The sequence below is a fragment of the Prionailurus bengalensis genome, chromosome C1, assembly GCF_016509475.1.
Source record: "Prionailurus bengalensis isolate Pbe53 chromosome C1, Fcat_Pben_1.1_paternal_pri, whole genome shotgun sequence".
Lineage (NCBI taxonomy): Eukaryota > Metazoa > Chordata > Mammalia > Carnivora > Felidae > Prionailurus > Prionailurus bengalensis.
In genome coordinates this window covers 62117546-62694261 of record NC_057345.1, presented here as the reverse complement: position 1 = coordinate 62694261, position 576716 = coordinate 62117546, and the positions used below count along the sequence as shown (strand labels likewise).

Below are 576716 nucleotides of genomic sequence, written 5' to 3'. Positions count from 1 at the left end.
TAATAGTGTATAGAACATGGCACTATGATGAGAAGGATTGTAAGACAATGTTTGGGCTATGTGATGGAGCACAGAAGGGGAGAATGGTGATACCCATGGAGTATAGTGCTGTCTCTATATGCATCACAATATACACAAAACTAGAACATGAAAATATACCTCTCTACAGGATGTATGTAAAAAGAAAACTTGTAGCTGGAAGGAATTGAGAAAATAATTAAGATTTTCAAGAAGGACATAGAACATCTAATTTAAAAATGTATACATTTTTATTATATAGAGAGAAGCTGAGTAAGCCATCAGAAACTTTATAGGTGTGCTTGTATTATAAATAGTTCATTTTAAGTTAAAGAACATGGAGTTCTACAATTGATGATTGTCCCAGAATTTATACAAACTTAAAAAATAAATACCATTGACCCCTCAACAACATGGATTTGAACTGCCTGAGCTCACTTTTTTGTGGATTTTTTTCAATACATACAGTACTGCCAATGTATTTTCCCTTCCTTATGATCTATTTTTTTTAATTGTATTTTTTATTTTTAAAAACTTACTTCCAAATTGGTTAGCATATAGTGCAAAAATGACTTCAGGAGTAGACTCTTTACTTACCCATTTAGCCCATCCCACATTTTAGTGCCCCTTACCCATTTAGCCCATCCACCCTCCCACAACCACTCCCATAACCCTCAGTTTGTTCTCCATATTTAGGAGTCTCTTGTGTTTTGTCCCCCTCCCTGTTTTTATATTATTTTTGTTTCCCTTCCCTTATGTTCATCCGTTTTGTCTCTTAAAGTCCTCATATGAGTGAAGTCATATGATTTTTGTCTTTCTCTGGCTGACTAGTTTCACTTAGCATAATACCCTCCAGTTCCATCCACGTAGTTGCAAATGGCAAGATTTAATTCTTTTTGATTGCCGAGTAATACTCCATTGTGTGTGTTTGTGTGTGTGTGTGTGTGTGTGTGTGTGTGTGTTGCCTGAGTTGTTAATGTTATCTATTCTGACAGGTGTAAGGTGGTATCTCATTGTGGTTTTGATTTTTATTTCCCTGATGATGAGTGATGTTGAGCATTTTTTCATCTGTGGGTTGGCCATCTGGATGTCTTCTTTGGAGAAGTGTCTATTCATGTCTTTTGCCCGTTTCTTCACTGGATTATTTGTTTTTTGGGTGTTGAGTTTGATAAGTTCTTTATAGATTTTGGATACTACCCCTTTATCTGATATGTTATTTGCAAATATCTTCTCCCATTCTGTCGGTTGCCTTTTAGTTTTGCTGATTGTTTCCTTCACTGTGCAGAAACTTTTTATTTTGATGAGGTCCCAGTAGTTCATTTTTGCTTTTGTTTCCCTTGCCTCTGGAGACGTGTTGAGAAAGAAGTTGCTGTGGCCAAGATCAAAGAGGTTTTTGCCTGCTTTCTCCTCGAGGATTTTGATGGCTTCCTGTCTTACATTGAGGTCTTTCATCCATTTTGAGTTTATTTTTGTGTATGGTGTAAGAAGGTGGTCCAGGTTCATTCTTCTGCATGTTGCTGTTAGGTTTTCCCAGCACCACCTGCTGAAGAGACTGTCTTTATTCCATTGGATATTCTTTCCTGCTTTGTCAAAGATTAGTTGGCCATACGTTTGTGGGTCCATTTCTGGGTTCTCTGTTCTGTTCCATTGATCTGTCTGTTCTTGTGCCAGTACCATACTGTCCTGATGATTACAGCTTTGTATTATAGCTTGAAGTCTGGGATTGTGATGCTTCTGCTTTGGTTTTCTTTTTCAAGATCGCTTTGGCTATTCAGGGTCTTTTCTGGTACCACACAAATTTTAAGATTATTTGTTGTAGCTCTGTGAAGAATGCTGGTGTTATTTTGATAGGGATTGCATTGAATATGTACATTGCTTTGGGTAGTGTCGACATTTTAACAATATTTGTTCTTCCTACCCAGGAGCATGGAATCTTTTTCCATTTTTTTTTGTGCCTTCTTCAATTTCTTTCATAAGCTTTCTATAGCTTTCAGCGTATAGATTTTTCACCTCTTTGATTAGATTTACTCCTAGGTATTTTATGGTTTTTTGTGCAACTGTAAATGGGATCTATTCCTTGATTTCTCTCTCTCTGTCACTTCATTGTTGTTGTATAGGAATGCAACCGATTTCTGTGTGTTGATTTTATATCCTGCAACTTTGCTGAATTCATGAATCAATTCTAGCAGTATTTTGGTGGAATCTTTTGGGTTTTCTATATAGAGTATCATGTCATCTGCAAAGAGTGAAAGTTTGACCTCCTCCTGGCTGATTTGGATACCTTTTATTTCTTTGTGTTGTCTGATTGCAGAGGCTAAGACTTCCAATACTATGTTGGATAACAGTGGTGAGAGTGGGTGGACATCCCTGTCTTGTTCCTGTCCTTAGGGGGAAAGCTCTCAGTTTTTCCCCATTGAGGATGATATTACTGTTGGGTCGTTCATATATGGCTTTTATGATATCGAGGTATGCTCCTTCTATGCCTACTTTCTACAGGGTTTTTATCAAGAAAGGATGCTGTATTTTGTCAAATGCTTTCTCTGTGTCTGTTGAGAGGATCAGATGGTTCTTGTCCTTTCTTTTATTGATGTAATGAATCGCATTAATTGTTTTGCGGATATTGAACCAGCCCTGCATCCCAGGTAGAAATCCCACTTGGTCGTGGTGAATAATTTTTTTAATGTATTGTTGGAGCCAGTTGGCTAATATCTTGAGGATTTTTGCATCCATGGTTCATCAGGGAAATTGGTCTATAGTTCTCCTTTTTAATGGGATCTCTGTCTGGTTTTGGAATTAAGGTAATGCTGGCTTCATAGAAAGAGTTTGGAAGTTTTTCTTCCATTTCTATTTTTTGGAACTGCTTCAAGAGAATAGGTGTTAACTCTTCCTTAAATGTTTGGTAGAATTCCCCTGGAAAGCCATCCAGCCCTGGACTCTTGTTTTTTGGGAGATTTTTGATTACTAATTCTATTTCCTTACTGGTTATGGGTCTGTTCAAATTTTTTATTTCTTCCTGTTTCAGTTTTGGTAGTGTATATATTTCTAGGAATTTGTCCATTTCTTCCATATTGCCCATTTGATTGGCATATAATTGCTCATAATATTCTCTTATTATTGTTTTTATTTCTGCTGTGTTGGTTGTGATCTCTCCTCTTTCATTCTTGATTTTATTTATTTGGGTCCTTTGCTTTTTCTTTTTGATCAGACTGACTAGTGGTTTATCAATTTTGTTAATTCTTTCAAAGAACCAGCTTCTGGTTTCATTGATTGGTTCTACTGTTTTTTTGGTTTCGATAGCATTGATTTCTGTTCTAATCTTTATTATTTCCTGTACCCTGCTCATTTTGTGTTTTATTTGCTGTTCTTTTTCCAGCTCCTTAAGGCATAAGGTTAGTTTGTGTATCTGAGATCTTTCTTCCTTCTTTAGGAAGGCCTGGATTGCTATATACTTTCCTCTTATGACCGCCTTTGCTGCGTCTTTATGATCTTCTTAATGACATTTTCTTTTCTTTTCTCTAGCTCAATTTTCTTTAAAATATAGTATACAGTGCATATAACATGCAAAATATGTGTCAGTTGACAGCTTATGTTATTGGCAAGGCTTCCGGTCAATAATAGCTATTAATCATTAAGTTTTGGGGAAATTGAAAGTTATATGCAGATTTTTGCCTATGTAGGCAGTTAGTGCCCTTAACCCCCACATTTTTAGGAGTCATCTGTAGATTCAAGAAGGGTTGGGATAAATTTATGAATTGTGGATAAAAGCAATTATAGCAGTGAATGAAGGAAATTGGGGGATATTTACTGATTTATTTACTTCTAACATAAAAGAACTTACCATTATTGAAAAGGTATGCCCACTTGATAGGATGGGCTTAATCAGCACAGCATTTATTATGAAACCATTATTCAGAGCTATTCAGCTTCTCAATGCATTTTATACCCAAGTAGAAAACCATGCAAGCTGGGGCGCCTGGGTGGCGCAGTCGGTTAAGCGTCCGACTTCAGCCAGGTCACGATCTCGCGGTCCCGGAGTTCGAGCCCCGCGTCAGGCTCTGGGCTGATGGCTCGGAGCCTGGAGCCTGTTTCCGATTCTGTGTCTCCCTCTCTCTCTGCCCCTCCCCCGTTCATGCTCTGTCTCTCTCTGTCCCAAAAATAAAAATAAAAAAAAATAAAAAAAATAAAAAAAAAAAAAAAAGAAAACCATGCAAGCATTGTAGTGATCTTGAAAAACTGTGTACAATAGTAGAATGAACACTGATGAGTTAAAAGACTTGGATTTCAGTATTGGATAAACAGATAACTCCTTGAAAGCCTGAGTTAGTCATTTAGACTTCTCAGCAGGACTTCATCTTTAATGAGTGATGGAACTTCCATCCTTCTAAGACTCTGTTAGCTCAGGAGAAATCATGCATCCCATCTTTCTTCTTCTACAGGCTGCATACCTCCTTGCTAAAAGGCCTACATCACTTAGCATAGATCAAAGTACTGCTAACATTTGCAAAAACCAAATGCCCCAATATACTTATTATAGTCACTTCTTTATTATCCAGGCTAACAGACAGAAAAAATAGAGAATAATCTGTTTTAAGCAGATGGGTTTTTTAAAAAATGTACTTGGCTTGAAATAGCATCACACTAGTAGTATTTTAACAAGAATTTTCTTTCCAGGTTATGTTTTACTTTGGCTAGTAGAAGAGTTGGTGGATATTTTCTGAGAACACAACAATTTCACATTTGGAGAAGGCAGCTTTAGAATGCACTCAATATGAAATGTTTTACATTTGCTGTTAATAATCCCCCAAGAGAATGAGCTGCAGCTGGATAAAATTAGTAATAACAATACCTATCCTTTATAGCAATTTGTGGTGGTTTTAAAAGATGTCTGTAATTCTTTAACACTCTTTCTGTGAAGAGATGGAGTCTGTGTCCCCTCCTACGAAGCAGAGGGTGACTTGGTAACTTCCTTGAGGAATACGGAGCAGCAGAAGTGATGCTATGTAACTTCTGGGTTTAGATTAGAAATGACTATGCCTCGTCTGCTAATTTTTCATAGGATACTAACTGTTGGAGCTCCAGCCACCATGTAGGAAGTCTGGCTATCCCGAGGCTGCCTTGTGGAGAGTCTACATGGAGTGATGACATATGGAAAGAAAAAAACAGCCCCATATCCTCCACTAACCAGATGTTTGCATCATTCCAGCCCAGGCAGTGTAAGTGAAGACACTTTAGAGGTATGCGAAGGCCTGGTCACTGTCAGACTTCAACTCCATGACAGACCCTGAGGAAAAATTGTCTAGCTGGGTCTTATCAAAATCCAGCTTCGTTATCAAAATAATTCATGGTTATTGCTTGAAGTCATTGTTTTTGGTGGGTTTTTCTGCAGCAGTAGGTAACTAGAACTTCACACTTTCAAAATCACTTTTATCTCCCATATTTCCCAGGGCAGCCAAGCTTATAATCCTGTTTTGTAGACAAAGAAACCGAGACTCAGAGAAGTTAAACGGATAGGCACACTAGTCTTGTCCAAGTTCCCCTTTCCACCAATGAGGAAATGAGGATCACAGAGGTGAGATGACTCACAAAAACCACAGCCTGTCAGTGGAAGAGCTGAGACTCCTTCCAGTCCCCTGTCTAATACATAGCTATATATAGGTCCCCTGCTCCACACTAACTAGACTTTCTTTCCATTCAGGGAAATAGAAGTGGCCAGGATCCCTTCCCCATTCAGTTTGTGTTGTCCTTGGATCTGAGAAATAGTAGAAAGAGCATAGGTCTTTTGGTGACAGAAGGAATTCTCTCAAATCAATATGCTGGCTGTGTGCTCATAATTAAGTTCCTTAACTTCTCTGAACCACAACTTCATCATTTGTAAAGTGGGGATCAAAGTGCTTCCTCTGCAGTTTTGTTAGGGAAATAAGATATAATCAATATAAATTGCCTGGCCCAGTATAAGTACCCAATAGATACATCTAATAGAAAGTCTTCTGTAAAATAATTTTGGTTATCATCATTATCATTTTAATTTTTTCCCAGAGGATCTAAAATAATAAAAGTGCGTAATATCATAGTATTAAGATAATAACAGCAAATTATTGTTTAAATCATGTAATCCTCACAATCAGAACATGACATAGGTAATACTCACACTTTTAGATGAGGAAACAGACATGGAGTGGCTAAGTAATGTGCCAGTATTAGTTAGGGTTTGAATCTTGGCAGACCAGGAGAGGAGGAAAAAGTGATGTTTTAGCACAGTGGTAAAAAAATCTGTTTTGTTCCTATTTGACCTCCCCGTAAGGCCCTTTAGGGGAATAAAACTAAGTGTAGTATGCCTGATAACAGCCAAATTATCCACCAAGCCAGATCATTTCCCAGTCTTGCTAGAGAGTAAATTAGATTCTATGTAATTGCATCTAATGTTAATGTTGCCTATGAAAAAAGGGATGTCTGGGATTCATTGTCTAAAGTCTTCAGTGTAATTTTTATGCTCCAGATAAGGGCTTCTAACTTGAAATGTGTATGCCCTAATGATGCTACAAAACGTGTTTGCAAACTGAAGAACAAAATACCACCATTAAGGACTATTTCAGGCTTGGGCTAAGCCTGAAATGTCTGTTTGAATTGCACTATAGTTTTCAGATTCATGATTTAAGATATTTTTTTTTAGTAATCTGTCTTTATTGTAATGTTACAACTACCTAGTACATGTAGATTATATTATTTTTTTGTTTTTACATTATAGAAAGCTTTGTCATTGGTCAACATTGTGTTGTTCTTTAGTCCATAATGTAACACGGTTATTACACTAGTACACATTTCTCATAGAGAAGTATCTTATAAAGTTGCATGTTGTCACAAAGTAATTCTAACATTTTTGATCATTTCTCTTAGCAGCTCACTAAGTATTGCTCTCTGGGGAAGGTCTGGGGAAATATGTCATATGTTAAAGCTCAAAGGCACATTTACTCACAAGCTCTTGATTTACTCAGAACTCAGACTATTACAACAGTCGCCTCCTGCTCTATACTTTCTCTCCTGCCCTCCGCAAACATCTTGTGTCCCTTCCTCATCATTCCCCACAGCTCATATAACCAATGAAAATGCATTGCTTAACTAATATAGTGGCATGTATGCTTTTGATTCAGGAAAGGGGAGCTGATGAGTTAGCATATGAATTAAGGCCAGCCTTTCACTTTGATAGAAACAATTGGTGCTTACATGATATCATCTGAGATGGCTAGGAAGCTAAGTGTCCACTCTCAAGTTTTTCTCAATTTTGGTAGCCATGTCTAAAATTTTACTAATGGAAATGAATTCCTACAGTTTTGATAACACAAACACATAGAAATTCATTATGAAACAACTCAAACATACAGTCAAGCAAGTAAGAAAAAGAACATACATATGCTAGAATTAAGAGTGAACAATAGGGACACCTGGGTGGCTCAATCAGTTGAGTGTCCAACTTCAGCTCAGGTCATGACCTCATGGTTCGTGGGTTTCAGCCCCACATCAGGCTTTGTGCTGTCAACACTGAACCTGCTTTGGATTCTCTGTCTTCCTCTCTCTCTGCCCTTCCCCCACTAGTGCATGCGCTCTCTCTGTCTCTAAAAAAAGAGTGAACGATAGCCATAATGATATTCGTGTGAGCTCGTGAAGCCATGGACCAGGAAGATTTAGAACCTATATACAGGACCTAAAATCTACTCATGAAAAAAAAAAATGTGGACTACACAAAGAAACAATCCATCAGAGAACAGAGATTACAACAAAAAGATTTTGCAGCCTAAGAATCTGAAAAGTCAGAACTACCCAAAAAACCCTAAAAATGTGTATTTAAAGTGATTGAAGAGACAGAAAAGGAAATAAGGATTTTTATGAAATTACAAGACACTATAAGAACAAGATTGTTTGAAAAAGGACACTTTAGGATTTAAAAATAGTCACTGAAATTCAATAGTTAATGACCACTCTATGAGGAAAGTACTGTCATCATCCTGTGCATACAACAGATAAAGAAATTGAGGCTCAGAAGGCTAAATAATTTACTCAAGTACACATAGCCTATAAATGGTGAAGTGGACTTGAATTCAAGTCTCTCAGATTTCAAAGTTTATGTTTTTAACTATTACACTATACTACCTAACAAAAGTATGACTTCTATAGCTATATTATATATATATAATGTGTATATATATATATATACACACACACCCTTATTATATGTATATATTATATATATATATCATTTACATATTATATATTTATATGTTATATATTTATATATATAAGCATGCCAACACAAAGATATAGTAATGCTAATAGTGGTGAATTATGGCAATTGATTTATTTTTAATTTTCTCCATATCTATAATTTTCAACATTAAATATTATAATACAGTAATAATAAATCACTCTTCATCTTTATTTGGTAAGTACATTAGATAACACAAAGAAAAGGTACAATACAAAGCAAAATAAACTTCAATAAGGATAAAAAGCAATTAGGCTCAGCTAAGGAGAGAATGTATGGTATGAAAACTAAATCTAAGAAATTACCTAGACTGCAGTGGAAATAAAAGTTATATATTCTATTTATGATTTTTAGTGGCTGCCTTGTATTTTTAACATGAATACCTGATTTTACATAATCTGAAATTAATCAATAACTTTATCCTCTTCCAAAACAAGTTCTAACTTTTGACTCTGATTATCTTTATGTTTCAAATGTAGTTTTTACTAATGTTTTATTTCCAACGTCTTTGTATGGCTCCATTATTACTTTTGTTGTATTTCTTAATACAGTCAGTGCTTGTTTAGTTGCTCACTGCTTTTTAGATCTCAAGTTTCCATCTTCTTAAACTATGCAGACTATTATTTCATGGCAGTGTAACAGATTACTGCAAACTTAGTGGTTTGAAACAACATACATCTGTTATCTCTGTTTTTGTAGATTAGGAGTCCAGACATAGGCCAAAGCTTGGGCCTGTGTTCAGTCTCACAAAGTTGAAATTAAGGCACCACACTATTTTCTGGAGGCTCTAGGAAGAATCTGCTTCTAAGATCATTCAATATATTGGCAGAATTCAGTTCTTTGTGGTTATAGGACTTATATTTTAATTCTATTGGTAGATGCTTGCCAAGGGTCACTGTTCTCTCCTTAAAGCTGTCCACAGTCCCTTGCTATGTGACCTTCTCAATACCCTCACATACTTCGACTTTCTCTGACTTCCTCTATCTCTAACCTCTATGCCTAGATTTAAAGGACTCATGTGATAATTCCCTATTTTAACATGAACTGATTTTGAAAGGCCAATACATCAGCAAAATGTCTTCACAGCAGTACCTAGATTATTGTTAAACTTAATGACTAGTAGGAGGTATGTTTACAACCAGGGTGAGTATGGTGGGACCATGGTAGAATTCTACCTACTACAAACTTTTAAAATTTTTTTAAAAGAGAAATTATTAGTAATAAAACCTGTAATATTTTTCATCTTAAAGTCTTTATATAACTTCACTTTTAAATGGTTGTTTAGCTGGATATAGAGATTTATGTTGACAGTAATTTTCTCTTAGCATGAAAATATTATTCCATTGTCTTCTGACTTCTGTTGTTGCCTACAGGTCTGCTGTCAGTTGAATTTTCAATATTTGCAACCAACCAGTCTTTTTTAAAAAGTTTGTTTGCTTTTAAATTTCTTTTAGTTTTTGATGTCCTACAATTTCACTAAGGTCTGTCTAGTGTGGGCTTAGCTTTATTTATTTTGCTTCTTACATTTCCTGAGTCTGAGGGTTCATCACATTTTGAAAAATTTTTACCAACTCTCTGAAAATTTTCTCTCTTTCCTTTTTTCCTTCTGAAACATCCTTTAACCTTAGGTTACTATTTCTCATTCTACCCTCCAAGTCTCCTTATTTTGCTTTAAAATTTTTCTCTTTAACTCAATGGGATGGATTCTGAATAAATTTATAGGTCCATGTTAATTCTCTTTTAAGCTGTGTTTAATATGTATTTAATTCATCCATTGATTTGCTAATTTCAAAGATGCTGTCTTTCATTTGTGGTCATTCTCTTTGGTTCTTTTTAAAATCTTCCTGATATATTTCTTTTTTTCCTTCATGTTGTCACTTCTTTACGTTATATCCTAATTTACTAAAAACATATGAATTTACAATTATTTGGCAACTAATATAGTAATAATTGTTTTAGGCAAGAATTATCACTAGATCCTGAAATTAATGAGTGAAAGTTTGGCAAGAAATGGGATACTTAACATAGTTTCAAAATATCTCCCCACACGAAATTTATTAATTACAAAGGAGAAATAGTAACTTTATAGTGAAGAAACCTGGCCCACATTACTTAGTACTCAAAGCTAACCTCTACAGTAGTAGGGAAAATAGACATCATTTTCCTCCTGGTATGATGCATTGAGAGGATACAATATTACTGCCAAAAATGCCTAACATTAATCTAATCATAAGGCTTTGACCCCCATCAATTGTAATTTCCTTTTTGAGAGCTACAGAGTTCTATTAATCTATAATGATGTAATATATAGTACCTACTTATTCAGGATATTGGATTTTGAGATATATGGACCTGATTTTTAGATCTTTAGCCAATATCCACCTTGAAGATATAAAGAGTTGAAGTTGAAATGTCTGAGAAAGAGGATTACTCTGGAGATAGCTGTTGATATGTTGTGCATTTCCATTCTTTAGGGATAAAAAGGTTTCTTCCTCCCCCGTTTTGATCTAAATAAGAAAGAGGGCTTCAAGGTAATTACTTGGAGAGGCTGACCTATTATCCTGCAGTCTGGAAACATAAGGATGGCAAAAGAAACTGGAGATAGATTGGCCCAATACAGTAGAGCAGAGTGGAAGAGGACTACCTTGGGAATAAAAAGCCCTTTCACCAACAGTATGACAGGACAAGGATGGATGAGTTTTTCTTGTGGATCAAATATGGACCACATGGAACAGAGGCAATATGGAGCTACTTTGAATTCCATACCCCACCCAAAAGAAACTGCATGGATTGTGGTGTGGCCCCAATGACAGAGCTGACTACCACATTCTCAGAGGATGAAGGAAGAATTTTAAGCAGTAAGCAAGCAACAAGTAAACATCAAGAAAGTTGCAGTTGGAGAGATCCAATGAGGATATCACTGAGGAACACACAGGAACATCCTATTAGAAGAAGAATCAGCTTTGGAACACTTCTGCACTCAAAGGGTTCCATCACAGATTACTCCCATGCAACTGAAGTAAGATCTTTCCTGCTGCTTACCAGTTCTTCTTAATCCTCACCTCCAACCCTGAAGGACCCAAAGAAGGTGTAAAAATAGTGAAAGGAGAAGAAAAATAAGTTAAAGAGGAAAGCCAAGAGTTCCCTTCCACCATTCTGGACTTTTGGGCCTAAAGCAATAGCAAGCTGGGGTGGAAAGTAGGATAAAGTATGGTGGTAGTGATAAGAATAAGGAGCAGTGATTATGCCACTATTAGTCCTATAATGAGACTCTGATTATGCATAAAAGTGACTTCCATTATCTGACTATACTGGAAAGATTCTGCCAAGATTTTATTGTTGTAGTGAAGAAGATGCAGCCCATTAAGTCTGAAGAGACATCAGTGAAAAAGAATGTCATTTTATTTCATTTGTTGTTGTTGTTGTTGTTATTGTTGTTGCTCACATCCTACTGAATTCAGCCCATTCAGTATCTAGGTTTCATCTACAACTTGTCCCAGGTTATGTGGTAGTTAACAAAATTGAAACAAATTCCAGGACTATTTATACTCCATGATAATGAATTTCTTTGACTAAAAAGAGAGAGCATGAGAGAAAGAGAAAGAGAGAGAGACAGAGAATATTTGGTATTTATCTGCATAATTAGAAAGCTCAGTTACATCTCTGGATAATTTTTGGCCCCAAGGATAAGCACATGTAAATCCTGGATCCACAAAATCTTCTCTCCAAGAAGGACAAGCCAAGTGTTGGCTGGCTTGGGTATGGAATTCCCCCAGACATGAGGCCAAAACTTTGAGAGGCCTGAATTTCCCTGGGGAGCCAATACTCACAGAGAGAGCAGATGGTTTCCAAAGTAAAACCTAGAGAGAGTGTTCCCCAAAGGGGACCGGATCTTAGGTTTTTGGCAGAGATGTGGGTGTTTCACTAGTAGAGTGAAAACATCCCACCTCCCCAAGTCCACCTCCCTCCATACACACACTTGTAGAACATTTTCTACACAATGACAACACACAGAATGGTGTTCACCACTAAAAGATGATCATATCTTCCTGTTGAACGCAGTGGGCTTTTCAGACATATCTTGAGGAGCCTGTGTTTTGTCGATAAACCTCTAGTAAGACCCAGAGGGAAACCAGAACACAGACTTGGGATTTGAGGCTGTAGCCTGGCTAGTGACAGGAACCAGGCCTGAGCAGCCCTTCTCTGTGGAGGGGCTGGCAGGGAAGGGGGAGGGGAAACCAGGTGCAGAAAGGGAAGGGGATTTCATGTAGGATCTGCTTTCAGCTCTGCATCAGATGGAAATATCACTCTCACTGGAAACCGTGTTAATGAATGACAATTCAAGCCCATAGGGTGTACTGTTTTATAATACAGTATTTGTTTCCCAGAGCTGTTGGCCCGACTATTTGCATGACATTTGTGTTATAATGTAATATGGCCCCATGTGTTGTTAAAGGCAGGACACCAGGCAGAAATTAGATGTAAATTTTCTACATGAAATTTGCCATCTAATCACTCTGCCAACTCTAAAGCTATGAAAACTAAGACTTCAGCTCTTTTCCAGCAAACTATATGAAGCTGACTGGAAGACTCAATACTGACAGGAAGCTTTGAAGTTGGGTTTATTTTTCTGCCATCTCCTGTTTTTTTTTTTTTTAATGTTTATTATTTGAGAGAGACAGAGACAGAGACAGAGAGCAAGCAGGGGAGCGGCAGAGAGAGAGGGACAAAGTGTATTTATAGAAAACCTACAGGTAATGGGCTTGCCTGGGTGGCTCAGTTGGTTAAGCATCTGACTCTTGATTTCAGCTCAGGTCATGATCTCACAATTCATGAGATTAAGCCCCGCGTTGGGATTCTCTCTCTCTCCCGCTCTCTCTCTGCCCTCTCCGCTCACATTCTTTTTCTCAAAATAAATAAATAAACAAAAAAAAGAGTGAAAGCCTGAATGTTTTCCTCCAGGGTTCTATTCAGCTAGCCAGTATGCTAAGAAAGGCATGCAGATTGGAAAGAAAGAAATAAAGCTGTCATATTGTAGACACCATGATTGGGTACACAAAATACTAAGAAACTTAAAGAAAAGGTATTAGAACTTATGAATGAGTTTAGCAAGGTCACAGAATACAAAGTCAATATACAGAAACTAATTGTATTGCCATATACAAGCACAAAAATACTCCTGAAAATAAAATTTAAACATGAAAAAGTGCCATTTACTATCGTAAAATAGTACAAATAGTACAATAAAATAGTACAAATCCTAGGGGCGCCTGGGTGGCTCAGTGTCCAACTTCAGCTCAGGTCATGATCTCATGGTCTGTGAGTTCAAGCCCCACGTTGGGCTCTATGATGATAGCTCGGGCCTGGAGCCTGCTTTGGATTCTGTGTCTCCCTTTCTCTCTAGCCCTCCCCTGTTCATGCTCTGTCTCTGTCTCAAAAATAAAAATAGATATTAAAAAAAAATCACATCTTTAAAAAATATATATATACTACAAATCCTATAAACTGAAACTAGCAAACACTAATGAAATTGAAGAAGACCCAAACCAGTTTAAAGATGTACCTTACTTATGAATTAGAGAACTCAATATTATCGTCACTTCTCCCCAGATTCACCTATAGATTCAATTCAATCTCAGTCAAAATCCTAGCAAGTATCTTTGACAGAAGTTGACAAACTTCTTTTTAAATATATATGGAAATGCATGAAATCTAGAATATGTAAAATAATACTGAATGAGAATATAGTTAGGTACACATATTTTATCTGATTTCAAGATCTACTGTAAAGCTACAGCAATCAAAACAGTGTGGTATTGACCTAAGGATAAAAATATAGATTAAAATAAAAGAATTGGTAATCCAGAACAGAACCCCCACATAAAATCAATTGATGTTGTACATGTTCCCAGTATAATTCAATTTATAAAGAAAATTACTTTTTGACAAGTCATCATGGTGAAGTTTAATATGTATATGGGAAAATAATAGAACTCGATATTTACCTCATATCATACTTTTAAAAAAATGATAAATAACCAATAGGCAACATGAAAAGGATGAACATCTTTGTCCATTAGGGAAATGTAAAACCACAAAAAATGAAATATCAGTAGAGACACAGAAGATGTGAACAACACAATCAAAAATGAACTCATTGACAAATAATATTACATCCAACAACTGCAGAATACACTTCTTTTCAGGTACGTATGATAAATTCAAGGTAAACTATATGTTGGACCATAAAGAAGTCTCAGTAAATTTTAAGAGGATAAAAATTATGTAGACAGTATTCTCTGACAGTAAAGTATTTATAAATAATAAAAGTATCTAGGAAAACGCCAAATATGTTGAAAATAAACCACATATTTCTAAATAATTCATGAGTCAAGGAGAAAGTCATAAGGGAAATTGCAGTATGTTTTGCACTGAGTGACAACAAAAAAATATGACATATTAAAACTTTGTTGAGTGCAGCTAAAGCAGTATTTGGAGGAAAACATCACTTTAAATTCTTATATTTAAAAAGAAGGTTTAAACTCAATGACCTAAAGTTCCCTATAAGAAACTGGATAAAAATCAAGAAAGTAAACCCAAAGAGTAGAGTGAAGGAAGCAATAAAGAAAATTAGTCAACAAAATGAAAATAGAACATAGAAAACATTAATAGAGCCAGAAAGTGATTCTTTGTAAAGACCAATGATATTGACAACTTTCTACCTAGAATGACAAAGATAAAAGAGAAAAAAGTTTACCAATATCAGGAATGAAAAAAATTATTACCATAGATCCTGAAGACATTAAAAGTATAAGTGAATACTATAAATAACTTCATTGCAACAAACTTGAAAATGTATAAAATATTTTCCTGAAAAATCAACTTAATAATATTGACACAAGAAAAAAATGGAGAATTTGAATGCACTTTTATGTATTTAATTAATTGACTTCGTTATCAAAACCCTTCTCCAAAAGAAAATTCTGACCTAAGATGGTTTCACTGGTGAAGTCTATCAAACATTTAAGGGAGTAATAAGTCCAGGCTTATCTTACAAAACATTTTCAGAAAACAGAGGATGGAGGATCACTATCCAACTCATTCATGAAACCAGCATAATACCAAAATTTGACAAAGACATTACAAAAAGCTGGAAGTTGTGGACCAATATTTCTCAATAGAGCATAATACCAAAATTTGACAAAGACATTACAAAAAGCTGGAAGTTGTGGACCAATATTTCTCAATAGAGCATAATACCAAAACTTGACAAAGACATTACAAAAAGCTGGAAGTTGTGGACCAATATTTCTCAATAGAGCATAATACCAAAACTTGACAAAGATATTACAAAAAGCTGGAAGTTATGAACCAATATTTCTCAATAATATAGATGCAAAAAATTTTAACAAAATATTAGCAAAAACAAATTGAGCAACATATTAAAAAGAAAATACATGGTGATCAAGTAGGGTTATCCAAGAAGGAATTTAAGGTTGATTTTATGTGTAAAAATAAAGCCGTGTAATTAATCACTTTAACAGAATAGAGGAGAAAAACCCCACATGATTATTTCCAGATTTTCAGACAAAGCATCAACACTCATTCATGGTAAAAGCCCTTAGCAAAATAGGGAAGTAAGGAACTTCCTTAAAGTTCTTTAAAGGGCATTTCCCCCCTGAAATTGAGAACAAACAAGGATGCCCACTTTCCATACTTCTACTCCACATTGTACTGGAGGCACAAGGTTTGCAATAAGGCAAGGCAAAGACTATAAAAAAGCATATAAAATAAGCATATATATAATTATATATATTTGTATATTTTATGTATATTTACATATTTTATATTTTATATATAATATATTATTATATATTTTATATATAATTATATATGTATACATATACATATACATATACATATAAATGTATATGTATACATATATACATATGTATATATATATACATATATATATAATAAGTCATGAGATGAAAGGTACAACATAGCATATATAGCATATATAGCATATATAGTCAATGGTATTGGGATAGCATTGTATGGTTACAGATGGTGGTTACACTTGAGCATAGCATAGCATAGCATAACATATTGAGTTGTTAAATCACTGTATTGTGCACATGAAACTAATGTAACATTGTATGCCAATTATACTTTGAAACAAAAGATGTTTTCTTTTTTCCCAGCTTTATGGAGATGTAATTGACATATAGCACTGTTTAAGTGTAAAGTGTACAGCATGTTGACTTGACTTATATATATTATGAAATGACTACCACAATAAGTTTAGTTAACATCCATCATCCCATTTACATACGATAAATAAATAAATACAGACATACATAAATTTAAAAAATGAATTCTTACATACTAACAGCAATTAGAAATAAAATATTAAAACTTTTATTTACAATCATGACAAAAACAATATACCTAGTAATAAATCTGACAAAAGATGTTCAAGTTCTATATACTAAAACAGAACACTGCTGGGAGAAATTAAAGAAGACCTATATAAATGGAGAGAGATGTTTCTGAACTGGAAGACTCAATAACATTGTAGATCTCCCAAATCGATCAATAGACTCAACACAACCCCAAACAAAATTTTAGTAGCTTTGACGTACCAATTGACTATCTGATTCTAAAATTTATTTGAAAGTACAAAGAACCTAGAATAAAATAACCAAATCACTTTTTTGAGATAATCATATGGTTTTTATTTTTTCCCTTGTTAATGTGATGTTATTGATTTGCAAATATTGAACACCTCTTTGTCCCTGGAATAAGTTCCACTTGATCATCAGGAATGATATTTTAATGTACTGTTGGATTTGGTTTGCTAATATTTTGTTGAGGATTTTTGCGTCTGTGTTCATTCGAGATATTGGCCTGTAGTTTTCTTTTTTTGTAGTATCTTTCTTTATCTGTATTTGGCACCAGGGTAATGCTGGCCTTCTAGATTGAATTTAGAAACTTTTCTTTCTCTTCCATTTTTTGGAGTAGTTTGAGAAGAATAGATATTAATGTTCTTTAAATGTTTGGTAGAACTCACCTGTGAATTTTTTGTTTGAAGTCCACTTTTTCATTATGGATTAAATTCTTTTGCTAATAATTGGTCTGTTCAAAATTTCTATTTCTTTTGCTTCAGTTTTGGAAGGTTATATGTTTCTATAAATTTATCCATTTCTTTAATATATCCATTATTAATATATTTAATAATATTCTCTTATAATCCCTCTTATTTCTGTGATGTTAGTTTTTATTTCTCCTTCCTCATTCCTTATTTTATTTATTTGAATCCTCTCTCTTTTTTTCTTGATGAATCTGGCTAAAGGTTTTTCAATTTTGTTGATCTTTTTAAAGAACCAGCTCCTGGTTTCATTGATCTGTTCTATTATTATTTTAGTTTCTATTTAGTTTATTTCTGCTCTAATCTTTATTATTTTTCTTCCTTCTACTGATTTTTGGCTTTGTTTGATGTTCTTTTTCTAGCCTCTTTGTGTTTAAGGTTAGGTTGTTCGAGATTTTTTTTTTTTCTTGAGGTAGAAACTTCCCTCTGTATAAACTTGTATTGGTATAAACTTCCCTCTTAGAACAGCTCTTCCTGTTCAAAGATTTTGGACCACTGTGTTTTCATTTTCATTGTCTCCACATATTTTTTAATTTTCTCTTTCATTTCTTGGTTAACCCATTCATAGTTTAGCAGCACATTATTTAGCTTCCACATATTTGCGTTATTTCCAGATTTTTTCTTATGATTGATTTCTAGTTTTATACTGTTATGATTAGAAAGATGCATGATATGAATTCAAACTTTTTGAATTTATTGAGACTTATTTTGTGGCCTAACATGAAGTCTATTCTGAAAAGAATGTGTAATCTGCTGTTTTTCGATGGAATATTCTGGACATATGTGTTACTGTTAGGTCCACCCGGTCTGATGTGTCATTCACATGTGTCAGCCATCGTTTCCTTGTTGATTTTCTCTCTGGATGATCTATCCATTGATGTAAGTAGAGTGTTAAATCCTGTAATATTATTGTATTACTGTCAATTTCTTCCTTTATGTTTGTTAATAGTTGTTTTATGTATTAGGTGCTTTCATGTTTGGTGCATAGATACTTACAATTGTTATAGATATATAAAATTATCAACAAAAGCAATTTTTAAAAGAAAAAAGTTCTATCCAATTTCAAGACTTTCTACAACACTGTTTAATACAATTTTCTATGATAGTTGACATGTCCTGTAATTATGTATTGTACTATGTAGTAGTCTCTAGTTACATGTGGCTGTTAAGCATTTTAAATGTGGCTCCTGCACTTAAATAACTGAAATTCTAATTTCATTCTATTTTAATTAATTAAAATTTAAATAGCTAGGTTAGTGGATACTATATTGAATAGCACAAACATATTATAAGAGGCTACATTAATCAGGACAGTTTGGTATTACCAAAAAGAAAGACATAGATCAGTGGAATAGATGGAAGTCTAGAAATAGGTCAATGCATATATAGTCAACTGATTTTCCACAAAGGAGCCAAAGTAATTCAATGAAGAAAAGGAAAGGCTTTTCAATAAATGGTGCTGGATTAACTCAGTATCTTCAAGGGAAAAAATAAGTATTGATTTAAAGCTCTTGGTAGAACCAATAAACATGGGCAAATATTTAAAAAAGAGTTTCACCAACAAAGCAACTTAATAATATTAATACCTAGTTAACATAACACTTATGTGCCAGACACTGTGTTAGTGATTTACCTTTATTAATTAATTTAATAGATTTAATGTAGTATTTAAGGGCATAGATTCTTGTATCAGAATGTTTGGGTTCACATTCTAGTTCACTCTTCACTCATTTTATAAGCTTGGGTAAGTTTCTTAATTACTCAGTTGCACAGATCCCTCATCAATAAATGAGGATAATAATAGCACCTATCTCATAGGAGTGTTGGGAGGATTAATAGCACAGTACATTCTTAGTGCTTAGAAGGGTGCTTAGCATTTAGTAAGAGTTCAATAATGTAAGCTGTTATTATTTTCTTTGGAAGAAAATGTTGTATAAAAGCTGAGATGAACATTGGTGCTTTCATTTACTTATTTGTCAAATAGGTATGCATTAATATCAGTCTTATATAACTCATAAGGTTGTTCATTCATTCATTCATTCATTCAAGAAATATTTATTTATTTAGCACCAGTTATTTGCAAGTACTCTGATAATGGGGATATAATTATGAACAAGATGTATGAATCTCTACCTTCATGGGGGATGTGGACAACAAATATAAGTAATAAACATGTAAGTAAATAATAATATATAATTTATAAGTCCCTGAAAAAAAAATAAAGCAGGTAAGGATATGAGAAGTGACTGGGAGGAGGTGGAAGGGTAGTTAGAGGAGGCCCCTGTGAGAAGATGGCATTTGAACAGAGATATGAATTAAGTTAAGGAGGAACTTCCCAAGCCAAGAATTGGTGTAAATAAATTCTAAACAGAGGGAACATCAGTGTAAAGGCCCTGAAGTGGGAACACACTTGTAGAGTTTCAAGGACAGAACAAGGCCAATGTGTCTAGTGAAAGACAGAGGGACTGGTAGGAGAAGATGTTGGAGACATAAGCTGATCAGATATAGAAAGGCTAGGAGGATTTTTCCTGAATGTGGACAGTTTTGTAATGGGTACACCATTATCTTATTCACAATATTAAAAAGAATTTCATTGAGAGTAGAATACAAGGAGGCTATAGTAGAGGTAGGAAGATGTGTTAGGAGGTTCCTGTAGGAATCCAGTTGATAGATGTTGGTGGCTTAGAATAGAATGTTAACAGAGGAAATGAAGAGATGAAACAGACATATATTTGGAATATATAGTCATCAGAACACAATGAGAACTGGGGTTAGAGCATGGAGGAAGGCGAATTTAGAATTATCTCTTAAATTTCACTTGAGAAACTAGATTTATGGTGGTTCCATTTCCCATGAAGAAGATTGGAAAAGAATGGGTTGGACATATTTATTACAAGATGCCTACATCTCATAGAAATACAAATGTCTATTTTAGTAGAAAAAATTGTAGCTTGAACTGGGATGGTGGTGGTGAACTTGTGATAAATAGACAAACTGGAGGCATTTTCAGAAATGGGTAAATATTGTTAATATATTGGATGTTGATGTGAGGGATGCTGAGATGTCATAGATGATACCAGTGTCTGGTTTGTATGGCTAGATGGATGGTGGTGCTTTTGAATGGAGCAGGCCAAGATTTGGAGGAAGATCATGAATTCCATGCTGGATATTTAAATTTTAAAATGCTTATGAGACACCCAAGATGTGATGTCGAGCAACCAGTTGTATACATGATTCTAAGAATATAGATTTGAGTATCACTGAAATGAACAAAGTACTTGAAACCATGGCTTAAAAAAATATTATCTAGGGAGAGAATATAAAGTTATAAAGGAAAGGGGCATAGGACTGAGCCTGGAGGGATTCCAGTATTGAAAGATTAGGTAAAGTAGGCAAAGCCTGGAAAAAAAGATGCCAAGAGGCCCAGTGACATAATTTATGTGGAAAATATTTTACAATTTTTAGAGGTCCAGGCAAATGATAGTTTTGCTTGTTTTGTTTTGTTTTCATTTTATTTATTTTAGAGAGGGAGAGAGAGAGAGCAGGAGACAGGGCAGAGGGAGAGAGAGAGAGAGAGAGAGAGAGAGAGAGAGAGAGAGAGAGTCTCAAGCAGGCTCTATGCTCAGTGCAGAGCCCAACCTAGGGCTCAATCCCACAACCCTAAGATCATGATATGAGCCAAAATCAAGAGTCAGATGCTCAACTGACTGCACCACCCAGGCACCCCAAATGATAGTTTTAATCACTAAATTAGATTTAATCCTCTCAAATGGGGATATGAGTGCCTCCAGATGTAAGTGCTGATTGAATCAAGGGACAATGCCCAAGGATAAATAATGATACATTTTCCTTTAATATGAATTTTCCTCAAAGGTTAAGTAATTTTAGTGTGTTATTTTTATATAGAAACAGAGAACTATTATACAGTAAAATGGAAGAATCAAATCAGTTTAAAGATTATAATTTTATTTTTGAGAGACAGGAGGGGCAGAGAGAGAGGGAGACACAGAATCTGAAGCAGACTCCAAGCTCCGAGCTGTCAGCTCAGAGCTGGATGCAGGCCTTGAACCCATGAACTGTGAGATCATGATCTGAGCTAAAGTTGGACACTTAACCGACTGAGCCACCCAGGTGCCCCTGAACAGCTATTCCTTAATCCAAGGCTGAGGTTTGTCACTTCCATGATTTAGAAAAACACTCAGTTGAGGAATATGCATGAAGACAAAATGACCAATTCAGTTTTATTTTGTATTAGGGAAAAGAATAACTAATAGTTTATTCAACAAATATTTATTGAAGGATAGAACTAGGTGCTTTGTAGGTATATAAAGATGATTATGTGAACCCTGTCCTCAAGAAGCTTATCAGTTTGTAAAAGAGATATATCTTCATATCAATAATAGTAGCAGTGACAACAAAAACATTAAGGAATTAGTAGGGCAGAGAGGGGTGGGAGGAGGAGGGGAGAGAGAAAAAGAGGAACCGAGGGAAGGAGAGAGAAAGGTAAAGAGAAGGAATAATGGGGGCTGGGGGAGATGGACTTGTCTTCTGAATGATGGAATTTCAGAGCACACTTTCAGCTTTGATAAAAGAAGGGTTGCAAGGATGAATTCAGGGGAAAAAAAGAGACACATCCTTAGTGGTTGTCAAAAGATGAAAACTGAAAAAAACTCACATTATTACCTTTTCTCTATAAAGTAATATGCAAGGTCATCTGTAAATAGTGGACATTGGAATTTAAGAAAAGAGGAGGTTTTCAAATTGCAGCATGGGAGGTAGTACTGGTAACTGTGAAAAATGAGCAAAAGCAGGATTTTACAAAATGTAATCTTACAGAACACCCACAGCAGAATCACCTGTGGGTATTTGGTAAAAATGTAGAGTCCTCAGTCCTATTCTAAACCGAGTATTCAGATGAGGTCACATAACATGAAGTTGTATATGGAACATTCAATTAATTTGAATGTTGTATTAAGACCAAGAAATAGGGGCGCCTGGGTGGCGCAATCAGTTAAGCGTCCGACTTCAGCCAGGTCACGATCTCGCGGTCCGTGAGTTCGAGCCCCGCGTCAGGCTCTGGGCTGATGGCTCAGAGCCTGGAGCCTGTTTCCGATTCGGTGTCTCCCTCTCTCTCTGCCCTTCCCCCGTTCATGCTGTGTCTCTCTCTGTCCCCAAAATAAATAAACGTTGAAAAAAAAATTAAAAAAAAGACCAAGAAATAAATAAAATCTGTCTTTAACATTAATGGCCAATAATAGAATTGTATTTACTCCTGTGACTTATGAGGAGGTGACAGAAAGGTGGGAGGTGAGAGAAGAGAAAATATGATAAAGAAGTTGAAGAAAGAGTGGGAGAAAAAGAAAAAAGAAGACAAAAGGTAAATATTGGGGAAATTGAGAGAGATACAAGAATATAAGACAGAAGCAGAATTGGAAGCAGGAAGGGAAAAGAGGTATACAGTTACACAGGGAGAAATCGAAAAATGTGAGAAGGGTCTAAGTAGATTTTAAGGGGAGCCTGCTTTTTAAATTAGCCTTCAGAATAAATTATCACGTTCTTTCCACCTTCTTTGCAATTCTGGCTAGCAAATTTGCTAACCTTTCTCACAGCTAGGAATTTCAGCTAGCAATGTGTTGGCTAAACCATAGTATTTCTTAGAGGGAAGATGTCTCTCTGCAGCACTTTTTGCCATAGGACGGCAAAATCACCCCAATCTGGTGCTTTTGTAGATTTCCTAATCTGAGTAGCCACCAAACTCAAACAACAGGAGATACTGGAAAAATCATGATACAGGGGCTGTATCATGTTTGGTAACCTAAACTTTAGTCACATACAGATCATCAGGTCACTACTTTTCCTGTTGTTAATCACGTGTTACCTAGGTAATCAACTTTCTCTAACCTGAACACTGGATATCTAAATATATCATCATGCCTGACTTATATTCTTCTATAAAACAAGTTGAAATGAAACTCTTCATTGTTATAAGCCCAGCACTCCTTTGTTAGACCTACAGTCTAATAGTGTTAGTGCCCATCACAGAGAACTCAGTGCCTACTTGACCAATGGTATGGAGGCTTTCGTGGCAATTTCTAAGTGAGGGCTTGAAGAGCAAAAGTGAAAACAATGAGGGAGAACTGTTCTTCCAGGTACTAAAATTTCATATAAATAAAGCTGTGTATTAATGTGATCGTTTTCAATGGAGTTGGATGAGATTCGAAGAGGCATCTGTTGGAGGGGAAAGAGGAATTTCTTCCAGCAAGAGCTAGAGAAGGCCTGTGGCCTCTGCACACTTCACAGTCATGTGAACTCTCTTACCTCCATCATCTCTGTGACCAAAAAGACATTCCTCTCCTCTCCAAAAGCTTCAGTGTGTTCTTTCATGACTTTTATTATCATTTGATTTAATAAATATAAAGGTGGTTCCAGGGTGCCTGCGTGGCTCAGGCAGTTAAGTGTCCAACTTTGGCTCGGGTCATGATCTCGCAGTTCATGGTTTTGGGCCTTGCATCGGACTCTGTGCTGACAGCTCAGAGCCTGGAGCCTGCTTCAGATTCTGTGTCTCCCTCTTTCTCTGCCTGTCCCCTGCTCATGCTCTTTCTCTCTCTCTCTCAAAAATAAGTAAACATAAAAAAAAAAAACAAAAAAAAACAAAAAAAAAACAGATGCTTCCAATGGAATGGAGAAGCTAGTACAGGGTTTCTTTTTTTTCCCAGAGGTGGCCTCCTTAACAGCCCCTGAGCAATGTTCTCCCTTAAAAGTTTGTTTCTACATAGAAGAAATACTAGGCTATTGCTATAACTTCATAGAAGATAGCAGTCTTGGACAGAGCTAGATCAATTTTTTAAATGAGTCCTAATTGTGTATTGTTACAAAGTATTTGAGGCCAACTTGAAATTATATCAATATCCCTATATTGTATACAAAAATAAAGCATAAAAATAATATGAAAGTATAAAAACAATGATATGCTTTGGCCCAGCAATTCTCATTCCAAATAGATACCCATCACTTCTTGGCCTTTTGGCTAAGATCAAGTGTAGTATCTGTTTTTATCAGTTTAATATCTGATACCTCCTCTATCCAAATAGATACCCAAAGAACATCAAGCTACCACTAACAACTGCTATTTATCTTTCTTCCTGGGCCCACGGCTCATATCTCTCAGTCTCCTTTGCAGTTAGGTAGACTCATGTGACTGAATTCTGGGTAAAGAAACATGGGAATAAGTGATGTTCACTACCTCAAGACCTGAGGTACAAGGAAACCTTCCATACAACCCTCTAGGCACCCTCTCTCTCTTTCTCTATGTGGCCACTGAAATGTTACATTTATTATATCATTTAGCCTACTTTCACAAATACACACTTTACAGCACTGAGAAGGAGCCCAAAGGGATTAGAAAGTAGAAACAAAATGGTTAATTTTTACTGATGTGATATTCTATATAGAACATCCAAGAGAACTGACCAATTATTCAAAACCATGGTAGAGCTCAGGTATATTGCTGAAAATGAGACTAATATTCAAAATTCATTTATGTTAAAACTATATTCAAGCATCAAACTATAAAATGAAATAAAAAAGGTACTGTTTATAATATCAATAAACCTCTATGGCAATCAATACTAAATCTAATAAAAGATGTAAGAGAAAGCTTTATATGAAGAAATATTAGAAAAGATTATTGAAATAATTAAGAAAATATGTGTGTTAAGGTTCCTCAAAGAAAAAGTACTGATAGAATATCTATAGGTATAGATACACATATAAATATAGGTAGATATAAAATATTATATTATATATTACATATTATATGTGTGTATATTTTCTTACATTTCTGTAGATTATCACAATACAGGTCTCACTAGGCTAAAATCAAAGTGTCAGCAGGGTGGTATTCATATCTATGGGCTTTAGAGGTATAATTTCCTTGCCCTTTCCGGCTTCTGGAGACTGCTGGCATTCCTGGCTGATGGCCTTATTCCTCCATCTTGAAAGCCAAGAATATTGCATGTATCTTCCCAATCTGCTCTATCACATCTTTCTCTCATGCTAATCGCAGCTGGGAAAGCTTCTCCCCTTTTAAGATCTAGGCATTAGATTGAGCCCATCTAGATAATCTAGAATAATCTCTACATATCAAAGCTTTAATTTAATCATATCTGCCAAGTTCCTTTGTCATGCAAAGTAACATATTCATAGGTTCCAGGGATCCGGATGTGAATATCTTTGGGGAGGAGTTTTTCTGACTGCCATACCATTTATCAAATTTTAAGTTCTATTATATCAAACACTGTGGTACTGGTATAAGTCTACAAGGTTAGAGACCTACAAAAAAAAATCATGTGTATTTAGAAGTAGGCTTTTTTTTTTTTAAGTTTAGTTATTTATTTTGAGAGAGACAGAGCATGAGTAGGGGAGGGACAGAGAGAGAAGGAGAGAGAGAGAGAGAGAGAGAGAGAGAGAGAGAATCACAAGCAGGTTCTGCACTCAAACTCACGAACCACGAGACCATGACCTGAGTGGAGATGAAGAGTAGTATGCTTAACTGACTCAACCACCCAAGCACCCCTCATGTGTGCTTTTTATTTTTTTATTATTTTTTATTTCATTATTATTTTTTTAAATTTAAATCCAAGTTAGTTAATACATAGTGTAATACTGACTTCAGGAATAAAATTCAGTGATTCATCACTTACATATAATATCCAGTGCTCATCCCAGCAACTATCCTCCTTAATGCCCCTCACCCATTTAACCCATCCCCACATCCAACACCCAACCCAAAAATCCTGTTTGTTCTCTGCATTTAATATTCTTTTCAGGTTTTTCCCCTGCTCTGTTTTTATATTATTTTTGCTTCCCTTCCCTTATGTTCATCTGTTTTGTATCTTAAGTATGAGTGAAATAATGTGATATTTGTCTTTCTCTGACTTACTTCAATTAGCATGATATACTCTAGTATCATCCACATTGTTGCAAATGGAAAATTTCATTCTTTTTGATCACTAATATTCCATTGTATATATATATACCACATCTTCTTTATTCATTCATCAGTTGATGGACATTTGGGCTCTTTCCAAAATTTGGCTATTGTCCATTGTGCTACTATAAATACAGGAGTGCATGTGCCTCTTCGAATCAGCACTCCTGTATCCTTTGGATAAATACCCTAGTAGTGCAATTGCTGGGTCATAGGGACATTCTATTTTTAATTTTTTGAGGAGCGTCCATACTGTTTTCCAGAGTGGCAGCACCAGTCGCATTCCCACCAGCAGCGCAAAAGTGTTCCTTTTTCTCCAGGTCCTTGCCAACATCTGTTGTTGCTTGAGTTGTTAATTTTAGCCATTCTGACAAGCATGAGGTGATATCTCATTGTGGCTTTGGTTTGTATTTCCCTGATGATGGGTAATGGTGAAGATTTTCCATGTGTCTGTTAACCATTTGAATGCCTCTTTAAGACAAGTGTCTATTCATGTCTTTTGCACATTTCTTCACTGGATTATTTGTTTCTTTGCTTGTTGAATTTAGTAAATTCTTCATAAATTTTGGATACTTTTTATCTGATATGTCATTTGCAAATATCTTCTCCCATACCATTGGTTGCTTTTTAATTTCACTAATTGTTTCCTTGACTATGTGGAAGCTTTTTCTCTTGATGAGGTCCCAATAGTTCACTTTTGTTTTTGTTTCCGTTGCCTCCAGAGACATGTGAGTAAGAAGTTGCTGCAGCTGAGGTCAAAGAGGTTGTTGCCTGTTTTCTCCTTTAGGATTCTGATGGCCTCCTATCATTCACCCACTTTGAGTTTATTTTTGTGTTTGGTATAAGAAAGTGCTCCAAGTTCATTTTTCTGCATGTCACTGTCCAATTTTCCCAGCATCATTTGCTGAAGAGACTGTCTTTTTTCCCTTGCATATTCTTTCCTGCTTTGTCAAGGATTAGTTGGCCATACGTTCGGGTGCCCATTTCCAGGTTCTCTATTATGTTCCATTGATCTGAGTGTCTGTTCTTGTGCCAGTACCATACTGTCTTGATGATTACAGCTTTGTAGTACAGCTTGAAGTCTGGGATTGTGATGCCTCCAGCTTTGGTTTTCTTTTTCAGGATTGCTTTGGCTATTTGTGTTTTTTTCTGGTTCCATACAAATTTTAGGATTGTTTGTTCTAGCTCTGTGAAGAATGCTGGTATTATTTTGATAGCGATTGCTTTGAATATGTAGACTGTTTGGGGTAGCATTGACATTTTAACAATATTCGTTCTTCCAATCCATGAGCGTGGAATGTTTTTCCATTTTTTTGTGACTTCTTCGATTTCTTTCATAGCTTTCTATAGTTTTAAGTGTATAGATTATTCATCTCTTTGGTTAGGTTTATTCCTAGATATTTTATGGTTTTTGGTGCAGTTATGGAATCAATTCCTTGGTTTCTCTTTGTGCTGCTTCAATATTTGTGTATAGAAATGCAACCCATTTCTGTATATTGATTTTACATCCTGTGACGTTGCCAAATTCATGGATCAGTTCTAGTAGTTTTTTGCTGGAATCTTGGATTTTCCATATAGAGTATCATGTCATCTGTGAAGTGTGAAAGTTTGACTTCCTTCTTGCTGATTTGGATGCTGTTTATTTCTTTGTGTTGTCTGATTGCTAAGGCTAGGACTTCCCAAACTATGTTAAATAACAGTGGTGAGAAAAGACAACCTCATCCATTCCTGACAGGGGAAAATTCTCAGTTTTTCTCCATTGAGGATGATATTAGCAGTGGGTCTTTCATATATAGCCTTTATGATTTTGAGGTCTGATCCTTCTATCCCTACTTTCTTGAGGGTTTTTATCAATAAAGAATGCTGTATTGTGTCAAATGCTTTTTCTGTATCTATTGAGAGGATCATGTGTTTCTTATTCTTTCTTTTATTAATGTGATGTATCACATTGATGGATTTGCAGATATTGAACCAGCCCTGAATTACAGCAATAAATCCCAATTAATCATGGTAAATAATTCTTTTAATGTATTGTTGGTCCAGTTTGTTAGTATCTTGTTGAGAATTTTTGCATCCATGTTCTTCAGGGAAATTGGTTGGTAGTTTTCCATTTTCATGGGGTCTCTGTCTGCTTTTGGAATCAAGGTAATGCTGGCCTCATAAAATGAGTTTGTAAGTTTTCGTTCCATTTCTATTTTTTGGAACAGCTTCAAAAGAATAGGTGTTAATACTTTTAAATGTTTGGTAGATTTCCCCAGGAAAGCCATCCCTGGACTCTTGTTTGTTGGAAGATTTTTGATTACTGATTCAATTTCTTTACTGGTTATGTGTCTGTTCAAATTTTCTTTTTTTTCCTGTTTCAGTTTTGATACTTTATATGTTTCTAGAATTTGTCTGTTTCTTCCAGACTGCCCAGTTTTTTGGCATATAATTGCTCATAATGTTATCTTATTATTATTTGTATTTCTGTGGTGTTGGTTATATTCTCGCCTCTTTTACTCATGATTTTACTTATTTAGGTCCATTCCTTTTTCTTTTTGATCAGTCTGGCTAGGGGTTTATAAATTTGTTAATTCTTTCAAAGAAACAATTCCAGGTTTAATTGATTTGTTATACTGTTTTTATTTTAATATCATTTATTTCTGCTCTAATTTTTATTATTTCCCATCTTCTGCTAGTTTTGGGCTTTATTTGATGTTATTTTTCCAGCCATTTTAGGTGTTAGGTTAGGTTGCATGCTTGAGGCCTTTCTCCCTTCTTTGGAAAGGCCTGGATTGCTATATACTTCCCTCTTATGACTACCTTTTCTGCATCCCAAAGGTTTTGGGCTGTTGTGTTTTCATGGTTTCCATGTACTTTTTAACTTCCTCTTTAATTTCTTGGTTAACCTGTTCATTCTTCAGTAGGATGTTCTTTAATCTCCAAGTATTTGTGGTCTTTCCAAATTTTTTTCTTGTGGTTGATTTTGAGTTTCATAGCGTTGTGGCCTGAAAATATGCAAGGTATGATCTTGATCTTTTTGTCTTGTTGAGGGCTGATTTGTGAATCAGTATGTATTCTATTCTGGAGAATGTTCCATGTGCACTTGAGAAGAATCTGTATTCTGCTGCTTTAGGATGAAATGTTCTGAATATACCTGTTAAGTCCATCCGGTTCAGTGTGTCATTCAAAGTATGGCTACTCCAGCTTTCTTTTGATGACCATTAGCATGACAGATTGTTCTCCATCCCCTTACTTTCAAAATGCAGGTGTCTTTAGGTCTAAAATGAGTCTCTTGTGGGACCCCTGGGTGGCTCAATCAGTTAAGCATCCGACTTCAGCTCAGGTCGGGATCTCACAGTTCATTGGTCCAAGCCCTGCATCCAGCTCTGTGCTTGACAGCTAAATCTGGAGTTTGCTTGCTTCAGATTCTGTGTCTCCCTCTCTCTCTCTGCTCCTCCCCAATTCATGCTCTCTCTCTCTCAAAAATAAATATACATTAAAATAATTTTTTAAATAAGTCTCTTGTAAGCAGCATATAGATGGGTCTTGTTTTCTATCCATTCTGATACTCTGTGTCTTTTGATTGGAGTGTTTAATCCATTGACATTTAGAATGAGCACTGAAAGGTATGAATTTAGTGCCATTTTGTTGCCTGTTGAGTTTGTGTTTCTGGTGATGTTCTGATCCTTTCTAGTCTTTGTTCCTTTTGGTCTTTTTGGTTTTGTTTTGTCTTTTCTCCATTCAGAGTCCCCCTTAACATTTCTTGCAGGGCTGGTTTAGTGGTCATGAACTTCTTTAGTTTTTGTCTGGAAACTCTTTATCTCTCCTTCTATTTTGAATGACAGCCTTGCTGGATAAAGAATTCCTGGTTGCATATTTTCTGATTAAACACATTGAATGTATCCTGCCACTCTTTTATGGGCTGCCAAGTTTCTGTGGATAGGTCTGCTGCAAACCTGATCTGTCTTCCCTTATAGGTTAAGCACTTTTTTTTCCATTGCTGTTTTCATAATTCTTTCCTTGTCTTGTGTATTTTGTGAATTTGACTATGATATGCCTTGGTGATGGTTAGTTCTTATTGAATCTACTTGGTGTTCTCTGTGCTTCTTGGATTTTGATGTCTGTGTATTTCCCCAAATTAGGAAGGTTTTCTGCTATAATTTGCTCACATAAACCTTCTTACCCTTTAGTCTCTCTCTTCATCTGATATTCAGATGAATATTTTAAGAAGTTGCTGAGTTCTCTAAGTCTTGTATGATGATATTTTCCCTTTGCTTCCCTCTTTTTTTCTGCTTCATTATTCTCTATAATTTTGTCTTCTATATCATTGATTCTCTGCTCTGCTTTGTCCATCCTTGCTGTCATGGCATCCATTCAAGACTGCATCTCAGTTGCAGCATTTTTAATTTCATTCTGACTAGATTTTACTTCTTTTATCTCTGCAGCAAGGAATTCTATGCTTTTTTCAACATCAGGTAGTATTCTTATTATCATGGTTCTAAATTCTAGTTCAGACATCTTGCTTATATCTGTGCTAATTAAGCCCCTAGTTGTCATTGCTTTACATTCTTCATTTTGGGGTGAATCCCCTCATTTTGTCACTTTGGAGGAAAAATAAAATAAAATAACAGATTAAAAACTAAACAAAAATTCAAATAAGAGAAGCTAGATCCTAGGGATGTTTTGCTCTGCTTGTTGGAACAAGCTTGGTAGAATAGAGGGGGGAAAAGGAAAAGAAAAGAAAAAAAGTAAGAAAAAAAATTAAAAATTTAAAAAATTATATAATAAAATAGAATAAAATGAAATAGAATGAAATGGAATGAAAATTTTAAAAACAAAAAATTAAGTCAAAAAATAAAATAAAAATAAAATTTTCTCTTTGTGTATCCAATAAAGAAGATAAAACAATTTAAGCAAAAATAGAAGCAAAGAAAATAAACAAATAAATGAACCAGCAAACAGAATAAAATCCAAATGAAGTAACATCCACTTTCCCCTAAAACTCAGACTCTGAAACCCTGTATAGGTCATACACTAAGCAGATGGAGTGACTTGTGTTGGTCTTTTAGGGGATGTGCTTGGAGGGTGTAGTTGGGCGGGGCTTGGCGTAATGGCTCTGTTCTCCACTAGGTGGCACTGCTTAGCTTACTGTGGTGGATCAGTGTGGGCGCACATAGAGGTGGAAATGGCTTCACCCAGATCCCTAGTCTCTAGCACAGGAACTTCATGCTCTCACTGACCTGCAATCAAACACCCTTCCTTTGTCTCAGGCCTCTGTTCACCGTCCACTCTCCACATTTACTCTGTCCATGTCCAAGCTTGCCAGACAGCAGCTGCCTCCAGAGTTTTATCTCATATGGGGTTGCTTTTCAAAACCCCATGTTTCAGGGGCGCCTGGGTGGCGCAGTCGGTTAAGCGTCCGACTTCAGCCAGGTCACGATCTCGCGGTCCGGGAGTTCAAGCCCCGCGTCGGGCTCTGGGCTGATGGCTCGGAGCCTGGAGCCTGTTTCCGATTCTGTGTCTCCCTCTCTCTCTGCCCCTCCCCGGTTCATGCTCTGTCTCTCTCTGTCCCAAAAATAAATAAACGTTGAAAAAAAAAATTTAAAACAAACAAACAAACAAAAAAAAACAAACAAAAAAAACCCCATGTTTCAGAGACCCTTGCAGCTTGGACCTGCACTGCTCTCTGGGGGAGAGTCTCACTGAGCAATGGCTGGGTGCTGGATTGCCTAGAAAACATTCATGTGATTGTGCAGTGGCAGAGGTTCAGAGATTATGGCAAATCATAACACAGAGCCAGAGCCAGAGTCAGGTTTCACTGCATCCTGGCATCTTTGTCCCAATATCAGCAAACATGGCTGCTCTCTGGGGTCTGCCAGGACCTTTGCCTGTGGGAAGACTGTATGGCTTCTACCAAATGCACTCCAAGCAGGGGAACTTCTTCTCTCCATGTGGCACACAGACCCCTCAGACTCTGCTCCCTGCTCCTGGGGATTCGTCCTACTTCTTCACCAGAGCAATACCAGGCACTGAGCTCCAGGACTTCAGACTCTGCCCTCCACTGTTTATAGAATCCTGTGGTATTGAAACCCTCCCCTTTTTTACCATCAATGGTTTGGGGGAACAGATTCCTTGTTCTATCCCCTGCCAGTGTTTTCACTCTTTTTCTTTCTCTCCAGCAACTTTAAGGGGAATGCTTTTCTTGCATGATCCATGTGCCGCACTCTCCCCCTCTCTGTTTCTCTGTCCTCTCTCCATGAAAACAGCTCCCTACTCTCTGCAGCTTTTCTCTCCCCCAGTTCACCTCTCCACACTGTGTACCTGCTGAGTTCTGTGGCTCAAGTTATGCAGATTGTTGTATTAATCCTCAAATCAATTTCCTAGGTGTGCAAAATGTTTTTGTGCTGATCTAGCTACATTTCAGGGATGAGACAAGCTCAGGGTCTCCATGTTGCTTCCCCCACCCCCCGCCGATTTAACATTCCCCCCACCCCACCACCTGCTTTTAGTTTTTTATGCAAGATTTAAGCCTTCTATTAAAAAGAACACTTGAAAATCATAGGGTGAAATATAAATTATTTAATACTTGGCACAGGGGCAAGCTAAAAATGGATTGTCATATTATATTTATGCAAAAATAAGTTTTTAAAATAATATAAAAAGAGAAGCTAAATCTTTTAAAACGAAAATATTAGAGAATAGCTTTATATGGCATTTTAAAACATTTCTTTAACAGAATACTGAAAGCAAAAACCATAAAAGAAAAGATCTGTAAGCTTGAGCACTTTAAACATGAAAGCAATTTTCATGAAAAAGACATCACAAATAAAGCAAAAGACTGACAGGGACATATTTTGCAAACTGTAACTTAAAAACCAGTAAGAAAAAAAAGACCTGCAGGCCAAAAAGGAAATGAATGAAGGATATAAACAGACAATTCACAGAAGGACTGTAAAGAGTTAATAAAAACTATTCTCAATATCATTAGTAATCAGGGAAATTAAAAATAAAACCTCAATGGGATATAATTCCCCAACTATTAAATTATCAAAAATTAATTAGGGATGACACCAAGGGTTAGTGATGATGTAAGGAAACAGCGATTTTTATTTATTGCTGATGGCAGTGTAAACTGTTATAGCCATTTTTTAAAGTTCTTTTATTTTTGAGAAGGGGGAAGGGGCAGTGAGAGAGCAAGGGACAGAGAGAAGAATCCCAAACAGGTTCCAGGCTATCAGCTTGGAACCCAAAATGGGGCTCGAACTCAGGAACTGTGAGATCATGACCTGAGCTGAAATCAAGAGTCAGACACTTAACCAACTGAGCCACCCAAGTGCCCCCATAGCCATTTTAGAGAGCAATTTGGCAATACCAGATAAGGACAAAGATGATCATTCTACAGGAGCTATCAGTTTGCCTCCTGGATTTCTCCTCAAGGCCATATGTACAAAAATGTTTATTTCAGCGTTGTTTGTAATAGTAAAAAATAAACAAAATCCTGCCATCAGGAGTCACATTTTTCTGTGAATTCTTATACATACGATGTTAATAAAAATACTCAATTAGAAAAAAACAACCTACCATCCTATTAAACAGGGCCAGCCAACAGTTACTGAGGATTCAGACTGGTCCCTGGGAGTGGAATGGGTTAGATACACATGAAAGAATGTTATATTGCTGCTAAATGAATGAACTAAATCTACATTTAGCAAATTTGTTAAACATGTTAATTAAAAGTTGAAAAAGGATAAATACAGCAGAATGGCATGTATGAAAGTAATTAAATGAAAAGATAGTGCAAACTGTTCCAAAACACATACTTATGTAGTAAAACTACAAATATAGGCACAAAAATGATGCAAAACAATTTCAGATAAGTTTTTACCTCTGAGGAGGGGTGAAGATGAGGGGTGAAGATATATCTATATAATCTTGTATGTCTACACAAGAGAGAGAGATCAAACATATTGAAAAATGTTAATATCTGCTAAATCTTGGTGGTGGAAAACAGGTCTGTTATATTGTGTTCTGGACTTCCCTGGATGTTTTGTATTTCGTATGAAATGTGTGATTATGTTTTATAAAGGAAAGAAAAAGCAGAGGTGGGCAAGAGCTAAGGGAAGACTAAGCAGTGAAAGAAAACAATCCCTTGAACTGAAAATCATTCACTATTTTTTTTTCAACAGACATTTATTACAGACTTGCTATGTGACTTATTCTTGTGCTAGGAATTTGAATGAAATCCTACTTTTTAAAGCCATGTCAGGGGCGCCTGGGTGGCGCAGTCGGTTAAGCGTCCGACTTCAGCCAGGTCACCATCTCGCCTTCTGTGAGTTCGAGCCCCGTGTCAGGCTCTGGGCTGATGGCTCAGAACCTGGAGCCTGTTTACGATTCTGTGTCTCCCTCTCTCTCTGCCCCTCCCCCGTTCATGGTCTGTCTCTCTCTGTCCCAAAAATAAATAAAAACGTTGAAAAAAAAAATTAAAAAAAAAAAATTAAAGCCATGTCAGTAGTAATTGTACCAGTGTTATTTAATAATGGAACACTATGCTTATGACTTCAACCAGCTGAAGTCAAACCCAGTAGGGATGCTTCATTTTGCATAATACAGACCAGTCCAAGTCTTTAGATTGCTCCAGTGTAATTGGATGGCTGCTGAATCTTTTAAGGACATACTGCTGTTCATTCACTCAGCTTCTTCCTCATCATTCAGTAAAAACTAAACCATCTGTTGTAATGAATATAGGGCTTCCTGCTCTCAATTCTATCTTCTGATTCCCCCGCTAAATGCTGGTTGTCGCTTTCAATTTAAAAAAACATCATTATACTTTCCAATTCCTCCTTTAGAATTTTCCTGTGAGGATCTCAAAGCACTTCATGCATTCAAGAAAAGCATTGCAATTTGTCCAGGGAATTCAGTAGCAATGTTAGCCCCATTTTATAGACTGGACAAGTGGAGATCCCAGAGAGTTTTGGGGTTCTGTACCCATCATTCTGAAAGTTAGTGCCATTCAAGAAGCAAAGTGTGAGTTGCTACTCTTAGACCTAAAATTTCAACGCTGAGCAGTGCTTTGTGGAAAAATTTCAGAAAATTTTTCACAGCACTAGAATCTAACCTGATGGACTCTGTATCAGCTGTAGTTGACAAGTCTTCCTGTAGGCTGTGGGTGGTCTCTAGGCAGCAGACCCTGGTAGAGCTGGCTAGTGAATTGGATGAGACTGAAGAGGGAGAGAGGTACTTGGGAAAGAGGGCTGTGAATGGTAAGCTGGAGGTCGGGAAGGTTTTCTCTGATGAAACTCAGTGTCAGAGTGGAAAATCTGGACCTTAGAGGGGAAAGCATAAAACTATTAATTAAGGCGCTGGTATTTACTTTTGTAATAGGAAAGGCAGAAAATCTCATTTGGGCGTTGGAAATGGAAAATTTCACCTCAGTAACCACAAAGTAAGGAGTTTCAAAGTGACTTAACCAGTTCTTCTGGCATTTTTGTCCACCCCCCACCACCCTTTCTTGGTTTCTTCTCCTCTTCCTTTTTTTCCTCTAAAGCCTCTCTACTCTCCATTAAAGATGGTCCATGATATAATGTCAAGAGACATCTCAGGAGCCCCACCTTCTCAGTTCCCAAACCATGAAATGCCATCAGCCATTGTTCTCTCAGACCCCAAGTACCATACTTCATTCCACTCAAGTAAGAAATTCAGCTTTTCGTTTTCCACTCCCTATGAAAACAGGAAATCAACCTCTTGGCAATCTGGGACATACCTGGGTCTTGAGCACTGAATCCAACTCACTGGTTTTAAGAAAATGTAATCTTTATATCATGTTTAAATGTTAGCCTAACAAAAATTAATGAGAATATGTTAAAGAATAAGATAATTAGGGCTTCACCATGTAAACACAAACTTCTGATTTGTTAATGAAACAAACTTTTCATTCTAAATGACCAAATGCCACTCTTCTTATTTGAAGAATATACTAATGTGGTTTATACTCTAAATATGGCCACTTGAAAGAAATCTTATGAGGTTCTGGCTTGCCCTTTTTATTGACAGATTCACATCTCAGCTATATCAGACCAATATCTTAAGTCTCTTTGTTAGGGACCAGCAATAAATTACCTGAGGTCAAGTTCTGTTTATACAGTGGACTGTTCTGAGAGAATTACCTTCTTGACTTAATAGCTTCCTTTCGGGTGACATTTCTCCCTGAAAGAAGACAAATTGTCTAAGGTCAGCCTGCAGATCAGCTCCGAGTGTAGGAGGAAATTGTAGTGGATCAGCCAAATTGCACCAGCTCTACCCACCAGGATCAGGCAGCACGCCGCCAGTCAGAGGCCAGCCCTGAGGGACCACAGCCCCTCAAGAACAGAGTTTTCAAACCTTTCTTTCTGGGCTGCTCTTGAATTTTATCTCCCCACCCCCCACCCTCCCCAATCAGCAATAAAATGGTTCAGAGCTGAATTGCTTTGAAAGCACTTTATTTCCCTCCATCTAACTAAGGCTAATTGAGGAGTCTGAATGGGAAATGAAGGTGAGCCTCAGACTCAACTTGAGCTTGAATCTGTTCAGTTTTATCCACTGGAGTAATGGAGTAAACTCCAAATTGTAATTTTTACTAGAGGGGAAACTTTAGAAGTTAGAAGTGGACTCAAAGCAATTAACGGGTTTCAGGGCACTAAAAACAGAGTAATTTATTCTTAAAGGTGATTGCCTTCTACATGAAGCAATTCAAAGAGATAATTTCTCTCTTATTTACCTACAAAGGATCTGGTGGCTTTGCCAAGTAAGTGAGTATTTTATTCCTCCTTAAAGGAAAAACACAGAGAAAGGGAGAAAAATAGAAATACAAGTCTCTTTTTAATTAAGCATTTTGTCCTTTGAAGTTATTCTGATTTTTTTTCACATTGATGATGTAATTTATGTAAATAATCATCTATCTATGAAAGGAGTGTGTCTGTCAAAAGCTGAAATAAAAAACATCCGTCATTTTGAAGTGATTAACATTCTCCAGATGTTTAAATCATCAGATTTCAGGAGTTTCTCTTTGTTGTGATAATGATATAGTATCCAGAACAAGAATGTTTACTTTTTTGTATGGGTCAAACGCAGATTTTTCACAATCCTATTAAGGCATGCAGTTCATTGTAATTGTATGTGCAGATGAAAGCATATTCAGTTATTATTATTCCCCTTAATTGTAAACTGCTGCTGGTAATTTTACTGTAAAGCTCAAACAAAAGGAGTGTACTTGAAAGGACCACCACTGCCCACTTATGTAATCAATTTATATATGTCAAGTTTGTACTGGGATGGTTATCCTGTTCTGTTACCAGACATGTGACATGCTACCACCCTGCAGCTCGGGGCACGCACGCATGCCGCTGGCTCCCTTTGCAGGCTGCTTGGAAATACAGTACATGTTGGTGATAATGTTAAATGACAGTTCCAAACTATTTCCCTTAGGCCTGTTTGACCCTTGAGTTCAGGGTAAAACAGGAATGGTTCCGCTTACCTTCAAGGCTGAGCATCCTCGCCATTGGCAGGTTTAACTGGGAGGCTTTGAGAAGCTCCCTAGAGGCCCAATTACCCCTGTTAGGGGACCTATTGAAACATTAATGACATGTAGGCACTTCATTCATAAAGTTGGGCTCAACTCATGTCTAGCCTTACCCCACACACACCCTTGCCGGCTTCAGATCTGAAATGCTTGTAGGGATTTATTAAAACCTCTTGACTAGGGCACAAACTGACTACATGCTTATTATGTGCTACCTAAATGCATTCAAGGCTGGGGGAGGGTCTTAAATTCCCATGTGCCTAGCTCAGTCTTATAGAACTGCATTAACTAAGAACAAGAAATACCAAATAATTTCTCAAGAACTATGCATTAGTAATAATGCCTCTGACTTTTTTTGTCTTTTGAGCCTATGATACATATGTTCAGGAATTTAATGTGATATTATTCCATCAATGGTCACACAATTCTACTCTTTTGAACATCAGAGAGATCTCTTGGTATCAACAGAGGGAGAAAATGTCTTTCTTTACTGTTCTTACAAGAAATCAAAGCATTACTAGGGTTAGATGATGATGAGTCAGACATAGAATACCTTGTTTCTTACTGGACTGAAACCTTGGTAATCGACTAATAATTAATAGTTACCATCTGCTATCCCTTGTGCCCAACCTTCAAATCATTCTTCATTTGTATTTGAACACACGCATTCCTTTTAATCATTCCATGTCCATTTAAGTACTTTGATAAGCCTTGGGTCCCTAAAATGTTTCCAAATCATCCCCATCTGACATAGACACTCGAATTAGAACTTTATTAAAGAGGAAGTATGTATAATAAGCAACAAGGAGCTGTAGCATAGGGCAGGGAATTGGGTAATTTGGGCTTTCTTCCTTGTTATATTTAAGCATCAAAGCAAGTGCCTGAGCCAGTCCATTAGCATTCTTGCCCCTACCTTTTCTGAAAAATTTTAATGGCTTCTTCTGTCACATAAAACTGAATGTTTCAACCCTTCTCCTTTTCTGTCCTTCATTTTTTTTCCATCTAGAATAATATTGGGCTGGGATTATCTTGGGACCTAAACATCACTCTTTCTTTACATTAAAGAAAAAGATTTACTTCCAGAATTTTATGCAACATTTTGATTCTGTTTCCTTCAGATAGCAAAGGGTCCAGATTTTTTTCTGACTAAAAGAAAAAATGTGCAGAGAAGTCTGGGGGATATCACAATACCATTTTCTACTCATCACATTAAGTCAACATTACTCTTGACTTAATATTGATAGATCACATATTATCTCTTCATATCAAATTAAAATGAGAGGGAGATGGCAACACAGGTCATTCCTGGTTTTGCTCCCCCTCATGAGAAGAACAGCTGACAACTATTCAAAAGCAAGACAACACTGAGAGAATTCTAGAACACAGGGATGAGGCTGAAGAGCCTCAACCACCTGCTTCACAGAGATCAAGACAGACTACATTAGAAGGGTAAGAGAAGCAGCTAATGTTGACCACATTGCCCCTCTCTCAGGCCAGTGTAGCACTACATGGAGAGGTCTCCCTGAGCCTCTAGTTTCTTCAGTGGGAAAAAAGAACCCAGAGTGGACACCAGCACCATCCGCAGCATTGTGGGTCAGTTTATGAAAACCCTTACTCTGATCTCCAACCATGAGGATTGCAGGAGAATCTTCCACGTCAACCAATTCTCAGTGGATTCGATCACCCAAAAATAGATAATATCAGGCTCCACTTGCCCAAAGATATTACCAGCAGATAACCTCCAGAAACCCAAACTGAACTGACTGAAGATCTGTCTCTACCAAAACTAATCTGTAAAGTCTAAAAGAGGACCCCAGTTACTCAAATATGAATATACTAATGTAAGGAATCAAGGATCATGAAATATCTGGAAAATAGGACACCACCAAAGGAAAATAATAAAGCTCCAATAACTGACCCTAAAGAAACAGAGATCTATTAGCTGTCTGACAAAGAATTCAGAATAACCATTTTAAATAAGTTTAGTGAACTACAAGAGAACACAAATAGACAACTAAACAAAATTAGGAAAATAATGTGTGAACAAAATTAGAAGCTTGACAAGGAAATATCAAACATCAAAAAAACTCTGAGAGTTGAAAAATATAATAAATGAAGAATTCAATAAATGGTTTCAAAAGTAGACTTGACCATACAGAAGAAATAATCAGTGACCTGGAGGATAAGACATTGGGAATTACCCAGTCAAGGAACCAAAAAGAAGAAAAAAAATGATAAAGAGTAGAGAAAGCCTATGGCAATTATGAGACACAATGAAAAGAAATAGTAGTGACATTATGAAGAAGCAGAAGAGAAACAGAAAGGGACAGAAAGCACATTTTAAACAATAATGGCTGAAAACTTCCTGAACCTGGGGAAAAAATGAACATCCAGATCCATGAGTCCCAGAGGATCCCAAATAGGTTGAACCCAAGTAAGGCTACAGCAAGGTACATTGTAATTAAACTGTCAAAATACAACGAAGAATCTTAAGAGCAGTAAGAGAAAAAAAAAGTTATGTACAAGGAAACCTCCATAAGGCAACTGCAGATTTCTCAATAGAAACTTTCCAGGCCAGGAGAGAATGGATGACATATTTAGAATTTCAGAAGAAAATAATTGTCAACCAAGAATTCTATACTCCATGAAGCTGTCCTTCAGAAACAAAGGAGAGGTAAAGACTTTCCCACCAAAAAACAAAAGTTGAGTGAGTTCATTGCTACCAGATCTGCCTTACAAGAAATGCTAATGACAGTTTTTTTGTTAAAGAAGTTAAAGAACACTAACATGATAAAAATATGAAAAGTGTAAATCTCACTGATAATCATAAGTATATATTAGATTCTGCAATATGGTAATGTGGTACATAATTTACATAATATAGCTCTAGTTTGAAAGTTAAAAACAAAGACAGTAAAAATAACCATAACTACAATAATCTGTTATTAGTTACACAATATAAAAAACATGTAAATTGTTATAGCAATACCTAAAATGTGAGGGAGAGGAAAGGTAAAAGTGGAAAGTTGATGCATTTTATTGAAGTTAAGTTATTACCTGTTTATAATATGGCGTTATAAGTTTATAGATATTTTATGTAAGCCTCAATGGCAATCACAAGGGACAATCTTGCATAATTACACAAGAGAACACAATAAAGAAGTCAAAGCATACTGATACCAAAAGACATCAAAACATAAAAAAGACAGCAGGATAAGAAACAAGGAACAATAGATTGACAGAACAACCAGAAAACAGTTAACAAAACGGTAATAGTAAATCTTTCCCTGTCAATACTTTAAACATAAACATTAAATTCTCCTATTAAAAAACATATAATGGCTGAATGGGTAAAAAACAAGATCCAACAATATGCTGCCTATAAGACACTTACTTTAGCCTTAAAAACACACATAGACTGTGAGTGAAGGGATGTAAAAAGCAAATGGTAACCCAAAAGAAGCAGAAGTAGCTATACTAACATCAGGAAAAATAGACTTCAAACTAAAAATAGTAAAAAGAGACAAAAAAGATATTATTTAATGATAAAGAGGTCAATATATCAAGAAGACATAACAATTGTAAATAATTTTGCACCCAACATTTAAGCACCTAAATATAAAGAACAAAAACTAATGGAACTAAAAAGAGAAATACATAGTAATACAATAATAGTTGAGGACTTTAATACCCCATCTCAACAATGGATAGAGCATCCAGACAGCGATTCAGTAAGGAAACAGTGGATTTGAACAATGTTGTAGACCAGATGGATTTAACAGAAATATACAAAGGGTTCTATCCAACAACAGCATACATTCTTCTCAAGTGCAAATGGAACATTTTTTCAGATAGAACATGTTAGATCACAAAACAAGTCCTAGCAAATTCAAGAAGATTGAAATCATATCAAGTATCTTCTCTGAACACAATGGCATTAAACAAGAAATCAATAACAAGAAGAAATCTGGAAAATTCACAAACACATGAAAATTAAACAACACTCTTCTGAACAACTAATGGAACAAAAACCAAATTAAAGGGAAAATAAAAAAGTTTCTTGAGATAAATGAAAATGGAAACACAATATACTAAAACCTGTGGATGCAGCAACAGCAGTTCTAAGGGGAAGTTCATAGCCATAAACACCCACCTAAGAAACAAAAAAGATTTCAAATAAACAACCTAATTCTATGCCTTAAGGAAGTAGGAAGAGAAGAACAAACTGAGCCCAAAGTTAGCAAAGAAAAAGAAATAGTAAAGATTAGAACAGATGTAAATGAAATAAAAAAACAGAACAACAGTAAGATTAACCAAACTAAGAGTTGCTTGAAAGATAAACCAAACTGACAAACTTTTAGCTAGACTAACCAAGAAAAAAAGAGAAAGGGCACAAATTAACAAAATTGTAAATGAAAAAAGACATTACAACTGCTATGAACAGGTATATGCTAACAAACTGGATAACATAGAAGAAACAGAAAAATTCTTAGTAACGTACAACTTATCAATATTGAATAGGAAAGAAATAGAAAATCTGAATAGACCAATCACTAGTAAGAATATTAAGTTAGTATTCAAAAATCTCTTCACAAAGAAAACCCCAGAACCAGATGGCTTCATTGGTGAATTTTACCAAACATTTAAAAAAGAATTAACACCAATCCTTCTCAAACTCTTTCAAAAATTAAAAAGGAGAGAACACTCCAAAACTCATTTACAGGGCCAGCAAATTAAAATGAGAATACTACTTAGAATTTTGAGAATAGATCCAGATAGGGTAAATGACTTATGAGGTCTCACATTTACTCATTCATTTATTTAGCAGCTACAATTTCTGGGCACTGTGCTCAATGCTTGTAATAGAGCAGGAATAAGAAAATATGCCCTGTCCTAAAAAAGAAGTGGAGCCAAGACTAGAAAGAAGCAGGAAACAAAACAAAACACTTTTGTTTCTACTTCCTACATTTTCTCCCTCACACCTGGACTAATTGTTTTTAAGTATATGGGGCGCCTGTGTGGCTCAGTTGGTTAAGCGTCCAATTTCAGCTCAGGTCAGGATCTTGCAATTTGTGAGTTAGAGCCCCACGTCAGGCTCTGTGCTGACAGCTCAGAGCCTGGAGCCTGTTTCAGATTCTGCGTCTTCCTCTATCTCTGACCCTCCCCCATTCATGCTCTGTCTCTCTCTGCCTCAAAAATAAATAAACGTTAAAAAAAAGTATAAAAAGGATCTTCTGCCATGTTATGGTTTTATTTTGACAATTCATTCCATGGTATAGATTTCATGGTACAGCCATTCCATGGTACACTTCTCCAGGTAGGATAGGTGATAGCCATAGACAAGAAAGAACACACAATTTATTTTTTTCAAACTGTTATCTCTCACATTATGATAATTATTTTTGCCTGGGATCTACAACTTATGTTTTTGCTGACATTAACAACCAAATCATGTCATTGTTACAACAGATTTATTTTAATAAGCCAAAAATTCATAACCCAATTTTAGGCTCCTTGAGAATTTTGTGACAGTTTTCAGAATAGTTCTGAAAAGGTATATGGCAAATGTTTTATCTTGAGCAATTTCTCACCAACAAGCTAGAATCATGGACCAGTGATACCAAAGAGCTTCAAAATTCACAAACATATAAAGTTGGAAAAACCAATGGGGAAAATTTCCAGATGTTCTTAAGACTGGTTAATAGTCTTAGGTCCCTAGGAAGTACTATAGCAGGAGACGGAAATGAACTTGTTCATTATGACATTGATACCATATTAAACACATTTCTTGTCCAAACCTTTATTTAGCTTTTGAAACTTTTAAATTAATGTAGTAAATTAATGTCGACTTAGGCAAATCTTTCTTGCTTCATTTCCTTGATATGAAAAGTGTGATGTTCAATTAAAGCTCAAGTATTTTTAAAATTTCAGTGTGAGTGGCTAAAGCCTGTTGACAGAATATTTTTGGCTATTTGTTATGCAAACGAATCTAACAAAATACCCCCCCCCCATCTTACTGTCTTTCCTTTCCTCTTCTCCCTCTCCTTTCTTCTTCCCACCATATATTTTCCTTGGTATAGTGTTTGTACATACCCACTGACTCTTCCTCCTTCATCTATATTGGACCTAATTATTTCTATTACCATACATAAGCCCTAGCAAACACCTCTTAGCTCTTAGCTTTAAGTTCATTTTTGCATTCCCTGAATCACTCATGTCTTCCTCATATTCCATTTTTAAATTAGTAAATATCCACTAGCAATTATAAAATCCAAACTCTTTTGCTTGATCTTTACAAAGTTTTCCATCACCTCATCCTCTTAGAATTCATTTCTAGGTATGAATTATGTAACACTCATAGATTTATTGAATCTACATGAATCTTTAGTGATATAAATTTAAAAATTGGAGTTTGATGAAGAACAGGATATTTACATAGCCCCAAAATATCTCCCTATAAAAATGCTTCTTAATTACAAATGAGAGAAGAATGGCTTTACATTGGATAAACCTGGGAGACACAACTTAATGAAATGATTAGAATGAACATCACTGTAATGCTGGCAAATCAAAATCATGAGCTACCTGATATGATGCAATGAGAACACGTGATCACTTTTAGATATTCCTGCCACAGATGCTTAGCCAGCCTGTAATCATGAGGGCATACCAGACAAACACTAATAGAGAGACACTTTACAAAATCACTGGCTTATAAACTTCAAAAGTATCAAGATCGTGAAAGTCAAAGAAAGACTAAAGAACTATTGCTGAACAAAGGAGACTAAAGGGACATGAGAACTAAATACAACATGTGATTCTGAACCAGATTTATTTTGCTAAAATATGCATTTTGGAGACTTGTAGTGGAAATTGAATGAGGTTGAGCATTAGATAGTAGTATCAATGTTATTTCTATGATTTTTATAGTTTTATTGTAGCTTTGTATAAAAATGTTCTCATTTGTAGGAAATATACCCTAAAGTATTCCTGGGTATAAGGGCAACATGTTGGCAAGTGACTCTCAAATGGTTCAGGAAATGAAAATTTTTGCACAGCACCTATCCCTTTTTCTTTTCTGTAAATTTGAGACTGTTTCAAAATTAGTGCAATTTTTTTAAGTTAAAAGAAGAGTAAAAAGTCACTTGTGAGTTTCTCATCTAGAGATATAACCATTGGTAACCTTGGTTTATAGCTTCCCAGGTTTTGTTGATATATATACATATATACACATACATATATATATATACACACATATATATATAATTTATTATTTATTATTTTAGTGAATATGATCATACCATTCTTAATATTTTATAGTTTTCTTTTTTCACTTAACAATAAGCATGATGATTTTCTCATTTCATTTAATGTTTTTATTACTAAATAACATAAAATGTCTGCTAGTGTTTCATCATTTGGATTATGACAGTTTATTGAACCAATCTCTTGTTTTAGAACATTTAGGTTTTCTTTATTAAGTTACATGTATTATTTTACTGCTACATTAGAAAAGAAAATAAACTGTGAGCAGGTGCAAACACATGCCACTTCATGAATATTATAGAACAATGGAGGCCCCCAATTGTAGGTGCCTGGCTGGCTCAGTGGGTAGAGCATGTGACTTTTGATCTTGAGTTTGAGCCCCACGTTGAGTGTAGAGATTACTTTTAAAGAAGGGGCTTATCCTGTAGTGGGTGATAGGACTTTTCACACAAAGGTCATCCATGGTGAGATTATTGACAGCATTTGCCAGGTGGAGTTTATGTACCAATGGAAAGTTTAAAAATGAACATAAGGGAACATCGGCTACTCCTGACCTCTTAGCCAGGCAGTATGGATGAGAAGACATCAGAAGGTGCCTAAAATCTCTACAAACACATAGGTTTACAAAAACACAAATCCAAAACCAAAATACTTAGGCAATGTTGAAATTTGCTCTTGGGAGGAGATTCCCATTTTACAAGTGTTTGAACCCACTTTTTCCTGCTGGATAGTTTCCTTTGAAGGAAGAGAATTTTTTTTTCTTTAGTTTTAGTTTTCTTTAGTTTCAGTCTGTCAAACTTCTCCACTTCTGACCTTTCACTCCTCCTGACTAAAGAAAAACTGAAGAATTGAAGACTGGCCAAAGGCCAACCACTGGACTAACTCTGTACCGTACCCTAGACGAACTTAGCCTTCCTGTGCAGAACCATTTTGGTTGTTTTCAGCTCACTTCTGTTCATTTCTATATGGAAATGAAATTTCTGAGCTGAAAAATATGCATAAAGTTAGGGTTTTGAAAGCATATTGAAAATTATCTTTCAGAAAAGTTGAACCAAGTTACTTTGCTATTATCTAACATTAGTGACCATTTTTCCACAAGTTCACAGATAATGATTATTATAAACCATTTTATTTTTTAGCAAAGAGTTCAAATAAAATATCATCTTAATTTTCATTTCAGTTTTGAGTAGATTATAATTATATCTGTCATTTGTATTTCTTCTTTTGGAAATTTACCTTTGCTTATTTTCTGCAATAGTACCCTTTTCTATTGAATATATTTATACATTATCTTTATGTGGAATGATATTAACCTTCTTTCTCTCATTTATCATGTAGGTATATTCTTTTCCATGTATATTGGCATTGTTTCTGTTTTCATTATTCTCAGGAAACAAAAACTTTCTCAATTGTGATTTGTCTTTCAGTGTTTTTACATTGCCAAATATATTTATTTTATTTAGAGTCAAGCTTAGAAATGCATTTACCACCTGATTATCATCTGTTTATACAAATTCATATATTTATATATATTTTAAAAGTGATTTAGTGTTGGAATTTCTTAAGTATACAGAGTAAAGTAGGGACATAGCTTTTTCTCAAAAGATAACATTGTGACAACAACAAAACTACAATGAATTCTGCTTACTTTGGTCTGCTCCTGGACTCTGAGGCTCTCTCTCAAACCAATATATGCCTTATTTATAGGCCTCGTTTCTTGGAGCAGGAGGACAAGCAATCATCATGCTCCAGAAATAGAGTGTGACTGTACAGTTTGGCGGGGGGACTCAATCAGGTACAATGAAGCCTTCCACATGATGGCCCTTGTTTTTGTTTGTAGTCTCTGTCTTGAAGAAATAAAAATCTAGGTTTTTACAGTACAGCAGAACAAGCAGAATTGTAGTAGTTTACATTTTTTGAAAGAACACATTTATTCAATAAAATGTCTGTAGTACTAAGAAACAAAGGTATCTTGTGTATTTGAAGTATGTTGAAAAATCAGTGATGTGTTTTCCAATAACTTATATCCAAATGAGGCTTTGGGTCCAATTTCTGAAACAACTTTGGATAACAAGAATTAAGATTAACGCTTTTTGAGTCTAGATGGCACATTATTTTCTTTCTTAAATTTAGTTTTTATTTTTATCAAAATCTGTTCATAGAATAAAAAGTCAAACACTGACAATAACCAACATGGTAGTCTTTTTGCCAAACATTTTGGTTCTTTCCAGTTTTGAGTGCATGATAGGATTGCATGTTTTTGGCTTCCCTTATAGTTGGATGGAGCCAGTGAGCAGAAAAGCTCGTAAGCAGAAAAGGGGTGTGTCACTTCCCGGCTGGAGCACTTAATGATGAAAGTGAGACTTTCCGGAACTTTCTTCACCCCGGTACAGTGCCTGGCAACATTTAAAATGGTAGCTGCTCCATTAGCCTGCATCTACGAGAATACAACAAACAGGCTGCTGCTGTCAGCAGTGGACATTTAATGTAAGCACTAAATAAATATGTGTGCTTATAGCCCCTGAGATTTTGAGTTTTTTGTTTTTGGAGAATAACCTAGTCTATCATAATTGATATAATATTAGTAATGTATTACTTTTATTTTGTATTACTTATCACAACTATCTAATTATGATTATTTACTTTCATTATTTTATTTTAGTTTACATAATTTATTTATATTTATTAGTTTATCACTATAATTATTATAATTATAGCAAACAAATAGTTCTTATTATGTGTCAGACATGTTTCTAGTGCTTTACACGTGTTAATTCATTAAAAAAAATTTTTTTTTACATTTTATTTATTTTTGAGAGAGAGACAGAGCACAAATGGGGGAGGGGCAGAGAGAGAGGGAGACACATAATCGGAAGCAGGCTCCAGGCTCTGAGCTGTCAGCATGGAACCCTAAGCGGGGCTTGAACTCATGAACCGTGAGATCATGACCTGAGCCGAAGTCGGACATTTAATTGACTGAGCCACCAGGTTCCCCTGTATTAATTCATTTAATGTTTAAAATTATTCACTGAGATAAGTACCATTATTATTCCCTTTTTATACATGATGAAACTGAGGAACAAGGAAGTTGCATAACTTGTTCAAGTAAGTGGTAGAACTTAATTTTGAACCCAGGCAGTTGTTCCCAGAGACCAGCATCTTAACCACCGAGGCAGTTCTATAACACTTCCATGGTTTTCTATTGCTGTGGAATAAGTTACCAGAACTTAGTGGCTTAAAACAACACCTATCTATGATCTCGCAGCTTCTGTGAAATAGGTGTCATGCCTGATTCTCAGCTAGATTCTCTGCCTCAGGATCTCAGCAGGCTATAATAAAAGCTATTGGCATGGAGGCTTGACTGGGAAAGAATTCACTTCTAAGTTTTTCAGGTATGTTGGCCAAATTTCTTTACAACTCTATGACTGAGGAATCTGGCTTTTTGCTGGCTGTAGGCTGGTGGCTACACTCTGGTCTGAAAGACTACCTGCAATTTCTTGTCATGTCAGCCTTTCCATAGGCAATTCACAACATGGAAGTTTATTTCTTCAAAGTCAGCAGGAGAGTCTCTCTAGTACATGCCAGCAAGATGAAGATGTGTGTGTGTGTGTGTGTGTGTGTGTGTGTATTATATTGTAACATTGAGTTATCAGCTTAACATAGGAGTGCCATCTTATTACATTTACCGTATCCCTTACTTACTTATGGAAGGGTCAGCCCATCAGTATCATCATAATACTTTGCCATATGATATACTCTAATCATGGGAGTAACATCCTATCACTTTTGCCATATTCTACTTGTTAGTAGCAGGCCAACATCCCACTCACATTCAAAGGGAGGGATTGTGTAGGGTGTGAAGCACTGGATGGTGGTAGTCAAGCTAAGGTCCACTATAGATAGCAAAAGAAAATGGAAGTGGAATGATAAATAAAAAATATTCATGACATTTTACAAACACTATAAGTACAGAACTCTGTAAAAAGGGAAAAGACATTCAAAGAATAAAAAGGGGCCTTGGATATTAAGCATATGACTTTCAAAAAATTAATTTCTAATTAAATTTTAAATTTAAATTAAAAAACTTTTAATTAAAATGTGATTGCAGAATTTTTTTAAATCCTCCATCGAATTTTTAATATCCAAGGGCCTTTTTTTTTCTTTGACTATTCCTTCTTTTTATAGAATTCTGTGCACGTATTATGGATGTATTATTTCCTTTTATCTCAAAGAGTTTTAACAATTGTTATATTTTTCAATATTTCTCCTTTCTGCATGGCTTTGCTTTTTCTAAGTTTCTTTTACCTGTTTTTTGGGGGGTCTTGATCTTCCATATTAGGTGCTTGCCTCAAAGGTCTAGTGATTGTTAACTATTGGCTTATATTTAAGAATATGGAATAAAAAGCTGAGTGGAAGCTCTGTGATTGTGGGTGTGGTTTGCCTACTGGATTCTTCTCTGTAAGGTGATGTCATTGGGTGCTTTCACATACCCTTCATTGTTAGCATTTTGGGGTCTATTTTCTTGCACTGGTCAGTTCCAGAAAAGACTCTTTCAGTCATGTTTGTGGAGGGCATATGTTTAGCTGTACACATTTGGGGAGCTGAGAGATGGCAGGAGACTAGAGACCTCAAGATTAAGTGGGTAAATGTACACTGGATCCTTAAAATGTACCTGGTATCCCTGTTTGGAGAACAAACCTGTAGTCCTTCAGCTGAGTGGGGTGCAGAAAGGAATCTGACAAATTAATTGAATTTGATTACCTCCCCCAATTTTTAGCCTCACCTTCATTTCCACTTCCAGAGGTAGAAATGCTACCAGTTCCTGAAGGGTCTTCAGGGTTCCTGGGTGTAAATCCTGCTGTCTATCAGTTTTTCCCACTGAGAGCTTAAGGTGCTGTTTTCTCAAATCTTCAAGGTCAGTTAGCTCTCAGCCACTTGTTTTCTAGATTCTGAAGTTGCTGCTGCTGCCTCCTTTCCCATTCTCTTTGTCTTTGTAATTTGTCTATTTAAAAACAAACAAAGAACTCAATAGGTTTCAGGGAAGAATTGAATGCAAATATGTGTATTCAATTCACCATTTTTAACCTGAAGTGATGGCTCTCAATTTACATTCTTGATTTCATACAATATCAAATTTTGTATTTTACCATATTTCTGACAATTTCTTTTTTTTTTTCTCTAGAAATGACAAGATTTTACACTGGAATATCATCATTCCCCTTCCCATCTTACCCTCTGTCTGAACCAAACTTCTAACATGTTCAAAAGAGTCATCTTTCTTGGGCCCACCCCCATACTGAGGAACTTACTCTCCTCTTCCTGACCAACAAAGGATTACTGGGATCTATAGCTTGTGTATCAGGTATCTTACTACATTGAAGACAGCTGGTCTTTTAAAGGAGTGTTGACATGCATGTAGTATGGAGAAATAAATGGCAAAAGCAAAAAACCCTCTTGTTTAGGATCAGAAGACCTGACTTTGAATCCTGGATCTTCTTTGAGCCTAATTTTTTGTCCTCAGAAGAGAATAATACTATTTATTTCACAAGGTTGCTGTGAAGTTTCAAAGGATAATACATGTAAAGTGTGAAGCAGAGATAGTTTTCAAGTTTAAGATGGCAGATCAAAAGTGTACCAGAGAAATGTGTCCCTTAAGGGAGAAAAACAAAAACAAAAACAAAACAAACAAAAAAAACCCAACAACCAAATAATAAAATGACCAGTAAACCTCAAAATCTACCAACTGTGAATAAGAACTGCATTGTGAAAAGTCTTGGCTCCCAAACAAGCACCCTTGTACCCTGTTTGTTTGAACACCAGTTTGGTAACTAAACTGAAATGAGCCGAAGCCTGAGGGTGACTCCCACACATGAATGGCAAATCCTTCCGTCCAGGTAGTTTTGTAAGCCCTGTGGAAAGCATTTAATCAGATCTCAGAAAAGAGCTAATAGTCAAATATAACAAGAGAGAAACAGGTGATAGATCAGGATCAAGATGGTGGAAGGTAGCAGTAGTAGCCTGAAAGATGATTAAATTTTGGATATAATTTGAAGGTAGAGCCTACAAGATTGGATGTGATTATGAGAGAAACAATACAGGCAAGGATGGTCTCAAGTTCTTTTGGTGTGAAGAACTGAAAATAAAGAATCTCCACTAGCTGAGTTAGGCAGGATTACAGGAGAGTAGGTTTAGGTAGGTGGGTGGGAAAGATAAGAAACTTAGTTTTGGTCATGTTATGTCTGAGACACCTACTAGACATTTAAGTAGGATTGTCAAGTAAGCAGCTGCATATGTGGGTGTGGAGTTCTGAGTAATCTGGGATAGATATATAAATTCAACAAGCATCAGAATATGTGTGTGTATGTGTGTGTATTTGTATATGCATGAATGTGTGTGTGTCATGGGATTGAGTGTGTAAATGAGGGCAAAAAGAGAGACACTTGGTACCTAAAGAAACAAAGTGATAATTAAAACATTATTGTGAAATCAATGGATAAATTATAAAGAACAAGGAACAGAATAATAATTGCTGAAAATTAAATTGCTAACATAATGGAATTATTTAGAATCAGGGGCGCCTGGGTGGCTCAGTCGGTTAAGCATCCGACTTCAGCTCAGGTCATGATCTCGCGGTCCGTGAGTTCAAGCCCCGCATCGGGCTCTGTGCTGATCGCTCAGAGCCTGGAGCCTCTTTCGGATTCTGTGTCTCCCTCTCTCTCTGACCCTCCCCCGTTCATGCTCTGTCTCTCTCTGTCTCAAAAATAAATAAATGTTAAAAAAAAATTTAAAAAAAAAGAATTATTTAGAATCATAAAAAATACTGATAAAGAGAAATTAAAGCAATTAGAAGGGGCTGATTAATAGGTAAGCAGGACAGAGAAAGATAATCCAACATATGAGTAATTAATTTCCTAACAGTAGAGAGCCCAAATAGAACAAATGAGCATTATGGAAAATATAAACATGTTTGTTGAATAAACTAACATTTGAGTTGGATCAGTAAAGATTTTATACTTTGTTTCCTAGTTTGAGTAGTATGCATAGTTAGCATGCCTAATACAGAATTTTAATTTACTTAAAGCACTACTTTTAAGTCAATATTATGTAGGGTCAAATTTGTTACAGGTAATATAGAAAAATCTGGTGAGTGTTTTTTATTTTGTTTTGTTTCGGCTATTGGAGAGTTCTCCATAACCCAATGTAAAACCTATTTGTTGAAGCCCATCTCATAAATACTTGAGCTAATACTGCTCTTGCATTTGCTTTTCTACCAGTTAAGTATTATGTTTACTCAGATTCAGTTTTGTCCCCAAACTGATCATGGGAACAATACAGTTAATACTAATCACCTAACTTAATTGAATATTATATAAGCCCATGAAATATGAGAGTAAAGGAGCATTATTTTTTCTCTGAGAACAAGGTGGGAAGGTCTCTGGTTTGGATATACAATGTTGTAAGAAACCATTGCTGTCTACCTAATTACCAAAGACAAGCTGGATAAGATTTAGAAACCACTATAGAGCTGAGAACACAAAGAAACCTAAATTAACCATATTCCAGAAAATGACATGCCTTCATAGAAGAGAAAAGACACATGGCTGTTTTCATGCCTTTTGGAAAACAGGGGAAGAAGAACTTACCAGAGATAAGGATAAGGAGAAAACAATCAAACTTTCAAGGAACTTATAATGGCTACCAATGGGTAGGTATCACAGCTTAGAATTCCACATATCACAGCTGCAGACAGATGGGCACCCACCCACCTACTCTTCTGAGGCCTTCACACAGTGCTTGGGGTAGTTTACCAAAGCCTGAGGGCAGAGCAGGAACGCTGACCAAGTGCAAGGCAGGCAGCCAGCGGAGAACAGGGATAAGGCAGGAGCACTGAAGAAACCCATTCAAGGCACACTGCAATTTCAGTTGGAGTGAGGCAGGAGAGCTAAGAGAAAGCTTCCCAAGGCATTCTGGACCTTCACAGAGTATTAGCAGCTACCCTTTGAAGTTGGCAGCAGGGCATCAGGGACGAGACAGACTTCAGGTTTATAAATCCTGAAGCAGGACTAGAGAGCAAAGAGAACTTCTAAGCAACTCCAAAATCTGACATCCTTGCTATAGGCAGAGATAGAGAGAGCTCCCATAGTTCAGAAAGCTGAAGGCATTGCTATAAGGTATAAAGAGATCTCAGGAGTCTCATCAGTTCTCAGAGCCTATCTCCTACTGATGGAAAAATCTCGATCCCATCCTCAAAACATTTAAAGCCCGTTGTGAATTGGATCAAACTAATGTTGCAAGAAAGACCAAATCCACCTCGACCACAAGTCAGAATCACTCAGCACCCCATCCCCACTCAAGCATTTTGGCAGGAAAAGAGGTGTGTACTGTTTTCTGGAGGCAACTATTCTTTACTTTATTCTCCATTATTCTTTTAGTAAAATATATCTAGAATAAAATAGAATTTTACAAGATACAGAAGCAAGAAAATGTGCTTAAGAGAGGAAGCAGTCAGTAGAAGCAGACTCAGAGATGAGCCAGTTGTTGGAATTGTCAGACCAGGACTTTTAAATAAGAATAATACAAATACTGAAGGATCTAATGGAAAAAGGTAAAAAAAAAACATGCATGAAGAAACGAGAAATGTAAGCACAGACACAGAAACTATAAAAGAGAACCAAAACTGGGATAGAGGAGCCAATCTGAGTAATGTGTGAATGGTGCTCAGCACTTAGATCTATGCCCAGACAATCCCCATGCAGAGAGGGCTGTAAGTTAGAAAGGAGGAAGAGGAGGAGGCGGGAGAGGAATGTGATGTTTTGTGTACAGTATGGTACCTAATAGAAGTGGCAGTGAAGGTCAGTAAATGTGTTAACACCCCTGGGAACAGTAGAAGAGCAAGTATCTCAAGATGACTCACTCAGTTTATTCATGAAAATATAGTATATTTTGGGGACTCCCAAGAACATGTACTGAGGACTTTGCAGGGCTCTGGGGGCTTGCAGAACACATGGAGTCAAAAAGAAAAAGAAAAAGCAATGATGCGTGGATGGTTACTGTTAATATTATTCCAGCTATAAAATAGGTTGATGAGGCCTGCTTGAATTCAGGTTTTGATAACTTACAACAAATCAATTTCCTTTCTTCCAGAACTTTCATGACATGGAAAGCGGTTTATTTCCTTCTGTGTATAAAGTTGCTCAGTTGATATAACACATTCACTTAAGAGTTCAAAGAATATGCACCTTGTTTTAGTATAAGTCCTATTGATCTAAACCACAGGTGTTCCACTAACCTTTCCATTTGTTATTGGGAGAAATCAACACTCTTTCTCTCCTTTTGTTTGGCATTCTTTTTTCCCAGAGCACAGCTTATTGTGTGAGGCTATGCCTTTTCTATTTTCATTTTATAACAGCTACTAGGAGCTATTTTAGTTACCTGACGTTTATCTAGACAACGTATTATTCTCAGCTCACCTGTTTTTATTTCTGGTGAAACTCAACTATACTTAATAGACCTTTCTATCTTAATTAATTGTTTATTAGCACTGCATTTCAACTCTATTGGTTGATAACAATCAACAGTTTTAACTTCACCAGCCTTTAGTTCAGGTTTCAGTGTATTGATTTGAACAAGTATGCAACCCTGTCAAAAATGGATTAATAATGGATAAATGGTTAATGTAAAAATGGATTGCTGGTATCCTTAAGACTCAGTAATATTCTTAACAGAGCTCCATGAAAAGCCACTTTTTAAAAGGTAATACAGGTAACATATAGTACTAAGTTAAGTATAAAAATAATACAGATAATGAGTTGCCTCAATTTATATGCAACAGAATCTGATGGGAATGTTTAAACCCTGCAACACTTGTGATTTTTAACTCTGTATTTGCAATAACACTTGCATCTGTAAGATAAAATGTAACAATGGTAGTTACTGAATTCTTAATTATATGTATCCAGAGTTTTGGTTTCAAAAAACACTAAAGTTTACTATACAGTCAAATAAGAATACTCCTCAGTATTTGTGCAAGTGAGTGTGATTTTTGGGTATTGGTGGCTACATTCATACTGGTACAAAGGTGGGAAAGAAATGAAAGGCATCTAGGGCAACCAGACTGCATTTGGGGTATATCTTATTTATGATACACAACAAGTACCAGATAAAAATCTGGACTTGCAAAGTAAACCTATTAACAGTTGAATATTTAATTTTCCAAAGCATTCGCTTCTGGGTATTTTTAAATTGTAGGCAGTGCAAAGTATTACAATGCTTGCCACGTTGATTACTAAAAGCAAGGTGTATGCACCCCTTCCACACCTGCAAACAGGTCCTGGGTTTGCCTCACAGGCAAGTTTATTTCCTTTTTTTTCCCCACCTCTCCCACAAGGAACTTCTAAACAGATGGATTTGCTAACAGTTTTATTCACATCTCTACCAAATTTGTTCGGAAAACTTGGCATTTAGCAGTGGTTGTAAATTTGCTACTGCCACTAATCACTAATGTGGGTGTACCTGAGAAGAAAGCATCTCACAAATGAGGTAATGCAAGTGGGCCTGGGAGGGCTGAGTTCAGGGTCTCCTGCCTGACAATAAACTTCTTGCATCCTGATTTTTCTTCCTCCATTTACTCAGAGGTAGAAGCACAAAGAGTAGAATTTGTGGCGTCAGGTTCATTTATATACGTGCATTGTTCAAAACCATTTGTGACTTGGGCAGGGCTGAATTTTTAATTTCTGTGATCCTAGGTAAGAAAAGATTCAAATGACCCACATAAAGTTAACAATGAAGAGTTTAAAAGAACAAAACACAAAAAACTTGTTCTTTTGAAGTGAAAAGTTTCGGATTATTTTAAAGTAAATGGATTAGCAAAAATGTGTCTCCTTACAATGACTCAAGTATAATTACTGATTTTGTTTTTAACCTTTTACTTCTCTTTTTCTCTGATTCTTTTTTTTTTTATTAAAAAATTTTTTTTTTCAACGTTTATTTATTTTTGGGACAGAGAGAGACAGAGCATGAACGGGGGAGGGGCAGAGAGAGAGGGAGACACAGAATCGGAAACAGGCTCCAGGCTCCGAGCCATCAGCCCAGAGCCTGACGCGGGGCTTGAACTCACGGACCGCGAGATCGTGACCTGGCTGAAGTCGGATGCTTAACCGACTGTGCCACCCAGGCGCCCCTCTCTGATTCTTTAAGCAATTATATTCAGAATTGATATAATGGTGTGCTCCATTAGGAGTTCAAAGGCGATTTGCTCACAGTTGAAAACTTTTGTGCTTCAAAGACACTATCAAGAAAATGAAAAGTCAACCCACTGGAAGAAAATGTTGGCAAATCATATTAGCAATAAGGGATTTGTATTTAGAATTCACGAACAAGTCTTATAGGTCAATAAAGAGAAAACAACCTAATTTAAAAATGAGCAAAGGATTTGAATAGACACTTCTCCAAAAAGATATGCAAGTAGGTAATAAGCACATGAAAAGAGTGTCATCATCATTGGTCGTTGAGAATACAAATCAAAACCACAATGAAACCAATTTTCTGCCCACTAGAATGGCTATAATAAAAAGACTGACAGTAGCAAGTGTTGGCAAGAATGTGGTGAAATTAGAACTCATACATTGCTGGTGGGAATGTAAAATGATACAGCCATTTTGCAAAACAGTTTGGCAGTTTCTCTTTTTTTAACTTTTTTTTTTTAAGTTTGTTTATTTTGAGAGAGAAAGAGCATGCACACATGTTTGGGCATAAGCGGGGGAGGTGCAGAGAGAGAGAGAATCAGAGGCAGGCTCTGCATTGTCAACACAGAGCCCCACAGAGTCCCACAGAGCCTCCACAGAGCCCGAGCTCACAAACTGTGACATTATGACCTGAGCTGAAATCAAGAGTCAGATGCTTAACTGCCTGAACCACTCAGGAACGCTGGTTAGTTTCTTAAGTTAATCATAGATTTACCATATGACTCAGTAATTCTACTCCTACTCACAAAAAAATTGGTAACATGTATCCATACACAAACTTGTACACAAATGTTTGTAGCAGCATCAATAACAACATCCAAAAAGTCAAAACAATTCAAGTATCTCTCATCAGATGAATGGATAGACAAAATGTAGAATATCTATACAATAGAATACTATTCATCAAAGAAGAGACAACATGCTACAACATGGATGAACCTCTAAATCTCAAAAACATCTCAGTAAAAGAGCCTGATGTAAAAGGGCATATATTATTCTATCTATATGAAATGTTCCCAAAAGGTAAACATTTAAAGACAAAAAAGTAGATTATTGGTTGCATAGGGCTGGGAGTAAAAATGAGGGTGATTGTTAATAGGCATAATATTTCCTTTAAGGATGATGACAACATTCTAAAATTGGATTCTATTGATTCACTAAAACTCATTGAATTGGGGGCGCCTGGGTGGCTCAGTCAGTTAAGCGTCCGACTTCAGCTCAGGTCATGATCTCACGGTCCCTGAGTTTGAGCCCCGCGTCAGGCTCTGTGCTGACCGCTCAGAGCCTGGAGCCTGTTTCGGATTCTGTGTCTCCCTCTCTCTCTGATACTCCCCCATTCATGCTCTGTCTCTCTCTGTCTCAAAAATAAATAAACGTTAAAAAAAATTAAAAAAAATAAAAAAATAAAATAAAATAAAATTCATTGAATTGTACATCAAAATGAGTGACTTGTATGGTGGTTGGTAAATTATATATCAATAAATTTTATGGGAAAAAAATTGTAAGTTCTAACCCAGATCCTGAGGGAAACTACCACTTACCAGATGGTATTCTTAATTTTGGTGAGCTTCTCTGTATTGTACAAGGTTAGTAAGGACCCAGACTTGGGCAATGAATTTAGAAAAATGCAGGTTTGGTATTTATTTTATGGAAGTTATCTGGGTGCTTGGTTTGGGGAAACAGGAGCAGAACTGGGGTGATAGGACACATGCTCTTACATGGGCATTGCTACTTGACGATGACTGACAGGATCCAGGAAGGTGCCCAAGATGATCAGCTAATTCCAACTCTGAAGCTTCAGTTTCTTCCGGGGATTCTTTAATGAGTTTCAAGGAGTAAGATGCAATGAACTTAACTCCTGACAAAAATATTTCCTGACTGTTGACAACAAGAATAGATTGTCTTAAATTGGAGGATATATTAAGTAATTTTAAACCTGACAAACAGGACTCCAATTTCAAGAGCTTTTAATAGCATCTTTCTCTAGACTTTAAATATGGTGGAAAAACTTATGAAATTCCCTCCAAAACAAAAGTAAAGCAAAAAGCTCTTATTTTGATATCATTTCCCAGAGAACAGACACTATGCTAGTGCTAAATAAAGTTAAGTGTGCCTTCAATGCCTTAGTGTCTGCTTGTACCCCTACACCTGTTGTTTTTTTTTTCCTGGTGAGAAAAAGAAAGAAACGGAAAACATGGTCTCACAAGCTTCAAGTCTCTGTCCAAACCTATTTATGAAGTGTAGAGGTCCAAGTTCCAACACAATTGTCATTTTGAGTGAAAATTTTTCTCTGAAAATGTAAAATAGGCACACATGAAGAAGCCAAATGTTTGTTAGTTACCTGCTCCCATCCTCCACTCTCCCCCTCTTTTTTTCAAGGGTATGTTCTGCATGATGGAAGCTAAAAGGTGGCAGCTGTGCCAAAGTAGTGGACCCTAAATCGCTGAGCAAAAATGAGAGAGGAGAGGCTCTGATTGCTCACAGTACAGGAGTGAATATGCGCTCTCAACCACAAATCAAGGGAACTGAAAAAAAAAAAAAAAAGGCCCAATCAAGGCAGTAATGGCCTCCACTTCACAATCAGACAAGTGCTTCTTACTTGAAAAATCCTACCATTTATAGCTGATTGCTAACCCTGGCCTCATTTCTAATCTAAAGGGCGAGTAATAATTTGGAAAAGAAATTATAACAACTTCCCAACAATTTAGCAAATTGTTATTATTTCAGGGGGAGGGGAGGGGGGTAGAAAGGAGTTGCTTTTGTAACATGTTTCTCTTGTGGGCTACCATTTTTATGACATCAAATCCCATTGCTTCCATGCTAGAATACCAACTAAAATATATTGGAAATCTGTATCTTTTAAATGGTGATATTTTATGCCACATTACATATTTCAATACGGTCAAAGTTACAGGTCTCCGAAGAAAACCAGAGGAAGAAGGGGTGTCAGTTCTTTCGTACACATTTACCTACAATATTCCCAAATAAGTTTGAGTGAATGTCCTCGAGTATCACTGTTTTAGAAGGGGTTTTGACCTTTTGGAGAATTTGACTTCATACAAAAAAAATTTATACTGTTAAATACTCCACTGGCTTTTTCCTTCATTATTGCAGTGTTGATGGACTTGGTTCAGGTAAGGTTTCTGTTACTAGAAATATAGTAATATATAATCATCTTCTATACTCTTACTTTTGAACTTCTACGTTAGAATGAAATATATAGGGGCGCCTGGGTGGCGCAGTCAGTTAAGCGTCTGACTTCAGCCAGGTCACGATCTCGCGGTCCGTGAGTTCGAGCCCCACGTCAGGCTCTGGGCTGATGGCTCAGAGCCTGGAGCCTGTTTCCGATTCTGTGTCTCCCTCTCTCTCTGCCCCTCCCCCGTTCATGCTCTGTCTCTCTCTGTCCCAAAAATAAATAAACGTTGAAAAAAAAAAAGAATGAAATATGTATTTCATATATATATTTCATATATATATAATATATATTATATATATATTATATATATATAAACATAGGTACTGGTTTGGAAATTAATGTAATTGTTTTCTACTGAGCAAAACATTCACACACACAGACACACACACACGTGTATATAATATTGTATGAAAGAGGTTAGGACCATGCTGCTTTCTATGAAAGAAAATTACTTGATAAGAGTATGGGACAGAGGTATATTGAATAACAGAGGCAGAAAAGATACTGGAGACCACCCTATTCAGCCTCTTAATTATTATACAAATGAGGAAACAAAGGCTGGGTAAAAGTAGTAGCTTCCTAAAGGCCACACAGCTAGTAAATGTCAGATTAAATTAAAACCTGGATATCTTTACTCCCACCATTGCACCTTTTGCATTATATCCTTTCTTCCAAATGCCTTTAAATTATGTATTTTTTTTTTTTTAGGAATGTGACACGTTAGTACCATCTTGTACAGACAGCAGTGATTTTTGTGAGAAAATATGATGCTTTTGTGAGCAATAGCACTGTTTCTGCATGTGATACCACTTTCTGTTATCCTTGTAATGAAACTTCTCTGTAGTTTAGAACCCTTTCATCCTTAGGGATGAGAAGATTCAAATGTCACCTGTTGAAAATATATCTCATTCTCTTTTATTTTCCAAATGAAGACCAGTTGCCCACAACAACTACAATAGACAATGAGTAGCAGAACTCAAACACAGTATTGTTCTTGCATTTCTCTTTTCAGGTAGGCAACCGACAGAAGAATTCTGCGGACAGAATTCAGGCCACTGCAGCTGTAGCTGTACACAGGCAACTGGCATGTCTGGAAAATCGGGTGGTAATTCTGATTCCAAGTTAGCAAACGTGGGACTCCCTATCATTTGAATCAATGTAAGCCCAATTAATGTGTTTGTTTATTACTTATTCATTTTTAGCAGAAAAGAATCACTTTCTTTTGGTATTTTTCATATGTCTAGCAAATACTAGGTATAGAAAATACCTCTAGCGTTGAATCAAAGGAAATACTCTGATTTAAATTGAAAATGTTAAACAGAATACACCATGCTTTCTGAAGCACAACAGATTTTAAGCAGATCTAAAAATTGGATTTAGAAAAACAAATATAACTATCTTTATTTATGTGTGTAACTAGAGTAAGAAGGCTAAATTTTTCAGATACCCAGAAATGATTTATTGCTTGTAATTACCTACTCCATTCAATATAAACAGGATCATAATTCATATTACATAATCTATAGCATATTCTAAAATATATAATGCTACTCTGAAAAAGAAATTTCCTCTCATGTCCACCACTATGACCTGAAAGTGATTTTTTTAAAAAATAAATAAAGACTTGACATTATTAAGTCTCAGAGACGAAAAACAAAGCATTTTTAGGAAGGAGTTTAAAATTTTAAATCTTTAAAGAGTAGGAAATCAGATATTGTAATGGAAGGTATTCGTTTTGTTATGGGAAGGAAAAGCTCTGTTCTAATGGATGTATTTGCTGTACTTCACAGATGTTTGAAAATTAGCGAAAAATAAGTAAGACTTTCACTGTGGCTGAGGAGGATCGGAATGTAAAAGCTTAAAGAAACGCAATAGCAAATCCAAAAGTCGATAAAATGTAAAGTAATTACCGTAGGCAAAAACACGAGATAAAGTACCAGGCCTGTGAAGTAGCCGGAATATTTTAGAATTAACAAAAATGAACTTTAGATAAGAAACTCAAAGCATTCTTTCATTTAATAGTTTCCAAATTAGATAAAGTAAGAGAATCTACTCACAGTCCAACTAGGAGAAAAATTTAGGGATCTGAGCCCAGGAAAATGTTTTTCAAGGATAGCACTCTTCTAAGAAGTGTCATATTCCGAACCTTCTGTTTTATTAAAACTAAGTATTTTAGAATATTCACATAAGCTAAAATGACCTCTAGTGTTAAGAAATAGATTCTTTAGGGTGAATCAAAAGCACCAAATATTGTTTATAAATACAGTAATGTTAGCACACACATTTGGTCACTGCCTTTAATACAATTAGCTGCTTTAGTCAACACAAAAAGACAAAGTGTGCGATAAAAGCAATCTCTTTTCTCTTGCCCATAAAATAAAAGAATATCTAATCCTCAGATCCACACAAGCAGTTTTAGATTTTTGTCATTCAGAGAGACTTTTGCTCTCATTACAAAATATATGTTTATAGCTATGAATTATAGCAGATATGCCTGCAAGGAGAAAAAAAAAGGAAGACGTTTTAAATAAAAATTCTGGTAGCATCATCCAGGACAATGTGTGGAACAATTTCAAGCAGGCTTCTTGAGTAGTAAAGGCACCTATATATGGGAAATCCTAGCTTTTATGGGCGAAATGGAAAAGTACTCAAGTTGTTTTAGCTGTATAAATCATTAGACACATTATAAAGAGACTCTAAAATGTAGAAATACTTAAAAACACTTGTTTCATTAAACCTATACAAATAAATTTTGTAGTAGCTACTTAACAATTCAGTTATATCTTAAAGAGCAAATTTTGGAGGGAGAATGTAATATTATGGAATGAAGTTCCACAAGGCATCATAGAAGAGCAACATATACACTGTAAAGGTATCTCTTTACTGAAAAAACACAACCAAAAGAGTGTTGTATTAAGATTCTCTATTAACTCTATTATGATTTTTGTGTTTGTGGCAAAAAAATGAAACTAAATACCAGTCAGTGCTATTTAGAGAAGCAAGGAGGAATTAGAACACAAATTAACAAAAACCCTGAATGCACTGTAATAAATTCAAACTGAAACATTAAAATAGAAAATATAGGCATATAGTTAAGTGTTTTAGAAACAATTGACTGCAAATGATAGATACATATGCTAAAAATGGGTTTTATTTGCACTGCATTATTTATCAATGATAATTAGAAAAAAAGTGAAAGTAAGAGCTAATAAAATGCAGATTTGTGATACAGGTTAAAAAATAAAAATTGCTTAACTGAATATCCAAGCACAATGTAACTAGTTTCAGAAAAAAAAAAAAACTAATACCGTATACATATGCATATTGAAAATACACAAAACCATTTTCAAATACACATTTTGAATTCTGCTCTAAGCCTAATTTGAAAGCTTTCCTGGAAAAAAACACCAAGCTCCTTCCTATGTGCTTACTGCTACCACAGTAATTATCTACAAAGAATACGCCATGATGATAAATTTCATTACTCAATAACATGAGTAAACATTAAAATATTTAAAGAATATTGTACTGCATTATGGCTTATTCTATTTAAATCTCACAATTATAGCAGCCTTTTCTTCTTGTATTTCTCTATGGGATGAATTGCTAGGATTTGATAATCTGCTGCTAATGCAAGCTGATATTACAGTCATATGACCTAATTAAACATCAGGATTCATATTTAAAATATATAATTACCAGAGTGTCATTTTTAAAAATGTAATTACTAGTTTCTACTTTAACAGCAAAAATTGATGTGCTTGTCAACAGACTATGGAAAGTTTTCTGGAAAATGTTTTTCTTCTATGATTGTAAAGAAACAATGGAAAATATCAGTGTTGAAACCCATCATTAATATTATTTTCATGGAATAAATTCCCTTGTCTTTCATCATTGTGAAAATTTCTGCTTCAAGAAGTATATTACATGTCATTTCTTATTGTCACTTGGAATCTATTCATCTTTCTTTATAGGAACATATTTTCATTTTTGGCATTAAAGAAATCCAGGCACAACATTAGCATGATAGGTAAGTGAAGCACAAACTTCCATTATTTTACAACAAAATAGACCCAAAGATTTGGGGCTTTGGGGAGGAATTTTTCATTTCTGAATTGCACAAAATCATTTATAATTACCTCTTAGTGATTTCAGTATCACAAATCCCTTCTGATTAGCCCTCTTTAAAAAAGAGACGAACCTGCTTTAGAATTGTTTGGCCCTGTTGGAAGCCCTGTCTTAGAGAACGACAGATTATGTAATTAAGTTGAATCGTGTATTTTCCATAGAAACAAGGCATGATACTGGAGCTGATGCGAACTATATGCACATTTCTATATTTAGGCTGCTAACGTCAACAGGGCAGCAGTCACCGACAGACCAACCAAGAGTTAAAGCATCATATGTAGCTTTTTGATTTTAAAAAATAAGGAAAGACAGAAAAAAGAAGCGACTATAGAAATGACTGATGAAACGTAACCCTTTTAAAGAACTAGTCTTCATTCCTTGAGTGAAAGAAAGTCCCCTCAAATAGTATTTTCCCACTTAAAGGATTGATTTGCTTAGAGTGCAGTATAGAGAAGTCTGGGGAAATAGTTAAGTAGAGCATCCAAAAAAGAGATCCAGGCAAGAAAGTAAAAACGTAAGTTCACAAAGGAACACATGCCAAGTACCTCCAGAAGTTTGTAAGTGAAAATGCAAATGCAATATTTAAGAAAAATGCTCCTTTGTTTTTTCAAATACACAGTGTGAACTAGAGATTACAAGGTTAAGCCAGATGTTCCCAAGACGACATCCAACACACAATAGCAGTAGGAAGCACACACAAATCACTGAAGATTCCTCAGCATTTGATTATCTTTATCTTTGAATTAAGAACACTATTGCTTACCAGGCTTTACTTTTAGATTCTCTAATTTCTACTTTTTACCGCCAAACCACAGAGTCCCAAATACCCAGTTGTGCTGTGTTTTGAAACCCTCTGCCCTACACTCTACATTGAAAGTGTGCTTTCATTTACATTTCCTCTATACAATCTCAAAGAAAATTCAGTGTCACAAAAGCCCCTTAAGTCAAGGGATCAAAAAAACCTATAAACGGTGTACAAAATCTAGAATGTGTTGTCTAGAATAAATCACCAGGAATCAATGAGCCTCCATTTTAGGACAATTCTTTTAGACCAACAGCAATGGATTATTTAGAGAGTTGGTTATTGTATATTTAAATTTTGTAACTAATTGTCGTCTAAGCGTTGAGCTTCTATTTAAGGTAAAGAATAAACAGGATTGCATGAGGAATAATAACATAAAAGTACTAAACAAAAAATTTGACCTGGAAATCTATAATCCAAATAAATGTAATTATTCACTCTTTCTCTAGGATTCCTATAGATTTAATACAAATATACAGAGAGACACAGCAATTTTCTTTTCAGGCCTATATAGAGTCATCTATAGATATATATATTCATCTTATGAATTTGTACAAAATTACATTGGTTATTAATTCTTGCACATACATTTTACTTACGTGTGTGTGAAAAATATTTGAAGTTAAGAAGATGATCTTACAATTCTAACTATATGTAAATTTTAGATTCAAGCAGACTAAAATTTTGAAGTAAAACTTGTTCCCAGTATTTCTTTTATTGTACACCATAGACATGATACAATTTTAATGGCTTACTGGAATAACAAAGGTGACCATTTCTGAGTATATGGCTTTTGTTATTAAAATACCAAGTATCATTTGACATCACTTGATTTCATTTTTAGAGGAATAAGTGGCAGAATTTTTTTGTTGTTATTTTTTTCTTAAAAATAAAAACATCAAAATACTCTGGAATTGGTTTTATAAAGAAAAGAAAACAAACTAAAAACCCACACTCACCATTTCAGTTTTAAATGATGCTCAAACCGCTCAGCCAAGTCTACTGTTTGTAGTATTCTGCCACCTGCTGGCTGCTTGTGAAAACTCTAGAGAATGTGTTTCTTTTTCTTTCTCTACCCTCCCATGTATAGAACTAATGAATTAAACTTCAATTTGACAATATGCCTGTTACTGTGGGAACACTGGCTGGTTCGTGTGACTTACTAATTTGTTTTTGCCTCATTTCAAAGCATCAGTACACATTAGCCACAAGATTTACAGGAGGTTTGAGTAACTTATTGGCAATTGTTAAGTAAAACGAAATTAGCCAGAATTTTTTGGTTTCTGCATGGTGCTTTTTTCCCCAAGGAGTTAAGAGAAGTTTATTGTGTTAAGAAGACTTACTGTGTCCTGGAAAATAGATAAGGGCAGATATGAAATGGTGAAAAACTGAGGAACAAAGGAACTCATTAAATGAATATAATGAGATAGCATTTCTGTGTATTAATGTGAACATTTCTGCTGCTACATTAGAGGGAAATAAACTTAGGAGACAGTTTGAGATGTCATTTCTGTCAACACATCTCATGGATGCTGTAAACTGTAAGATCCAGGCTTTGAATAATGATCACTTACTAACTGATTATTATACACTGATGAATCATTTCATAATTATGTGTGTGTGTGTGTGTGTGTGTGTGTTTTAAACTTGCTGTCATGAACACACCTAATGTTCAGAAAATAATTTCTTTTTTTTTTAATTTTTTTTCAACGTTTATTTATTTTTTGGGGGACAGAGAGAGACAGAGCATGAACGGGGGAGGGGCAGAGAGAGAGGGAGACACAGAATCGGAAACAGGCTCCAGGCTCCGAGCCATCAGCCCAGAGCCTGACGCGGGGCTCGAACTCACGGACTGCGAGATCGTGACCTGGCTGAAGTCGGACGCTTAACCGACTGCGCCACCCAGGCGCCCCCAGAAAATAATTTCTAAATGCCAAGGAACTGGGCTCTTCAGCTGATTCTGTGGCTGGGGGCAGTACATGATGAACTTGGAACATCTTCTTGTGTAAAATAATAAGGAAATGGTTAAAACCTGATGGGAACATATCAAAAGGGCACACGACCCAACCTGAAGTGACTCACACTGTCTACATCTGGGACAATTAAGAATGGTAGCAACAGATTATAAGCCACTGAATAAAATATTTGAATCCATAGTGATCTCTCTCTCTCTCTCTCTCACACACACACACACACACACGGCAAAGGGGAAACTTTCTCTTGAAGTAGAATGCCAACTAGTAAATGTAGAAGGAATAAAGGAATAGTAAATTACTCTTTTGTAATTATCATGGTAATAACTGATTCAAACAAGAATTATGCTACAATGTATGGATAGAAGTTTGATGAAGGACAGATTATTTGCATACTCATAAAGCATAGCATCCTACAAATTTCTTATTAAAAATGAAAGGAAAAAATATTATCTTAAGAATGGAGAAACCTAGCAGATATCATATTAAGAATTAATATTAGGACCACTGATAAGATAAACTGAAGTCACATGTCTCCTAAAATTATATATTGACAAGAACTCATCATTGTGTAGTTTTCTTGCCAAAAATGCATAACCTGAATCTAACTATGAATAAATATGAGAAAATATACACTGATAGCTATTTTTAAAAACCTTCTCCATATATTTCTCAAACATGTCAGTGTTATGAGGACAAAGACTTGCTAACTAATTACTAATGATTAAAAGAGACTAAAGAGAGATAGAAAGTCAATGCAATTTAAAAAAAATTTTTTTTAACGTTTATTTATTTTTGAGACAGAGAGAGACAGAGCATGAACGGGGAGGGGCAGAGAGAGAGGGAGACACAGAATCTGAAACAGGCTCCAGGCTCTGAGCTGTCAGCATAGAGCCCGACGTGGAGCTCAAACTCACGGACCGACTCACGACCTGAGCTGAAGTCAGACGCTTAACCGACCAAGCCACCCAGGTGCCCCAAGAGTCAATGCAATTTAAGTTCCTAAATTGGGTCTTGGATCAGAAAAACAAATGATTAAAAAGCATATCATTGAGACAACTGATGAAATTTGATAGGATTGGTGGATTATATAATTAGGTTTTTATATTTTTATTGAGATTATATGAGACTGTCTTCATTCTTAGGAAATATGCATCGAAGTATTTAAGGATAATGAAGCATGGTATCTTCAACTTCCTCTCACATGGTTCAGAAAAAATAGTTATATTTATGGGCATATATGTATATACTGATATACATAAAAAGACAGAGGGAAATGGAGTAGTCAGTATGGGGGAAATTACTTCACAATAAAAAGATTTCAAAAGGCTTTCTATAAGAATAGGATCTATAACCTTTGGTCACAAGGTGTATCTTGGAATGCTGAATCTGGAAATGTGGATACCTCATCAGACATAAAGCATGATATTATGCACAGTGTCTTCGAAGCTTAGTTTTTCACCCTATCCCTTGATTTTATCAATCATATAAAGATTCTTCCAAGAAATGAATAGTAGGATTTGACCAGGAATTTGTGATTTGTCTATAAAGTAATAAATTAGATAATGCTCTGAACTCTCACACATATAATGTGTCTATAAACTGAAATAGTTTAGAGAGTACTTGTTAGAAACCAACAATGTGCAAGGAATCAGAGATACAAAAATGATAGAAATATACCTTTCTCCTTCAAGTCGTCAAAGTTTAATAGGATGGTGTTGGTGGACGTATATCTGTGCAATTAACAAATATCAAGCTACTCCTTGATTTGCATGATTATAGAGATACAAACAAAGTGCTATGGAAATATAATAATGGGAGGGTGCTATGGGAAAACAAATGGAGGTAGTTAATTCTGAAATGGGCTATCCGGAAAGCTTCTGAGAAGAGGCAACATTTGAATGGGATTTGATTGATGAGTAGTAAAGAGCACAGAAGGTCTAGGCAACTATGTGATAGTGTACACAATACAGTATTTAATAATGCTACAAGATGGAAAGCCTTGTGGAGGTAGGGGCTTTGTCTTGTTTCTATGTGACTGACACATAGTTAGGCACTCCATAAATATTTGTTAAATAACTATTGTGCAATTGTTGTATACATGTATGAATGGCAAGTAAACAATTTGGTCATTGTGAAAGATTTCACTTTCCTCTTCAAGATTTATATTTCGAAGAAGGAGTTTTTAAATTATTATTGGTATAGCTAAAGAAAGTAGGTCACTTCTATGATATATAGTCATGTGAAAAGTTTGTGTTAGTAAATTTGACAGAAATATCTGGAAAAGGGTATATGGAAAGGGAAATAAATTTCTGGAAACTTTCTATATATAACCTGTCACTGACTTGAAAATGAACCAAACCATAAAGGGTTAGTATCCAAAGTCTATAAAGAGCTTACCAAACTAAACACCTAAAAAACAAATAATCCAGTGAAGAAATGGCAGAAGACATGATAGACATTTTTCCAAAGAAGACATCCAGATGGCCAACAGACACATGAAAAGATGTTCAACATTGCTCATCATCAGGGAAATGCAAATCAAAACCACATTCAGATACCATCTCACACTGGTCAGAGTGGCTAAAATTAACAGTTTAGGAAACAACAGATGTTGGCGAGAAATGGGAACCCTCTTGCACTGTTGGTGGCAATGCAAACTGGTACAGCTTTCTGGAAGACAGTGTAGAGGTTCCTGAAAAAAATTAAAAATATAATTACCCTACAACCCAGCAATAGCACCAGTAGGAATTTATCCAAAGGATACAGGAGTGCTGATTCATAGGGGCACATGTACCCCAATGTTTATAGCAGCACTATCCACAAAAGCCAAATTATGGAAAGAGCCCAAATGTCCACTGACTGATGAATGGATAAAGAAGATGTGGTTGATATACACAATGGAATACTACTTGGCAATGAGAAGGAATGAAATCTTGCCATTTGCAACAACATGGGTATTATGCTAAATGAAATAAGTCAGTCAGAGAAAGACAGGTATCATATGTTTTCACTCATATGTGGAATTTGAGAAACTTAACAGAAGACCATGGAGGGAGGGATGGGGGAAAACATAGTTTCAACCAGAGAGGGAGGCAAACCATAAGAGACTCTTAAATACAGAAAACAAATTGGGGGTTGATGGGAGGGGTGGGGGAGGGTAAAATGGGTGATGGACATTGAGGAGGGCACTTGTTGGGATGAGCACTGGGTATTGTATGTATGCGATGAATCATAGGAATCAACTCCTGAAGCCAAGAGCACACTGTATACACTGTATCTTAGCCAACTTGACAAAAATTATATTTAGAGAAAAAAAAATGAACCAGACAGAACTTCTAGAAATAAAATATAGTCTTTGAAATTTAAAACTCAGTAGGCCAGGGGCGCCTGGGTGGCGCAGTCGGTTAAGCGTCCGACTTCAGCCAGGTCACGATCTCGCGGTCCGTGAGTTCGAGCCCCGCGTCACGCTCAGGGCTGATGGCTCATAGCCTGGAGCCTGTTTCCGATTCTGTGTCTCCCTCTCTCTCTGCCCCTCCCCCGTTCATGCTCTGTCTCTCTCTGTCCCAAAAATAAATAAACATTGAAAAAAAAATTTAAAAAAATAAATAAATAAAACTCAGTAGGCCACCTAGACAGATTAGACACAGTAGAAACAAGAATGAGTTTGCTGAAAGATAACCTGAGTACATGAGAAAGAATAAACTGCATAAAGATAAAGAGATGGAGGGGAAGGGGGGATGAAAGATAAGGAGAATAGATAGATAAATTAGGCCCAGTAGATGGCTAATAGTTTCAAAAGAGAATAGAGATGAGAAGAGGAGTAAACTATGGACTTAGTTAATATTACTGCATTGATATTGGCACATCAGTTATGACAAAAGCACAACACTAATGTAAGAGGTTAAAAATGGGAAACTGAAGTGGTTGGGGCGGGGGGGGGGCATAGGATGAGGGAAGTGTATAAGAACTCTCTGTACTTTCTTCTTGATTTTTCTGTAAACCTAAAACTTCTCCAAAGAAATAGAATTTATTAAACTCATTAAAAATAATAATTTAAATAAATACATGTGCCGTGAGTTAAAATTAGAGTTTAAACAGAACCATTTTAAAGACAGAAAGAAAAAGGGCTGAGAAATTCTTAGCAAGAACTGAATGCATAAAAATCCAGTACATTAAACTGTTGAGTTTAAGAACATAAGCATTTATGGGTATTACAATTCTTTTGCATTAAGAGACATCTGCATGTTGAGAGCAGCATAGTAAAGTAGGGAAAAGAGAGGCTTGAGCGTCAAAGCCCACTTTGAATGAAGGTCAAATCCCATTTTTAAAGACCAAAAATTCTAACCAAAAGATATTCCTTATTATACACTTCATATGGCAGTTAAGTTTTACTCCCCTCCCCCAACAAAATTAAAGCAGTTCAAGGTCAACCCACCGAAGGAGGAAGGCATACATTTTTCAAGGTTCTTTAACACTTCACCCATGAGCTTCGACAACTCCTGTCAAAATGGGGAAGACCTTTGTTTTCAAAACAAGGTGCTCATCACCGCCTTTGCCTTTGCAATCAGGTGGCTCAAAACGGTTTCATTTTACTTGGTCTAAGTTTAGCCACGAGACCTTGGCCTTACCTTTCAAAACGTCAGTGATGAGTATTCAGTCCCTGTACGCTCCTAAGCAGCTGCCCATGGTGCTGCCCCCTCAGGGGTGTTATGTGAAAGCAGGCACATTGACCAGGAACATCGCAGAGTCAGTAGCACTCTGCCCCGTTCCGAAAGGGGGGAGGAGGGCCAAACATCCTGACACACATTACGCTCTTCAACTCTAGAAACACCACGCCTCCAATCCAGGGCCAGCTTCATGGGTGTATAACCTGTGCAGCTGCACAGGACCCCATACTTACAAGAATCGCGTTGTTGCCATCTTGTAATTCTTGAACATTTTTCAACAGGAGCGCCCCTGTGGCATTTCGTTTTGCACTGTCCTCTGCAAATTATGTACCCAGTCCTACTCTGAGCTTTTACTTATTGTGTAATGTCATAACTAACATCATTATATAGTTTAATTCTCCCTGAAGTTCTAACCAGGAGTTGCCAATGCTGATGCCCCCGGACAAGCCCTGAAGTGGGAAAGATTGCAGCCGGTGAGTCAGAGAGCCTGCAGGAGGCGCTGCAGCTGTGGTAAGTGGAAAAGCCTTGTGGATACCAGTATTTGACTAAGTGTTGTCTCTGGCCCAGTTTAGTCAGATCTTCCAATTTTTAAAGAAAAACTAGAGATGTATTAAAAAAAAAACAGTTCATCATATTTTAAAATATAGGCTCAATTAGGAAAAAAATAATCTGTGTAGGCCAAAACGGGTGTTTGTATATACCTCCACCACTAGTTTATGACCTCTGCCCTAGAATTTCAAAAACAAAAGCACGTTTTTAAATTTTCTTTCCTATTTCTCAGTAAAGCTAACAGATTTTTTTTTCTGTGTTAGAGCAAAAAAGCATTTAGTTTGTAGATGATGTGGAGAAATGAGGAATCCAGGCTTTAGGAATAAATGACTGCCTCCATCCTGGGGGAAGGGAAAAGATCCCCTTCATTTTAGTTGGAACAACAATGAAAAGAAACCACAAGGTAATTCTCAGTAGGTTATCTTGCATATTAAATTATTACTAATTGCCTTGCTATAGTTATTAATATTCTTGATCAGGCATGTGAATTGAATATAAAATAATGTACTATGCTGAGAAGCAAGTGGGGTTCAATGTCTTTTTGGGCTTATGGCCAGCATCTGTATTCTCTTCTCTGCTAATCTAAGAGGAACAGGATAATTCTGTTACCTTAGATAAAAGGATTAGGAGGCAGCCCCTCTCTTCCTGATTCTTATGCATATACTCACTTTATAAAATTTTTGGATCCATAAATCCCTATGGGCTCAGTTTAAATGTGTTGAGGGATTATGAAAGCCAATGGATTATGAGATCTTTAGAGATATTTTTACACAACAGAACTCATAGTTATTCCATCACAGGACACCCCTCCCTCCGGTTCCTCCCCCCTCCCCCCCACTTCTATATGTATTTAGGGCTTATTTTTAAATTGTTTCTCTTCTCTTTTCATCCACCTGCTGCCAGGCATTTCCACATTTTATTCATTAAATTAGAAGAAATGTTGCAGACATTCTGAGACTATAAGATTTCTTTCCTGCCCCAATTTCTTTTTGGCAAGACTGCTGTATATGTTAGTATGGAAGAATGTGCTCTGTATACCTTTAAGGAGTGCCTGGAGTTGAACAGAGTTCAAATGACACAGCTATACATATTGTCATTCCTCCTAGCAGCTGCTTTAGACACAAGGATAAGGACAGTGACTTCATTAATTAATCTATCAGAACCTCTGCTTACCTTCCTATAATGTGTATACACAAAATCTGTGGCATAGGTACATGGCAACATCTGATCATGCTACTTTCTTTCGTTAAAAAGTCTTTAATTTCTCTCCAGTGCCTTCAGGATAAAGTCTGTTATCAGTGAATTCTAAAAGTGGTGGGCTGATTTTATCATGATCCCTTGCATGAGTTTAAAAAATGGATTCCTAGGGGCACCTGGGTGGCTCAATCAGTTAAGCGTCTGATTTCGGCTCAGGTCATGATCTCACAGTTTGTGAGCTTGAGCCCTGCATTGGACTTTGTGCTGACAGCTCGGAGCCTTGAGCCTGCTTTGAGTTCTGTGTCTCTCCCTCTCTCTTTGCCCCTCTCCCACTCACACTGTCTCTCTCAAAAGTAAATAAATAAACATAAAAACAAAATCTCTATAAAAAATGGATTCTTAGACTCCAGACTGATGATTCTGGCTTGAAAGACAAGTGAAGTCTGGGAGTCCGTGTTCTGAAAAGCACTCCCCCAGACACTGCTAGCCTGGGAGTTTCTGATGCATAGTTATGTTTAGGCAACACTGGTCTGTGTCCCTGGTGGATTGTAAAGCCCTTCGCAACTGGGCTTTAACCAACTTGACTTCATACCGTATATTGCATTTCAGCTTTTCCGGAATATTCACCATCACTGAATATATCATGCTCTTCAGTGCCTTAATTACATTACGCATTCTTTCTGTCTGGCAAGAGTTTTTCTTGGACTTTTTTTCAGTTAAGTGAACTTGTTTCTTGACCTCTAAGACATAAATGAAATGATACCCTCTTGAATTGTATTTCTAGTACTCCCACATGTAGAATCAATTATTCCTGCCTCTAAATTCTTACAATAGTATGTATTACACTGAGTACCTGGGTGGCTCAGTTGGTTAGGCATCCAGGTCTTGATCTCAGGGTCGTGAGTTCAAGCCTCGCATTGGTCTCTGTGCTGGTATGAAGCCTACTTTAAAAAAAAAAAAAAGTGATTCTCAAAAACTGTTGGTCAGATACTTCCCCAAAATATGTTTAAAATTACACACTTAGGGCGCCTGGGTGACTGAGTAGGTTGAGTGTCCGACTTCGGCTCAGGTCATGATCTCACGGTCTGTGAGTTCGAGCCCCGCGTCGGGCTCTGTGCTGGCAGCATGGAGCCTGGAACCTGCTTCGGATTCTGTGTCTCCCTCTCTCTCTGCCTCTCCCCCACTCATGCTCTGTCTCTCTCTCTGTGTCAAAAATAAATAAACATTTTTTAAAAAAAATAAAATTACACACTTAACATCATAAGTTTATTTGCATTATGTTTACGTGGTAAATTTTAATCACTACCAATGATATAATTTCTAACATAGTAAAACATCAACTCTTTATAATAAATGTATGCTATCCCTTTAAAAAATAGATCCAAAGTAATCACAGTACCTGTTTTAGGTTAGGTTCTTGCAGAAGACACCATGCTAGTGCAAGTGATTTATTAAGCAGGCTCTCCCAGGAGAAACGGGTAAGGAAATGGAAAAAACATGATAGGATTCAGGTGAAGTCCCAGCCTCAGCCCGATGCTGCTGGGAGCTTATGCATGTCCAAGTTTATCCCATTTCTGGGCAACAGAGTTACCATTGGAAGCTCTGCACTTGTCATTATTGGCTATGAGACAGTGGGTGTATATGTGGCAGCAGGGTGGGAGGTGGATTGGAAACAGACTCCAGCCTTTTTCTTTATTTTAGAGTGGATAGGCTCCAGAAGCCTAAAGCAAGAGCAGCAAAGCATACAAGCTGGGAGATGGGGCACAACACTAAATAAAGGGAACTGTGGCTATTAGATTCCAAAGGTGTCAACAATCCCCCAACAATGTGACATTACCAATAATTAAAAAAATATATATTAGACTTTGATTCTGGAAGATGGAGTAGATATATTTTCTTCCTGCTAAGTGCAACTAAAAACTCTGGACATGTGTAGAAAACAAACATAAGAAGACTGAAAGGTGAAGAGGGGAAGGTGGACCAGCTAGGGATCTCGGGACCTAAAGAACAACACAGTGGTAAGTGCTCTGGGTTTTCTTCTTACCCCACATATCCCAGACTGGGAACTGTAAAAGCCAGAGCCCAGAAATGCCAATGGGCTCAGAAAAAAATAAATAAATAAAATCCCAGTAAAAGCCTGCTCTCTCTAGCCAAAGAACCAGGAAACCTTGTAAGGAGAGAAAACTTAGAAAGTAACAGCTATACGGGAGAAGCCCAGCAGTTAGCTGGGGCTTAGCAGACAGATCAGGGCAGGAGTTAGGAGTCATTGTCTGAGGTCAGAGCTGCTGGAATGTATGAGATGGCTGGGGTGAAGAGAGAAATGCAAGAAAGGCAAAGGCAGAAATAAGGAATGCCTACACATTATTGCCCTTTGGTTTACAATTAGAGAACAATTTGGTAGCTTAAAAAAAAGTACACATGCTTACTGTCCCTCCCTGGAGAGTCTCAGATCCTTTCTGTAGTTTTCCAAAGTTCTGAAGATGATTCTAAGGTGCAGTGAATATTGAAAACTGTTGAAGTGTTTTAGAAGAAAAGAACTGAGAAGGATTCACCCTAATCAGGAAAATGATTGAGAAGAAAGTGTTCAGGATGCCCATGGATGCAAGAATGATTAACAGCAGCATTGGGGCACCTGGGTGGCTCGGTCGGTTGAGTGTCCAGCTTTGGCTCAGGTGATGATCTCATGGCTCATGGGTTTGAGCCCCGCATCGGGCTCTGTGCTGAACTCTTGCTCAGAGCCTGGAGCCTGTTTCAGATTCTTTGTCGCTTTCATCTCTCTGCACCTCCCCTGCTAGTGCTTTGTCTCATTCCCTCAAAAATAAATAAATGTAGAAAAAAAATTTTTTTAAAGAATAATTAACAGCACCAAATGCTGCAGGATGGCAAGGAGATTGAGGACTCCAAGGAGCTTCTTTCTGGAACAATGAAAGAGAAGATTGTGTTGGAAGACTTCCTAAATGTTGTAGGGATGCTGAAAGAAATTAGGAAGAGTAAATATTGGTATCTTATTATGAAGGTCAAAGAAAATATCTCTCAATAACTTTAAAGCTCCTTGGCCATTATCCATGATGCATTTACTTAGAGGATAATAGATGTTTATGAAGTCTACCTATTTTAAAAATACAAGTACAAAATCAGATCTCAGAAGGTAAGCATCTGAGATGCAAATCTAAACATATTTACATGAAAACTTAAATTATAAAAATACTAAGAAATGGAAAAATCACAATGTTTACTATGTTGTATAATTTTTTTCTTGATATTCTGGTTAATTTTATCCTTAGTCCTATGACTAACTAGTAATTTCTCTTTAAATATAAAATTTACAATTTGATACTTTCTGAAAATATGGTATGAAGGATCTTCATTTTATAATGAAAATAAATGGAAAGTAAATGGTAACATATATGCAGAAGTCTATTAATAACTTTCTCATTTTTATTTAACATGATGCTGTCAGCACTCCTGTGGTGTAAATACAGCAGGTGTCAGAACTGCTATTATGCAGAAGAGGAAAGAGAAAGCCTTGGGAATTCAGTGATTTGCTCAAGGACCTCCTTGCAGCAGTCAAAACTCAAACCCAAGGTTTCCGATTCCTTGAAATTCTCCAAAATAGTATATAAAGATTCTACAAAGATTCCTATGTCTTAAGTTATCATTTCTGACCAGGTTTAGTGGAAAACTAGGTCCCACCTGTGTCACAGAGACCGTGTGTCAGTGGCAAGCTCTGGGTTGTGAGAAATAATGAGAAACAGGGTTCAGGTATTTTGTCCTGAACAAAAAGCCTATCAGTTCTTTTCTCCACAAGGTCAAAAGAAAGGGAAGAACTTGTTACTGGACTCCATGGCAACAAGAAGCAGACTTATCCCCCTTTAAAAGCTGGAGATTTCAAAGTTAAAAAGAAGTAAAATGTGGAGATGACTTTTACTCAAGTATTCCTAATGTTAAGGTTCTTCAACTGAAAGAGTATATAGTTGTGTTTTTAAGAAGTAGAAATTGAAACTTAAAAAAAAAAAGTCATTTAAAAAGTCAATTTTGCTTTGTTTTTTAAAAGATTTTATTTTTAAGTAATCTCTATGCCCAACGTGGGGCTCAGACCCATGACCCCACAATGGAGAATCCTATGCTCCTCTGCTTGAGCCAACCAGGTGCCCCAGTCAATTTTATTTTTGCAAGGAAATCTCTATGTGACTAAAACAGATGGTATTTAATAAGCAAATATTATACACAGCTATTTTTAAAAGTTAGGGATTTCTCTAAAACACAGAGAAAGAATAAATCTTGCTTTTCTGAGTGGCTCATATGCTCAAGAAACTAAAATACTCTTATAAAGAACAGCTTTGGAATATCTATTAGAAACATTACACTACCAAGACCCAATCTTAGTAATCTTCAGGGAAGATAGTAACACTGATTCCTGGATCATCATCATTTTCAAGTGCTTTATCATTTTCTTCAATACATTTGCCACATGCTTCTGGGTTTCTTTTTTTCTTATGAGTATATGATGAATTATTTTTGTCTTTGATTTTCTCTTTGGGATGTGAGTTAGTAATAGTTTCTTTTTCCAAAGCATGTTGTAGGCAGTTGTAAAACCTATAAAAAAATAAATACTATTGTTATATCTATGTTCTGAAATAGCATGAATGAAATACATCTAGAACTTATAAGTTATATAAATTTTATGTTTTGCATTAACCTTAAAATATAAAATGAGTTAGGGAAATAATATGCTTCTTGCTTTTTGGTATGATCATTTAATTAGGAAATGTGTTTTCAGTTTTTTAAGAACACTCCTAAAAATTGGTTGGAATCACCTCTTGACAACTGGTATTCTACCTCAAATTCTATTCCACGTGTAGGAGTCAAACAAAGAAGGTAAAAACAGAACAGATACTATTTTCCTTTATAAAAAATCACAAATCTAATAAAATCTCATTTTCGAAAATTTGGCAAATATATGAGGTTACAAATACGGATTACTTCTATATAACTACCTAGAAATAACTTGTCAATATTTTAATTCTTTCCAGTTTATTAATATGTTCTGAATTAATGTATTTATGCATGCACCCATATATCTACTGTATTTTACAGAATTTTTATATATAAAATTTTACATTTTCTGTTATATATTTATTGAAAAATTTTTCTATATCATCAAATAAACTACAGAATAACACTTTTTAATGATAGTATAACATTATGTCATCTAGATTGGCCTTAATTAATTTTCAAACTTTCCCTAATACAAACAACAGTGTGACAAACATTTTCAAAAATAACGTGACCTGAGTTTCTAGCTGTTTATTTAAGGCAGACCCCTAGAAATGTAATTACCTGGTTAAAGGGTATAAACATGGTAAAGCTCTTGATAAATACTACTTGTTTTCCAGAATGGGTGTTCAAAAAAATATGCTTCTTTTTTCTTTTTAAATGTTTTCTAATGTTTATTTTTGAGAGAGAGAGACAGAGTGCGAGCTGGGGAGGGGCAGAGAGAGAGAGGGAGACACAGAATCTGAAGCAGGCTCCAGGCTCCAAGCTGCCAGCACAGAGCCCGACACGAGGCTTGAACTCACAGGACTGCAAGATTATGACCTGAGCTGACATTGGACACTTAACCAACTGAGCCACCAGGCACCCCCCCAAAAAAAATATGCTTCTAATAGCAATACTTGACAGACCACTTCACTCAAATATTGAATATTACCATCAAAAAACATACTTTACTTTGATAGGTGACAACAATGTCCCATTATTTTTTGTTTGTTTGCAAGTGAAATTGTTTTTCATCTGCTTATTAGCTATCTTAATTTTTTAAATATAAATTATTCTTTAACTTTCCTCATTTTCCTACTTCCATGCTAGTGTTAATTTTGTGGTACAACAAACTGTTAGCTCCCTGAAAATTTTTCTTCATGTCTTTTCTTCTTCCGTGTTAGCACCTAATACAATGCTCTGCCTCACACAGTAGCCTTCCGCATATGTGGAAAGGCAGAGAGGTGGCATGGTGTGTTGCATGTGCTTCAGATGTGTTCCACTGGGAAAGCTAAGCCAGGCTAATTCCAACTTTACTGAGTTTCGATTTCCTCATTTATAAAAGTGGGTATTATCTCGTACCAAGCTAAGTTGTCAGGAGGTTACAGGTTATATATGTAAGTACCTAGCACAGTGCCTGGCACAAAGTAAATTCTCAATATGATTATTTTTACAGAATATAAACTCTATGAGACCAACGACCCCATCTATCTTGTTTTCTGTTAATATTCTTAAAATGTAGTGCGATGCTGACACACTTGGGAAAAATATGCCAAATAAGTGAACAAATAATAAATGCTGAACAAAAAGGTGAATATGGATGTGTTATAGTAGGTGCCAAATTAGAGTAATCTGGAAGCTCAGAATTCCCTTGCCATTGTGGGGATCTCATCACGCTTTACATTCTATTATAACGGCAAACTGTGACAGGGAATTTTGAGACCTATACGATAGATGGCTATTTGGACCAATTTTCTTCTATCTTAAATTCAACGAACAGGTTAAGTTCTACTTGCAAAGGCTCTAAACTGCCCTAAAAAACCCAAGATGTATTCACCTGTTTCCAAACATTCCACATAATTTTAATACATACCTAACATGAATGCTACATATCCTGTCCATATTTCAAGTTATATGTACTTACCACTGTATACCTTGATACCCAATACCATGATTGGCAAGTAATAGGTACTCAATAGATATTTCTTCAATTAATAAATCAATCTCAAAGACAGAGGTATAGTACAAGGAAAAACAGTATAGTAAGAGATACAGCAAAAGGCTTTGAATAATAGTAACTGATGTATAATTTTTTAGACCCTGTCCTGTTCCATGGTAACAGTCTTTTAATTTAATGTACCCCTTATATCCTTACTTAACTGAAATCTGGTCCCCCCACAAAGACACCATCTGCTCTGCATTCCTCTCAAGTGGAGATGCTTATTCTTTCCATATCCTACCTAACACAGAGTTGAGGTGAGGTCAGAATTCAGCTGGCTCACCAACACTTCACCAGACGAAACTCCTTCATCTGCCCCTCACGCCAATCTACCGGTATTTTGTCCAGTCCCTTACATTCATGAAAACTTCTATACTTGGCATGATCTTTCTCTCCAGGTCTTACCATCATCTTGGGTGACTTCAATGACTTGTTTTCTTCTCATCTTCCACACTGTCTATTTAGAATAGCTTAATAAAATGACCCTGTAGAATGATTCATTTTATATAAAACATAAATCCAAAAATTCATAACACAAAATGGTGTGAATCACCCTTATTTGATCATAAGAGGCTATCCATGATGTGCAAGTTCATTTTCTACCATTTCCCACCCAACTCTGAACTTTAGACTCAGGTAACCAAGTGTTTTTTTTTTTCTGTGGATTATACTTCATTCCTAGAAAATTAAAGGTAAGATTAAATTGCTCTTTTATGATCACAGAGAATTAACAGCTTGTGTAAAATATCTTGTCAATTACATAAAAAAAAAGTAATTAAAGAGGAACAGGTGCCTTACTTTAATCTTCCATTAAAGAACCTCAGAATTCAAAGCCACATCCATGGGGTACCAAAAAACAACTGGTGAAATGGAACAAAGGCCCTTTGTGCTGAAAGCCAAGAATAAATATTTCAAATACTTTTTCCTTTTCCTTTTTTAAGACAATTTTTAAAAAGTTCTTTGGGAAACTATCTCTCTCGATAAGTCGGAAATTTGTTTTGCAATTACATGCTCTGCCCTCGTATGATGCCCCTTTACACAGCCTTCTACAGCCCAATTCTCAAAGTGCAATTTTCTCAGCTCTCACAGGCAACAAAAAGAGCTCAGGATATAAAAGGAAATGTATGCACAGGCAACAGTCTTCCCTACCCCTTAAGAAAATCAAATTGTCTTCAGTTTCTCTACTTCTGCAGTCAAGATTGTCATGCCACAGGGCAACTTGTACTTAGCTCTCTTCATGACAGAATTTTTCAGACCAGCCCTGGGAAAATGAATTCTTGTTTTTCAGGTCAGTTAGAGGACCACTTGCAATAAAGAGCTGATATTTCTCTGATTTCTTAAATAGGAACATAAAATTAATGAAAGCTGGACACAATTTCATACCTTTTAGGCTTCCATTATTCACAAATAACAAAGGTGGCTATTTTCATAAAAATGTATTTAGATTTTAACTGGATTAAACTCACGCATTTTTATTTAAAAAACAGGCATGTGAACATTGCCTGTGCCAGGTGCTGGGAAGAGAAGTAAGAGACCCAGTTGTGCCCTCAGGGAGCTCAAGGTTTAAGGGACTGCAGAACTGGTAAGACACATTCAGCATGCCATGAAAAAAGACAGGACAAAGTTGGGGCACACTGGCAGTACTCTGCTTTGAGTGAGATCATGGAACGCTCCTTGGAAAAAAAACCCAATGCCAGGGCTGAATAGTAAGAATGGACAGAAGTGGACTAGGTATGGGAAAGGAAAAAAAGGAGGGGAGGGAATATCCAGGGGGAACTATGCAAAAATAAAGTGTGTGTGTTCACTTTATATTATTTACTTCTTTTGACTGAAGTACCTAGGGAAACGTGCAAGTTATTTACTTGCTTTAATTCCATTTTAAAAATAAGACTAGGAACAGTAGGGAGTCTAAGACCTCTGTTATCCTTGCCTCTTCCTTCTCTCTACCCCCATTTCTAGTCTGTCTCCATGTTCAGTTTACACTCTGCACTATCGCTCCCATTCATCTTGCTATTTAGGGTCCTATTAACTTCTCACCAGGACTCTGTAGCAAGAGCCTACACCTGCTCGCCCTATCTGTAAGCCATCCTACACATCTTCCAGAATAATCATCTAAGGCTCTGAAGCCTTGTAAGTAGCACTGTTGATGGAAAAAGTCAGTTAATGAATTTAGCAAATATTTATTAACCACTATTCTCATGCCAGATATTCAGAAAATAAGAAATGGTCTTTGCCTTTGGGGAACACTTAATGTGTTAACTTTTAAGTTCTTTTATTGTCTGTTATTAATTCAATACACATGTATGATTTTCCACTATGAGCTGGACACTATGTAAGGTTTTAGGATAAGAGTATTTAAAGTGCGCACGCGTGTGTGTGCGTGGGGGGGGTGGTTGGTGACAGGGAGAAGTCAGTCCTATTTCCAATGTGACCACATTGTAGTGGAAAAAAAGGACATACGTACAAGTAAATAATTGTAATTCAACACAGTTCACATTTCTGTTTTGCCCTGAGTGGTAATAATACTGATAAATGATAGTAAATAAATACTGGTAAATAATATTGGTAAATAATAACTGGTAAATGGTAAATAATGCTGGTAAATGAATGTGAACGAAGGCAATGGCTATGGGGTTGAGACTAGGATAAGAAAGATAATAAAGAAAGGCTGATAGAGTGAGTATTCTAGTTAGATGTGTTCAAAAGCTTATTGTATATATAGGCTCGGGACTTGGGAGAAATTTGGAAGACCTACCATTTATATGGGGAAGTAGCTGAAGCAATGGGCCAAGGGCAGTGTGTTAGAGAATAGTAATACTTAACCACCAGGTAGATTAATAAGGGAAATCCAGAAGGAAGCTGAGAAGGAGCAGCACAAACAGGAAGGAAAGGAGCAAAGTGATATAAGAGAATTTCTTGCCAATAGGTATATGAAGACATGCTCAATGTCACTAACATCAGGGTAATGCAAATCAAAACCACACAGACATCACCTCACACCTATCAGGATGGACATTATTAAACACACACACACACACACACACACACACACACACACACACACAACAAGTGTTGGCAAGGAAAGGAACCCTTGTGCATTGCTGGTGGGAATATAAGACAGTGCAGCTCCGGTGGAAAACGGCATAGCAATTCTTCAAAAAATTAAACCTGGAACTACCATATGATCCCACAATTCTACTTCTGGGTCTATACCCAAAAGAACTGAAAGTCGGGACTTGGATATTTGTACAAATATGTTGATAGCAGCATTATTCGCAATAGCTTAAAGGCAGAAAAATCCCAAACATCCACTGATGAATGAATGGATATATAAAATGTGGTATATAAATATATTGGAATATTACTTAGCCTTAAAAAGAAATGAAATTATGATACCTGCTACAACATGGATACACTCTGAAGACAGTATACTAAGTGAAATAAGCCAGACATAAAAAGACAGATATTGTATGATTCCACTTATGTGACGTACCTAGAAGAGTCAAATTCATAGTAATAGAAAATAGAATAGTGGTTACTAGGGGCTGGGATTCTAGGGAATGGGGATTTATTGTTTAATGGGTACAGAGTTTCCGTTTAGGATGATGAAAAGGTTCTGAAGATGGATAGTGTTGATGGTAGTGGCTGAGTAACAACGTGAATGTACTTAATGCCATTGAAATGTACAGTTTAAATGGTCAATTTTATGTACATATATTTTACCATAAAAAAGAAAAGTTAAAAAAAAAACCATCGGATATAGATTCATTTACTTTTTCTCTCCAATTTGCTTTATCAACAGTATTATATGCCGATGTACTCAGCCCTTTTACTCTATATTTAGCATTTTCTTACTACACAGTTGGTGAAGAGAAGAACACGACTAACTTCATTGTACTCATAGCCAAATGTGGTTTCATCTGACCCAAGTCAGTCTTGATCTCTTATTAATAGATCTAAAGATAGCCTTCCTCTTGTAATTAGTAGTAAATAGATCTCCAAACTTGGTATTTTTTGCCTAGAAACCATTATGTATGAATGTATCTTACTCTTTCCACTAAGAAGTGGGCTGGGGAACTGTTTTACACAAACAAGACCTTTTTTATATTAAGAACATTTTACCTGTTAACTTTAATTTTCGCATTTCTAGATCATTTCTTATTGCTGAAATGTTACTCATTAGGATTTGACTTATAAAAATTCTACTATAGTCATTTGAATTGTGAAACTTTGGTCCTACGACAAACCAATTTTAGTACTCTATCTGATTGCATGACTTATCACCTCCAGTGTTTATTATTTTTTCACTTTTCAACATCAGAAGGGTGACTTTTCTCTGCCTTTGGTTGGATGTACAGCTGTTCCCACAGGAACTCTCTAATTTGTTCCCCCTTTCTGAATTCACATGTAATCTTCTAATCAGTATCTTGAGACACTTTTTACCCTTCTGTAATTTTTCACTGATTTCATATGATGAGCATGGCTCTCTTGATAGCAGCATGCACACTATAATCTCAAAACATATTTCCGAGTCAATGGATTTAAAGTATAATTTGATTTTATAGTTGGTGAACGTGGCTCAATTAACTTCACCAGGTGTATAGTTAGTTGCTCTTGGGCTATATTTATAATCTTGTTGAAATTCAAGTAAGGAAACAGAGAAACTGATTTGTTACTTCCTATGTTTTAGCAAAGAGTCTCACTGGAATACGATCTAAGAAAAGTAGTAAACTTTTGGAATGGTACCAGTAAGTACCTGCATGTGGTTCAATCTCTGTAGTCTGCTCAAGTGGCTGGGTGCTCTTCAGTACTTACTTGAAATTATCACTTCATTTAGAATGTTTGCTCAAAGCCAGGTAACCCCTCTGCTTTTTTCAACCAGGGTTACACCAGAAAATTAAGCTCTAATGCCCTAAGACATCCACTGTACATAATGACTTAAGTTCTCTCCAACGTATCTAGGATGGAAGATGTATACCATTGTTGAGAGAAATGAGAAACAGTCACTTGAATAATTTTGTGAATTCTATGGTTCAAATGAGGAGCTCTGGTTGAGAAAGTCTGGATGGTGGTAGTGATGTGATTGTAGGTTTATTTTCTATATGTGTCCATGAAGAAAGAAAAGCACTACTCTATCCTGAGAATCCATGACATGACATGGATAGGGCTGGTCATTTTACATATGCTATTTAATGTATACTAAAACTGTTTTTTAAGACAAGTATTTCTCCCAAGTTAGACACAAGAAAAATTAAGCCAAGCGAGTTGAGTAAATTGTGGTAGAACCTGGAATCAAACTCAGCTCTGCCTCTGGGTCCAAATTCTCTCTCTTTCCACCATCCTACACTGCTACCATTGGCACCTGTAGCCTTAGCTTCTCCAAAGGGGGTGAGAAGGAAACTGTAGGTATTAAAGAATGTTACGCAGGCAAGTTGAACAATAAGATTCCTTTGCATTTTAGTCAGGATTCTTTTAACTTTTTAAAAAATTTATTTATTTTGAGAGAGAGAAAGAGAGAGAGAGAGAGAGAGAGAGAGAGAGAGAGAGAGAATAAGGGGAGAGGGGAAGAGAGAGAATCCCAAGCAGGCCCTGAGGTGTCAGTGCAGAGACTGATGTGGGGTTGTAACGCACGAACCATGACATCATGACTTGAGCAGAAGTCAGACACTTAACTGACTAAGCCACACAAGTGCCCCTGCAGTCAGGATTCTGAGGGTGGATAACAGAGAATGGCTTAGCAGAGAGACACATTAGAAGCATGCTACTATGAGACCAGCTAACAAGGCTATATTGCAATGGTCTGAATAAGGAAAGTGACAGTACAGATGGGGAGAGAAGAATGACTTAAGAATTACTTGGGCAAGGATTGACCGGTTGTGAAGTAACCAAGGGAAGAGAAAAAGGAAATTCCAAACGACAAGAAGTTGACCATCACTCCTTGAATAACTCAGAAGTATACATCTTGCTGATGGTAGTTCAGTGGCATTACCTTCATATAAGAAAAGCAGCATCATAGTCACTGCTTTATGTCAAAAACTCGGTTTTTAGGAAAAAGTTGAGAAGAAAGTAACGTAAGAGTTTTACTTACCAGGAGGTAAAGTTTAAGAAGAAGAAAAGTATAACGATGTGAATTGATAGCCATAATCCTTCCCACTGGAACAATTATGGCAATTCTAGATTTAATCCCTAAAAACCAGCCAAATATGTAAAATATTTATCAGACTAAAATTAACCAGATTGCTTTCCTCAAAAGGAGATTGTAGGTAAACTCCAGTAGAACACGTCCAGGGGGCAGTATGTACCTCTTCCCTGGCTGCCTTCAAGTTGATCAGTTATGGTCCCTGTCGCTGTTGGGCTCTCTTACCTGAGTGATTATGCTTCTCACCTTTATGCATGTTGCTGGCAGTCATGTCCTACTGCCCTCCATGGAGCCTCCCCTTTATGCTCTATTTAGTATCCATTACAGTCTGGGCTACTCTCATCTATTACTTTGATCATTTTTTTTATTATCTGTGATAAGGCTACAAATAGAAAAGTAGTTGGGAGTATAAACTGAAGATGGTATGTATCAATATTTTCAAAGATGACCTAGATATATAAGAGTAACATGGAACTATCCAATTAATATACCTTTCAATTCTCTTCTTGTTTTCCTCCATTTTTTGATTTGCTATCTTTAACAGGAAGTCGATATATTCCTCAGTCACCATCAGTTTTCCTTTATGGCTTAATGGAACTTCTAAGCCATGTGTGCTCCGGATAGCCTACAAGGACAAACAATTTAGATACAATGATTTATGTACTCGAGACACTGAAGATAACTAAAGAAAAGTCCCAGTCAGGGCAGTGTTTAAAGATAGTTGGGTTCCATTACAGGATTTAAGTTTATGCTTTAATATACTTTAGCTAAACACAATTGAATGAAAGGAGATTAAATAGATTTTCCCAACACATAAAGTTATTTCTGAAGAAAGTCATTCTACACATTGTTTTTCAGAAAAGCAGATAATATCCAAGAATCCAATCACTTTAACAGTTTCAGTCTCACTAAAGCTTAGTAAGACTTAATGCCCTATTTAAAGAAAAGAAATTAATGAAATCTCAACAGCAGCTTCAAGGGAAAATCAAAATGGACTGGATGCGGAAGAGCCTCTTAGTGCTGCTTGAGCAGAGTGTGGTTATAAGAAAAAAACAAGCCTGTCCTATCTCACAAAGTGGCTGCTTTTTCCAGGCTTGAGGGTTGCCAATCTTAGCAAACCTGTTGATGAAATAGTCAGCATGTGCCAAGTAAATCCAAACAATGGAAATAGGTTAAGAACAGCAGCAAAAACTATTATGAGAAATAAAAATTCTCTCAATAGACTTTTACAAAAGAGCATCTACGATGTTTCATGTGCTATGACAGGAGAGACACATGCACGTATGTGTGCAATATGCCCATGCGTGTACATATACCCATACACACGATGCTAAGGAAATATAGAAGAGGAGCAACTAATTGAGTCTGAGGCCTCAGCTGCATGGGAAAGGTAGCATTTGAGTTGGGATTTTGAAGGATAAATGCAATTTCACCACACATAAAAATGGAGGCAAGGGGTGTTCCAGCAAGAGAACGACTTATCTATAGTCATGGAGACATGAAAGAGCATGATACATTTGGGAAACAACAGATAGTTTTCTATCTGGCTGGAACAGAAGTATGCTAGCAGAAGATGAGCATAAAGAAGATCGATGGAAAACAGTTTGGGTAAAGCCTTGAATACCAGGGGAAATATATGGAGACCCTGACTTTTTAAAAAGGGGGATTCTGATAGTAATGGCTCAGGGTGACTGACGGAGAAGATGGATAGCAGGAAGACCAGTCAGGAGACTGAGGTGTGGGACCATGAGGACTTATGTAGGGGCAGTAACAAGGGGCTTGAACAGGTGGGGTCGGGTGTAAGAAATTAGACGTGGATGTGATAGGACTTGTAATTAATTGAATATGGAAGACAAAGGAAAGGAAAGTGAAAGAACAACTCTGTTCTTGCTTGGGCTACCAGATGCAGTGTAGGGGAAGGAGACAGGGTGGGACACAAACCAGTACTGTGGACTCTGACTTTCTATTTAGTCATGCTTTTTTTTATAGATGTCTTCTTTTGTACGCCATCTCTATTTGGAGAATGGGCAATGTGTTAAAATAGAAAAATAGGAAAGTCTAGGGAGCTAGAATGGAGGAAAACCTGAAATAGTTCAAAAGCAAAGAATGCATGCCATTACAAATAGTAAATGCTACAGGAAACCGGGCAAAATCGCTAGGAGTTGGCTTGGCCAGGAAAAGGACTCAGAGAGGCTGGGGGCGTAGAAAGGTCTTTAAAGATCATCTAGTCCGGGGTTGGTAAACTTTTTCTATAAAAGGATAGATAGTATATATTTCTGACCTTGTGGCCATAAAATATCTGTCATTACTACTCAGTTTTACCACTGTAACACAAAAGCAACTTTAGACAAAAACTTATCAAGTGGGAGTAGTGGGATCTGACCTCCTGTGGACTGGACTTGGTCCCAGGGCAGTAGTTTGCTGGACCCATAATATGGCTAAGAAAATTCAGATCCTAAGGGATTAAGGAGCTTGCCTAAGCTAATACAGAACAGCTGTGGTGCCACCAATACCCATGTAGACCCTCTTTATAGACCCTCTGCCTATGAGTCTTTCCACTATATTATAGTACTTATTAAATTGAGCCTTGACTATGGTGAGGAGGGCACAGAGAATCTGGTTGAAAATAAATAGAGGAAGATAGTATAGGATCTCAGATGCAAATCTAAGAACTCTGGACTCTGCTCTGTAGCAAAGAGTAAGGTACTGAAGCTTTCTGGGCAAGGGCATGGCAAGAAGATTTGAGTAAGGAGAGACTAAAGGCTAGAATCTAATGAGGTTATTCTATATTCTGAGTCACTTTGTGCCCAAAGAATTGCTTTTTGCCAAAAGTTATCTTACCAACATAGTCTTTCCTCTCTTTCCCACAGTTATGCCAGAGTTCCTGAAACCAGAATCTATTGCCACTGAATGCTGTAAGAAAAGAAATTGTTTAAATTCCGATAATCTGGCTAATCAGATAAACTCTGATTGTTTAGCTCTACATAAACTGAAGAAACATATATAACCCCAAATCTATAATTAAATTTAAAAACTAGTTAATTAAACTAACATTGCATTGTGGTTTTTTGGGTAGATTTAAATTTTAAAATTAAATCTACCCACATACCTATTAATTCAAGTATAATCATAAAAATTTACCAGAATCTGTGCATCCTGTAACTGTCGACACTGCACATGAAGAATAAGTGGTTCAAATTTCAAAATGGCATCACCATTTGCTTTCTTCAGAGCTACAATCTAAATAAATGAAAAATGTTAGCAATAGGACACAAAAATATGATTCTGTTCTTTGGTGACCCTTTATCATATGCAACTTCAGTTTTTCCCAGAAACATTCAGACTCATCCAGCAACCTTTTTCTGCAATAACTTTTTACTCTGCTTTTTTGGTCCCCCATCTCCAAAAACTGATTAATCTGCTTATTATTTTAAAAGACCTGATTTCTGGGGCACTTGGGTGGGTCAGTTGGTTAAGCATCCAACTTTGGCTCAGGTCATGATCTTGCAGTTTGTGGGTTCGAGCCCTGTGTTGGGCTCTGTACTGACAGCTCAGAGCCCAGAGACTGCTTTGGATTCTGTATTTCTCCCTCTCTCTCTGCCCCTCCCCAACTTGTATTCTGTCTCTCTCTAAACAAATAAACATTAAAAAAAATTTTTTTAATAAAAAATAAAAGACCTGATTTCTAATTCTCCCATAAACATTTTGTGTCATTCTTTCCAACCATTACTTGGACTGTAAACTACTATTCTATTTAATTCCATAACAGATTTTCATTAAGGAATAAGTTATGAATGTGCTCTTTAAATGCTTTGTTGTGAGACTGAGATTTGAGACACATGTATGTCTGAACTAGAATTTACACAAGGCAGTTGTTATTTCTGTCCATCCAGTATCCCTGGGCAGTATCCTCTCTTCTTCATCCCATTTGATTCCAGTGGGACTGTCAATCATGATCCTAACACTATGACTGCTGCTATCGTAATATCAGAGATGCCGAGTGCCCAGGACTGATCAAGGATAGCATTTCATTCTACTGGCAAAAATAACTGATCTAAGGGGTGAACATGCCCAAGCAAGGGGAGTCAGACTCCTCTGGGAATGACACCTGGATATTAGCAAGAATCTTTTTCTGCACGGCGTGCCGGCAGCTAACTTTCCCGCAAAAGCTTATCTGCAGCAGAAAAGAATAAGGGTAGATATGCAGAAAGAACCAGGACCCAAAGAAGGAGATGGAGACTGAGTGAGCACCCTGAAGACAACATGTGAGAATATAAACACATAAGGTAAAGTACCTAATAGAAACTTATATGAACTTCATCTAAACATTTTAATTTAGGAAACTAAATAACTCAGCACAGATGGGAAGATTTTCCAGAAGCAATCCAGATAAGTAATGTATAATTTATTTTTTTTAATGTCTGTTTATTGTTGAGACAGAGACAGAACGTGAGCAGGAGAGCATAGATAGAGAGGGAGACACAGAATCTGAAGCAGGTTCTAGGCTCTGAGCTGTCAGCACAGAGCATGACATGGGGCTCAAATGCATGAACTGTGCGATCATGACCTGAGCTGAAGTCAGATGCTCAATCAACAGAGCCATCCAGGCACTCCAGTAATGTATAATTTATTTATATCAGTATGCTGGTAATATACAGATAGTGTTAATCCCTTTCACTCAGCTCTTTTCTCCTATAATTTGTTCCATGTTACAAAGTCATCAAATGGTAGAAGTGATATTCCTGTATTTTTGATCTATGTGTCCAATATCCATAAACTCTCTATGTCCAAGAGGAATGCATACATAATTATATACATGTATATGAGTAATGGATACATATATGTATATGTATATATATGTATATACAAGTAATGCATATGTATGTATATGTGTATATATATACATATATGTGTATATACATATATATATACACACACACACACACATACATACATACTTTTATCTCTACAAATCAAAAAGCCACTGTAATGAATTCTCTTCGTGCTCTCTCATCTTCAGTCATTATGACTGTGTACATAAATCTACCTCTAGTGTTCTATGTTCTTTATTTGATGTGACTGTGAATTAAAAGTTTATTTCTAGGGGTGCCTGGATAGCTCGGTTGGTTGAGCATCAGACCCTTGATTTCGGCTCAGGTCATGATCCCAGGGCCGTGGGCTCAAGCCCCAGGTCAGACTCAACGCTAAGTGTGGAGCCTGCCTGCGATTCTCTCTCTCTCCCTCTGCCCATCTCCCCTGCTTGTGTGTTCTCTCTGTAAATAAATAAATACATTTTAAAAGTTTATATATAAATTTATATATAAAAACTTACCACATCATCTTTTACACAAGGTTTGTGTGTGACCAGTAGCCAGCAACAGTTTTGCTTTTGAACCTCAAAACCATTTATATTCTAAAATAAAAAAATAATAAACATAATTTAATTCTATCATATTTATAAAAATAACAAATACAATGCATAGCATAATTCCAAGCTTTCTTAGGTGAATAATCCCAAGTGGTAATTTTAAGTATTACTGAGAACAATTCAATAGGCTTTGGGTAAAGTTAACCCAAAACAAAAAATGAAACCAAATTAGCTGAGATAGAAAGAAAATAAATTGTTTATCATAAAAACTTAATATTTTATGAAATATGGTCATGATTTTGTCAGGAGAAAAGGGATTATTCTAAGAGGTTGTACACTAGCAGCCCTGAGTTGTACTCTAGTCTAGCTGTTTTATTTGACTTGTACAATATTAAAAAAACAAATAACAAAAAAACAACTTGAACTCCTTTTGTTAAGAAAGCACTGTACCAATCCCACACAGGGCTTACTACTTTTTACTGACACCTCAGCTGTTCATACCCTTATGTCTCTAGCCTCTAGAGGCATATATTTGTAACATGTGGATTAGACTTTATATGTAGTCCCAAAGGGCAGAGCTAGGACTGCAAGGTCAAAGTTTAAAGAAGGCAAATACCTAAACATCAGAGTTTTTTGTTTGTTTGTTTATTAACTGGGGAATGTTTGTTTTTAAAGTTCATTAGATTCTTTGGGTATAAACAGATCCTACCCTCTTGGAAAGAGAATGCAGTAAACCACAAGTACTTGTAAATCACTATACTTCTACAAAGTAACTATTTTTACAATGGGTACACAGGAGACTTGGCTATCTGGCTTTGAAAAGCGGAAAAGCTCTGCTTGTCCTGAATAACTGGTTTGCTTTCATTGAGTGACATGTATCTGATCTTACGCTGGCTGCTGTAAATCTTAAGAGTCAAATGTGTGGCCCACCTCTAGAAAATTTATAGAATATGGGGGCATGTTTGGTAACTAATGCCATTTCTAGCTTCATCTTATCTATACTCCCTTCGCCTCCATTTCCCCACTTTTTATTTTTCTTCCTCTACTGCTTTTCTGTAATTCAATGCAATTCCTTCCTGAAATAAGGCTAAGTGAAAATAAATAATCTACATAGAATGAAAAGAGGTTCTGAAAAAGTCCTAAGGCAGTTCAGGAGAAGCAGTCATTACTTACAAGTGGGTGTGTATGCTTGTGTTCAGATGGGAGAGGGGAGTTTTTGGAGTCACATCTCAAACACACAGAGATGGGGGAAAACATTTCAGGAAAAACAAACATGAAAAAGGCAAAGGCTGGTAAATCTGAGAAAGGACAGTTCAGTTTTAGTAAACAGATAAACATGAAGAGAAGTAGCAGAAAATAAGGGAGCAGCAGAAGGGTTGAAAGGTATACTAGGGTAGGGGTTCGGATTTTCTGATGGTGAAAAATGTGTAATAAAAGATTTTAGCATAGATGAGTGACATACACAGAGTTGTCTTTAGGAAAGTAAATCTGTTAACAGTACGTAACGTAGTTTGGGGTCTAAGGTAGTATCAGTGACCTGTTAGAAAAACACTGCAGAAATTTAGGTAAAACAGTGTAGTAGAAATGGTGGAAGAGAGTAAGCCCAGCTGGAGTGCCACTGTTCAGGAGGCAATGGAGGCGATATAAAAATATACAGGCCCTCCTAACCTGGGAGATCAGCAAATTATCAGTGAATGAGGGATCTAAAGAATGAGCTTATGAATGTGCTGTCTTTCGTGCTCTGAATTTAGTCCTAACGCTAAAATTAACATGGAACTAACTTTTACGGTGCACTTAACATGGGACAGACATGATGCTAACTAAACATTTCAAATTATCCTATTTCTTTTACACAGAATCCCTATGAAGCAAATACTCTATTATTCTCAGTTCATGGAACAGGGAGGGGCTGAGTTTAGGTAATCTTCTAAAGTCACATAGCCAATAAGTCCCATGAATGGTTTAAAATCTAAGCAGTTATCACTCCAAAGCCTGTGGGCTTGACCACTATCTCAGACTACACCATACCAAATATTCTATTGTACTCGGCCTTACGTAAAAATTCCCAGAGCTGTAATAAGGGATTTGGCCACCAGGAGGCAGTAAACTCCTTAACCCTGGAGACGTTCTATAAAGTAGTTAACAATGATTTGATAGGGCGATTGAAGAGAAAAGGAGCCTCGACCAGCTGGAAAAGTCTTTAAATTCCCCCTAATATTCAGAATCAAATTCTCTAACCTTTGCAACTCAAGATCATTCCCAGGCCACCAGTTTCCTCATCCCTTGGGGCCTTGTTAGAAATACATAATATCAGCCCAACCCAAGAATTACTGAATCAGAATCTGTATTCTAAAAAAGCTCCCAATGATTAATAGACACATTAACGTGTTAGAAGCACTGGTTTAATTCAACCTGTAAGTTTCATAAAGAAGCCGAGACTACCCATCAGAAGGACAAACACAGGCTGGACTGGGGTGTTCGGACTGGGGTGTTGTTCAGGTGGGCACAGGACTCTGGTGTTGCACACCACAGAGTGGGCACTGAAAGGACAAAAAACGGCCTCACCCCATCTAGGAGGATGATGCGCCCAGCGCAGGAACTCGTGGTGAAGTACTGTTCTCGCTCATTCAGGAGCTGCACAAGTTCTACCACATCCTCATCCACACTGCCCTTTCGGCTGAGGTCTGCTTTGCTCAGACCCTGTGCCTTCCATCTCTTGAACTCTGCGTTACGATCCATGTGAGGAAGGATTTAGAGTCTATACTTTGACGTTAGGTCTCGCCTTTCCCTGGGGGAAGCCATATTGTAGCGGGTGGTGGCCGGAAAGGCCCAAACTTCCTCTTCGTTCCGAGCTCGGGAGCTGGTTGCGCCCCCGTCTGGGGGCGGGGAGAGGCGGACGGACCAGGAGGAGCCAGCAAATGTAGAAGACGCCCAGGTCCGTCCCCTTTTTTGTGGAATCTGAGTGAGCCCTCGCAGAATTTGCTTCCCCTCTCTAGAACCGGGTAAGTGGTTTTAAAAAGTCCCGTTAGTTGTCCAGGCAGCGGATCTCCCCGCCGCTTGTCCAAAAAGGGGCCGAGTTGATTGAGGTGGCGCTCCTACCCCGCGTTCTGTCCTCCTGAAGAATTTGCAAAAGGAGCTCGTGGCCGAGGACGTTTTCCTCTACGGGCTGCTTGTTCCTCAGGCGTAAATCGCTTGGGTACTTTAACTTGATGGCCGCGACCTCCCGGCCCTGGTCTCCAGTGAGATCCGCGTTTGCGCTGCACCCAGCAGGGCGCCTTTGGCTCTGCCCCCGCCGCCGGGCCTGGACGTGGGCATTCCCGCGGCCGCGCGCGTTGGCTGCGTGGCCCCTGTGCTCAGCCCGGCGGGCAACGGCTTGTCCTTCGTGGTGCCTGCGTCTGCGGAGCTCCAGCCCGGCCCTATGTCGGCTCTGCCATCAGAGCTGCTGTCTTACTGTTGGAGAGAAATGCGTAGTGTTGTGGCCTCCCGTGCCCCGTGGCCCCCACCTGAAATCATTTTCAAAGGCAAAAAACTTAAAGAACACTGCGTAAACACATCGTTTGATGTTCACTTAGTTCCGAGACGAGACTTAACCTCAGTGACCAGGGAATGTGTTAATATTTGAACTGTTGAAAGGCTAAAGTTTGGACTGCCAGCGGGAAAGGTTGTGCAATTCTCACTGAAGCCAGCCGCACGCACCGTGTCTGGTCAGCAGCAACAAATCCCACTGAACTCTTCCTGAACCCAGAGAGCTGCCTGCCCAGTTCCATCCAATCTTTTCTTCCCAGAACGTGGAGGGGTTTGGAATTATCCATTCAACTCCTTCTCCACACCCTACCGTCCCCCTCTTATCAGAAGTGGGCACTGAGATCCAGGCCAGGGGAGTAACCTACAGCCTTCGAGAGACTTTTCTTAGGGTACTTCTATTTTTTTTTTTTTTTTTAGTATTTCTGGCTTAAGACTAATTAAAAAAAAAAAAGGCTTACATAAGTCTTTCTTGATCAACAGCACATTTAGTAATGATTCTCTTGCCAAGTTCTTATTTTTTATGTCTTGCCAACAATTCTTAATTTCACTTAATGCTCTTCTCTCATACTGTGCCTTTGCTCTGACTTTGTGACTTGATCTCCTCATTCCATGTTAACATATATTTCTAACATTTACCCTATCCCTTTAGTTTTTATTGAAACCAAACAATTGAAACAGAGCATAGAAAAGATTTGAGGAAGAATTTTAAATTCTGATTTGCGAAGTATACTTGGCAACTTTTTATAGGTAAAAAGTACAACCAAAAATTAAACCAGGATCCTCTGGTTTAAATTTTATATTTAAATACACTAGCAGGGTAGCAGGTCTGCTGACATGCAAATGATTTAACCTGAATAGTAGAGCTTATTGCGTGCTGGGCATGCTCTGAAGCACTCACCTGTGTGCTCTTGCAGTTTAATCTTCACAGGGATCCTCTGCTAGGGGATACTGGCCCCATTTTACAGATAAGAAAATTATTAGTTTTCCTAATTGAGTCATGTTCTATGTATCAACAGTAGATCTCCCGAACTTCTAGGCATTTGGAAAATTTCAAACTCTGAGCAGATGCCTTAATCATAAAATATGTAATCCTACCTTCAGGTTAGTTGAATTTCATATTTCTAGCTCAGCCTGTCTCAGCTATCATCATTATAAAGTATATTTTTAAGAAATTAAGGCTCCTCTATGCCAACATTTCAAAGGATGAGATGAAAATGATTATACAGTAAAGGGAAGAAAAATCACTTTACAACACTTAAGATAGAGGACTTGGGTTCTCACTCTGCTTTTGTGTGACCTCTTAACCTCTTGGAATGTTTTCTCATCCACAAAATGGATGGTGATTTTATTTCCATTTCTGCATACAATTAAATGGTTGCTTTTTTTTTTTTTAACCTATGGTGAAAATAATTATCCCAATGAACATGAAAGGCATGCTTTGTAGAAGAACTCAAGTATTACAGGGGTTTAAGAATTGTAATTGTTATTAGTGTGTTGTATTATTTTATTCTTTTTATTATTCCTTTTGACTTATCACCTTATGTATTATGAAGCAGATGATGACCCTGTGGGTAGTTGAGGGGGTTTTCAAAGGCAATTTGTGCAGATTGGAGCCTAATCAATCATAGTGGCAAAGGCTCAGTGGGAAATAAGATGGACAGAAGCAAAGTAGAAGACAGCGCTGTCAAGGTTATGCCCTGTCTCCTTACAAACTGGATAGGATAAGATGGCAGTACTGGACAAGGCAACAGGGTCTTCTAAATCCATTATTAAGGATGAGTATCCTCCTTCCTTTGTTCTTTTCTCCCAACTTGGTAGATGTCAAATGTAGCAGGGGAAATGTATGTGCTAGATAATTTTGACAGATCCTATTTCAGGGTAATTTTGCTTTTATTACTGCTGCAGTTCTTTGAGGATAATAATGATAATAATTTTCTGTTGGTGAAAAGGTAGATGCGAGTGTTTGAAAGAAGGAAATAGGTAGGAATTAGGTAGAAAGTGGAAAAGGAGCTACAGATCTTACATAGTGTATGTAGCTGTGGGAAGGAATGAGAGCACAGAGTGAGCAGGAGCTAGGAGGGGGGCTGGGACATTTTCTCTTTGCCCTTTTTATTCTCTGAGGTTAGCACAGTGCCTCGCTTACACTTAATGTTCACAAAATACGTGTTGAATGAATAACAACGTTTGATGTTAATGTGTCAAGGATTCTCTAGACTGAATTCTTTGAGGCCAAGGTCTTGTTTTTATAATCTGAGTCTTACAAATATTTACAATCAAAAGTGATTATGGAATTATAGAATCAAGAGTATTTTAATCAGTAAGAAATTGGAAAGGAGAAAATAGATAGGAAAGGAATAATGATATCTATTATATGTAAGAGTAAACATTTTTGCCAGATTCAGTGCCTGATGCTTGCTGTGTCCCTAGCACAGTGACCCTGAGTGGTTAGCCAGTTTTCAGATGAAGAAGCTCAAAAAAGTTGACTGCCTTGCCCAAGGCCATATGGCTAGTAAATGATTATAGATGGAATTCATACTGAATGCTGTCAGATTCCAAAGCCCATACTCTTACTATAAAACTGTGCTGAAGACAAAAAGGAAAAAAAAAAAAGTTGTGTTCTTATTTCCAGAATGGAAAACTCTGATCAGAGCAACCTTCGTTTGTTGCTGTTGTTTCTGTTTCCTGGTCTTTGCATTTTCACTTTCTTGTCTAACAAATACCCAGCCTGAGTGAAGACCCAAATAGAAATATAGTAGTGAGACTGCTGGTAGTTACGGAGTGAACTGCCTTTTCCTAGTCCTCACTCCACACAGGTGTCACCCTCAGGACTGCCTCACTGCTCTACAGTGACCTTAGGCTTGTGTTGTCTGTCTGCTTCCACCTCCTTGTGTTTGAGGTCTTCCCTTCAGGATGTGTCATTGCTAAACAGCCTTCTAGCAATGGAATATTTACTTACTCCTCTGTGCTAGGTACTATATTGCATCACTTCAAGGGTTTTAAAATGATACAACTTTTGATTAATTAGATCAAGAACTTTCCATTAATAACACTATCCGAATGCTCTTGATTACCTCCTGTACATGCAGTGACATTTTATCATTAGCATGTACTCTAAGTAGCCCTGTGTTGAGCTTCAATATGGTAAAAGTCTGAATTCTTTCAAGTCCTAGTTTCTGCAACTGTTTTTTTTTTTTAATTTTTTTAATGTTTATTTATTTTTGAGAGCGAGAAAGAGTGTGAGCGGTTAAGGGGCAGAGAGAGGGAGACACAGAATCCAAAGCAGACTCTAGGCTCTGAGCTGTCTGCACAGAGCCTGATGCGGGGCTTGAACTCAACAAACTGCGAGATCATAACCTGAGCCTAAGTCGGACGCTCAACGGACTGAGCCACCCAGGTGCTCCTCTGCAACTGTTTTTGATCTTTCAGCTATTCATGGTTGATGAATATAATTATTCCAAAAGTTAGCAACAATGTTCTAGGTGGTGGCAGAATCTAACTAAATACTTGATGTGGTTAATTTCAAGAAATAGTGATAACACACAAGCAAAGTTATGGAGATACAGTCAAAAGCCTTTCATTACATCTCTGTAGGTATGGAAAATTTCCATAATTGCCTATTTTTATTTATTTTTAATTTTAACATTTATTTATTTTTGAGAGACAGAGAAAGACAGAGCATGAGCAGGGGAGGGGCAGAGAGAGAGGGAGACACAGAATTCAAAGCAGTCTCCAGGCTGTGAGCTGTCAGCACAGAGCCCGACGCAGGGCTTGAACTCACAAACCGTGAGATCATGACCTGAGCCAAAGTCAGACACTTAACTGATTGAGCCACCCAGGTGCCCCATTACCTATTTTTATATTCAAGTGTCCTTTACCTTTTTTTAGAGTTTATTTTAGCTCTGAGTTTTCATTTCAATAATAACAGTGGTAGACAAAAATAACAACAGTGGTAGGACAGAAAGGTTAACTGCAAATGACCCTTACAATTTATAAAAGATTACATACAAAGAAGTATTTTTAGTTTTTAATGTTTTCCTCTTTTGTGAGAGTACATGAACTTCACAAAGCCAAGTGTTTCACCATGGATAAATCTCAAAAACTTAATGTTGAGAGGAAAAAGCAAGTTGCAGAATTAAGTACAATGTGATCCAATCTAAATAAAGTTTGAGAACATGCAACACAATAGCACATATTTTTGACTAATGAATATATGTGTAGTAGTGGTATGATATCATACTTAGGAATGGGGGGCACCGAGTTTATGGTAATAATCACCTCTTAAAAGGGTGGGCTATAAATGGGTTTGGGGAAGGGTTCAGAGGCTTCAGTTATGTCTATAATGTTCTGGGCTTTTAAAATATTAAGATTTGGTAAAGCAGAGTGGGAAGTAAATGTGTTTATTATAAATACTCTTCATATTTTTCTGTATGTTTGAAATATTTCGTAATCTAACGGAAGGTCTATTTTTCTAATGTTAATAAAACTTAACATCAGCTCCTAAAATTTCTAAGATGTTGCAGCACAAGCTTACACAAAAAGAAACCTAAGATATTATATCATTCTATGTCTAGCCAGATGTTTTTATTTGCATGTTTGATTCCCCTGTTGAAGGCACTGAATCCCTACAGGAAGTAGTATGAAGTATTTTGCTTTGTAGCTGAAGGATTTGTAAGATGAAAGGTTCTTAAACATGAAATGAGATCTGTGTAAGCTCAAGATTTAAATTGTTGTTTGAAAAATTGTTTGATCTACCCCCTCCAGGGGAAAAAAAACATAATGGTAGCTTAGATGCATATGACAATACATAATTTTTTTTTCTTGGTATCTAGGTCACCATGGCAACTGGACTGAAATTGATGAGAGCAATTAGAGTTTTTGAATTTGGTGGACCAGAAGTGCTGAAACTCCAGTCGGATGTGGCAGTACCAACTCCAAAAGACCACCAGGTAGATATAATGACATAAAAACAGGCAATAATTACACTGAGTGTGAGTCTCCAGCACATCAGTTTAATGTCCAAAAGAAGCAGACTCACAATAATTTGTAAAAGACATTGAATTAGGACAGAGTTTATACTGATGATATATATGAGGTCTGACAAAGAGAACGTAATTATGACAGTTAGTGAGGTAGATCTATGAAAAGGAAAAATATCCTGTTACAAGAAAATTGTTGAAGTTGGGAATCATCTATGCAGTGCAGTAATTGATTTTTTCTGGATAAAATCATAAGTATTGTTGAACAAGTTATTCTATTACAAACTTCCATGATTTCTTTTTTGTGCACAGTAGGAAAATAATTTTCTTCTGCATACATGCTTTTCCATATATGATTTAAGGGAATTTAAATGGAGAGTTTAATCATTTCCTGTGACTTTAACGATATACTTTCTCATTAAAAATTATGTATTTTTATTACTGCACCTTCCGTAACTCTTAAGTCTCATTTCCTTAACGAAACTTGAACCTTATGAGTTTTTACAGTTTGGCCATAACCTAGCTTTAGAGTTTCATTTCTTATTGCTCCTTCTCAGTAGACTGTGCTATAACAAGCAGCATTGTCTGGTCTCCCCAGAGGATTGTCTGGTCTCCCCAGGAGTCCCTTTCATTCCTTCTGTCTTTGCACATACTATTCCTTTTACCTGAATTGTCCTTTTTCTCCCATTCTGAAAGAATGTCTACTCTTCTTTTAAGGCCTAGCTCAAATACTGCTTTCCTTGGAAGGCCTTCTCTTATTCTTGCACCAGAAGTAATCGTTAGGTATTAATTAAGGTAAAATTAGCTTCTGTGGTAGATGTAACCTCAAAATCTCAATGGTTCAACAATAGAAAATTGTTTCTCATTCACTGCATTGCAGAATTCTAAAACGTTTGCGGGTGACTCTTGAAAAATGATTTAGGGACCCAGGCTTCCTCCATCACTGTGGCTCTGTCACCCTCAATGCCTGTCTTCTGAGGTCCCTTCTAATGAAGGGGTGAAGGCACAGTGAGGATTGCCCAGAAGGTCTTTATGGGCCAGCCCTGAGAGTAGTTCTCATCATTTTGTGCCCAAACTCGATCATTTGGCTCCTCATAACTAAAGGCACCAAGAAATAATATTCTTCCCACATACCCAGGAGGAGGAGGAGATAGGTTTGATGAGCACATAGAGATTTGTGCCACACGACTTCTTAAATATTTCCACTACTATTTTCCCAAAATGTTTTGCGCACATAAACCATTCTGTCTTATCTTTTTATTTATATGTTGGTTTACAAAACTGTAATGTGAACTTGTTGAAGGCGAGGTTTCCCCCTCCATTTTTATAGCTCCCATAATCTGTATAGTCCTAGCATAATGCTGAATGAATGCCTAGTGTTTTGTTTTAACTAAAATACATTGGCGTTGCAGGTTCTAATCAAGGTCCATGCATGTGGTGTAAACCCAGTGGAAACATATATTCGTTCTGGTACTCACAAGATAAAACCACTCTTACCCTATACACCTGGTTCAGATGTAGCTGGGGTAATAGAAGCTGTTGGAGATAATGCATCTACTTTCAAGGTATTACATTTTAAATTATTTCTATTTTGGCGAAATATTTTTCTTAAAATATTTTGACATAGCTTTCAAATGTGTCTGTATATAAATCTTTAAAAGGCCCATTACAGATTAGGAGTTTACTTGTTGTGATGAGCACCAGGTGACGTACAGAAGTGTTGAGTCACTATACTGTGCACCTGAAACTAATATTGCACTGTATGGTAACTATACTGGAATTTAAATTAAAAACTTAAAAAAATAAATAAAAGTCCCCATTACACAAGTTCTGCCACTTGGGGGACTCCTCTATTCAAAAAAGAGATTACCTCTTGTTTAGGTGTCTTCCTTGTTTGCATTTTTGGGGACAAGTGCTGGGTAAATTCTGTATCTTCACTTCCCCTCATAGAATTCAACTGATCCTTTTGATGTAGCAGAAACATGTAAGAAAGAAAATAAGCAAGGAAATTATACTATTTCCTAACTCTCGATAAAAACAAGCCTAGATGATGTTTCATTCCTTTTATAAATTCAGTTTCATAGGATAAAGGGAAAGCTAATTCTTTTGAATAATGAGTAAAAGATGAAAAAAATGCAAGGTCAACTATACATTTTTAGAACTCTGACTCAGATCAAGGTGACTGAGTCAATGAAAATGTTATGATCAGGGCTTTTGTTATTTATATGCCAAAAGAAATATAAAACACAGATAGTATATTCATGTCCCAGCACCTTTTCTCATAATTCCCTGACCTGCTCAACTTTGGCAGCACATTTACCAAAATTGGACTGAGACAGAGAAGATTAACGTGGCCTCTGCACAGGAAGACCGTCAGATTCCTACAGCTTTGTACTCCTCGGCCTGTGGCAGTCTGGCTTCTGCCCCCATCGCTCCACTGAAACGATTCCTGCTAATGTCACTAATGGCCTCTCTATTGCTGGAGTTAATGGGGCCTTTTATGTCATTATCTCTCTTGACTTCTCAGTGACATTTGACACTCTCAGCCACTTACTTTTTCTTAATTTTTTTTTTTCTTCAGCTTCTATGACATCATTTTCTCCTGTCCTCTTCCCCACTTCCTCCTGGACATTGTTTTTCAAGCTTGTTTTTCTCTGGATAATCCTCAAATCTTAGTGTTGCCCAGTGCTCTTGGCCCCTTACTTAGACCTCTGCTTTTTGTATCCTGTACCTTCTTCACAAAGATCTCATGCACCCCCATGGTATCCATTATCACATATGATATCTGTAGCTTAGAATTGTCTATGAAACTGTGGACCTGTGCTGTCTAATAAGGTAGCCACATGTGGCTATTTAAAATTCTTATTAAAAATTAAAATAAAAAAGTCAATTCCTCAGTCACAGTAGCAACATTTCAAATGCTGAATAGCCCCCTGTTTCTAGTGGCTACCCTACTGGACAGTGCTGATATAGAACATTTACATCATCACAGGAAGTTGTGTTGGAGAGTATGAGACCCACATAGTCAACCCTTGGTAACCTCTTACTCAGTATGTCTAAAACTGAGCTTATCTTTTGTCACGTTAGATCTGCTCCTCTCTTGTGTGACTGTTTTGGTGACTTCTGTGCTTTGAGGCATATCTCTTCACTCCCCCCACTCAGCTCTCCCTTACTAGAACTGTTTTCTCTCTTTCCATTCCCACTGCCTATAGGCCAGGTTATTCTACCTAGTCCCTTACCTGGATATCTGTAATGGGTATTTAACACCTGCCCTCCCTCCTCCTCCAGTCAATTCTTGCTATATAAAGGGTGTTTTCTAAAATGTAATCGATTGTTTTACAGTTAATTCTTAACATTAGTTCCTTGCAGATTTCAGAGTATTGCTGAGACTGCTTATGTTGTTAGAGAAGATATTTCATGCTCCTTTCTAGTATCCTTCCATTCTTATCTCTATTCCTTCTCACCTGGTAGTTTATTTTTTAGTAAAGCTGCTCTTCCCTGCATACCCCACGCTCGCTCTTCTCTATCTTTTTTCATATTGGTTCTGCCGCTTGGCAGAATAAAACTGAAACTTATAAGCATAGGTGGACGAGATTTTACTCTCCAGCTTTAATTCCTTTCATTTTATCCCTGAAACTATTACATTCTGTATGTTAGACTACTTACTCATTGGGCACAAATGCCAGCGATTTCTCAACACTTACTCCTGCCACTGTTCCTTTACTTACTTTGTTTCCCTCACTCATAATGACTCTTCTCAGCTTTAGTTTTTAAAATCTTGTCCTATTCTTCAAGACTTACCTTAAATATTAGCTTCCCAATGAAGCTGTTTTTTACTCCTTCTACTTAGAAATAATCTCTTTCTTTTCCTGCTACCCAGCTTTGATGGCGCATCATCTTTGTCTTGCATTGTAGTTACTCTTACCCTTTTCTTTTCTGTCATCCTAGAGTTTAAGATGCTTTTAGTGGGGGAGGGTGTTTTGTTATTAATATCCATCACAGAACTCAAAAAGTACTGCTTTCATAGTGAATTCCTAGAAAATATTTGAATTATATTATAAGGAGTACAACCTCTTTTTAAGCTGTAAAAAAATGGTACTGATCTTAGTACAGTCATATTTGACCATTTGCAAGTGACACTGTTAAGTAGTGAGGCTTGTCTTTGACTCCTGGATGCCTTGTGAGGCTTTTTTGTTTCTATCGCACCGCATAGTGCTGTTACTTTTTCAGATCTCTTTTTTATAGTACAAATTTAAGTATACTGAGAGTTATTGCCTTAAAGTTGTGCTTCTTCCAAGGAATATTTTACATTTTTTTTTTCAAGAAAGAAGAGTTAGGGCAGGTGTTTACAGTGATAGGCTAATTTCCCTAGCATGCAGGTCATGTTGGACAGGCTTGAATGCTTGCATAGTGCCATACCTGACCCTCAACTATACATCCACTGTTCAATAGCAAGGACCCAGCAGAGTTTACTGAAAGTCTACTGTGTTTCTGGTGCTGTAACAAGGGAAGAAGCCTGTTTCGGCTCATTTTACCATCAGGATCCACAGATAGTTTCTTGTGCTTGGTGTATGCATGAAAAATGAGGGGGAACATGTAGAAAGGATTTAAAACAGGTATTTAGTGTGTGGAAGAAACCTTACGTTTTATTATCTCCCTAGTATACCAGAGGGAAAAAATGGTTTTATTAACTGCCATTTACTAACTGCTTAATCTGAGCAAATTATTGAACTTCTTTGTCCCTCCCATTTCCTCATTTGTATAGTGGAATTAATCTAAAGTGGTGATAAGAAAAGTACTTACCTCACAGGCTCTTGAGAAGATCAAATTAGACAGTACTCATTAAGCACTTAATACAGTGTCTTGCACAGTAAGATCTCAATGAAGATTAGTTGTCTTCATGTTATACCATTCTGGAGGTTCTCTTTCCTCTTATTTTTTCTGTTTCCTTTAATTTTTCTTCTTTGTTTCTGCGAATAAAACCTTTAAAAATGTTCAGGGGTACCTGGGTGGCTCAGTAGGTTGAGCATCCAACTCTTGATTTGGCTCAGGTCAAGATCCCAGGATTGTGGGTTGAAGCCCCACATTGGGCTCTGTGCTGAGCACGGAGCCCGCTTGGGATTCTCTCCCTCCCTGCCTCCCTCTACCCCTCTCCCCAGCTTGTGCTTTTTCTCTCTCTCTAAAAAAAAAAAAAAATTTTTTTAACCTTCAGCATTTTGAAGCTATTTTTACAAGACCCTAAGATGTAGAAAGCAATACATAAATACTTATTTGTTGTTATAATGGTTACATTATGAAGGATTATACCCATTTTGACATAATTTTTAATCCCTGGTGCATTTATTAATCTCTTGCTTTCCCCAGAAAGGTGACAGAGTTTTCACTACCAGCACCATCTCTGGGGGCTATGCCGAGTATGCTCTTGCAGCAGATCACACTGTTTACCCACTGCCAGAAAAACTGGACTTTAAACAAGGAGCTGCCATCGGTATCCCATATTTTACTGCTTATCGAGCTCTGCTCCACAGGTAATAACATACACTGTCGCTTATACTGCCAGTATTGCCCTCCTTCCTGCCATGCGTCCATGTATCCGTCTCTCATATTTGGTTACCATTAAGTATTTATGGAGTGGAAACTATGCTAATTTGGGAGATTATTCTAATCACTGGGGATATAAAGAAGAGCAAAACACTGTCTTTATCTTTAAGATGCATCTGACAGTCTAGTAAGAGAGATAGACATAAGAGTAATATTATTGATGTATAATATGGAGGAAGTACAGTGGTGTAGATGTGCATAGGGATTTGTGGGATCACAAGGGATGTAACAGTGGTGATGAGATAGGGCTTCCTGCCAAGACGTAAGGCTTGGATTATTTTAAAGTCCTGGTTCAAAAATCTTTGTTATCTAGCCCTAGAAACTAATTGCTGCAATTTAAAAGTATAGTACCCTAGACCCACTGGTCAGCTTCCATGGTGGGGATCTAAGAATCTCCCTATATTTTTTTTAATTTTTGCAAATGTTTATTTATTTATTTTGAGAGAGAGAGAGTGTGTGTGTGAGCAGTGGAGGGGCAGAGGGCAAGGGAGAGAGAGAGAATTCCAAGCAGGCTCTGCACTGTCAGCATGGAGCCCAATGTGGGCCTCGAACTCCCGAACCATGAGATCATGACCTGAGCCGAAATCAAGAGTCGGATGCTGAACCGACTGAGCTACCTAGCTGTCCTTAACACACACACACACACACACACACACACACACACACAAAGATTTTATTTTTAAGTAATTTCTACACTCAGTGTGGGGCTTGAACTCACAACCCCGAGATCAAGAGTCACATGCTCCACTGACTGAGCCAGCCAGGCATCCCTCTGAGAATCTGTATTTTCATCAAATTCCCTATGTATTTGAAAAAAAATCAGAAGGGGTTATCCTGGGGAAGGATAGTTCGGAGCAGGGAGGGAATTCTAGACCATAGGAATAGCCTAGCATCGGGGGGAAATCTTGATATTTAAGGAGAGCTATAGCAGTTTGGTTTTGTTGAATAGAAGATATCAAGGCAAAGAGTGGCATAGAATTAGGCTAGAATATAGTCATTTCTCAAAAAATGTTAGCTATCACATGGAATAGATTTCATATTATGAAAAGCAAGATGATAGAGCTCGCATATTGGTTCTGTAAGGGATTGGGGATCATGAAATGTTTCATTCAGGAGAGATACTGTCATATGAGTATTTTATTAAGATCACCTGTCAGCTATGTGAAAGGTGACAGGATTTGGTGACAGGAATGGAGAAAGAGATAGGGGGGTATTATGTGAATATCTCTTAGGCATAATACTTACGGGCCAGAGTAGAAAAGGTGGAGAGGAAAGGATAACTATTGGAGGGTAAAATCAGGTTTATTTGGTTGAGTGTTTGCATGTGGACAATGAGAGAGAAGAGGAGCTTATGGATACTTCCAGCTCTTTAGCTTGGATAATGTTTAAAGAAAAGGAGGAAAAAGTGTCAAATGGAAGCTGAGTCCAGTTTTGGAGTTGAAACCAAGATAGGCATCGTAATGGAGAAGATCAGCAACCTGTTAGGTGAAAGTCTGAAGCCTGAAGGCTAAACATGTAACCGAGGGACTGTCAGCCTGTGTGTGGGAGCTGATGAGATGAAAGTGACTGAAAGCCTTCAGGGAGTGAAGTGCAGGGGAGTGAGAATAGAACCTTTGAGAATATCAGCATGTAGGAGTATAGTGAGAGGTAGGGACAGAGTCCTAAGAGACCAAAGGGAGTGTATGCCAAGGCCAATACTGTTTTGTCCTACGACCAGCCCTATGACCATGGTCCAGTTACTTCCTTGCCTGAGCTGTAGTTTACTGATTTGAAATATGTGGATAGTAATAGCACCTACCTCCTAGGGGTGTGGTGAGAACTAAATGAGGTAACACTGGTAAAGATCAGCACAGAGTCTGGCGCAGAGCAAGTACTCCCATCAGTGTTGGCAGTGTTAGGGACAGTAGTTGATGTTGTTACTAAGGAGGGAAGCTAGCCATCAAATGTAGCAGCGAGGTGTTTGGGGAATAAAAAGAACAGGCTTCGCAGTGAGGAGGTGATTGGTGACTTGAATCAGGTCATTTTCAGTAGTGGTGAGACAGAAGCTTGAGTGAGTGGGCTAGAGAAGGAAGCAGAAACTGGTTCCTTGAATGGAGGTAGGGAGGGAGGAGGGAGCAGAAGAATACTCGAGGACAGTGTGGGGACAACAGGATTTTCTAAAGGTTGGGCAAGAGTTGAACATGTTTATAGCTGAGAAAAGATCTAGCAGAGAGGGGGCGATGGAAGGTTTGGAAGAGAGGGTGGAGTGGCAGATGGAACCAGATCCTGCAGAAGGCAAGATGGAAAGGACTTAGGACATATGTAGGGAGATTGGCTTCAGCTATCCGAAGGACAGCTCATCTGCTAAACCTATAAGATGTGAAAATGGCATAATTATGGAAAAGTTTGTGGGTAGGGAGGTGGAGTGTTGAAGGAACTCATATGTGATTGCCTCACTTTTCATAATTAAATATGCAAAGTGATCTTTTGAGAATCAGAACTGAAGTGACACCAAAATGCATGGTCATGTGAGTTTTTTTTTTTTTTTTTAATAGTACTAAGCCATTTGGATAGATTATCAAAGAAGTTAGATTTTAGCATTCATCTAGGCCTGGAGTACTAGTGGCAAAATGGAACAGTGCAAAGGAAATGAGAGCACTGGAGAGGAAGAGAGGGAGGAGTTGGGGTAACCTACCTCAGGGTCCAGCTGTCCAGCAAAGGAAGCGAGGCCAGGAGCAACAACTGGGCAGAAACTGAATAATTGAGAGATGCCAGTCTCTGGGAAGTGGAAAGAAAATTGTTGAGAGAATATGGGCTTACAGAATTAGGAGAGGAGGTTGCTGTCATAGCATTGGTTATTAGGGTCTGCTATTTCTCAAGTGGAATGGTTGAGGGAAGTTACCAGGTTCAGCCTTGGGAGAGAGTGGCCAAAGGGGAGGAAAATTCAGGGATTGTGATTCAAGGTTTTCTTCCCAGGGAATGTTGAAACTTTTTAGATTAGGGTTGGTTTTGCGTGGGAGAGAAAGTCTGTGTGCCATGTACTAGTCTTCAGTGACTGGGAGGGAATAAGGGACAGCATCATGGAAGGCCAGGCCAAAGCTCCAGCCCCTGCCGTGACCCCCAGGGGGAGATGACTGTATTCGTCAGGGTCCTCCAGAGGAGCAGAAAAACAGAATTTGTGCATACTTACGTATGTGTATACATACACATATGTATATATATATTAGAGATTGAGGCAGGGAGATTGCTCTGTGGAGGCTTGGTGAGTTTAAAGTCTGAGAGGGTAGACTGGCAAGCTGGAGACCCAGCAAAGAATTGCAGTTCAAATTCAAAGTCAATCTATGGGCAGAATCCTTTCTTGCTCCAGAAGCCAGTCTTTGTTCTATTAAAGCCTTCAGCTGATTGGAAGAGGCCCTTCACAGAGACATCCAGAATAATGTTTGACCGAATATCTGGCCCCATGGCTCAGGCCAAGTTGACACATAAAATTAACCATCACAGTGACTCTGTGCAAGGGTAGAAGGATCAGAGCAGTGGGCATCCAGAAGAGGGTTAGCCTGCTTTTTCACCACCCCACCCCAAGCCCAGTGGTTTAGGGAGAATGTGCTTTTAGTGTTTGAGGGCTTGTTTGTGAGTTTTTTAGAAACGTTACTTGGAAAAGTATTTCATATCCCACAGTATAACGTTAGTTATTCTTTCTCTTACATTTATTTGTGTTTTACTTTTTAAAGTATCAAAGTGTTTTGGTGATAGTTATCTTAAGTTTATCATTTCAGACTCTCCATTTAACTCACTGCCCTCAGTCTCCTTATCTCTAAGCAAGAGTATTGGGAAAAGCTTCATTTACTGCTCACAATTGCCATTTGTCGGCTGTTAGCATAGAGCCTTGAGCAAGACCCAGGGTTATTTTGTTCTCACTGCTAGATGTCTGACCACAATGTCTGTACGGTGTGGCCACCCCTATTGTTCTAGGAAGGAAGAGATCTCCTGAGAGTCAGATCTGGATCATAGAACAGCTGCTGGATTGTGACATTAGCACTTGTCCATCTGGAATAATAAAGCATCTCCTGTCTGTCTCGCTGCCTGTGCCTTATTTTTGGTATAATAGAAAAGTAGTAGTATGAACCAGAATTAAAAAGAATGTGTCATTTCACCAGAGGATCTAGACATTTTGGGGGTGACATAGAAACCTTTGTGACAGGATTTATCGTACTTCTTACTCTCCTACCATGCCAATTCAGCGTTGCTCTCTGAAATGAAGGCTTAGAGGTTATACAACCTGATGTTCAAAGGCACAGAGAAGGAAAATGTTTCCTTAAATAATCTGACTTCTGTGTTTACTTGGACATTACCCCGGGCCACAGAATAACAATTAGGCTATAAAAAGCCTGTTTTGAGACACTTTCTGGGGGAATGAATTCGAGAGACAGGCATGCAGCGCGGTGCCTGGCACATAACAGATTCCCAGTAAACGTTTGTTGAATGCATAAATGAATTTAAGGTTGTCTTTTGTTTGTGGCTCTGAAGAGCCATTGTTTGATCCTCTAAAACCTGGAGAAAATTTGGGGCTGTAAAGTAGAATGAGCTTCCTATTTGGGGAAGTGTTAGCTGAACTGAGGGTAGAGTTTTCTTAAGAATGACAAACTCCTGGGTTAATTAGCTTCAAAGTGAGGTGATGATCATGCCTTCTTTTGCAGTGCCCGTGTGAAAGCTGGAGAAAGTGTTCTGGTTCATGGGGCTAGTGGAGGAGTAAGTATTTGTTTTTTAAGTTTATTTTTAAATGAGATTTTGTTAATGGGTTTCACATTATATTCCGTTTAAGTCATTTTTAAAAGCCAAATTTATAAACATAGTCAATATTTATAGTCAATAAATATTCCTTTTTGTAGTAAAGCTTTTTTTAAGTTCTATCTTCTGAAGGTGATTCCTTGTCATTAGTTTAGCATTTCTTGGTTAATAGATTCAACAGACCACCCCATTAAAAATGTGTGTATTAGGTTTTCCACCTGTGTTGGGTGTGGACCAAGATAAACTGGCTTTGTTTTTGCCTTCAAGTAGCCTATGTTATAATATATTTATTTAGAATTTGAAACAGTTTTTTAAAGTTAATGTTAATTCCTTATTCCCTTAGATAAGGAAACTAAGGTTCGTTAAAGCTTTACCTGCATTGCCCCAGACAGCACTGCAAAGCTGCACTGTGAATCCTGAGGCCCTTCTATCTTCCTTCTACTGCTCGCCCGCTGCGCTTTGATGACATTCATGGAAGGCACAGTGTACGGCTGTGTCCTTAACTCCACAACCCGTGGCTTAAAATGCTAATGTGGGGAGGTGGGGAGAGGACGGAGAACTTTAAAATAAGCCCTTCAGTGAAATAACCCAACACCGGGCTGTCAGAAGCTTCTTCAAGAAACCGGCTGTCAGTCTGCCTCTGAGGAGCTTAGAGGAAAAGTTAGAGCTCTGAGGTTGGAATTTAACAAGAAATCCACATGACCTCTATCCTTCATGTAGAGGCTTTAGAAATTTTGGAGATGAGATTTCACATTTTTAAAATACAGGTCCTGGGGCTCCATGGCTAACCTTGGGGAAGCTGGTTAACCCTTTCAGAGCATTATGTATTCTGCAGAGTAAATCGACACAAGTAACCTATTAAAAATGGCACATTGTACCCAGCATAATGAGTGGCATCCTGAAAATGTGAATTTATGGCTAAAGGTGGCCAGGTGGTACAAACAGAGAATTCAGCCCATTGTGTTTCTGTTACTTTAGAGAGATGAAGCACGAGGTACCACACTTAGCTTCCTGTCTACCTCAAATAGATCAATTCTGAAGGATATCACAGATCAGACTATTTCCTGAAAAGACCAAGAATGTCTTTTGGGGGCTTGAGAAAATATGACAGATATACCTTGTCAAAACTTCCCATTGCATACCTTCACTGAAGAGGCTATTTTTGGGTTAAATTAAATTTCACCCAAAATAAAGGATCTGTCAAACATGCATTTATTTAAATTGCTTTGGCTTTGAGAGAGCTAACCTTGTGCTCTGTATAAAAGAGAGAGGTTTCAGTAGGAAGGGGAGAGAAGAGTTTAAAGAAAATCTTTTTATTCCCTTCACCCTCTTATAAAAAGCTCAGTCGCTTCACCATGATTTTTTTTTTTTTTTTTTTTTTTTTTAAGGCAAAATCCATACTGTTCTCTGAGCTGGCTGAGTTTGTTAAATCCTTGGCTGGCAGGGATAGGCTGGTGGCCTGGTGTGTGAAGCGCTTCTGATCCTCCCTGCCCTACCACAGGGAAATAGTACTGGGTTTTGTCTTGCTTCTGTTTGTACTTTCTGTCCTCATTTAATGCAAATTCCTTTGGGATTATGGTGTGTATTTAAAATGGTGTGGAATTTATGAACACGATTGTTATCCAGATATGTTGGTGGGGAGTGCCCTATTTTAGTGTCAGCAAAGTAAATAGAAGAAAAATAGTTGACACATTAATGGTATATCATCTATCAAAGGGGTATTGCTGATATAATTGTTGACAAGAATAAAGTAAACAGTACCTTCAGAACAGCGATTAGGTGCTTCTTTAAAGTAGAATATAAAGAGATATATTTACAGTAAGTTTTTAGTATAGGTGCAGTTTTATTACAGGCCTGTTTTTTTTTTTTTAATTTAAAGTAGCAAATCAATAGTGCTAACTCCATAGTATAATGTATTTCATGGAATTGAATGTCTCTCTCATCAGACAGTGAGTTTTTTTGTTTGTTTGTTTTGGTTAAATCAAACAAATCCCTGCCAAAACCCAACAGAGTTCAGGCTCATCACTCCCATATGCCATACAATCTTTAAAGTCCATTTCAGGCCTGGGGAGTCTGTGATTCTGTTACAATTTTAATCAGTTTCTATCATCATTTTTCATTTAAACTCTTTACTGTCATGCCTAGTCCATGATTTTACCTTCCTCTTAATCGTTGGTTATCAGCGATGGGTGGTTTGGCATCATCTCTTTTCCCCCTCGAACATTTGGCGCAGTGTCTGGGGACATTTCGGTTGTCACTGGATGGAGGGCTTCTGGCCTCTAATGGGTACATGCTACTCTACACATCCTTCAACATACAGGATCGCACCCACATCATAGAACTGTCCAGCCCTGAATGTCAATAGTGCTAAGTTTGAGAAGCCCTGCTCTAAATGTACGTGACACTTATTTGTGCCATTCATAGATCATGTAACCAAACATAGATTTCCTAGCACTGTAATTTAAATAATTACTTTTATCCATATTCCTAATATACGTTTATTTCTCCTTTATCCTAAGCACATTTATGTAATGATCTAGTTACTTCGTGCAATCTGTGGCTCTAAATACCATCTCTAAACTGATGAATCTCAAATTTATATTTCCAGCTCCATATGCTTATTCAGCTGATTACTACACATTTTCACTTAGGTGAGCAAATACAGCTCAGCTTGCTCAGAGTGAGTCTTGATACTCTTACAAACTTGATTCTCTGTACTCTTCCTCAGCCCTATTAATCTACCCAGTTAACCCGGCCAGAGACCCAGGAGACAGCCTTGACTTTTCTCTGTGCCTCACTTCTCGGATGCAGTCCATGAGGAAGGTCCATCTTACTCCTATCGCCACTCCCCTCTTTCTGTCTCCCATATAAAATGTTCTTTTTATTTATTTATTTATTTATTTATTTATTTATTTATTTATGTATTTATTTATTTATTTTGAGAGAGAAAGAGAGAGAGCACATGGGAGGGGCAGAGAGAAAGGGAGAGAGAGAGAACCCCAGCAGGCTCAGCGCTGTCAGTACGGAGCCCAATGTGGGGCTTGAACTCAACAAACTGTTAGATCATGATCAGAACCGAAATTAAGTGTTGGTCGGTCATTTAACCGACTGAGCCACCCAGGTGCACCTGTCTGATAGCTCTGAATTATCTCTTAAATATAATCCAGAGCCTTTACCTGCAAGGCCCTGTGTGCCCCTCTGGCCACATCTTGCTCTGTCTCCCATGTGCCCTGCCTTTAAGCCGCATGGACCCTCTTTCTGTCCTTAATGCCCCAGGCTCATTCCCACATCACAAGGTGAGCTACAGCCATTCTGCCCACAACATTCTCCACCAGACTTTCCAGATCTGCACATGGCTCGTGCCTCACTTCACTCAGGTCTCATCTCTTCAGAGTGGCCTTTGGTGATGATCTAACTAACCCTTCTCTCTATCTCCTTGTAACACAATAGGCTGGGGTTTTTTTCATAGCACGTTTTTATTTTCTGAATTTAATTTATTCATTTATTTGTTTGTGTTTATTATTTTTCCTCTTTCTTAGAACATGTTTCTTACACGAAGTACCATGTCTAGCACATAGTAAACATTTAACGGTCATCATATGGATGAATAAGTTAATTTGCTCATACGCCTGTCTCTTCCACTTAAATGGTGTAACATTTGTTGTGTAATACTTTAAGTGTACAGTGAAAGTATGAAGCCAGTGAGCATGTTTTGAATAGCTTTAAACTCTGTACCTTCTTTGCAAAGCAGATGCTAAGTACACGTTTTGATATAGTGGTTAAAGGCTCAAGCTCTACAGACTGATTTGGTCCAGCTCTGTGACTTGGTCCTGTTCCCATCTCTGTGACCTGGGCAAGTCACTTACATTATATAAGTTTCAGTTTTCTCATCTACAGAACATGGACACTAGTCATATCTACTTCATGTCTACTTACATACATGTAGACATTTCATGTCTACTACATACATCATGTCTACTTAGACTTACTGTGAGGATAAAATAAAGCAATGCATAGAAAGTATTTTTTGTGGTACCTGGCACATTATAAATGCTCAATAAAAGTTAGCTGTTCTTATTTCTTCATTTAGACTCGAAATTCCTTAAGGATAGGGTAGGACCTAGAGGAACCTTCAGTTTATTATATATATTTAAGAAATATTTGCAGGGATGCAAAGAATCTAAAAGTATGCGTTTATATTTTGTTTTTCAGGTTGGACTGGCAGTATGCCAGATTGCTAGAGCTTATGGTTTAAAGGTTCTGGGCACAGCTGGTACCGGGGAAGGACAAAACATCGTTTTGCAAAATGGAGCCCATGAAGTGTTTAACCACAGAGAACATAATTATATTGATAAAATTAAGGTAAAATTAGTCCACAGTTTTATGAAAGTAAATTTTGTTTCTTGAGAGACTTACTTTTTTGTAACCTTTTTTAAGCAACCACTCTCTTAAAGCTGTTTGTTTTCTTTTTTTATGCCTATGTGTGTTTTAAAGTTTTAATTAAAAAAGCAGAGATGTCTGATTTTCAGACCTCACTCTCATTTGACTTGTTTATGTTTATCAAATAAAATATAGCCTTTCCAGAGTCTTAGTTATAAAAATTGGTACTCTTTAATGCAGTCACATTTTGAGTAAAGTCATAGCTTTGTATTTAGAGCTGAGAGGTGTTCTTTTAAATTTTTTTTTGATATTTGTATATATCATATATTGTGAAATGATTACCACACTGAGTCTCATTAACATCCATCACCATACATAGTTACAAATTTTTTTTCTTCTGATAAGAACTTTTAAGATATGCTCTCAGCAACTTTCAAATCTGTGATACAGTATTATTAACTATAGTTGTCATGCTGTACATTATATCCCCATGACTTATTTTTTTTTTAATGACTGGAAGTTTGTACCTTTTGATCACATTCACCCATTTCACCCAGTTCCCACCCCCACCTCTGGCAACCATGAGGTTTTCTTAATTTCTTAATATAATTTCTGTTGGTTTAAATTTTCCAGAGAAGGTGAGGTAGTTACAGATTACAAATTGGATCTGTCTAAGCTAGGGGACAAAGTTTACTTGTCAATTGTATGCCATGGAAGAATAATCACTACCACAACCAGAGTGGTGAGGTAGGCTTTAGTTACTCGTTGCATATATTTCATTGCTAGAGCAGAATTCAACCTAATCCTCAGAGTAGTTGCTCATGTTGAGAAAGAATTAGAATTTTCCAGGTACTGATTACTATGTAACCTAGGTCATTACAAATTGAGGAAAATATGAGTGAGGGTTTGTGTATTACAACTACATCATCTTGCCAAAAAAAAAAAAAAAAAGCTGTGTAAAGGCATTCTTTTGTTATATATCTAGAAAACCTAAAATTAATTGAATATTCATGCCTGATACTATTATCCAAGAATATTTATAAAGATGAAAAATGCTCAGTTATTTTAAGAATATGTTTTTGTTGGGGCGCCTGGGTGGCGCAGTCGGTTAGGCGTCCGACTTCAGCCAGGTCACGATCTTGCGGTCCGGGAGTTCGAGCCCCGCGTCAGGCTCTGGGCTGATGGCTCAGAGCCTGGAGCCTGTTTCCAATTCTGTGTCTCCCTCTCTCTCTGCCCCTCCCCCGTTCATGCTCTGTCTCTCTCTGTCCCAAAAAAAATAAATAAATGTTGAAAAAAAAAAAATTAAAAAAAAAAAAAAGATATGTTTTTGTTTTGCAGAAATCTGACCTTAAGACCTTGAGGTCTTATGGCTTCTATGTCTTCTACTGGCTCCTTCTGCTTAAGTCTCTCTCATTCTCCAGACCATTCCCTTAACCCTTTATCAAACCCTCCACACCCTCTACCACCACACTTGAGAAAGTAGTGAGGACATCTTTTACTTCCTTACCTCCCGTCACCTTCCCCCGCATGTTGCTTCCACCCCAGCTACTTATACCTCTTGTCAGAGGTCACTGGTGGGCTCCTAATTACCCATCTGCTGCTTTTGGCTTAGGCCTCATCCTACTTGATTTTTTGGGGGTTTTTTTTGGCAGCAGCTGCCCCTGACCACGTCTCCTGAAAGCTGGTTCTCGTCTTACTTGCCTGACTTCATTTCCAGCCCCCTTCCTCCTCATATTACTTAAATGTTGTTGCTCCTTAGACTTTCCCCTTGATCTGCCATCCTCCCTGGTGCTAGACCTTCCTCCTGACCAATCTCATCTCCCCTGGTCAGTTAGTGCCTGCATCCTGCTGGTATCCAGCACTGTCTCTGGCGTGAGTTCCCTGCCTTTGTGTCATTGGCCTCCTGGATGTCTCCACTCATCTGCTCCCTCCAGGCAGAGTCACAAGTTTTATTTTATATTTCTATCTTTTAATTATCATTCTCCTTCCTACCCATCAGGCCGATCACCTCCCTCTATCAGTTTCATCTCTGACATGCCTTTCAAATATATCTTCTTTGTTCTGTTCTCCATTGTGACTTAGTTTAGTCTTCATCTTCTCCAGCTTTGTCTTTTGTTTATAACTGACTTACTATCGCCTTCTATCTTCACTGTCTCCAGAGTTATTTGTTCTCCTAAAAAAAAAAAAGATATATATATATATATATCTATATATATATATCTATATATAGAGAGAGACTTATAGTCTCTACCTCTCTCCCTTTCCCTCCTCCCCATCCCCCCCCACCCCCCCATGTTCCCAAACACATGCCTCAGCTCTGCTTGGCTACTTTCTGATCCTGACCTGGACTCTCAGTCCATAGCTCTTTGCTTTTCTGTTTCTTCTGTCTGGAGGGACTATGCCTCATGTGTGTTCCGCTGGCTCTTCTTCCTCCCTTTTTACTTACAGGACTCCTGTTCATTCCTCAGGGCCCAGGTCCTCACCTCTGTGGAACTTTCTGTGATCATTACAGGTGATCAGGGTTGTAACTCTGTTTTTCTCCATAACCTGTGGTTTATTTCTGCTCACGCAGCACTTGGCCCATTCCATCACAGCTGTGACAGCGGTATTTTCCATCTTTCTCCCTAGCTGTGTTTTGAGTTCTCTGTCCATCTTTGAATTCCCAGTACTTAACAATATCTGACACAGGTATTCATTTTTTTTTGTTAGAATAAAATGAATATAAGGTGTATATGTATAACTTACTTAAGAGACAGTTTGGGATGGCTGAGATCTCTGAAAAAACCCAAAAGAAAAGAAGTAGTAGCCAAGCTGATTGTAAACCACTTGGGACAAAACTGAATGCACACACAGAAAAAATCTGCAATGCCAGACAGCCAGTGATTTTCTTTTGTTTTTTTTTTGTTTTTTTTTTTTAAAGTGAAAACCTTTTTGGGATTTACACTTTGTTTTTTTTTTTTTCCTCTGTGAAAATACATTTTGAAGACAGAAAATTTTCAACTATTTATAAAATAGAAAGTATTTTATAGTCGACTCGAAGCACGTGAAGTTTATTTAGTATAAATCTTTATCACTTTAGATGTTGTGACTAGTACCTTGGAATTACATCCTCAGTATATAATTAGATCATTAACATTTGTGTTATAGTCTTAAAAATGTAGTATTTATGTCTTTTGAAACACATTTCTGCAATATATAGGACTATGATAACTATTTTACAGGGTCTTTTTTTTACTTGTTTTCTTATCTCACTCTGGGTTCTTTTTTATTACACAGAAATCTGTTGGTGAAAAAGGAATTGATGTGATCATTGAAATGTTAGCTAATGTAAATCTTAATAATGATTTGAATCTTCTGTCACGTGGAGGACGAGTAATAGTAAGTATTTTGGTTTCTTTTTACCACTTTGAAGTTTTACCATAATTTAATACTATTTTACAGTAATCTTTAACTATAGACATGTTATTCTTCATAATAGGTTGTTGGCAGCAGAGGTCCTATTGAAATAAACCCACGGGACACCATGACAAAGGAATCTAGTATAATTGGGGTTGCTCTCTACTCATCAACTAAGGTAGGAAAAGAAGTGATTCTGATCTTGGTAACTTAAACACTGAGACAATCTGCCTATTCAGACAGACTGAAAGTTAAGCAGATGTTTAACTTAGTTATCTGACTACATGAGTATGTTAAGTATTAGTCACTATAAGATAACCAGGGTGACAATGTGATTTATTTTCCAAGTCAAGACACTTTTGAGAGAGAAAAGACATACTATTAGTAATTACTTTAGGACAGTAGGTATTTTGTGAACTGACACTGTCTCAGACAAATTGGGCTTATGGTTATTCTATATAGAACTACTTTTTCTGTAGTTCTGGACAAGTCGACAAAAGCCACATATTTGTAAGAAACCGTTTATGTTCTAACTCTTAGAATCTGAAAATTTCTAGTGCTTCTGAAACTTAGGTCGTATGTTCTTCTACAGACATACCTTTTTCTTTCACTTAGGAGGAATTTAGGCAATATGCAGCGGCCCTTCAAGCTGGAATGGAAATTGGTTGGCTGAAACCTGTAATAGGTTCTCAGTATTCATTGGAGAAGGTGGCCCAGGCTCATGAAAATATCATCCATAGCAGTGGGGCTACTGGGAAAATGATTCTTCTCTTAGAATGATTAAGTCTTTCATGTATTTCTTGTGCAATTAGAAGTTTCCTGCCCCAGTTTTACTTATACTACTTTTGCTCTAATAGTGAGTTTCTTATATTGAAAAACAAGATTTAGCTTTAGAGATCTGGAATAAATTGGAGTACAATTTATTTTATAGTTCACAATATGCTTTATGCCTCCCACCGAGCTCTAATCAAGGAGTCATCATAGTAGGAAGTAGAATGTTAGTAGCTATTTGGCATTGGGTACATTACAGAAATTCCTAGTACTTGATCATTAATTCCATACCTTGGACTAAAGCAAGCTAATTCAAAGTAAGACTGCGTGATTTCCAAGCCTATTTGTGCTTGTAAAGGATCTTCAGTATATGTTCAGCCCAGAACTCTATTGGACTCTGAAGATTTTCTAGACTAAACAAGACCCCTTTTCCAAACTAATCTCATTGGCAAGATAAACAATGTCCACAGAAATTTGTTTTTAAAAAATAGTTTTCCAATATTTCCCCAAATATTAGAACATTCACTGTGTTAATGGTTGATTACTAATTATCCATATATTCTGTGAAGACAGCAGCCTTATCTTTGTTATAATGTGATAGTAGGTCCGTAGTCTCTCCAGATAGATACTTCTTGATGATTTGATTTTCAAAGTAAATTTAGAATTATCTGTGTGATGGGAGTCATATATTTTTCTTTAAATTACTAAACAAATTTGACCTATTAAGAGTGGGCGGCTTTTGTTTTCATAGCATGGTAACTTGCAGTGAATTCTGTAGAAAAATAAAAACTGTTTATCTATTTCATCTTTATATAATACTTGCCTTACATCACATCTCTTACATAGTTCCTAATGATTAATTCCTAACAGTGTTCTGTGTTGGAAGTCTTTATCTATACTAAATAAATGCCATCAATGTTATGTGCAAGGAAATGAGGTTTGATTGTTATTTTTGTCCTGTTTTTCTTTATATGAGCACAGCCTCCTATATATGTACAAACACACATGCGTATGTATAAAGAGATTTAAGGAATTTTCTCATGCAGATATGGGGACTGATAAGTCTAAATCTATAGGGTAGGCCAATAGAGTTTCTATATTGCTGAATTCTTTCTCTGGGAAACCTCAGTTTTTGTTCTTAAGACTTTTGACCGATTGCGTGCAGCCCATCTGCGTTATGAGGATAATCTACCTAGAGTCATGTGGTGACTTTTTGTAAGCACATAAATAAAACATGGTGACATTACATTGATACGTAAAACCAATCATCACAAGGGAGTGACATAAGAACACAGATGAAGGGAACTTAATGTAGCATGAGATTTCCAGTTACACATTTAATATTTTTGATGCATTTGTCAGCTGCCTCTATCCAGAGTAGCTTTGGCCATAGAAGTACAAAACTTGGGTGCTTCTAAAAGGTGGGGGGGGGGGAGGAGTAGCATTTCATTTTTTTTCTTAATTTTTTAATGTTTAGTTTTTGAGAGACAGAGTGTGAGCAGGGTAAGAGCAGAGAGAAAAAAAGGGAGACACAGAATCCGAAGCAGGCTCCAGGCTCCGAGCTGTCAGCACAGAGCTTGACACGGGGCTTGAACCCACAGACCGTGAGATAATGACTTGAGCCAAAGTCAGATGTTTAACTGACTGAGCTACCCAGGTGCCCCAAGAGGTAGCATTTTATAATGTCCTTAGCTCAGCTTTACTCAGGCAAGAAATTCTATGTGCCAAGGGGCTTCCACAATTCACGGTGTAAAGAGCTTTTTTTTCTGTGCAAGATAACACTAAAGAATAGCAAAACCTATCAGGTCGCTTTGACCTGGCTCTCTCTGCCTCCTCAACCACGTCTCATAGATGGGAAAACACCTCAGATCAATCCTTAATTCTTTTTCCAACACTACCATTTTTTAGCATGGTGATTTTTTAAAAATATGTCATTTGAAAATTGTCCAGGACAGTTTCACTATAGGGCTTTAGGAATAGCTCATATTTGGGGAACTTCCTATATCGAAGAAGAGAGCCCAGAAATGTTATATCATAAAAAGTGATCTAGATTCACTTTGGTGAGTGAGTCGGACTGTTTGGTGTTGATGAAGACAGTCTATGTATACTCTTTAAGAGTGAGTCTAGGGGCACCTGGATGGCTCAGTTGGTTAAGCTTCTGACTCTTGATTTCGGGTCAGGTCATGATCTCAAGGTCATAAGATTGAGCCCACGCCTGCTTAAGAATCTCTCTGCCCCTCCCCCACTCACGCACCCACACTCTCCCTTTCTCTCAAAAAAAAAGAAAAGTGAACCTAAATCAAATCACAAACCTGCTGTGTGATACAGATGCTTGTTAAACATGTTAAACATGCCAGAGGTTGGTAATCCCTGGTTATCCTTTCCCAGCTGCATGCAAAAATTCGCACAAAGATTATAACAGTACTAGAAACTAAAGAAGAAACCCTGTGCCAGAATCCACTGGGAATTTATAGTAACTCCAGTGTCCATCATTTGATTCATTGACCCAAATTAGCTGGAGAGAAGTTAGTAAAAAGCTCCAACTCAGACACTGCCTCAAACTCAGGGCACAGGAGCTACACTACCTAGAAAATCAAGTCCCTGCTGCCCAGACATCATCTGAGCTAGCTAGAATTGAGAACTATGCCCACCCCCTCAGTAGTCCTCTGCCCCTTTCTTTCACCTGCATGATAGAAACTACAGATTTCAGTTTGGGGTACACCTGCAGACTCAGGAGTGAGGGGGACTTTGTGCCGCTGAGTGCACAGTCACCACAGAGAAAATCTTGCTAATGGGTGGAGGGTGGAGGATCCCTAGATTGTAACAAATGCTGGAAGGTGTATAACCCTTGCACAGAGAACATTTGTCTGACTTGAGCAATGGCAAATTATTTAAGAATTGGAGCATAAGATGCTCCTGCATTAGTGCAGCAGGCAGTGGAATTGACTCAAGGTATTTTTGAGGCCACCTCATTCCAGGTATAGATCTGAAAGGAACTGAACTCCCCTATGAACAGACGCAAGGGCATGTGAAACCAACTGTCCGGTAGTGTTTTTAAAAGCATGGGTTGTGGAGGCAGATGACCTGGCTTTAAATCCTGGCTTTCCTACTGACCAGCTGTAGAGTCCTGGGCAAATTAACTAGTCATTCAGTTTCAGTTTCCTCACACATAACACAGGAGTAATATCTACCTTAGCGTTTGTAGAAAGTTAACAAGTTCAAGTCTGTGAAGTACTTAGTGCTCTGTTTTGCATAAAGAAGTGTTTAAACAAATAGTCTTTCATTTTTATTAGGCATAAAAAAGGAGTAAGTTGAAATAGAGGAGGAATGAAAGGGAAGCATCCTGAAATATGAAAAAATAAAAGCAAACCCCCAAAGCAAATTCCCATACAAGGAATAAATCAGCATAACTGACGCTACTGAAAACTTCAATGGTCATATGGGTAAATTTGATCACTCTAAAAATGTGGAGAAAGAGATGAGAAAAAAAAAGATATAGCAAACAAAAGAAAGAAAAATACGAGTTTTGAATTATAGTGTGCCACTCCAAAGAAAACAGAAAGATCAAAGTAATATTTTCCTAAACTAACCAAAAGAGCTAAGTTTATTTACTGATAGTTTTTATTAGATCTATGCAAAATTAATAACAACTACTAGTTTTTTTTTAAGTGTTTATTCATTTTTGAAAGACAGAGACAGAGCACAAGCAGGGGTGGGGCAGAGAGAGAGGGGGACACAGAATCCGAAGCAGGCTCCAGGCTCTGAGCTGTCAGCACAGAGCCCGACACGGGGCTCGAACTCACGAACCACAAGATCATGACCTGAGCCGAAGTCAGACGCTCAACTGACTGAGCCACCTAGGTGCCCCTAAAAACTACTAGTAATAAAATATATCCTTTAAAAATTTTTTTAATTTTTAAAAAAAATTTTTTTTAACGTTTATTTATTTTTGAGACAGAGAGAGACAGACCATGAACGGGGGAGGGTCAGAGAGAGGGAGACACAGAATCTGAAACAGGCTCCAGGCTCTGAGCTGTCAGCACAGAGCCTGACGCGGGGCTCGAACTCACGGACCGCGAGAGCATGACCTGAGCCGAAGTCGGCTGCTTAACCGACTGAGCCACCCAGGCACCCCTATCCTTTAAAATTTTTAGAAGTCACACATACAGATACTAGAAGGGAGCATACAGAAGAATCATTATTTACAGTTATATTATCCAAACCCTGGAGAATACAAGAGAATAAATGGAAAGAGTTCAAACTTATGAGTTCAAAAAGGTAGCTAATTGCATAATAAATATACAGAAATCGGGGCGCCTGTGTGGCTCAGTCGGTTAAGTGTCTGACTTTGGCTCAGGTCATGATCTCGCAGTCTGTGAGTTCAAGCCCGGTGTCAGTCTCTGTGCTGACAGCTCAGAGCCTGGAGCCTGTTTCAGATTCTGTGTCTCCCTCTCTCTCTGACCCTCACCCATTCATACTCTGTCTCTCTTTGTCTCAAAAATAAATAAACGTTAAAAAATTAAAAAAATAATAAATAAATCTACAAAAATTAATATAAACCTGATCAATCAGAAAATATATTGGAGAAAGATCTATTAGCAATAGAAATACTACTTAAATTTAAAAAGCAGTGAAATATAAGTGACCAAATTTACAAGAAACATACAGGACCCTTAAAAAGAGAACTACAGAACTCCTGGAGGACATAATGGAATACTTAAAGATTTCTTGATCAGATTCATGTACAGATTTTCCTCTTGTACTCTGGAAATTCAACGTAATTCATACCAAAATCTCAATAGGACTTTTTAGAATCTTGAAAAAATGTTTTCAAAGCTTTTTTGTGGGGAAAAAAAAATAGGCAGATAGCCAGACACATTAAAAAAAATACTTAAAAAGTTGGAACGAGTCCCAGCAGATATGAAAATTTTTTTCCCAAGTTAGAGTTACTAAAGTATTAGTCCAAGATCAGTGGAACAAAAGAGAGTCTAGAAATGTTTCTCACTTTTGTGGTTGACAATAGGCTTTGAGATGGTTCAAAAACTTGAATATAATAAATAAAATTATATACAACAAACAGATGGTAGAATATTTTTTTATAATCTTGAGAGGTGAACATCCCCTTACACCATTACTCAGAAGCCCAAACTATCAAAGAAAGAACAAAATAGGAAAAGTAGAAAAAAATCCACAATAACACATAAAGATGAATCATCTTAAAAAAATTCTGTATTAAATGATGAACACCCTCGAAGAGAATGAAAATGAGTGGATAACCCATTCAACAATAGATGCATATGGCAGCAAACCTAGAGAAAGAGTTGTTCACCCTCATTAGTAACTCCAGAAATGGGCACTCATGGACTATGGATGGAAGTATGAAATTGCTTTTGTTCTGGACAGCAGATAGGTAATGTCCTTAAGTTTAAAATGTGGATCCTCTTTGACCCACTAATTCCACTGCAGGAATTTATCCTAACGAGATAGACATGTCTATAGAGGCATATGTCAAGGTTGTTTTCACTGCAGCATAGCTAATTATAATAAAAAATTGGAGACAACCCAGATTTTCATCAGTTAAGTCATTAAAAAGCTAATATATTTGTATAGCACAATACAATGTAGCTATTATAATGATCAGGTAGATCTATAGCTATTAGCATGGAAAGATGTTCAGGACACAGTATTAGGAATATTAAGTTTAAAGAGCAGATACAAAATATGTATAATTCCAGTTCTATTTCACTGCAGTTAGTTATGCATTTCAAGAGATGTCTGTTAGATACTTATCAGAAGGTTCTGATTTAGTAGTGGAGTTACAAAGATTTTCCCCCAACACTTTTATTTTTTCAATATTTTCAAATATTTTTGAACAAAAGTTATTTCTGACAAACCAACAGCTAAATTTTATTTAAGACAAATTCTTCCTTATATAATAAATATTAGGTTCTAAAGAGTTTAATATAAAAACATCAAAACAAATGACTAAGTTTCAGAGTACAAGTATATATCTTACCATGAACCATCTGTAATTGTATGCCTGCACATTCATAATTCGTTTTTATCTGTGTTGGTAATTTATGATTTATTCTTATGACATGCTTGTTAAAAAATTATTGCAGTGCATTTGTGTTAAATTTGCACTAAGTGGATTGTAATGATTTACTTATTTTATTCTTGGTTTTGAAATAATAAGTTGTCCTCAGAAAATAGTCCACTTTGTTTTGAAAAGATAAAATATTCTTCAGATGAGAACTATCTGATCTTGGGAAAGCTTTGTATGTACATTTTTAGTAATGAACTCTCAGATTTAACTTAGGGTTAATAAAAAAAAAACAAGAATAACTTAGGCTTATCAATTTGTCTTGGATGTTTATTTTGATTGCAACATCACATTTGAAATCCAATTGTAAGCATCAGTTGTAATCAAAGCATTTTTAGTAGGTGTGACAAATGCATTGTAACAAAATTGTACCCATGTATTATTTGGTGAAATATTATTTTGCTTAGGAATTAACACTGTAATTCTGTTTCACAGTGTTTCCATACAATTTGGGTTTTTACATGTCTTGCAGTTTCTTTTATCCTAAAGTAGGTTTGAGTTTATTAGCTGGCTTCACATAGTCTTGTTTATAGACCTATCACTATAGCTTCTAAGTGCTTCTCAGATTATGTTCCTTTTTATGTCTATCAAACTACATTTCCACATAAATGAAAACTCTTAAGTTGCTAGAATTCTTTGCCTCTTTATCGTCAGCCTGCTGGCTAACTAAATGAGGAGCATTGTTTTTCAGTTTTGTTCCACCCAGTGGTAGGCAATTTATCTGGAATTTTTATTTCACAATGAAGAAAACATTAAGCTATTTATACTTACATGTTTATTTGTATCCTTTGTCTTCATCTCTTTCATTGGAAGTGATGACCATTCTGTTTATTAAGCATTAATTTCTCCATCTTTTCTCTGAATCCTTTTGCTCTGGCCTCTTCATGAACCTTGCTCTGTCGAATATTCCTGAATCCTGTAGCTTCATCATCTCCCTAAGTATATAAACACCCCAGGTTCTTTCCTATCCTGACTTCCAGAACAACAATCTCCTGATACCCTTGGTTTCTTTGCAGTTTCCTTTGTAAACATCTCTTCTTCCATTCACCTTTTAAATGTTGGCATGCTTTACTTTGAGACGTTTTTTCTCTGTACATTCCTCTTGACTTGCATCAGAGCCCAGGCATCAGTATCACCTTTGTGCACTCAAACCTTTATCTCCAGCCTCTTCTAAGATCCATAGGATGAACCATCCACTGGACAGTGCTTGGATGTTCCACAGACATCTCAAAATCAGTATGTCCAGAATTGGATTCTTCCCAGTCTCAAACCTGTTCCTCTTCTTGCATGTCCTAACTCAGTGAATGAAGACAGCTTGTACCTGGCTACCCAAGTCTAGCAGTTGTTTCCAATTCTTCCCCCTCCTTTGTCCCCAGTACTGCATCCTATGGGCCAGGAACCTGAATGGCTTCCATTCTTTGTACCTTCAGAACCTGGTCTTAGCTCTCGTTGCTTCCTGCTTGACTTTCTATCATGGCATTCTCACTGGCTGCTTGGCCTTTATTCTGGCCCAACTTTGAATCCATTGGCCACACAGTACTAGAGTGATCTTTGTGAAATGTCTCATTAAAATCCTTTAATGTTGTTTCAAGAAAAACAAAACAAGGGGCGCCTGGGTGGCGCAGTCGGTTAAGCGTCCGACTTCAGCCAGGTCACGATCTCGCGGTCCGGGAGTTCGAGCCCCGCGTTGGGCTCTGGGCTGATGGCTCGGAGCCTGGAGCCTGTTTCCGATTCTGTCTCCCTCTCTCTCTGCCCCTCCCCCGTTCATGCTCTGTCTCTCTCTGTCCCAAAAATAAATAAATGTTTAAAAAAAAAAAAAAAGAAAAGAAAAACAAAACAAACAAAAAACCTCTTTACCTTCTCACAAATGGCACTCCCTCTTTAGCCTCTACCCTCACTATCTCTCCATTCTACCCATCTGCTTGTCCTTCCTTAAATGCATCATACTCTTTTGTATCTCTCTTCTGACATGCTTTCCTCCAAGTCTCCACCTACGTAAATCTTATTCATCCTTCAAAACTCCTCCAACATGACTGTTCTGAGCACCTCCTTTCCACCTCGCTGGTGAAGGAGGGATTCCTCCACCCGAAATAGTGTGAGAAGGCCAAACATGCAACACCCAACACTGGCCAGGTGAGGTTGGCAAGAGTTACTTGTCATATACACCCACAGCCCAGGGAAAAGGGCACTGAATGCCAGAGAGGGCCACATGGGTAGTTGTACTTGGGAGCCAAATGAATCAAAAGGCACTTTGGGAGGCCGGCTTGGTAGTAACAAGAGGGTAGGGTACCCCCTGGCTCCCACTGGGGAATGTGATGGGTTTGAAGAGTTTTACAGGCTGGCAGAGAGGTCCAACTCATTGTGCTGAGGACAGGATGGGTCATAACCAGCCCAGCTGACAGAGGAACAAGGGTGGGGAGCCTTTCCCACCAGGTCAGGGACATTTCTGGCAAGAGTAGGGGAACTCACAGCTAAGCCTTCAGGGCCCTGTGAGTCTCAAAGATGTGAAGGCAGCACATGGAATCTGAAGCCCTACTAAATACAATAACATCCTGCAGACAATCTTCCTTGACCACCCCTAATCGGAGTTAGGCACCCTTCGACTCTGTTCCTGAAATAAATCTGAACACTTGCCACCCTGCCTAAGGTAGTCATTTCTTTTTGGAAGAAGGTGAGTACACACACACACACACACACACACACACACACACACACAGATGCCTCATATAAACATGGTAACAAAAAAGCACACCTTACACCATTGCAGTTTACTATTGATTTGTCTGCTTTGCTGACGAGAATGGCATATATTTCTTGAGTGAAGGGACTCTGTCTTTTATTTACTAAATCTGTCTCTGTACCTCACTGGTAAGCAAACATTTATTGAATAAGTTAATAAATATTTATTATGCACTGATTTGTGGAATATGCCTTAACTTCTGCCTGAAATTGTGTTCATAATGCATTTTTCAGATATAAATTCCAAACACTATGGTTTGACCAAGGAATAGGGAATTTGCAGCCAGTGGGATCCTAGCACTGTGCCTGTTTTTCCTAGAGGCATGTCAGAGGCTGACTGGAGGACAGGGGTACACAGAAGAAAAGCAGCAGCCATAGGACCAGGGAAAGAGCCATGATCTAGACAGCTCTGGACCCCCTAGAAATACTTGGGGAAGATTTTTCAGGGAGCTGGATGCCCTAGGCCAGACACTGGACTCACTTGAAATAATAGGATTTGTGTTATTACTATTATTGTGGCCTCACTTCCAGCCCCTGCAGTGGTGAGGACTGGGAAGATTTAATTTAACATGCCTTTCTAAAGTGACTAGACAGTGAAGAAATCAGTTTCCAAAGCAGAGGTAGTTTAAAGTCCTTTAAAAAAATTTAAAATATACCTGTTCTTTGACTGCATTCAGTCCTTCCACTCATTTGATCCCTCATTGCTCTTCAGTGGGTTAGCCATAACCAGCCCTCGCATTCCACCAGGCCGAGGTGGTGACTGGAATACCTTCAACTAGTACGGACACCATCCATCTACAGAATCACTCAATGAAACCTAGCCCTGCATCAAACCTGTAGTCAACCCCCAGTTTCCAGTCTTCCTTTCACCATGTCATCTGCCCACTGAGGCTCTAGACAATCAAATGAAACATGTGCTGCTGAGCTGCCCCCTCTCACTTGCCCTTCAAACCCAGAACTTGCCCGCCTGTACTCCTGTTGATGCCATTTATGTCCCGTTATTGCCCTTTCTCCAGATGTATTCAGGAATTAAGCATTTGATTAATCACAAGATGATCTCACTATATCCCTGTGTGCAGTGTTTGGAAGATGAGCAAGGCATTTTTCCCTCTGGACGGTAGATAGAATGTGGGAGCAGCTACTAATCAGATATCACTGAAACTTAACGAAAGCAAATTGCTGTAAACCACAAGCTAGGGAAGAGCATGGAATAGCTGAAGCTTAGTAAGATAAGCAGTTGCTAATCAGGAGGAGTGAATGTTTTTATCTTTTGATTTAACTTTTTTGCACTAGAACTTAAGCTTCTTGAGGTGAGGAATAAAACCTAATAGCGCTGTAGAGGGCAGGCATTCAAGTGTTTGGGGAGTGAAGGATTATAATGGCCAGTTAGGTTTTTCCTACCTGCAAGCTTTGCTATATCAAGTTGTATTTATAGCTCCACTTATATTTATTATGAATATATGTTTTTAAGGCTTTTTGTTTTGTTTCTTCCATAAAGACAACTTTTATCTTTCTTTACATGTCTATTTTGGGTATGCCTTACATAGATTAAGAGAAAACAAGGATTTGGAAAGCAGAGTATGCCTTTTATTACAATTTATTTTTACATAACCTTTTTAAAAAAAATTTTTAATGTTTATTTATTTCTGAGAGACAGCATGAGCTGGGGAGGGGCGGAGAGAGGGGGAGACACAGAATCCAAAGTAGGCTCCAGGCTCTGAGCTGTCAGCACAGAGCCCAACACGGGGCTTGAACTCACAGACTGTGAGATCATGACCTGAGCTGAAGTCGGTCGCTTAATCAACTGAGCCACCCAGGGGCCCCTTTTTGTATAACCTTTTTGAACTAGATTCAGGTAATTGCCTAGCTCTCCTATCAGAGGAGAAGGGGGCTCTGCACTGTAAACACGCAAAAGAGAATTTTAGAAAATAAAATATTGTAAATTGATCCATTATGATTTTTCAGTTTTCTCAAGTACATTGTAAAGTAGGAAGAAAAGACAGGATGAGGGCAACATGGTACTCTAACAACCAGACCATAATAACCTTAGTTAGGTTTAGTGTACTCTATATTTTTTCTCTGGACAGGTACAAAGGAGATTCAAGTGGACAGATGGATCTTTTGCTCCCAGTAATCCTGGTCAGTGTTTATCTAAACTCTCTGAAGCATATGAAGCCTCAGGTATGCAACATAACCCTGCACAACCACAAACAAGGGAGAGGCACATCTCCCAGAAACAATACTTGCTTATCAAGTATTATTACAAATAATGCTATATCTCAAGTATTACACACACACACACACACACACACACACACACACACATGATGTATATTACATATATATTTAATTTGAAGTTGAAACTATATTGCAATTTACATATATATATATGCACACACACATATAACACACATATATATACATATATATATTTAATTTGAAGTTTAAACTGTATTATGGTTTACATACCACAGAGGTATGTAAACATGTTGGTACATTAACTGTAAATTGCAGATTTAACACTTGGATCAAGTATGAAAAATTTGGCTTTGTATACTGTCAAAGCTCAGCTCTGGGTACCTGCCATCTTGCTTCAAAGAAAATCTCACTCTGGATGGTTAAGAGGAAAAAAATGAAATTTTGAAGAAAATAAAAGTAAAACCGATGAATTAAAACATTCATTTTCCTTTATTATTTTACTTGAATGAAACAAGCATCCAGACGTCATAACCTTACTTAATTTTAGCTTGAAAAACCTGTAACTGTCTAATTTTTAAACTTCTATTCTAAATATAGAAAGTATATAACACAGGTAAGTATTAATTTTTAGATGTCAATTCAACTTAGTAGGAAAAAAGCAATTGATGTGCTTCAGTAATAACTTCCATTTGTTTTTAACTTGTTTTATTAAGGCTTGCAATTCTATTTAATTGGCATGTAATTTAATTGCCACATAAGTTATTTAATTATATGCTATAAATGGAAAATGTTGTTTATAGGCAATCATATCTCTTTTGTTAAAATCTGGAATACTGGCTCTTCCTCAGTCTTGTGTTTATATTATTCTTTCCTGCTGATTATTTGCATTGCATGATTGAGTTATATCACATATTAAATTGATTTTGCTATTGTTTATAATGGGGTGTGTATGTGTGTGTATTTTTTATATTTCAGTAATTCAGAGAGCAAAATTTAACCTTCTGTATTAATGAAAACAAATGTCCAGAAGTTTCTTTATGGAAAGTACAATGTTGTGATACTCCACACAGGCTGTCCATCCAGCTCAGCGTGCTCTCCCCTCCACCCTGCCCAATTCTGGCCCATTACTTTGAAGGTTTACCTTAGATGTTACTTCTGCTTGGAAGACTGTTCTGAGCTCACTCATAGTTTAGATGGTTCTTCTCTGAGTTTCTTTAGCAGAATAACTATAATACAGAGTTAGACCTAGACCTGGTCTAGTCTTGAGATTTTCCCTGTTCTTTTCGAGTTTTTGTCGCTTTGTCTTTCTTTCCCACTCAGAGAGTCCTCTTTAATATTTCTCGCAGGGCTGGTTTAGTTACACCTAGCCTAGGCTTTTTTTTTTTCATGTTTATTTATTTATTTTGAGAGAGAGAGAGATAGAGAGCAAGCAGGGGAGTGGCAGAGAGAGAGAGTGGGAGAAAGAGAATCCCAAGCAGGTTCTGCACTGTCAGTGTAGAGCGCCATGCAGGGCTTGCACACAAACCTTGAGATCATGACCTGAGCCAAAACCAAGAGTCGGATGCTTAACCCGACTGAGCCACTTAGGCCCCCAGACCTGGTCTAGTCTTAATCTTTCACTAGTGTGGCAACCTTGGGCCTTGGTAAGCTTCAAGTTTCATGGTTGTAAATCGGGGATAATGGTTACTGGCTGTTCTAAAAAATATAATAGATACATCTTTCTATGCCTTTGCACAATGCTTGGCACATAAAAAGCCTGTGAAGAAACTCCGCTCTCTTCTATTAAGTACTCAATAAGTACATGTTGAATGAACAGGTGGATTACAGCTATCTGTTTCTTTTTCCAGCTTTATTGAAGTATAATTGACTACAATTATCAACTGACTTGTCCGACCCCCACTGCTTTGTTTATCCAGGGATCCATGGGTGGTCTTTTGTCTCATAAAAGCTAGAGAATAGTACCTGCCACAGAGTAAGTGGTTGGTAAATTGATTGAAAACCTCTAGCTTGCCCATCTAACTAAAAACTTAATAAATATTTCAAACAAACATCATCCATTTGACAAATATTTGTTAAGCACCTACTCTGAACCAGACATTGTTCTATGCCCTGATTAAACGTCGGTGACAGTCTGTGGTTTCATAACATTTGAATTTTAGTGGAGAGAGGCAATGATACACAAATAGATTAATTACGTAGAACGTGGAGTGGTGATAAGAGCTATACAGAGAAATAAAGCAGAGTAACGGGCAAGAGAATGTTGAGAGCAGGTGCTATTTTATGTAGTGTGGTCAGGGAAACCTTCCTATGAAGGTGATATTTGAACAGAGGACCTAAAGGAAATGAGAGACTGAGTCATGCAAGTAGATATCTGAACAGAGCTTTCCAGACAGAAGGAATAGTGAGTGCAAAAACCCTGAGGAAGGAGCATCTCTGTAGTGTTTCAGGATGATGAAGGTGCCCTGACCCGGGCGGAATGAGGGAGTGGGAGAGTAACAGAAGATGACATCAGTGAGGTAACAGGGAGCCTTGCACATCAGTGGAAATATTTAGATTTTAAATCTGAGTTAGATGGATAAATGTATCCATTAGCATTTGGATACAGAAGTAAAAGCACTCTGGTATGTAAAGCAGGACGTGGTTTATACAGGGAATAAGTGCACGCCCTTGTCTGATACTCAGTGGACACGATATATTCCTTAGATTTATTTTGACGGCAAGGGAAATCATAGCCTCTCTCGCATTGTATTTAATTTCAATTTATAATTATAGCTGTTCATCTAAAAATTTCAAACCTTCCTCTGAAAACACATTATAGTGATCCAAATTTCCCAAGGCCCTGGGTGTGTGTTTTTTTATGGGAGTATTTAAGCACTGTTGATACAAATTGGTGTCTCTGGGCCCTTGTTTCCAAATTGCATTCATTAAATGTTTTCAGGTGCGATCAATATTTTTTTGAAAGTCTCCAAATTTAGTTTGTAAAATTGCATGCTTGGATTGTGGAGCAATTATGCTCTCATGTGATGAGAAATATTTTTAACTCTTTCCTAAGACCACATACAAAGAGAAGTAAGACGTCTACATTCATAGGAGGGGCTTTCCTCTCTTTGTTTAAGGAAAAGAAATGTTCCTTTTATTTGGGGCATGAGATATAATCCTTCTTTTTTCTCAGAGCCCACGTTTAAACATGTTCTAATACCAGCTGCCACTCTTTCCTAAAACACTTTCTACTGCACCCGTTCCCTGCGCAGTTCAGGTTCTCATCGCTTTGAACAGCTTCCTATTTTACAAGGACTTGAGTCCTCCTCCCTTCCCTCCACCCTGGAGCCAGGCTGATTTTAGTAGTGGAAAAATCTGACCGAATCACTGTCACGGTTACATCTTCCAACGGGTCCCTGAAGCCTTGATCATGAAACCCACACTTCTTTTTTTTTTTAATTTTTTTTTTCAACGTTTATTTATTTTTGGGACACAGAGAGACAGAGCATGAACGGGGGAGGGGCAGAGAGAGAGGGAGACACAGAATCGGAAACAGGCTCCAGGCTCTGAGCCATCAGCCCAGAGCCCGACGCGGGGCTCGAACTCACAGACTGCGAGATCGTGACCTGGCTGAAGTCGGACGCTTAACCGACTGCGCCACCCAGGCGCCCCATGAAACCCACACTTCTTAAACTAAGCTTCTAAAGCCCTTCTGAGTTGAGGCTCTCTCTGTGCTTTAGCCCCATCTCTCTCCATGCTCTGTCTTCTCCAAGCACCTGAAATAAGTTCTGGTCAGTAAACCCGCATTCTCAGCCTCTCAGCCTTGCCCACGTGCTGTCCCCTTAGTTTCCAGTGTGTGGCACTTTCCGCACTATATACCCACCTCCTACCTTGTTGCCTCACAAAAATGGCTCATCCTTCAAGACTTAAGCAGCACCACCTCTGTGAGGCTGTCCTTGATCCATAAGGACCGGCTGGCCCTGTGGCCCCCTATAGCATCTTATGAAACACCCAACCTAACTAGACTGCCAACATACTTGATTGTCATCTCTGTAGGTAGGAGTGTAGATAAGAGATATTTCTTCCCCAAGAGAAATATCTTGGGGATATTCAGTTAGACTGTTGAATGTGTCAGTATCTCTGGTACTTGCAGGAGAGCCTGAGATATGCTGGGTGTTCACAAAAGATGGGTTTGCTGGAATAAAAGCTATCCAGGAGGACCCTTGTCAGAATTGGTTTTTGCTGCTGTTGACAAATGCAGTTTGTTCCTCACCAGAAGGTGTCACACTAACTCTACGTTTTCAGCACAGTTTTTGGCTTTCCAGCTTTGCTCTAACATATTAATTGGGTTGTTATGGGAAGGAGATGATAATTTAGGCAGTGTTTACAGAATAAAACTGATTTAACCTTCAGTTTTTCTGCGAACATTTTTTCCCCCAAACCTAGCGTTCCAACTGAAATTGCCAAAGTAAAAAGGAAGACTTCAAATTTAAAAAATGATTAGAGTGAAATAAAAATTCAAGATAGGGCATCAAGTGAAGAACACAGGAAAAATGTGAAGCACAAAATCAACACCTCGGAATGGTAATGGCCCAGTAATAGCTATAGCTACACAAGTGTTTCTTTCCATCTCAAGCAAAACGCAAATTGTGTTTGGTATTTGAGCAAAAGTGCTGAAAGGAAAAACAAGGGCTGGAATGAAATGTGCCTTGTTTGTAGAGTTTCTTTAACTTTGAAGAGCTCAAGATCCTGTGTAAAGAACTCTTAATCATGGATCCGTGAACATCATACTTTTAACACTTTTACAAACAGAACCAGAGGAAACTGAGAAGCAAACAAAAGGAAATGTGATGGCACCCGGGGGGCTCAGTCGGTTAAGCCTTTGACTTCAGCCCAGGTCATGATCTCATGGTCCGTGAGTTCGAGCCCCGTGTCCTGCTCTGTGCTGACAGCTTGGAGCCTGGAGCCTGCTTTGGATTCTGTGTCTCCCTCTCTGTCTTTGCCCTCCCCTACTCCTGCTCTGTCTGTCTCTCTCTCTCTCATAAATAAACATTTAATTTTTTTTAAAAAAAGAAAGAAAAGGAAATGTGAGGAAATAAGTGATAACATGATCCTTGAAGATATGAAGACATAAGTGAGGAAGAATTTTTTTTTAAATAAAAAAAAAAAAAGCGGCCAGGTACACATCACTGAGTACTTGCAGCTCAGAGCAATAAAGAGGTAGAGAGTTCTCGGAATCAGAAGATCCGGGTTATGGACTCTAAAATGTACTAGCTGTGTGCCCTAGGGCCAATAGATCTGACCTTGCATCATCCGTGTTTCCAAACAAAAAATAAAGTGTTACCTCCAGTGTCACAAGTGTCAAGTAAGATAATGCATGTAAACATAAATCATGCTCTTTAAAATGCTACATTAACATAAAGTAGTCTTACAGGAGAAAAGTGAAGGCAACATTTTTTTTTTTTGAGCATTTCCCTGCAGCAGGTAAGTGCTGGGCACTTCACATAAAAACACCTTCAATTTCTTCCAGTTGGGTGAGATTCTCTCCCAATCAATGAACTGCAGCCACTGCCCCCCTCTTTCCCATATCCCTTTTCTTTCTTGGCCCTATCACCATGTTCCAATAAATATCCCTTACATATAGAAAGTATGGATATTTCTAGCCGTCCCTAAACTTTGAAGGATCTTCACCAGGGGTGAGCTTTATCGCAACTCGTAGTTTTCAGCTTCCAGGTGCCTTGGGGTAGTGGTCAGTTAGAATTAGTGCTTCTGGGGAACCTCTGGATGTGTTTGCTAACAAATTCCTCGTGGAAGCTTTTTTTGAAGGAAAAAGACTTAAAGGAATCTGCCATTAGATCAAGAATACATAGACCTTTTAGACCTCATGGGGTGAATAGATGAGACTGTTTTTCCCTGAAAAGGTTCCTTCTATTACAGGGTAAAACCAGTTGTTGTTGTTGTTTTTTGTTTTTTTTTTTAACATTTATTCATTTTTGAGAGACAGAGAGGGGGAGGGGCAGAGAGAGAGAAGGAGACACAGAATCTGAAGCAGGCTTCAGGCTCCGAGCTGTCAACACAGAGCCCGATGCAGGGCTCGAACGCATGAACCGTGAGGTCATGACCTGGGAAGATGACACTTTGAGACAGCAGGAATAACCTAGCCCTGGATGTGCTCTCAATCAATGTTTACGAAATAAATTGTTATCAATACAATATGTATTGTTATCAATACATGAACAGAATTATAACTTGTTTAGTGGTTTGTGATTTCCATTCCAGGAATGATTGGATTTGGACAAGCAAAATATGTTTTCTTGCACATTCATAATTTTGGATGCACTGGGATCAAGGGGGTTAATATTCTAATGAACATCATGTGGGCTGGGTGAAGAAGTAGCCAAAAATAATATAGTGAAAGTAAGGAAATTCCAAGATCTTACTCAGGTTAAGGTGTAGAAAGCAAACCGTGCAGCAGTGTGTGTCCTCAGTGCAATCCTTCTATTTATCCTTAGCTTTTATAGAGATTATACTTGAGGTATTTGCTGCCAAAAGAAACCAAATAATGCAGGAAATTAAATTTTCATCCTAAAAACGTTGTAGAAGTTTGGATCGGTATCACACACTGTTAGAATATTAGCAATCTATGCAATGGATTATAATTTCTATAGATTTTTTTGCGTACTTCTGCAGAATTTCATTATTTCCAAGACTGTTGAGCTGAAACTATTGCCAGTTAGTAAAAAGGCAGGGCAAATATTATGTCAGCTGCTGGTTAGTAGATCTATTCCTTGATTAGTTTACCAGTGTTGCCATTTGATGTTTTCTGCAGAGTGGAATTAATGTTGTTCCAGGAGGTAATGGTAATGAACTTAAACTTGACATCCATAGTGGAGACTGGGCAGCAGGGCAGTCTTGCACTTTGGTCTTTATCTGTAATCAGATGCTTTAGCACCAAAAATTCTGTCTGTCAAGCTCCCCCCAAATAAGCTGGATTTATTAATACAGGTTGTTACTTCTTGTTCCGATAATGAGCTGCATCACTGGTGGCTGCTCAGAGAACCACAGAGAAGCAGAGGACCTGTCACTAGACAGCGGACTACATAGGCAATGGGAATTGGATATGGCTTTTAACTCCACGCCATTGATGGTAGGTTTTGGTTGCTCGCCTAATTTGCCTGGGGCAACTAAAAACATCACCTTAGCTTTATTCAGGCTAATTGTCATCCTGTATGGTGGTGCCAAACTTGAGAAATGATTGACGACTGGATATACGTCCTCAGGTATGTGACCTTCCAGCTCATACTCATTAGCACTCAGTCACTCAGGGTGGCCTGCCCCACAGACATTAGTGGAGACCAGCTATCTGATGAGACCGAAGAGCTCTGGGGAGGAGCAGCAGCACTTTCTCACCCAGGTGTTCACAATGCTTGTTGCATCACTGACCAGCCCTGTACAGGAAAAGCTGGATGGCTTAGGGCCTCTCGATGACCTTGTTTGACACCCATTTGTGTGCAGGGGTGGTTCAGACCGGATGCCATCTGGCCTGATTTGGCCAGCCGTTTCATCATGCGGCTGTTCTCCACGTTGATGGATTTCCCTGAATAGCAGAGTGTGTCAGGCATTAGCTAAGTAAAACACAGTGCACAAACCCTGATGCCGCTCATCACATTTCTTCTCAATCTAGAAAATTATAAAGACTGCCTGTCTGTGACTTGCCTATAATTTTAGGAAACACACATGATTATAAAATACATTGCTATAATATCTATATATTACATCCATCACCTTTACAATCTATCTCAAACTCCGTTCTTTGTCCATTTATTCCTTTTAAACACATTCCCCCACACAGGGAAACCATCATTCTGTGCTGTCACTTTTTTGGTGCTTCTAGCGCTCTGCAGTTTAACCAAACTTCTACCAAAACTCAAATTTATATGAACAAGCTGCTGGAGCTTCAATCTAAAAACAGGGCTGAGTTGCCTGGGTGGCTCAGTCAGTTAAGCATCCGACTTCAGCTCAGATCCTTGGGTTCGAGCCCCGCGTCAGGCTCTGTGCTGATAGCTCAGATCCTGGAGCCCATTACGTGTCTCCGTCTCTCTCTGCCCCACTCCTGCTCACACTGTCTCTGTCTCCTTCAAAGATAAATAAACATGAAAAAAATAAATAAACACAGGACTGCTGTCAGATGCACCGTGTACTGAAGGATTATACCTTAATCAGGGAGAGAGGAAACTACACAGCAAAGAAGACTTTCCCCCCAGTGTGAGGGGAACAAAATCCAAGGAACGACAGCATTCATGAGGTCTTCCGGTGGCCTCCCCATGTCTGTCTTTGCTGAACTTCTTAGATCTCTGCTCCTTCATAAGAATGCCTCTCTCTTTAAAAATGATTTTTCTCAGGACGCCTGGGTGGCTCAGTCGGTTAAGCGGCCGACTTCAGCTCAGGTCATGATCTCGCGGTCTGTGAGTTCGAGCCCCGCGTCGGGCTCTGTGCTGACAGCTCGGAGCCTGGAGCCTGTTTCGGATTCTGTGTCTCCCTCTCTCTGACCCTCCCCCGTTCATGCTCTGTCTCTCTCTGTCTCAAAAATAAATAAACGTTAAAAAAAATTAAAAAAAAAAAGAACTAGAGAAAATATATTTAAAAATAAAAAAATAAAAATGATTTTTCTCTTAAGGTGCCTGGATGGCTTTGGTTGCTTAAGCGTCTGACTCTCTGTTTCAGCTCAGGTCATGATCTCACGGTTCCTGGGTTCGAGCCCCGCATCAGGCTCTTGGGAATCCCTGCTTGGGATTCTCTGTGTCTCCCTCTCTCTCTCTGCCTCTCCCTTATTCATGGCTCTCTCTGTCTCTCAAAATAAATAAACTTTTTTTTTTTAATAATTTTCTCTTTGCCCTGAGAATTTTTGTTTACCCTTTGGGGAAAAATCTCCTCCCTTCTACAGGGAGTTCTACAGGGGCTGGAGTTGCCTGAGGATCCAGTGGCCTTCCCAGGTCTGTTACACAGGAGCTCCAGCAGCACAGGGCAGGGCATCCTCTCACCCTTCAAACCCTGCTGAGCAATCTCATGGGGGGCAGAAACTTTCATCCAGCCTCCCTTAGATCTTCCCACCAACAGTGTTGTCTGTACGTTATCTTCAGTTGCCCGGTAGCTACGTGCTAATTCGCATGGAGATGTAAGTGCATGCATGGGCTTCCCATCACTTTTCTGGGAAGGATCAGCCTTCCTGCAGCCATAAACTGGAAGCCAGTGAACAGATTTCTAACAACAAGTAATTTTTGTGCAGCCTGATAATGTTCTCAAAATTAGAAAAATTCACCAAAAAAAAGCTTTTTTAGCTTTTCTGGAAAAATAAGATGTGGCAATTTTAGAAAGCATTCTAGAAGGCAACGAGCAACTGAGCCCAAGGGCAGTTGCCTTATAAAACCGGCCTTTAAGACTGGCCATGCAGCCTCATCTGTACAGGCTTGTCACTCCCTGGCATCTTACATTTTTCTTCCTCCCTTTTGAGTTTTTGACTCCTGGTTTAAAACCATAAGGTGGAAGAAAAACATTCAAGATTGAACATCTCTCTCACAGTGGAGTTGGCAGAACTCGTTAATACACAGAGCAGTGTTATGTTCTTTATTTCTATTCTCACACCCTTTTATAAATTATTTTAGTGTTTATTTATTTTTGAGAGATAGAGAAAGACAGAGCGTGAGTTGGGGAGGGGCAGAGAGAGAGGGAGACACAGAATCCAAAGCAGCCTTCACGCTGTCAGCACAGAGCTGGATGTGGGGCTTGAACCCACAAACCATGAGATCATGACCTGAGCCAAACTGACTGAGCCACCCAGGCACCCCTCTCACTCCCTCTTAAAATTGTGATTCTTGGATCATGAAGTAATAAAAAATAAAACAGGTCTGTTACTGTACCATCTATTCTCTGGCTATTTGCTTAACTACATAAGACCTTATAGGAAATTTGAAATGGTCACATATCAAGTTGGATCAGGTACCTTATATAAGGCCTCAGCCTCCTTCAGGGGGAAGGTGAAGGAGTTTCCTTCTTTCTGGGCTGGTGGAGGTTCATAGCGAACTGTCACAGTCTCTATACCATCACAGAGATAGAGTTTCCTAGAAAAAGCCTTTTAATCCATTTAGTTTAGTATAACTCTATGTGAAAATCTCCTCTAGGACATTTGATTCCCCTTGATCATTTCTCAGGATAAGGAACTATTTATTATCAAACACTTCCCATTCCGTTTTTGGATACATTTCTGTACAACAGAGGTGTGCTCTTACTTAGGGTTGTTGCAATACAGTTTCTAATTGGTGCTTGGCTCTAGAAAATTCTTTCTTTTACTGAGCCAAAAATCATCTTACGATTTCTAATTATCTCCCATGAAACTTCTCAAGTCTCTTCTCTCTTCTCCATCAAACCCTTTCAAATATTTGATGGCATTGATACTTTCCATAGTCCTATCATGTTTAATTTAGACATCACAAGTTATTTCAATGGTTTCTTCTATAAAATGATTTCCAAGGTATTCCCCATTTTAATAAACATATTTTATCATTGCATTTTAATTTTTTATTTGTTTTACCTTCTGCAGATATTTAAGTTTATTTTTTTAATGTTTCAAATTTTTATTTATGTTCTAGTTAGTTAATATATAGTGTAATATTAGTTTCAGGAGTAGAATTTAGTGATTTATCACTTACATATAATCCCCAGTGCTCATGCCAATAAGTGCCCTTCTTAATACCCATTACCCATTTAACCCACCCCCAACAGCAACCCTCAATTTGTTCTCTGTAGTTAAGAGTCTTGCCCTCTCTGTTTTTATCTTATTTTTGCTTCCCTTCCCTCATGTTCATCTGTTTTGTTTCTTAAATTTCACATATGAGTGAAATCATATGGTATTTATCTTTCTCTGACTGACTTATTTTGCTTAGCATAGTACACTCTAGTTCCATCCGTGTTGTTGTGCAAATGGCAAGATTTCACTCTTTGTTAAGGCTGAGTAACAAAGCCATAACATATGCCTCATCTTCTTTATTCATTCATCAGTCGATGGACATTTGGGCTCTTTCTGTACTTGGGCTATTGTCGATAGTGCTGCTGTAAACAGTGGGGTGCCTGTGCCCCTTTGAATCAGCACTCCTGTATCTTTTGGATAAATATCTAGTAGTGCAATTGTTGGGTCATAGGGTAGCTCTATTTTTAACTTTTTGAGGAACGTCCATACTGTTTTCCAGAGTATCTACACCAGCTTGCATTCCCACCAACAGTGTAAGAGAGTTACCCTTTCTCTGCATCCTCACCAACATCTGTTGTTTTCTGATAATTGCATTTTTTTTTAAATTTTTTTTTTCAACGTTTATTTATTTTTGGGACAGAGAGAGACAGAGCATGGACGGGGGAGGGGCAGAGAGAGAGGGAGACACAGAATCGGAAACAGGCTCCAGGCTCTGAGCCATCAGCCCAGAGCCTGACGCGGGGCTCGAACTCCCGGACCGCGAGATCGTGACCTGGCTGAAGTCGGACGCCTAACCGACTGCGCCACCCAGGCGCCCCAGATAATTGCATTTTTAAATATCACGCTTTTATTTTGAAATGGTGACTGTAATACCCAGGAGTAAGTGAAACAGGCTTTTTCTATCTAAGCTTCAGGAGAGGCTCCATAATAAGCAGAGAATAAAACAATAGATGTCAGTAAGGCCGCCAAGTTGCATAAATGCAGGGGGCACCATTCACATCATGGTCTGTGTACCATGGAGTATACCCTGGAGTATACATGTGTACCAGCAGTATACCCTGGAGTTCTGCATGACCCTGTGTGACCCTGCATGAAATTCCCAGATGCTTCCCAAGAGAGAAGTGCTGGACACACGTGTAGGATATGTGTTAGTCCTTCACTGACTACCAGGGTATAAGGAAGAAAATTCATTGTAAGAAGGAACAAGCTGGTGATGAGGATTTCATTGGAGAGAGCTATAAGTGTGTTGATTTCTCTCTGTTCCTACACCTACCTACCGTGGATGAGAGGGAATGCTTTCCCCTTACCTTGGGCCAAATGAGAAAGGATTTCAGAGCACAACTCAGAGAGCTTTGGCCTTGCCTCTGAATTTGAAAAATGCAGTGAATGATACACATCTTGAGCTATGCCTCATGGAAGCTCACTGTTCCAGATGTGATCGTATCAAGGCAAAATATAGAAGAACTTACATATCTGAGAATGTAAACCACTATCGTATTTATCTTTAGTTTTAAGATTATATTGATCTCAAAATTGCCTTATGTGGAGTTTCCAAGCAACCTTCCAGGTATTTCTCATACAGACTGTTAGATATCTTCTCAGTTAGATATCTTGATATTTTCTACGAGCACATAATTTTTTGCAGTTAAATCAGAACCAGCTTCCTACAGAGACAGATCATTCAATGTGGATTTAGAATTCCTTGGTTTGTATCTCATTGTCTTCTTTGTTGGTTGACCCATTAATCTCCTTGAGCCTCAATTATCTCATCTGTGGCATGAGAATAATGGTACCTCACCTCCCCCACCCTCAGAATTCTGAGAATTTGATGAGGTGGTGCAAGTGTATGGTTAGCACTTTGGGCGTACTTGATAAATGGTTCCCCTCTGCCTTCTTGATGACACCCTCGGTTTGCGTCATCCCCAGACACCCTGCAGGGGACAGTATAACACAGGGACTGAGAGCCATTGCTAAGGAAATGTCACCACTTACAACAAGCAGGTGACTCCAGGCAAATTACTTCAATCCTTTGCTTTTCAGAAATTTTCTACGTAAAAAGGGGAAAATAATGGTATTTGAGTATAAGATAAGACATAACATGTGAAGTATTTTAGCACAGAGCCTGGCACACGGCATGTATTCGGTAATTTTTAAAATTGTCATTACTCCCGCAACTATAATAGTTTCTTATTTTCTTTGATGACAAGGCCTGTAACTATCCTCTAGAAATCTGAACAAAAGATCTATTTGAAATACCTTGACCACTGTCAAGGTTGCTCTGAGGACAACTAAGTGCCTTTAATTTGGTCTGAAAATGATTAGCTGATTTCTAGCAGAGGGAAGTAGAGGGAGGAATGCCCACAGAATGCCATTTTGATGGTTTCCCCTTAATTTTGACCCATATTTTCTACTAAAATTTCTTGCCAATTCCTCTGAGAGGTATCCTCCCCAAAATTCTAGGTGTCCTGTCCATGTCCCCCAAAGTGACAAGGCTGCTCTGTCACTTTTATTTCATTCATCAGCTCTTCCTTTTATCATGTTAACTAAAGAGCCATCTGTGTTTATGCTGTGGTGCTTCCCAGTACATCTCAGAACTATAGGGGATAACTTGGATTATTAGGAGCTAAATTGCAAAGAGAGAGAAGAAGGTTAATTTAGGCTTGTCCTGGCCAAAAATTGAGATTTGGGATATAGTAGTATTTAACAACCTTTATATAACCAAGAGTTCCTTGTGTACTTTTATTTTTAATTTTTTTTTAATGTTTACTTATTTTTGAGAGAGACAGAGCATGAGCATGAGCGGGGGAGGGGCAGAGAGAGGGAGACACAGAATCCAAAACAGGCTCCAGACTCTAAGCTGTCAGCACAGAGCCCAATGCGGGGCTCAAACTTACAACCTGCGAGATCATGACCTGAGCCGAAGTCGGAAGCTTAACCGACTAAGCTACCCAGGTGCCCCCCTTGTATACTTTTTTTAAAAAAAATCATGGTAAATGGACCAAAGCACATTGTACATTGTACCAATGTACAAACGTACCACGATGAGATGATCATTGTAAATTCTGATAAAAAAGAAAAAAATGAAAACTTATCTTGATTTAGCTTTGGTCAGCTTGCCCTTTCTAAACATATTATTTCTTCTAGACCTGTGGAAATCCTGAGAATAGCTTGCAAACCCATATTATAACTTTATAAGATTGGCTTGAGGATGAGAGATGATGTATGTGTAGAGAAGATAATGACTGGCACAGTGTAGGTAGTTATTAAAGCTTAGTTGTTATTATGAGGATGAACAAGCTACCATTTTCCGAATGCTTACTGTATTCCTCAATACTATATTCCTCAAGGCTTACAGACCTTCCTCATTTTCTGGTGAAAAAACTGAAGATAGTGACTTTCCCAAAGTCACATAACTATTATGTGACTTATTGATCACTACAGGCTAGCTTTGCTGTGATGAACAACCCCCTGATCTGAGTGGCTTTAAATGACAAAGGTTTGTTCCTCATCTGTGTTCTGGCCGATCTTGGGTTTGTGGGGGCCTTGGGGGGGCTCTGTTCCATGCTGCCCTCACCTGGGAGGACATGCTGAGGAAAGTGCCACCATCTAGAATGTTGCTGGTTGCTTGGCCCAGGGAAAGAAAGACAGAGAATCCTGCACGAGCTCTTAAAATATTCTACTAGGAAGCAACGTATCATTTTTCACTCACGTGTCTTTAACCAGAACAAGTCCTATGGCCATGCCTACCTTCAAGATAATGGAGACATGGAAGCCTCTCCTGTATCCTGAAGTGGACAAGAACCAGACATTGGTGAATAGGAACACCTTCCACAGTGACAGAATTCCAATTCAAACCCAAGCCCTTGACTTAAATAGGGACAAAATAGGGTAGCCAGAACCTCTTACCTCTTCTTAAATCAGTTCTTTATAACATGGCTCCACTGTACATCTAAAGAAAATTCTCACAATTTACAAGATCACTTAGGTGTGACTACTCAAGTCTAAGTGTAAAGGCATGATGCCAAGCAAAACGAAGGGCATTTATGAGTGTTCTACCTTTTGTGATTATGGATAATTGGAACAGAGTAAATACTTTCCACTTAAGACTTTGCCTCTTTCTTTGTCATTTATTTGCCTTCTAGGTCAGTAAAGCTGCATTTTCCTCCTCTTGACTTCCTGTTCCTGCTTGCTAAATGCTTCTCTACATCACAGCAGACCCCAGTGCTAACAAGTTTGCTTCCCCTCCCCCCACAATTTGTTTACAGCTGAGGAAATAGCTCAGTTGCTACGTGTGACTATAGAACACATTGGAGGGACAAGGCCATGACATTGTATGCTTCTGTTTCCTATGTTGTGGAACTTGGGCTCATCAGAGCATTCTCCTGCATCCCTGCCTGACTGCCCATTTAGCTCAGGGATAAAAGCTCCCTGTGGTGACAGCCCTGCACAGGTGCAGACAATCAACCCTGTAGTCAAAAGCATGCTCTCCTCAACCAAAATGTGGAATCTGAAGTGGCCTTTATTAAATGAGAGAAAAACTTATTTAAAAACGAAACTTCAAGGAAGGGAGAAATTCCACAATTCTGATCTTGGGTCACCTGTGGGGCCTGTCTTACAAACCTGTACATATGTCAAGGAATTGCCAGGTTTTTCTTTCCAGTTGCATTTATACAGCTCAGGAGCTCATGGTTTTGCTATTTTAATCTGCATTGGGTTTTCCTGCAGTTGACCGGTGGATAATCTTTATCTGTAACTCCCACTCTAGAATGGTTTTCCTGCTTGCATGTTCTCCGAGGCTTGATCCATACTTTCATTTCTTTTGTCACAGTAGGAAAGTCCCATTAGTTTAGAATTTGTGATCACTCTGACAATGATGAAACTTGTTTTTAAACTTTTGTGCTCTTAGGGAGAAAGTGTTGGCTTGAGCAATTGTTAGTGAAAGCACCCTCAAACTCCTTTAGGGGTGCTTATTTACATGAAGCTAAAATATTAATTACCAAAAAAATCTTTATCTAGTCAATATCTATTTCCTGAGGACCTATCAGGTAGCACTTTCTCAATCTAGTTTTGAGTTGCAACATGAATTTGTAAGTAATAAAGCTATGCTTTTATTTTAAAATAGTTGCTGTAGCCCTGATGGTTTGTTTTATGAGTTTGACTATCACCTACCTCCCATGTGAACAATCCCAGTCTTCTGCTCAAAGCCATAGATGTACTTCTAACCTGAGTTTAAGAAGTGCAGTTTTGTTTATATGATCAAATCCAAGGGGTTACAGTTCCCCATTTCCCTCTAGCTGTAGAGAGGAGGAGAACAGAATAATTCAGTCAGCAGTCCGTGATGCCGGAATACTTGAAGACCAGTGCTGTTCCGCTTCTAGGGAAGAGCCAAGTCCATTGTCATTTAAACCAAATGAAGCTGTAAAGTTTTTTAGAGATGGATACTCTTAAGGGCTAGAAAATGTGGAATGTTTTCTTTACTGTGTCAGAAAACAGATGTGCAGTAATAAATGAAATTCCTGCTCTTCAGTTTCTTTTCACCAGTCACATTATCGAGCTGCTGTTCCTAGAGAAGTTGGGAGGAGGAGAATAGTTGCTAAAACTGAGAACAATTTTCCTTTGGGATCAGTGACCTTACACTTATTACCCTCCCCATTGTGTGGTCATGCTTCCTTACCTCTGAGGCGTGGGAGGGAATCAAGCAAAGTGTTTAAGAGTATGGGTTCTGGGGGCACCTGGGGGACTCAGTCGGTTAAGCATCTGACTCTTGGTTTTGGCTCAGGTCATGATCTCAAGGTTCATGGGATCGAGTCCTGTGTCGGGCTCTGTGCTAATAGCACGGAGCCTAACTGGGATTCTCTCTCTCCCTCTCTCTCTGCCCCTCCCCTGCTCACACACACACACATACATACACACACATTCTCAAAATAAAAAATAAAATAACTTTAAAAAATTTAAAAGAAAAAAAAAAATACAGGTGCTGACTCAATAGGTCTGGGTGGGGCCTGAGACTATACACTTCTAACCAGCTCCCAGGTGTAGATGGCACTGCTGGTTTAAAAATTAAAAAAAGAGAGAGAGGGTGTGGGTTCTGGAATCATGGAGAATGGGATTTAAATCTCAACTGGGACGCTTGCCAGCTGGTACTTAATTTACCTGGGTCTCTGCTTTCTCATCTGTAAAACAGGGATTAAAGTATGTGAGGATTCAATGAGTGAAGCCCTGAGGATAGAGCCTGATAAATAGTAAAGTCAATGGATATTCTCCGACCTTAGGCCCAGTGGAGCCTCAGAACTCTCAGTTCTGTGTACTCCAAGCATGGTCTCTTCTCTTGGCAAACAGTGGTGTCTTCCATCTACAGCTGCTTGGGAAGCACTGGATCAAGTAAGCAAACCTGGCTTCCATTGCACCAGGCCATTGTGGTGGTTCTGCTCAGTTCCTCTCCCCAGATGGAATGCCTGTGGTTTCAAATGCATTTTCGGCTGATGGTGAACAATCATGGATATGGCCAGCTCCTTGACATCTGACAACTTCACTCATGCGTGGGTGGGGCCAGAGCCAGGGAAATAATTACTTATGACTCTTATTACATAACCTTCTTGACGTCCTTTACTCCAACTGGCGTGTCCAGGAAAATATGGATTATACTTCTTCTATTATTTATCCAAGAAATATGTATTAAACACTTTCTAAATTCATGGGGGTTTGATTGGCACTGAAGGAGAGAACCAGAACTTAGTTTGAGGCTGGACGAGAGTAAGACATGCATGCAACCAACACAGTGTATGAATGTGTGGCATGATCCCTCCAGACAATACACATTAGAGGAGGAGGTGACCCTGCAGCTGTGGCTTCATACTTGAGCTCTATTCAGATCCCTTTTCCTTGATTAAGCCATTGCCTTCCTACCTTTTCCCCTTTTTTTCCTTTTCCCTGTTCTCTGTTCCAAATCATAGCCTCCATTAACGTTTGGGCTAGAATAACAGGGTCTACAGACACTGACTGAGTCCTGTGTTGGCTTAAGAAGCTTAAATGAGGAGGTGTTAGCTTGGGGAAGACATGCCTCTTCTCCCCAGGCCCCATCTACCTGGCCAACTCCTACACATCTTTGAGGGCTTATCTGAAGCACTGCTTCCTCTGAGTTTTTCTCTGACTTTCCTAGACAAGCTTTTTGAGGTAGAGGTGGGGAAATGTATTTATCAGTAATATGATTACTTGAAAACAATAAAAATAATGAATACCCTTTATTCTTCTTGCAGATTTTGTAGTGGTTGTGCCCCCCCCCCCCCAACAGTCTTTATGTTTCTCTCTTTTCCTTCTCTCTCCCTCCCTCATGGCCAATGTCTTCCCTCTCTCCTGGTGCAGAATACCTGGGAGAGGATGGTGAGGAAGAATTAGGGTGGTCAAAGCTAGAGGGAATAATGTGATTACTGAGAAGTGATATTCAGCATCACAAAGAGTGGGTATGTGGCTGGAAGTGGTGGGGGATGAGCATAGGATAAGGTAGGAGCATTAGTCAGAGGGCACCTCTATTGCACCTTATGCATACTTCATCATAGCACTTAGCAGTCTATCATTCTTTGTCTGCATGTCTGCAGAGCCAGTTAAGACTTCAAGCTTGAGGGCAGAAGGGAGTCCTGGTCATCTTTGAGATCTCAGGTGTAGTAAATACCATAGATTTCCCATGGCCACCAAAAAAGTTCATTGCCCTAATTCAACTGATCTGTCTGCAGATTCAATCCAACCCACAAATAGGGATAGAAGGATCTATCTGCCTATCTGGGTTACTCAGAATTCTGAATTAAGAATGTCCCTTTAAGTTTGTCACTCTACCTGTTGTACATGCCCTCTCAGCCTTTTCTATATCTATAACACCATGCTTCACTAAATGGCTTACTGGAATTAAGCTAATTAAGGAAGCTTATTAGGGAAGGCTGGAAAACAACTCAGGTTTCAAGTTAAATCCTTGTACATGTGATCTTCATTCTCCAGCTTCTCAGTGCTATAGCTTTGAGTGACCTAAGCTAATGTTGAAGGATATAGCACGCTGTACAATTGTGCCCTAATGAAACGCTTACATTATTTACTGGGGCTTTATACGGTGTTTATAAAAGAAAGTCATCCTGGGGTGACATCAAATCATCATGCATGATACAATATGATATGATATGATATGATATGATATGATATATTTATTATATTATAAGGAAGTCTTGATGACTTCACCTTTATTTTGTGGGAGAAAGATAAACCGGTGGGAAGGTGTATTCCTCCCAACAATATATTCATTCTTTCATTTGTTTATTGAGCACTTACTCTGTGAGCGGCACTGTGACAGGTGCTAGGGATAAAACAGTGAAAGATGTGGTATCTGTTCTCAAAGTCCATAAAGGGAAATTACCTTTCTGATTGCAGAAACACTGTAGGCCAGGGGACAGCAAACTTTTTTGTAATGAGCCAGATAGTAAATATTTTAGATTTTGTGGGCCATGCACTGTTGTAACTACTCAGTTCTGCCTTTATAGCACCAAAGTGGTCATAGATGATTCATAAATGGATGTGGCTTTATTTAAGGAAATATGAACTTTGTGTAACCTTCATGTTATCATATAATAATATTATTCTTGTCTTTTTCCAACCACTTACAAATGTAGCAACTATTTTTAGCTTGTGGACTGCACAAAAAGAGGCTGGGGGCTGGATTTGGCCTTTGAGCCATAGATTGCCCACTCCTGACCTAGGAGATGGTCACTGGTAGTTCAAATCTGTGATTTCTATGTCTAGCTCTTGTTTAACCAAAGTGGAGATCCACTTGTCTTTTCGTCACTCCTACTGATATCCGTCTCTGGCCCCCAAGCCCCAACTCCACAGATCTTTCTACAAAACAAAAATCTTTTTATAAATTTATGATACTACTGGGGACATCTGGGGACTTGTTTTCCTGTGAGAAAATGAAAATGACTCCAGTGACTATTTGGTCTCTGAAACAGTTTAATTTAGTTTTTTTTTTTTTTCCTTTTCTCCCTTTCCCTCTCTCCATACTAGAAATTAACATAAAAATTCTTTCTGGCTAAATTCCCAATACATTTTCACAGTGAGCATTTTCTGAAGTGAAAATTAGTAGCTTCCTTGCAGTTTTCATCAGGGATGTGAAATTGTGCAGCTCACAGGGGTGGAGAACTCAAACCCCATTTATGAATTAATACATGCTGCCAAGGGTACCTTGCTGTCTGCTGAGTGCCGGGGATCCTTTTCTACAGAATCCTGAGTATCTAAATAGTGTATTTGAATTTTCTTTCTCATTTCACCAGTGAGAGAATACCATTTTCTATTTGCACAAATGAATTAATATGTAACAACTAGTACCTACATAAGATTATATTATTTACACCATCCTTAGGGGTTGGCAGGACTTGGACAAATTATAATAACTCTCTTGAGTACCTCCTCCCTCCTTGCCAATTTTTATCCAGGCGAAACCTAGTCACAGGGAGCATAAGGACACCATCAAACGGGAACCACAGTCTGTGGGAGTAGACACATACGGGGCAGAACTGGCTCAAGTCCCACTTACAGCTGCACAGTGATTAGGTATCTATAGATCTTCCTTGTTTAAGCATAAGATGCCACTCTCACATCTCGCATCTTTTTTTCTTTGACAACCTCTGCTTCTCTCTAGCTCTAGCCTTCTGGTCCCCAAAGCAGCCTTGAGTCCTCAGTCTCAGGATCTAAGCTACTGAACTAGAACTCTATTTTCCCCCTGCTGGGATGGCTCTGATCTTTCAGGTCAGAAAACTCTGATAGTGTAGGAAATTTGACTCCTGCGGCAACTCACAGGAATTACGGGGGAAGGAATGTTGTCATTGTTAAAAAACACTTGTGGGCTTTGGAATCAGACAGACTTGGATTTGAATCCTGGTTTTTCCACTTAGGAGCTATTGTAGACTTCAAGCAAAATAATTAGCTCCTCTGTGTCTTAGTTTGGATAGCTATGAAATGGGGGAGAAAACCTACCTCACCGAGTGGATAGGAGGATTAAGTGAGATAATGAACAGTTAGTAAGTGCTTGATAAAAGGCTGAGGAGAGCAGTGAGTAAACAGTCAATAAAAATACTACCACTTTGAAGAGATTTAAAATTTTTTTCCTTCATTTATACACCAAACATTTGTCGAACTGTTGTTTGCTTCTGAGAATACAGAGAAACAAAATCAATGCACCACATGAAACAGAGGCATAGACATAGAAAAGGCAGTCATATACCAGTAACTACAGTGGTACAGAAGGTGAGTGTAACACAGAAGTATGTCCAGGCAGAGTGGGGCCCCAGAAATGGGAGTCATCACCACACCTGGGACATCAAAGAAGGCAGTGTGCAAACTAAGTATTGAAAGATGAATAGAGGGACATCTAGGTGGCTCAGTCAGTTGAGTGTCCAACTCTTGATTTTGGCTCAGGTCATGATCCCAGGGTCATGGGATCAGGCCCCACGTTGGACTGAGCACGGAGCCTGCTTAAGATTCTCACTCTCTCTTCCTCTGCCCCTCTCCCCTGCTCTTTCCGTCCCTCGAAAAAGAAAAAGAAAGAAAGAAAGAAAGAAAGAAAGAAAGAAAGAAAGAAAGAAAGAAAGAAAAGAAAGATTAGAAGTTTGTCAAGCAGTCAAGGGAAGAAGCATGTTCCCATTCATGGGATAGGGCAAGATTTGGTTTTGCTAGAATTCAGGGTAGCAGAGGTGGACAAAGTGGTCACAGTGAGGCTGATAAAGGATGTGAAAGTTGGTGATGAAGGACCTTGAATATGCGAAGGAGAGTGGACTCTGACATTGTCAGTGGGCCTTTATGATGTGTGGGAAAGCAAAATGCCATTTAGTGAGCTGACACCCATCCTTCCTATAAGTGTGGTTGAGCTAGAACAGAGATCCATGGAGAGCTCAGTCACCACAGATGTGTTCAACCTGTCACTTACACAGGAGGAACCTGAGGCCAGAGAGCAAGTCAGGCAACAAAGAACTTGACAAAGCAACACAGGACTAGGGATAGATCATCTAAGTCCAGTGCCTTAAGCTTCCTCCACATCAAGGCCCTCTCGTATAAATCCAGGCTTCTTCATCTAAGCCCTGCCTTCTATGTGCTGGATTCAAACACAAGTACGATTCTCGAATGCTTCACTGAGAAGCTAGGTGGTTCCCACCTTCTCAACTTCAGAACCATCAGCACTGCCTGCTGGGAGCTGGGACCTCAGTAGGAGCAAAGATGGAGATTTTCCAAAGAGGAAATGAACCAACTGCCATGCGTTGGATATCAGAGTGAAAATCAAAACGTTAAACAGATTGAAAGGACCTCTCCTTCCCTTGAACTTAGAAGCTAGGGTGTTTTACAACTGGAAATGCATCACAGTGGAGCAGCTCTGGACTTTTATTACCTTAGCTTCAGCCAACACCCAGCCCTTCCTTCCCCAGGGCCTAGCAGGAAGCACAGGCACCTAAACAGGTGTGTGTGTGTGTGTGTGTGTGTGTGTGTGTGTGTGTGTGTGTGTGTGTTGTATTTTCAAATTACAGATGCTTGGGGAACGCGCGCCCAGAGCAACAGAGCAGGGGCCTGGGTCTCCTCCCACACTAGGGCCCGCAAACCGGGGCTGGAAGACCGAGCTTCATTTCCAGCTTCCCCAGGCTCCGTTCCAGCAGCGCTCGGGCCTCTCCAGAACCTCTGCGTTTGCCTTCCCTCCTCCCTTAGCAACCGCAAGGCTGTGGATACCGCCAGCGGGTGGGGGCCCCCGGAGGCTACGGGGTAGTTCGGGGGCGGTGGCGGCCCAGCTCAGGTGCCCCGCGCACCGGCGACCGCAGTGCGGAGCCACCCCGCGAGCGCGAGTGTCGCTGCGCCAGCGCGCACCGGGGGCCGCGCACCCTACCTCCGCACCTGCCGCGGGGTCCAAAAGGGATCCTGCAAAAATGAGCCATTCTCAACCCGCTGGGTAAGTGACAACTGGAGCTTTTCCACCCCGCGGCAGGTGGCGGCTTCAGCCAGCGGCCCCTCCTCCTCCTCCCTCCTGCTGAGGAGACAGGGGCGAGAGGGGAAGCGAGAGGGAAGGCTGGGGAAGAAGAAACAAATAATACGAATTCTGGGTTGCGTTGAGGATGGCAGAAATCCCAGGCTTCGTATCGCCTCCCTCCCTTTCCTCGCTTCTTTCACTGACGTTGTCTCTTTGAAATTTTCACTCTGGAAGGATTAAAAAATGGATGTGAAAAACGCATACATTAAGCAGGGACGTTAGCTGGGATCAAAAGGATCCTGTAGTGTGGGACATGTGTGTTTGAATGTAAAAGTAGAGGTCACCAAAATATACATTCGTTTGGAGATTTGGAACTGAGATAAATTTTCACTGTGGCGTCTTGCATAGAAACAAGGTGTGAGTTGATTTAATGTCGAGGGAGGTTTTATTGTGAAGGATGCCCCTTATTTCAGGATCGTAGGGATCCTTAAAAAGTGTTTTGATAGGGAAGGTGGTATGATATTGGAAGAGGAAGGAGAGAAGGAAGGAATTGTGTCCTTGTGTGTTTACACAGGATCTCCTGTTGCTTTGGGCAGGGTGACTCCTCTGAAGATATATCTGGCAATTATTCAATCTATTCTAGAAAGTTAACACAGTCATTATTGGCTGTTGTTAAAAAAAAAAGTCCTTTTGTTGGAAAGGAGAATATCCAATTTCCTCCCAAATTAAACAATGTAATGCGTATTAGATGGTTTTTTATTATGATACATCTAGTAAGCAGATAATATCCTAGTTGATCTTGCAACTAATTTGAAAATGCTTTCCTTTTTAATTGAATTTATTGCACATTTTCAAGAGCAGCAAATTAGCAAAGGACAACATATTTAAGATCATTTGGAGTTTGTGACATCTGAAATACCACATTAGTTGTGTTTCGGATTCATAGCTGAACTTAAAGATTTTATTTTTTAATGAATTCTCTGAGTGTGATGACATAAACAAAACGTTTGAAAAACTCAAGGTATACAAGGTGCCATGTTGGAAGTCAATTTAAGAACTTTTTTTTTTTTGGAAAGTGATGTAGCTATGACTAAACAAGCTTCTCATTTTATCTCAAATTGAATTTGGTTTAGGTACTTTAACGCTTTGATGCTGAACTCCTGTGCAATTTTAGTTAGCCGTGGGTCATGTGGGATGTAAATGGCACTATTTTTCTGCAGCTGCTGTTTGCAGTATGTCCACATTCAGGAAAATGAATGTGTCAGTCATGGTTGTCTTCCTATGTTTTTCAAGTTTTGGGCTAAGTTAGAATCTTATTAGACCATTTAATCATCCATTTTAAAATGTGGAAAAACCTGTAGCTGGTTATTAAATTGTGCATGATTAAGATTTCAGAAACTGAAGTGAAATTTTTCTGAAGCTCCATTAGTTCCAAGCCCATGGACAAAAGGAAAATTTATGATCTAGGGAAAGAGTATGCTTCATGATACTCTTCAAGAAAGTTATTAAGATGGCGACAATGATTTTGCACTAAAATTGTAAGCCCCCGGAGAGCAGGCGGAATGTCTCAGTAATCTTTGTGCCCCCTTTACCTAGGACAATGTTCTGCATAAAGTAAAGCTGAATAAATGTTGAATGAATGGCATATTCTGACACTGCATCCAGTCTAAAGGTAGACATATTCACATATGAAAATGGTATTAGAGCTGAACACGTGTTAAGTGTTTACAACGTGCCAGGCTTTTTACATTTTTTAAAATTTTTTAAAAACATTTTTTAAATGTTTTACATGAAATACCTCACCCTCATTTTCACAGGGAAGGAAACTGAGGACCGAAAAGCTTTTCGTTTTTGTTTTTTTTTTTTAATTTTTTAATGTTTACTTAGCTTAGAGAGAGTCAGAGAGAGGGTGAGCAGAGGAGGGTCAGAGAGATCAGAAGCAGACTCCAGGCTCTGAGCTGTCTGCACAGAGCCTGATGCTGGGCTTGAACTCAGAAAGCATGAGATCATGACCTTAGCTGAAGTCAGGTGCTCAACCGACTGAGCCATCCAGGTGCTGGGGAGGACTGAAAAGTTTTGAAGGTCTCAGAGGTGGGGTGGGGAGATGTCAGGGCTGGAATGCAAAGCCAGGCAGTCCAGCCTCAGAGCACGTGCACTGAACAATTACACTGCATTGCCTCTCATGGCCAATAGCTGAGATGCGTTGGAGCCCTAGATACATCAGACCAACATCTGACAAGTGATTGCTGTGCATAACTATGTAGTATTTTGATATACAATTAGAAAATTCTTTTGTAATAGTGTATGTATGTGTATATTTTTTGTTTTTAGTTCATCAAAAGTAAATGAAAGCAATAAACATAAGTGTAACAAATCTAAATGCCTTAGAATTCATCCAAGAACAAAATTATTCAAATTGCTCAAGTTTTTCCTCAATATAAGTAGTGATCATTTTTCTTGCCTGTGACACCATTTGGAAATAATAAAAGTTTCAGTAGCAAATAAAAGGTTTCATTAAAGCTGAGAAAGCTTTTCCATCATTGCTGAAGCAGTTTGTACTTATTACATTTTAAGGATAAATGGTAATGAAGTGCAGTTGTACAATAAAACAGAAATTTTAAATCCCTAAAATTCCACCAATCAATAAGAGACGCCCTGATGCTTTCTCTTGGTGCTTCCTTTTGAGTTCCACTGCTCACTTAATTACAGCATGAAACACTTGATGAAAAAATTGCTAAAGGTCTGTGCTGACTTAGTTCAGATAGAGTTTGGAGTAAATAAAAATGGTCTTAAAAACTTCTGCCAAAGATTATAATAGAGACTTTGAATTTGAGCTGCATTGTAATTTGGGGGAAGTCAACTATAAAATACTGCTTCCGGCACTGCCATCTCTAATGGAATTGTTTCAGTGTGGAAAATTTCAACCGATAGTCCCTCTGGTTTGCTAAATCTCACCCTGGGTTACTATTTGTGTGTGTGTGTGTGTGTGTGTGTGTGTGTGTGTGTGTGTGTGTATTTGTGGGTTGGGCACTAGTCCTGGAGGTGGAATGGGGATTTTATACCCCTCAGTCATGCATGAGGATAAAATGATACGGCTCTTCTAACTCCTTCAAAGGATCGTCACTGAATCCATGTGAAGTTGACTCCCTGTGTGAAAGATAAGCTTGGCTCTAAGTAGTGATAGTCACACTCGTCTGTAAATTTGCTTTGAGGAATTGGAAGAATGGGGAACATTATGGTTTATGACAAGATAAAAATGCAGAAGAGGTATGTTTGGAAAAATTGTTCCAAGGTTTAGACACACTTTTTTTTGTTTAGACTTATTAATGTATCTTTTTAAACGTAAACAAGTGTTTCTGTAGTGACAGAGTAGAGATATACCTCAACTCATGGTGGGATTATGATCCAATAAACCCACTGTAATGTAAATTAAAAAATGCACTTAATGGACCTAACCTGGACATCATAGCTTAGCCTAGCCTACCTTAAATGTGCTCAGAACACTTATATTAGCCCACAGTTGGGCAAAATCATCTTACCCAAAGCCTGTCATATGATAAAGTTCTCCATAGCTCATGTAATCTATACTGAATGCTATACTGAATGCTATACTGAATCTATACTGAATGCTATACTGAAAGTGAAAAGCAGAATGGTTGTGTGGGTCGTAAGTATATCAGTTGTTAAGCCTTGTGACCGTATGGCTGACTGGGAGCTGGAGCTGCCCAGCCTCACCAGAGGGTATCCTACCACGTATTGCTAGCCTGGGGAAGGATCTGAATTCAGAATGCAAAATGGTTTCTTTTGGGTGCATATTGCTTTTGTGCCATCATAAAGTCAAAAAATCATAAGCCAAACCATTGTAAGTTGGGGACTGTCTGTATACCTAAGAGTGGTATAGAAAGAATGAACACATCCCTAGTACTCCCGGATAACTTAGTCCTTCTTCATGAAAGGCAGAATAAAAACTGCTGTGAGTAAAATTGTCAATTTTTAGAGAGTGGATATGTATATGTATATATCCAAAAATGACAAGAAAGTATAACCCACCATTCATTTACAATTGGAGTGCCCGTTGTACTTTGTCCCTGCCTTTTTGGTTGTTTGATCCAACATGGTATTTCTAAAGACTGAGATATAATTAACAAATAGCATTATATTAGTTCAGGTGTGCAATATAATAATTTGATATTTGTACATATTGCAAAATGATCACCACAAATACCGTGGGATCTCACTTACATGTGGGATCTAAAACAATAACAGCAGCAGCAGCAATGAATGAACTAATAGATACAGAGACCAGAACAGATTGGTGGTTGCCAGAGACAGGGAGTGGCGGGAAGGTGGTGGTGAAGTGAGTGAAGGTGGTCAAAAGGTACAAACTTCCAACTGATAAATAAATAAATCACGGCAATATAATGTACATCATGGTGATTATAGCTAATAATACTGTTTTTTTAGCTTGAAAGTTGCTAAAAGAGTAGATCTTAAAAGTTCTTATCATGCGCACACACAAAATTTGTAACTATGTATGCTAATGAATGTTAAATAGATTTATTGTGGTGTCTCTGCCTTCTTAGTAAAGTGTCGTACTTTCGACGGCTGAGGTAACATTCTAGTCTGTTGCTCCCCACTCACTCCCACCACCAAAATTATCTCTGTGACACAAAATTTCAGACTTGAAGTCATTAATTATTTGAATTCAAATGGGGTAGTTTCTACTCACTCTCCTATTACATATTAACAATTTAACTTCAGGAATAAATTGTTTCTGGTTAAACGAGGTGAATTGAATATGATCATTTGTCTTCACTTCCTCTCTGATCCTTTGTTCTAGAGTCTGCCCTTTTTGTTATGGGTGGGATGTCTTCTCTCAGCTCTTTGCTTAACAAATCTGTTCACATACGTAGATGGGATTGGAAAGATATTTGTTTATTCAACATCACTCAATTCTTTGAATTCCTTCAGGGTTATATGCCCAAATCACATAATGATCTATCACCAAAAAATGTTTTCCATGATCTTTCAGATGTGATTCTTCAACTGTGCTGAAAGCAAAGGATTGGAAATTACTTGCAATCATATTTGTTGCCTGATCATGAAAGCGAATTGTATTAACATCTATACAATACTTCAAATGGTCCATTTATTTTTCAGATGTTCTCCCAAGTTCAGTGCACCCTAATAAGACACCAGATGGTGAGAGGTGTGCCTTCCTTTTGTAAAAATGGAAAGATGATTATAAAAGAGAAGAGGCTGGCAGATCAATATGACTTGGAGGTTCATTTTCAGTCAGATCAGTTTTAGGAGAGCCCAGAGGAAGCTAGAGCATCTAGAAATTAATTCCCTTAAAGCGGTCCTTGCCTAGATTCCCTTAGGAAAGTCTTTAGGTCTCTAAGGGATGTGCATATCCCAGTATCTACACTTCTGGTGTAGAGAACAGGGTACCGTCAGGGGCAGTCACTGTGGCATCCTGTTTCCTTTCTCCCAGTCTCTGCTGAAGAAACATATTTCTAACTGGGAAAAGTGGAGACTTCCCCAACTTACTTTGATTGCTAATAACTACACAAAGTTTTTCAGGAAGAGGAGAAAACAAACCTTCTGTGACCCAATTTTCAAAACTAAAATCAGCCTGAAATAATCTGGGCCTGGGGTATTGATGTATTTTCAAGACTTTAAGTTTCCCAATACCGTGTTCAATGAAAACTCCAGATTCTGGAAGATAGTACTGAAATAATTGTTTAAGCTTTAATTAATAATTTTGGTACAGATCAAGAGAAGTAGTATGCAGACTGAATTACTGGATCTTTCCCACCAATACCTTAGTTCCCCACACAAATAGTTGAAAGTAGTGTAGGCTTTGGAATAATTCCATATATGTCCATCAGTTTAAAATAAACTGTTAAATTAGATGGGGGGTAAAATTTGTAAAAAAAAGAAAAAAATATCTAGGATTCAACATTCGTATTGGTTTGCAAGTATCTCTATCACCTTTCCCTAAACTTGAAATCCCAAATGATCTGTTACAAATATGATTTATATTTTTAAAAAGGATAAGGAAAGATGATAATAAGTTGAGTCACAGTCAAAGTAAACCTTTGGCACTACAAACAAAATAAATATAGTAAGCTGACATACATTTGTGCTTTGAGTTAAAATAAGCATTTAAGGTAAATACATTTATGTATAGTTACCTCATTAACTCAATGTTTTGTTTGAATATTCAACTACTGGTCCTGACTTCATTGAATAAATCTTAGGTAGTGCCCACAAAGGCAAATTATTTGAGGGTATAGACACTGCATTTTATTTCTCTTTAGTTCCTTGCTTTGGCCTAACTCCATGGCTCTGAAACTAAGGCATACAAAGAATTACTGGATAGTGTGGTATACACAAAACCATGAGTATTGTACTTTATGGATTAAGCTCGTGATTTTTAATGATATTTGAGACTGTATAATATATTTGCATTGTGTGCTGACTAAAAAAAATAAACCCAAATGTTAAATAGGATTCCATTATACCTCTGGTTTCTAACTGATCAGAAGCCATTTGTTTTTGTTTTTCTTTTTGTTTTTTTTTTTTCTTAGCTAGAAGCTCTAAATAACTCTCTCCTTCCAAGACTTCCAATTAGGAAACACATCCTTCATTGACAACATCATTGCTGCAGATTGTTATATCAGAAAATATATTTGGATTAAAGTAAGTCACCTGAGAGCTTGCCTTTCTGGATTAATGTCTTTCCAGGGGAAAGAGAAAAAGATGTTATAAGTTCAGTAGATGCAGCTTGAAAAATCACGTTTTACTGAGATTCTGTCAATATTAGGACTAAAAGTTTTTTGAGAATTGTTGTCAAAGCATTGCTTTTATAGTGAACCACAAGACATATACTTTAAAAGTGAAGAACATTTCAAAGTGCAGATGTATGGGTCAGGATTCCTTAATAACTTTTCATTCTCTTGAGAGTCCCCTTTGACCCCCACTCTTCTTGTCTCCTGGTCTCTTTTATATGGTTAACTCTTTTTTGGCTTATGGGAACATTACTGTGAGGTATAATTTCTTCTTCTGCCCAGTGCTCTGGGGGTTCTTTTTGGAGAGCTTCATTATCTTCTCCACATCCATCCAAACTACCCACATGGATGTGGTGGGATCCAGAAGGTATCTGTTCCCCTTTCAGATGGATCATCAATGATCCTTTTCTGTTTGCCAGCACAGATAATTCAGAATCAAAGTGTAGGTTTCTTTGTACTTGGGATATACATTCCTTATTTCTATCTAAGTCAATGTTACATACTTCAGTTGGTCATCTTTTGGGCTGTGCTTATGTTATGGGCTGAATTGTACCCCACCCGAATTCATATGTTGAAGTGCTAACTCCCAGTGCCTCAGATGTGACTATAGTTTGAGATATGGTCTTTAAGAGGTAATTATGGTTAAATGAGGTCAGTTGGGTCAGTTAATCTAATATGATTGGTGTCCTTATAAGAAGAAGAAGGTTATGACACAATCACACACACAGAAAGAAGGCCATGTGAAGATACAGGGAAAAGATGGCCATCTGTACACTAAAGAGAGAGGCCTGGAATATACCTTTCCCTCATGGCTTTCAGAAGACACCAACCCTGTTGACACCTTGATCATGGACTTCTAGTCTCCAGAATTATGAGACAAATTTATGTTGTTTAAGACCCCCAGTCTGTACTACTTTGTATGGCAGCCCTACCACACTAATACAACCTTTTGTCATTGCTGATGCTCTTTCTTTCTTAGCCCTACGAAAACTAAAGATGGTCTTTATGAGAAAAGTAGTCATTGAAAATAAATGATTTAACAATATAAGGGTCATGAAGAGTGGAAATTGGAAGCCAAAAGTTGAACAGGGTGATAAAACTCAAAGCAAACATAAAATATGATTAAAACACTAGTGAGGAGAAGTAATTAAGATAATAAGTCAATGGTCTCTACTGGTAAGTATTGAAACCTTGTTTTTAGTCTGATTAGTAATCAAATTACTCCCTACCTCTCAGCATCTTACACTAGTTGGGACAGAAAATTGAACATTTGTAAGCTGGTGATCCATTTTTCTGTGACTGTTATTATTTTCTTATAATAGTAATGAGCATTTATAAATTAATGAAAATTCTTAGGGCAAAATATTGAAACAAGAGAAAACCAGCAGGAAACTAAACAGACAGTATAAATTGCACATAGTAGTTATGAAACAGCATTAAAAACTAAGGATTTTAAATTGAATTGAATCATAGTGTTTTATAGTAGCAGTTAATCTGACATTCTTGATATACCATGGATTATAATATTTTATATTTGTTAATATTATGTGGCTCTCATATTAAGAAGTTGTCTCTTTTCATAGATTGCTCCAAGATATTTATAATAATATTGTTTCTGTTGTTTAGATTCAAATAAAAATGATCTGCTGTAAATTAGAATAATATACTTAGAAGGGATCTCAAATTTCTGGACATTAGGGTTACAAGTAGTTTTTAATTTTCCTCCTTATTCTTATCTGTATTTTTAAAAATTTCTACTTTGAGAAGAAAAATACAAAGAAAAATAAAATTTGCTTGAAATCCTACCATTTAGAATCAGGTTTTTTGTCATTTTCTTTTTTCTCCATTTTCCTATGTATTAACCTATTTTTAAAGCTATCTTGACAATGATGTATTGTTTGAAAAGCTGTTTCTAAGACTGTACTGTTTTTAAAATTACACCAACAAATCCCAGGAGGGGAATTCCTCATTGCATTGCAGTCGTCTTCGTATTTCCCTTATACCTACAAATGTTTTGAGGGTGGAGGCCTCACCTCTCTACATACTTCGGCCCTCTGTGTACTTCAGTACTGTGCCCTGAACTTAGCTCAATAATTGCTGACATACGTTTCCTAAGTTAGGGATTATTTATGATTATTTCAAGAATACATTTGCTCATTCATTCAGTTAATATGTACTGAGTGCCGAGTATGTGCTAGTTACTAAGCTATCATGGGAAGCACTTACTCTGTTCCAGAAATTCATTTGAGTTCTTGAAGAAAACCTAAATAGTGAGGGTTTTTTTTTGAGACTTCAAAAGTCACTGAACCTCATTGAGTTTTGCTGTCCAGGGGCAGTGGGGTAGTTTTATCAGTTAGGAGTACGTTCAACTGCAAGTAATAGAAAACCAAACAAAAAGTGCCTTAAACCATAACAACATTTATTATTTATTTCACAAGTAGTCTGGAGGTAGGTGACTATTTTTTTGTAATATCAGGACTTGGGTTCTTACCTGTACAATTTTCCTGGTCTTTTCCTTATGGTAGCAAGATGATTACCCTAGATCCAGACATTATATTTGTATAAAAGCATCCAAAACAGAATGAAAAAAGATGGGTGAAAGAAGGTTTGTTTTTTTTTAAATCAAGGGGGAAAACATTGCCAGAACATTCCAGCACTTTCCTTTAATATCTTGTCGACCAGAACTGCATCAGTGGGTATGCCTACCTGCAAGAGAGAGCGGGAAAGAGTGTATTGATCTTTGTAACTTTAGGGGGAGACAGTCAAGGGAGAAGGGTTTGGGAACTGCTTCTGGTACTAGTCAACCGTGTCCGGTAGCACAGTGTTTTAGTAGTTAGCTGTCTAGCTCTAGACTTGGATTGTTTGAGTTCAGATACGCCACATGTGGCCCTACATGAATTCTGTATAATCTCTCTGATTTTTTTTTTCATCCATGTAGAAAATATGTCCGTTTTGTAGATTGTTGTGAGCATTAAATGAAATATTTTAAAACATTTAACACAAGGCCTGCCACATAGCAAGTGTTAAATATGCTAACGTAGTGCCTCATAGCAGTAAGGTAGGTACTAATGTACAAGAATAAGCCAGATTTCTGTAGGAGAATTTCCACTCCTAAGTCCTGAGCTAGATGTAGAGTTGGAGTAATTGGACAAGGCATTCTGGAGAGATTAATTTTCAGGAAGAGTTTTGAAGGAGGGTGCATTAAAAATATGTGCAGATACATAAAATATTCAGAAACATTTAAAGAGAGTAAAAAGTACTCTCTAAAAACATAATACAGATATTCCCTGTTTTAGCCACTTTGCGTTTACTAAAGACCTATGTTATTAGTACCTGTTTTTGCTAACAGAAGAAATCTGGAGAAGATTTTTGCTTTTATAAAACAAGGTGAAAAGCAAGAACAGCATCCAGAATGTGTTTTGCAGTGAGTCTTTAGCCAGGTAGCATGCAATCCAAGCAGCAAGAGTGGCCCCGCCAAGCTCTTTCCCTGGGAACTACACGTTGCATGTCAGCATTAGCCACTATAACTTTGATCTGTGTCTGTTAGTATCTGTGCTTTATATTGATTTATTTTGCTCAATCATTAGCAAGATGTGTCCAAATGTATCAGAAAAGTTTAAAAGAGATTATTTCTTGGGTCTGGGAATACTTAAAAAATGTTTTCATATAAATCAATGGTAATCACCTCGTTGCTTTCTGCCATTTTGGTTTATGAAAGATTTCATAGAAATGTTCTGCTTTCAGTTAACAGAAAACTGTATTATAATTGTAGTTATCATTGCCTGGGTAATAGTAGCCTATTATGACTTTGAATAAGTGAGAGGAGACAACATTACTTGTTTATTAGCTGACATCTTCTTAGGAGCAAGCAAGGATGATATAAAACCAAGTGAAAGCTGGCCTGGCCTGAGAAGTTGATACCTCAAATTTGGTTTTATCATTAGGTTCCACATAATGTCTTTTGCCCATTTTGGAACCTCAGATACAACACTAAATGTGCACACTAGTTGTTTTTGTTTTTGTTTTGTTTTGTTTTGTTTTGTTTTAAGTGAAAGATCTTTGCCTTTAATTCTAGGTTAAATTAATTTCAGATTTATTTCTGTTCATCTTGTCAACCTTTATAAAAGTGAGTTTGAATATTTCTTCCCCTTGAAATCAGTCACTTGGAATCTCTCTCTCAAGCTACTAGCAAATGACTATTTTATCATAATTCATAGGGATTTATATGAGGTTATCACTGTTAAGTTCTTCTTTCCTACAGATTCTTCTTTCCTCTCTGTCAAACTTGAGACTTAGAGCTTTGGCCCAGGCTAGAATCTTCCAGAATAGAAAGTGGGCTTAGGGAGTGAGTGAGGCTGACCTCAGGCTGTAGTCTATGAAGTGGGTTATTGAGGTTCCAGTCCTTGGTGAAGAAATTAGCCCACAGAAGAAAAAAAAGGAAAGCCTGAAGTATCAGGGCCAAATGCAAGAGCATGGGGCATGAACCAGATCCCAAAGTCCTATTTCCAGGAGCAGGGTGGCTCAAGAAGGATGCTGGGAGATAAGGCGCAAGAAAACTTATAAACTGTTGGGAGAGTGTGAACAGAAGGTTAGAGCATATCAAAGGAGGCACAAACAAGTGATTAAAGTGTCTAAAAGATTGGAACTGTCTGAAAATCATCTTATTGTTTGTGATCTCTTAAATGAAAAGGGATGACATTCCAAAAGGAAAATCAGTGTTTCATTTAAAAAATATGAGATTAAGTATGCTATAGTAGAAAGAGGAATATTTTGGGGGTCAGAGAGACATAGATTTGAATCTCAGTCGTGCCTTACATGGACTTAGAAAAGTTAATTTCTCTGTGCTTCACTTTCCTCTTTCAAAAATTGGGGCTTATAATTACCTTCCTTGCAGGAATATTGACACATATTAGAGACTCAGTGAGTGGCAGCTGTTGTGTATTTATTTTGATGTTTGTACAAAATATATGTTGCTTAAGGGGCACCTAGGTGGCTCAGTCTGTTAAGTGTCCATCATGATCTCACAGTTCATAGGATCAAGCCACATGAGAGAGGGGATTCTCTCCCCCCTCCGTCTCTGCCCCCCACCCCTGCTCAAAATAAATACATTTAAAAAAGAAAATTTAAAAAAAAAACCCACAACATATGTTGCTTAAGTCTGTTTTGTTTTTTTCTCATTTTTATTTTTCCAGCTTTACTGAGATGTAATTGACAAATAACACTATGTCAACTTAAAGTGTACAAAATGATGATTTTATATATGTATATATTATGAAATGATTACTACAATAAGATTAGTTAACACATCCTTAAGTCTTTAGCAATTAATTCTTAAAGTACATCAACTCACTGATAACTTCCAAAATCCATTGAGCATTTAGTATGTGGTTGGTAATTTGATAATTTTTTAGTATCAATTCACTTAATGCACCAAATGACTTTCTAAAGTAGCACTACTATTATATCCATTTTCAGAGGAAGGTATAAGGCACAGGGAAGTTAATTACCTTGCCCCTCATTGCTAATCTACTGAATAGTTGAGATAGTTAAATGGTTAAGGTTCAACCTCAGGGAATTGGACTTGAGAAGTGAAACTCTCAACTACCATACTATGCGTCCTCAAGACACAGCAGAAAGACTTTAGTATTAAAAGGAGACTTAGAATAATCTAGTCATGCTATTTCCCTGCTTAAAACCCTCACTGCTATTACAAAACTGTCCAGTCCCCGGCTTGTTGGGTGTGATATCTTATAGGTCATTCCTTTGACTTTTTTTTTTTTTCAACGTTTGTTTATTTTTGGGACAGAGAGAGACAAAGCATGAACGGGGGAGGGACAGAGAGAGAGGGAGACACAGAATCGGAAACAGGCTCCAGGCTCTGAGCCACCAGCCCAGAGCCTGACGCGGGGCTCGAACTCACGGACTGCGAGATCGTGACCTGGCTGAAGTCGGACGCTTAACCGACTGCGCCACCAAGGCGCCCCCATTCCTTTGACTTTTAAACAATTTTCCTTTTATTGAGCCAGACAGCCCTCACTGTACTTTCACTCGGTTTTAGATGATCCTGCCTTCTTAGCATCTTTCACAGATCAACTGTTCACTTATCTGGCCCCCATATGCTTTTTCTTCTTTAGGCTGAGCTCTTCAGGACTATTGATCATACCTTGTAGAACATAGTTTGGTGTAGTGGTTAAAGCAGAACAGCCCCTTATTTGAACTGTGGATTTGTCTTTAACTAGATGTAAGCTACTTATCTAAGCACTCTATACCTTAGTTTACTCTTTGTGAAAAAGGCAGATAATAGTAATTTGCAGGATTGCTTTGAGAATTAAAATATATAACTCATGTTATATAGAGTGTTTACTGTGTGCACTACAAAAAAATTAAATGATCAATAAACACTAGTGATGAAAGTTACTGATTTCTAGAACTTCCCCCACCCCCCATCATCTTTTCTCCAAACAACTTCATTATCTCCCTTGGTTTGCATACTATTTTTTTTATTAATGCATATTTTTTAAGTGGCCACAATTTTTTTTCCTGTTCAAAGAAGTAAAATTCTTAAGTCTCCAGAGAAGAGCTTAGAGGCTCAAACTTTATCTTTTGGGAACTGTCGACCTCAGGGAGGCCCAGGCCTACTGACTTCTCACATGCTGTTTTCTTACTGCCTCATCTGTGAACATTGCAAAACTATCCCACTAGTGGTCAGCACAGTTGGAGTAGTTTTGGTTTTACTAGTCACTTCAAACCATCATATTAAGGCTATAAATAAAATAATGTTGTGGTTCTCATCTGTCTGCATCGTTGGAATAAGCTGAGAGAAATTGTAAATCAATATTTAGCATAATTGCAGAGATCTGGCAGGTTTGGATACAAATAAAAGGAATGAAGAATGTAATATAAAATCATTAGTATAATAGTAGTTCAATCACCCTCTACAAAGTGGCAGGCAGCAGAGACTCATGGTCTAATTTTAGTTGGCAAAGACTTTTCTTATAAAGTGTTGGAAAATAATTGACCCTTCTGTCAATTACTCTTCTGTATTGGTCTTTCTTCAAGTTTCCTCAAAAGATTTTTGTTCTGTTTTGTTTTGTTTTTTTGTCCTACCTCCCTAGGAACTTTTCTTTCAATACAATTTTGTATTATGCTGCAAAAGCACTTATTTGACAAAAACAAAACAACAAAACATATTGTTGGCATGATCATCCACACTGTGCATTCTGAATCTTAAAAAAGCCAATCTAGGCAAAGCAAGCTTTTGAACCTCTTTGGGTATAAACTCTTTTCAGTTATTATCCTGAAGCAAAAGAGGGGTTATGATCCTTACACATGGATTTTTTGAAAGGATCTATGTCAAGGAAATTTGGCCAATAGATTTTGTTTCCATTAACTATTTATTCATTTATTCCACAAAAATTGGCAGAGTGTTTACTGTAGACATGGCATCACAGTACAATCTGCAAGAGGGATACAGGCAGGAATCTTACATGAATCTAAAAGGAGTGATCAGGGGTGTCTCAGTCGGTTAAGTGTCCAATTCTTGATTTTGGCTCAGGTCATGATCTCGCAGTTCATGAGTTCGAGCCCGGTCTCAGGCTATGCCTTGACAGTGCAGAACCTGCTTGAGATTCTCTCTTTCCTCTCTCTCTGCCTCTATCCTGCTCATCCTCTCTCTCTCTCAAAATTAATAAATAGACTTAAATATAAAAAATAAATAAAATAAAAGAAGCGCTCAAACATGATGAAAGAAATTCCGGTGCAAGGTAGGGAGACAAGGACCCTAGGAAAGGGTCAGGTAGAATTCTATGAGAATTTCTGTGACATTCAGGCATCTTCTTTTTGAGTCCTTTGATCTGAGTTTACTGATGAGTTATGCCTACTTTTATAAATATAACCTCAGTATCCTGAATATAAAATTGAGAGAGTTGACTAGACCTCATGTGGTCATTTCTATAAATAATCCTGTGGGTCCAGGTAAATACGTTTCCAGACCAGTAAACTTAGATCATCCACTTCAGGAAGCAGTCACAGCGTTTGACTTCATGGTGATAATTGCAAAAGGGAGAAGATTGAATTCTCCAGGGTCATGCATCCTATAAAGGGCAGAATTAGAATTTGACCTCATGCCTTCTAGCCCCAAATCTCATCCTTTTTTTATCTCATCAAATTTACTTGGGGCTGAAGTATTTGATATAGATTTATTTGCCTTAAATAACTACAGGAAAATCATTGCACCTGTTGAGTTTAAGTGTCTGGTCACGTATTTCTTAAATTTTTTCACTCTTAAATGACAGACATGCAGTGTTCAGTGATAGGAAGCTACATAGTTTAATTTTTCTTTAGTTTTCTGGTTATTGGTGCTGTTTTCAGAGATTTTATTTGGGAAAGTTGTTCCCATCTAGATTTTATTTACTTCTTTGCTAAGAATCTTACTGAGATTCAAAGTCTTAGTCTTGGTTTGTTGGCTTGAGTATGATGAGTTTCCTCACAGAGCTGAAATTCTGGGGATTCTTACAAGTCTTCTTAATGGACAGTGAGAAATCTATTTGGGTCAAGAGATGGAGCTCCATTGCTTGTGAATTGTAACATAATGCCAATCAAACCACAATATTCTATGATTTGTTTAACTTGCTTTCCCAATACAAAGACTTGATAAGTGAGTTGCAGAAACATTTTATCTGGTTGTCATTGCTTAGAACCCTATCTTGGCAGTGGAGACTTAAGGTAGGCCCTCCCCATCACTTCTCAGCCTTTTGGCTAAGATCAAGTGAAGGTAGGCCCTCTTTGAACACTATCAGACTCTACAAATTGCAGATTTGTAGATGCAAAGCACATCTTGATCATCTTTAGTAATAAAACCGTGCTCATTCACCTAAGTCTCATTTGATTTTGTTGAGCATAAAATGATGTAATCAGTTTTTCCAGATTGGTAGGTGAGTTGAACCTTTCCATTTGTGGCAATGTAAAGAGATATCTTGCATAAAATTTCTTGATTGAAATGCCACTGACAAATGTCAATGTGTTTTCCAGAGTCCTCATGCTCTTTTTGTTGGGGATAGGAAATGGCTGAACAGGTATATAAGCCCCTTTGGTCAAATATTGCATATAGAAGATGAATTTCTGGATAATACTATGTAAGGCATACTTCTATATGTTGACTCATATAATGAATCATTTATTTAATAGCTCCCATGATATATCTTGCCACTTACTTTTGAAATTTAGTTAGTGGTGTGCTGGTAAACTGGCTTTTCAGAAAGAAAAAGAGCCTTGATTTATATAGTGTCTGTTAATTTCTGTGGTGTAACTATTCCCACAATGGCCAATTTCAAGCTAAAAATGGCTTGCAAAACTCATGAAAATTTTAACAAATATCTCATTAGATCCAGTATGAGTCAGCTCCAATATTCCACAGTTACTACTTTTAAAATATACTTTTGTATGCTTTCTGATTATTTTATGTGTAAAATCCTCTAACCTCAATTTGAGGCTTCTAATGGTGGCAACCCTGCCATATTCTTGTATATGTCTTCTTTTCCTCTTCCTCAGATATATCTATATATGTGCAGTAATCAAGCATGTGTAGTAACCTATGTCATCAATGCTAAGATTATTTTTTCACATTTTCACATTACTAAAATCATTTGTGCTTACATCAGTGGCATGCTGCAGTGTAATTGGCAACATTTTCTTCTTTCTTAATGTTTCATATAATAATTATTTGAATTTAATGAGATATGTTAAATGCTGGTTAATTAGTGTTTGACATGAATACAATTATATCCTATGGGCTAATCTGTCATTTCACATATTAGATTCACCTAAAGAAGTTATCTCTATATTGTTATCCTTATAAGAAAAATATATGGGGGCACCTGCGTAGCTCAGTTGGTTGAGCCAGGTCATGCTCAGGTCATGATCTCACTCTTTGTGGATTGGAGCCCCAAATCGTGCTCTGTGCTGACAGTTTGCTCAGAGCCTGGAGCCTGCTTCAGATTGTGTCTCCTCTCTCTGCCCCTCCCCCGCTCATGCTCTGTCTCTCTCTGTCTCTCAAAAAGACATAAATGTTAAAAAAAAATTTTTTTAAGAAAAAGATATTGTTTGAATATATTTGTTCCACAGTATACCTCTTGTTCTTTTGCCTTAGTATTCACATTTGGCACATCAAAGTTTAGGCTCCCTTTTATTTTGTTCCTCCTGGTGTGTTTCCAAGAACTGCCTTCTTCCATCTGGGAAGTGTCCTTTTTGAAAGTGAGGATCACTGACACGATTGAACATGGTCATTGGAAAATATGTGTTGTAGCCTAATTGCCATAACATTCGACAGCCAGTGTTTCTGCTCCCTGGCATCTGGAATATAGGAAAAGGCACATGATAGGCAGAATAATGGCCCCTCAAAAAAGTCAACGTCTTAGTCATCAGAACGTGTGCACATATTAATTTATGTGGCAAGGGGAAGTTAAGTTTCCACATGGAATTAAGGTTGCCAGTCAGCTGACCCTAAAATAAAAAGATTATTCTAGATTAATGTGGGTAGACCTAATGTAAGTAATCACAAGTGTATCTGCACAGGCAAGAGGGAGGCAGAAGAGCCAGAACTTTGGGCGCCTGGATGGTTCAGTTGTTTGAGCGTCCAAGTCTTGATTTCGGCTCAGGTCATATCTCCCAGTTTGTAAGATAGAGCCCCACTCAGTGTTTGATGGTGAAGACTTGACCGGCCATTGCTGGCTTTGGCAATGGAAGGGGGCCAGGAGCCAGGAAATGTGGGGAGCCTCTGGAATGTGGAAAAGATCCTCCCTTAGAGTCTCCAGAAGGAATGCAAATGTGATGACACCTTGAATTTAGTCTAGTGAGACCCATTTTGAACTTCTGACCTCTAGAAGTATACGATAATAAATTTGTGTTATTTAAGCTACTAATGTACTTTGGTACAACAGCAATAATAAATTAGTATAAGCTTCATTAATTCAGATGGGCGAGGTCACAATTTGAGCTAAATAAAACTGGTTGTGTCAAAATTATTCTTTATATTCTCTCTGAACAAGTTTGCGAGAGAAATTTGCATCGTAAAGCAAATTACAGAAATATATATTAAAGAATAAGATAATTTAAAGATTTTGGTCCTCTCTTTTATGCTAATGATATGGCCATTTATAAAGGAAAGTTATGTATTTGTTAATTTTTGTCTATAAGAATTTTCATTAAAATTTTTCTATTTCTATACTGGGGAATTTATGGAATTACATTTTTCTGTGAATATTTCATGATTCTTATTTTTCTGTCATCATACTTAGCATCCTGGTCCCTACCTGAGCAAGCCCTTGTGAGTGGCATTTCACTGTGATCTGACAAATATTGTCAGGAACAGGTTTTAGGTTATATGATCTTCAACAAGTGACTTAACCTAAGGCTCAAATTCATATGTTGAAACCACAACCCCAGTGTGATGATATTTGGAGCTGGTGCTTTTGAGAGATAGGTCACGAGGATGGAGCCCTCATGATGGAATTCGTGCCCTTATAAGAAGAGATGAGAGAGAGCTTGCCTTTCTGTCTGCACTGTGCAGAGTACAAAGAGAAGATGGTTGTTTGTCAACCAAGAAGAGGGCTCTCACCAAGAAATCTGACCATGCTGGCACGCTGATCTCAGACTTCTAGCTCCCAGTATTGTGAAAACTAAGTGTCTGTTGTTTAAGCCACCTAGTCCATTTTGTGACAGTGCTTGAACAGACTAAGACAGGAATTGGTACCAAGGAGTGGAATGCTGCTATAACACATACCTAAAAATATGGAAGCAGGTTTGGAACTGGGAATGGGTAGAGACTGGAAAAGTTTTAAGGTGCAAAAACTTTTTTTTCCCAGCTTTCTTGAGCTATAATTGGCATATAGCATTGTGTAAGTTTAAGGTGTGCAACATGATGATTTGACAAATGTATATATTGAAAAATGATTACCTTAGTAAGATTAGTTAACACATCGGTCACCTCACATAATTACTTTTTTTTTTTTTTTGGTGTGGTGAGAACATTTAAGATCTCCTTTCTTAGCAACTTCCAACTATATAATACGATACCATTAACTATAGTCACCATGCTGTATTGTACATTAGATCCCCAGAGTTTACTCATCTTCTAACTGGAAATTTGTACCGTTTCACCAACATTTCTTCATTTCTCCCACCCTCAATCCCTGACAACCATCATTCTACTCTCTGTGTCTATTAGATCTTTTTTTCCTAATTTTTTTTAATGTTTATTTATTTTTGAGGGAGAAAAAGAGACAGAGTGGAAGCGGGGCAGGGGCAGAGAGAGAGGGAGACACAAAATCCAAAGCAGACTCCAGGCTCTGAGCTGTCAGCACAGTGCCTGACATGGGGCTGGAACTCACAAACCACAAGGTCATGACCTGAGCCAAAGTTGGATACTTAACCGACTAAGCCACCCAGGCTCTCCAGCCTATTAAATCTTTAAAATTGAGAAAAAAATCCACATACAAATGAGATCATACAGTGTTTAGATTTCTCTGACATATTTAACTTAGTATAATGCCCTAAAGATGCATGCATGTTATTTCAAATGGCATCACATTTATAATGCAAATATATCACATTTTCTTTATCCATTTTTCCATTGATGGACACTTAGATTATTTCCATGCCTTGGCTATTATGAATAATGCTGCAGTGAACATGGGGTGCAGATACCTCTTCAAGATCATGATTTCATTTCTTTTGGATGTATTCCCAGAAGTGGGATTGCTGAATCATAAGGAATTCTATTTTTAAATTTTTGAGAAACCTCCATACTGTTTTCTATAGTGGCTGCACCAATTTACACTCCCACCACCAGTGCACAAGTGTTCGCTTTTCTCCTCATCTTCACCAACACTCATGTCCTACCTTTTTGATAATAGCCATCTTAACAGATGTGAGGTGGTATCTTATTGTGGTTTGGATTTCCACCTCCCTGATGACTAGTTGAACATCCCTTCATATACCTGTTGGCCGTGTGTATGCTTTTTGGGGGGAAAATGTCTATTCAGGTCTTCTCATTTTTATTTGGATGGTGATGATGATGATGGTGATTTGCTACTGAGTTGTATGAGCTCCTTATATATTTTGGATATTAACCCCTTATCAGATATTTGGTTTGCCAATATCTTCTTGTGAAGGGATTTTCTTGTGATTCTGGTCAGGGCTCAGAAAGAAAAGAGAGCTGAAGAGAAAGTTTACTTCTCAGAGAATACATAAATAATCATGTACAGAATGTTGTAGAAATGTTGGTAGAAACAGATAGTAAAGGCCATTCTGATGAGGTCTCAGATGGAAATGAGGAACATGTTATTGGAAACTGGAGGGAAGGTGATCCTTGTTAGAAAGTGTCAAAGAACTTGGCTGAGTTGCGTTCATGTTTTAGTGTTTTGTGGAAGATAGAACAATCCAGGCATAGTTAGGTCACTTGCTCTCAGTTATGGAGCCAGTGATGGTGAAGCCAGGATTGAACTGGAACTGGAGTCTTAACCACGACATCTGTTCCTCTCACCAAGGGTAAGCAGTGTGGGAACAGGCAGTGCTGGGAGAGGAGGTTGAGGTTCAAGAGTGCTGAGGCCTGAAGAAATTCTTCTATCACTGTGAAAAAGTGTTACCTTAGGTTTTCCCAGGACTGACTCATTAAATGATAATCTTGTTTTAGAGCTTTTATACTTTAGGAAAATGGAAGATCTATAATAGGGGCCTAAAAGAAATTACATGAAACTATGTATGTGAGGATGCTTGCAATCTGCAGCATGGGATGGGAATATTACATTCCTTGCCCAGCTTAGGGCACGGAATCTGACATGGAGACACGTGAACACTCATGATCTATTTGTGAATGAATCAGTTTATGACAGGAAGAAATGAAGGATGCCCACATGTGCATGCACACACACATATGCACACACTCTGTATGTGCACACACACTTCCCCACTAGATTGGGAACTCAGTGGGTGCAGGGTCTGTGCTGTCTCTGTATCCCTAGTACCTTATGGAATACCCTGAAAATAGTCAGTGCTCAATAAATGTCTGTGATTAATAATATTATAGTGGCTGTCTGTTCATTTGGGGGTTTTATGGGATAGATTCTCTCTTTGGGGGCAGATGGAGGGATTGATAAGAAACCCCAACTTTATTATTTCAGAGCCTTATTTATATGTTCTACATTGCATGGGTTTGAGGGTTTAGTGTTGAAGCGCTGCAGCTGGAGAGACAGCACTCCCAGTGTATCAGCAGCCTGCTCCTCTAATCCCGATGCACCACAGGAATGTGGGGTGTGTACTGAAGTGGAGGAAAGGGACAGGGTTGCTTTGTTTCCTGGGGTACTGTTTTCCCTGGTGCATTAAGCCAGGTGGCCGGTTGTTCTCCACCCAGAGACCAGGAGGTGAGTAAGCAGTCTTGTGCATCTGATAAGGAAGCCAATGAGTTAGGCTGATCTGGGCATTTAGCTGTGGGACTTGGTGTGAACAGCATGGACTTTAAATGATACAGTCCCAGTGGCCTGGTAATTGCTGTGACCAGTGCTGTTGTTGATTCTATGGATGGCAGCAGGGGAGGCTCTCAGGACTGGGTAGTGTGACCAAAAGTCCAGCTTTGACCTGAGATGCAGAGAGTGACTTACAAAGGGAGTGGAGTGCTCCCAGCGCAACACAATTACCAACACAATCACCAAGTTCAGGTGAGGTGACCTCATCTGGCCCAGAGCTCTGCTGAGTATAAGAAAGAAAAGAACACGGTGTGTGTGTGTGTTGGGGAAACAGTGGCAGTGAATGGTGAGGACAAAGGCAGAAACATTAGAAAAACTCTACCAATATAAATTTGTGGCTGGGTCAGTAAAGTTCTTACAGTTGAGTAAATGCAAAGGGAGGCTACAAACCCATACCAAGCACAAATGAAGAGAAGCAGAGCAGGAGGAATCAAACAGACCATGATTGTGGCTGAGACACAGGATTACTACCATCTCCCTGTGGAGGAGGCTTCATGGTCAGAACAGGGTACATTTATATGTATACAAGAGAAATGTTTGCATTGACTGCTATCTTAGTACCATCAGGCTGCTCTAACAGAGTACCATAGACTGGTACCTTAAACAATAGAAACTTATTTCTCACAGTTCTGGAGGCTGGAAAGTCCAAGATCAAGGTGTCAGCAAATTCAGTGTCTTCTGAAAGCTGCTTCCTGGTTCATACATGGCCATTTTCTTGCTGTATTCTCACATGGGGAAAGAGACAAGGGAGCTCTCTGGTGTCTCTTTTATAAGAGCACTAATCTCATTCATGAGGGCTCTACCCTCTGACCATATCACCTCCCAAAGCCCCCACCTCTTAATACCATCACATTGGGGGTTAGCACTTTAACATATAAATTTTGGGGGGAAACATTGAGTCCATAACAGCTGTTTTACTAAATCCATATACAGTTTACTCTAGTACAATGTCTTGTTATCAGTTTGTTAACTTAAAGTTTCAGTACAAAAAATAAATTAGGTACTGCTGAAAAAGAAATGACTGACCCTGGATCGACCCAGCTAGTTATTTTTCAGCTTTTCTGCCAAGGCCAGTTGTAAATGATAGTCATGGAAAGAGTTGCTCTACAAATGGTATCCCAACGAGGGATTTTCAGTCTCTCCTAAAGGTGAGAAAGCTGATGTGTTCAAAGGTTTCAACTCAACTGGGCCTTTTAGTAAGACTGGAGGGGTGTCGTGGACACAAAACTTGTTTCGTAGGAGCCTGAGAGAGAAGAATTAAGATGAAGTGGTGCCAAAGCTGGCTAAGCTTTATCCTTAGGACCTAACTGTTGCAACAAATTCTGAATTGAAAGAAGGGAGTTATTTTCAGTCAGTAGGGAAGTTAAAGTTTATGTTATCCTAACTTTTTGACCCTATTTCATTTAATCAGGGTTTTAGCGCTCATAGCTATCCTAAAACTATTGACTTTTTTTAAAAACTTGAGCCTGAAAAACAGACAAAAGACCATATATGATATCTGTCTAATGATTTATCTTAAGAATCTGTGAGCTGTGGAATCATGATTGTTAGGACCGAGAGACACCTGCTCACCTTTCTGAAATGAGTTGCTGAAAAGATATTCTGAGATTCAGAAAGGGTAAGGGATACAGTGTTGACCTTTTGGAGACAGGAAACCTTTGATGAACTATAGGACTCCAAGACAGTTCATTTAAAAGATAGTTTCAAAGCATTATCTGGGGCTGGTTTCGTATGTGCATTACTGAAGCCCTCAGGTTGTCTTTTTACATAAACCCAGTGAAATAATGGTTTCTGCAGTTGTTCACACGTCGTCGGCAACCCTCGTGTGGCATCTTGCTTTCCGGGTTTTGTAACGGCTTTCGGTGTCTTTTGTGGACAAAATTAAACTTTTCTTACCATTTGACAGTATATAACTTTCCTAAGATGGGCATTAAGGAGAAAAGAGAAAGGAAAAGGTCACCAATACCATCTCCATGTAATTAAGGCAGCTAAATAAAATTGTCACTAATGACATTTACTTGATTCTATGAGTCCCTGCTCTAGCCTCCAAGTAAGTTAAGGATCAACTGCTCATAATATGTATACACTGTAATCTGTGTTGCAGGTAATAGGGTATACATTTTTTTTAAGACAGCCTTATTTTAGGGTTATGTTTAGACTTGTGTTCTCTCTCTCTCTCTCTGCCTCTGTCTGTCTTCATCTCGCTCTGTATGTATACATATATATATGTACATATATTCACCTTTATGTATATGGACGTATATGGATGAACATATATACCTACATGTACATGTATGTGTATGTGCTTTTGTAAGGTGATAGTAATCAGTAGAGGATAAGTTAAAACTTAGAAAAAATAGCTTCAAACTTTGATTTATAGGCTCAGATTGACCATCTACCCAGGTATAACATCAATCAATTTGTTTGCTTTTAACTCTTAAAATAAAAGATCCTAGAAATCAAAAGTAATTTGTGAATTTTGGGGGAAGGGTGGGGAGTTCTGGATGTGGAATTAATGACACTGTCTGGAAATATCGATCTATCTATCTATCTATCTATCTGGAAGTTAAGAGTTCTAAGCTGCTGACCTTAAATTTAGAAGTTTACACCAGTAAAAATAAGTCTCAAGCAAAATTGTGTTTTCATCTATTGACACACCATTATTTGGGAACACAATAAATAATATCTATAGGGATACCAAGAATAACACACGATTCTGGCCTTCCAATCATGAGTAATATAACTCAAGGTTTTGCAGGGGGTGGGGGGAGTGGAGTGGCAGGTCCATCCAGTTTGTGTCAGGGAATGTTTTCTGGAAAGAGATGATTGTTAATCATGGGTCTTATCCACTAGCTAAAGGGTCGGGGAAAGGCCTTGGCAGTAGAGGGACCATGCGTTGTATGCTGAAGTCATGAATGAATATGTTGAGGAGGAGCACATAAGTTTGTTGCTAGAATTTAGGGTGAAACAGGAGGCTGAAGAGTCCTCTGAAGGAATTCCCAAGTTTTCCATCAGGCTTCCTCTGTGAGGGCTTTCCTGACAACTGGAGTTGGTGGTCTCCTTCTTTGTGTCCCCGTGAGTTATGCGTATTTCTGTTGTTGGATTTTTCACACCCAATTTAATTGTTCATGCCTGATTTCCATACTTGTGTGCAAAATAAACAATGTCAGGACTGTCCCAGTTCTTATCATAAAACCTGGAAAACAGTAATTGCTCAATACCTGTTTATTAAACACATGGATGATTGTCTGTCTGGACAAGTGAATGATTATGCACAGTTTGGGGATGAGAAAGTCAAGAATTGCCTTGGTTATCAAGCAACACTTCATAAAACCTTAATGGTTTCATTTTTATCTTCCAGATTACTTGCAGCATATAATAGTCTTACTGATAAACACCTGACTGGATATTTTAACAACACAAGGATAAGACGGCATCTTTTAAGATCAGGGCTGGTAAGATTTGGTTTACTTTCTACCTGCCCTCTTGTTTCATTAAATCCAGTAATTTCCTCCCTTTTCTGGTTTTCTTTTTGAGCTAATCAGTGACACCTACCTCCTCATCCCCCTTTTTTTTAAGAAAAATTACTTCTTTTCCAGAGCTCAGATTATCTTTTTGAAGCTGTGTTTCAAAAGATAGGAAGAGAGTTCACAATGACTGCTAAAGCTACTTATAAATTATTGAGGAAAAACCCTATGAGCTTCCAATAGCATATTTTATTTATTTGTTAATTCATTTATTTATTCAACACGTATTCATTGAACACATTGTATGAGCCAGGAACTGTTAGGGATTAAGCACAGAGAAGACTTTACTGTCTTCAGGAAAAAAAATATTATTTTTAATAATCACAGAATAAGGTGTGGAAGACACGAACAGTTCAAAATTTCCCCTTGAATTTTAAAAACCTGTTTCATTTCCTGGGTTTATTGATAACATTAGTGTCTTTTCTTAGCTCTAAAACTATCATTTCCACAAAATTTCTATTCCTCTAAATGTATTTAATGTGAAAATCTTTAAAAAAATACTACAGTTTTCCACTGAAAGAAATAGGCGTGGTTATACAAAGTGTGAGTAATGATTTTAGCTGTTTACCTTCTTAAAACACAAAGATTTCCTTAACTATTGTTGCCATGGTGTTGAAAGGATATGCATTGTGTTTCTAATTGTTGTTTTTGTGCTTGGAACTCTGGCAGGGTAGATCTCCTAAGAGCTTGCTTTTTGTCTCCTGGGGCTTTGTTATCAGACAGACCTGGCTGAAACCTGGCTCAGCCATTTACAAGTCATAGAATCTTGAGCAAATCACAAACTTAACTTACTCAGCTCCAGCTTCCTCAATTGTGAAATGAAGATAATGATACCCAGCCCTCAGGATCGTTGCAGCAATAAGAGAGGTGTAATGAATGCTTGTTGCAATTATTGTGGTTACTATTAACATTCCTTCTTTGGATAACAATTGGTAAGCTTTATGTATAAGTGGAAAGGACTTTGTATTTACTTATTAACATCATTAGCAAGTATTTATTTAACATTGGTTATGTAGCATGACAGCTCAAATAAGGAAGATTTCTCTAGAACTTGTTTGTGTTCAGCATCATCTGGGAACTTGTTAGAAAATGCAAATTTTGGAGCCGCACTCCAGACCTGTTGTTGAGTCAAAAGCTGTAGGGTGAGGCCCACCAATCTATTTTCAACACTTTTCTAGGTAATTCTAATGTGAGCTCCAGTTTAAGAACTTTTGCCCTATAGGAGCTTCCAGTCTACTTGGGGAGATCAGATCTCCCCCAAGAGGGGTGGGGGGGGGGGAGAACAATGACACCTGTTAACTGAGGAGGGAGCCACACACAGTGCAGAATGTTCTCAACATTTATTCTCATCTGGAAACATATGGCACGATATCCCGGGCGGAGAACACATCTCAAAGACTGTAACTGAGTTATTTGTGATTGGGAACACTTTCTAGAACCACACACCCCTTTTTTTTCCATCAGGGAAAAAAAAGATATAAAAAAAGATCATCAGTAACCAATCATTTGTAACACCAATCTCCTTGGTCCCAGTGCTCCAATATGTTGCCACAACAGTGTTAAAAAACTACAGTTTTCAAAATTAAGAAATATGTGGGCTTGGATTAGACCTGAAAGAGCAGGGCATAATTAAGTGGAAAGGAAGAAGATGAACACTCCAGGACAGAAGATACAGAAAAATACCACGGAGAAAAATCCTCTCAGGAAGGATTAAAAGCAAAAGCAAAGAAAAATAAGTAAATAAAAACCAGAAACTACCACTCCTGGCATTTTCAATGATGCCAATTGAAAGCAATCTGGAGTCTTTTATATGTGCAGCACTGCATAATCTGAAAGAAATCTGAATCATGACACATTAAATTACATTCTGGGTTGGAGAGTGGAAGGAGAAAAAAACGTGAAAATAAAGTAATGAAACCAATTGTTTTTAAAACAAACTGATGAGAACCTCTATAGCTTACGTGTTTTGCCCTTCAACGTTATTTCCTGTGAGATCATCAGTCCTGTGATCACTGCTCCTATTCATTGTTTCAAGGTAGCGCTCCACCTCTTCTTCCCAAATGTGTTCAAAAGACAGACGTGAAAAGAACACCTGGGTTCCATCAAGGAGAAATTGTGACTCTAATGAAAACCTTGTTTTAAACGTCAAGTGCACCACCTGTGTGTGTTTTGCCAATGCTGGTATATGAGACCGATTTTTTTCCCTTATGAAATATTCATGAAGAGTGAGTTTACCAGCCATAGTAGTATGCCCTTTTAGGCTTAGAAGACGCTGCCCCTCTCTCTGTCTCTTTATCACGCCATCTCTCCATTTTTGGTAACAAACAATACATTTTTTGCTTTGTATTTCCATGTATGTTTTATTTATTCATGACAGATCACAAGAAGTGGGAGAATACTTTCCGAAAAAGAATACAAACTAAATATCATGAAGAGGGATCACCAAAAATATATCCGGGAGTGCCTAGCTCAGGCTATTTTCCATAAGGTTCTTGATATGGAGGTAAAGTATTCATATTTTCTTTATAATAGATAGTTTCTAATATGATAATTAATACTACTTCTGTACTAGAAGCAGAGGAATTCCTCCTGTATTTCATTAAAAAGGAATGGAACAAGGTGCCCTGAGAAATACTCTATAATCTCTGGGTAGCAAAGAGCCAAGAGACTGAAGTAAGCTTTTCTCGATTTCAGTTACAGAAAAATATGGACATCATTATATATTTTGTGATATTTAATTTAACAAATGTAGATTTTTAATCCATAATGGCTACTCTCAAACATACCAGCCCTCACCATCTGTACCCCAATTTCCATTTGCTAAAAAAAAAAAGTGACATCTGTTTAAATATCAGTAATTCCACTGCCATGAATTATTTCAGATTTGTTATTCTTTTAAGGCTCTGAAGCTGGGCCGTATGCTAAATTTCAGGGAATAGGCATTGAAACATCTGCTGTCCCTCCCACTTTAGGCCACATTGGTCAGCATAGATTCATAAACCGAGCATCAACAACTTTTTTTTCAAACCTGACATGGCATTTTTAGTAGGATATATAGCTAACTTGATAAATTATTTTAGCCTTGCTCCATGGAACTTATAGTTTCAAGCATCAACACCATTTTAATCTCTGTGAAAAAGCATGTCACTTCTTGGCTTGACCATACAGCAGTAAATCAGAAAACTTGGCTGGTAAAATCATTGACCTGTGAGCGCAGTAAACATTTATGAACAACTGTAGAATCACCAGTAAACCAATACTAAGTGTAGTGGCACTGAAAATATTTATTATTATGCTACCATTATACTGAACAAGTGTTGCATTCAGATAAGATGTATATGATCTGTTAATTTAGGAATTCATTTTGTGCTTTATGATATGTGCATGAGTTATATGGAATCATTCAAATTCACTTGCTTATAAAAGTATTAGTTAGAATTCTGCAACTAATGTTAAAAAAATAGTACAGTAGATTAATCTATACTTAGTTTCAAATTTAACCAATAGGCACCAAATTTTGTATTAGCTTTAATCCTTGAAGTTTTGGCTTTCCAAACTTTCATGTAACTTACACATCATAACTGTAGAATATGCTATCATTTAAGAGTCTTTGTATATTCTTAAAATTTGGAATAAATGTCTTAGATAAGTGTTAATATAGAATATATGATATAATTTCATATGATGTAATATATATAACTATGATATGTAATATATTAATATAATTAACAAATAGAATAGCTGTCTCTAAATTGTTACATTTATCTCACATTTATTTTATGCTGATGCTATTTACTAATGTTGATACATTAATATTCATGTATTTGTTCATACCACAAACATTAATCATTAATTGTAGGCTTACCACGTACCAGTTTGAAGCTATGTGATGTAGCTGTGATATATAAAAACAAAAAAGCAAAAAACAAAAAAACAAAAACAAAAACCTACTGTAGAAAGTGATCAAGTGTTAGAAGAGAGGAAAAACAGATCTAGTTCCGGGAAGTAGAGAATGATGACTTATCTCTATGAAAGTCAGAGGAAGCAGAACGGAGGTCATGCTATTTGAACTGGACCTTGAAGGCTGAGTGAAGCTGCACATGAAAGCATGAGAAAAACATTCGAGAGAGTGAGGACAGCTGGCGCGACGTTAGAGGGGAAAGGCCATTGTGGATGGGCAGGAAAGCTCACTGAGGCCAGACCGCAAGGCAGGTTGGTTGAAGGAGCAGCAGGAAGAGGCACTCTTCTGTAAGCTGGGGCCTGGTTTCTGGAAAGCCTTCAATTCCTAACTAGGTTTGGAGCATAGGTGATGAGGCAATGAGACGTTTTTCAGCAAGGGCGTAAAATGAGTGAGCAGAGCATCATTAGAAAGATGATGTTGCTAAAAATGTGGGAGATAGATTAATGAGTTGGAAAAGATTGGAGATGGGAGGTCAATTAGGAAGCTGTTGCCCAAGGGTAAGGACTCACAACAGTCATGACACGCTGGGGAAAGGCAGCTGTCCCTAGAGATGTGAAGGGGGAGAGAGACTGACACTGAATGAGGATGGAGTGGGGAAGAAGGAGCCAGAGCAATTCTGGGGGCGCTAACCTGGCGGGTGGCAGTGCACTGCTGGGGCCCAGGAACTACCTACCACAGGGAGTAGGAGAGAGCCCTCGCGTGGTGGAAACCTGGGCCCTATGGAAAGGTGTCCTGGAAGCCAGCAGGCTCTCACAAGCTTAATGTGCAATGCTTAAACAGGAAAGTACTGGGGGAAAAAGGACCTTGGTCTGACCCAGAGGCAAAGACATTGGTGGCCTTGGTGAAGAGGAGGGGCAGTAGGAGAGAGGGCTGCAGAGACTTGGAAATAAATAAAAGATGGAAAATGATTGGTAGCGAATCTCACAAAATGGTGATCAGTGTGAGAGAGCAAGGAAGAGGGAGAGAAGAAAGGGAAGTATCTGAAGAGGTTGATTAATACTTGGGTAGGGAAGGATGGAGCCTGCGGGGTCCAAAAGGAAGCACGAAGAGATCAAAAACAGGAAAAAACCACTCTTTAAAACGCTCTCAAATGTGTCTGAATGATTTCCAACAAAATTGTGAGCAGATTATTTTCATATGGGGTTTATTTCTAAATTATATAATTAATATATTACAGAAAGTTAGGAAAATGCAAGAAAGCATAAAAAGGAAAATAACCACATAACATCTTTGTCTCAGAAAGAACTGCTGTTAACATACTCACATTCCCTTTTAGTCTCTATTTATACGTATACATTGATAAAAATATGCTATGTTGTGACAGGGACACATTTTATGAAAAATAAGTAAATAAGTAAAAACCAAACAAACAGGAAATTAGTGTCCAATAGATTGAACTTCAAATTACATTTCCACCACTGACTAGATATGTGACCTGGGACAAATTCATGGTCCTCTGCCTCAGCTTCTGCACTTGTGGAGTGAGACTGCCTAGCAATTAGCATTGTTCCAGAAGAGATGTTGCCCAGGATGTGACTTCCTGGCACAGGGACAGCCACACAGTATAAGTGTGATCAATTAAATCATAGTTCTGTGCAATTCTGTATTTTACTTTGCTCCTGCATTACGTGCATTTTCAATCTTTTTTTTTAAACAAACTCTTTATGAATCTTCTAATGATTATATTCTATTTCATTGTACAGATGTGGCCAAAAGTTAACCCTTCTCTATACGGTTTATATTGCTTCTGAATTTTTGCTTTGAAGAGAAAAATCCTTTCAGATAGCATCTTTGTGTACCACACAGATATGTTGTCTTTTAATTATGATTTTCTCCTAGGTTTTGAAGTGGGAATGTATTGGTTAAAGGATTGGGACCCTTTTCACCACTTTATGTTAGGGATTGGTTTTCCAAAGAGTTGTATCAATTTATATTCCCACTTGCACACGTATGCAGGTGATTCTTCTCCATCTCAATGACAAGGTGGGGAATTGGAATACAGCTAGCTGGGGGGATTATTTTCCTCTAAAAAACTCTTTGCTATAATTGATAGGATCCTTTCCTCCATTCTTTCCTGTGTGCTTAGCGTTATCATCAGCTTGAAATAAAGAAAAAACTGGAGAGCTTGGCTAGGAAGGACCAAATTCAGAGATTTAAGGTAAGGAGCTACACAATTCTGTTTTACTAAATTATTGTATGATTTTAAAAGTCAGTGGTGCTGTTATTGAAGTTTTTCAAGGCACTTTACCTTTGGGTAACTGAGCTGAAGTCAGGTGATGGTTTCACCAAGACTATGTCTTGGGCACCATTATTTCAGAAGATCTTGGCAAAATAGGAGCTCCTTGTGCAAAATAAATTTTACAAGGTACAAACCTTTCAAAGGAAACATGAAAACATTCTTTTCAAGTTTGAAATTTTGCTTTTGTCTTTTCATGATTGATATGTGATAGATGCCAAAGGATTTTTGTTTTTTGTCTTAAAAAGCTGAAAATAGGTGGTGATGTTCCCAAAGTGGTGGAAAATGGCATTCTAAAAATTATACAATGGCACATTTTCATGCAAGCATGACCCTTGAAAATAGATGGCAGGAAAGATCTATTTGGCAAACAAAAGCATAAGATTTAGACATTCTGTACAAGGCATTTAAAAATTCCTTGTTTTTCCATTTTTGTATTTGGCATCTCTTCTTTGAAGTGAACTTATAAAACATAAATTTGAATTGGGAGGATAAGAGATTCAATTAAGCATGTTTGAAAGGCTTCAGTTTAGGTTAGCAGTTTTATTCTTGAGCCACTCGAACTCACATGTTATTCTTTATTTTCCGTGTCGTATTACAAATGTGGGACCTAAGACACATTTCACAGACTGAGAACTATTTGTAAAGCTTCTGTAGAACAACTTGCCATAGAAGACAGTCATATTGCCCTCTTACCTGATAGACTCAAATCTATTTCATCATGGTCAAAAGAAAATCTTGTTAGGAAAGTGTTGTTAAATAACAGCAGATAGGGGAGTTTTTCAAGATCAGAAAAGTTGGTGTGTAGAGATCAACTTTGCCAATATTGTCCTGCATCAAGGACTGAGTTATAGATTCTCTGATTTACTGATTAAATGCTCATGGAGAAGAATGGTCACTGGAAATAGTGACGAACACTGCTTCAAGCAGTGTGTGGTTCACCCTCACCCAGGTTGCCAGACACACTGACTAAGCACACGAGTGTATTACAACAGTGGCAGAAATTCCTGATGGACACTCCATTTCCTCCCTATATGATTTTTATTTATAATGGTTTTCACTTTATAGCTGTACTTGCTGAAAGACCTATGATTTAGGCTCCTTTTATGTAATATGCAACCCTCTTGCTTGGGGCATGATTTAATTTTTTAAGATAGAAAAGTAATACTTGCTGGTAGTCTTTACTAATCAGAGCTGTGAAGAGCATTGTGCTTCTTGTAATGATCTGCTTAAGGTAGATAAATAAATATTATTTTTGCTAGAACTCAGGATGCACTGTATCCGTTGCTATTTCTTTGAGTACAGCTGTTTCTTCCAACATAGGAGACTGAAATTCCTGCCTCTTACTAACACACCCAAAGCCCCAGTACAGCTGTGAAACTTTTTCTGACTGTCATGATAGACTTCAGAAGGAACACTTTTTTTAATGTTTATTTATTTTGAATTAATTTTTTAAAAATATTTTATTTATTCTTGTGTGAGAGAGAGACAGAGAGAGACAGAGCATGAGCGAGGGAGGGCAGAGAGAGAGAGAGAGAGAGAGACAGAATCTGAAACAGGCTCCAGACTCTGAGCTGTCAGCACAGAGCTGATGTGGGGCTCAAACTCATGAACCACGAGATCATGACCTGAGCCAAAGTGGGATGCTTAACCGACTGAGCCACCCCAGAAGGAACACTTCCGGGCACCCCAGAAGGAACACTATCGAAAATAATGAGAAAGGACTTCTTTAATAATAAATTATCTCTTACCTGTCAGGCAATAACCTAACCTAGATTACTAATGATGCATCAACTTATCAAATCACTTTCTTATCCTAGGGAGAATCCACAAGATGGTTTATAGAAAATAACATGCCAATCCTATCTCCTCACCCCCCAGTTGGCCCAAAGACTAACCGTGGCCATAGTGTTCTGGTTGATGAAGGACATTCCAGTCCAATAACACTGGTGAGTCTTATTAAACACTCTGTCATGTGCCATCCCAACTAATTTATAATTTCCAATGACTCTCAGAAAGAATTCTATTTGTCTGTATAATTCTGTGAATCCTACTAAATGACAGTGTGGTTTTGTATCTGTTCAACTGTCTTTACTGAATGTCCCAGTTACAATCAATATCACCCCTTTCAAATTATTTTGAGAGAGAGAGTACAAGTGGAGGAGGGGCAGAGAGAGAGAGAGAGAGAGAGAGAGAGAGAGAGAGAGAGAAAATCCCAAGCAGGCTCTGCACTGCCAGCACAGAGCCAGATGCAGGGCTCAAACTCATGAACCATGAGATCATGACCTGAGCCAAAGTCGGACACTTAACTGACTGAGCCAGCAAGGTGCCCCATAGATTAGTGTTCTTGAAGTGGAGATTATTTATGTTACTTACATACCGAAATGACTTCACTGGCTCTGTGACATGTTTAGAAAAACCTGGATTCTTCCACCTGACATTTAAAACTCTAAGCCCTATGACCTCAATTTAGCTAACTCAATATTTCCCCTCATGATTACCCTTTACCACCCTACAATACAGCAAGATTGTGGAACCATGAGTCGTTCCACATATGTTCTGTGTTTTCTGACCTCTGGGTTTTGTCTTGCTGCTCCCTCCACTCTCACCTTATCTGTAAAACTTATTTATGCACACAAACTCAGTCATACTGTATAGCATGGTGGGCTATATACTTATATTTGTGTTTCTTTTATCAAAAGTATGTACACATACCCTAACAAAAATACTTAAATATACAGAGATTCTGTTTAAAGAAATTCCATGCCGACATTTCATTCCAGTTTGGTTCACTTATAATATAGAGATGATATTTGCTTGACAGAAGGTAAGGTAGCTTGAAACAATATAGATACAGGAAAAGATTTGCAAAATATTTGCTGGAGGTTGATGGTTTAAGTTGTAAATGAATTGCTTGATCACATCTTTATTCTTATTTTATGTGGCCTAATATATTTTCTTGTTAGCATGAACATTTTTTTGGATTGCACAGTATTTGTAGAGAAATTGCAAAGCTTTCCCAGATTGTTGAAGTAGGTTCATCGCATATAGTGTTAAGCTTTGACATTTTTCAAAGGTAAATATGTTTTGACATTTCCCGATGAACAGCTCAAGTTATGAAAAGCAACCGTTTTCCCTTTGTTGATACCATATTTCCAAGCTTCATTTAAATGTGTACGTACACAAATAATTCTTTTTGGTTTTGGATGGCAAATTCACTAGGCTCTCAAAAGCTTAACCTGGTTGAAACAAAAGAAACAATCAAGTGCTGTTTTCCATCTTCCCACCTGTTTCAGAGAGGAAAAACCCTTGAAAGGCTTTCTTTTCAATTTTCCAGCTGAACACCCTCAATAAGTAGTTTATGATACATCCAGGAGATCTTAATGTGGCAGGAGTGAGAAAGTAATTTAAAAATTACAGGAAACACTGACACCAGCACTTCAGAAGCCTTTCTATCTGGTAAGCCACCATTCTTCACTTGGTCACCCCCTATGGTGCAAAAGCACCATAGGGGATACCTATTGTGATCTCTGAATTGTAGGTCCCATTTTACAGAAATTCAAATCTTCCTTTTAATTCTCCCAACTTGGATACATATCCTTTAAATTTGACTCCTGACCTCCGTGTGCCATTGAGATGGAGAAAATAATCCTTTTGGGATATTGTCACTGATTTTTCTTTTAACTTTCTTGAATAAAGAAAGAAACCATCCAGTGAATAGTTATTGCACTTGGTCACTAATTGAACCTAAACTTTCAGAGTAGCATATAGGCTTTTAGCTACACCATTCCCATTAAAACTGTGGAAAACCATTCAACTAATTCTGTACAAGCTTGGGAAATTCACCCCTGGAGATCTTCTACTAAGAATTAAAAATGCTCAGCTAAGCTGAGTAACCACCAGGTAGTCAGTTTCAATTCACATTCTGGTACAGTTTTGAAAATGTTAAGCTACAGTGCCGTATTTATTCCAAGAAAATATATTACAAACAGTTTCAAATATAGCAAAATTTAAGGTGGCTTCTGATGTGAACTACAACAGTTTGTAGCTCACAGCTGTTAGTTGAATGATGCAGATTTGTTTTTAGAGATAAATGTAATCAGTTAAACATTTGACTGCCATATTCATCTAACTGAATGATATCTGTATGCAAATGGGGGAAATAAAATTTAGAGCACAGAAGCGAATAGATCATGTTCTAGTTTATAGTAACCTGCTTTCTTGAATTCCTACATTAGATTTTCCATGTGTTTGTGTTCAGTTGAATTATTTGACAAGAGAGAGTCTTAAGCATATTTGTTTTACAGAATGTTAAAGAATTCTTTTGGATGATCTGATTTCCTTGTTCAGAAACCTCTAGTTTGATATATCTTTGTGGGTTTTAAGACATTTTGCCTTTGGCTCATAGAATCTTGTGTTCTATTTCTTTAAATCAAATGTTGCCTTAGTCAATCCACTAAGGATTCCATATAGGTCATGAAAGAGGTTTGTGTGCAGAGACCCAAGATAGCAATGACTTAAATATAACGGTGCCTTCCCTACTGTAACACACTTACGTGAGTTTCAGCTGTTGTGCCCAGTGCTACTGTGTGAGCTCATCAAAAGCTCAGACTCCTATTGTGTCATTGATCTGCCAAACTTAGTGTGTTGTCCTCATATACATAAGCCAGGATGGCATATCATCATGTGAATATTTCAATCTGAGGGAAGGGGGTAAAGGGAAAGTGACAGCACATCTCTTCGATATAGAGGTTTCATGCATCACTTCTGCTCACATCTAGTTGGCCAAATCTTAGGCATACATCTGTACAGAGTTGCAAGAGATGCTGGGAAATATAGTTTTTATTTATGAGAGCCACGTTCCCTGATGAAAATTCTATTACTAGTGAAGAAAGAAAAACAGATACTGAGCAATATTATTTTTGATACCCTTCCCATGTCTGTCTCAACAAGTAGCTTTCCTTACTTCGATGTTCAAAGTTATCATTCTTCTTCTCTGCTCATCCATTTTCTTCCCTTGATCATCCATTTGGATAAAATGCTTCTGTGAAAACTTGAATTTGTCCTAGTCTCATTGGTTTATTCCAAACAACATTTAGTTCTAAGTCCTGTTAGTTCTTAGATATTCTGTTATTGTTGCTATTGTCTCTTGGCAGTATTTGTGTGGTTTATTTGGCACTAATTGTCTTGTGTTGCATTAGATGTTAAAAATTACTTTTTATTTTCCTCATAGTGCCTATAGTTGGAATCCAGTGAATGTTGACTTAACAAAATAGGACATTTAGTGACATATGACATACTTGTAAAGATGGCACTCAGACCAAATTGTGGTGGTAGGAGCTGTCTCATCATTTTTTATGTATTTACACAACACTTTTCCAGAGTTGAATATTTGTTGTTCACTGTTCTTGAGTCAGTGCATTTATACACCATCCTTCTAACTCTCTTGCCCAAATATACATGAATTATTCTCAACAAGTTCCTACTTTTTGTTGTAATAGAACAATGGAGCCCAAAACCTTGTTTTTCCTTCTTGAAAGGTTGCTGATCTTTATACTAAACTTAAAGTGTTCTGTCAGTGGCACAAAAAGCATTTCTGATGCTCCATACCCGCACTTTTTATATTCTTTATAGTACATTCTTGATTAGAAAATGCATCAGTCAGGGTCTCAGCAGGAAACAGATGGCTCACACAAATAGGGTAATTAGGAAGAGTTTAATGAAGAAACTATTTACAAAGATGCCGGCAGGGTTAAGGAAAACCAACTGGGAATGTTAAGCGTGCTGGGGTCAGCACGATGGGAAACCACAGCACCTAGACCAGAGAGGGAGATGGAAGGATTGGGTATCAGCACCAGCAGGCAGGACTTGTCAGCTAGGAGAGGACTGCCTGACAGGAGCTGTGGACTCAGCTGACCCATCACACACAACCTTTGGTGGGAAGGGTCCAGGAGAATTAAGACCCCAACCTCTTGCCTCTTGTCTTCTGATCCCCTGCCAGTGCCTATCATCGGCCAAATCCAACTGGAATCCTGAGACTAGTTGGTGCAGTCAGTAAAGAAATGACTCCGAGAGGGCAGAGCAGGGCAGAGAAGGCAGAAGAGGGGCAAATGGAAAAGATCCAGCCTAGAAAACCTCTCCATTTTTACACAGTGTTTTCCATTTGCCGGTTATTTTTTTTCATTTTTACTTTTCTGATATTTCAAGGGAGAAGTTGAATAAATGGTAATGTATTATAGTTAGGCATCCGCCTTTTCTCTTTTTGAATCATATTGTCTGCTTTTACTTCAGCACCATTCTTAAGATGTAAAGGACTCAACAGTAGTTTATGTTGAAAACATTTAAATGGAAATGAGTCCATTCCAATCATATCTCTTTAGATCTCTAAAATAGGAACATTATTCAAGGTAACATTTAATTGAGCAAAGCCATTTTCATGCACCGAATAAATTAGGTATTGTCAGCAAGTTTACAAAATGAATAAAATACAGGAACCTAACAGAGAACATCTCCTTTGTCTAGAATACTCTATAATTGTGGCATTTAGTTATGTAGAGGACTTCCACACCATATGTTTTAACAAATACTTTGGGTCATAAGGCTATGTATAATGGAAGGACATAATTAAAGTTTAATCTGTTCAGTAAAAAGGCACCATTAATTACTCTAGGCAATTTGTTGGGTTATTAATTGGTTCTGGAAACATGTCAAGATACTAATTTAAATGGAATTTTTTTCCCTAATTGTCTAGACAGCCCCTCGACCATACACTGCCCCAGGAAATATGCAGCCTCCAATTCGATTAAAGCCTCTTCCCAGTAATCCTGCAGTAGGAACCGCTCCAAAGATAACTTCGGGGTCCAGATTGAAAACCTCATTGCTGGAAAATGAAGCTCCATTTCCCATTGGGGTAAATGTTACTTTTTCAAGAAATATCTTTTTATCCTTCATTAGAATATTAGATTACCAAGGTTTTAAGATACAAAGATTCAATTAATCTACTCAATGAAATTTATATTGTGCACTTATTAAGCATTTACTATGTACTTCTGTTTAATTACATCTTACTCTAACTGGAAGGCCTATGATTTCTGTGCTATTAAGCAAAAAGAGTAAGGAATAGATTTGTAATAATATAAGGTCACCTTTCATTAATTCGAATGGATGTGTAAAAAACAAAGAGAAACTTTTTATAGCCATGTATGACTTCTATCAGAATAGACCCAGTGTTGACTGATTCTAAATTTTAAATGCATGAAACCTCGAAAATGAAACTTTCCAAGAATAGGCTTACATTTGCATGCTGACTTACTTTACCATCAGTGTATGAAATTGCTTCAAGTTTGACTCTGGAGAAAGTTGGATACAGAAGAAAAAGAATGTCCATCTTTAAAAAATGGTGAATTAATCACACATAGGAGCTTGACTTGCTTCATTTTCAAGGTTATATCTCTGGTAATTTGAACTTATTTTAATAGAGCTCAGGAGGGAGATGTGGTAAACATAAAATATGAGTTAGTTAAGCAGGGAGGAATCATTAGAACATTCAGTAATTAGGGAGGGTATCCTTTGTATTTCCGACATGAAGAAGAAACATTTGCGAGCTTAAGAAAGAATCTGTGTCACGAGTTCAGTTGTCACTGCATTCAAATAGGTGAATTTAGTTCCATTTCTTATTAGGAAATATAAGACATATGAAATTAAGATTTTTTTTCTTTTTTTGAAATTAAGATTTTTTCATCTAGAATTGACAGATAACCTTGATACTAAGAAATTAATTCAGAGAAATGATTGTGTTTCATGATAAAAGTATAAATATAACTCTAACAAATAACTAATATTTTATCCATTTAATATGCTTTTCAGCTTATGAAGCACTTTTCCCAAACCTTTGGTTAATTTAATAGTTGTTTCCTAGAAAGCAGGAGAAACTAAACCAAGAGTGGTAGCACTTTGTATAGGGAATGGTGCTTAGGGCTAGGCAGAGGCTTGTGAATTCATAAGTCAATTAAGCTGACCTTCTAGGATCAGCTAGAAAGCCTAGAGGTTTCCTGTTTCAGCTAGTGTCCAGGAACAGTCAGATCCTGAGAGATTGTCTCAGGTTAACTAAAATAATACAGAACAAGTTCATTTTTCTCCTTTAGTAAACCAAAATAGGGAGCCAAATCATAATCAAGGGCCATTAATTCACCAGACATCAAATAATCAAAGCTGTAGAAGCAGGTCATTATCCCTCTGTAGATAGACCTACATGGGAAGCCAGATCACAATGAGAAGGTTGCCTAGTGAGCATGGAATCAGAATGATGGTATGTAGGGGGATGGAATCAGATTAAAATGGCTTGATGTACCTATCTCATCTTAGGAATGGGCTTGCCAAAGGTACCAGAAAACTCAAAGGTCTTTGGCTAAAATCCTGTGTATCTTCCTGGGATAATTTTGCCATTAGGACTGGAAATATTTAAAGTCCAATAGGTGGGATTTTCTCTCCCCTAGATAGTGCTGGGATATACTTTATACTTTCCACATTTGCCAACGTGATTATATTTTTTCCTAAGCTCCTATACTTTGGTAGACACATTTTCCTGTTAGATACATAAATACTATCAGTCAAGTAATATTCAAGTTCTGCTGGCTAGGGAGGGATTTTTTTTTTTCTTTCAGGTGATTTTCCAGCTCTGCTCTGAGACACTGGGTGGATTTATTAAATCTGCATAGGGCCTTATATTTTCCTGTTTTCAAGTTTTGGGGTATGAGCAAGAGATAGCCACTTAGTGGTAGCTTGCTTAGGCTGACAAGGTTGAGATCAATTCCATGTTAATTTAAATTAGGTAAACTTATACTTTTCATTTAGTAAATATTTATCAGGCACTTACTATGGACTAGATACTGCTCTAGGCATTGATGATATGTCAATTATCACGGCAGACAAAAGTCTCTAACTTATTGGAGTTTTTACTGTAATATACATAGGCAAACTCTACTGGCCAGAAATACAAGTAATTTTTTCCATGGCCTTGATGATGAAGATGATTTAATATAAAATCAGACTAGAAATTTCTCAAGAATAGTAGTCTGTATGATTGCTGAGTATATAATGAGTACCCACTAAATTCTTATTGCTTTCTTAAAGAGTTTAATGAAGAAACTATTTACAAAGATGCCAGCATTCCCAAAGTTATGCATATGAGGAGAATCTTTTGAAGGGAAAATAGGCATAAGCAAGTTTCTAAGCATCAGAAATGAGGATCTTTGATTTAGGCAAAAGCAATTTGGTCAAAACAGGGTGGTTAAGAGGCAACTGAGTAAAAATAGTGACTTGATTGAAAATGATTATCCTTAGAATGAGAGTTTCTCATACACTACTGATAGGTATAGAAATTGGTACAACTATTTGTGAAGACAATGTGGGAATATCAATATTTTAAATGAACATGCTCAAGCATTTTTATATATAGGAATTTATTTTAGGAATATACACATATGTGCAAAGAAATAGATTCAAGAATATTTAATATTATAATATTTGCAATAGTGAACAATTGAAGACACCTAACAATGTAATAGGATGTTGTATAAAAATATTATAGTTTATTAAAGTATGTTAAACAAAATAATAAGGTAAACTTATCTGTACCAGCATGGAAAGATGTCCAAGACACTTTGGGCTAAAAAAGCAAGGTAAGGAATGGCATATTAATTTTTTAAAAAATTCAATAATCCATTTCCAAATAAGGCATACCATTGACTGATAACTACTTAGAAAAAAACAAAACAGAACAAACCCAAAGCCTCAAAGTTTGGATTCATTGTTCTTATTTTATTTTTTTTATTTTCACTTAATTTATATTTGTATTACAATATCAATGCACCCCATCACAGAAAAATCAGAAAATGTGAAAAAAGAAAAATGAGAACATAAATGGCACCTACATATCAACTATTTAACAATTCTGAATTCCTTGGTGCCTATTTAAATCCCTTTATGTTCACATAAATGTTGCTTTCAATCAAAATATGAACCATATGTGCCTTTATTTATCCTCCTTTACTTATTTAGCAATGAGTATTGTTTGGAGAATGACTCTCCTTTATTAACAATAACTTTTCATTATATTAAAGCATCTCAAAGAATAAGTTGACTGAAAATACCATACCAAATAAATGGGTATAAAATGGATAAAAGTGATTAAACATGCCTTAAAGTGTGGGAAACTACCTCAGATACACAAAAATGACCAATTTGTGAAAATTCAAATACTCAAATATACTTGAAAAATGTGATATAATTATTGATTATACCTTTGGTGCTCTTTAATTTTTGATTGATACATTTTTTGCAAATAATACAAGGTGGAAATAATATAAGATGGAAAATGATATGCTCCAATAATCCAAATCCCAAAAGGTAACCCTTAGTTCAAAGTCTTCCTGTCATCCTTGATTTTTATCAAAATCCACATACAAATTATTTAAAAGAAATGTGTGATCATATTGCATGGACCTTTTTATGTCAGGATGAATAGATTCATACTGTTCTTTTTGAAGCCTGGTGAGAATCTATTACAAAGACCACAAAAAATTGTAATTAAATATTCTATTGTTGGACTTGATGGTTCAACTAAATTTGGTGTGCATGTGTGTGTGTGTACCCTTATACACATTTATATCAATGTATTGTGCAGTATCTTAGTAGGATTTATTCCTACAAGTTGAATTTCTAGGAGAAAAATTTCTAGTCTTTGGGTCAGAGTCTGCATTTAGTTCCTAGATATTATATTATCAAGGAATGTAATAACACCAGGATGGGTGAAAATCAGTGTGAAAAAAGTAATAATAACACTCCACTGTTAAGTGGACTATCTAACCCTGCTTCAAAGTACAATACTCCAAACTTCCTGACTTTAAATTGTTTAATTGTGCTGGGTCCCCATAGATTTAATGGGTTGTTGAAGAAAAATCCCAAAGTACTTTGAAAATGCCATAACTGTGTATTTGGCTTAAAAGTATACTTAAATAAGGTTAAAAATTTTTGAAAATTTAACTTGCTGTGGATATTACAAAAAGCCACTTTTCAATAAAAACATGAAGTGTTTTGAGTTTGCCTATTGATGTCAGTTGTGTTTACATGCAATGTAAACCATAGTCTTAAAATTTGGGGCTATGTTGGTCACTACTTCTGTTTTACTGGTTGTTATGTCATTAAATGTGATTACAGGGCAAGAAAGCAGTGATGAAGTTCAAGAACTCCATGGACAATTCACAGGAAGTGAATCGCTATCAACTTCCAAACATTAACAATTACATGATGCCTATTCCTCCTTCACCTCCTCCCCACAAAGGAAAAATCACAAGGGAAAATAGACTTGAATCATGGAGAAGGAGAAGATTTCGTCCAACCACTGCTCCCAATGGCTTAGAGCCTCTCTTTACCAGGGTGAATATGGAATCAAGTTTTCTTTTATTAATTTAGCACAGATTACATTGTGCTTTTAAATTTCTGGATGTATAGTAAAAATGAATCTAGGGAAATCAAATGCAAATGCCTTACAAAAATAAATATAATAATTTTATAAATGTAATTGTAAGCTTGAATGAATCTGAAATCAGATACTTGAGTAGTTCAGTTCAGTAATTTAGCACAATTAATTAAAAAATCCAGTAAATCTTGAGGTCAAATTTAGTTTGTACTATGCCCATTTCCAAATTATTTATTTCCTTCAATTTGCCCATTCAATCACGTGTTATCAGAAGTATTTTAACATGTAATTTGTGAAAATTTAGAGACTTAAGTATACCAAAAAACATAACATGCCACATCAAGTACCTATTAGAGCTTCCTTTTAGTGATTTTGGGGAAAATATTGTATAATATTTTCTTTCAGTGTTCTTTGAAAATAGCAGAGCTTGTTATACTCATTTCCTCAAAATACTGATTAAAAAAATAGCCCAAAGACCAGTTAGACTGTACGGGACACTGTATAGGACAAAGGCAAAAGATCTCTTAATTTTTATCATGTAAATACACAACTAATGAAAATTATATGTAACTTCCATGATTATTACCGGATAGGTAGGTCTACCTTTCACTGATTGAGAATCAGGGAGTGAAGTTCCAACTTGCACACAGACTGCGTACTGACTCTTCTAAACCAGCCTCATTCCAGCATTCTTTTTTGACCTCATTCCGTATCTGAATCCCACAGCTCTCTGCATCAATAACCTCAAAATATTGGGACTGTCTTCCTTGCACTTGCCCAAATTTTCTCTTTTCCATTTTCACCATTATTCTTCCTTTGTTATGGCTTCTGAAGAACTTTGTATTCCTCATGTCAGAGGTCCACTGTCCCATGGGTCCTCAATTTTACCTTTTTCCACTGCCTGTCATTCTCCTCTCTAATTTGGATTTTCATCCTCCCTGTAACATACATCTCCGTGTCTCAGCGTACCCAGGCTTCCAGAGAGGAACTGGATCTTCTCTTCATGTGCTGTAGCCTGAGATTCGTCTTCTCTCCTCCAACAAAGTCCTCTGAAGAGTAGTTAGCTGTCGCTTTAGTCTAACAAACAACCCCAGGCAGCTCAGCTTACAACAACAAAGGTTGATTTCTCTCTCTCTCTCTCTTTTTTCATTTTAACAGTTTTTAATTAATTAATTTTTAAATGTTTTCATTTATTTTTGAAGGAGAGAGAGAGACAGACAGACAGAGCATGAGCAGGGGAGGAACTGAGAGAGAGGGAGACACAGAATTCGAAGCAGGCTCCAGGCTGTCAACACAGAGACGGATGCAGGGCTTGGACCCACGAACCGTGAGATCATGACCTGAGCCGAAGTCGGACGCTTAACCGACTGAGCCACCCAGGCACCCCTAACAGTTTTTATTTAAAGTAGTATATCAGATTACTTTATTCCTGTATCTTCTCAATGGTTTCTTCCTTATATTTGCCCTTTTCCTTTCCTACTTGGAGAGACTTGGCTTTACATTCAAGGATCTCTTTGTGGTCTTTGTCCAGTTTTAGTCTAGTGATAACCGTCTTTCCAAGGTGAAGGCCCACCTTCTTTCGCTGTGCCTGCTCAATGCACATGCCCCATTTCTTCCTGTAAACCTGGACTCCTTTGCCAGTCTGCTGACCTTTGTAGTGTCCTTGCACAACCTATACTTCAGCATCCTTTTGGAGGGGCATGGATTGAACGTTGTACTTCTGTCTCAGCTCTTGGGAAAGAGGGGAAGACCTAATCTTTCTGCGAATGTGGGAAGGTGCTTTGGGATGCCTTTTATGGTTCTTGCTTGGGTCGGAAGTCACAAGGAGTTGGAGCTTCATTTTGGCTGCTGGCGCTTCAGCAGTGGCTGGCTGCAGAAGGGAAGAACGGAGTTTATTTCTTGTTTGCATAATCGTCTGCTGTTTATCAGCTGCAATTCTGAGACCCAGACTGGAGAAACAGTCCCTGTCTGGGGTATGTCTGGGGTATGTTGCCTTCATGGACAACAGAACCATGGAAAGTTTTTAAGATTCCACTCAGCAGGGAAACGTGTTACTTCTGTTTGAATTCCATTACCAAAGCCTGACAGCGGTGGAAGAAGAAGTATCTTCCTCCCACGGAGTGGGGCAGTGAATATTTGGGCGAATAATAAAACCCACCATGTCTACTAACTTACCTCTGAACTGTACATGCTGGCATTGGTCCCCCTGCACTAAGCCAGCAAACATGTGCTCTTGAAGTCTGTGGCCTCTATTTAGTGAGAACGGTGAGTTTCTCATGATATTCACATGCTGGCAGCATTTGATCTTCTGATGTTAAAATATATTACAGGAATAAGCTCGACCCATTCATATTTTAATTTTTTTAAAAAAAGGTTTAAATATCTCATAAACCATAAGAACATATTAAATCTATATGTGCAAGTTAAATAACAGTAATCAAGCAAGCACCCATGTACACATCATTATTTCTTAACCAAGTAGAACACTGCTGTCATATTATGAGCCCCCATTTCCTGCTCCATCACATCCCCTACTGCTTCCCAGAGTAACCATCATACTGACTTCTTTCTTAGCTGAGTCCTGTTTCTCTTCAGAGTTCTCTGATTTAGATGCATGAAACTTCAGAAATAAGCTCAAATCTACCATTGTAATGAAAGAACAATGTTTACAGGAGAAAGGAGAAAGAAGCTGAATGGAGTCTTTGGGTCAGAGTCCAAGTTTGGTTCCTTGATAGTTTTAAGAGCCTCTTCTGGATAAGTCAGAGAAGCCAGGTCATGAGAGTTTCCCAGGGAGATGGGGCTCCAGTTTCCCAGGGGAGAGCAGGGACTTTTCCACCCTGTGGCCATGACAAGTGAAGTGCAGATAAGCATGTAAGCCAGCCTCCGCTGGGCGTTCTGCACTGGGGTTAGCAACACCATGGTGTTAGAGGGCATCCTGGCTTCCATAGACCTTAGCATGTCTGTCTTTTGAGTTACAGGGTTTTACCCTGACTTGGTCTTTTGTTTCCAAACTTCTATTCTCTCTATTTGGAATCTCTGTTTGGGGAATGCTGGAGCTACTAGAGTGAAACTCTAATATTCTTAGCTTTTCTCTTCTATTTTCTCATTCTTTTTTTTGTTCTACTTGACAGGAGATTTCCACAATTTTATCTTCCACACATTCTACTGAGTTTTTTCTTTTGGTGCCTTATTTTAATTCTAAGAACTCACTTTTGGTTCACTGAATGTTGCTTTTTTTTTTTTTTTTTTTGAGAGAGAGAGAGCACACAGGGGAGGGGCAGAGAGGGAAAGGGGGAGAGAGAATCTTAAGCAGGCTCCACGCCCAGTGCAGAGCCCAGTGTGGGGTTCAATCTCACAACCATCAAGAGTCAGAAGCTTAAATGGCTGAACCATCCAGGTCCCTCCACTCAATGTTACTTTTAAAAATCATCTTGCTCTCTGGGGTGCCTGGGTGGCTCAGTTAAGTATATGGCACTTGATCTTGGCTTAGGTCTTAATCTCATGGTGATGGATCCCAGGGTCAGGCTCCATGCTGATAGCATGGAGCCTGCTTGGGATTCTCTCTCTCCCTCTCTCTCTGCCCCTCCCCTGCTCATGCCCCCTTTCTCTCTCAAAATAAATAAATAAACTTTTTAAAAAATCAATAAAACATGTCTTACTCTATGATTTTGATTCTTTGGTATTTGTGGAGACTTTCTTGTGGACTAATATATATTCAGTTTTTGTAAAGTGAATCTCTTAATATTGGGAATAGAGTTCTATAAATGTCCAGTAGATAAGAAATGTTAATTATGTCTTTCCTGTTTTCACATGCTTAGCATTCTTGTTTATCTGCTCTCTCAGTTCCTAACTTCTAGAGATAATTCATTCTCTGTAATTGTAGACCTGTCAGTTTCTCCTTATAATTATGTCAAATTCTGCTTTGTAATGTTGAGAATCCCTGGTCATATGCTCTCGGATTTAGGATGATTCTATTTTACTGGTGAAGTGATTCTTTATGATTAAAAAATGTTCCTCTTTATCACATTACTTTTAGCCTTAAGATCTCTGTTGTCTCAGTACTTATTTTCTTTAAATTAGTATTTAATATATAGTATTTAATATTATATGTGTGTGTGTGTGTGTATATATTCATTTTACTTTCAGCCTTTTAATATCTTTGAATTTAAACTTTAGGTTTTAAATGTATTTATGTAGCATGTGGATGCTTTGTGTTTATTTCAATCTGAAAATATCTGTTCCTTTAATAAGTGAGTTTAGGTCAATCACATTTATTTGATTTAGTAGTATACTTAGACTTACTTCTGCCATCTTCATTTGTATTTTCTACTTACCATGATTTTTCTTTGATAGTAGCATTTTATGCTATTATTGCCTACTGCCTCTTCCTTGAAACTTTCCTCCTTTGCCTTCCATGACACTCTACCTTCATCTTTCTTTGCCATCTCCTTTTACCTCTCATCTTGCCTCCTTTGTGACTCTTCTTCATACTTATTAGCCATCACTACAGGCTTAGACCTTGACTCTTGTTTTTGTATTCCAGATGTAGTCATCTTGTCGCATGACTTCGGGAACTTCCTAGATGTCTCTTGGATTTGTCACTAGCTCCTGGGTCCTCAGGTATAGAATAAAATTGGCACAGTGGGGAAAGTCTTGCACTTTTCCTTCAGTAATTTGATTTACTTTATAGAAATCTAGAAAAGATTTATTTAAGGAGAGGTGGCTCTCATGAGTAGTTTGTACATTAAATTTACTCATTTTATGCCTACCACCCCCAAAGCATCCTCCAAATCATCTTAAAAGGAAAAAAAAAAAACCATGTCAGAAAAGGAAAAGAAATAAGGCCTGTTCTTCTGTAGAGCATAGTCTCTGCCTTCTGTGATCTGTGTCTCTAGGGGATGATCCATGGAGCTAAATGACAAGGTGTGGTAGATCTTACAGCCTGGAAAGTTGCTACTGTTCCCTGTTGCTTTGTTTCCTTTTGTTCTAGGACCAGCAGAGCTTTTATACTGCTTTTACAGAATCTGTGAGACTAGTTACACTGCTTTTATAGACTCTGTGAGACTAGTTACACTGTTTTTACAGAATCTGTGAGACTAGTTACAGTTTTTACAGAATCTGTGAGACTAGTTACACTGTTTTTACAGACTCTGTGAGACTAGTTACACTGTTTTTACAGACTCTGTGAGACTAGTTACACTGCTTTTACAGACTCTGTGAGACTAGTTACACTGTTCTTACAGAATCTGTGAGACTAGTTATACTGTTTTTACAGAATCTGTGAGACTAGTTACACTGTTTTTACAGAATCTGTGAGACTAGTTATACCGCTTTTACAGACTAGTTAGATTTTGCCCTGAGGTTTACCTCACACATCTGCAGATTTTTATGTTCTCACACAATATTGCTGGTCACCTCTATTAAAATGTGAATGGTTCCATAAATGGTGTATATAAATGTGAAAACATGAGCTTTTAAATAAGAAGCTACTTAATCATTATAGTTACTAATCTAAAAAAAAACAAAAAAGGTTTGTTTTTATTTTTTTATATGTTTTATGAAATAAAGGACAAAGAGCTTCTCCAGGCATGAACTAGTCTGGGCTTTCTCTGTATCTGGTCAAGGTCCCCTCCCTACCTCCTACAGTCCCCATGAGTCCTGTGCAATTACTGGTGACTGACTGGTAGATTCTGCTTCCCCTTAAATTTGACCTGGTTTAGCCAGCTTCTCCATCCATTCAGTTAACGTATCTCATAAAGCATGACCTTTTTCCCAGTAATTTGGGCTCAAAATCTAGGATTCCTTCTTCTGTCTGCATCTCACATCAGTTAATTGCTAAGTCCTCCAGATCAGAAATATCCAATAGAAATATAATGCAAGCCACATATGCAATTTCAATGTCTCATAACTATACCAAAAAGGGTAAAAAGAAACATGTGAAATTAATTTTATTAACATATTGTATTTAATCAAGTGTATTCAACATATTATCATTTGAACATGTAATCAGTATGAGTTTTAATGAGCACTGTACAATGTTTTTCGTACTATGTCTTTGAAATTCAGTAAGCATTTTATATTTATGGTGCATCTCATTCAAATGAGCTGCCTTTCAAATGCCCAACAGCCAAGTGGCTGCTGTCACAGACTGTACATCTCTAGCACCTGGACGGTGGCTCATGTGTCTGATAATCCCTTTCCCTTCTCAGTGCCACATCCCCGGGTCAGGGACTGGCTACCTAACTCTTCACAGGGCTGTTGCAGTCATCTACATACTTCCATTATGCCTTTAAGTCAACAAATAGCTCAAGTTAGCTCTTATTGATTGTGACAAGCACTGTGCTAGGTGCTGAGGTTACCAAGATGAGTAAAGCCAAATCCTTGTTCTCAGAAGGATTGCAGTATAGCAAGGGAGACAGAAATATCTACCATTAACCATGACACATTGTGGTGAGTATAGTCATAGTGGTATAAATAAAGCACAATGAAGGAAATACTCGCTTTGAGGAGATTGAAGAGCATTTCAGAGAGAAGACGACATTTGAAATGGGCTTTGAAAGAAGAGTAGGAAGCGAGCAGATGGACTCAGGGAGCAGAGGGTAAAAGGCAGGAAGGCGAAACAAGAGCAAGCTGGGTCCATCTCAGTACTGACAGAACCTACATAATGCAATTAAATAAAACTTGATAGAATAGCTCCCAACATACTCCTCCCCTGATTAAAACCTTCACCAGCTTCTTTCCTAATGAAAGCAGGTATGTTTTATGCTTCATTGCTTTAAAATGTAGGTTTCATGATTATTCAGGTATGTTGAGACTTATAGATCAGGAGATGATTGTCATTGAAAGGACACTTTGCACTTAACAGTTCCCAAAAGGAAGGGGCATGCCATGTACGATAGGGTTCTATCCAGAATAAGGTTTGACCACATATCTGGGCATTGTGGCCCAGGTAAGCTGACAGATAAAACTAACCATCACGTAAGTCATGCAGGACCACACAAGGAAACACCAGGGTTGGTCAGGAGATTGGGAAGTGGGAGGGAAACATGGGCAAGAGCCTTTGTTGTGGTTTCTGAGAGAAGGAACAGGGAAGATGGGGTGAGCAGGCTTAGGATTGAACAGTATGAATAATTTCGACAGGCTCCAGAGTGTGGAAGCTGTCCTGAGTTGTCTGGTCCTAGAGAAGGGGGTTCTAAGGGCAGGGGAATATTGGCCCAGATTTTAAGAGCCAGGTCACAGAGGTAAGGGGAGGGTGGATGTGAGCTCTGGGTTGGTTAGTTTGTACATGAAAAGCATGCTCCCAGGAAAGTCATTTACCCTCTCTAGGAATTAGTCTTGGGAGAGGTAGTTTCCCCAGAGTCAGTAAGGCTCCAGATGTCAAAACATCAGAATAAAAACATATGCTTATACACTGGCATTCAAGGACTCTCATATTTTGACTCCTTTCCAGCTTTCCGCTCCCATCCAAGCTAAACTGAGCTACTCCCTGGACCCTCAGCTGGTTGGCCCACCACTTCCCCACCTCTGATCTGTGCTTTTTTCTGTTATTACTTTCTGCCTGATGCTTACTCCCTTTTAAATCATCAATATAACTTTTTTCTTATTTAATTACCTTTGTTAGCTTTTAATAAAATAAAATGTTTATGTTTACATTCAATGATGGCAGCAATGATTCTATCTTCCATTTGATGGACCCTAAGCATGTTCCAGGAGTTTTGCTCAGTGTTTTACATACATTTTCTCATTTAATACACACAATAAACTCAAGAAAGAGATGAGATAATTTATCCATATTAAAGATGAGGAAACTGAGGCAAGAAAGGTTAAATAATCTGGCCATCATCACATAATTAGTTAGTGGCAGACTAAGTGTATACACTCACTATACTTACAGTTAAGAGCCTGCATTTGTAATCCTCAAATCCATATTATATGGAATTTATCTACAAGTCTTTTTTCTCTCAAATCCTTGAAGATATTAATCACAATTGGTCAGGTGCTTCTTCAATGCAGAGATGTTCTTTTTCTATGAATTGCTTGTGAGTGCCTGAGATATAAGAAGGAGGTTATATCTTCTTTCTCACCTCTCCCAGCCCCGGTGAGAGGCCTTATGTTCTGTAGTGATTGCTATACATCCTAATAGGATCCCATCTCTTCCTCTCTTCAAAAGGATTTTGTGGGGCTCCTGGCTGGCTCAGTCAGTTGAGCATCTGCCTCTTGATTTCAGCTCGGGTCGTGATCCCAGGGTCATTGGATTGAGCCCCGAGTTGGGCTCTACCCTGAGCATGAACCCTGCTTGGGATTCTCATTCTCTCTCTCTATGCCCCTCTCCCTCACTCGTGCACTCTCTCTTTCTCTGTCTCTCTCTAAAATTAAAAAAAAAAAAAAAGATTCTGTTACTTTCTTATGTCCCTTATATATTCTGCTTAGTATCAATATTCATGTACTTTTGTTAATTGTCACTTCCACTCCCAGATTATGAAGCTTGTTGAGGGCAGACATTTGATTTCACTTACACTTAATCAAGTGTTTATTAGTATTGTGTTCATAAAGAGGTATTACCTTATTATCTATACAAAAAATTAAACTCTGAATTGTACTATTTAGCTTATGGAAATATTATAGAAATAAATTATGCCTTTCAGACATAGATCCCTTTTCTTCAACAACAAATAAAGTCTAGCAAATGTTAGCTTTGTGAGAGAGATTGTATATTTCCTTTGTTTGACTTACTTTAACTTTTTTTTTTTAATTTCCATTCTAGTCAACCTATTATCTCGGTATTTTTTATTCTTGGTTTTCCTCACCAGTGGACTCAGATTTGAGAATGAAAAAGGAAAGCATCAGCATGATTTTAATATAGGATAATTCAACATATTTCACATAGGCTTGATTTATTTCAGGCACTTTCCTTTAAAGAATGTTTTCGCTTAAAATTAACATCGCAGTTTGGTAACTGCATTACTAAAAAAGACTTTTAAAAAGGTGCAAAAGCCAGTCCAACTGGCAGACCTTGTAAGCTTTCCAGACTTTCTCACCAAAAGCAAAACGCAGCCAGATCTTTTCTGCCTCTGAGCAGACTTACTGAATGTGTTCTGTTGAAGGAGATGAGGAAGGGAAGGTTCATGTGTCAACCCCACCTCCTCAAAATCTGGAGCTCTGATACCTCCAGAAGGGTTGAGGCATTGGGGGGCATGTCAGGAATAAGCCCCAGACATGCGATATAGTGGGAAGAAAAATGGGCAAGAGGAGAGGGAAAAGAGGAAGCATAACGAAAGCAAAGGAGGGAGGAGGAGAGAACAAGGGAACACCAGCATGAAAGGAAAGAGAGAGAGAGGAACCAAGTGAATACTGTGAGAAGAGGTTTCCCTTACAACCAGCTGCTTCTTGAATCCTTAGGATACGAACATCGAACAATGGCACACTCTTAACTCTGGCTCACTTGGGAATTTTCTCTCCCTAAGACCTGAATCAGAGTCAACGTGGGGACTGCCTGCTACTCCTTATCCACGCTTTGAATCCATCTTTGTCACGGCTTAGTTACCAAAGGTGTTGTCTAACAGGCCCCTGTGAATCCGTTTTCATGATGTGGTACCTATCGCGTTCCTATAAATGCAGAAAGCTTCTGACTTAGGGCAGTGTCATCGTACTGGCACTGTAGCTTTTGTCTCAGCAAAGGAAAGAATGTGGAATCCCTAACTGTTCCATGGCTGTGTCCAGTCAGATCAATGTTTATTAGGCCCTTGCTAGGTGTCAGCACTGGCAAGACGCTGGGGGCATAAAGATCAGTAAGATACTGTCTTTATCTACTGACAGTGAGAGGGATACAAGGGAATGGTTTCACTGCCATGTGACTTACAGACTTATATAAGTCTGGAGATTAAAAGTATTTGGTAGTGTTCGGACCACTACAATTAGTGCAGCTGCTGGGACTTTAAAGGTATCAAAAGAAATTGCAAATAGTTGAGAGATAGTAGAAGTTAAGAATATAAGACATTTTTTTGTTATTTGAGAAATGTTGGACCTTATCCCATGGATACTGAGAATCTTTGGAGGACTTCAAGCAAAAGAATCACGTAATCTATTTAGTGACAATAGATCACTGATACCACAGAGGAAGGAGGTTTTGAGAGACATCAGGCTAGAAATAGGGAGACCAGTGAATAGAGTAACATCTCAGTTTTCTTGGAACAGTTCAAATTTGTGTTTGTTTTTTTCTAGTATAATTATTAGTAATACCTCTTTCACTGTGTCTCCCAGTTTGGATGATAAATTCTGTGGCCGCTCTACTAACTACAGATTTATCCCAGTGGCCTGGAAAAAGACTCTATGGTGCTTGGAGTTCATCAGGTCTTGGCTAAGTGGATGAAGAGGAGTGACTGCCCAACGCTATTAGCAAGAACAGGCCCTTTGATCCCCTTAGAGTCTCTTAAGTCCACCTCTCACTCAGGCCTGAGCAGAGATAAAAGAGGGCCCAGTGAGCATTTAGTATATATATATATATACTAAATTTATTCATTTTTGAGAGAGAGAGGGACAGGGAAGGGCAGAGAGAGAGGAGGACAGAATCCCAAGCAGGCTCCACACTGTCAGCACAGAGCCCGATGTGGGGCTGTATGTCCGGAACCATGAGATCATGACCTGAGCTGAAATCAAGAGTCAGACGCTTAACCGACTGAGCCACCCAGGTGCCCCTGAAAATTGAGTATATTAATTGAATGCTAAATATTATACATATGTGATGGCTGACTAGTTAACCACTCAACGAGCATGCTGTTTATTTGTCAGCTCAGATTATACTTGCCTGAGATATCTGGAAAGAAATGAGAAGGAAAGTCATAAGCAAGTGGTACAGGAAGTAAGAAAGACAACCCTTAGTTGTGCAAGGGCATGAGGCCCTGCTCTGGTTCCTGAAATGGAACTGAATGTTCATGGAAGGTTTTGATACTTGCTTGAGGACAGCAGAAAGGGCCGTGAAACCTTGTTAAAGTTTCATCAGCCTGGGTCCTTATAACCTTGGAAGATGGTAAGTATAGAGGCAATTGAGTCAACTGAAGGAAACAATTATTCATTTCCTACTGCACGTATTTAATCACGAGCTGTCACTCGGGCCTCCTGTTAAAATCCAAAAAAGGTTACTTGGTGGCAATAATTGGGGAATATTTTTTAAAAGAATGAAGTAACTAGACCCAGGAGAAAAGAGATGTTATCAGGAACACATTTTGGCAGGAAAAAAAAAATGAGTAAGAATAAATGAAAAAGGTGAAGAACTGTCATTTCCTTTATTTTATTTTTAAACATTTCAACTTCCACTCTCTCATTTTGTACATATGAGGCAGGCATTTCCTCCACCATAATCTCACTATTACCTTGCATTTATATAGAGCTTATCTCCCAGAAGCTCACAGGGCTACTTCTGAATCTATGCCACGTTAGAAAGTATTGCTTAACAAAAAGGAGATGCTCTTATTTAATCGTCATATCATTAAATGTTCTAGTGGGAGCTTGGAACTGGATTTGCTGTAGGCGGGTGATTGTGCACTGGGCCACACAAGTGCATGTCACAGCTCCACAGCTACCCGGGCCAGAGCAAACGTGGCATGCTTTTGCAACTTGGAGTCAGGCCTGCCATCACCCCCTTTGCTTTCCACTGTGACTCAGAGAGATGTTTCTAATCTGCAAAGAATTATCCAGGTTGCTGATTTACCTTCATGGCTACTGATGTTCCTGAAATATTTCTGGTGATTACCTCTCTATTTGGGAGCTCTGTCTGCCATAGGCAAGACCATTTGCTTAAATTTTAAATCTTGGGATTCCTTCCCCATTTATACTTTTAGACTGTCATTTGCAGAATTTCATTTAATCAGATGTACTTCCTCTGGTTTTTGCTTCAGAGAAATGGAATTGAATGAGGAAAAAAGAATCCTCTGAAGTGGAAGAGGATGGATTTGGAGATGGAAATATTTTAGGAGTTCCTTCAGAAATTTTTGTTGTAGCTTTGTTATTTAAAAAAAAAATGCATGTTTCCAAGGCATTCGTAATTCAGTGAAATCAAACTTAAATAATTGCTTTGAGTTCAGTGAAAGTTGGTCTCTTCACATTTTCCATTTAGCTGAAAATTGATTTTCAGAAAAGTGAAGTAGATTAAAATTATTGCCTGGCCTCTGTATAATTCTTGAGCTGACAGTATTTTTACATGACTATTTCTCTGTCTCGTCCTCTTCCTTTTTCTGCTTCTCTTTCCTCATATTCCTCTTAGAGATTAAACTCTTTGTTCATTCATTATTGTGAAAATCGAATACAAAGTAGGAGGCAAGAAAAAGGACATTTCTTTCCATCTCTGGCATATCAATTTATTGTTTATGTTCTAAATTTGTGAACACCATAGAACAGCCTTTTTTGATTGGGTGTACTGTTTGATATTAAAAATAATACTAATAATGTTGGTTTTTCATTGAACTGAATGTCTCCTGTAAAACTGGAGAGTCCTAGGCATATAGCACATGTCTCTAATCCCCAGAGCAGCCATAGAAGGAATCGGACATGTGCCGGCCCCCTCTCACATAGAAGATCACGGAAGGATATATTGTCAGTGCTCAAGTATAAAGATGAAGCACTCAATTGCAAAGACAGTTGCTAAATCACAAAATCAATTCAAGTTAGAACAAAACTATGCCACCGGTATTTAATTATTTTGATTTGAATTTCGATTCAAGAATCAGCTAAAAGAACCAAGAGCAGTTTCATCTTGGCATCACTAGTATTTTCATTGTGTGTAAAATACATACACAACTAAAATAAAAAGTGACAAACTTTGTCCAGACCCCTGGCATTTACATGAAAAATATAAACCCAAAATGCATGTAATTATTAGAGCGATTTGTTTTGTAATGGGCTTGACTTTTTGTGCACTGCGAAGGTTGACATTTTATAAAGGTTTTGTTGCTAGGTACATAAAACGAGCCTTCTCTACTCCTCGTATTACAGTACCATTACCCTCTGATTAGAAGGTAATTAATTAATAAGTCCCCTTCTTTTGTTTACTCTAGGATTCAAGAAAGGTTCACAGAACACCACTGCATAGTAATGCAGCTATTACAATGATCTATTTGGGGAAAAACGTGCACCTATCTCATGATCACCCAGACTTCCGGGATGAAATAAAAGTTTATCAACAACACTGTGGTGGGGAAAACCTTTGTGTTTACAAAGGCAAACTACTTGAAAAAGGTACACATGAAATGTGAATTTTTTTTAAGTTGCTTGAGGTTGATGCTATAGATAAGCTATCGTTGATATAATATCAAAATGACTTCAATCACTCTATGAAATTATGCATATCCAGGGACTTATAAACCAGCTGCCTAAAAGTAAATCTAGATTTACTGCTCCGTGATTGAAACCGAAGCAGCAATTACTCTTGAAGATTGTGGAAGAAAGAATTTGGAGTGATTTAACCCACTAACAGATTAATTTTGGGATAGAGATATATGATCATTAAAATGTTGCACGAATAAACTGTCCCCCAAATTACAAGTTAACTATTTGGCCTGCCATAATGAATTATATCACACATTATTCTAAGGGAAAAATACCAGATTGGCAATTTGTTCTTTAGAAAAATGTTGAGATAAAATCACAAATCCAATAAACTTCAGGGTGAATCACACCTAAATAACTTGGTGCAGAATTTGGCTAGATGGATTTTAGTACATTTCTGCTTTCATTTGATCATAAATCCATGTTTCTTACCATAAGATAATTTTTATATCCGATACAGGGTTTCTCATATTGTACTGAAATGGTTTTCATCAATATTTAGTTCTTTGTAGTAGCAGTTAAAAGGATGAGGATAGGGGCGCCTGGGTGGCGCAGTCGGTTAAGCGTCCGACTTCAGCCAGGTCATGATCTCGCGGTCCGTGAGTTCGAGCCCCGAGTCAGGCTCTGGGCTGATGGCTCAGAGCCTGGAGCCTGTTTCCGATTCTGTGTCTCCCTCTCTCTCTGCCCCTCCCCCGTTCATGCTCTGTCTCTCTCTATCCAAAAATAAATAAATAAATAAACGTTGAAAAAAAAAACTTATTTAAAAGGATGAGGATATAATATAGGATTATATTTGTTATTTCCTTGCTTAAGAAACTCTGTTTAGAAAGTTATTGTATTTTTACTAACTGAAAGAAATATTTACACTTGGGCAATCTTGATATAGGTTTAGGGAGTCTTAGGAATTGGGGGCAAGCATGGAATTATTACTTTTGGCTTTTCTGATTTCCCTCATCACTCAAAAATAATGACTATTAATTTTAAAATTTTCAGGTACTTAAAAAGAAACTATACAGATTTAAGGATTACATATATAAAACTTTCCAACGTAAAAAAAAAAAAGAGTAAGCACTTGAATGTTAGTTTTAACTTTTACTTTATAAAGATTTGTAAAACTTACAAAAAATAATCCTCAGTATATTCTAGAAATGATTTTTCCTCATTTTCTCTACTTTGCTGAAATGTAATTTACTTTGTCATTCTGTCATAGCATTTGAAAGTCCATTCCTTTCACTTTGTAGGTGAGGAAAATGAGGAGACCAGAGATGTAGTGGCTTCGTATGGTCCCATGTACAGTTTGGGGCATGGTCAAGAGCAGATACCGGGCCTCTGAATTGGTGCAGGATCCTTGCTCAGTTAGCGATCAGTGCCGAGGGTTTCCTACGTTTTCATAATATGAGTGGCATGAAACCCCTAATGATAGTGGCATAGATAGACTTATTTTTTGAAAGTGTGACTTTCAACTATTAATTTAGAAGAAGAGCTGAAATTAGCTATAGTCTACAATTGGAACAAATGCAATGAAACTTTTCCTGGGTCTTGGATCACGCTTTATTTCAGACAATGCCTACATGCCTTTCTGCCCACTGGAAAACATGGTACATACAAATGAAACAAAAACAAGAAGCGGGGAGCTGAATGCTTCTCTGGGAGATGATACATACTCTGTAGGAACGGTGCAAAACCAGTAAGGGAGAGTGTGACTTGGCTAAGTGTTGTTTTACATACATATCGATCCTGGGACTGACTTTTGTTGTGTCACTCGATGGTCTTGAATAATAGGATGGAATGGGAGCTTAAATAATTGAATCCTGTCCACACAATAATTTTGTTTCAGCTTGCCCTTTGATTGCCAGGAAAGTAATTGTTCAAAATTGAAAAGTTGGTTGGCTCAGAGTTGACTTGCGGTTCAGCAATCTTAGCAATTTAGCTGGACTGAAAAGAATCTGCCCGTTTTTACAAATCAAAGCTGTGCATGATTCAGTGAAATGTGAATAGGTTTTTAGAAGAGTTCTGTTTAAAAAAAAAAAGGCGTTTAACGTTCTGCTTGGAGCAGTAAACTAATTAAAAATGTGGCATTCGTTAATTTGTCTTGCTTTGGGATGAGAAATAACAATAAAATTAATTATTTAGGAGTGTGGCAAGTGCATCTTTTATTCCCACAGTAATTCATTGATGTCTTACAGTTTGAGTTTAGATATCAAGCCACATATTGATTGTTAGGTACACCTATGAAGTCACGGACTCTTTCTGCTGCTTGTAAAGAGTGTGGTTCTTCACAGGCATTTTTATTTACCATGTTCATCCTTTCAAACAAGGAAAACCTTGGCCTCCTGGGTTCATGTGGAATCAAAGAGCAAAATAACTTTTTTTTTTCTGGGCCCCTTATAATCCCTTCCTTTTCTGGCCCATTTTCCCATATTTTCATAACCTGCTGTACTGATTTGTGCATTCCTCATTACTCCCTCACAAACCGGTGGCGCTGCCGTGTCCCCACCCCCATGCTGTTAGCTTGTCTCTTCTGGTGCTATTTCCTTTGTCTGAAATAGGACAAAGGATTTTAAATTCAAAATAGGATTTTAAATTCAAATCGTACCCATCTTTTAAGAATCAGATTGAGGCTGTGAGGCTTTCTCAGCTGACTTCTACCATTTTATCCCTCCCTCCATGGCTCTGGCTCTTAGTCTCCACTGAAAACCGAACATTTCATTGCACTGTGACTTAGAGTAACTGTGTTTTTATTTTTCTTTTACTTGTTATATATATTGAGTTTTTAGTTTTTACTGAGGTGTAACTTATATTCCATAAAATTCATCTATTGAGTGTACAATTCATTGAGTTTTAAACATTTTTATAGGGTCGTGCAGCTATGATCACAAACCAGTTTCAGAATATCTCTAGCACTTCAGAAAGTTCCTTTGTGCCCATTGGCAAAGAATCCTCACTCTTTGTAGCCAGCCTCAGGCAGCCACTGATCTGCTTCCGATCTCTACAAATATGCCTTTTCTGAACATTTCATATAAATGAGGTCACACAATAGGCAGTATTTGTGTCTTGTTTTTTCACTTAGCATAATGTTTCTGAGAGTCATCTAATTCATACCATTTATCAATAATTGTTCTCTTGTACCACTGAATGTATTCCACTACATGGACATTTGTACTATTTCTAATTCGGTTTTTGTTTGTTTAAGTTTATTTTATGTTTGTTTATTTATTTATTTTGAGAGAGAGAGCGTGCATACAGGGGAGGGGCAGAGAGAGAGGGAGAGAGAGAATCCCAAACAAACTCATGCCCTTCAGCCACTTAACCGACTGAGCCACCCAGGGGCCCCTACAAATACAAGTTTTTGTGCAGCTATCTGGTCATGTCTCTTGAGTAGATTCCTAGAGGTGGATTTGATGGCCCTTTTTTTCCTGAGTAAGGGTCACACTTTTCTGTTTTTTACATACATGTTCTTTGATTTTTGTTGTTGTTGTTGAAAACAGAATAGTTTTGATCATATAGCAGCTGTGGATTCTAGATTCTGACTTTTCCCACTTGAAGGTTATTGTTCTTGCTGTTTTTGTTGTTCTTTAGTAACTTCTCTGAAACAAATCTGTGAAATCCATGCCCCCTCTCCTTGGTAGACAGCCAGTGTGATGTCTCTGCTCAGATTTTATCTATTTTTATTTTTCAGCTGGTCTCTTAGGGTTATCCCTGTGTTTTCATAGTGTATTGATCATCTAGTGATTTGTCAGAAGTTGTGTTCAAACACTTTGAACCACTACAGCCTCCAACTTCTGCTGGTGGATCTCTTTGTAGATGAATTAGTTTCCTGGGGCTAATGTAATAACAAATCCTCAAAATTAGTGGCTTAAGCCAGCAGAAATTTAACTCTCTCACAGTTCTGGAGGGCAGAAGTCTAAAATCAGGTATTAGCAGGGCCATACTCCATCTAGCAGCTCTAGGGGAGAATCTTCCCTTGACTCTTCCATCTCCTGGCAATTCCATTTCTGTATCTGTCCTCACATGTCATTCTTCTCTGTGTCTCTGTCAGTGTTGGGTCCTCTTCTTCTAAGGACGTCCGTCATTGGATTTGTTTGATAAAACAAATCCAACATAGTTTCATCTTTACCCTTCACTACTTATCCAAAGAAATAAGAAACCATACCCAAATAAGGTTACATTCTGAGGTTCTGGGTGGTCATGGATTTTTATTTTTATTTTTTAAAGATGTTTACTTATTTATTTTGAGAGAGAGAGAGAGAGAGAGAGAGAGAGAGAACATGAGCAGGGGAGGGGCAGAAGGAAAGGAGAAAGAATCCCAAGCCATGACATGGGGCTCCTTCCTATGAATCCTGAGATCATGACCTGAGCTGAAACCAAGAGTTGGACATTCAACCGACTGAGTTGCACACACCCCAGTCATGGATTTTTAGAGGGCAATATTCAACCTGCTGTAACGGGTTCAGGAGTACAAAGTTCAGGCAGTTTTCAAGTCTGCTTTAACTTTTATTTTCCACCAGGATTTCTTGTGTTTTCTTTGTTCACAGATGGAAGCTCTGAGCAGGTCAGGGATGTGTGAATAGGTTTGGTCTACTCCAATCCATGCCACTTCCCATTAGCTGGGGATGTGTTGAGAGCTTATTGAATGTGTCTATAATTGCCTTATGGCCCGCATCTCCCTGTTAAATTTCTGACTAGTCCACTGGCCTGCTGCTTGCCCTAATTAAAAATACAGTCTCAGCTAGCAGAATCCCTGACCTTCCACGTTAGCTTGCCTCCAAGATTGCTACTTATTACTGGTAATGCTACTGGCCAAGGAGTTTTTGTTTTCTGCTCCCAATGAAGCCAGCCCCCACTGACAGTGAAGCTGCTGGTTATTTCTGGCCTGCCCTACCATATTAGAACGAGGCGATGAAATGGTGGCGGGGTTGGGGAGGGGGAGCAGCTGCAGGCAAGAATGCCTCAGACTCCCTCTGTTCTTACATTAAATTCAGTCATTTTTGATGAATAACTGCTGCTCAGTTTGTTTTAAGTCTTTGGCCCATTTTTAGAGACAACATTTTAAGGGGAGAGGATTTGGTGACCTCACTCCAGAAAGCTGGTCTATTATTTTCATCTCTCCTGCTAAATTATAACTTCTTGAGGGAGGAGACCATATTTGATATTTTTTTGGTATTTTAGTTTCTCTTTAGTGCCTAAAACAGTGTGAACCACTGCCAGTCCACAATGAATAACCACGTTTTACAAATAGTCTGGAATTCCTTCTAACATTAGACATTATATAATCCTTAATTAAGACTACTCTGCAGACTGGGTCACTCCCTCCACCCGACTCCTTCACCCCCATCCCCGGCCATCTTCATTTTATAGATGAGAATTCTGAAATGCAGCAAAATTAAATGACTTACCAATGGACACTCAACTTGTAAGGGAAGAACTAGGACATGGACCCAAATCTTCTGACTTCTGGTTTATATTCATTCCATCATTTCACACAGAAACCATTAAGTCAGGGTTGCCAAGCGTCAATAAATTTTAAAATGTAAAATTAGGGGCACCTGGGTGGCTTAGTCAATTAAGTGTACGACTTTGGGTCAAGTCATGATCTCACGGTTCGTGGGTTCGAGCCCCACATTGGACTCTGTGCTGACAGCTCAGAGCCTGGAGCCTGTTTCAGATTCTGTGTCTCCCTCTCTCTGCCCCTCCCCCACTTGCATTCTGTCTCTCTCTCTCTCTCTCTTTCAAAAATAAACATTAAAAAACTAAAATATAAAATTAAAAAATAGATAACAAGGAAAGAAAAGCAGATGGTGTCAATTCTTGTTCAGTAAGTTTGGGGAAAAAAAATGAAAGAAATGGAATAATAGGTGGATGTGCTCTCTAGCCAAATAAGTACAAAATGGAAAGGCAGTCATGTCTAGCAGTTCATCTCCTGTGCCCATTCTCAGCATTTCATTGCCTATACCCTCTTCCCAGACTGGGAACTTAGGTAGTTACAGAGTGTGATGCTGCAGCAGAATAGATCATTGTTACATGAATGTCCCATTCAAATTTTGGTAAAGAAAGCAGCCAAACTAGCTTTCTAGTCAATACGTAGGAGCCCATATGTCATTTAGAAGAGTGGATTTTTATGAACTTTTTTAAAAAAATGGTTTATTTATTTCCAGAGAGAGAAAGAGAGAGAGGAGCAGTGGGGGAGGGGCAGAGAGAGAGGGAGAGAGGATCCCAAATCCCACGCAGGCTCTGCACTGTCAGCACAGAGCCCAATGCTGGGGCCCAGGAAACCAGGAGATCATGACCTGAACCAAACTCAAGAGTCAGATGCTTAACCTACTGAGCCACTCAGGCACCCAAAGACAAGTAGATTTTTAAATCTGTTGTATTTTAGTTTTCCTAGACAATAACTTTTCAATTTTCTCCTCCCTAGTGTGTTTAATTTTGCATCACAAATACTAAGGTGTAAATAACAGAATTACTTTTTCAATAATTCTGTTCTTTATACAAGTTGCATCTGATTTAGACTTTTTTTTAGGGGCAGAACGTGGTCCAAACATAGTATTTCTAGATGACAGTGAAAGAAACAGGTTAAAGTAATAATGAATTAATTATTTATCGGGGGCCTCCTATGCCATTGTCCTGGGATCTGGGGAAACAAAGGTGAGGAAGATGAGTTCCAGCTCTCATGGATTTCACAAGCATGCAGGTCACAGACATCTACTTCAGGGCTCTCAAGGTATGGTCCTTGGACCAGAATCGCAAGCATCACCTGTCAACCTGATAGAAATGCAAATTCTTGGGCCCTACTGAATCAGAAACGCTGGCCGGAAGCCCAGCAATCTGCGTTATAATAAGCCTTTCAGGGTATTCTGATGCACACTAGTTTGAGAAGCAGCGGTACAGCCAAATTTTTACTATACATTGAAATACTGCAATAACAAGAAAGGTGTACATGCAGAGAGATTAAATGATCAACCCCATTATTAGTGCAAGTGGAAGAGTCCAGGGAGCCTTCTTTTGTAGGAAGTAACATTAGAAGTGTCATGAGAAGAAGGTTTCTGAGTCATTCTGTAGAATAGGGTTTTCTTAGACCTAGAATTTGGGCTCTCTAAGGTGAAACCTTTTCAAAGAGCATTATAAAGACTTGGAATGATTAAAAATTACTAATTACGAGCAGTGGTTCTTAATTTATTGGTGGGACTTTTGGGTGGGTGGGGGAGCAAGTGGGGGAAACCAATCCAGGCAGAATCGAGAACGAATTAGAGATGGAATAACTCCCCCTCCTCCATACGTATTAGGCTGTTTCAAGTCACAGCTAAAAATACAAATTTATTTAAAAGCATTACTGAGCTCACAGTAACCTTTTGTCATATACTTTAACAGTAGCAAACATAGCAAGATGGACTCAAGAGAGATATTTGGACTCAAATACTAACTGTCCTACTTACTGTATGATCTTGGATAAATTACTGAGTCCTCCTAAACTTTAATTTCTGCATATAACTAGTGATAATAACATTCTCATTTCATGTGGTTGTTGAGAAATAACACACCTAAGATCATCAGGCAGAATGCCCGGCCATAGTAAGAGCTCATATAATGTTATTATTTTATTACAAATCAGACTTTTATAATGCCTTGGAGTATTTATTGTAAATAAAAGTAATAGAAGGTGTTCTTATGATTAAAAATTGTCCTCAAGTTAAAAAGGTGATCTAGAGCGTACTATTGTACTTATCTAATAGAAAACTGTGATTTTGAACATATTAGTCCAAAGTCGGTTGCTTTCACTGATGTATTTACTTTTTTAATTCCAGAGACCTTTCAGTTTATTTCCAAAAGGCACCATGGTTTCCCCTTCAGTCTCACCTTTTTCCTGAATGGGATGCAAGTGAACAGGTTGAGCTCCTGCTGTGAATATAAGCATCGGAAAGGTTCCAGACTTGGAGGCAAACGAGGCTACTTTGGGTTTGTGTGCGTGGAGAGATCATCTCCTTGCTACAAGTATGGAAACAAATGTCCTCTGGTAGAGGGCAAGTCTTGCTACATTTTTCTTTTCATGCTTCTACTGATGCATTTCTCAGCCCAGTCTGTTAACAAAGATATCAGTGTAGATGAGCCTAAAATGTCTAAGTTAAAGGTTGCTTATTATAACCAGGTGTGTTGTATTTGAAATTATAAGATATGAATTAGATTTCCAGATGCATTATATAATGGGGGTAAAAGCTGGTGGTGTTTCAAAGTCTGTCTGTCTGTCTGTCTCTCTCTCCCTTTCTCATACTGCTTTAAATTCTGTTTCTGAAGTGAAGGAGAAAGGGTGTTTTATTCTCAGTCTTCTTAGGAACTGGTTTGGGGAATTCCCGAGCATGTGTCCTGCATGTGTCTTGTATGGTTGGGTATTACAGGTCATACCAGAGGTGTGCTTCATTATGGTGTGGCCCGGTTATCATTCTCACGCCCCTGGTTTTAATCTCAGACATAATGAAATGCCTGGTTTTTATCTCAGGCATGATAAAAGGTCAATTTTGACTGTTGTTTACCAGCTTTCATATTGGACATTCTGTTTGAAATTAGGACACTTACGTGCGGGCTTTCTTTAATTTTTTTCTGAATGTACTCATGGAGAATTAATGTATGCCAAGCTAGAAAATAGGAGTGAACCAACCAAAGTTCCTGCTCTCATAGAGCCCATTCTAATGGGGGAAAGCAAATAGCAAGTAAACCAATTAATAGGTGCCAGATGGCATTAAGAGTGATGAACACAAAGCAGGGAAGTGAGATACGTGGAGTTAAGGGGAACAAGGGGCAGAAGGTGGTACTATTTTATCTAGGATGATCAGGAAAGGCCTCTTTGATGTCTTTTGAGCAGAAATCAGAAAAAATAGTTTTCTAAATAGTTTTTCCCTAAATAGTCCCTCTAAAAGGTTTTTGAAGTAGAAGAAAAGAATATACAAAGAGCATGAGACAGGAGCATGCTTGGTGTGCTTAAGCTAGTGTAGCCAGAGCAAAAGTAAGGGATAGGATAATAATAGAAGGCGAGATTAGAGGGACAGTAGGGCCAAGACATGGAACATCCTAAAGTGATTGCAAGGATTTTGACTTTTTCTAAGCAAGATGCAAAGCTTCTAAGGTAGGTTTTGAGCAATGACCTGTCTTGCTTTGATTGTAGCTCCTATGGGAAAAATAAACAAGGGGGTGGGGGCAAGGGAAGAGTGGAAACTAATTTAATCCAGAGGAGAGAGAATGGTAGTTAGAAGTGATTGGGTTCTAGATATATTTTGAAAGTAGAGTCCACAGGATTTATCGATGGATTGGATGCAAGGTGTGAGATAAAAAGCAGAGTTAAAGGTGATTGAAAAGCTTTTGTTCTGAACAACTGCAAAAATGTCCAGTTAACATGTACTAAGATGGACAAGACTGTGAAAGAAGCAGGTTTGGGAGTGAAATGAAGGGATATTGATTTGGGGTACATTAAATGTAAGACATCTATGAGTATGCAAGCAGAGATGTTAATTAAGTGTTTGAATATGTGAATCTGGGGTCCGGTGAGAGGTCCAGGCTGGAGATATAAATTTGAGAATGGTTTGCATGTAGATGGCATTTAAACTCATAAGATGGGATGGGATTGATTAAGAATTGAATGCAGATAGAGATGTCTGGTGTCCAGGTCACTCCAGTTTAAAGATGAAGGAGATAAAGAGGAACTGGAAAAAGGCCTAAGAAGGAAGGCAAGGGATTACAAAGAGAACGCCGAGAACATGGTGTCCTGGAAATGAACAGAGAACAGCATAATCAACTAGGTCAAATGTGTGTATATGTGAAGTAAAATGAAGTCTGAGGATTGAGTATGATTTGGTAATGTGGTGGTTATTGGTGACCTTGACACAAATTATTGTAGTGAAGTAATAGGAATGCAAACTTGATTGGAGTGGGTTTAACAAATAATTGATGTAGAGGTAAAGCCAGAGAATACAGATTACTCTTTTTAAAGAATTTTGCTATAAAAGATGTCAATTGGGTGACAGCCAGGAAGGAAGATGTAAGGGCCAAAGGGGGCTTTTTAGTTTTTAAGGTGGGAGATATAGTAATATGTTATATGTGATAGAATTGATACACTAGAGAGAGATATCAAAAATCAAAAAAAGAATTTGATCAAGCATGACATGGAGGGAGAAATTGCTGGAGCAAGGGCTTGAGTGGACGAGAGGAGGTGGGATCTAGGGCTCAAATTAAGACGTTAGCCTTAGAGGAGGAGAATCATTCTTCTAAAGTAACTGTAGGAGAGATGGCATATAGGGTAGAGGGAGAGATAAGTTGATGCATGTGGTGGGACCAACTGGAAGTTCTCTGCTGATTGTTTCTATTTTTTTCAGCCAAATAATAATTTATCAGCTTAGGTTAAGGCTTAAGGGAGAGGGAATTGGAGGTTTTCGGTGAGAGAAAAGGTGTGGAGGAGTCATCCAGCAAGTGGTAGAGTGAATGGTCTACAGCAATATAGTAGGAGTGCCCAGGAGTACTTGGGACCCACCTGAGGCTGCTTTCCTGTTCCAGCACAAACACACTTTCTCTATATTTGTTGGGCAAGTCACGTAGCAAATTTCTGTTTAACTCCTAGGAAAGCTAATGAGCTTACATACAATTCTCCAAGCACAAACACATTGCATTCTTTGAGAGTTACTATATAAATCCAAGCTGTAAATGTTTGGTTGTAAACACCTTCTATGGAGGTTTAATAATCAGTACCGAAATCTGATTGATGACCTCTACTTTCCTATTTAACACTTAATAGTCTCTGTACAATTTTTATATGATTTCATTTGATTCTCTGTAGCTTCTTTCTTTGACCTTTTCAAATAATAATAAAACAATGGTTGTGGTATTAAAGAATAAGACCTGTTATCCTTAACTAAAATGCATAGTTTTTAAGGACACTGGTTTTCAGTGTTTTGTTGGCTTCATCATTTCTCCAAACGAAATGTGTGCATGGCCAAAGTAGAAAAGTGTGGTGTCATTTCATGCCTCCCTGCTGCAGACCAAATAGAAGTCAAGGCAGAATGTTTTAAATGGGGCAGGGATATATGCTAGAGCTTTGCCTGTTTGGGTCTGCCCCACATGAGACTATTCTGATTATTCCGGAAGCACCTACACTGCACAGCTCTAGTGAATGTTCTCCAGTGGAGAACCACCCCTCTTATAATATAATATAATGTAATATAATATAATATAATATAATTTAATATAGTCACTTATATAATATATAATTACTTTTATATTACATATTATATTACTTATTATATATATACAAATATATAAACTCACTTGTAATATTATATAACTTTTTGGCAGGATCATATCTACAATAACACTTTTAGTTATTTTATTTTATTTTATTTTATTTAATGTTTATTTATTTTTGTGATAGAGTGCAAGCAGGGAGGGGCAGAGAGAGGGAGAGAGAGAATCTCAAGCAGGCTCCATGCTTGTCAGCACAGAGCCCGAGGCAGGGCTTGAACTCACAAACTGTGAGATCATGACCTGAAGCGAAATCAAGAGCCAGGTGCTTAACCAACTGAGCCACCCAGGTGCCCCGCTTTTAGCCATTTTAAGGGGTGTACATTAATTCCTCTAATTTGTTAAAAATTAAATTAATTTTAACTCATTTTTAAAATACAGATTCCAGGGGCTCCTGGGTGGCTCAGTCGGTTGAGCGTCCGACTTCGGCTCAGGTCATGATCTCACAGTTTGTGAGTTCGAGCCCTGCGTTGGGCTCTGTGGTGACAGCTCAGAGCCTGGAGTCGGCTTCAGATTCTGTCTCTCTCTCTCTCTCTCTCTCTCTGCCCCTCCTCCACTCACACTCTGTCTCTCTCTCCTTTGGAAATAAATAAACATTTAAAAAAATACAGACTCTGGAACTTTTGCTATGAGGAGGGAAGTATTTGATACAACAAGAGGGAGTTCTGTTTCTGAACATGACTAGGATTACCTGTTTGAGGTCCTCAGAAAACAAGAAAGGCTCAGCAGTGGTCACCAACAGGTGTGGAGATTCCACAGGTGCACGCATCCCTCAGTCATGGAAACTGAAAAGACAAGGTAGTTATTTCCAGTCGCTAGAGTGGAACACCAGGAGGAAGAATTGCCTAGCCAAGTGGAACGCAGACAGCTCTGAGCTTTAGTAATCAAAATCAACACCTCAAATTATACTCAGAAGTCAAATAGGTAGTCAGTGACGAGGAGAGCACAGATGTTGCTCACTTTGTTCGTCCAATTCCCTCAAGCAGATGGGCAATAAAAAGTCTGTGCGTGCAGTAGGGAGGCATCAAAGCCTCCACACAGCCACAACATAAACTAAAAGTAACAGCATATCAGAAGCCCCAAATCGATGGATTTGGTGTTGCCATTGATAAGGGAAGAACAGCTTGAACAGAAGGCAGTGCTAGTAATCATATTCTGTGAAGATTCATGACACCTTTATTCCAAGGAAAGTGGTGTGCTAAATACATCATCATTACAGTCAAGAATTTATCATGCTTAATATGGGGGAGGTAAGTGTATTCTTATTATCTCATTTTTTGCAACCTGATAGTTACTTTGAGTGCAAATCCTTTTAGCTTTATTTTGTGGGGAGATATTGAAAAGATAAGTGATACAACTAAGTTCTCGTAAACTGGGAGAATTGATTCCTTTGCTATTTCTAGAGAGGGAATGGCTGAAATTCAGTGAAATCTTTAGTTCAAGAACTCTCCATTGGATCTGATTCACCTTGATTCAAATTTTACTTATTATTTCTGTTCCTCCTGGACTGACAGGTCTTGACTGCATTCGGATCTGTTTTCACCTATGCACTATATTGACTCAGTTTCCCGCTAAGTCATGTAACCTGTAGAGAAAGGGACGCAAGTGGTGCTAGAGAAGGATGGTGGAGACTGACAACTGCCAGGCACCTTTTTCAGGTCACAGATTGTCTCTAAGCCTTGGTGAAAACTTCTCCAGTTTGTGCTAGTTTCTGGGGAAGAGTGTGAGCACTTTCCCCAGTGGGCGCCCAGCAGTGTATCATCTGTCCATGTGGCTGTTCATCTGAGCGGGCTGTAATCTAACAATATCTGTGTACCTCATTGGGAGGTGATGGAGTCTAGCAGTCCTGAGCCAGAATCTGCCTCCATCACTAACCTGCTGGGTGAGCTTGGGCAACTGTCAGCCTCAGTTTCCTCATTTGTAAAGTTGTGATGTTGGTTCTTAATTTATTGTTCTGGGCAGGGTAATGAATCCTGCAAGAAAATGTGTATATGGTGTCCAGCAAAGAGGTTGGCACAGAAGAAATGCTCAATAATCTTATTATCACAATCATATTTTTATTAATGTCTGTATTATTGTCATGACTGGAATTCTTATTTCAATACTAACTTCAGAGATAGGAAAAAAGCTATAGAAGGTTTTATTCATGTTACTTTTGTTATAACTGATTTTTAAAATATTTTTTAATGTCTCAGTACATTCAGATCATATGTTTATTTCACCAGATTCGACTTGGAATGACTTTATGACCTCTACAAATTATTGCCATCTCCAAAGAAAAAAAGCTTATTGCAGGGAAAAGTCAAAAAAAGATTGTTGTACAGGCTTCAAAAGGCCATTCTAAAAACAATGATGACAGTTCTATTAAAATAAGCATGCAGGCTCCCGAGGTGTTTACTTAAAGGGCACAACAACATTTGACTGTATATGTTTCTTAAAAAATCAATCATATTTATTGAGAGTCAACCTTGTATGTAGGTCTTTTGTTGCTGTGTTGTTGGAATAACAAATTATCAAAGACTGGCATCTTTCTTCTTCCGATTATTTTTATCTCAGCTTCCATATGTTTATAAACCTGAATGTTCTTTTCGCACATAATTCTCATTTAAGGACTTGAATGATATGCTTACTGGACTCCATTATAAAGCCAAAAATATGCTTGAAGTCACAAGTTTTAGTTTGAAACTACCGTTCTTAGTTGTTAAGTTGTTTTCTTGTTTATTACTGTGGGTAAAATTGTTAATAACTGTTCACTTACAAGATTTTAGTATTAATAAGGAGAAAAGAGTTTATTCTAATTAACTATGTGTACTATAATAAAGATATTTCTTATAACATTTTTTACTGGAGTAAGAAATAAGTGATTTAAAAAGCTCTGAGGTTCCACTGTGGTATAAATACAGGTTAAGCATCACCTTGTGTTTATATTTTTCACAGGTGCATTATTGCAATGGGCCTTGACAAAAATCCAACTGCACCAAAACCTAGGAAAGAAAAGAATATTGAGAAAAGAGAAGAACTAAAGAAGGGTGAGGGGAAACTGAGGAAGGATAGAGGGTACATGATACCAAGAAGGTATGAGATGGCGGGGAGCAAAACTTCCCCTTCAGTCATTTTTTCAGCTCAAGAAAAAACAAGGAATGGAGAAGTGAGAACAGCTGTGGAAGAAATGGAACGTAAAGGAAATCCAGGACAAGATGTTTGTGAAGATGACCAGGAAAATATATTTAAATACGGTAATGGATAACATGGAATTCTTTTGTTGTTGCTATTGTTGTTTTGCTTACGTCCTTAAAATGCCATTATCAGGGGCTCCTGGGTGGCTCAGTTGGTTAAGTGTTTGACTCTTGATATGGGCTCAGTTCATGATCCCGGGGTTATGATCTCGTGGTTGTGCATTCAAGCCCCTGTCGGGCTCTGACCTAACAGTGCAGAGCCTGTTTGGAATTCTCTCTCTCTTTCCCTCTCTCTCTACCCCTCCCCCACACAATCGCACTTTCAAAATAAATAAATAAATAAATAAATAAATATAAAAACCCATTATCAAAATTCGCAACAATATTTATTAAATGTTACTCAGTTATAGTCCATAGGCAGCTAATTCTGGAGAGGTGAAGATGCTCATAGGGGCAGGAGAGGAAGGGGAGTTTATGTCTGTGTGAACCAGAAGGTCTGTTCACTTCTACAGAGAGAGACCATGTTGACCAAATAGAATTTTACCTTTTTTTTTTTTTTTAGTATTTCCATGTACTTGCTTTGGTGAAATCGATGCTTATGTAGCAATAAGAGTACACCATAACTAAAAACAGTTGACATAGGCTTGGGGTCCTAGAGCCTATCTGTCTGCCTTGTTATTCTCCCCTTTTTTTCTCTCCTCTCCTGCACTCTTCTTCTTCCTCCTCCCTTCCTTCTTCCTTTCCTTCCTTTCTTCTGTCCTCCCTTCCTTCCTTCCTTTCTCTTTCTTTCCACACACACACACACACACACACACACTCACTCATATGTATAGTAGTGATAATAACAATAATCGAAGTGCCAGGCACTGAGCACCAGGTCAGGAGCTTTTCACACACTATTTCATTTTATCCTCATCACTCATTGTGATAGATATTATTATTCCCTCCATTTTATAGGACAGGAAACTGAGGCTAAGGAATACAGACAGAAAGCAGCAGGACTAAGATTCATAGTGTAGGAGAGGAAACTTTTTCCTGGGCCCATTTAGGTTCACTGGCTGGGTCCTTATAAATTAATTAGACTGACAAAAGAGGTTAAAGTGGGAAAAACAAAGAAATTTATTAGCATGTGCATCACACATACACGCAGGAGCACTCAGCTGAGTAACTCAAAGGGGTGGTTAGAACTTGGGCTTATGTGGCATCTTACAAAATAACAATCATTTTTAGAGAAGTGACAGGAAAAAGGGAAAGGACTAAGCTTCTGGGGCAGCAAATTGTGGGAAGGCAAATATGTAGCAAAACTAATGATATAAGGGCTAGTTTCAGTGAGGTTTATTATGCTGATTCCTTTGGTGTTTTGTCTGGGCTGATAAGGGTCTAAAGTTGTCTCCTATGATTAACTTGTGTCCATCTTGGTAGAGAGAGGAGGGGAGACACCTTCAAAAATGTATGCTGTGCTTTTAGGGAGAGGGCAGAGAGCTCGTCGTATATCTACTATTACTCAGTTGCTTTAAGCTCAAAATAATCTTATACCAAAGTGGCTACTTTTGGGCCACATACTCTGCCATACTCCAGTAGCCAGGCCTGTCTAATTCAAAAACCCAGACTTCCCACACTGTACAACCTCCTATTCTGTAAAAGCTATTTTAGATGTTGCCTGGTTGTGGGTGATATGTCACAGAGTCAGAAAGAGAGAGCTGCCTGGGTGTCCCTCCTACAGCAAGGAGACAGAGCAGGATTAGGGGAGCAGAGCTGTGGGCTGGGGTGACTTGTGGAAGAACTGGCATCAGGCAAGGGGCAGATTCCAGGTACTTCCTTCTCATCTCATCTTGCTCAAGGGTTCAGAAATCCCGGAGAATAATTACAGAGCTATTATAACACTGCACTTTGTTCATTACTGAAATAACATGATCATCTTAAAATGGATTTCACTTATAACACTTTGACTCAGTTTATCTCTGTGATCCCTTCTAGTCTTTATTATCTTAGACTGAGAATTTAAAATGATCTACGGCAACAGCAATAGTGGAGAGATTAACAAATAGGTTGTGTTTTTATGTGTTTTAACTTTCAAGACATGTAGTTTTATTAAAGCTATGTTCAGGAGAGGCTTTTCATTTTCTTCATTTTTTTTTCCTTAAACCAACATGGCCAGTGTTATGAGTAGTGTACTTTATGCCTATAGCTTTTCCTAAGGTCTTCATTGTGTTGGCTAGTTAATGGGCTTGTTCTTTAAAAAAAGAAGAAGAAAAAATAGTAGCAGCAAGGCTTCTGCTCTCTGCAGAGCATCCACTGATGGTAAGAGCAGCAGGAAACTTGAGTGGAGGTCAGCGCGAGAGAGTTGCAGCTGGATTGATGTCAACCTTATGTTGACTCACTTCCTCATTAGTGAGGATGGTAAACAACAAGCTAATTAAATTCTCTGAAAGAAGGAAGATGAAATGGGAGAAACAGAAGAAATATGAAAAGGAATCCAGAAAGCATGCCACCAGTTCATTCATATTGAGAACATGAGTAGCTAACACAAAGTATATGGCTTTGAGCTGCCATGCTAATTGAGCACGTGTGGTTAATGGAGGGATGATATTTATTTAGATGTGAAGGCAGTAGTGGGTAGGGCTAAGCCAGGACAGCCTTGAAGCCCATACTTTGAGAGAAACACAGAAGGTCCTGTAAAATAGGATGTATGGACCATTTTTATGGTTCACTACATGTTCCTTTAATTTTATTCTCTGCTTCCGTAATATAACAGTAATTGTGTCCTAATTGTGGGCCCTAGTACTTCTGCAATTTTAGTCAGGTGCCTGCATTAAAGTGTATTTCTCCTGGTCTACAACCCTTTCCACTTCCAATCACAATCACTATTACTACTAATCCCTAGTAATCACTAGACACATATTGTCCATGACACTGTACTAAGCATGTTCCAGGGATTATTGCTTTAATACTGACCATAGCTTTGTGAGGCAGGAGCTACCATCACAGATGAAGAAACTGAAGCTTAAAGAGATTAAGCAAATTGCCTAAGGTCACACAGCTAGTGACTGTTTTAACTTGGACTTCGGCACCTGACAGCCTGCTTCTAAAACCCTCATATGTCACCACTATGTAATACTATTGATGGAATTATAGCAATTCACTCATGTTCTGTTGGGCCCCCTGCTTATCCTGTGACCAGGAAAAAATATCTGTAAAGTGACAGATTCCTGTGTTTCCTTGTGTGTGTGTGTGTGTGTGTCGGGGGGGGCTGCGGTGTATGCATACTAATGCAAGTTCTGTAGCTAACTTGAATTCTTTTTTGTACGAAGTTTCCAAGATCTCCAGATGACTTTCTGCCCTTTTTTTTAAAAATTCCATTCCACTCATTTGACATTATTTCGTATAATTAATCATGAGTCCTATATAAAAATCCATAGGCAATCAAGCCCAGTAGTGTTGAAACTAACACTACTGAGAACCATGTATAAAAACTACTACGAGTACAGTTATCTCTTCTGTACCTGAGTCTTATTTCCTCAACAAAAATTGGAGATTCCTTGATGGCAGGGGTTGTGTTATTGTAGTGTCTCTTATTTTGCTATTTTATCTTCTTGCACATTAAAGATTCTCAATAAAGGCTTATTGATTGATAGCTAACTAGGCCAAGTGAGGAACTATTCTATTATTTGGTCTGAAATATTTGGATACAAATATTTGTTTTTATTAGTATTTCCTATTTGTTTCATGCAATATAAACCAAATTTTTCATCTTCTTGTTCATTTATAATTTTGTTTTGCTGATAATAATTTGCATTTCATGTTCCCCATATTAAATCTCTTTCATGAAAACATTCTTGTGATGAATTCTCTTTGTTTGCCTTTCTTCGTTACAGTTTCTGATTTCACTTTTCCCCTTACATCTCCCTCATACAATCTCTGCATTAACAGAGCTTTCTTCATATGCACAGGGCATGCATTTCTAAATTAAGTTTCTTTCATTGCAGCAGGGTAGCTCTCAAGTAATTACCTGAGAGGCCCCCACCACTGGAAAGGAAGCCAGAATATCTAATAACTAAAACACACAAAATGAGGAAAGCTTTATTTTCCCTGTAATTTTTATTTTAAAGATAATTGTTTATGTGCTTAATTGGTTCTGCATGAAATCCTTTTGCTCTCCATCCTTGGCATGTTGTCACTTCAAGATTTTTAGTTGTTGGTGGAGGAAAAAGGGGAACAATTAAATATGAAAGGTGAAAAATTATAACCACAAGGGACAGCTGGAGTTTATCTGATGTGACAATTTCCTTTTTCTGCTACAGATTTGTTGCACCTCTGTAGGGAATGAAGCAAATTAGTGGCTGTGACAGAAATGTTCTATTTTATAAGAATTTTTTTATCCTTGGAATGTAATTATTTCATTGACTGTAAGGATGAATAATGCATATGATTTGGGTTCTGGTCTAGGTATAGAATCCCTCATAATGCCTTTTCTTGATGTCCATTTGGTTCTCAAAGAATGTGCTATTCATGGTGTTACTTCTCAGGGCCTTTGGACTTGATTAATTGAATTTTTCCACTTCGCTATTCATTAACTTGATATCCAAATATTTTGAACATTCTTCATATGAAATATGACCTCACTGAGTCTCCAAATTAACTTTCATTATTATAACCCTGTTCTCTTCATTTTTAATTTATTTCTAATTTATTGTTTTCTATCAAGTTCTTCTCTTGTCCATTTTGGTTATTGTAGATGATGATGTACATTTGTAAATGAACTTTCATTAGGTTGCAGGCTTGTCATTTGGAGCCTTATTTCTTTTGTGCTCTTGTATATGTGACTGATTGCAGTCTTTGATCATTTGCTGTTAGTTTTCCATGTTCACTAATTGTGTGAAAAAGATGTGAAGAAAGGCCCAGAGAAGAGAAAGTCATGGAGTCAAGGTTCTCATTAAAGTAAAATGGCTTAAGTATCAGGGATTCTGTTTTCATTCTCATAGTGGAGATGTTTTTTTCTCAGAATATGAAGAAGATTTTGAAGCAGATGAGGAGAAACAAGATGAGAAAGCTAATGAAGAAGGACAGGCTGATGATCAAATGAATGGGATGTCAAAGTCACCCTCAGATGATGAAAAAGATCATTTAGACCCTGCAAAGGAGAGTGAAACCTCGTGGCAGAAGGCGGCAGATGCTGATGACAATGTGAAAGATGAAGGTGACGGATGCTCTGACAGTGAGCTGGAGGAGGAGAAACAAGGCAAGTTGTTCCACTTACCATGTGATGTGTGCTGTTCGGCAAAGGTGCTGACTGCTTTTCTTTTTTTTATATTTGATGAGATGACCCTCTTTTAAGGGAACTTTTAGGGCCTGGTTCCCTAACCAGAGGATGCTGATCGATCAGTCTTCCATAGATACCCAACTTACGGGGTGGGTCCTTAACCCCTTCTCTTTCCTTAGTTTGCTGGGATTTTTTTAATAGGGGTTAGGTAAAGCTTGTTGTGACATGTCTTCTGTTTACTTAGAAAGTTACTCCTTTTTTTTAATGTTTATTTATTTTGAGAGAGAGAGAGACAGACAGACAATGAGTAGGGGAGGGGAAGAGAGAGAGAGAGAGAGAGAGAGAGAGAGAGAGAATTCCAAGCAGATTCTGTACTGTCAGCAAAGAGCCCAAGCAGGGCTTGGACTCACAAACTGAGATCATGACCTGAGCAGAGATCAAGAGTCATGCTTAACCAACTAAATCACCCAGGTGTCCCTCCTTTTTTTTTTCTTTTTCTTTTTCTTTTTTTTTTTTTAATCCCAAAGCATTCCCTCTTACACATATACACACACCATTTTGTGGCCTTAGAAAAATGAAAAGTAGCTTCTTTTCAGTTAAAGGGAAAGTTGAAAACTCCTGCCTTAGGTTCACTTTTTTGTCTTAACTTACCTGAACACAGGGTGCTGACGTCTTAGTTTCATGTAAGGATCATCTCTCATGGCAAAGGAGACCTCCTCATACTCCTTAAGCCTAAAATGATTCTGAGTGTTCATGGGAAAAATACAGAGACGTTTTCAGGTAGACAAAGAAACCATCATCTGAGGCTTATCTCAAACATTTGAAGACTTTTTTTAATATGTCAATTTACCGAAGTAATGTTTGGTCAAAGAAGGAACCGATTTCCTGCTTTGTCCCATAAGGGTTTGGCCGAGGCTATGTGATTCTTAGTTAATCAGAGATCTTTCCTGGTACATCCAGAACATTAATAGTTATAACCATAACACTGTCATATTTAAGTATGTGTATATCTTTGTAGTTTGTGTTGGGCTAGAAAATAAGTTTATATCATGATGACTTTTTTATTTGTTTTTAAAGTTTATTTATTTATTTTTGAGAGAGAGTGAGAGAGCACATACAAGCAGGGGAAGGGCAGAGAGAGAAGAGAGAGAATCCCAAGCAGGCTCTGCACTGTCAGTGCAGAGCCCGATAAGGGGCTCAATCCCATGGAACTGTGACATCGTGACCTGAGCCAAAGTCATACACTCAACCAACTGAGACACTTAGGTGCCCCCATGATGACTTTTTGAATTGCTGTCTATTTTCACCATTCTTTCCAGCTCTCAGCAATTTTTCTGTATAAAATCTCAAACTTTGGGGGCACCTGGGTGGCTCAGGTGGTCGAGTGTGCGACTTTAGCCCAGGTCATTGTCTCCCAGTTCGTGAGTTTGAGCCCCACATCAGGCTAACTGCTACTGTCTTCCTGTCAGTGCAGAGCCCACTTTGGATTCTCTGTCCCCTTCTCTCTGCCACTCTCCCGTTCACACTCTCCAAAAAGTAAATAAATATTTTTTTTTAATCTCAAAATTTTGAATTTGGCAAATATATTAGGATAATATAAAATAAAAGTAAATTCAGTAATCAAGTAATCACAAGAGCAAATATTTATAGTTTCACTCTCTTCAAGAAAGAATTTAAGCAAACCTATTCTAAAATTTCATGCACACATATACAAGGCAATAACATGCAGAAATAATTTAGAGTAAAAGGGAAGATAATTTTACTAGGAACCATACATGAGACCATCAATAAGCTTGAACTAAAAATTTAATCCTGAGTTTCCTGACAGTCAAAGCAAAGAGTGAAGCATGATGTGAAAATTTAGAATGATGTTCACTATTAGTAAACTTGAAAACAAGATTTGCTGTCACTTTCATTATAGTTGAAAGAACTACTCAAGATTAATGGTCTGGCATTGAAATATTTTTTGTGAAGTCTTAAACTAGCCCTTTTCTATAATTTCTCTTAATACTTATATTTTATGTTTCCAGGCATGCTTAATATGTAAGCTTTTTCCCCCTCAATTTGAATGTGAGCATCAAATTTAAGTTTACATTACTATCTGATATAGGGAAAGTTATTCTATGAAAAAGTGATGTCACCTGAGTCAAATTTTAAAGAAGCTGTACAAATGACTTGAACCTGGAAAATAATTGAAAATGTGTTTGCATGTAAATATAATTGGTTCAAAACACAAAGGACTCAATTTTTCACTTCTTCAGTATGGTGGAGAATTATCAAGGGCTGATTTCATGAAGATTCAATACATTCTTTCAATAGTTGGGCATCTGGGGTTATTTTTGTGCTGCTTAATCATCTTTTTTTCTTGGGATCAAATGGATTTTTTCTATGACAGATTAATTTTTATGTTCAAACAGAGAGGGGTGTAGGCAGTACCTGGATATTCCTGGAGGAAAAGCTTTAGTCATTGAGACCTGTAATTATTGAATAATAGGCAGAGATTGGTAAGCTTTATCATTGAATACTGCTTGCATATAAATAATTGGAACCCTATGTTTGGAAAGGTATTCCAAAGGTATTTATTGTTTATTAAAACTCAGTGCTAAGCACTATACCAAATATTTTATATGAATTATCTGATTTACCTCAAACAATCTTATAAGGAAGGTACTTTTTCTTTTTATCTCCATTTTTTCAAATAAACTTGGAAATGGTGGGATTAAGTAACTCACATAGCCAGAAAGTAACAGAGCCAGGATATAAACATTACTTAAGTTTAGAGCTTGCGTTTTGGAGAAACAACATAACTATGATTTTTCCAAATGAGAAAATATCTATTTATCTAAAAGTAAAGCAAATCCCTCTAATAAAAGGATTGTGCTTCCTTAAGACAATACATTTTAGAGGTACTTATCTTGAGTTCATCTTATTCTCTAGCTTCTGTTTTTTGTTTTGTTTTTAAACAGAGGAGATAAAAACAGACATTTTCTGCTTTTACTCAAATTTACCTTTCTCTTCCCTGGATGGGCCTCCCTGTCCACTTCCAGGCCTTTCATTCAGTTCCAGCTTAGCCCCCTTCTGTTCCACCCACACTCTCCTCCTTTGGCACCCTTCATTGATCTCTTTATATTATGAAACTCTATCATTCAGTAATTCTTTATTCTCTTATTGTTTCATATGTTAAATTTTACCTTTCAAATTCATTACACAAGTTACTGACAAAGTTATTTACACTATGAAAACTAGGACTGTGTGTTGTCTTTGTTATTCCTCACAAAGGTGATTTCTTAAAAGATATTTCATAAATATTAAGCAATTACTTGACTGTTTTTTTTAAGTTTATTTATTTTGAGAAAGAGAGAGCGCGCGCGAGAGAGAAAGCATGCACAAGCGAGGGAAAGGCAGAGAGAGAGGGAGAAGAGCTAAGCTCAAGCAGCTTCACACCATCAGCACAGAGCCTGATGTGGGGCTCAAACCCACGAACCATGAAATAATGACCTGAGGCAAGATCAAGAGTTGGATGCTCAGCCGACTGAGCCACCCAGGCACCCTAATTACTTGATTGTTTTAACACCAAGAATACTAAGATGCCATGATATCTAGTTACATTTACACTGTATGTTATTATTAGAATTTTATTGAAAAAGATTGTATAGAGTTAGCTGCAATTTAAGTGTAGAATATATAATAAAGAGATATGTAATAAAAGCTACCACAACGTACAAAATCTAGCACGGAAAGGTTGGGAAATTTAAAAGGCAAAAATTAAATTTGCCAACTATTTTTTTTAAGAGAAAGAGAAAGACAGAGAGAGCAGGGGAGAGCAGAGGGAGAGGGAGAGAGAGAATCTTAAGTAGGCTCCATACCCAATGCAAAGCCCAACGTGGGGCTTGAACTCAGGACTGTGAGATCATGACCTGAGTTGAAATCGAGAGTCAGATGTTTAACCAACTAAGCCCACATGGCGCCCCCATCAACTATTTTATTTTGTTGTTTCAATAATGATATTATTAAGCTATCCTTTTTCAGAGCTCTTTTGCATTTTTGGTATTTACAATAAAACTTTGCCATTATTCTGAAATAAAATCTCATCATTTATTACTGTTTCTTTCTTCTACCTCCAGGCTCTTTTATTTGCCTTCCCTTGATTTTGATAACTTGGCCTTGTGTTATTCAGAAACATTCCTTTTAGCATGTGGAGTATCCAAATTAGAGGTTTCACCCAGCAAACAAAGTAGCATGCTTTAAAAATGATAATGACACAATAGATTCCTTGGAACACTCTATTAAAAAGCCAGACAACATTTCATCTTCAGAAGTGTAAGAGGCATATTGTGACCACTGAATCTGAGACACCAGTTCATCCTTTTTATTGACATGATTAAGAATCTTGCTGTTAGTATTTGGATGTGTTTCATTTGAACCTGCCTGCACCTGTTCCCAGAGGGCAAACAATTGCCCAGGCTGTCACTCTAGTGACAAGTCGGTCCCATTTAAACTGCCAGCTAACAATTGCGTGGGCCTGCCTTGATGAATGCTCTCTGCTGAGCAGCCCATGAGTGATGAGCGCTAGGGACCGAGAGCCACTAGGAGAGCACCCTGGTTTAGGAATGACGGGTGAGACTTTCCATCGTTTACAAAGAATGACACCTTCCTTTTCTCTGCATTTGTGTTGGCAACCCTAGGCGCTAATTCACTAGTTGAAAATATATTGTCATAGATGAATGTTATAAGGTTGAGGGGAAAAGTGTCATGTCACTGACAATACACTTGTGCTTTTATGGACAGTTTGGTTGATAATGCTTATGAGTAAGAGGTAAAGAATAAATAGCTCCTTAAGAGTAGAGTAAGAGAGAAAGAAAGAGAAAAACTCTTCCCAGAATTGCAAAAGATAGAGTGTAATAATTAAAACAAATGCTTTTTCTTGTAAGAAATATAATATTTCACTTGTGCTATTTTCCAGTCTGTTGAAGAAATAGTCCTTATAGACTTTTAAAATTCCCGAGTCACAAAAGATATTCTATTTATTTGACTTACTGACTTCAACAATCTCACTCTTCATTTCTTGTCCTGACTATTGAAGAGGAGCATGAGGGAAGCCTCCTCCCTCCGTGTTGAATTATAAGTGATGTGAAACCACATTCTGTGGACTTCAGTGTAACTTGACTGCTCCTTAGAGCAGAGAAGAGTCAGACTCTATATGTGTGGGTTTTTTGTTGGTTGGTTGGTTGGTTGGTTGGTTGGTTTTCTACATGATTAGTCAAACTTTAATTTTTCTGAATGACAAGAATTCCTCAATCCATATTCACTTTTTGATTGTTGAAGCAAGAAGGCATAGCTTTCAGGTGAATATTTAAATGCAGACTCATCTTTTAGTCCACATAAAATACTTTCCTATGAGGTATTTCTCTACAGTTTTGAATCTGCCTTGTACACAACAAAGGCATTATGAAGACACCCAGTAAAGTCTTGTGGAATATATGGCTGATGGAGTAGATTAATGATAAATATAAAAGGACTTAGGCAGGACAGTGTGACACAGGATTTGATTATATTCCTAGTATTTTAAGTATTCATTGCAGTGTTTTAAAAAGTGCAATTAAAGGTACATATGGAGAAACTTTTAAGTTTTGTTAAATTTTTTCTTCTCCCCCCAACAGAGTTCTATTTACCTATAGATATTTATTCTTACAAAGTAATGCATATATTTGTCTCATTGATGAATTGAGTAATGACTTATCAGTGTGAGGACATGTGGTCTCCCTTAAGACAAATAACTAGTGTTCATAGCTAGAATTTAATGACTTCTAGTTTTATTTTCTTAAGCATACGTTCATTCGATAATATTTATGAGTACAAAGCACTTGCCTAGTTAGGCATTATTGTATATGAAACTATTGACTAAATCACAGTATCTAATATAAAATATAAACAGTTTTATGAACTCGTGGGTATAATCAAGACAGAACTATTAGTGTGAGCAGGATGTATAAACTCATGTGTCGTGGCCAATTTGAAGACAGTAGGAACAGTGCCTATGCAGATTTTTCTGTGAACCCTCAGACTAAAGAATGAGAGAGAGAAGCAATTTGTATTAGAGTTCGAAAGAGTATTGGGTTCATTGGGTTGGGATGCATGGTATGTTACTGGGGTGATCTACATTATTAACTGAATTTACGTATTTGAGTTTATGCACTTTTTAAAGTGTCCATAGGGTTTCAAGCTAGTAAACCCAAAACAAAGTAGTTAAAATCAGGACACTAATGGAGAAAATGGTGAATTTGAACTATAATAGAACCATGTTCAGGGCAACTGGGTGGCTCAGTCAGTTAAGCATCTGACTTCAGCTCAGGTCATGATCTCGCAGTTTGTGGGTTTGAGCCCTGTGTCAGGCTCTGTGCTGACAGCTCAGAGCCTGGAGCCTGCTTCGGATTCTGTGTCTCCCTCTCCCTCTGTCCCTCTCCTTGGTCACACTCTGTCTTTCTGTCTCTCTTTCAAAAATAAATAAACATTAAAAATTAAAAAAAACATTCTATGCTAGAGGGTGAGGAAATGATTGAAAGCTAAGGTTGGGACTTAAAATTGGTTCAAAGCAAACAACATAGCTATTGATCATGGTGAGAGTATAACAGCAGCTTCTGAGAGAGCTATCCGTGGTCGTTGTAAAGAGAATGAATAAAGATCTGAGTGAACATGTGTGGTTGATCCATTGTGTCCTCACAAAAGGAAGCAGTGTCCGGCTAGAGTGTGTAGTCTCTGTGGAAGCAGGGACCTGGCCTGCCATTTTTTATTCTGGGTCCTTAAACCTTAACGCATTGCTTAACACGTAAGGGGTGCTCCATATGCATTTAATGAATGAATCTATGTAAGTGGGTAGAAAGGTAAACAACTCAGCGCCTCAGTTATGAGAGGGGAGAGCATAGCTCCTCATGAATTTGTGAGACTGGTGTTGACTGTGGATGTGTGAGTGTCGGCACCGTTGTTCACGTGTGTATTGACTTGGCTAGGCAGGCAGTATAAACAGTGGAAATTACTGTATATATATGTGTGTGTATATATATGTATATATATATATATACATATGTGCATATATATATATATATATATACACAGTGGCCAAAATGGAGAATGACCACTAGAGATATAAAAGGAGGACAGATTGAATTCCATGAGTTCAGATGTTTTGGAAAGAACTATTTTTTATTTGTTGTTCTAGGGTGCTGACAGTAGAGAGTTAGTTAAGAGAAGCAATAGTAGGTCCATGACAGTGGATGCTCTCTGTTTGAAGGCCTTTTGGCAAGAAGAGTGGTCTTGGTTTTACTATAGTGGGTCATTAAAAAAAATGTTTTGCAAAACCTGATACTTTATAGCTAATGGACATTGGGTATTATTTAACTTCTCTGGGCCTTACTTTCTAGATCTAGAAAAGAAGATAGCTATTCCATGGGATTAAGTGAGATGTTTGTTAAGTATTTACCTCATTTTTTGGTACACAGTAGGTGCATGACCATGATCAGGTTTTATTGTGTTTTTTTTTTCTAAGCAATTGGTAGCTGCAGTTACTATGCTTCATATAACACAGGGTGAAATCACAAGACAGAAATGTATTAAGCTATACTTAACATGGATGATTTCATAGAGGGGGAAAGACTAAAAGTCATAAAGAAATCATTATTCAATTTGATTATGTTAATTTTGTGTCATGTGATTTCTACAATGACTTACAGAGAGAAATAAGTAGAATTCGCCTCATGTTACAGGCAAGAAAACAGAAGCCTAGAGAGGTTAAGTGGAATAGCCAAAGTCAAAGCTAGTAAGCAGCTGAGTCATGATTGAAACACCAAGGTTTATTTTACAGGAGGACATGTTATTTTCTCTCAGTCTCATGTTGTGTGAAGTAGTAGTGATGCAGAAGAAGGAATAGTTATCAATGACATGAAAAGAGAAGACAGTGAAGGATGTGGAGACTGACTGAATAGGCAGAGTGGAAAGCGAGAGGTCCTGCTTATGATGTGGAATCATAGTACCACACATGCTGGCTTTGGCCAAAGATTTGGGCAACAAGTGCAGATCATTTCTTTACCGTAACACTAAGAGCAGATTCTTTCAGCATCAGTACCTGGAGGGAGCACCAGAGAGACAAATAGAATTGGGTGGGAGGCAGAGTTGCTTACTAACATGACTTCAAGCTAATTTTTTCCCTACTAATGACAAAAAAAAATTACATATGTTCCCTCAAAGTTCTTTTATGTAAAAAGTTCTTTTAGGCAAAAATTTCTATATAAAAATTTGCTTCATTTCTAAGACAATGAATAAAATTAGTGTTGAAAATCCCAGTCCATGGCCCTAAAACATTTTGAGCTTTTTTTTTTTTTTTTTTTTTTTTTTTTTAGGCAAAGTCTTGCCCCAGTGTCTGCATGAAAATGAGATAAAGGAATGAGACAGAAACTAAGTTGTACGGCAAGGTTAGAGAGAAATTGGAAAACTGAAATGAGTTTATATGGGAGGTCAGGTATCCTTGCCTCTTGAAGGTCATTCATTCTCCTGATCTCTCTTCTCTACGGGACTGGCTCAAAATGAGCCAGAGTGTGTTCCAGCCTTTTGAATTAAAGTAACACAATTAATAGAAGCTAAAGAAAGGTAGCTACTAAAGAAAAGTAGAGGAACGCTCATTTTTTTTATTATGTGAACAACTCTCAGAGCCAAAAGTCAGAGCCATTATATCAATATTAAGATGGTAGACATGAATATTTTTGGAAGTGCAGAACAAGTATAATATGGCCTTCTAGCTAATTGTGCAGTTAATGAAAGCTACTGATTGAACAACTAGCAAATAGGAGTTCTTTTCCTTTAAAAAAAAATGAGATGCTTTAGAGAGAGGGAGATCATACTCCCTAGAGTGTCTGAATTGGGACAAATAAGATAGAGAACAGTTGTCCTTGATCTGCTGTGCTCCCTACTGAGAGACGGTATATCCAGATTTTATAAAATGGAGATAAAGAAAGAGTGGTTCAAGTATGTGTTTCCTTGGAAAACAGTGGTCAACTGGCGCCTGTCAAGGTAGTTGGGAGATAAGAACAAATGGAATTGTGCTTAAGGGGTTGTGTTGCTTAAAGGCTTTTTAGAGTTTGTTTTTTTACCGCTGTGTAGCATCTCTCAAATCTTTGTGGAAACTCTGATAAGTCTCTGTGACTATACTTAAAATTCTAAGCCCTGTCACGGAGAGCCATTTGGGCTGGAGGGTGTGAAGGAGAAGGATAAGAGTAAAGACAGGTATTTCTTCCCTTAAAGTCTGCATCAGCTGCTAGAGCCATCTGTGTAGCTGCCAAGCAGAAATTAAAGAAACAGAGAAAAGAGTAAGGAGAACACAGAGAAAACAAGAAACCTAGGAAGCTTTTAAGTGTAGGATATTTCATTTGAAAATATATTCTGTAAAAAGCAATTATTAACACAGATCTGTTGATTAAAAACTCAAAAGCAAGTTTGTCTTTCTCTGGCCCACAGCATATGCCATGACTTTCAGGATGTGCATCTTCCTTACAGAGATTCAGTGTGTATGTTGCTTTCTTGGAGATTTTTGAAAGTGCTTTTGGGTAGTAAGCACATTTTGGGCTTCAGTTAGTTTCTAGACTGTGTATCTGTTGCATTACATCAGCATTACTGCCTAAGTCTCCTAGAATCCCTCTTACTGATTCCATGTGCACGTCTCCCAGCTCCTGCACTCTCTACCTTCTTCAGAGGATACTTCTTTAGAGGACAGCCCTGGGCCATGGAGCTGCTTCACCCACAGGTGCAAAGCGCCTGAAAGTGCCAAGGAGTTTACCTTCCCCTGGGGTGGCCAGTAGCCATGTCTGACTGGAGCAGAATATGAAAGCCCAACTCCTTCCTTAAGGGAGGAAAAATTCTAATATTCCTGTAAGAGTTTCTCCTGGAGCATATCCTTAATACATCACTTGCTCATGAATGCTGACTTTAGGGTCTGCTTTTCAGGGAACCTGAGATCAGACAACATCTCCTCCTACACACACACACACACACACACACACACAGAAGCATCACCTCAAAACATTTTTAAAGTGTCTTGGTAGTTTGCAAACACATAGATCTTTCTAGTACACCTTGCTAGCTGGATATGGTGGATGTTACAGTAGATACAAATTTAAATTTTACACACAGAGAATACTGTGGCTACCAAGGATGGTAATGAGATAAGTGCTCTTACTAAATAAATAAAAGATTAATCGGCTACTTCTACAATGAAATAGATACTTACAAATGTTTTCCAACAAAATGGCTTTCAATAAATAAATAAATAAATAAATAAATAAATAAATACAGTTGGTTTTCAGTTAGATGTGGTTTCCTATTGAAAACTTCTGGAGACTCACAGATTACATAGATTTTTATCTTGATAATTATGCACAACCTATGTGAAAAGGGTATCAAGTCTATTAACCTATATTAAAAATTTTTTAGTTTGATTGTTGCTAACATAATTCCCACAATTAAACCAATTGCTTAATGGAAAAACAATGATATCATAATTTTTTTTTTAGATATAAAACCTGCTTCATCGTCCTCATCCAGAAGTCACCCATGCTCTAGTTGCAGTGAAGATGAATCCACACTGGGGGATAGGGAAGCCCACACTGAGAACAGTCCAAACAAAAGTTCCAGAAGTTCATCTTTTCAGGAGTCGAGTGAAAATGATGAGGCAGGAAAATCCTGCCTTCCAATTGAGGATTCCCAAGAAGTTGAAATTGAAGACCAAGAAATAATGACAGCAGATGTAGAAACCAAGCCTTTGCCAATAGAGGAATGCTTGGAGAATGTTCTTGAAGAAGAAATGGAGAAAGGAACCCAAGTGATTGCAGAGGGCATATCTGAGAAGTCCAGGGAACATGTTTCCAAGGAAGAAAAAGAAAAGGATAGAAGTAATGTTTGGGAAGGAAGCACTGCTAAGGTGAAGGACAAAAAGGCAGGTCCCTATAGGGTGGAGAAAGGTGGTAAGTATGGCCATTGAGTTGACCTGCCATTGTTCCCATGCATGGAAGCTGATTTTGGTCATTGCATTCTGCCAAAGCTTGGGAAATACTATTGTGATAATGCCAGAGTCATTCAATTATTTTCTTATTTCTCTCTTCATCACATAATCATACATGTACACTCAGCTTGCTGTTTTTCTTCTATTGCGTTTTAAAAATTACTTGATAAACCTTATATAGCTTGTTTCCTATTTTCTGTAAATTCCTTCTTATGGTAATTCTTTTTCAAGAATCAAATAAAACACAATATGTGTCTGAAGGCAAGGGTATGTGTGGCTTTTTAGAGGTTATTTAATACTAGGAATACTATTTGTTCTTAGCTATATATGCATTTATATATATATATATATATATACACACACATATACATACACACACACACACACACACACACAGCTAACATTGGTAGGTACTTCCTATGTGCCAGTTCTAAACACTTACATATATTAACTCATCTACTCCCCGTAATAGCCCAATATCCCCATAGTTAGGTTCTATTATCATCATCTCTTTTTTCATAGGTGACAAAATTATGTCTCAGAGAGGTTAAATAACTTGTCAAGGATTATGCAACTAATAAGAAGCATTCCTAGGATTTGAATTCAAGCACAGTAGTTCCATATTTTAAAGATTGTCTATTGTATCTGTGCAATAGGAATTTAAATTTAGATAAAAATATGAAAATTTCATAGAAAACCCCTAACTGTACTTTGAGTTCTTCTCTGAAACTGAGTAACTTCCTGACCCAGGGGTTCCTGAGTGAGTATGCAGCATAGTTCCATCTGACATGGGAAGAGTGGAGAGTGTCCCACAGTAATCAGGTCCCAGGACGTTAGACATGTGGAAAGCTTGATGTCTTTCTCAACTTTAGTAGGACAGGTAAGGGACCAAGTTGTGTCCTGTGGACAGCTGGACCTGCCAGATATTTGGCTTTCACACAGATCCTGTGGCCTGTAATTCTCTCTGTTCCCTGCTCCCTCTCATCTGTAGTGGGCATTCTTCTTAATTCCAAGATAAAATCTGTGCTCATGTTTTAGTATTACTAGAATTCATCTGCTTAAAACTTATGAATACTTTTAATGTTTCTAACATTTATAGGACCCTAAAAGCTGTAATGAAACCACTGTGGCCTACATATAGGAATTGAAGATGTTGAATAGTTATCTTTCAATTCAATCATTATCATTAACTTTCTACTATGTGCAGGACACCATGGTCAATAAGAAATGTGTAATGTGAAACAGAGGGTACCTGCCATCAAATGCTAAGGGGAAATCTTGGCACGCCAATAATTAGACAAAGGTCAGTAAGTAGTCATTCGTAAAACCAGAGAAGGTACAAATGCTATGGCATTTCAAAAGAAGGGGAAAGTCCCATTTGGTTAAGTACACCTTGAACGTTTTTGTGAAGGATTCTTTTGAGGAAGGCTTTAAAAGTTAGGTATGATTATTAAGATGGAATGGAGGACAATAAAAACATTTCAGATGGTGTTATGTAGCAAATTTGAATAATTTTGGAGTGAACAACTTGACAAACTTCAACCCGCAAGCCAAATCTGGCCTACCACTTTTATTTTTTTCTTGTATTGTCAGTGAGCTAAGAATTTTTTTTTTAATTAATTTATTTATTTGTTTAAGTAATCTCTACACTCAACATTGGGGCTCAAACTCATGACCCCAAGATCAAGAGTTGCATGCTCCTCTGATTGAGCCAGCCAGATGCCCCTAACATTTTTAAATGGTTGGAAAAAATCAAAAGGATATTAATATGTAGTGACATAAAAATTCAATTCAATTCAAACTTCAGGTCAGAAAATAAAGTTTTACTGCGACAGAGCCATGCTCATTTGTTTGTTATTAATGCTGCTTTTGCATTGCAAGGGCAGAGTTAAATCATTGCTGCAGAGACCGTATAGCCCACAAAGCCCTAAGAATTCACTATCTGGCCCTAAATAGAAAAAGGTTGCCATCTTCTGCCCTGGGATTATAACACAGACCCCTGCGATTTTCAAAAGGACTTTTTCATATAAGAGTTAATATTCTTGTTAAAATAATTTGAAACCCTTTTATGAAATAATTCAAGTCTTCAATCTTGGATTTCATTGCTCATTTCTGGAGCATACCATGTATAATCTAGGAAATTTGTACGATTTGACAAGCTGCTGCTCAAAAAAGGTAAAGATGTTAAAGTTCATTAGTAACATTGATGCTATTATTACTTCTTTTACCTCCATTTCAGACAAATAGATTGTTTGCCTGGACTTGTGTACATAGACATCTTTTTGAGAAGTAAGATGCATATAATGCAGGCTGTATTTAGATGATGGATGGAATAGCAGAAACATTAGTCTAGGATTATGCCACTTGGAAGAAAGTGAGGTGGTTTATTTTTTTCCAGATGTGTGAAATGAAAAGTGTGTAGATTTATCTTAAATATTTTTCTTAAATATTATGAGAAGTGTGTACTCTTGATTTGATAACATCTATAATTCTAAAGCATTTTATTATCTTTTTATTTTTTTATTTTTATTTATTTTTTTATAAACTTTTTTTTAACGTTTTATTTATTTTTGAGACAGGGAGAGACAGAGCATGAACAGGGGAGGGTCAGAGAGAGGGAGACACAGAATCTGAAACAAGCTCCAGGCTCTGAGCTGTCAGCACAGAGCCCGACGCGGGGCTCGAACTCCGGACCGCTAGATCATGACCTGAGCCGAAGTCGGCCACTTAACCGACTGAGCCACCCAGGCGCCCCTGTTATCTTTTTATTAAGGCAGGTTCAACACTAGATGGCAAGGTTTGTGACTTTTTAAATCTTTCTTAGGCTTTAACACATGTACTAAGACTCTCTGTTAGTGTTTATTTTTTATTAATAGCTTATGAAATAATAGTTAGAAAATGGAGAAGAGCAGATTTTAAAAAATGACCCATAGATTTAGCACACACACAGGAATTACTTTCAACATTTGGTCAGTTTCTAAACTTTGGGTTTACAAATTTACGTTGTCATATTTTTTATAAAATGTTTTATCTTGATTTTTATTATTGTTATACCATAAGCATTTTTATGTCATTATGTAATCTTTACAAATATGTTTCATGTCTGTGTGTTATCCCGTTTTGTGGTTTTCATATAATTTAATCATTACCCGATTATTGATATTTATATTTTTCCTATTTTCACTATTGTTAATAGGACTTTAGTATCTTATTACCTAGGGTAATTTAAAGCCTATAGTTATTTTCTTAGGATAAGTTCCAAAAAGTGTAATTTCTGGATTACATTTTAAGGCTTTTGATAAAATGTGTTTTTTACAAAAGCCTGGTTGAAAAGTTTAAACAATATGGGACAGAGAAAATGAAAAGAAAATGAAATGAAAGCTAGTTTTCCTTTTCTCCCTCTATTCTTTCCCATGCGACAGAGTCATAACTGTGGAGAATATTTTTTTAGGTCTAATTCCAGAAAAATTTCTCTCTATACACATATATAAATGAATGTATGTATTACATATATACATATATTATTTTTACATACAGATGGAAATGATACATTTTGTTTTACAACTTGCTTTTTTTTCACTTAGTACTGTCTTCAACATCTTTTCATATCATTGCACATAACTGTATTTTACTCTTATCTACTATACATAGTATTCCATCGTAGTGCTTATTTTATAACTTTGCAAATTTTGTTGAAAATATGTTACCTTCTGTGCAAGAATGGGTAGATTTGTTCTATGACCCATCTTCCACAAAAGGACAAAATTTCTGGGTTATGGAGGTCCAGAGACAAAGATAATAAAGTAGGGTAGAAAATAAAACATTGATAGACTAAAAAAAAACAAAAACAAAAAACAGCCCAACAAAAAAACATGTAAAATGTTCAGAATGATGTAGAAGGATTAATACTATCAAAATTCAAGGATGCATAGATTATAACTCTTGGGCGCTGATGTTTTAAGTATATTCAAGGAAATGATACAATGAATTTGTAAATACTTAAAATAACAGATTAAGAGAAGTCATAAATAGTCTCAAAGACCCTTACATGAATAAACATTCTAAGAAAATTTCAGATAAAATAAACTGGGTCCTGATTTGCTTGATGCCAAGCAAAGAGGTTATGGCTAGTTCCTTTTTCTTAATTGAGCCTTCAGTTAGATGGCTCAGGGAGAGAGGGATGGAACCGAAGTTAATGCTTGAAGTGAAGGTCACACAGGTGACTATGCTGCAAAACACAGCTTATGTAAATTAGATTAGAAGGCGTGGTAAAGATTGAAATGTGTACTATTTTACTTAGATCTCTGATTAGAACCTTAGGTCAAAATGGGAGCTGAGGTAACGTGTAGAAGATTATCTCTCATATTTGTATGGTGCCAAATTAATCATTTTCAACCAGATTTAGAATAAAAACCGTGATTATGTTAAGAATAGGTCTGTGGGCTATAAAAATTACATTCAGTTAATGATGTTTGTAGTGTCCAAAGTAACACAACTTAATCTGAATTGTTTTTACCTAAAATCAAAGCAGTGGATAAAGTAGTAAAGTACTATATTCAGTGCCTACGTACCTTTCAGATTGATAACGTAAAGTGATATTTTCCTTCTATGTTATATCTCACATTATTAACTGGGCTTTGTCACCAACAAATCAGATGAATTGATATAAAAGATGTGTTATATGCAGTGAAGTGGGTAAAGTGAAAGATTATAATTGCTAGCTACAATGAGATAGTGTCCTTGGGAAGTAATTCAATATGATAGGGCACAGTGTTATTTTTATGTGTTATTTTTCTCTGTTATTTTCAGTTTAAGCTGTATTAATGCATTATGACACGATCTTTGTTTTATGTTGTAATGGCGGAACAATTAAGGCAGATTAATTTGTGAGGTTAATATAATTTATACATCACAAATATAAATAAAATATTAAGAATAGAGTACTGTAATATAAAGTAAAATATATATATTTATATGTAAATGGGAAGATGTCATAGTGCTTGGCTAGGAAATATAAACCTAAATAATGTTATGGCTAAAGTAATATTCAGTTTGATCATCATGCAGGCAAGTTAGATGGTCCTGATGAGAGAACAAGACAATCATGTGTTATGATTTGCAGTCCAAATACCATTTCTGGATGAATTGTGAAAGCACACAGTTATTTGTTCCAATAGATTTCGTCTGCCAATAAATATGTTTTGGTTATCTGCTTTATGCCACACTGTTCTTGTTGTGAACATCATCAAGTCCCTGCCTGTATCGGAGTTTATGTTGTAGTGAGAGATATACCTGAGAAGTAAAAAATTAACAAGTAATGAGGTATCCTGGACTAAGTGTAGAAGAAAAATAAATCAGGGGAAGAGGGCAGAGTAATGGTTTGAGAAAGGGGTGGTCATCTGAAGAAAGAGCACAGGAAGCAGAGGGAATAACAAATTGAAACTCTAAATATGGGGAGCATAGTTGCTGAGTGAAGGGTCTGGAAAGGAGGCTGGTGTGACAGGATCAGAATGGGAGAGACAGAAAGTGGGGGAAGATGATGGGGGTAAGGTGGGGGGCAGGAACTTGTATGCCAAAGGGAGGATTTTATTCTGAGATAGGAAACCACTGGAAAAGTCTTAGCATACAGATGCCATGATCTGGAAGTTTTAGAAAGATTATTCTAGCTACTGTGTGGAAGACAGACTTTAGCTCTCTGCAGCTGTTATCTCCGAACAGCTGTGGTCTTGAGTTTGTAATTAATCCTGGGTTTGTGTGGGCCATGTTTCAATGCCGGAGGTAACACAGGAGCATCTTTACTGTGTAGGTAGATGGTGTTAGTCATGAAGTTTGTCATGGTGACTAGCTGGAAACGTAATTGATTGGCCACACAAAGAACGATTGAAACACACGGATGGTATTCAAGGTGACCCGGAACTTGGGATAAACTTGGATATGTCTTCACTTTGCCTTTATGAACTTCATACCTTCTTAAAATTAAGATGAGAAGTTCTTAGCAAAACTTTCTCCTGCTACTGAAAGGTTCAGGATTATTAGCATTTTTTCAGATGGGATCAGTTTATTTTGTTTCAAAACAAGCAGAGAAGAAGGAATGTATTTAGAAAGCTTGCCTACTAATAGTGAAAACTCTATTTTTGTCACCACTTTTCAATTACAAAATTATCAAATATAGAAATAATTGGAGGAGATTGTGGCATTGTTGGCAAAGCATGGGGACATATGGCCTTTCATCATTACAGGTGAAGTTGTTAGTTTTGATACCTCATTTTTTGAAGAACATATAAAAAACATGTATCAAAGCTTCTAAAAATATGCTCTTTGAGCCAGCAATTCCAATTCCAAGAATTTGCCTTAAGGGAATAGTCAGAAAAAAATACAAAAATGATTATAAGTGGTATTTAAAATAGCTTTCTAATCACATGCACACACATACGCACAAATAGAAATAACTCAAAATTTAACAGCAGGCAGTTGGTTAACCAATTTTTTTAAATGTTTTATTTATTTTTGAGAGAGAGAGAGACAGAGAGACAGAATGAGCTGGGGAGGGGCAGAGAGAGGGAGACAGAATTTGCAGCAGGCTCCAGGCTCTGAGCTATCAGCACAGAGCCCGATGCTCGAGCCCACGGGGCTCGAACTCGTGAACCACTAGATCATGACCTGAGCTGAAGTCGCCGCTTAAACAGCGTAGCCACCGAGGCACCCCTGGTTAGCCAAATTTTAGTAAAAACTTATTAGAACATTCTATGCAGTTACTGAAGAATCTTTTTTTATTTGATGATATGTGGAAATAATCACAATAAATTGGTAAATGAATAAAATGTGGTAAAAATGCTATCTATACTAAGAGGAGGCTAAAAAAATACATAGATTCACCCATATGTTAACTAGTAGTTCTGAATGGTGAAACTAGGATATTTTTTTAATGTCTTATTTATTTTCGAAAGAGAGAGAGAGAGAGAGAGAGAGAGAGAATGAGTGGGGGAGGGGCAGAGAGAGACAAAGACACAGAACCCACTCTTTTTAATCCACCTAAAAAAATTTTTTAATGTTTATTCATTCTTGAGAGGGAGAGACAGAGCGTGAGCAGGTGAGGGGCAGAGAGAGAGGGAGACGCAGAATCTGAAGCAGGTTCCAGGCTCTGAGCTGTCAGCACAGAGTGCAATGCAAGGCTCGAACTCACAAACTGCGAGATCATGACCTGAGTGGAAGTCAGATGCTTAACTGACTGAGCCACACAGGCGCCCCTTTTTTTTTCTTTTTGGTACTTTATAGTCTTTTAAGGTTTTAGGTAAGAATATTTCCCTAGTTAAGGAAAGTATTGTATATATTATTTTAAAATGTTTTCATAATGAAAAAGCTCACATTATCAGATAATATTTTGGTATTTAAAAAACATCTTAAAATATTCTACATCATTTGAGTGGAAAAGGTGCTTTTCTAAGAAATTCTCTGTGAAAGCCTCTTCTATTTTGCTATGAAGGCTATGAGAACTGACAGTTGCCTTTGCTTTTAATGGTCATCTTTAGAGAGAGGGAAGGAGAGGAGCCTCGGGGGGTGAAGAGCTAAGTAGTTAAGGACACAAAGTGATGTGTCACATTGCTGGTGCCAGGGATCAGCATGCACAGTCCTTTCCTCTGTGTAGAAACCCTCAAGGTTAGACCCTGGACAAGTTCTTGCTTTTAAGTTTCAGTTTCAGAACATCTGAGGAAAAAATGACCAAGTGAGGCCTTTTCTGGTCTCATACCTAATAAGTCCTTGATGCTCAGGCCAGGGTCCCATTCTTGCTAAATCTGAAGCAGGCATCACCTAACTATACATCTACTTCCAAAAGCCTTCTCATCTACTTCCAAAGCCTAACCCTCCAGGGGCAAGCCAGCAGACGTGGCCAGGTGCTGATGACAGTCCTGAGACAGAGTGACTACATGCTTCACTGTCCATTCTGAGTGAGTTGTCATTTCCACATTATGCTAATACCTTTTGGCTTCTTAGAATAGTCTTTGGTTCAATAGTTGTTAATTGTGTATTTTAATCATTGTTTATTATTATTATTATTGTAAACCATATTTCTTTAAAAATTTTTATTGAGGTATAATTGATGCGCATTATATTATTTTAGGTGTACAACCTAATGACTCCATATTTATATAATAAACCATATTCTTTTATAGTCTACAGGTTACTTAGAAAAAAACCCAGATGTCTCATTGGCTCTGATGAAACAAAGCTTCAAGCAATTGCTATGAAATCAGACTTGCTCCCATCCTCCTGTCCCACTGTCTTTGGGATTTCTATTTAAGAAATCAGCCAAGCAAATTTATACACCAGGACATAAAACACTGCTTATTTAAACTCATTAGTTATATACTGTTAACATTATTATAGTGGGCAAGATGATATTTAGCTTATATGTACTATGTTCCTAAAATAAAGATTGACTTGATAACAAACCCAACTATAATCTAATTGTCATGAGTTGATGTCATCTCTAAACTATATTGTTGTAAAAAACTTTTTTATTTGGCATACTGGATGAATGAGGAAAATTGATGTTCAAAAAATTTTTAAACAGAATACATATTTGAACTATTTGATGCACCTATTTTCACTTTCATGCTTGTTCTCTTAAGATTAATAAAGTTAAGTCATTCCATTTTTCCCCCCAAAAGCCACATGACACAGACATTTCATTATTTGCTTCCAAACACAGATGGATCAGTAAGTAACTACCCCTTAGCAATTCACCTTAAGGTGAGCAAGAGACCACATTCTAATTCTGTTCTTGAAGTATAGTCTTTGGGTCAATTGAATCAGAATACGTAAGAGGAAAGAAAGAGAAAAAGTAAGAAAGAAAAGAGGGAAGGAAAGGAGAGAGGAAGGGAGGGAGGGGGAGAAAGAGAGAAATATAGATATAGAGGGAGGGAGGAGGGGAGGAGGGGAGAGAAGAAGGAAAGGGTATTTTGGAGATATTATCTGGGAGGGTAGATCTAGGTCTAGTGTTATTCCAGTGAGCTTTAATTAACCAGAAGGTGGCATAATGGTAGATGTCAGGGATTTAGGAACATGGATCATCAGATGATAGGCAAGGGATGTAGACAGGAACATGTCAGAAGCTAAAGACAATTGATATTACAGTGTTGCCTAGAATCCTACCAGATTGGGTGGTTATACTTATAACAGACATGCTCATCAACATCATAGCTATTATTTATTAAATGCTTAGGCACCTGCTAATAAGTGAAAGATAAGCATGCTCTACATATATTACTTTTTAAATCCTTCCATTAACCACGGAGTAGGTATCTTTTTTGACAGATGGGTAAACTGAGGCTTAGGCTTAAGTCAAAGAACTTACCGAAGGTAACACAGTTAGTATGGAATATGGGACTTGAACTTAGGTTATTGTGTTTCTGAAGTTCCATGACTAGTAATCAGCTGCAGATAACAGGAATTTCTACAACAGCGTTTGTTGTCAAATATATAGGAATCATGCAATAGCCTTTTTTGCTCTGTCCACATGGAGCGAGTATCGGGGTCAAATCACCAAAATCTAATGGATGAAATGTTCATAGTATAGTCAGCTCTGGTAGTTTCAGCAATTTCAAAGAGCAGTGATGATTGGTGTTACAAAAGCCATAACACGTATTTCTAGAAAGGAAAAGGCAACTAAACCTCTTTTTAAATCTTTTCATTGCATGTGCATTTGCCAAATCTGTCACTGCTTCTGGCTATTGTCTTTTTTGTCTGAAGTACTTCTTTGCATGGATTTCTGTACTTCGTGATCTTCCATTGTGCTTTTGAAATTACGGCTTGGAAGCTATTTAATCTTAATAGATCTTAAAAACAAGGTCACATTTTAATGTGAATGCTTTAAAATCAACCCCACTTGTTGAAATGGTATGAAATAGCTCAGCAATGTTCCCATGACCTGTTTTTATGCCTTTTGATATCTCATGTGATCTCCAATCAGTTGGGCAGATTGTAGCAGAAGCTGTGGAACCTGGCTGCCACTGTCACTCTGACACTGAGCCTGGTGTTAGCGGCACAGACGAGGAGGAGAAGCACTGGAGGAAGCCAGAGATTGACACAGGTGCAGGTAAGGGCACATCATTACCTAGGAAAGACCTTTAGAAATCCTCTGCAAGACAGCCTCGTTTCCATCTTTCATCTTCCGACCCTTGCTTCCTCCTTCTTCCACCTTTATTTTCTTTTCAACTAATGAATTTGATGGCAGGAGGTGGTTGAGAGGCCTTAGGGGAGCTTTAAAGCTGACATCAGATATGAAGGTTATTATTCTTTTTTGAATGCATTGGTGCCTAGCTTGGAGGGAAAAAAGACTTTAGATTATAAAACAAAATATTGGTAGGGATTTTCAGATCAGTCTTATTTCGTAGTCGGCCTCCCAGTCAGTTGACTAGAGAGGAAGATTTGCCTAACTGACCCACTGGAGACCCGGAGAGCCAAGGCACATTTCATAATGGTTTATTTGAACTCCTTATTTTTTAAAATTGGGGAAGAATTTGTTGCCATCAGCATATGACTTGGCTCTTGGTGGTGAGTATTCCAGCTGCAAGATTTCCAATTAGAGTGACTCAACACACCATGACTCCTATGCATTGGGGCAAACATCCCATGTCCTTGAAATCAGGTTTCCCCATATTTAGTAGCAGGCTTTTTAAAACCACCCTGATTTGAATTTATGTATGTATATATAGGGGGAGGGGTTATTCATTTCATTCATCCTATGGTCACATTACCCCCACTTCTAATTTTTGAATATTTCTTTTTGAGAGAGAGAGAGAGAGAGAGAGAGAGAGAGAGAGAGAGAGCATGAGCAGGGGAGGGGCAGAGAGAGAGGGAGACACAGAATCCAAAGCAGGCTTCAGGCTCTGAGCTGTCAGCACAGAGCCTGATGCGGGGCTCGAACTCACGAGCCGTGAGATCATGACCTGAGCCCAAGTCAGACGCTCAACCGACTGAGCCACCCAGGCGCCCTCCCTCCCTCCTCCCCCCCCCCACTTCTAATTTTTAATGACAGTCATTAAGCACTGTGAGGTTATTTGAGATTTTACCCCATTTTCAAGCAAACAAGTTTGCCAGCCATGGTTTCATGGTGCTAGCAGAAGACACAAGTCTCCTGGGTCAGAGAAAAAGGACATTATTACTCACAATAAATGGTAGCAAGGATATTTGCACATATGCCAGTTCCCTGAGCTCCAGTTCCCCCTGAGTAATGTGGGGAGGGCCAGTGATGCTTGAACATGCAGCAGACAAGTTATAGGAGAAGGAGCCCGAGGGCTTAGAGAATTCAAATCCTTTGTGGTGGGCATTCCACCAGAGGTGTTCCAATGTGCTCACAGACATTCTGCAAGGCGGACCTGGCAGTTGTTCTTGATCAACTCTGATTCAAGCAAGAAAATTTGGTTTATTGTAAGCAGTGGAAGAGGAGTGTGGAAGACTCGGCAGGGCTTCCTGTGTGCCAGAAACTATGCTAAGCATTTTACAGTTTACTATCACAAGGATTCTGTGAGTCAAGCATTTCTATTCCCATTTTATGGATAGAAGAATGAAGGCTTAGAGAGGTATTGTTTCCTAAGTTCACACACATAGAAGTGGCAGAGCTGATGTTCTCGTCCAGATCTATCTGACCCTGAAGTCCACACTCATTCCACTAAATCACATTGCCTCTGTTTATGAATATTGCTTGCTCTCTTATATTCCTTTTCCCCCAAAAGTCCATGATGTTACTATCCAAAAACATGTCATGTTTTCATACTGATACTTCTTAGAAGGATTTCAATTACTTTCTCTCTCTTACCTCAGGAATGTCATGTCTGACTCCCCCGTGGTGTTCGTGTTCATATAATAGCTCAGCTGGATGCCATTAGCCCTTTCTCTCCCAGAATTTAGGCACAGTATATTATTATATGGTGGCTAGGCACTTTTATTCCCCCATTTTCCTTAATGTTCTTTAATTAATCCATAAATTTAAAGGCTAGCTTAGCAAAACAGAGAATTTTATTTAAATGTTTTTCATAACTGACTTATTAATATACTTTCATGCAAGAATTTGAATAGCAACAAATATACTATTAAAGAGACTTGACACACTTTGTTTTTATTTAATTTTTTTAAATCCAGTAACAATCTATAATGAGATACAATGGACCAATGAAATGAAATATGAATAATGAAATAAAATTCAGGTGAATTGGCTACATGTTCTCTGAATGAACATTTGGCTCTACATTTCCCTCTGGCAGCTTTTAGGTACAATTTAGTAAATAACTGCTGTGACATGCTGAGGACCACCTATAAAAGTCAGCACCAACCCTACTAACAGGCCTGAAATTTCTGTTACTCCTTTGAAAGAAGACATCAAAAGTTACCTTCCAAATATATTTTTAAGGGGAATGTAATATCAGCTATCACTGCCTTACTTCAAAATGGCTTATTGTAATAGCTGCAAGAGACCAAGGAAATGCCACAAAGGACAGCTGTGTTTTGTGTTAGGAAATGGAATGGTAAGACAGTCCTGAATGGGGTATCAGAATAGGGAAGAAGATCAGGGCTTTAGGTTTCTGGAAGATTGTTGGCAGTGGGGTGGGGGGTGGAGGGGTGGGGATTAGATGGCTAACCAAAAAGCCAAGCAATAAAAAATATGAGGAAGACACATTTGCCCACTTTATAAGTTTATATAATTTGGAGGTTGACACACTGGTGTGATAACCTATAGTATCTAGTCCAGGGGCCTCTATAAATGAAAAAGATTAGATTGATGGCGAAATTATTAAGATGACCATTTTAGAAATTCTTATCTCCCTAAGTATTATTCTACAGATGAAAAATTTAAATGCTTTGGGTATTTGGCACGGCATACCTTTATTTATTTTGCGTGGGTCATTTCAACAGAAATGCATGTATTTGTTAAATAGTAAGAAATGTATTTGAAGGTTTTAAGAAACATACTGAATTTACATTTATTGAAGTATGATGGCTAGTACACCCAGATTTGCCAGGGAATTATGGATGAGAACTTATGAAATAACTTCAAGAAGGTTATTTATGTTGAAATTTGTCCCAGACTACAAAGTCCTGTCTTGTTCTGTGATCCTGTTTTGCCAAAGGCAAATCAGTTTCTGAACTTAGATGGGAGGTATCCTGACCTATAATACAAATTGGTGTCTTTAGTAAAAAGTCTTACCTTGAGCTATAAAGTTATTTGATGACTAAATCTAGATATAGTAGCTTTAAAATGTGGGAGTAATGTGTGGGATAATAATCAGCTCACACTGTATTTTTGTGATTGTGTTGCCGAATGCCCACACGAGTACAAGAAACACAGGCCGAGGACAGGCATATTATGATGCTATAGGGAACAATGATTTCTAAGAAGTGAAATACTATTTTTCTTATTGTGTATTTTTCTGCAAGTCCTAATATTTCAAATGAAAGTAGGAGGTGTGTGTGTGTGTGCAGGGGTATGTGTGTGCATGAGAGACTACTGTAAGATATGGGGGCTTTGTTTGTTTTTAACATTTCTGATATTCAATTTTCCTTTAATATCAATGTGTCCATTAAATTGATAGCACTTCTTTTCATCACGAAGAGCCATTATTTAACCATGGTGCATGATGTAGTCGATGGCATCCTAGAATCGAAATGTTTTATATATATCAGTGGCTCCTTGATATTATATATATATATATATATATCTCATGTATGATTATACAGAATCTCTCTTCCCTGTGCACTTTGATTAAAGCAACCTTGCTTTCTAACCTTATTTTGCAGCACTGAATAGGAATTTTGTGTTGGAGGAAAGGGTACCACTCAACTCAAACAAGGAATCCAATCAAGTTGCATCGGAAGTTGACACACTGGAGAAGAAAGAGGCAGTGGAGGAAGCTGAACTTGCCCAGCACAGGGATGTGGACACAATAGAAGGGAAAGGGGATGCAGCACGGTGGGGAACAGCTGGGGTTAATGAGGTTCCCTTGGGGGAGTGGAAGCCAACAGCAGAGCAGCCAGCCTTAGTAGAAGAGTTTACAGAGGAAAGAGGGATCCCTCGGGGCGTAACTCATGGGGCTGAGGCAGAAGCAGAAGGGGATAAGAGGCTGGGTAAAGAGGAGGTAGGCCCCAGGGGGAAAGAAGCAGCCAGAGCCTCTGGAGGTCTGCATGAAGGTCAGGATGAGGCTCCTGAAGGGGGGGCCTTGCTGCCTACAGTGCTAGAGACAGAGAAGGTGGCTGCTGAGGAGGAGCAGGGCTCGGAGAAGACAGTGTTTGCAAGCCAGGCAGCAGCTGTGAACTTAGAGTGTGTGCAGGAGGCAGCAGCCCCGAGGGAGGCAGTGACAATGGAAATGAGAGAGGCTGAGAGAGGGGAGGCCGTGAGTGAGGCAGGGCCTGAAAAGTCTGATGTGATGAACAGTGAAGAGGAAGCATCTACAGAGGTAGAGGACCTGGGAGCCATGGAAGATGCTGCATCTGAGAGAGAGGATGGTTCAGAAGAGACAGTGCTTGGGGGAGAAGAACCAGCCAAAGAAAGGAAGGTAGTTATGGGAAGGCAGACACCCTTGAGCTCCTCAACTTCTGAGAAGGCTGAGGCTCCCCGGATGGGAGTTGTGGAGGACAGCCTGGAAGAGCTTTGTCAGGAAGATGCTGAAAGGGAGGAGGTTGAGACTGAGCCAGAATCTAATAAAGAAGATGACAGGAAAGAAATGTTACCCAAGGAATTAGGTGTAGCAAAAGACAAGAGGAAAATTGAGAGGCCAGAGGAACCTCTGGAGGAAACTGAATCTGAGAGCAGAGAGGTGAGGAGGGCAAATGCACATCAGGGTGAAGACATTTTAGAAGAAGAGCAAAACTTTAAAGGGGAAGAGCAGGGAACCGCGAAGGAAGTGACACATGAGGAAGAGACACAAGTCCCCCCAGTTGAAATGGAGTGTGATGCTGAGGGTGAGGCACCCATGGGGGCATCTGAATCACTTGGAGACACAGGGCTGCAAGGAGGAGATTCACTGAGAGAGACAGAGGTGACCATGTTTGAAGCGGCACCGGCAGATGAAAAGTCACTGGAAGACACAACAGCTCTGAGGAGAGAGGAAGGAGGGGAAAGACTGAGGGAAGCCCAGGACCCAGAGCCCAAAGACAGAGCAGAGCTGCTCCCCCAGGAGGACGGGGCTCCCTCAGGGCAGAACCAGGGGCCAGGCCCTGAAGGGGAGGGGGTGTTAGGAGCTCCTGAAACTGAGCTAGCGGGAAAGGGGCAGGTGCCCCATGTGATGACCACAGCTACAGGTGAGGCCCAGGAGTGTGCAGCCAAAGATCAAGATAGCCTGGCAGGATTGGAAGGCGGGGATAAGGAAGGGCCCGTGCAGGGGCAGCAAGGAGCCGGGGTCACAGTGATGACCCAAGGTGTTTCTGAGGAAGACTGCATGAAGGCAGAAAAGCTGAGTGAAGAAGCTACGGGTGGGGACCCAGAAGAGGAGGCTAATGAAGAGTGCCCCCTGGGGACAGGAGTGATGGCCAATGGGGACACAGACGGGGCTGGGAGTTTGCAAGGGGGAGTGGCGGTCACTGATGAAGATCTCCACCCAAGGGAAGCGGCAGGAACGGCCACCGAGGAGAAGAGGGAGGTGTTGGCAGATGTGAAGACGGCTGAGGGGAAAACAGAGGCAAATAAAGCCTCCTCCTTGTCAGATGTTGCTGGCAAGGGGCCTTGGCACGAAGTGGATGACTTACCGGGGAAAATGGCAGCTGCAGAGAAGGTGGAAGTGGTAGAGGAAACAGCGCTGGGCAGGGGGGAGGTGGCGGCGGTGGAGATGGTGACAGGGACCTGGGTGGGGGTTCCACGAGACCCTTCGGATCCCGGAGGGAAGGCCCCACAGCTAGGGCAGGATCCAGAGGGCGGGGGACTTGATCCCACGCAGGGAGTGGAGTCGGTGGGCACGGAGGGAGGCCTGGAGGGCTGTGCCAGGGAGCAGGAGTTGGGTGCAGCTAAGGAATTCAGCCTGAGAATGTCCCCAGGGAGGGAGTCAGAGCCTGGGAGAGAGAGTCTACAGGGGGTGGAAACACTCCCTGCAAAGCCTGATTGCCCTGAAACCCAAGAGAAGCAAGCAGTTTACAGTGCAGAGAGAGAAAGAGAAAGTGAGAACGCAGATGTCTCCCTGAGCAACATGAAGGCCTAAGAGACTTTGTGGCAGAAGGTGAGTTTAAGCCTGCTCTGTTCGGACTAAACAGATACCCCACCTGAGGTCCCCTGCTCTCCCCGCGGGCTCGAAGCCTCATCAGTCCTTGCACGCAGCTGCACACAGCGGCTTCACTTCTGTGCTGCTTAACCCTAAGCCCAGGAGGACAGAGGCTGGGTAAGGCCCAGGTGGAGCTAACATGCACCCCCGACCCATTTCTACTCCTTTTGCCCCTGAGTCACACTCTGCTCTGCGGGCACAACTCTCTGCAGTGGTGAAATCCTGAAATCCCTGGCTCCTTTTCGGGGCTCCAGAGATGAAATCAAGAGAATGGGCCACAGGGACGTACCACAGACAAAAAGAATCACTCTCTATTCCCGAATTCATTTCCCTTTTAGTGGTTAAAAGGATGGCTGTGATTATTTGCCTTGCGATGGGCTCTCTGCCTTCATTTCTGCAGCTTTCGTGAAGTTTAATATAGATATTGCATAAATTATAAAATATATGATGATATTAAAAATATATACAAATTATGAAAACATGTAAAATATTGAAGATTGTAACTAAAGGCCAAAAATATTTTTTTAGCATTTCCTGCATTCCTGCTAATTCCTTGATGCCCTCATGTCCTTAAGTGCCTGTTTCTACTACCCTGAGTGATTTTACTCATAGTTCTATCCTTTTTATTATTTTTCAGGATATTTCAAAGATGTCTTCCAGAAGACTGAAAGAGTGGGGAAAGATGCACCCAATCGTCTCACTAGAACTTTAGATTTTATCTTAAAAAAAAAAAAATCATTGTGCTTGTCTGAGCTGGTTCCCAATCTGGCAGTGCTAGTCAGTAGCATGGTGAACACCTTGAGAATAGCTGAGTAGATCTGTAGGACCCTCTCTAGGGGCACTGGTTCCTAATGGAGGGCGGTGAGGCTGTTACGTATTCAACATGGCTAACGTGTCTCTGTTCCAACCAAACTGATGGTTCTCACGTGTTTGACTTTTACCAAAGAGCACCTGAAAGGCTCAGTCCTCACATCTGTTTAAATTCCTTTTTATTTCTAATCAAATATTAGTCCCAGTTTCAAACATCAGAGTTTTATTTCAAGTCCGTGGCTTGGGGCGTTAATGATTTGTGAGAATGAGCTCTAAAGGTCCTTCCTTGAACACTCAGTACTAGGATTGCTCTAACCCTGTAAATCCTCCCAGGAAGGGATTCTATGGCATGTATATTCACTTACATTTAGGAATAGTCATTCATCCTATTTATACCAGAAGGGTAAAGTGGCAATCTTATTTCAAAATGCCCTTTGTTTTTGTGTGTGTGGGTTTCTGTACTTCTGCTTTCTGAGGTAGACATAAATGCTTGTGGCATTTTGTCCCTGGGGGCCTTATTTATAGGTCCATTCAAATTTAAATCAAAGTAATAAATAATTTAGCTGACTGAAATGAGTAGCAATAATTATAGCAGGTAAACAGTGCACATGAGCACATACACCAACATTCTAAACTCTAGATTCTTTGGTTGATGTCATTTGATGGAAAAGAAACTTGGATTAAATTAATGTGCTGCTCACCTTCCCAAGTTCTGTTATTTCAAACCTGTGAACTAACCTTGCAGGGCATTGTAAATCAACAGTCAGAATCACTTTCTAAATTACCCCTTGATATTACTAGAAGTAGTTGTGCATCAGCGTGCCTACTGGAGATTTCGATTTCCTTGAAGACATCTTTGTTCATATAGCAGTACCCTAAAAGGTACATATGTTTGGCCATCTTTTTTCACATGAGGAGGTGAAACAAAATTTCCTAAAGCGGTGATTCTCCAGCTGGAGCACACATTAGACTTGCGTGGAGTACTTTCATGAATGATTCAACCCTTGGCCCCCTTCCCCAGAGATTTGGATTTAATTAGTTTTAGATGGGTGTCAATGTCAGCTGTTTTGTTTTTTGGGTTTTTTTGTTTTTGAAATTCGGTTGATTCTACTGTGGAGTTAAAATTGAGAAGAGCTGCTCTTAATCATCATATAATCTATGCTGGCTGCCCTACACTCTGTGTCCCTAGGGGACAGGCATATTATCTTTTTAGGTATGTTTCATTTTAATAAAGGAGCTGTTGAATGATCAAAGCTATAATGGACCGTGGTTCTCAAAATGTGGTCCCTTGATCAGGATATCAGCATCACCTGGTACTGTTCCAAATACTAATTCCCGCCCTCATCTCACACCTATTAAATTGGAAACTCTGTGGCTGGGGCTTCGCAGTGGTGTTTTAACAAGCCCTCCAGGTAATTCTGATGTACTCTAAAGTCTGGAAACTGCTGTTATGGACTATGGATTGTACCGAGGATTAGTCTCAGTTGGAAAATGGATTGCAGAAGCATTGTGAACTTTCTCTCTTTGTCTCTCTCTTTCTTTTTCTATTTCTCTTCCTTTCTCTAGGAAAGGGCACTCACTATAAAAGTGATGGATTCATATTAAGCTCAATTTTATTATGGCTGCAATGATGTGTTTATGAGCTCTTTCAGCCCCATCCCCCATTGAGGCTTGAACATCAGCCATAGCATACCATAGATCTCCATCGTCTGTCTTAAGTTTTATGAGTGGGTTTCATCTACATTATATCCAATTCCATTTATTACTGAGCTGCATTACTGTGGAGCTCTACAGTATTTTTTCCTGATCTCAACCTGAATGCCACAGAGCACTGTGAATACATAGCACCTTATGGGAAAGATTGTAAACTTGTTAATTCCATTGAAGAATGAGTTTTGTACAATGTGCTAAATGGAAATTGCATTGAATTATTTTTATATTTAACACATTCCGTCAAAACATTCTGCAACATAATTCTACAATCTGCATGTGGGTTTAAGTGTGAAATTCAGTGTTGTGATATTTTGATTAAATGAATTAATTCTTTCTCTGCAAATACTATGTTGATAAAACTGTATGTGAAACTGAACTGATTTTTCCCCTAGTTTCATCATTGAAAGCATAAACAAACTATATGTTTACAGATAAGACATGTGAATGATTCTTTATCAATAAGATTAGACTTTGAACATCTTCTTTGTCCTTTCATTACAAAGTTTAGACTCCATAAAGCAGAGAAAATTAGTTTATTGAGCTGTTTATATTGACTGTCTATATTCAAACATGTCTTTCATATACATGAGATAATATTAGGAAAATTATCACCATTTCATAAATAAGTAAATAAAAGCTCAAAATCATGTTCTTGTCTAAAATCATGGTCGGTCTCAGGTCTTCTGACCCCAAACACTGATATTTTTCATCTCATGCACTATCTTCTAGGAAGAGATGTTTTAATAGATACTAAGATACTACATGCACACTTATACATGTTTTCGTTTACTTGTAGAAGGAGGGAGAAAAAACTTACAGAGAAAATAAGGAAGGGTGAGTTTGAGAGTGACTTTGAAAGAATTCCAACTGTATTTTATTCCCTGTTCTCTTTTATCTCTTACAGCTGGCTACAGTGACAGGAAACTTCTTTTAAATGATGTATTCAGGTGGCTTAGAAGAGGATAGAACAAATCTCATTAATATATACTGTATCAGCAAGAAGGGAATTATATTTACAGCCAATCAAAGAATATGGTAAATTATTTAAATAATTGAAGAGAGAAAAGTAGACAACCAAAGTAAAGGTAGGCAGAATAGGCTACTTATTTTTTTTAATTAAGCCTTTTCTATGGCTTTATAAATTCTTTGTTATAAGTTTGAAGTATAGTTGAGTTCCTTAAAATTTCTAAGACCAATAATTTTGCCACAATTATTGCCCCTAGAAAATGACTGTTTGAGAAAAGAAAAGAAAGCCTTAAAGATTCATCTAATAAGTGAAATATTCCAACAGCATCAAGGACAGCCCAGGAGAGGCCACTTCTGACCTTGGACAACATTTCCTTCCAGTCTTCTATACCACCTGATTGTGTCCTTTAAAAGAATCTCCCTGTCACCACAGCCAGGAGCAAGAGGTACAAGGGAACAGGGAATAAATACAACTAGAATTTTTTTCAAAGTGACTCTCAAACTCACCCTTCTTTTTACTTTGTTAGGTGTTTTCCTTTCTTTTAATACTGTGCCCTGTGACAGGAAATCTATAAAGGGAAATATAAATTCTGTAAGATAAAATGCTGGATTATTTGAGAAATACACATTCTTCTTGAAATTCCTTCCAGAAGTCTCACACTATTTAATAATCTGTGCAACCCTTACCATACTTTGCAATGATGCAATACCCCCATGTTTTATTAGGGAAACGAGAGTACATGGAAGATTCCTGGGACAGAGATTCTGGAGCCAAAATCTATTTAAGACACAGCTCTCTGCCTCCTTTGTGAAATGTTTCCTGGTCTTTATTAAATATCTACTTATAACTAAAGGTTACGCTAAAGAAAATAATTATAGGAGAAATCTCTTACTTGTTCAGGAGCTTGTTACTAATGTGACACAGAGATCTTCAAGCTGGCATGGGGGTCCCCTGAAGGGAAATGAAGCTTTTCAAGGGATTCACAGGCAAGGCTACTTTCCAAGTGTTCAACCTCCACATGCACTTTTGTCATAAAATGGACTTAAAAACTAGCCTGCACTCAAGGTCTCCCTTTGCCAGGTTCCTGTTCTCTCTTCACCATAGGTGTCATCATAAGTCTTTGTTCATTTACCAACTTTCTGTGTGGTCTCTGGGATGTCACAAATGCTGAACAATATGAAATATTGTTGTAGGTATTGAGAATGGGAATGACCTCAGTGACTGGTTAACGAATCCTTCTGAAAGTCAAGTGGTTTTCAATTCTTTGTTTTCAAGAAAACCAACTGAGGACTTAATTGAGCTATCAGCTGATAAGCCATTAAAATAAGTTTTGGTATTTGATCAGTCTGTGGTTTTTGGCAAATCACTCAGAAGGAGGTCAGAGAAGATATTGCAGCACAATACACCAAACTGCTTCCACTCCCATCTCTTATGCAACGTGCACAAATCCGACATTTGTTCACCTATACGAATAAAACAGAAAATGCAATAGAACTGATGGTCAACACTCTCATTTAGTGTAAAAGTATCCATTCACAGATACACAAACTAATTAAAAATAGAAGTCACCATCTTTTTTTTATGTTTATTTATTTTTGAGATACAGAGAGAGAGAGAGAGAGGGCGGGAGGGGCAGTGAGGGAGACACAGAATCCGAAGCAGACTTTGAGCTGGCAGCACAGAGCCTGATGCAGGGTTCGAACTCAAGAACCACGAGATCATGACCTGAAACAAATTCAGATACTTAACCAACTGAGCCACCCAGATGCTTCTAGAAGTTACCATCTTGAGAGATGCATTTCTACTTTTACTTTTTATGTGTAACGTTTATAAAACCTTATCATACATGTGTGTTGTTTCGATCAAATGCATATTACTCATTATTGCAATGATAGCTCAGCCCAGAAGAAATTTAACACATAGAAACTTATATTCATAAGAAAAGTTTTCTAGGAATGCCGAGGTGGCTGAGAATCTGACTTGATTTCAGCTCAGGTCATGATCTCAAAGTTTGTGACATGGGGCTCTGCGTTGACAGAGCAGTGCCTACTTGGGATTCTTTCCCTCTCTCTCTGCCCCTCCCTGGCTCATGCTCTCTCTCTCTCCCTCTCTCTCAAAAATAAGTAGACTTTTTTTTTAAAAAAAAAGAAAATTTTTACAGAGACAAAAAAGCAGATTCTGAACTATGAAGAACAAACTGAAGGGAGGTGGGTGAGGGGATGGGTGAAATAGATGAAGGGGATTAAGAGCACACTTATCATGATGAACACTGATTAATTTATGGAATTGTTGAATCACTATATTTTGCACCTGAAACTAATATAACATTGTATGTTAATTATACTGTAATTCAAATAAAAAAAGAAATATTTGAATTAAATATTATACAATAATTTAGTTACAGAGAAGTATGACAGGACAATCAAAAAAGACTTTCATGGGGTGCCTGGGTGGCTCAGTCGGTTGAGTGTCCGACTTCAGCTCAGGTCATGATCTCGCAGTCTGTGAGTTTGAGCCCGCGTTGGGCTCTGTGCTGACAGCTCAGAGCCTGTGTCCTGCTTCGGATTCTGTGTCTCCCTCTCTCTCTGCCCCTCCCCTGTTCATGCTCTGTCTCTCTCTCTGTCAAAAATAAATAAACATTAAATAAATAAATAAATAATTAAAATTAAAAAAGACTTTCAAACATAAAAATACACCACAGTAGGATAAAAATCTGTGGGCCAAGTGGAATGGAAATTAAGAAAAAAATAATGTGAGGGGCACCTATGTGGGTCAGTCAATTAAACATCTGATTTTTGCTCAGGTCATGATCTCCCTGTTTGTAGGTTCGAGCCTCGCATCAGGATCTGTGCTGACAGCTCGGAGCCTGGAGCCTGCTTTGGTTTCTGTGCCCTCCTCTCTCTCTCTGCCCCTCCCCTGCTCTCAAAAATAAATATTTTTTAAAAAAGAAAAAAAAAGAAAAAAAAGAATGTGAGATTTCCTTAGCTAAAGAAGAGCTTAGCCATATACTTTTGAAAATGGATATCTTAGTTCAGTTTCCCCAGGAAATGCTCCAGAACAAAAGCTTCCATGCAGAATGTTTACTGAGGCATGCTCTTGGGAATAACAGTACGGGAGAGTGAGGGAAGCAGAAATGGGTGGAAGGAGAAGATGGACTGTGATGTCATCACCCCAGAAACTTCTATTGCCGCTAAGGCCGCAGTCCATCATGTGGGAAGCTCTGGAGCTCTGATGGCAAAAAAAGGCAGAAGGAGCCGGGTCTCTGAGTCCCCACTATAGGCCAGTCACTGATGTTGGCTGTTTCCTCAGGAGGGAGCATAACCTTTGAGTGGTAGCTCCCTTCAGTCAAAATCACTTCCTGTGGAGAGACTCAGATATGAGCCAGCAGCAGACCCCACCCCAGCAAGGGAATGAATGTATTGACTGAGAATGGGGATTCTTGGCACCGCCCCCAACATCCAATACATGGATAAAATGGATAGGAAACTGCGATAGCATTTTGATTTCTTTGGACCCATTTAAGAAAGAGATATAACAGTTTTACCTAAAACATCCCATTTTATAACATGCTAGAAACGACATCTGTAAGTACTATTTAAACTTATAGGAAAATTTGTAGATGTCAATGAAAAAAATGTGCGAGGGGGTCCTGACAGCTTTCCAAAGTTCTCTCAGTGGTTATGTAAGCAAACATATTTGAAGAGCACTGGTATAATGGACCAGGTGATTAGCACATGGCTGCTGTTCCTCTAGCTGCAAGGCATGGCAGCTTTCTCAAGTGAGTTGCTAAAAGGTCGAGTAATGCATGAAGTTTATTTTGGCTACGTACTATTGAAGTGATTGTCAGAAAAATAAATGAGTGGGTCATGCAGCTTGGGGGTGCTACAGGGAAGAAGAATCCTAGCACAATGTCTAGCTGTTTCTAGGGAAGGAAATGTGCCTCTGGGGTGTGTCCAAGTACACAGTCAAGGCAGTCAACAGTTGTACTCGAACAGTGACTCAGGGATGGAGAGCAGGGGTCAGCAAAGTCTTTCTATAAAGGAACAGATGTTACACATTTTAGGTTTTGTGGGATGTATAGTCACAGCTTCTCAATCCTACCATGTTAGGGCAAAAGCAACCATGGACAATGCTTATGTGAGTGAGATTGTGTTCCAATAAAACTTTACTGACAAAAGAAAGGTAGAATGCTAGATTTGGCCTGAACACTGTATTTTTCTAACCTGCGCTAGAAAGCAATCGATTAAGTAGTTCTAAAACTACGTAGACTAATCCTCACTTCCCAATATGCCACAGAAATTTTACTTTTCAGAAATACTCCCTAATCATAAAGGTTTGGAAACGACTGGTATGAGGAACAAATTGCCCTTTAATCCCTCGGTGGAACGGATGATTTATTAGAATCTTTCTTTCTCTTTAAGACTGTTGTTAAATCTTAGCCATGTTTTCGCTCCATCCTTCCCCTCCTTCGCCATCTTCTCTGGTACATCTGCTAGGGTGCAAACATGAGGTGCTGCAAAGAAGGAAAAAGGAACCCGAGAGTTCTGACAATCACACTTCATGTAACATGGGCTGACTTGTTCTGCAATGGAGTGTCGGCTCCATGAGAGAAGAAGCATGCTCTGTTCTGGCCCACGTTCAATTCCCTGTGCCAAGAACACTGTCTGGCACATGGCACACATTCAATAAATATCTGGTAAATGAATGGCTAAACGATATAAAATGCAGATTGAGATAATGTTTTATAGGTTGTCCTGAACATTTAAGCCCAAATTCAGTTGAAATTGATAAGATGCAGGAAGCATCTAAATTTGTTGACTGAAAATGATATTTTCATACAATTTTAGAGGTAACAGGGACACTAGAGACCAGAGATTCCACCATTTCCTTTTCAGATACCAGGCTGAGAAAGCAGTGGCCCAAAAGTTCTGAGGACTGGGCTACGCGTTGGTTAAGGACAAAGTGGGATTAGAACTCCTATCTTTAGTCGAGAGCCTATTTCACTTCACAATGCTGCTGCTCGTCGGTCAGATTTTCTTTTTGGAGATGCGAAATCCTGATTTCTAATCAAATCCATTCTCTAAAACTTGGTGGCTTGTTTTTATTTTGTTTTTTTTTTTAGGACTGCTAACCTAGTCATTGCTTTGCAAACACTGAAATGCAAGTTTTCAAATGCAGTGTAGGTGAAACATTTTGGTTGTGTGGATTATAGATGTCTCCAAGGTTATCATTGCCTGTTTGTAATCCCCACTGACAATGCAAAGGTTTATAGCTAGAAACAGCAGAAATCCCACATGCTAGTTATTTTATGCACACACGCACACAGGCGCGTGTGTGCGTGCGCACGTACAGACATACACACACACACACACACACACACACGCCTGTCATGGATTAATTTAAAGAAAAGAAAATCTATGAGAATGAACAAACTCTCCCCACTGAACTAATCATGTTAGTGGCTGTCTACTTAGCACAGAATTCTGCAGGAGAATTCAACAAACTACAAACCTATTTAAGCATGTACAGATTGGCTTAACAACTCAAATCTAAATCTCTGGTTCTCAATTTTGGCTGCACATAAGAATTCTCCTGAGGAAATTTTTTAAATCTCTGAGGGTGAGCGTCAGTCTTCAGGATTTAAAAAAATCTCCACAGGTGATTAATCCATGTAGTCAAGGTTTTACACCACAGACTTCAAGTCTGAATAACTCCTGATTTGAAAAGGTAGACTGTAATGTGATTTCAGAATTCTAACTTAACAGATATAATATAGCTTACATTTTGCTTTTACTACTTTGCTCATTTTATTCTTTTACTCCCTTACTCATTAAGCCTCACAATGCCATGAGGAAGGTACTATTAGCCCCATTCTATAGATGAGACTGAGACACAAAAACGTGAAGTTAACATGCTCAAATCACAGAGCTAGGAATTGTCTCCACTGGGACTTAACCCAGAAGAAAATGGCTCCATCTGTAAAAGTTCTCAACATTTACCTGGCATGAGACTGTCCTGGAGGGCTGATTCAATTAGAATTTGCTAGAGTTTGTCATTCATTAGGGCTGCAGGGTACCTGAGAGTTTGCATTTGTAACAAGTCCCTATATGATGCTGATGTTGCTGGGCCAAGGACCAGACTTTGAGAATCTAGAGTTCAAACTGTGTTTTAAAAAGCCTGCCAGGTGATATGGATGCACACTTAAGTGTGAGAACCCCTGTTCTCAATGGCTCTTAGCCTGAGCTGCACATTAGGATCTACTGGGAAGCTTTAAAAAGCTCTGATGCCAGGCTGCACTCCAGACCATTACAATCTCTGGGGAGTAGGGCCAGCACCAGTCTTTTTTAAAGTTCCCCATCCAGCTACGGTAGAGAATCACTGCTTTAGAGTGTACTCTCTTAGCTGCAACATTCTATCCTGCCCTCCATGTGGAGATGAAGGCTTCCAAAGCACTGTACTGCCACAGTTACAACACTGGTCTGGTCGTGATGAGCACCGGGTGATGGATAGAAGTGTTGAATCACTGTATTGTACACCTGAGACTAATACAAACCTGTATGTTAACTAACTGGAATTAAAATAAAAACTTAAAAAAGAATCAGGCTGGGATCATTGCTCTGTCACTGGAGAGGCAGTATTTGAGTTATACTCTATTAGGCTCCATGATGCTTATAAATGTTCTTCCCATTACCAAGGAGGTCCCTTCTAGAGGAGAATAAACACTTCTCCATCAGTAGTGAGATGCTGTTGTTTTCAAATCTTAATCTCCATTTGCAAACTGTAAGATCTGTGAAGCTGAATCCTGGTGGATTTGTGGGTGATTTAGCTTATGGCCAGCCATCACATCTTAAACGCCATTTCTCAACCAAGAGAGTCTGTACACATGGCAATTTCTAGCCCATGTGTCTCCTAAGAATCAGTGTAAAATGGTTAGGCACTCTGAGCAACCCAAGTCAAGGGATTTCCACTATACTGAGTACTTCTAACCAGGATGAGAAACAGCTTCAGACTTGTCCAGTTCACACCTAACAAAACAAGTGCTTCAGTTGATCCTCAAGTATTGGGGAAAGGCAAAATCACAGTCTATATCCACCTTGCCTTCCAAAAGTTAGGTCCACGGAACATCAGGGTAAAATAAACAACAATGGTTTGAAGAAAACCTATAAAAAGTGAATCAGAATGGGTAGCCTGAGGAAAAGAGATGGAAAGGGACAGAGAGAGTCTGGATTATACCTTGTTGGTGTATAATAGTGGTTTGTGCCTACAGGTCATTATCACATAAACCTTGCATTGTTCTCATGAAGTAAAATCGCATAGTAAACAGAAGAAAATTGGGCAATAATTCTAATTTTTATTTTACAAATGAGTAAAAAGGCCCTGAAATTTTTCTACCTTTCTCTTCCTAAATGTTGCATTCTGTGTAATTTCTTCAGGGCTATCTGCCAATTCTCTTTGATTTATCTGTGTCTAATCTTCTAAGCTTGTGCTTTCAACAATCTTTTCATTTCTTCCAGTTGTATTTACTCTTTAATCCAAGTCTACCTGTTCATTTTTGGTGATCGCATGCTGCTTGCTAAATTTTTCCTACTTCATGTCATTTCATTTTTAAAATTTAGTTATTTCCTATTCTGAAATGGATTCTTCTAATATCTAGCATCCTTGGAAGCCTGGATCTATAGTTTGTTACTTCTGCTGACTTTCATTCATAGTGGTTTGTTTCTCATCTGTTTGTATTGAGTTAATCTGAATTGGTGAATAATTCTCTTGGGGTCCAGTTTAATGTGTCAGTCTTTAATAAATCTTCCCCTCATGTGGGCTCAAGGCTTAATCTCCAATTTCAATTCTAATATTCCATCACTCTCAGGGCACCCTGGCTCCTCCCTTGTTTTGGTTCACTTTTTAAAAAAAGAGTTTCCCTATTCCCTGCAAGTTCAGCAGTAAAATAAAAATTTAAGTTTTAGGAAGAATCTATTTGTATTGTAGTCAGAAATTTCTTGAGGTAGTGAGTCTCTATATTACAAAAGGCAGAGTTTTTGACATAATCTTCAAAATAATTACATCATCTAATTGTAAAGTAAGAGAATATTTTTTTTTTCAAATATTCATAGGTACAAGTTCCCCCAAATAAGGTTTGGATTGACTGTGAAGATACCAGCAATAGAGACTAAACTTTCCAGCAACTAAAGCTTCTCAAATGACGGTTTAACACAATTGTCTTAAAATGGTTGCGAAGAGATTTTAAAATTGCAATGCTCTTACTATTGGCATTTAACATTGTAGTGCTCTTTTTAGTGGCATTTAAAATTGTAGTTCTCTTGTTGGTGGTATTTCTTCCCATATTTCAACTCCAAGGAAGAGTTCATGTATGGGTCATGGAAATAACTAGGTTGTATGAAACTTTAGAGAAGCAAAGAATTGACGTAGTCTATCCTCTGAGTACTCACCTCATTTTTCAATTGCTTTCACTCTCCTGTAACTCGTCCACTACAGATGGTAGAATAAGGGCTTAGGTCCTCTTTCGATTTAGAAGTGAGGAACAGGGGAATAGGCCAATGTCAATTTCTGGGTTTTGATATTGTTCTGTAGTTCTATAAGATGTCCCACTGGAGGAACCTAAGTGAAGAATACACAGGACCTCTCTGCACTCTCTATTTTTGCAAGTTCCTGTGAAATGATCATTATTTAATATTAAAAGTAAAAAGAAAAAAGAATAGCAGTGGGGAGACTAGAGTAAGGCTGAAGCTAGCAAGGGGGTGTGAGGGAGAACGTTGTACCTGGCTCTTACCAGGCCTCCAAAGAGCTGGAAGAAGGGACTCTTTGTGGCACCCTTGGGATTTGTCCTAGTTCTCCAAAGGCATAGTGGGCCAGAGCCCTAACTAGTGATAACAAGCATCATTTGCCTGCTGTGAGATCCCTGAGTGACCCGGCAAGGTGACAAGCCCCTGGATGAGAGTGTAGACAACCAGTCATCTTCTCCTTGGAGAGCCAACTAATGGCTCCCTTCAAATGTTATGTTGATAGCTATTCATGCGATGTTTACAAATAAACACCATAAATTAGCACCACGGGAAAAATGAACTCCATAGAGTCTATGAAAATAGGAGGAAACATGACTTTCAAGGCACATTGTTTAAAATGTGGGGCATAGGAGGATCTGTTTTTAACCAGGCTAAGAACACTGATAACATTTGTAAACACATAAACATTTGTAAACAGGAGTACTTACTGTGATTCTGATGAATTGCAATATATGCTTATATTATGAATTATCACTTTCGATACAGTAGTAAGACATTTGACAGGAAAATTGCACATAAGGAGGTGTCTCTTTGTGATTCTTGAGCTGTATTAATATTTTAAAGCAATTAAAAGCTTAATGGATAGGGTGGGAGAAAGGAACAAACTAATTTAGCTTTAGCAAGCAACTTGAACATTCTCCACCACTCACTATTTTACGTTTTGCAGAATTTCCATTTGTATTAATAACTTATTACTTCCATTAAACATGCATTTTCCCTAAAGCCTAATGTTTCTTCAGTAGAGACCAATTAACTGGGACATTCTTTTCTAAGCTAGCCAATTATTTTAATTACTAGAATTTTTTTTTTAAATGTGCTTGCTTTGCATAGATTTGACCAGTTGAATTTGCCCCCCCTCCCCCAAATGCATGGACTTTGTATTCTAGAAGATGGAAGGTTTTTGGTGAATATGTGGATGCGAAAAATACTTGTGGAACTTTGGGGTTCTGCAGAGCAGCAGACTAACAATCTTGTGTCAGTACTCCATTGCTTTTCATCCTCCTCTCTAACTTGGTGCCATTCCAATCCAGCAGTCTTTTGTTAATAATTATTGCTTGATTAATTAATTAATTCAGCTTCCTTATTCTCTTTGTGAAGAACCATGGCTTGAAGGATGAACAGGGAATTACCGAAACTAAGGAGGAGCTATAAGGTAGTAGGTGGGCTCTATTATAACAAAACTTGAGGGTGTGCTCCCTTATTCTCTTGAGACTGGTACCAAAAAGTACACAGAGCCCATATTTAATGAGTGTTGAAGAGTTAAAAGCAAAAGTAATAAAAAGACATTTCATTAATTAGACCTCCATGGAGGTGAGGGATGCTTCCGCTGAAAGAATGAGCACCACAGACACAGAGTTTGTTGGGTCGGGGGTGGGGTGGGGGGGGGGGCCGGGGGGCGGGGGATGGGGAGGGGGGTGGGGGATAGGGAGGGGGGAGGGGGGTGGTGGGGTGGGGGGGCTAGTACCCTCCTGGCACGGTCAGGAAGCCAGTTATTTTCATGCAAATGACAGGACTTCCCAAAAGGCATGCAAAAAGTCATTTCCAGCTTGCAGAGAGACACTGAACACACAACTAGGGAGGAGAATAAATACGAGTGATGATGAGAAGGCTAAATAGGAATGTCCTAATAAAGTAGAAAAATGAGTGAGCAGACTGGTGGAATGGGAGAAATCCCAAGAATCAAAAGGAAAGAGGTAAAAATCAGCTTATAGAAATTTAGAGCAAGGGTAACAAACATCCAGAACTGTTACCACTTTTGCTGGTGATAGGGGGACTTACAGAGGGCATGACCAAACACAGTCGTGCTGAGTACCTCACACCTAACAGCTGAAACAGAGTGAAAATGGTGTTACATTCATTAAAAAAGGAGGCCACGAGAGTAAGGTGGTTCTAACACCTCAGTACCTTCTGTAAGCAAACCCAAACCTAGGCCTCTCAATGTCTCAAGGTTAAGAAATTAAAACCTAAGAACAACCAATCACAAGCAGCCAACTAAGCTTTCCCAAATAAAGCAACTGCTTAAGCTGTAGTCAATCAAATAATTTCCTTGCTTTGCTTCCTTGTCTTTTCTATAAAAGTCTTGGTCCCATTTCCTGTGGGTGAGGCAGTCCTAACATTTCTGGTTTGGTTCTGCCCTATTCAAATAGATTTTCACTCAAAGAAACTTAACATTTTGAATATGCCTCACTTTATCTTGTAACAACAGAGAAAACAGGATACTCAAAAAGTGCTGAAAGAAACAACGCTAAAATTGGGTCTTAGCCTAGCTGCCTCCTGAACCCTTCATTCATTTGTTAATTCATTCTTACTCTAATTGAATTATTCTTTGACCACTTACTCCTTCATTCCACAAACCACTCCTTACTATGGAGGAGCTAGTGGTCAAAATTCAAATCATTTGCATGCCTGCTATCCTAGTTTGGTCTTAGAAAAAGGCAGACCCCCAGCAAAAGCTCATAAACTGTTTACTTCTTCAGTAATGCAATCCCTGGTAGCAGGAACCAGGAAAGTAGGAATATGGAGGAGAGGAGGGAGAGCCAACCCTACAGTGTGGTGTTGAGCTGGATGCCATTTGGTATCAAGGGCGACTGATTGCCGGTCTCACCAAATTGTTTTCTGAAGCACTATGACTGCCTCAGGACAAGGGATTGTGGTAAAGAGAGGAGAAGAACTGATTTCCTGGCTCTGGTGTCTCATTGGTCAAAGGATTACTCCACAGGTGCACAGGTGTTAACAGCCAGGTTCTGTTGCAAAGGTCTACAGAACCTGAGACATGTCTCCTCAAGCAATAAGGGAGGGAGCTTAATAGCAGTGATCTGGGAGGTGCAGGGCAGTAGAGACCTAGCCTGACCTGAGGCAAGGCATGGTCAGGTTGCCCACAAGAAGTTGGTTATGGTGATGGTGGGTGACTTAATGGCAAATGGCATAGGTGACGCCAAGAAGATCTGAAATGACCCTTAAGAGGTGTCTAATGCTTGAATCTTGGAGACATTAGTAATTAACTGTTTATGTTTAATTTAACTGCATTGCAAATCTGGTTATAATTTTATCCATGTTGTGCCTTTTGTGTTATTCTCATTCTTTCTGTTATATGGCCTAAATTGTTGGACCTTAACTTAGGTGTTGTCTTACAAACACTTAAATTTTCTCAGCCACAATCCTTTCATTAGTTTCCCAGGAAATAAATGATTAGCCCTTGGTGCTTGATTGATTCCGCTCTCAGTCATGTTATATTAAAGCATGGCCAATTGTTATGGAACATTTATCATGTGCCTCACACCGGGATATGTGCTTTTCATGCATTGTTTTACCTAACCTTCTCTGTGAGGTACAGATGGGAAATCTGAGGATGAAAGTGACTAAGTAACTTGCCCAAAAGAGGTCACACAATGAGGGGAAAAAAATAGAACTTCACCAAGTCTGACTCTAACGCTTATACCCTTAACCACTCTGTCAGTGCTTTTCTTTCTTTCTTTCTTTCTTTCTTTCTTTCTGATTTGTTTTTTTTTCTTTTTTTTTAAAGAGAAAGAGTTTGAGAACAGGGGACAGGGGCAGAGAGAGAGAGAGATAGAGAGTCCAAGTGGACTCCATGTTTAGTGTGTAGTCCAACTCAGGGCTCGATCCCACGACTCAGGGATCATGACCTGAGCTGAAATCAAGAGTCAGATGCTCAACCAACTGAGCCACCCAGGTACCCCTATGCCAGTGCTTTTCAAAATGTGGTCCCAGGACCAGCAGCACCAGCATCTCCTGGGAACTTACTGGAAATACAAAGGTTTGGGCCCCACTCCAAAGCTTCTGATTATAAAACCCTGGGGCTGAGACCCAGAAATCTGTATCTGAATAAGTCCTCTAGTAATGCTGACACAGGCTGACATTTAAGAACTGCTTTATGCTATTCTGTTTCCTGCAGTTTTGCACTTGGTATAGGATAAACATACGTCATCGAATGTCCCATTCATTTTTATTCTGATTACTTCAAATTATCCTCAATCTTGACATTGATTTTTTTCCCCTTAGACTAATTTGAGTTTCGGGAAAGGAAAAAAAAAAAAACCCTGAAAGAAGAATTTGGTATTCTTCACTGAGGATTCATTTTTGAAGTGGCGTTGAGCAGACCACCAATTATTATATGAGTAGAAAACTGAAGGGCAAACCAACATTCAAATGATTTTTATTGCATTTCATGGTCTGGCTGGAGTCTTACCCTTTACTGATTAGTTGAGATAAAAGAAGAGATGGAGGTTAGTGAAATCAGTGAGCTTCAAACCCTTTTTTAAAGATGGCGAAGATACCTTTCTTCTGCATATAAGCCCATTGCTTAAAAGACAGATACTTGAGATAATATTCTTTTTATCTCACTAATTACACAGAAAGCCTGACTGAGAGTGCTTTGGAGATGTGTCCTCATCAGCAGGGCTTGGCACCCGTGGCAGTGTTTCAATTCAAGAAGCCTAATTTAATTAGTGCCTTGCCACTGGGTCGGCCGCTGTGCTGCCTTGGATCTCTGGCCTGAGGAGAAATGGGCAACCCCTGCTCTTTTTATTTCCAGTTAGCCTCATAAAAGGTAGGATGTCCAAGGAGGGAGAGGAACTTTGCTTCTCCATCATGTTTTGCATACGGTGCTAATTGAGCTGACAGTCTTGGACCACAGTCTGTTACTGCAGCAGCTGAGCCTTCAGCTGATACCGGGGAAGGGACTGCAAATGTCAAATGGCTCATCTTTGCCCTCGTGGCTCTTGAAATATGGAAGGGAACGGATCAGGGGGAGCTCTTCCGTCTGCATGCTTGAGTAACTTCAAGCAACACAAAACTAGGAAGGAATAAGGTATTCAAATCTTACTGGTAATGGCTACACTATCTCTCCCTGCTTTCCCTACCCAGTGTGCTAATGAGGAGTGGAAAACGTGAAACTCCTTGGCTTCCCTAATTGCTGTGCTTTGCCCTCATAACTTTTTTGTTCCTGCTTATCACGGTGAGAGTCTTGCTTCTGTCAATCATTTCTGGTTCATTCTGCCTAGAAAATAACAATGTGTATTTTTTGAGCCTTGAGATTATTCCAGCCCCTTCTTTTCCATAATTAACACAGAGAAAATGATGATTATATTTTTGGTTTTACTTTGCAATAATGAGCCACAGCAATCAGGAAAGGTTTGTTTTTTCTGGTCCCTGAAACTTCTCCTGGGTAATTCCCAAATTTTCCCCAGGACTGCAGAAGTGCAGATTTCTTTGCTTTTACCACGGTTCTAGCTTGTGAACATTTGCTATTTTTATTCTGTTCCCTCCACACAAAGGAGGCAGTGCTGGGTAGTGAACAAATCACGGGTACTAGTGCAAGGCAAACTTAGTTTTGACACCTGGTTCCAGTCTATACTAGCTTAGATTCATTATCCACTTGAGCAATAAAGAAAAAAAATATTTCTCCCTTTCCAGAGTTATTTGGAGTAATGAGTGAAATAATAGCACATATAATCACCAAAAACAGTTCCTGCCACATAGTAAGTGCTCAATAAATGTGTTTTCTTGCTATTTTTACTTAGCATCCTCCTTGTTGGAGAATGCTTTTTTGGTTCTTGTATTTGATTTAAAGGATCTGATTTCTAATTTGATTTCAGGTGTAAATAAGACATTACAAAATAAGACCATCCTAAGGTTGCTGGATCTTGGCTCACACTGCCTCAGAAGGATAAGCTCAGAAGTTTGCTATTTGCTAGGGGGTTTTAGGGACACTGATGGTTATTGTCACATGAGAGAAAAAAATCTCCACCCTTCTCATGCTCTCTTGTAGTACAGCTCTTTGGCTGCATGGTGATTTAAGAATAACAATAAACAATATTTATAACAATATCTGCTATGGTGTTCCAGGAACTATACAATGCATTTTATATTATATGCAATTCTTATAGCAATTCTACAAGAGAAATGTTATTTATTACCATCTTACAAATAATAAACTGGAGCTCAGATAGGTTAAGTGACTTGCCCAAGGCTATACAAGTACTGTAGAAGGTCTGAGTGACTTCAGGGAGAGAAAGAAAAGAAGGAAGGAAGGAAGGAAGGAAGGAAGGAAGGAAGGAAGGAAAAAAAAGGAAAGGAAATTAAGACAGAGCAAGAGAGAGAGAAAGAAATCAGGTCCTTCATTTCAGATGTATTATCTAGCACTAGCCTTTTCCTGTACCACTAGCACCCATTTTTTCCTCTTTCCCAGGGAAATGTCAGCTTTGGAAATAATTTAACCCAAATAATCACTCTGTTGGAATAACTCTCTCCTGGTGCTGCTGTAATTTGGCTTACAATTATAGCTAATTGAACATCTTCGAAGTGAGCTCAGTGCTGCATGCACATAGAAAAAAATGTAATGTGCTAAGCATGCAAAAACATGATCACAGAAGTTCATTTTTACCAGCAGAAAAAGAAAGCAATTAGTGAGACATTTTTCAGCAAGGAGGAAAAAACACACGCACACACACACACACACACACACACAACCTCATGATCTCAAGACTAGCTCTGAGATGATAGCTGGGCCCCATTAAAGGTGCAGTAATGAAAAGGGCTTGCCAGCTACAGGTTGGCATCTGTGAAAAGGTTCCCCTTCTCAGGAATCAAGACGTATTAGTCTCATTATTTGCAGATACTTGACAAGAGCCAGAGGGAAGCACTAACGTAGGGAGATACATTGTGGAGAGAGGAGGTGGCTAATTAAAGGAAACAAAGAAAGGGAGTGTCACAAATTTGTTCTAGAAAATCCCCCTCTAAAAGAGGTATTTCAGACATAAATTTTGTCCTTCCTCAGGACATGGCCGCATTCCATGGGAAACTGGAAGGCCTGCAGGTTTTCCCCAGCACTGTCCTGATTATACATATAATCAACATCACCCCTACTGTGAATCTTTAGTTAAAACTGGGTATTAAGTTACTCAATTACTTATATTATTATTTTTTTTAACTTTCTAAGGTATTCCTTTCAACTCAACTGATAAAAGGATCAAGGCCACCCCAGGCTAGGTGCTGGCTCATTTCCTAAAGCAGCCAGAGCAGAGGCCTAGAGAGAGAGAGAGAGATGTAGAGACAGGGGCTCTTCAGCCAGCTCCTTACTAGAAAGCTTTATGCTTGTATGACCACTTCAAGCTCCTTGTTCCCGTGTATTAGAGAGCCCCTTGGCAAATTGCATGGTGGGAAAGAGCATCTATGACTCCAGAATGACTGGGTGGGGAGACGAAGAGGCTGTGGGCTAAAAAGGAGTGAATGTAAATGGAAGTTCCGTGCTTTTAACTTCTACTGGACTGTAACGGGCTAGCCCCAAGCTGTTCAGAGGACTTACAACTTTGTAACCACAGGTCATAGAAAAGGCTCGGAGAGGTTTTAGAGGTGGGGTTGTTGTTCTGATAGAAATTGCCCTCAAGAAACGTAATTTCTAATCTGTAGGGGGAGAGGGGAGGATGAAGGAGCTCACCACAGACATGGGAGGAACAATCAGCACTTTTCCCATCCAGTTCCATTTGTCTATGAGCCCACATTGCTCAGGAGAAGAAAGCAGATTTGTCTAAATGTAGTCAAAGCTCGGCTCTAGATTCCTTTCATTGCTCCTCAAGACCCTAGTTGTCCTCTCAGGATTTATCCTGTCATCCTGGGGCAACTTTGTCCCCCAGGGCACATTTAGAAATGTCTGGAGGCTTTTTAGGGGAGCTGTTACTGGCATCTGGGAGTAAAGGCCAGGAAGCTGTTAAACACCCCACTGTGCACAGGACAGCCCCCACAAAGATGATTCCCTCCGACCTGTAAATAGTGCTGGGATCTAGAAACCTTGATTTAGCGACTACCCAATCTTCCTTTACTCTTTTATTCATTAGCAAGATTAAAAGCAGTAATTATCACACTGAATTTTCATAGTTTCCTGCCTCCTTTTTTTTTTCCCCAAGTCTGCCTTTCAGTAGAAAAACTATTTTGTTTGGTGGAAGGACTCCCTTCTTCCTGAGTGGAATGAACATGGATAGCAGATTTCCCTCTCTCTCTCTCTCTCTCTCTCTCTCTCTCTCTCTCTCGTCAACTCTACCCCTGATGTGGGACTTAAACTCACAATCCTGAGATCAAGAGGCCCATGATCTACTGACTGAGCCAGCCAGGTGCCCCCAGCTCTCTCACTTTTTGAAGGAAGGCCAGAGGTACCTCAGACATCCTCCCAGTGCGCTGTGCCGGACTCGGGTATGAACAGCAGGTTTGCGTTTGCAGATCAGTTGTCATAACTGTACCAGTAGCATTTATGACACCTTGATGCTGACAGTAACAGGATGCCCAGACACCACAGAGCACTCGGTATGAGGTAGAAAGGAGGCTAAGTAAGTACATGCAGTATTTTGCAAGCGTCTTGATCTGAAGGTCATTACTTCTTTGTACCAATATGTCTTAAAGAACACTTACTCAGAAGTCAGTACACTTCTGAATCCATTTTGGATGCCAACAAAGAACCTTTAATCACAGAGCTGAACACTAGAGGTAACTTAATGAGAGAAGAAAACGAACAATATTCTACAAAATCAAAGCCGTGGCTCTCAAATGCAAGTCCACATAATTCAGTCTAGGAAAACATAATCATTGTGAAGTGCCCACCATAGTCTTAGGCCCCATCTCCAAGTAATGATATAAATTTGCTCTTTCAGTTACAAAATTCAAACAAATTTTTTACATACATTCTGTCTTGGTTCCTTTGCATTTCATTCCTTAACCATAAATCCAAAGCCCAACTTGTGGTAGGGAATTAAAGAGGACCAGTATAAACAAGCCAATTTAAGGAGACCTTAGAGGGTAAAATATTATAATTGGAAGCAAGCCTGCCACGGTAGGAATTGTTGCTGTCAGTTTGGGGGAAATCTCTCCTTAGGTATATGCGGAACGCTGTCAGCCGCTGTCCTCAAAGCTGCCACTATTCCGGCCAGAATGGAAATGCATCGGGCTCATGGGATCGGACACGTAGCCTGCATCAGAATAGAAGTTCAGCTGTTACTTATCGGCCTTTCAGTCCATCTTCCCAATTTTTCTTAACCAGCCTCAGCCAGTGCACCACAGCTGCCAAGCGGCTCCTCTCGGCTCACGTGAACAGAGAGTCTGGGAGAAGGCTGCTGGCAAGCAGTCGTAAAACACAGGCAAAATTTTAAATGCAAACATAGAGCTGAGACCAGAGGAACACAAATGATGGATGTGTGATTTAGACCCACGCAGGCCAAGTTTGGAGTAAAGAAGGGGACTGTTCCAGAAGGGGGTGTATCACGATGGCTAAAATCATGGGCTTACAAGTCAGGCCAGTGTGGGTTTAAACCTTGGCCCCACTACTTACCGGTTCTGTGATTTTTGTCCACTTAACCTTTCTAAGCCCCAGTGTCTTCATCTGTAAATAGGAACACTAACATCACCTATTTGTAAGGTTGGTAACGTTGGTAAGACAATCCGTACAGTGTGTGACACTGAGTGTTGAGCAAATGGCAATTTTAAAAAGAAGGTGGAACTAGCAGAGAGAAAAAGGAAAGAGCCACTCTCTACAGCAGGTCAGCTCTGGTTGGGTTTTGTTTTGTTTTTCCTCCCTGAGCACCCGGTTTTTAAGTGTACTTCGATGCTTAGGTCTAAATACCGGTGGTATTTGATGCTCGTTGAAGCAGTAACCCTGTGTCCACAGAATGCAGCTAGTGGCTCAGGATCCAGCCGCTGTCCTAGAGAACACAGGACCCGTGCAGGGAAGCAGTTAACTTTTCCAGTGCAAGTGAGGAAGCCGTTCATTGCTTCTGGGAAAATGGGCACATTTGTCAACAGCTATTGCTGCTTTTGCTCCCTGTGATAGCTGAGTTTTCAGAACCAACTCAGCCATCTACATTTTCATCAAGGCATCTAGCAATATGCAGTTGGATAGGCTTATTTATTTTTGTAAGAAGGGTCTCTGTCAACGTCTCTCAGGCAGCACATAAACTCTCCAGAGAGGAGGTGCTGGGGCTGCTGCTGACTGGCCTGTCTCGCTCACCTCCAGCAGGGTTGACCCCGGTAAGCTGGCAGGAAGGCTGTGGTCAGGGGAAGCTGAGATGAGGGGAGGCAGGATACACACCACTGAATCCTAATTTCGGGTGGACCTACATAAAATCTACATCCTAAAGCAAAATAGTTCCTTTTGTTCAGACTGAAACTGCACCTTCATTCCAGGCCTGGATAGATGCTTTCATAAGCTTGCAATCCTTTTATTGCTATCATCAACCTTCTAGTGTACCACATGCGATTTTACTGGCCTGTGATGCCTCAGTGGAAATCTGATTGTGAGTGCACATCTCTCTAGTGTGTGTGTGTGTGTGTGTGTGTGTGGCGGCGGGAAGGGGGGACACTCTCCTTCTGGGACGGGTAGCAAAACCAGCAGGGCCTGGGTGCTGACATTTTTTATTGATGCATCCTGCCAAAGTTGAACGACAGGCCCTTGTGTGGCCACTTGGCATAAGAGGAACCCAAGTGAAATTTGACCACAGGCTTTAGGAAAAGACTGAGCCGTGTCTGCACATTTTGTTGCTGTAGGGCGAAAGGTCTCACATACAGAGAAAATTGCAATGCATGTAATTTTATCCTCATTTTCTAGCCCTGTCTTTGAGGGTGGAGAGGAAGAAACGGTTCATAATGTAGCTATTTTACCACACTTGGTTTATAAAATGGAAATGGAGGGCAATTAAAGCATTCTTTCTTGTACTACGTGATGTTCCTAGAGGGAGATCTTAAATATATCTTCTTTGCCTGTTGGGGCTCTCACTCCCTGCAAACACCCTAATGTTTTCTTCAACTCTGGCACAAACATGTATAGGGAAACCCAACTTTTGCCTTATTGCATTACTTTTGTCTTCTCCATCTTGAAGAATTCTGCTCAAAGTCTTATTCCTTTAAGAAACAGATCGTTAGGTTAACGAAATGCTTCATCTTGAAATGTTTCATCCACCATGAAAGGAAAGACTTCTGGTCAAAGCACACATTTCAAAGCGTGCCCTGTATTTTGTGGTTGTGTGGTCACATCTGTAAAAGTTTGAAAAAACGATAGTATATCTATAAAAAATGTGATGATGTGACACTTAGAGCACATTTTCCCCGGTTACTGGACTGGCCAATTATGCTGTAAAGCTGATGATAAAAAGCACTCGGCTGCATTCTAGACACGTCCTGGGAGTCGGAGCACAAAGTTTCCTTTCTTTAATGTTCCCAAGTAGTTTGTCTGCATCTATCCAGAACATTTTTTTTCCCTTCGTTTCTTAAAGGCTTTCTAATGCCTTAGGTAATAATACTTGGCAAACGAGGTGCACTGGTGAGGATCCCAAAGCTGAGGGTTTCCAGGGTCTATTACCATTCACTAAATCAGAGAACCGGGAACACATCATCCAATTTATTCTTCCCCAAACCCAGTTCTTGTAATAAATCTGATCTCTTTAACTGACATACATTTTTTTTTCGGTCCTCCATATTGTCAAGGAAAGTTCCCATGAATAAATGAGCCCATTGTGCTAAAATTCCAATTAAATATAGAGACTCTCTGGCTTAGAGGTTGGAAAAAGGACATTACAGGCCTAGCACATTAATATGGCAGCTGGTGATAAGGGTGATTACCCAGCCTCTGGCTTCTAAGGGCCTGCATAGAACTGTGTTAATTATTTCAAAGAGCTTTATTAATTCCTTCTAAAGTAGACCTGTGCAAAAAGATACCATCAGTGATACCTCCATCGCCTCTCTAGGTTTTTGAGGGGATGGCTGGGTTTACAATTTACCCTTAGGTACTTGCCAAAGGGGAGGAGCTCCCCCAGCATATGACGTAATTGTAGAAACTCATCTCTTGTTTTTCTCCTCCCTACATACCTGTGATGTGAGGCTTACAGGCAGTGAACTCAGGAAGGTGGCAACGGGGTGTTTGGAATATCACAAGATGCAGGAGACTTATCTCTTCTTCCATGTATACACACACTCTGATATACTTGCACATATCCTTACACACTTATGCACACACATTAGTAAACTCAAAGGTAAATACAGAGTTACATAAGATCAAAGTTTGTACTTTTATAACATACTGTTTTTAAAGCATCTTATTATAAAATAGAATCTATTCTTCCTTATTATGAATAAATATCACCTTCCTAGGGGAAGTTTCCTTAATCATTCTGAACAATCTATGTACTTACCATATTTGTCAATGGGTGATAATTGAAGACCCCTCTTCATCTCCTCCAAAGACAGGCCTTGAGAAGAACACTGTCCAGCACTGGAAAATTCCATGCAACACATGATTTCACACTCTGAAAATTATGGTGGTGGTTTGCTAACAACATTTTTATAAAACACAACTTATTCATTCAGGATAGATCCCAGAAAACTGGCAAAGTAATACAAAGGTGTTTTTATGCTACAAGTGACTAGTTGGGAGAGAGTTCAGAATTATTTGGAGTAAGTCATATCTCGGTGTGAGTACTGGCTCTTCCAGGTAGGCTACGATTCCCAGCTGTGTAAACTTGGGCATGCCACCCTTTCTGAGCCTCAGTTTATTAACCTGTAAGATGGAAAAAGTACATAAATAATTTCCAGTTTGTTTGGATGATTAAATGTAACAAAAAGGAGTGTTGAATCTAAATCCTGAGTTAATATAATTGCAAGTATTTCTTAAAAGCAACTAATAGCCAGAGTATTATCTTAGTAATAATCACTATCAGTAAAACACATGCCAAAAGATATTATTATTTTGCTGTTATTATAGTAGGAATTATATGAGATAGTGATAAGATTTACTGCATGATTCCAGTGCATTAAACGCATAAGTCTATCATCTCATTTAATCCTTATTACCAAACATTTCTCTCATTTTACAGATTAGGAGACTGAGGTGGAGCAGTTAAGTAACTTGTTACACAGGTTTGGTAACTGGCTCATCTATGGTTCAAACCCAGGTCTTTTAGATTCCAAAGCCTGTGTGCTCATCCGGTACTCAAACAGGAATTTCTTCTGTAATCCTTCTCTTCCTCAGACTTCTGCTACCCTTTTACCACACTGGTTAATGGGCTTGTTTTCTTTTTACCTCTTCAGACTCAAAACCTGAAGTCATCAAAACCCTCACCCTCATGTCGAATCACATCTGTCAGTTAATCATATATCTGTGGTTTCTCTTGTGTCCATGTCTCACCCAAACTTTAGCGTCCTCCAGGAGGCTTCCCTAGTTCCCCCCAGTGTTCCCCTCACTGTGCTCACAGAACTCTCAATTCCCCCGTCCCAAGCCAGAGCTCTCATCTCGGTTCCTGGCACCACACCATTCACTTACGCCAAAATTTTTCTTTTTTTCACAACTCTCACCTAATGCAAATGTTTTTTAGCTCTGCCTCCATCATGGAACCCTAATCCATTCATCTGCCTTCTCCTTCAAGATCCGGGCCATATAATTTTCTTGTTTGGATCTCCGCAGTTTGCCTCTTAATTGATGTTCCCGCTTTCACTCCTGTCTCCTGATAACCCATTTTCCATATATTATCCAGAATGTTCTTTTCACAGTATAAAACAGATTAAGACATTCTCCTACTTAAATCATTCTAGTGGCTTCCCAGTTCATTTAGAGTAAAATGTACTCCAATGCTCTCCCCTCACCTACAAGGCCCTGGCCCTGCCTACCTCAACCTCAACTCGTACCCTTCTCCCCATCTTTTGGTAAGCACTTCATGATGTTCTTTCTGTCCCTTACACCGTCCAAGCTCTTTCCTAATCCAGAGCTCTTGCACTTGCTAACTAACCCTGCATGGAATGATCTTCTTAATGAACCCAAATTCTGCTTTAATGAACCACTGCCCTGCCTTCACCCATGCCTGGATCCTCTGTCATTCAGGCCTCAGTTGCAACATCACCTCCTCAGAGAGGCCTTCCCTGACCACCGTTCCAAAGTGGCATTTCCTTGGCTTATCATCACGTTCTATCTCATGTCAATGTGTTTCTTTGACATGAAGCTATATAAAATTATCTTGTCCATTTATCCATTTACTTATATATTCTATCACACAATGAAGTTGGGAGCCTTGTCTATCTTATCTCCCTTATTCCCTGCTACATACTCAACACTTACAGTGCCTGGCACGTAGGAGAAACTCCAAAAAAAAAAAAAAGTTTTGAACAATTTAATTAATTGATAGGTCCTTAAATAATGTCCTTCTCTTAGGTCACTCAATCCTCCCCTGTACAAGGTCTTCTGGTAACAAAAATCCTGCCAGGACTCTCCCCTGTTCCCCACTGTGGTTCCTCAGGCCCACGTTCCAAACCCTCTGCTTCCAAACCTACTTCCTCTCTGTGTGTATCTCATGTTTTACAATTCCTCAGTATCTTTTCTCCCCAAGTTCAAGCCATGCTAATAGACTTTGTACTTTCTAAAACATCCTGAATTTTCCTTCCTCCACGGTTGTGGTTCAGCTGCTCCCACTACTTGAATCTGCTTGGTAACATCTTTTTTTTTTACATTACATTTTTTTTTTAACATTTATTTATTTTTGAGAGACAGAGGGAGACAGAGCACAAGCAAGGGTGGGACAGAGAGAAAAGGAAATGCAGAATCCGAAGCAGGCTCCAGGCTCTGAGCTCTCAACACAGAGCCCAACGCGAGGCTCCAGTGCATGAACCCTGAGATCATGACCTGAGCGGAAGTCCAATGCTTAATCAACTGGGACACCCAGGAGCCCCAGTGACATCTTATTTGTCTCTAAGGGGAAGCATTAAGAAGGAACATTCTGGTGCTACACTCCCTGAATTTGAATCCTGACTCTATTACTTACTAGCAATGACCTTGGGCATACGTTATTTAACTACTCTTTGCTTTAGATTATGCAACTATAAAATGGGAATTATATCAACACTTGACTTACAAGGTTAATCATGAGAATTAAAGAATTAAGAAGTTTAAAAGATTTTGGGGAGTGCTAGTATGTAGTAAGCACTCAATAAACGTTACCTACTTTTATTATGTGTCAAGGTCCAACTCAAAGGAAACATTTCCTCAAAGTCTTCTTGGAAACCCCACTCAGAATTTCATGCCCTCTAGTACTTTGTACTTCTAGCACAGTGCTTATCAGAGTCTGCCTCTGTGTGTGGCAACGGCCTGTATTTGTATGCTAGTGAAGCCCACTAAACAGCCTATTCCCGGAGGTCAGACATCCCATCTGATATCTTTGGATCTCCCACAGGGCTTAGCTGGTACTTTGTAAATAGTTAAAATAAAATTATTACAAAATGTCCATCTGAAGAAGTGAGATTTTTCTAAACTCTAATATAAATTCACACTGCTTCATCCACTTAGCTGCCTTAAAATGACTGCAGGTTTGGCCTCACTTTCTTAAGGGATAATGTGAAGCTGTTTCTTAGAGGGGAGCAATGATTAAAAAGAAGAAAAAGTATTGCCTTAAAGTGGGACATGGGATTATCTCAATCAACATTAAATGGCAAACCACACTCGGTTCTGGGCAACAGACTGTCATTCAAGATATTTTTTCAAAATAAAATTTACCCTACTAATACCCTAAAATTTACCTACCTACTAGAACCTCTTAAGCACTCCAGCTCCTTTTAAGAAATGTGCTGTACATAGTGGTCTTGGCAACAAGATAATAGGGAATAAATATTTTATCATCAAAAAGGCTATCTGGTTTCCTATGAATAAAAGCCCATCTCCAAGCTGTCTTATTTATTCAGTTGCTAAATGCAATTCATGCCAGGGGACTTAACCTTCTGGCCCAGGAGATACCACATTGGCTGGTTCTGGACGCTGTTCTAGGATGACAGACAGATGGAAGCTAACTGTGCCCAGGTCAAACAAAGCAGAAGAAACCAAACCCTGATCCATGGAAGTAGTTGTCCTCAACTCATGCACATCCAGAATTCAGCAGGAGTTTCACAGAAGCCCAGAGTTTAAGAGACATACCGGGACCTCTGTTGGCTGAAGTTGTGGCCAGTGAAAATAGGCATTTCCAGTGATGCAGCTGTCCCATGAATTCAATGGAAGTAAATGTGAACCAATGGCAGGTAAGAAAAGCACTCGATTTTGCAGTGTTTCAATACTGCTGGTCAACTAGGTGGCTTTCTTTATGTTAAAAGGACCTATATATCATACAGAGGCATATATATCAATGATATAGGATATTATATGAGTGATTTCATGTATATGTTTAATGACAGTGTAATGAAATTTTCTCTTTTGAAGAGAATAGCAGAGGGGTGCCTGGGTGACTCACTCAGTCGGCTGAGTGTCCGACTTGGGCTCAGGTCATGATCTCACAGTTCGTGAGTTCGAGGCCCACATCAGGCTCTGTGCTGACAGCTCAGAGCCTGGAGCCTGCTTTGGATTCTGTGTCTCCCTCTCTCTGCTCCTCCCATACTGATGCTTTCTCTCTCTCTCTCTCAAAAGTAAATAAACATTAAACAAATAAAGAGAATAGAATCTTTATGTTAGTTTTTGCACACTACCACATTATATTGATATATCTCACTTTTAGTGCTAAAATTAATTTCAGTTATTTTAGGCTAAATAGTTCAAATTAGTTCTGTGATGTACATGTACAGATAAACATAGTCATTGGCCATTGTTTCTTACAAAGGTGCACTGGGGAATGAATAATTTATTCAGAAAGAAAAAATCCATCATGTTAGATTTGCTTTATTTCTTTTTGGTGAGGATAAATTTCTTTTTTTTTTTTAAACGTTTATTTATTTTTGAGACAGAGAGAGACAGAGCATGAACAGGGGAGGGGCAGAGAGAGAGGGAGACACAGAATCTGAAACAGGCTCCAGGCTCTGAGCTGTCAGCACAGAGCCCGACGCAGGTCTTGAACTCACGGACCATGAGATCATGACCTGAGCCAAAGTCGGATGCTTAACCGACCAAGGCACCCAGGCGCCCCATGGTGAGGATAAATTTCAAGGGGGAAATATGCACATCTAGTTTCCTCAGATACTGGACACTGTTTCTCCTGATTGCTTGTAAGAAGGGGAGATCTGTGCCAAATGACAAGTGGTTGGATTGAACTGTCACTGGGTGGATATCCAGGAATGATCAAGACTTCAGGTAGGTGACATTCTCCAAAGAGTTAAGCTGAGCCTTAGACACTGGGAATAGTTAAAAGAAAACACCACATTTCCCGAAGTTAGAATTGTCCCAAAATAGATTGAGTTGTTCTAGAAGGGGGTACTGTCTCATTCCTGGAAATTTTGAAGGTATGGCTAGAGTACATCGTGGCCGTGGGTGCGGTAGAGGGATCCAAGTGATGTGCCATTCCAGGTCCCTCTATTTCTTACATCCTAAGATTCTTTGGAAGGTATTCATGAACCATGTAGATTTCGTGAAACTGGCTTTGATGTGTTGGAAAGGCAGCTTGAGATTACATTTCCCACTCAGGCAGAAGATTTTTATCTTCCTTATCTGAAGTGTCTGACATTTGTCCATGGCTGAGTGCCTCATTTCCCTATACCTGCCACAGTATACCTGGCTACACATTACTGCTACTACTCAAGGTGGTGTTTGTAGCTTTTTGTCTATATACTTTTCATTTGAAATAGTAACTGAACCGTGCTATTTGCCTGAAGGAACCATCTCTTTTCGTGGTCTATTTCAAAGGAAGAACCGCATTGCCATCTAAGTTGAAGCAAAGGAAAAGTGTGGAGAAATCACTTTCACATAAACCCATCATTAAGGATTTGACTGACGGGTTGTGTAAGTCTGGTACTAAAAACTCCTGAGCTCCTTCACAAAAGTTTTTATAGAAAATAAATTTGTAGGGGCGCCAGTCAGTTAAGCATCCCGCCCCTGATCTTGGCTCAGGTCCATGATCTTATGGTTCGGGAGTTCAAGTCTCACATCTAGCTCTGTGCTGACGGCTCAGAGCCTGCTTAGGATTCCTTTTCTCCTTCTCTCTGCCCATCCCCTGCTTGCTCTCTCTCTCTCTCTCTTTTTCAAAATAGAGACATAAAATTTTTTAAAAAGAAGATAAATTTGTAGAATATTCATGTTGCAATGCCTGAGGGGTGGAGAAAAACTCTAAAACACTAATTCATCTCTCTCTTTTTTAATGTTTATATATTTTTGAGAGAATGCGGGCAGGGGATGGGCAGAGAGAAAGGGGGACAGAGGTTCCGAAGGGGACTCTGCACTGACAGGCTGACAGCAAAGAGCTGGATGCAGGGCTCAAACCCGCAAACCACAAAATCGTGACTTGAGCCAAAGTCAGATGCTCAACTGACTGAACCACCCAGGTGCTCCCACACTATGTCATCTCTTAATCCAGAAAGGTATATTGTTAACCAGAGCCTATGAGGAAGTAAGAAAAGTACTGTCTAAAGAGAATCCAGGGAACTCTGGTGCCATCTCTTCAGAGTGGCAGGAGCGGGCAGTGCCACAATGAGTTCAAATGGCCCCATTTAGAGCCTCAAAATCAGCCAGTATTGTGGCTTCCAAACAAAAGCCTGCCAAATGCTTTTGGTACTGGAGCAATGAATCATGGTTTTGGCTGTGGGATTTCATAAATTCTCAGAGTATTTGCTAGTGTCATAATGGCTTCTGACTGAATTACATTCCAAAGAAGACATCAGGTGGGCATAGAGTCCAAAAGAAACCATTTTTATCATATTCTTCCAAGTATGGTTTTCACAGAGCTGGGGTCTTTGATTGGGTGAATTAGAGCAAATGAATATAGTCTGCATGCATTGAAAGCAAGACTGAAATTAAAACAACTAAATAAAAACAAAGAGACCTACAACATTAAGTTCTACCATAATGATATAATAATCTCTTATATTTGTAGAGGGTTTTATAGCGTGAGCACACTTTTATATCAATTAGCTTAGAGTATTTTTACAAAACCTCCATGAGGTATCTGGGAAAGCATTAATTTTACCTCCATTCTATATCAGGCTCAGGAAGTTTGAACAACCTGAATAAACTCACAGAGCTAACAAGAGGCAGAGACAGAACTTGAACAAAAACGTCTTCAGACTTCCAGTCCATGCTCTTTCTTCTAAAGCACACTACATTTAATAGCAGTCCCTGTCAAACTCTTGTTCTGTTTCCATCTGAGGAGCTCACTGAATTAGTCATGAGTTACAGTTTTGCACTCTTTGCATATAAAGACCAACACTAAGATCCTCATAGAAAAATATCCTTTATCATCATAAAGAAGCCAGAGTCAGCTTTCTCATGACTTGCTTTGTTAGATCTTTAAGAAAATTTTATTTTCCCCTACCCAACCTTTCTAAATAAGATGTTTATAACTCTCCACAACTCTCTGATCCTGTGCAAGGTTTTCTAAGCTGCATGGATTCATCTTCCTAAACACTGCTCCAGCTATATTGAACAGAAAACCATTAGGTTACTAGTGTGATTAAAGACTTCAGGCACAATTTTCTTCCATTCAAGTTGGTCCAATTAGTTTTTACGCAGCTAAAAGTGCCCTCAGGCTACCTGTAACCTAGAAGAGTTAGTCATTTGGACTTTGCCCAGGCAACACCATCCAAGGCCACACAGCTTTGCAAATATGCTTTGTGGTGTGTTAGGTTTTTTTTTTTTTTTTTGCCATCTGTCATAATGATGTTACTTGTGAAAGAATATTAGCAAGGAGATCAGTGCCATATGCACCTTTATCCCCTTCCTCAAGAGGAATGTATCCAAGTGAAAAGTCATTTCTTTCACTCAACATGAAACACACACAGGTAACAGCTAACCAGAGTTTCATTTCTTTGACACTAATCTAAGGGACTAATACAAAGAAAAGATAGAGAAGCAGCCTGCTGAGATCCCTAATAAAGGTGTTTACACAAGGAAAGTAAACGCTTTGCCATAGAAAAGGCTACTAGAGTCATCTGGCTTCTCCTTTTGGCATTTAGCTGAAAACAAATAGATCTATTTAAAACAGATCTGTCACAAGGGATAAATGCCTCTCCATGCCTTACAATGTCTTTCTATGTAGCCCACCTTTTCTCTGGCCTAAAGAGAGGCGACATTTCTATTAGAAATGGGATCACCTTTGGCCTAACTTTGAAATAGTCCAGTCAGACTCTTATGAATAAGCATTTGTTAATTTATCAGTTAAGTTCAACATATTTATTTATTCATGATTTCATCCCACTGTTTTCAGAACATTATTTTGTCTTTGTCAATATTCCCTACTTGATAATGTCCTAAATTAAAACAAATTTATTGCTCCCATTACAGTGAATGGGCAATGGCCAAAATATTTAATGGGGCCAGGGGTCAGTGCAAAATATCTCTTTCAGGAAAATCAAACCCATCAGCTTTCTTTCAGTGGCAAATGTCCCCAGCTATAAAAGGCCTGAAAGACTTGGCAATGGGTCATGGCTCTGTTTGAGCCATTAGGCAAATATCCAAGGTCTCAACTCCCCCATTTTTAAGGGAAAAAGCAATTAGGAAAAGAATTATGAATAAGGAAAAATGCAGCAAGAATTGAAACTGTGCGCTAATTCCTTGATGGCTCATCAATTTTTAATGTGCTTAACAGTAATGTAACAATACTACCACCTCTCAATTTACCTATACTTTAAGCAGGTATAAATGAGGAATTGTGCAATCCAGTAGGAGGTGAACTTTGCATGCCTTGACTGCTTTCAAAACTGAGGAACATCCTTTAAATATACCAAACATCTTTTTTTTTTTAAGTTTATTTATTTATTTTGAGAGAGAGAGAGAGAACGTGCATGCACATAAGTGGGGGAGGGGCAGACATGGAGAGAAAGAGAATCCCCAAGCAGGCTCCACACTGCCAGCATAGAGCCTGATGGGGGGCTCCAACTAACAAACCATGAGAACATGACCTGATCCGAAATTAAGAGCTGGACACTTAACCGACTGGGTCACCCAGGCACCCCAGCAAACATCCTTCTTATCCTTCACCTTCTGTACTTACTATCATTCCCCCTCAAAAAGGGGAAGTATTTTAAATATTAGAACTAGGAGATCTTAGGAGCATGATGATCATAAAGCTCACTTCTCACTCCTCCATTTTCCCACCTCATTTTACCAAGAATGAAATTGAAGCCTTGTGAAGTGAAATAACTTACCTAAGTTCATATATCAAGGTTATAGTGATATCAGGATATAGCTTGGGGTTCTAGACTTCTTTGTTAATTTTTATTCCTGTTTTTAAAGAAAACACGGAAACCAAATTTTGTTGCATACCTGCTAAGTGTCACAGTCTATTAGATGCCTCACCAATCTTATTACATACATATGCTGCACCTAACAACCCATTTTACACGTGTGGAAAACAAGTTTAAGTCTTGTCCAGGATCACACAGCTGTAATTCAAATGTAGGCTAGGCAGGACCCAAATCACCTGCTTTTCCCGTTTAACACTGTTAGCTCTGGAAATGATTCCAAATTTATACCCACAACCTTGTCTCTCTCCTTCTCTTCATGATTGATTATCAAGCACAATGCCAGGTTCTGTGCTAAGTGCTAGGAGCCCATATGAATGTGATGGACATGTACTCTACCCTTTGGGGTAAATAGAAATGTAGACACGTGCAGGTGAACTTCAATGCCTGGGGACACAGTATACTATAAAGGGCACCCTCCCTACACACAGGAGCTGCAGGATAAGTGGATTCTCAAAGGGAGGGAATTACTGGGATAGAAATAGGTTGGGGCCTGTGCAAAGACCTGGGAAATGAAGTGGCCAAAGTAAATGTATGAACTTTTTTCTTAACTTTTTGTTTTGAAACAGTCTCAAAACAAAGGAAGGTTGCAAACATGGTATAATTTTCTTTTTAATCCTGAACCATTTGAGAGTAAGTTGCCAATCTGATTGCCTACCATTTCCCATATACCTTAGTGTATTCCTAAAATAAAGACATTCTCCTACATAGCCTAATATAATCATTTGATTTCATCTTCTCTCGGACTCCGTTCAAGTTTTGCCCATTATCTCAATACTTTACAGCGAGAAGTGTGTGATTCTTGCTGAGAATCACACACTGTGTATAGTTGTTACGTTTCTTTAATCTCCTTCAGTTGGAAACAGTTTCTCCGTCATTACTTGAGTTTCATGACCCTGAACAATTTTGAAGATGACAAGCCAGTGATGTTGCAGACTATCCTTCAATTTGGTTTTATCTGAGGTTTACTAATGATTAAATTAAAATTACATGTGATGCGGGAAGCATCACACAGGTGTTGCTGTGTTCTCCTCACTCTATCCCATCACATTTTGATTTGTCCCATTATTGTGTTCTTAATTTTCGTTACTTGGTTAAGGCGGTATCTGACGGGACTCTCTACTACAAAACTACTCTTTTTCTTTCTGTAATTAATAAGGATTTTGTGGGGTGTTACTTTGAGACTATATAAATATCCCATGTCTCAATCAAATTTCAGTATCTTCATTTATTTATTTCTGTATGGATTTTGTTATTATTTTATTCAAGGGGTTGTAAGGTTACTGTCATTATTCATTTTGATGCTTAAATTATCCCATAGTTGGCAAGCAAGAGCCCCATCAAGCTGTCCCTTTGATACACACCCACCCTTGAAAACCTCTCTACTCTGTGGCACCAGACATTCCAGGCTTATTTTGTACTCTCCTTGTCCCAGCCTTGAAATCTGCCATTTCTCCAAAGTACCCTGTTTACTTTTAGTGGAGAATAGTATTTAGAAATGAAGACCTAGATGCTTGGTTGAAATGTTGCTGCTCCCAGACCCTCTCACAGAGCAGGCAAAACTGAAGAACATGTTTGTACATACATACGTGTGTAAACACATTCAGACCTCTTCCTCCACTCTCATATAATTCCAATACAATCCAACGTCACAAGGCCCATTCTAGTTTTCTCCCTTTCCATGTTTCTAACACTCTTCTCTGACAATGAGAAAATGAGAAACCTGGTTCCCATTATCCTTAATATGATCAATGCCCTGTAAAGTAAAAATCCCTGACTGTTGTCACACCCGCGTCCATCAACACATACACACATGTCCTCCTTTACCCCACTTGGGCTCCACTGTTGTCTCCAGGTGGGTCTCCTTACCCTCTTGTGTTCTGACACCCCACTCTGGGCTACATTCCCACCTGTCTGCCCTAAGCAGGTGCCACCTCACCTACCTTGGGCTCCACTGAGCTGTGCCCCGTGTGATGCCTTCTTCACCCTGTGTGAGTTCCAGTCACTAGGACAGGGCTGCCTGTCTACACTTATACCCTATTCACCACCCTCATGCTCCGACTTCACCACATCAAGCACCTTCCTGTAACTGATACCCTTCTCAATCTGCATGGAACCACAGTGGCCACCACCTACCTTCATGAATGTCCTTCCCACTGTGCTTGGGCTCTAACACTCTATGTGGGGTAACTTCTTCACTGACCCCTCTCATGCATGCCCTCCTTCCCAGGCTTGCACTCTGGCCTCCCATGCCAGGTTGCTCTCCCATGTAGATGCCTTCCTCACCATACCTGGGCTCTAGCACCTTGGCTGGGTAGCCCCAAACCCTCATGAAAACTCTTCCTTCCTCCCACTCTAGCTCTGACACCTCATGCTAGCCAGCTGCCACCCACCACCACTCTCGCCATCCACATGGACATTCTCCACACAGTACTTGGATTCAAACATCCTGTTCCACACCCCATGGAGAAGTCACTCTTGCCCAGCCCTATCTAATGGCTTTGGGACTAAGGCATTTAGGAAGAGGGAGGAAGAAAGGAAAAGAAGAGTAACAAGGATGGACTTTTTGAAATCTTAATTACATCCTGTCACACTCCTGCTGAAAATCCCTCAGTGGCTGATCAACCTTCTAATGCCCTGTCCTGGCTGCTGAAGTCTTCATGGTTTGACCTCTAGCTACCTACCTGGGACTTCACCCTGTAATACTCTTGCCTGCCTCCTATCCTGTGTCTACAACAGAGGCCTTCTATTTCTCCTCTTTTTCCTGTCTTATGAACTCTGCACTTTTGCTCTTTAGCCCTGCTGAATGTTGTTTCCCAGGCTTCTTCCTTGATTTCATGATTCTAACCAGCCCATCTAAACTACCTTTCCAGTCACTCTATCCTACCAACCTATTCTAACTGCCTGCATAGTATTTACCACAATCTCATTTTGTGTATTTATCCATTGTCACCTGTATAGGTAGATACAGTACTCTGCCTATATACCTTGGTCTACTTGGGAAGTCACCTTTAGAAGTTTGCATACATGCTCATGGTTTCCTGTGTTTCTCTGCACTTAAAGGTGGGGTGGGGGGTAGCTAATGCTCCTTCCCACCCACCCAAATGAGTCACCATCAGTGAGGAACAAGAGTTGGTGGATAAAGACTCCAGCGTCCTTGCTGCTTGTTGGGAAAATTCTGAGACATGGTCTATACCCTCAGAGTTTACAACATAAAATTAAGCTTTCATTGCTCACAGCAGTGACTCACTCATTAACATACATATCCCTTTATTTATTTTTTCTTCCTTCTCTTTCCTTCACTGTTCTTGAGATCACATCCCAGAAAAATAATTTTCACTCACATCCTTGTCTCATGGTCTGTTTCGGAAGAAATCCAAATTAAGATGGCCTGCCTCTTTCAACTAGAATGTAAGCTTCATGACAGCAGGGACTTGTCTTGTGTACTACTGTGTCTTGTTCTCCAGTGCCTTAAACTCATTGTCATGAACTAGGCACCCAATAAATATGTATTAAATGAGTGAGTGATGATTCCTCCCTAGCAACTTTATTGATTCCAGTTTAATCTTTGTTTATTTACCTCTGATTCATTGGTCAGCCTCCTTCCATTTTCTTAGCCTCAGGAACAAGTTGTGCTCCCCCAGCTACATGTATTGGAACAGTAACCTCCACTGAGGGCTCCTTATTCCCGTTTCCTGTCCAGCCTATTCCACCCTCTATGTCATTCATTGCCAGGGAAATCTGAGAAGGATTCTTTGTTGTGGTATCCTCATCCCTTCACTGGTTTGTGGTACGGCTTTCCAGATATGAAAGTGAAATGGAACACGATGGAGATGTCTCTTCAAACATGTCTTCTGGGATAGAGGTGATGGCCATATGGAAAGGAAGAAGGAACCTCAGGGTCCACAGTGCTGCCCCAGCCATTTGCTCTCACCGTTGGCAGAACTCGCCTCATATTGCATATTCACCTGATCAACAAGCGGGCTGTAGATTCTTTATCGGGAGGGACCCTGCCTTAGGAATCTTAGTGTCCCGTGGGGCCTCACATAGCACCTAGCACTGACTAGTTGGAGTAAATGTGTTGACTTCTTGAAGGTAGACTTATTATTTTTCCATGGGGAGAGGAGTTTCCAATGTAAGCAGTTTTAGAGCTACGTGACTTGAGAAAATTGGAGTTTTTAAGTTCCTAGAGTCAGGCTCAGAAAATGTTTCCTGTAAATGGCCAGATAGTAAACGTTTTAGAATTTGCAGACCATATGGTCTCTGTTGCAATGATTCAACTTTGGTGTGATAGCACAAAAGCAGACATAGACAATATGTAAACAAAAGAGTGTGCTTGTGTTCACAAAAACTTTACAGAAACAGGCAGAGTTAGATTTGGCCCGTGGGCCATAGTTTATCAACCTCTCCTTTAGAGCAAGAGATAAACCTTTTATGTGGTGCTTCTCCAAGCTGTCTTCCACCTTTGGGCCAAACAATGCAATCCCAATGAAAGTAGGCTCTCCAGGCATCTTTCATTTTAGTAGTTTGTCTTAGAAGAGGAATAATTAAGACTAAAATATATGAGCTAATGGCAAAACAGAAAAAAAATTATACATATTCAGCGTCTACCATATGTCAGACGTGTACAAAGTGTATTCTCACTTAACGCTCACTGCGACATCATTATTTTCATCCTATAGGCAAGATGCTTGAGACTTGGAGAGCTCAACTAACTTCCCTAAGGTCACACAGCTTATAAGTGGTGGAGCTTGAATTTGAACTCAGGCCTGTCGGAGCCCAAGCTTTTAACCACTATTTTATAATAATGGTCCCTTGGTGGGTATATAAGTAAAAATTGCAAAAACAATTTTATTGATGGAAGATAAAAGTGGCATCTAGATAGGCACCTACAGAGCAGTACATATTCGTTTCCCCTTTTGGATTGAGGAAAGTTCAAAGGCCATCTTTGTTGATTTAACATCTCCAGGCTCTGTTGTGTGAATTCAGATCCCTGCCAGAAATTCCATGTTCCTTTGTTCTTTATGACAGGCCAGTCTGAATGGAGAGATTTTAAAACTCCCTAAACTCTTTGAACATGTGGAACATTGATCTTCACAAACCATTTGAAACACCCTAAGGAGGTTACAAAATTACAAGCAATGTTTTTTTGTTTTAAGTGAATGTATACTAAACCTCGGGGACCTTTTGCCTCATCATACAACACCAAAGCTTTCCTCGCCTCCTCTGTGTATTCTTTGCTGTCAGACCCTGAATAACAAAATGGTTATTATGTTGCTAGGGTGCCTTGTTCTTATTGAAAAGCTCTTCCACTGCCAGTAACGTGGGGGCTTTTACCCCACTCTTGTGTGATGTGCTGCGAAGGTTCTTTGAATCCTGGGGCAACTCAGGGTTTGACATTTCCTGCTGAGCCCACAACTGCTCCTGCCTTCTGTTTTGGCAGGAACATGACTATGGATTCTGTAAGAAGTGTTCTGTGGCCGGCTTGTGAGCTAGACCTCCATGGTTATTTTTATACTGGTATTTATTAAGCCTTGATATGTGCACTCCCGACTGCACGCTCCTTCAGAACAGGAGCCACGTTTGGTTATTTACCTCTGTGGCCCCGGCATCTGGGGCCTGGCATAGAGTATGCTCTCCACACGTATTTTAAAAGTGACTTTGATGGAACTGAACTCCTGGTGGTTCCTCCAGCCTTGTCTCTCAGCCCCGGCACTCAGTGCAGGTTGGCCACGTGCTCAGGGGCATAAGGTTTCTAGTCCTGGCACCTCCCCTGCGGAGCTGTGGCTTTAGACCAAGTTACATAACCTTCCTGTGCCTCACTTTTGTGTCGGCTTCCTCCTCACTTGGTTAGCTGCCCTCTTTAATATGTTCTTCGTCAAATTGTTCATCACTACTTTTTTTCACATCTGTCTTCCCCAGCACCTAGCCCACAGCCTGTGCTAAATAAAATATTTATTAAATAATTGAATGAGAGGAAAGTAGGTTTAAAAGAACAAATGAATTGACCGCCATTCCTCTCAGTCCCACAAAGTACATCAGGCAGAATGATCCTTTTATTTTACTTATTTATTAAAAAAAAAAAAAAAATTAAGTTTGTTTATTTAAGAGAGAGCACCCAAGCAGGGTAGCAGGGAAGGGGCAGAGAGGGGGAAGAGAGAGAATCCCAAGCAGGCTCCACACCATCAGCACACAGGCCAATGTGGGGCTTAAACTCCCAAACCGTGAGATCATGACCTGAGCCAAAAGCAGCTTCTTAACCAACTGAGCCACCAGGTGCCCTGAGTGATCCTTTAGAAAGCAGCCTGATCATGTGACTTCTCTGCTCGGATCCTTGTGGTGGCATGTGTCTCAATCTCAGTATATGCCAAAGTCCTCCCAATGGCCTGAATTCACAGACATGATCTCACCTCAGGGACTTTGCACTTACTGTTCCCACAATCTGGAATGCTCTTCTCTAGAGGTTTCTGGTTTTCTAATTCACTCTGTTCACCTCTTTGCTCAAATGTTACCTCATGGATGAGGTCTTTCCTGATCTTTCTGTTTAAAATGGCAAACCATGGGGTGCCTGGAAGGCTCCGCTGGTTGAGCATCTGACTTCGACTCAGGTCATGATCTTGTGGTTTGTGAGTTCCAGCCCCACATCATGCTCACTGGTGTCAGCCTGGAGCCTGCTTTGGATCCTCTGTCCTCCTCTCTCTCTCTCTCAAAAATAAATAAACATTTAAAAAAATAAAATTGCAAACCACATCTCTTTCTGCTCTCCCTATTCTTCACCTTTGTTTTAATATACTACAGAATTTTCTTTCAAAAAAAAAAAGTCTGTTGGGGCACCTGGGTGGCTCAGTGGGTTGAGCGTCTGACTTCAGCTCATGTCATGATCTCACACTCTGTGAGTTCGAGCCTTGCTTTGGGCTCTGTGCCGACAGCTCAGAGCCTGGGGCCCGCTTCAGATTCTGTGTCTCCCACTCTCTCTGTTCCTCCCCTGCTCATGCTCTGTTTCTCTCTGTCTCAAAAATAAATAAAAACATTTCAATAAAATAATAAAATAAAATAAAATAAAATAAAATAAAAGTCTGTCACTCTCCTCCCCCACTAGAATAAAAGCTCCATGAGGGAAGGGGTTATTTTGTTTTTATCTGCTGCTGTACTGTAGAACCTAGAAGTGTAAGCCCTGGATACATATTTGCTAAATGAATGAATGAATTAAATTAAAGAATATCCACAGCCCTCAGAACTGAGAAAAATGAAAAATCATTTACGAGTTTCTTTCTGGAGGGGTTTATGTGGCTTTTTGCTAACAATGCATTTTCGTGTACAGTTTTTAAGCATGAAAGGGTTTGTAGAGGCCCTCCAGTGAGTTACCAGTTGGCCCTACCTTGGGTCTGGCCACAGCCAATGGGGCTGGGTATCAGCCCTGGAGTGCATAGAGTACCAGGTGAAGAGGGCCTACACCTCCCCATACAAGGGCCATACCCCTGTATTCTAGGCAGGCCCACAGAGCATGCCTTCTGCAGATTTCCATAACTAGCTGCATGGGGCAGAGATCAGGCTCTTAAAATAACCTCACAGGCTCTCCTGAATGCCTCCAAATACTATCTGGTGTCAATTACTACATAGTTACTGTGTGCTTTAAAGACTTTTCACATAGAAGAATTCACTGGAGTCTTTGTGGACACTGTAGCAAAAAATTACTCAACTGTGTTTGTGGCTGGTCACAGTTGGGCTGTCACCCAATGCCAAAGTTTAGCAAAAGCACTTCTCTAGTGAAAGCAAGAACTCCATATGCACCCATACCTTTGGAACTGTGGCTTAGGAGAACTGCCTTGTTCTCTTAGATGGATGGCCTAGAGAATAGCGAATGTCACGCTCACAATTCTATAACACATGGCTTTACAAAGCCGTATGTTTCACAGAAGTGTCAATTAAGATAATGTTTATAAGAGCACTTTTTAACATTATAAGTGTTAGAATATTTATTCCACATATATATTTAAAATCTCATTTAATCTTCCCAGCAACCATGAGGGATGGGTATTATTATTATTAGCATCATTATTTTCATGAAGAAACTAAAGAAACTAAAGAAAGGCTAGGTGCTTTGCCTGAGGTGAGTGAGCTCGCCTTAACAGGGAGGAGAAGAATCAGAACATCCTGCTTTACTGTGTCACTATATCACGGAAAGTCTTGTGATCTGTGGAGTGAAGTGAATGCATGGGGTTCTTTCCTCTCATTAGTAATTTGGATTTTTCAATTTTCAGTGGAAGTGGGCTTGGTGTTAGAAATTTGGGTTTCTGATCGTGGACCTATTGATGCTTTGGACCATGAGAAGCTGAGTTTTATGAATTCAGTCTCGTGCTGATTTCCCTCTACAGGCAAATAGGCAAAGTTTCCACTAAAGTCAGGGGCTAAGGTAAAAAGACAATGGATTTTGAACCTGAAAAAAACACCAATTTTTAAACTAGATTTGAATCTATAATCAATATTCCAACCAGAAAATGAATGTTATGCTGGGATTGCTTCCCTAGACATTTCTCACAGGTGTGTGCACGCACCCCCCCCCCCCCCACACACACACTTTAGAGACTTAGAAAACAACTGATCTAGGGATGTCTGGGTGGCTCAGTCAGTTGAGTGACCAATGTAGTATAAGTCAGGTTGGCTCAGGTCATGATCTCACGGCTCCCAAGTTCAAGCCCTGTGGGTTCGAGCCCCACGTTGGGCTCTGTGCTGACAGCTCAGAGCCTGGAGCCTGCTTCAGACTCTGTCTCCGTCTCTCTCTGCCCCTCCCCTGCTCACACTGTGTCTCTCTTTCAAAAATAAATAAATATTTTAAAAAATTAAAAAAAAAAGAAAGAAAACAACTGATCTACATTTTTGGAATGTTTGGGGGAGAGTCAGAGTCTCTCTTTCTCGTGCTGTGTTTTAAATATATAGTATCCTGAGGAGTTAAGTCTTCCATACTACATTGGAGGAATTAGTCATGCAACGCCCACTACAACTATCCCCCAAGCACGACTCTGGAAGTGTACCCCTTGGTCTACCTTTTAATATAAGACGCCAGGCTGAATGGAAACCGTGTTAAGGGAGTGGGTAAGCCGAGCTGCCCAGGTCCCCATAGGAACGCGAGGAACGCGGTCCCTTTATTCCTGCACATTTGCAGCAGCTGTGTCCTTTGGATTCTGGCTCCTCGCAAGTGCAAGCAGCAGCAGCTCCAAGCACAGAACTGCCCTAAATGTCTCTCTTTGAAGCCCTTGAGTCCAAGCCTCCTATTTGTGTCTGGCTCTGATCCATCACGGCCTGAATGCTTCACCTGCTATGTTAAGCTTCCAATAGAGCCTGAACCAGATTTTTAAAAAGAACAATCCCCAGCCAGTGAATCTCAGCATGAGAGAGCTGGAAAAGTGAGAAGGGTGGGAACTAAGGCAGACAGTAATTACTTCCTAAGATCTATCTTTGGAAGGATATTGATAGATCTCCTTCATCTGGATTTCTCTGCTCTACCTGGATCCCAGCTACCTGTTTAGGAGATTAACAATGGTCGGATGCAAACCCACAATCACCCTGGGCTTTGGAGTAGTTAGGAGTCATAGCAGAAATGGCATGGGTTTGAAAGAAATTTCTACTTAACTTTTCAGGATCGAAACCTTAATATCTATGTAGAAATAACTAGAAACATCTATTCACAATTTATTCAATCATGCATTTGCCTGTTAAACCCTGTGCCCCTCTTATCATAAAGTTTATAATGCTTTGCTAAATGGCCTGTTCAACAACTCTGTGAGGGCAGGGATGAGTCCACTTTGCTGACCACTGTATGCCCCATGCCTGGAAGATAGTGGGTCCTTACCAATTATTTGCTAAATAAAAGAAGAAAGAAAGAAAAAAATGAAAAAAGCTTTATGAAAATAGCATTTAATATAAAATATGTGTGTGCGTGTGTGTATGTATATGATTAGATAGAAATTTATTGTGTTGGAATACAGATTTTCTATAATAGCTAACACTTATTGAGCAGTAACTATGTGCCAGACATTGTTTTAAGGTTTATGGACATTGTTTCACTTAATCTTCACAGTAATCATGAAGTAAGTACTATTACTTTCCTTGTTTTATAGGTAAGGAAACACATGGAAAGAGTTTAATTAGTTTGGCCAACATAACATATAGGAAAGGCATTGCCAGAATATGAATGCAGCCAGTAGGGCCATAAGAATGTGCTCCTTGTCACTGCTATACACAGCCTCCATATAGATGTATCAGAATCCCCCCCTCTGCAAACCCCCATAGTGACAGAGAGAGGACATTTAGGACACTTTCTAAAAATGTTCTGGGATTAAAGCTGGTTGTTGAGCTCTTGCCCAAAGGAGAAATACTTGTAAGAACACTGTCCAGCCGGGGTGCCCAGAGCATAGAGAAAGTGGATCTGTGCTCTCGTAGATGGGACCTCAACACTGCCATAGGGAACACTAGGGACTACTCAAGCTTCCCTTTACCTCTGCTCCCATATTGCCATTATTCACAACTGAGGGAATTAAAGCTTCAAGCAAGTATCCCAAGATGAATCAAGTCCACATGGAACTTCCAGGTCTAAGTGTAGAGTCAGAATCCTGTTTTCTGTTAGCCTGATTTCAAGTCCCCCAACTCAGTTGCTTAAACGTGTTACAATACAGAGGAGACTCCATTGTCACCCCCAAGTGGACCAAAACTCCCTACCTCTTAATTTATTCCAGGGCTCCCTCCCTTCTTCCCTCTCTTTAGCTATCAGTATATCAACACCGGAGGCAGAACAATAAGGTTGTTGCCTTTTTAAAGTTGCAAGACATACATTTTGGTGTCAAAGGACAGGAGGCAGAGAGAAGTTTGAAGGAGACAAGTAGGGACAGAGGAAGAAAGAGCCAGAGGCAGAGGAATTTATCAGAGTTCGTGTATGGATGGGGAAAGATCTGGGGCAAAGGGAGGGGCCAGAATCAAAAGGAGAAGCACCATTTCTCTATCTGAAGGTAAACAGAAGAGGATTTGTGAAGTTTTTAAAGAGGTTTAGAGGGATTGAGGGGGAAAGTTGGTGGCAATCGTGGGAGATGGTCGCAATTGTTTTTTGAAGTCTATTTATTTATTTTGAGAGAGAGAGAGAGTGAGCATGAGTTGAGCAGTGGCAGAGAAAGAAAGGGTGAGAGAAAGAACCTCAAGCAGGCTCCTCACTCTCAGGGCAGAGCCTGATGCAGGGCTCGATCTCAAGAACTGTGAGATCATGACCTGAGCTGAGATCAAGAGTTGGATGCTTAACCAGCTGAGCTACCCAGGCACCCCAGATGGTCTCAAATTTTTAAGAAAAGTAGGAGGCAAGGTCACATGAATTCTGTGAATGTATTTAAATGACATGCATTTACATTTTCATACTAACAACCTATTCTGAACCTAGTTCAGTCAATGTTTTGAAGAAAAAAAAAAGAACTGTCATTCATAATCAAGGCGTAGGTAACAAATATTTTACAATACAATGGTGAACATTCTAAATGTTAACCTTTGGTTTATCTCAGCCATAATGTATCCTCATTATGGATACCTTCCTCACTTTAGGAAAATTCCATGTATAAAACAGAAATTTCTTTTAAAGATACATTCTGTGGGATTGTTGGGTAAAACTATTTACTTAATAAAGAGATTTTCAGAAGTTTTCTATTACAGTAGCTTCCCTATTATTTTAGTTTATAAAAAATCAATCTAAGGACTTTTAAAAATTGTACTTTTAAGGTAGGGTAATTTGTTTGAAATTGAAGACTAAATGCTTTCTCAAGTATGCATATTTGTAAATGGTGTTTTAAAAATGCATCCTTTACTTATGGAAAAGAAATTACATAAAAGCAAAATGTGAGACCAAAAAAAATCAGTACAATAATTTTGAACTTAAAAAACAGATATTGTTTTGAACACCATTTATGATGGGTTAAGAGGCCTCCATCGCTGACAGCAAGCTCCCCAGGTGGGCTTCTGGTAAAACAGAAACCAGAAACTTAGTCATGATTAGTAGAATCCACTAAGACCTTCAAGCAGAGCTTAAAAGGAGGAGATGATGTAGAAGCAAGAGAATCAAAAGTCCTCTGGGGATAAGAACCGCATCTCAGAAGAGAACAAGAATCTGTAGCTTCCCTGGGGTGCCTGGGTGGCTCAGTTGGTTAAGTGTCCGACTTTGGCTCAGGTCATGATCTCATGGTTTGTGGGTTCAAGCCCCACGTTGGGCTCTGTGCTGACAGCTCAGAGCCTGGAGCCTGCTTCGGATTCTGTGTCTCTATCTCTCTCTGCCCTTCCTCCTCTCTCTCTCTCTCTCTCAATAATAAACATTAAAAACAATTTTCTTTCAGTTAAAAAAAAAAAAAGAATCTATAGCTGCCCTTAGGATACACTGGGTCCTGTAGGTAAAGAGGAATAAGAAAAAGGCTGTGGAAATATACACAAAAAATAAAGGCAACAAATAGCAGGAAGCTATGTGGAAGCAGGAGATAAAGTACCTAAGAAGGCAGAATTCCCTTCTGTCCTCTCAATTCCTATTAAGGGCTCAACAATTCTTCTAGCTACCCTGACCAAAAAGTAGAGGGTCACCTATGATGACCCCTTTATTCGCAATCCTCAAATCCTCTGTGTCCACTCCACCAGGCCAATATTTCCCAACATCTCTTACTGACTCTGTTTCTCCTTACTCTCACTGGGAACCTCTTGACCTACCACCTGTCTTCTATCACCTACACATAGCTTCCAGATTCATATTTTCCAAGAAGAACTCTGACTAGGTCACCACTTGCTCAAAAACTTTGAGTGGCTTCCCACTATTTGTCCACTATTTGATGCTGAACATGGTCAAATATGATTACATTAAGTCTCGCTTAGAGCAGTGGTTCTCAAAGTGTGGTATCTGCCTCAGCATCCCCTGGGAACTGGTTAGAAATGCAGAGTTTTACAGATGAACGTAGGGGAAGGGAAACAAAAATAATATAAAAACAGGGAGGGGGACAAAACATGAGAGACTCTTAAATATGGAGAACAAACAGAGGGTTACTGGAGGGGTTGTGGGAGGGGCAGTGGGCTAAATGGTTAAGGGCATTAAGGAATATACTCCTGAAATCATTGTTGTACTATATTCTAACTAATTTGGATGTAAATTAGAAAAAATAAAATAAAAAAAAAGATGACTAATGATAGAGAACAAACTGAGGGTTGATGGAGGGAGATGGGCTAGATGGGTGATGGGTATTAAGGAAGGCACTTGTGATGAGTGCTGAGTGTAATATGTAAGTGATAAATCACTATATTCTACTCCTGAAACTAATATTGCACTGTATGTTAACTAACTAAAATTTAAATAAATAAATAAAAAGATGAAAAAAAAAAAAAAGAAATGCAGAGTTTTAACTCTGCATCACACCTACCCAAACAAAAACTCTGGGAGGAGACCCAGAAATCTATGCTTAAAAAAAAAAAAAAAAAAAAAAAAAAGACTTTTAGGTGATTCTGATGCATATGAAAATTTGAGAACCATTGGCTTAGTGATTAAGACCATGAACTCTGGCTTCAGATGGCTTAGTCTCAAATACGCTTTATTATTTTTTAAATGTTTATTTATTTATTTTGAGAGAGAGAGAGAGAGTCAGAGCAAGAGGGACAGAGAGAATCCCAAGTAGGTTCTGTGCTGTCAGCACAGAGCCTGATGTGGGGCTCAATAGGAATTGTGACATGATGATCTGAGCTGAAATCAAGAGTTGAATGCTCAACCAATTGAGCCACCCAGGCACCCCTTAAATCTTCTTTCTGTTTACTCGTTGTGTTCTTTACACAAGTTTCTCTCTAGGTTTCAGTTTCCTCATTTTAAAAATGGGGGTCTAACTGAGATTGCTGCTATGAGTTATAAGTAGCAGATGATATATAATGCTCAATACAAGGCTTACACATATGGAACCCTCCATAAATATCACTATTACTATTGTTATTAAAGACTACCCCTGCACTGACCCTAAACTAATTTCCATAGTCTGGCTCTGTTGACCCACTCACCATTCCAGGCAGGTCTTAGATCACTAGCACAGTGCCTTGCTCATATATGGGTTCAACTGTTTGAATCAGTGAGGAGCGAATGCCAGAAAATTCTCGATAATAATTAAGTGCCTCAGGGAAGGAGCTTAGTTTGAAATTGAATGCAGTGAAAATTCTAATGAATGTTAATGAGACATTGATTTACTATCTGACCTGAGAAAATATGATAAACCAGTTGCTTTTATTCCCATCTGTAAAATGGGATTAATGTCATTAACCTCCTTTAAAAGAATTACCTCTACAGATACATTGCACACAGAAAGTTCTCACAGGTGTTGAAAATGATTCCTCTGATAAATATTAATGAATCCCGTTTGCCAAAAGGGGGAAAAGCTATACATAATCTTCATCAACAGATCTGGGGACTGGGGACAATGGTGTATCTGTTTTATTTTTAATTGTTGTCAGTGTTTCTTCAATTCTGCTAATGGGAAAAGGCACTATAAATATTTCTTTTAGACTTCTGTCACATTTGGGGAAAGGATGCTAGAGAAAGTATTGTCTGTTGGGTGGTTAGCAATTCCTGAGATCATTTGTGTGAATTATCAATAAGGACATATCATCCATGTAGAATGTTTGGACACTGGAAAATCCCAGAAATTATCTGCCTTAAGCTGTGATAATAAGGGTCGGATCAAGTGGATGTATGAGGGTGCATCCATTACTACCGCTGGAGAAATAAAATGTTTGAATTGGTGATGAGGAATAGCAATGCCTTCTCCATATATGAAGTAGATATCATGGTATCACTTGTAATCTGTAACACTCTCCATGGCTTATCATTTCTCTTTTGAACCTAGTGAGGTTTTAACTAAAGCCTGTATCTAACAATACTGTAACTGATTTACTCTATTACCAGGCAGCCCCTTTCCTTCTCCAAGCCAGAGCAAAGTTGTGAAAATGACCTTCGTATAAAATAAGGGTGACCATGCCACCTACTGCTGAGGTCCCATGGCCCAGGTCCCTAGCAGCAGACCCGGTCTACTCCTCCAGCCTCATCTCCAGGTGCTCTCCACCTTATATGGATAGGTCCCACCCCCAGTGAATTTCTTTGTCACAGTACCCTCACATAAGCCCCACACTACAGGGACTCTCTGTCTTGATTATAGGCATTTCCTGCATCATACTGTATGGATTTGATAATTGCTTCCTGCCTAGACCTTTGTCATCTTTAGTCAAGAACCATTTCTTATTTTTGCCTTTATTTTCAGCATTTAGTAAAACATCCAGAAACTTGGAACCCTCTCCCTATTCTAGTAAGTAATGCTTGAACAAATGAATGAATGAATGAGTGGATAGCAGCATTTTTCAACATTAGCTAATTTTTTTTCTGGCTAATGGGAAAATTCAGAACAAAAAGAAATAGCCAGATTTTTAAAAATCTTGAAATGTCCAAGTTATCATCAATAAAATTATAGATGTGAAGGATTTACATTTCAGATTCACATTCTCAGCAACATTTCCTGCTCAAAGATCCCCAGAGGATGATTTTATCAGTAAGTGGATGATCTCTCCCACCTCTCCAGTGAGGCTCATTTGTTGTTGTTGTTAAGTTTATTTATTTATTTTTGAGAGAGAGAGCAAGTAGGAGAGGGGCAGAGAGAGAGAGAGGGAGAGAAAGAATCCCAAGCAGACTCCACGCTGTCAGCACAGAGCCAGATTTGGGCTCAAACTACCAACTGTGATATCATGACCTGAGCCCAAACCAGGAGTTGGACGCATATCCAACTGAGCCACCCAGGTGCCCTGTTCCAGTGAGCCTCTTAAGCCAATAGTGCTATTCTCTATTTATATTCTCCACAGAAGGTAAATTTCTCCTTCTCAACTGTCAGCATTTTGAGAGAATAAGGGAGGTAACCTGGCTCTACAGGGCATTAGGCTGGCATGGGTACGTATAGTCCTTTTAACAACTGAAGATCTTCAGTTCAAGGTAAGCACCAATTGAGGAAGACTAGGATTCTGGAGATGAAAACCTCAGACTTATCTTAGATTCCATCACACTTATTGTTTGACCTAGCTTGAATGTCCTTGTCAGATCCAGCTTTTAATTATTTCCATCAGTGATCTGTCTCCAGCCCTCACCTGTTATCTCTGCCCGCCTAAAACCTTGATCTCCTTAGTTTGACTACATCAGATGTCAGTCACCTGCCCAGACCTCAGTTGTGTTTGACCTCAATTACCTGCAATTTCTTCCTGACTCCTGCCCTAATTAGGCCTTCACTTGTGCCTCTTGTAGAACTGGTTGCCAACAGCAACCATCAAAGAGACCCCAATGAGACCTCAGAGAGCACATTGTCTCCCAGTGTCCTTGTGACACATATGGGTAGTATAAAATATTAGAATTTAATCATAACTTTGGCTAGTCATATATTTTTTCTTTCTGAGAAGACACCAAAAAAAATGGCTTTCAAATCTCATTTGGTATGGTGTGGGTTTTCGTAGAACCACAAATGATGAAGGGAAAATTACAAGTGACTGTTATTCCTCACATAGGGCATCAGCCTAACTAACATCAGGTCTCGGGCTTGTTTTCTTTCTGTGCTCAGTAAATATCATCCCTGTGTTCATTTCCTAGGGCTGCTATAACAAAGTTCCACAATCTGGGCATCTTAAAACAACAGAAATTTATTTTTTCACAGTTCTGGAAGCCAGAGGTCCAAAATCAAGGTTGGTTCTTTCTGAAAGCTCTGACGGAGAATCTGTTCAATGCCTGTCTCTAGCTTCTGGAGACAGCTAGCAATTCTCAATGTTCCTGGCTTGTAGATGCCATCACCTCCACCTCCATTATCTCTCTCTCTTCTGAGAAGAACACAACTCATATTGGATTAAGGGCCCACCTTACTCCAGTATGACCTCATCTTATTACATCTGCAACAACTCTAGCTCCAAGTAAGGCCACAGTTTGAGGTACTGGGGGTTAAGACTTCAACATGACTTTTTTGGGGGACATAATTCAATCCACGACATCCCCTCACATTTGAAACCACAGCCTTGACTTTGCTGCCATAATGCATTGCAAACAATTTCTTCCCCCTGCCCCCTTCCCCCCAAGAATTTCTTATGCTGTTCTGGAAACAGCACATATGGGCTTTATGGTTAGTCCAACTGGGGTCAACCCCAGCTTCCCTGCTGACTATTTCAGGGCACAACTCCTGTTTTGACCAGTTTTGCCATCTTCAAAATAAAAATATCTACTTTGCAGGTAGCTAGGAATATTAAGTTAGATAATATAAGTATAGTGCATAGTAAATTCTCAATATAACTTCTTTAATTATATTTCTTTAATGAATGATTATTAAATAGCAGAGAGAAAGAAAAGCAATTTCTATTAAGATGAACCTTTACATCAATGCTTCTCTTGGACTTAATAATGAACACTTCAGTACAAGTTTGCATATAGTTACACCAACTGCTGAAAGGATCATAAAGCCCTTTCAGGTTGTCAGCTTGTGAACCTCAAATAAAACAGAGTTGTGGGTAAATGCTTTAAAACAATTACCCCTGACATTTTGGCAAGAATGCATTTATTAGACCATATCTCATACTTGATTGTGAAAATAAACAAGGGCCTAAATGACCTGGCTTTAAATGCTCTATAAAATCTCTATTCCAGTGCTCTGTACTCTGATTCATAAAGGAAGCTTCCATTTTGGTGTGCCTGGGTAAATGTGGCTGTGTAAACTCTGTAAAGCCTTTGAATTAAAAAATGTAGTTATGGTTTACTGCTTGACAGTCTTTTTAAGGGAGAAAATGCAGGCACTGAATCACCAAGATAACTTTATTTAAACTTAATTAGTTGTTGGGAGATTATTTACTCCTCTTAGTCTATAAAAAAACAAAGGTCTGTCAGCACCAGATGCATCTGATTTTTGCAGATGTGGTTGTGGCTTCTGAAATCGTTAAAGATTCATCTTAAATATGCTTTCAGGTCTCCCTTTTGTGAAACTTTGACAGGATAATAGAATTAGATTTGCTGAATTTCACTAAACTGTAAAGTAACGTGTCATCAGCTTCACTAACTTCTCAAAAAATATTTCTCTCTGGTAATGCTCATCAATCTAGCTTTTCAACCCCTAAACACGAAACTCTGAAACAAAAAGGATGACTCCATCAGTTTCACAAGTGACAAGATGTTAAACATTTAACACTCCCACATTGTGGCACCAGCTGCTTCTGGATAATGTAGACTTGCTTAGGTTTGGTTTAGGGAAAAAGGGAGGAGAAGAAAAAAGAAAGAAGGAAGGACGGGAAAGGAATTATTCTTGTAGTGAGAATGCAAAATTCTCTGCAGATGTGGAGGATTCTGAAGAAGGATATGCCTACTGAACAAACCTTTCCTCTTGAGGGAACATGGCAAGAGAGTCACCACCCAGAGCTCAACTCCTAGCAGTGTCACTGTGTCTCCACCTTTCCATGGACTCACTCCGATAAGTGCACTTAGTGCACTAGATTAAAATAATGTGTTCATGGAGAGAAGGGATGGAGCTTCAGTCAAGTACATTTCCAAATCCCACTATAAGTGCTCAGTAAATGTCAGCTGAGTGAATGAATCAGAAAAGCACGTGTGGCCCTCTGGCTCATGCCGGTTCCTTGTCCACAACTAATTCCTCATCTCAGGTGCTTCTGTGATCTCGGGCCAGCCAAACAGCATTGACTCTGAGCAACCTGTGCGCTCAGATGATCTAACAACAAAATCCTTTGACAAAGCCTCTGTTAGCAATCCAAAACTAGCATCAGCTTTACAGAGTCAAGAGTGTTTCCTTTTTAAGTGTCTTGTCATGAGTAATGCTCACGAGAGGGTAAAAGTCATCTATGCTTTTCCATGGTGAGCCATTTTCCTGGGGGAGAGACAGAAAAGGCCAACTTGGAGTGCTTGCACAGTCTTCCCAGTCCTATGCTTGTTAAGAGAGAAGTTCCCCATGTGGAGTGAGGCATGCCACAGTAGAGTCCTATTTTGAAAAACATAGTATGAGCTCCCTACAGGGAAGACAGGACAGTATAAATAGCACTCTGTCAGTGGTAGGTATTGGTTCTGTCATCAATGAACTTTTGATGAGGAACTACCATGTGCTAGATGCTATTCTAGGCACTAAGGATGAAGGCAGATGGGAGCGGTGTAGGAGTGGAGATGCATATAAAGAGGAATAAGGCATATGGCTGAGGCGCTGGGCAGTTAACTCAGTAGGTCTCAGTTTCATCGTCCACCTTTCAATGTAGAGATTAGCAAACTACAAGCTGTGAAACCTTTGGGAAGTTAATTTCTTTCTCCCTTTCTTTTTCCTCTCCCCTACCTTCCTTCCATCCTTCTTCCCTTCCTCCCTCCCCTTCTCCCTCCCTCCCTCCCTTCCTCTCACCTTCCTTCCCTCCCTCCTCCTTCCTTCCTTCCTTCCTTCCTTCCTTCCTTCCTTCCTTCCTTCCACCAGGATCTTTACACCTTTATTTCCCTTTCCTCACCATTTAAAGAGACAGCCTCAAAAACATAATCATGTGCACGGTGTCATCAATGCAAGATTAGCTGAGTGACAAGAACCACTCGGCAGTGCAGCCTGGTTTGCACAGTTCCAGAGAATGTTCTTGGGTTCAAGGTGGACCTCTGCTTTTCTATGTCACTCATGTCTCATCTGCATCACTACATTTTCTCTACCCACCTGAGTCTTTTTGATGACCCATTCTAAACCCAGGGGCAGAGGTCATGCTCATTCAGTCACATGAAATTTAGACTCATGCCCCAGTGCAATTTCATCAAAGACTACTGCTTGACTATAGGATCTGGCACATGGTAGATGCTTAGTAAGTGTTAGATGAATAATCTCCATGGAACAACATAAAGAAAGAGCAATAGAATCAACAGTAGCAATAGAATACATGAAGGGGCCAGAATAATAAGGGAACATGATGCACATCGGGTTTTTCTCACCTATATGTAAAATATTGTTAATCTTTTAAGTAAAGGAAAAAAAGGAAAAGATAAAAGAGGGAGGAAAGAACAAAAGACAATTTATTCAGTTTTCCAAGAATGTTTACATAAGACTAGCTATCAAAATATAGGGTGCTCTCTGGATGGGGCCAGACACAGTCCTATGTACCTAGCAGGAGCTCAATGCATATTTGTGAGCTAGTTGATTACTTCCATGAACTTTCCAATTCTGGCCATATTCAATTAAATTTGTATACTGTTCACATTCCTATATGTCCCCTAAGATAAAGAGGAATTTATTTAAATAGACGTAACACATAGATCTTTGTACTTTACGACAAATTATAGTGCAAGGTGCTGGCCTAATTCAATGGGCAGTAATTGAAAAAAAAAATAGAAGAATCTTGATAATATTTCCATTATCTCTTTTTTCCCCTTCCATTTAGATATTTAAAAAAAAAGGATGGGAATTTATTGTCTTTTGTGGTAAAGAACTCAGTAAGTAAAAATCTGGAAGTGAATAATGTAGTTCAACTTTCCTAAAGTAATCTTTAAACTCAGAATTGTCCACACTTTAAAAAAGAAATAAAGAGAGCCAAAGAATACACAAGCAGCAGAAAACTTGTTTTAAAAATAGGAACTTCAGATCACTCAATATCAGAAAGTAGTTCATAGGTAACTTTCATAGTCAAATACTCTCTTCCTTAACATACATCATACATCAAAAACAACAACCAACATCTTAACATGGTGTCGTGTCATTAATTATTTATTTGTTTTTTGAGACAGAGAGAGAAGAGGGTAGGGGAGGGACAGAGAGAGAGAGAGAGAGAGAGAGAGAGGAAAAGAGAGAATCCCAAGCAGGATCCACACTGTCAGCACAGAGCCTGCTGTGGGGCTCTAACACATGAACCATGAGATCATGACCTGAGTTGAAATCAAGAGTTGGAGGCTTAACCGACTTAGCCACACAGGCACCCCTATTTTATTTATTTTATGATTCCATTTTTCTTCTCTGGACTGATTTGGTAAAATATTATTGAAGATAAGAGTGTAAGTCTCATCTTTCCTTGAATAATAAAGGATTGCTTTTTAATAGAATGAAAAATGTTTTTGGGGGGTAAAACCTGTATATTTAGATTTGTTGTTTCTCGAGCATTTTAAATCTTTTCCATTTTCACACAGTACGCTAGTATTTAGCAGGAACATTCACAATTAACTACAGTTTTCCCTTCTAGGCCTACAAAAAAAGAAAAATTGAAATCCTTGAAAGCAATTTCTCTTGATTTCTGTCATTTTCATGGAAATAGCTGCTGGATAGAAAACATCCAGAAACACTGACTTTAATCCAAATGGCAACCTAATGAGGGGATGGTCAACATTATTGAATTTGACAAACAAGTAGTGTAGATAGGTGAGGAGAAGCTATGAGAAATTTATGGGTAAAGCTGCTATTTAATGAGAAAAGGGAATGTCCTACTCTCTCAAAGAGAATAAGTGATAACAAGGAGAACAGAGTGCCTGAATTAGGATTCTGAACTCCAGGCAGACATAGACTTTCTCGGTTTCAGAAAGGTATTTATCTGTCTCTGGGTAGAACTATAAAATAGTGGACAATTAACTCTAGTTTAAAACAAAACAACACAAATTTCCCAGGGATAATATTAACTGTTTTATATGTCTTTTCTCCAATCCTTGCAAAAACTAGCCAAGGGAATATCATGATCCCTACTTTAGCAAACTCAGGCCCACGTTCACACTGTTCTTAGTTTGGAACTGGGGTTTGAACACAGGTATCTCTGGCTCTAAGATACGTGTGCTTTTGTAGTGTAGCGTGCTAACCCTCCCTTCTGTTATCAGCAAATCATCCCCTTCCTCCTGAGCCATTCTTCCATAGGACACCTCTCTGGGCCAGGTTCTAATCACTAACTCACAGTCAGTATTCCCAGAAGGCTGTTGATTTCCTGCTAAAAAGATATGGGACAGAAAAAAACATGCCAGTACACAATAGCCCCCTATGCCTACTTTATTTATTTATTTTTTAAGTTTTAATTTTAATTCCAGTTAGTTAACATACAGTGTAATATTAGTTTCAGCTGTACAGCATAGTGATTCAACACATCCATACATCACCTGCTGCTCATCACAGCAAGTTCACTTCTTACTCCCCCATCACCTATTTAACCCATCCTCCTATCCGCCTCCCTTTTGGTAACCATCAGTTTGTTCTCTATAAGTAAGCATCTGTTTTTGGGTTTATCTCTTTTTCCCCCTTTGCTCATTTGTTTTGTTTTTTAAATTCTACATATGAGTGCAATCATATGGTATTTGTCTTTCTCTGACTTGTTTCGCTTAGCACTATACTCTCTGGTTCCATTTGTGTCATTGCAAATGGCAAAATTTCATTCTTTTTTGTGGCTGAGTAGTATTCCATTGTATATGTACCATGTCTTCTCATATTCTTTATCCATTAAACTATGGATGGACACTTGGGCTGCTTCCATAGCTTGACTATTGTAAAGAATGCTGCAATAAACATAGGGGTGCATGTATGCCTTTGAATTAGTGTTTTTGTATTCCTTGGGTAAAAACCCAGTGGTGCAATTGCTGGATTGTAGGGTGGTTCTATGTTTAGAAACTTCCTGAGAACTTCCATATTGTTTTCTACAGTGGCTGCACCAATCTGCATTCCATCAACAGTGCACAAAAGTTCCTTTTTCTCCACATTCTCACCAACACCTGTTGTTTCTTGTGTTGTTGATTTTAGCCATTCTGACAGGTGTGAGGTGATATCTCATCCCCTACATCTGCTTTAAGTGAAGACATGTTATCTGGAGCTATTGCGGTCATTCTGTGGCCATGTAGCTACAAACATGAGAAAGACCAATATGCTGAACATGATGAAGGGGAGAACATGAACCTGGGTATTCTACGGCCCAGGGAGCAGCAGAACGATTGCCCATGAATACCTTCTTCCAGACTTCTTGTTATGTGTGAAAAACAAGTTCCTGCTTTATTAAATAACTATCATTGAGTTTGTTACTTTCAGCTGAAAGCTTTCCTACCTGATACGTTAGTGTTAGCTGAAATCTGACTAATTAGATATTAGGTAACTAATGATGTATTGAGTAGGTGAGGAAGAACATGATCTCTCTCCCTTCCCACTGCCTATTCCTTATCCTGACACCATCTTTACAAGAGACAGATCTGATAGTCCCTGAAGGCTTTTTCCTTTCCCTTTTTAAAAGCATAATAAAGGGCTGGCTCCCTGGGGCACCTGGGTGGCTCAGTGAGTTAAGCTCCCACTCTTGATTTTGGCTCAGGTCATGATCTCACAGTTCGTGTATCAAGCCTTGTGAGTCCCATGAACCCCGGTCCAGGCTCTGTACAGACAGTGCAGAGGCTGTTTGGAATTCTCTCTCTCTCTCTGTCCCTCCCTTGCGCGCTCTCTCTCTCTCTCTCTCTCACACACACACACACACACACAAATAAATCAACAAACTTAAAAAGAGAAAAGAAAAGAAAAATAAAGAAAAGAAAAGAAAAAGGGCTGGCTTCCTATGTCCAAGATAGTAGAGGTCAGCACTAGTGACTTTACTTTTCTAACAAAACTATTTCTCACCCCAGGCAGGGAATTTCATCATTAAATAGTCACCCAGATGTTCCCTGCTCCAGTTTCCTTTTAAATATATAGAGAGTAAAAGCATAGGATCCTTCTAGACAGTAGACCATTCTGAGGGATGATATGAGCTCAAGAGATTGTGTGCACTTGGATATTTCTCTGTTTATAACTTTCTCCTGTAAATCCTGTTTAAATTTACCATGCGCCACTAGTGAGTCTGTGCCCCACCAACTTTCCTCCTCTTCCATTCTATGTTTTCAGTGTTTCTCCTCCCTAGCACAGATTCATTACTAGGGAGTGTTCTTCTTCTTCCCCAAATTCACTGTTCTTTCCAGAGAAGGACAAATGGGTGACCTGATGTGCACACCTAGAGGCCAGTGAATGGCCTCTCTCTCCTTATTTTTGGTAATACCTCCTTCTGTGTTCACATGACCCAAGAGTCACCTGCCCATTAACTGTATGTATCATATTGTATTATATATACATTTGGGGTATATTTTTAAGACTAGACTACTGAAAGGAAAGAAAGATTATACTATGTACTCTTCCTGACATCCCCAATCCCTATAAACTCCTGGCACAATGTAGGCACTCTGTAAATGTTTATTGAATGAATGGATGACTTACTGAGAGAGGAAACAAACACTGATTCAATTTTCAAACTTTGGTATCCCAAAGACCATTGAGTTCCTAAGTCTCAGGGCTTATATGCCTAGACAACTAGCTCACATGACACTAAATTAAAGTGCCATATTGGTAGAGAATGTCACTGTGGCTAAAACAAGTACCTCTTACAGTCTTTCAAAAAATATTTATTTTTTAGAGAGAGTGCAAGTGAGCGAGTGGAGGAGAGGCAGAGAGCAAGGGAGACAGAGGATCTAAAGTGGGCTCTGTGCTGAGAGCAGAGTCCTAGCATTGGCCTTGAACCCAGGACCCCTGAGATCATGATCTGGGCTGAAGTTGGATGCTTAATTGACTGAGCCACCCAGGTGCCCCTAAAACAAGTACCTCTTAAATCTCACCACAGACAGTGCTTCTCCACATTCTTGGTGTCAACAAACCCTAATGTGGAGCAAAAAAATGATATTTTGGAGTAAAAACATTTGCACTGATTGACTGATTCATTCATTCATTCATTCATTCAATATACATATACCTACCACTTACTATATGCCAAACATTGTGATAAATATTAAGAATGCACAAATAAAGACACAATTCCTGACCTTGAGGAATGTATGATGTATGTGTGTGTCTGTGTGTAGGGGGGCAGCTGACATAATTATATGATTATAATATAGTTTCTGTGCTTCTATGAAGTATGCACAAGCTAAGATGGCAACAATCCATGATGGGTATCTAACCAGTTGAGGGCATCCAGGGAAACTTCCTGGAAGAGAGAATTTGGAGTTGAGCTTGGTCTTAATTGAATCTTTAATGTATTTGTGTGCTAAAAAGGTAGGAGTGGGGTGAGGAAGTTTGAAAACTGCTCTTACGTGTACAATTTGCACGCTTCTTTGGATCCGTATTTATAGAACTCTTGGAGGGTGATTGCCTTGAAATATTCATAGTGGACAATACAGGGATCTTATGATTAGTGCACTATATGATCTCTATAACTAAATTCATATAATTATTTATTTAACATTTCTTTCAACATGTTTTCTTTAGTGTAATGTACTATGCCAGTTGGCATTACAGGTATAAAATTGTTTCACATGGATGGCTCTGCCTACACATAGGAACCTACACATAGACATGATACTAAGTAGAAAGTGTAAGAATTAAGGTAAATGAAACTTTTGTTACGAGAGAGAGAAAAATCTTTTCATCAAGCATAAAGATGGGATTACAAAAGTTTGTAAGGAAAGGTGAAGCAAGCTTAGAGGAGTAGGATCTAGAAATATAGAGATGAGGGGACAACATTCCAAATATACTAGAGCTAGAAAGGTTCCCAGAGTTAGGTAAGTCCTGTGCTTGTTAAATTTTAATGTACATTCACAAGTCATGTTAAAATGCAGATTGTGATTCGGTGGTCCCTGTGGGGCTTGGGAGTCTGAATTTCTGACAAGCTTCTAGGTGATGTTTATGCTGCTGGTCTGGGGGCCACACCTTGAGTAGCAAGGGTCCAGTTCACATGCATTAGGATAGAAGAGGATCCTGAAACCCAGGTCCTTGGGTTTCCTAAGGAAGGGACTTGTCCATGCCACACAGCTGATCAGTATGAGAGCAACTCTCTGTTTCACATTACGGCAGCTCAGGAAGTGATGAGATACCATGGGCTTTGCAGTGAGAGTGATCGAGGCTCAGTCTTGGCCCTGCTGTTTACTAGGTGCAAAGCCTTGGCAGACTATTTATTCTTTCTGTATTCCAGTTTTCTCATTTGTGGAATACAGACAGATAGTGCCTACCTTGTAGAAGAGTTGTGATAAGTCAGTGATATGATTGACGAAGAAAAAAGGCACAATAGTGTCTGGCAGGTAGTAAGTAATCAAAACACATAATGTGTCTTCTCTTCTCCCTTTTTTTGGCCATGTTAATATTGCCATCAAGGAACAAGGCCTTATCTCGAGGGTGTGGGCTGTGCTGGCATCCAGTGATAAGTAGGGGCGGGGGCAGTTAACACTGGCTGGCAAATAGGTGCTTGGTTGGGCCAAAAAATGAAGATTTCTTTCTTCCTGCCTTCCTTCCTTTTTATTTATTTATTTATTTATTTATTTATTTATTTTTTTGATTCTTTGGAAGAGGATTCAGGAAGGTAAACATATATCCACTAATGAATTTTTTGTACTTCTTTGCAATTGAGGCCTTTCAAACATCTGCTCATTAATAGAAAATGCTCAGCTAACATCACAAATATTAATGGTAGAGATTTTTCTTTCTACTCTGGTGAATACAAGACTTCTCTTTTGTCTGGGTCCACAATTTTTTTGTTTGTTTTAGCTGCTTACCTACATACCAAGAAAAACTGAATTAATAGTTGCCAAGGAGATAATGAGAAACAATAACTTGTGAAATGTCTTCTTTAACAATAAACTTTGTTTCCAATACTAGTAAGGAAAAGGAAGGATGTTGCTAGTTTTGCATTATAGGAGGGTTAGAATTAGTCCACATGAAAGGTGCTGAAAGTGAAAAGAAGAAAAAACGTCTGGGAGGAATTAAACCTGTTACACGGTGCACAGCCATTGTAAGAGCTGCTTCAGAAATCCATTTAGAAATCATTGCTCTTGTATCTGAATCATTACAGACACACCAGCATCACCCACTTCTTATTACTGCAAACATAGCAACAGTTGCCATGCTAGCAAGAGATTCGCAGCACAAACACTGGAGTCAGGAGGGGGCAGGGCGGGGCCAGCGCTGGAGTCACTGCTGGTGAACAGCGTTCAGTGCTGCCTGTACAGATTTAATTAGGCCGGTTGTTCTCTTTGGTCCCTGTGCTGTGGCCTGTCAGACATTTCAGTAGAGCAGAAGCAGTCTCAAAAGCAGCATTTTTTGGACCAAGTCTTACTTTCGGTCTTAAACAAATGTCCCCGCCAAAGGCAGGGTGTATGCTTTGGTGTACCCAAGAGTGGGTCTGGGCCCTCGTTTTGGTTATGAATGGAGAAAGGGCCAGGGTTTCTCTTCATTTCCAGGAATAATTAAAAAAAAAAAAACTCATAAAACGCTCATCATTAGAAAGTCGGGCTATTCGTTGTCCCAATATGTCATTTCATCTAATTGAAAACTGAGAAATCTGTCACCATTTATTTAGCAGTTTGCCTCTGGCGAATCTTTGCAGGTTCCCTTCTCGTGGCTGGGAATTAGTTAATTAGTATTACAAAACACGAAGAGGGAAATGCACTCAGGCTCGCCCTTTGGGTTACCAGGGAGCCCATTTTAGGTTGCTAACTGGCAGTGCTGGAGGACAGAAAAGAACATGAAAATACAGCATCAGAACAGCCATGGCGAGAGCTGCATCTCATTCTCTCTCAAGTGCGTGTTGTAACCTAGATATGTCACTCGCTTGCTCTTTTCATGTAAATCTTTTATGCCTGACCATACATTCAGGTCCTTAAGACTCATAAAAAGGTGCCAATTCTACACACATAGGGCGCTTCTCATATTTTCACTTTTATTAATTTCCCGTTTTTCATCACTTCCTCTTCTGAACAGTGTTTTGTTTGGTGTTCTTTTACATTTTTCATAGAAAAGCGTTGTTTCCACCCTAGGGTGGTTTTAAAAGTCAAGGAACGGGAGGAAAGGGCTGACATTTTTTCACAGGCTCCTAACTTTAAGGCTGAATGCCTTTGTTCAGTGTGAAATCTCCAAGCCTCTCTCTCAGTACAGCAGTCAGACAGGCTGGAGGCCCCACGTGTGGTTTGTCAACTGATTGCTAGGTGGCGCTAGAGAGCAAGGCAAGTAGGCAAGAGCCACTGATACGATTGATTGCTCTAGGTTCACATCAGCTGAAAGGAAGTTCTTACACAGAGCTCTATCACATTGCAGCACAGACGATTTCCAGTTCTGATGATTTGTAGGAGAGCAGTAGCATAAAATGCAGAGGGCATGAACAATCAATTTATAGTTTTCTTTCCACTTTTTTTGTGTGTATGTGTACACATGGGAATCGTTTGCTTATTTCACTGTAGTGCTTTCTGGGTAGGGCACCTAGGGCTGTGGTAAAGAGGTTTGTAAATATAAACAGCTGTGCTTGTTGTTTGGCCCTTCGAGGAAATAGTTTTAACTTCCCGTAGAAGCCCTCTCCACTTTCTTCCTCTTTCTTTAATCTTCCCTCCTTATTAGATGACATTTGGGGACATAATGAGGAGGTATACAGAGTACTTTCACACCCTCGTATCAACGTGAATAGCTGTATATTTTCTCTCTCGACCCCATACCCTGTGGCATTAAGAAATTTTCTGCTTTTGTTAATTAGAAAAACTTATGGGCACCTTAAAAAGATCTGAGCTTAAAAAGAAAGAGATAAAAGGCAACTGACAGGCATTATGGCACTTGCTTAGATTCTAGCTGCTCTCTTTGGCTTTTATATTTTTTCAGTGTGGACCCTTAATGAGCTTGATAACTGACCTTCAGCAAGTGGATGTCACAAAAATTACACATCCTGTGGCTGATAACTATCCTGAGAAAAAAAGTTTTCTTGTCCCTAGATGAGGCAAGCAACATCTTCCTGTCCTCATACAAACAATGTGAGCAAGGCCCATAGAACTGGCCAAGACAACTCTTTCTACAAACTTAGAAGACATTACTGAAGTGAGAGGTAGATACTGCTGTGAGGCTCTGATACACACTGAGGTCTTTTGTAAATTCTTTGATGCCATGCATTTTTTTAACGTTTATTTATTCTTGAGAGAGGGAGAGAGGGGGCGGGGGGAGGGCAGAGAGAGAGGGAGACAGAGGATCTGCAGCAGGCTCTGCGCTGACAGCCGAGAGCCCAACGCAGGGCTTGAACTCACCAACCGCGAGATCACGACCTGGGCCGAAGTTGGACACTTAACCAACTGAGCCACCCAGGTGGCTAAACCAACAATCTTTAATAAGAGTTCTGAAATCAAAGATGATATCTTTCTATTATTCCTTACATTTATAAATCTTAAAATTATTCCAATTTAGGATTGGCTAGAGGATTGTGTTTATGAGTGAGAAAGTGTGGTGTTTCATTTCCAGGTTATGAAACTCTTGAAACCCTCATTGTTAGATAGGCTATTTGTTGCCCCAAAATGTCAGCTAAAAGATTCCTTTAAAAAATTACAGTGAATGCAACTGACTGCTGTACTAGAGAATATATAATGAAGAAATGAAAAAAAAAAGGTCTAGTTTTGCAATGTATATAATGCAATAAAGGAATCACAGTAAAGTGGAGTTATCCTCAAAACTGGCCCCATGGTGTCTAGAAGGAAAGAGTTTGTCTTTTTTAATGTTCTGATTGGTTTTTGTGCCTTTGAAATGTGGCCAAGGAGTCAGGCTCATTTTTAGAAACATGATTAAAGAAAATAGAGAGGGCAGGGTTAGGCCATGGCATGCTGGTGGATGAGGCAGCAGATGTGGACTTTGCTGTGTTCATGTTAGGCTATATCAGTGCAGACAGCTGATTATAAAGGTCTGTTATGAGCAGGCATAGGCCAAGGTAAAGTGGCTAGTATCAGAGGTAGTGGGAGTGAGAAGGGACAATTTCCCTCCATCACACGTTGTACTGGCTGTGTAGACTGAGAGTGCTCTATGTTCCATTAGAGCTGGCAGAACTTTAGAGGTAGGTAGCTTGCTGCTGCTGACTCTGAAAGCTCAAATGAGAGGATACAAGCTTCTGCTTCTTATGGATGGTTCAGACATGTTGGTCAGGTTTAGTATCCAGAGATAGCATGGTGTAATGGAAACCCGACCAGCAGGCCCAGGTTCAGCAATTAACTACCATTTTCCCACTATCTAGTTTCATACTAATTCCGTAAACCATTTGAGTCTCAGGTTGTTTTACCCAAAAAATGGAAACCATGAGGCCTATTTATAAGACTGTTGTGAGGATTAAATGGCGTTAATGTTTGTGAAGACCTATCATGATCATTCATTCATTCATTCTACAAAGGGGTATTTAGCACCTACCATATGCCAGACACTGTTCTAAGTATTGGAGAGACAGCATCAAAAAGAAGAGAAGTTCATGCTCTCATGATATTTACAGTTAATGTAGATACCAATGAAAAAGTAAATGACTGGCCAAAATTTTCCAGGTCAATGTAAGGGTTATGAAGATACTGATTCCTGTTGATCTAAAGCTTGAATTTTGTTGAACCACATGGGGGGAAAACATAGCCTGGGCTCAAGCAAGGTGGGAGATCAAATAAGAAACACTGGTATAAAGCTAAAATCCTCAAAGGACAACCCCAGGGTGAATCAGAAAAAATAAAACCCACCCTGCATAAAGAGAGCAGAGGATATGTGTCCTATTTCATCTTTGGCTCCAGGTAAAATGAAAAAAAAAAATTAAAAATGAAACATTTACCTTAAGAAGTCCCATCCACGGTCCACAAAGACCCAAGTTTTAAATAGAAATAGTACTACATGTGTTTTATGTAAAACTGTAAGTTGAAGTTTTAAAGTGGTTCTGTGGGGTTAGTGTACCTATATGATTAGCAAGAAGAAACACAAAGCATCTGTGATGTCGTGTACACCAAATAAGTGCCAAAAAAATTTCCAGAGATAAAGTTCCAAGGAAGATGAGCTCACAGTAGAAACACAAAGGTCTAAATATGTGATGAAACCAGGAGTAAGAATTAGCAAAAACAACAAACTACTACAGAATTAGACTATAAAGATGGTAGAGATTAGAGATGGGAAATATCAGACATTCTGATATAGAGTATAAAGTAAATGTGTTTGAAGAAAGAAAATAATCAATTAAAAGAATGTAGATGAAACATGAGACTTTCAAAATTGTCACACACACACACACAATTTCTAGATATGGAGTAGAAATTAGAAATCAATTGAAATAGAAGTGCAATGAATAGAACAACATGTTAGATCCAGTTACCGAGAGACTATGTGAACTGGAAGATAGATTTGAAGAAATTACCAGAAGGCATCAAAGAAAAAGTAAATGGTGGGAAATATATGTAAAGAGGTTGGGGAATGTGGAAAATAGAGTGAGAATATCTAAAAAACTTCTAGAGTTGCAGAAAGTTAAAATGAAGATAGGGTACAAAAATAGTAGAAGAGACAGTGGTGAGGAATTATCCAGAATGTATAAAAAGATGTCAGTTCTCAGATTCTGGACACCCAACAAATTCAAAGCAAGATAAATAAATTAAATCTATTACTATACACAACATAGTTAAACTGTAGGATACCAAAGACACAGAGAAGTTCTAACAGCAGTTGTAAAGGATAGATTGAAAATAAAAGAAAGAATTAGATCCACAGATGAAAGTTTACCAGCAGCAAGGAAAGTTAGAGAAACATGTTGAATGCATCTTGAAGGTATAGGGGAAGAGTAATTAAACACCTCAAATCCCATATTCACTAAAGTATCTTTCAAGAAAGAGGGAAAATAAAGGTGTTTTCATATGATCACTTCGTGACTTCTAACAGAGTCATGTTAAAGGAATTTTTAAAGATGTATTTGAGGAAAAGGAAAATGATGTAGAAGGAAGATGTGAAATGTAAGCACAATTAATAATGAAACAGTAAATATGGGTAAGTCAAAATGAACCATAGTTGGATAAAACAATAAAATAATACCTAAGATGTAGAATTAAAAAAAAAAATCATGATGGGGGCACCTGGGTGTCTCAGTCGGTTAGGCATCCAACTTGGGCTCAGGTCATGATCTCGCAGTTCATGAGTTTGAGTCCCACATTGGGCTCTATGCTAACAGCTCAGAACCTGGAGCCTGCTTTGGAATCTGTGCCTCCCTCTCTCTCTGCCCCTCCCCCACTCACCCTCATCTCTTCTGTCTCTCAATAAATAAATAAATATTAAAAAGTTTTTTTTAATTTTAAAAAATCATGATGAAATGAAAACAATGGACATAAATATAAGATAATTCAGGAGGGAATGATTTGCAACTAAAATGCTCTAAAACCTTTTGTTTGGGAGATCTTTTATTTTAATAACATATATTAAATTTATAGAACTTGTTAAGTATGTTAAAGTTCTAGGGTGCCTGCCCACCAAGAATCGAAAAACAGAGTGCATATTCAAAGAATCCAAAGAAAAACAAACAAACAAACAAACAAAAACAGGATAGGGTGAGAAAAAAGAAAAACTAGAGAGAATAAAATAATATGTTAGCAATGAATTCCAATTATTTCAGCAATCAATGAATGTAACAATCAATATGACAAAAAGTATAAAGAACCTTACAGAGAAGATTATAAAATCTAACCACAAGATCTTAAAGAGCATTTAAATAAATGCAAAAATGCACCAAGTTCATGGGAAGGGAGACCCAATATCATAAAGATGTCAGATCTTCCAATATTGATCTACAGTTTTAAAATGTCTATAATCTTGGGTGCCTGGCTGGCCCAGTCAGAAAAGCATGAGATTCTTGATCTCAGGGTTGTGAGTTTGAGCTCCATGTTGGGTGTAGAGATTCCTAAAAGAAAATAAATAAACTTGAAAAAAATATAATCAAAATCTTATTTTTTTGTGTGTGGAAAATGCAAGCTGATTATAAAATTTATATGGAAGAGTAAAAATCCAAGAATAATCAAGAATAGCCAAGATGAGACATGCCCTACCAGATATCGAGACTTTAAAAATGTTACTGTAATTAAAATTGTAAATTGTTGACATAGGGATAAACAAATATTCCAATAGGACAGAATATAAAAGCTGAAAAGAGATCTATCTAAATGTAGATCCTTGATGAATAAAAGAACTACTATTACAGATCAGTTGGGGAAGGGATGCTTATTTTTTTCTTCTTTTTAGGAAAGAAGGAAAGAAAGCTTATAATCATTATTTCATGTTTGTTCATCCTGTTCTCTTTATACCTGGACAACATCTCCATCTTCAGTGAGACCTCTCCTAAATACCTTAACTCATAGCAATCTCTCTCTTTTACAAACACACTGGGAATGAATGGATCAGTCACTTCTCTCCTCACAGAGTTCAGGTACCTCCATTCTATTCTTTTGTTCATTAAAAAATGTGGGTAGACATTTAATACTCTAATGGTGACAGAGTGGTATAGAAAGAGGTCTGAATGATTTGGCGGTTCATTATTTTTGGATAAGAACATATCTGAACTTGATAGGAATGTAGGGGCCAAAAACTCTGAATGGTAGAGTTTTACTCACTTAAAATGCAGAAATACAAAGCATGGCATTCATAGCCCAACTAATGATTCCTCTAATTTATTATAAATAAACATATTTAGTATTCACCATCCACAGTTAAATTATAAAAGAGATATTATAGGCATCTGAATAAAAACAAAAGAGAAGACAATTTTTGTCCTAGAAGTGTTTATGGGTTAATGGAGAATAAAAAAATAATTATGAGACAAAATCATGTAAGTGCATGAAGTGGCACAAAATTCTGTGACCCATAGTAAGGCATGGGTGGTGATGGGGTAGCCCCAGAAAAGCCTCCCTTATGATCTAGTGATTAAGCTGATTGAGATATTACTGATGGCTTATTAATACTTTGACAAGATTGGGGGGTGTCAAGGTTAAAAAATATAGGGTATGCGGATAGGTTAACAATAGGTTCAACACAGGGTATGTATGGGACATAGTAGAACTCCTAGTTTGTCTAACAGTGTGCATTACTGGGGATGTTATTGCTATTTTATACAGGATAATTTTTTTAAGTTTATTTATTTTGAGAGAGAGAGAGAATCCCAAGCAGGCTCTATGCTGTCAATGTAGGGCCTGATGCAGGGCTTGATCCCACAAACCACAAGATTCTCGCCTGAGCTGAAACCAAGAGTGAGACACTTAACCAACTGAGTCACCCAGGTACCCCTGTACAGAATAATTCTTTATTTTGTGGAATTGTCCAAAACATTGTAGGAAGTTCAATACTCTGGCCTTAGCCAAACTAAACACTGGTTGCACCTCCTTTAGTCACTGGGACTACCAAAAAGTGCCTCACACAGATCCCAAACTCCTAGCATGCATTTATTTGAGAAGAGAAGTGACCGTATCACTCTCTGCCTAGAACCATTGGAACATATGATACTCAGCAGGAGGTGTAACTGGAAAACGTACCATTGATCATTTTGGATTCCGGGATGACATAATTTCACTTAATTTTAGAGGTAATGGAGAATTATTGGTGGTTTCAAAGTAGAGTAATGATGTAACAGGAGTTCTACAGAAGGAAAGGTCATGCTGGCAGTAGAGCGTTAAGTGGATCAAGGCCAGAAGAAAGCCAGAAGGGGAGAGAAGTTAAAGACAAAGGAAGCAGAATGGTCATGTGAGACATAAGGACTGGGGGGTTAACTGTGTGTGTGTCTGTGTGTGTGTGAGAGTTGGAGCTGAGGGTTAATATGACATCACAAGAAAACTCATGAAGACGAGAGAAGCAAGGTAGGAGGAGCTGAAAGTGCTCATGAGCACAGTGTTGAGATTGCTGATTGTGGTGAGCTGGTGAGGGAAATAAATTGGGGATGAAATGGGGATGAAGAAAAGAATGAAAGAGCACATTCGAAGAGCCTGAGGGAAGGTTCAGTACAAAGATTCATGTAGGAGAGGTGGTAGATTAAAAAGAGAGTGTTGACCTTTGCTGATAAGAAGGAGACACTATTGCTTGTTCTTGATAAACATTCTGCTCCATAACAGCAAATGGCCACACTCTTCTCACCGCTCTCCTTTTTTTTTTTTTTTCATTCCTCCCAGGAACATCAGTTTCAGGGTGCTATCATCTTACACAATTGCTGCATTCCGGAAAAACTATGTGTAAATTAAAATTTTATAACTTATATTCAACTTTTATAAGTCAAATTGCATTCCAAGTGCACTCGGCAAGCTTTCTATTTAAAGGAACCTTTTGATGGACCCTTTCGTAATGTGAAAAATTAATTCCAAATGTATCTGTTTTACAGTTGCAGTCCCTGGATCTCTGGTTTTCTTCTCCTGGACAGCTAACTAGGTCGTGGCGTTCTATTCTCAGAGCCCAGCCCCACACAAACACTAATTGGTTTTCGCATCTGAAAGGTTGTGTATCACTTTGTCATTTCTAAATTTACATGATGTAATCCATGTACAAGATGGGAGAGATTTCATACCCAGTGGGAGGAGCAAGTGCCACATGCTTAGTTTTCCAAATATATCTAGAGACACAAAATATTTTAAAAGAGGCAGTACTTCAGAAGCGCCTTCCTCAATCTCAGATTTCAGCAATTTGTCGTTTCAGTAGGAACTGGCAAATCCCTATAACCTGTGGAAAAAATATCTATTTTTCACCTTGACATTTATTTTAGGAAGAACAACAATAATCATTAAAAACAAATATGCAAAGGAACAACAACCAAAGCCATCACCAAATCATGCATCATAAAAGTATAGGCTATGAACTTCATAACCAAAAACTGAAAAATAAATGCACCATTTTAAAGGCACTGTTGAGGGCTGTGAGACCCAGAATTGGAAGCATACATTAGTTAGGACTACACCATTCTCTTAAAAGCATGATGCCAGGCTAAAAATTCCACCTGTGTGATTCTAACGAGTTAGGATGCCTCTTAGATCAGCAGTCACTAGCACACTGCAAGGATTTCTGGGAGAGGCCACACAGGTAGTCAACCTTCAAAACGATATCCTTTGGTTACAGCTGCTGGGTCACCTCTGCTCTCACTTGCCTCTCCTTGTTTATCCCCTTGGTTGTATCCCCTTCCCCTGGAGTGACTGACAGGTTAGCACTGTAGCATTCTCTTCTAGCGTGCTTCTCATACTCAGAGATATATATTAGAATCATCTGGGAGATGTTACAAGCTTCTGACGTCTGGGTGCCACCCCCATGTGTTTTGGTTTAATTAGTCCTGGGCATTGGTACTTGTAAAAGTTCCCCGGGTGATTCTAACGTGCAGCCAGAGTGGAGAGCCACTGTCTTGCAGGCTGTTAAACTCGTGGCCCTGCTGGGCTTACTCCATCAGTTCCTGTATCCTCAGGCTCTTTGACTTTAAGAACCTATTGATCTCTGGTCTCACTTGCTCTGTCTTTCATATATAAAAGCTGAAAAGGCAGGCTTAGGAGAAGTAGCTGAATTCTTTCCCTGACCGACTTCCAGAAGAAACTGGAAGAAGTCCAACAAATATGAGTATTGGCAAAATATATCAAGCTTCTGAAAAGTGCCAACTCCTGTGCCAGAGAAATTCAGTAAGCATAGAAGAGATTTAGGTGAGAATTCTAGCTCTGCCTCCATAAACTCAGGAGAGTGACTTATCCTTTCTAAGCCTCAGTTTCCTCATCTGTAAAATTGGAATACCTACTTCCTAAGGTTTACTTAGATGACAACTCAGTGTCTAAAATAGCATCCAGCATGCAGCATGCACTCAATAGTGATAGGTATATAAATGGAAAGCACAGAGAAATTAAAGCTTTTTCATTGATTATGTTTAAAATTAATAACAATTATAATTTGTTGAGCCAATGTATCCAAATCTTTATCTATGAAACAAATATTTACTATGTATCGACTTTATGCCATCCATACTGCTGGATACTAGGGGTAGAGTTATGAATAAAACAGACATGATTCCTATCTTAGTGAATCTGACAGCTTAGCTAAATGCTTCACCTATTTCTGTAGTTGATTTCAAGCAGTCCAGAGACTGAACTTGCTGGAGGGATAGTACAGCTAACACACTAACATTCAATGCACCCTCACAGCAAATACTCAGGATGTACTACATTGTTAAGAGAAACCTGAACCAAGTAGAGAGACAAAGACTTAGCAGAATTCTGCAACAGTTGTGAAGGGCCAGAAAGGTAGAAGAAATCTTATGAGACTATCAAAAGGAACATCTCAAAAAACCTGATGGGTTTTTCCCACCCCATTTGAGCAGTTTTATTAGCAGTGGTATATTTCTCGGGGTTCTTGAAGGCCAGAGAAGTTGTATTCCCTCCACCCCCAACTCACCCGATTGGGAGCACACCTGTGCCTCCCGTGCTGTGTAGCTGTCTCTGTATTGTAAATTGTGTGACTTACCTACATTCCTGGAACTTGTATTTTTTGCTTGGGTCTACTGGCATCTTTTAATCAATCACTCACTCCTGTGACAATACTGCCTCTCTCAATAACAATCCTAACAGCTGGTGTTATTATCTCTATTTTATGTATAAGACTTAAGAAACGTGCCTAAGGTCATTGGGCTGGTAAATAGCAAAGCTGAGAGTGAACCTCAGTCTGTATGACTCCACAACTTATCCTCTTAACCTTTGCCTCAGAGTAGACATACTTCAGGTGACTGTGCTTTGGAAATATCAAAATCTGACCATTCAGAGAATTCATTTTAAAACCACAAGTAAAGAGTAGGAAGACCAAATGGAACTAGAAGACAATGCTGCGACTGAGCCTAATCTAATCTTGGCCTATGGGCCCTTTATGAAATTATATAAGAGACTGGAATCTAATAAAGAATTGTGCCCAGTTTGCCTGGTTATCAATCAACCTGCTGATACTTAATTTTATGACATTCTGTAGATTAAAGGCTTCATGATTCAGATTCCCATCTCTTCATAGCTGTAGCTGCCACTCTTTTGTTAGACGTAGAATATAATAACTACAGCTAAAAAAGCAACATGAGCAATTTGTGTATGGTATAAGATCCTTGATAACTCCAGATAATCCTTCTCCATCTTCAGGGTAAAATTTCTTACTCTGATGATGGAGAGTGTGAGTGAGTGTGTAGGCATTTATATGTGTGCCTGAGTATACATGTAGAGCAGCTCATGTGTAAATGCTCAGGAGCTCATGCAGAAGAACAGATATTTTAAGCCATTTTTTTTCAGATTTCCATAGCTTGCAGTATATATGCAGTAGGGTATCCATTCAGCTTATAAGTAAATGCCTTTTCTGTTTCCCATCCAGAACAGGGGTTCCCGGCAGCCATGCTTATATTAATGAAATATGACCCCACTGCCACTCCAATCATGTTGCTTATACCAGCAGGGGCCATTTGATCCAAAAAAGGCCAATCACATTCTCTCTCTCATGGCAGACTCCATTTATTCTTAATTCATTATGGTTTCTGTATCTATGCCTTTTGTCATGTGACTTTTCAGTTCTTTCTATTAGAGGCTGTGTATATATATTTTCTCTTCCTATTGGATGTTGGACTCAGCTAAGTGACTTGCCCCTAGAGTTGGCCCATAGAATGCCATAGGATGCAACTTGAACATAGGCTTTAAATGAGCATGTGAAGCTGGGTCTGTCTTCTTGAATTCCTAGCCTTTGTCCATGAGAACACGTGTTAGGTAGCTGCTGGTCTGAGGACAGAGAAAGACATGTGGAATAGCCCTGGATAAAATCTGTGCTCAGAGTCAAGCCCACCAATAAGCAGTTCACAGGCACATGAGCAAGAAATAAAAGCTTATGATCAAATATTGTTGAATTTTGGTATGTATTTTATAAAGAATTATTATGGCACTACATAACTAATATATCTCTTCTTGAAGCTTTACAATTAAGCTGAGAGACAAAAAGATCTCCTATTGAGAGGAACAGGGGCATGTAAATGGCAGAGCTTGCTATGGAAGAATGTTGAACTTTTTTTCCCTCTTTTTCTGACTTGCTCCTTTAGTTAAGTTTCTCTCTCTCTCTCTCTCTCTCTCTCTCTCTCTCTCTCTCTGTCTTTTAAGGTAAAGTTCATATAAATGCAATTAACCATGTTAAGGTAAACAATTTGGTAACATTTAGTGCATTCACAGTGTTTTACAATGACCTCTATCTAGTTCCAAAATATTTTCATCACCCCAAAACAAAAGTACTGTACTCATTAAGCCTTTATTCCTAATTTCCCATCCCCACCCCAGCCTCTGGGAACTACCAATCTGATCTTTTTTTTATAATGGGTTTACATATTACCTATTATGGATTGAGTTGTGTCACCCTCCCACCTAATTCTTATGTTGAAGCACTAACCCCTTATGTGAGGATACTGGAGATGGGGCCTTTAAGGAGGTGATTAAGTTTAAATGAGGTCAGAAGAGTGATGTCCTGATCCTACAGGACTGGTGCCCTTATAAAAAGGTGAAAATTGCAGAGCTCTCTTTGCCATGTGAGAGCACAGTGAGAAGAAGGCCATCTGTGAGCAAGGAAGATGAGCATCTGTAATTCCCACTGGAGTCTGACCATGTTGGCACCCTAATCTCAGACTTTCAGTCTCCCCTGGTGAAAAAGTAAATTTCTCTTATTTAAACCATCCAGTCTGTGGTATCTTGTTATGGCAGCCTGAATTGACTCACACACTTATTCTGAATATTCATATAAATAGGATCATATAACATGTGGTCTTTGTGCTTGGTGTCTTTCCAATGAAGGCAAGTTTTCAAGGTTCATCCATGTTGTAGCATGACTGAAGAACATCTTATTGTGTGCGTACCACATTTTGTTTATCTGCTCATCTGTTAATGGATATTTGGATTGTTTCCACCTTTTGGCTATTGTGAATAGGACTGCTCTAAACATTTGAGTACAAGTATTTGTTGGAGTACTTGTTTTCAATTCTTTAGGGTATATACCTAGGAGTGGAATTGCTGGGTCATAGAGTAATCCTCAGTGTGCTGAACCTTTGGTGCTCAGATCCTAAAGCTGTTTCTTGGTTGCCACACAAGGAATTCTTCCTTGGATTCCATAAGATAACCACAAAATACTTTCAATAAATTCCCTTTGTTGCTGTAGCTACACAATTCTTACTTAAGCTAGAGTTAACTGCTGTTACTTGAAACTTAGAATTACTAAACTAACAAATAACAGAATTCCTCTTTTTTGGTCCCATAATATTAATATAATATTATAAGAAAAATGGGCTAAATCCTCTTACTTCAAAGTTTGGCATGGGGTGGTAAACCCCCCATTGATACTAACCACATCAGATAACTATCTTGATGAGATTCTGGAATTCATCTGGACTGTGAGATTGTTGCTTAGATTGCTACTCACCTTTGGGACCAGGCAGCATAGGACCTTGCATTTAGAGCATATTCCAACTCAAAACGACTTCGTAAAGCTGCCACATGGCTCCGGCCAGGCCCTCCACGGCTCACCAGGCAGTCAGAAGAAGAGGAAGGTGACAGAGACCCACTGCTGTTACTTGATGCGGGAGACATCAGCTGAGTGAAGAAGGGGTAGTTTCAATCCTTTAATAAAACCAACAGGCTTAGGGCAAAGAATAGAATATAGATTTATTTTAGCTTTCTATTCTAGGATTTCTCATTTTTAATTTCTATTCATCTCAGCTTGCTTCTGGCTTTTCCTATCGGCCTCTGATGGCAACACATGGCTCACTTAATTTACTTTTTTGACCCAGTTCTATGCTGAGAGCTGGCCCTTTAAACTTACACTCATCTTTCAGAAAACATGGTAGGCTCAAATCAGATTCATAAAATAGATATTTAAAAGGTGATTATTTAATGGCTAAAAGATTACATTTTTCACCATGGTGATAAGATTCATGGCAGAGTTCCTTTAAGTTGTAGCTTAAAATTATCCCCTTTATATGAAATTATTTCCTTTACATAAAATGAATTTATACACTTTTCCAAGAATACATCCATTTTATAAAATGAAGGATGCTTTAATGTCTGGCAAGCATGAGGACTAAAGAGAGTCTTTGGGAGAGAATTTTTAAAAATAGTTACAAATAGTTAAATGTAGCTAGAAAATAGAAGAGTATTGAGGGAAGAAAATGAGAAGGAGTAGAGAAAAAATAGGAGAGTAGTTTTCTTGAATTTCTGACGACCTTGCTGTTTATGCACTTTACCTAACCCAACTGAGAACATTAGTGCTTTGACATTATAATTTCCTAAGACATGTAGACTGTAGGTTTGGGTTTAAAAATATAATATATGTAAATTCTAGGCTCTTCACAGTAGCCAAGGCATTTCTAAGTAAAGCTCTGAGAATCATGTGATGTCAGTGTTGAAATGAACCTTCAAACTCTTCAATGATTGAATCTTTTCCGTGCCTCTTTTCCAAGTTAGCTATGTAAGCTGATGGGGAGCTTCCAGTGATGGGGAATTCACTGCCTCCAGATCTGTTCATTTATCTTAGGACAGATCTGACAATTAGAAAGAAAGTTCTTTCTCATTAAAACAAAACAAAACAAAACAAAACAAAACAAAACAAAACAAAACAAAACCCTTAATTACCCTTCATTTCTATCTGTTGGCCCATAGAGAACAAGGCCAATCCCTTTGCATGTGATCATTTTTCAGATGTTTAAAAAACAGCTCTTGGACTCATCCTGATTTTCTCTTCTCTGGGACAAACACCCCTGGTTCCTCTAATTGGTTCTTACATACATAACTTCAATCCATTCATCATTCTGATATCTCTCCCCTAAAATTTGTGTTCCAGTTATAATTATCCTTTTAAAAGGACAAAACTGGGTACTATTTTGTTTGGCTATCTCAGAAGAGAGAGGAATAATCCCATCCTTATTCTGTAGCAAGACAGCTACTTCACATTCTAACTCCCACAGAGTTTGTTATCCATTGACATTCATGATGCTCCTAAACCATATCTCCACCATTTGATATTCTTACTGTTGTTTCTTTGACCCTGGTGTGTGATGTTATACTGATTCTTGTTAGACATGTCCCATCATTTTATCTTCTGAGATATGGAATTCCACAAACCAATCACCTGAAAGCTGATTTGGGTCCATTATTTAGTACAACCCAGTCCAGCAAGTTCTCTTGCATATAGTTATTCATCTTCTCTATGAGGGGAGATTGTGCTAAGAGGCTTGGTCAGTATAAGAAGACAAACTAGTTTAGGAAGTCCTACCATTGTCTCTTGTTTCTGGAATCCACTCTTTCATCTAATTGGATATATTCCCCAGACTTGGATATCTCTTTCATCTAATTGGCTATATCCCCAGCAGTTTTGCCCTGGGAAACTCAAAGGTTCCGAGTGAGGGGACACTTGGAACTCAAGCCTTAAAAGTGTCTTTCAACATTCAAGGCCTCTGGCAGATTCTCTTGTTGGTAGGGGCTGCTGAAGCCCCACCAAATATATATGTTTCAGGACCGAAGAGAAAGGAATGAAAGTTTAATGTCCAGAGACTGAAGCTACTTCCTACATACAAAGCTTCCTTTTTAGAAGTTCTGGTAAAGAGTTATGAGACAGAGCCATTCACTCCAGGCTGTAAGTGAAGACCTGGAACCCTTTCCCGATAAACTGGGTTCTAATGACACTAAGTTGAGTTTTTTTTTTTTTTTTTTTAGGGAAAAAAAGTGGGATGGTTCCAATTTGGAATTTCACTGTGCAATCTCGGGTTGATGCTGTTTCCCCTGTTTTGGCCCTTCCCTTCATATGCATATGTATATATGAGCCTATATGTGTGATATCCACCCCCCTCTCTTGCAGCATTCATTTGCCTTGGGAATATATTATTATTTTTGAATTAGTGCTCATGTTTTAGCTTCCTTACTTATTTTCAAATCCTATCTTCTGACCAGGTGTATAGAAAATTAAGGCAATTAGAGAGAAAATTAAAGCAAACAGCTCCTTGATATTAAGGGAAGAAAATTCCATTAGCCTGATTACCAACATATATCACTTTATGCAACATATGTGTGGTATAAAAGCAATGCATCCCAATTAATTTATGCACTAATTTTAGTGATAATTTTCCCTTTCTTATTGAGCATAAATACACAGTGGCTTAAAATTTAATTTATGTTTCACTGTATATAGGAGCTTTTGTATAGAAAAAAGTTGATTTAAACAATTAACTTCTAATGTATTGCATGCACTTGCAAGCAAGCAGGGGAGGAGGACAGGGAGAGGGAGAGAGAATCCCAAGCAGGCTCTATTGATCTCACAAACCATGAGATCAGGACATAAGCTGCATCAAGAGTCAGATGCTTAAGGGACTGAGCCCCCCAGGGGTCACTACTGTATTTTCAAGTTTTTACATATTAATTTTAAAGCTGGGCATACCTGTGTCCATTTGCCTGACTGATTATTTGTTGTAAAGGCCTACATTCATGCTGGATTTGTTTTTATCCCTATAGATTCAGTTAGTCCACCCTAGAAACTTAATGAACAGGTTAAAAGTATGAATGAAGTTATAGACCTCCATACCTACTATCTTTCTAGAAGCACCATCTTACTTATTCCCCAACACCCTTGGATACTCAAGACTTTTTTTATGGACATATTTCAGAAGCTAAAGTTCTTACCTCAATGTTGCAGAGACACTCTTCTAACTTGGTAACAACTTCAGAAAATTCGGGTCTTCCCTGTAAATAAAGAAAAGACTTTTTTCCCCCAAAGAATAAAAGGGAGGCAACTCTCTTTGGATTTTAAAATTGGGTATTTGCATTTGTAAAGAATGAGATTAACAATAAAATATATTTTTATTTAAAATACACTTGTATTGAAGTGTTAATTGAATGTTCATTTGCTGTTCAGGGAGGGATGTTGAGTCTCCTTCTGATAAGAGTTTTAAGTCAGAATTTGCAACTACATTCAGATAATGAAATAGTGGAAAAGCTTTAATTAGCTTTGCATGCTTTTAAATGGCAGGTTTTTCTCTTCAAAATGAAAGAATAAAAGTGAATACTAAAAACTGTTAACTATCTCAGTGCCTTATAATATACTGTACAATGTGTCTGTAGGAAAAGAACGACTAAAGCAAATTTTATAATTAGCTTCATTTTTGAAAAATGCCACCTCAGATTCAAAGCTAAGATCAATAGAAACCTCGTGACTATATCCTATTTTAGGGTTAAGATAAGCTTTTTATATTAAAAAAAACCTACCCTTAAAGACATTGTTCGTTATGAACTTCTGTGTCAGATGAGTCTGCTTAAACAAACATTTACTGTATTCTGATCATATTCCAAACTTTGTTCTAGTTGCTAGGGATACAAACATGATTATGGATCTATGAAAAAAATTCTGGGAATTTTAGAAAGTGTTGTTCTCTTTGGAAGAAATTATATGCCTCCTTTTGTCAGATCCTAAGGACTATATAACCTATCATTTCTCCTTTATGTAACTTTTACTGCCAGGAGGTGGATAGCCCAATTTAACATTCAGGTGCAGTAACCGACTAATTTAGATTCTTAGTAGAACAATTTCTCCCTTAATATCTAGCCCTCCCCTGAGGACACTACTTCCCCTAGAGCCCACTCAAGTGGAAGCTGTTTTATCTTGCATATTCCTGGTACCTTCTGGTTGGTGGGGGAGGTGATGGGGTGAGTAGAGTTCTGGGTCTTCCTTACTGTTCCTGCAACTTCCGAATGGTTTCTCCTCTAAAAACCACCGGTTCATCAAACTCTCCCACCAGTCATTCTCCCCCATTCTTTGAAGGCTTTAGTGTTTGGCTTCCTGCCATGCTAACACTACTTAGTGCTTTTAATATCCATGTAGCTCATCATCACAATAGTCTGACCTCTGGGTTCCTTTGTCTCCTCTTCTGCCTTGATCTTACACCCCACCTTCCTGGTAGGTAGTCACATAGCTCCCTAGATAGACCCTGTTACTAACAAGGTCTGCAACCCTTCAGTGTCTCCAATCTGTCAATTTCCATCAGATCACTATCTTGGCTCTATATCTCCTTTCTTTCTAGCTTACTTCTTCTGAAACCCTGACTCCAACAATCTTTAACTACACAAACCATTTTACCACTTTAAGAAACCAACTTTTTATTGTGAACATTTTCAAATATACCCTAAAGTATGAGAAAACAATTCAATAAACCTTCATGTATCTATCACTCAGCCTTAAAAAAAACATGTTTTTGCTAATATTTTCTATGTACATACATACGTCCATATCTATCTACCTACTTTTCATCTAATCTCCCCTATTTTTTGTTCATCTTACCACCTTTTCACTGTCATTTACTCACCTTGTTTCTTCCTGTGCTTAGCTTAGATTTCACTGGCAATCATAATCACTCTCTTCCATACTACCTCAACTCCCTTGCCTTATCATGCCTTTTATACAGTATTGGGAAAAATCCCAATCTTGACTGAATCCATTGTGACTGGACTTACTTCAAAATCATGTCCCTCTAGGGAAGCCTGGGTGGCTCAGTTGGTTAAGTGTCCAACTTCAGCTCAGGTCATAATCTCATGGTTTGTGAGTTCAAGCCCCACGTCAGGTTCTCTGCTGTCACTGCAGAGCCTGCTTCAAATCCCGTCACCCCCCGCTTCTCTCTCTGCCCCTCGCCCACACATGTGTGCACTCTCTCTCTCTCTCTCTTTTTCTTTCTCAACAATAAAAAAAAAAATCATTTCACTCTAACCTCAAGTGCACCCTCAGTACTCCCTTGGGAGATTACACATTTTTAGTTCACTCACTCTTCCACACTCCAGACCTGTCTTGTACCTTCTCCTCTTTCCTCAAATGTCTAATTCCCACTACTACATTGACCACTCACCAATGCCTAAATTCACATAATTTGCCTTCAGTCCCACTTTTATGGATGAATTTTGCCTGATTCTATTTGAGGCCAATTCTTATCCCTGCCTATCTTCAAGGGTATTGCTCTAACAATAATTTTCCCTTCTACTTTTCTTGCATCACCAATGTTTCTTTTATTTAATCCCAACATACTATTAATTCTTCCATCTTAAAAACAAATAAGCAACAAAATAAAACTCTTGACTCCACTTCTTCCTCAAGCTAGTACTCCATTTTCTCTATTCGCCAAAATTGCTCAAAAGAATTGCCTAAATTCACAGTCTTTTACTTTATTCCTTCCATGTGATCTCCACCCAAATCACGTTTTCTCCTGTAACACTTTGCTAACCCTGCTCTTGTTTAGGATACAAAAACCTGTCTCCACATTGCTAAATTCAAAGGTTAAGTTTCAAAGCTCAGCCTATTTGGCACTGCATTAAATACAGGTAATCATTCATTTATGCCTGAAACATTCTTTAATAGGATTTAAGGTCACTACTTCTCACTATTTTTCTCTTCTCTCACTTGCTCTTTCTCAGTCTCCTCTGTAAATTTTGCTTTTCTTTTTTATCTTTAAATTCTGGATTGCACCAGGACTCAGGCTTTGGGTCTCTTCTCATCTATCTTTAGAGTTAATTTGTTGAGGGTTTAATTCTGTCTCATGGTTTTAAAAAACAACTCCCAAATATCTATATCTAGCCCAGTACACTCCCTAGGCTAAATTCACATATGCAATTTCTTATATTTATAGTCTTCCCTGCTTCAGTAAATGGCAACACCATCCTTTCACTTACAGAGGCCAAAAACCATAGACTAATCTCTAATTTCTTTCTTTGTCATACTCTTGCTCCTAATCTACCAGGAAATCACATTCATTCTGCTTTCAAAGGGTATCCAGAAACTGAATGGTCAGATAGCATTTATAGCAGATGGACCCTCCCCCAGACAGCTGTAAACTCTGGACTAAATACAAAAGACAGCTACCTGAAGGCAGAAGAGAGGGAACAAAAGCTGGTAGATTCTGGAGGGGAGTCAATTACAAAAAAGGAAAGGCATGTAGTAAGTTTTCCGCTTTAAAAATTTTTTTACAACACCTACCCTAAGGGCAGACCTCATCTACGTCTTAGGGAACAATTAAAATTCTTATGAAAGCCTGCAGGCTTGGTTGCTTAAAAAACCAGAAGATAAAATTCAGGGCAATCAAAGTTTTTTAGCTATGGTTTTATAACAAGTTATCACAAATTTAGTTGGTTTAAAATGATACCCATTTGTTATCTTACAGTTTCCATGGGTTAGGAGTTGAGTGAAAAATAACTGGGTCCTTTGCTCAGGGTCTCACCAGACTAAAATCAAGGTGTCAGCTAGCACTGTGATTCTCATCTGAGGCTCAAGACCTCTTCTAAGATCACTGGTTATTGAAGAAATAATTTCAGGGGCTCCTGGGTGGCTCAGTTTGTTGGGCGTCTGACTTCAGTTCAGGTCATGATCTCATGGTTCACAAGTACGAGCCCCGTGTCAGACTCTGCGCTGACAGCTCAGAGCCTGGAGCCTGCTTTGGATTCTGTGTCTCCCTGTCTCTATGCCCCTCCCCTGCTCATGCTTTTCTCTCTGTCTCTCAAAGATAAATACATGTTAATTTTTTTTTTTTTTTAAGAATTCATTTCCTTGTGGTCGTATGACTCAGGTTGCTGTTTTCTTGCCAATAGTAATTCAGGGATGACTCAGATTCTGGAGAATGCAGTTTCTTGCCACATGGTCCCTATTAAGTCGTTCACAACATGGCCATTTGTTTTCTTCCTGGCCAGCAAGGACATGTTTCTCTTCTTCCTCTGTGACAACTGGAGAAACATTCTCTGCTCTTAAAGCGTTCATCTGATTAGATCAGGCCTACCTAGGATGCTTTTCCTTTTGCCATATGAAGAAACATAATTATAGGAGTAATATTTCATCATATTCATGAGTTCTGCCCATATTTAAGGGAAGGGGATTATCCTTGGCACGTATACCAGGGGGCAGGGATCTTGGTGGCCATCCTAGAATCCTGCTAGAAAATGAGGGGAGATTCTGGAAGAAAAGAGTCTGAGAAAGGGAGCCCCAGGGTCTGCATATAAACTCTGTTTAAATCTCTGGCTGACCTCTGGACCACATATGCATGGGGTTGACTAAGCAGCTCAGGTAGGCTTAAAAAAATGAACTGACATCAGGTCTTTTGCCTAATGTAGGACATTGTTACTATTTTCTCAGACTAGAATTATCTAACTCTTATTCTCTGCCTGTAGAAATCCTCTGCCCTCTTCAAGGCCCAACTCACAAGATACATCCTTGGTTAAGTGTTCAAGTGATTCCAAACATTAATTTTGCAACTTTGTTTAGATTTACTTCATTCTTCCTTGTGTTATAACTAGGTATTTATGTGTTTATGTCACTAACTAGAAAGTGCTTTGAGAATAAGCAATGCCTTATTTATTCCTGATTACCTCACATGTTCCATTGCACAGGATAGCTTGTCTGAGCTCAAATTTGTTACATTAAATTGCATCATAATAAAAAATTATCCATAATCTACCTCTATTTTTCATCTAAACCATCATCATCTCTTTCTTGTAGTTGTATAGTTGCCTTGTAACTACTTTTGCTGCTTCTGTTCTTTGTCTATCAAAAGTATTCTCAACATGATAGCCAACCTACAGCTAACATAATACTCAATGGTGAAAAACTCAATGCTTTTCCTCTCAGATCAGGGATAAGACAAGAATGCCACTCTTGCCACTTTTATTCAACCTAGTATTTATTGGGAGTCCTAGCTAGAGTAATTAGGCAAGAAAAAGAAATAAAAGGCATCCAAATTGGAAAGGAAGAAGTAAAACTGTCACTATTTATAGATGGCATGATATTACATGTAGATGGTGTGACAGAAAACCCTTGAGACTCCACCAAAAAAACTGTTAGAACTGATAAGAAAATCCAGTGACGTTGCAAGATACAAAACCAAATGTACAAAAGTCTGTTACATTTCTATACACTAGTGATGGACTGTCAGAAAGCGAAATTAAGAAAACAAAACCATTTTTACTTATGTTGAAAAGAATAAGACCCTTAGGAATAAATTTGACTAAGGAGGTGAAAGATCTGTACACTGACAACTATAAGATGTTGATGAAAGAGACTGAAAAATACACAAATAAATGGAAAGATATTCTGTGCTCATGGATTGGACAAATTCATATTGTTAACATGTCCATACTACCTAAAGCAATCTATGGATTCAGTGCAATCCTTACCAAAATTCCAAAGGCGTATTTCCATGAAAATGGAACAAATGATCCTAAAATTTGTATGAAACCACAAAACACTCCAAATAGCCAATACAATCTTGAAAAAGAACAAAGCTGGAGGCCTCATGCTGCCTGATTTCAAACTATATTACAAAGCTAGAGTAACCAACACAGTAGCCAAAATAATCATTTAAAAATGTACTATAGATCAAGTAATATCACTCATAAAAGACTCCAATTACACTCATCTGATCTGGATAAAAACCTAAACCCTTACATTCATCTGTAAGGCACACATAGCCTGCCCTTAGACTGCCTGACCTTCCCTTCCTACTGTGTTCTTGGTCACGCTGACCTCCTCAGGCCAAGCACACCGGGCTCCCATGGATTTTTGCTTTCAGTATTCTCTCTATTCTCTCTACCAGAACTGACCAGTGCCTTCACCTCCTCCAGGTCTTTGTTCAAACGCTACTTTATCAGAGTTTTCCCTTGTTCACCATATTTAGAACCCCCAAGCCAGTGCTATCTGCTCCCTTTTTCGCTTGATTTATTTCATAGCTCTTATTACCAGATGACTTAATACCCATTTTCATATTTCTTTATTTGTCGTTTATATCTCTTATGGAATGTCTGCCCCATGAGGGCAGGGATTTACTGTTGTCTCTACATTATTCCCACTGATGTTAGCAGTGTCCAGACTACAGAAGGCATTCAATATATATTGTTGAACGAATGACAGAATTAATGATTTTATGTTTTATTTACATTTTATTTAATTCACAAACTATGTTATCATATAGAGAGTTTTTTATTATAAAATGTGTTTCATATTCTCCCCCTCCCCAAATCAGTCAGAGAATACATTATAAATAAATAGGCTTTGGGGAATATTATATCCAAATTATGTTAACATTTCATTGGAGGGCTGAAAGAGCATAAAAATAATGGTAGAATTTGACATTTATTAAATAGGGCATTCTATTGAATTTTTACAATATGCTCTATAATGTAAACATTTGTTATTATTGCTATTTCAAACATGAAAAGGCATAAAAGAAAAAAGAAGTAATTTACCTAAGATACTATCGTCAGTAAAGAGCAGAACTGAATTCAAAGCTAGGTAGAGCTTGTGATCTTAATGCTCCTCCAGACTCCCTTTCTACGTATGGCATCTAAATCTGTACAGAATAATTTGCTTGTACTTATGTAAGATTCAGTGCCTGAGATTAACTTCTGCACACTAGAAAGAACACTTAACAGAGAGTTAAAAGATGGTGAGGTTAAATACTGAAGGGCTATGCGACTTTAGATAGTTGATTAACCATTCCAAACTTCAGTTTTTCAGCCTCAAATTGAGTTGCAGAGTTAAAAGAATTAAATAAGATAATGTATGAGCAAAAAAAAAAAATTACGAAGTAATTTAATTCTTAAGTAATCTGTACTAATGTGTGTGCCGTGGATATGAGGTCTCTAAATTTATGGCCAAATGCTTTAAAAGTTTGGTTTAAATTATACACAAATTAAGAATTCTAGCTATTTATCTGGCATCTTGTGAGAACCCAAGGTGCTCATTAAATAGCAAAAATCACCCAAATGGCTCCTGAGCTGACTATACTGAAAGCACGGATAATAAATACCAACATCATGATGTGCCTGCTCTCTCCTTTCAGGTGGATGGCTCATACTCTTCGCCATGATGCTGCAGGTGGTGGCGGCCTGCCCTGCGTCATGTGTGGTGTGCGCCAAAGATGTGACCCTCTGTCACCAGCTCACCTATATAGTAGGTAATAAAACCAATAACTCTTAAAAGAAAGTGTTAAGTGTATCTGGCAAATCCGTTGCCATGGCTTTCATTACACTGAGTGCTCTCTGGGCCCAGCCTGAAAGAGGTAAATTTTTAAAGAGCAAGCTTTTCACAGTGACTGAAGACTGATACTATTATTTTATTTTTCCTATTCCTGGTGGTCTCAACCAAAGCTATGTTAAGACCTGCAGAGGCAACTGAAATATTCTGCTATTACAAAAGAATACTACCATTTCATGCAGCTACATACTTTTTTCTAAGAAAAGAAAAAAAAAAGCAAGCCACTTTAATTATATTTTTGTCCACACTTTGTGCATATGTGAACCCTACCGCTGGCTGGAAAAAAATATCAATGAATCAGAAACCTGAACTACAATTGCTCAACATTAGTAAGATTAAGTGATGTACCAGCAAAACAGATTATTATCAAAGTGCATCTAATTTTGAAAGTCTAGTCTTTTTTTATTGGTGGTAAATGAGCTGTAGAAATGCTAACAAGATACACTGCCTGTATTCATTACATATTGCTTGCTTAAGTCAACAATTTAATAAGACACCTTATTAACAAATTTGAGGAGAATGTGATTTACATTCCGATATCCAAGACGAGATAAACAAGCTATAAGTTCTTCCAATGGAAAAATTTCAGAAACAAGTCCGAGTTAAGATGGAGCAAATGAAGCTGATTTTTTTTTTCATTTTGAAAATCCTATGACTCTATGAGAATTAAGAGATAGAAGTTATTGTCATCCCTGACAGGAGAGAGACAGTTTCAAGGGTAGTTTGTTGTACACGGCTTCCAATTAGTATCAAAAACACTTAAAAACTAAAATCCTACCCTCTCAAATAGATTTCCTGACTTCACTCCTTCCCCCCGCCCCAGCCCCCCATCGGAGATAGCTGATGTCGCTAAGAAACAAATATTCCTCATCTACCTTGTCGCACCTCTCTATCTTCCTTCTCGTTTACAGTACGTCACATTTGTGAAGTTAAATTTCATAAACACAGAGCAGTAAATGGATGACCTGTGGGTGGAGCGTCTGTCTAGTCCTAGACAAGAAGTAATTGACAGAATCAATAGCCTGCTCCCTCAGACTCGATAAATCCCTAGAGAACTGGGGATCCATAAAATGAAACTCCCTCAACCCATATCAAAAACAATATTGAGAGAAACAAAATGCTAAACTGGCCAGAATTAATAGAATTCAAATAATCAGTGATAATACTATGAAGAAAAAAAAAAACCACCATGACTTAAGCTTGCTGGTGCTGTAGAGATGGGAACAATTCTTCCAAGAGAAGGCACTGTGAAAATTCTTTGTTTTTTTTTACATTTTTTTATCTCTTTGTTTCAGCAGTGCAAGTCTGAATTCCATAAGGGAATTGTGATTTGCTTCCCCCATGGTTGATTGTTCAAATATCACCTGTAGACCTCCCAGGGACAATGGTCTCTTCCATCTTTATGACACTGTCATTTGCAGTCAAAACAATTTTAGCATGATAAAGATGTGTTACAATAACTCCTGATTATAATACATCTTTATTGAGTTAAAATGCTTTGATTTCTAATGACAGAGCAGTGATGGCTCTGAGGTGATTATGGTGAAGGGATTTAACAGTCGGAAGCCCTGAGTACTACCTGCCATCACATGATATACTTCATTGGAGGGAACAGATATTAGGGAGGAGGCCAAGATGGCCCAGACTATAATGAGTACCCCACTGACAGATCCTCAGGTCATCCGGAGAGAATATGGATCCTTACCAAGTTGCCAACTTTTAACCTGGAGCTAAAAAGCAGAAACCAACCCTCCTTTTCACTCCTCCCATCCAACCTATACCTTTAAGTTTGAAAGAAAAGGTGACTGCTTTCACAGCATCAATATACACTGATGGTGGGAAATGGGTTAGGAAGCTCAGACCCAGGCTTGGCTCTTGGGGGAATCTGCTTGGGGCCAACAGGGCTGGAGCAGGTCACTGCACAGCCTCACAGAGGAGAAGCCTATAAAGCCACCTTCAAAAAAAAATCAGTGGTGATAATTCTAAACAGTGAATTAACTTTGACATGGAAAGGAACAGATGGGTTTATGTTTCTCAAATAAACATGTCATAGAAACAAAGAATATAAAAATCCATCATTCTGATAAAGAGCCAGCTTCCCTTTAAACTGAGAAATCAGAGAATTATTTTCATTTTGTTTATTGTTCTTACCCAGGTGATAAGATTGCTCAGAGGGCAGCGATTGTCTCAGCTCCCCACTGTACTCTCCTCTCACTTGTGTGTGCCTTGTTTCTGGTGTGTGCTTTTCTTCCCCACAGCAGTCCCTGTGACCACGAGGGTTTTAATCATCACTGATGGATACCTCTCCACTATAGACAGCACAAACTTGTCTCTCTTGTTTAATCTTGCCTTGCTCTCCTTGAGCAGAAATGGCATCGAGGATGTTCGGGAAGATGCCCTGCATGGCCTCTCAAAGTTGCGGACATTGTTGCTGGAGCACAACCGCATATCCAGCTCTTCGCTTACTGATCACACCTTCAGCAGGCTTCTCAGTCTGCAGGTTCTGGTGCTTAGCAATAACGCTCTCCGCACCCTGCAAGGGTCCTGGTTCCGAAACACCAAGGGCCTGACCCGGCTCCAACTGGATGGGAATCAGATCACTAATCTGACAGACAGTTCTTTTGGAGGCACAAAGCTCCACAGTCTCAGGCATCTGGATTTATCTAACAATTTTATTTCCTACATTGGGAAAGATGCCTTCCAGCCCTTGCCTCAACTACAGGAAGTGGACCTTTCTCGAAATAGGTTGGCCCACATGCCAGATGTTTTCACTCCACTGAAGCAGTTGATCCTTCTGAGTTTAGATAAGAACCAGTGGAGCTGCTCTTGTGATCTCTACCCTCTTGCCCGGTTTTTAAGAAACTACGTTAAGTCTTCTGCTCACATGCTCAGGAATGCCAAGGACCTAAATTGTCAGCCGTCTGACACAGCGGTGGCTATTGCAAAGAGTGTGCTAAAGCTGTCTGAGACCAACTGTGATTCCAAGGTTCCCAACTTGACTCTGGTTCTAAAGGACAGAAGTTCCCTCCTCCCAGGGCAGGATGTGGCCCTGCTGACTGTCCTTGGCTTTGCAGGTATGCCACGGAGAAATGTGTCCAACTCTTCTCCATATTCTTAAAATACACTGAATGATGCCAATCCTGGGAAATTGGGGAAATTTTCCAGGGCTTTGGAAGGGAGAGGTTGTCACTGAATGTGGGAGGATAGTGATTAACTTGGCACAGGTTGTTAGAATTTCCTGTTGCAGAGAAGCTAACAGAAGAAAGGGGCTTGGACCAGAATTCAAGGGCTAGGTCTTGGTATAACTACCCCTGTAATCCTGAGTCTATTACCTTGCTATTTAGACTTCAGTTATCTTGTCTAGTGTGGGAATAGTATCTATATTTCATCATCATCCATCTGCCATGAACTACTGGTACATTCATTAAAATGCTAGGAATGGGGATTAAAAAGTGATGAGATGTGGTCTCTTTCCTCAAGGCACTCACATACATGTGTATGCCTCCCCATGGGATAGTAAGAATTGGTGGGCTTAACCACGTGCACGAGGACGTGCTATTAAGGACAATCACATGCAGTCCTGCTCTATAATGGTTGTACAGCACAATGATTAAGTACACGAGCTCTGCAATTAGATTGCCCAAGATTGAATCCTGGCTCCCCTCTTACTTGCTATGTGACCTTGGGCATGTTATTTAGCCTCTCTCTGCCTTGATTTCCTCCTATTTGGGGGTTCTGAATTCTTACAAGATTTGTTTGTCTAACTCATTCCTAAACTTGGCGCATACCTCCCCAGATTGACTAAGCAGAAGATAATTTTCAACTCTATTATTTTGCTGTGGTAGTTTAAGCATTTCTTTAACTATGCATCAGCTATTGTTACCTTTCACTGGATGAATGATATAAAGTGGTACTTAGTGTCATTAGTCAAAGATCAAATACACATGAGATTTCTTGAGTCATCTACCTGGAATGTGTATTTTCCCCCTATGCTTGTAGTTCATGGTGAAATCCTTAGCACTTGTAGGTAACCATGGCGAGGAGTGGTGGGTAGGGTGGGGTGGGGTGGGAGGTGGTTCCTCAAAGCTAGAAGACCAGAGGCTGGGCAAATGACATCCAGGACTGAAATGAAGGTTTTGAATATGTGCTATATATAATTATTCTATAGTAGGTTTCCAGTGAAATCTGAACATCATATTTTCAACTCCTCCTGAGAGTTACACTTTTAATCAGAATAGATGGAAACCAGAGTCAGGTCTAAACAATGAACTATCATCGGCAATAATCAAACTCACTTGGAAGTGAATTTAATCCTCTCAGAAAGATAAATTGTTTTAAAAACTGTGTAACCATGTCAGTAATTATAAGTGTTAAGAAATAATTTACCATAAAAGACAAAAGTAATAGGGCAGGGAGTTTTACCCTAAATGTCCGAGAATGCTAGAGTTCAAAGACTAGTTCTAGGGAATAATTAATACATATTTCGATAAGAACATACACAGATGCAAAATGTTGTGGGGCTCAAATAGATTTGGGTAATGCTGGACTAAACAAAGTGAAACCGACTTCTTTACTGCAGTGTTTTCCTCATTGCCTTTCATTTTCTAATAAGCATTATGAACCCCAAAGTTCATACAATGTGGAGCACTTCTCAAATTCATTTAACCATTAACTCTTTTCACAGAGGATTTCATTACATTAGTGTTTTGTAGGGCATAATTTTGGAAATATTACAATAGAGATTTTCAGTATCTTCTAGGTATTTTTATATCTATTTTCGGAAAAGATTTTACTAACAACTTATGTTAGTGTAGAGATGGATATAAATTCTGGAAGATTCAAAGGTTTGTCAAAATAATAGGAAGCTTATAATAGGAAGCATGGGTAAATTCTTATAGTTATGAATACACACATGTTAAGTTTTAAAGTGTGAAAGTATCATAATGCATCTTTCACTGAGTAATTGTTACAGATGCTGTTTTGAGAAGGTGTTTGTCTTTTAAAAAACTCTGATTTTGTACAATTTATTCTATTAAGAATCTACTCCTTTTGAAGTAAAAGTGTAGTCAATAATCTATACCTGTAGATTATGGGGTAAAAGACTTAGAACTATAATTTGACCTCTGATTTCCCTTTCCTTCTTTGGCTACAGTAAATCATTACAATTCCAGGGAATATAATCATATTCAGTGAATTTAAAACTATTAAGTGATTATTTGGCATCAAACGCTAACATCTTAACACTTCCTACTCTGAATTGGTGGGTGAAAAGAGAAAGATTTCATGAAGCTCTAACATTTCCAATGAGAACTTATTAAATTTGTTTTTTGTTGTTATTGTTGTTTTTCCAACTCAGAAAGATTGTTAGAACAACCTCTTAAAAATAGCAACAATGCCCATGGCAATGAAAATTCAACCATCTCCTTAATAGCACGTTCAGCCTGCCTACAAGCTTCATTTGCTGCTTTCTGCTCCCTGCACTAATAGAAAGTGACCATACCTGAGTGGTAATGTGATACAGACATACTTCTAGCATCAACAGCAGGAGAGTGAGTGGTTCCTTGCCATTTAGACACAATTAGAGGAGAAATTTACCCTATAATCAGATTATGCCTACTCTCATTTCAATGGCTGATGCATGTGTTTAAAAAATTTTAGGTCTTTATTTCCTTTATTATTTGGTTTAGTAACTGCACCAGCCATACAAAGTATTCTCTTAATGATTTTACTTTTTGGACTTTTTAATCCTTCTCCCCTCCCCCAACCATTAAGTGTTCTAGGACCTAATAGGGCAATATCAAATCTAAACAATAGAAGCAACAATCATAACCATGAATCATGTTGATAATTCACTGAACCTTACTTTAATCAAAGCACTGCATTAAATATGTCACATATATTACCTCACTTAATTTCTGAGTGGTAGTAATCATCCCTGTTTGACAGAGGTGGAAAAATAAGGCTCAGAGAGGTTAGAAAACTTGCCCAAGGGAGGGTGCCTGGATGGCTCAATTGGTTTAGCATCTGACTCTTAGTTTCCCCTCAGGTCATGATCTCATGGCTCATGAGTTCCAGCCCTGCATCGGGCTCTGTGCTGACAGCATGGAGCCTGCTTGGGATTCTGTCTGTATCCCTCTCTCTCTGCCCCTTTTGCTCTTTCTCTCTTTCTCAAAATAAATAAATAAATACCCTCTTTCTTTTTCTTTCTTTCTTTCTTTCTCTCTTTCTTTCTTTCTTTCTTTCTTTTTCTTTCTTTTTAAAAAAAAATTTTTTTTTTTCAACGTTTATTTATTTTTGGGACAGAGAGAGACAGAGCATGAACGGGGGAGGGGCAGAGAGAGAGGGAGACACAGAATCAGAAACAGGCTCCAGGCTCTGAGCCATCAGCCCAGAGCCCGACGCGGGGCTCGAACTCCCGGACTGCGAGATCGTGACCTGGCTGAAGTCGGACGCTTAACCGACTGCGCCACCCAGGCGCCCCTCTTTATTTTTTTTTAAAGAAAACTTGCCCAAGGGAAGTGTCAGAACAAAGCTTTGAATCCTGAGTTTTCTTACCCCATGTAAGAGATACGGAGTGTTTCCAAAATTTTTGTATTTTCATATGTTTTTAATATTTTAAAGCTGAAACCGTTGTTTGGAATAACCCTAGCTCCAGGATCTGGCAATAAAAACATTCTGGTCTACATTTTGCTACCACTTTTAAAAAATGTTGAGTCTTCAATAGATATTAAATTATTTCAAACTGTGACAGCACTAAGAATATACTGTTGTCAACTAAATTAAAATGAAGCTTATAAGACTTCAAGATCTAGTAAACTACCCAAAGGTTGAAGTTTTGTATCAGCGGCTGCTGTTCTCTTTGGAATCTTCATCCTTAACAGAACAAGGAAGCGACCATGCCTGACACTTTCCCTTTTCTTTCAAGTTCAAAAAATAACATCATATTTTCATTAAAGTTGCCTGCAGTGGAGGGAACCAGGCATGGTGCAGTCAATTGAAAAGTCTAAAATGCTGACATCATCTCTTTCACTGTTCTCATTTCCAGTGTCAGGAAACTGTGTTCTCTAGGGGAAATGACTTGCCTGAGGTCACACGGCAATTTATGGTCAGAGCTAGACTTAGAAGACAGAGCTCCTAGCTCAGTTGATAGTGATGCCATGTCTTCCCAATCACCATTTGTAACATTAGACCACTCAGTGCATTTCATTATTAGAACTCATAAACAGAATCCCTTCTGTTTATTTAAGAATATTCAATAAACATTTCTGGAGTGCTTGTGCTAGAGTTAAGGGTACTGGAGATACAGAGTGAACAAGACTGAAAAGGTCCATTTCCTCATAGTGCTTAATTCTAGCGGCACGGGGCGGGGGGCAGGGGCAGGGGAGAGACAGACAGTGAACAAGCAAGCAAGTGAACCCAATAATTTTATACTGTTATAAGTGCTGAGAAAGAAGGAAATCACTGTGACAGAGAGGGAGTTAGGTATAACTCAGAGACTTTGGTTTGAACATCTAGGTGGTTGAGCATGCCGTTTGTCAAGATGGGAAACAGGGATGTCTAAACAGGTTAGACTCTGCACGTGAGTTTGAGAAACACTGCCCTTTATAATTTTATTCAGAGAATAAACTATATTATTTAGAGAATAAACTTATTCAGAGAATAAGCTACACATACAAAGAACATGAAAGAACAGTACCAGACAGTCTGAGATTAGACGTCAGTCATTTTATTGTGGGAGTTCATAGAAGGGAATGATCTTTACAAGATGGAAAAAACAGCAAACATATCAAGAAATTTTGAGGTATTGATTCAGTTTTTAAAAGATAAATAAATTTCAAATAAGCAGAGATAGGAGAAAGTATTGCAGGCATCACTAAGGGTGTGCACAAAGGCTCAGAAGTACTTTAAGACTAATGAAGAGTTTGAAACACAGTGTTTTAATAACGAAAAATGAAAAAGTAGGCAAGGGAGGGAGGTTATGGCCAGACTGCAGGGAATCTTGGATGCCAAGAGTTTGGTCTTTATGCTAATAGGAAGCCAATGACTTTTACAGAGGTGTGGGTGAATCTTTAGGGCTGATGAAAATATGGCAATAGGAGGAGGTTATGTTCTATGGGAATTTCCAGGTACGTACTAAATATAGTCTATTTTTATTCACTATGGGATTAAGAAATAGAAAATTTGGTTTCCTATAGGCAGAAAAAGAACTTTAATGCAAGAATTATTTTATCTTGGATGAATCTCAGTCCATGAAAAAAACCCTTTTTTTTTCTACCAAAGATATTCCAGATGACACTTTTTTCTTAAAATTTTTAATAGAGACAAAGAAAGATCCAAATTAACAAACAGAACAATGTTGAATAAACAGCCTCTGTCTGGACTGACATTTTTCTACATGGTGATAGACTGCCCACCTATTCTGATGCCCTTTAAACCATTAACCTTGATATTTGTGGATTTCACATTTGGTGATTTATACGTTTCTTCCTATGATGTTATCTTTTAATGGTCTCTCTATTTGTCACAGGAGCTGTTGGTCTCACTTGCCTAGGTTTAGTTGTATTTAACTGGAAACTCCAACAAGGCAAAGCAAATGAACACACATCAGAAAACCTTTGTTGCAGAACCTTCGATGAATCCCTGTGTGCTCATGAGGCAAGAAATTACCACACTAAGGGATACTGTAACTGCCACTTAACTCAGGAAAACGAGATAAAGGTCATGTCCATTGTGGGGTCCAGAAAGGAAATGCCGCTTTTACAGGAAAACAGCCATCAAGCAGCACTGGCCTCTGAGTCCACAGCCCTTGACAGATCATTTAGAAACCTGAAAGGGAAAGACCATGGGGCAGACAGCACTTTCTTCTGCTTTGGTGGCAGATTGCTGCAGTCAGGATGTTCACAGCCTCCCGGGAATGTGGCAGCTTTTAATGAAGCCAGCTTACTTACAAGATACTGTCCAAAGAGAGTTAAAAAGCTAAGGAATCATGAGTTGGGGGAAGTCCAACCTCAAAGTCTGCCACAGCATGTAACAAGAACAATAGGTGAGTTGTCTTGTTTTAGAAAATCCCACTCTGTTTAAATTTCTCTGAAAGAGGTAATCTCCTTTAATTTTCTCAATAGAAGAATGCCATAAAAATCATTGTGTAGCACCAGTCTATCCTTCTTACAAACATACTGGACCCCTCTGGGTGTGGTGTGGGTGTGGATTGGGGGTGACGTGTAGATGAGGACAACCCCCCCCCCGCCCCCCGCCCAGGAGCTGAGAGTAAGTGTATATTGTGCCTTTTGGAAAGTGAATTTTCTGACCCAATGCCTAACAGTGTTTTGGTTTTTATTTATTTATTTATTTATTTTAAGAAAAGAAGCCTTTTAAATAGCAATATACTGTTAAGATTTATGAGAGGCTGAGTATTGGCTTCTATTCCAACATCCTTCGAGCTCTAATGCCAATTCTGCAGTAAGCAACCTTCTCAGAGCATGACATGTTAGAAGAATGAGCCTTCTAATGCTAGTGATTCATTTCAGGAATGATGTCAAGACACACACTTTGCTTGCTGAGCTGTCAGGGATGATAACTTCCCAGTCCAGGGAAAGTCAGGACTTAATTCATCGTCCCATGTTGGGAGCCAAGTGAATCTGGCCATGACATCTACCCACCGTACATGGGCAATGTCAATATTTAGGTGGAGGCAATGAATTAAATGTCTTCCTTTTCCTTCCTGAATAGTAAGGTAATGCTTTCAGGATCAGCAGTGAAACTTTGACAGTTTCTCTGTAAAGAGGTTCCTGTCATTTATGTGAATTGGTTTACAACAAGCAGGGCTTTCTCTCAAATATGAATGGCAGAGGTGCTGCACCAAGAAATTCGCACCATGAGGATATGGCCCTAAGGATGGATTTGGGGACAATTGGAAAAGAATGAACCCGTATGCTGTCTCAGATGTGGCATAAGGCAGGATGTGAATTTATTCCATTGTATTCCCCAGACTCCAGTTCTTACTAGTTTCTGGGGACTGATTATTTGATTTAAGAGAGGAATAGCCAAGGGGGGAAAAAAAGCAAAAAAACAAAAACAAAAACAAAATCCCAACAACAAAACATCTACCATAGAAACCAGATCAGATTGGCTTTATTTTATAAAGAAATAAGTACTTACCCTTTCAACAGAGTCACACCTTAGACAGATGGTTAGCTTTGTCCAATGCCTTAACTTTTCTATGGGAAACTCTTATACTGAAGGGAATGCTGTCTCTTAACCATTTAAAACCCAGTCCCTTGTTTCACACAGAGAACACATTTGTTTGTCAAACCAATATATTTACTTTTAAGAAAGACTTGAAATTCTGCTACTTACCAGGCAGATAGAGATAGAGAAGACAGGTATTTGAGGAAAAAACAACCAAGACCACAAAAGAAGTCAGTAAGAGGCAATGTCACTCTGATTATGTCTTCAAACTTGGGGACACAGAACCATAGTATTTCAGGAGTAAGGGAGACTTTAGGGACTATGTAGTACAAAAGTTCCTAATATTTATCTTTGAGTCACAGAACTCTCTTAGAATCTGACAAAGGCTAAAATTCTTTCCCTAGAATAATTTTACACCCACATATAATTCTCATCTAAGTCTTGTCTCTTGATACCCATTGAGTAAATAGCTTCTCCAAGGTCACGCAGAAAATTGAAGGCAAATCTTCAAGTTAGATGCTAATGTGAAGCTTAGTTCACCTCTTCCTTTCTATTGCTGAACAGAAATACTTCTTTCTTCCTCTTGGTAAAACAATTTCAGAAGACAAGAGACAGTACGCTTATAAGATGTAATTTTAAGTCTAATATGCATTGGGTTAAGAGAATAGGGTTTGGTGTCAGACAGACTTGGGTCAAGTTTTGCCCATATCGTTAGTGGACCTGTGATGAGGGGAAATGTTTCACCTCTTTAGGCTTATTTCTTCACCTTAAAAGTGATAGGATGATAGGACTTGTCCAGTGGATCACATCTTCTGTGAATATTAAATGAGATAATGAAGGTATAATACTCAGCACAATGCCTGGCTCTTAGTAGATGCTTAATTAATGGTAAATATTTCTATTACTTTTGTCATTAATATTATTTAACATGTATCATTAATATTATGCTAACATGTACAATTTAAAACTCACAGAGATTTCCGCAATAAAGATAAGGCCATATTCCAAAATACTCATTCATTTAACAAATATTTGATTAATACTATATATTTTTTAAAAGTTTATTTTTGAGAGAGGAAGAGCACACCTGTGCACATGTGCATGGGGGAGGGGCAGAGAGAGAGGGAGAGACAGAATCCCAACCAAGCTCTTTGCTGTCAGCACAGAGCCTGACTCAAGGCTCAATCTCATGGACCATGAGATCATGAGCTGAGCCAAAATGAAGAGTCAGATGCTTACCCAACCGAGCCTCCCAGACACCCCTTAATTAATACCATATTATGTGATGGGAAATAAGGCAGATATGGTCTCTGCTTTGTAGCCAATAGTATCATAACTATTTTGTTGTTGTTGCTGAGGTTATTCTATCTTTGAAATATGAACATTACTCAATACAGTATCATGTTCTTCCTAATATTTAGTTCCAACTGGGAAATTAATGCAGAAAAAAATTATGCTGGCCATGTGAAAAGAGTTTAGCTATTATTCATTTTTAAAGCTGACATAACCAACAACTAATGTAAAAACATACAATTATGAATGTTTTCATTTCTAATTCTGCAACTTTTAGGTCAGCATTGCAACTGATTAAAATGTGGCCATAAAGAGTAGCCTTGTAAACACACTAAACTACCCAAAGTCTTTTGTGAGTTTGGTTAAAAATCAGGAAATATCCAAGAATTGCCATAATCAGAGGAATCATTTTTGCACCTTTCATAAGGTTTCTAAGCATCTGTTTGGTTGGGGTAATAAAACTCTGCTCACTGCTAAATTTCTGCATTTATTGTTCAGCAGATATCAACAGTGACACATTTAGTAGAAGATATGCAACATCCGGTTCAGCCTTGGCAAGAGAAAGTCTTGAAAAGCATTTAACAAATGAATCATGGCAGCCTCCAATAGAAAAAAAAGACAATGGCTTACAACCTCACAGGCAGAGACATTTTATTACAGGCTCATCATCCAAGCCTTGTGAGCCTGAGGAACATTGTGTACAAAAGGTCTTACAAAAACATAGATCAAAATATGATGATCCTTGTGGACTGTTAAAACAGAGCAGGCCTAGGTATTTTCAGCCGAAAAATTCTCTTATCTGTAAATATGTGCCCTGTGATCAATTTCAAGATTATGTGAAAGAAAAGAAGCCAAATTGTAAAGAACATTCAAAGGCTAAGAAAGAGCAATTCCAAATTAACAGTGCAATAGAAAAATTCCTTATGAGTGAGGACAACATGGAGTTATCAAGGTTGTCAACAAAAATCAAGAAAACATATTCCCCAAAGAGGGTTAGCTTCTGTAATCCTGATTTAGTATCCAAAACATCAACCCATTGGAAACAGCAGAAAAGTCAAAGTAGCCACCTGACCAACTTGGATCTTAAAAAATGTGTCAATCTTCAGGAGGGAAACAAGGGAGGAAAATGGCTTACTGATCCACAGATTCTGAAAAAGAAGAGAACCAATCAAACTGACCTCAAAGGGAAAATTAAAAAACAAACTTCAAGGATAAAATTAAATTTACACCCTTTTAGAAAAGTCAAAGTCCATCCAGAAAAATCCTTGCCAGAACTCCCAAGGAAATGGAAACACATATTGTTACCACCGAATAAATTATCTAAAGCTTCTCAGAAAGAAGCCAGTATAAACCTTGTGTCCTCTGCAGAATTTTCCCAACAGCCAGAGAGTAACAACTATGTTAGACTCATTTCAAAGAGTGTGCCTCTCAAACATGCTCCAAAGCAGACCCCACATTACAAAAAAAACACTAAAAAGACCCCTCTGCTCAGTGCTAATGACTTACCTCTAGTCAACCAGAGCTCTACAGAAGTCAACTGTCACCCTACTGGCCTCATTCTTGCTAGCAGCCTGTCAACATTGCCTCAGCCCACATCCATCAAAGCTGAACACAGGCATTCAAGCTCTCAGTTCTCAACTGAGCAAATGGAAGGTGCAACTCCCCTTGCATTGGATGTTCCTGGGTACTTACCAGCTACCTGGGAAAGTACAGGAAATGAGGTTTTACCACCCAGCAGTACCAGGGAGACAACTGACCAAGAGGCAACAGAGCCCACCCAGCACATGGAGCAGGACAAACCAAAGACCACTAAGCCAAATCAGCTTTCTTTGTCTCTGGGGAATCAAACACAACTTGTAGGTGTCCACAAGACTGACACCTATAAGGAACATACTTTAGATCAAAATCAAACTTTAAAACATGTAGAGCAACACTCAAGTCATAAACAACTTAGAAATGAAGAAAAAACATTAATGACAAAACCAAAACTATCACATCAAATTGTGGAAAGTTGTATTACAGATGAGGGAAATGATGTAGGAAAAAAACTTTTTCAAACAGAAACTTATGATTCCTCTCTCATTCCCTCTGAGACACAAGCCAAGGGTGACCTAACAATGATGAAGACAAATTCTATTCCCTACCAAAATAGAACAGAGACTCCCAAAGATATCAGTACTTCTCTCAGTACTCAAGCCATTTGGAATCTAACCAATAGTGGCAAAAAAGAAATTGACAGCACAAATGCATTACCTAGAGATGATGGCACTGAAGCACTACAGATAAAAATATTAGAAAAAGAAGAGAATAAAATGCTCGATGAAAGTGAGGCAAATTCTAGTACATTAGTTAGGACTTCACAGATGACCTTAAAAGGCAGCAGAAAGGAAATGCAGCAAACTTGGGGAAATGGAAAAAGTGAAAAACACATGTTGTATGATTCAAGTTCTGTTGAGGCTACTATTACGGCTAAGGATTTGAGTATCACGTGTTCCCCTGAAACTGAAAATAGACCTTCTTGTAGTGAAATTAACACTAATATGCAAGATTTGGGAGCCATTCAAACTATTCAACCAGATAAAGATAACAACACACATGAAGAAGGTACAGTAAGAGTGGAGATACATAAGGGGCTTTCCTCCTTGTCAGAGTTAAAAGACGTTAGTTTTGAGACAAAAACTAAGGTGCCTCTAATTCCTAGAAGAATAACTGAAGCTGAAAACTCTGCTTCAAAACCTACACTGTATCCACCATCTGCTGATTATGTTAATACATCACCTTTAGAGGCAGAACTCAACTAATAATCATTTTCTACGTTAGCTTTCTTCAAAAGGACACACAAACACCCCCTAGCCTTTGCATACATTTCCAATGCATTATTTTGGAGGAAAAAATCCTCAGTACCTCATTGTTATCAATGAAATAGAAGTACGACTGAATATAATGCAAAAATCAAAGATGGAGCCAGAAGATATGTTTGACAGAATTAATTGAGTTTGCTTCTCTAAGGAACAGAAAAATGGGAAAGAAAAGTTTTGTCTAGTCCTGGAAAAGAAAACAAACATAAAAAAAAAGCCTTAAGCAAATGAAAGATTAAATAAGAAAAAAGTACTTGAACAGTTTACACTTGATGTTTATTTTATGGAAATTACTGTACACATCTCAATTAGTGGTATTACAATATTGCTTTCTACACAGATGATTATATATTCATATTTGTGCCTGATCTGTTTTCCTAATTATGGTATGAAAATAAAAATTGAGCTTTGTTTGTTAACTGTAGTCTAGCTGATATGCATATTGGTATATTTCAACCATTTGCAACTGTTCTGTTGACAATTATCCTAGATCTTAAGTAGAGTTTTTAAAACCTGTTATTTCAATAAGAGAAAAAAATTAAGGATTTCCAGGGGTAGTAGGCTTGTTCTGTAAAACCTGTAAAATCCTCTAAATCCACTAGGTGGGGATCTCAGCTTCAATCATTTTAGAAGAACAAATGGGGCTTCAAGATCAACACAATGGATCCTGAACAAAAGGAATTTTAACAAGCCTTATTGCCAATTATTATTAAGATTTTGAAAACTAAATAACCCATTAGTGTATAAGCTTTCAAAGTTTGATCTCTTGAGTTTAGCATGTCACAATTTTTTGGTGTGAGTACTCCTTGTGCACAGAAATTAAATGTTCTTATAAATATTAGATTTAAAAGTAATAGTAGAATAAGCCTCTCTCATTCAAAGCCAGAGTTATTGGAAAGATAGAGGTATACTGAAACCATTTTATTTTTGATATCCCAGTAAAACATTCAAAGCATACTTTCATGGTATACAATATTACCCTATTTTATATTTCCTAGTGGGGGGAAAAAGGTTGTACTTTCTCTGCTCCTATCTATATATAATATATTTTTATATTTTTATATCTTTATATATTTTATATATTTATATATTTCTTAATATATCTTTATATATCACTATCTTTATGTCTATATTTGGCAAATGGTTAAGCTTAAAGGACTACTAGAATAATGTAAATACTATTAGATGACCCACCTATCTCCTATTTTTTCTCCTATTCAGAATTGCCAGCAAATGATGTAACTTTCTTATTTTGAAAGTCCCTAACCTTATTCCTTCTCTTCTGTTTTCTCTCTGGGTTTAAAATTTCCTTGCTTTTAACTCCAACTCCTCTCCCCTCTATTTTTGTTCAGCCTCTCTGCTTGAGCTTAGCTCCTATGCCATCTGTCTGCCTACCCTGATCCTACTTCATTTGGTTAAGCGCCTTTAAGGTGAGAAGAGCAGCTATGCCAACTTCTTGCACAATAACTTTTTTCTAATTGACAGTTCCCTAAGTTTTGTAGACCAGGTTAGTTGTTTTTGTTTTTGTTTTTGTTTTTTTTATCTCTTGGTAGCTATCTTTCTTTTTTTCCTTTTTCTATGCTTTTTTTTTTTAAAAGCAACTTCACCTTGCTGCAGAACTGTTGGCTTTGTTCTTCTCTCATTGTCAACAATATCCCTGACACCTAAGGGCCTAAAGAACCAGTACTCTGGTCACTAGCTGATTCTCAGAAGGCAGCCATTGACAGTTCTCCAGGGCTCTTTCCTCTTCTTCATTTCCTAAATCCAGTCTTTCACTTCCTTAGGATGTTTTGTTTCCTTTGAAGTAGTTCTCAAATTTACCCTTGTTCCTGAATCCCCATGGTAACCATTATAGTCTTTGTGTTGTAATCAACTGGATTAATGCAGCTAGCAGCCCAGCTGGAAGCTCTGACATCCCTGTCTTTTGCTCCCGTTTCAGCCCTCTAATTCTCTGCCTTTACTGGGCACAAACAGCCTGAGGTGCCTGCTAAAATGACAAGTCCTAGACTCCATCCCAGACATTTTGATTCAGTAGATTTAGAATAGGGCCCCAGAACCTTCATTTTAAGAAATATTCCCAGGTAAACTGGAGCAGGTAATAGGTAGCTTACATATTAAGAAACAATGCTCAGCTATCCCAATGCACACTAGAAGATAATTCAGTGCCTGTCTCACTAGACTACATATAATTCTTTTAAGTTAAACTTTCATACCAAATTCAGATGGATTTTCTAAAAAAAATTGCTTTTATCATATCTCTGCACTGCTTTAGAGACAAAAAAACATAATTGCCTGGAATTTCATATCCAAATTCCCTATTCTGGTTTCCAAAGCTTTCCAAAATCTGACCTAACAGGACTTTTCCTCCACCTTTCACTATTTTCCAAACAGCATTTTCCATTTCCCACACATAAGAAATAATAATGTGCTTTCAATTTAAGGAGTGAGGCAAAGACAAACAAGAAGGAAAGAATGAGTGGTAAACTAGATAACCTAGAAAGCAATGGCCAGGAGAGCATGGCGTTAGTTCTCAGATCTAAAGGTGAACTTGTTTCAAATGATGGTATAGAGATTTAATCCCTCAGTGGCTACATGTTTCCATAACTAATAAGTCTCTCCCTTGTGTCCTTTCTCTCAATGAGTTTGTATGTGGTCTCTTTGCTTGGACTGTTTTTCTCTCTCACCAACCCCCTTCATTCAGCAAACTCCTATTTATGCTTGTGATCTCAGCTCTAGTGACACTTCTTCCAGGAAGCCTTTCCTGACCTACACTAATTCCTTGTCCCTCACTTGCCAATTTCTGTAGTATGCATTCTCATCTAATCTTGTTTTCCTTGCTCTGCCTTGTAACTATAAAATCATTAATGTGTTTATTCAATTAATCTCCATTTGGGTACTGGCCCTTAGGCTCCATGGAGAGTGCATCTTCACTGAATCCCCAGAACTTGTTCCTGGGGCAGTATATAGTAGAGACTCAATAAATAATTGTTGAGGGAAAGAAAGAAAACCAGCTCATTGTTTCCCTTTTCCTCACTACTCAGGCTACTCACATGAAGACCTTATTGCATAATGCCAAGATGATTCAGGTGTGTCACATCCAGAGGCAGTTAACTTCTTAATGAGATGGGTACCATGTTTAAGCCAGGGCCCAACCTGACTGTCCAGCCCAGAGATAGCCAGCTAGTCAGATACTTTGCTTCCTACTGTGCTTTCTCCCCATCCTTCACCCTGAACTTCATTCCTGGAGTCCAGGCCCTGGGCTGGTAGGCTTTGCTGCTTAGCAATAAAACTTTTCCAGTAAGCACTTGATTTTGGCCTCTTAGTATTTTTTTTTAAACCTTATATGTACCCTCCTTTGGCTTTATTCAGGTTCTCTTTCTCATTTCCTCACCTGTTACTTGTGATATCCATCTACCCCCCGCCCAAATGCTTTTAGAAGTTGCTAATAACTTGCTTTTATCTCCAAATGAAAACTTCTATAGGTTTCTTATTTATAATCATAATCATGAAGAGTCAGTTAATAGAAGCCAAAGGGACTCTTGTGATTTTTTTTTATGTTATACTTTGGAACAACTCACACACCAAAGAGAGAAAGAAATTCTGCATTATCTCTTTGACATACTTATTCCTAGAAAATATGCCTAAGGTTCATATTGAAAACAAAACAAAACAAAACAAAACAAAACAACAAAGCCTTTTCTCAAACATTTTAAGTCATGTAATTTTCAAGACAATTTTTGGACACTGAAATTCAGATGAGTGGATTGGAGTCATTGACAAGCAATAGTGATATTCATTTACTCAACAAATATTTTTGACCATCAACTAGGTATGGTTCTAGGTGCTGGGGTTACAGCAGCAAACAGAACAAGCAAACAAACTAGTCCCTGCTAGTCCCTGCTTTCTGGTAGTGAAAGAAGGTTCTACACAAATAAATACATAATCTGCCAGATTGAATGCTTAGGAGAAGAGTTCTTTTTTTTTTCTTTTGAGATAATTAAAATCACATGCCATAATAATCTTTATTTTTCTCCTTAAGAGTCTCTGTGTACACTTGTGGGATTGGGTAATGATTTCGTGTGGGTTTTGCCTATAGAAAATAGAAGTGGGGAACTATGCTTTCTCCTTCCAATATCTGGACTGGGGCTTACTCTATTTCTCCTTTGGTGAGGTGCTTTCTGAGAAAACAATAGTTACACTTTATCTGCTCCCTTGTTGAAGAGAGACAAAGGATGAGAAACAAGGTCATATAAGAAAAGCACAATAACTAGAGTGGTTTGGACTGGACAAATAAGGGCCATTGGGCTTTTATGTATAAGAACCTCCAGCATGAAGAATGTGAACTGGTTCTCTCTACTCAGAGCAGGAGAATCAATGTGGCAGACATCAAAACACAAGGATATCAATAGACAAAAATATATGTGGGCAGGGAAATTTTAGACACTGTGTTATCAGGAGAAAGTTGTGGAATCTCCTCCTTTGTCATTCTCTGAGAACAAAGTAGGCATTGAAATGTCTGGCATAGATAAGAAGAATCCTTTCCTGTAGACAAGTGGTCTGCGATTTCATTCTGGGATTATATGTGTGTTTCCCTCAACGATCTTAGATCTATGATCACATTTAATTTTTTTTCACTGTTTACATATTCTACTTTACTTATTCCATCCATAACATTGATCCCTCCATCTGTGCTCTTAACCACTTTATCACAACCACTCAGAGAGTTAGAGAAGGACTAGGGCTAGGTCTCCTGTATCCTGCTTGAGCCAGTGCTACTAAAGACAACTTGTCATGGGGCCTTTGCCTGAAGGCCTGCCTCATGGTGAAAAGCCAACACAAATCCATTTTGTGCCAAACTTCTTTCTTCAGAAAATGACTAACTGTGGCTCAAGCATAGTTAATAAAATTGCAGCTGAGATGAGACTGTGAGTCATCTGTCATACCCCGGTCTCTCTTTTGCTAATCAGTTGTGAGAAACATTTCAAAATCAGAGAGCAGCAGCAAAGAAATATGAGATACTCAGACTTCTTGAGGCAATTAGAGACTAAAGAGCAGAAGGCAAATCAGTCTTCCTGCCTTGACAGTCTTAAAATACACACTGAAAGTAGACTTTGGAGTTACACTATTTGTGACAGATTTTGACCATAACACATTTTCTAAGAGGAAATAAAAATTACTCACTTCAGGACATGCATTCCACCCTCGCATCAGCAGAGATGATATGGGCTTGGGAATGGAATAGCCAATGGGAGGTCTGATATGGTGGTAAGCCATGTCTGCTGCGGCAGCCGCTGCAAACCAAATGATCATGTCAATTTTGAAATTCACGTATTTATTTTAAGAAACATGAACAGACAACAAAAAGTCATCAAAAATCAATCTGTGCAACATTAGCAGAGAATCAAAGAGAGCTCCATGCTGTTTTTTTTTAATGCTTAAAGAAAATGTTGGATAATTTGATACTATAAGATTATCTTTATAATTTTCCATTCATTCAGTTGTTCATTCAACAAATTGTGAGCAGAGGGAATTTACAAAAGATCAAAGACACATACAAAAGAACACACAAACATCAAGTAGTTTTGTGTGTGTGTCTGAAGTATAGGGTGTGTATGTATGTGATGTTATGGGAAGTAAAGACTGAAAGGCAGATTAGACAGTACAATGTCATAAGTCCTAGAATAAAGGGCTTATACTATACACAGCAAGTCATGGGGTGCCACTGAACTTTGCAGTTCTGAAAGCACTTGTATCACTTGGGCAAAACAGATGAGTTTTTGTTTAAATACAATTAGTGCTTATAAGAATGTTGGGATTTTAATATTTAATATTTATAAAGTAGTTACTAGTTTTTAAACTTTTAGCTAATCCATCATTTTAGGTAATACCACTCATTGACTGAATTCCCTAGTGTTACCTGCCTGCCTGGATTTCTAAATATTGCTCATCTTAAACTACCCGTTATGGTGTCGTAATTCTTGGGACTTCACTCTTGATGCCTGGCTGTTGCATATTTTTCGATTCTGCAACCAGTGATTTCTATACTCCCTTGGAAAGCAAGTTCACAGCTACTTTTATTGAACATGTTTTGTATTAGGCATCATGGAAGATACATACAAAGCTCTTTTAAACCTCCTAACACTCATGCAAAGTAGGTATTACTCTGTGTGTGTATGTAATTAGTTTTTAATTTGTGAAAAAATTAAATATAATTAGTAGTTGGTGTAGCCTCTTGTTCCAGATTCTATGCTCTCTTCAGCCACTTCACATTGAAAATACTTTGTACACAACACATGAAGCTCTTTTTATTCTTCAGAAAAACTTCCCTGTACGATTAGGAGGTTAAAGTTCCAGGACAATGCTGTTTCCTATCTTCTAGATTGTGATGTCATAAACATTTGTCTATATCTTAATAACTTTTTTTGAGATATGACCTACAACCACTACTCTCCACTAAACTTTGCTCCAATTCAATTCTGTTTTAAGATCTACTCATCTAGTAAAATTATATGTAGTGTAACTTAATCAACATTTTGCTTTATGGATCAGTCAGAATTACTATCTAATTTTGACAAATGTGACCTTTATACTTGTTTTCTGTAGAATTTTAGAAACACAATTATAATAGAGGACAATTGTTAAAATATTTTGAGTATTTCTCATATATTGTTTGTATCATTGAGCTCATGTCCAATCCAATATACAATTATGTAATGCTTTTTTCCCCTAAATATCAGCATTTCTCCAAGTTATTAAAACTCCAGGTTAACATATTTTTAATGGTTCTATATTCAGTATGATTTACTTAATCATTCTTCAAGTTTAGGTTGTTCAAATTTGGACATAAACACTTCAAAAAGTATATCTTTTCAATATGAATTTCCCAATTTCACACATTGTTTATATTTTGAGGGGTGAGATTAATGTCAAATGGCATAAGACTTTTGACACATACTGATAAGCTTTTTTCCTAAACAGTTGTACTAATTTATTCCCTTAGTCACCAATGTGTGAGAGAGTTTTCATTACATCGGCAATCTTTCATTACATCGGAATCAGGTTTTCTCATTTTGTGAGAGATGTTGCTAACGTGAGAGGTAAATTATATCAGCTCATTTCTTGTTTAAATTGTGTTCTTTGATGACTAGTGAGGCTTAATATTTTCCCAAATATTTATTAGTTATTTGTGTTTGAAATTTTAAGTTCATTTCCTTTGCTGCCTGGCATTTTTTTTTTTAATTTTTTTTTTCAACGTTTATTTATTTTTGGGACAGAGAGAGACAGAGCATGAACGGGGGAGGGGCAGAGAGAGAGGGAGACACAGAATCGGAAACAGGCTCCAGGCTCTGAGCCATCAGCCCAGAGCCTGACGCGGGGCTCAAACTCACGGACCGCGAGATCGTGACCTGGCTGAAGTCGGACGCTCAACCGACTGCGCCACCCAGGCGCCCCATCTGCCTGGCATTTTAATGTTTCTTTGCAACAGCCGTTCTAATTGTACAATGGCTCCAGTTTGAGGGCAGAGTCAAGAATTCCATTTCTGCTTTTATTTTCAAGGCCATTTATAGAATATTTGCATTGTCACATTTGCCCACCATTTCTAGCCATTATCAGCTAGAGTTGTAGTTGCTGACACTAAGAAAACACAGAAACAAAAGACTGGCCAAAACATATTTAGCAAACTTAACATGACTTACAAAATATGTCTTTTGTGTCACACACACAAAAAAACTAGGCATGTTAGATTCCTTCCATTGGCTACTCTTGAGTATTTTTAATTCCTTTTTGGAATGAGGTAAATAAATAAGCAAACACATTAACTAATGCTTAATAATCATTGATCTTCTAACTCTACTTTTTCACCTTATGACCATTTGGATATTGTTGAGCTGGTGCAGCTATAAGCATATAAACCAGTGTAGTGAATGCATTTAAACTAATTATACCTATCCTAATGGGTGGGCAGGGACTATTCATAAAGTGAGTTAAACTCAGATGCAGGTGCCAAATGTCTCCTTTGAAACCCTTTCAGACTCTGATACCAAGTCTATAAAGTTACTTGTTTTGCTTCTTGGCACTGTGTCTGGAAAATCAGTTTAAGATGAACGCTATTTAATTCTTCATTATTCAAAGTAGATTCTGCAAGGCCTTGGCATCTCCTTCTCTCTTTTGCTTTATACACCCCTGGCAGTGATGCTACTCATTAGCAGCAGAAAGTGGACAATGCAACATGAGGCGTCATGGAGTTGAAATTTGTCACCTTTAAAATTGCTTTGTCAGTCTTGCCTGAGTGGCCATGCTACACTAACATCTGGGAAATTTTCTAGTATTCCAGATTCAGGACAGGGATTGTCAGCCCATTTATCAAATTTTTACCTTGATTGCTACATAAAATATGTTAAGTGATTTATGTACATGTTGGTTTCTACATTCACAATGGAAACTTTGCTATTAAGAGAGAATAAGGCTAAATATAAAAATATCAATAACTATTGAGTACATACCATTTCTTCAGCACTGTGATAATTACCAATGATTTAGTGAAGCTTATAATCTAGATTCTAGAGTAGGACTGTCTAATAGAACTTTTTACAATGATGGAAATGTTATGCAGTGTTCAATATGGTAGCATACGGCTATGAAGCACTTAAAATGTGGCTATTAAGCATTAAAATGTGTGACTGAATAACCGAATTTTTATTTTCATTTCAATTAAAATAAATTTAAATTTAAACAGCCATGTGTGTCTAGAAGCTTCCATATTGTACTGCACAATTCTAGAGCATAGCCTTTTCCCACTCCTATTTTCCTGAATAAGATTCAAATTAAACATGATTTTGTGAGTCAGCCTCAAGGGTTTATATAACCATGGTGCTTATTTGTGGATTCAAGTTCTTTATTGTTCATTAATAATTTATCAAGAAAAAATGGATATGACTAGAGATTGTCAAAAGGCATTCAATACAACACATGATAACCTTCATTTATTCATGTGACAAAATCTATTGAACATTCCATATGAGTGATAATAAGCTAAGAAAAAATAAAGTGTTAGGGTGTCAATAAAATTTGGCAATAAATGGATAATTATTAAAGAAATGAATTACTGGATTTTTCTTGCTTTTTATGGTTCAAACACAAATTCAGAATTGTGATCCTTTTTTTTTCTGAAATGTTCTTTCATACCCTCTTTTCCTACATTACATCTAATGTCACTTAGGTCTTGGCTTAATGAAGTGTCTCTGGGTGCGCTCCCTATGTACTCCCATAGCACCTGGTACTTCAATAGCATATATGTCATATTATACTTAATTGCCTATTTATTTGCTTGCCTCTGCAGATAGATCACAAGCTCCTTGAAGTCAGGATCTGTATCTTTTCACCATCATATCTCATGTGCTTAGCACGGTGACAGGAAATTAGTAGGCATCCAATTGATGTGCACTAAATGAATCAATAAATGAGACAGTTCAAAATATGATTTCATTGGAAATAATACAGATCATGGCATAGAGGACTCAGTAAACATGTATTGTATAAATGAATAAAGATGATGGATTAATGCCTATTAGTATCTTGCTCTTTATTATATGTCTTTAGGACAGAGCACAATGCCTGGTCACCAAGAAACACTGTAGAATGAATATAATGTTTATTTAATATTAAATTATGACACAATTGGGTAAATTATTCATATTTGGTGGCATATTTAGATAATAATCTTATATTTTGTTCACAACATTTGGGGAGGTGGCTTTAATAAACCAAAACAGTATGACTATTAAGAAATGCCCTTAAGGGGCACTTGGGTGGCACAGTCGGTTAAGCGGCCGACTTCAGCCAGGTCACGATCTCGCGGTCGGGGAGTTCGAGCCCCGCGTCAGGCTCCGGGCTGATGGCTCGGAGCCTGGAGCCTGTTTCCGATTCTGTGTCTCCCTCTCTCTCTGCCCCTCCCCCGTTCATGCTCTGTCTCTCTCTGTCCCAAAAATAAATAAACGTTGAAAAAAAATATAAATAAATAAAAAAAAGAAATGCCCTTAACAAGGAAATCTGGGGGCCTAATTTCCAGTCTGGCTTTGCTTTTAACTCCCTGAGAGATCCTAATTAAGCTAATTCGCCTGTGTGAGTATTACTTTCTGTTCATGTAAGATGAAACAGCGAGGACACAGTGTAATGGTAATAAGCATGGGCTTTGGGGACAAGGAGCCATGCTAGTTAAGTCTTGACTATCCCTCTTACTAGCATGTTATGTTGAGCATATATCTTATCCTAATAGAACCTAAACCATAGGTTACTGTTAGAATTAAAGGAGACATCGTACAGAGAGCATCTGGCACATTGTTAGTTTTCAAGAAGTGTTAGCTGTTGCTGTTGCCATAATTATCATCTACAGATCTAAGGGTTTTGCCTTTTCCTTTTAGTCTGAATCTAGAGAACTAGGTATCAGAAACATTGTTGAATATTTTCTGTTCTGTTTAGACCAGAAATCATCTATCCTTTTGAGGTTTTTGGGGAGTATGAATACCAAGTAAAATATTGCATTGAATTTCTGCAAATTACAAGGCTACAAACCCTCTCATCTGTCATTGGCTCCAGCTCATAATGTAATATGGCTACTGTGGAGAGGATGACTATGCACCTCTTCATGATGAATTTAATTAGCTATATTGCTTATGGATAAGTTGGTACTAGATTCTGAATTCCTAAATTAAACTATCACTCTTATGTTTTATAAAAATAAATCTAGGCACTCATATAAAAACAGAGAGCAATAAAGTACAATATTTTACTTGTAAGCCTTGACTAAGATAAAACTGCTAGAATGTTTTTTATTTGTTTTTTTTTTTCAATTTTGATTGTGTGTATGTGTGTTCTAAAAACACAATTGATTCTACTTCATTGTTTTTATGGGTAGGGCTGTAGAGAAACAAAGCAAATGCGTACGGCTATCCCAGCAAGAGCTAAGACACACTCTTTGTTAAACTGACACTTTTCAATGATGTATCACCAGAGCATATAGCATCTGAGAGAGACCATGAGATTGCAATCTTGAGATTGCAGTAAGAATGGCTTAATTTTTTAAACCACATCCCATTCTCATTACAGACTGTCAGAAGAATAGATTAATTTGCACCAGTGTCTATTCTCATTGCAATCTTTGTCAGTGTAATGAAGTATTGGAATGTTAATATCAGCTATGTTCATAGAAATATCACCATCCATTGGAACGATTTGATCTTTCTAGTGATCTGTGTAGTGATTGGCTGGTTCTATCAGTGATAAACTGATAAAGATTAACACAGCAAACACAGGATTTCAGAACGTTAGCTCACTCCTATTTTCCTATCACTTGTCAAGGCACAGTCCACATCATCGATGTGCTTATGCTTTTTGAGGTTACAATATTTAGGACACTTTAGGATCCTAATCATATATGGAATATCTAAGCAGCGGTAGCAAACACAAATGACTACAAATATGAGATCCTGTGATATAACTATGTTTCTAAACGTACTTAAATTCATATTTTTTACAACCATATGTGAGACAAAAAAAAGCCATATTTGGCCCCTGTACTACCGTTTGCAACTCTGAGTTAAAACCTCAATATGAAGTCTCACCCAAATCTGGCTAGAATAAATTGGCAGATGTTCTTAATTTGCTGCCACATCTGAGACTTAGTTACAGCTTGGCATTAAGGAATCCCAGGACACAGAGTTGAGTCTCCTTGTGAACCAGCTGGCATCACACAGGAAAACAAAAGGAAAACAAGAGGCGTTCTTCTTTGGTCTCAAACTATAATCTGAAAGTGATCCATAAAACTTGGTACCTAGTTGTAAGGGAATGGGATTGGATAGAATACATATCGATGGATTGATTTATCCTAGATTTCTTCTTTAGTTTTTCATGATACATCAGAGGAGACAGACCCAGGAGAGATATAAAATCTGGGAAGCAGGTGTTGGTTTCTTTCTCTGAAATGTATCCAAGACAGCTCTTGTTTGCCAGGTCATACCAGCTCCTTTTTCATCTTGCCTGGTTCTTTTCTCTCTGCTTGGCTTCACACCTTGGCTCCTTCTCTTCCTAATCTTGTCACTTCTTTCACAAATCTGCTTTCTCCCTGGATCCATCATCCTCCTGCTGGCTGAGCCAGAAACCTAGAAGTTATCCCTGATTCCTCCCTCTCCCTTGTTCTCCCACCTGAACCCAACCACAAGTCCATTCAAATTTCCCACAACCAGCCTCTCCTTTTTCTTCTAAAGTCACTACCCTAGTTAAGGTTTTATACATTCTTATCTAGACTACCTGGTTTCTTTACCTCTGGTTTCAAACCTCTTCAGTCCAGCCTTTGCTTTGTAGCAAGAGGGAGCATTCTAAAATAATAATAGCATTATATGATTGCCCTGCTTGAACTTCTGCAGTGACTTTCATTGTTGACACACAAGGCCCTTCACCATCTAGCTCTAGATGTGATGGATTCCCTTGTGTTCTCTGATTCATCCCTATTGAATTATTTGTGGATCTCTCATGCCTCTGCACCTTGCCCATACTACTTTTTGTTGGGACTCCTTCTCTTCTTCCCCACTAATTTACCTTTTTAATTAGCTTTCATCTTTTTGCAGGTCAGGTATCGTCTGTTCTCAGAGTCCTTCTCTGATACCATTTTCCCATTTTTCACAATTTCAGAAGGAGACTCCTCCAGGGAGCATCCTTAGCACTTTCTCTCTGCTTCTCTCTAGTTGGGACTTACCTCTGCTCTGTGCTATGAAGCCCTGAGCAACACTCTATTCTTCTCTGTTTTCCTCTTAACTCTAGCATAGTTCCCAGCCAGAGGAGCACTCAATGATAGCCTAAACATAATAAAAATAGCTAATATTTATTGAGTGCTTCCTATTCCCACTCATCCTTCCAACCTCTTGAGGTAGGTCCTAGTATTATCCCCACTTTTAAAAATAAGGTGAAGTATGGCTCAGTTAAGTAGCTTGCATAGTTACAAGGCTCATGCTCTTACACTTTATGCCAATTCTCTTTAGTTCTATTGTGTTGGCCTGAAAAATGCTTTCTTAAAAATTGAATTAATTGCCAACATTTAAAAACCTTTAGGTATCTAAACAAACACACAGAAATTGGCTGATATGGTAAAGGAATCCTTGCATTCCTACATGGATTGTTTGGCTGGAGCTGGGTAGCAGCTGTTCCCTTGAGTCAGAGCATGTGATTTCCTGTCCATCACACTGTCCTCTGTTGAGTGTTTGCCTGTTTCCCCCAGCCCTTTGGCCATTTGATCTTGGATGACCCTTAGGATGCTGAATGTGATGGATTTTTGGTTCTTTCTAGACCTGAGATAATAAGGTTAATTTGAACATGTACTATGCAAAAGAGACTCTAACTTCAAGTTCTTCTCAGTGAATACCCATCACTTACATAGGAGTCAATGCTAATATTTGTGTTCTAGTTTTGTATTTCTTCCAGTGCTTCCAGGGCTAAATCCAGGAGGATGAGCCATGTGTAATATTGCTACTACCATAATTGATAATGCTGTCATACATTGTAGTCATGGATTTGTTCCTCTTTGTAAATGGCTAATATGTAGCTTATATTGAATCTGATGCTTCACATAATTTATTGCTGAACATATGCTAGATTGCCTAACCACTGCAATGATATAAACAGCCTCATTTCTTGATGCATGGTCACTGTCCAACTTTAAAAAAATCAACATCTATCATAAACAAACTCTCTTTCCAATAAAGTACTATAAATTCTAATATCTAGGATATTGGAATCAAGTTATTCTTAGGCAAGCCTTTTAACTGTTTTATTATACAATATTCTCCCTCCAAAAAGGGTAAATATTTCTGGGGGTCCATGACAGAAGGGGTCTTTATCTCTTTGAAATAGTCACTTTATAATTAGCAAAGGATAATGGAGTAGGGAAAATTCCTAAACTATATGAGTAAAATATGATAAATACTGTAAAAAAATGATGACTTGGGGCATGGAGGAGACTGCTTTAAGTCCACATTAGAGGATTAAGGAAGATGGTTTGGGAAGAAGTGATATTTAAGCTAAGATCTAAAAGTTAATTAGGGTTAGTATGATGAAAAGTGGGCAAGAGTATCTCGACAGAGACTAATGTGTGCAAAGACAGGAAGTCATAGGAAACAAGTCACATTTGGGAAGAGAAATAGTGCTCTGTGGCTGGAACATAGAGAACATGAGAGACTGCAGATGGCAAAGGTAGATCTGGGGAGGAAAGTAGGAATGTAGTGTGAGGCTTTGTAGATTATTTTAAGAAATTTTGTCCTTATCTTAAGAGCAAAGAAAAAACATTGGAGATTTTAACTAAAGGAGGCCAGATGACCTAACTTGAGTTTTTTAGAAAGCTAAACCTAGATAGTATGGCAACTGGTGAAGATAGTCAGAAAAACTGGAGACGAGAACACCATTTAAGATACTGTGCAGAATTCTACATGCAAAATAAGGAAGTAGCAGGGGAGAGGAGATAAGTGGAAAGATTCAAAAGATGTTCAGAAAGTGGGGTCAAAAATAAGGAAATGAGTGAGAAAAGCAAGGAAGGAAGGAAAGGAATAATGAGGAAAAGAAGGAAAGAGAAGAGTGAAAGGTGACTGCAGGTTTCCTATGAGCATTCTGGAGACTGAGTGCCATGCAGGTACAGAATCATAGGAAGTCTCAACCTTGTGTTACACTTTGCCCTCATCTTTAATCTTACAGCTGCAGAGAGTTTTCAGTTTACAGAGTTCAGTCACAAATACCATTTCATATGATCCTCACAGTAATCTTCGTGGAGTCATCATTAACTGCATTTACTGAGGAAACAGAGTTTGTGAAAGGGCTTACAGGCCAGGAGAAATGGGACACAGTGAAGGAAGCAACACAGTGGCTGGAACATAGGACGTGAACTAATATGAGCCAGTCAGAGCTATAGAATCATGTAGAATTGTACAGGGCATATTAATAGTTTTGAGCTTTAATCCTAAGAACACAGGAAGACATAGAATGATTTTAAGGAATAGTGACATAATCAATTTTATGTTTTTAAAATACCATTCCAGTGGATATCTAAGGAGTGGAGAGGAAGGGGGCAGAATAAAGGAAAGAAGTCAAATGGCTATTGAGGTAGTTATAGTGAAAAAGATGGCAGCTCTGACTAGCATGGTGGTGGGTGGAATTAAGTAGATAGATTTGAGGTATATATTTCATCACTTCCACTTTTTGTTCATTGTTGTTCATCACAATATTCACTTGTGCAAGAAGGTAAGAAAAAGGTGTAAACAGACATACTGAATAAAAAGAAAGTTTTCTTTATTTACAGATGACCAAAAAAATTTATGTGGAAAATCCCAAAGAATGTAGAAAAAAAGCTACTTGAATTGATAAGTAAATTTAGCAAATTTGCAGAGTATGGGGTTGTTATTTAAAAATTAATTAAGTCTCTCTTCTAGCAAAGAACCATTGGATATTGAAATTAAAAAAAATAACATTTATAATAGTATCAGAGAAAAGTCTAAAAAAATGTGCCAGGTTTGTATGCTAAAAACTATAAATAGGCTGATAACAGAAATAGAAGAAGACCTAACTGAAGGGAGAGCTATACCATGTGGATTAACTGGAAGATTTGATATTCTTAAGTTATAAATTCTTTCCAAATTGATCTATAAACTCAATGTAATCTACCCAAAATTCCAGTGGGATTTTTTTTTGGTAGAAATAAACAAACTGATTCTAAAATTTATATGGAAAACCAAAAGCCTAGAAGAGCCAAAGCAATTTTATTAAATAAGGGCATAGTTGGAAGATTTATATAACCTGAGTTCAAGACTTAACTATAAACTCTGAATATAGTATGGTATTGGTGTAAGGGTAGACATATATCAGTTAAACAGAGCCCAAAAATAAATACACATATATGGTCAATTGATTTTTGACAATAGTACCAAACTAGTTTAATCGAGAAAGGAAAGTTTTTTCAAAAAATCATGCTGAAAAACTTAAGCATGCATATTAAAAACCATAAACTAAATTATAAACTAAAACTATAAACTAAAAAAACACAATAAACTAACAAAAGAATAACAAAAGCTCATACCTGTAACCATTAAAAAAAAGAAAATAAGTAGACTCTATAAATATAAAACCTAAACCTATAAGAGTTCTATAAGAAAACATGGGAGGAAATCTTTGTGGCTTTAGTGATGCAACCATATTTTAGAAAGAATATAAAAACATGTGATTTAAAAGTTTGATAAGGTAGACTTCATTGAAATTAAAAACTTATTTCAACACATTGCTAAGAATATGAAAAGGCAAGCCACAGACTAAAGAAAAATACTTTCAAAACGCATAGCAGATGAAAGACTTCTACCTAGTATCTATGAACTCTTACAAGTAAATAATAAGGCAACCTGAACAAACACTTCACCAAAGAAAGAGGAACACAAACATGTGAGATTTTCCATATCATTAGCTATTAGAAAAATAGAAAATACTACTACAATGATACACCATTATATACCTACTCAAATGGCCAATGTCTTATTTTAAACAGACAACAAAAATATCCTGGCAAGGATGTGTAGCAACTGAAATTATAATACATTGCTGGTAGAAATCCATCATGGTACAGATACCTTAGAAAACCTCTTATCATAAGATCTAGTACTGTAATCATTTCTTATATATTTATTCAAGAGTAGTAAAACCATCCACACAAATACCTGGATGGTTTTAGTATCTTATGCACAGCAGCCCCAAAGTGAGAATAATTCAAATAATCATCCATGTATGAATGCATTATTAAATTGAGATACATCCACACAATGGAGTATTACTCAGGAACAAAAAGGAATAAATGACTGAAAGTCAACAACATGATTCCATTTATAGGACATTCTGGAAAAGGCAAAACTATAAAGACCTAAATCAGATAAGTGATTGCTAGGGGCTGGATGTGGGAACAGTGAATTAATTCAAAAGAGGCACTAAGGAACTTTTTACAGTGATGGAAATACTCTATATGGTGATGATCATGGTTACGTATTTGTTGAAACTAGTGGAATTATTAACCTAAAATGGCAATGTTGTTTCAGTTCAAAATAGAGTCTTTACATTCACACTATAATAAGGACTAACTCTCATAATTTTCTATGAAAAGTATATAGAAAAATATTAGGACAATTAGTTAGAAACTATGCAGAGGATAATTGAAGACCATATGATATTATGGGAAAATATCTTGAAAAGAGAGTGTGAGATGTAGCTTTGCTCTGCAAATGAGTACTAACAATTATTGGGATCTTGGTTAAGACTTTTAATTTGTGAGTATCCACATTTATGGGATTTGTCTTTCCCTAACATCCCTTTTGACTTTGATATATTGTGATAGGGTGGCCACCAGGAGCTTGCAAAGTAATTCACTTAAAATTTATTGTGATTTAATTTGAAAACTACTTTTTAAGCATACTAGGTTCTGGGGATGCAAAGCCCTTAAGGAGTTCCCAGTCTAACGGTGAATCAAGTAAGTAAATAGATTGACAAAACATAAAAGCTGAAACTCAAATAAAATGAAGAGACAGATGCAAATAAAATTTACCTTAAGGCTCAAATATGTGTATATTTTTCATGTGATTAGATTTCCTGCCTCTACTGTCTACAGGTACATAGAGTGTAATGTATATTATCACCAAAAATTAGGCTCTCTCACAAAGCCCCATTTTTGGAGCGCATCTATTTATGTAATACAAAATTATTATGAAAAGCAATTCTCTTTTATATAACATGAGACAAGCAGAAAACGGTCCTGGTTGGTTATTTTTATGTGTTGCTACTTTCAGCTCACCCCTGTATACACACTAAAAATGGAGTTTCTAGAATCTAATCTCAAAAAATAAGTATTACATTGTCCACATTATTTGCACCCACCTGCCATGTGACCATAGTCATTTGCTTGTTTTATTAACAACAGATAAATCAAAGCCCTAAACTTTAATAAAATATACCTACACTTGTGTGTGCCTGTGCCTAACGTCACACAGTTAGGTCAGTAAGTTTTCTGGATTGGGCACATACCTTGAAACAATTTTAAGTTGTTTACTTAATTCTTATCTTGTGGACCCACCAAGAGTAATCATTTTGGGGAAAAAAATATTTCTTGAAGTCGTGACAAGGCATAGAACTCTGGAAACCTTTCTTACCTGGCTTGAGATGAGCAAATGGGATTTCACCAGTGAGAAGTTCCCAGAGACACAGAGCGTAGCTGAAGACGTCAGCTTTGATGGTATAGCGTGTGCACTGCGTGAACACCTCAGGGGCCATCCAGCGGAGGTTCTGTGTGTCCAGAAACATCCACAAGTCATTTGCCAAGTGTTTAGTCATCCCATTGTAGAAACTGGGATGGTAAGGATTTGGTAAGTGTTCTCCCATTGTTCTCAGAAGATATAAAGATAAAATAACACTGATTGCCTTGTACCATGCAATAAGCTGATGTGTTTATACATTAATAACATGTTTACTATTATTGTTCAGTTTCACAAAGGCATTTTTTTAATCATTGGAAGATCATGAAATTCATAATCATTCCAAAAACATTGCAACAATATTAATCATCAAGTAAACCTGCATCTTGTAAAATGATCACAGCAGCAGCATTTTTTGTTTACTTCTGAGCATCTTTCCCCTAGAAGCCTTATAAACTTATGAATAGCCAACCACGATTCATCCAAGAGCTCTATGCCTCCCTGGAGGTGAATCACACTTTTCTTCCTTTAGATCTTCAGGTTGTAGTTTAGGAAGCCACTAAATTAGACCCATAAATAATGCTCTCATGACTGAGGAGAGATAGAGCCTTAGAGGAGTGCCCAGAACATTCTTATGAAGCAGATAGCTCACTGGCAGGATCAGGTCTGTCATATCTCCTGTGTTTGCCCAGTTGTGTTATTTCTGAATATGGTTTGTGCAGTATTCCAGGAAGAAAACCTATAAAATGTTATAGTTTTCTCTGTACGAAGTTTTATATTCATGTTTTGATGGCATTATTTACATTCTTTTCACTTGCAGTTATGTATTTTTTGGTTTGAAATATAAGTTTGCATTCTGAGATGCAAATGGCATACATTTGGTTGATTTGTAGTTTAGGGGAAAGAGCACTAGGTTTTGAGTTAGGAGAAGAAAATTCCAGCTCCAGCTCTACCATTCACTATTTGAGCAGCCCTGGGCAAGTCTTGTATGCTCCTGGACCTCGGATTCCTTAAGGGCAGAACAGAAGAGGCAAGCCCTTCCAGCTCTAAAATCCCATGGCTCCATAACCTTATCAGTGAACTTCGCCAAACACCTTGTTTCTTTGTATTTCCCCTGGAAGAAACCAGCATTCTTTTATTGCTCTTACTGAAATTCTATGTAGAGCTGGCTTCTGATACTTCTTTTCAAGTGTCTACCTTATTTTGAAATCATGCATAATTATAGCATTCTAAGAATATATGTATTCCGATTATGATGCTTATATGCAATTCTTCCACATGAGCTTTCACCTTCCAAATAGCCTCCACTTATGTAGCAGATTATGCCTTGTGTCACAACATTGCATAAGTGGAAGTAGGCATACAGTATGCCCATTTTCCCACAGGGGAGTAATAGAGTAATTAGCCAACTTACATGAGGCCACATAACTAGTAAGAAACAAAATAGCCTTCAAAATAAATCTAGAGTAGTGCTGTGCTTAAAGACTGTGCTGCTAGGATTAAAAAAAAATTACTTGCTGTTGGTGAAATTCAATTCAATTTCATTCAACAAAAGTTTATTTAGCTAGAGTCTGGATGTATTTGAGAATCACCTGGGGGAAATTTGAAAAGATACAGGTACCCAAGATCAACCCCAGGCCAATGAAATCAGAATTTCTGGGGGATGGGTTCAGGCAAAATACTTTTTAAAAAGTTTCTGAAGTGATTCCAATGTGGTGCCAGGGTTGAGAATCACTGATCTAGCTATCTCTGTGTCTCAGGTACTGTGTGTCCTATCAAAAGAGGACTCATTCTTCCTCTCTTACCTCATATCTTGCCATTCTCCTCTTGCTCACTCCACTCTAGTCATTCTGCCTTTGAACACACAAAGAATTTTCCTGTGTCAGGGCCTTTGCACTGACTGTTCCCTCTGCCTACATTGCCCTTCCCCTTACATGGATGACTCCTGGTCAGGCCTCTCATCAAATGTTATCTTTCCCTCTTACCCTATCTAAGTGATACCCCCATTCTCCATTCACATACTTGCTTTGTTTTTACTCTGTAACACTTATCACAACCTGATACATATTTTGTTGATTTGTTCAGTGTCTATCTCCTTCTAGTAGAATATTAGATCCATGGGAATAAGAAAATTAATTTGTTCACTGCAATATTCCCAGTTCCTAGAAGGATGTCTGGCATTTAGTAAGTAGTCCATAAATATTTGTTGGATGAATGAATGAAATCTAACTGGGGAAACCAGACATGCCTAATCTCACTTACAACATGGTCCATGATGTATTTCCTGCCTTCCTCTCTAACTCATCTTTCACTTTCTCTTCCTCACCCAGAGCATGCCAACAATGACAAGCTCTTTGAAGTTCCCCCAGGAAGTCTGATATTTCTCATCCTTCCCTACGTCTTTGCTCATGCTGTTGTTCATTCTACCTGGCACTCTTTTCTGTTCTCCCTGCACCTAATTTACTCCCACTCATCCCAAGATGCTCTGTCACACCTTATTTATCACAGGACTTCCATACTGCTTTAAATCTATCTGCTTATTACTGTGTTTTCCCCATAGAAAATGAGCTCTTCACATCAAGATTTTCTTCACATTTTGCATTCCTGGTCCCTTGCACAATGTCTGACACATGGTAGGCCCTCAATAAATGTTTGTTGACTGAATGAGTAAGGGTACGAATTAGCAGTACAAAATGTTACAAAAGCACAGACAGAAAAATGCACGGGGAGGAGGCAACAGGTGTGTGTGTGTGTGGGGGGGGGATGTTATGGAAGGGAAGGCACTTACAATGGATAAAATTTCCTAGGCCTTGCAAGCCCTTTCTAGGTGAGGTGGAGTGAAGGACTGTCCAGGCAGAGAAAGCCACACTAGCAGAGACACAGGGATATGAATGTGAATGGCCTTTTTGGGGAATGAACAGGAGGCTTGTGTATTAGGGTGTGGGGACTTGAGAGAACTTACTGTGGGAGAAGAGGTCACAGAGGGGCCCTGGGCTAGATTTGGGAGGGCAGGAGGATCCAGGCAATGAATTTGGATTTTGGCCTGTGGGTACTGGGTATCTGTGATGGTTATAGGAGGAGATGAATTGTCAGAACCTAACACTTGGCTGATGTTGCAAAGAAGGAACTGGAAGACAGTACTGGAGTTAGAATCCTACTTCTAGTCCAGAAAAGGGATGATGAAGACATGAACTGAAGTGGAAAATGAGAGTTTGGGATGAACTTAAAACAAGCATGCAAACAAACAGAAAACATGACTGAGTAATGCATCTGTGGAAGCAGAAAAAGGAAGGAATGGGAAATTACCCTAAGCTTAGGTAGTTAAATAACACACGTGGTCTAGGAAGAGAAGTTACTTTTTTGGGGGAGGGGAGGAGAGTAAAGAAGAGAGCAGGTAATGATTTTAATAGCAGACATTTTTGAATACAATTATGTTTGCTCCAGATGTTAAAACTTATATTTTAGTTAAACATTAATACTTGGTTATATGCCATATTACCTTATAATGCTGAAGCAGAAAAAAAGTTGTTACTAGATGCTGGTTAACTACAAATTCTATAGTTAGTTACTGATTAAATGTTAACTCTCTCCACTACTTAATAAGAAGATCTAAAAATGAAAGCCAATTAACCATGCCTGCTTGGTCCTTTTTTCAGTTACATCTGAAATAAATTCTGTATTATTTTATCCATCTCATTTTCCAGACATATATCTAATCTATTTTTCTGGTACAGCCTTGAAAGAGTTCTTTTGAGGGCTTCCTGAAAATAAAAACATAAAACTTTATCCTGCCCCTGGGACAATGACAATGCTTCCACTTAAAGCTGCTCTCATCTCACTTCCTGTCATGCTGAGTTTACACATTTTAATTGTTTCATAATTATAAGGAACATAAGCAGCAGCAAACCCCAGGTTGTTTTGTCATGTTGTCTTCATCCAGAGACTGTAGAAATCTTGATTCTGATGGAAAGAAAAAATGAATTCGTGTTAAAGAAAACATCTTTAAAAACAAGGTCAAAATCACAACTAAAATTTTGAACCCCCTAGAAACCTCTTATTTAAAGGCTTACTTCCTTTCTTGTAGCTGGGTATATCAAAGAGAAAAAACTGAAAATAAATGATATACTTTTAAAATTCAGGGTCACTGAAATTTGAATGATTCAGAAAAGTATAGCTGTCAGTGTGAACTGCTTTTTCAGTTTCATCATACAATATGAGACACCAACTAAGAATGAAGAAAGAAACTGATGTCATTTGGGGATTTTTCATGGAAATCTCACCTCCAAAATCTGCCACCACTGCATGCCCGTCCTCACAGAGAAGAATATTGTGACTGTAAAAAACAAAACAAAACACAAACAGTGAAACAAAAAACAAAACACTGACTTTGAGTAAACTTCATTATTTCTGAATCTGGTGCCTTAAGGAAGAGGTTGATAGTCATCATTTGTTTACCCAGAGGCTGAACAAGCTGCAAAAGTCTGGCAGAGATCTTAGGTTAGTGTTTCTTATTTTTTTTTTTTTAATTTTGCTAATTCAAAAGGAATATTTACAAAATCAGTTTATATCTAACTTGGAAAGTATACGCGGTGTCTCACTTTGGATAAGCCCTCTAAACTTGTCAAAAAGACCCATTCGCTGAAGATCAGTATTTCAGCTCTCTGTGGTTCATTTGCTAATACAATTGTTAACAGGCAGGGTCAAATGCATCCGTGAGCATATGAGAGCCAGAGCAAGGGAACCAGCTTGCTGGAACCCTAAGCGTAAGGGCAGTTCAAGTCAGAGCCCGACATGAACATAATAAAAGGACCCTTTGTGGAATAAGTCTTGGCCAACATGTTCTAGCTACACTCCCAGGAAGAAGGAGTGTTTTTAAGCCTGATACTAGCTAAACCCCTTTTTAAGGTTGTAGGGAGAAAAAGTTATAAAGATCACCAAAGTCTTTCCAACCCAGAATTCAAGTGAGGTTAAGAATGTCCTGCCTTTTCAAAAAGTAAGTCAAGGCTGAGACAGCCCCCAAAGAGGTCATTCTTCCTCCCACATATTGGTAAAATGAGTTGTGGGATATCTTATGGATGGACAAACACATCATGATCCAAGATTGTCACGGAGTGCTTCTTACTGAATGCTTATTTCACATTTGCCTTGTAAATGAGGCATTTCAGTATTAGGAGATCATCCACTGGATTTCTTTTAGTGTCTATAGGTTATACTATATTTATTGTATTTGCTCTATCCTTAATTGTTTTTCTTTGTGATCAATATACAGAAAACACTATTATTTTCTAGTCCTGAATAAGACCCAAATAAGATATTGAATTCTTTACATAAATACTTTCTGGGGCTGACTGCGGCGTTATAAGAAAGTTACTTTTGAATTTCCCTAGTATCATTAATGAATTTTATTTCAGTAATATAGACTTAATCCTCTTTCAACTACTTAAAATCTAGAATATGTTTAAAGCCAATTTGCTTGGAAAAACCCAGAGTAGAAGTAATCAAGGATGTCAAAACAAAACCCTCAGGATGCTCTCTTTAACTTCAAATTTATCAGTTGCAACATATGATGAGACAACTGTCATAAGAACTTGATAGCATCAGGAACTCTCTGGAAGTTCAAGTATGACAAGAAAATGCATCTAATGTTGTACCACCAGATTCTCTGAGGGATTTATGGGAGTTTCAATACCACAATATCTTGGTCTATCAAAGGATATGGGGTGTTACATTTTAGAGATATCATTAAAACACATATTGAGCATGGATTCCCTAAACATAATACACCTATATGTATAGCATCTTGTCTGTTATTTTATTTTAATTTTGATTAGTTATCTAGAACAGTGGTTATTAAAAAAAAATTTTAGGAGCATAATCTCAACATATAATATAGATTTTTAAATGGAGCTGTTCAAGTTAAACAGAGAGAAAGTCTCCCTGAACCACCAATTAAACATTCACATTTTCCACAATAGTAGTCATCAAGGCAATAGCTTAAAACCATGGATCTTGAGAAGCCACCAGATAAGTTACATTTGTTTGGAATATTTATTCATTTGTTTGCTGACATTTCTTCCAAAGTAAATATTTTATGTTATTAAGACTGATTATACCACCTAGCTGGAGTTGGGGTGGAGAGTTTAGCAAAATTTTACTCTTTCATCAAAGAAATTTAAATGAATTTAGTCACTGGGCCACCCAGTGCATCACAGTATGAGAAGCAGGGTATGTCAGGAATCATGCAGGGATTATGCTCCTTGCTGTACTTCCAGCATTTTTAGCACATACATTGCACAGGAGTATTCAATAAACATTTGTTAGCAAATAAATTAACTAAAAGTAACTGAAAATAGACAGTCATGAGTACTGTTTGAATACCGCTCATCTGTCTACTGATAAATATTTAGAATTCACAGAATCCTACGATTGGAAGAGACATTAGAACTAACTTAGTATAACCCTCTTAGTTCCTGCAGAAGTCTCAAGTTCAGAGAACTTAAGTGTATCAACAGAGATTACACAGGTAAGTAGTAACAGTGAAGACGCAGAATCCAGTTCATGTAGGCCACCATCCCAGATCTTAGAACAGGGACTGGCAAACAGTAGGTGAAAAATGATTTTATGAATCATCTTTGTGTTGTGTTATGGACCCTTCCCCTCAAGGACGATATTTACTTTCCTCACATTATCAAGACACTCTGAGAGATGCAAAGTGAGGCAAGTTATAGATTTCATCTTCAAAGAACTTATAATCAGCTGATAAAAAGTAAAGATGAATGTGGGTTATGTAAAAATTCAGAAAAAATAGTGTAGGTTAAAAAAGGAAATTATCTTTGAAGTGGGCCTTGAGAGACAGTCAGTAAGTCTATAAATATAAATTGGCTAAACGTGGATTATATACCAGGAACTTTCCTATATACTGGGATATAGTGGATATAGGCAAAGCGTTTGTGAGCTTATGTTGTAGTGAGGAGGAAATGAGGCAGATGAAGGGAGAAACAAAATCCAAGTTGGGGGATAATCTTAGTAAAGGCCAAAAGTTGGGGATGCCTGTAGTTGGTATCAGGAATTATAAGAAGAATATACTTACTAAATTAGACAGTGCATGCTGGAGAATAATGGAGGAAAATCAGGTGGAAGTAGTATTGGATTATTACAAGGAAATATGAAAGCTGGGAAGGGAATTCTAGGCTTGATACAAGGAAATAGCACATTTTTATGCATAAGGTGCAATGCTCTGAAAGCAGAGAGATTAGCCTTCAAGAATAATTTTAGGCCCTGGGTATTAAGGACAAAAGTAAAAAGAGTGGAAAACAAATAAGATAGGGTAAATCCATCAAAACATCTAAAATAAAGTGTCTAGATCTTGGGATAGCTTAGATAGAGAGGACAAAACAGAACAGAAAACCAAGGATCATCCTTCATCACACTATGAGTTTTCTAGTTTAGAGTTCTTAAGTACAAAGCAATAAAATATCCAATTAGAAAGGGTTGTCTTACTAAAAATTCTATGAATTTTTATGAAAAGGATAGTGGCTGACTTGGGAGGCTGAGAAACTTGACTAAAGTCAATGTTGTGCTTGGCAAGACTGGACTCACCAGACAAATAACTACTATTTTTATCAAATTGAAATAACATGCAACATGAACTCTTGTGTTCTTTTTGTTTTTAAAAAAATTTTTTTAGTGTTAATTTATTTTTGAGAGACAGAGAGAGAGGGAGAGACAGAGTTCGAGCAAGGGAGGGGCAGAGAGAGAGAGGGAGACACAGAATCTGAAGCAGGCTCCAAGTTCTGAGCTGTCAGCACAGAGCCTGATGCGGGGCTCGAACTTACAAACTGTGAGATTGTGACCTGAGTACAAGTTGGACGCCCAACTGACTGAGCCACCCAGGCACCCCTGAACTCTTGTGTTCTTAACAAGCAATAGCAAATTAAACAAAACAAAGGATGCAGCGACAATTTAGGACACTGGACAATTTGAGTTCATAGCAGCAAATGGGGCCAAATTCCAAAAGGCAATCTATGCAAATAATATTGCAGAACTTTGGGAAGTGCTGGAATAAAAGGGAATTTTCTACTTACTTCAAGATAGTCTTCTGAATTTGTCCACTCCTTCTCTAACCACTCAGTAATAATGGAAACTAGCTTTTTAAACTACCCCTAAAATTCATCCATTCATTTTATTAGTTGGTGCTGAGTCATACTTCCTATCTGGAGTGAAATAAACAGAGAGAGACAGGCAGGCGGTGAAGCTGAGAGAATCTATGTTATCAGTGACAGCAGCAAGGCTTTGAAGTAGGCTTTGTGCTGTGTCAGAGAGTCACTGGCATTGGGGTTGAGGATATCTAGGGAAGAGGATGAGTTTGTAGAAGAAGCCAGTTAGGACAATAGAAGTGATGCAATTATTATTAGTGATAATTTGAAGAGTTTACCTGAGATTTGTCATGAATGGCAAGTTTTGAGAGGAAGAAGAACAATAAAAATTGAGGGGAGGTAACAGAGAGGGTGGCAGTAAAGAAAAAAGTGAGTAAATATTGCATGAGAGCCTCCTGTGGGCAAGCACTGGTGTTTTTGAGATTTTTCCATCCTCATGGAGCCACTGTATGGTTGATATTAGCATATCTACCCTACAGATGGATAACTGAGGATCAGAGTGGTCACCTAAGATGGCCAGTATCATAGCTAGTAAGAGGTGGAGGAAGCATTCAAACCTCAGTCTCCAAAGTGTGCCTTTTTTACGAGAAGTTGACTCCCACATCATCCAGATAGGCCCTGAGGAGCCAGAACTCTTCCAGCTTGATGTCTAGGGCAAAAGTCCAGAAAGTTTGAGTGAAGAAAGTGATCAAAATTCCAGCTAGTGCTAAAAATTCCTGTGTTCAATGTATGACTGTAAGGTAAAAAGAATGAAGTCAACAAGCTACATGGAAATAAATCTAATACACCTTTGATCCACCAAGAACCAGTAGACAAATACTAACCTTCTTCCCTTCCAGTGTGTGGTTAATGTGTCATATGTAGGTGAATGAAACACAATCCCTGTGAATAGGAAACTTGCAATCTGACCTGGGAATTAAGCTAGGTACACAGAGAATGTCATCAGGATCAGAAAAGTGAAAGAAAACAAGGTGATGGGAATTCTAAGGCTTTTTCTCCACCAGGACACCACCTGGGAGGTTCATTTTTATCTGCTTGCTTTTGTATAAAATTCTGGGGAGAGACAGTCTTCTGTTACAGATAAGGCTTTATGGAGCATCTTCATGTACATAACATTGGGTGGAAACATCCCTTTGAGTCAGACCCTTCTGATGTGAATTTGGTAGATATGTAAACCTGTCAGTGATTGATTGAACTAGCACTTTAGCCCAGGTCCTACCATCTGGGAGAGAGGCATAAGGATATGAGAAAAGAAGGGGCAGGAGATGAGAAGAGATGGGTTACACTGAAAGGAAGGAGGACAATGATGAACAGATGCTGTAATATACACATATGTACACATAAGCAGTGCACACACATACATATACATGCACACTTGCCATGTAAGCTCTCTGGAAACATCTTTAAGGGTCACATGATGCTGAGGAATGCTCTCCAGAAGGCAGTCGGTTTGGTAAAACCACACAAGGAAGTTCAAGAGGTAAAGATCAACAATCCTTAATTCTTACAGTAATTTTTGGCATTTCTGATTTAACATTTTTCCCCACAAATGAAACTATTTTCAATGAAAATTAACTACATCAGTGAACATTGGGATTCAATTAGAGTTCAAACACACTGAAAAGATTCATTGGTCTGTGTGGCCAAAGAAACAAGTAGTCACCAGAACCAGAACTGTTCAATTCTGTAAGCAATTAATGCCAGCCCCTCTCTTCTGAAAACCAGCCACAGACTCAGTCCAAAACACTCTGAGTGACATGTAATCAATGAAAATCTCATTGGGGTAATGAGATTTTTTTTTAATTTTTAAATTTTACTTAAATCCAAGTTAGTTAACGTACAGTGCAATAATGATTTCAGGAGTAGAATTTAGTGGTTCATCACTTTTATATAACACCGAGTGCTCATCCCAACAAGTGCCCTCCTTAATGCCCATCATCCATTTAGCCCATTCCCCTACCCAACACCCCTCCAACAACCCTTAGTTTGTTCTCTGTATTTAAGAGTCTCTTATGGTTTGCCTCTCTGTCTCTGTTTATTTTTCCTTCCCTTCCCCTATATTCATCTATTCTGTTTCTTAAATTCTACATATGAGTGAAATCATATATTTATCTTCATCTGATTGAATTATTTTGCTTAGTATAATACATTCTAGTTCCATCCAAGTTGTTGCAAATGGCAAGATTCCATTCTTCTTGATTGCTGAGTAATATTCCATTGCATATATATGTATATATACCACATCTTCTTTATCCATTTATCAGTCAATGAACATTTGGGCCCTTTGCATACATTGGCCATTGTCCATAGTGCTGTTATAAAATTGCAATGCAAGTGCCCCCTTCAAATCAGCATTTTTGTATCCTTTGGACAAATACCTAGTAGTACAGTTGCTGGGTCATAGGATAGCTCTATTTTTAATTTTCTGAGGAACCTCCATACTGTTTTCCAGAGTGGCTGTACCAGTTTGCATTTCTACCAGTAGTGCAAAAGGGTTTCCCTTTCTCTGCATCCTCACCACATCCATTGTTTCCTGAGTTGTTATTCTGTTCCTGTTATTCTGACAGGTGTGAGATGGTATCTCATTGTGGTTTTGATTTGTATTTCCCTGATAATGAGTGAAGTTGAGAGTCTTTTCATGTGTCTGTTAGTCATCTGGATGTCTTCTTCGGAAAAGTGTCTATTTGTGTCATCTGCCTATTTCTTCACTGGATTATTTGTTTTTTGGGTGTTGAGTTTGAAAGTTCTTTATAGATTTTGGGTACTAACCCTTTATCTGATATGTCATTTGCAAATATCTTCTCCCATTCTGTCGGTTGCCTTTTAGTTTTGCTGATTGTTTCCTTTGCTGTGCAGAAGCTTTTTATTTTGATGAGGTCCCAATAGTTCATGTTTGTTTTTGTTTCCTTTGCCTCAGAGACATGTCTTTTAAGAAGTTGCTGCAGCTGAGGTCAAAGAGATTGTAGTGTGTTTTCCCCTCTAGGATTTTGATGGTTTCCTGTCTCACATTTAGGTCTTTCTTCCATTTTGAGTTTATTTTTGTATATGGTGTAAGAAAGTGGTCCAGGTTCATTCTTCTGCATGTCTCTGTCCAGTTTTCCCAACACCATTTGCTACAGAGATTGTCTTTTTTCCATTGGATACTCTTTCCAGCTTTGTCAAAGATTAGTTGGGGCACCTAGGTGGCTCAGTTGATTGAACATCCGACTTCAGCTCTGGTCATGATCTCACAGCTTGTGAGTTCGAGCCTTACATCAGGCTCTCTACTGACAGCTCAGAGCCTGGAGCCTGCTTCAGATTCTGTGCCTCCCTCTCTCTCTGCCCCAACCCACTTGCATCCTGTCTCTGTCTTCTCAAAAATAAATAAACATTAAAAAAATTTAAAAAAAAAGATTAGTTGGCCAAACATTTGTGGGCCCATTTTTGGGTTCTTTATTCTGTTCCATTGATCTATGTGTCTGTTTTTGTGCCAATACTGTCTTGATGATTATAGCTTTTATTATGGCTTGAAGTCTGGAACTATGATACCTCCAGCTTTGGTTTTCTTTTTCAAGATTGCTTTGGCTATTTGGGGTCTTTTCTGGGTCCATACAAATTTTAGAATTGTTTGTTCTAGCTCTCTGAAGAATGCTGGTGTTATTTTGATAGGGATTACATTGAATATGTAGATTGCTTTGGCTAGCATTGAAAATTTAACAATATTTGTTTTTTCAGTTCATGAGCATGGAATCTTTTCCCATTTCTTTGTGTCTTCTTCAATTTCTTTCATAAGTTTACTATAGTTTTCAGTGTATAGATCTTTTATCTCTTTGGTTAGGTTTGTTCCTAGGTATTTTATGGGTTTTGGTGCAGTTGTAAGTGCGATTAATTCCTTGATTTCTCTTTCTGCTGTTTCATTATTGGTGTATAGAAATGCCACAGATACATTGATTTTATAGCCTGTGACTTTGCTGAATTCATCTATCAGTTCTAGGCATTTTTTGGTGGAGTATTTTGTGTTTTCCACCTAGAGTATCATGTCATCTGCCAATTTGAATGCCTTTTATTTCTTTTTGAAGCCTGATTTCTGAGGTTAAGACTTCTAACACATTGGGGCGCCTGGGTGGCTCAGTCGGTTCAGCGGCCGACTCTGGCTCAGGTCATGATCTCGCAGTCCGTGAGTTCGAGCCCCGCGTCGGGCTCTGTGCTGACAGCTCGGAGCCTGGAGCCTGTTTCAGATTCTGTGTCTCCCTCTCTCTGACCCTCCCCCATTCATGCTCTGCCTCTCTCTGTCTCAAAAATAAATAAACGTTAAAAAAAAAAGACTTCTAACACTATGTCAAGCAGCAGTGGTGAGAGTGGACATCCCTGTCATGTTCCTGACTTTAAGGAGAAAGCTCTCCGTTTTTCCTCATTGAGGATGATATTAGTGGTGGGTCTTCCGTATATGGCCTTTATGGCTGAGGTATGTTCATTCTATTTCCACTTCCTTGAGGTTTTGTTTTTTTTTTTTTAAATCAAGAAAGGATGTAATTTGTCAAATGCTTTTTGTGCACTATTGTGGGGATCATGTGGTTCTTATCCTTTCTTTTATTAATATGATGTGATTCCAAAAGTCCACGTTGTTTGCAAAACAATAATTTTGTTGTGGCAAATGAAGCTCAGGCTCAGAAGCAAGTAGCTTAGCTATTGAGCATGCCAAGTCAACCTTGCAGCGTCAGTAGCTCATAGGGCTTTATTGCTGTCTTTGGTGATCATGCAATACAGGAGAAATGGTATGCTGGAATGGTGTTCACCAATGTGGATATGTGCATAGGTTTACCCTTCCTGCTGTGAAGGCTTTGTTCTGTGGTAGAAACCGCAGCACCTGCTTTTAAAAAGATGACAATCTGATTGGGGATGACATGTCAACTGAAAGGGCGAAATATTATCACACATAAGCTAGAATGTAAAGCAGCTTTTACTGTCAGAGACCTAGCAAAGAATATGGTGGATATGAGAATTAATTCTGGAGAAGATCACTGAAGTAGAAGGGAAGGTCTTAAGCAATAGGATGAACAGAAGGTAGTATGTGGGAAAGGGACCTGAAGTCAGAATGACTGTTTTTTTTGTTTTTTGTTGTTTTTTTGTTACAAGTCCTATGAATTTGGACATACAGTATTTTCTTATCTTTAAAAATTTTGAGAAGAATGAAGAACATTAAGAGGTAATACATAGAGTTTTGTAAATTCTAAACTGCTAAATAGGTATTGGTTATTATTTAATACATGAAAGACCTAGCTTACAGAGTGTTTGTACAACTTACAAACAATGCCCTTTGTAAACTATACAGCCATGTACTTGTTAGGTATTAAGCGATGAGTCTTGGAAGCAATATGACTTTCTGAATCAAAACCCATAGTAGAAACTGACTTCACTATGGAATACTTGAACTCATTCTTAGCCCTAGAGAGTCTCTTCTCCTTCCATTCCCATTGTCTAATTCTATAAAACTATTGTTGCTTTGATTGAATGACTGCATTTCACCTAAAGGAATCTTTGTTCCCCTGACTGCACTGATGCTGCAGAATTGGGAGTTGGCTCCAGCTTTGTCTTTTATCATGAAGCAAATGATTTGGGTCAATTGTTTATGTAACAGAACTGAGTATTTATCTCTTTGAAATGTCTGTCCCTTACAGATGACTCCACAATAAAGTTCTTTTAACCTTAGCAATGCATGCACTTAGTAGAATACAAAATATTGCAGAGGGCAAGATTTACTTCATCCAATGTGAATACAATCCAAGCTCTGACCTTCAGTTCTTTCTTCCATAGGAACACAGTTCACTTTCAGAGAAGAATAAGCTGTTTTCAATGTGGTGGGTGTAGTTATATCTTTTAAGTATTTTCTCCATTTTTTTAAAACAAAAATGAATGGAAGTTAAATTCTGCTGGTTCTTTGTGACTTTTTTTTTTTTTACTCCAACCTCAGAACTGAGTTAATTTAATGAAGTCATTATGTAAGCATCATGAGTCTTTTCATTTTAATTGCCTATATTGAAAATTTACCTAAAGTGCTCAAATGATTCATAATCAGTTGGTTATGCACTATAGTCCAATACTAATTGTCACTATTAATCAGACTGGCCTGATTATTAGACCATTTTCCAATTCTGACTTTCTTCCAGAGCCAGACTGAAGTTCATGATGGCCTTAGAAGGATCAAGGTGAGTTGCTACTCTCCTACCATTAAGCACTTTTTTTAAGTCACTTAAAAAAACCCCACATAAATATTAATTCACTTTTTTCCTGAATTATAGAGCCATGTAATTGCCTGTGTCAGTTGCTACTAACAAACACTAGTTTAAGGGCACCATGGCCAACCTCTCAGTGTCCTTATTTGAAGAGATGACAGCCTCAGAAGTGTAAACCTAATAATGCAACAGCAATGCTCCCCAGATTTCCTATAAGCCACTGTTTTCTGATAAATGCCTGAAGGTGATTAACTTACATGATTAAAGACACATGGCTATCGGCATGCCTGGAAGCATTCCAAGGGTTAAATCAGTGGAAGCAATTAGGCTTCATTTTGAATCTCATCACACTGTGAAAGTCATTAGTTTACAAACACATCTGCCTGACAAGCAATCATTCAGACCTGATGCTGAGGAGTCCCGGATCTGCCTGCTGCCACATTTTGCTGGTGGTACTACTTGATGGCCCAGGATTCGTCTTGCTACAGACATCCCGGGAGGGAGTACCACCTTCTTGACTTTCAGCATGGGCAACTATACACTGTTCTCACTTATCAAGTTCCCCTTGAAAACCCTTCCTAAGCCATTGCCACTACCAAACCAAATGTGGCTCTTTACCTCTGAGTATGTAACCCCCATACCCTGAGTTACTTCCAATTTGTTTCAAGTATAATGTAAGGTGCTTTCTAGATCCTTGAAATGCAGTAAAGCTCACATCTACTCGCTTTGGAGCTTTGCACTCTTTTCTAAAAAAGAAACACTTCCAAGTCATCTAGATCAGCTCCTTTCAGTCACAGATGTAGTCTCACATGCTCTCTCTTTTGATATCTGTCTTCCTCTGATTTATTTTTCTATCTCTGCTTCTTACATCCTTAGGGAACAAAAAAAGTTCAAAAATTCAGTGTCATCATGAGGGATAACTGCTGGGGATCCTGGGTGTGAGCCCCAGATAATGAGATAGCACATTTGGTTTCAGAGACCTGGTTGATATCTCTTTATTATGCATGTTATGTGGGGCCCTCGGCGACCACCTGAGGGCCCCTCACAATTTGGGCTGCACACACAAACCTGATAACAATGGTACAGTACCACTGGATATCATGTACTTTGATTCATAGTTTAATAAGGCCTCCACCTCTATTCTTGTCATCTGTGTACCTTTGGGCCCAACATAAAGTGTTCCAGAACTCCCACCGTAACCAGAAGATTTTCTTGTTGTTATTTCTCTCCGAAAAGTGAGATCTCTGGAACTCTGTTTTGTTTGGGTTTTATTTCATCAGGTGCCCCTCCTTGACAAAGGCCAAGGGAATCCCAAGCCTAAGTTTTCCTATTAATCCCTTTGAAGCTAGTTCTTCACTAAAACTAAGAACTTTAATTTTATTTTTTATGCTGCCAGAAAATAACCCTAGTTAGGCTCAGACACGCTGGCAAGATAGCTTGTATCCACCATTGATTCTTTAGAGATGGCATGCTGGGGAAAACCCATGTTAACAGTAAAATAGACCTCCAAACTCATTCAGGAATAGTAAAATACAGATATTGAACATAACATAGGTAAGAGAGGAGGAATTTACCAAAGCCCCATATCATTAACTTCTAAACACTGAAAGCCTAATTTCAGTGAACCCTTGGAAACCATGGAAACAGAACACTCCAATAAATGCAAAGGATTGCAGAACCTTGACTTTTCCTAAAACAAACTTCAGTCTGTCAGTAGAAGTATATTTGAAGGCTTACCTCTAAAGCTACTGGATTTGTCCCATTGCCAGTGGGATTGAAGAGGTGGATTATAAGATTTGTATTGTGGTTAAACCCATTTATTGAGAATAATGTGAAAAAAAACTCCATACTCTTCACTTACTATTTGCTCAACACCATGAAATGCAAGTGGAAGAGTGATAATGACTGGATAAATCGAACCACATGCACAAATGCTATTGATTGTAAGGTTTCTATGAGTTAGTATCCTAGAATCAACAAGCAAGTATAATTTCTGCTTCTAGGGATGGCTACAGCTTTTGCTTATTACTTTTAACAGGATAGAGTCTTAGGAGGATGAGGACTGTCAGGTATGCAAACTGCAGAATTTGAACTCTATAAAGGAATAATTTGAAGAGCTTTTTTGTTTGTTTGTTTTATGTTTTGCCTGGGTTACCTTATTCAGCCCCTAGTAACTGTTCTTTTTCCTGCCTCATCTACTTCCTTTCCCCTGATCTTGAGAATCTAAGCATGTCTCCAGCCTCTGTTAAGTGCAGACATATAGATGCTAAGGGTGCCCACAACTTGCACTGAAAAGTGTGCTAGGACTCTCCCCACCCACGTTTAAGAAACCAGGTCCAATACTGATTCTTTGGGAATGTGCCTTCTGAGCATAAACACTAAAACACAAAAGGTGTGTTCTAACTCTATCTCTTCACGATAAAATAAAATCATGGACACTAATGGGGACAAAGAAACAAGGACAGAGAGAGAAGAGAATAAGAACACAAATATGTAAGTAAGAGAAGAAAATCTCTGGAGTTTGGCATGGCAGACACCATTGATATTTTGTGTGCCAAGTTTCCTGTGTAAAGAAAGACCCTGAAGTAGGTGTACATGTGTTAAGCAGGGGAGGACTGAGCTTAAAAATAACAGCTGAGAGGAGAGCTGGGCTTTATCAACAAATAAGGTTTCCTGAATAAGTAAAGCAGTCTTGGACTTGAGCAACTCTACGAGAGCAGGCGAGGTGGCTCTATCTCTGACAAACAGAGGCTGTACTCCTGCGGAGGCTGACCTCTAAAGGGGTGTCTCCTTCTAACCTGAGCTATGAATAAGTGTTTAAAAAAGTATGGCTTCAGGGGAATTTGTTTCCAGCCCCTTTGGAGGCAGGGATTTGTAGGTAACTCAGGAAAGGAACCGTTTACCTACTGGACTAATCTGAAGCTATGGCTTTTACCGTGGTATCTCTATCTCGTCTTAGCACAGGGAGACTAAATGCCCGTATCTGTGCAAAAGGCCAGGTTAAAAATGTGCTTAGTCCCACATGCCTTCCATCAAGGACACTTTGAAAATTCAAAAGAAACTAACGGGTCTATTTTTTAAAAACTCACTGAACCATTCAGCATCTCTTCAGTTGCCGAGAAGAGGGCTGTAGGTTTTTTTCAAGACACTAGATAGTCTATCCCCGTGGGATAGAAGTATTAGTCACAGAAACACAAGTTATCAACCATGACGGTTTAGGGCTATTTTAGTTCTAACCCTTTGTCAATGCTGTGTGACTGTCCCCACAGTACCCCCAGCTCCTTTCTCCTTCTCTCCTTCCTTTTGTTCATGCTATCTTCTCCAAGTTTGAATTCACTTCCAATTATCCTATAAACAAATATCCTAATTTTTCAACACCCTGTCCAGTGATTTCTTCTTATCTGGGCTTTCACAGTGCTTGCCTCCAATAAGATTATAAGCTCTACAGGAGGAAGACCCATGAACCTGGGAAATTATTGGCTATCAATAAAATCTTATTTAATTAAAATATCTTTTTAATACTGGCAGAATAAAGGAAAAGAACAACTGAGAATGATGGGGGAATTTTATGGGGAGATTATATTCAGCTGTAACTTTTTCTAAGTTCCACAGAATGAATTCTGTAGTTACTCAGGCCAAATTGATGTTTCATATTTTCTATAAAGATCAAAATTTGTGACTCAGAATAAATTCTCTGAGACTCAATACCTTAATTTTCCCATTTTAGTCTTACTCCAGGCAAATTCTTATCTGTCAGTTTCCTATATAATCAGCATTTACCCAACAAATATTTGGTTAATATTTATTTGGCATCTACCACACTGCTGGATATTATGCAGGACACAGAAAAAGCTTTAGAACAAACCCACCTTTCCAGTAAAGATAAGGAAATGAGCTGAATAAACACTTCTCACTCTATCCCTCTAATCACTGACTGCCATGCATGAGCCTGAAGTTCTATTCATCTCATTTACCCCTCCCTGCCATGACTTTCCTAACCACCTAAATCCTAGCCCTGCTTCAAGAACAAGTTTAAATCTTGCCTTCTTTTTGAAATCTTACCCAAGTATTCTAGCCCACACCAATAAATCTGAGACTGAATGCCAATAACACAGTTTTCAGTTCAATACATTTGGTACTTAGGATATGCTCTAGTTTTTTTTTTTTTCTACATATCTCCTATTTCCCAAAGAGAGAGTAAAACTATTCCTAAACCAGTTTCTATCCTTTGATCTCTAGGGCTTGGCAAATTATAGCTGCTCAAGAAACATTACCATTGTGAATAATCAATATAGCTACTGATACAACATCCTGCTTTTTTCAAAGTAATCCTCTGGACAACATTCTACTGTTCTCTTCCCCTTTATAGTCAATGTTCTTGAAGGGTTTTCTTACACTTATTTCTGCTTCTTTACTGGCCAGCTCCTCCTCTTCAATCCACTAGTCTCACCTTTTTTTCCTTCCTTTCCAATAAATCTTTTCTCCAACATGAACATCTGTGTTACTAAATGCCATGGACTCTTTAGCCTTGAGCCATCTAATCCTGAGCTCTGCTTCCTGAGTAAAGCTTGCTTCTCTTCTCCTAGTGCAGGATATCACCATGAATCAAATTATCCAAATAAAAACTAGGGAACCATCCTTGATTCTTCCCTGTCCTTTAACCCCCTCATAAAACCAGTCACTATGTCCTACTGATTTTGCTTTTCTAATATGTTCTATATCTGTCCATTTATGCTTTCTTTGCACTGGGCCCTTATCCCATTTTGACAAGTCAGTAATCTAAAAACAGGTTTGTTAGTACTCCATTTGTAGAAAAGTACTACCGATAGGAGATCTTTCAAGCTAAGCATGGTGCTAGGTATTAGGTAATAATAAGTAATGCTTATGTATTACTATGTGCTAGGCATGGTTCTAAGCAATATATGTTAACCAATTTATGGTTAACAATGTCACATAACCCCACGAGGTGGATATAATTATTACCTCACTTTAAATATAAATGGAATCGCAGAAAGGTTAAGTAACTTCCCTAAGGTAACACAGCTAGGTACTTTGAATTCCTCATCTCATTTAGACCCTACTGTAGCTTTATTTGGTGATATTAATATTTCACCTTACACCTGAGGAATTGAGGCTGAGAAGCTTAAAATAATTTTCCTAAGGCCACCCATTTGGTAAAAGTGTCAGAATCATGATTAGAATCCACTAGTTGGCTTCAAAATTCATTTACTGTCCTCCACACATGCTTTGAAAGCACCACACAGAGTGGTTTAAGGAAAGCTAAATTGGAAAGTACAGACTGATTTTCTCATCTGTCATATTAATTTGTGTTTGATATTGTTTTTAATGGAAGCAAAGAGGATGAGTGTGAAAATAATGAAATCTATAAGTTCAAAGAAAGTACATGCAACAAAGAACAAACAATAATGACTATGGAGAAAAGGCTAAACACAGAGAGGGAAGAGAAACAGGACCAAAGGAAGGAAACAGAAAGGTGGGGGAGTAGGGGATGTGGTGGATCCAATGGGACCTGAAGGAGGGGCTAAGCTGAAGCATGAATTGCCTTGATGGTATTTAAATCTAATGAGAATGTGTTAGAAACTGTGGTATGTGACTAAATAGTTCAACAACATGCATATTTCATGATGTTGGCTTTATGTGACTGGGTTACTCAGGAATCCACCAGCTGAAACAAAGCCAAAAGACACCCAGTGATTTTATTCGAGCTTACCAACAGCTACCCAGACTTTGTACGCAGCATGGAAATGACAAATGATTAGTATTCGAAAGAAGTCTATAAGCTATCCAGCAAGTTGTGGATACTTTGTATTCTGGGCTTACCCAGTACGGCAGAACATTTTGTTCCTAAAGAATTTAGTGGGGTTTGTTTTTATGTTTTTTATTTTTTTTTTCATTTCGGTTTTGATTTGTGTGTAGTCTTCTATTTAACTCCATAACGATGGAAACAGCAGTCACAAATGTTACCCACACACCCTGTATAGTCAAAGAAACAATTGCAAACAGCAATTTGGGTGTCTGGTCTCTAGAAGATGATGAAAGTTGGTTAAAGAATGTGAGTAGAATGTGGAAATGAAAACGGACTGGGAATCAGAACACTTGCGTTCAAGAATCACTTCTGCCATTTAGGCTACTGAGTGACCCTGGGGAAAGTAATTAATTTGTTGAACTTCAAATTTCTCTTATTCAGGATTGTGAGTTCACTAAATAAAGATTAAATGACATAATACTTGTGGAAAAAAATTCATGTGGCATAAGCCTGACACATAGTGTTTTCTCAATAAAAGAAATAAGTAAAAGAAATGAAATGCCAGAATCAGAGAATTAATTAATTGGTTTCTCAAAAGAAAAATGGAGGATGACAATGCAAACAAATGATACATTCCTCACAATAATAAATAATAATAAATACATATATGTATCTTCACTTTATGACACATAAATGGGGATGTGTGAACAATTTTAAATATTGGACAAAAAAAAACCAAATATCCTTAGGTAGAAATCACCTTAAGGCATTAAGTCTTCTAGAAGACGTGCTAACCCTTTATGTTTCCAAGGATTATAAATGATTACATATCTCAAGGTGGTTAGGTTAGCCCCCAATTTAAAAGCTCTTTCTTAGGAAGAGTATGTTCCTAAGAAGAAGTCATTACACTGAAAAAATTAAAAGCAAAACAATCCATGGCTCTTGTTTCTTCACTGACTTGTATGTTACTCTTCGTTTTTAGATTTCTGGGAAAGCTTTCAGAAGGTTGCTAGGTAGTTTTTGGATCAGGACATTCCATGTAAGAGTACTTATAGTGGTAATCTACACAGTGGGCATGACAAGATCCAGAAAATGCCTACTGCTATGACATGACTTATGTCTTTATTCCTGCCAGCTTTTCAGGTTATGTCAGTTCTCTTATCCTTAGCAATCAGATTAAGTCACCTCTCCTTTTGAAGTCTCTACCAATTTCCTCATTTTATAACCATCTTTCTTCTCAGTTTAAACTCTTACAGTTATATAGTGTAGTAGAAAGAACAGTGGGTTTAGAGAAACAAAACTTTGACTCTAGTCCAGTTCTGCCAATAGTCTTTTTAAAAAATTACTCAAATTATTTATTTCTTAATATGTTACCTTAAATTCTCTTATCTTTATAAATGTCTTGTCAGGTTATTGTAAGGATTAAACAGTAAGTCTGTAAGACCTTAGCAATTTGCAAAACACTATTAAATGTAATTCTTCAGGGGCCTGGGTGATTCAGTTGGTTAAGCATCCAACTCTGGATTTCGGCTCAGGTCATGATCTCATGATTAGTGAGATTGAACCCCGCTGCAGAGCTCTGCACTGGCAGTGCACAGCCTGTTTGGGATTCTCTCTCTCTCCTTCTTTCTTTGCCCCTCTCCTGCTTACATGCATGTTCTCTCTCTCTCTCAAAAATAAATAAACATAAAAAAATTTTAAAAATGTAACTCTTCATTATTTATGTGTACTTTTGTATCTGCCACTCAGCTATAAACACCTCAGAAGCATGAATCATTGTTTTCATGTCTTTGAATCTTCAGGGATTAGAAGTTGGTGAAGCTTTAATTTTTTTACACAGTGGATATTCAATAGATATTATTCATGCTGGCAGTGTTGTGGGGGTTGTCAAATATCAGAACGAACATTTAAACGTCATAGGAACTCTTTAAAAAAATCTTTCCCTCACATCTAGAAGCTAATGGGTAACTGATGGTCCAACCAGGATGGAGGTATAATATGCAAAAGATAAGAAAAAGAGTAAAACAAATGAAAAGTCTGGATAGTACAAGTAAGAACAAACCATTTTTCCCCTTTTAGGGTGGCATGAAATGTAAAGTCAAAAAATTACTTTCCAGGATTGATGCAAGTCACATTCCCAACTTGAAAGAGGTACTATGTGATAATGTTTCCTCTGACACTTATTACAGCTATTGCTAAAACTGGCATCTGTGAAACGTTACATCTTAATGCCGACGTTGCCTTGTTACAGCTTGAGTGGAGGCACTGCAGTTTGACTGCAGCTGCTTTATGACATGATAAAAAATTCTGAAAGTTGTGATGCTATTTGCAGTGTCCTTTCCTGATAAAGTAATAGTGTGGGAGATGTATGTTGGTATTTGATAATTTTGAAAGCTTTGAGAAAGCTACGACAGCTTGGCAAAACATAGCTGGCCAGAAAACTTCTTTGAAGTATTTCTCAAGCCCTGTGACTGTCCTCAAAGGCAAAATGAAAGTCAAGAAAGACACTTCATGGAAGCAAATCCCAGCACCTGCCGCTGGCGGTCTTGCTAGAATTCTTTCTTGTTCTTTTCTCCTTTGTTTGAGCAATTGGATGCATAGAATGGATCGTGTGCATTCCAAAATGCTTTTTTTCCAAACAGCAGTTTTTAAATGTGTAAATTTAAACACAGAAAACATCTAGCAAATGTTTATTTGCAGTTTTACTCCTCCAAATATATTGGGGTTTCTTCCATGCAATTTCTGGCTTACACAGATTTCTACCTCTCTGGCAGTTACACACGCAAATCTATGTATTCAATCTTTTCATACGTGTGTGGTAAACGATCAAAATGTGCATCTCAACACCAAATGCTGGTGAGAGTGTGGAGCAACGGGAACTCCCCTTCATTGCTGGTGGGAATGCAAAACGGGACAGAGACACTTTGGAAAACAGTTTGGCAGTTTCTTACAAAGGGAAACATAACTCTTACCAAAAGATCCAGCAATTGTGCTAAGTATTTAGACAAAGGAGTTGAAAATTATGTCCACACAAAAGTATACACGTGGATGTTTATAGAAGCTTCAGTCACAATTTCTTAAACTTGGAAGCAACCAAGCTACCCTTCAGTAGTTGCATGGATAAATAAAGTTTGGTGCGTCCAGACAACATAATAATTTCAGTGCCAAAAGGAAATGAGCTATCAAGCCATAAAAAGACATGAAGGAAACCTAACTGCCTATTACTAAGTGAAAGAAGCCATTCTGAAAAGGCTGCACACTGTATGATTCCAACTATATGACATTCTGGAAAAGGCAAAACTATGGAGACAGTAAAAAGATCACTGGTTGCCAGGATTAGTGGGGAGAAGTGAAGGAGGAATAGACAGAGCATAGAGGATTTTTAGGGCAGTAAAACTACTCTGTATGATACTTTAATGATAGATACGTGTCATTATGAATTTGTTCAAACCTATAGAATGTTTAACACCAAGAATAAACCATAATGTAAAATATGGACTCTGGGTGATATGATGTGTAACATATCATATGATGTGTAAGTTCATCAACTTTACAAATGTACCCCTCTCATAGAGAATGTTGACAATGTGTGTGTGTTGGGGGGGTGGCTATTCATGTGTTGGGAAAGAGAGGGTATATGGGAAATCTCTACCTTCCTCTCAGTTTTGATGTGACCATCAAATTGTTCTTAAAAATAGTCTTCATTTTTTTAAATGCACACATCTATAATTTTGGTCTTTTTCTTTCTTCCTGATTCATGTCACTTGATTTCATTCTCTCTTTGGACATTATTATTTTCTCTTTTGATGTATAGCCATTTATGTTATGTTATACCCTTTCAAATATTGTAAAATCTTTCAGTACAATATATGTCTTAATTACCTTTATACTTAGCATGGTGCCTGGCATATAGCAGTCATTCCAGAAATGTGTACTTAATGAAGAAATGAAATAATACTTAGCTTTTGTCATCTATTTATATTTGTTATGCTACTTCAATAATATCCTATGCAGCATATTAAAATCTATAAAATTATTACATCAAAATATTCTAGCTGATGGTAGAAAACTAGGGAGAAATTCTGCCTGAAAAACAATTGACTATAACATTTAATACACATCCTGAATATCTAAATTGTAGACACAGGTTATTTGGTACTCTTGAGCTTCCTTTTAAAATATCACACACAAAAAAACCCAAAACACACATACATATGTTCAGACACACATCACAAATACATATACTCATAAATTTACACAAGCACTATAATACACACACAGTATACAGTAGCATAAATCAGTGATTTGCTAATCATTTGAAGGAAACAACCTTAATTGCAGCATGGCTAACACAGTGGTTTGAATGGTGGCTCAAAAAGATATGTCTATCTTCTAGTCTCCAGACCCTGTGAATATTACCTTATTTAGAAAATAAGGGTCTTTCCAGATGTGATTAAGATTATCAAGATGAGATCATCCTGGATGTTCTGGGTGGGCTCTAAATCCAATGACAAGTGTCTTTATAAATAAAGACAGAAGAGAAGACAGACATACAGAGGAGAAGGTGATCTGAAGACAGAGGCAGAAATTGGAATGATGTGGCCAAGAACCACCAGAAGTAGAAGAAGCCAGGCATAGAATTTCCCCTAGAGCCTCTAGAGAGAATGAAACTGCTGACACCTTAATTTTGGACTTCTAGCCTCCAGAACTGTGAGGGAATCAATTTCTGTTGTGTGAAGCCACCACGTTTGTGATAATTTGTCATGGCAGCCATAGGGAACTAATATAGATGGACTAGATAAAAAAAAATAATTCCCTGCTAACTCATACACAGAGTTTTGAAACAGAGCAACACCAGACACCAAGGAGGAATGAGGAGAAGGCACTCAAATTCCCCTTCATGATTATCGCCTACCTATTATGTGGACCATTTAGCCGCATCTAAACATATCTTGTTAAAGTCTAAAAACTTTTTTTTTTTTAATTTTTTTTTTTCCAACGTTTATTTATTTTGGGACAGAGAGCGACAGAGCATGAACGGGGGAGGGGAGAGAGAGAGGGAGACACAGAATCGGAAACAGGCTCCAGGCTCTGAGCCATCAGCCCAGAGCCCGACGCGGGGCTCGAACTCCCGGACCGCGAGATCGTGACCTGGCTGAAGTCGGACGCTCAACCGACTGCGCCACCCAGGCGCCCCAAGTCTAAAAATTTTTAATGATTAAAGATATCTTACAAGCATCCAAGAAAGAAACTAAGTTAAACAAAAGGGATAAAAAATCATGTTTACTGTAGGTTTTTCCTTGGCAACTTTGCATGACAGAAGGCAATAGAGTAACAAAAACAGCATTCTGGGGGAATAGGATTTTAACTAAGCCTTTGTACTCCTACTCATTTACTGAACAATTATTTATTGAAAGGGTACTCTATGCTAAGCTCTGTTAGAGTCACTGAGGATATAGCAGTAAGCAAAGGAGAAAAACTTATTTCTCTCATGAGACTTACATCCAAGGAGAAGATATTCAACAAACAAACAAACAAGTACCTAATAACACATTATGATGAATGTTAGGGAAAGACACAAAACAGAGTAAGGTGGAAAGGGAATATGGAGGTGGGGGTTCTAGTTTTCAAAAGTGGCTCAAAAAGCCCTCTCTGAAAAGACAATCTTTGAGCAGTGGCTTGAAGAAAGCCAGAGTGAGCCAGAATGATATCTGATGCAGTGTCCCAGAGAGGAGTTGAAAGTTTCAGGGCTCTGAGGCAGGAATGCGTTTGGGGGCTTCAAAAGCAACTGCCTGTGGGCCAGCCGGAGGGGAAAACTTTGAGCAATAAAAGTAGAGGGAGCAAGAAGCAAGGGAAGGGGGGGTGGGGTGAGACTGAAATTCCTGTGAAGGAGAAGAGGAGGGAGGTTTGGGGATAAAGAATCTCAGAAGGCAGCACAGTGGGAAGTCCTTGAGCAAAAACTACCTGTTAAAGAAGTCCACTCCCTGTAGGAACGGGCTTGCATTAATACCCTGACTGTGCAGAGTCATGGCTTGGAGAAGCCTACAGGAAACGTATGTGGGGTTGGATCAAGAAGCAGTCAGTTATGCTCCTCACAACACATCAGGGTGGCACATTTTCATAACTGCCACAACATCTAATATTGTATCTGATATAAAAGGAAAGATGGCCCTCCATCTTTTATGTATCTCCTAAGAACTAGAATTATGTATCTTCCAGGAACTAAATTATTCTCCTGCATAACTACAATGCCATTATTATGCCTCTGAAATTTCACACTGACACAGTTACATTATCTGGTATAACCTGAGATATCTTTTAAACATTCAAGTGGAGATAACCAGTAGGCAGTTGATGATAAGCTTCTGAAGTTCAGTGGAGAGTAAAAAAAAGTCATAGACAACCAAGCCAAGGTTTTATTAATATCTAAAAGTAATGAGAGAAAATTATCAAGATAGTCAAAGGCTCAAATTATACACACATCATGAGGTCTTACACAAAGATATTCTCTAGAAGAAATGAATGGAAAATAAAAAGACAGAAATGAAGAAATTGTAGCATCATAGAACTCCAGAGAACATTAGTACCAGCAAAATGTATAGGTTTGTATCAAATGAGAGTGGTGATATAGCAAAATTAAATTGCAAGAGTGAAAATTATTCTTGAAAGACAAGATCTTTAATAAGAATAAGAAAAATGTATTAATAAAAATCTATGTATCTAATTTCAGATCATATTAGAAAATATTAAAGATGGGAAATAAAAGCATATTAAAGTTCTTGCTTTCAATCAGGGGAGTCCAAAGTTTTGATATGGTTCTTGGACTTAACTCCATAAGTTATCTTACTACAACTGCATCTACTAATTTAAGGCCTCTATCTCCTGGAAAAAAAAAAAACTAATTTAATAATTTCTAGGATGCTCAGAACTACTATATTACACATGCTAACAAATACTTCTTTTCAATTGCTCTATGCCAGTTCACCAGTCTATTTCAGTTCTGTTCATTAGTCTCTATTATTAGCACAGACCTTAGAGGACACCATCCCAAGGTCTCTTGATAGTACGCATCATGACTTCCAAGGTGATTATCACCAGAGGTCGCTGTATGTCCATGAAATACTGAAATACTGACTGCTCTGAATTCCTCTGGTCTTTAAATTCCAGTGCTATGCTTTGCTTCCTGTCAAAGCAGAAATTCCCTCTCCTCAATTATGTGCCATATTTGAACATTTGAGAACCAAACAATGCTGCTGTGAAAAGAGGAGCTGTGACGCTAAGGTACAGCTGCTTCTGCCAAAAATTCTGGAACTGAGAGTCCTAGGAAGGATCTGGGACCAGGCTGAGGCTGGGCTATGCTAAAAGTTCTCCCCTTTCTACAGGGGTGAATTTTTGTGCTCCTGCTGTCCGTGGAACTCCTTATGGCAACCAACTAAAGCACAGTTTCTCTCTTTTTTTAATGTTTATTTATTTTTGAGAGAGAGAGAGAAAGCACAAGTAGGGGAGGGGCAGAGGGACAGAGCATCTGAAGCAGGCTCTGCAGTTGACAGCAGCAAGCTCCATGTGGGGCTCGAACTCATGAATGGTGAGATCATGACCCGAACGGAAGTCAGATGCTCAATGGACTGAGCCACCTAGGTGCCCCAGCACAGTTTCTCTTGAAGGGAAAACTGGAAATGGCTGCACATCAGTAGTCAAAACTTGGTTAGAGCTAGGAATCTTGTCTCCTTCATGATAAACAGAGAAAAAAAGGTTCAATATGGTTTATAAAATATAAAGATGACCATAATCCAGAACCAAGAACAGAATCTGTACTGCTCAAATTACTGGGGAAGAAAATAAAATAAAGAATGCTTAATCTATATACAAAAAACACAAGGAAACAGCAAGGAAATAAAAAAAAATAGTAAAGTAGAAAGAGCATAGAAACCAGAAAGCAGTAAAATCTAAGTATGATAATAAATGTCATTGTAGTTAAGTATTAAAAGACAAAGATTTTCACAGAAATATTTCTTAAGGAAATATTTACCAAACAAATATAATAAGCAAAAACAATGAAAGAAGGGACAGTAAAAATTAAAAAAAATACACTGTATTAAGCAATCTACACTCACAAATATACATACAGTAGGACAAGACAAACCATTTGAATACACAGTTTGTGAGTGAGTGAGAAGGGATGTACAGAAAATACAGCATAGTAAGGAAAGCAGGAAGAGCTGAAGGGGCAAGAGTTGCTATCTGATCTAGGATGGTCAGGAGAGGCCTCACTGAGGAGGTGCTATCTGAGAATGGAAGGCAAAGATGACAGCCATGTGGATAGGTGGGAGAAGAATGTTCCAGGCAGATGGAACAGCAAGTGCAAAGGGCTGAAACTGGGCATACTTGGAGCATTAAAGAACAATAAAGAGGCCATTGTGACTGAAAGGGAATAAACCAGGAGAGTAACAGGGGTTCATGTCAGAGTGTTAGCAGGATCAGCCTTTTAAGTGATTGTATTTTGACTTTTATTGCAAATGATCTGAAGAACCACTGGAACATTTTGAGAATAGTAGTAATGTCAGAGGCTTTAAAAAAAATAACATTTGTTGCTGTTGAAAATAGAATGAAAGGTTAGGGGGGCACGAATGGAAAGGAAAAGATGAATTAGAGATATAGTGTGATGGTCCAGGTGAGAGACAATAGTAATTAGGATCAGGATGGTAGTGGTACACATAGTGAGGAATAGTCCAATTCTAAACATATATTCAGGAGAGAGTTGACAGAATTTCCTAACTGGTTTGATGCCTTTTGTACCTGTTGATTTGCTTGTTTATTTTCCTGATAAGGCTAAGAGTTCCATAATAACAAAACACCTGTATTATTCAGCTTAGATCCTTTGCACTAATATTTTAAACTAAAATTTTAAATATTTTAAAATATTTAAACTGATATTTTAAAACTAAATTTAATTTCTGTAGACAGATATTTAAAAATGGGCATTGTGGAATGGTAATAGACATTGAACAATGCAAAATGCACTCAGTATCACTCAGAATTTATCTGCCCATTACTTGACATAAGTTCACAAGCAGAATAACAATCTAAAGTACAACTGGAAGAAAGGTTAAGATTAATATGCTAGACCAAGTGGGCATATGTTTCCATCACTGTTATAATTTTTTCATGCATATTTAATTTTTTAAAATGAGCTGCTATTATACTCTTACATCATAATGTCAAAAATATAAATTTTAGAAAAAAGTCATAAGACATGTGGTACTATGTAATCAAAGTTGTAAAATAACCAGCATATATTGTTATGTATGGTTAGAACATTTTCAAGCAAAGACCTCAAGGGACTTTTAATATGTGGTCAATTCAGATGCTATAACTATGATAATAATAAATACGACAGCTCAATTACAAAATGGTTACTCTCAATGCACTCAATGATCCATTGATTCAAAATTTTTACAGTAGGTTTTGATGAAGCTAAAACTTGCAGAATGCTCCTACTCTACTACCACACAGCAAATAGCCATTGAAAAGGATGTGCTCATTGTTATGAAATCCAATACACAGTATGTATCTTACAGCATTCTAAATGCAAAATAAATATACCAACTGTAAGTCCCCTACCGTCATGTGGCTGAAAGAACTGATTGCAACTGAATTCAGTAAGATCTATATATTGTTCTAACTTCACATTTCTTTTTTTATTCTCTTTGAAAGAAAGGCATCTTGGGAATTTTTAGGAAATAACATTCAAAAGTAAAATAATTTGGATACACACTAAAACACCACGTGTAATGTGGTACCCTACAATACACATAAAATTTTTGACACTTCCTTGCATTCAAATTAAACAGAACTCTCGATGTTCTTCATATAGAACTTAAAGAGCCTGCAATTGACTTCCACGAAAGTTGAATTTCTTTTTAGTTATATTAAAAGTAATGACACATATAGTTTGCATTAAAGACATTTCATCAGAGGAGATCAGTTAATTTCTTGAAAATTAATACATCAGACTTTACAATACTTATGAAATTTAGGAAGAATATGTGGCTTTCCTGTGACCACTATTTTATAATTGATTACCACTATTTAAGAAACTATGATTTTCTTAATACATCTTGGAATTGCTTAGGAAAACGTACAATATATACTTTATATAGTGAAATGTATTGTGTTACTATATTGGGAAAAGGCTAGAAAGTTAAATAAATCACATCTTCTAGTGATTGTTTTATATTAAGATCTAGGATTTTCCTCTGTGTTACTTAATAAATGGTTAAATATATGGTTACTATATGAATGGAAGAATAAACAGATAAATGAATGAATGAATTAGCCAATCAATCAATCAATCAATCAATCAATTGTTAATTGTTAATCTGACATCACTGTTATAATACTTGTATTGAATTGTTTTTCTAGCCATAATGGTTGTCTTTTTTTGAATTACTGACATTTTCTTACTTGGCCCACTCAAAACTCATGGCCTATATTAGAGGAACAGAGAATTGAGATTGAGTGTAATCAAGAAACAGTACAAAATTTGTGGCCTGCTGTTAATTGAGTCAAGATGAGACGTTATTTAGTAGGGATCTTAAATAACCCAAGCGTTCAACATAACACACTAAATTCAATATACACTAAATGCATCTATGTTTTCCTCCATACTCCTATTGTGGGCTTCCTCACATGGTAATGGGAGTGCTCCAGAGGACAAGTCTCAATGAACAAGTAGTTTCCAAACCTCTGCTTGTATCATGTTAGCTGATTTCCCTTTGGCCAAATTTAGTCACCTGTCTGAATCCCAAATTGGGGTAGGAGCAGACTACATAGCTTCATGGATACCCAAGAGGTATGATTCATTGGGTGGGGTGAGATAAATACAATAACACCAAAGAGTAACATAATTGGTTGTATATTCTGGGACAGTCACCCTACAAGCAAAATAGAGAACTGATTAGATGTGGAGAAAACAAAATTTGGGGAGGCCTGTTCACAGCCTATTCAACATTAAAGGAGATGTATTGGTAGCTTGAACTAAAAGAATAGCAATGGGATGAGGATAGTGGGTAAATTTGAAAGCTATCTATGCATTACAATAGAAAAATTTGGTATGATTGGCCATAGGAGTGAGAGATTAGGTGTTACATAGGATGACTCTAAAATTTCTGGTATGTGAACCTGCACATATGGTGGCACCACTTCTGAGAAGAGAGATGTCAGATGAGAACAATACTATGATCACAAATTTGGTGCTAGATATTTTGAGTTGGAGAGTCCTTTAGTTATCCAGGTGACATACCAAATAGTTGGCTATTTAGGTCTAGAATACAGGAGAGAGAGGTCTGTGCCAAAGATAAAATTTCAGATAATAATTAAAGTCATGAGATCACCTTGAAAAAGCCATTGCAATGGGATAATCAAGGTAGAAATTGAACTGATGAGTATAGCATAGGGAATTGAAGAAGAAATAGAGATAGCTTAGTGTCTCCAACTTTTACCAGAAGTTTACCTGTGATGGGGAGAAACCTTCCAGATACCTGGAAGGAAAATTGGAATCAATGAACTTATTTCTCTTTTATTTTTTAATTTGTTAGAGATAGGAAAAATTTGAACATTTAAAAAATTCTCACAGGCAGATACTTCAAGAAAGATGTTAAAGGCATCAGTCCTCCTTGACTCACCTACTTATCTTATTGTTGAATCTAGTAAATTAATCTTAATCACCTGCCATCAATTGATAGGTATACATTCAAAAGGTATTTGGACATTAATAGGGAATAATTTTCTAATTTACCTGATTTCTTCAGCCTGGAATGCCTGTTCTCCACGTTTCTGTGTGCCCAAATCCTGTCCATTCTTCAAGGGCAAATTCAAATATACCTTCTCTAATTCTTCTTCCTCCTTGCTCACTCCTCCAACAGTTGGATATTAGTATCTCCCTACTTTATCTGTATCTCTTCTCTTCTTTCTTTTGAATATCTTTTTTTTTTTACCTGCCTTGTTTTTTATTTATCTTTCTGTCCCTTCACTGCAAGATACAAAATAGGCAATTTAGAAAGTTTTAGTGAACACATGCATTGAAAGAGTTTCAGACAGCAGTCACAGTCCTTTAAAGCCATTATTTCTGGACAAGAGGTGTGCATGTGTGTACATGGGGTGAGGGAGATCCTTACTCAATGCATACTACATAGTTTGTTACCTATTTGACACACACATTATACCCCTTTTTGCTGCTTTGGTACGAAGAGAATTTCTAATTGAGGGTTGTCTCGGGTTGATACCTACAAGAGCCAATAAGTTTTAACCACGGTTATTATTCTCTCTTTTAGATAAAAATATTTTATCTCAGGGTATCCACACTTAGTTGCATCCCAAATGGTTTGTAATGATGATAATTAGCATTTAAATAGAAGCTTACCTATTCAGGGGCCTTACAGCCACGCTTATTATTTAATGGAACGGTCACACTATTATCCTTCATTGAGAAATCTCCAAATATAAAAACCTACAGAATATAGATATCATAAAAGCCTAGAAGCTGATAGAGTTAGTGATGCTATGCATTTTGCTAGCAACTTCAATTTTATGGTATAAAATTGAAATGTGGAAGACCATTAGTACTTTTCTAGCCCTGAAACTTAGCATGCAATGTATGCTCTAAGGTATAACTACATAAAGACAAAAAAATTCCTTCCACAATAACCCACCATTTGTCAAGGAGAGAAACCTTTTCTTTTCAACAATCTCTTAATCGCCACAGGACATGAGTGAGCACTGAAAGAAATCAGTCTGTTTGAAAGTCTTGGTGAGATCATTCAAAGCAAGTCTCAGGCTGTGATAACTCGTAAGACACTACTGATTTTGAGAGCACCATAAGAGTATAGTCAGGCCTTCAAAGAATAAATCTCAATTTAAGATCTCTATTGGGTTCTGACAGTTATCTCATCATCTTGGCTATTATACTACTGTATCTTAAAAGGAATGCCAGGCTTGCTTTCTTTCTTTTTTTCCCCCCCATTCTCGCCTTAGATGTCAAGTTTATTTCTGGTTTTTCCTGGCTTAATTTTATAACTGGTATGCTCTTAAGAGAAATACAGGACAAGGTCTGAAACCAGGTTGATGAAAGAACTGTAGCATAACTTGAGGTAAATGGTAAAATGCAGATAAAAATACAAATTTTTCATTCTGTTAGAAACTAAATATACTTTTCTATTTCTTAAGAGATATAACTTTTATTTTCTCATGAAATTTTGGAGATTCAAACATTGAAGGAATCTGGGGTAGTGAAAAGAACAGTAGATTAAGAATCAGAGTTAAATAGAATTATAATACCCTTTTACCATTAACTAGCAGTATATTTGGGGGGAAATTAATATAATCTCTGGGAAGTCTTAAATTCTACATTTTTAAAATAGGAAGTTGGGAGTTAGTAGTTACTTTAATTTTATATTTTTATTAAGTATCTATAAATGAAAATATACAACTAAAAAAATAGAAAAAGCCTGTATTGATGTGATTAGTAGCCTGGGTCCTCTAATACATGTTATCAGAATTAATTAATCATGTAGAATCCCATTAGTATATTCATCAATCAAGAATTATTTTAAAACAAAATTGTTCTTTCATTAAAGCTTTGAATAACTCCTACACCAATAATGAAGCAGCAGAAAGAGAAATCAAGGAATCGATCCCATTTACAATTGCACCCAAAACAATTAGATACCTAAGAAGAAATCTAACCAAATAGGTAAAAGATCTGTATGCTAAAAACTATAGAACACTTATGAAAGAAATTGAGGAGGACAGAAAGAAATGGAAAAATATCCCATGGTCCTGGATTAGAAAAACAAATATTGTTAAAAGGTTTATACTACCCAAAGCAATCTACATATTTAATGCAATCTCTATGAAAATACCACCAACACTTTTCACAGCGCTAAAACAAACAATCCTAAAATTTGTATAGAACCACAAAAGACCCCAAGTAGCCAAAACAATCTTGAAAGAGCAAAGCAAAGCTGGAGGTATCACAATTCTAGACTGTAAGCTATATTACAAAGCTGTAGTGATCAAGACAGTATGGTACTGGCACAAAAACAGATATATAGATCAATGGAACAGAATAGAAAATCCAGAAATGGACTCACAGCTATATGGTCAGCTAATCCTTGACAGAGCTAGAAAGAATATCCAATGGAAAAAATACAGTCTCTTCAACAAATGGTGTTGGGAAAACTGGACAACGACATGCAGAAAGATGAAACTGGACCACTTTCTTACACTGTACACAAAAATAAGCTCAAAATGGATGAGAGACCTAAATGTGAGACAGGAAACAATTAAAATCCTACAGGAGAACACAGGCAACCACCTCTTTGACTAACTGGAATTTAAATAAAGACTTAAAACAAACAAACAAACAAGCAAAAATAAATAAAAATGTTATTCCAACTCAACTACCTTTTGCCTAGGCATCTTTAGCAACATCAGTGGTTGAGGTATTTTCACAGAACCTGTGTTTCTTAGAGTATCTAGGAATCACTGAATCAGTTGGAATGTTGGTACGATTTCATATACTGGCTTTCACAATAAAGTCACTAACCTATCTAAGTGTTAATAAAAATAATAATAATAAAAATTATTTGCAAAATCTCTACAAAAAATGTGTATTCAAATTTAAGATATACACAAATGCAATTAGAAGAATGAAACAAAATAGTTTACATCCTGGAGAATACATAGTTCAAAGTGTTATGGATGGAACCTCAAGTAAAACCAAAGGAATAAAGAACTCTTCCACATATTTAAAAATAATGACCAAAAAATGTAGCAACATGGATTAGAGCAAAGAGCACTGACTTTTGGGTAAAGGGATTTTGGGTGTCTCTTGGTCATAATGGTGAGGAGCCGGGGTTCTGTCATTAGTCAGACTTGGTTTTGAACACTGAGTGCTGGACTAATTACATGATCTCGAGCAAGCAACATAACCTCTCTTAGCCTCAGCTTCCTTTTGTGCAAATTGGTGATAAATGTGTCTTTCCTGACTGTCTTACAGGCTGTTGAGAAGATCAGATGAGTAATGGATGGAAAGTATTTATAAACTGCAAAGTGTATGCCAATGTAATTTTATTTGATGAAGTAGCAGCTAATTTTGGTACTAAGAAGATCCTTTGTTCTTTTGGCTATACGGAGGTATTAGGTAAGTGTCATCTTTCTTGAAGTCTTCTACATACATACAATGAAGAGAGAGACTTTAATTAAGGGGTATGTGTGATAGGTTGAAATAAGCTTTCTACAAAAAGTACAACCCTACAAAATGTCTTATACAGACTTGGGTTATGAAACTGTCAAGTTTAGTGTCAAAGTGTGCCTTAGTCTGAAGGACTTCAAAAATACAACACCATGTTGCATTTGGATTTGAATCACTGGCTTTTGATTTGTTTATCAAGACACACTAAATAAAGAAAGATTTAACATGCTCAGCCTATGACTTGTGACTAACTTGAGTTAACTTGATTAATAGGGAATTCAAAATTAGGGTGTTGATCTTTCTGAACTTGATTTGTGGGAGGAGAAAATGTGTCACAGAGATGTAGATTGCCTGGAGAGAATGAATGACTGAGAAAATAAGAATGCAAATCTGACAAAAGCAACAAAAGGAGAATTGAGGAATGGAAACGAATTTTTGGTATGTATCTGCTATGCATCTGGAAGGTATTTTAGAAACATGTCGTCATTTTTTTTTCTTCTCTAGATCGTTATGCAGATGGCAATATTAATTTCAGTTTTTATGGAATAAGAAAGTGTGAGTGAATAAGATCGGATACTTGGTCTAGTCTATGAGGTACTAAGTGGCAGAGGTAATGAGTCTCAGTGATCACTAACATCCTTTCTAAAGTCAGTACTTCATGAGAAAGGCTAGCTATACATGAAAATTGTCATCAGCTTAGCATTGAAAACCCCACTCATATATCTGTAAAACTTTGTGGTAGGAAGCAAGGTTGACTGGTTGTGATGAGGTATAAGGTTCTCATATCTAGCTGTTATATATGTGGTGAGTTTGAGAGAAAAACATCTTGTTCTTCAAGTGGTAGAGGAGGGTTTTCTAGGAACTTGGGAGATTTCTTGGAGAAGAATGGTTATTTCATTTGCCATGGGCTTGGTAATGGTGGTACAAGCAGTGACTGAAACAGAGAGTAAAGTAGTTCACATTCATGAGTGTGATCTATGAGGACAGATGACATGATGAGATAGAGAGAAAAACTTGGTAATAATCATGAACGTATACCTGCAGGGACTGAAAAAGGAGGAGGTGGCTACTATAATACTAAAGCCTACGTTTAGTCTTATTTAGGCATCGTAAGTGTTGTCTCCTTACATTAGCTTATAGCAGATCTAGAGAAGCAAAAACCCTAACATCTTCACTGGCTGGGAACTAAAGGCAGGTTTTATTTTGTACCTCTTGCACAATTCATAATATAGAAAGGGGAGGGAGGTCAGAGACTAGATGGCTGTCTGGTATCAGATGGCATCATCTCCACTTGGATTGTAATATTATCTATACTTAACACACATTGTTTTTATTTCATTTCATTTCATTTCGTTTTGTTTGTTTGTTTATTTATTTATTTATTTATTTTGCGTGTAGAACTTTTCATTCTCCTGACATCTTACATATTTCTGTCTCTGATACTACATATTTTGGGCTTACTGAGAATGAATTTAGCCTTCTTTTCAAGAAATTAAAACAAAAAGAACTAGGAAAAGGTAAAAAAAAAAATAGGAGAAATATTCTAATAATCATTTGCCTGTCCGAATTCTTCCAAACCACCAATACGGCTGTGCTTCCATCTTTTCTGTAACACTAAAAGAAAATAATGCATGACAATTCAAGTATTTCAAAAAGTAGAATGTGTGTAAGTCGTGAGGAGAAAAAATAAGGACCCAAGCCTAAACTCTACTCCATTATGTACTTTTAGAAAAACAAAAATACATTGTTCTTAGAAAAACAAAAAGTTAATGACTTGTGTCAAATGCAAAAATGCAACTATTGGGGCGCCTGGGTGGCGCAGTCGGTTAAGCGTCCGACTTCAGCCAGGTCATGATCTCGCGGTCCGTGAGTTCGAGCCCCGCGTCAGGCTCTGGGCTGATGGCTCGGAGCCTGGAGCCTGTTTCCGATTCTGTGTCTCCCTCTCTCTCTGCCCCTCCCCCGTTCATGCTCTGTCTCTCTCTGTCCCAAAAATAAATAAACGTTGAAAAAAAATTAAAAAAAAAATGCAACTATTAATCATAAGACCTAAAAATTCCCTGAATAAAATTTTAGTAAAAATGCTAATTTAATTTAATTTCCTATTGTTACTGCCACCATATTTCCTTTTCACATTAGGTATCAGAATTATATTTTCATGTATCGTATATATTAGAAGTCTCTGCTAGAAGGCAAAGCAGCGCAACTGCAATAAAGGATATTATGAAATGACATCTTCCAAGGGATCCTCAAGTTAATGCAAATTTGGAAACTGCTGGTAGATTTCTAGTGAATGTTAACCATATCATCAATAGTTGAATTATTTTTCATGCAATATTGCTGATTCTCCCATTAACTTTGGCTTTCACTGAACCATTATGCCTGCAACCATACATGCTAATCCTGTGTGTTCAGTAGCTTAAGAACTCAAATAAACAACTGGTTTATTGTGGATAGCTTTGACAGAAATGTATTTTAACTGATACTAAAGACACTAATTTTGACAAGTGGAGTGATGGAAGACTAGGAGAAAGAAAGAAGCAAGGAGCAAAGCTTTCAGCAGGTAGCCTGATGTGGACTGTTTATGGAGGTTTTCTGTGCTAATTAGGGGAGAAACTAAGACATTCTGTAATGACAATGGTAAATGGCATAGTCCATTCACACTGGACTATAATTTTTTTTTATCTTAGTAAATGGAAAACCTTAATATGAATTGTGGTAGGCAGAATGGCAGCCCAAGATGCACCTGTTACTGTGAATATGTTAATTAAATGTGACAAAAAGGGCTTTGTAGATGTAGTTAAGGCTACAGAATCACCTGAGACCTTAAAAGCACAGAACTTTCTTGGTCTGGAAGCAGAAGAGATGTGGCAGAAGAAACCAGAGAGATCCCAAGCATGAGAAAGATTCAGTGTGCCTTGCTGGCTGGCTATGAGATGTAGTGACAGAGACGCAATGCTGGAGAGGCATCTCTAGGGGCTAAGAGAAGCTCCCAACTGATAGCCAGCAAGTAATTTGGAACTTCAGTCTTCCACCTACAAAACTGGATCTACTAACAACCTGAATGACTTTGGAGGTGGGTTCCCAGAGCCTTTCAGTAAGATCCTGGCTAACCAATACCTCATTTTTTTGGGGGGGGGGGTTCTTTGCCAGAAAAATCAGCCAAGCTGACCCAATTTTCATCTATAGAACTATAAGGTAATAAATTTATATTGTTTTAAGTTGTTAAATTTGTAGTAATTTATACAGCAGAAACTAGCAAAAACACACGAATATAATGAAATATGAAGGTGTTCATATGGGTAAAAGATCAATATTCAGATGTAAAAATGTCAGATTAGTACTCAGCTGACTTTATGAAAATCATGAGGGAACACTACTTCAGTTGGCTTCTTCTAATATTACTCAAAGATGCTTTTGGGGAACCCAGTAGTTGATCATAAGAAATCATGTTTCTCTCTTTCTATTCCTAGAAAATTTCTTCTTTAACTCTCTTTTGTCTAACTAGCCTCTTCAATTTTTCCTCCTGGTGTGCCAGTTGGTTCTGCCATAAGAGAGTTAAATAATCTTAGGCACTTTTCTATACCATGAAGTTGTAGAAATGCTATTTCATAAACAGTTTGTAAAAATGTCTTTAGTTCTCTGCATATTGGTTTTCACTATGTCAGTTTATTTTCTCATTATCATTAACTTAGATCATTGCTTATTTCCCTATGAGTAGTGTTATTCATCATTTTCCAATTATAAAAATATAGAGAGGATCAGATCATTTACAAGCTTAAAATCCTTCAATGACTCCCCATAGCTCCATACTCATTTGCTTGGCCTAAATAATCGTGCATATTTTGGTCCTTGCTTAATTCTTTAGCCTCATATTCTTTTTAGACTTGTGTCTATTCACTTTTGGTCAACCACACTGAGATTCTTAACCTATTTGTGTATACTCCATCTTCTCTGAGTGCCTTGTCTTTATTCATTAACTGGAAGACCCAGCCGGTAATTCAAGGCTCAACTTAGGCATCTTCTCTTTCCAGAAGCCTTCTGTGCTCCCTGTGTAGTCAGGATTAAATCTCTCACCTTTGTGTGTTTTTATAGAACCCAGTGCTTAACACTATCATAAAACTTAGTGTATTATATTGGCATTATCAACTTACTCAGTGGTCTCTCCTTAAACTATAAGCTCCTTAATAATATGGAATAAATTTTTCTCATTTTGTAGAGACAATGACTATCACATACAAGGCATTAAATATGTAATGAATGATGGAATGAATAAATGAACCAATTAATCATTCAATCAAATAAGTTAACAGAACTCTGGTTGTTCTTCAGCGTTTAAAAAAAAACAGAGTCAGAACCAAGAATTTAGTAGAAGAAGAGTGGGCTATAAATACAGATAAAAATTAGAACTAAAAATATTGGAAGTTCATATAGGAAAGGAACCATAAGGGAATTGAACTTAGGTGGAATGAGTCTAAAATCTGGGGGATCAGCAGAGGCCAGTGGTTCTCAGTGTATAATTCCCAAACCAGCAGCATCAGCCTCACCTAGAAACTTCTTAGAAATTCAAAGTTTTGAGCCTACACCAGACTTACTATATCGGAACTCTGGGAATGGAGTCCAGAAATCAATGCTTTAATAAGCCCTCCAGATTGTAGTCTGAGAACCACTGGCATAGGCCAAGTGAATTAGATGGGGAACTTGGATTTTAGCAAGTAGTGCCAAATATCTAAGAGATCAAGTTGCTGGGAAGAAGGCACAAAGTTAAGAGACACTGGATATGAAAAGTTAAGCTACCAATCCTGATGGAATTGAACAGGTATAGAGAGATAGAGCAATAGTTATAAGGAAACAAAAGCAAATAAGACTGTAATATTGAAACAATATTTCCTAAGGTGGTAAGTCTCAATAGACTAGTGGGAGGTATAGATTCTGATACATCCTTAGAGGTGATAAAAGAGATGAGAGTAAGAATTCATATTTAATAATGTCTTTCCAGGTGATTCTGATATGTATTACCACTTGGCCCTAAGTGAGATACATTATTTTTTAATTTATTTTTTTATTATTATGTTTTAAATGTTTAATTATTTTTGAAAGAGATACAGAGAGTGAGTGGGTGAGGGGCAGAGTCAGAGGGAGACACAGAATCCAAAGGAAGCTCCAGGCTCTGAGCTGTCAGTGCACAGCCTGATGCAGGGCTAAAACACACAGACCATGAGATCATGACCTAAGCCGAAGTCAGATGCTTAACCGGCTCCCCTGAGATGCATTATTTTATTATAATCCTTATCCAAATATTCTGAATTGGAGCCAGAACTGAGGTTTAAGCCTAGGTAGGAAGTATCCAATCTAGCTCAAATAGTAGGATACTGGTGTGGAGAGCAGATTCTTAACAGACACAAATTTTTAAGCAGATAACACATACGAAGACTGTGAAGTTGCAGTCCCTTACTCACGTGATGGTAATAAGAACACGGTGTAGGCAACATGAAGCACAAGAAGTAGAACTTTAAAAACGAACACTCAGCTTACTCTTCATTATCCATGGTAATGTGATTAGCATGGACTTCAGCCAAATCTTTCAACTATATTCCTCATTATGTAGCAAAATTCTTAACAAGGAACATAGTTTCCATGTGGTTGTGTACATGATGCCAAAGATTCATATAAGAATTAAAACCCAATAGATTTTATGGGAATCTCCCCAAATCTAAATATTTGGCATTGTAAAAACAAAGTCACTGATTTACTTTCATTTTTCATGCAGATGTTTTGGTATCTATAGCCGGTACAATGTGCTTTTTTCCTTCTAGTAACTTGCTGTTGTTTTGAATCTATTGATAAAATGTTTATTTAATCCTACTAGATGTTCAGCAATGCTTAATTAAATTACCAATGTGGTATCCAAAGTTTAGATACTGGTATCTTCAGTAATACAGAAGAGGAGAAATATAAATGTTACTTCTGAACTAAGAAAATTCAGAACAAAATATACTCCTATTTGCTATGTGGAAATGAACCTGAAACCTGACATTGACAAGTTAAAATCACTTAAAAGAGGATGTGCTTTGAGAGTTCCACTTTTGGTAATAGCAGATTGAGAGAAGCTATACAAAATGTTAAAAAAATAAAATCTATTTGAAGGCACAAAACAGCTGAAAAGCAGTGCAGAATTAAGGATCTAAGATCAGGAGGAGAAGAAAACCCATAGACATGAGCCCAAAATTGAGGAGTCAATTTCCCCCTTTGGGAATCTTCCTATTCCATTTCGAAATAAAGAAGCAATAGAATTACATGTATTTGACCCCCAAAAGACATGAAAAGAATGTTCAGAGGAGGATATTCTTCCTATAGAAATGGCCCAAATATACATCAATAGTAAAATGGAAAAATAAATATATTTGCTGAATGGAATACTATAGAATGTTTTAAATGGGTGAATTCACAAAGAGGATGTTGAGCATAAGAAGCCAGATATAAGGGATTGTCTATGAATCTACATATATAAAATTAAAAAAAAACAGGCAAGACTAATCCATGGTGTTCTACATCAGGATTGGGGAAGGGATACTGATTAGAGGTCTGACTTTGCATCTGACTTGCCATAGTTCAAGACTCTATTGTACCTCTAGAATAAGGGGGAAAAACGAGCTTTACATATGGTCCAGAACAGAAAAATTTTTCAGTGGGTTTGGGGGCCAAATTCTAAGTGAATGATTCCTTACTATTCCTAATTTTGTCATAGTTCTCTGCACATTAATTTCCCTCAGGGACTTCTAAAGGAAAAGCAGTATAATCACCATCAAGGCAGGCTTTAGACATCTTGGGTTGCCTACTGAAATATCACCTTATTACTGCATCATTCCATCACTTCCAAGAGTCACATAATTACTGTCAAGAGTTGATAAGCAGTCACGTCATTTGACCAAGTGCCATTTCCACTTATCTACACTTGGATAACTCTATGATGGAACAAAAGTTAGCTATTAAAACAGAAAGAAAGAAATTTAAAAAATATGAAGAATGAAAATACTCAGATTATTCCAACCTGAGTTTTTCATTCAATGATCCATACATACACATCTAAACATTGTATCATTTCTATGAATATCATTTAGGATGGCAATAATAAGCATAGATCTGAAATTGCATTTTCTTCTCAAAATAATGAGCTCCCCTCCTAATGCAAATACTATGGGTGATCCAAAGCCCAGATGTCCTGGCAAACCCTTGCTTGAAGAATTTAATATTGAAAAATAAAATAGGCAGAGTTTTAAAATAATTACATAGCAATTTTATTGTTTGAATTTATATGGCAAAGACAGAGCTGATCATATTTGACATCTTATTTCTTTTGTTATTTCCTTCTGTGTTAAGCTGTTATTATCTCTCTTAACCTCCTAATGGGAGAATTATATTTGAGCAATTGCCTCTCCAGCAACATTTATGAAAATGAGTATAGTACTCTGAAAATACTTCCCTCTGTAGCTCATTAAATGCTCTTTTCTAACCTGTTCACATGGACTATGGATTATTTAGCTTCCCCACACCCGAATGGTAGAATTTACCAAACAATGGCAAGCTATTTATATATTTTCCTTTTTGTTCAAAGTGCAGACAGGTACATGCCTTTTCATTGATAGTGTTATTAAAGATTCAATACCACTTGTGAGTAACAAAGGACTGAATTATGTAGTTAAGTACTAAAATTGATAAATAAAAAAGTTAAAAAAATCTTTCTTCCCACTGTGAATGCATTAAAAAGAGCTTTTCTTTAGCTCATCACAAAGAAATGTACAAAGTATCAAAATTGCTGTGACCTGGAAAATCACCCAAATATGACATATATATGTATACATATGGATTTGAATGAGTTATAGAAAGAAATACATCTATGTCTTTATCAAAGCTCTTATCTATATAGAAGGAAAAAAAACATAGAGGTTATGCTCACTCATTCCCTTTGCCAGTACATAGTAGCTACTTAGAAACTATCTTTTAGTATAAGGCATACTGTTAATTTTGAAAAGTAATAAAGTGAATCTTGAACTCAAGACTTTAAAACATTTTAATATTCTGGACATCCTCTTTCTGGGAGCTACTAAGGTTAGGTCTCCTTTAGATTACAAAAATCACACAAAACTTTTCTGATGTCTTTTTCCTTATAAGGCAAGAGATGGAAGTGTTTCAGTTCTCTGCTTCCAAAGACATCACTGCAATAATCTGAATTTCTTCCCATTCCCCTCTTTCTCACCACAAGGCATTGATGGACCATTTTCCCCTCCCTTTTGTAATTGGCTCTCTCTCTTGCTAAACTGCTCTTGAGAAAAGTTGCACTATCAAACAGTGATCTAAAATGTTGTATAGGATTTTTCTCTAAATTCTCTAAATTCCCATAATACTTTAAACTGGTCCTGATCTTCCTCATTCTGTTGGTGTTTATGTCTGTGGTATGTATGAGTTCTCCAAGTTTTCCCTCCTGACCCTCATGGGCTTCTTCTATCAGCTCACACAGCATTAATTGTTTAGGTGTCTTGATTAAGAACCAATCTGGCTTAGTCATTGCTGTTTTTACTTTTTATTTATTTTTTGTTCCAGACAAAATTCACTGTGTCTGTGATCTCTTTAACATTCTTTGTACATGGTTGGTTACATTTTACTCTGTACTTTCATGGTACCTACTTATTTTATTATTCAGCAATTTTGTTTTCCTACTAGGTTCAGAGCTCCTAGAGGATGGAAACTATGTCTTAGTTAAATTTGAATCCCCTAGTACAAAAAATCATACACAGTAGACTTTTAATTCTTACTGAATAAATGCATACGTCAATAATAAGCCATAAGAACAAGGCAAGGCTACACAACTTTCATTGTATAATTTTTACAACAGTGATATCCAACCCATGTTCCATGGTCCTTAGTGTGGCAATGGTTATTTCATGGGGATTACACAGTTGGAAAACTGTTATTTTTGCTTGTTAAGCATATATTCATATTTCTTTATTTTCCATGGGGAGTCCCCCTTCCTCACTTTTAGTTCATGAGTTTCATGTAGATTTAAGGTTCCAGGAGTGGTCTGTGAATGATCTAGCCAATCAGAACATCACATTCTCTGATCTCTAGTGATTAGCTCAGGAATTATGATATGCAATTCTAGGACATGTGTTGGTAACATAGAACTAGAAGACCTCCTTACACTGCAACGATGGTCACCAGGTGGAGAATAAAAATCAAGCTAACAATAATGAAATTAATAATAGAAAATGCCTAGTGGTGGAGAAAGAACAAGTTTTGATGATATATGGAATTGTAGGTCTAGCTGTGTTTTAAAACACATCTGCTGGACTTTTCAGTTACAGAAGTGAAAATCATTTTCTGTTTTGCTTAATCAAGTTTACGTGGGTTTTCTGCCATTTGCAACTTGAACAGTCCTGTCTAATACAGTCTAACAATCCAAGTTTACATTAAGCTTTGTCTAGAAATTAAATAGTATTAAAAAAATACTACACACACACGTATATTTTTCAGATATATGCAACACTACTGTGATAAATAAAATACAGAAAAAATTGTGCATAAATAAGTGTTATTGACCTTACACCAACTTGGGTTATGCATTCTCTCACCTGATGGTACAAAAGCATCTAAAGGAACAATAGCAATAGCATGCCTTGAGGTCTGCCAAACTTTTAATGCTAAAATTATTGTCATATTCAGAATCTTTGTTATCACTGATTTGCAACATCTGGTGCAGTCCTGAATCTATAATCCATGTTTAGTAAACATATATTGATTGACTTTAATCACAAGAGAAGTTTTCTCCATTAGCTTAATGATAGTATTACCTTGAATCATATGATACTGTTGATATGCAACAATTTTGACCAAAAAAGGACAATTTCATATGGTTCAACCTAACAGATGAATTCACAAATCAATCAATAAATCAATATATTTTTGCTGTTTTTACCTCATATGATACTATGCAACAGGAGTAGAAATAGTCATTTTATGAGGATTTGTTACCTGACTCATCTTGTTTTTTCATTCAAACTGACTTGTGTGTCTAGGCCAGCCTGAGATAGAAATTGCCTGGGACATTAATTTACATTTCTAGGTTTGAAAGAGCTATTTCAGATACTTGGACACCGGTAGCTCTCTACCATCTAAACTCACTTTCTCTTCTTCTTCCATCCTGATGGATGTATCATGTCTGTGTAAGGTGTTGTTTTTGTTTTTGTTGTTTTCTTAAAATAATTATGTGATATGCCAATCTAGAGAAATGCTTGTAAATACATTTTCTTCTTAACCTTTCAGATCCTTTCGGTGCTTACCTTTTTTACCCAGAAGCCTTTAGCATCCTACCTGTATCCCCCTCTAATTCATTATTTCTTTCTCCCCTCACTGTTTTAATTATCTGAGATATCATCTAGAATGAAAATGAAACTTGCCCTGCAATTCTGAGAATAAAAGAAATATAAAACCAGTGCCTACTCCCTTCCACCTTCACCTCACACCCTCCCCAGCACATTGTTTTCTGCTAATTGTCACAATAACAGGCATGCTGATTATTTATTTGCCACCTCTGCGAGGACTCCATGTTCGGTTTCTTCACAGTGCCCAGGGTGCTTGTGGAACAAAGGAACACAGCCATCTGAGGTTTGTATTTAAGCAGAAAATGTTCCCAAAATTCTAGATGCAAAATATGGTTTATTTTGTATTCCTGAAGACCCTTATGTACTGCCTGAATCTTAATTATACTTCCCAACATTTGCAAAATTAAAACCTCAAATTAAACATCTCATTAATGTAGCTCCTTTGCAATTTATCCATTTGTTTCAAAAACGATAAAGGGGGAAAATTATGCATTTTAGGAAGTACTTGGTCATAATACCAACTCACAGTTCTTTGAATGTCTCAGAAAATAGAAACTGCAAAGCCTGTTGTGGAGAGAGTGTGGAATAGAGGAAGTCAACCAAGTGAGTAAACATGAAATGGAGGATTATCCTTATTTGTGGAGAATCCATTCCAGCAAGAAATTGAATCAGGGACTTCTGCATCTAAAACAGTGGGGCTAGTGACAGAACCAGAGGGAAATGACTTTTTAGATGAGAAGTAGACTAGACTAAGGGCTATGAGACAGCACGGTCTAGTGGCCTGAGAAGTGCAGAGGATTCAGAGATTGGGGTTAAATCCCAGTTCTGTTACTTGCCAGGTTTAACTAACTTATTGTAATTCAGCAGACTCATACAGAGTCCCTACTGCTGCCAGGCCCCCGAGCCAAGTGCAAGGACTTTGTTCACACAATTAGATGCTTCTATCTTGCAACATCAACTTTTCCTCTTACCGGATTATTCCATCAGCATGCACACATGCTCTAGTAGTTCCCATCTTTAAAAACCCTGCCTGACCCACAGACCCCTCTAGTTATAATCCAATTTCTCAGTTTCCTACTTCAAAACTTCTTGAAAAATTGGTCTCCACTTCCCTGCCTTCCATATCACCCCTAAGGTTTTAGAGAAGCAGTAAAGTAGTAAAGTCTCAACACTGGAGCCGGCCTAGATCCAGTCTAGGCTCAAATCCCAGCACTGTGAGGGTCAGTTATTGGGTGTCTCTGTGCCTCAACTTCCTTAACAGTAAAATGGAATAAAAACTGCATCTAATTCATAGTTGTACTGATCTCTTCCTGAGCTTTAGATTTTCATTTGCAACTGACTTCTTAAGGTCTTTTCTTAAATAGGCTCCTCAAATTTAAAATGGCCACAAAAGATCTCTTGATTTCTGTTTCCCAAATAATATCTCAAAAAATGGCATTGAGTCTATTTTCTTTTTCCCTCGTCTCCCATATGTATCCATCCACAACCTAGAAGACTCTACCTGCAACAAAACAAAACAAAACCAAAATAAAATATACTGACATCTCTCCATCTTCACTGTTAACATTCTAGCCCAATTCACTTTTGTTTCTCACCTGGAACACTGCTATAGACTCTTGTTTTTTTTGTTTTTTTGTTTTTAAATATATTTATTCATTTTTGAGAGAGACAGTGTGAGTGGGAAATAAGCAGAGAGAGAGAGAGAGAGAGAGAGAGAGAGAGAGAGGGAGACAGGACCTGAAGCAGGCTCTGTGCTGACAGCAGCAAGCCAGATGCGGGGCTGAAACTTATGAACTGTGAGATCATGACCTGAGCTGAAGTTGGACGCTCAACTGACTGAGTCACCCAGGTGCCCCACTACCATAGACTCTTAACTGCTTTCTTTGCCTCCACTCTTGCCCCATATTAATCCATTCTCTACAATACATTTAGAATATTCTATGTTAAAACCATTAATCTACTAAATGTAATCTTCAAAAAGGCAGGATCTGTTTTGGTAACTATAGTATCCCCAATGCCAAAGTGTTGGCATATATTATATGCTCTATAAATATTTGTTGAATGAATAAGTAAATCAGATAAAGTTTTTCTCCTGCTTGAACGTCTATCTCAGTGGCTTACTATCACATTCAAAATAAGATTTGAACTTCCAAATGGCCCATGTGCCATATATGAACTGGTTCTTGTTAAACTGAGATTTTATCTTCTATCATTCCTTCATTATCCAGTATGCTTCAGTCATCCTGGTCCTCTCTCTCTCTCCTTCTCTCTCTCTCTCTCTCTCTCTCTCTCTCTCTCTCTCCCTCCCTCCCTCCCTCCCTCTCTCTTTCTGTGCATATCTTTGTTTTTCATTCTAACCAATAAAGTTTTCATTTGCTGCCTTGTTTTTTCTCTAGAATCATATCACATCCATATCTTCATCAGGCTAGCTCCTTTGTAGTATTCAGATCTCAGCTCTACATATAAGCTTCTCACAGAGGCCTTCCAAGACCAACAGTCAAAATTAGTCCCTCCATCACCAATCACCTTCTATCACATCTATACATTTTAAAGCACATTTTTAATTATCTGAAATTATCTTGTTTGTTTATCTTATTGTCTGCCTCCCCTCACCCCTTATCCACCTCTAATATGTATACTTCATGAGAACAGGAACTTTTGCCATCTTGTTTAATCCTGCATCTTCAGCACTGAACAGTATGTGGCACATAGTAGACATACAGTAAGTGTTGGTTGAATAAAGGAACGTCAGTGTACAATGTTATCACTGCTACAAGAAGAACTTCAGTGGAACTCAAAGAATACATCACTTTCACAAAGTCAGCTGAATCAGAAAGAGTTCTGACAAACACTAATAGTACCCACTATTTTACCTGTAAAATTAAGAATATAAACGTGTTTGTAGTGACACAATCAAAGCAGCATATCTTAAAACGCATTCCAGGGAATATTATTTCCTCTGGAATGTTAATAGGCAAGTTGTAAATTGTCAAAGAAGTTGGTGAAATACTTTGCTGAAATTGAGCAATTATTACAGAAGCTCTAATGGATTTTCTGCATCTCTAAATGTGGGAGGTAATATTCAACCTTACCCAATCTTCTTCTTTCAGAAAGCTTTTTTCCATGGTGTATCTCAGTTGACTAGAATTTTGAAAAATATCCTTTAAGGAAAACACTGAATTAATGAATCCGGTATATATAGAGGTCATTATAATGCCCTCCTATTCTTCTTAAGCCTGTTCTTTTTAATTCTGAATAATGAGCATCCTATTATTCTGCTCTGCTAATGCTCTCCACTGTCCACTACCTTTCAAAGATCACTAGTATCATTATCCTCTCCCTAGACATCCTGGACTTTTTGAGATACCTGGCATTTCTGACATCTTATTTCTAAAATTTCTGCCTTTTTGCTTTATCTCTGTGACTATTCTTTTTTCCCTTCTCTAAAAGCTTCTCATCCAGGGGTCCTTGGGTGGCTCAGTCAGTTAACCATCTGACTCTTGACTTGAGCTCAGGTCATGCTTTCACATGGTTGTAAAATCAAGCCTTACGTTGGGCTGTGTTGACAGTGTGGAGCCTGCTGGGGATTCTCTCTCTCCTTCTCTCTCTGCCCTTCCTCTATGTGAATGTGCACATGCTCTCTCTCTTTCTCTCAGTATAAATCTTAAATATATAAACATTAAAAAATAAACGTTATTCAACCTGTATCAGCTCTTACTTCCACTGCTGTTTCTATTTGTACTCTTTACATAAAGTCAATTAATCCCATAGGCATAGTTATCACCTCTTTGAAATATACAGCTAGCACTTTACAACTTCTAAAGATTCCAAGGCACTACTAGTCATTCAAGAAATAGATTTTGAGCATTTAATATTTATTAGGATCTATGCTTAGTGTAGTGGTACTAAGGTGAGCAGAACCAATTCTGATTAAAGGGACGTAAGTGTAAGGAAGGAAACAAGTGTCATTACACATCAAGGAAGTACCTATCCTGATCTAAGAGAAGTGGATTAGAAAAGGTGTCCAAAGGAAAGTAACATTCAGGCAATTTCCAAATGTCCTATACCGTATTCCCCACAATTTCCCATAAAGTAAAGATAATTATTTCACTACATTTAAAATACATATGGTTGAAATCAGTTTCAATCTTTGCATCTTACTGTGTGTATCACCATTTACTCAGCCACCCAGGCTGAAATTTTGGTATCTTTCTATCTTTTTTCCTCCTTCTTCTCGATTTGGACCAGTTACCAGATTCAGTCAATTTCACCTCTACCACAGGTCTATAATGCTTACATTCCTTCACTTTCCCATTGCTACTGTCTCAGTGCAGACCCTTATCACTTCTAGCCTGAGCTATTTTAACTTTTTCCTAACCCATGGCAAATACTCTTGTAATAAGTCACTATAACATTGCCAGAGGTTTTTTTTTTCTTCTTTTTTTGAAAATTTATCTTACGATGTCCTGAGTCTGTAGTCCATTCTCTTGCCTGTTAGCTAACAATAAAGTAGAGCACACTCTCTCCATCCAACAATGTTCTCACAGAGGAATGGGTGCTTTCAGGATGGTTAAAGTTTGCATTAGTTGCCTGCTGCAGATAGCATGCAAATATCATGGATGGTAAACAAGAATTTCTAATAAGAACAGTAGCTCTTTCACTATCCTAGATTCCCAGCTGTTGCCCCATTTGAAAGACTGGAGGTGGGGAAACATCCCCGAGAGTTGCTTCTCAGGGCAATGTGGAGGTTTAGAATGGGATTCTATACCTATTATTTGATGGTATATTTTCCAAAGAATCAAAATAAAATAATAAAATACCCTGGAACTGTCCAAATATGAGAACAATTTCCTTTGTTCTTTTTTTTCCCAAATAAGTCAGAAGAACTAAGCTATGATTGAAAAAATTGACAAAAGTAGAATAGTGTCATTTTTCAAATTATCTATCTATAAATTCTTTTTGGTGAACCAATATTTCCTTTTTACTTAAGAAGATCTCAGGTGGCTGAGTTAAGACAAGGCCTTACATTGCAGAAGAGGAGAGGAGAGGGAGATTATTTGAGTGGGTTTGACTGTTAGAAGATACACACACACACACACACACATAATTTTAAGTTCAATTAACTTCTTATGTATATACATGTATATATAACGTGTATATACATGTGTATATAATAAAAAATAATATGTGTATATATAATAAAAATATATACATGTATACACATATACATGTATATATTTTTTATTCTCAAGTTAGTTACCATACAGTATAGTCTTGGCTTCAGGAGTAGACCCCAGTGATTCATAACTTACATATGACATCCAGTGCTCATCCCAACAAGTGCCCTCCTTAATGCCTGTTACCCATTTAATGCACCCGCATCAACCCTCAGTTTGTTCTCCATATTTAAGAGTCTCCAGTGATTTGAAGGGGCACATGTGCCCCAATGTTTTAGCAGCACTATCAACAATAGCCAAAATACAGAAAGAGCCCAAATGTCCAATGACTGATGAATGGATAAAGAAGGTGTGGTATATATACACAAAGAAATACTACTCGGTGATGAAAAAGAATGAAATCTTGCCATTTGCAACAACGTGGATGGAATTAGAAAGTATGATGCTAGGTGAAGGAAGTCAGAGAAAGACAGATATCATATGATTTCAACCATAAGAAGGTATATTTTGAATATTGACCTTTTGGCTACCACTTTCTCTGCAGTGCCATTCCCTCTGCATGTTTTCTTCTTCCTCCTTTTCTTCCTTCTCTTCCTCTTCTTCTCTCTCTCACTTTTTTTTCTTTCTCTCTCTTTATCAGGATGATTGGTGGAGCTAAACAGCACATTATGACCATCAGGAGGAAAAATTTTTGTTGAGTGGGAGAGTGGGAAGATAGAGAAATAATTACTAAGCATTTTTTCCTTAGACATATTCTTTGTGGCCCTTATTTGTAGCAAAGATGTGAGAGTTGGGATTTTGATAACATACATTCAAATGGTTCTGGAACCATTTTCAGTGAAGGCACCAAGAACTAATATTTATTGAATGTCTACTATGTGCCAGACACTGCTATGAGGTAGATACTATCCCTATTTTATAAATGAAGAAAATGATGTTTAGAAATAAGTTGTCAACCATTAGAGCATTAGGGAGTGGCATAGCTTGGATTAAGTCTTAATATTTGACTTGAAAGTGCAATCTTTTCTGCCATAACTAGGATGCATTCTCTCTGATACAACCAGGGCTCTGAAAACTGCTACGACAATTCTTAGTGTCTGCAATGTTGGCCAAAACCTATAGAAACTTCTTTTATAAGAAATGATACTGGAAACTAGTGTGGGAAAGCCAAACCTAACTTTTGGGAGAAAAGCTTCAGTTCCAGAAGTCTCAAAGGTTTTCTTTTTTTTTTTTTTTGTAACAAATCCTAGTTGTAAGGGTTCACCTCCGAAGTGGAAACTTTTTTTATACAAAGTTTTGTAAACTTGCTGGTTATACAAGCACTTGACCAATCTAGGACTTTAATAGTACTCCACTGATGAAATGCTCAAAATAAAATGTTAAATTGTTAAATTTAGTTAACAACGTCAAAAATGTTAAAATGTCAAAATGTTAAATTTTGTTATGTTATGTTAAAAACATAACTTTTTGTTTGTTTGTTTCTTTCACCTAGAGTATATTCTCCTTAGTTCTCACTACTGTAGGTTCTATTTACCAACCATACAAACATAGTTTTCCTTAAAAATTTTCTGAAAAAAATATGTAGCAAAATAGAAAAAAAATATATAAACTAGTTGTAATCTCCAATTACTAAGACATTTGAAAAAAGGAGGTAAGATTATAAAGCCAGAAAATCTAGCTTCCTTCATTGCTTGTTTATTTTTGTAGCAAAAACTATTAAATGTGTTTGCTAAATTAAAAGAATACATATAGATGACACATACTGTGTAGCTTTTCTATATGAATTTTAACATTCACAATAAACAAATGGCTCTCTGAAATGTCTAAAGCTGCCTTGTCCTGACAATGAGTAGAAATGCTTAGCATCCAGTTAAATTTAGAAAATAAGCTACTGCTCAAATGAAAACCATCTGAACTATACCTTTCTGAATCACTTATAGTCATCAAGAAAAAAATGCAATTTATCACAAATACCTTCACTGTGTTTACTGTTGAAAGTTGAACATTCTCTTTGCTCATTTCCTTCTGTCAACTAAATTTGGATTGTCCAATCCAATTTTTTGAATTTGGGCTAAACTGACCCCAAATCGGAGTGCAATGGGAACATTTTCCACAGACCAGTTACTTGATATATACTTTTTAATTTAATTTGTTGAGACTTATATAGAGATGCTCTACAAGGCTCATTTTGAAGAGGGAGTCTAATTATATATTTCTTGCACATGACTTATGTTGTTTATGCTATCTCACTTCTCTGAACTTGAATGTAAATTAATTAATTCATTGTATCTTTTCTGAGTTACAGCATCAACATTCATTAGATTCCATAGACCTACTCTTGTAAATGACATTTGGAAGATGGAAAAAGCCATTCTAGCCGAAGCCTCCTGATCCACAGATCCATGCTGTGTTATCTAGCAGCACATCACTTTTAATCAACTTAGTGATATTAGGGTAGCTTTTCCTTTTTCACATGTTGTATTTGCCAGTTTGCAATTTTTGAGAGCTAATGTTTCCAACCCACCAGTTTTTTGATGATATGTAAACAATCTGGGCCTTTTCTTTGCCATTCAATGCAAAGAATGCACTTTCACATTTGGCTGAGGAGTAGATCCCCATACTGAATACCACTGCACCAGACTGAACCAGCAAAAGTGAATAGAGGGTAGGTGCAGAGTCTCAAGGACGCTTTCTCATCTTCTTCCCTGTCAATGTCTACGGTCCTTTGACTAAAAACTAACGTTTGCAGACAGCCAACTTAACCTCAGTACAATACAGATTTGTATTCAGTGATGTCATCTGAATAAACATTTTTTCTTCCAGTTCAGCTATGTAGATTCTTCTCCTTTAGCTGGAATTGGTTTCGATATCCTCAAGCGAGATTATTTGGCAAATGATGATTTCTCCTTTTTAAGGTTTTCAAAAGAACAATACCTTTCATTCATGATTAGAAAGGCGCCAATTCGTATTACTTTATATATTTCTTTTTAAAGATTTCATTTTTTATATTTACCATTTGTATTAGACAAATTCCTTGTATCCACATTAGAAGAAAGAACTCGTCCATTTAAAGACAGCAATTCAATGAGTTTTAACAGATGTATACTCCTGTGAAACTACCACCTCAATCAAGATACAAACCATTTGTGTCACCCCAGTAGGATTCTTAACCACCCTTTCAGTTCATTCCTTCTAGTCCAGCCCTAGGAAACCACTGATCTGCTTAAAATGTTTATTTATTTATTTTGAGAGAGAGAGAGTAAGGGAGAGAGAGAATCCTAGGCAGGCTCTGTGCTGTCAATGCAGAGCCTGCCATGGGGCTCTAACCCATGAACTAGAATCAAGAACTGGGCGCTTAACCGACTGAACCACCCAGGTGCCCTATGATCTGCTTGTTGATGCCAGAGATTAGTCTGCATTTTTTAAAATTGTACAAAATTAGATCTTATGGTATATATTCTTTTATGTGTGCTTTATTTGACATGGCATAAGTTGAATATAGGCAGAGAATGCTGACCATATTTGAATAAATGCTTGGGATAATTCCAATCAATTAGGGAGTGAACAGTAACTGAGAAGTGAAAAGGATGACTTAGGTATTTGTGTTAAAGAAACCAAAGAATATTTTTAAAAAATATATAAATAGGAGACATAATATATTTGTGCTGTTGAAACCACAAAAAATATTTTAAAAAAGGAATATAAATTCTTGCCAGAGAGTAACTTCTGGGTCAGCTAAAAATTAAAACTTTTCCATTAAGGCATACAATAATCACTGTATTTAAGAAGCTGAGCATCAACATAAAGCAAAATTGTGAAATGATTAATTTAGACATAAAAATATAACAAGTTCAAGAAATGTCGCCACTGGTTTTTCAGGTTCACCTGAATCTGATTTTAGCTTCCACATACTCTTTTCAGAGGATATTTAAATAATTTGACTGTGACAAGCCAAACAGTTTTGAGACCTCATTGAAAGTCAAATGAAAACATTAATCAAATGCAAAAATATTCTAGTCAGGCACAGAAATGCTGCAGGTTAGAAAATAAAAATGTTGCCTGTGAGAAGGAAAATCAATCAATTCAGAAAAAGCAGGTATTGGTTCGAATCTACATAGTCACTAGTGACTAGAAATCACTAGAATTTCAGAGGATTATATTTTTTCTAAAGAATCATCAGATAGTCTTGGGCTATGTCTACATTGCAAAATCAGTTTGTTTGGCTAACTTTTCACCTGAGTAAATTAGAAAATCACAGCAGTCAAACAACTGATCATATCTTTTTTTCTCACTGTCTTCACTGTGTTTTTGGACAGGCTTTAGTGACCAGCATACAAATAATTATAGCACAAAACAGCTAGGTAAGTGACTTGTGGAATAGCAGTCTTAATTGAGTAAAAGAATAGCTTTCATATTATTAAATGCCACTAAATTGTTTAATATTAAGTGAAAACAACCTTTTAATTTCAGCTATGAATTCATAATTTATCCCTTCCTTGGTGAGGCAATCTAACAAATATTGCTTTGCTATTCAATCAGAGTTACTCCTGGTTTGTGATTAAATGGCTATATATCCCTATGTTTTGGATAACTATAGATACAGGTGACTATATAGTATAAGTAATGACCTTAGTCTGTCACTTACCATCTGTATCACAATTTCTTTGTCTCTTTAAGCCCTTTTTTATCTGTTCATTTTTTTAATTTAATTTTTTAAGTGTTTGTTTATTTTTGAGAGAGAGAGACAGAGTACAACCTGGAGAAGGACAGACAGAAAGGGAGACACAGAATCTGAAGCTGGCTCCAGGCTCTGAGCTGTCAACACAGAGCCCAATGGGGGGCTCGAACTCACAAACCACAAGATCATCACCTGAGCTGAAGTCAGACACTTAACTGACTGGGCCATCCAGGCTCCCCAGTCTTTATCTGTTTAAAAAAGACAATTTACACTGCAGTGCCTGGGTGACTCAGTCGGTTAAGCATCAGACTTCGGCTCAGGTCTGCTCTCAGCACAGAGCTGGGTTTGGATCCTTTGTCTCCTTCTCTATCTGCCCTTCCCCCACTTGCATGCACACTCTCTCTTTCTCTCTCTCTCAAAAATAAATAAATCAACTTTAAAAAAGATACAGAGTTATGAGTATTCAATAAACTAATACATATGAAACACTGAGAGCAATGCCTGGCACAAAGAAATTGTGCCATTAATGATACTTTCATATTCCTTGAAATGCTATTAATTAATTCATGCATTTGAAAAATATTAAGTGAACTTTTATTAGGATCAAATGGTACAAAATCCACAGCCCCAGTCCTAATTAAGCCTCATGTGTAGTAGGGAATACATGCAAATACATGACCAATTTCCATAGAGTGCTATCCTGAGATAAGCAAGAGTAGGGTAAGCTGTGGGAATATACGAGTGGGCTTCCTGGAGGAGGGAATAGAAATTACTTAGAAGAAAAGTGATACTGGAGGAAGAGAGAGAAGGAGCAATGAGGGGAAGTAGGGAATGAGGTAGGGCAGGGGTGGATGCTTCCATCAGAGCAAACAGTATGTGTTAAAGCCTATATATTTTTTAAATTTAGCTTTTTAGGGGGCGCCTGGATGGCTTAGTCAGTTGAGCGTCTGACTTCAGCTCAGGTCATGATCTCACAGCTCATGAGTTTGAGCCCCGCGTCAGGGTCTGTGCTGACAGCTTGGAGCCTGGAGCCTGCTTCAGATTCTGCGTCTCCCTCTCCCTCTATCCCTAACCCACTCACATTCTATCTCTGTCTCTCTCAAAAATAAATAAACATTAAAAAAATTTTTAAAAATTAACTTTTCAGATGGAGACTACAGATGCAATTCAACTGACAAAGACAAAAAAAAAAATTAAAAAACCCCTCAAACTTTGTTTTCTGTCTACTGCTTACAGTGCTAGAGAACAAGCTTGGCAAATAACAGCTCTTTAGCCTCATATTTAAGAACCAAAAAAGAAGAAACTTTGTCAAACCCAGAAGAGGTTAATAACAGTTCAATGCTAAAATATCTGTCCTTAAGGCCAACCATATCTCAATAGAAGGATACTCAGAGTATCTTTCTCATTCTTTGTACTAAATGGAAAAAAAAATTAAAGAAAGAGAAAGAATTAGAAGAAGCATGTAATCAATCCTTTCCTTTACAAATCCCAGCAATTCAGGAGACTGCCAGCAGCTAAGTCTTTCAGGGACCACAGACAGGAAAAAGCCTATTAAAATGTGCCCCATTCCCAAAGAAAGGGTCACTCAAGATCCTCAGACCCTTAACTCTGAATAGACTTAATGAAAGCCAACTGCTATTTTAAGAATTTAGAAGGGGATTTCCCTCCCCAAAGAAAAGAAGTCAGACATCATCAATGGTCTAACACTGTTTCATCTATGGCACCAGGCATTGCTTTTCACTAACTTTCTGTAGGTTGTTAAAGCCATTAAATAAGGGTTTAGTGACTGAGAATACAGCTCATCACATACAAGGCTTAAAATATAATTGATACAAAGACCAGCCCTCCAGGATTAAAGAGTTCTAATCATTCTGTGAGGCTTGTATGCTCTGTTCCCATGCTGGTCAAGGTAATACTAAGCCTTTCTGAAAAGGAGTATGTTGTTCTCCACACCAGTTAGTAACCACAACAGTTTTCAACTTCAGTTGGAAGAAGATAATCCAATTACCCTACAAATAGTACAGATCCAGTAGCTGGATACAAAATGAGTTTTACTCTAAGACTTTCTGGCAACTCAGTTTCATGTGATTAATAAAAATGATATATGGGTTTCTCTTGTAGAACCTTTCTCTAGAGTTCTTCATGTAACATTGTGCTGACACCCCTATTAATTGCAAGGATATCTCTGTGGACAGGTACACATTAGACATCATTATCATCTGTAAATGAGAAACTTGAGGCAGAAAGAAGTCAAGTGACATGACAACAGTGTCACAATAAGAATAGGAATAGAAATGAGAAAAATGATTGTCTCCTGTGAATCAAGAAAGATATGATGGGATGAATCCTCCTTTTCTCTATTGAAGGAAGGGCAGAACAACATTTTCACTGCTAATTTTGAAAACATTCTGTCCTTTTCTTACAGCGGTCTTTGTAATGGAAAGGAAAATTGCTGAATAGAGTCATTAGGTAAACTCACTGGGCATAGAGAAGAAAAGCTACCTAACACTACATAGATGCTCCACAAATCCTCTACCAAACCAGAACTTCTCCTACTTGACTTTTTTGCTTGGCATGATCTCTGGGATGTGCCTTGGATGAAGCTTCCCCTTCTCTGCCATTATATTCACCAACAAATGATTGTTGAGTCATCGAATGGCTGGTGTTTAAATTGTATGCTTAAATTTTGTGAATGAGGTACAGGAAGAAGATTTACCAAGAAGGGTCTTGGATAATTAAATAACGCCCTCCAACCTTTAGCTGTTCTGTTCCAGACCTGCATCTGCCTAAGGGGAGTGTCAGAATCCCTGTTGCAAATCTGAACCATGCAGTGATACAGGATTAGAATTCCCTGGTCCTTCTTCATATATAGTAAGAGATCTACAGTCAAACTCATCCAGTTATCTCCTAGATCTTAATGACAAGAAGAAATTAGCCATCTGAGATATTATAATCAAAGTTTATAGTGATACAATCAAAGGGAGAGACAGGCCTTTAAAAACATTTAATTCAGTAAATAAACTTCACCATCAAGAATATTAAGTAGTGAAAATACGCTTTCAGAAAAATAAAGAAGAAAAATAATGATAATAATAGCTAATGTATTTTCTCATTTAAACTCAATACAATATACATTATTATTACCACCTCATAAATTAGAAAACTGGTTTTTACACAAATTGTCCAAGGACACAGATGAGGTGTTACAGAGGTGGTATTTGAACCTGCACCGTCCGGCTCCATAGCCTGTACTCTCAATTGGTTCATCCTATAGCCTTCCAGTAGGGTGAGAAACCATACCAACATAGATTCCCAGAAATGGGAATACTGACATTATCTGAAAAGTTGCTTCCTCCCAAGAGTGACAGGGAAAATTTTGAAATAAAAATTGTTAAACAAGACAAGGAAATTTACAATTACCTGCATCTCTTTTTCAAGGCAAAATACAATGTATAGCTATTGGAAATTCAATCAATGGGAAAAGAAATACCCACCTATTAAGATTGTTTCTGCTTTATTAGCTAGAAATTCTGGCTCTGGGTCCCTAGTCAGGTTGCACTCAATTAAATTCCAGGATCTTAAAAACACAACAACGTAAATGAATCTCAGCAAGCAAGGGTTGAAAATGATGAACTGAGAAATGCACAGATAACCACAAGGCAGCATTAATATCATTATTGAAAGGTTAGCTGCTCAGGAAATCGACAAGGTGCCAAGAGGGCACTCACAGTGCCTCCCAAGAAATGAGAGCAGAGAAGAAACGAGGCTGAACAGAGCAAAGCCTTTGTTGACATTTTCAAAAGCTGACTTTATACAAGCCGTATCCCTGAAGAATGGAAAATGGCAATATAAGGAACCAGTAACACTAGAAAATTGCAGGCCAGTAAGTTCACCACCAGTCACAGGGAAGCATTTGAAAGGTTTTAGAGGATCAAGAGGGGGCATCACCTCTACTCTTCCAAGGTCAGCCCTGGGCTGAGAGAAGGTAACACTGTTACAGGAAAAGCACTCCTGTCTCCCTGACTTTGGGAATTCTCAGGGAATAGCTGTGTTGTATTATGGAAAGAGGCAACAGAATGGATGACTTCATCACAAAATGCTCAGGAATAAGAAATCCTGAGGCCAGGTTCCAGAGTGATTCAAAAGTGAATTCTGGCATCACAGAATTCCTGTTTCAGTCAAACCCTTTCTGTGTTATTATACACACAGATACATTTGTTTTGTACACACACAATCTTGTGTAGTGTTTCAAATGGCATATGGTGGCTTAGAACCCATCTCTATAATGTAAATGTGAGATTCAGTGATTTATCTGACTGGGACCATTGAGGCCAAGATTCTGATGAAAGCAAGCAAGAGATGACAGGTTTGACTAGGTTTGTGTGAACAATATGATAGTGTGAACAGAATGGATGAGTTTTCCTTTGACTTAAATATACCGTTTTAATTTAAAGGGAGTGTGTGTCTAAGGGAATTTACTTAATGGGGTGTTAAGTAAGAGCACTATTTTTAGAATTAGTGGATGTAGCCAAAATTAAATGAGACGTTCTAATGGAGGCAGCTGAGAAAGGAAGAACATTTTAACTGGCCCTGGGAGGGAACTTTAGCTATTTCCATTGGAGTACAAAGAGAGGACAACTCAGGACTAAAGGACATTCTAGAAGTGGAGCAGGAGAGACGGAGGGGCCTGCTATTTTAATTCAGAATGAGGAACCTGAACCAAAATGAAATGTGATAGGAATGTTTGGGACACTCCCTCTGGGAACCGTGGCAATCAGGTGAGGAGGCAGGGATGAATCTACATGCAGAGGAGATGAGGACAAGTTGGATTGTGAAATTTCTATTTAAATAATAGGTAGGAACTTGAGAGTCCGAGGGAACTCTCTGGAAGTTTGTGTAGCTGAGGACAGGCAGATTGACTTTAAATGGAGACTGAGAATGTCAGAAATGGAAATTATGACTGAACATCAGCACCTGAATGGAGTTCATAAACACCATTAGAGTAATTTGTAGAATTAAATAGTTAAGGAACGCTTTCTGCTGGATATGGTACAATAAGGTTCTCTGGATAGAGTGATGATAGTCCTTCTGTGTTTTAATTTTCACTCTTAAAGGAAAATGTGTGTGCATGTTTTAATTGACACAGAGCACATGGAATTTACTTCTGTTTTCAATTTGTATAGTCTATTCCATACTATTGTATCTCATTACAGTACATGTTTTGCTCTCAAACCATGTTTTGATTCAGGGACATATGTCTCCACACTCCCAAAGCTATTCTCATATCTTCAATGTAACCAACAAAAGTAAGTGAAAAGAACTGTTTCAAAATTAACTCATACGTAATATGCTTTATTAAATAGCTTTTGGTATATTTCCTGATTAGTGGTATTAGTTTATAAGTTGTGTAACTGTATTCATAACAAATATTTAGCATGCAATTAACATTATATTAGTGCAATTGATTCATGCAAATTTAGACCAGGCTTCTCAATTATTATCTTTACCTAAAACCTAGTAACCCTAGTAAAAATTATTATCACTAGTGCAAATAGGGCGAAGGTAGCACGGACTATGGGCTGCCCATGAAAATTCATTCCCTCTTCTTCTGGACACATAAGCAAGACATGGCCATGTGACTGAGCTCTAGCCAATGAGACGTAACTCAAAGTGATGCATGACATTGCAATGCCTGGCCTGTAAAACATTTCATGCGTGTCTCACATACCTTTGTCTCATTTTTGCTCACATGAATGGAGATGACCTCAAAGGAGACTCTGGAAGCCACATGTTTAAAATGGGTCTTACTTTCTTACACCATTCACAAAAAGAAACTCAAAATGGATAAAGGACCTGAATGTAAGACAGGAAACCATCAAAACCCTAGAGGAGAAAGCAGGGAAAAACCTCTCTGACCTCAGCCGCAGCAATTTCTTACTTGACACATCCCCAAAGGCAAGGGAATTAAAAGCAAAAATGAACTATTGGGACCTCATGAAGATAAAAAGCTTCTGGACAGCAAAGGAAACAATCAAGAAAACTAAAAGGCAACCAACAGAATGGGAAACGATATTTGCAAATGACATATCGGACAAAGCGCTAGTATCCAAAATCTATAAAGAGCTCACCAAACTCCACACCCGAAAAACAAATAATCCAGTGCATAAATGGGCAGAAAACATGAATAGACGCTTCTCTAAAGAAGACATCCAGATGGCCAACAGGCACATCAAAAGATAATCAATGTCGCTCCTCATCAGGGAAATACAAATCAAAACCACATTCAGATATCACCTCACGCCAGAGTGGCTAAAATGAACAAAACAGGAGACTAAAGATGCTGGAGAGGATGTGGAGAAACGGGAACCCTCTTGCACTGTTGTTGGGAATGCAAACTGGTGCAGCTGCTCTGGAAAACAGTGTGGAGGTTCCTCAAAAAATTAAAAATAGACCTACCCTGTGACCCAGCAGTAGCACTGCTAGGAATTTACCCAAGAGATACAGGAGGACTGATGCATAGGGGCAGTTGTGCCCCAATGTTTATAGCAGCACTCTCAACAATAGCAAAATTATGGAAAGAACCTAAATGTCCATCAACTGACAAATGGATAAAGAAATTGTGGTTTATATACACAATGGAATACTATGTGGCAATGAGAAAGAATGAAATATGGCCCTTTGTAGCAACATGGATGGAACTGGAGAGTGTTATGCTAAGTGAAATAAGTCATACAGAGAAGGACAGATTCCATATGTTTTCACTCCTATGTGGATCCTGAGAAACTTATCAGAAGACCATGGGGGAGGGGAAGGAAAAAAAATGGTTAGAGAGGGAGGGAGCCAAAACAGAAGAGACTCCTAAAAACTGAGAACTAACTGAGGGTTTATGGGGGGTGGGAGAGAGGGGTGGGTGGGTGATGGGTATTGGGAAGGGCACCTGTGGGGATGAGCACTGGGTGTTGTATGGAAACCAATTGGACAATAAATTTTGTATTAAAAAATTAAAAAAAATGAAAAATAAAAAACAAATAAAAAAAATGGGTCTTGAGTGACTTCATGGAAAGGTGCCACACCAACAACCTATTTATTCACATAATCAAGATACACACTTCTATTGTTTTGGGACCATTATCCATTTTTTTTTTAGTCTATTATTGTAGCAGATAATACCCTAACAAATTCAGATTTCATCTTAGAAAACTGAATAGTTTAGTGTCTTTTTTCCCCTATTACTCAAAGCAGTAATGAAATGCACAGAGATCGCTTTAAAAATTAATCTGGAAATCTGAACTCACATTATATTTTTGGACAAAAACATTTCAGAACTACTAGTACCCCTTTAACCCTGAGGCCCTAAGTTCTAAGGCATCCATTGTAGGTAATGAATACATTTCTCGTCTATGTATCTCGGATGGTATAGCTATGTCTCATCCTTGGGAGAATTAAGAAAATTGTCCCTCAAATCATTTCCATAGGGCTTAATTCCTTCAGGATTCCAGTTGAGAAAGGCTGGCAGCCTTACAAAAACATGCAAATGTGTATGCTTATATGTGTATTGATACATAATACACAGACACAATTTATATGAGTCTTTATCCTTCTATATGTGTATTGATTTATTATATATAGTTCTGTATTCTTCCAGAGTTTATAGTCTTGAATATCCATATCACCTGTGTGTACTGCAATTGTCCAATATTGAAACTTATACTTCTGTTTTGACTGCCTTTGAAGATTCTACACTCCTGGGAACTTTTTAGTATTAACCATAAATTAGAAATTAGATGTTCCAGAGTACCTTAAGTATACATAGCACAACTCCTATGGAAACTGCTGGGTCTTGGGATCTACTCTATTTTGTAGGTATCATGGGCCTTTGGACTCAGTCTTTTGCATTCATTATTAAATAGATGAATGAATGAATGAATGAATGAATGAATGAATGATTATACTGTACTTTGGGCAATTATTCTCAAAACATTTAGAATTCTACTATGAATTAATTCCTCAATATTCCCACTCCACTCTGGCAGCAGAGAAGGGTGAGACTGTATGGCAAATGGTTAGTGTAATTGCCATGAGACTTGAAGGTTGTTCTCAAAGGTTGAATCACCAGGGGTGCTCTATAAAAATATGGTAACTGGGCCCCACCTCTGGAAATTCTGATGAAAGAAGCATCAGGTTTTTGTTTTTTTTTTAAAGTTCTCCCACATTTTCTAATGTGCAGCTGGGGTTGAGAAAACTGTTAGGACAATATTTCCCCTTCTTGTTTGATCATAAGAATTAGCTGGTAATCTTGTTTAAAAGTATGGATTCTTAGGCCCATTTTAGGACATTCTCAATCTGTGCCTTTAAAGGAGGAGTCTTTGAATTTTTGTTTTTTAATTTTTTTAAATGTTTTAATTTATTTTGAGAGGCAGAGCACAAGTGGGGGAGGGGCAGAGAGAGGGAGACACAGAATCCAAAGCAGGCTCCAGGCTCTGAGCTGTCAGCGCAGAGTCGGATGTAAGGCTCAAACTCATGAATCGCAAGATCATGACCCCAGCTGAAGTCGGACACTTAACCGACTGAGCCACCCAGGCACCCCTTGTTTTTTTTATGAGGGTCCCAGATGATGCTTATGATAGGGAAATTTGGGAAAATACTTCATTAGCTTCCAAGCTCTTCTAGAAAAAAAATGCTAAGGGCTATCATTCTCAGCTGTATCCCTAGGCATAGCACAGACTCTGGTTCATATTAAGCACTCAAGTATTCATATTAATTAATTCATTCATTCCAGTTTGAAAGTGGAAATGGATGAGAAAATTTTGACAAAATTTAAAATGTCACTGTGACCAGTTTAATACTAGAGAATTACAAACTAGAGTTATGAAGGATTTCATGAGTTTCAGTGGATTCTCTTTCATGATCTACTATAATTATTGCACTGTAATCAATTGGCTTGCATTTAGAACTTCAGAATTCTTTGCAAGGTAATATTTGCCAGTGAATATTAAACTCTATATAACCACTTATTGGGAAAGTCACCAGGGAAAGGCATAGCTGAGAGTAGACTATAAGAACTAAGGAATACCACTGTACCCAACAGTTCAGTAGTTAGAAGAAACTGTTAACAATTTGTTTATTCGTACTTGACTGAGTTTTTTTCAATGCAAGGCTTTTATATGTGTATTCAATTGAAAGGCATATCCACATATCAGCTTAAAAACAATTATTAACATTTTTTACCAATAATTTTTTTTCTCATGCTTTTTGAAACCTTCACAAATTTAGTTAAATGTGATCTTCAAAATTAACCTTCTTTTAGCCTTTACCAGCTTTGTCAGTTTATGGTATCTGTCATTATTCATGAGTAAGTTGGCTGTTTTTAAATTGTCATTAATTATTTTCCTTTATTGATACCCAAAGAAGCTGACACTCAAAAATCAATAGTAGTCTTTCTCACATGTAGACCTACACCCCCAACTAATTACTTGTGTTACATAAAAAGAAATATTGATAAGTATGAGAATATTGTAGAGTATTTTCCATCTTCTACATATAAGGGAACAAGTGAAGGGTTAATAGCAATAGCAAATGTCATTTGTATAGTGCTTCACAGTTTACAAAATGCTTTGATATACATATCTCATGGGAGTACAATGGCTGCTCTATGAAGTATCACTATTTCATTGCATACAGTGTTGTTATATATACTTATACAGGGGAAAAGACTATTCATTTGATCCATATATGTTTTCAATGATATTTTGGTTTCAATGTTAAACAATTTGGAAAATGTACTTTTCCAAGGAAACACAGAGAGCTGTTTGTATTCAGTAAAAAGGCTCAAAGCCATTAGCTGTAAACCGTGCTTTGCAAGCTCCAATGCTGCAAAATGAATGTATAAATTGGGCCAAGTATAAGTTGGTAAGTTGGTAGGTAGTGGGGTCTACAACAAATTGTTAAGTGCATTCCTGTCTAACGCTATATACATTTAAAAAATATTTAAGGGTGCCTGGGTGGCTCCGTTGGTTAAGCGTCTGACTTCGGCTCAGGTCATCTTCTTGGTTTGTGAGTTCGAGCCCCACATCAGGCTCTGTACTGATAGCTCATAGTGTGGAGCCTGTTTCAGATTCTGTGTCTCTCTCTCTCTCTCTCTCTCTCTGCCCCTCCCTTGCTCGTGCTCTTTCTCTCTTTTTCTCTCAAAAATGAATAAATATTAAAAATTTTAAAAAAATATTTAAACACTATAGACCAAAGGAAACATATTATATAGATTTTCTGTTCCACACGAAAAGAACATGGGTTATAAAAGAAGAAATAAAGCAGGAACACAGAAACACAAGGAGATGACATGAGAAATTATTTGGGTCACAGGAAACACAAAAAGCAAAGTTGGTAAATGCTGATGATGCTTATTTAGTACCATCAACCTCTGTCTATCTCTCTGTTCTGACTTGGTTTTGTTGTTCTTGGGACAGCATAATATAATGTTAAAAATACTGTATGTTATGGATGTCACCTTGGAATTAGTTTCCTTATCAGTAAAGTGGAGATAATAATAGCTATGTTATAGAATTGTCGTGAGATTAACTGAGCATACATGAACTCCTTTCACATTGTGAGTGGTAAATAAATGGTGGGTATTATCATCATTCTAATCATCATCATTGGAAAGAACCACTTCCTTACTCATTCCTACAACTTCTCCTTAGTACATACTTAAAGATCAAAATTAACTTCCAGACCTGTATGGTGAGAAGCTTGCCAAAGGAAAGGCAGAGTTCCTTCCTCTCACTCATATAAATCAACAACCACAAAACCAAAGACAGAAGTGTCCCCTCTCTGTAAGCTGATCAATAAGCTCAAACAGCCTCTTTACTTTGCACCATAAAAAAGTATTGGGAAAATTAGACTACCTAAAAGTAGCCATACTTGTACCAACTATGCCATTGCTTCCTGAAACGATATTCACCAAAACGCCCCTAGAACTTGGTTCAGTTAAAAACGCATTGATTGAACATCTCTGTGATAAAGAGAAAAGGATCTTTGCTCTTGAAGCCCTGACACACCCAGATTAGTGGGAAAAAGAAAAATGTAAACAGGTCATTTCAATACAAAAACTCAAACTTGTCCGAGTTCCTCACTCTGATGGGCATCTTTCCTTTTACCTCTTTCATTGCAAGGGTTAGTATGCTGTGAGAACACTGAGGGAAGATACACGCCTATTCTTCAAAGTCCAGCTTTAGCCCTACATCCTCCAGGAAGCTTTCCACTCTACTTTGATCTTTGACTTACTCGAAATCCTTTGATTTCCAGTAAAATTGCCACTTAATCATTTTGGTTCCTAGTAATTTTATACCTTACATGGGAAATAAATTGTTTCCTGGGCACGTGTTCTATGTACCCAACCATAGTGTAGTAAGCCCTCTAAGCAGAAAGACTTATACTCTTTTGAGCAATATACAGTGTTATATCTGCATTAATCTGAAAAACTGAATGTTTTATTGTTGGCAGATTAAGATTAGTAAAAACTAGTTCACAAATAATAAATGCAATAGTTTGGGACTCTATTATATTGAGTGCACCTATGAAACAGTGTTTTATAAAATTTGAAGACTTTTTGGTATGATTTAAAGCATTGGAATTATTAGAAACAGAAAAAAATTGCAAATATAAACATATCTGTTACACAGTAAATGTTCTATTTCTACTTTTAATCATCATTTATATTTTTGGTCCTGCTTTACAACCTGGTGGTAACAACTTGCATTTACTCACAGGGCAACAGAATACACATTCAATTGCCCCATAACTGAAGAGTTACAGCAAGACAAAACTTTTGATGATCACTCATTTGTTTTAATACCACATGAAAAATGGTTGTGATGATAAGATAACACTCCTAAAACTCACAAATCATCAGTTTATATTATGCTAACTTATCACTTAAATCTATTACCTAAATATTTTTACTGAAACTCAAAGAAAAAAATATTTATTAACATAAATGTTTTTAAAAGAGAGGTAAAAAAAAACCCCAAAGACCTAATAACAACAAAGAAATGACCTTTGTATGAAAACTAATGATTTTAAATGGATTAAATCTCACACACATTTACTTCTAATATCTAAGATTCACTCTCATATCTAATTTATTTTATCTCCCCTATCTTTAATATGTCCTCCCTTTCATTTCCACTGCCACTAGTAAAATTCTGCTTTTCATTACTTCTCAGTTAGATTACTGCAACCACTGCTTCATCAGTTTCTTGACTTTCCCATCAAGTTGATCTTTTCCAATGATGCTAGATTAATTATTACATAACACAGTTCCAAACTTCTGATTCCTAGCTCAACCATTTGCACTGCCTACTTTCTTACCGAACAAAGTCTAAACTACCTAAAGTCTAGGATTCACTGATTTCTGTGCTATTGTTCCAATTTATCTTCCTGAATTTCTTTACCAATCATATGCTTTCTACATTACACATATTACATACATTCATAGACACTTCATCCACTAAAGCTAAACTACTCATTGTTCCTGTATATGCCTTTAACATTCTAATCTCTATTTTCTTAATATTTTCTCTAAGCCTAGGCTACTCTCCCAAATTCTACCCATCCTTTGGAGCCAAGTTCAAATGTCCCTTCTTTCATGAAGATGTTTCTAAATTCCTCAGAAGTAGTTAATATTCTTCTTTCTGAAATTTTATAGAATTTTAAAATGTCTCTCTTATGGAACTTGTTACTTTATACCTAAAACATACTTAGGTAAATGTTTCTCTGCTTTACTAAAACTGTGAAAAGCCCTTGAGAATGGAGTGTATGGCAGCTTCACATCATAAGCTCTAATGGGCCAAGTATAAAGGCTTCAAACATTGTAGATCCCCAAATAGTTGTTGAACAAAAGGCTGAATGGAGTGATTACTTGTTAGTAGTCTCAGAATTGTGGACTTTATACAAAAGATTATGTATGGGATCTATATGAATGTTATTGATAATCATTCAATGAAAATTATTGCCTTTGAATAATCTGACTTGTTTCATAAACTAGATCAGTGGTTGTCCAGCTCTTCTCCACAGTACCTTTGGGACTCCACAGACGTGGCCTGGGGATCTCCCTCCTGGGCAGTAGAAAATGGTAAGTGAACAGATTTCTGTACTCTGCATTCTGCCCTCAACTAAAGCTGCTACATTTTGTATATTGGCCTTCTTGTAAGACTTTGCTTAGAAAGCTTTCACTGTTTAAAAAGTTTTTTTGAGGGGCGTCTGGGTGGCTCAGTTGGTTGAGCGACCGACTTTGGCTCAGGTCCTGATCTCACGGTTTGTGAGTTTGAGCCTTGTGTTGGGCTCTGTGCTGACAGCTCAGAGCCTGGAGCCTGCTTCTGATTCTGTGTCTCCCTCTCTCTCTGCCCCACCCCACTCATGCTCTGTCTGTCTCTGTCCCAGAAATAAACATTAAAAAAGAAATTTTTTTAGAGTTTTTTTGAAATCCCTTGGGGTTTTACCCCTAGAATACTATAATTCCGTATTTGTTTCAAGTCTCTGACCCACACGAAAATAACTTCACATGAAAACTAGGTAATAGAGCTGCTGTGTTTTTGGCTGAATTTACTATTAGAAAAATACCAGAATGGTAGCACAAAAGTAGGTAATTTAAATCAGGACCTCTTATAATACCTGACTTTGTATGAGACCTGCTATAATAGTCTTTGACCTAAATTTTTGATCTGACTTTATTGACTTGAGAACAAGCTAGCTGGTGAATCTTACAGACATCATTCTCTTTGTGGCCATTTCTCATAGATTTGAAAGATCCCTGAGAGGCAGTTATATAGCTTTCTATTTCTGTAAAAGACAATGACAAAACTTTCTATCACCTAGCCTTAAAGTAGCCTTTCCCCTTACCCACAAAGAAGAAAACTGATTTGCACTGTATCTTCACAGTGCTGATTTGCACTGTATCTTCAGTGAACAGACATTTAAATTTGTCTTAGACTCCCAGTTAGTTACACAATCCTATGTTCATTATTTGAGGTGGGGGGAATACCTGTTTAAGTCACGGTGTATAATTGGCTGTGTCAGGTTGTGAAGGTACTCCATACCTTTGGCAACATCTACTGCAATAATTAATTTAGACTGCAAATCAAGAATCCTAGAATTAAAAAAAAAAGATTTAGTGAGAATGAAATGGTCAAAGCCAATAACACATCTTTCTAAAAGAAATCAATGGTGTGTGTGTGATTTGTTATTCTGTATATCTTTCAGCCTTTTTTGCTTTATTGAAGATTAAGCTAAAAATTCAAAAAAATCTGGAAAAATAGGTTTCCACATCAGAAAATGCTTAATTCTAAATCAGTTTAGATATCAACCCACATATTTAAAATATTTTACTTGAGTTTATAGTATTTATAATATTATACTTAATTTTTTATAATAACATAAAATTGATTCTATTTTAATAACTGAGAAAAACCACACTCTGATTATTGTATGCATATATCTAGGAAGTGAATTAGAATTGATTGTGCAAGGCTATTCTTTTTTAACTTTAAAGCATAAATGCTTGGACCCCTGATAATTATTTTATTCTGAGCTTACATATATCTGCTTTATTGGTATGTCATATTAACTTAATTAGTGTAAGCTTCAGTTGCTAATTTAAATTCCTTGGATTTGTTATCTTCAACTGAATTCCTGTTAAGAAAGTACAGAAATATTTCTATTCATTAAAACATAATTCTTGGGCATAAATTATTAGCCATCTTTAAAATGCTACCTTTCCTAGCATTCAGAGATGTCAGAAGGTAAAGGGTCATCCAAGCAGAAAGTCTCTGAAGTGTTGCAAGGATAATTCCAATGACACTTAAAAGGATAAGTCAGAACAAGAGAACCATACCTCTTCTGTTCGTGAAGGAGGGAGAATAGAGAACCCCCTGATATGTACTGGGTGACAATGGCGAACTGGCTGGGATCATTCAAGCAAGCACCCACAAACTGAATTACACATGGATGATTGAGCCGGCAGAGAATGGACACCTCTCGGCAAAACATATCCACGTCTGATTTGGAGCAGTAGGTGTTGGCTCGGTAACTGCAAATGGCAGGAGCGGGGAATCCTCAGTCAACAGATGGATCAAAACAAGGGGCTTGCCATGCATATGCTTCTTAAAGTTCACAACTCCAGTCTGATACTAAATTTTCTCATTTGCTCGCTTACCGTTTTATAGCCACTATTTTATTTCTGCACCGTCCTTTATATACTTTCCCAAAAGAACCTAAAATTGTTTAAGAGAAATGAATAAACACATATTATCTTGAGCTCTTGAAACTAACAGCAGACTAGTGTTTTCTTAGGTTACCTGAGCCGATAATCTCATGGAACTCAATTTCTGAGAGTTGAAGATGAAAATGTGAGGGTAATCCAGCCCTTAGGAGGAGGACATCTGCCTTCTCTGCAAATAGGAATTGTTATTTTCTTTTTTAAGATTAAAAAGCACACATGGATGTGTCCACATGATTTACATACATGCTTTACTTAACGAAACATGTCATTCCCCAGTAACATCTATTTTCCAAATACAGTTGACTCTTTGGAGATACTAAAACCTTATCACAAATGATCCCTATTCCCTGCATTAAAATCATGTTAGTTTTCTGTCTCTGTTCTCTGACCTTTGTTATCAGGGCTAAGGGTTTATTCCTAATCTGATCAATAACTAGCTTGTCTGCCTGACATGGCAACCCTGGAGTACAGTTCGTATCACATCATGATAAGGAGTTTTATCTGGTCAACCCCAGAAGCATACCACAGTAGGCTTAGCCAAATATCCATCAGCTAAATCTCAAAGGGATGCCAGTTAGATGTCAAAAAATAAGTATGTGAATCATTCAGAGGAAACATCCCAAACCAAAGATAATTTTTAAAAAAACTTCAAATTCTAAATAGTTACATATAAATTTATAGTTGAATTATATATTTTAAAAATTTTCCTGATTCAATGCTATTAATTTCTATGTGCAGCATCCACACAAGAATTTTCCAAGGTATTACTTATTTGGGGTATTTTGAAAAATAACTTCTTTGTTCAAATTTATTTTCCTATGGCAAACCTATTCCCAATTCTCCTCAAAGATATTAACATTGGTAATTTAGATTTCATTGAAAGTACAAACGTCTTTAAGAACTTGATCTTTCTTTAATACTTATGAAATTCTCACTGTTATACCTTCATGAAGCAAGATGCCATATGAAAAATAGTACGGAGGTAAGATTAACTGTGGGAAGAATGGCTTGTTGGTAATATTGTTTATGCACGCAAAATAGTCATCATGTATAATATGTGAAACAAAATAGAAAGTTATTGTATGTGAGCCAATTGTTATCCTGAGTGATAAAGTGTAACAATTGTCCCATATTGAAATACCTTTTGTCATGCTTTTAATCTTCCCCAAGGGAGATGGAAGAGACACATAGGAGCCATCTAGAAATCAAATTAGATTATAGAGTTGAAGGTAGCCATCATTTTTTTCTACACAAACATTAAACATTATAAAAAGAAGCAGGTGACAAAAGAAATTTGCTAAGAAAACCAAGTGAGAATATAGCTTTAACCCAGGTCTTTCTCTGTATACTGAAACTGCACAGTGAGTGTTTATTTAGAGAGAAAACAAAAAGATTAAAAAACAAAAAAACAAGGTCTAGCAGACTTCAACAGATTTAATTTGTGTCTGGGTATGATATTCTCTGGCCTGCCTTAATAGATTACTAAAATGGAACATGACTGCTCTCAGCTCACCCAGCCCTTCCTAGTCATGCATAAGCCTCATAGAAACCCAGTCCAGGGAATGTTAGTTAAACCTGAAGGAACTGCAGATTGGTAAATTAGAAAAACAGCTTAAATGAAGGCTTCTTCTGGTTTTAAGTATATTTATTTTGAGAGAAGGAGAGAGCATGAGTGCGGCAGGGGCAGAGAGAGAGGGAGAATCTCAAGCAGGCCCTACACCATCAGCATAGAGCCAGATGCTGGGCTTGATGTCACAAACCATGAAATCATAACCTGAGCCAAAAATCAAGACTTGGATGCTCAACCAAGTGAACCACCCAGGTGCCCCAAGTGAAGGTTTCTTTATTTTCAGCCTCACCCAGACATAAGTTTTCTTAAAATAAAGCTAATCTGACATGCCCTCCTCTCTAACCCCGGAATATAATAGTAATAGAAACAAATGAAATAAGTCATACAGAGAAAGACAGATACCATATGTTTTCACTCTTATGTGGATCCTGAGAAACATAACAGAAGACCATGGGGGAGGGGAAGGAAAAAAAAAAGAGGTTAGAGAGGGAGGGAGTGAAACCATAAGAGACTCTTAAAAACTGAGAATGAACTGAGGGTTGATGGGGGGTTGGAAGGAGGGGGGGGTGGGTGATGGGTATTGAGGAGGGCACCTGTTGGGATGAGCACCGGGTGTTGTATGGAAACCAATTTGACAATAAATTTCATTAAAAAAAAAGGTTTACCTTTGGGCACAATATTGTACTAACAACAAAAACTGAGTAAGAAAGTGATACCTCCTCCAGGCTGAGAATATTCATTACAGGGCAATTCATCCTGCGGTCTCTTATAATGCTTCAGGAGTGTGACAATCGGATCATGTCCTTCATGAAAAGACAAAAAGGACAAAGAGTCTTAACTTCTGTTTGATTTATTCAGCTCACCATATAACTCAAAAGTGACTAGAGACAGCTTGAAGCATAGGCTCTATCTTAAGAGATAATATACTGCAATAGGAATGTAGTACTTTCATTCATTCAGTCAGTCAAAATAATTCACTGAGACTCTACTACATGTGAGACTCTATGTTAAGCACTATATTGGGTGGGGGATATACAAAGAACAGTGACTCTGGTTCTATCCCCAAGAAGCTTAGTGTAGTTGAATAATGATGAGAATTTTTAAATGAGGAAATATGAGGTGCTAAGGGCACCATTAAAAGGGTGAAAAGCACATATGGTAACCAGGAAAGAGGGATGAGTTTGCTTTGATTGAACATTACATTTCATTGGCAACTGCAGTATATAACATGGCCCTAAGATAATTTACATAGGTTTTTGTGACAGGAGACAGCTGGTTGGCTTGCTATCAATATTTGTACTCCCCATTCATGTAGTGATTTTGTCACTGGGAATGGCTGTCCACCCTGGGAGGTCAGTGCCCTATCATCCCTGCATCCAGTTATGGCCTTGAGAGAAATTCTCACCAAGGGAACATGAGCAAAAGTGATGCTGCTTCCAACTCTGGGCTTTTAGAAAAAGACCTTCTCTACTCTCCCTATGTGCTTGCTGGATGCAGATGGTTGGGAGATGGGAGATGGAAGAAAGCCATCTACTGACCAGAAATGCCCACACTAGACTTTTACACAACCGAGAAATAAATTTCTACTACATAACACCACCAAAATTAGGCGGGGGGGGGGGGGGTGTTATTAATTGTAATAGGTACTTATTGTGTAAGATTAGAAATGCTAAATGCTCCTCTGAGTAGAACAATGATTTTAAATAGAACTAAACTTTTTGATATTGTATTATGTTTTAACTATAAAAATAATCTACTGAAGCTAATTTATACAAGAGAAAAATAAAGTCAGCCTTAAAGACCCTGCCAAAAGATTTGTGAAATGCAACAGAACTCATTGTAAAAATGGTACACTTTAGGAATTGAGAAAGCAGAAGTGCTTATCCATCACAGAGGGTGCATAGTTAACATTGATTCAGAAAACACCTAGCTAATGTATACAGTATATGCTGAGAGTTATGCCTGCTTACCAAATCCCCCTTCAAAAAGAGAAAAAGATTTTAATAGAGCATGCAAGATCATGAGATGGAGTAATTAAGATACTAACTAGCATTAAAAGCTTTTCCTGGGTCACCTGGGTGGCTCAGTTGGTTAAGCCAACGACTTCAGCTGAAGTCAGGATCTCATTGTTTGTGAGTTCAAACCAGGTGTTGTAACTGTGCTGGCAGCCCACAGCCTGCTTTGAATTCTCTGTCTCCCTCTCTTTCTGTCCCTCCCCCGCTCTCTCTCTCTCTCTCTCTCTCTCTCTCTCTCTCTCTCTCTCTCTCTCTCTCTCAAAAATAAACAAAATAAACATTAAAAAAAAAAGCTTTTCCAAATGTAATATCCCAACACCAGCTTCTTCAAGAAAAACAACATTGTGATGATGATTAATAAAATTGGTAGCAAAACTTAAATCTACCGAGTTAACAACTGGTGTTCATTTTCTTATCCGCAGATTTCAATTTGTGACTGGTAGATCTATAATTTTCTCAAATCACAGACATAGGTTATGATGAAATAATGAGAGGCCAGTCCTATTCACACTTTTTCTTTGGATTCTCCCGTGATCACAATCAGGGAAACCTCAGAACCCAAATGGCATTAGCCAATAGGCAAATTTCTAAAGAGACTAGTAGGCAGAAGGAACAGATAATGTAAAGGTTCCAAGATGGGAGCAAACGTGACACCTTCAGAAATGAAAGAAGGCCAGTGTGGCCAGAGCATCACAGGCAAGGATGAGAGTGGTTCCAGACTTGGCTGGAGAAACAGATGAGTGCACATCACGTCAGGTAGTACTTCACAAACTTTTTAGTGTGTTTAAGCATCACTTGGAGAGCATGTTAAACCACAGATTCCTGAGCCCTGCCCCCAGAGATTCTGACTGAAAGGTCTACAGTGGGACCTGAGAGTTGCTCTTCTGACAAAGTCCCAAGTGATGCTGATTAGGAGTTCACACTTTGATGCTACTGATGTGGAGTTTTGGATTTTACGACAGAGTTTGGATTTTAATGTAGGTGAAATGGGGAACACTTGAGGATTTTTTTTAACGTTTATTTACTTATTTTGAGTGAGAGAGAATGTAAGCGAGTGAGCAGGGGTGGAGCAGAGAGAGGGAGAGAGAGAATCCCAAGCAGGCTCCACTCACCAGGAGTCTGATGTGGGGCTCCATCTCACGACTGTGAGATAATGACCCGAGCCGAAATCTAGGGTCTGATGCTTAACTGACTGAGCCACCTATGTGCCCCTGAAGGATTTTAATTAGTAGAAGGACATGACTTGTTTTACCTTTTAAAAAAGGTCCTTATTTACAGGTTAGAACTATGATACACCCTCGTAAGGCTGTTGTAAAGATTGAGATAATGCATGTGATAGGCCTAACAATTTTAAGATATAAATATGCCTCTCAGATCTTTTCACTGCTTTTTGCCTTACTGTTTTGCCAAGAATTGTAAATGAACTTGGAAACTCCTTTATGGAACTTCAGATAAATTTTCTAAACATCAATATATTCCATTTCTATTGCTGCTATTGTTAATTACTGCAAACTTAGTGGCTTAAACAACACAACTGTATTATTTTCTAGCTCTGGTAGTCAGAAGTCCGACATAGCTCTCAATGGGCTAAAGCAAGGTGTTGGCAAGCTTCATTCCTTTCTAGAGGCTCTTGAGGAAGGTCAATTTTGTTGCTTTTTCCAGCCTTGAAAGACCACTGACATTCCTTGGCTGTGGCCCCCCTTTTAGATTTTCAAAGCTAGCAATGGCTGGCTGAATCATTCTCACTCCACATGACTCTGACCTCTGCTTCTGCCTCCCTCTTCTGCATTTAAGGACCCCTGCTATTACACAGAGCTCACTGGGATAATCCAGGATAGTCTTTCTCTAAAAGTCAGCTAATTAGCAGCCTTAATTCCCCTTTCTCATGTAAGGTGGCATACTCATAAACTTCAGGAAATAGGCCCTGGACAGTTTTGGGGGGCATTACTCTGCCACCACCCCCAGTATGATGAAAATTTCAGTGTGCTCTGTTTGCGTGTTGGTACTGCTTCCTGTTGTGCACCTCCCTTTCTTTCCCAGGGCTGATGGTCATTTTAATCTCAAGATAGAAGTAACACAACCAACAAAAAGTTATCTGGAATTAAAATTCCCCTTCATCTGTCCTGCTGCTAGATTCATAGGTTCTGAGGTTTGTCTGCTCCTGTCTATGCTTTCTGCCCCCACTTTAATAGGACCTGTGTTGCTTTCAGTTGTTCTTTTACTTAATTTGGTCTTTAAGTGTTTGGGATCAAGAAAAACAAAAAACAAACAAAACAAAACAAAACAAAACAAAACAAATTATCTTATTTCCGTTTTTCCTTTGGGAAAAATAAAACAACCTAAACCCCAAGCATTTACCCAAGCATAACAAAGCTTAATTCACAAAGCCCACATCCTGCCTGTCTCAGCCTCTCTGTTGGACTGACTGTGGCTGACAGCAGAGAGGGAGAGGGCCTCCTGCTTTCCCTAGTGAAGCAGAAAGTCGCATCTTGAATCCTGACCGTCTGTGTAAGTCCGTGATCACACCCTTGATGTTACCTTTCATTTCAACAGCTCTCTTGGCTCCACTTGCTCTGAGCAGTTTTAATTTCCTGCCAGCACAGTGGCACAATTTGCTGGCATTTTCTTTGGGATGCTTTTCATCAAGAGCCTAATGAGTGCCTGGGTTCTGGCTGATGATAAGCACGAGGCTGCCAGGGAAATGCCAAGAGGCCCCTTGGCTCTGGAAGGCATCTCCGCCTGATTTCCCACCTCCTGCTAACTATGGGCTGAGGCGCACATGTATGGGAAATTCTCCACTGCTATCACTGCTCTGACAAACTACCAAAGTGTATGCAAAGAAACCTGAAAACCACTAGGGCCCAGCTCCCTGATACTTGGGCACAAGGAGTTAAGTAGAAAAATGCCTTGATGGAACTCACTAAATGGACTTGTTAAGGCAAACTCCTGATAATGGATATACCCAGATAACCAAGGCACACTAATGGAACACGTCCAGAGATAATCAAACTTCCACTAATTAAATAAAATGTTTTCCCATATCTAAGAATTTACTATCTACATCCAAGTATTTTACCCAAAACAGGAGGTTGCTATGTTATTAACCTAATGCAGTTATAATAATGCTTTGCACATTCGGAGGATTACTCATTGGAGCCCATGAAGGTTTTTGCCAGCTTGGAGTGTCTTTCATATCTTGAGCCCCACTCTTCCAGTCTGTCTGTACCATTCAAATTCCATGTTTTCCCTTTAATTCATCTCCTGTTGCTTTCCTTATACTTGGGAGCTATTTCCCCCAACCGCAAATTGCTTTGCTTTCAGCTTTCTGAATATCTGTATCTTAAAATCTAGATTGTTGTGTAAGGCTACATGTCCATTCAAAGGGCTGTTACATAGACAGTTTACTATGTATGTCATGGTATGTAACAGAGGGTTCCTAATTATTCAAGAAGGAAACGGACCCATCTTATTATATCCCTATAAAGTTGTGTCTCCACCCCCACCACTTCATTTTAGGAATAACAGATACTGTTTATTGCTATGAAAAATTATTTTAAGTACTAGGTCTGAAGATTAACAGTAAACGACACTGGTACTAAGATCTTCTCCCAGATGTTGTGACTCTGAAGCCCCCTGGGTCTGAGGTGGAGAACACAGGGATTGGGTCTTGATTACATAAGCTAAGGAATTCTTATTGACTTCACATGTCCAAAATGCCCAGGTGATGAAAGGAGCAGTCTCAGCCTTTCTTTGGACTGCGTCAAAGAAGAAAACTTTCACAGTAATGGTATAGATGAGACTTTGCTCAATTTTGTTATCTCCCCTTGCCTGCATGTTAAAAACTCATCTTCCAAAAGCATTGAAAAGTGGGACCAGAGGATGGCTCCTGATGTTTGTTTTTCCTCCTGCCAGTTCTGGCCTAAACACTGTCATTTAAATTAGAGGCAAGAAAAATTCAAGATTTGCTACACCATCTCATCACTTAAATCTGAAAGATGCTTTCATAAGAAAGGGTACACACATCCCTTTCTCCCCATATTCTTGTCCCTTAATCACCAGGCTCAAACAAGAATGCTGTCAGTCCTTCTTCACTTTGAGATAACAATCCACAATCACGAATGCTTTTGCCAAAAGAACACTATATAATCCAAGTCACTTAGCATTCTTCTTTCCACCTTTTCTCTTCTTCTTATATGGCTTTTCCCTGCCTTCCTTTTCCTTCTATAGATATTTATTGGGCATCCATTAAATACCAGCTCAAGTAACATCTTCCCAGGGAAGCCCACCATGACTTCTCAGTTTTAAATAGTGTCCTAAACTTTTTACTCACTGTTGTGTTTCCTTTTAATTTTATTCATAGGACTTATTATCTGATAGTTTCTATTTGTTTTCTTGCTTATGACCTGTCTCTTCTGCTAGAAACACAAACTTCCTAAGAGCAAGGGAATACTGTCTAACTCACTGTTTCACCTCAGTTCCTAGCACAGTGTCTATCACATATTAAGTATGTAAAATATTTTTTTGAATAAATGAATAGAACTGGGTATGAGAGATTAATGTTGAAATATAAATGTCCTTAATCTTGTAATAAACAATTTCTAGTAGAAAAGAGAAAAATTAATTATATAAATGCTGACTCAAATTTTATTTGGCCAAGTTCTAGGAAGGAAAAGGTAGCAAATGCTGTGAATGTGCATAGCAGTGTTATTTCACAGTAGGCTAGAGGATTCAGGAAAGAGTTCCTTGAGCAACTGTCTATTAAGCTGAACTTGAAAGATGAATATGAGTTGATTACGCAAAAGGGGAGGAGAATAGTGTTAGAGACAGAGGGAAAATTTTCACAATTCCAATGCATAGGAATAGGAGATTTACTTAGAGCACACTTTGAAATCATCTGCCTATTAAAATTTAAGCACAGATAATAAGAAACCCACAATATTTAAAGAAATATCTACATAGACAACAGAATAGTGGTAAGTGGTATTCTTGAAAACATCAACTATATTATGACAAACCAGATGCTATTTAGTGAGACATAGAACAGAACGTTATGACTGAAATAATCTGCTTATTCTCTAATCCACTTCAAAAAACATATATTGAGCACCTATTAGGAATCAGTCATTGAATTAGCTTTTTGGAAGACAAAAAATAATATCTCAAATGTTTGCTCTCAAAAAGTTTATAATTTGTCATATGTAGAATTTAAGAAACAAAACAGATGAAGATAGGTGAAGGGAAGGAAAAGTAAAATAAGGTAAAAACAGAGAGAGAGAAAACCACAAGAGACTTTTAATGATAGAGAACAAACTGAGAGTTGATGGAGGGGAGAGGGCTGGGAGATGGGCTAAATGGGTAATGGGTGTTAAGGAGTTGATGTGATGAGCCCTGGGTGTTATATGCAAGTGATGAATCTCTACATTCTACTCCTGAAACCAATACTAAACTATATGCTATATGTTAACTAGCTTGAATTTAAATAAAATCTTGGAAAAACAACAAAAAGTTTTCCAGCTGACAATAAAATAAAGGTTTATAGTTTGGTAAGGGACACAGGGTTTCAATATGAAGTGGAAATATAGAAATAGAGATGCACATATGGTTTAATAAAACATAATGAAAGGACATGTATGCTAGCCTGGAATGTCAGGGAAGACTTTCAGGAAGAGAGGCTCTGTAAACTGACTTTTGAACGTTAGGTAGAAATGAGAAATTGAAAGCGTGGAGTAGGGTAGAGAGGATGGGGAGGGTGTAGAGATAGGACTGTATGAGAAAAGGTTTGGAAACATGGAACAACATGGTATATATGGGAAGAACAAGTATTTTGTATTACTATCACGTGAATACATACTGTCTTACAGAGTAATTGTGTACACATGGTGAGTTAATGCATATGAAATATTTTGAATATGCCTGGCACAGAGTGAACCCTGAGTCAATGTTAGTGATGCAGTGAATGTAACGATGATTGCGGCATGTGGGGTCACACATGTGAGAGGAGTGACTGGACATGAGGTTTGAGAGATAGGAGGGCACAGGGCATGGGCACAGGATTTGCCATGAAAATACACTGGAACTTTTACTATAGATAATAATGGATTACTGAAAGATTTTAAGCTGGGGAATGCTATGGCCCTGTTTACACCTTGAATACTTCTTTAAGACTATAGTTAAAAAATGGAATCAAAGATGCTGAAGACAGAAAGAAAGAAAGAAAGAAAGAAAGAAAGAAAGAAAGAAAGAAAGAAAGTTATGAGGCTATTAAAATGGATCAGAAGAAAGATGATAAGGTTATGAACTAAAACAATGACAGTAAAAATAAAGAAGAAAGGATGGATTAAAATGTACCTATGAAACAAAATGATGAGAATTTTTGATTGAATGGATATGAAGAAAGGCAGATTGAGGGAGAAAAAATCATCAAGCATCAATCCAGATTTCTGACCTTAGTGACTGAGTGGATGGTGGTGCCATTAATGACAGAATGAATAAGAGATATGGTAGGAAAACTGACTGATGAGGAGAAAAAAGATATTAATTTCAATTTTGGACTTGCTGAGTTTTGCATACTTCTCAGATATCCAGGTTTAAAAGACCCAGCATGTTAGTTGGTATGCTGGTTTGAAAACATGGCTACAAATCCTCTGACACTTGTCCATGACTGAGGGGGAAACCCAGCTATACTAAAGGGACTTGCAAATTTGTGCTAAAGTTTTAGAGTATTGTTTTAAAATATATCTTCATGCAACCATACAAATTAGAATAATGCTTTTAAGTTACTTTTTAAATATTTTGATTAGTGATTTTCAAAACCTCCTTGATCTTGCTTTAGTCCTGATGTTTTAAGATAAACGGTATTGCTTGATTCATAAATAAATATAAACACATCAAAACAACACATGTGTTTATATATTCCAGGTTTGTCTAGTAGTGTTTGGCAGGGATATAAACTCTTCAATGATTCTAATATGTCAATATGTCATATTTCTTACTGGACACTAAAACATGTTGTAAATTAGGAAAGACTATGAGATTTGGGGGTTATATGAAGTTTGACTGAATCTTTGTTATACATATAATAACAAATATCATTATTTTTATTGAGTATCTGCTATGTTCCCAACACTTAGATGTTATCCCAAAACTTCAGAATTCTGTAAAGTGGTTATTACTAATTTTAAAGTTGAAGATTAAGACTTAGAGATGGTTAAATGACTTGCCCAAAATCATTAAATACTAAGGATGGAATTTGGACTTAGATCTATCTGATTCTAGAGCGAGGTGGTAAGAGCTTGAAATCTGCCATAAGACAGAACTCTGTTTGGTACCAGCTATCCACTTAAGAGCTGTGCGGTTTGGGCAATTGTGACTTAACAGCTCTAAGTCTCAAACTTTTAATGTATAATAGAAAGGTAATCCCAATTTAAAGGGTTATCTTGATAATTTAATTATGCATGCATGTATATGCTTGTGTAATAGGCATGTAATGAATGTAAGTTCTCTTCTACTATCCATTTTAGTATATGCAGCTTTTTACATAGTTATTATGTTTCAAAAAATATTTCAGTGTGCTATCCCGCTACAAAAATGAAAGTTCTGACCATTCTAATGAGAGTTGATATTATTCTATTTATTTATTTTTAAAAGAGAGAGTAACTAAACATGTAGAAAGGTAACCAGTATGCATAAAATGAACACAGAGTTTGAAATACCATCTAAATCTTTTGTTTCTTCCTTCTTCTACTCCACCCATAATTTACTCTAGCACACTAAACTAAGTAACTAAACTCCAAATAAGTAAGAATTCAATATAGAAGAAACTTGGGAACTTATAACCCACTGATGAAGATTCATCAAAAAACTTAATGAATCTACTCTTCCTTCAACTCCTCCCCACTCCTTTCTTTTAGTTATTTTCTTTTTATTGGCTGAAAACTGTAGAAACTCACAACTGTAAGACTTTATTACTTTTAGAGGATACACGATAGTACGTTTACTATAAATAATTCACACCATACTACACTTGTCAAAAGGAATGAACAAAGTATATATCATGGTACAGGAGCCTTGAGTTTTATTGTTTTTGCTCACTTACTCACTAATTCTCCAACTGCAGCTCCCTGTCACTGTGAATTAGAGTGGTTCTGATGTATACAAATATTGTATTCTGTGTAATTAGATATTGGGATAGGAGCCTCTGTAAATTACTTTAACTGGTGTCAGTACTGAAGCAAATAAGAAGTTTTTAGTTCTGTTTCTAGTTTGGGTTATTTTCTGACCCTAAACAGCCTGACATAAAGAAGTGCTTTTCTTTGTCAAAGGCAGCCTTTTCAAATCTAACTGCCAGACACACTATTGAGCTATGTGTTCAATTCTAATTGGCTGAGATCTTTTCAATTCGGCAGTTTCATCTTTAATGCAATGGATGTAAGATTATGTGTAGGTCTTTTCAATGGGTTTTCCATACTGGTGATTAGGGCAGAGGATTTGAACATAAGCAGGCTGCTGGCTATTTCTTCTGGCCAATTTAAATTGATTCATACAAGTCCTTTGTACCCCAGGGAAAGGGCAGAACAAATCCAAGTGAGTGAGACAGCTATCGCTACTGTTAGATGGAATAGTAGAAAAGAAGGGAGGGTGGCAGGCTAGAGGAGGGGAAACACTCTAAATATTGTAAAATTAGAGCTCTGAGCAGTCTAGCAGAGAAATATTGCAACTTAACCAGTAGGCTTCTGTGTAGAATCAAGTTCACAGGGAAAATTATTTCCAAGATTGATTTTGATATCTTTAGGTTAAAAGGGCTATGTAAATGGAACAGTTCTTCATATCTGATTCCACAGGGACCCATAGTGAGTGAACTCTTTTCTGAATTTCCAAAAGAGAGTTGACAACTCTTACAAAACTCCAAAGCACCCCTGAAATGAATTTGCTATGTCAGAATAGCAGAGGGTAAGCTAAAAATTTTGTTGGTGTCAGGTAAAAAATTTTTCTTAGAAAAGATCGGTGTTGTTGCAAAAAACTCCCAATTTTCTACTAAGAGGGTAGACTAGGATGAGCTATTCAAATTGGATGCATCCAAAGAGTACTCCTTTTCAAGAGAGACCCTGGTTATAAAGCTCCCTTCGGGTTTATCTCTCCCAGGAGAGAATAAGGTACTGGGTAAACCACGATGGGACCATTTATATAACATCTCTATCCTATGAAGAAGGAACTTCAAGTGAAGCCTTAGTGTTTTCTCAAAACCATCTCCAAGTTTCTCAGGAAAATCCTTAGTCTGCTACATCAGTCAATTTGGTGACTCCCTACCTAAGGGAGAAAGGAATGCATTTCTTTATCCAAAGGAAACAGGGACAGTGCACTGTTGACAATATTTTAACAAGGTCATTTTAATCTTTCCTGAACACACAAAAACAATCCAACATTTTTCTACCAAGAGAAAATAGCAACAATTTTCATTTTGTTGGTTTTGACTTGTTCTGCTCTAGAACATATGCAAAACACCCATCTGTCTCCTGAGCACTAACATTCAGTTTGTTAAAATTCATAGTAATAATGAAATGGAACACCGATGCCTATCACATTAGTTGAACAAATAAGGGTGACAAGTATGGCATATGTTGCAGAGACCAGTGGGTAAATCCTCTATGCTAAAAGATTTTTGTTTTTGTCATTCAATACGAAATGTTGGGAACTTACACAATGATTCATTGTTTCTTAAAATGTGGAATTCCACAAAAACTAAAACTAAAACCAGTTTTCAACTATCACTCTCAATCAACTAAAAACAAACAAAGCCAACCCCTGTGAAGAGTTACCTACAGCAGCTATATCTGAGCTGTCTTCCGGAAGACTAATGCTTTGTAAACAGTCTTTTTTCTGAAACTCAAGTTTCTTGAGAGACACTGTCTGAGAATCACTTGAATAAATGCAATGTGTTGAGTAACTAGAACTTAGTAAGGCCTCCTAAGGCTTCAGAATATGTAGGATTTTCAAAGAGATACTCAAATACAGACTACCAGGAATTTATTTTATACAAATTACAAGGTCATTATAACTAACAGAAATGCATTCAGAAATTCATCAAAAGTCATGTATGTGAATGTTAATAGCAAAAGCATTCCTAATAGTCTCCAACTGAAAATTATCCAGGTGACCCTAAGCAACAGAATGAATAGTGATATAACAAAACATTATAACAAGAATTAACAATATACAACTGCCTGCAATAATATGAGTGAATCTCACAAATTGTTGGTCAAAAGAAGTCAGATCAAAAAATGTACATGCCATAATGTTCCATTTATAAAGTACAGAAAAAGGTAAAGCTAATTTATGCCCCAAGAAGGCAGTGGTACCCTCTCTGGGGAACGACTGGAAAAGAATGTAAGTGGATATTTCGAGTGCTGGCCATGTACAGTTTCTTCATCTGGATACCGGGTACTGGATGTGAGTTCAGTTTGTGAAAATTCATCGAGCTATAATGTGAAAATTTGTGTGTGTGCACACATGCACACATGTATATTTGCACTATACCCAAATAAAAAGTATAAAACATAACAGGCCTACATCTAACTCATTTCTTACTATACCATGTCTGTTCACTTTTCTCTATTAAAGTAACTCCGATAATCATTTTTTCACTAGCAGTTTTCAGATTCATACTTTTCTTTCTATGTGCTTACAACAACTCCCCATTTCTATCAATGAAACCCCATCTCTCTTTTAATTAATAGAATTTAATGTCCTATTTCAGGCAGAAAACCTTTTAGGCCAAATTGGTAGCCTGAGAAATCTTCAAGTTTAGCAATTTCTCTTTTTTAGTATGGACTTCTAGTAGCATTTAAAAAGATAAGAACACTTCTTTATGTGCTTTAAACATCCTAATAAGACAGCAAAGGTGGGCAGCAAAGTTTGATATATTTTAGGTATTTAGTTGTAACCCTCTGAGTTCAATGATGATGTATACCATTCCATTTAACCTGAATATTTATTTATTTATTTATTTATTTATTTATTTATTTATTCATTCATTCATTCATTCATTCATCTGGAAATTTAAACTCCATAGGAGAGTATGTATATAAGCAAACCTTGCTTATGAGGTACATATACATCATTAAGCAATGACAAAGAGGCTGCTCCATTGTTGATTATTTCTAGTTTCCTCTCCCTTTAAATGAAGAATTAATTTTTGTCATCTTTATTTATGAACTACTGCTATTACTACTGTTACCATTACTGAAATACCAATTCTTAGTACTTACTATGTGCTAGCCAGTGTTGTAATCAATTTGCCTACATCCTCTCATTTAATCTGTACAGTCTTGTGAAGGAGAAGTTGTGATAATTCTCCTTTCTGTTTCAGATGAAGAAAGTGAACGTCAGCAAGAATAGGTAACTTGTCCAAGATCAAAGAACATGGTTTGATGTAAACCCAGGTGTTCTCACATCAGAGCCCAAAGTTTCATCATTTTGAGCTGAAGTAAGTTTATATGTATTCACTAATCGTTGGCTCCCTTACTTTTTCTAGATCAGTCATTGTCAGCAAGTTTAGATGTAATAAATATTCCTTTCCTTTGTATTTATTTCATCAAAAGAAATTTGAATTCACATAAAAATTCCCATATATAAAAGATACAGTGTAGTTCTAGGTCTACTCTAAGAAAGTAACTATTGTTACATATCACAATTTTATTTCTATAATACCTAAGAATTTTATAGCTCATTCTCTTTTTAAAGTGCCAGTACCAAGAGTGCCTTCAGCTCACCTGCAGCCCAGGAGTTGGCTGCTTTACTGATGGTCTATTGGACTCTTTGATCAAGTTCCCAAAGTCTCAAATATAATCTACAGAGGAAATCAGAGTGCACAAGTCATACAAGCAAAAGACTTGTTGATGCATTGACATAATCTATGTACACAGTTCAATGTATCACTACAGAGATGCAATGGTGAAAAAATATACCTTTTTCATAAGCCCACATCAAACAGGTCTGCTCATCTTTTTCACCACTAGACCTGCTGGGATCACAAGCTACCAGATTCATATCGGCTCCATTATCCAGTAAGAACTGAACCAGGCGAATGTGACCATGGTAGCAAGCAGAGTGCAATCCTATAATAGAATGAAAGTATGAAAGGAGAAAAGAGGCAAACCGAACCCCAATTTTCAAAAGATAGTTATTACCACATCATAGCATTTTTGCCAGAGATATAAATCAAAGATAGATTTCTTTGATGAAAAATTAATTCTACTTATTGAACAAACATGACATACTTCAAGCAAAAGAAGTATCCTATTCTAGTTGATCTTCTAGACAGATTTCCTTATGTTTAGCACAATTTCTAGTATTTCTACATCCACTGAAATTACCAAGAACAAGTGTTAGCATCCTTTTACAAGAACAAAGACCCCAAACAAGTGTTTTTCTTGAGCAGCAAGCCAGGCTAAGGCAGTGGGGTCAGTCTCTCCTGGTACAGATCATAATAGATACATCAACTGTAGATAATTTAGCACAATAATGAAACTGACCAAAAGTCAGTCTGCTTTTTATTATCACCATGCACCATCAATTCCAAATGATGTCATTGATAAAATATCCCTCCTCATTAGGGTTGACCACTCCCTCTTTTCCCTTCCCTCTTGAGCATCCCACTATTCTTTTTTTTTTTTTTTTAATTTTTTTTTCAATGTTTATTTATTTTTGGGACAGATAGAGACAGAGCATGAACGGGGGAGGGGCAGAGAGAGAGGGAGACACAGAATCGGAAGCAGGCTCCAGGCTCTGAGCCGTCAGCCCAGAGCCTGATGCGGGACTTGAACTCACGGACCGCGAGATCGTGACCTGGCTGAAGTCGGATGCTTAACCGACTGCGCCACCCAGGCGCCCCGCATCCCACTATTCTTAAGTATTGATATACATCAAAAACTGGTTATGTTTCACTAATGCCTTACCTGTGTGCCCATCTCTTCCTTGGTGGTTGATGCTTATAACATTCTGGTCAAGAAGAAATTTAACCAGGTCAATGCTCTTACCATAGGTACAAGCACTGCAAAAATACAACATAAAGAAAACAAAAGACTTCTGTTATGGGTTGAATCGTGTGCCCCACAAATTAATGTGTTCTAACTTACAACCATTATAACTTCACAGTGTAACTGTATTTAAAGGGGTACAATTTAAAGAGGTATTTAAGTTAAAATGGAATCATTAGGGTGGGCCCTAATCCAATATTACTGCTGTTCTAAGATGACACAGACCGAGGGACAATCATGAAAAGGCATAAGAAGAATATGACCATCTGCAAGCCAAGGAGAGGTGTCTGAGAAGAAACCAAATCCACTGAAATCTTGATCTTGTACTTCCAACCTCAAGAATTGTGAGAAAATAAATTTCTGGTGTTCAAGCCACCCAGTGTGTTGTATTTTATTATGGCAACCCTAGAACATAAATACAGTCCTGATTCACCAGGCTATTCCAGATGCTAGTGTGTATACAAGAGTGTTAAAGAGACAAAGAAGGGAGAACGAGGAAAGGAGAGAGAAGGAAGTGATAAAAAACAAGCACATATGGCAATAAAATCCTGAGATTCCCAAATCTGGGCCTTCGAGATAAGAAGTTGAATAAAATTTCTAGTGTACTATTATTAAATATTTCTTATGATACTCTTTTTCATAAAAGGAGGAAAAATATTGCAAGTTTCTTTCAGTTTTACCTATAGGTCCTAGGCATTCTGCAGGACAACTGAATGGGGGAACTTAGAAGGGTCCAGAGAGATTTAGGTGACAACTTGGACTTGTGATTGGCATCTGAAGTGGGGGTGGGCAGTTTTGTGGGCCTGAGCCCTTAACCTGTGGGATCTGACACTAATTCCAGGTAGATAGTATCAGAATTAAATTGAATTATAGGACGCACACTTGGTGTTGGCAGAAGATTTGGAGAACTCCTTGGTGTGGGAACAACTCACACATGGCTAGGATCCTGTATTTTGAAGTGAAGTATTGAGTGTTTTTTCCTTCCAGACTCAGTTCTAGAAGAGGTAGTTCTCTGGATCTTACTATTTCCTCTTTCTGAGATGACCTTGCCCAAATCCTTATTCTTTAATTAAATATCATTATTTTCTTCAAAAAAATACATTATTCATCTAGCCGAACTGTTAGTCCATCTATGAAGACTTCTTATGAACCAAAGGCCAAGTTCATTGCTATCTCCACTGTGTCCTTGTCATTTCAGTCTTATGGCACTTATCACATTGCATTATGGTAATGGACACACCTCTGATTACCTTGATATCTTACAAAAGAGTTCCTTTAAGGAGGGAAGGGTCGGTGTCATCTTTATGTTTTTACCAGTGCCAATACAAGGTAGGTCCTTAATAAGTCTTTCTTGAATAATTGAATGGATAAAAAGCTGCCACTCAGTGCAAAAGATCTAAGCACCATTAATTATTCACATTATAAGTAGGACCCATAACACTACACTTTTAATGTTCCATTGTCTGAACTGTCTCATTGTTTCTTTTCAAAGCGACCATTTGCAGGAATTGATGAGTTCCGAATATATACATACATGTGTATACATATGTATTACATGTGTATGTGTATAAATATATATATATATATATATACACACACACATATGAAAACAATAACAGAAATGTATTGAATGCTTTCTACTGAGTGCAAAGCACTGTGATTTTTACATAGAAAAATTTCAGAACCAGAGTGAACTCCTCATGTAAAGGGAAAATTTCTTTTATAAATATGTGCTTAAAGTGAATAGAATAAAAATATTAATATGTTATTCGTAGTAGCCACAGGGTTACACAAAATAAAACGATTCGATACATACTTTTAACTCACTTCACTGAACTTGTCATAGAGACTCTAGAGGTGACAATCATCCTTTGATTATAGTTGGTTCCAATTTATGTGCACAGAGTAGCAAAATGATTTGAAAACTAGCCTAAGGTGTCAGCCTTAACAAGCATGACCTAATGGGGAAAGAGGACACCAGTAACTGTACATATCAGTTCTGCCAATTATCCCTTTGACCAATTTTGACTGAAAGCATGGTCCAAAGAGTTCTTGCATCTGTTCTGTTACAGAACATGCAGCACAGACATAGTATTTTGGTATTAGAACATGAAGACATATAAAAAGCACAGAGTTTGGAATCGGGTAGGTACTTAATACATGATTTTCTAGTCATAATATTCTCTGGCAGATACTTACCTTCTCTGAGCCTCAATTTTCTCGTCTGTCAAAAAGGGATAATAAAACCTACTTCATAAAAGGTTATGAGGATTAAATGAGATAATGGGTGCAAATCATCTGACATATACTCACCACTCCATAAATAGTTTTTCTCACCTCCCTTTTGGCTGGACTTTTTGTATGATAAGATAAATCTGAATATCCAAGCAAAATTGGACAGGGTGATGCCTTGTCAGGAAGCACAAGCTTAATATTAATTCCATATGAAAAAAAAAGTCTCCTTATTTCTATTAGTCACCAGTGCAATACAAACACTATGTAAATAACATAGTAGTCTTAAATAAATTTTTTAGAGGTTGCAAACTAGCCAAGAAATCTGTAATGTGTATGTAAATGATTTTATATTCAAGGTGTATTAAACTCAAAGTATTGTGTTATTTTTATAGCAAAAGTAGCGCATTGTTAAAAACGAGCATATCAATTTTTATAAAACATCTGCCTCACTTTCGGATATTTTAGGGAGCTATGGATCTTATTTTTAGCAATCTTATCCCTCCTTTTCTAGAGCACATTGTAGAGGACTCTCATGCATTCCTAGAAAGGAGTTAATGCCTTCTTAGGTATCTCAGTGGCCACCGCGACTAGGCTCTTACAGGCTGACAGATGGATGTCTTAGATAGGTAGATACATTTGCACATAAGGTTTAAGTGGTAAGGAAAAAAGTGTCACATTTGATGCTGATGAATTCTGGTAATGAGATTCTTGTCGGAGGAGGATTATGGGCATTGCCCCTTTTGGCAGCTTTCCGCTGAGTGAAGTGGAATAGAAGCAATATGCTTACAGATGTTGATATGCCTGTTGCCTTGGCAACATCAGTCCCTGTCTTTGTGGCTGCTGCCAGGAATGCGGCATCTGGCTCTGGCCCCATCTGTTGTACTGACTGCAGCATCTGCCTCTACCTTTTCTTCTGTGCATCTAGCTTGGGCTCCTTGTCCTCTGCCCACCCTCTGCTCTTGCTCTATGATTGCAACATCTGCCACTCTCCATTCTTGCTTTATGTGCACAACTTCAGGTGCCAAAGTGTATCAGCCACCCTTAGTGGCTATTGCACTTAAACATTATTTTACCTGTGAAAAGGTGTTTCACTGAAGATGTTTTCTTTAGTCAGACTTTCTGTCCCCGATATTTGGATGATTTCCTTGGCGACTTCAAATTTGCCATTGTAGCATGCCCTAAAATTAAAGAAAATGTTTTTATAGTAGTAAGAAAGTACAGGTAGTAGAGCTGGAGGGTGTATGGAACTATACATATTACTCACAGGTGCAAAGGGGTATCGCCATAGATATTAACAACGTGCGGCTGAACCTCGATATCGCTCTGGAGCAGGTACTTCACTATGTCATGGTGTCCAAAACGAGAACAGAAGTGCAGTGGGACATGGTCTTCATTGTCCTGAGCATTCACTGTCATCAACAAGAAAGGAAAAGTATATTATCTGGAATCCTCTGTTTCTCAGCCTTCTTAGGTGTAGTGTCAGGGACTTTTCTAAGTGCCCGAGAGACTCCTGGAAATTACCAATTAATGATAATAATAAAGGAAATTAAGTGCAACCAATTTAAAAAGTTATAATTCTATTCCATTGCCCATTGCCACATTAAACAGGCTTTCTTCTAGCTTCCATAAATTCTATGGAATGCATCTAATCAAATCTACCTTGCACAAATGGAATAGTTCAGGAAACTAATAAGTATCCAAAAGATCTTTGTGGTCTTATTTCCACAAGTATCTCCTTCCAAAGTGATTTTTTTCTCCTCTGTAAGATGTTAAAACTTACAGATCCTGGCTAAAGCACCATTCCCAGAGATTTTGGTTCAGTAGGTTAGGTTGGGGTCTAGCACTGTGTATGTTTACAATGCTGTTTAGGAAATTCTGATGTGCCAGTAACTGAGAATTATCATATGACAGAATACAAAGCCTGGCATAAAGAAAAGACAATAAGCTTTAGAGTGAGGCAGCCCGTGTTAATTATATTACCACAGTTTTTTGATATTTAGGTGTTCACTCAGTAATGGGCATCTGTCCTTCTCTTTGGCCCAGCCATCCTCATAACCACTTTGGACATTTAGGGAATTTCCTACACTGAGAGAACTGACTAGAAGCCAAGCCCATGTTCTAGCATATGCTTTCCAAGCCTCCTTTGCAGCTATGGCACAGGATCAGCAGATAGTGACCGTATGTCCTGGATTAGACTTCTTATCCTGGCATGATTTTTAATGGTGATCCTTTTACTTTCAACAGTCTCCTGCTTTCGACACTTTCCATAGGCTCCTCCAGTTGACACATTATATAAGACTCTGACATCACAGCCGACCACACAGAAAAGCAGACCTAACCTATCTTGGCAATGCAGTAATGATAGAGTAGCTCCATCCGATTTCCAGAGGCAATGATTCCAGTCACAGATTCGGTGCCTTGCAAGGTTGGTGCCAGGAGCACAGAGTGTTGGCATGTGTGCCTAGCAGGGGTGGCAATGTGTCTTTAAATGACTACTTTTGGGGTGTGATTTTGGATATTGTTCCTCACTGTAAGAATTCCAAACCTGGGTTTCCATCCTGTTCAGGGGAGACACTTTGCACTAATTTGTATCCTTTAATATATTCATTTTACGCCTAAATTAGCAAGAGTTAGTTTCCAATGCTTGCAAATAAGAACACCTGATTGATACATACTCATTCCTCAACAAGTATAAAATGATCACTGTGTGCCAAGCAGGGTGCTAAGTGTTGAAGATACTGATTTTTTATTATCAAAAACAATGGATATGATAACACTACTGTTGCAGGGATGCGAAAAAGATTAAAAGAGATCATGATGAGAAAATATCTGACATGATTCCTGTAGCATATTAGTCACTTAATAAAAATGTGTATTCTTATTTTTCACTAATTTGCCTCCTAGATGTTTGCTAAGTGTTAAGGTCAATATGCTATAAATGTATAGCATCTATACCCTCAAATAACCTGCAATCTAGTTGAACATTCAATAATTACAGGCCTGAAGTAATAACAACTGAACCATGCTGCTAAATTCTGGATCTGCTGTAGCACAATTTTTAAAACTAAAATAACTGAATCATCTGCTTTATAGCCATTTATTGAATTTGATTACTTTGTTCATCTGTAGAAGGTATTTTATTCAAAATACAAAATAACAATCCTTAAAAAACCCATATGTTATCATTCTTATGTATCTATAATAAAAAGTATCCGTAGAATCAAAGAATTAAAGAAAAAAATGAAAGGATAGGAAAGAAAAGAAAGGGAAGGTAATGGTTAATTTAAAAAATGTGCAAATAGTTTATTACTACTTGTTGTTATAACTAACATTTAACATTTAATGAACACAGTCCTTGTAGCTGCTTTATTTGTAGACAATGATTCTTATTTTATTGTCCTGCAGATCTTAAGCCAAAGGGAAATCTTTAACAAAGTCGCTGAACTTCTCCTCCCATGGCCGTTATTGAAAAATAAATCTTTGAATCTTTTTTATTAATGAGTGGCTCAGAAGGACACCCTTGCTTCAGAAGAATGTTCCCGGTTATTTTGATTATCTTTCTTTTTATGCTACTTCTCCTTTGTTCACATTCTGTTGGAAGCCAGGAAAAGTCAATACCATGAGTCAATGCTTTACAACAGTAGGGAGTCCAGGGCAAGTGGAGGTCACATAAGAGTTCCTGAGGTCCAGAGGGGACATTGTAAAGCAGAGTGCAGCACAATTTTCCATTAATTCATAGTTTGCCTGTGGCCATCCCTAGCCCCACCCAACATTATTCTTCTCTAGTTCAATCAATAAACTTCAAAGTAGATTATCTACTTGGTGAATTACCAGCAGTGGCCTAGATGGTCTTCTCATCAAAGAAGAGATAAATACCAACCAAAGGAAGGAACAAGCCAGGAGATATCCAGATCAGACACAGAGTTTATATATACACATCTATATTTCTGCGTCAGTCATTGTGATCTACTTAGTTTTGTCTTGAGCCAATTTTCAGTGACCAAAAAACCCCTATATATCATTATATCTTGTCCAAGGGTAAGTGAATGTATGAATGATATTCTATTTGCTCTAATTTAGCATTTTATTGGGAGATTTAAATAAAGAAGAATTTCAACCAAAGAAGTAGATGTAAATAATTATTAGGAAAATATTTATCGCCTAGTGCTCTACTTCTGAAGAGAGCATGTGTTCAGTAAAGTCTTTTGAAAGAAAGATTAGGTAAATGGGTGGGTGGATGGGTGCTACTTCTTGCTTCTCTCTCCTTATTGATCTTAAAGATGAAATAAAAATTTCCATAGTAAACCAGCAATGTAAGTACTTCCCATTAGCTCTGTAAAACAACTCCCTAATGTATCTTAAACACATTTTAAATAACAAATCTGTGTAATAGCTCTGACAAGATATACTTTTAGAAATAAAATACTTCCTCTTACCGGCCATGCCCTAGAAATTTTTGTGATTTTATATAATATCCAGTTCCATGTGAAAGGAACTGTAGCATTTAATAGATGACAAAAAATTAATAAACTGAATTTAAAATTTTCGTTAAATTAAAAAAATTTTTTTAATGTTTTATTTATTGTTGAGACAGAAAGTGACAGAGCATGACCAGGGGAGGGGCAGAGAGAGAGGGAGACACAGAATCCGAAGCAGGCTCCAGGCTCTGAGCTGTCAGCACAGAGCCCGAAGCGGGGCTCGAACTCACAAACCGGGAGATCATGACCTGAGCCGAAGTTGGAGGCTAAACTGACTGAGCCACCCAGGCGCCCATCATTAATTTTTTTTTTAATGTTTATTTATTTTTGAGAGAGAGAGAGAGAGAGAGAGAGCGAGCAACCAGGGCACGGGGAGAGAGAGAGGAAGACACAGAATCTGCAGCAGGCTCCAGGCTCTGAGCTGTCAGCACATAGCCTGACACGGGGCTCTAACTCACGAACAGCGAGCTCATGACCTGAGCAGAAGTCAGAGGCTTAACTGACTGAGCCACCCAGGCACCCCCCATATTTAACTTTATTCAAATGATAAGTTGTGAGGACTCGATCACTACTTTCTTCTTATGGAGTCCAGAAACATTTTGACCTTTTCAATCTCATTCAATAAGCATTACATTTCTCCTTTTTGTTTTTCATTTTCCTAAGGGGTACAAAGAAAACTAGAGACTTGAAACATATATATGACTGAATAGGTCAGCCTCCCAAACATGCTAAACTGAAGAGGTTGCTTTCAGAATTACATGTTGGCTAATTTTGTAATCTGAATTTATTTTCATTTGTGACATTCTGTTACCATGGAAACATACTGTACATACCAGATTTCAAATTGTGCCCCTATTGGGGTCATTAATTTACTCTTCCTCTTATGTCCATTTACCACAGGCAAGGGCCAGATTTAAAATAAATCATCTGGAGGCTTAGCTACACTTTGGAATAAATGAACTAGCTGATAATAAATCCTGTGCAGTGTGCAGTAGCACAACAGATCTTCTGGCTTATTCTTTGCAATTGGTTGAAGTACAAAAGGGACTTAAATATCAAGTGTGTATTAGAAGGAAATAAAAATACATAAAAATCTGAGTCATGCTGTCTCTTGATATTTTAAATGATTGAGTAGAAAGCATGTAGTGCTTGTGTGAATCAGAAAGAAAGTGTTGAAAATTCTATCATATGATGCTGGTATGTAGGGGGAATACGGGTGCAATATTCATTTCAATGTCTTTTGTAAGAAAGGAACTTTGATCCTGGAGACATGCTGATCAATGATACTCATTTTGACACCACCGAGCTTTGGAGTTGCACAGAGGAATAAAAAGCTGAGGTTGGCATTGATAATAAAAGGAAAAAAGTGAGCTGTTCCTGACCCTTTGGAAGAGCGAGGCAGTTTCAAAAACACAATTATGTGTTCAGTGGTTCATACAGGTGTACCTCTGCCTATTCTAAACCAACAGAATCAAAGAGACTGCTTAAACAAGGTCTAAGGAACGGCATTCCTTGTATCCTGACAACACAGGTTATTTATGATAATGCTATAGAAGAAATACCTCCGTTATTACATACTGGCTCATAGAAAATGACACCAACTATGTTTCTCAAACTTTATGAAATAAAATAGCCCTCTTTCCAACATGGAAACTGGAAACTACCCTTGCCTCTTGCTCACTTGTCTCTGGAAGCCTTTGTGTTTTCCTTACATGTAGGTGAAAACATTGATTAGCTTTATGAACTGAATATTGATCTCAATTTTGGACCAAGGAACTGGCAGTTCTAGAGCTCTGACAACCTCGTCCTTTTGTAAATGTGCATCGTTTCTGCTGCAAAGGCCAGCAGCTCTTACAGCTGGGCTTTTAATTAGGTCTCTTGGGGGTCAATGGAAGAATGTTGGATGTGCCTGAGAGAATTTAATGACAAGATGTAACTCTAAGTGAATTTGTGTCAAAAAATAAAGTTTGTAAGGAAGAGAAAAAGTAAGAGAAAGGAAGAACTTTCTTCAACACTCTACTTTTAATCAATTTTCTAAAATTCATTTTGTTATTAAGAAAATTAAAAGTTGTGGGAAATTCTATTCTGTTAACCACATCCTAAAATCTTTCTGTGTATGCTAAAGCTTTTTTTCCTCCCATCCTGATCATGCTGTAATGTTGTTTCCACCATAAATAATAGTAATATCAAATATTGGGGAGGAAATGGGGAGCAACTGGAACTCTCATATACTGCTGGGGGAGTAAAAAATAGTACAGACACTTTGGAAAACTCTTTGAAATTTCCTAAAAAGTTAAACATGTGCATACAGAAATGCTACATACATGCACACACACTCTCATATACATACCCAAAAGACATAAATATATATGTTCACACACATACACACAAAATTGAATGAGAATGTTTCTGGCATCTACATTCATAAAAGCCAAACACTAGAAACATTCAAACATCCATTAGAAGGATGATGGATAAACAAATTGTAGAATATTCATATAATCTTTAGCAATAGAAAAGAACAAACTATGATTCATGCAACAACATGGATAAAAATTAAAATCATGTTGTCAGTCAAAAGAAGGCAGTCCCAAATTATATGAACTTCAAGAACAGAAAAACTAACCTATGGCAATAGAAGCCACAATATTGATTACCTTTTGTTGTTAAAGCTATTTACTAAGAAGAGAGCACAAGGGAACTTTCCAGAGTTCAATTGTCTTTTCTTTTCTTTTTTTTAATCTTTATTTATTTTTGAGAGAGAGAGAGACAGTGTGAGTTGGGGGGAGGTGGGGAGGGGCCAGAGAGAGAGGGAGACACAGAATCTGATGCAGGCTGACAGCACAGAGCCCAACGCAGGGCTCAAGCTCATGGACAAGTGAAATCATGACCTGAGCCAAAGTTGGAGGCTTAACCGACTGAGCCACCCAGGCGCCCCCCCCACCCAGAATTTAATTTTCTATATTAAAATGTTCTATATCTCGATCTGGGTGGTTTTGCATGAATTTATCAATGACAAATATTCCCTTAAGTCAATATTCACTTAATTGCTATATGCAAGTTTTACCTCAATTAAGAAACATATTAGTGAAAAATAACAAAATAAGAATGATTTGTCTAGAAAAAAACCTTAGTTTTCTTGAAGTATCTAATATATTAAGAATTGAACTAAAATGTATAAAAAGGATTAACATATAGATTCATTATTATATTAAAATAATAAATTATGATTTGTGAAACAAATTAGCATATGCAATTAATCAGCTTCAGGGTTATTCACTACTAAATAAGGAAAATGCAAGTAAAAACTATACATAAAGTAGAAGATAGCAAAAGTGTTCTAAACATATAATCTTACCATCTGCTTTGCTGCCTTCTTCCATCAAGAGTTTTGCAATATTAAAGAATCCTTTTGCAGATGCAAGGTGGAGGGGCCTATCTCCAACTTCACCACTTACATTTACATCAGCACCAAATTTCAAAAGAAGGCGGGTTACCTAAAGGATCCATTCATTTGAAATTAGTATCAAAAGTCAAACAATAAAGCAAAGCTTTCAAAAATATGGAAGAAGACATATCATTAAATACTTCTCTTAGATTATTTTTACCTGAAAATAACAGCAAATCTTAACTAAATTGGCCTAGATAAGGCCTAGATAAATAAGGAATTCATTATTGAATCACCTCACAAGAAGTCAAAAACTGGAGCAATCTCAAGGTTGGATCTTCAGTGTACATAAATAATCCTCTCTAAAGTCACTCATATTCTGCCCTGAACTGCCTTTTCCAAAGCTGTCTTTTGGCTAAAGCTAGCAGTATTTACTTGATTCTTCATTTTCACAACAACTCCATGCATAGGTCACTGATGGCCATCTTGTTACCGGAGTTCTGGGTTCTTTTCTGAATTTATGAATAAATGGGACATAGCTGAACTATCAGCATCGTCCTCAATTAGCTGAGATCCACACCCAAAGGAAGAGAGAGAGATGGAATGTTATTCAACTTAGGAGTCTTCCAGGGATTGTTACAGGTAATTCATAGGATTTCTTTAAATTATTTATAATATCTACTTATTACTTACTATTAATCATAATTAATTATTATACTACTTATTATACTACTTATTTATAATAAGTAATATATTAAATAATAATATTACTTATTACTTATATATCTTCTTACTACTTATCATTTCCAAGTAATTTCTCCAAATCTGACACTGTCTCGTCTGGGAATTGCAGAAGTCATTATAATGATCTCAAGAGGTAAATTAGAGGTAAGTTTGTGCCATCAAAATAACAGTTATGGGAGAAGCCCTCAACTGACCTGACACTTAAGTGTTACCATAAAAGTGAATTCAAACTCTAAAACTATTTTGGCTTTCTATGTGGCAGCAAACAGACATGTCTTGAACAGAAAACTGTCAAGAATATGGTACATATTTGATAGAAATTCTAGGCAAAAAATAATTAGCAGTATGGGATGTAGAAAAACATCCTATTGAGTGTAGTAGGTAAAGAACAAGGGTTCTGAAGTCCGGCTTCTTTTTATTAGCTATGTCACTTTTAATAAATTATATGACCTTTCAAAACTTCAGTTTATTCATTGCTGAAATGGGAATCACAATAGTTCTACTTCATAGAGTTGTTATGAGGATTAAATAAGTTATTACATGTAAAGCACTTACGAAAGTGTCTGGTACTCATTAAATATTAGCAGAAGTGGTAGCACAAATGTGTAATGTGTATTTTATCCATTTGTTGGCTAATGGGCAGACCAATACTTAATTCAGGAGAAATTGGAGCAGTAAAAGTTAGTCTCAAGAACTGTGCATTCCTAAGCAGATACTTCCATTTACAAAGACTCCATAAATTCTGATTATGTGACTTTATAATGGACAACTTTAAACTATATTTGGAATCGATTGCCTATTAAGCACTATTATTATATACCTAGGAAATATTGCTCTTGATCCAAAACATCTACTCTTCCACTTAAAAATAAGTAAATAAACAAATGGCAAGGAACATGGAACATTAGGCACATTTATATATCGAAAGTACCATTCTCCTGTCAGCATATTTTAGCAAATGACAATAGCATCCATAAATTACTTATGTGCTGTCTTTGCACACAGAAAGTGAGTCCCTTATCATAAAAAGGCCATCCACATTTTAGCATAATTTTATAAGACTGTGACTATATATTCAGGGAAAGTAAACAAATTTAGCTCTCCATCCAACATGCATAGAAGCTCTTTATATTTCTGTGGGTGAGGAGGTTAATCACCAAAGAGGATGACTCTACAAATAATATGCATTGTGTATATCCTGTTTCTGCCTAAAGTCAGAAAAGTACGGATTTTTTTCATCATCTGGGCTTTTAGACCCTGTACTTTCAAAAGCATTTTCAGTGCCCAGCTCTCCAGTACACTCCAGTGCACTTTGAGCAGCACATCAAATGAAATGAGAAATCTTTCCTAGCTATAGGTCACGCTTCACAGGTCTGAGAGTGTCCAAGCATATGCCAGCTAGCAAAGAAATAAAGGCACAATGACTAGAAGAGCACAGAGACACAAGTAAGTTTGATTTTTAACTTGGGATCCTGAGGCAGTGCAATGGCATGACCTCTACAAAGGTAAAAAGGTATAATTTTACTCCATAATTGAGTAAGACTAGAGATGTAGAGATATAAAGTGAGGAAGAGTGAAAATGGGATGTGAAAAGAAGAGTTAAGTTTTGGTTATCCAATTACATTTGTTATTTCTGTTTTATTTGGGTCAGTTTAGTTTCCTAAGGATAGCTAATTGGCGATGTTTGAAAGTAGCACATACAAATTTTGTCTTTCAATATGTTAAGGTTAAAATCAATGGGCTTATCTTGTCCTGGGAGGTATGTCACATAGGGTTTCTTTTCTGGAGACAATTTGATTTTTAACTCATTAGGCATTAACCTCTTTAGAAAACAGTTTGACCATTCCGTAAGATGTTAAACATAGTGTTAACACATGAGCCATCAATTCCACTCTTAGATGTACCCAAGAGAAATGCAAACAGATGTCCATATCAAAACTTGTACACGATGTGGGTATGGGCCGGGGAAGGGCAGAAATGGGTGAAATAGATAAAGGAGATTAAGAACATGCTTATCTTGTTGAGAACTCAGAAATGTATAGAATTGTTGAATCATCATATCATACACCCAAAACTAACATAACACTGTATGTTAATCATATGTGAATAAAAAAAAATTTGAATGTTCAAAGCACCATATTCAAAATAGCCAAAAAATGGAAAAAATACAAATATCCATCAACTGATGAATGGATAAATAAAACCTGGCATATCCATACAACAAAATAGTATGCTACACTAAAAAGCAAGGAGGTACTGGTATAACACTATAAAGTTGATGAATCTTTTTTTTTTTTATGTTTATCCATTTTCTGAGAGACATAGCGTGAGTGGGGGAAGTGCAGAGAGGGAAACACAGAATCAGAAGCAGGCTCCAGGCTCCAAGCCATCAGCACAGAGCCCAACACCAGGCTCAAACTCAAAAACCGTGATATCATGACCTGAGCTGAAGTGGGCTGCTTAACTGACTGAGTAACACAGGTGTCCCTAAAGTTGATGAATCTTAAAAACGTTGTGCTAAGTGAAAGAAGTCAGTCACAAAAGACCATGTATTGTATGACTGCATTTATAGGGAGTCTCCAGAAGGTAAATCTATAGAAACAGAAAGAATATTCGTATTTTCCTCAGGCTGGAAGAAAGAGGTTGGGAAGAAGGTGGAAGTAAGTGTTGTTTCTGGGGGTAATGGCTTCATTCAATTAATTGTGATGATGGTTGTGCAACTCTGAATATACTAAAGCCATTGAATTACACAATTTAAACTGATGATTTATATCTTTTTTTAATATAAAATTTATTGCCAAATTGGTTTCCATACAACACCCAGTACTCATCCCAACAGGTGCCCTCCTCAATGCCCATCACCCACCCACCCCCACTCTCCCACCCCCCATCAACCCTCAGTTTATTCTCAGTTTTTAAGAGTCTCTTATGGTTTGGCTCTCTCCCTCTCTAAGTTTTTTTTTTTCCTTCCCCTTTCCCATGGTCTTCTGTTAAGTTTCTCAGGATCCACATAAGAGTGAAAACATATGATATCTGTCTTTCTCTGTATGACTTATTTCACTTAGCATAACACTCTCCAGTTCCATCCACATTGCTACAAAAGGCCATATTTCATTCTTTCTCATTGCCAAGTAGTATTCCATTGTGTATATAAACCACAATTTCTTTATATCTCAATAAAGTTGTTAACAATTTAAAAAAAATCAATGCACTTGGGAGTTAGAGCACTAGGCCTTGAATAACTAGCCCTACCCCTCAAGCAAATTTCCTCGACTTTCTGATTTGTCTCACTGATAGAAAACAAATAAGAAGAGGCTCTTAGGTACAACAGAATAACTATAGGCTTTGGGATCAGACAGACCTGAATATGTATTCCAGATCTTCTGATTAACTGTGTGACTCTGGCATGTTACTTGACCTGAGTGAGCTCATGCATATCATTGGCAAGAGGGGGAAAATAATAGTTAACTTTAGGATTAACTATTAATCCTAAAGGATTAATGTGGAAAAATCACACACACACAAAATAATCCACATAAACTTCCTATCCCATTGTATGAGCTCACTCACATGGTAACTCATTAAGTTCATTAGGTTTCCGTGAAGGTCAAATGAAACTATTCATTGAATGAAGGCACACTATAAACTTTAAAGCATTCTATATTTATTATTATTTTATTACAGAATATCAAATTTTAAAATAATTACCTGTTATATAATTACATATCTAAAGCAAATTATATTTAAAGCACATTCAGTGATTTTTTTTATTTTTTATTTATTTTTATTTTTATTTTTAATTTTTTAATATAACTTATTGTCAAGTTGGCTAACATACAGTGTATATAGCATGCTCTTGGTTTTAAGGGTACATTCCTGTGATTCATCACTTACATACAACACTCAGTGCTCATCCTAACAAGTGCCCTCCTCAATGCCCATCACCCATTTTCGCTTCACCCCTGGCCCCCCATCAATCCTCGCTTTGTTCTCTGTATTTAAGAGTCTCTTATGGTTTGCTTCCTTCCCTCTCTGTTTGTAACTATTTTGCCCCCTTCCCTTCCCCCATGATCTTTTGTTAAGTTTCTCAAGTTCCACATATGAGTGAAAACATATGATATCTGTCTTTCTCTGACTGACTTATTTCACTTAGCATAATACCCTCCAGTTCCATCCACGTTGTTGCAAATGGCAGGATTTCATTCTTCCTCATTGCCAAGTAGTATTCCATTGTATATATAAGTATTTTTTTAATGTTTATTATTTTTGAGAGAGAGAGAGAGAGAGACAGTATGAATGGGGGAGGGGCAGAAAGAGAGGGAGACACAGAATCCAAAGCAGTCACCAGGCTCTGTCTGAGCTGTCAGCACTATGCCCGATGAAGGGCTGGAACTCACAGACCGCGAGATCATGACCTGAGCTGAAGTTGGATGCTTAACTGACTGAGCCACCCAGGCGCCCCTAGCGACTGTTTTTTAAATTTTTCTAGGTTATTCCATGTATTAATTTCCCACTGCTGCAAATCACCACAAATTTATTGGATTAAAACAGCACAGATTATTCTCTAAAAGTTCTGGTGTTCAGAAGTCTAAAACCAAGGTGTTGGCAGGTTGTATTCCTTCTGGAGGCTTTCATTTCCTTGCATTTTCAGCTTCTACAGGCTGCCTGCATTCCTTAGCTTGTTACCCCTTCTAGCATCACTTTAACCTCTTACATTCACTGACACTTAGGTTTCCTGCTCCTTATTATAAAGAACCCTTGTGATTATATCAGGTCCACCCAGATAATGCCAGCCTAATTTCCCCAACTCGAGATCTTTAACTTGATCACATCTGCTAAATCCTTTTTAGGGTAACATTCACAGGTTCTGAAAATTATAGCATGAACATATTTTGGGGGATATTTTCAGTCTACCACATTCCAGGACAGTAGAAAAAAAAGAAGCCCAGTTTTTGAAAGACACATTTTTTCATAAAGGAAGGTCTTTATGATTTGTTTTATTGTTATTGCACTAGTATCATCATAGTGACAGTTATTGAGAATTTGCCAAACACTTGAAATTAATATCTCATCATATCCACAACCCTATGGGTAGGCACTATTAATATTTTCTCCATTTTACAGATGAAGAAACTGAAGATCAGGGAGATGATATAATCTACACATGGTCACAAAGCTAGGAATTTTTCAAATACAGGCTGGGTGATTCCTGGGAGTGTACACTTACTGTAGTGCCTCCCTTGGGTACTGAAACAGTTAGTGAAAATGAATCACTTGGCAGGTGCAATGTTTCTATGCATCTATCAGATCCTAAAGGTGGAACTGATGATAATATGGCAAAAGTAATACAAAGGATAGCTTAAATATTCCTTCTTTGAGGCTAGGGCAGTTCCACAAAAGCCTGGAATGGTTCCCCAGCCTTTGGAAATCCTACCATCAGACATACCTGTTCATGTCCATAGTATGCTGCAATGTGCAATGGAGTGAAAAAAACTGCATCTTGAACGTTGACATTTGCGCCATGTTGCAGCAGGACATCAGCAACCTGGACAAGAAAGAGAGCTCAGGTAAGACCTTTATTTGGGGCATCTGCCTATCAAAATTCATTTTACAACCACCAGGTACAACTCTTCTTCAGGAATCACCATCCAGGATGAGTTTTCTTCCATCTCCCTTCTCTGAAATCTCCAATGGCTGCTTTTGTACAGAAAATGAAGACCAAATCCCTTACTGTGGCTTCCAAAGTTCTCCTCAATCTGGCATTATCCTTTAAATGTATTTCCCATTATTCTCTTTCTTAAACTCAATAATGTAGTAAGATTGCATTCCATTTCCTGCTCCTTTGAGTCTTTGATCACATCATTTCCTCAGCCAGGAATTATCTGCTGCCCAATCTACAGATATTTAAACCCAAGCTAATTACCTTCTACTCCCAGTTTTCTTTGATTTTCCTCCCTTCATTGCCAACTGACTTTCTGAATTTGTCTTCCTTCTTCTTAAATCTCATGTAACTTTCTTTCATGCCACATAGAACATAGAAAAATTATATACATGTCTTTTCATCTCTACTAAAGAATAAATCCTTTCAGGACAAAATACATCACATTCATCTTTATAATCCTACCCTGGCATGTTTCCATGCAAATAGTAATCATTCCAAAGCATTTATTGAATGAATGAGTGAATGGGTGAGTGAATGAATGAATGAGCAAGTAAATAACACTACCAGGAGCTGTTGGGCAACTGTCTTCATGGAAAATTACAGATTGCCAACAAATCTGCTAGCCCTTCAGATTTCTTCTCCTCTCAAAGATCTATCTCTATGTCTCACTTCTCTGGAAAATTGTTTAGAATCATTTCCTTCAGATGCACTCATGTTTATTGTAGATTTTCCTAATGCACTATCTATTTGTCATGTGGTAAAATAATATACATTTGGGAAATTTTTCAAAAGTCTGTTAGACTTAGGAGAGAAAACAGGAAGATAAGATCTAAAAGCTCAAAGGACTTATGTTCTAACAACTCTTCTGTTCCAATAAACAAATTGTGTCCTTAGTCAAGTTTCCTTTCCTGTTTGAATCATAGCCTTTCAGAACTGGAGAGGCACCATGGACAGACATTACGTATTAAGCCCCTATGTTTGAAAGAGAAAGAAATTGAAAATGAGAGGAAGTAGAAAATTTCTCAAAGTCATGGAGCAATTGTCAGCACAGAAATGAATCTTTAGGCTCTTGCTTAAGCTTTGTGTCTGAGTGCTCCATAGTTTTAAATAGTTCATTCACTCTATCATCCATTTATTCATGCATCAATACACAATTTATTGAGCATGTATGAGCTAAAGCTGTGTTGTTTTACATGTTTATTCTCAAAATTTATTCAATCACTAGAATAACATTAGAAGTGATTGACATACAAAAAAGGAATTCTTGTTGGGCCATTTGAAATTTCTGCTGGGTTCAAAAATATAAACAGGTGTATAGGCTTCTATACATTCCCAGAATAATGCTTTTGATGATATTTGGGTATTGCTAACTAATGATCCATAGAATACATAATGTATACAATGAATTGTTTTTCTAATAACAAATCAAAAGCACAGTTAATATTTAATATTTATTGAGGATATATTATGTGTCAGACCCTGCACTAAGTGCATAAATGGTAACCGGAGTGTCCTGTTTCACACAAAACACAGAAATATAGGTGCTACTCTTCCATTTTAAAGGTGAAGAAACTAAGTCTCATGAACTTAGTTAACTTCCTACAGCTAGTAAAGGGCAGAACCGGAATTCAAATCTAGGTTCCCATTGATTTTAAACATTTTCCATCAGGCTCCTCCTGTGACCTTGACCTCATTAAGGCTAACCTTTAAGTAAATGAACTGACTCAAACCCAGATGAGAGGAAACTTTCTCTCAGTAGAAGCTCTGTAGATTCAGCTTGGAAATGAATACCAGAGCCATTTATACAAAGCGTGTCATATCTTAGACTTCACATGCCTGAGAGTTCAATCTTAGGAACCTTTACAGAAGGTCACAAAAGATCAAGTAAATGAAGCTTTTTACAATTTCTCTTATTTTAAATATAGCATAAAATAAAGTAGACAGCATGCATTTTTATTGTAATAGGGACTCTCCAATGTTAACATATAGAGCCAATTTCTTAGGCATGGTTCCAGAACTTACTTTCATTTTAAAAGATAACAGCTCTTAGGCTTCAATAAATGGTCCAAAGCAAACTTTTTTCCTCCTAAGTTTGCACTTATCCAGTCATTCAGAAGGTCAATCTTTTGGCTGAAACTTCATTAATTATGGAGTGCTGGCCTTCTGAGAAACTGTCAAAATGTAAGCCTTAATGCAACCACACAGAGTCATTATTGAACTGTAGGCTTTATTTAGTTTGTTTTAAATTTAAGGAAATATTTAACTATTGAGAGCAATGTACATTGGAATTATCTGAAAAATGTTATATGTTACTTATATGAGTAGAATGCACTTATTGATTTTTATGACTTTTGGAATCATATGGGGAGAGTATCTCTTGGCATATGTGATATGGCATATATTATGGGAATGTAATGTATTGTGATGTACAAATATGTCTGTCATGTGGCTAAGACAAATACACTTGTATTAGCATTTAGCCTGGAACATATATGTATCAGATCACTTTATCCATGCTTCCCTTCTCTTGAACTTGAAAAAGTTGGTAAAGCAATTTCACTTGCTTTCTACTACATGAAGCCCCATAAAGTCACAGTCTAAATCTATTTATTTGCCACTATGCTAAGTATATTATAGACACTCAAATAATTGTTCAATTGTTCTGTATTTCTGGTAAAAAAATTATATATTATGAAATATGTTAATTTTGATATATAATGATATACAAGAAATTGTATATCATCATTTATAAGGGAATTTATATATTAACAATTAGGACTCAATTATATGATAGAAATTTTAAATAATTCAATTCAATAAATATTTATTGATCACTTATTTTAAATTAATATTTAGCAAACCCCAGTGCCTTCTCCACGCCAGGAACTGTGATTATAGTTTTATATGTATACATTATCTCATTAAGATTTTTGCAAGGCAGGGGCACCTGGGTGGCTCAGTTGGTTAGGTGTCTGACTTTGGCTCAGGTCATGATCTCACAGTTAGTGAGTTTGAGCCCCGTGTTGGGCTCTGTGCTGTCAGCTCAAAGCCTGGAGCCTGCTTTGGATTCTGTGTTTCTCTCTTTCTCTGCTCCTCCCGCACTCATGCTCTGTCTCTCTCTCTCTCTCAAATAAATGTTAAAAAGAATTAAAAACATTTTTTGCAGGGCACAAAATTATTGGCTTAAGATTTTTTGATAAAATACAGTTTTGATTTTTTTTCCTTGAAAGCAATATCAAAACTACTAGTGAAATCGTAAAGTAGAAAAAAGTGTTATCACAGAAAGAATATCTTAATAATCTTTAAACACTTTAAGGAAGTGAACTGTATTATATTTAGATTTGTATACCTGACATATATGTCAGTATTATTATTATGATTAAAGGAATGATACTCAAATATGGTCTGGTAACTAGGTACATTTTCCTGATTGAAGGATAAATACCAAAAAGTGCTTCCCACTAAGTAGTTGTTTTATGAGCATAGAAAGTGGATCATTATTTTAAGAGCTCCTGATTATTTTGATACTAGGAATTACTATATATATTATACTTTACAGATATTTTTATTTACCAGTTGACTCACCAAAAGATCAAAGTGGAGCCTCTTCGATTTTCAGGTTGTAATTTAAACATGTATTTGTACATTCTGCTCTTTTTCCTAGAAAGCCTCCCTTCTCTTTCTCTGCCTGTCATATAACCAGTCTCAAGATCAAGCTTATATTCTTTTTTTTTAATTTTAAAAATGTTTTATTTATTTTTGAGACAGAGAGAGAAAGAACATGATCAGGGGAGGGGCAGAAAGAGAGGGAGACAGAATCCTTAGCAGACTCCAGGTGCTGAGCTGACAGCACAGAGACTGATGCGGGGCTTGAACCCACAAACCGTGAGACCCGAGCCAAAGTTGGACACTTAACCAACTGAGTCACCCCGGCGCCCCTGATCAAGCTCATGTTCTTCATGAGAAGTTCCTACAAATACTTTACCATATTGATAATTTCTTTCTCTGAATGATTCTAATACTTATCCTCACAACTTAACCTTCCTTCCCATTAATTATCACTGGGGTAAACCACTATTATACAAAATCTTAAACTTTTATTTTCCTGTTCTAAATGTGCCTCAGTTAAGTGTAAGAAGTTTGGACTTCAGGAAAAATAATTTTTCACTGCAATTTAATCATAACTAAAATAGAAACTGGACCACTTTCTTATACCATACACCAAAATAAATTCAAAATGGATGAAAGGTCTAAATGTAAGACAGGAAACCATCAAAATCCTACAGGAGAAAATAGGCAGCAACCTCTTTGACCTTGGCCACATCAACTTCTTACTAGATATGTCTCTAGAGGCAAGGGAAACAAAAGCAAAAATGAACTATTGGGACCTCATCAAGATAAACAGTTTCTGAAAAGTGAAGGAAACAATCAACAAAATTGAAAGGCAATCAAGAGAATAGGAGAAGATATTTGGAAATGACATATACGATACAGGATTAGTATCCAAAATCTATAAAGAAATTATCAAACTCAACACCCAAAAAACAAATTATCCAGTGAACAAATGGGCAGAAGACATGAATAGGCACTTTTCCAAAGAAGACATCCAGATGGCTAGTAGATACATGAAGATGCTTAATATCACTCATCATCAGGGAAATACAAATCAAAACCACGATGAGGTACCTCACGCCTGTCAGAGTTGCTAAAATTAACCACCCAAGAAACAACAGATGTTGATAAGGGTGCAGAGAAAGGGGAACACTTTTTCACTGTTGGTGCAGCCACTCTGGAGAACAGTATGGAGGTTCCTCAAAAAATTAAAAACAGAACTACCCTATGACCTAGCAATTGCACTATAGTAGGTATTTAACCAAAGGATACAGGTGTGCTGTTTTGAAGGGGCACAGAACCCCAATGTTTATAGCAGTGGCATCAACAATAGCCAAATTATGGAAAGAGGCCAGAAGTCTATCAACTGACAAATGGATAAAAAATCTGTGTTTTATTTTATATATATGTGTGTGTGTATGTGTGTGTGTATGTGTGTGTGTATGTGTGTGTGTATGTGTGAATATATATATATATATATATATATATATATATATATATATAATGGAATATTATCTGGCAATCAAAAAGAATGAAATCTTTCCATTTGCAACACCATGGATGGAACTAGAGTGTACCATGCTCAGCAAAATAAGTCAGTCAGAGAAAGACAAATATCATATTATTTCATTCATGTGTGGAATTTAAGAAACACAACAGATGAACATAGGGGAAGGGAAGGAAAAATAAGATAAAAAGATAGAGGGAGGCAAACCATAAGAGACTCTTAAATACAGAGAACAAAGTGAGAGTTGCTGGGGTGGAGGTAGGTGGGGGGTGAGCTAAATGGGTGATGGGCATTAAGGAGGGCACTTGTTGGGATGAGCACTGGGTGTTATATGGCAGTGATAAATCACTGGGTTCTACTACTGAAACCAGTACTACACTGTATGTTAACTAACTTGAATTCAAATTAAAAAATAAAATAAATTAAAATTCCAGAGATGCTAAAAGAATGTCCATAAGAGTAAGGCCCTTATTGTTCTTGCTTGCTGAATGCTTCTCCTACAGTGTGACTTTAACTTATTTGACTTGGTCTCATTTAGCACCCCCTCTATACTTCATTTTATGAAAGCAATTGATAGCAATGAAGAGAAAAAAAGATCATATCAAGAGGAACTAAATGTCCCAGGGGAAAGAAGTAAAATAAGGTAAATTTTGAATGGAATAAAATGGCAATCAATGTCAGTTGAAATTGTCAAAGTTCAATATAGTGTCTTATACCAGTAAATATCTACTTTTAAATTAAAATTTTCTTTGCTTTAAGTGGTATCATTTTCCATGACTTTTTGTAGTCTTCCTCAAATTGAAAAAAGAAAATTAACATTTATTTATTTTTGAGAGTGACGGAGTGTGAGCAGGGGAGGGGCAGAGAGAGGGAGACGCAGGTTCCAGGCACTGAGCTGTGGCAGAGCTCAACGCGGGACTAGAACTCATGAACTGTGAGATTGTGACCTGAGCCAAAGTCAGACACTTAACCAACTGAGCTGCCCAGAGGCCCCTGTAGTGTTCCTCAAATTTATGTCTATACTGATGTTTCCTCAGGATTTATAGTTTATTTAAAGCCATAATTTTACTTCAGTATGGCTTTATCTACACTTTATAATTGAGACTTACAGAGAGCAGAATCATGAGACTATATTAGGATAATACCCATTTCCATTTATTGGAAAATCTGTATCGGCAAAACTTTAGAGGAAAATGTTTTTTTTTCTTTTTAGTTTTTACTTTAATTCCAGTTAGTTAACAGAGTATTATATTAGTTTCAGATGCACAACATAGTGATTCAACAATTCTATACATTACTCAGAGCTCATCACACAAGTGTGCTCTTTAATCCTCATCACCTATTTAAAGCATCCCCCCCCCCCCCACACATTCCCATCTGGTAACCATCCATTTGTTCTCTATAGTTAAGAGTCTGGTTCTTGGGTTACCTCACTCCATCTCTTTTCTCCTTTGCTCATTTGTTTGGTTTCTTATTAGAGAAATCATATGATACTTGTCTTTCTTTGACTGATTTATTTCACTTAGCATTATACTCTCTAGCTCCATCCATGTCTTACACTGTTGGTAGGGATGCAAACTGGTGCAGCCACTGTGGGAAACAGTATGGAGCTTCCGCAAAAACATAAAAATAGAAATATCTTATGATCCAGTAATTGCACTACTGGATATTTACCCCCCAAATACAAAAACACTAATTCAAAGGGGTACATGCACCCCTATGTTTATAGCAGTGTTATTTACAATAGAGGAAAATGTTTTCTAAAGTTTATGCTTCATGAATTCAAAATGATCCCAGAGACATTAACATGCAAGTTGATTTAGATTGGTATTTTCCAGTTATTTCCTTTTTTAAAAAATTTCTAACATTCAACAACCAGTTTTCAATTATGTCCCCTTGAACCATTGCCCTCACTCCTAAACTTTACAGACAATCTTCTTTTAAAACTAGTCCATACTTTTTGTCCACATTTCCTCACCTCCTATTCATTCCTCATCCCACTACAATTTGGCTTTAGACCTCACCACTTTAGTAAAATTTCTGTGTAAAATGACATCAAAGGCCTCCTAATTGCTCATTCCAACAGATACCTTTTAGTCTTTTCCTTATTTTATTATTCATTTTACTATTTGTCTTCTCCTTGAGATTCTATTCTCCCTTGGGTTGATTGACATTGTAGTCATTGAGTCTGCTCCCTACCCCTCTGCAAACTTATTATTATTCCTCTATAGAGGTGACTGTTCATCTCTTAAGTGTTTCTGACGTGTTGCTTTTTCCTTACTGACAACTGTTTCGTTGTGTTTCTTTTTGATCTCTTGTTGAAGTTAATATACACAAAGCACTTAGCAAAATACTTGGTACATAATAGTAAGTATTCAATAAGTGGTAGCTATTAGCCATCTTGCAGTATACATTCTCTGGTTGATCCCATCTACTACTACTACTACTCCACCTCTCTCCAGTTATATGTGTTTTTCCCAGACTTCCTTTAACATAAGACCTACTCCTTTGGCAACTGCTATTCCTGTTATGTATTTCCACTCTATTTCCCAACCACTTTTTGTCTGGGAGGATAGAGCCCCCCTGCACTGATCTCTTTATCACTTACACTTTGATTCTTGTAAATGTGAATGAAGCACTAGAAGACAAAGGGAACTAGTATTTATTGAATGGGTACTTTGAGAATATCTATGAGCTAAATGAGAATACCTGTTTCAGTTAATGCTTATAGCAATCTCATGGAATTTTATTAATAGTCTCACTTTAAAAATAAGAATAATGAAGATCAGAATTATACAGCTTGTAAGGAAAAACACCAAAGTTTAAATTTAGGTCTATGGAAGTTCAAAGCACCATACTATCCCCTGCTGTTTTTCTTCTTATGTGTGTTATTATTTGTGGTCAGTTAGCAATTCCTCGATATCTTATACAGTCCTGCAGAAAGATGTAGCTCTTGGTAGATATTACCCTCAAGGATTTTCAAACATGGTCAAACAGCCAATATGTGAGTAAGATTGATTCTCGCTATGTAATCGTTTGCAGTCAACTAAAAAACAAATGAAGTAAAATTTATTCTAAGTAGGAGTTGTTTGTTAGGAATCTTAAAGAGTATTATATACTTCAGCAGGGAGTTAGAATTTTTCCTAAAATTTTTCCTTACAGGAACTCACCAAGAGACTTTAAGTAAGAGTAAAATATATTCTGATTTGCATCTTAAAATGACCTGTCTAGTAATAGTATAGCAATGACTGAAGAAGGAGCAAGATTGGAAGCAGGGTAATCAGTTAGCAAGGTCCTATAGTAAAAAGAGAGAGGTAAGGATAAAATGAGCTGAGGTAGCAGTAGTGGCTTGGAAATGGGGAGTGGGTTTTAGAGATAATTAGGATGGTGGCATCATATGACTCAGCAGATGAGACTGGGGACGGTGAGAGATGACGAGAAATTGTTAACAAATGATGTCTTTAAAAGAAGAAGCCTCTTAGGGGAAATGAGTGTGAAGATAAAACTTTTATCTTCTTCATGAATTTATGAAGTGAGAACATTACCTACAGTTTCTGTCTCTCAGATTAATCACTTGTAATAGCCAATTTCTTCCAATTCCCCTTGACAGTTCACTGTGTTCTTATCCAATACCATAAGGTGTCTCGATTGGGGCCAATCCTTCAATCAAGATGTGAACATAATTCTCAAATTTTCAAACAACTACCAAAAATTATGTTAATTAAAGATACCAATAATTGCTTATCCATTTGTATTGAAGGCTTATATTACTTAGAAAACATTTCAGATAGTAGCATTTTCTTTAGATTTAATAAGCATTTCTTTTGGCTTTATGCTCTATTTTCTGTACAATTTTCTATTTTTAAATATGTACACTCATTTCTTGACATCTACTACAAATGTTAGGTGAGAACTCTCTATCATGTAGTCACAGAGTTTTTCTCTTATAATATTTGCTGAATATTTTTGTAATGACTTTTTTTTTACCTGACATACCTCTAATTAAATATTTGAGTACAAAAACTTATTGGAAAATAGTTTCTTCAGGCTGTCACAGAAATGAGGTTCTCTTATGTGATCTTTCTCTTATTATCTAAGGTTAAAATTAAATTTGGTCTGAAAATTACTTAGAAAATGATTCCACAAGATAATATTATCAAATAAATTAAAGGGAAGCTCCATATTCTTAAGTTGTAGAAATAGAGCTGAAGCATATATTAACTTATATACATATAAAAAAAGAATTCATCAATCCTATAAATGTATCACTTCTCAGGAAATGATGAGAGCATAAGTAGAAAAGCTGATATATGAAAAACAGTAATGAGAAGCAGTGAGGTCAAGGCTGGAGATACAAGTGGTATCATTTTATGAAAGTAATAATTGAAACCAGGAGATAACATCACTTCCGTAAGGTAAAAGGAGATATTTATGGGATATTTACTGCTAAAAAGTGATAATAAAGGGAGCCAGCAAAGGGAGAAGTCATCTAAGAAAGAAAAAGAGAACAAAGGAATGCTTATTAAGGAAGTCCATGGAAGAGATAGTTTTAAGAAAAGAGGGACAAAATTTTCTAAGCCTTCCAGCTAATCATCCTCTTGCTATGCTATTTTCTTCTTTATAAATACACTTCTTCTTCTTCATCTTCTTTTTTTTTTTTGCAGCATTTCCTTATGTAAGGGTCTTATTTTAAAATCCTTGGCTGAGAAAACAGGCTTTCAACATTTACTCTGTTATGAATATATCATGTTTTATGCATTTCAGAAGCCACAATTTTTTTTTCTTGTGAGATTTACTTATGTAGCTTGCCAAAGGCCCAACATTTTTCATTATAGTCCAATTGTGGAGACTTGAAAATTGTAGTAACATTTAGGTTTCCTCTCACTAATGTTCCTCCCTGCATGTTCATACCCTGCACATCCTAACTATGGAGGGCAGGTACCATCTGACAACCAGGTTTCTCATGACTTTTATTCTCCAGCCCAAGTCACCTGTTCCTCCATTTTTCACTCTTCTGCCAAAGTATTTTGAATATAAATGATTTACCTCCACTTGAAAAATCAACTTATAAATTATACTTTGAAGGTGAGTTGGAGTCAACTAATAGAACATAAGAAGGGACACATAAAGATTTTGGCTCTTATACAAGACTAAGTAATAACAATCCTCCTAAAAGTGATATCAATGATTAATTTCCAGCATCATCAACAGTAAAGTCTCAGGCTCAAGGATTAGTCCTGTTATGATCACAATATATGAAATATTTAGTGTTCCCTTTGTGAGCTTTTTCATTAATTCAGAAAACTCACTATCAGATGAACTGCAATATACTACCTTAATTCATATTAGAACAGCAGATGTGGGTAATTAATTGCAACCTAATGGCTCTTCATTTTACAATATAATTGAAAATGTTGGTCTGTAATAACTTAGAAAAAGCAACACAATGAAATTGATAAATCCACAGTTGTAAAAATGTTTTAATGGATTATGAAGCACTAAACATTGACAGGTATAGAAATCAATTATAGATAATTTTCTTTCTAGAGATGGACTTTATTAAAATGAAGAACACACATCATCTAGTCAAAGACCTATTATCAGGACAGAAAAAGTAGGCATAACGATGGTAAATACATTAACCATTCCATTGGTCATGTTAAACTAAGATAAATACAGAGTGGCTAATAATAGAAGCCTACAAGGAAAATAAAAAGAAACGCAGTGTCAAATCTGCCCAAGTAGTTTTGGCTTCAGAAACAGAAAGGGCCAAGAAATAACTGTGGATGAGACTCAAGCCCAGACTTTTCTAAATCCCATAACATGGCTAGCTAATGGCAGAATCTGAATACAAAGCAGCTCAGGCAGGCTAGTTCCAGAGCCCAAAGGCCTAACCACCACACTATACTATATTGCTGTAGCCAGAAACCAATGCTCTAGGATCCCAGTTTTTCAGACATTTCAAACAATATGTTTCCAAACTTTTATTTATGAATTCAGAACTGAGCATAGGTACTATGACAGAATTGGGTGGAGTGGCACCTGGGGGTTAGGGGCATGGGCCTAGCACTCTCCTTCTTTCCTTGTATGACATCTGAGGCACTACTAAAACCCTAGGTATCCAGAGAATGCATACTGGAAATTATCGTTCCACAAAAGAAAGCTGCTAGTTTTTAGAGAATAAAACTGCCACCACATTGACTTGCTAGACCCTCTGCTCCTAGGAGAAAACTGGGCCACAGAACATGAGTATAGCATTATGCCAAATTTCCTGGGTTAACAGAGTGTATTTTCCAAACAGACACATAATCTCTCTATGAATCCATGTCTGTATATATTTGCTATTGTCATTAAGAAAATATAAGTGGTATTGACTATATATGAGGATAAGTAGTTCTCTTGTGTGTGGGCTTGACATAATTTCTCATTTATCATGAAAAGAACAGGGCAAAGGAATACCAATTCCAAGATTACATTACAAAAAGACTGTGACTTCATTTTACTTGCTTACTCTAGATCTCTCCATCACTCTCTCTCATGGGAGCCAGACGTCTTACTGTGAGCTTTACTATGCATAGGATCACATGGCAAGGCACTGATGTCTCAGGATAACAGCCAAAGGGGATCTAAGCCTGTCAACATCTATGTGAGTGACCATTAAAGTGGATTCTCTCCTTTTTTGGTTTTTGAACTAATCACAGCCCCACCTGACACCCCCTGTGAAAGACCCTAAGCCAGGGGACCCAGCTAAAACTGAAATTCCTGAACTCCAGTAACTGCACAATAATAAATATTTGTTGTTTTAGACCACAAAGTTTTGGGGTAAGATTTTACATAGCAATAATTAACTAATATACTATTGTGCCTCTCAGTTCATTACTAAAAACACCCAGGTCAGAACTGACTTCATTACTGTCCATTTGTGAGTATTATAAGAGAAGAAACAGTTCAAAGCAACAAATAGTTTTAAGCACCTAGGTATTCTAAGCATTCTGCTGCATTCTAGGGGTCAAAGGTAAATTAATTGCTCAAAAGCAATATATAAGTCAGTAGAAGAAACAAAAGTAATGATGGTATAAGGTAACTATGGATTTCATGGAGATAATGTATGGGGTATCATAACATGAGACAAAGGGCACAAGTTATAAACTCAGTCTGAGGAAGATAGAGAAAGCTATAGAGGAGAAATGTAAATATGGGACTTGAAGTAGGAGTTCGCAAAACATAAAAGAAAAGATCAATCACTTAATTTGTTCATCTCTCAAACTTTTCTTGATCATCCAGTAGTACCTAGCACAGAACACATATTGACCAAATTCTATTATTTCTTAAAATCTAGATCAAAGCTTACTGGCCTCATGAAATCCTTTTACACCTCTGGGCTCATTGAACTAATTATCAAGACATGTGATTAAATAGCCTGATAGCTTTAGAATCACATTGAAGATCATAAAAAGAATTCATTACAGATAATCTTCCCAAAATTACTGATACTACAAATCTGCATTTTAAAAAAGCGACTTTGAGACTTCCTTTTCATCCAATATGGAGTAACAGAGACTAATGTGGAGAAGCCAAGGTGGCTATAGAGTTCATAAGACAGAGTACCTGAGACAAGAGAGTAACAAGAGAACTACAAAGATCTGGAGGGAGCACCCTTCCACCCAGAAGATTAAGCTGACCATTGATCAGTGTGTGCATGTCAGGAAATACTACTGACTGGGAAAAAAACCAACAAAGGAGATTAGTGGCAATAATTTTCAGTGATCACACAAGGCCAGGGATAATGCCTACTCCTACCACCCAGACTGGAAAAACCTCATGATTCATAGGACACTGGGTAAAATACTCTAAGAGACTTCCCTCAAAAGTTGGCTATTAGCCTTACACTGAGCACTACTCTAGTCCCACCAAGCAATTGTAAAAGCTAGACCTAAATGGACCAAATTACTTCCAAGTAAGATAACTGTATCCCACTAGAACTGGAGAGGTTGTCTTAAGACTATATATAGGGATTAAAAAATGTCTACCACCACCACCTAACAACATAAAATTTGTAATATCCAGAATCCAATCAGAAATTAACAGGAATTCAAAGAGGCATGAAAATGTGACTTATAATAAAAAGAAACAATAATCAATCAAAACTGCCCCCAAATTGATACACATGTTAAGAATGTTCAAACAAGAACAATAAAATAGTTATTAAAACTATTCCATATGATAAGGAAGTACAGTCATGAAAGATACAAAAACTACCAAAATTATATTTCTAGAGATGAAAGTTATATTACGGGGGATAAAAATGCACTAGAGGGGATTAGTAGCATATTAGATATTACAGAGGAAAAGATTACTAAACTTGAAGATATAGCAGTAGAAACTCTACAAAATGAAATATGGAGAGAAAAGAGAATTTAAGAAAAATGAAAAGAGTATCACCGAGGTTATGGACAACACCAAACAGCCTAATGTGTATGTAATTAGAGGGGAGACAGAAAAAAGTATTAAAGAAATAACAGCAGAAAATCTTCCAAAGTTGAAAACCACAAATTCATAGATGCAAGAAACTCGATGAATCCTGAATGTAAGAAAGATGAGAAAATTATATCAAAATAAATGTCAAATAAGCACATGAAAACATTCTTAACTCATTGGCCATTAGGGAAATGTAAATTAAAATCATAATAAGGCATCACTGCATATGTATTAGAATGGTTAAAATTTTAAAAGAGTGAATATTCTAAGTGTTGGTGAGGATATGGAGAAATTAGAACTCTCATACACTGCTGATAGGAATGTAAAATAGTGTAACAGTTTGTCAAACACTTTGGAAACAGTTTTTTTTTTAATTCCTTGAAGAGTTATATTAATTAACCAAATGATCCAGCCATTCTACTCTTAGATATTTGTGCAAGATAAATAAAAGTATATGTCCATACATGTCATTGCAGCTTTCCTTATAATCACTAAAAACTAGAAAAAAACTTAAGTGCCCATCAATGAGTGGATAGATAAATAAATATTGTGGCAAATTCAAATAGTAGAATACTACGCACTGACTGGAGACATCATTTGATAATTTATCATGACATGAACTTTTTAAAATTTCACACTTATTTATCTTCAACATTTTTACCTCCCATTCTACATAAAGCTACGTACAATGGTCTTCCATTGTTCATTGTTCCCCATCATAATGAACTGGAAATCTGTCATTTAGTTGCTGACACCAGAAACCTAGAAGTCTTTGTTGGTACCATCTTCTCCTAAAACCCCCTCATATGTAATCCATCACTAAAATAATTTGATTTTATTCTCTAAATATTTTGCAAATCTGTTCTTGTCTCCATCTTTACGAATACCACCTGCATTCAGTCACTCATTATAGATTATTGCCTCCTAATACAACCCCCTGCATAGATTCTTCTAATTTAGTTTATTTTTAACATCTCAACCAAAGTTATTTTCTCAGAATGGAAATCTGATAACATTACCACTTCTTAATGACTTCTCATTACTCTTAGGAGACAGAACTCCTTAACTCAGTTTATCATCCAACCTATGGAAATTTTGAGAGTAAAGGGAAGTTCATTTAATTACACCAGGCCAACGGGAATAGACCCAGACAGGAATAGACCCAGGACTTTCCTGAGGCATCAGGCATATGTTGTCACACTACAAATAAGTCCCTTGGTTACCTGACCCCTAACCTTTTTCTCCAGGTTATTCCTTTTCCATCACAGCCCCTAGCTCTCTCTTAGTTCCAAACACACACTCTTTTACTGTCTCCTTGCTGTATTTCCTACAGTCAGAAAGCTTTTACACATATAATTTCCACTGCTGGAAAGCTCTCCCTGTCTCAATTTCTCAGTTGTGAACTAGAGATAGTGATTTTATGTATTTTGAAGAGTTACTTTAAGGATTCAGAGTTAATATACATAAACCACTTAGTACATAGCACTAAAGGTAATTCTCATTACTATCACTGGTACTATTTCTTCCTCTCTTTACTTGGTTAACATCTACTTTAGGTCCTTGAGTTATAAACCTAATTATCAGTTCCTCAGAGATTCTCTCCTAACTTCCATGACAATTGACATATTCATTCAACAAATATTGTATGTCTACTATATGCCAGGCAGGCCCTGTGCTAGGAACTGATAATAGAGAGAAAAGAACAACAAAATCTGTCTTTTTTGAGCTGATATTTTAGTATAGGAAACAGACAGTAAAGCAAAGTAAATAAACAATAGGCTACTATATAGTGATCAGTGCCAGAGAAAAATAAAGGAGGGAAGAGATTAGGATACCAGAGATTTGAGGTTTCAGTTTAAAATAGGATGATCTCGGGGCGCCTGGGTGGTGCAGTCGGTTAAGCGTCCGACTTCAGCCAGGTCACGATCTCGCGGTCCGTGAGTTCGAGCCCCGCGTCAGGCTCTGGGCTGATGGCTCAGAGCCTGGAGCCTGTTTCCGATTCTGTGTCTCCCTCTCTCTCTGCCCCTCCCCCGTTCATGCTCTGTCTCTCTCTGTCCCAAAAATAAATAAAAACGTTGAAAAAAAAATTTTTTTTAAATAAGGTGATCTCATAGTCCATGGGTTCAAGTCCAGTGTGGGGCTCTGTGCTGACAGCTCAGAGCCTGGAGCCTGCTTTGGATTCTGTGTTCCCTCTCTCTCTGCCCCTCCCTCACTCACTGTCTATCTCTCTCAAAAATAAACTTAAAAAAAAATATTTTAATGTTTATTTATCTTTGAGACAGAGAGGGAGACGCACACAGAGTGTGAGCAGGGAGGAGCAGAGAGAGAGAGAGAGGGAGACACAGAATCTGAAACAGGCTCCAGGCTCTGAGCTGTCAGCACAGAGCCTAGCACGGGGTTCAAACTCACCAACTGTGAGATCATGACCCGAGCCAAAGTCAGGCACTTAACCAACAGAGCCACCCAGGCGTCCCTCTCTCAAAAATAAACTAAAGAAAGAAATTATAAAATAGGATGGTCTGGGAAGATCTTATTGATAAAGTTACATTTGAACGAGGATCTTAAGAAGATAAGAAGGTAAAATAGTCCGTTACTAAGAGCCATGTAGACAGAAAGAAGAGCAGTGCAAAGGTGCTAAGGCAAGAGCATTCCTGGTATGTTCAAGGAACTTAAGGTGGATGAAGAATGAATAAGGTAGGCAATGAGAACTTTTGCTCTGACTGATATGGGAGGCTTTTTGGGGAGAGCAGAGGAGTGACAGGATCTGATATACATTTTAAAAGACTCACTCAGGCTTGCTTTGTCAGAGAATAGGTTGAAGGGAAAACAGTAGAAGGGAGACCAAATTACCCTCTTTTAGGCATGGCACCTTTGGTGATCTTCACAGCTCTTATTAAGTGGCAATTTTATGGGTGATTATATGATTATTTGATTTCCTTTTTTTTCCCTGCTAGATCTTAAACTCCATGAGGCTACAAACTGTATATAATTCTACTCACTATTAAATTACCAGTATCAAACATAGATTTTATAACCTATTAATTCCTCAATAAATATTTGTTGAATAATTGAGTGAAAGAAGAATGTATATTATTATGTTCCAATTTTTTATTTCTTTAACAGATTGCAAGCTCCTAGGTGATATTCAAATTTATGATTTATACTTTTTTCAATTTCTATCACAACTAGAGTATAAATGCTCAGTAAATACTTAGTAACTTGATTTGTTCTTCCCTGGTCAACTTTCACATCTTCTACACTATAAATATTCTTGAAGAAAAACTTGTAGAATCACAAAATAAAACTTCTAAAAGTCAAGATAAACTTTAAAAAGCCTCAACAAGGAACACGAACTCTTAAGGTTTACATATTGCCAGAAACTATGAAACTCACACAAGGGAAAACCAATGATGGATTTTTCTTCTTGTCTTTTGGGAAATAAGACTTGATAATAGAAGTTTATTTATAATCATAGTTGCAAAATTGCCTCTAGGAAAGCAATAATAATGGGGCAAGTTATCTTGTTTCCTTATAACTCCAATTTAAAATAAGAAAAACTAAACTAAAACTCGGTCATACTTGTCAAAAATATACTGAGAGAACCAAAGCTACAGTATTTACCAATCAAGTTTCAGTCCAGTTTACTAATACTGTTACATAAAAATGTAGGCATTAATTGGATGACTGAAATGTGCAACAATAATACATTTTTTTTGTGCTTGGGAATACTTGATAAATTTTAAATACACAATAAATACATTATTCATTCTCTAGTGGTTCTTTGCTGGACTAAAAAGTATATAATGTTTTAAATACCATGTTTAGAAATAGTATTTAAACTAGGCTAATAATAGAGTCTTCACTATCTCTGATTACTTTTTCTTCTCAAAAGACACCTTTATTTGCAAAATTGCTATTATGAGCTCTCTTTCACTATGTGTCAAATTCCCATTACTAAATCAAAACAGAACCTAATTTCTTTCCGTGAACAATTTGTATGCAAATCATAGAGTATATGCAGCATTCATATAACAGAGAAGTTCCAATGAGTTTGCTTCCCTTCCAGAAATATCCTTCAATATGCTCATGTTTTGGTCACTATTAGTGCAAGTTTAGTAGAAGGCACCTTGCAATTCTTTCATGGTTGGACAAGCGATGAGACCTAAAACATATATTTCAAATTGCTTTCATTTCCTTTAACCTATTTCTCAAGTATAAACTAGGAACAACCCAAATAATTTTCCAAAGCTCTAGCAAAATATAACCTATAGCTTAAGAGGCTGTGAAGTTTCATTATTATTATTTAATTAAACACACTGTCCTCCCCACCCTTAATTCTAACTGAATTAGAGAACACAGAATATGCATATATAAATTTTCCCCTCTCACTCTTTCATTTAATTGTGATTTTGATAATTTTTCCTGCTAAGAATATTTTCAGTAATATTTATTAAATTGTATAAGAACTAGGGCAAACACCATGATGTACAACCTATGAAGTCACACAAGATCCCATACTTAAAATGGCCTCATTCTTAGTTTAATGCTCTGCTTTGCTATCTTGAAGTTATCCCAATTTTTTTAAACAAGGGGCTCCATATTTTTTTGTTGTTGTTGAGAGCTGCAAATTATGTAATCAGTAAAGTTGGCTAATCCAAGTAAATTGACTAGTACAACCTTCAAGCAAAACAAAAACATAAAAATTCTGAACAAAGAAGAAAGCAATATGTAGAACCAAAAATCTTGGGTTTTAAGACACCAGCTGAAGCAAATGATACAGCAATGATAAGATAGAAACAAATGACAAAGTGGCACTTTCATTGTTGTAAATATTAAAAAAAATATTCTTGTTACTGAGTTAAAAAACGTTTTCAGTGCTACAGAAAATAAGTTCTAATCAGAATTGATAAAGAAAACATTTATCATCAAAAGTTTTGACAAGCAAGATTTTTTTCTTTTCTAGTTCTTTTGAAATATATCCTTAGCATTTTAGCCTTTCACCAAAGACAGATGAAGAACATAATAGAAAGTATAGTTTCCAAAAAAAAATTGTCTTATTGATGAGAAATCTTGGGAATAATCTTAAAAATAAGAACAAAGCCAAATGTAGAAGTAGAAATACTATAGAATATACAGAAGCAATGGACTTTCTCCTGTTAGAGTCTCTGAGGAAGCTTTCCATAGGTCCTCTGTCTTTGGCTCTACAGAAAATTGATCAGGAGCTCAGTTTTGGTGTCAGCCAGTTTGGGTAAGATACTCTGATACTTAATAGTGGTGCGATTTGGTACAGATCATCTCATCTATTTGAGCCTCAGATTCTTCAATAAAGTTATGCAAGGATTAAATTAAATGGTGTATAAGCAAAAGATATGACTAAAGTAAATTATTCATAAATATTAATTTCCTCAGCTCTCAGGTTAGAGCATCAAGTCTATCAACAGGATAGAGAGAGCAGCTTCCTACCAGATAGAAAAGGCAGTGAGATGTCCAGGAATCTAAATCATGCCTGATGCCATGTTTAAAGGCAAGGCAAGTCTAGCTGCAATGGGCACATCATTCACTGGGGCTGAATTTGTGGAGAAAGCTGAGGACTTGGGAGTTCTTAGTGCACTAAGATAGTCTAGCAGGTGGATTATTATCCTTTGGGTAAGCAGTTAACCTCAGAGAGACTTTTGAAGACAGGACTGAGGGTGCCAGGGTGCCTCAATTGGTTAAGCATCCAACTCTTGATTTTGGCTCAGTCATGATCTCAAGGTTGTGAGATGGAGCCCCACGTCAGGCTCCACTGGGCATGAAGCCTGCTTTAGATTTTCTCTCTCCCTTTTGCCCTTCCCTGACTATCTCTCTCTCAAAACAAAACAAAACAAAACAAAACAAAACAAAACAAAACAAAACAAAAACTAGGACTGCAGGCTTAGAAAGAAATCTGACAAGATGGAGCTAGGAAAGGAGGAGCCTAAACATAAGGCCAGACTAGAAAATTGGTGTGAGGAAATTGTGACTCCAGGGCAATTTCAGACTGTGTCAGCCAGTTATTCATTTAGAAGCGCCTAATGCCTACTTAGTGCCAAGCCTGTGAGACAAACAGAGATGCCTGGTCCTGGATTTAATGAACTCATTGTCTAGGGTGACAGACAATATAGTGAGAGAAGTATGCTAGAGATAAACCTGGTGTTATGAGGCAAAGATGAGGCACTGGATTGGGGAAGTGACTTCTCCAGATATAGTGCCTATATTGATTATTGCTTAGGCTTCATAGGAGCTATCCAAGAAAAAGGTAAAAGAAGTTCCAACTATATAAAGACTACAGAACTCCCAGTCTCTAGTGTCCACAAGAGTGAAACATTCTCAACTTCATAGGAAGAAATCAGGTAAAATGTGGTCAAGGCTGTTTTGAATACTGTTTAGGTTCAGACTGGTTACTCTTCAAGCAGAACTGAGTCTTCTCAGGAAAGCTCAAGTAGCCCAATGGGATGAACTAGGAAGGCAGAGGCTAAGTAACTGAGGCAAGGAGAACAGGGACAATAATAGAGGAGTCAGTAGTAAAGCTGGGAAATACATAATCCCTGGCTCTCATCTTAGTTAAGATTACTCATTTCTCCTATTTGGAACTTTAATCAGTGACTAGTAAAATAGCCAGATATCATGGTCTCTTCTTTTCCTAATTCTCCCATCAAGGTAATGATGAAGACAGAAATGGCCAAAAAAGACCATTTGGTGAGGGGTAGCTAGGACACTTTGCCAATTAGAAAGTAGTCCAGAATAATTAGAGATTGATCTCTTATTCTAACCTGTCCTTATTACATCATTTAAAATCCATATGTTTATTTGGACAGAAAATGCATAAGACCTCATCACCATCTTTCAGTAAAGCTGCAAAGGCAAGAAGACCAGTCATAAATAACCTCAGTACAAGACACCCCATTTCTTTTTCTTTACATTTTATTTGTCCTTAACTCATCTTTACTGTGATTCCATGAACAAATTCTGTGATAGCCTTGTATCTTACATAAATGTTGTCTCCCTAAACCCAAACCCCAAACCAGTCAATGCCATACATTGTAGGACATGTATATCTTAGGATAGAGGATCACTGAGAAGCTAGAAGAACCTCCTGCTTCTGGTCTCTTAGGCAGGTAACTACTTACAACAAGCAAGATTGATGGTGATTTATCCTGTTTTTAATAATCTATAGAAGAGAGGTTCCACAAGTTCTCTGTATTTACATCTCCCTCCTGACATTCTTTTCATGGCCATATGTTTCATAAATTAAAAAAAAATAAATGAATGAATAAATGTATGTAAATCTTAACACAAGAAGTATAATAATCATATATCCTCAGAAAAGCTGTTCATCTTTTTAAAAAGTAAGGTAACAGGAAACTCCTACAATTTTAATACATATAATATGAAATGGAAATCACAGAGGTTATCAAAGGCTGTTTATTTTATAAAGTTAGAGAGGCAAAAATTCATATTTTTCTTTCAATTACTCATGATTAGGCCAGAATGCCATGAAATTTGTAAATTCTTTCACAACACATACCTACACAAAATATATTGTATTTGTCATTGAGCAAAGACCTTTAGGTAAGGAACAGGGGATTTTCTATACACAAAATTTCAGTATTCAGAGAAGACCATTGAACAAAGAGACCAAAATTTCATGTTTAGACCCGTGGCAAGACTCACTACCATTTACATGATAAAATATCTTAAGAATAAAGAAACCTCAAATTTGGTCCAGATAACAGAAATTTTTTAATTATATTAAAAATAATTTATAGCCCTTAATACCTTCATAAAATGTGCCCTGGGAGTTTATTATGGAAAGAAAGGCTTGCATCCACTTTTGTCATGTTTTAAGTATTATATTCTGTGTTAATATATTTTTAGCTATTTTCATAGAAAAACTAGGGGGTGTAACATATCTAGTCCTAGTTCTCTGGAACCAAGGGGACTTATAATTGGACTAATGACTTTTTGCTTTTCTTTCTTTCTTTCTTTCTTTCTTTCTTTCTTTCTTTCCTTTTTTTTCTATGAGGGAAACTAATTAAGTAATAATTTAAAAAAAGAAAAAAAAACCTTCACTGTATGTGATAGATTTTTTTTTCCCTGACAGCTAGAAGCCTACAACTTCTGAATTAATTTATCTGGTTATGAGAACTGAAAACTTATTTGAATAATTCAGTTTAACTCCTAGATTGCTCCACATTTGTGAAAGAAGAACAATGATTCAAAGTTATGTTTTCAAATATCAAACAGCTCTAAATTTACTATAGAGCATAGTTCAAAGACAATGAAGCTTGCACCTTGAAATTAATTGTGGGCAGGGACCGGGTAAGTGAGGAAATTTATCCAACAATAAACTAATCCACAACTTGAAACCTCTATCCTGAAAAGATACAATGTTTAGCAACTAAGTGGTAGGAGTTGTCTAAAAGTTAGCCCTATTTTGTTTGTAGGTAAGGACAGAAAGCACAGTAAGGTGGTAGAGCTTTTGCACTTGGCTACCTTGTATCGTCCCAGCTAGAAGGAGGTGCCTCATCACTGAAGCTAAATGAATAAGAGGTGTCATGTCACATTATTCAAGTAGGAGGGATGGCATATATGTGTGGGCTAGAAAGGAAAAGAGTTGATTTTCCATGATGTTACATGTAGTCAGCTCTCTCTTTAGAAGCTACTCAGAATTGACTTAGTGAAGGAGCATCTGGGAGTGGTATCAGCAAGAAAGCAGAATAGGAGGTACCAATCTTTGTTCTCTTGCCCCATTCGTCTCCCTAAAAAATCCCAATGAACTATCCATGAAGGAAAATAGCCCTGGAAGGGCCCAGGGGCCAATTAAGAACCCGTGGCAACACAATGGAACTAAAAATGGGGAATAATCACACAAGTAGGATTGCTGGGGACATTGGCATACTTGAGATGTCTGGAGATGGCTAGGAGCAAAGAAGGTCAAAGTCCATCAGCATCAGCCATACAGCGAATGCCACTACGGTCTCCAGTGTTCTGCACTGAAGAGGACCCCAGTAGCTTTTGTCCTGAGTATCTCAACAGCCTCTGAAGCATATGGCAGCCACAGACCCTCACAGCTTTCACAGTGGAGAAGCTCATAATTACTCATGTGGACTCCAGTGGCCTGTTCCAGAAAGGACACTAGCAGCTTTTGCCACCAAGGTAAACAACATCCACTGTCACTGAAGACCCCTGGAGAAGGAGATATTGCTATGCACATCTAGTGACTCCTGCCCCAGAAGGAACTGCTACATGTTCCACCACCCTGGAACTGGGGCTTCCCCTTCTATCAACCCTGGACATGCACTGGAATCCAGAGCCACAGCTGCTGTACACATGCCTGCACTCCAGACCCATGGCAGCATCATATGCATGTGTACCTCAGATTCCAGAGCCAGAGCCACAGTGAGCATGTCTGCTCCTCAAATCCCAGAGCCATGGCTGCTTGGAATATGCCTATTCTTTAGACGCAAGCTCCATGGTCACTCTGCAAGAACTCTCACCTAGAATGGCAAAGCCACTGCCACAGTGAGAATGCCCATAACCCAGATCCTGGAGCCAATATAGTTCCATTTGTGCCTGAGCTCTGGACCTCTAGCTCTACCACGACTCCATGGACTCTAAGCTCTAGCATCTGATACTAGTGCCACTGTAACCATGAGTGCACTGATGGGCCAGACGTGATGCCAAGAGGGAGCCCCTTGGCCACAAATTCTCCCATGGGAGAAAAGAAAGATCAAAAGAATCCCAAAAGCCTTTGCACCAAAGAACCCAATAGCCATTGCTGCCACTGTGGATACCTACAAACTTGGCTGCTAAGTACCCCTACAATCTTCATCAATGCTGACCTTAGCTGACAGAGCTACAAGAAGAATACTTTCCTAAGCCCTCCTCAGAGATGGAACTGCCACACTACACCCAGCTGGCACCCTTGTGCTCACCTGTGGATGAAGGTCTTTCTCTACTTAAAGCACTTCATAAATTCTAGAAGTGACTGCTCTGTCAAATGTGCACACATAATGCAAGGCTACAAGAAACAAAAAAATCAAGGAAACATGAAACAATCAAAGGAACACAATGACTTTCCAGTGATTACTATAAAGAAATAGAGATCTATGAATTGACAAAGAATTCAAAAAATTGTTTTAAGGACCTCAGCAAGCTACAAGAGAACATAGACAACTCAACAAAATCAGGAAAAACAATATATGAACAAAGTTAGAAGTTTCAAAAGGAGATAGAAATTATAAAAAAGAACCAAAGAGAAGTTCTGGAGCTGGAGAATACAATGAATGAAATGAAAAATACAATACATAGCATCCACAGCAGATTAAGTCAAGTAGAAGAATCTGTGAATATGAAAAAAAAATTATTTGAAATTACCGAATTAGAAAAAAAAAGATAAATGAATGAAACAGAGGGAAGAAAGTCTATGGGATTTATGGAACACCATCAGAAAGAAAAGCACACATTATGGGAACCCAAAAGGAAAAAAAGAAAAGGAGAGAGAGAGAGAAACAGAGAGACAGAGAGAAGGGGCAGAAAGGTAATTTAAAAGAAACCTTTGCCAAAAAACTTTCCCAAATCTGAGGAGAGATACTGATATCTAGGTACAGGGAGCTCAGTGGCCCTCAAACCGATGCCACAGAAGAAGACTTGATAAAAACACATCACAATAAAACTGTCAAAACTGAAAAAAAAAATCAGAGAATTCTGAAAGCAGCAAGAGAAAAGAAATTCATCCCATCTCATACAAGGGAACCTCCATATGACTACCAGTAACTTTCTCAGCAGAAACCTTGCAGACCAGGACAGAGCAGGAGGATATATTCCGAGTGCTGGAAAAAAAAAATAAAACAACAACAACAACAACAACAAAAATTGTTTAAAAGACATAATCTACCAAAACATAAACAAGAAAAAAACAGATGATCTGAATAGGCTTATATCTATTAAAGAATTTGAGTAACAGCTTAATAAACTTCCCAAACAGAAATCATCAGATTCAGATGGGTTCACTGGTGAATTCTATTAAAATTTAAGGAAGGAATTATACCAGTTCTCTACAATTTCTTTCAAACAAAAGAGGGAAAGGGAATAGATCCTAACTCATTCTATGAATCCAGCGTTACCCTAATACTAAAACCAAACACATTACAAAAAAAGAAAATTATAGACCAATATCTCTGATAGATATGAAAATCCTCAACAAAAAATAGGAAAATAAATAAAAAACACATAAAAATAACTATACACTACAACCAAGTGGTATTTATTCTAGATATGCAAACCTGGCTCAAAATTTGAAAACCAATTACTGTAATCCATCACATCAACAGAATAAAAAAGAAAAACCACTTCATATCAATAGATGTAAAAAAGCATTTAACAAAATCCAGTACTCATTCAAAACAAAAAGTCTTAGAAAATTGCAATAGAGGAAAACTTTCTCAACTTGATAAAGACTATCCACAAAATATCTACAGCTAACATCATATGAATGATGAGAAAAATCAAAGCTTTCCCACTAAGATTCGTTACAAGGCAACAATGTCCTCTCTCATTATGCCTGTCAATATTGTATGGGAACTCCTTGCTAATGCAATAAGGTAAGAAAAGAAATAAAAGTGTACAGATTGGTAAGGAAGCTATATATCTATAAAGCTATGTTTACAGATGACATTATTATCCAAGTGGAAATTCTGAAAGAATCAACAAAAAATTCCTAAAATTAATCAGCAATTATGCCAGGTTGCAAGGTACAAGGTTACAAGGTACAAAAGTCAGTTGCTTTCTTATATACCAAAAATGAACAAGTAAAATTTGAAATGAAAAAACACAGTATCATTTACATTAACATAAAATACTTAAGTATAAATCTAACAAAACATATACAAGATCTATATGAGGAAAACTACAAAATACTGATAGACAAAATAAAAAAAAACTAAATAAATAGATATTTCAGGTTCAAGTAAGAAGACTAAATATGTTAAGATATCAGTTTTTCCCTACTTGTTCTATAGATTCAATGCAATCCCCATCAAAATCCCAGAAAGTTATTTTATGGATATTTACAGACTGATTTTGAAGTTTATATAGATAGGCTACTGTGATAGCCAACACAATATTGAAGAAAAGTTAGAAAATTGATGCTACTAAAGTTAGAAAATTGATGCTACTAAAGACTTCAATAGTTTCTATAAAACTACAGTAATCAAGATAGTGGTATTAACAAAAGAGTACATAAGTAGATCAACAGAACAGAAAAGGGAGACCAAAAATATACAGACATGAATACAGTCAACGGATATTTGACGAAAGGGCAAAGGCAATACTATGGAGCAAAGATGTCTTTTCAACAAATGGTTCTGGAACAAATGGACATCCACATGCAAATGAAAATGAATCTAGATACAAACCTTACAGCCCTCACAAAATTAATTCAAAATGGATCTATGACCTAAGATAACCTAGGAACAAACCTAGATGAACTTGAATATAGTGGTTCCTTTTTATATACAACACTGAAGACATGATTTATGAAAGAGATAATTGGTGAGCTGAACTTCATTAAAATGAAAAACTTCTGGGGCGCCTGGGTGGCGCAGTCGGTTAAGCGTCCAACTTCAGCCAGGTCACGATCTCGCAGTCCGTGAGTTCGAGCCCCACGTCAGGTTCTGGGCTGATGGCTCGGAGCCTGGAGCCTGTTTCCGATTCTGTGTCTCCCTCTCTCTCTGCCCCTCCCCCGTTCATGCTCTGTTTCTTTCTGTCCCAAAAATAAATAAAAAACGTTGAAAAAAAAATTTTAAAAAAAATGAAAAACTTCTGTTCTATGAAAGGCAATATCAAGAAAATTAGAAGACAATCTACAGACTGGGAGAGAATGTCCGCAAAAGACAAATCTGATAAAGGACTTTTATTCAAAATACAGGAGAACTCTTAGAACCCAACAATAAGAAAGTGAAAAATTGATTAAAAAAATGGGCCAAAGACCTTAATAAGCACATCACCAAAGAAGATATATACATATAATATATATATATGATATATATCTTATATATATGATATATATCTTATATATATATCTTTTATATATAAAAGATATATATATAAGATATATATATAAAATATATATATATAAATATATATAAAATATATATATAAATAAATATATATATATAAATATATATAAAAAATATATATAAAAGATACATATATAAGATATATATCATATATATAAGATATATATCATATATATATATATTATATGTATATATCATATATATAAGATATATATATATAATATATATGTATATATCATATATAAGATATATATAATATATGTATATATTATATATATACATATAATATACATATATTATATGTATATATCATATATATAAGATATATATATAATAGATTATATGTATATATCATATATATAAGATATATATAATATATATGTATATCATATATATATCATATATATAAGATATATATATATAAGATGCTTCACATCATATGTCACCAAGGAAATGTAAATTAAAACAACAATGAGATACCAATATACATCTATTAGAATGGCCAAAATCCACCACCAAACTCTGGTGAGAATGTGGAACAACAGGATCTCTCAGACATTGTTGATGGGGATACAAAATGGCATAGTAATTTTGGAAGATAGTTGGGCAGTTTCTTACAAAACTAAACACATTCTTACTATATGATTCAGCAATCATACTCCTTACTATTTACCTTAAGGAAGTGAAAACTTATGCCCACACAAAAACTGGCACACAGATGTTTATAGTAGATTTATTCATAATTGCCAAACTTAGAAGTGACTAAGATGTCCTCCAGTAGGTAAATAATAAATGAACTCTACTACATCCAGACACTGGAATATCATTCACTGCTAGAAATTGATCTATCAAGCCATGAAAAGACAAAGAGGAACCTGAAATGCATATTACAAAGTGAAGGAAGGTCTTGAAAAGATACAAACTGTACAGTTCCAAATATATGACATTCTGGAAAAGGCAAAACGATACAGAAAATTAAAAGACTGGTGATTGTCAAGGGTGGGGAGTGGGAAAGAGACAAATAGGCAGAACACAGGATTTTTAGGTCAGGGAAGATACTCTATATGATGTAAAGATGGACATCATTAAACATTTGTCCACCCCCAAATAATGTACACCACCACAAGTGAATCCTAAGGTAAATTATAGACTTTAGGTGATTTATGATGTGCCAATGTAGGTTCATTCTTTGTAAAAAGTGTACTAGTCTGATGAATTATGTTGATAATGTGGGAGGATATGCATCTGTGGGGGGCAGAGGGTGTATAGGAAATTTCTGTACTTTTCTCTTAACTCTGTTGTAAATCTAAAACTGCTCTAAGAAATTAAGTCTTAATCAAAAAAATAAGCAAGACACAAGTATATGCTGCCTATTAGTAGACTCACACATAGGCTGAAAGTGAAGAGATGGAAAAAGGTATTCCGTGCAAATGGAAAGCAAGGACAAGCAGGGGTAGCTATACTTATACCAGACAAAATAGACTTCATGTCAAACCTGTAACAAGAAACAAAGGAGATCATTATATAATGATAAAAGTATTAATTCATCAAGAGAATAAAATAATTATGAATACATATGCACCCAATATTGGAGCATCTAAATATATAAAGCAAATGTTAACAGCTCTTAAGGGAAAATTTGACAGAAATTCAATAATAATAAAGGACTTTAATACTCCACTTTCAACAATGAATGGATCATCCAGACCAAAAATCAATAAGGAAATATTGTACGTGAAATATGTTTTAGACCAAATGGAGCTAACTGACATGCACAGAACATGCCATCCAATAGCAACACAATATATTCACCTCAAGCACAATGGAACATTCTGTAAGAAAAATCATATGTTAGGTCACAATGTAAATCAGATGTTAGGTCACAGTATAGAAATCATATCACACATCTATTCTGATCAAAATAGTATGAAAATAGAAACTGGAGTAAAACTAAAAAGAGAATCACAAAATTTGGAAATAAAACAACGTATTCCTGCAAAACCAAAGGGTGAAAGAAGAAATCAAAAGGGAAGTATCTTGAAAGCAACAAAGTGGAAATATACCATAGCAAAACTTACAGGATGCAGCAAAAGCAGTTCTAAGAAGGCTAATATGATAAATGTCTACATTAATAAAAAAGAAAGATCTCAAATAAAATCCTAAGTTTATATTTCAAACTAGAAAAAGAACAATAAAAAAACTCATAGTTGGCAAAAGGAAGAAAATACAACAGATCAGAGGAGAAATAAATGAAATAGAGATGAGAAAAACAATAGAAAATATCAATGAAACTAAGGATGGTTTTAAAAAAAAGATAAACAAAATGGGTAGATCCTTAGGTAGGTTAATTATGAAAAAAAAGCTTGAAGATGCAAATAAAGTCAACAATAAAATAAGAAACATTACAACTGATACCATAGAAAAACAAAGCATCATGAGACGTTATTATGAACAATTATATACCAACAAATTAAATAAATTCCTAAGAAGATACAACCTACCAAGACTGAATATTGAAGAAATAGAAAATCAGAACAGACCAATAATGAGAAAGGAAATGGAATCAGTAATTAAAGCCTCGCAATAAACAAAAGTCCAGGACCAGATAGTTTCACAGGTGAATTCTGAATATTCAAAGAATTAATACCAGTCCTTCTCAAAGAGAAGAGGGAAGACTCCAAAACTATTTTATGAGGCCAGCATTACCCTGATACCAAAAACTAGTTAAGGACATTAAAAGAAAAGAAAATTAATGCTTAATATCCCAGATAAATATGCACGCCAAAAATCCTCAAAAAAATATGATCAAACCTAATTCAATAGCATGTTAAAATAATCATATACTATGATCAAGTGGGATTTGTCACTCATATGCAAGAATGGTCCAACATACACAAATCCATGAATGTGATACACTGCATTAACAAAATAAAAGATAAAATCATATGATCATATCAGTATATGTAGAAAAAGCATTTGACAAAATTTGGTATCCCTTCCTGGTAAAATATCTTAATATTTAGGTAGAGAGGGAATGTACCTCAACATAATGAAGGCCATATATGACAAGTTTACACCTAACATCATACTTAATGGTGAAGGGCTGAAAGTTTTTCTTTTAGGATCAGGAACAAGACAAGGATGCCCAATTTTGTTCAATATAATAGTGGAAGTCCCATCAAAGAAATTCAGCAAGAAAAAGAAATAAATAAAAGGCATCCAAATCAGAAAGAAAGAAGTAAAATTGTCTCTGTTTGTAGATGACATGATCTTATCTAGATCCACCAAAATCTGTTAAAAATAATAAATAAATCAATAGAGATGCTCAATACAAAATCAACATACAAAAATTAGTTGTACAAAAATCTTAAGATACAAATAAATGCAAAGATATCCACTGTTCATGGGTTGGAAGAATTAAAATTGTTAAAATATCCATACTACCCAAAAAAGCACACACATTCAATGTAACCCCTATCAAAATTCCAATAGCATTTTACACAGAAATAGAAAAAAAAAACAATTTATATGGAAATCACAAAAGTGCTCAGATAGTACTCACTTCAGCAGCACATAGAATAAAATTGGAATGATACAGAGACTAGTGTGGCTCCTGTGCAAGAATAACATGCATATTTGTGAAGTGTTTCAGATTTTTAATTATTGAATCACTATATTGTACACCTGAAAGTAATATAACACTATATGTTAACTCTAGTGGAATTAAAAGAAAAAAGAGCCTAGATAGCTAAAGCAATCTTGAGCAAGAAGAACAAAGTTGGAGGCATCACACTTGTTGCTTTCAAATTATACTATAAAGTGATAAAAATCAAAACACTATGGTACTAGTTTAAAAACAGATATTTAGACCATTGGAACAGAATAAAAAGCCCAGAAATAAAACCATGCATATGTATTCAACTAATCTTTGACAAAGTTGCCAAGAATACACAATGTGGAAAGTTTCTTCAACAAATTATTTTGGGAAAACTAGATATTCACATACAAAAAAAAAAAAAAGAAAAGAAAAGAAAAAGAAAAAGGATGCATATTTCATACTACCCGTAACATTTAACTGAAAATGGATGAAAGCCTTAAATGAAGACATGTAATTCCTAGAAGAAAACACAGGGGAAAACTTCCTTGACATTGCTCTTGGCAATAAGTTTTTTTTTTTTTCAGGGGGGGATTTGACACCAAAAGCACAGATAACAAAAGCAAAAATAAATGAAGCAGACAGTATGAAACTTAAAGGTTTTTGCATAACCAAAGAAACAATGAACAAAATGAAAAGGCAGCTTATGGAATAGAAGATAATATCTTCAAAACATATGTCTCACAAGAGATTAATATCCAAATTACATAAAGAACTCATAAAACTAAACAGCAAAAAATTCAAATAAGTCCATTTAAATATAGGCAAAGGGGGCGCCTGGGTGGCGCAGTCGGTTAAGCGTCCGACTTCAGCCAGGTCATGATCTCGCGGTCTGTGAGTTCGAGCCCGCGTCAGGCTCTGGGCTGATGGCTCAGAGCCTGGAGCCTGTTTCTGATTCTGTGTCTCCCTCTCTCTCTGCCCCTCCCCCGTTCATGCTCTGTCTCTCTCTGTCCCAAAAATAAATAAACGTTGAAAAAAAAATTAAAAAAAAAATAAATATAGGCAAAGGACCTGAAAGATATTTTTTATAAAGAAGACACACAAATAGACAACATGTGCATAAAAGATGCTCAACATCACTAATACTCATAATTTCTCATAAGAGAAACACACATCAAAACCAAAGTGAGATACTACAATGAGATACTACCTCATAGTAATAGTATGACTATTACCAAAAGTCAAAAATAAGTGTTGGTGAGGAAGTAGAGAAAAGGGAGCACTTGTATGCTATTGGTGGGAATGTAAACTGGAACAGCAATTACAGAAAACAGTATGGAGTTTCCTCATAAAGTTAAAAAAAGTACCATATGATCCAAAAATGTCACATACGAGTATATAGCCAAAGAAAATAAAGTCACTATGTCAGATTGGTAGCTGTACTATGAGTTCATTACAGCATTATTCACAGTGGTCAAGATATGGAACAACTTAAGTGATCACCAACAGATATATGAAATATGACATACATATGTAATGAAATATTATCTGGCTTTTTTTTTTTAAGTGGAAATCCAAGGGCTTTCCTTGGGTGGCTCACTAGGTTAAGCATCCAACTTTGGCTCAGGTCATGATCTCACTGTCTGTGAGTTTGAGCCCCGCATTGAGCTCTGTTGCTGACAGCTCAGAGCCTGGAGCCTGCTTTTGATTCTGTGTCTCCCTCTCTCTCTGTCCCTCCCCTGCTTGTGCTCTCTCTCTTTCTCAAAAATAAATAAACATTAAAATAAATTAAAAAAGTAAATCCTGCCATTTGTGACAAATGAATGCACCTAGAAGACACTATGCTAAGTGACTTAAACCAGGCACAGAAAGACAAATACTGCATGATCTCACTTACAAGTGGACTTCCAAAAAAAAAAAAAAAAATCGAACTCAATGTAACAGAGGGTGGAGTACTGGTTACAGGGTTGGAGGAAATAGGAAGATGTTCAGGGCTAACAACCTGTGGTTAGATGATGAATAAATTCTGGGCACCCAATATACAGTATGATGACTATAGTTAATAATAATGTATTATACACTTGAAATTTGCTAAGAGGGTAGATCTCAAGTGTTTTTACCATGAAGAAAATTGTAACTATGAGAGGTGATGAATATGTTCGTTAGCTTGACTGTAGTAATCATTACACAATGCATATATACATTCAAAACATCATGTTGTACAACCTAAATATATACAATTTTATTTGTCAATAATACCTTAATAAAGCTGAAAAAAATCTGCATAGCAAGACCTACCTGGGGATCTCACTTAGCCAGTCCCAAAATAACTGTTTCTAATGCAGCAAAACCGAGACTTGGTGACATATTGCTTAAACATTTGCAGCTTGTCGGTATCTTTTCAAAATTTCTCCTCTGATTTAAACCCCGTGCTTTCCAAAAACCAGTCATATTTCATTCCCAAACTGATAATATTAGTTTCCTGTTTATTTTATGTATATAATTTATAGGGGTATTAATAAAAACTAATGAAATATAAGTAGAAAAAAGTAGTAAAAAAACGTAGTGGTATTTCATATTCCGATTACTATATTTTAAATTGTTTATTCAAAAGAAACTAAAGCAATAAATTGTATCTAATTCATTAACAAGTATTATGTAAGCAAGAGTTTCCTGAATACCAACTTAGGGACTTGCATGTAAAGAAAAGCTTTGGCTTCATATTTAAAGTGTGACAAACTGGGGCACCTGGGCGTCCAGTTTCGGCTCAGGTCATGATCTCACGGTCCGTGAGTTCGAGCCCCGCGTCGGGCTCTGTGCTGACAGCTCAGAGCCTGGAGCCTGTTTCGGATTCTGTGTCTCCCTCTCTCTCTGTCCCCCATTCATGCTCTGTCTCTCTCTGTCTCAAAAATGAATAAATGTTAAAAAAAATTAAAAAAAAATAAAGCGTGACGAATAAATGTGTATTTATGTTAAAATGAAAATAAAATATTCAACTATGGTATGTATTTTTAATACAAGTTCTCTCTTTTACCAATGTTTTTTCAATTAGCCAATTAATTGTAGGTCCTGATCACTTAAGATAAGAGGGCTTTCTAATGTCTGAAGAATGTATTACCCAAGATGCCAGGAGTATTGCTGGGCTAACAGCACAGCCCTCAGCTCTCTGCCCTCTCTGGAGATCTCCCTTGGCCAAAGAGAGCTGCCCTGTCACTAGAATCTAACGACTGGTTATTTTGCCAGTATAAAGGCCCAGGCTCCTCATTCCAACTTGGAAAACTCTCAAAGGTCATCCCAGCTTCAGAGTTCTCTCTGGATTGACTGAGCTCTTACTGAGACTGCATCACAGTCCAATCTCTCCCCAGCTCAGTCCTGCTTCCTCCGTTCTCCCTTGGTGTGGATTCTGAAGGCATGTTCCAATAAACATCCTGATGCCTAATGTCTGTGTGACTCTGCTTCCTGTGAGTCCCACAATAGGCTTCTACAGTGCTTTCACCCTAATCTGGCTTTCAAAGAGCATCTAACCACTTGCAGCCTGCCTGAGAATCAATGTCAAAGTTGAAGATCTGACTTAAAAACTATCCAGAGATACAGTCCCCGCTTGTTTTCTATCTCTTTCTCACTTCCAAATCCTTTCTCCATGCCTCCTCTTCCTGTGGAGCCCCACAGAAATGGATATCTGATATGTTACTTCTATATACTATAACTTTCATTATATCCCATTACCCTATCATTGTAATAAATAAGTATAATATGGTAATAGTCACTGCTGCAATAAGTGGATCCACAAATTTATGTTTCAAACCCAGTAGAAGTTCATTTCTTGCTCATTTACTAATAATCACTAGGTAAACAAGTTGGCATGGAGCCTTTTTCCACACAGTTGTTTAGAAGTTTCTGCAATTTTCACCAAATGTTTTCCAAGGTTCCTCTAAGAGCTGGCTTCATTCCAGTCAACAAGAAAAGAAAAAAGTGTATGCAGAGAAAGCTGTGAAGATTTTGGAGGCCACACTTGAAAATTATGTACCTCACTTTCATTGAGTGCTTAGTTTGAGGTCAAACCAGACCACAAGTAAGAGTGGGGAATGTAGTCTTCCTGAACATCCAGGAAGGAGAATATAGATTTTGGTGAGCAGCTCTGTCACACTAGGGTCATCCAAAAGTTTCATGTCCTAGGACACAATGGGTTAATTCTCCACAGTCAACTCTTTCTGGGATTTGTAAATGATCTATGAATTTGAACTCACCTCCTGTTATACCCCCTCTCTGTATGAGCATTTAATGTGATTGATGCTATTGATTTCTTTTATGTTCTTACATTTTCTAGAATTATCTAGGTTACTCCTAATTCCTTATATCACTCCTTACTAACACAGATAAGAGAGAAATGTGTACATATTTTATTTTTAAGCAGTTTTATTGAGGTATAATTTATATACAAAGAACTGTACATACTCAATGGTTACAATTTGATGAATTTGGACATACGCAAATACACGTTTACTGTCACTGCAATCACAAAAAGAGACAAGAGACAAAGAGACATCAAACTAAAAAGTTTTTGCATGGCAAAGGAAACAATTCAAAAAATGAAAAGGCAACCTACAGAATAGGAGAAAATATTTGTAAACCATATAGCTGATAAGGGACTAATTTCCAAAATATATAAGGATCTCCTACAACTCAGTAACAAGAAAACCCAAGCAATCCATTAAAAAATGGGCAAAGGACTTGGACAGACATTTTTCCAAAGAAAACATACACACACCCATCATGAATATGAAAATATGCTCAATATCAGTAACTATCAGGGAAATGCAAATAAAAACCACAATGAAATGTCACCTCACATTTGTTAGGATAGCCTTTATTTATTTGTTTGTTTGTTTATTTATTTATTTATTTATTTATTTATTGTTTTTTAAAGAGAGAGACAGAGAGAGCACGCACAAGCATGAGTGGAGAGGGGTAGATGGAGAGGGCATGATAGAAGCTTAAGCAGGCTCCATGCTCAGCACAAGGCCCATGCAGGGCTCAGCCTCGTGATGGTGAGTTCATGACCTGAGCAGAAATCAACCAACTGAGCTACCCAGGTATCCCTAGAATAGCTATTATTTAAAAAAAAAAAAGTGTTGGTGAAGTTGTGAAAAAATAGGAACCCTATACAGTGTTGGCAGAATACAAAATGGCACAGCAGTCATGCAAAACACTACAGATATTCCTCAAAACATTAAAAATGGAAATACCAAATGATCCAGCAATACTACTTCCGGATATTTCAAAATAATTGAAATCAGAACCTCAAACAGATATTAGCACTCCCATGTTTATTGCAGCATTACTTACAATAGCCAATATATGGAAACGAACTAAGAATCCATTGAAAAATAAATAAAGACAATGTGGTAATGGATATACAGCAGAACATTATTTAGCCATAAAAAAAATCTGCCATTTGCAACAACATTCATAAATGTAGAGAACATGATGCTACAGGAGATAAGCATCACAAGACAAATACTGCATGAGTCCTTTCATATGAGGTATATAAAATAGTCAAATTTTTTAAGTAGAGAGTACAACAGTGGCTGCTGGAGGCTGTTGGGTTGGAGAAATTGGGAGTTGCTGTTTAATAGGTATAAAGTTTCAGTTACGCTAGTTGAATAAATTCTAGAAACATAAATTCTGTATAACATACTGCCTAGAGTTAACAATACGGTACTGTATACTTCAAAATTTGTTAAGAGGGTAGATATCACATTAAATGTTCTTCCCAAATGTCAAACAAAACAAAGGGAATATGTGTGCATTTTATAGTCATATCTTTGACAGAATTCCTGTATACATTTCCATAGAAATGCACAATCACACATTGTCAGCATATTTATAAAGAATAAAAGAAACAGAACCTGCATATGTCAATACCAATCATGGTTCTAGGCTCTTTAGTTACATTTATTCCTCACAACAACATAAAAAGTAAATCCTGTTATAATTATGTTAGAGAGAAAGAAATTTAGGGTTAGAGATAAAGTATTCGCCCCACCCCTACTCAGTTAAACCTAAATTTTCTGGTCTCCAGAGCATACCTACACTTTTAATCAATAGATGTGTTGCCTCATGACTGGTGTCTGCTAGAAACTAGGATGGGACTTATAAATAATCATGCTCAATTCTATTCCAACATCTTAGTTGGAGCTGGTCTTATCTAACCTAGAAAACCAAAGCTTTGGGGTAAGATTTCAGTGCTCTATGTTCTTCTCCAGGAACTCTCCTGACTTTCACTCTGCCCCCTGACAAATCATTTATGCACTTTAATCTTCACCTTTAATACCTTTAATACTGAGATGACAATTCTGTAATTCCACTCAAGAAGTTTCAATCAGGAACAGTAACAAACATTGGCTTCAGGTCAGATATGAGTTTTGTTAAAAGAAAACACATAGAAAGCTGAGATATGATTTGGCTATTTAATACACTGTGAAATATAGGACTTTGTTAATGTGTTAGGTTTACACAGAATTGCTTATTTTCCCCACATATACCATGATGTTTCTTATACTATTTTTCCCACCTTGAATGTTCCCACACCCAGTAGGGTGACTTAGTTTCCTCATTTATAAAATGAGGATAATAATATCACCCATCTTGTGGAGTTATAATGAGAATATAAAGAGATAATGTAAAGTGCTTAGAAAACAACTGGCATATTGAAAACACTCAATAAAAGTTATTTTCATAGAGAGGGAGCTTAATCTGTGCTATAATTTACTTCCCAATAGTTTGGCCAATGACATACTATTAGTATAGAAATATACTGTATCAAAAATGCCTTTCAAATTGCTAAAGTCTACTTATTTGATACATAGCTTATTAAAATATTGGCCTCACACTAGCAACCTGATAAAATAGCAAGATAAATAGGATTACACACCTATACATTGATAAATTATCTAAACATAAAATATACTTTAATGCTCTGCCATAAAGGTGCAAAAGCCAGTAAGCATCCAAACACATTAAGGGTATCACTGGTCAACACACTTCAAGTTATAGGCTGCCACATTTATGATGACAAGTAATTTGATATGTTTCACAAAATCAATAATTTAAGAGGTACTTTATTTCTGCTTTTCTCCCCCTCTCTCCCGTTTTTCAGAGGACCACACTCTGTGTCTTTCCACATCTGATATATTTCAGAAAGAATAATATCAAGTCTTAATTTAAAATGAGTGATGTAGTACAGAGTTTTAGACCATATATCTATTCAAAGCTGTCAGTTTCCTTTCACCACTTTTCCTATATTCTAAAAACAAATTTAAATTAAACATAGATCAACAATAAATCTGCCAGTTTCCGTCTTATTTATGGCACTTTTAGAAGAGATACTGATGTTCTTTTATAAGCCAAGATGGACACTTTCTCATTCCTTCAGAATTAAAATTAAAACATCTAAAATATTTTATAGAATTTTATTAACCAAGAGATGTCTACTATTTTGCTGATCTTAATATTATTCCTTCATGTGTCCCCCTGTAAGATACAGGGAAGCATGTTCTATGTAGTAGCAGGGAGAAGAGCCTCAGTTTTCATTGCCCAAACTTGATAAGTACAAAACTATAATATGATTTGAAGATTTAAAAGGAGAGAAAGGTACAGTAGGGGAAGATTTCGCTGAATACCTAGGACCTGATCTATTCCAGATACATGTTATCTCTAAAACTTTACATGATTTAACTCCCAAAGCTGAATGATCGAGAAATTAGAATATATAGCATGATGAAAATTATAATAATCAAACAGGAGTTGTGCATTTATATTTAAATGCAACATACACACACATTACCATTTATTACCTAAAAATGTTCTTCTTCAAAACTGTATAAATGACCAAGAGCCCTCACATCTCATTACAATCATTCATTATTATTTGTACTATCTGACCATACTATGATGTTTGAGTCTCTATGACAACAATATGAGGTTATCTGCTGTGTGTGTCCATCTTCTACTCTGAATAGATATGTCTATTGTGATTATCTATGCCTAGTTACCACTGTATGCTGGGTGTGTGGGAGGCAAACAACCTGTTGCTATTCCACAGGAATTCCAGTTGAGATAAACCATAGTAGAAGCACCAAACTTAAGAATTCTCATCCACACTTGAACCTGATTTACTTGAGGAGATCCTGGAATTTGAGCATGATGTGGTAATAGAATGTGGCTTTTGGAGGGGTATTGGAGGGGTTAAGTATATTTTGAATATACGTAAATATTGAAGTATAAATATTAAAGTAAATAAATGACAAAAAAAGGACCCATAGCTGTAATATCACACAAATGGACAATCTGATTTTAAAATTTATAATGGATGTAGGGCACCTGGGTGGCTCAGTTGGTTAAGCGTCTGACACTTGGCTTCAGTACAGGTCATGATCTATCAGTTCATGAGTTTGAGCCCTGCATCGGCTTCTGTGTGGACAGTGTGGAGCCTGCTGGGGATTCTTTCTCTCTTTCCTTCTCTTTCTCTCTCTCTCTCTCTCAAAATAAATAAATAAAAACTTTAAGAAAATAAAAAAATTTATAATGGATGTAAAAGACCAAACATGGCAAAGAAAAATTTAAAAATAATTATAAAAAGATTATCACATTTATACCCCTGGATATCAAAATTTGTTATAAAGCTTCAGTAATGAAAGTTGAGTGATTTTCACATGCAGCAAACAAACAGAACAATAGGATAGAATAAAGTGTCTAGAAATAGGCCATCCATATACAGACATTTAATTTTTTAAACAAAGCAAGATGAAACAAATGGAAGTTCAAAATATGTTGGTAGATTTAACTCTATACAATGCAAATGGATTAATTAAAATAATGAATTTCTGGGTAGGATAAAATAAAATCCAATTATATGCTATGTATAAGAGACACCTGTAAAGTAAGAGGTTTATATAGGTTTATAGTAAAAGGATAGAAAAATATATGCCCAATAAATTCTAAGCAAGAGAGGTATATATTGCTATACTTATATGAGAAAAATTAGACTTCTTGGGTAAATTAAAACATTGCTGGAGATAAAGAAGGTTAATTTGTTGTAATGAAAGGATTGATTCTCCCAGGAAACTATAATCATGTTAAATTTGTGCATATCTAGTAACACAGTATCAAAATAAATTAGGAAAAATGTACAGAATTAAAACAAAGAAACAGATCTACAGTAGAGAATTTTTAACACAGAGTTGAAAGCATAAGCCAAAACAAACAAGCAAGAAACCCACAAAATACATAAAAGATATGAAGGACATAAACATTTGACCTAATTGGCTCTTACAACACACATTAACAAACGATAGCAGAGTGCATATTCATTTCAGGAACACATAGAACTTTCACAAAATTGATCATATACTGGCCCATATACCAACACTCAACATATTTCTTTTCTTTTTTGAGGTTTATTTATTTATTTGTTTGTTTATTTATTTATTTATTTATTTATTTATTTATTTTGAGAGAGACAGTGAGTGCATGCACTCAAGAGGGGTGGGAGAGAGAGAGAGAAAGAGAGAGAATTCCAAGCAGACTCTGCACTGTCAGCACGGAGCCTAACGCAGGGCTTGATGTCACCAACTGAGAGATCACAATCTGAGCAGAAATTAAGAGGTGGACACAACTGACTGAGCCACCCAGGCACCCTCAACACATTTCAAATACTGGGAAACAATGACATAGTTCTCTGACCACAGTGTAAATTAACTTAAAAATCATTAAGAAAAAGGTAAATAAAAAATACTAAATTTATAAAGTTGGAAGCCTACTTCTAAATAACTTGTGGGTCAAAAAAGAATTCACGCTGGAATAAGAAAGTAGTTTGAAATGAATATCAACAAAATATGATACATCAAAACTTGGACAATATAGCCAAAGTAGAAGTTTAAAATATATAGACTTGTAAGTGATTAAGAAAAAAGGCTAAAAATTAATGAGCTAAGCCATGTATCCATCTTAAGAAATTTAAAAGAAATTCTTAAAAAAGTAGGAAAAGTAACTCAAATACATTTGAAGATAAGATAGGTAAGAGCAGTTAGAACCTATTCATCTTAAAGTATTCCAATTAAAGAGGATGGAATGCTTTATGAGGCCAGCATTGCCCTGATAACAAACCAGACAAAGACACCACAAAATTATGGGCCCATACCCCTGATGAACATAGAAAAATGCTCAACAAAATAGCAAACCAAATTCAACAATACATTAAAAGGGTCATATACCATAATCAAGTGGGATTTATTCTGGGATGCAAAAATTGCTTAACATCTGCAAATCAATCAATGTGATATACCACACTAACAAAAAGAAAGATCAAAATCATATGATCATTTCAACAGATGTTGAAAAATCATCTGACAAAATCCAACATCTATGTATGATAAAAACTCTCAAGAAACTCACTATGGAAGGAACATACCTCAACATAAAATAGGCCATATATGACAAATCCACACCTAACATCATAGTCAATAATGAAAAGCTGAAAACTTTTCTTCTAAAATCAGAAACAAGATAAGAATGCCACTTTCTTTCAAAATAGTATTACAAGTCCTACCCAGAGCAATTAGGCAAGAAAAAGATATAAAAGGCATCCAAACTGGAAAGGAAGAAATAAAAGTCACTATTTGCAGATGACATGATACTATATATAGGAAACAGTATAGACTCCATCAAAAACTGTTAGAACAAATAAACAAATTTAGTAAAGTCACAGGACCCAAAATTAACATAGAGAAATCAGTTGCTTTCCTGTATCCTAACAAGCTATCAGAAAAAGAAATTAAGAAAATAATCCCATTTACAATCACATCAAAAAGAATAAAATACCTAGGAATAAATTTAACCAAGGAGGTAAAAGGACTTGTATTTTGAAAACTATAAGACACTAATGAAAGAAATTGAAGATGACACAAATAAACAAAAAGATATTCTGTGTTCATGGATAAGGATATTATCCACACTGCTCAAAGTGATCTATGGATTTAATAAAATCTTTATGAAAATACCAACAACATTTTTCTCAGAACTAAAACAAAATATTCTGAAATCTGTATGGAACCACAAAAGATCCCAAACAACCAAGCAATCTTGAGAGAGAAGAACAAGGCTGGACATATCATGCTTTCTGATTTCAAAACATACCACAAAGCTAGAGTAATCAAAACAGTATGCTACTGGCACAAAAACAGACATATGGATCTCTGGAATAAGATAGAGAACCCAGAAAAAAACTGTAAATATATGGTCAATTAATCTATGACAAAGGAGGGAAGAATACACAATGGGGAAAAGACAATCTCTTCAATAAATGATTTTGGAAAAACTGGACAGCTACGTGCAAAAGAATAAAACAGGACCACTACCTTACATCTTGTAACTGTATACACTTGTGCAAGGCCATGTTTAATGACTGCATAGTATCCTCCTGTACCCATGTATCATCTTGATTCAATCAACATTTGTTTCTTGGCATTTAGATTGTTTTTCTTATTTATTTTACATGAGCACCCTTATGATCTAATCTCTTATGATTTCCATAAAATAAATTTCTAGAAGTCAGTTTGCTGGATCATAACACACACAAAATATTAAGGCCCAAAACACAGAGAGTTTTCATCATAATTTTGACAGCAGTACAACAAAAATAAGTTTATTCATATACTGGTACTGGGTTTTGTTCAATTACAAATTTTATTTAAACTCTGATTTAAAAGATTTGGCTATCTATATTAGACACAATCTCAACAATTCCAGAAGTTCCAATGAGGGTTTAGACTTGGTTACTCGCCAAAAAGAAGGAAGTGCTAAAAAAATTTCAAAGGTTTTTACTATAAAATATTACAGTTCCAGAATTTATTGACTGGATTTCAAGGATTTATGTTATCACAGTTGCTGATGGGAGTGCCAACATCTAAACCAATTCACGTTCCTTATTGGAACAACGCATTTCCACTCTTCTTGCATCATCAATGTGAAAGTTGTATATTCAGTTTGGCAACCAATTAGGCTAAAAGACATAAAATCAAGTTGGAGAGGGATTAGATATATAGTAATTCTCTAAGTATAAGTTTACTGGGGAAAAAAAGCAGATATAAATAATCTGAAGATCTTTATTTATCTTGACAGTTCATAAATGGATCACAAGCTATCAGTGCTGAGGCTGCTGTGAGTCAGTAACTGATTTTATGTCAGAAAGCACAATTCACATGTGAGATTGGAGACAACAGTACTGATTAGAATGGAGATTAGGAAATTTCGGCCAAGTCACAGAGAGAGACATGCAGATCTCAAAGACTAACCGTGCTCCCTTATGGGTATGTTGGGTTTGTTTTTTGTGGAGTAGAATAAACTTAAACTCTGTTACTTTTTTTGTTAGATCAAACTTAATAGATTAAGTCCAAATTCCTCCATTATGTTTTAAATAGGAGTGCACTTGTCATGAGCCCTGGGTGCTGTATGGAAGCGTTGAATCACTAAGTTGTATACCTGAAACTAACACTGTATGTTAACTAACTGGAATTTAAATAAAAATTTACTGGAATTGAAATAAAAACTTGAAAAAAAATAAGAGCATACAGAATTCCACCAATAGATATTAAGAGAAGAAAAAGAGAGTTCTAGCTTAAATGAGAGTGTATTTTACTATTTTTAAATTTTAACTTAAAATAATAAAGGTAATATTAACACATATAATATTAATATGTAAAATAAATAAATAAAAAACTTTAAAAAAAGATATTGAATGGGCAAAGAGAAAATTTTAAAAACAAAACTTGATCATTATTTTTGTTTGTATTGGCTATATACTTCATTTAAATTTTTTTTTTAACATTTATTTATTTTTGAGAGACAGAGACAGAGTGAGAGCAGGGGAGGGGCAGAGAGAGAGGGAGACACAGAATTGGAAGCAAGCTCCGGGCTCTGGGCTGTCAGCACAGAGCCCGACACGGGGCTTGAACCCACAAACTGTGGGATCATGACCTGAGCCGAAGCCGGATGCTCAACTGACTGAGCCATCCAGGTTCCCCCTTACTTCATTTTATAGATTTTTTTAAGAGTAATTTGTATGAAGCTATTTATGAAAATTGCTTGTGATTTTGTAAGCTACTTTCCTTATTAAAGATATCATTATAATCTCTTGTGCATTTATGGAGAAGAGAAATCATTTTCCTCATTCTGTGTGATTTGTAAAACACTTGCATAATCATTAATTTAGTCATTCAACAAACATTTATTAAAAACCTACTATATTCAGGGCACCTGGCTGGCTCAGTTGGAAGAGCGTGCTACTCTTGATCTTGGGGTCATGAGTTCTAGCCCCACGTTGGCTGTAGAGATTACTTAAATGAATAAATAAATAAAAAGTTTAAAAAGAAATAAAGAAAAAAAAAGAAATGCTCTAAGTTAAAAAAAAAACAACTAGTATATGCAAAAGCACCATACTAGAATCTGTGAGAGCTATATAGAGATTTTAACATGCAGTTCCTATGCTCAAGAAAACTATATAATAAAATAGTAAAATATAACCATATTTATAAAACAGGCAGTGTTAAATACTATGAGAAAGGTATAGAAAAAGTACCATGGTTAGAAACATGGAAACACCTCAAGCTAAGGGAATCCAGCAGTTTAATGAAAGTGGCATTTTAGCTGAAATTTGAGGATGGGTGGGAGAGGCAAACTATAAAGAGACTATAGTGTAATAAAAAGCATAGGGAATATAAATGCATAACAGTTCACTGAATTTAGAGCATGGGCTGCAAAATGAAAAGTATGAAAACCCATGGCTGAAAAGGTAGGAGAACTGGATCACTATCACTTAATTCCTGCTGGGTGTGTTTTGGGATAAGCAAGTCTCTTGGTCAGAGGAATGACTCAATCAAAGCCACATGTTAGAGAACCTGGCAAAATTTCAGGAGTATTTAGGATAAAAAAGGACTGTAAAAGATTGGAAGACAGGCCTTATAAGTCAGAATACTATTGCAGGAAGTCCAGGAAGATAATGACACTGTGAATAAAGAGTAAGATAATGACAGTATGAATGACAGAATGAGGCATCATATTGATCACTATCAGTAATGTCTTTGATAGTTCTAGACAAAAGATTTGCATCCATTGCTTTTGTCTTATTTAGTTCGGAATTTCCCCCCAAGTTTCCTGGAGAGCTTGATGAATACCTTTCAGGAAAGTATTATGAAAATGATTCTTCAACTCCTGGTAGGATCTTTCTCAGGTGTGGAAATCTGCAGTAATTATGAGACTGCTCATCCCAGGACTAAGGGAGCTAGTAGCCTACTTCAGGGCACAGAACAAAGTAAAAGGGCATCAAGGTTAAAGATGCTCCATGGTTGTATTTGAATTACATCTCAGAGTAACTCTAGAAAGCTTTGTGGGATTTCCTTAACAGTTCCCTGCTTTATAATAGCTATATTAGTCTGATATTCAGTTGTGCAAGAATAAGGGATAAGAGGCAGAGGTGCTGAGTGTCTTTGAGGGACACCTCAGAAGAGAGATGCTGTGACAGAGCGCAACTGTTGAGAGTCACTCATGGGGACTCTAGCCTCTCATTCTCACTCGTCCAACCTCAGCAACTTTCTAAAGGTTCTTTTGAGATCCACAAAAGGCAGCCATAGGGAGAATAACTCACACAATGTTCAGAAAAGATAAAATACTTAAAGTCCTCTACTCCCTAAATACTATCCCAGAATGAATTATCCCTGAGAGAAAGTAGGTAGTACTCACCATCTACTTTACTACTGTATTTAAAGATCAGATAGAAAATATTGGTCTTCCAATGTATTCCTAATTGAGGGGGAGAAGAGTAGTAATTTCCTGCCTGCTTAGGACACAGGGAGCTTAGAAGCTCTGAAACTCCGGGGCTGTGACTTAAGTAAGCTATAGAAGCTTTGATTCATAACTCAGCATTCAAATTCCTGGTAGGGAGTATGGCATTGAAAAAGAAGGTTAAATGCACATGCATCAAAATATACAGCTGTTTCTTATCAACTGTCACAGATACCTAGCACAGAAATTACTTCTGCCTAGCTGACACATTGCATAACGTTATATATATATATGTATATATATATATATATATATATATATATATATATATATATATGTTATCTCTATATCTATCTTTTTAAAAATGTATGGAGGACCTAGGATATTGGAATCAAATTCAGTGCACAGAAGGCTTGGCATAGAGAGGTAAATTCACGCAAAATGCTGAATGGTTACAAAGGGATTTCTCATTCAGGTTGATTTGATTAGCAATTATCTATGAATCTAATTTCTCAGGTAATGTTTCTTTCATCATTTTCCATAGTAGCAGGCTGATGAACAGTTCATTTACATTATTATTAGCCTATAAAGCTTTTCCTGCTTATGCTCTTTTACCTTACCCCAAAAGCAATACTTAATGTTTAATGATAGCTAATAGAACCTTTGGCAAAGACTCAAATGCCCCCCCCCCAAAAAAATGACACTCAAGCTAATGCCCTCTTGTATCAATATTACAATTGATATATACACAAGGTACCTCTTCTGAAACCATAAAATTACTGACTATGATGCATGGTCTATGATCTTGTCTCAGTCTCTAGACCAAAAACCTAGACAGTAGGAGACTGTCTCCTTGCCTTTAATAAACAGTATGCTCTGTAGCGCATTCAGCAATTAGGACATAGAACTTCTGGTTTTGACTTCTGAGAAAACCACTTTTGAAGGCCACAGGAGATGTACTGTTCCTAAATCAGGTCTCAGTTTTTAAAGACTATTTGTATAATAAATATTTAGTTTCAGACTTAGCCATTTGATAGGAAGGTATATTAAACTTTGGCATCACAGACCTGCAAATGACTATTCAGACCAACTTTAAAGTGAATGCCAACGAATGGTAATTAGAATACATAGCAATCATTAATGGCATTCACTAGGTGATGTTTAAACAATCATTTATAATAATGTGCATTAACTGGTATATTTGGCCCTTGCTATGCTTTTTGTACCAGAATTGTAGTAGCTCATGATCTTCATGTAATATTTGTCTCTCTGCTTGCAAAATTTTGGGAGACATCAGAGACAAGGTAATGGTGTTGCACACTGTGAAATGACATAGGGTTCTGTTTTTTCTAATTCCGAATGAAGTTCATAAGGGACAACTGTCTATTCATAAGACTGTAGACAGGTCTAATACTTTTTAGTTATACTACTCCTGAGTACATTATCTCTTTAAGAGAGAGAGAGAGGCAGAGAAAGAGAGAGAGCACATTTTATAATTCCAAGCATTCACTTGTTTGTGCCTTTGGGAAGAAAACTAAAGCCATTTTAAAAGAAATAACTTAGAGAGAGTTAGAAGCTTCTTGGTAAACAAAACTCTCTCCTGAAACATTCAGATGATTTAGTTAAGAATGAACTGGAACAACATCAATTGCATTTCCTTGAAATCAGAAATAAATTCCAAAATAACTAGGAAGGCTTTCTGAAGCAGTGTTTGGAGAAGTGTTTACAATCTGAAGAAAGGATAAGGTAGGATACAATAAATTCAACTACAAAAATAATACTCTCACCTGCACAAAGTGTATATGAAACTGTGACTTTCTGTGACAAATAAAACACTCCCCATCCCCTATACATTACATATTGTGTCATCCCAGACATGCTTTTCTATTTGCTATTCAAACAGCTGTCTACAGCTACAGATAATTGATTTGTCTCTTGATAACTTTAGAAACTACTGTATGAAGTATCATAGTGTAACAGCTTTTAAAAGAATTATTTGACTAAGTATAAAGTGTTTTACACTTGGGGGATATGTCTGTGTATGTGTGGTGTATGTGTGTGTTGTATTCTCACACATATGCATTATACCTCCATGGGTTCTGGTGCCCATATTCTAAGTGCCATATAAAGCTATTCTTGAATTAATTTAATATTGATTTATTTGTATATGTAGCAACGTCTGGGCTTTAAATAGTAAAATATTCAGTTTATGCTTTATTTTCTGAATATATTTTTTGTGTCTTATGGGTGTAAGTCTGTTTTAGCAACACATGCAAGAGTCAAAAGGGAATAATTGTCCTTCTATATACAAGACTACAGATTTGAAATAGATAATCAGGTGTGGGTCCTACTCATCTCATTTATTCATTGCCTGAATGGCTCTGTGGAAGCCACTGAACTACTCTAATCCTCAGTTTCCTTATTAATAAACTAAATCTAATGGTAACTAACAGGAGAGCCAAATGACAAATGCATGTGAATACCAAAGCACTAACAAATGTTAGCTAATATTTTTCATTTCTCATGGTTGAGAGAACATATGACTCATGTGCCCCTTGGATTTAAAAGGGAGAAGAGGGTTTAGTTCATTTTTGTAAATTGCTGACAGGATCTTAGGCCTTACATAAAGCAGCATATGTACATGTATTGATAGATGGATAGGTCAGGGAGAAGTAGTGAGACCCAGGATAACTAGTATTTGCCTGTTTTTCAAAGCACAGTAAATCTAAATCTGAGTGCTCAAATTGCAATCAGCATGTCCAGGAATCCACAGCACATGTTCTCTTCTATTATTGAAGGAGACAGCTGCCTAGTCAATGTAAATTTTATTGTAAAATTGTTTAATAGAATTCACAATTATGGGAGGACAAACACACTTGAGACACTAATGGAGGTTCTGAATTTGATATGTGTAGACAAAGAGGGCTGTCAGACTTAGCATCACTTATTGTTGCACAGAGACAGGTGGGCAATGAAAGAAAGTGGCTACTAATGAAAGGGAACTCCCACTGATCCACTGCTACCATCTCTGCTAACCAAGAGTGAAAAACAGGAGTGAAATAAGCATCTAAATTTTTGGTATAATAAGTAGAGCTATCTGTATTTTATCCCATTGTTCTCATTGCACTTTCTACACCATTTGATACCCAGGATCCTTTACTGAAAGACTCCATAGTCCTAATTACTGTGATAGTACAATATCCTTGTTTTCTTCATTCCACTGTGACCAATGCATCTTTGTCCCTCAATGGGGCAGCAAGTCCTCAAGTCTCTATAGATAGGCTCAGTCCTGGCTATCTATTAGACCCAATTTACAACTTTCAGCTATTATGGTTTAAACTATCACCTCTTCACATATAATTTTCAAAACCTTACATTAAACCCCAACTTCTCCATTGAATGCTAGTTGTATATTTCTAAATGATTAAGGAACATTTCCACTTGAAACTTTGGATGTCATCAGATCAACATGTTGGGACTAATTGAGTTCTCCTCCAAATTGATTCCTTTACTCAATCTTTTATCTCTCTCTGTTTAATCATCATATCATCACTCTGGAATCCATAGTAAATTCTTTGTTCAGAGAAATCCTCTTCAATACATTATTTATCAAAACTCCAATCATTCTCTTGCTCAAAAAGTCCCAATGGCTCCTTATTTCCTATCAGAAAAAAATCCTACTGGCTGTAAATGTCTTTAAAGAGCAGGGATTTATTTGTTTTATTTATCTCCTTATCCATTTAGTCATGTGTGTTGTACATCATAAACTACAATATATGCTTACTAAGTTGAATGAAACTCCTTGGACTTTTATGCTCAGTTTCCTTAGTCTGGTCCATTCCTAACATCCAAAGGGACTTTTCACAACCTGTTTGTCATTACATTCACTCTCTCCTAAGTGTGTTCAGCTCATTCTTCTTACAGTTTCTGGACATGATTCCTCTTTTTTTTTCTGTCAAGTTCTTACCACTCCTTAAAGTTCAGCCCAACTTCAAAACCCCTCTCATAAATCCTTCCCCAAATCTTTCAGTCTACGTTGATTTCTATTTCCAGTGAACACGTAACACTTCTCATTTTGTGTTGTCATTCTTTGCTATGCAATTATCACATTTCTAATTGTTTCTAATTATCAAACTCACTCTGATCTTTGACTCTTTCCCCTTCCTGCCTTCCTTACAATTTTACTTTTGAATTGTTCATATAATTCTTCCTGTAGATTCATTTTTTAATGTTTATTTGTTTATCTTGAGAGAGAGACAGAGAGGGAGCACATGCATGAGCACAAGTGGGGAGGGGCAGAGAGAGAGGGAGAGAGAGAGAATCCCAAGTAGGCTCCATGCTGCCAATGCAGAACCTGATGCGAAGCTTGAACCCATGACCTGTGAAATCATGACCTGAGCAGAGAGCAAGAGTCAGATGCTTAACCTACTGAGCCACCCAGGTGCCCCTTCCTGTGTATTCATTTTGTATGTCCAGCTACACTATAATACCTTTAGAAGAAAAAAGTATGTCATACATGTTTTCTTCTATCATTCCCATATTCTAACGCTATGCTATGGAAAAAGTAGAGGCTAAAAATATTTATTAAATGAATGAATATGAGTAGGGAAGAAAATACATTAATAGTAAGTATTTATTGCAATTAATAGCTTTGAAAACATAATTCAGAGAAAAAATTTTGTATTTTGAATATGAAACTTACAGGTTTTTAAATACTATTTTGTTTTATTATCTGACCTGTAACTTAATTCATCTATTAGATAAAAAGAGAATAAAGGTTAATGAATATACACCTGCTTTATGTACCATCAGTAATTGTCTACAAAAATCACAAAATATTATACAACAGCTAATGAAGTTGGAGAACCCATAAAGAAATGCAAGACAAGACTAGAGACATATTTGGAATTATTCTGGTAAAGTTTTCCCTAAGGCTAGTAGAATTATATTTCATTCTACTATGATTTACATAAGTAAGAAAATAGATATTTCAATAGGAGAAGCAGAGACCAGGCTCTTAACCACCTTGCTTTTGACCCTGTTGTAATTCTATCCCTGACAAATGTAATCAGCTCAGCACTAGACAAAAAGGATTTTGTTTTGCAAAACATATTCTGCCATTTTCCCGGCATTAAGAGGCTGGATGTATCTCACTGGAACTTAATGTCTATCCCATAAAACTTCCACCCAGACTCCTTAAATTTTACCTTCCATTTACTTTATTACTGGCCTCAGTCGGTTTCTTTTTTGGAAAAGATATTTAGGTGATTCTAATAAAATCTCCTTACTCATAAATAACACAGATTCACCTATAATTACAGTGAATCTCACCAAAAGATTTATTTTGGGGGGAAATAAGAAATAGTAAAGGGTGGAAATGTAAGCACGAAGGAAACGATTTTTCTCTCGATGAAATATGTCAATATTTATCGAGTGTAAGAGCCCCTTAAAGTGACACTCTTAAGGGAAGTAGATTACACCAACTTCATAAGTTTTATGTATTTTATATGATATGCAGCTCTATTTGTTCACAGTTGGCGTGTGTGTGTGTGTGTGAGTGTGTTAGCAAGGAAAATATAATTTAACTTGCAATGTGACTAAAAGGGAGAAATAGATAACTGTTTAATAATAAAGGTACCATGGTTACCATAACTAATAGAGTGTGAAATTTTGAGAAAAATGACCAGGATTCCAGACATGGCTCTTTTTCTCAGTGGATTTGCAATATGTAAAGACAATTACTATACAAGAGTAGTGGTTTTATATCTATCAAATGGCACTGTTGCTAAAAATTGTTTCATGAGAATTTGTGAGTGAATTAAATAAGTAATACAAATGAAAGTGCTTTGTATGTATGAAATCAATATTTCAACAATTAAATCTAAGACATGACTCAGAATCCTTCCCATGGGCTTTAAAATACTTTGTGATCTGGTTTGTAAGCATCCACCTGATTTCAATCTCCATCACTCTATCTCTAGCTCATACCACATAAACAACTCTGGCTCACTCATATCATACAGACACACCTGAGTCTTTTCTGCCATAGGGTCTTTGCATGTGCTATCATATATATTTTATATACAGTTTTACCATATAGTTTATTTTAAATGGTGCCCATTTCTCCACTCTGCTTTCATTTTACTTTGTTTTATTATTTTTCTAGTACTCACTAGTGATGTTATATATTTTCTTTATTTTATTGTCTGCCTCATTTTCTACAACTAAATTCCAAGAAAATGGAATCTTGCCTGTCTTTCCTGCTACTCTCACCTCGGAGCTAGAACAGTATCTACAGCACAACTGATGCTTAATAAATCAACTAATACATAAGTGAATGAATGAATGATCTTTTACTGAGTATTTACTGTATATGAAGCAATATGAAAAGTGCTTTATATGGATTGTCTAATCTAATCATTACAATAGGCCTATTACTATTTCTATTTTATAAATGAAGAAAACAGAGATATCATGACGTACAGTAACTTGCTTGAGGAAAACACAGCAAGTGATGGAAAATGAACTGCCTGACTCCAACATCTCTGCTCTTTTTTTTGTCCCCGAAACCTATGCTCTTAATCACTGCTATATAGCCTGTGTGTACCCAGCCATCTTTATATTAATTGGTGTTTGATTACATTGTTACAAAACAGACTGAATTGACTATCAAAAGAACATTTATATAGCTTAACTTGACCCTCCAAATAAATGATGTGTTCAATAGCTAAAAAATAAACCAGCTCCTAAAAGCCAGCCTTTAAAAACAGTTAAGAACAAGAATTAAAAGAGTCAGGTTTGTTACAGGTGACCAAGGTGAGACTTACCTCCAGGTGACCAGCAATTGTAGCAATATGTAGGGCAGTGAGGCCACCATACCCAACCTGCTGTATGTCAGCTCCACTGTGAAGCAGGGAAGTGATCAATTCTGCACTGTCCTGTAAGGAAACACATCTTTAGTGTTACTTTTCTACAAATAGCAGGTTTGGACACTGTGCAACAGGATATATTGATCCCTAACTGTCAGCCAGTTCAGGTGCTCAGAGAAAACCTAAGTGTGATTTCTGGCATAAGAGCACACGAGACAGCAGAGAGCAACTCTGAGATGGTTGAAATGTAGGACCAAATGACAGGGCTATTCAGTTACAATCAATCCTCTATCATTTGACCATGAAAGATAGAAAGGACACTACCTATGGTGAGGTTCTTGAAAACTCAACTCAATCTTACGTGTAGGTCACTCCAACAAATGTGCTTTCTCCAGCAACTGTGGTATTGGACTGACTGCAGGGGATTATTTCATGGTAATCAGTAATTGTTTCTTCTCTGCATATGTGTCATAGCACCTATACATAATTAATGACACATAGTGTCATGGGCCTACATATAATCAATCAGTAGTGTCTTTCTTAACTTGACTTATTTTAACAGTGAAAATGTTTGAAGTAGTATTTAGGCCTTTAAGTTAGAATAATTTATGCAATGGCCAAAGGGGTCCTTACTTTCCTCATACTATTATTTGCACTGTATTTCTGTCTTTGGAGAGACAAGGAACTTTTTCACAATATTAATAGCAATTTAAATTCATTGAATTTTTATTATGTAATTAACCTTTCAGATGCATTAACTTATTTAAACCTGATATATGGTAAGACTTCAAAGATGGTTAATAAAACAATAAAAATAAAAAAATATTTTCTAAAATTACCCTATGAAAAGTTACTATTTTATACCTTATTTTATAAGTCAGAACATTCAAAAGAGTGATATGGAGGGTCACATATTCATAAAACCCCACAGCTGGAAGGGAATGCAAAGAAAGGTCTTCATGTTTCTTTCTTTTGAGTGAGAAGATTATTTCTCACTCGAAGCAAGAATTCAAACCACAACTTCTGTATAATATTTGACCCACCAACATCTCAAACATACTCTGTGGCAAGAAAGTCAAGTTTTCATGGGATAGGCCACTGCATTTATGCATGAAAGTATTATTTCAAATACTGTTGGTTAAGAAAATCCTCCCATTAAAAAAAATTCGATTTCTTAATCCTGTTATAAATAACTGAAGGTCTAGGAGAAATTATAAAAAAGTGAAAAAACTTTGGTAAATAATTCCAAATAGCAAAATTAATGTTATAGTTTCAAAATTCTCTACTCTGTACATCTGTTCTACTAAGTAAGTTAAAGATTTTGTGTTTCTTTACTGTTCCATTGGCTCCCTTTATTCAGAATAGAGACTTAAGTTTTCTCCATTCTTTATTATTTTTTTTCATTCTTTATTATTTTTAATGTTTATTTATTTTGAGAGAGAAAGAGGGGTAGAATCCCACATGAGTGAGCAGGGGAGGAGCAGAGAGAGAGGGAGAGACAGAATCCCAAGCAGGCTCGGTGCTGTCAGCACAGAGCCCGACACAGGGCTCCATCTCAGGAACTGTGAGATCATGACCTGAGCTGAAATCAAGAGTCAGACGTTCAATTGACTGAGCCACCCAGGTTCCTCTTCTCCATTCTTTTAAGCAAAACAAACAGAACAAAACAAATTTATTCCACTGAAAATTATTCTTACAATTATCTCTATCCTTGCTTCATTTTCCAAGCTTCTGAATAAAGTTATTGCTGCTCACTGTTGACAGCTCCGATCTCATTTCTTTAGTAATCCCTAGCCATGTATACACAAATCTTACATAATCCCAACTGAGTTCACTATACTCCTTACACATTGAATTCTGCTCTTTCTCACACCATCGGTTCTCCCTTTGTCCTTGCCTTATATTATCAAGAGAAATCACTATGCTAGTTTCTTCCACCTCAGACATAAGGACTCACCATGGTCCTGAATCACCTCCTCAAGTTTCAGAAGGTAACTTTGTTCACCAAATCCAATGTCAATCCTCCATCTCCTCTCTATAGTCAGATTATCTCTTTTTTCTTAAAATCCTTACCTCTTTTGCTGTCTTAAAACCATATATTCCTGATTTCTTTCTCTTTGCCTCTTCTTTATTTCTGTCTGCCTCCAAAAAGTGAGTTTAGGCCCAAGCTACTTTCTCATTCCAAATGCCACCTTTGGTAATTCTTACACAACCAGATAACTTTATCTTTAGTCCAGATCTTCTAAGTCCAAATTCTATGCATCCTGCCTATCAATAGCATCTCAAATTAAAAATTCAAAATTGCTCTTCTAAATACCATTCATAATTTCCCCAGTGTTATCTGTCATCTTCTAGTATTTCTTATTCATGTTAATGACATTTTCTTACTCCAAATGACTTTAAATCTCTTCCACTCAATCAGTTTCAGAATTCCTCTGGTTTTAACTTACTAGTACTTCCTATATTTCTTCTCATTTCTAACATCACCCTCCATTTTACAACCTTCTAACTAGTCTCCTTGATGAAGCCTTTTCCCACTGCAGCCCATTTTCCATATTGCTACCAAATAAATATTCTTACACACAGTTTTTATGACATTATTCTCCTTTTCAAAACACTTTTCATACACTTAACAAATATTTATTGAGCATATATAGTATGTGAAACACTGTTATGAGCAGTGGAGACACTGCAGTAAGACAGTTAAATTTCTGCCTTCATGGAGCTTATATTTTTACTGTGTGTATGTAAGAGTAGAGAGATAACACGTAAAAAGTAATGTATGGAATGATACAGTACCAATGACTATGAGGGAAAACAGGCAATGATAAAGGTGCTACTCTAAACTGAGTAATCAGGGAAAGCTTCATTGAGGTAAATGTGCACTTGAGATATGTAGTAAATACCAAAAAGGAGAAATCCAAGCCACAATTTCAAGGATGGCCACTAAAGGCCAGGGAGCAGCTAGTGTGAAACATATAATTTCTTAAGATGGAAATAAACTTAGTGTGTTTGAAGGTCAGTGTTGAAGAGAAGGTTTAAAAAAAAAACAAGAAAGGAAAATAATGTTCGAGATGAGGTCAAAGCCACATGATCTCATAGAGTCTTGTAGACCAGGGTATTTGGTGTTCGAATTTTTCCCAAGTGCAATAGCTAACAGAATGACATGAGCTAGGGAAGAATTAGGAAGAAGTAGTTTGGGGGAGAAATAAAATGTTTAATTTGTCACATGTTAAGTTTGAGACACTTACAACATAAGGTTAAGACTGTGGGTACTAGAATTACCTCCCTAGTTAGAATCCCAGCTCTGCCAATGACTGTGTCAACTGGGGCAAGTTACATAACCTCTTCACATGAAGTTCGTTGGTTTTCAATAAAGGGGACATTAACTGCATCTCCTGATGTGATACACATACAAACTGTGCATTCACAACTGATGTGATAATACATTTAAAGTACTTAAAAGGTACCTGGAAAAATAATAACTCAATAAACTTACCACCATTGGACATAGAAGACTGGAGCTCAGTTTGGTCCTCAGTGAAAGCTTCCAAATAAGCAAGTGATTTGACTCTATCATCTAACTTCTGTTTCTCCTTTCTCCTTGCCTCCTCCCCACAAGTTCATTTCCTCTGATTCATTAGTTACCCACTGAAATAATCAAAGTAATAAAACATAGGAAAACTCTAAAGCAGTACTGGAAACAGGAAATGTCTATGAGTTCTGCTTTCTCCAGGAATAAAAACAAAAAAAAATCATGGGAATTAATTCCAACTTCATCAATAACTTTTAATTTTAAATGGTGAGGCTAAAGACAGGAGTAGTCTCTGAGGTAAATGAAAAATTAGAATGTTTTTCTCTGCAGATGGGTAGACAATGCAGGAAGTGGAGAAGGTCTTTTTAAGCACAAAATCATTTTTTAAAGTAGAGGAAAAATATGATAAATTTAGGCAAATAAAGCGATTAAAAATACAATAAGATAAATGAAAAATTAGAGAAACATCTGTAATATGTAAAATTTACAAGTGGTTTGTGTATCTAATATGTGAAGAACTCGTACAAATCAGTAGAAAGATGGATACTCTTTAACTTGACAAATATGTATTAATGAATATCTACCTTTTGACATGCACTGTACTAGACTATATTAAAATAGTTATATGTAAAAAATGGAATATATAAAATATTTATCAGGCAGATTCTAGTATTCTCAACTAATATTTTAAAGTTTTTAAAAAAAAATTTTAACATTTTTATTTATTTATTTATTTATTTATTTATTTATTTATTTTGCTTTTTATTTTTATTTATTTATTTTTTTTTAAATTAAATTTATTGACAAATTGGTTTCCATACAACACCCAGTGCTCATCCCAAAAGGTGCCCTCCTCAATACCCATCACCCACCCTCTCCTCCCTCCCACCCCCCATCAACCCTCAGTTTGTTCTCAGTTTTTAACAGTCTCTTATGCTTTGGCTCTCTCCTATTCTAACCTCTTTTTTTTTTTTTCCTTCCCCTCCCCCATGGGTTCCTGTTAAGTTTCTCAGGATCCACATAAGAGTGAAACCATATGTCTTTCTCTGTATAGCTTATTTCACTTAGCATCACACTCTCCAGTTCCATACACGTTGCTACAAAAGGCCATATTTCATTTTTTCTCATTGCCACGTAGTACTCCATTGTGTATATAAACCACAATTTCTTTATCCATTCATCAGTTGATGGACATTTAGGCTCTTTCCATAATTTGGCTATTGTTGAGAGTGCTGCTATAAACATTGGGGTACAAGTGGCCCTATGCATCAGTACTCCTGTATCCCTTGGATAAATTCCTAGCAGTGCTATTGTTGGGTCATAGGGTAGGTCTATTTTTAATTTTCTGAGGAACCTCCACACTGCTTTCCAGAGCGGCTGCACCAATGTGCATTCCCACCAACAGTGCAAGAGGGTTCCCGTTTCTCCACATCCTCTCCAGCATCTATAGTCTCCTGATTTGTTCATTTTGGCCACTCTGACTGGCGTGAGGTGATACCTGAGTGTGGTTTTGATTTGTATTTCCCTGATAAGGAGCGACGCTGAACATCTTTTCATGTGCCTGTTGGCCATCCGGATGTCTTCTTTAGAGAAGTGTCTATTCCTGTTTTCTGCCCATTTCTTCACTGGGTTATTTGTTTTTCGGGTGTGGAGTTTGGTGAGCTCTTTATAGATTGTGGATACTAGCCCTTTGTCCGATATGTCATTTGCAAATATCTTTTCCCATTCCGTTGGTTGCCTTTTAGTTTTGTTGGTTGTTTCCTTTGCTGTGCAGAAGCTTTTTATCTTCATAAGGTCCCAGTAATTCACTTTTGCTTTTAATTCCCTTGCCTTTGGGGATGTGTCGAGTAAGAGATTGCTACGGCTGAGGTCAGAGAGGTCTTTTCCTGCTTTCTCCTCTAAGGTTTTGATGGTTTCCTGTCTCACATTGAGGTCCTTTATCCATTTTGAGTTTATTTTTGTGAATGGTGTGAGAAAGTGGTCTAGTTTCAACCTTCTGCATGTTGCTGTCCAGTTCTCCCAGCACCATTTGTTAAAGAGGCTGTCTTTTTTCCATTGGATGTTCTTTCCTGCTTTGTCAAAGATGAGTTGGCCATACGTTTGTGGGTCTAGTTCTGGGGTTTCTATTCTATTCCATTGGTCTATGTGTCTGTTTTGGTGCCAATACCATGCTGTCTTGATGATGACAGCTTTGTAGTAGAGGCTAAAGTCTGGGATTGTGATGCCTCCTGCTTTGGTCTTCTTCTTCAAAATTCCTTTGGCTATTCGGGGCCTTTTGTGGTTCCATATGAATTTTAGGATTGCTTGTTCTAGTTTCGAGAAGAATGCTGGTGCAATTTTGATTGGGATTGCATTGAATGTGTAGATAGCTTTGGGTAGTATTGACATTTTGACAATATTTATTTTTCCAATCCATGAGCAGGGAATGTCTTTCCATTTCTTTAAATCTTCTTCAATTTCCTTCATAAGCTTTCTATAGTTTTCAGCATACAGATCTTTTACAGCTTTGGTTAGATTTATTCCTAGGTATTTTATGCTTCTTGGTGCAATTGTGAATGGGATCAGTTTCTTTATTTGTCTTTCTGTTGCTTCATTGTTAGTGTATAAGAATGCAACTGATTTCTGTACATTGATTTTGTATCCTGCAACTTTGCTGAATTCCTGTATCAGTTCTAGCAGACTTTTGGTGGAGTCTATCGGATTTTCCATGTATAATATCATGTCATCTGCAAAAAGCGAAAGCTTGACTTCATCTTTGCCAATTTTGATGCCTTTGATTTCCTTTTGTTGTCTGATTGCTGATGCTAGAACTTCCAGCACTATGTTAAACAGCAGCGGTGAGTGTGGGCATCCTTGTCGTGTTCCTGATCTCAGGGAAAAAGCTCTCAGTTTTTCCCCGTTGAGGATGATGTTAGCTGTGGGCTTTTCATAAATGGCTTTTATGATCTTTAAGTATGTTCCTTCTATCCCGACTTTCTCAAGGGTTTTTATTAAGAAAGGGTGCTGGATTTTGTCGAAGGCCTTTTCTGCATCGATTGACAGGATCATATGGTTCTTCTCTCTTTTTTTTGTTAATGTGATGTATCACGTTGATTGATTTGCGAATGTTGAACCAGCCCTGCATCCCAGGAATGAATCCCACTTGATCATGGTGAATAATTCTTTTTATATGCCGTTGAATTCGATTTGCTAGTATCTTATTGACAATTTTTGCATCCCTATTCATCAGGGATATTGGCCTGTAGTTCTCTTTTTTTACTAGGTCTCTGTCTGGTTTAGGAATCAAAGTAATACTGGCTTCATAGAATGAGTCTGGAAGTTTTCCTTCCCTTTCTATTTCTTGGAATAGCTTGAGAAGGATAGGTATTATCTCTGCTTTAAACATCTGGTAGAACTCCCCTGGGAAGCCATCTGGTCCTGGACTCTTATTTGTTGGGAGATTTTTGATAACCAATTCAATTTCTTTGCTGGTTATGGGTCTGTTCAAGCTTTCTATTTCCTCCTGATTGAGTTTTGGAAGAGTGTGGGTGTTCAGGAATTTGTCCATTTCTTCCAGGTTGTCCAATTTGTTGGCATATAATTTTTCATAGTATTCCCTGATAATTGTTTGTATCTCTGAGGGATTGGTTGTAATAATTCCATTTTCATTCATGATTTTATCTATTTGGGTCAACTCCCTTGTCTTTTTGAGAATCCTGGCTAGAGGTTTGTCAATTTTGTTTATTTTTTCAAAAAACCAACTCTTGGTTTCGTTGATCTGCTCTACAGTTTTTTTAGATTCTATATTGTTTATTTCTGCTCTGATCTTTATTATTTCTCTTCTTCTGCTGGGTTTAGGCTGCCTTTGCTGTTCTGCTTCTAGTTCCTTTAGGTGTGCTGTTAGAATTTGTATTTGGGATTTTTCTTGTTTCTTGAGATAGGCCTGGATTGCAATGTATTTTCCTCTCAGGACTGCCTTCGCTGCGTCCCAAAGCGTTTGGATTGTTGTATTTTCATTTTCGTTTGTTTCCATATATTTTTTAATTTCTTCTCTAATTGCCTGGTTGACCCACTCATTCGTTAGTAGGGTGTTCTTTAACCTCCATGCTTTTGGAGGTTTTCCAGACTTTTTTCTGTGGTTGATTTCAAGCTTCATAGCATTGTGGTCTGAAAGTATGCATGGTATAATTTCAATTCTTATAAACTTATGAAGGGCTGTTTTGTGACCCAGTATATGATCTATCTTGGAGAATGTTCCATGTGCACTCGAGAAGAAAGTATATTCTGTTGCTTTGGGATGCAGAGTTCTAAATATATCTGTCAAGTCCATCTGGTCCAATGTCTCATTCAGGGCCCTTGTTTCTTTATTGACCGTGTGTCTAGATGATCTATCCATTTCTGTAAGTGGGGTGTTAAAGTCCCCTGCAATTACCACATTCTTCTCAATAAGGTTGCTTATGTTTATGAGTAATTGTTTTATATATTTGGGGGCTCTGGTATTCGGTGCATAGACATTTATAATTGTTAGCTCTTCGTGATGGATAGACCCTGTAACTATTATATAATGTCCTTCTTCATCTCTTGTTACAGCCTTTAATTTAAAGTCTAGTTTGTCTGATATAAGTATGGCTACTCCAGCTTTCTTTTGGCTTCCAGTCACATGATAAATAGTTCTCCATCCCCTCACTCTCAATCTAAAGGTGTCCTCAGGTCTAAAATGAGTCTCTTGTAGACAGCAAATAGATGGGTCTTGTTTTTTTATCCATTCTGATACCCTATGTCTTTTGGTTGGCGCATTTAATCCATTTACATTCAGTGTTATTATAGAAAGATACGGGTTTAGAGTCATTGTGATGTCTGTATGTTTGATGCTTATAGTGATGTCTCTGGGACTTTGTCTCACAGGGTCCCCCTTAGGATCTCTTGTAGGGCTGGTTTAGTGGTGACAAATTCCTTCAGTTTTTGTTTGTTTGGGAAGACCTTTATCTCTCCTTCTATTCCAAATGACAGACTTGCTGGATAAAGGATTCTCGGCTGCATATTTTTTCTGTCTAGCACCCTGAAAATCTCGTGCCAATTCTTTCTGGCCTGCCAAGTTTCAAAAGAGAGATCAGTCACGAGTCTTATAGGTCTCCCTTTATATGTGAGGGCACGTTTACCCCTTGCTGCTTTCAGAATTTTCTCTTTATCCTTGTATTTTGCCAGTTTCACTATGATATGTCGTGCAGAAGATCGATTCAAGTTACGTCTGAAGGGAGTTCTCTGTACCTCTTGGATTTCAATGCCTTTTTCCTTCCCCAGTTCAGGGAAGTTCTCAGCTATGATTTCTTCAAGTACCCCTTCAGCACCTTTCCCTCTCTCTTCCTCCTCTGGGATACCAATTATGCGTATATTATTTCTTTTTAGTGTATCACTTAGTTCTCTAATTTTCCTCTCATACTCCTGGATTTTTTTATCTCTCTTTTTCTCAGCTTCCTCTTTTTCCATAACTTTATCTTCTAGTTCACCTATTGTCTCCTCTGCCTCTTCAAGCCGAGCTGTGGTGGTTTCCATTTTGTTATGCATTTCGTTTAAAGCGTTTTTCAGCTCCTCGTGACTGTTCCTTAGTCCCTTGATCTCTGTAGCAAGAGATTCTCTGCTGTCCTGTATACTGTTTTCAAGCCCAGCGATTAATTTTATGACTATTATTCTAAATTCACTTTCTGTTATATTGTTTAAATCCTTTTTGATCAGGTCAGTAGCTGTTGTTATTTCCTGGAGATTCTTCTGAGGGGAATTCTTCTGCTTGGTCATTTTGGATAGTCCCTGGTGTGGTGAGGACCTGCAGGGCACTTCCCCTGTGCTGTGGTGTATAACTGGAGTTGGTGGGCGGGGCCGCAGTCAGACCTGATGTCTGCCCCCAGCCCACCGCTGGGGCCACAGTCAGACTGGTGTGTGCCTTCTCTTCCCCTCTCCTAGGGGTGGGATTCACTGTGGGGTGGTGTGGCTCGTCTGGGCTACTTGCACCCTGCCAGGCTTGTGATGCTGGGGATCTGGCGTATTAGCTGGGGTGGGTAGGCAAGGTGCTCGGCGGCAGGAGGGGCAGGCTTAGATCGCTTCTCCTTAGGTGATCCACTTCAGGAGGGGCCTTTGGCAACGGGAGGGAGTCAGATCCGCTGCCGGAGGTTTGGCTCCACAGAAGCGCAGAGTTGGGTGTTTGAGCGGAGGGAGCAAGTTCCCTGGCAGGAACCGGTTCCCTTTGGGATTTCGGCTGGGGGATGGGCGGGGGAGATGGCGCTGGCGAGCGCCTTTGTTCCCCACCAAACTGAGCTCTGTTGTCAGGGGGCTCAGCAGCTCTCCCTCCCTTTGTCCTCCAGCCTTCCCGCTTTCCGAGCAGAGCTGTTAACTTATGACCTCCCAGACGCTAAGTCGCGCTTGTTGTGGGAACACAGTCCGTCAGGCCCCTCCGCTTTTGCCAGCCAGACTCGGGGGCTCTGCTTGGCCGGCGAGCCGCCCCTCTGCCCCGGCTCCCTCCCGCCAGCCCGTGGAGCGCACACCGCCTCGCCGCCCTTCCTACCCTCTTCCGTGGGCCTCTCGTCTGCGTTTGGCTCCGGCGACTCGGTTCTGCTAATCCTCTGGCGGTTTTCTGGGTTATTTAGGCAGGTGTAGATGGAATCTAAGTGATCAGCAGGACGTGCGGTGAGCCCAGCGTCCTCCTAAGCCGCCATCTTGCAACCCCCCCCCATTTTTATTTATTTTTGAGAGACAGAGACAGAGCATGAGTGGGAGAGGGGCAGAGAGAGAGGGAGACAGAATCCAAAGCAGGCTCCAGGCTGAGCTGTCAGCACCAAGTCCCACGCGGAGCTCGAACCCACAAACTGTAAGATCATGACCTGAGCTGAAGACAGACGCTCAACCGACTGAGCCACCCAGGCACCCCAATCTCAACTATTTTTATATATTTTTTCTTATTTAGCCGAAATTTGTGGAATGTAAGAGAAAGTATGTCATGATTTTTTTTTTTCTGAGAGAGAAGGTTAAAGTGAGTGAGTGGCAGACAGAGAGAGAAAGAGAGGGAGGGAGGGGGAGCGAGAGCAAGAGTGAGAGCGAGAGCGAGAGAGAGAGAGAGAGAGAGAGAGGGTGGGAAGGAGGGAGAGTGAGAGAGAGAGAGAGAGAGAGAGAGAGAGAGAGAGAGAGAAATAGGGCTCACCCGGAGCAGGGCTTGAGATCACTCCATGTGGGACTCAAACTCACGAACTGTGAGATCATGACTTGAGCCGAAGTCAGATGCTTAATGACTGAGCCCAGGTGCCCTGTCATGATTTCTCCAGAACAGTCAAATGTTGAGTCAGTTCAAAGTACTAAATTATCCTTTCATATTTTGGTTGGATTTCTTCAGTTGATCTCTGATTGATCTAAATTTTTTTTTTTACCAAATGCGATAAAAATAGTTTTCTCTTTCCAAGCTGTGCTAAAGAGAATGTAACAAAACATTCATTGCTACTTAAACTTTGCTTACTATGATTAAGTACCATGTAAAATGTTTTGACATAATCTCTTTCAAGTTTCACAAGTTACCTATGAGAAAAATAGAACTATCCCTACTATACGTGATAACAATCAGACTCAAAGAATTTGAAGTAATTGTAGAAACTTAGTTTGTAAGTGTTGGAGCTAGATACAAATTTGAGTCTGTTTGACTCCAAATTCCATGCTGCATGTTTGACGATCCATGGTGCCGATCTTTCCTTTGTTCCAATATCGAAGAGAGGATGATTTTTGCTGTATTTTGTTGCATTTAAGTGACAAGTCCCAAATATTTCTATCCTCCTCTACAGAAGTCTTAAGTTGTAATGGAAGAATTTTAAAATTCAGCAATATGGTACACAGCTCCCAGAAAAAAAATTCATACAAAATAATAATATTAGGTAAATTTTAAATATGATAAAGCTGATCTTATTAATTGCTTGCTCTATGATACATAACAAGTATCTAATGGCAAATTTTTTAAAAGAATGACCCTTAAGCCTTGGATAGGGAATAGTCTTCTGGAGAATGGACAGGTTTTCCCTTATGCACTGTCTAGCCAAATTTACATCATTATTACTCAGTGGAACACAGAAGCATTCTGAAGTGTGGGGCAAATAAGCCTCTGTAATGCATTAATGTATACAATATTTATTTTTAAGAAAAAGAAAATCCACATGTGGTAGAGTAAGGCTTGGACAAAAAAATCTGTCCAGGAAATCCTTGAAAAAATAGGATTCAGGATACAATAGATCTACAAAGATTTAAGTAGATGGGTGAAAGCTTTTTGTAATGGTAGCAACTCCAACTTTGTATTATGCATAAAACTCTAACATAGCATCTAATATCTTGCCTGTTGTTAGCTTTGTGATTGTTACTATGGATAAAGCCAAAAATAAGTAACCATTAGTGTTAGAGAGCTCAGATTCTCTACCACCAAATTACGTAAGTTAAATACACACACACACACACACACACACACACACACACACACACACATACACACACACACATTTGTTTTGTTTTGTTTTGCCAATCCTATTTCAGAATAAAAACTAAACTGCAAATTTTAATGTCTAAAATTTACTTTTTTCTGATTTGGAAATATGTGTTCTGCAAGTTTTAAAACATGGCACACATTAATTTATGATCTTCCCGTATAGATGTGAAATTTGTGGCCCTTCCCCTTGAATCTGGGTGGGTTGTGACCAAAAGAGTGTGGTAGAAGTAAACTATGACCTCCAAGTCTAGGTCATAAAAAGCCACATTCCTTCCTCCTTATTTTCTGGAAAACTTGCTCTTGAAGCTGTTAGCTACCATGCAAGAAGTCTTACTAATTTGAGGCAGTCAGGCTATACTAGGTCCCAGGCCACAAAGACAGAGAAGCTACATATCACATAAAGGCTTTCCAATCAAATGACCTAGCTAAAGCCAGACTTAGTCATTCTAGTCCAGGCACAACCAGATATGCGAGGCCTTCAAAGGTTTCCAATTCCCTGGTTGATGGAGTACACCAGTCATTTATGTCTTCTCAGCTGAGGCCCTAAATACAGTGGAGAAGAATGAAGCCATCCCTCCTGTGTTTTGTCTGAATTTATGAACTGAGAATCCATGAGAATAATTAAATGATTGTTGTATTAGAGGACTAAGGTTGGGGTAATTTGTTATGCCTCAACAGATAACTAGAACATGTCATAATAGAAAATGTAGAAAGTAAAGGAATAAATAACAATTTATAACCTGTAGTACTACCACATAATCACTATTATCATTTATGTGTTTATTTCCTTCCATTCTTTTCCCTAGGTACAAACCTTCATGAAACTAAATAGAGCAAAGAATATCACAACAAAGTAAACTTGTGTTTGCATACTGACAGCTACTTCCTACATTTGGGACATGGTCCCCTAACTTCGTAGGTTATGGAGTGTTTTTCTATTCAGTGGAGATCATAATATCAATCTCATAGAGTTGTGAGGACTCAATAAAAAAATGTAATGCATTTTTGCATAATGCTTGACACATAATCTTTATTATTAATATGTATACAATTGAGCTCATACTACATATAGAGGTAAGTAATCTCCCTTTTTCATTTATTATAGAATCATGGATATTTCCCCTTGCATGGCAGATGCAGAAATATGTCACTCAGATCTCCCTTCAAGAAGAGTGTACTGGTAGTGTGTTTAGCTGAAAGCCTCCCTTAGCTAGCTCTTTCAGGATCCACTGTAGCCAAGAAGATCACTATCTTTCCAAGGTGGCCCCAGTCATGGACTGAGAAAGCTGATGGTAGAAGGACCTAGCCACTCTAGTGATACTCCTCTAATAGGCAATTTTTGCTCTGAGGTTCCCATTGGGGTGGCAAAGATTTTAACAAGTCTAACTCTACTATCTTACCCAGACTAATTCTACTACCTTCCTTTCCTTTTCACAGGTGTCACTTCCAAATAAATCTCTTGCACTCCAAAATCCCTTTCAGAGCCTGGTTTTCAAGAACTCAACTGGCACACCATACCATAAAATATGTTTATTTAATGTACATTTAAATCAAAGCTGAACTGGGATTTGAACTTAATCTTCTGATTTTAAATAGTATGCTTTTCTCAATATGACATGTTACCCTCCACCCCCAACTAATCTACTCTCAATTTTTTGCCTTTCATGTATAAGCCCTGACCAAGTGCTCTTCACCTGTAAAAAGGGAATCTAATATCTGCTGTATCTATCTTATAGCATTGTAACAGGATCAAATTGTGTAATGTATACATGAATGTCTATAAATTCAAGATGTTTACAAGTTTATATATTAATATTAAACGTATCACCTCAAAGACTGACCTTTGAGAACATTCACCTTACATCACAGTCCACTCTATTTCTAAATATATTTAATCATGAAATATCTCAATTTCTTCACCTGTAAGATGTAAGTTAGGCTAAATTGTTTTCTGTAACACTCTACCCAATGCAAATATTCAGATAGTCCCTGAAATGTCACATCAAGTTACAAGGAAGACCTGAACTGGGTTTGGAAAGAAGACTGGGTTTCTGGGTGTGAAAACAGGGGTATAGAAATAAATATTTTAATAATGTGCTTATTTAAGTATTTTTTTTGTATCAACACAATTTAGCCAGCCCAGTAATTATTATAGCCGGTTTGTGTTAGTAGGGAAAAAATTAATAAAGAAGTTTTGTAGACTTCAAAGAATATTAAGGTTTACTTTAGGGCAAGGGACTATGCAGAGCTTCAGTATGAAATATATTTAGTTCCAAGCATTAAAGTTTAATGGACTAGAGCTGCCTCATGCGTCATAGACAGCTCCAGTGAAAGGATCCATTAATCAGTATAAAAATAACTGTTCATGAAAGTTCACACCTACATGCCTCTTGTTGAAATAATTCTGAATTTATCTTCACAAAAGATATCACTTATTAAAGGTATCAGTGTGGCAGAAGCACTTGACTTTGCTTGAAATTTTGAAAAAAAAAAAGAAAAAAAGAGAAGGAACCCACTCTTAGATTGAGTACCTGTACTAAAGGTAATGTCTCCAAATTTGCTTTTGACCTATTTTTTTCTCATCACCTCTGCTGACCCTTCCACATCTGTTTTCTATAATGACTTCCTATGGGCTTCCTCCAGTTGGCTTTTGAATACACTTGTTCTCTTTTTAAATAATATAGTGATGATTTAATAGGGAGGAGCTAATCAAAATCTCTGGGAATTTGGGAGAATGCAAATACATGCTGTTTGAAAAAGCAAATTGAATATTATAATTTCTTTAATTTGTTTTCACTTATATTTTAATTATTTTAAATTAAAAAAATCTAAGCAGGCAGTGAATGTCGATTTAAAAAAAAATTTAAATGTATATTTATTTTTGAAAGGGAAAGAGACAGAGCACGAGCAGGGGAGGGGTAGAGAGAGAGGGAGACACAGAATCTGAAGCAGGCTCCAGGCTCTGAACTGTCAGCACAGAGCCCATACAGGGGCTCAAACTCACCAACTGTAATGTAAGATCATGACCTGAGCTGAAGTTGGATGTTTACCCGACTGAGCCACCCAGGCACCCTCCTTTTGTTTTTTTTTTTAATTTTTTAATGCTTATTTATTTTCGAAAAGGAGAGTGTTGATGTTTATCCAAAGGAACAAAACTTTAAAAAGATCAAAAACATTCTATTGTAGAAATCTCTCTGTGATTCTGGCATTCCTCAAGATACTGCCCAGTCTTTTGCCTTTTGAAAGAACAATCAATATTCATTGCCTACATTTTCCCAACTCCATTTATTTCCAATCCATTTTTGCACTTTCTATTCCCACAAATTCACTAATATATCCCTTAAAGAGATATATGACAATTTCCTAATTTCCACTTATAATGGCCAAAATAGAACCATATTTTGTCCAATGTCAACATAGTTCTTCCTCCTTTGGAGTGCTTTTCTTTTTCCTAGTCACCATAGAATTATAACTTACTAATTTATTTATGCAACATGTATTTATTGATGAATATACACCAGGAATTGTTCTAAGTATTTAGATTACAATGATAAGCAATTTAGATCCGGTCTCTGCCTTGGTGGTGCTCATAATTTTACCAGAGATTACAAACAGGCCACAAGTCAGGTGGTGGGGGGGGGTGCAGAGGGGAGGGATATATATGGTTTGGCCTGCATAACACAACTAAAAATTTGAAAGAATGGAAATTGCATATCAGGAAGCTTCATATAATTTCTGATTCTCTGAAATTTGGGGCAATACTGGGCTTACATTCCTAGTTGGCAATGATTACCTGGAGATGAATTACTACTCCCTTTACATGGAGCATAAATTCTCTAATTTTCCAAAGTCTCCACCACTTCTTGTGTCTCAGAAACATTGAGTGTTAGTTCCCATTTAACTTTGTCATATCACTATCATCTTAATTCATTTATGTTACCTGCATCATTCCTGCAAGCATGTAAGATTGTGACTCCTAAACTAGAGGAAGATGTAGAGAAATAACCAAGAAATGAAATACAGAATCGTTCACAATATGATAAGGTACAGGGTGCTTACAAGAGTCCATTGGAGGGACACCTAATCCAGACTTGGAAGGGGTCAGGGAAGATTCTCCAGGAAATAATGCTAATATAACAATTGAAGCATGTGTTAGTGTCTTCAGTTAATATCCTATCAATGTTTTACTGAGAATATGTTCATTTAGAGATTATGAAATATATTGGATTATTAAGAAGAAATATGAATATAAATATTAATGTATACTCTCATTTGTGGGTATAAATGTTTTCTGGTTCCTTAAAGTAAGAGTCAAGTATTAAACAGTGTTTAAAACTTGCAACTAACTATAAAGTTTAGTTAAGTATGCAAAAAATAAGATTCTTTTTTTTGTGGGTATGAATTTTGTTTCTTTTTTTCCAAAGAAATTTATTATTATTATCTTGGCCAATTCCCATCTGGAGAAAATGCTCTCTTTAATGAAGAAACTATTCAATTAAAATGTAACTTGGATTTAAAGAAATATCAGGGCACCTGCGTGTCTCAGTCAGTTAAGCATCCAACTTCAGCTCAGGTCATGATCTCGGTCAGTGAGTTCAAGCCCCGCTATGGACTCTGTGCTGACAGCTCAGAGCCTGAAGCTTGATTCGGATTCTGTGTCTCCCTCTCTCTCTGTCCCTCCCCTGCTCGAGCTCTGTCTCTCTCTGTCTCTCAAAAACGAATAGACACTAAAAAAAACTTTTGAAAAAAATATTAATTAACTTTGTCCTCTAAATTAATGGTTTTCAACAGAGTGTGATTTTGTCCCCCAGGGGCAACGTCTGCAGACATTTTTGGTGTCACACTGGGGATGAGTGCAGTGGCTACCAGCAGCTAGAGACTAGAGGCTAGGAAAGCTGCTAAACATCTTACAAATGCACAGGACGGCCCCCACAACATGGAACAATCCAATCTAAAATAAGAATAGAACTAACACGGATAAAATCTTATCTATGTAAAGGATTCAGAAACTATGAAACACATGCTTTGTGACCTGGATTTTAGGATAGTTGAAAAAAATATCAATTTTGCAGTCAAATACACATGTTAAGGAAGAAAAAAAATTGGAAAAAAAAAGATTCAACAGTTTCCAGGCTATAGATCACCATGAATAGAAAACACAGAGCTTTCTGTCAGGCATTGTTTTGTGGTAATAAGAACCTAGGTCTAGTAAGCCAAACTGTCATAGGTTGAATTAAATACCCCCCTCCTATGCCCTTCCTCTTTGTAATAAATATTTAAATGACTTCTTCTGAATGATTGGAAAGAGATCTTGCTAGAAATCTGTGGGATGGAATAAATGACCATTCAACACCTGCTTTCATCACATAAAATGCTTTTTAAAAAGTTGACTAATCAAAATGCTATTTTTCTTTCACTTGAGAAATTTTAAGTGGTTTGCCTGTGTGAAGGAAAGATATATGTGAGGTTAATTAGAAGGCATAATATGGTTTTGTTCATTAAAATTCTTATTTAAGATCTTTGAAACTATAGAAATCTCAAGATTTCCCCCAGAGTCTTATGTTTCATTTTAGGACTACAACCTAGATACCATTTAAAGAAGTATGCCCCATTTATTTTTATTTATTTCTTTTTTTAATATTTATATCATTTATTGTGCACTGGAGAATTTTATACAGGTTTTTTTTCACATTGTTTTTTTTAATATAATTTATTGTCAAATTGGTTTCCATACAATACCTAGTGGTCATCCCAACAAGTGCCCTCCTCAATGCCATCACCCACTTTCCCCTCTCCCCCAGCCCCCATCAACCCTCAGTTTGTTCTCTGTATTTAAGAGTTTCTTATGGTTTGCCTTCCTCCCTCTCTGTTTGTAACTTTTTTCCCCTTTCCCTCCCCCATGGTCTAGGTCACTCATCATCAGGGAAATAGAAATCAAAGCCACACTGAGATACCACCTCAGGCCTGTCAGAGTGGCTAAAATGAACAAATCAGGAGCCTATAGATGCTGGCAATGATGTGGAGAAATGGGAACCCTCTTGCACTGTTGGTGGGAATGCAAACTGGTGCAGCCGCTCTGGAAAACAGTGTAAAGCTTCCTCAAAAAATTGAAAATAGAACTACCTTATGACCCAGCAATAGCATCGCTAGGAATTTACCCAAAGTATGCTCCATTTAAAGTGGGATGCAAATATGACCGGTATCTAGTGAGAAATTAATATGTAAAAAAAAATTTAGAAATTCTATTTATCTTTATTTGTAAATAAAGATAATTAAATTTTACTAATATTGAACATGAAAATTTATATTGGTGGTCTCAGCTCTCAGCTCATACATCAGTGAGCCATGTGTCACATACAATACCCAAAGTTAATAAATAAATACTTATAATTCCAAATGTAGATAAGCTGAGAGTTGCTCCTCACTTTTTTTTAGCAATTAGTACATAATGATGTATTATAGCTATGTGAGCTAAATTAAGTAGATTTATAGATTTTAATATCTAATTTTATCTGAATTTATCCTTAAAAAATTAGGAGGCTATCTTTAAAAGATTCCTGTGAAGCCATCACAGATGATATGCATGTTATTAATGTAAGAAGAAGGGAAGGAAAATGGCAGAGCTGGCACTTTTCTTTCTAAAAATCTGAGCTTTTTGTACACCAAATTTCCAGGCAAAATTAATGACAATCTAATCATATTTGAAAACAAATATGTCAAAATATTTTGATATTATCAAAAAGGATATATGAAATATGGATTTACACCCACAAATTTATGATTTTTGTTCATAATTTTAATTTAAAAACAAATACATGCATTTGAGGATGCTAATTTTATATGGATTATGATAAAAAAAAGTTTGGAGTTCATTGATATAAGTACAGATTTCACTACTTTGATGTTTTTAGGATAACATATTCTCATCTCTTTAGAATCTAGTAATCTAAAAGACACGATCCTTTTTGTTTTTCTGTACAAAATGGCAGAACATTAGGTTTTCAAAAAATGTTTGTCTGAAGTGGAAGTCCAACGAAGGTAATTTTTATTGAGTACTTACTGTGTGCTATGTGTTTTGCTGAATATTACATATGGTTTGTCTTTCTAAAACTATAAACCACCCAATGATATAGGTAATTCTATTTCCTCCATTTCAAGACTAAGGAGAGAATAATTTGTCTTAAGATACACAGCTAACAAGTCTCAGAACTGAGATGTGGAAACAAATAGTCTAGCTTCTAAGCTGACCATCTTTATTAAAGTACATTACATCAATCAAGTATTTTTTGTGCTCGTGTTTGGATACTCATCATTAGTATCTCATGGGTATTTATAAAGGATCTTTTATAAGTCCTTACACACTGAGGAATTAAAGAAAAAGACTATCTCAATGCTCAAAGTTCACAGACCAATATGTGAAATATCCAAACAAATAATTATAAGTGCTGTAATATAAAAAATGTGAATTTGTAATTGAAACACAAAAGACAGTACAATAAAATCTGCTTGGGAGTTCAAGAAAGCTCAAAGAGGCTCAATTTATCTTGATTTTAAATAAAAATTTCCTATTAGGAAAAGAAATAAACATACATTTAAGCAGAAGAAATAATAAGGATAAAAACATTGGAGTATGAAAAACCCTTGTCCTAAAGAATAAAGTAATCTAGAACAGTGCTTTTCAAACTTTAGCCTGCAAACCTGTCAGCTAGAATTAAAAATGAACAAACAAACAGACAAACAAACATTCTGGATGGTTAGGGGTGGGATAGGAAGTGACATTCTGCATTTCTAAAAATCTCTCATTGAAGCAGGTACTGCTGGTCTTACCACAATTTGATTTGCAAGACTTGAACAATGATCTTCATCAGGTAGCCTTACATTGCTTACATCAAAATTGCCTAGGCCATTTGTTAAAATTTTAGATTCCCAGTATATTCTACATATATCAAATTTGATTGAGGTGAGATGGAAAAAGATATATGTATTTTAAACATGTAGTTACCATATAATTCTTATGCATATTAAATTTGAAAATCATTAGAGTTGGGTGAATAGAAAAAGTCTGCAGGAAAAAGTCTGAAAAGTGATTCCAGCAAACATTATGAATTAAGGGATTTTAAATCTCTTATTTAAAAGCTTGAATTTTATTATCCAGGTAATAGATGACAAAGGTAAGTTTTAAACAGAATATTGACATTATAGATGTGTGTCTTATGCAGATCATTTTGGAAGTAATCTAAGAATAGATGGGGGTATGATTGGATAACTTGCATAGATTTTCCCTACTGGCAAGTCAAAGAAACCCATAAAATGTAACAAAATGTATGACAATATGAAGAACATGAACAAAGAACTGTGATCTTCGGACAAACGGAAAGATACAAAGGAAACCTCCACAATATTACATGATTGCTGTGGCTTTCTGCCTGAGATTATTTCCCTGTCACAGAAGATAAAGTGGAAGGGCAATCATAATGAATTGACAATGGAGATGAAATTTCTGGGATTATAAAATGACTGTAATTTGTCAAGCAGGGTAACCGAGCAGCAGAAGAAGCTTCACAGACAGAGAACTGCAGATATCTGCATTGAGATTCACTGCAAGTTTTTGAGTTGGGCCGCACAGGAACAGAGAAAAACTCTAGAGTAGATAAAATCAGCTGATTTATGGCTGAAAGGTGAATGGTAATGATGGAAGAGGTCATGCAATAATAGGAGATTTTGGAGTATCAGAAGGCAGAATGGAGACTTTACTGAGTGACTTGGGCATTCAAGATATCAAAAGGTAAGAACCATATTCAGGAATGAGGACCACATCCTGGAGCAAGAAGTATGCCATTAAGCTTAGTTTGAAACTCAAATAGACCCATCCTAACAACAAATCAAATCAAGACTGAGTAGGTGAAATGAATCCAACAAAAATGTAACTGCCTTCCAGAAACAAAAGAAAAATTCAACAACCTTTAATGTTTTTTTTCTTTTTGAGAGAGAGAGCATGAGCAGGGGAAGGGCAGAGAGACCTGGGAACAGAGGATCTGAAGCAGTCTCTCTGCCCAGAGCTTGATGCATGGCTTGAACTCAGGAACTGTAAGATCATAACCTGAGCCCAAGTTGATGATTAACCAACTGAGTCACCCAGGTGCCCCAAAACTCAACACCCTTTAAAGGAAGATAACATGATGATTTACTAAAACAAATAATATATAATGTCTAACATGCAATAAAAAATTAGTAAATAGTGAAGAAACTGGAAAATGTAATATTCAGCCAAGAGAAAAGTGTCCACTAGATATAAACATTGAGGTAATCCAGGTGTTAGAAACAACAGATAAGGCATTTAAAAAGCAGTCATTGTTGTGTCTGGGTGCCTCAGTTGGTTAAGTGTTCGGCTTCAGCTCAGGTCATTATCTCACAGTTTGTGTGTTCGAGCCCCACATTGGGCTCTGTGGTGACAGTTTGGAGCCTGGAGCCTGCTTCTGATTCTGTGTCTCCCTCTCTCTCTCTCTCTCTCTCTCTCTCTCTCTGCCCTTCCAGTGCCCACGCTCTGTCTCTCTCTCTCAAAAATAAATAAACATGGGGCACCTGGGTGGCTCAGTTGGTTAAGCGTCCAACTTCAGCTCAGGTCATGATCTTGCAGCTGGTGAGTTCGAGCCCCTCGTCAGGCTCTGTGCTGACAGCTCAGAGCCTGGAGCCTGCTTCAGATTCTGTGACTCCTTCTCTCTCTGCCCTTCCACCTCTCACACTCTGTCTCTCTCTGTCTTTCTCTCAAAAATGAATAAACATTAAAAAAAATTTATAAATAAATAAATAAACAAACATTAAAAAAACTTAATTCATTAATCATAGCTTCCAGAATTTAAAGGAAAATAAAGAAAAATAAAAGAAACAGATGAGTAATCATAAAAGAGAAATTGAGATTATATTTAAAAATCAAAGGAAATCCTAGAACTGAAAAGTATGGTATCTGAAATGAATAATTCTTAGATTAACATCAGATGGGAGATGGCAGAGTGATAGTCTTTGAACTTGAATTCAGGTAAATAGAAATAATCAAATTTTTTTTTAAATTATTTTTCCACGTTTTTTTAAATTTATTTTTGGGACAGAGAGAGACAGAGCATGAACGGGGGAGGGGCAGAGAGAGAGGGAGACACAGAATCGGAAACAGGCTCCAGGCTCTGAGCCATCAGCCCAGAGCCTGACGCGGGGCTCGAACTCACGGACCGCGAGATCGTGACCTGGCTGAAGTCGGACGCTTAACTGGCTGCGCCACCCAGGCACCCCAAAATAATCAAATTTTAAAAACAGAGAAAAAAAAAAGAGAAGAAAATGAATAGAGACTCAGTAACATATGGAAGATTATCAAACATTCTAACATACATATATGAAAAAACAATAATCAAAATTCATGAATTTGATAAAAACATAAACTTATGGATTTAAGAAGCTCAGTGAACTCTAAAAAGCATTATACAGAGACAATCATACATAATATTATTATAACCAATCTGCTGAAAACTAGATATTTTCTCTCATTTTCTTTAAAACATATGAAGTGTTTATCATGAAAATTCTGACAGTATATTCATATATAGAAATAATGTACATGGAAACAATACTATAAAGAATGAAGATAAAGTGGAACAATAATAAGGAAGGTGCTTACATTTAAAGTGATATAGGCCAATATTAACAGACAATGCACATGTTTGTTCAAGATCCATAGTGTAATCACTAGAGTAATCAGTTAAAAAATAATGCATAAAAGTTTTTCTCTTTAAATGCCACTGCTAAGAAAATGAAATGCAAGCCACAGACTGGAGAAAAGTTTTGTAAAATGTATATCCAACAAAAAAACCCATATCTAAAATATATAAAGATATCTTCTTACAATTTAAGAAAACAATAAACCAAATTTAAAAATGGAATTAAGATTTGAACAGATACTACAACAAAAAAAAATGGTGACAAACTAGCACATAAAAATCTATTCAACTTCCTTAGCCATTAGGGAAATGTAAATTAATCCTGAAATATTAATATACATCCAATAGAATCACTAAAATAAAAAATATTGATAAGTGTTGGCAAGAGTGTGTAACATAACAACTAGAATCTCACACATTGCTGATGGGAATAGAAGATGATATAGCTAATTTGGTAAAGATCTTGGTATCATTATGATATGACCCATCAATTCCATTCCTACATATTGCCCAAGAGAAATAAAAATGTATGTTCAAACGAAGATCTGTACATGAATGTTAATAGCAGCTTTATAACAGTCAAAATCTGGAAATAACCCTTATATCCGTAACAGCTGAATTGTTAAACAAATGGTGGTATATCCATAGAATGGAATACAACTACAAATTAAAAGAAGTGAATTACTAAACACACAACAATAGCACTCTGCTAAGTGATAGAAACCATATATAAAAGAAAATATACTAAATGTATTGCATTTATGTAAAATTCTAGAAAGGGAAAAACTATAGTGAAAGAAAACATAGTATTTACAGAGGCCAGGGGGCTAGGGCAGGGAATTAACCACAAAAAGGTATGAAGGAACTCTTTTACATGATAGAAAAGTCCTATGTCACAACTGTGATGATAGTACATGACTCTATACATTTTTAAAACTCATCAAATTGTCCACTTAAAATTGTGAAATTATTGTGCATAAATTATATATCAATAAATTTAATCCCTATAAAAAAATAAACTAAGCAGAAACAAAGAAAAAATAAACCAAAAAAGTCAGAGGAGTGCTAACTATACACATGGAATTAAAAAATAAAACATCTGCTCCATTATTATCAATAAAAGCAGAGTTGCCCTGCTGGTAAAAACTACCCAAGTCTGAGGCAGGCCCAGCATGCCAGGGTGTATACTTGAAAAAGCTGCTGATATGACCAATAAAAAGTGTGAAAATCAAATTATTCATTTTGTGAGTGTTAAGAAAAAATTCAGTTCATTTGCAATATTTATAAACATCCAAATAAGTACATATAAATACATAACTATTCTGTATGCACCAAAATATTAGATCAAGAAAGGAAAGGAAAGAAAAGGAAACAAAGTAAAGGAAATTCTTTTAGATAAAAGGAGATTACAGAGACAATAAAAGTAAAAATGAATGATTCTGGAATCAATCCTAAACAAGAAAAAAAATAAACAGCTTTTTATAAATGATGCTAATAGGATAATTAACTAAATTTGACTTTGGACAATAGATTAAATAATAGTATTGCATCAATGTTAAATTTTCTGATTTTGATCATTGTATTATGATTATGTAAGTGTATTTTCTTTTTCTTAGGTAGGGCAGAGTGGATAGTTAGAACTAGATTTAATGCAATGGTTTCTGTGTTTTAAGGGAAATTGTAAATTTAATTTGTTTTTGCCCTTGTTAAAGAATGAGTAATCATGTACTCTACTATGGCCTTTTTAAAAACGTTGCCTACTCTGTGTCCTAAGAGTCTAAATTTCTTTAAACTTGCTACAAGAAAGCTAGTCCATATATCCTTCTGTAAAATATATGAAAACAGAAGAAATAGAGGGAATCCTAAAAATGGAAATTTAGTTTGATAAAAAGAATTGGAAGAAATAGATTCTGTAAAGATTGTAGCACTAAATCATTGAGAATGCATTTCTGTGGTTGTATCATGCTAAGTGTTAGGAAAACAAACTAATGCAAAAAGGAATCTCCCAGTCAGATTCAGGATTCATGGTTTTGCATACTGCCGTAACTCTCCATCATTCCCTTCCTATTCCTTGGAGGTCTTCTACTTTCACCTCCTGCTAGTCAGCAGAAAAGCCAGCATCAGACACTGTTTCCCTACCTCCTGAACTCAGCCTCAATACAAGTTTCACAGGAAACTTGGTATTCAATTCCTCCTAATACCTGCACAGTTATGTGCAGTTATCAGCACATAACTGATGCTTTCTCCCAGGAAAAAAAAATTGACTGGGCATTGACTGGGGGTAGAAAAGGGTATGCATTAGAGCATTTGCACTATGAATCACAGGAATATGTGAATCTGAATCATGGCAAAATATGGCTCTCTTCCCCCAGTGATGAACTCCAAAGGTTGAAGGAGAGAATGTAGTGCAAAGTGATCCTGGTATGAGCAAACAGCTGCCTACCCCCCATACCTGCACATACAAAATTGAAATAAAATCCTGTCACAGATTCACATGAAATTGAGAAAGAACAAAATATGCAATATAACAATGAGAGTCTGAAAGTATGAGCCAACTGCACTTGATTCTAATCATTACTCTGACATTTACTAGATATCTAATTTTAACCTTCAATTTCCTTTTTCTATAAAATAAACCCTATTATGCATCTCACTAAGTTATATTAATAAAGAAATAATGCATATAAAACCTAGTGTGATAGTTAACTCATAATAAGTGCAGAGTAAGTAGAAACTCATTACGATTAGAGAATAATATATTTTATATATTCTAATTTATTTTTTTAAATGTTTACTCATTTTTGAAAGACAGAGAGAGACAGAGCACAAGCACGGGTGGGGGCAGAGAGAGGGGGGACACAGAATCTGAAGCAGGTTCCAGGCTCCGAGCTATCAGCACAGAGCCTGACATGGGGCTGGAACGCACGAACTGTGAGATCATGACCTGAGCTGAAGTCGGACGCCCAACTGACTGAGCCACCCAGGCGCCTCCAACTTTTAAAATTTTTAATTTATTTTTTAATATTTTATATATTCTATAAATTTATATTTATGACAATCTCAAGGATCTATCCCAATATGGAGTATCCTAGTTTTTCCAATCCATTTTTACATCTACTTTCTGATGAGGTACTGAGATTAGCTTGGAAACAGGGACTGGAAACAAACTAAAACAAAAGTAGGAGATATAAAAGAAGGAGACCAAAGGGAAATCTAGAGACATTTTTAATATCTGGAGATATTTTTAATAATGTGAAGAAAAAGAAATGTAGCTTCAATGTGCTGCTTTTATCCTCAAATACATCCTCTTCTGCATGGAAGCAGCTTGGTCTCCTGGTCAGAAGCTCTGGCAAGGGGACCAGACTGCCAGGTCTTAAATCCTGGCTAACCCACTGACCATGTAATCTTGGGGACAATAATAGTACTCACGCACAGGTTTGCTATGAGAATTAAATTAACATGGAAAGCATTGAAAAGAGTATGTGTCTGGTATATAGATGATACCTGTTAAATATAGAGAAAGAACTTCATCTAGTAATATAATAATGCTCTGGTTCCTCTGAACGTTTCGCACGATTGTCAATTTGCAAAAAAAAAAAAAAAGTATGGAAGAAGAAGGAAAGGAGAAGGAGAAAAAGAAGAAGGAGTTGGAGGAGAAAGAGAAGAGGAATAGGAAGGAGAAGGGGAGAAAGGAGGAAGGGGAGGAGGAGGAGGAAGAAGAAGAAGAAGAAGGACAGCAGCAGCAGCCTGAAGATACATTATCATCCTTGGTTCTAATACAGTATTGTGGGAACAAAGATATTATACCTTGTAAACTGCCAAGTGCAAGGCTGTAAATCCGTTTCTTGTCAGTCGAGATGGACGAAGCCCTTTTAACATAAGGGTTCTAATATGTGACTTGTTGCCTGAATGAGAAGAGTGAAAGAAACTTATGTTGTTGTGGGGATAGATCAAGTGACTTTAAAATATCTTTTTGACTTAATGATAAATTCACACTGATGTATGAAAATATCAGACTGCTGTTCTGCAAGTAATTTGTAAAGTTTTCTATTAATTGACAGCCTTCCTTAGTAGTGAACATTTTATTACACTTATAAAACTTTATATCAATGCTGTTTATTTTAATGCATTTGTGTTATATTTTTCTATAGTGCTTTCATCATTAGTTGGTTTTAAAGCATTAAAAAAAGGGGAAAAAATCTTAATAAATTATTAGTGAAAAGGCTTAGATAGAAATCGAGTTGCCCAGGATACCTCAGAACATCATTAGCAGAACTTATTTAGATTAGAGATATCTGGAAGAAATGATGAAGGTTGGGGAAAGTATGTTTAAATTTGGGAGGAAAATCTGTTAAGTAGAGTATGCTTAATTTGTTTGGGAGGAATGGTTAAGGAATAGGATTAGAGTTGATATTTCTACATTAGTGTTTTATTTAAAAACCCAAGTTCAATGAATACTAGTTTGGATTAACAAAATAAATACTAACCATTCATTAATTCAATAAATTTATTAGGTACCTACCAAATGCCAGTCTCCATGCTAGGTGCTTGGAATACAATAATGAACAAAGCAGAACAAAATATGAGCCAAATTTAACTCTAAATCTTCACTTTGATCAATCTTCACTTTGAGATTTTATGTTTGGCATTTATCTTACCTTCCACATATCTTACTGTAGATTGTAAAGCAATCTCATGATGATATTTTAGGGAATGCTTTAAGTGCTTCTGAAATTAACCTAACCTCTGACTGGCAAACCCAATGCTGAAAAATGCTTTTTTTGATTTCCAAGCAAACTAAGTGACTTGGTTCAGGGTACGAACACAATAAAACCTAAATTCAGAGCTAAATCAACTGGAACATCTGCCTGGTAGTTACTGTTTCACCTGAAGGTTATCAGGGTTGTAGGGATAAAGCAAAAAGAAAATTGAGTATGAATAGAATCCTCCTGTAGACTATAAAGCAGCTCAAATCATTGACCATCTTTACATATAACGAGTTTATAAAGTATTGAGTTTCAAGCGCTCACCTCCACAAATGCAGCATAAATGAAGTAGAGACAGCCCATTTTCTGTGCGGTAATTTAAGTTGACTTTACTGAAGGCATCATCGGAGCTGAAAAAGAATTTTTTCATATGATCAAAAATTTCACCTTTTAGTTTATTATTTTTTTACTGGAAAAAATATAAAAGGGACTACTATTACTATAAATTAAAAAATACATCTTTTGTGGGATTTCATTGTACCTAGAAAAATAATTTTGAATATACATCTATATGAAGAAAACCTACATCAAGAGAAAATAATATGGAAGTTTGAGAGCCCAGGTTTAAATTAAGGACTCTTGTGCATTTTGTTTTCTATGTATAATTTGAACATTTCAAGGCAACTTTATGAATTAAAATTAATGTAGAAATAGAAAACAGACATTTGAAAGTAAATCATTCACATGCAAAATTTCACATCATAATCATGGAGAAAGTCAAGAAATTCCCTCCAAAAAGAAAAAAAAATGAAGCATTTTGGTAAGAGATTGGAGAGAGGAATATAATCCCAAAGTTTTACAAATTCTGCCTGAAGCAAAGTTTTCCTTGTACTCTGACTGGGTCAGGTTTCACAGATAAAGAAGGTCTAAACTCTGATCGGGTACCATGATACACAGTCCCCAGAGAGAAGTAGTGTTAGTGATTCAATTAGTAAAATCCTTGCCTTTGTCTGAACAAAGACCATTACCCCAGGAGGGCCCTAGAGAGCCAAAGGTAGCCTTGGGAAAGGAATGTAAAGCTAAAATTCTTGACCTTTTGAAATCTTTGGTACTCCCAGGACATTTTTCAGTAGAAATGAGATCATATCCTTGGCCTCCCAGGTCAATTTCAAGCCACTTCCTGCCTATTTAAATCTCCAGCAGCTTTAGTGAGATAGCATAGTCTTTGGTGAGTGAGCTTTCCATATCATTTGTAAAGTACTTACACTTGAATGGTACTATAAATTCAGGACATTATCATCAAGGCACCCAGTTAAGCACTTCAAAAGCTACTGGAATTTTAAAATAGAAAAGAAAAGGTGCTATTCTCCAGGGTGCTGCTAAAAAGAGAAAGCCTTTAAATCTAGAGACATCCAAAGGATCTCCGTGAAATGTCGTAATTAGCAATGGCAATCCCAGTGGTTTGTTTTCATAGAATATCCTAAAACTTCCCCATCCTAATAACCATCTTGCCTTGAATGTTCAACTTCCCAGCTGCCAAGTCCACAGACATGCTTATTCATATTGAGAAATCTACCTCAACTTGCTTTGGAATACTATATGTAGGAGTGCAGTAAACTCAGGGTCAATTTTACAAATGTTAATAATATAATAGAGGAAGGAGCCAAGTATTTCAGGAGAAATGGCTAAGAGTTTAACCCATTCCTATCTGTACTTTCCCACAGTTTATTGAATTATGCCCCCAAAAATATTTCTGATGAAAATACTACTTTTTAAAATATCTATCTGAAATGAACCTAATTGTAAATGGTATACCTATTTTATGGTATGTGCAATAACTTCACAAAATAACACAATTCTTGGAAATGTGTGGCCTTTGCCTGAGTCAGGCTTCTAAACTCTTAAAGCCGATTGTATTACAGATGTCTTGGAGAAAAAAAACTTAATAGGTAGTACTAAACAAAGTGCACTCAGCAGCCCAGACTTCCAAGTGCATTCACAGAGGTCTTCTCTGTGGTTGATTTCAAATAATACAGGTTTTCTGAAAAGCTGAACTCTGCTTTTTAAAGCTAGGTAGATGGGATTTTTCTCTTGAAGTTTGTAGGAAATCAGTGTCCGTAAATAAAAAGGGAAAGAAAACTGTGACTAGCAATTGAAGATGTTGATTGACAATGATTTAGAAGTTCTGATCTGTGTTGGCTTTTCTTTCTTGGTCCTTCCATTATCCAGCAATGAAAACACACAATAAGATCAAAAGACAGAAAACAAAGTATTGGGTGGAGAAGGACAGGGAGGCCTTCTGTTAAATGTAAAGAAATATATAACCTTCATCCTAAAAGAAGAACAGGGAAGGAAGTACCTTTTGAGCTAACTATAATGAACTTAATGGCAAACGGTGAAAGAAGAAAGGCTTGGGAGCCCTCTGTAGCAATAAACTCCTGAGAAAATTAGTTTTTCAATGTGTATCTCTAATATTATACAGCAATATTTCCCATGTTTTGATGTTTTAAAAGTGGAAAATCATTTCAGCAGTGTAGCTGAAATGTAGGTAATCCTTAAAAACTTGTCCTTGTATTTACACCAGGATTGAAATCCTATCCTGCTTCTGCTTTTTAAGTAGTCTTTTTTTTTTACCTCCAATTTGGGCAAGTTATTAAACCTCTTCAAATTTAATTTCTTCAGTTATAAAATGATTAAAATAATACATAGACATTATATTGTTATGAAGAATACATGAGGATAGGGCTTACTATAGTATCTAGCACATATGTTATCAATAAATTGTTATTTTATTATTATTACTAGTATTATCAAGATCACTGAATGTACAACTTCCCCTGCATAGTCTATACCTTGGGAGATTTTAGCATAATTTTCAAGCCAAGTTTGACCTTCTTCAATCTCTCACATTTGACAACCTGTAAAATTTCCTGATTTTGACAAATTTATGCTCATGGTGACTCTCATTTAGGCTCCTAGACAATGTCTGACCCTGTCTTCACATGCTTTTAAAAATGGCTACCAAGCTCACTGTTGTGACACCTAGCACCTGTCAGTGATTCAGAGCAACTACTAGAATCACAATTTTATAACATAAGTCCTAGGGCATCATGTCAATGGGAAGGCTATTATCAACACTGGAGATATTAAAAGAAGAATGAAGGGAAAAGGGAGATATTAAAAATCCAAAGGGGAAAAAAGATTGCACTGAAATGTTTTATTAAGAAAATAGATTCAATTGCTTTCTTATTGCATGATCTAACTTTGATGATGTATTCAGTCAGCCTGGCACAACACCAACTGTATGCTCCACCTCTGTTCTTAATGCTCACTTTACTATGTTCTCAACAGTCTACTGGATATAAACTACTCACTAATCTCTGGATCCTTTAGGTGCCTCAGTCCTGGGGAAATGCATGCTACATAGAATCCTGCAACTGATCTTTGCATTAATTCTGATCTCTAATGCCCAGACCAGCTTTGCAAAGAAAGTAAACACGGAAAAAACAAAATATAAGATGCCACAGTTTATTGCTTTATTTAAAATATGAATAACCCTGAATGAATATCTATTGTTTACATAAGTCACATTGAAAGCATGAATTATATTAGTTACTTTCTGTTCAACAATCAATTCTCAGCTCACTGAATTTTAAAGTAGACTTGACCATTCATAAGTGACTCAATGTACAGTCCTAAATAGCTCCTTGCTCAAAACTGAACTGTTTCCTGTTGTTTTTGTTCTTTCTTCAATTATATCCTCCTTGAACTCATACAACTTCTATTAATACCAACAAAAATGAATTAACTGAGAATAGGCTCCCACAATATTTGGCAGTCAAGTGCAATTTTAATAGTACAATTTTTATCTTAACTTTAATAACTGGAATGTAATTTTTTTTAATGAGAGTTACTTTGGGGCTATATTTGAATCCTAATTCTCACTTCCCATTAACTTTTAGTCAAATGTTTCTGTTTTGAAACATGTAATTAAAATATTCAAGGTTTTAATGCAATCATTCCTAGGAGAGATACCTCATATTCTCTTCTTTTGCCTCTTCTAAAGGAACTGTGTATGTCAAATTCACTGTCAATTGAACATCACTTATGTATTCTAATACCCTAAGCTCAATTTATTTTTTAATTTTCCTTTATATTTTTCATCACCTGCCATGCCAGTCTGTAACTTAACATATCCTAATGAGTTCATACTGCTTGCTGGGGTATGGATGAAGTTCCTAATTAAAATGAACTCACTATTATGAATATATTTCTAACAGTAAATTCTGTCCTTAATCATTAAAAATGGTAGTTCTGTACCCAAAGGTTACTTTCTTTCTTGTAGCATAATGAACTCTTTTCTTAGCCTTTACCTTGTATCCAGAAAAGTATGCAGTTTTGTGATCCAATTAAACTCCTTTCTCATGACCTCATCCTTTCAAGAAAATATTTGACATGACCACAACTGGAAACCAATTAAAATGTAACATTTGAATAGCTGGCCCTAAATAACATACTACTGTCCAAAATATTCTCATAGGTAGATTACATTTTTTTAAATTAATTCATTTGCTGAAATTTAGGAAAAGACCAAGAAGGTAGAAAGGAGAAATGGATTTGTTATAGATCATCTAGTTTCCCAATTTGGTAATTTAGGTTTCAAAGGACTGGCTATAACTTCCTAATGTAGTTCTTTGTGGCTGCTTCTGATCCGGTCCCCATCAAACAAAAGAAACAGAAAAATCATCAATAAGATCTGTTCCCAAGATACATCCCCCCAAAATATCCAGAATGTATTTGTCCAATATCACCCAGGTCCAATCAGCAAACTAATAACATGAAGTATATTTATTAATTCATCATACAATAAATAATTATTGAAATATGGTGGCAGATAGAGCAAGAATAGTGAAGGATGATAAAATTGAGACAATAATGATTTATTATGAGGCTTAGATTTTTGTAAGACTTACAAACATTAGCTGGTATAATAATTATTTTTAATAATGCACTGATATTGATTATTATATTGGTATTTTAACAACTTTATTGCTTTGCCTTGCATTTGAGAAGGGAGACTAGAAAAGAAAAAAGGAAGATAGGGGGCAGTATAGGATGGAAGGGAAGACTAGAGGGTGGATAAAAGGAGGAAAGATAAAGCTAGTGAGGTAACAAGCTGGAGGGAGAGAAAGAGACTGAAAGAGAGAGATTGAGATCAGCTGCTTTATAATGTTTTAGCAAGATATTACTTTACAATTATTATTCATAACTAGTTTTACCTAGACAAGCAAGAAAAGAGGTACAGAGGTAGGCAGTCTTGGGGCAATGTGAATTGTCTTTGTGTTGTTGTGGTTTGTTTTTGTTTTGTTGCTAACTAGCACAATGCACCAACATGTCAAATAATACTTTCACTCTATTTTAATTTTATGAGATAACATGGCCTCCCTCAGTAGTCCATTTTCTACTTTATTGGAGAATTTCACTCATTTTAGATTAAGTCAGCCTGCCATGTGCCTGGAGCTATTCACTTTACAATAGCTAAATTTCATAATTGGTTATAGTTTTGAAAAAGTTGATTTTTGGAAGATGTTTCATTTGGAGGATAGGTATGGTGGACTGCAGCTGGGTCCAGAGGAACTTTTCAGGGAGAAAATGAGCAGGAATGGCATACATATTTTTTTTCTCCCTTCCCCCCACCCTAATACATTTTTATCATGAAAGTATTATAACTGCTTGCTCATGGAACAAAGCATTCTTTTGATATTTTTGTTTATTTATGAAACCCAATCAATTTCAAAATGAGATGTTATCATTATTAACCAAGGTACGTCTACTCAATGTCAAAATAAGATTTAAAATGAGAAAAAAATAGGGTTATTTTGATTACTTTGAAATATCGTGGCATTGGAACAATATAACTTCTCTGGAACTCCTCACTGAGGTCAAATTTCATACTGCAGATTAAACAGATAAAAAAGTAGCCTTGACAATTAAATTAGTAGAGCACAGATCTAAAATTTTTAATGACTTTAAAACTTATTGAAACAAAGTAATGTAATTGGGAGGCTTTTAAAAGTTACATGGGGAGGGCCATTACTTATGTAAAACATTTTCAAACGTTGTGGGTAGGATACGTGTATCACCAGGGGTAGGAGTCGGGGGCTAAAATATAGTTTTCTACTCCCACACCGAGGGATAGTTCTAATACACAGGATATAGCAAAATTGTGGAGTGGTGTAGGGAAAATAAAAATATTTAAAAGATAATTCTGATCCATACTTACTCCACCTCCCAAGCTGAGAACCAAGGTCATGAAGATTACACATTTTGAAATTAAATACAAGTGGGTACAATCCCAGTACAATTATACACGTTGTTTATCCTAGTTCAAACCGGTTTAATTTGATGAGCTTATTTTCCTTAGGTATAAAATGGCAAGTGCAATGAATGACTACCTCAGATGTTGTTAACATAAACACAATGATTAGTTTTTAACTACCATTTTTGAGTGTTTGCCATGTGCTGATCACTGTGCCAAAGCACTTTACATATATACATTTAGGATTATATGAGCCAATGCATATTAAAATACCTGGTAGCATGCCTAGCATGTGCTAGGCACTAAGTTGTTAGTTTGTTTTTCTTTCAAGTGCCATGCAAATAGGTATTACAAATAAATACAAATATAAATAAAGCCAAATAAGACAAAGAAGTTGCCTTTAGTAAACATATATACTAGTGGTTAGACAGTCCTGTAAATGGATAGACAACATCTTGTAATAAGTGCCATTATATTGATAAACATAAAGATTAGAGATGGCATAGAAGAGGAAATAATCAGATAATGGTAATCAATGGGCCACTTCTGTCTTTCCTTCTTCTGCCTTCCCTTTTTCTTCCTATCTTCCATCTATTATCCCAACAAATGTCCAAAGTTATGAGTGAATGCAATTTTATTGTGGAAGAAGAGAGATTATTCCATTTCTATTCTCTTTCATTACCCCATCAAGCTTTCATTCCAAAGCTGCTACGAATTGGCATAAGAATATAATGGTTATCTTTATATTTTTAAAGTTTAGTACCATATTGCTCTATATTATATTGTGGGTGAAAGCTATACCAGGAGATTGTGTATGTGAGCTAACAGAAGCCTTGGTGTACTATGGTGTGGAAAATCTCTTTGAATGAATGCAATTAGTATCTACCAAGAATTCCATAAATAAACTTGTTAGCAAACAAAAACAACAAAAAACCTCCAAAAAACTCCCAAATCTGTGTTTATATCAGTGATCCTCAACCTGTGATTCTGGTGTTAAGTGCTTCTTTTTGGGCATCTTATACCATTTCGTCTTATCTACATGTTTAGAGAAAGCCTGGTGTCATGAGGCATAACACAGTTGTTCACCAGAGAAATATTAATTACATCATACAAGGCATGGAAAAAGATGAGAAAGAAACACCTAAAATGTCCTAGATACTCAAATGTGATCTCATACAATATTATGTTTAATCTTCCCAAATGCCATAAAATTTTGGCATGTGAGTCAATGAGTAAGACAATTTATATTCTCAGCACTCCATTCTCTTCCTTCCTTGTCATCCATCATTTTATTCTAGAGAAAAGAAAATCCTCAGAACTTTGCCCTAGGCATGACTGCCTTTCTTTCCCGATGATGCTATCAGTCTTGATGGAATCAGACAGAGTACTCTGTTTATGTTTGTTTGTTTGCTCCCTTGAATCTCTGTAGACCATACTAGTTGCCTGCTTTCTTTTTTCTCATGTTCTTCATCCTTTCACCAATAACACCTCAGGCAGAGTTCTCAGTGCAACTTGAGTATCTTTCTAAAGTAGTTTTTAAACTTCAGCAGAAGTATAATTTTTAGCATGCAAAAGTATTACCTGGGGAGCTTGTTAAAAATTCAGGTTTCTGGAAGTCAGCCCCAGAGATTCTGATTCATTTGATATGGGGTGGAATCATGGAATCTAAAATTTTAGCAAGCACTGCTGGTTACTCTACTGTATGAGGTTCTTAGCCCTTGGAGAAACATGATTCTAGGCTGTGAGTAATCTTCTCCTCAGCTTCATTATTATCATTTCTGGCTAATGCAACATTTCTGTCACTTCCTTAACAGCTTTAGCACCAGGCTACCACCAGTCTGCCTCTCCACAAAATGCCCTACCATTATTCTTAGGGAATTTGGCATCCATTTTGATGAGCCTTCTAGTACCCTAGCCAAATCTCTCTTGATCACAATCTTTAAAAGTTATAGTTCAGATTTTGGCATCATCTTGAATTGTCCTAACATTTTACATTTTAACTTTTAAAAACATCCTGTTTACATAAAAACATTTAATCCTAACTTTCTTACTTCCTAACTTTTAATAAACTGTTACTTCTACTGGATAATAAAGTGTTCAGTCTTTCAAACTGTCCTTATTTACCCAATCAATGATGAAAATAGAAACCTCCAGTTATTTCATGCCTACTGTGTGTTAAGTTCTCTACTCAGCTTTTAATTAACATCATTTTGCAAATATCCATGAGGCTGTTATTATTAACCTCATTTTACAGATGCAGATGAGGCACAAAGACACCAAATAATATATCCAAGGATACATAATTTGTAAAAAGAAGAAACTGTATTTAAAACTATATCACTGTAAAACCCTTATACTGACTGACCTAACCTTCTTACTCAACTTAGATAAAATGGTCAAGACATTAGTTTTTGTTGACTCCTCTCGACCTTCCATGGTACTCATCCATTCTTGCCTATATATCTTTACTTAACTATGCCATTTACCTGGAATGCTTTTAAAAATTTTTTTTTTCAACGTTTATTTATTTTTGGGACAGAGAGAGACAGAGCATGAATGGGGGAGGGGCCGAGAGAGAGGGAGACACAGAATCCGAAATAGGCTCCAGGCTCTGAGCCATCAGCCCAGAGCCTGACGCGGGGCTCGAACTCCCGGACTGCGAGATTGTGACCTGGCTGAAGTCGGACGCTTAACCGACTGCGCCACCCAGGCGCCCCAGGAATGCTTTTTAAAATGGATAAATCAAGAGCTCCCAAATCTTCTCTTTTTTAAATTTTTGTATTTGAAACCATTTTATTTTTCTTCCCATTTATCACTTGTCATAGAATGTCTTCTGTGAGTTCTTTATATATGTCTTTCCCCTAAACCAGATTATGAACTCCTGGAGCAAGAAGAAGGGTATAGTAAGTAGGAAGAACTCTCTCTATGGACTCAGGCTGACCTTGCTACACATCAGAGTTACAGCACTTACTGACCATATGATCTTATAAGATACAATGTCTCTAGTCCTTAGTTTATTATCCATCAGAATTAATATTTATCACACAGAGTCATGGTGAGAATTACATAATGTCTCATATTTCATGTGTCTGGAATAACAACTTGAATGTATTTGGCACAATAAATACTGAACTATATTCTCCCTGACACTGTTTCCTGCCTCTCATCCCCAATACTGATTAGTAAAAAGGAGGTCACATTTATTGCATATAGTGGAAATGTAGGAAAAGTCAGCTATAGCAGGAGCTGGAAAAAACAACTGCCCGTTGCTGATAGAGTATGATGTACTGATGAACTCAGGGTATGATGTAGAATAAATGGAAAACACAGAATAAAACCTACATCTCGAGTCCATTGTTAAGCTTAATCCTTAAAAGGATATGTCTAGTTAAATTAGTCTTGACATATTTGCACAGTAATTCTTAAATTAAAAAATAAATTAATAAATGAGATTTTGAGTTCATAAAGTTGAGGGAAGTCTCTTCAGTTTAACCACATTTCATTCAGCATATTTATCTGAGTCACTAAGAGCTAGAGGACTTATGATTAAGTTCTACATTTGTATCTCTTTTCCAGTAAACTGATCACTTGAAAAAGCCTTATTAACCCACTGACAACTATATCATATGTGGATAACTTTAATTGCCAGTCGTGTTAACTTTATATATTTACTATATCTGAAAATTCTTTTGAAATATGTCATTTGGTCACTGGTTTACACTTGTTTTCCAAGTAAAATAGAGGAGGTCCTTTGTCATGAGTACATTAGATTAATAACACAGGTATAAGTCAACATGTTTAACTGGCTTACATGGAACTTTTCCTCAGTCAAGCAGCTAACTTAAACTGACCCTCAAAAATGCATCTAGTTTCTCAATGTCAGATTCAATTTCTCCAGTAGGTTGCTTGTGTATATAAGGGTCCTGCCCCTCTTTTCTGAACATTTTGTGTCTTCCAAGGTTATGACACTATGCCAGATTATTTTTCTCTTGTTATCATGAGCAAAACTCACTGAAAGTTTGAAGCCAGTATTACATGTTGTTATATGATTGTTCAGGGGCAGAATGATACTCAGTTCCATTAGGGGACAGCCCTTAAATGTCAAGAGACCAGAAGGTTTGTTAAAAATTGGACTTACCCTAGTAGCTCAAAAAGAACAACATGGCCAATATTCTACCACCATTTGAGAATAGAAGAGAAGTCCTGCTGTTCGTTGCTGGCATGGTTTACAAGAAATCTAACTCCAGGGAAGATATTCAGATCAGCAATAGCTTGTATTCAAAAGTCAGCCTTTATTTTCCTCTCTTTTTAAACTTTAGTGATGGGAGCATGCAAGTCATATTTTAAGGAGATAAGATATTTGCATGTTAGGGGCTATATGAATGGCCAAGAAAGGGGTAACCTTACATTTTTAGGCTTACCATGATTAGTGACATCTGAGATTATACGGGTTGTGTTTTTAAATATAGATGTATCTAAAAACAAGATAAGTAACAAACGTACTTATACGAAGAAATAATAACTCTGAGAACTTTACCTAAATATGTGCCTTAGTTCTGCAAGTTCTTTTTCTTCGATTTGAAGGTCATCTTCTAATCTTTCTATTATAATAACATAAGATTCACTGACTTTCTTCTTCCATTCATCTAGTAAAGAAAAACAAATGAGACTGATTCATAGCTGCGCTTTGCAAAATGTAGACACAGATCATAACATACAAGTAATTAAAACTCCGGTTTTTAATTCTAAATTCTATAATACTTAATTTAAATTACTGACTGTGAGCTTAAAATGCAGATGTTTATTTTTAAAATGCAATTATATTGAATTGTAGTAATTAAGAACCCATTTGATATTGGATAATATATTTACATAGAAGAATATATTTGACTTATTTCATTTGATTTTATTGCATTTTAATTACAGCAATCTTTAGTTTCTAGACAAAAGTTTTTAGGTTTCAAATTATAGATATTTAAGATATAATTCTAAAATCCCTATATTCAGCAGTATTCCTAAGAACATTATACCTAGCAACTAATATACTTTTGTAAGAAATTTTCTGTTTTCTCTAAAAATCTTTCAGAGAAAAATAATTTGAGTTCAGATATCTTAACGGTTTCATATAATACATTATCATATCCTCCATGTAAAAAATAACAGATACTCCAATGAAATGTTAATTATCTATAGCTACAGAACCATGTTACACTTAGGGCATAAGAATAATTACCAGTGCAAGTTTGGGTTGGTCTAGATTTATAATTTCCCATTTGTTAGAGGTGTCTTCTTGTCTCCAGTGCAGTTCCTCAGGTTACAAGATTCCAAGTTCAAGTGCAGTGACAGTCCAGTTGAAAAATACTTTGATAGTCTGGCTAAAAATAAGCTGACTGCCAAATGGAATGTCATGCAACAATGACAAAGAACAAAATAGTTTGTGCTTTCAAGGGTGAACTCATAAAGGGAACTAATCAGTCTGTTTAAAACAGCTGTATCAAAAATAAATAGTAAATGTTTCAATGGGATTATTTACCTTATCAATTGATTATCTACCCATGAATACTTTCATGGGTCATTTCTTTAGTAGGTAAATTTAGAAAGCGGTTCAGTTACATCTGAGGTTCACAAAGAGCTATTAAAACTATCTAGAGCTTCTTTCTAGTCATTTACCCGAGTCAAAGTAATGCCAATTGGAAAAGAGTAACTGGTGATAGAATTTGTCTCCCCATATAAATATGGAAACCCACATCTTATGTCACGCTACTAATAGAAATAAATGTAAGTTTAGCCTATATTAGAAGTACAAAATTGTAAGAAGAAATTCTCAACATAGGCCATGATTAATTTTTAGCATGTGCTGATTATGTTAATCATAAGAATCATGGAGAAGAATCTAAGACACTGAGTTCCACCAGCAGCAATTCATAAAATAACAAGATTATGAATAATTAGATTAAATGTTTTCTGTGGGATGGATACTAGTCTGAGTACTTTATACACATTTGTCATTTATACCTCATAGAATCCTGCAAAGTATATATTATTCCCATATTATGGATGAGAAAATCCATATGTGCTAGTAGGCAGAAGAGTCTGGAATCAATTCTGGGTCTATATATTTCTGAAATTCAAGCTATATATTAATGTTAAATCTCCCATAATTCCTCTTTTATTCACCTTCCATTTATTTCATGGGGGATATTCTCTTTGTGTATGCATATATCTATTGATATAAATGAACTCAGGGTATGATGTAGAATAAATGGAAAACACAGAAAGAAAAGTTATCTGATTTTTAACTATGTATTTCTTTTGGGTAATGTAATTATACCTAGAAGATATAGATTTCAATCTTGAAATTCATCTCCAGAGGATATAGTTTTAATGTGACAGGTATGAATTTCACATTTACCATAGTTGAATATTCAAAGAATTTTCCCTTTTTGAAGTCAATGCTTAGACAAGTTTAGGATTCCTCACACCTTTTTCTCAGCAAAGGTAATCTAAGCTCCAGAGGGAGGGCTTCCATACTGATCATAATATATAGCTAAAGAAGTAGATATCTGACTTCATGGACATCTCTCCCTAGATAAAACTCTCCCTCCCCTAGATAAAACTCTCCTTATCTCTCATCTGCCATGGCTTTTGTTGTCTGCTATTGTGTAGGGGCCTCTGGTTACTTGGTCCATGCATTCTGCATTTTCCTTGTGAGACCCTCATCTCCTCAGGTCAGAAATTCTTTGCTTTCCCCAGACATACTACATTAAGGCTCATTGACCCAGGCACTGATGTCCTCAATGCTTGGTATTGAAGACCAAGCATTCGGTATAGTCCCAGAAACCATACTGGTTAGTCTTCTTTAAGAGACTTGCAATCTTCCAAGGCTACACCTTGGGAAATAATGTACAAGCTCTCCCTTCTCTCAAATTGCGCTAAACAATCCATGGTTTCCATACCTTGAATCCAGAGGGACAGGGATGGGAAGCAGGGCTGCAGGCTTTCTAAAAGACATCTAAATCTATTTTTCCTTATCTTCTTTCTTATTTCTCCCTCAAACCTTACACGTGTGTGTATGTGTGTGTGTGTGTGTGTGTGTGTGTGTGTGTGTGTGTGTCTGTTTACTGCCTGTACCGGTGAAGGAAAAACTAGTTCTTATATCATTTTGCATTATTTTTCCAATTTCTTGTTTAGGATATAAATTTGATGCATTAATTTTTAGGATTTTTCCTTTTGATTTTCAACAATATTGTTATTCTTTCAGAAAGGCTAGCTCTTAAAAATAAAATATTTGGCTTTCAAAAGCTACAATTTGTGCTATCAGTTTGAAAATCCAATCAGCAACTCAACTGAATTTTTCTATACTCTGAGGCAATAAATTTTATTTATCCTACCCACCCCACCCCCAAAAAAAGGGTAGGATAGCAACATAAAAATTCAGGAAAAATGATCATCTCGATACCTAAAATATTAATGTTATTGAACTATAACAATTTCCTACTTTCAAAGGAACAATATCTACAAACCACTTTTATGAATGTGATTTAGGTCACAGGTTGAGGGCAGTGGAATAACCCTCCTGAATGCCTTCATGAAGGTGAAGAAAAGGCTGGAATAAGTAAATGACCCAGAATAATATATCCTATTTTTCTTTCCTAAAGAATGTTGGAGGGGATCCACATGGAAGCAGGAAATACTTTTCCCACTACTGAGTACATTTCTGTAAAAATTACTTCTTTCTACCTTGAGTTGGCCACATGCTCTAGACTGAATCCTGCTCTTCTCAGCTCGGAGACTCCCAAAATTCAGAAAGCATATTATCTCATATATTATCAAAAACACAACCTAAGTACAAAAGTGGTAACCTTCTCAAACTTCAGTGAGCATAGATGCCACCTGAGGAACTTTCTGGGTTCCATTCCCAGAAATTCTGATTCAGTAGATCAGTACTAGCCCCAAGGAATCTGAATTTCAACATAAATGCCTAGTGATTCTAATCACTCAGGTAGATGCTACTTTGAGTAGCACCATTTTAAGGTTGCTTAAAGTGAACTTACCTGAAAGGTTTTGCATTTCTGAATTCACTGTAAGAGAAGAGAAAACACTGGAGTAAAGAGAAAAAGAAGATTGTTCAGATTCTCAAAGAGGTCCATACTATGCTAATCACCAGGACAACAGATGATTTGATGTACATGTACAGTCTCTATTGTAAAATGAATCACAAAAATGGAAGCAACCAAGATGCCTTTTCAAAGGTAAATGAATAAACAAACAAATTATATATACATCCATGCAATGGAAACTTATTCAGTAATAAATAAAATGAGCTACAAAGCTAAGAAAAGTCATGGAAGAATTTTAAATGAATATTGCTAAGTGAAAGAAGCCAGTTAGATAAGGCTACAAACTATTTAATTCCAACTATATGACAGTTTGGAAAAGGCAAAACTAAAGAGACAGCAAAAAGATCAGTGTTGTGGGGGGAGCAGGGAGAGTGGGAGGAATGAATAGGTGGAGCACAAGGATTCTTTAGGGTTGTGAGATTACTCCGTATGATACTGCAATAATGAATACCTGGCATTTGGAAAAACCAATAGAACTGTAAAATACAAATGTAAACGATGGGCTTTAGTTAATAATAACATATCAATATTGGTTCATCAATGGTAAAAAAAAAAAGTACCACGATAATTTAAGATGCCAATAAAAAGGCAAACTACTATGGGGGGGTGGGGGTGAGGAAAGAAATAAAGAGTATATGAGAACTCTCTGTATTTTCTGCTTAATTTTTCTAATTTTTCTGTAAATGTAAATGTGTTTTAACAGAAAAGTCTATTAATTTTTAAAAATTAAAGAAAAATATAAAATAAGACCAAAAAAATAATTCTCTAACAAGGCTATTTGAGTTTTTCAAGGAATATTTATAACTTATAAGGAAAAGACTTCTCTAAGGAATACAGTAAAACCTTAGTTTGTGAGCATAATTCGTTTCAGAAACATGGTTATAATCCAAAGCACTTGTATATCAAAGCATATTTCCCCACAAGAAATAATGTAAACTCAGATTATTTGTTTCATAACCCAAAAATATTCATATAAAAATGATTACAATACTTTAAAATAATACAAAATAAAAAAATACAAAATATAAAGAAAAATAAACACTTGTTTTCAAAAACCTTCCTGGCTGGTGTGAGGGAGACGAAAGGGAGGAGGGTTATTGTATAGGATGACTTTCACTACCACTATCACAATGGAATCACTGCTGTCCATTGGCTCAATGGAATCTTTTTCTGCATGGGGGCCATTGTATATGCTTGCAGGGATGTTGACTACAGCACCGTATTAATAAACTCTTGTCATATGCAGTATTTAATATAACTGGCAATTAAGGCAGCAGCAAAAGGGTCTGTATTGCAGGCAGCCCAACCTAGAAAGAAGCAAAGCATTCCTAAACTTACTCTTGTATGGAGAAGCAAAAGATTGTCCATAGGTGCTTTGAAGTGACAAAAAAATACACTAGTGCCAGTTGTAGGCACCTTCCAATGTTCTGAAAAATCACTGATTTATGCCAAACACCTCAGCCTGAGACCGAGCATTAAAGGATGGGAGATGATCACCCACAATCCCTCAGAGAGAGAGAGAGAGAGAGTCCATTGGTTGCATTGTGATCATTTGAACATTTGGCATCATGTGCTACTTGTATTGCAAGATGTTGCTTGTTTACCAAATTAAAATTTCTTAGAAATGTTTGCTTGTCTTGTGGAACACTTGTAGAGCAAGTTACTCATGATCCAAGGTTTTACTGTACATAGCTAATAGTATTTTCTTTTTCTTTCACATTTTTTTTTCATTCAAAATGTCAGGGTAGATTTAGTAAATACTTTAGTTCTTCAACTATTCCTATTTTGACCAACCTTCATGTTATGCTGAATTGCCTGAATCTAATGTTAATGTCTCCATCTTTTCAACTGATTTATCAGACCACTTCAGCACATACACAGATATGTTCCAGTACTCTTTCAATAAACCTACTTACATTCTTTCTGAATTCCTTTATTTTGGGTTCATATTATTTATTTATCCCAATCTACATTTGTGCCTCTGCTATTTATATTTCATACAAGTCTCTTCATAAATATTTAAAAGGATGCTTTCAAGTTGAAAAATACAAAAATTGACCTTGACACTTCTGGCCTTATGATTCCTACAGAGAAATCATAAAGAACATGTATCCTATGAAATCAAACTGATGCACTTGGAACAATTCTTATCAAATTTAGGAGTCTGAGTTCATTTACACTTAAAACCTAAATTGTTCTTTCACTGTATATGAATTCTAATTAATATGTTCCCAAGTTTTAGGGAAGTTTAGAGGTTTGATGTGTTGCATCCATTTGACAAGAAATTAAGAGTATCATTGCTTTAAACATAATAACCCAGAATTACTAATTGGTATGCATTTTGGCTTTTTCCTTGTTTAATAAACATTAAATTCCTCCTACTAAAATGAAATTTTCTAAAAGAAAAATTGTGTATTATCTAAGATAAATAAACTATTCAATTAAAAATTATTTTATTAATTTCCTTTTAAACAATATATTTCTTCTTAAAGAAGCATAATTTGTAAGACTCTTACTTATCAAACAAGTTTCCTTTCTTTTCCACTAGAATATCTAAATGTATTTTGGATGGAGCCATAAATTACTGTCATGAATCTGAACATTGCTGAGGTAATATTCAGAATAATTCTCAAAAATAAATAGGACTTGAAAATATATAATAATGAAAGTAAAGGTAAAAAAAATCAATTTCACAGTAATTTAAACAGGTGTTCTCAGTATCTCAAACTGTGAGAGTATATTAAAGAAAGAAAAAAAATATATTGCTATTTTTGTTTCCTATATACTATAACTGCAAAAGCAAAGATCTTAATCTTTCCTATACTTTCCTTTATTGATGGGTAAACATGAAGTAAAGTTTATTAAAGAATCTAAATTAAACTGTGATGAGTCACACCTCTGTCATTGGCTAAAACTTTCTTTTCCAAATTGATAGGGTTTCTTTTAATTGTCAGTTCAGCTCTTCATTGATGGATTGATTCATTTATTTATTCAATAAGCATGTATTATACCAAGCACTCCAAAGAGCTCATAGGGGCCAGGGATATACAAGTAAACAGGCAATTGCAGTAAAACATTTGCCCTATGATAGAAATATACATGATTGGTAATGAGAAGTTACATCTAATAAAGCCTAGATTCCACTCAGAATAAAGCATCTTTGAGGTATTAAAACCTTCAGAATAATCTAAATATCATGACACAGGCCACTTGTGTTTCCCTTTCATCCTTCCTTTTCCTTTCCTGAGTTAGCCGGCCTGATAAGGAAATAACACTATGCCATAATTATAGTTCTGTTAATAAGTAAGTATTGTCTTTGGGCATAACAGTTCCATGCCTGAGATATGTCATTTAAAAATCAAACAAGTAGTCAGGGGCCTGGGTGACTCAGTCAGTTAAGCATCCGACTCTAGATTTTGGCTCAGGTCATGATCTCTGGTTTGTGAGTTTGGCATTCTCTGTCTCCCTCTCTCTCTCTATGCCCCTCCCCTCAAAAGTAAATAAACATTTCAAAAAATCAAATAGTCTACAGCCATACCACTCTGAATGCACCCAATCTCTTCTAAAAAATCAAACAAATAAAGAAAAAGTGAGGGAGGGAAACAAAAATAGTTCTATTTGGGACACTTGTGGCTATTCCTCAAAGTGCAAAGACAATTTGATATAGGTTTAACAAATTATTTAAAGGTTCAAAAAAGTGGATCTATATAACATAGTTGTTAGAAAGCCTGCTGAGTGATCCATATGACCAGTTATTTGCTTAATCCCTCTAACAGAAACAATCTCAGTAAGTAGTCTGTTCAAGCATAGTTATCATTATTTCTTGTTACATCTCTTCCTGTATCTTCTTAGTGGAAGAATGGTGATAATAATTATCATGCCACACACTTTCATGCCATCCTCCTGCAGTTCTATATCATATCAGTGCCAGAAATTGCATCAGCCTTTGGCACATACTCAGAAGTTTAAGATCTCCCTTCTGTTCATGCAGTCCAGCTCAGCATCCTAACAATAGAACTGACACTGACTCAACTGTATAACATATTCTACCCATTTTAGACTATTGTTGTGGAACTAGGTGGTCTCCCTTCTCAGCTGAAATTTCATATACATATAATTTTGAATACTTTGAATATAAATTAAAAGGAGTGCTATGGTTAAGTTAGCGTGAAACTGTTGGGGGTACAAAAAAGTCAATTCTTACTCACAACTCCATGAATGTATCAATATATTTGGTTAGGTGAATCAATAGAAAGTCTCAGTATATATGGCTACACAGCCTTCTGATTTCTTGTTGTACGGGCTATTGTCTCTGAAGCCAACAAGTCAAGTGGACTTGTAATAGCAAATAATGTTTGAGTAATTCTAATGTCAGGCATACTATGATAATAAATACAAGTTTCCCATTGTATATATTAAACATATTTCCTAATAGATTTGTATCTTATTTTATTGCTATCCAAATAGCGTATGCTTTCCACTCAATATTCAAATTTAATAATCTAAGTGTATTTGTGGACAGGTTACATAATATTTTCTCCAAAATTTTACTCCCCTTCTTAAAAATGAATTATCAAGAGTAGACTATAATTGTGATTTTTGAGATAATTTGTTTCAAGTAAAGCCATTTTTAGAAGTTACCACTGCATTTAAAATAAATATGTATTGTACTTTCCTAGTTTGGTAATATGGAGAGTGATTACCTATACTATTTTTGTCTATACCTCATACTGTTACTTAAGAATTCAGCTGAGGTGTCAGTACCTCTGAGGAGACTTTATAATTCCATAAACTATTTAGACCACCTTTTCCTTGTTGTTTTCATTGTATCTAGTACCCTGCTTTGCCTCTTGAACCCATAATTATGGTCACTTGAAGTTCATACTAATAGAAAAAAAACGTGAATTAGATTAGAATTTAGCTCAGTTTTAAAACCTTGTCATCAATACTAAAGACGCATGTTTGGAATTACAAAGTGGTAGAAATTGTGAGAAGCATCTCCATCCTGCTCAAGGATTCCCCACTTTTCCCATAGTACAAACATAACCATTTAGAATCACTGCCTTCTGAAAGCTAAAACAAATGATGCAGACACTTCTAATGTGGGTGTCTAATTTGGATTATTAAGTCATGACAGAATATGCTGCACTTAAATTCCAAGTCCTGAGTCTAATTGTTTAAGTTGGCTTTCAATGTGATACCATTTTGTAACTGGTGCCCAGAGTCTCCCAAGTTGAGATCTAGTTCTGATTACACATAATAGTTAATTTGTAAACTAATCACAATAGTTATTTACAGATCCTCTAAAGACCACACTTTCTCTCTTTGAACTACTCCATAATTCTCATTTCTTCTACTGAGTCTGGACATGCATTAATCTAGAAAATTGTCTTAAGATGACATATCAGGGCTGCATCCTTTAATGTTATTAAAGGTGGCTGTTATATCTGTTCCTATCTGATGGCCAAACATATTTATATTTCACAAGCATCTACAATTACATATGTGGGTATGTGCATGTAAATAGTATTTATACATAAAAGTGCATATATTAAATACATAGGTATACTATATATGTATACACATTATATCTAGCATACACACACTACACACACACACACACACACACACACACACACACACACATATATATGTATATATATATATATTCAAAAGCAGCAGGAAAATAAAACAAACTGATAACACTCTTAAGTCGTACTCTAAGTTAAGCCCATATGAATGCAATACCTATTGGTATTACAGCACTATTACAGAAGATATATTTAATAATGCCTTTGCCTCTCCTGTTAGGCTAAAACAACTTAAAAACAAGAATTGTAGCTTATTCATTTTTGCATTCACAACAGCCTAGCACAGTGCCTGAGAGATATAAATGTAATTGTTTTGGATGGAATTGAATTGAACTCGACTGAACCAAACTGAATTGGATTGAGCCAATTGAATTGAATAGAATCAATCCTTTCATTAAGGGAAATACTTCTAAGGTCTGAAAAAGAGGTAAAGTGAATTTAGATGAAGCCATTGCCAATTCTGCAGAGAAACATGCAGCATTTTGAAATTCCATGAAAACATCATCCAAACAATTTTTAATCTCTTTATTCTCATCTTCCTTTTAAGTATTTACCTCTACCTTAAGAAGTTTTTGAATTGGAATTACTAGCATTTGTCATTTATACAAGGTATTTGATGCTCCCACAATAGTTTACAAATCAGACTTTCAGGGAGACTTTAAACACTACAATTACCAGGATGATTCATGATCAGCTAAATCAGAATCTGCCAGAGTTAGTCCCTTGAGTTAGGAAAAAACAAATCTCCAAACATTTTGGACACAGCTTTTTCATAAGTGTACAGCAGGGCTCCTGCCTGTGAAGAGTTTAAAACCTAATTTTATATTTGAAAGTATAACTTACTCTACAAAGTAACTTTTGATGGTGTCAAATGGATGGCACAAAAACCACACACTATATGTGTTTAGAAGAGGAAAGGGTTATTGGGCTGGCTACAGAAGTTTTTGGGGGCACAGCATGACTTGAAATAAGTTTTGCTGCTTGAGGAGTTTTTAAAACCTTAACAGAAATGACTATTTAATCTTGAGCATATGATAAATTGAGAGCTTGGACACAATTTAAATCATTATATAACTTC

At 37.4% G+C, this 576716-nt stretch overlaps 5 protein-coding genes, 1 non-coding gene and 2 pseudogenes across 15 annotated transcripts; 5 read left to right on the top strand and 3 right to left on the bottom strand.

The window, feature by feature from the left end:
* The first annotated feature begins 24433 nt into the window (after positions 1 to 24433).
* Positions 24434 to 24545, top strand: LOC122482407 (annotated as a pseudogene).
* A 52463-nt stretch (positions 24546 to 77008) lies between these two features.
* On the bottom strand, positions 77009 to 94102 carry TYW3 (tRNA-yW synthesizing protein 3 homolog). 4 transcript variants are annotated; one of them, XM_043575295.1, is made up of 7 exons: positions 93805 to 94102; positions 91204 to 91284; positions 89013 to 89111; positions 88713 to 88784; positions 86363 to 86496; positions 80531 to 80621; positions 77497 to 77571 (listed from the first exon to the last, which is right to left on the bottom strand). In XM_043575295.1, exons 1-6 carry the CDS (start codon positions 93976 to 93978, stop codon positions 80543 to 80545), a joined length of 639 nt encoding a protein of 212 aa, XP_043431230.1. In that variant the 5' UTR covers positions 93979 to 94102; the 3' UTR covers positions 77497 to 77571; positions 80531 to 80542. The 4 variants fall into 4 exon arrangements, with proteins under 4 accessions (XP_043431227.1, XP_043431228.1, XP_043431229.1 ...); XM_043575292.1 differs by lacking the exon at positions 80531 to 80621 and having other exon boundaries at positions 77009 to 77571; XM_043575293.1 differs by lacking the exons at positions 80531 to 80621; positions 88713 to 88784 and having other exon boundaries at positions 77009 to 77571.
* Positions 94103 to 94130: 28 nt separating this feature from the next.
* Positions 94131 to 130635, top strand: CRYZ (crystallin zeta). 2 transcript variants are annotated; one of them, XM_043575290.1, is made up of 9 exons: positions 94131 to 94241; positions 99594 to 99710; positions 101153 to 101305; positions 105105 to 105268; positions 110018 to 110069; positions 114321 to 114470; positions 117765 to 117866; positions 117967 to 118062; positions 129585 to 130635. In XM_043575290.1, exons 2-9 carry the CDS (start codon positions 99600 to 99602, stop codon positions 129765 to 129767), a joined length of 1011 nt encoding a protein of 336 aa, XP_043431225.1. In that variant the 5' UTR covers positions 94131 to 94241; positions 99594 to 99599; the 3' UTR covers positions 129768 to 130635. The 2 variants fall into 2 exon arrangements, with proteins under 2 accessions (XP_043431225.1, XP_043431226.1); XM_043575291.1 differs by lacking the exon at positions 129585 to 130635 and adding an exon at positions 118500 to 119588.
* A 20411-nt stretch (positions 130636 to 151046) lies between these two features.
* On the top strand, positions 151047 to 258409 carry ERICH3 (glutamate rich 3). 6 transcript variants are annotated; one of them, XM_043575283.1, is made up of 15 exons: positions 151048 to 152384; positions 177077 to 177170; positions 179620 to 179745; positions 183290 to 183361; positions 185260 to 185388; positions 190191 to 190349; positions 194657 to 194875; positions 207968 to 208148; positions 216041 to 216227; positions 222453 to 222751; positions 227694 to 227930; positions 238508 to 238957; positions 248966 to 249091; positions 252790 to 255197; positions 255877 to 258409. In XM_043575283.1, exons 1-14 carry the CDS (start codon positions 151972 to 151974, stop codon positions 255177 to 255179), a joined length of 5082 nt encoding a protein of 1693 aa, XP_043431218.1. In that variant the 5' UTR covers positions 151048 to 151971; the 3' UTR covers positions 255180 to 255197; positions 255877 to 258409. The 6 variants fall into 6 exon arrangements, with proteins under 6 accessions (XP_043431221.1, XP_043431218.1, XP_043431220.1 ...); XM_043575286.1 differs by lacking the exon at positions 185260 to 185388 and having other exon boundaries at positions 151047 to 152384; XM_043575285.1 differs by lacking the exon at positions 183290 to 183361.
* On the bottom strand, positions 196306 to 197253 carry LOC122480647 (annotated as a pseudogene).
* A 17562-nt stretch (positions 258410 to 275971) lies between the features above and the next one.
* On the bottom strand, positions 275972 to 567312 carry LOC122480639 (serine/threonine-protein kinase TNNI3K). Its single transcript, XM_043575277.1, has 25 exons — positions 567161 to 567312; positions 566465 to 566573; positions 555933 to 556018; positions 554710 to 554807; positions 528135 to 528245; positions 475962 to 476060; positions 469742 to 469880; positions 463170 to 463314; positions 462979 to 463083; positions 459590 to 459684; positions 458600 to 458749; positions 445338 to 445424; positions 444193 to 444249; positions 443128 to 443220; positions 442986 to 443043; positions 442665 to 442859; positions 441816 to 441920; positions 376439 to 376491; positions 376066 to 376118; positions 372117 to 372249; positions 359083 to 359192; positions 332191 to 332250; positions 328943 to 329112; positions 279713 to 279792; positions 275972 to 276502 (listed from the first exon to the last, which is right to left on the bottom strand). The coding sequence occupies exons 1-25, from the start codon at positions 567198 to 567200 to the stop codon at positions 276426 to 276428; spliced, it is 2508 nt and encodes an 835-aa protein (XP_043431212.1). The 5' UTR covers positions 567201 to 567312; the 3' UTR covers positions 275972 to 276425.
* On the top strand, positions 339177 to 354320 carry LRRC53 (leucine rich repeat containing 53). The gene is made up of 4 exons (XM_043575282.1): positions 339177 to 339482; positions 341821 to 342636; positions 348090 to 348605; positions 351545 to 354320. Exons 1-4 carry the CDS (start codon positions 339392 to 339394, stop codon positions 353842 to 353844), a joined length of 3723 nt encoding a protein of 1240 aa, XP_043431217.1. The 5' UTR covers positions 339177 to 339391; the 3' UTR covers positions 353845 to 354320.
* Positions 506429 to 506532, top strand: LOC122482290. The gene has a single exon (XR_006297088.1). It is a non-coding gene; the product is annotated as a U6 spliceosomal RNA (small nuclear RNA).
* Positions 567313 to 576716: the final 9404 nt, after the last annotated feature.

What these genes read in the sequence shown, in the direction of transcription:
- ERICH3 (XM_043575283.1), top strand. Translation starts at nt 151,972, where the DNA reads ATGCTTGGGGAACGCGCGCCCAGAGCAACAGAGCAGGGGCCTGGGTCT. An exon ending in ATAAGGTTCTTGATATGGAG is followed by an intron (nt 179,746 to 183,289) that starts GTAAAGTATTCA and finishes CTGTGTGCTTAG; the next exon opens with CGTTATCATCAGCTTGAAAT. An exon ending in GGAAAATATATTTAAATACG is followed by an intron (nt 222,752 to 227,693) that starts GTAATGGATAAC and finishes TTTTTTTCTCAG; the next exon opens with AATATGAAGAAGATTTTGAA.
- CRYZ (XM_043575290.1), top strand. Translation starts at nt 99,600, where the DNA reads ATGGCAACTGGACTGAAATTGATGAGAGCAATTAGAGTTTTTGAATTT. An exon ending in CAACTCCAAAAGACCACCAG is followed by an intron (nt 99,711 to 101,152) that starts GTAGATATAATG and finishes TTGGCGTTGCAG; the next exon opens with GTTCTAATCAAGGTCCATGC. An exon ending in CTCTCTACTCATCAACTAAG is followed by an intron (nt 118,063 to 129,584) that starts GTAGGAAAAGAA and finishes TTCTCTGGACAG; the next exon opens with GTACAAAGGAGATTCAAGTG.
- TYW3 (XM_043575292.1), bottom strand. Translation starts at nt 93,978, where the DNA reads ATGGATCGTAACGCAGAGTTCAAGAGATGGAAGGCACAGGGTCTGAGC. An exon ending in CTTGTGTAAAAGATGATGTG is followed by an intron (nt 89,112 to 91,203) that starts GTAAGTTTTTAT and finishes TCATTTATTTAG; the next exon opens with ATTGTAGCTCTGAAGAAAGC. An exon ending in AACAAGAAGAGAATTGAAAG is followed by an intron (nt 77,572 to 86,362) that starts GTATATTAATTG and finishes ATTTTTTTATAG; the next exon opens with GTTTTACAACTGCCTACAAC.
- LOC122480639 (XM_043575277.1), bottom strand. Translation starts at nt 567,200, where the DNA reads ATGGGAAATTATAAATCTAGACCAACCCAAACTTGCACTG. An exon ending in GATGTGGGCTTATGAAAAAG is followed by an intron (nt 445,425 to 458,599) that starts GTATATTTTTTC and finishes CTTTTCATGAAG; the next exon opens with GACATGATCCGATTGTCACA. An exon ending in ACATGACAAAACAACCTGGG is followed by an intron (nt 372,250 to 376,065) that starts GTTTGCTGCTGC and finishes CTGGACACACAG; the next exon opens with AACCTCCGCTGGATGGCCCC.
- LRRC53 (XM_043575282.1), top strand. Translation starts at nt 339,392, where the DNA reads ATGATGCTGCAGGTGGTGGCGGCCTGCCCTGCGTCATGTGTGGTGTGC. An exon ending in CCAGCTCACCTATATAGTAG is followed by an intron (nt 339,483 to 341,820) that starts GTAATAAAACCA and finishes TCTTCCCCACAG; the next exon opens with CAGTCCCTGTGACCACGAGG. An exon ending in GACTGTCCTTGGCTTTGCAG is followed by an intron (nt 342,637 to 348,089) that starts GTATGCCACGGA and finishes TATTTGTCACAG; the next exon opens with GAGCTGTTGGTCTCACTTGC.